General features: G+C 41.1%; 2 protein-coding genes across 5 annotated transcripts; one reads left to right on the plus strand and one right to left on the minus strand.

Moving 5' to 3' along the window:
* Window positions 1-39,964: 39,964 nt before the first annotated feature.
* Window positions 39,965-303,174, plus strand: LOC134350514 (tyrosine-protein phosphatase non-receptor type 14-like). 4 transcript variants are annotated; one of them, XM_063055788.1, is made up of 20 exons: window positions 39,965-40,365; window positions 93,488-93,624; window positions 130,092-130,401; window positions 165,292-165,461; window positions 225,787-225,884; window positions 243,304-243,371; window positions 248,831-248,901; window positions 253,156-253,243; window positions 257,902-257,990; window positions 258,446-258,533; window positions 259,737-259,819; window positions 275,903-275,966; window positions 277,539-277,614; window positions 278,338-279,803; window positions 281,812-281,958; window positions 290,626-290,844; window positions 292,884-293,012; window positions 295,892-296,126; window positions 299,690-299,853; window positions 303,025-303,174. In XM_063055788.1, exons 3-20 carry the CDS (start codon window positions 130,228-130,230, stop codon window positions 303,151-303,153), a joined length of 3,558 nt encoding a protein of 1,185 aa, XP_062911858.1. In that variant the 5' UTR covers window positions 39,965-40,365; window positions 93,488-93,624; window positions 130,092-130,227; the 3' UTR covers window positions 303,154-303,174. The 4 variants fall into 4 exon arrangements, with proteins under 4 accessions (XP_062911858.1, XP_062911859.1, XP_062911857.1 ...); XM_063055789.1 differs by lacking the exon at window positions 93,488-93,624 and adding an exon at window positions 127,392-127,515; XM_063055787.1 differs by lacking the exon at window positions 93,488-93,624.
* Window positions 303,175-313,667: 10,493 nt separating this feature from the next.
* LOC134350107 (N-lysine methyltransferase SMYD2-like) lies at window positions 313,668-364,909 on the minus strand. Its single transcript, XM_063055044.1, has 12 exons — window positions 364,564-364,909; window positions 349,135-349,198; window positions 345,332-345,442; window positions 339,263-339,323; window positions 337,859-337,983; window positions 335,636-335,703; window positions 328,309-328,411; window positions 327,300-327,410; window positions 326,221-326,341; window positions 324,542-324,716; window positions 320,799-320,910; window positions 313,668-313,922 (listed from the first exon to the last, which is right to left on the minus strand). Exons 1-12 carry the CDS (start codon window positions 364,722-364,724, stop codon window positions 313,842-313,844), a joined length of 1,293 nt encoding a protein of 430 aa, XP_062911114.1. The 5' UTR covers window positions 364,725-364,909; the 3' UTR covers window positions 313,668-313,841.
* Between the last annotated feature and the right edge of the window lie 54,289 nt (window positions 364,910-419,198).

The raw sequence follows: 419,198 nt of genomic DNA on the forward strand, positions 1-419,198 counted from the left end.
TTTATTTTTGTCTGCCCAACATGCTTACAAGAGTGAAAAAAACCATTAAGGTTTTTATAGGCCTCCAAATAGTAGCCAAGATGTAGGGTTGAGATTGCAAAGATAGCTGGAAAAGGCATGTAATAAGGGTAATAATGCAATTGTAATCGGGACTTCAATTTGCAAGGGGATTGGGAAAATCAGGTTGGTGTTGGATTGCAAGCAGGGGAATTTGTTGAATGCCTATGAGATGGCTTTTTAGAGTAGCTTGTGCTTGAGCCTACTTGAGGAAAGGCTATCTCAGATTGGGTGTTGTGTAGTCTTATTAGGGAACTTAATGTAAAGGAACCCTGAGGAGGCTGTGATCATAATATGATTGAATTCATACTGCAGTTTGAGAGGGAGGAGCATAAGTCACAGTATAAAAAGAGTGAAAGGCAGGCAGGAGTGGACATTGGACTGCTGGAAAATAACACTGGAGAAGTAGTAATAGGGAATAAAAAATAACACATGAATTAAAAATGTGGAAGACACTGTGACCATAAAATTGGGTGTAGCATTTTCATTTAGCACTATTTTACACTTGCTATGTTTGAGTTTTCCAGTGCCGTCCTAGAACACTGCTGTGCATCATCCAGTATATTTCTTAATTCATTTTCAGTTGACTCTATTGCAGGGGATGTGGCATGCAAATGGTGTATGGATCTCCAATCAAGTTGTAGTTGTCTCAGCTACTCATGATCCCACAATGCTGGCTGTTTTGTTTGTACCACGCACAAGCCCAATGTAGCTTGTTGGTTGTTTTGTACTTTTACAAATATCATTTCCACAAGAGTTATCTTTTCTCCATGATAAGTTCTTAGTTGGATATCTGCAGGCTTCAGTTCAGTATCTTTGAAATGTTGTTCACACTCATTTTATGGAATGACTGAAGCTGCTGAGCCAGTGTCTAATTCCATTTTAATTAATTTGTTGTTCATTTCTGATATAACCCATATTGCTTGACTCACGTTAGTTTTCACATTGTAAATCTCAAGTTCTCAATCCTTTGTCATTCTCATCATTATCAGATTTTCATCAACAGCATGCAAATTAGAACTCTTTTTGAAACTGCAACTTGACTTTTTATCTTTTTCTCTTCCCTGTGCAGACCATTTATTTTTGTCTGCCCAATAGGCAAAAAAATAAATAGTGTTCTACTTTGTTGCATTTTCTACAAGTTTTGCCTTTAAACCTTCGTTGGTCTGGTGTATGTGAGCCCCTGCCATAATGGTAGCACAATTTGTTCACACAGACAAGTTTCTGTTTAGATGTTGCAAATTTGTTCATGCTCATTTTCATTTCTGACTGCAATTCAATTGTGTCTCTGTCTGCTGTTTCCATTGATACAGTGGTTTCAAATGCTCTTTTAAATGTAAGTTGGGGGGCATCACGTGATGACGTGGGATTGAGAAGTATAAATCCAGCTCTCCCACAACAAATCAGTAAAGTACCGTTTAAATAAAACAAAGTTGGTAAATATTTTCTGAAAACTATTTATAAACTTTGTTAGACTACTTTACGATATGTCTCCTAAACCGCAACAAAAGAAGTCTGCTGTTGCGAAGCAGCCGCGAGACGGGAAGAAAAAAGGGCCTACTGCAACGATGGAGCCTCGGACTCAGGTTGGATCTCCTTCGGTAGAACAGGGAGCAATGGCGGTGGCAGAGGTTTCTCCGAAGAAGACAGCGGAAATGTGCATGCGCAAAGAAGAGCGCATGCGCAAATCGACACAATGCAAACTACAAGAACCGACAGCCACTGCAATTGAAAATGACTCAGAGTCAGAACTGGATTCTGCAGAGAACACAGATGAAGAAGAGGAGGAAGAATTGGAAGCGAGTGGAAGTAAAGGAGATGATAGAGACATAAGAGAGGCTCTATTGCAATCAACGGCTGAATTAAGAAAAGTAAGAGAAGAGCTTAGAGATACAAAGAGGTGCTATAATAAAGTTATGGAAAGACAGGATAAAATGGAAAAGAAGCTTCAGAAGATGGAAAGAGAAATGGGGCTTATGAATGATAGAGTGGAAAAAACAGAAAATGATTTGCTTGTCTGGAACTCGGAAAGAAACCGACTCTTGGAGAAAGTGGACATGTTGGAAAATTTCAGTAGACGTAATAATATTAAAATTGTTGGTCTTACAGAAGGTATGGAGGGAGAAAAGCCAATAGAATCTTTTCAAAGATGGATCCCGGATGTTTTGCAAATGGGAGAGGAGGTTCGACCAATTGAAATTGAGCGGGCACATAGAGCTCTAAGACCAAAACCAAAAGATGACCAATATCCACGATCGATTTTAATAAAATTCTTAAGATTTCAAGACAAGGAAAGGATTTTACAGGCAGCTGCTCGAGCTGCCAAAGATAGAAAAGGGCCATTGATAATTAAAGGGAACAAAGTTTTTTTCTACCCTGATATAAGTTACGAACTTTTGAAGAAAAGGAAGAAGTTTAATCCAGTGAAAAAAACCCTATGGGATCATGGTTATCAATTTATACTGCGTTATCCTGCAACTTTGAAGATTTTTTTGCCTGGTGGAGAAAAAAGATTTTTTGATGGCTACCAGACAGCAGAGCAGTTTGTGCGAGATTCTCTGAATATTCACCAGATACAAGAACAAACTCAGGAGAGCGAGATAGATTGAAGATGAAGATTGGGTTAAAGAATGGACTTGTTGGAGTTTTGAAGCTGGATGAATGTATAAATATATTATTAATTATATGAGGGGGGTAAGAAAGGTTAATACTGGAGGAAATTAGTTGGTAAAGTAAGTCCTGACGAAGGGTCTCGGCCTGAAACGTCGACTGCACCTCTTCCTAGAGATGCTGCCTGGCCTGCTGCGTTCACCAGCAACTTTGATGTATGTTGGGAATAGTAATACTAATTTTGTCTATATATATATATATATATAACTTTTTTTGTTGCGGGGGAGCTGGAAGAAGCACTGATCGATTGCTACATTAATCATGTGTGCAAGCGTGGCTTTTGCCGCGACCCGTATAATGGAGGGGGGTAATGTTGTGTATCCTTTCATTCACAACATTAGTGGGGGGGGGTATTTTGTTTTTTCTTTTTTTTTCTATCTTTTTTTCTTTTTGCCTGGAAGGTTGGGGGGGGGAACACATAGCATCATGGTGAAGTTTAAAGAGATTCCCCAAGGAACTATGAGAGTTGAGAAGATAAGTAATGTTTTAGATTGGAGTAACTTTGTTAAGAATAATGACTAATTTATTGAATTTTTTGAGTTTTAATGTTAATGGGCTTAATGGACCAGTGAAAAGAAAAAGAATCTTAACATATATTAAAAAAATGAAGATAGATTTAGCTTTTTTACAGGAAACGCACCTAACAGAAACAGAACATTAGAAACTAAAGAGAGATTGGGTGGGAAGTGTTGTTGCGGCTTCATTTAATTCAAAAGCGAGGGGAGTAGCAATTTTGATCAATAAAACGTTATCAATTAGAATACAAAATGTAATAACTGATTCTGCGGGGAGATATGTGATTATACATTGTCAACTTTTTTCCGAACTATGGACTTTTATGAATATTTATGCACCAAATGAAAATGATGCAAAATTTATACAAGAAGCTTTTTAGAATTTGGCAGATGCACATGAAAAAATATTAATTGGAGGAGACTTTAATTTTTGCTTAGACCCAGTCTTAGATAGATCAACCAAGGCTGTTATAAAATCGAAGGTAGTAAATTTAACTTTATCATTGATGAAAGATTTAAATTTGATTGATATATGGAGAAGAATCAATCCTAAAGAAAGAGACTATTCGTTCTATTCCCACAGACATAAAACTTACTCAAGGATAGATTTTTTTCTATTATCAATGCATATTCAACACAGAGTGAAAAATATGGAATATAAAGCAAGAATATTATCAGATCATTCTCCTTTATTAATGATAATAATAATGGCTGATAAGGAAGAAGTGGCTTATAGATGGAGATTTAATTCAACATTATTAAAACGTCAAGATTTTTGTGATTTTATGAAAAAGCAGATTCAATTTTTTTTGGATACAAATTTTCATTCAGTGGAGGATAAATTTATATTATGGGATGCGATGAAAGCATATCTTAGGGGCCAGATAATAAGTTATACGTCTAAAATTAAGAAAGAATATATGGCAGAACTAGATCAATTGGAAAAAGAGATTACAAGAATAGAAAAAGAATCTCAAAGATAGATGTCAGAAGAAAAACGAAGACAACTTGTCAATAAGAAGTTAAAATATAATACGCTTTAGACATATAGAACAGAAAAAGCAATTATAAGAACTAAACAAAGGTATTATGAGTTAGGTGAGAGAACACATAAAATTCTTGCCTGGCAGTTGAAGACAGAACAAGCTTCCAAAACAATAAATGCAATTAGAACAAGGGCAAATAAAATATCTTATAAACCTCTTGAAATAAATGAAACCCTTAAAAATTTTTATTCTGAATTATATCAATCAGAATCCCAAAATGATGTTAATGAGATAGAAAGGTTTTTATCACAAGTTTCTCTTCCAAAATTGAATTTGGAAGAACAGAGGGGATTAGATATGCCTTTTACATTAAAAGAAGTTGAAGAAGCTTTAGGATCACTCCAAAGTAATAAATCTCCAGGAGAAGATGGTTTTCCACCTGAATTTTATAAAAAATTTAAAGATTTATTATTTCCTCTTTTTATGGAACTAATACGTCAAGCAGAAAAATACATAAGCTTCCAGAATCTTTTTCAACAGCGATTGTAATAGTATTGCCAAAAAAGGACAGAGATCCTATGAAACCAACATCATACAGGCCTATTTCTTTATTGAATACGGATTATAAAATAATAGCAAAAATTTTATCGAATAGATTATCTAAATATTTACCAAAATTAATACATATGGATCAAACAGGATTTATTAAAAATAGACAATTGGCAGATAATGTAACTCGGCTACTCAGTATAATTCATTTGACACAAAAAAGGGATGAGAAGAGTATAGTAGTAGCTTTGGATGCAGAAAAAGCATTTGATAGATTAGAATGGGATTTTTTATTTAAAGTATTAGAAAAATATGGGTTAGGAACATCTTTTATAAATTGGATTAAAACTTTAAATTCTAACCCTAAAGCTAAAGTAGTGACAAATTCTCAAATTTCAACACCATTCCAGTTAAAAAGGTCAACTAGACAAGGTTGTCCACTATCACCTGCTTTATTTGTATTGGCGATAGAGCCATTAGCAGAACTAATTAGAATTGATCCAGATATTATGGGTTTTAGAGTTAACCAAGAGGAATATAAAATTAATCTTTTTGCCGATGATGTTTTGATCTATTTAATAAACCCACAACATTCGTTACATAAATTATCTTCTAGATTGGATGAATATGGGAAGGTATCAGGTTACAAAATAAACTGGGATAAAAGTGAAATTTTACCTCTTACTAAAGGAGACTATAGTCAATGTCGATTAGTAACCCAATTTAGATGGCCGGTAAATGGTATAAAGTATTTAGGTATAAGACTTGATAATGATGTAAAGAATTTATATAAATTTAATTATTTACCACTATTGAAAAAAATTTAAGAAGATCTTGACAAATGGATGATACTACCAATAACATTAGTAGGTAGAGTCAATGTTGTAAAAATGAATATATTTCCTAGATTACAGTATTTGTTTCAAACATTACCAATACAATTGCCACAGAAATTTTTTCAAGAGTTAAATAAATGTGTGAGAAAATTTCTTTGGAAAGGTAAAATGTCAAGAATATCATTGGAAAAACTGACATGTAAATTTGGGTTAGGAGGGTTACAACTTCCAAATTTTAAAAACTATTATAAAGCAAATCAACTTAGATTTATTGCATCTTTTCTCGATGATCAAAAACCAGCATGGATTAAAATAGAACTAGACAAGATAGGAGAAAATAAACCTGAAGATTTTATATATAAATGGGAATCTAAATGGATACGGGAAAAGAAAGAATCTCCTATATTACCACATTTGATTGATCTATGGAATAAGATAAATGTTGATAAGGAAACACAGAAATCTCTATTAGCAAGGAGACCTTTGTTCCAAAACAGACTTATTCCTTTTACAATGGACAATCAATTTTTATATAATTGGTACCAAAAAGGGATTAAATTTATAGGAGATTGTTTTGAGCAAGATATATTGATGTCATTTGAACAATTAAAGAATAATTATAAAATATCTAATAATACTTTCTTTTGTTACTTTCAATTAAGGGCTTACTTAATAGGTAAGCTGGGTCAAACAATGTTTTTGCCAAAGCCTAATGAAATTGAAATTTTAATTCAAAAAGGGAAAATTAAAAAATTTATTTCTTGTATGTATAATTTGATTCAAGAACAGACAATTAAACAAGGAACCCATGTCAAAGCAAAAATGGGAAACAGATCTGAATATTAATATTGATGAAACAAATTGGTCAAGACTTTGTCTTGACAGTATGACAAATGCAATAAATGTTCGACTTAGATTAGTACAATATAATTTTTTACACCAATTATATATTACACCACAAAAAATAAATAGATTAAATTCAAATCTATCTGATAAATGTTTTCGGTGTAATCAAGAAATTGGTACTTTTTTACATTCTACTTGGTCTTCTTTTAAAATTCAACCCTTTTGGATAAATTTAAGAGTCTTACTGGAACAAATTACTGGAAGTCAACTTCCACATAACCCTGTATTATTTCTATTAGGTGATATTGAAGGGATAAAACCGAAATTTAAATTGAATAAATATCAGAAAGTATTTATAAAAATTGCATTGGCAGTAGCTAAGAAGACTATAGCAGTTACTTGGAAATCTGATTCGTATTTAAGTATGGATCGTTGGAATAATGAAATGGCTAGTTCTATTCCACTTGAAAAAATTACTTATAATTTAAGAGATAAATATGTAACATTCTTGAATATTTGGCGCCCTTATTTACAAAAGATAGGATGGCATATTTAAGTGCTCCGATAAAGATTTTGGTTACTTGGGGAAAGTAACGAATAATTATACCAAATTTATTTTGAATCCCATGGAGCATGTGGAAACCTTCCAATACCCAGGCAGCTCTTTTTTTTTCTCTTTCTTTCTTTTTAGGTAGGACTATATATGGGGGGGGGGGTGGGTAGATTTTATCTTTTCATGTATTCTTTTTGAAAATTTAATAAAAATTATATTAAAAAATGTAAGTTGTACTTCAATTAGGAGCCATTTTTGAATGCTTTTTTGCAAGATTCCACAAACTTTGTTCTCTCACTGCATCATTTAGCCTGTTACCAAACTGCCAATGCTCAATCTCTTCAATTCTGCTTATGAAACCTAAAGTGTTTTGCGATCAACAATGGTTTCTGTTCTAAATATTCCTTCATTACTTTCACAATATCAGCAAAGCTCATTTCAGCTGGTATGGTTGGATCAGTTAAACTTCTAAGCAAATTGTATGCCTTTAAATGCAATGCATTCAGCAAAGTCAGTGATTGTTTTCATTGGCTATTTTATTTGTGTGAAAAATTCACTCAATTCACTCTGTGTACCAAATCCAGTTACCTGTTGTGCAATTGAACACATCAATCTTTCTAATGTAGCCAGCCATATCTATTTTTTAAAAATTATTTATAATTATTATCACCCAATATTCACTGTTTATGAACCCAGGAATTTGTCCATTTTCTGCCTTTTTTTGACTCAAATGTCTTTCTCCTCTTGCGAAGAAAAAAAAGTGCACCATTTTTTTAAAACTGGAATGTCTCACTGTGCTTCAGCCAGTAGGTAGTCATCTCAGGTTTATTTTAAAACTTCCTCATCACCACTGTTATGTTTTGTAACTCCAAAACATAAAACTAATTGAAAGGTAAACATGGAGCTGGGATTAACTCATGTACATTTTGTTATTTTTACATTAAGCAAGATAACTAGTGGTGTTTTGCAGGGATGAGGAAGAATTTCTTTAGCCAGAGGATGGTGAATCTGTGGAATTCTTTGCCACAGACGGCTTGAAGGACATGTCACTGGGTATATTTAAAGTGGAGATAGATAGGTTCTGGGTTAGTCAGGGCATCAAAGGTTATGGGGAGAAGACATGAGAATGAGGTTGTGAGGCATAATAAATCAGCGATGATGGAATAGTGGAGCAAACTCGATGAGCCAAATGGCTTCATTCTGCTCCTCTGTCTGATGGTCTTATGGTTTTATCTTTATTTTTGCATGCTTCTGCCTAATTAAATTGCTTTGGGGATGAGACAGTTGCCTGTATCCTGGAATGTGCAAGAGTAATGTCAGGGAAAATATCCAGTTAATTTTCCTTACCTTAAGCGAGTGCTAGAATTTAGGAGGAGTTGTTTGATGAGGATGAAATATGGGATTGATACATGGTCAGAGTAAATAAGGTGTTGATAGTCTGTCAGGTCATAAGACTTAAAAGCTGAATTGGGTCATTCGGCCCATTGTGACTGCACCACCATTCATGTTGGCTGATTTATTATTCTTTCTCAACCCCATTCTCCTGCCTTCTCCCTTAACTTTTGACAGCCTTTCAAACCAAGAACCTATCAACCGCCATTTTAAATATACCCAATCACTTGGCCTTCACAGCTGTCTGTGGCAATGAATTCCACCAATTCTTCAAAAATCCCTTCGCATCTCTGTTTAAAGGAATGTCCTTTTATTATGAGGCTGTGCTCTCTGGTATTCTCCCAGTAATGGACACATCCTCTCCACATCCGTAACACAAAATAATCTGCAGATGCTGTTGTCAAAGGAACACTCACAATGCACTGGAGGAACTCAGCAGGTCAGTCAGCATCAGTTGAAAAGATTAGTTGACGTTTCGGGCCAAAACCCTTCGTCAGGACTGAAGGAAGAACTTTGGGGAGTGTTACATGAATGCTGGTAGTTGAAAAAAACAGTAATTTTAAGACAAAGGGGTGGGGGAGGGGAAGCAGGGAGGTGATTGGCAGGAGAACAATGTGAAGTAGTGGAAGGAGGCGGAACTATGAGGGAGGTGATGTGAAATAGGGATAGAGGAAGGGAGGGGGAGGGAATTACCGGAAGTTGGAGAATTCTATGTTCATACCAAGGGGCTGGAGACTACCTAGACGGTATATGAGGTGTTGCTCCTCCAACCTGAGTTTAACCTCATCATGGCAGTAGAGGAGGCCATGTATGGACATATCTGAATGGGAATGGGAAGCAGAGTTGAAGTGGGTGGCTACCAGGAGATCCTGTCTGTTGTGGCGGACAGAGTGGAGGTGCCCGACGAAGCCATCCCCCAATCTGCGTCGGGTTTCACTGATGTAGAGGAGGCCGCACTGGGAGCACGGATGCAATAGATGACCCCAACAGACTCACAAGTGAAGTGTTGCCTCACCTGGAAGGACTGTTTGGGGCCCTGAATGGTGGCAAGAGAGGAGGTGTAGGGACAGGTGTAGCCCTTATGCTTACAGGGATAAGTGCCGGGTGGGAGATCCGTGGAGATGGACGTGCGGATAAGTGAGTCGCAGAGGGATCGATCCCTGTGGAAAGCAGAGAGGGATGGAGAGGGAAAAATGTGCTTAGTGGTGGGGTCCTGTTGAAGGTGGCGGAAGTTGCGGAGGATAATGTGCTGGATCCAGAGGCTGATGGGGTGGTAGGTGAGGACAAGGGGAACTCTGTCCCTGTTGTTGTGGCGGGAAGATGGGGTGAGGGCCGAAGTGCGGGAAATGGAGGAGATGCGGGTGAGGGCATCATTAATCACCGTAGAAGGGAAACCACGATCCTTAAAGAAAGAGGACACTTGAGATGTCCTGGAACGGAAAGCCTCATCCTGGGAGCAGATGCGGCGGAGGCGGAGGAACTGGGAATAGGGAATGGCATTTTTACATGTGGTGGGGTGGGAAGAGGTATAATCGAGGTAATTATGAGAGTCCGTGGGCTTGTAGAAGATGTCAGTGGACAGTCTGTCTTCAGAGATGGAGACCGAGACATCGAGAAAGGGGAGAGAAGTGTCAGAGATAGACCAAGTGAATTTGAGGTCTGGGTGGAAGTTTGAAGTTAAATCAATGAAATTGACGAGCTCAGCATGGGTGCAGGAAGCAGCACCAAATGTAGTTGTCAATGTATGAAGGAAAAGTTGGGGAGCTGTACCAGAATAGGTTTGGAGCACAGACTGTTCCACATAACTAACGAAGAGGCAGGCGTAGCTGGGTCCGATGCGAGTTCCCATAGCTACACCCTTAGTCTGAAGAAAGTGGGAAGAGCCAGAAGAGAAGTTATTAAGTGTGAGAACCAGTTCTGCCAACCGGAGGAGGGTAGTGGTGGTGGGGAACTGGTGAGGTTATTAAGTGTGAGAACCAGTTCTGCCAACCAGAGGAGGATAGTGGTGGTGGGGAACTGGTGAGGACCTCACCAGTTCCCCACCACCACTATCCTCCTCTGGTTGGCAGAACTGGTTCTCACACTTAATAACTTCTCTTTTGGCTCTTCCCACTTTCTTCAGACTAAGGGTGTAGCTATGGGAACTCGCACCGGACCCAGCTACGCCTGCCTCTTCGTTGGTTATGTGGAACAGTCTGTGCTCCAAACCTATACTGGTACTGCACCCCAACTTTTCCTTCGGTACATTGACGACTACATTGGTGCTGCTTCCTGCACCCATGCTGAGCTCGTCATTTTCATCGACTTTACTTCAAACTTCCACCCAGACCTCAAGTTCACTTGGTCTATCTTGGACACTTCTCTCCCCTTTCTCGATGTCTCGGTCTCCATCTCTGAAGACAGACTGTCCACTGACATCTTCTACAAGCCCACGGACTCTCATAATTACCTCGATTATACCTCTTCCCACCCCACCACATGTAAAAATGCCATTCCCTATTCCCAGTTCCTTCGCCTCCGCCGCATCTGCTCCCAGGATGAGGCTTTCCGTTCCAGGACATCTCAAGTGTCCTCTTTCTTTAAGGATCGTGGTTTCCCTTCTACGGTGATTAATGATGCCCTCACCCGCATCTCCTCCATTTCCCGCACTTCGGCCCTCACCCCATCTTCCCGCCACAACAACAGGGACAGAGTTCCCCTTGTCCTCACCTACCACCCCATCAGCCTCTGGATCCAGCACATTATCCTCCGCAACTTCCGCCACCTTCAACAGGACCCCACCACTAAGCACATTTTTCCCTCTCCATCCCTCTCTGCTTTCCACAGGGATCGATCCCTCTGCGACTCACTTATCCGCACGTCCATCTCCACGGATCTCCCACCCGGCACTTATCCCTGTAAGCATAAGGGCTACACCTGTCCCTACACCTCCTCTCTTGCCACCATTCAGGGCCCCAAACAGTCCTTCCAGGTGAGGCAACACTTCACTTGCGAATCTGTTGGGGTCATCTATTGCATCCGGTGCTCCCGGTCCAGCCTCCTCTACATCAGTAAAACCCGACGCAGATTGGGGGATGGCTTTGTCGAGCACCTCCACTCCGTCCGCCACAACAGACAGGATCTCCCGGTAGCCACCCACTTCAACTCTGCTTCCCATTCCCATTCAGATATGTCCATACATGGCCTCCTCTACTGCCATGATGAGGCTAAACTCAGGTTGGAGGAGCAACACCTCATATACTGTCTAGGTAGTCTCCAGCCCCTTGGTATGAACATAGAATTCTCCAACTTCCGGTAATTCCCTCCCTCTCCCTTCCTCTATCCCTATTTCACATCACCTCCCTCATAGTTCCGCCTCCTTCTACTACTTCGCATTGTTCTCCAGCCAATCACCTCCCTGCTTCCCCTCCCCGACCCTTTTGTTTTAAAATTACTGTTCTTTTCAACTACCAGCATTCTTCAAACCCTCCCCAAAGTTCTTCCTTCAGTCTTGACGAAGGGTTTTGGCCCGAAACGTCGACTAATCTTTTCAACTGATGCTGACTGACCTGCTGAGTTCCTCCAGCGCATTGTGAGTGTTCCTCTCCACATCCATTCTGTCTAGGTCTTTCAATATTCAGTAGTTGCAAGGAGATTCCCTCTCCTCCTTCTAATCTTCAGCGAGTACAGACCAAGTCATCAAACATTCCTCGTACTTTAACTCTTTTCATTCCCAGGATCATTCTTAATCTTACATATTAGCTTTCATATTCTAGTCCTCTCAAAATGAAAGACAGCATTGCATTTGCCTTCCTTACTACAACTTAATCTGCAAGTTAACCTTTAGGGAATCTTGCACTAAGGCTCCCAAGTCCTTAGTGCAGGATTCTTTTGCCTCCTTCCCTTCTTAAAAAGTAGAAAGATGTTTTATAATTTTCAGTACTGTGGAACAATTCCTGACTGAAAGATTACTACCAATGCTACCTCTTTCAGAATCCTGGGGCATGGTCCATCCACTCCAGGTGACTTTACCACCTACAAACCTTTCAGATCCCCAAGCACCTTCTCCTTAGTAACAGCGATGACCCTCACTTCTGCTCCGACTCAAATTTCTAGCGTGTTGCTGGTATCTTCCACAGTGAAGGCTGATGCAGAATAGTTATTCAGTTTGTCTGTTATTATTTATTCTCTGTTACTACTTCTCCCGTTTTACTTTCCAGCGGTCCAATGTCAACTCCTACCTGTCCTTTACTCATTTTATATGTCTGGAAAATAAACTTTTAGTTTCCTGTTTTATAATATTGACTAGCCTACCTTCATATTTCATCTTTTCTGCCCTTATTGCTTCTTTAGTTGCTTTCCGTTGGTTTCTTAAAAGATTGCTTATCCTCTAGCTTCCCACTAATATTTTTTAAATGTATGCTCTTCCTTTTGCTTCTATGCAGACTTTGTCAGCCACAGTTGCCTCATCCTCTCTTTAGGCATTGACTTTGTGAAGCAAAAAGCCCGTCTCTATGCTGTTTGCTTCTGACTCGAGGTAATTGTCAAGGTTTACACTAAACAGCTGCATTATAAGGTAAGACACACAAAATGATGGAGGAACTCAGCAGGTCAGGCAGCATTTATGAAATGGATAAACAGTTGACACTTTGGCCGGGACCCTTCCTCAGGACTGAAGAGGAAAGGGGAAGATGCCAGAATAAAAAGGTGGGGGAGGAGAGGGAGGATAGCTAGGAGATGACCAGTGAAGCCCAGTGGGTTGGAAAGACAGAAGGCTAGAGAAGAAGGAATCTGACAGAAGAGGAGAATTCAAGCATCTTCCCCCTTCCTTTCCACACCTGAAGAAGGGTCTCATCCTGAAACATCAAATTTTTATTCATTTCATAGATGATGTCTGACCTGCTGAGTTCCTCCAGTATTTTGTGTGTGTTGCTTTGGATTTCCAGCATCTGCATAATCTCTTGTGTTAACTGTAAGGTAAGACTATGCTGTGTGAGGTTTTCCCAGACACACACACACTGAGACAGGAAACCACTGCTGGAAAACCAATATGGTGAATAATATACTCTGGTATACATAAAACTTTCCGATCTTCCTAAACAACATGTTATCCACGTGCTGTGAACTGCACGCTCTGAGGTCCATAATTATGTTCTGAAGCTGAATTAGATGGCTTCCTGCCATTGGTCAGAACATCAGGCAAGGATTAGTGGAGAGAAAAAAAATCAAGATTTTACTGTAATAGTTAAATTTAGAAGTGCACAATATTAGGTTAGAATGCATGGGTGCAAATTAGAGAAGAAGAAAGATGTAATGAATTGAGGTAAGTGATTAATTCAAAGTGTGCTTTAAAAGATGAAAATTAAAAACTAGATATTCTGTTAGGTAGAATGAAGGAAAATATTTGGAGCATAAAGGGGACTATTTCCTAAAATATAATAAACAATGTTTACATGTCTGGTTTTCATAGGGGGGTGGATGGGATAGTATGAATATTTTGGCAGGCATCTATGTTCCCATATCCTGTTCATATGTTTCCTGCAGATTGCATTCTCCTGTCACATTGTTCTTTTTTATTTTTTACTATTTCCTGTCTGCAAGTGGAGGCAAAGATCAAGCACAAATATAAAACTTGTGATTTTTTAAAAAAAAATTATGTACCAATAAGAGTTTTTCATTAAAATGTTATTCCAATATGAAATAACCTTTTAACCATTTAACTACCTGTGCTGTTATTTCAGTTTTTTTTAAGCACATCGTACCAGACATTCAGCCATTCTTGTATGACACGTGGTGTCAGGATTAACTGGGTCACATAATGAACGTTCCTGACCCGACCCTTGTATTTTTACAAGTCCGAGTGGCTAGCTCGACACTCAACCCGGCACGGATGGAAAGCGTGCTCAGGGGTGGCCCGAACTGAATTCGAACTTGGGAACCTTCGCTCTGGAGTCCGGCGCTGATCTCACTGCGCCACCAGCCGGCCTATTGTTTCAGTTATCCTTGGACGTGTACACCAAGGTCCCCATCTCAGAGAGTTCTACCATTCATTGTGTATATCATAACCTTATTAATCCTCCCAAAATGCATCAATCAATATTGTTCTGGATTAGTTTTCATCTACCTTTGTTTTGCCCTTCTTACCAATTCACCAGTATCACTCTGCAGCTCAAGTCAATCCTCCTCACTATTAATACCATTACCAAATTTGAATGCAAGCACTGTTACTTTGACTGATTTTATTCTTGCCTAGTATGAATTACATTAATTAAGTTGGGCTGCAAAGCTTCTGCTTGTATTTATGGTGAAATTACCAATAATTCACTGAAATAGGAATTAAGGGTCGTAAAGCAGTATGTATTTCCATACCCGTGCTAAACTCATCGATTTTTTCCACTTTGCTTCCAACTTCCACCCTGCCCTCAAATTCATCTGGTCCATTTCCGACACCTCCCTTCCCTTTCTTGATCTCACTGTCTCTATCTCTTGAGACAGTTTATCCACCAATGTCTATCACAAACCCACAGACCCACACAGCTGCCTGAACTATACATTGTCCCATCCTGCTACTTGTAAAAACATCATCCCCTTTTCTCAATTCCCCTGTCTCTGCCGCATCTCTGCTCTCAGGATGAGGCTTTTCATTCTAGAACGAAGGAGATGTCCTCCTTTTTCAAAGAAAGAGGCTTCTCAATCTCCACCATCAATGCTGCCTCGCAGCATTCATGCACATCTGCTCTTACTCCATCCTCCCACCACCCAATCAGGGATAGTGTTCCTCTTGTCCTCACCTACCACCTCACCGGCCTCCGCGTCCAGCACACAATTCTCCGAAACTTCCGCCACCTCCAACAGGATCCCACCACCAAGCACATCTTTCCCTCCCCCCCCCCACATTCTGCTTTCCGCAGGGATCCCTCCCTACGCAACCTTCCCTCCCTTCCTTATCCATTCATCCCTCCCTACTGATCTCCCTTCTGGCACTGATCCTTGCAAGCAGAACAAATGCTACCCCTGCCCCTACACCTCCTCCCTCACTACCATTCAAGGCCCTAAACAGTCCTTCCAGATGAGGTGGATTTCACCTGTGAGTCTGTTGGGTCATATACTGTGTTTGGTGCTCCCTGCGTGGCCTCCTGTATCTCAGATGCTTCATAAACATTGCTACGAGGGGTGATTGATAAGTTTGTGGCCCAAGGTAGAAGGAATCAATTTTAGAAAACCTAAAGTCCCCTCCTACATTTACACACTTAGTCCAGCGGTCGTGGAGCATACAAAGCCTTCTTTGTAGAAGACCGTGCCTTGGACCTCCAGAAAGTGGTCCACAGCAGGGGTGATTGAGAGGTTTGTGGCCTAAAGTAGAAGGAGATTAGTTATACAGCTCTTGTTACAAGCACGTGCAGTTCAACTCTTTGAGTGATTATGCACAAACTTTGAAGTTAACAACTCATCTCCTTCTACCTTAGGCCACGAACTTATCAATCACCCCTGCTGTGGACCACTTTCTGGAGGTCCAAGGCGCCAACTTCTACAAAGAAGGGATCGTATGCTCCCTCCCGCTGGACTAAGTGTGTAAATGTAGGAGGGGACTATGTTGAAAAATAAATGTGCTAGGTTTTCTAAAATTGATTCCTTCTACCTTAGGCCACAAACTTATCAATCACCCCTCGTATTACAAGCAGGAATGATTCAGTTATGATTCTAAAAATGAACTTGCTATTAAAACCTTAGTAAGTTTATGCCTTATTCTTGCAGATAACATAATAATCAAACCCAGAAGTGCTTCATTAATTTGTGCTTAAAATAGAGACATGTTTAAGTTTAAGATGAAAATATTAAGGGGTTCAAAAGTGGAAAAATAACTGGTTCAAATTGAACGAACATGGTTGATCAACACTAGAATAACAATTAATTGCTGTTTCCTCATCTGACAATTACGTAGGTGGATTTTTTGTATTTCTGGAACGTTATGTGGGTGCCCACAAAATTCCATGGCTCACAATCCTGCGTCTAGACTGTGCCCATCGCTTTTAACTAGTTCTACCAAAGCATGCTGTCAATGTGTTTGTATCTAATCAATGTAGGCCAACAAATGCACATGGCTAAAAGTAAAAAAAAAAATTCTCAGTTGGCCAAGACTGAACACAAGACAAGCCCATGGCATTAGGTTCACTTGGGCATCAACTGCGCAGAAATAAAATTGAAAGAATATTCAACACCAGCTGGGGGAGAGGGGAAGTGTTATGGGTTCTATATTGAAGGTTTTCTTCTAGTTTCATTGCATCATGGAAGTACTCATTGCATGGCTGGGAAGAGTAGCATTTATTTTAGCATTTCAAAGTTCAAGTTCAAAGTATATTTATTATCAAACTATGTATATATTGTACAACCTTGAGATTTGTCTCCTAACAGCCAACCACGAAACAAAGAATCCTTTAAAAAAAGACCATCAAACACCCAATATCCAGGGTGAAAAAAAATCATGCAAACAATAAGCGCAGGCAAATAGTGTTGTGAACTGAAGTCCACAAAGAGAGTCCAGTCACAGACCCTTAGTTCAGCGCAGAGTGGAGCCTCGAGCTGAACCAGCCCATCCCTCGCCTTGGACCCTGACAGCCTGATCTTTTCAATCTGGCCCAGTGCCTAAATCATTGTCCAAACATCAGGTTCAGTCGCGTCTGTTGTGTCTGTACAACTGCATATCAAACAAATCAGAGCAGAAGCTAACATATATATTCACTTTATGGAGAACAACAAATCAATATACATGTCCAAGTTATCAGTCAATAATTAGTGCTAAGGGGAGTCATTGTGCTAAAAAAATATAGATCTATATGTTACACTTCCTCCCCCATTAGATTAATGTAACAAAAATCTGTAGATGTAACAAAACATTCAATTTTCTTTTAACATACCATATTCAAATAAACATGCTTTCACAATAACAGTCCATAACTAACCACTATACTAAAGACTCTGTCTTTTGGGAGGCACTCTGTTTCTTTCAGGATAGCATCTCTGGACCTGTGGAGTGGTATCAGGTTTGGCAAGTGGCTTGTCAAAGGCAATTTTATCTGTTGCAGGTGTCATTTTGCTGGTAGTGACATGATCATCACTGAGAGGTAATTCCATTTGCTGTAATGTGTCCGTCTAGTTGGAAGCAATTGACTCAGGTGTGTACTTCAGCTGAGCATCCAGTATCTGATCCACGTGGTGTCTCCTTGTCTGATCTCCAACATCTATTGTGTATATCAGTGGTCCAGTTCTTGTCGCTATCCTTCCGGGTGTCCGCCTATCTTCTCGGTAATCACATGTTAGGACTTCCTGTCCAACCTCAAAGCTCCTTGCTAACTTACTTGGCAACTGGCTGAACTGTTTATTTTGCACTTCCTTCCAGAGGTCTGGACTTTCAGGAGGTCTATGCAAGATCTCAGATTCCTGCTCATGAACAGGATTGCAGGTGTTTGATCTGTTGTTGTAAGAACAGAGTTACGATACACAAAAAGGAAGTTGTACGCCTTGTGCTGTAGAGAAATGTCTTCCTTATCCATAGCTTTAGTGGACCTTGAAGGTTTAAATAAATCCTTCAGAATGTTTAGATAAACTTTTCAGCTAACCCATTCATTGCTGGATGGTGAGTAGCAAACTTGAAATGTCTGATGCCATTTTTCTTCATGAATAGTCTGAACTCTTTTGATGTGTACTGTGGTCCATTGTCACTCACAATTTGTTCTGGAAAGCTATTTCTGGAGAAGATAGTCCTCAGGGCAGAAACAGTCTTTTCTGATGAGGTTGCCTTCATTGGTATGGCTTCAGGCCACTTCAAATGAGCATCCACAGCGATCAGAAACATGAAGTTCATGAATAGCCCAGCAAAGCCAATAAGCACTCTTTGCCATGGTGAAGACGGCCTTTCCCATGGCTGTAACAGAGCCTGTGGGGTGTGTTTTGAACTTAGTGGCCTCCTGAACAGCTTTTGGTCAAGTCTTAAATCTATCTATGTATTCCTGGCCACCACATGTAGCTCCGGGCAAGACTCTTCATCATGACTGTACCCAGGTGTCCTTCATGCAGATTTTCTAACACTCTGGTGCACAGTTTAGAGGGAACCACAACACGAGGTCCACACATCAGCGTTCTTTGACGTACCAACAGTTGGTTTCATCTCACTGAGAACTCTGGAAACATAGGATTACCATGAGCTGGTCATCCTTGCATGGTGATGTCATAGACTTTGTCATTCCTTTGTTCTCATTGTATTTCAGAATTTGGTACTGGTAGCTGGTCCACCAATGCTGTGTGGAACAACTCTGTTGGGTCACAGAATGAAGACTTTTATTCTTCAGTTGTCAACAATGGAAGACATGACAACCCGTCGGTGTTTCTGTGTTGTTTTGTACCCTTGAACTCTATGTCATAAGAGTGGGCTCCTAGGAAAAGTGCCCAGCGTTGCAAACAGGTAGCAGACATCACTGGGACTCCCTTCCTGGGATTGCAAATGGACACAAGGGGCTGGTGGTCTGTCACTAAAGTAAACTTTTGTCTGTAGACATAGTGGTGGAACTTCTTTCTTCACCATACTAGACTATGGGCCTTTTGGTCGATCTGTGCGTTGTTGTGTTCTGTGCTTGAAGCAAATGCAATTGGATGTTCAGATTCATCTTTCATTTTTTGACAGGTAGTAGCTTCCAAGGCACAAGTATGGCAGAATTGTGACATATTTTTTGGTTTGGGTGCCTGCAGCACTGCTTCAGTCTCTATTGTGACTTATGTAATCCATGCTTGTCAATGACATGTCCGCAGTATGAGATTTCATTCTTGAAAAATTCACATTTGTCTCTCTTTGCGTGCAAACCATATTCACTCAGCCTGGTAAGCACCATACCAACATTCTGGAGGTGCTCTTCATCGTTCATGCCAGTAACAATGATGCCATCAAGGTAACGTTGTGTTCCTGGGATATCTTGGAGCTCTTGGTCCATTGTTCTTTGCCAAATTACTGGAGCTGATGTGACACCAAAGTTGAGATGATTATACTACAACAGTCTCTTGTGAGTGTTGATTGTGAGGAACTTCCTGCTTGACTCCTCAATCTCCATTTGCGGTTAGGCTTGTGACAAGTCAATCTTTGAAAACCCCTCCCCACCTGCCAATGCCTTCTATTCATGGCAGGGGATACTACACAGTATGCAGCACAAGGTTGTTGCTCACTTTGAAACCCCGACATATGTGAACAGCTCCTGTCTTCATTTTCTTGATCACCAGTTCAATGGGCATGGTCCAATCACTCCACTCAACCTTGGAGAGAACTGCAGACACCTCCAAGCTCTGCAGATCAGCAACTACTTTAGGATGTAGTGTGTAAGGCACTGCACGTATTTTATGGAATCTTGGTGTTGCTTTATCGAGTTCAATTCTGGCCTTCATGACTTTGAGTTTATCAATACACTTCTCAAACACCTTCTCATTGTCATTAAGCAGCTGTGACTAATACTACTTTTTTCAAAATTTTCTGATTTTCAAAATATCTCCGTCCACATTAGACGGATATTTGGGCGAATCTTCTCCTACTGGGCATGCGCAGGACGCACAGAAAACAAGCTAAGAGGAAACGATGTACTTGGTGCGCATTTGTCCAGTTACGGAGTAAAAAAACTTAAAAGGAATTGCTCTTGGCTCTCGCGCAGGATGACTTAAAACTAAAAAAAAAAAACAAATACTGGACCATATGGAGACAACCAACAGGGAGTTCACGGACAGTATGACCCGGCTGACGATGAACATTGAAAAACTGACCAACTCTGTTGCATTAATAAAGCACCTTGTTAAATGTATAAACCATGTCTGCATCAGTGTTATCTTGTATTTCCATACAATATTACTTTAGGCTGTTACACATCTATTGTCCGAGAAGTACTTGCATAAATAGGTAAACCACCTTCATACAAGCAAAGACAGAAAACAGGGCAAAGTGAGTATACTTATTTATTCAGTAAGCTATGGGTCAAAGTATTTGGTGAGTACATTTCTAACTCTTCTGGCTTCAGTCTCATTGCCGTCTGTCCTGAAATTATTAGGTTCTGCAAAGCACAGAATCAAATATCGCTGTGATGATGTACGTTCTAGTATTAATTCTTTGGCGACAATAAAGTAGTAATAATAATAAGAAGAATAATAAGAAGAAATCAATGAAATGCCGCGCTGTCTCCATCTGTTCCGACATGTCATGACAGCAGTTTTAAAAAGGTCCGGTTACCCCGTACACACTGCAATGGATATTAGGCGTTTTCAGATTTATTCACTCTGGAGACCGTTTCTGAAAATCTCCATTTTCGGGGGCTGAAAACGCCATTTCAGTGTGGACAGAAGGTCAAAACGAAGAGAAAAACTTCGTTTTCAAAATTATCCGGCGTAGTGTGGACATAGCCTTAGTCTCTGGCTAATGCTACTATTTGGGCTGCTGTTGTCTGTTGATGACACATTGAGAGCTTTGATTGTGTGCTAATCTAATTGGATTTTTCTCAACCATTCACGTCTGAAAAGTGTGACCCTCCACTTTTCAACACATAAAATTCTAACTGCTATGTTTTGCCTCTGTACATCACATTCACTTTCAGTTTGCCTTTGGGAGACATTTTTTCACCTGTGTAGGTCTTTCGCATCACCTACAGTCTTTTCTTTTTTTTAAAAAAAAAGGTCTTTTCTAATGGTAGCTTAGAAAACAGCCTGTTGTAGTCAGCCTCTGAAATTACAGACAAAGCTGACCCCGTTCCAGCTCCATTTTCAGTTTTACACCAGACACATCCATTGTGATCTTCATGATTTTGCGATATGCTTCAGTAATGCTATACAGTTCTAGGCATGACAGCTCACCTTTGTCAGACTCTGTGTTGTCTGATTCAGTTTCACATTCAGTCACTTTATGTATTTGTTTATGTATTTGTTTGTATTTGAAACTTTTCACTCTATGTGGTCTTTCTCTTTGGTTGTGCTTTTTGTCTGATGCACACACTCTCTATAGGACCTCGTTTGTGACATTTGCTGCAATCTTTTTCTTTGAACCAACAGCCATTTGCATCATGGGAGGATCTGTCCCATCAATAGCATTTTTGGCTTTTTCCCCATTCAGGGATATTTTGTGTGTTTCACATCCTAAACTCTTTTGCTGTAGTTCTGCCACATTCTTTGCTGCAGTGATATTGCAATGGTCAATGCCTGTGATGAGGTTTGGTCTCTTTCTTACGGTACCCTTTCATCAAACATCTTGCTTGCTGGCTTTTCAGGAGTTAGTAAGTTGCGTAAGAGACTGCACGTTCCAGCATCTATTAAGTTAAAAAGTGTGAAAACTTTCTTTCCCTCATCCTTCTCATTTCAGCCCTGTCGATATCTGATTCCCAGTCCTCATTAGCACTATCAAATTCATCAACTTTCCTGACTAAGGCCATTGTCACATTATTTTTACTTTAGCTTTGCTAGTTGTGCATCTGTCACTGTGTACTGTCTACTGTTACTCATGCATCCTTTTTCTAGCATCTGTGCCCATCTTCTCCATACTGCTCACTCTTCCCTTTCACTGTCTCTCTCCTTTCCTCTGAATTCTGTCTCATAACTGTCGGTGCAGCTGATGATATTTGCTGACATTCAGGTTCATACTCATCACCAATTTGTTTTGTCTGTACAACTACATATCAAATAAATAAAGGCACACACTCAGAGTAGAAGTTGATGTGTATATTAACTTTGCAGAGAGAACAACTGATCAATGCATATGTGATAGTTCTCAGTCAATATTTAGTGCTAATGGGAGTTATTGCACTAAAAGGGATACATCCATACATTAGAGCTTCGATATGCTCTGGCGCCTGAACCCCGCTGTCTTGATTTGGCCTGAACCTAATCTTTCCAATTCAGCCCGATACTTAACTCAATCAAACCTAATGTCTTCCTTATTCCTAATGACGGGCCTACTGCCTCACCTTGCCTCAGTTCTGCCACATCGAGTTGTCTCCTGCAATGATTGTTTACCAGAAAAAGAGTGACTAACAAAGTATTTAGTTGTTTTCCTTGTTTCATTGGCCACCAGCCGGAAGTCATTGAAATTTACCAGCACCATCTTAAACTTATCTACTCCTATTCAATCTCTTTTATTTTCCCTTAAGAAAAGAAATAGTTTAAATGATTATCTGTGCTCCTACAAGACAAATAATAATAGGCAAACTGAAACTGAATTTTATATATTGTATGTTGACAAGGAGACCATCGGTATAACAGCTTAATGAAATGACTCAGTATCAGAGCCCTTCTTCAGTCATTTGCCTCTTCTACCTACCACCTCCCAGATTCTTACATCACTCCTTTTCTCCCTCTCTCCTCATTCGGACTCACCTATTAGTCACCAAGCAGCTCATGCTGCTTCCAATTCCACTACACTTTTATTTTGGCTTCTGCCCTCTATTTTTCCAGTCCTGATGAAGGCTCTCACTCGGCCAGAAATGTTGACTGTTATTTCCCTCCATAGGTTATGCCTGTCCGACTGAGTTCCTCCAGCATTTTGTGTGGGTTTACTGAAGTTACATTTTTTACTGTTGTTTTTTCCAGTTATCTGTTACAACTTATGGAATGGTTATTCCATGGAATGTCTATAGAAACAATACTCAAATTTTGGATTTACAGATTTACTCTGGAACTTATACAAATATTTTGCTAATGTTACTACAGTTGGTCAGGCAACTGCAAAAATTCAACTCCCTTTTATATCTGTAACTACAGTTCCATATATCTGTGGAAAACAAAGTAAAGTATTATTAGTTGATTTCCTTATTTTTCTGCTATTTTATGCTGCTGTAATTTGAATGTCAGATTTTCTTCTCACACAAAGGGCGTCTACCTCTCTGGTAAATGCATTGTTTCCTGTGAACAAAAGGATGTTGAAAATCTGTTTTGAATAATATTATCCCAGCTGATGTACTTCCGGTAATTAACACCACCAAAATTCACATTAATTGACCTTTCATCTCTGCATCATTTCACTGTATAAAATCGTGACTTTTGTGTTTTTCTAGGTAACGAACAAGGACTCAGAAGTAATTCATTAACACAGTGCTCTTCACCACCTGAAGATTTGACAAGAATTGACTTATGTGAAAATTCTTCATTCACTCTGTTGATTCCCATATTATGCGCCATTCTCCACAATTAGCCAAAAGTGAGTTGCGAGCAGAGATTACAGAGATTACTGGTTGGGCTGGTGATGCAGTTAGTAGAGCTGCTACCTCAACAACTCCAGGCCGTCCCATTCAGTCCCGACCCTCCATCTTTGACAGTGTGGAGTTTACACATTCTTCCTGTGACTGCAAGAGTTTCCTTTGATATGCAGCTGAAGTTAATTGATCACTGTGAATTGCTTCTAAAAGTGAGGCAATTGGTAGTATATGTGGGATTTAATGGGAATGTGGGGAAAATAAAATATAAGTAATGTCATTGAGTGTAAATAAGTCAAGGTTAGCATGGATTTGATGGAATGAATGGGTTGTTTTTGTACACCTTTAAATGGTAAATTGATTCAAGGACAAGGATGAGAAACATCAACAAATAAAAATCCCAAATGTGTGGATGTTTTCTTTGTAAATCGTATATCACGATCAGTCCATTGTCATCAATGAAATTCAATCTACCACATCTACTGCTTTGCAATATTTTATAAGGAGACAAGTGAACACTGTTGATGAATGAAATCTAAATTTACAGTAGATGATTTAAATAAAAGGAAAGTTTTTTGAAAGAATGTTGAAGAAAATGTGAAAAGTAGTATGTGAATGATTTTGGAAAGGGAATTTCTAAGGTTTACAATTGCTAAAAGTTAAGAGACAGCAACATTCTGTGAATCAGAAGATGCAAAGTGCAAAGTGATGGATATATAGCCAGATATAGGGCCGAACAATATTGAACAAGTTGGTAAAATCATATAGGAATTTTAAGTCAAGGATTTAAAATCTGTATATTGGATAGACATTTCTGAAGTAATTACACAAGGTCATGTAGGTGGGCAGGAGGTATAGACTAGAGATCTTCCAAAGTTGCAATGAAAGTTGAAGGTGTGTTTAAGAAGATGCATGGTGTGTTGGCCTTCATTATTCAGCAGATTGAGCTCAAGAGCCCAAGTTAATGTTGTAGCTCTACAATTCTGATGAGACCACACTTGGAGTATTGTGTTCATTTCTGGTTGCCTCATTATGGGAAGGATGTGGAAACTTTAGAGAGGGTGTTCAGAGAGCATTTCTTATGAGGAAAGGTTGAGCGAGCCAAGGCCTTTCTCTTTGGAGAGAAGGAGGTTGGGAGGTAACTTGACAGAGCTGTGTAAGATGATAAGAGGTATGGATAAAATGGGCAGCCAGCATCTTTTTTTCCAGGTGGAAATAGCTAATATGAGAGGGTATAACTGTAAGGTGTTTGGAGCAAAGTGTAGGGGGGTATAAGAGGTTTTGTTTTTAAACGCAGTGTGGTAGAGGCAGATACATTAGAGAGGTTTAAGAGACTCTTAGAAAGGCACATAGATGAAAGAAAAATGTATGGCTAAGAGCAAAGGGTTAAATTGATCTTGGTGTAGGTTAAAAGGTTGGCATAACATCATGGACCAAAGGGTCTGTGCTGTGCTATACTGTTCTATATTCTTTATTTTGATGATTGATGGGTGTTTGATCTGAAAGTGAACTCTTACTCTTCCCAAGATGCAGCCCAGCCTGCTGAGTATTTCCAACATTTCCTGTATTTAGTTTAGATTTCTGGCATCTGCAGATTAAAACAAAAGCAATTGAGTATGTAATGCCCTGGTTCATATTTTTATTGTTATGCTATATGTATTTCATTTTGGCAGTTCTGTAAGAGTAGCTTGCTCCCTGTTCAACTTATTTGGGTTATTGTTGAAGACAAGAGATGAGGAGAAATGTGTGCTGTCCAATTAGGATGGTCGAATTAAGGGAGGTTTCTCTGGTGAGGGACACTAAGGTTGGGCTTGGGGCATTTGTTTGTCGGGAGATGAAGAGAGAAGATGCTGGGGAGAACCGGTCATAGCATACGATCTGGTGGGAGACCCAGTGCGAGATGGATTGCGAGTGATGTTCGGAAGGTGGTGTGGGCATTCATGTTGACCGAGGGCCCAGCGTGTGAGTGACAGAGACGTTCAAGATGAGCTCCAACTTGTGCACGTTTGACTGTTTAATTAGAATGGGCCCTTTTCTTGTTATTCTTTACTAACCCCTTAGTTAAGTTCAGATTCATAAATATAATTCCTTTAATCGTATGCAGTGTACTGTCTGTTGTTTTGTGGTACTAATTTGTAACAGGGTAGCAAATTACAAGGCATCCATACAAACTGGGCTTGGGGCGGGATCAAGGCGTCTCAATCTCATGAGTTTGGCAGGACTTGAGAGTGTCTTCCCTAGACTCACGCAGCCAAGGAAACCAGGGTGTTTCAAATAGATATGCAAATTTTGGTAGTCTTCAACTAAATTATAAATATACAGTAGATAGGGATTTTTCAAGGGATGGAAATTAACAATATCCGAATAAATTAAAGCTAAATGTCTTGGATACCCAAAATATGAAATCAAAGTGGAAACATTTGCACTCAATAGGTTAGTTAAATTTGAAGGAGTAAGAAACAACCCCAAAGTCACCTCTATCCCATTGACTCATACAGAAGTGAGATAGATTGAGTAGTGTCGCAACAACAACCTCACATTCAATGTCAGAAAGACCAAGAATTGATTGTGGACTTGTTGTGTTCGCTTGCCTATAACTACTAATGAGATTCGAAGCCAGGAGACAGAACAAAGCCGGAACACGGAATAACCTTTATTCAATAAAACCATACAGCTTTCCCTCTGACAATCCCCCGCTCTTCGGCGGAATGTTCTGCCTTCAGCAAGGGTCTGACCTTTGTCCCCCTTTGCCTGCACCTCAGTGCGTTCCAACCCGCCACAACATCGAGTTCTTCTGTTGCATCCGTTTCTGAGGCCAGTTTGGCAAGAATTCCCCATACCACACTAATGCCCCCTTCTCGGATCTCCAGTCCTCCTCCTCTTCTTGGACATCCCACTCTGGTTCTTTTCACCTCTAATTGCCAACAAGACACCAGCTCAACTTAAGAACTCCTCTCTCCTCTTCGAACTCTACCCCCTCGGAACACACTGCCTTCTTCCACTCTCTGCACCACCAATCCCAACCCCACCATCAAAGATGCAGACAAAGTAGGTACTGACCTCTACATTGCCGAGGCCAGTTGGCAACTCTCAGACACTTCTGCTTACTTACCACTTAAAGCAGACTCCACTCAGGATCATCAAAAATTGTTTCTGACACCATCACCAACCTCATTGACTCTGGAGATCTCCCATTAACAGCCATTAAACTCATAGTTCCTCTACCCTGTGCTGTTCATTTCTACTTCCTACCCAAAATCCATAAGCCTAACTGTCTGGGTAGACCCTTTGTTTTTACCTGCTTTTGCCCAACTGACCTTGACCACATACCTTGACTCCATTTTATCCCCTTGGTTCAGTCTCTTCCCACCTACATCTGTGATACTTCATATACTCTTGATCTCCTCAGCAACTTTCAATTCCCTGGCCTTGATTGCCTTATTTTCACCATGGATGTCCAGTCCTTATACACATCTACCCCATATCAAGCAGGACTTAAAGCTCTCTGCTTCCTTCTTTAAACTAGACCTGACCAGTTCCCCTCCACCACTACCCTCCTCCGTCTGATGGAATTGGTCCTCAACCTCAAGAATTTCTCATTCAGCTCCTCCCACTTTATTTGAATTTGAGGTGTAGCCATGGACACCGACATGGGACCCAGCTATGCCTGAATTTTCAATGGATATGAGCAACAGTCCATGTTCCAAGTCTTCCCTGGTAATGCTCCCTAACTGCATTACATTGATGACTGCATTGGTGCTGCTTTATGCGCCCATGCCGAGCCTGTCAATTTTATCAACTTTGCCTCCAACTTCTACCCTGCCCTTAACTTGGTCCATTTCTGACACCTCGTCCTCCTCTTTCAATCCCCCTGTCTCCATCTCTGAAGACAAAATGTCAACTGACATCTTTAATAAACCTACCAATTCCAATGGCTATCTTACTTACATCTTTTCCCACTCTGTCTCCTGTAAAAATGCCACTCTCTTTTCTCAGTTCCCTCATCTCCACCACATCTGTTCCAAGATGAGGCTTTCCTTTCCAGGAGATCAGAGATGTCCTCCCCTGAAGAATGAGGTTTCCCTTCCTCCACCATTGATTCTGCCCTCACCCTCATGCCCTCGTTTCCTGGACATCTGTGGTCACCCCATCTTCCCACCATCTTAATAGGGATAGAATTCCTCTTGTCCTCACCAACGATCCCATGAGCCTCCGCATCCAACATGTCATTCTCCACAACTTCCACCTCTTGAACAGGACCCCTCCCCTCATCTCCACCGTCTGCAGGGATCGCTCCCACTGTAATTCCCTTGTCCATTTGCCCCCCCCCCATTAATGTCCCTCCTGGCATTTATCTCTTCAACTAGGAGAAGTACTACACCTGCCATTCACCCCCTCCTTCACCTCTGTTCAGGGCCCCAAACAATCCTTCCAGGTAAGGCAGCACTTCATTTGCAAATCTATTGGAGTCATCTATTGCATCTGGTGCTCCTAGTGGGGCCTCCTCTACATTAGTGAGACCTGACGTAGATTGGGGGAGAACTTCGTCGAGCACCTTAGCTCCATCTGCAAAAAGCAGAATTTTCTGATGGCCAACTATTTCATGACCTATCCCCATTCTTGTTCTGATGTGTCGGTCCATGGCCTCCTCTTTTGCCATGATAAGGCCACTCTCAGGTTGGAGGAAAAACACCTCATATTCCGTTTAGATAGCCTCCAACCTGATGGCATGAATATTGATTTCTCCAACTTCTGGCATTTTTCCCTTCCTTTCCCTCTTCTTCATTTCCCTACTCTGGCCTTTTACCTCTTCGCAGCTGCCTATCAACTCCCCATGGTTTCACTTCTCCTTCCCTCTCTCCCATGCTCCACTCTTCTCTCCTATCAAGATTCTCCAGACCTTTACTTTTCCACTGATCACTTAACAGCTTCTTACTTCATCCCCCTCTACGCACCAACCTGGCTTCACCTATCACCTTCTAGGTCGTCCTCCTGCCCCTCTCCGGCACCTCCTTATTCAGGCTTCTTCCCCCTTTCTTTCCAGTCCTGATGAAGCATTTCGGCCAGAAACATCAACTGTTTATTCATATCCATGGATGCTGCCTGACCTGCTAAGTTCTGCCAGCATTTTGTGTGTGCTATAGAAACCTTAATAGTGAATTCCAAAGGGCAACTATTTGAACAGTTGAACCAAGAACAGCTGAGCCATTGTTAGGAACAATGACCAATCTATGAAAGTCAGTGTGGGATTGGTTGTCAGCTGACCAATAGGCATTGGTTATTTTGGCTCGCCATAGTACTGCCTTCTTGAAGATGATTACCTGTAGGATTTGAACCAGGGGTTAATTTAGATTGGAACAACTGGCTTACACTGGCCATCAGTCCTTCTTAGTGGTTGTAGGTCACTTTCTATTGCCATGTTTCTTACTGCTGTGCTAGCACTGGAGGTTGGGTTCGGTTGGGATAAATCAAACCCTTCCAGGTTGTGATGAAGGGCCCGCTCTGTATTTAATTATCTGCCTCATGAACCTATTGTGCCTTCCAATGTTCCCTCTAATTTGTAATGACCAGTGTGTGCAAAAGATTTTGATGTCTTTTGAAATTTCTTGTCCTTGTGTTTCACTGGCTTAGGGTGGCAAAGCTTCCTTTGTGACAATGACATCGATATTTGCGGCAAATGTGTTTCTCGTATTGCAGTTACCTGTGTAATGCCTTACGCCACAGTTCCAACAAGTTGTGGTTTGCCACTTGGAGACCCACTGAGTGATAATGTCTGGTCCACTGGAAACTGCATTGACACAGTCCCATTTGACCCGGTTGGAATTGTGTTTCAGGTTGATTCGTGTTTTGCTGACATTCTCAGTGGAGTCATGTCAGGATCTTGCTCCAGACTGGTCAGGAGCTATTTATGAATGTCTGCAACACTATATGGCTGAAGTCTGCAAATAAGAATCAGATATTTGAATGATAATTCAGTCATGTTACTCAGCTTGAACTTTTGATGACCCCGGTATTTGTGATGAACTTATCAGCATCATGTTTAATGAGTTTTAGGCAATGGTAGTGAACACTGAAGAGGGATGACTGCTCTCCAGAAGTACTTGTTAACTGTTGGAAAGTTTCATCAAATGATACGTCACACCAGTTCTTAGGCAGGATGAAATTGAAATAAGGCTCATGTTCAGTAGTATCCTAATTTTCAGACCCAAGTCTGTACTATCCACAAGTCGTCTTTGCTTGACCCATAACATTTCAACTAGAATTCAAACATAACTCCTGAAGCAGCACTGAACTGGAAGTTGGTAATTGATGCAACAACTGACCTACACTGAGTTCTGTTCAGTGTTTGACACTGATGGCGTAGAGCTCACTTATAACGGTTTAGATTAACTTCAGCCCAGCTGCCTCAAATTGACCTTCAAAGTCCAAAATAAATTTGTTATCAAAGTACATATATGTCACCATATACAATCCTAATATCCTGTGGGCATACTCAATAATCCATAACAGAATAACAACAATAGTACAATCAAGGAAAGACCACACCAGCTTGGGTATTCAACCAGTGTGCAAAAGACACAAACTGTGCAAATACAAAAGGAAAGAAATAATAATAATAATAAATAAATAAATGTAAGGTTTTACTTGTAATGGTTTCTCTGTAGCAGCAATGTTTTGGTTATGACTAGAAATAACGGGATTTGGAATGCTGTTGTTCTTTCTTTTGAGTCTAGAAGAGAGATTTACGTGGTCTTTTGCTGGGGAGAGATGAGGAGAGAAGACGTGAATGGAGAGAGTTGGTAGACTGCTGGACCGGGTGGACTTGGAGCAAGGGCCGGAAGGGCAGTGACGATCACAGGGGGTCGATGGTGGACGATCGGCTTATCAGTGAGCTCCAACATTGCGCAACAGACTGTTTCATAAGATAGGGACCTTTTTCTTTTTTTTTCATTTTCTTTATTAGCCATACTAGTGAAAGTAAGAATTATAAAGCTTAATTGTTTAATCGCATATTGTGTACTGTTTGTTATTTCGGGGTACTGATTTGTAACAGGGGACACATCGCACAGCATCCACCCAAACAAGATTTCTTAAGTTTGGCTCGGCCGGGGGCTATAACCCCTTATATTAAGCTGCTAGCCGAAGTGAGAGTTACATAAGTAAACAAAAATATTGAGAATCATGAGATCAAGAGTCCTTGAAAGTGAGTCCATAGGTTGTGGGAACATTTCACTGAAGTGAAGTTGCGTGAAGTTATCCCCTTTGATTCTAGAGCCTGACGGTTGAGGTGTCATAACTATTGCTGAATCAGGTGGTGTAAGTTGTGAGGCAACTATACCTTCTTCTTCATAGCAGCAGCGAGAAGAGAGCATGTCCTGTTTGGAATCCCTGATAATGGATGCTGCTTTCATGTGACAATGTTTCATGTACATGTGCTCAGTGGTTGGGAGGGCTTTATTCATGATGGACTGGGCCATATCCACTACTTTTTGAGGGAATTTCTATTCAAGGGTTTTGGTTTTTCCTTACCAGGCTGTGATGCAGCCAGTCAATATACTCTCCACCAGACATCTGTAGAAGTTTGTCATTTTTAGATGCTAACTCCTAAAGAAGTAAAGGTACTGCCATGCTTTCTTTGTAATTGCAGTTATGCGCTTTGTAATTGCTGGGGCAGGTTCTCCGAAATCATAACACTGAGAAACTTAAAGTTGCTGACCCTCTCTACCTCTGATCCTTCAAAGAGGACTGGCTCATGGACCTTTGGTTTCTTCCTGCTGAAGTCAAGAATCAGCTTCTTGGTCTTGCTAACATTGAGTAAGAGGTTGTTGTTATGACACCACTCTGCCGGATTTTCAATCTTCCTCCTATATGCTGATTCATTACGATCTTTGATTCAGCCTGTGACACTGGTGTTATCAGAAAACTTGAATATGGCATTGGAGCTGTGATTAGCCACACAGTCATAAGTGTAAAGTGATTAGAGCAGGGGGCTAACAACACAGTCTGTCATGATCCTGACCGTTTATTTCCTAGTTTCCTCTAATTTCCTTTGATTGTGCCACGGTTCCAACCGTTAATTTCCCAATTGCTCCTAATTTTCTTTGATGATGACACACCTGGTTTCCATCAGGACCTGCAGTATAAGAACCCTGGCATTACAACCACTAGTCACCAGATCGTTGGTTTTTACCTGTGTGATGATTAATGTTTCCCGGCCGCTTAGAACCGTGTGTTCTAAGTTTTACTCCAGTTACAGCGTTTACCTATGAAACCCCGTCTCTCTGTGTCAAGGCTCCATATCAAGGCTCCGTGTCAAGGACCCTCAGGTTTGCTGTCCAACGCTCACATCCGTGTATGCATCCTAACTCAGTCTCCATGTCTGTGTCCTGCACTTGGGTTTGCTTTATTCGCTCTTTGCAACAGAACGATCTGGCCACAATGGACCCAGCGGACACGAATACCCTGCAACAAGCCCTCGCCAGCCAGGGATCCCTATTGGGTCTGCACAGTGGACTCCTCTGGGATGTCATGGAGAACCTCAGTTCCCTGTCCGCTAACATAACGAAGATCGGTGACCAGGTGGACCACGCATCCACTCATTTTACCTCATCCACTCCTGGAACTCTATCCACCCAGCCCAGACAGCCTGTAGTGGCAACCACCTCCATGACAGCAACACTCCCACCAAGAGAGCTGCACGTACCTGAACCAGAACAGTACGCTGGGGATTTGGGGAAGTGCCAAGCCTTCCTTCTGCAATACTCCTTGGTGTTCGAACAGCAGTCATCCACAGATAAGTCAAAGATAGCTTATATCATGGGGTTGTTGCGGGGAAGTGCCTTAGCGTGGGTTATAGCTATCTGGCATAATCAACCAGAGACCTGCTCTTCTTTCCCCACCTTTATCACGGAAATGAGAAAGATCTTTGTCCACCCTATCCATGGTAAAGATGCCGCTAAACGTTTACTCCCTCTCCTTCAGGGCTCACGCAGCGTTACCGAATATTCCGTGGAGTTCCAGATGTTAGCGGCTGACTCGGGGTGGAACGACGAGGCACTCCAAGGGGTATTTTGGAATGGTCTCAGCGACAGGGTGAAAGACCAGTTGGCAGCAAGAGATGACACCAACAGCCTGGATTCCTTGATCTCCCTAGCCACCAGGTTGGACAATCGTCTCCGAGAATGCCATAGCGAAAGATCTGGTCGTCCTCCACCTTTGGCCATTCACGGCACTCATTACCATCTCCCATCAGCACAAGCCTCTCTTCTCCTCCTGTCCTTAGAGCAGCTCCCAGCCCGGCCATTTCCACCGGCCCGGGAGAGGAACCCATGCAGCTGGGGTGGAACCGTCTTTCTCCCACAGAGCGAGTCAGGAGATTCAGAGCGGGGGAGTGTCTCTATTGCGGCCAGTCCAGCCACTTCCATGCTACCTGTCCCCTTCGGCCAAAAGGGAAGGCTCATCAGTAGAAAGGGGGACCCTGGTGAGCCAGACAACATTCCCTTCCGTCCCCCAAACCCTGATGTAGATCCAAGCTACTTTATGTTACAACCAACAGTCCCTGCCTCTGTCAGCTCCAGTGGACTCCGGTGCTGAGGGAAACCTTCTGGATGAAGACATAGCCTCCTGGGCCAGAAATCCTCGGAAGCTGCTGAGTACCCCTCTGGAAGCCCGGGCACTAGACGGTAGACTTCTGGCTCGAGTCACACACTGCACACCACCCGTCTCTTATTCTCTCCGGGAACCATCGGGAGCAGGTACAATTTAACTTAATTTCCTCCTCAAGCTCTTGGGTACCCCTGGTTAAGCCGCCATAATCCCCACATGGACTGGTCCACTGGGAAGATAGCCAGCTGGAGTCTGTTCTGTCACTCCACTTGTCTTCAATTGGCCTTGTCCCCTGTGAAAGGCACCGCGTCCTCGCCTGACTCTGAAACCCCGGACTTACCCAAGGTTCCAGCAGAGTATCAGGACCTGGAACAAGTGTTTAGTAAACAACGGGCCCTTTCCCTGCCCCCACATTTGTGCAATTGACTCTCTCCCCGGAGCCTCTCTACCCACCAGTCGGCTTTACAACCTGTCCTGACCAGAGAGGAAAGCAATAGAGGCTTACCTAAATGACTCTCTCATGGCAGGCATTATCCGACCTTCATCCTCCCCTGTTGGTGCAGGTTTCTTCTTTGTGGGGAAGAAAGACGGTTCACTGCACCCCTGCATTGACTACTGAGGTCTAAATAGCATAACCATAAAGAACAAGTATCCACTGCCTCTTATCAACTCTGCTTTCGAACCACTTCACGGAGCCACCGTCTTCTCCAAGTTGGACCTACGAAGTGCCTACCATCTGGTCAGGATAAGGGAGGGCGATGAGTGGAAGACAGTGTTTCACACCCCTCTTGGTCACTTTGAATACTTGGTCATGCCATTCGGTCTCACCAATGCCCCCGCCATCTTCCAAACCCTGATAAACAATGTCCTTAGGGACTTCATTAACCGTTCCGTGTTTGTTTATTTGGGTGACATCTTAATCTTCTCCAGCAGTCCTCAGGAACACACCCACTATGTCCGTCAGGTTCTGCAAAGGCTTTGGGAGAGCAAACTATTCATTAAGGCTGAGAAGTGTGAGTGTCATGTCCTCTCAGTCAGTTTCTTAGGATACATCATCGAGAGTGGGCAAGTAAGGGCGGGATCCTGAAAAGATCTGGGCGGTGGCGGGGTGGCCAAAACCCACGACACCCAAGCAACTCCAGCAATTTCTGGGGTTTTAAAACGTCTATCATCGTTTCATCAGGGTTTACAGCCAGGTGGCAGCACCCCTTACTCGACTCACCTCGCCTGGTGACCCCTTTTCACTGGGACCCCGAAGCGGACTCAGCACTCTCGGAGCTGAAGAGGCGTTTCACCTCCGCTCCCATCCTGATCCAACCAGACTCCCCTTGTCGATTCGCTGTGGAGGTCGATGCCTCCGACTCTGGGGTGGGAGTGGTGCTCTCCCAACGCTCCAGCCCAAACCAAAAACTTCATCCCTGTGCCTTCTTTTCTCACTGGCTATCCCCCACCGAACGGAACTACGACACTGGGAACCAGGAGTTACTGGCCGTCAAACTTGCTTTGGAGGAGTGGAGGTGCTGGCTGGAGGGAGCGGAACATCCGCTTATCTTCTAGACTGATCACAAGAACCTCGCATACCTCCAAACCGCCAAATGCCTGAGTTCCTGCCAAGCCCGTCAGGCATTATTTTTTGGCCAGTTCAGATTTACACTTACCTATCGTCTGGGGTCCAAGAACGGGAAGCCCGATGCTCTCTCCCATCAATACGTTTCCCAGGAGGGCCTTCCCAACCCCGAGACCATCCTTCCACCATCCTGTGTAGTGGCTGCCCTCACCTGGGAGATCGAATCCATAGTCAAAGAGGCCAACGGACTCAACCTGACCCAGGCAATGGACCCCCCAATCGCCTCTTTGTGCCTGATTCTGTTCAGTTTTAGGTTCTCCAGTGGGGGCATACATCACATTTCGCCTGCCATCCCAGAATCAATTGGACTCTGTCCCTTATGAAGAGACATTTCTGGTGGCCCTCCATGGATGCTGTCACCCGTTCCTTCATCTCTGTCTGTTTTGTTTGTGCCCGTAGAAAAGCCTCCCACCGACCACCTACTGGATTGCTTCATCCCCTACCAGTCCCTAGCCGCCCTTGGTCTCACATTGCACTGGATTTCGTTATGGACTACCCCCTTCAAATGGAAACACTGCTGTACTCACCGTGGTGGACCGTTTTTCCAAAGCTGTGCACTTCATAGCCCTTCCCAAACTCCCTACAGCCTGTGAAACAGCCGACCTTCTCGTCCATCACGTCTTCTGCCTGCATGGAATTCCCTCTGACATTATTTCTGACCGGGGTCCCCAATTCGTCTCTCAAGTCTGGAGATCTTTTTGTCAAGCCCTTGAGGCCTCGGTAAGTCTGTTGTCCGGCTTTGATTCGCAGATGAACGGTCAAACAGGATGAACAAACCAGGATTTGGAAGCAGCACTGCGCTGCATATCCGCCAACAACCCGTCTTCCTGGAGCACCCATCTCACTTGGGAAGAGTATGCCCACAACTCCCTGGTCAGCACCGCTACTGGAATGTCTCCCGTCAAATGCTCCCTCGGTTACCAACCCCCACTGTTTCCTGCACATGAAGATGACATCACTGTGCCTTCAGTTCAGGCCCATCTCCACCGGTGCCGCAAGATTTGGAAAGACACACGCGTGGCTCTGCTCTGCTCAACCGACTGCAACTGGAGGATTGCCAATCGCTATCGGATTCCTGCACCTGATTATCGGCCTGGGCAGAAGGTTTGGCTCTCTTCTAAAGACATCCCCCTCAAGAATGAACCCAAGAAACCCGCCCTTCATGACCTGGGACCATTCAAGATTGAGAGTATAATCAACCCCTCGGCGGTCAGACTCAAACTGCACAAATCTATGCACATTCATCCCACATTCCACATCTCCCAATTGAAACCTGTATCTGTCAGCCCTTTGTGCCCTTTGTGCCCTCCTGCCGAACCCCCTCCACCTGCCCGGATCGTTGACGACTACCCAGCATACACCATCCGACGAATACTAGATGTGCACTGCTGAGGCAGAGGCCTCCAGTACCTGGTCCATTGGGAGGGATATGGCCGGGAGGAATGCTCCTGGATTCCTCGCTCCTTCATCCTGGACCCCTCCCTCATCCATGATTTCCATCCAGACAATCCGGACACTCCTGGTAGTTCACCTGGAGGCTCCCGTTGGGGGAGGTACTGTCATCATTTATTCCCTAGTTACCTCTAATTTCCTTTGATTGCGCCACGGTTCCTACTGTTAATCTCCCAATTGCTCCTAATTTTCTTTGACGACGACACACCTGGTATCCATCAGGACCTGCAGTATAAGAACCCCGGCGTTATAACCACTAGTCGCCACATCGTTGGTTTTACCTGTGTGGTGATTAACATTTCCCAGCTGCTTAGAACCGTGTGTTCTAAGTTTTACCCCAGTTACAGGGTTTACCTATGAAACCCCGTCTCTCCGTGTCAAGGCTCCATGTCAAGGTCCCTCAGGTTTGCTGACCAACGTTCACGTCCACGTAAGTATCCTAACTCAATCTCCGTGCCTGTGTCCTGCACTTGGGTTTGCTTCATTCGCTCTTTGCAACACAGTCTTGTGGTGCCCCTGTGCTGATGGAGACTGCGGAAGATATATTGTTACCAATCCGAACTAACTGGGGTCTGCAAGAGAGGAAATCAAGGATTCAATTGCACAAGAAGGTATTGAGGCTAAGATCTTGGGCATATTGATTAGTTTTGAGTGGATGATGGTATTAAATGCTGAGCTGCAATCAATAAAGATCATCCTGACGTATACATCTTTGCTGTCTAGATTTTCCAAGGTTGAGCAAAGAGGCATTTGCTGTGGACCTGGTGCTCTAGTAGACAAGTTTCATCATCAACCTTTCAAAACACTTCATTATTGTGGATGTAAGTGGTACTGGTCAATAGTTATTGAGACAGGGTACCATGTTCTTCCCAGGCACCAGTATAATTGAAGCCAGCTTGAAGCAGATGGGTACCTCAGACTGTCAATGCGAGAGGTTAAAGTTCTCATTGAACATGCCAGTCAATTGATCAGCACGGGTACTGATCAGTACTTGCCCAGGTACACCATCGGGGCCAGATGATTTTCATGGGGCCACCTTCCTGAAGGCTGCTTGCATGTTGGCCTCAGAGACTGATATCACAGGATCATCAGGGGCTGTGGGAGTTCGTGATGGTTCATCCATGTTTTGACAGTCAGACCGAACGTAGAAGGCATTGAGGTCATCTGGAAGTGAAGCCCTGTTTTCCCCTATGTCAATGAATTTACTTTATACGAGGCGATAGCGTTCAAGGCCTGCCACAACTGTCAAGCATCCTTGGATGATTCAAGTTGGGTCTGGAATTGCCACTTCACCAATGTGATGGCATTCTGGAGATTATACCTGGAGCTCTTGTAACTTTCTTATCCACTGGACCTGAATGCCTCCAACCTGGCCTTCAGCAGATTCAGGATCTCATGGTTCATCCAAGACTTCTGGTTGGGTTAGACTCTGAATGATTTCGTGGGGACACACTTGTGTTTTAATAAAGTCCATGATAACTGTGGCTTATTCATTCAGATCCACAGATGAGTTCTTGAATAGGGCCCAGTCCACTGACTCGAAGAAATCCTGTAGCCGCTCCTCTGTCTCCTGTGATCATCTCTTTGTTGTCCTAATCTCTGGAGTTTTGCTCTTTGGTCTCTCCCAGTATGTATGTAGCAGAAGGACAGCCAAGTGATCCAATTTACTGAAGAGCTTGCTGCAAGTCTGCTGAAATTGCAAAGCATCTTGTCACCAACTTGAGTTTGTTCACCTATAACTACTATTGAGATCTGAAGGCAGGCGACAGAACAGAGACAGAGCATAATAACCTTTATTCAGTAAAACCACGCAGCTACAACATCTTCAGCAGTGCATCCCAAAGCAATACTATTTAAAAGGTTTACCCAAGAACATTTGAGATGTTGTTAGAAACAATGACTAGTCAGTGGAAGTCATCCTGGGATTGGTTTTCAGCTGATCAAGAGCAGTTGGTTGTTTTGGCTTGCTGTAACAGGACTCAATGAAGGGGAAGCCAGGAGAACACACCACAGCCCTCACAGAAGGATCAGCAGTGGAAAGAGTGAGAAGCTTTTAGTTCCTGGGTATCAGCAGCTCAGAGTATCTGTCCTAGGCCCAACTCATTGATGCAACCACAAGGAGTGCATGACAGTGGCTCTACTTCATTTGGAGTTTGAGCAGATTTGGTATGTTGCCAAAGGCTCTTGCAAATTTCTACAGGTATATGATGCAAGGCATTATGTCTGGTTGTTTTACAGCCTGGTATGGAGGCTCCAATGTAGAGGATCAAAAGAGGCTGCAGAGGGTTGTTGACCCCCCCCCCCATCATCAATGACATCTTCATGCGGTGGTGCTTCAAAAAGACAGCATCCATCATTAAGGGCCCTCACCATCAGGGACACACCCTCTGCACGTTATTACCATCAGGGAGGAGGTACAGGAGCCTTAAGGCCACACTCAAACTTTTAAGAACAACTTCTTCCTCTCTGCCATCAGATTTCTGAACATGTCATGAACCTATGAATACCACCTCACTATTTTGGTCTTTTTGCACTATTTATTTTGTAACTTATGGTCATTTGCTGCTGCGTAAAAACAACAAATTTCATGTCATATAAACCTCATTTCACGTCAGTGATAGTAATTCAATATCTTTTCTCCTGTCTCAGTAATCTACTGCTGAAACCCTTAACTCTGTCTTGGCTAATGAGACTTCACAATTCTAATATTTTCCTGGCCAGCAATCCACCCTGCACTTATCCTAAACTCACTTGTCAAAATGCTGACTTTCACCAAGTCTTGACTCCCATCACCTGTGCACTCACTAGCCAGCACTGGCTTGCAGCTTGGAAATTATTGCACGAGAGTGCTCCTTCTTATTTTCAAATCTGCCAGAGATGATTCTCTCTATTTCTGTTAACACCCCAGTCCTAGAATATTTGAAGGTATTTCTCTAGGGCACTCATACTTTTTAAAGACAACCAAACACCCTCCAAAATTCTTTCCCCTTTTTCCATCTTCAAAATTTAAATCTTCATCCGTATTTAGATAATGACAACTCGGCAAGTCATATTAACATTTCAGGCTGAACATTTCTCATTAATTCTTGAGATAAACTCAGAGGAATGTAAAGTAAAACTCTGGTAATGTTATATGGGCTCTCAGAAAAAAGCGTGCAGCCAAGAGAGTACAGGTGGAAGCAAACAATCTAAACAACTTTTGCTGGGTTTGTATTTTGGGATCATTGCAGTTGAATTTGAACCAAATTGAACGCATGAGCCAGCGGACATATTTAAAACCCAAAATCCGCCACACGGTGTCACTCATGAGCTAGTCACTTCGCTCGTCACTACAATCACGAAGCATAAGAAGACGATTTAGAGACGACACGCATTCCTTAATAAAGTACATTCATTTCCGAATATTTCAGAGGCGTTCAATCTAAATATATCAATAAAGTTGAAAGAACGTTTCTTTTTTTGACGCTAATGCACCCAATCGCGTCGGCTCTTTTTGCCGGTTGAACAAACTTCTTGTCGATTACTCTGAAATGCATAAAAGTAATCGTATTAAAGGTTAAATTGTTGCAGGCCTGCTTTAAATCAGCGCTGGCTGGGCGTGTTTTCGCTGTGTGCCTATTAAGAAGGAACGACATCTCAGCCCTACAGCAGCTCACATTCCTGACATTCCACATTTCTGATGTCACGAGGAGCTGATTTTTTTTACCCAAACCCACAAACTCAAGTCTGGTTTGGAAGAGCAGTGAGTGGGGGGAAAGAGAAGGTGGGACGGGGACGGGATCACCAACCGGACGAGCAGAAGGCACCGGAGACGGCTGGCCAGGCACGGGGAGTGAAGCGGGGAGCAGCCACGGCGACCTAACGCCACCGTACGAAAGTAGTTCCCGAGTGGGCTGAGCCCCGGAGCAGGGAACGACGTGGATTCCTCACCCGGAACAACACCGGACCACTGACCACTTCTGGAAACTCTATTTTTAAAGTATTTTTTTTCAAAGAAAGGAAACACATTTGGAAAGTATTTGGAAGAAGCGCGCGCTGTTTATGGATTTAATGGACTAACCAGGCACCATCTCTAGATACAAAAGACATGTAAACAGGTAAGAGAACATGAGATTCTTTATTCTCAGAGCCTGTCTGATTAATCGGAGATGTGAACAGATAAAATGGAAAGGTGAGAAGTGGCCTTTTGATCGATCCCGGCTCTCAATTCTCCCTTTGATAGATCCACAGTCGGACGTGCCTTCCTCTGCGGCTGCACTACCAACGGTCCCGGCAGCCTGATCTTTCTGCACCTCCCTTATTTTAAGGCTTACGAGATGAAGGCTTGCGGATCAAGACGCGGTAGCCTTCCATTCCAATGTGTGTCTGTTCAACTTTCTATAGGGCTTTTGCACTGAGAACAATTATTGCATCCCTACACAAAATTAATTTCGGCCCTTGCTTTGTTGTAGCACGTTTAAAGAGACCGTCTCGCGTTTCGCTGCGCGACCTAGGTAGTAGATCAAACGAGTGGATGCCGTACTTTCTGAAACAAATTACTTTTAATCGTTGGGTTAGTGGCAGAGATGTTTACTGAAAATGTTAAGCTGTTGAACATTTTTATCTTAAAAATAAAACGGCAATAAAGACTGCCCAAGACTCTTGAGTGAATGAACGCTTGGAGGATTGAGCTTGACGAAGGAGATGGCTCTCTCAAACCTTGAACGCAAAACTTTATACAACCATGTAGTTCAAATCAGTTCTACGAACTCTACAAATTGAGTTTGTTTGACTAAAGAAATATCAGTTTGAAATGTTTAAAACTTGGCTGCGTGTTTTCTCCCGATAGAAATATTGAAACAAAGGATATTTTGTTGACTTTGAGCTGTGAATTCCTCTTGCGACGGATCGTGAATTATTACAATATTATTTCAACTTCAAAACTATCACAGCAAATTATACATATTCGGAATAAAACTTCCATCTATGGTTGTACAGAATAGTCGCTCTATACCTGCCCTTTAACACTTGAGAATTTCATAAACTCGGGCAAGCGAAAATATTTAAAATATTATGTGGCATTCATTATATTCAGTCACAGTGTAGGCAATCTGATCTGAATTTCTACTTGAGCTCTGATCCGCTCTATGTAGTAATTAACTGTAATGGAAATGCAATTTGAAACATATGACCTGTGGGCATGTCTGAGTTCAGATACTGAGGAAATGTGCCTTACAAGCACCAGATTAAATTAACCTTGGGTTAATGCTGTCACTTTTTCAAAGGTGGTCCACTGGTTGCAGAAGTCATTGGCTTGGAAAATTGTACATGCTTTGTTTTTGAAAAACGTTGGAATTTGATAGAGATAATAGTAAACACAATGCACAATCTCTGAAATGTCGACTGTACCTCTTTCTAGAGATGCTGCCTAGCCTGCTGCGTTCACCAGCAACTTTGATGTGTGTGTTGCACAATCTCCTTGTTGGTTACATACCAGAATGTATTTTGTGCATTGTCAGAGTTGTCCTTGATAATTAACAAAATTTGTGTAATAGGACATTTCCAATATCCTTGAGTTTGTAGGTTTTGCTATTTGAACTTGAATCATCTTCATTTTTCCATTAATTAAGTCAACTTCATGGGATCACTGTCGATCCTCCAACCACAAAAGTATGTGAAAGGCTGTGACTCTTGAAGCAAGAGACATATCTCCCAATTTCCTCAAGACTTGGTAAAATCATTGTGCCTTGTAGCGATTGCAATCTTCAAACCCATTTACAGTGCATTAGAAAATGAAATGGTGAGATCTAGTCAGCATTCAGCTGTGGTGGCAGTGACATTTGTGCGATAAGTGTCAGCAGAAGACCACCTCCGATGGGATAGAGATCATCGGTGTGTAACATTGACCAAGTACTCAACAGAATGGTGACATAAATGCTGTTTCTACAAGAGCAGGTCAGAGGTTTGGTATCTTTTGACAAGTGATGCAGCTCTTGATACTTCAGACAGTTCTCCACCATATTGTAAGCACATTTCAGGCCATCAATAAGTGCAGCTTCAGCAACACTTATGAAGTTCCACCATCACCATGCTCTGGCTGCAGTACAAAATATTTGCCTCAGCTGCTCTTTCAAGCACTTGACTTCAAATGAGAAGTGCAAGCACTGTATCTGAATTAGGAACACCACCAAACAGAAATAACACACCTCTGACTTGGAAATAAAACAAAATGCTCATCTAGCACTCTTTAGGCTTTAGTTGTACTGCAGTAGGTGGTTTTTTTTTACTGTTGGGGGTTATCCCTGTTAATGCTGACACATTCTTATTTCACTTTTCTTACATATTACACAATATTGAACAGGGTGAGTTTAAAAGGAGCAAGAAATCAACAAGCAGTCCTTATATTTTGGCTTCAGCTACAATCATACACACAATTTTGATCCTAGCCCTCATTCCACCTGAACTATCAGCCCCTGTCCAGACCCTGCCTTTGGCCACACACCCTGTTTGCACTCTGTTTCCTGCTCACGTTGTGGACTTGTGTGTGAGCCAGTTGCTGAACCATCAAAATGTATGAACGATTGGATTCTGCATTATTGGAATTCAACTTTGTATTGCTATTCATTCACTGCGTCTGAATCCTGGAATTCCTTACCAGAAAGCATTACTGACACCAGCACTCAGCACTTGAAGAACAGCAATACCAAGTTGTTTAGCTGTGGCTCCCTTGTGCAACTGGGATGGTCAATAAATGCTAACCTTGTTAGTGATGCCCGCAGTTTGCTTTAAACAAAATAAAGTCAGGGTGAGGGCTGTGCATCAGCAAAAATCCTCTGAAGCTCAACACCATTTGGCTGATTCAGATATATTTATCACATATACATCGAAACCTACGGTGAAATGTATCATTTCTGTTAACAGCTAGTACACCAAAGGAGATGCTGAAGATGCCCTGTGAGTGTCGCCACACATTCTGGCATCTAACATAGCAGGTCCGCAGTGTTCCACAGAGCAACGTAAGCAGCAAAAGTAAAACAAGACACCAACAACAAAACAAAATCCTTTCCTATCCCTCCCACTCACCCAGACAGGCCGCCTCTGGGCCTTCAGTTCCTGCCCCTGGATTCTCAGGTTCGCAAGCATCAGGACTCCAACTTTGGTTGCTGAATCATTTATCACTATAACAATTAATTCCCTCCATTACTGGCATAGCACCCTGCAAAATACTCTATGTGTACTATAAGGATAACCCAACAGCGCCTCCCATATCAAGGACCTGTACTATTCAGGAAGCAGCAGCAGAAGTTTCAGCATGGAGATGTATCATAATTTCATTGTTACCATGCATAAATCTTACTTAACAATACTGTGGGTATACCACAGGGACTGCAGCAGTTCAAGGCAGCAGCTGACAGACACCACTACAAGGTCTTATAAGGCTGGGCACCAAGCGTTATCTGTGCTAGTCCCACCCGTACATATGAAAATTAATGTTTGCTAGTTTGAAAAGTGCATTGGAATCTCTTCAGCTCTTGGCTAGCTTGTAAAATTTAATTGCTTATTCAAAACAACAAATGAATATTACAATTGTGTGGCTTTGCCTTTAATACAAATGTAATTGTAAGTGAATTTTCTTCAATCTGACATGTATTTTAATGAAAGATAGTTTTTCATGGTCTTGGGTTGTCTTGAAGTGCTTTAACTGAATTCTATGTTTCCACTGTACATAGCAAGCACAGTAAATGCATATGCATCAGTCCCATCCAAACAGCAGTGTAATTAGTGTAATTACATCCAGATAGTCTATTTTGTTATTTCCTATTTTATTCAGATTTTTAATTGGCTTTTATTTTATTCAACCCAGCCTTATAAATTCACAATTTGTGCCAAGGCCATTACTAATGTCCTTGTAATCAGTTGTCAATAGCTTTGGAGACCTCTATTTGGGTGTCTCCTGTCAGGTTGTTCCCCTCTCATATTGATATGATATAACTTCATCACCTCCCTAGTCTATGCGGATCAGAATTCGAGCCTCATATGTAGCTTCAGAGTCTGAATTCCCTTTTTATTGGATGTCAAACTGATATTCTGTCTGCCCTTGCAGGTGTAAAAGATTTAATGAAAACACAATTTGGCAGTGTTGCATTAGGATGTATCAATTGCGCAAAGCACAGTATAATTGTAGGTTCTTGCTCAAGGGATTTGTGTAAAGCTAGCTCTCTTTTAGGATACCATAAGGTGAACTATGTGGAAAAGGTACTCTGACAACTCTATGTATCTGAGCTTTGTTTAAATTTAAAGTTTGGTTTAAAGCACAGAAAGAAACTGTTTTGAGAACTACTTTAAATCAAACAGTTTATATTCAACATTTTACTTTGAAACTGTAATAACATCAGGCTTGTTTTGTCCACATCAGCCGGAACAGACCCACAGCAGCTTTCAAAGAAAGAGCCTTTATGCAACCTCCTTTGTGACCTCGAGACGTCCCAGAGAACTACATAGCCTACAAAGTACTTCTGAAGTGTAGTCATTGTTGTATTACAGGAAGTGTGGGAGGCAGTTTGTGTGTGACATTGTTCCACAAACAGTAGTGTGATAGCAAGCAGATAAAAATGGCATGAGAAATGAACCAATAGTAAATTCAAAAGTGTCTTGGGCAGAGGTTGGGCTTTGTATTAACATGACTGGTAGTGTTGGTGAAAGTAGGGTGCAACATTCTGCCCAGCGCCAGCTGATCAACGGATAACTGGCCACTTGCTAATCAGATGTCTCCAATTATTGCTCAGTTCGTAAAAGAGTGAATAAAGTGTGGGCATCGGCCAATACTTCTCTAAATTGTCATTTATGTAGTGCATGGCTTCAATATTATTTGTTGATTTGTGCTATTTTCTATGGTTATTATAGAACTTAGAATATAGAACCACACAGCACAGTACAGGCCCTTCGGCCCACAATGTTATTGCAAACTTTTAAACTACTCCCAAGATCACTTTAGCCTTTCCCTTCCACATAGCCCTTCATTTTCCCTTCATCCATGGGCCTACTTAGGAGTTTCTTAAATGTCCCAAATATATCTTCCTCTATCACCAGCCCTAAAAGCAGGTTCTAAGCACCACCCACTCTCAGGTTTTAAAAAAAAACAACTACCATCTCTGACAATCCCTGACACTTTCCTCTGATCATCTTACAAATATGCTATTTGATATTAGCCATTGCCACCATAGGAAATGAGCACTGCCTGTCCACTCTATCTCTGCCTCTTTATCTTGTATGCCGTTATCAAGTCTAGTCTCGTACTCCTTCACTCAAAAGACATGTTCTGTAATCCAGAAAAAATCCTGATAAATCTTCTCTGCACGCTCTATGAAGTATTATTATAAATAATCAGATGTTTTTAAAAAAATGTAGGTTAGGCCTGTAGGTTTCCTTTTTATTTTGGCAACAAAATTGCTTGGCCTATTGTTCAGTTTTCCAGGCGACTGTGTTCTTAGTTGATTGTAGTTAAAACTTGGCTGTTTTATAAGATTGTGCAGGGCTTGACGTGGATTTAGATATCTCAAAATATAAATGTGTCCCATGGGCTCAGACTGGTTCCAGAGAAGGGACCAGATTAGAAACAGAAAATGGAAATCACATTGTTGCACAAAGAAAGCAATATTGTCTTTGTTGTCCTCGTGGTGGTTTAGTTTCATTTGGTAGTTTGGAAGAGTGGTGCTGCTTTTTACAGCTCCAGTGACCTTAGTTCATTCCTGACCTCTAGTGCTGTCTGTCTTTAGGTATCCCACATCTGAAAGTCAGGAGAATTGGTTGTATTGGCCACTGTAGTGTGGGAAGTCAACCACCCTCACTTCATAAGCTAACAGTTTTACTCAAGATTCCCCAACCCTCCCTGTTTCCTGATTGCTCCAGCCTTTGGTCATGACCTGGGTCTGACAGTTCAGCCAAACAGCTTATCATTTTGTTTTTGCTGGCTTCAGATAGAAATGATTGCTTCTCAGGTCCTGCCATTTAAATTTGTTAATCACAGAGAAACCTATTCTTCTGACCTTCCTCCAGTCCAAAATGATTAGGAAGAAAAATGACCCTATATAGTACATGTATGCAATAAATTATTTCAGGGAAATGATGAAGATATGAATGGAAGTTCATCCCCATTTGCATTCTCAACTTGCACTGTGTTGTCACCCTTTTAGAAAATTGGTTCTGCTGAGGTGCATCAGTGCTGATAGTCAGTAAGGATGAGATATTATAACCAATCTGCACAGATTGTGGTCTTCCGGTTAGGAAGTCAAGGATCCAATTACAGAGGGATGTACAGAGGCCCAGGTGCTGTAACTTCTCAATCAGTGTTGCAGGAATGATTATGTTAAATACTGAGCTGTAGTCGATGAACAGCATCCTGACATAGGTGTTAGTGTTGTCTAGGTGGACTAAGGCTGTGTGAAGAGCCTTTGAGATTGCATCTGCCGTTGACCTATTGTAGCGATAGGCAAATTGCAGTGGCTCCAGGTCCTTGCTGAGGTAAGAGTTCAGTCTAGTCATGACCAACCTCTCAAAGCATTTCATCACTGTAGATGTGAGTGCTACCAGGCGATAGTTATTAAGGCAGCTCACATTATTCTTCTTGAGCACGGTATAATTGTTGCCTTTTTGAAGCAAGTGGAAACTTCTCACTACCTGTAGCAGTGAGAGGTTGAAAATGTCCTTAAATACTCCTGCCAGTTGGTTGGCACAGGTTTTCAGAGCCTTACCAGGTACTCAATCGGGACTTTCCGTCTTGCGAGGGTTCACTCTCTTTAAAGACAGTCTAACATTGGCCTCTGAGACAGAGATCACAGGGTCACCAAGTGCAGCAGGGATCTTCACAGCTGTAGTTATATTCTCCCTTTCAGAGCGGGCATAGAAGGTGTTGAGTTCATCTGGTAGTGAAGCATCACTGCAATTCATGCTATTGGGTTTTGCTTTGTAGGAAATAATATCTTGCAAACCCTGCCTGAGTTGTTCATCCAATGTCGCCCCCAACCTCATTCAAAATTCTCTTCAGCTCACTTTTTTTTATATACTACCTCACTTTTTTAATATACAATTATTTCTGTTTTTGCATGATTTAAATATGTATACTGTAAATTGATTTACTTATTATTATTTTGTTATTATTGTGTCGCATTGAACTACTGCTCCTAAGTTAACAAATTTCACAACACATGCCGGTGATAATAAACCTGATTCTAATTCAACTTCTGTCAGCATGTTTAATGCCATTGACTATGAAGTTAATGGAACTGAATGTATCTCTTGCTCAGTGGATTTAAAAACACTGATTTAAAGCAGATGAATTTGCTTCACTAATCAACTATATATAACAATCTTTATTACAGTAACTTGTTGAGCAGAATAAGAATTTGGTGAAGATGTTAGTTAAGATTTATTTTTCTTTATTTGCCCCAGCCCTGCTTTTGGTAGCTGCATTGGTAATTTCATGAGTGTCTGTTAAATCAGCATTTCTCTCATGTTCCACACACCCATGTACACCTTCCGAGACCAGACCAAATATGAACAGGACAAAGATGGTCAAAGAACGCTCTACTGCAACTCAGACTTGTTTCACTCTAAGACATATCATGCTTTATCCTATTAATGGCATCTGCAATGTTAGTCTCAGCAGATTGTTGAATTTGAAATTAATATGGAGCCTGTTTGATTTAACAGATACAAACACCAGCTGGTGCTACATTCAATGCATGCTTTGTTCACCAGCACAAGAGGGCCGATAACAAGGCTGGTTCTGAATCGATATTTTGAGCTGCACCCTCCTCTAGAGATGGGCATATGTCCTCACCACCATGCCTGAAGAGGAGAGACCGTGGTTCGTGCTGCGGTTGTGGCTCATCTGAGGAGTCTACCAACTGGGATTGCCTGTTTTTATGAAGGAGCTTTGAACCACCAGATCAATTTGTATTTCAGTTATTTTAGTGCTTGCTGAATTTGAAATAGGACCAAAACAATGAAAGAAAGAATGAAGAGACTTGAGGTGGAAGGGCCATCATTCTTAAAATTCTCAGTACTTTCAGCAGTGTGATCTGGATGATTTTAAGTGTTTCAATTTTCCAACTTTCAATACATTGAATAATAGAGGTTACAGTTATAGTTACAGTACAAATGATTGTTTTAATGATGAAACACTTTGTGAAAACCCATATAGAGGTAACTGAAATACTGGGTGACTGAAAAGGTGATTTAAAACCTACAAAACTTTTTGAAGTTTGAGAATGAGTTGCAAACTACATTGTCTTATCAGTGATTAATGTCATGGCTTTTCAGCAGGAAATATTTTGTAACAGAACCTTAAAAAAAAGTAATTGCCAAAAGACTACAATTTTAAACAAGTGGTAATCCTTTTCAGAGAAGAAAATTATGGGAAATTTAAAATTGGCTCTTTGATTATCAGAAATGGAAGTAGCTTTTTCCATTTTAAGTTTAAGTAAAACCTGACATTATTACATATTCTAAACAGTCTGTAGTTCCTGATTACATTTTTCATCATACTTTACATTTTCTTTAATGTTAACATTTTCCCAGGTTTAGCGTTGACTGCATGATCATATGTCGATAAACCTTCAAGAGGACAGAATGTACTTGATCTGGTATTGGGAAATGAACCTGGTCAGGTGTCAGATCTCTCAGTGGAAGAACAGTTTGGAGATAGTGATCACAATTCTATCTCCTTTACCATAGCATTGAAGAGGGATAGGAACAGACAAATTAGGAAAGCATTTAATTGGAGTAAGGGGAAATATGAAGCTATCAGGCCGGAATTTGGAAGCATAAGTTGGGAACAGATGTTCTCAGGGAAATGTACGGAAGAAATGTGGCAAATGTTCAGGGGATATCTGCATAGAGTTCTGCATAGATACGTTCCAATGAGACGGGGAAAGAATGGTAGGGTACAGGAACCGTGGTGTACAAAGGCTGTTGTAAATCTAGTCAAGAAGAAAAGAATATCTGATGAAAGGTTTAAAAAGAACACTAGGTAAAGGTAGAGATCTAGAAGATTATAAGGCTAGTAGGAAGGAGCTTAAGAATGAAATTAGGAGAGCCAGAAGGGGTCATGAGAAGGCCTTGGTGGACAGGATTAAGGAAAACCCCTTGGCATTCTACAAGTATGTGAAGAGCAAGAGGATAAGACGTGAGAGAATAGGACCAATCAAGTGTAACAGTGGAAACGTGTGTATGGAACTGGAGGAGGTAGCAGAGGTATTTAATGAATACTCTGCTTCAGTATTCACTACAGAAAAGGATCTTGGCGATTGTAGGGATGGCTTACAGTGGACTGAAAAGCTTGAGCATATAGATATTAAGAAAGAGGATGCACTGTAGCTTTTGGAAAGCATCAAGTTGGATGTGTCACTGGAACCAGATGAAATGTACCCCAGGCTACTGTGGGAGGTGAGGGAGGAGATTGCTGAGCCTCTGGCGATGATCTTTGCATCATCAGTGAGGACGGGAGAGGTTCCGGATGATTGGAGCATTGCGGATGTTGTTCCCTTATTCAAGAAAGAGAGTAGAGATAGCCCAGGAAATTGTAGACCAGTGAGTCCTACTTCAGTGGTTGGTAAGTTGATGGAGAAGATCCTGAGAGGCAGGATTTATGAACATTTGGTGAGGGATAATATGATTAGGAGTAGTCACCATGGCTTTGCCAAAGGCAGGTCTTGCCTTACGAGCCTGATTGAATTTTTTGAGGATGTAACTAAACACATTGATGAAGGTAGAACAGTAAATGTAGTGTATATGGATTTCAGCAAGGCATTTGATAAGGTACCGCATGCAAGGCTTATTGAGAAAGTAAGGAGGCATGGGATCCAAGGGGACCTTGCTTTGTGGATCCCAGAATTGGCTTGCCCACAGAAGGCAAAGAGTGGTTGTAGGCAGGTCATAGTCTGCATGGAGGCTGGTGACCAGTGGTGTGCCTCAGGGATCTGTTCTGGGACCCTTCTCTTTGTAATTTTTATAAATGACCTGGATGAGTAAGTGGAGCGATGATGGGTTAGTAAATTTGCTGATGATACAAAGGTTGGGGGTGTTGTGGATAGTGTGGAGGGCTGTCAGAGGTTACAGTGGGACATCGATAGGATGTAAGACTGGGCTGAGAAGTGGCAGATGGAGTTCAACCCAGATAAATGTGAGGCGGTTCATTTTGGTAGGTCAAATATGATGGCAGAATATAGCATTAATGGCAAGACTCTTGGCAATGTGGAGGATCAGAGGGATCTTGGGGTCCGAGTCCACAGGACACTCAAAGCTGCTATGCTGTGGTTAAGAAGGCATTGTCCTTCGTCAACCGTGGGACTGAGTTTAGGAACCGAGAGATAATGTTGCAGCTATATAAGACACTGGTCAGACCCCACTTGGAGAACTGTGCTCAATTCTGGTTGCCTCACTACAGGAAGAATGTAGAAACCATAGGAAGGGTGCAGAGGAGATTTACAAGGATTGGGGAGCATGCCTTATGAGAATAGGTTGAGTGAACTGGGCCTTTTCTCCTTGGAACGATTGAGGATGAGAGGTGACCTGATAGAGTTGTATAAGATGACAAGCATTGACTGTGTGGATAGCAGGGCTGAAATGGCTAACACAAAAGAGCACAGTTTTAAGGTGCTTGGAAGTAGATACAGAGGAGATGTCAGCGGTAAGTTTTTCTTACGCAGAGAGTGGTGAGCGCGTGGAATGGGCTGCCAGCGACGGTGGTGGAGGCAGATACAATAGGGTCTTTTAAGAGATTCCTGGATAGGTACATGGAGCTTAGAAAAATAGAGGGTTATAGGTAACCCTAGGTAATTTCTAAAGGACATTTTCGGCACAGCATTGTGGGCCGAAGGGCCTGTATTGTGGTGCAGGTTTTCTATGTTTCTATTTCATGTTGTGTTTTGCATTGCTTCGATGTTGGTTGTGGCTTCTAAAATACTTTTGGATGGTATGAAAATAATTTAATGGTTAATGCTTTTGTTATGCATTACAAGAATGAATGCAAACTTTATTGGTAAACACAGAATTTGAGATTGAGTTGTTTACTTTTAAGTGTACAATACATCTATGCACAGAAAGTGCTATTATGCATCAGAGTTGTCATTTCAGAAGGTGTGTCCTGGGTGTACATAAATGTAATGAAGAATGCATGATCATGCCTCTACTTTCTTAGAAGTTTGCAAATGTTCTGCATGTTATCTAAAACTTCGACAAACTTCAATAGATGCACAGTGGAGAGTATACTGGCTAGTGTGGAAATACCAGTGCCCTTGAAGAGAAAAGCCTAGAAAAATTCCAGTCAATCATGCATAAAGCACTCCCCACCATTGAGCACATCTATAAGGAGTGCTCTCAGGGACAGTTATTACCCCTCAACCATCAGGCTCTTGAACCAGTGGGACAACTCACATGCTCACAATCTATGGACTCACTTTCAAGGATTCTTCACCTCCTGTTCTCAATATTTATTGATTATTTATTATTATTTTTGTGTTTTTGCATATTGGTTGTTTTTCTGTCTTTGTGTGCAGTTTTTCTATGATTTTATTGTGTTTCTTTGTATTTAGTGTGAATGCCCACAAAAATGAATCTCAGGGTAGTATATAGTGATTTTGATAATTAACTTTGAACTTTAAGACTTAAGTGGGTGACTTTTGCAGGCTTGCTAATATAACATTAACATCTGCATGAAGTTTACAGAAATAGCATGGATGTCACACAGAAAAAGAAACCGGTTTTAAGGGAAGAATTGAAGGATGTTTGAGCAGGAGCTAGTTTTGATTGTAATTGTACTTGGATGGACTAAATGACTCCATGTTCCAAAGAAGGCCGGTGCATTTCCCTGATCGGATCGCTCACAGTTCAGATTCTGCCCTTGGTGTTCTTCTCTGACTCTGCAATGTCTGATGTCTCCTTGAAGATCTGAAATACCTCATGTATGTCCACCTTGGCTGGCTGTCCCAGGCAGAAGGTCATCTGAGTTAGTCCTGCTTCTTGCAGAAACAATTCCTTTTGCCAGTTGTAGTAAGAATTTCCACAGTGGCACAACTTGAGGCTTTCAGTTGTCCATGGAATTAAGTGTGATTACTGTTCGTAATTGCGGTGAGAGTCTGGGAATTGCATCATACATGCTCCAGTTTTCTTTCATAGCAGGCAGGTTTAAAAAAAAATCTGGCTTGTGGGATTCTGAAGAATAAAATCAAAGTACAGAGCACAGCAATATTTTGACATGGTCCTTTATGAGATTTATTATTTATCGAGTGGCACGGTAACGTAGTGGTTAGCGTAACACTATCACAGCTCCAGCGATCTGTGTTCAATTCTGTCTCTCTCTGTAGGGAGTTTGTACGCTCTCCCCATGTCTGCATGGGGTTCCTCCAGGGACTTCTGTTACCTCCCACGATCCAACGACATACGGGTTCATAGGTTAGGTGGTTACATGGGTTTAATTGGGTGGTGCAGGCTCGTCGGGTCAGAAGGGCTTGTTACTATGCTGTATCTTTAAATAAATAGCCTGAAGTGTTCACAAGCAAAAATTGATTGAGTTATCCTGGATTTTTGTTGTATTGAGCAGCCTGCAAATTTGAACAGTGTAATATAATATAATTGCATACAAAATGAATGTACATTTTTGTCAATGCTACATCTCAGCAGTGCACTCTGTATTAGTATTTCATTTTGTATCCATTTCCCTTCATTACCAGAAGAGTTCTGTAAAAGTCAATTGGATGAATTCCTTTTCTTGATTAGTTACTCTTACTTTATAGAGCATTTTGATGGGAAGGTTCATTTGCTGGATTATAATAATGACCTTTTATCTGGTGTTGGTATAGTTACGTGAAGAGTTGCAATTCATATGAAAAGTGTTCAGTTTACTGTGTGTTCACAGTAGTGATAACCGAAATAACATTAGGAGAATAGCGCTGGTCAGCCCTATCACTAATTTGAAGGTTAATCTGATTTGACATTGCTGTTAAAAAGGATTGAGCAGGATTAGACATCTTCAGGCACTTAAGAAATATGGGATTTATAATGAAATGGAGATTGAAATGTAGTGCATAGATGGACTCACATTGTCAGTTTGTATTAGCTACTTAGCAAAATTGATGCATTTATCCTAATTTACTACATATAGCAATATAGGCCATTTTAATTTATAACAGTTTATTCACCTGCAGGTTGTGCATGTTGGAGATGAAGCAATATTTATTGACTATCTCTAATTGAAGAAATTGCCTACAGGCAGCTTTCATAAACCTCTTGTCATCATGATGGTGATGGTACTTCCATTGTGTTATTGGGTATGGCGTTCCAGATTTTAGATGAATGAATTGTTCCCGAATCTGACTAATATACTGTCTAGTTCATTTTGTGGTTAGAAGTTTGAAATATCAGTAGTGTTGTGGGAATAACTGCAATGGATTTCGTAAATATTACCCACAACAATCATTGCATGCCGTGGTGGAAGAAATGTGTATTTAGAATGGTAAGTCGGGTGCTAATCAAGTGACCGCTTTGTTCTGGACGGTGCTGAGCTACCTCTGTATTGGAGATGTACTCATCCAAGCAAAAGGGAAGTATTCAATCACAGTGTTGATATACCTTGTACATGATGGAAAGGTTTTGGGGTGTTAGACATTGAGTCACTAATCTCCAAGCTCTTCATTAGTATTGATGTGGCTGCTTCAAGCAGCTGCACATGACTGGGCTTGGGATACCTCCTTGAGAAATTGTTGCAGCTAAATTCTGGGATTAGGAAGACTTTTCTGTATCCAGCACGATGTTCCTTTGTGGAAAGTTTGACTCAAACCAGCAGAGGGGCTTTCCTTCATTTTCATTAAGTTAAAGGTTCTCAGAATCTTTCATGGCACAAATGCTTGGATGATGTCTTTGTCAAAGGAAATTATTTTCATTTCAACACTAGTGCTCATTTCTTTTATCCATCTTTGGACAAGGTTGTAAAGAGGTCTGGAGCCAAGTTGCCCTGGCCAGTAGCCAGACTGAGCCTTGATGCAGAGCTTGTTGCTGAGTGAGTACTGTTTTTCAGTGATATCAACACCATCTGAATCACTGACTGAGACTAGGGAGATGAAATGATAAATAGCATGATTGACATCATATGCACTGAATAGAATTTGCTAAAGACTGGTTTCTTTGATGGTGGGGCCTTGGGAGGAAGCCAAAATGGTTCATTTAGTTGGCTGCTCTACTCAAATACAGTTGAAAGGGCACTAACCTTGTCCTTGGCATTTGTTTACTAGTCTCCATTATGTTGGGTGGAGATGTTCTTTCATTTTCACCTTGTGTTGACTGTCCACTTCTAGTCATGACTAGGTGTGTCAGGAGCTTTGAATCCTTGGACGTGCTAGAGACTAGCTCTTTCTATGGGCTATATTATCAATCATGTATTCCTGTACTGCAGCTTTGTTAGGTTTCAACAGCACGTTTTTAGTTCCTGAGATGCTTTGACGGAACTAGAATTGAACTCTTGTTTGATGGTTATGGTAACAAATGGAGTTTTTTGGGAAGCTGCGGATACAAATTTAGGTGAACTGTTATGTTGCTGTTCCTAGTGGCTCACAGCAGTCATAGTTGTTTAATTTTGAGTAGCTATAGCATTTCTGAGTCACATAACATAACACAATGGAGTACTGTGGCCTTGGAGTGAAACTGAGATTCTTAACACCACGGGTTTCTTGTGGAAACAATGAGTTGGCTCACTCGCTGACTGCTCGTGAGCAAATTTTTCTTCTGCCAACAGCTTGAGTCTCAAATGTTGATGTAGTTTTGGGCAGGGCATAGCATGGGCATGTGAGGAGCTGCAGAGAGGACATCACAGGAACATCAGTTTCTCTTCTCTCTTCTCCACCCCCCCCTCCCCCCTTACATCTACTTGGAGTGCTGCCTCAAGAAAGCAACATCTATCCTGTTGAAGGGTCTCGGCCCGAAACGTCAACTGTACCTCTTCCTAGAGATGCTGCCTGGCCTGCTGCGTTCACCAGCAACTTTGATGTGTGTTGCTTGAATTTCCAGCATCTGCGGAATTCCTCGTGTTTGTGTACCTATTATCAAAGATCCTTGCCATCTGGCCATCGCATCATCTCACCGAACTCTACAGGTGGGGTTCTTTGGTTTGTAGTGAATGGGGTTCAGGTAGAGGCTTGCATGGCTATAAAGATAAAGCCTGAGCAGAACCTAACTTGACTGCAGCTAACCTGGACCTGACCTGAACCCAGGGAATTGTTGTGCTTTTAATGCTTTTTCTGATGTGCAGTTGGATTTAGTTGGATATGGATCAGGTAGCCGTGCTCTAGTCTGAAGCTATGTGAGAGAAATGGAAACCACTTCCGATGTGCCTGCACATTCCTGAGTATATTCAGACAGTCAAACTAATCACATCCCACAGCAATGACCCATTATACATCTTCTCTAAAAAATCAGCCCGGCATGATCTGACCTCAATTCAAGGGCTTAAATTTTTTTGATACTTGACCCAAGCTTGCCACTTTGGTTGAATCCTCTTGGGGTTGAGTCAAATAACAAGACTTCAGCTCCAAAATGGCTTGCTATTTCAATTTCAATTCAAGGTTAATTTAAACATCTGCGACGGCATTGTAATTTGATACCTAAATAGACACATTCGAAACACTAGGTTAATGTCTTGAGCAGTTATTCTGGACTACAGTAAAGACTGAAATTCCTCCATTTGCTATCCAGTAACCCTGCAAGCAAATGGCCAAATATTAGAAAGGCTATCCTTGAATGAGCTGTGTGGAGGTTATGAATGTTTCAATACTTCTAAAATGTATGGTACTAAATTTCAGCAATGCCCTTCTCACAATAAGAATGACCCCTAAATCTTGGCTCTTTCAGCTGAGATTAATCTTGCAGGGCTTGTCCTAAGCAGGTGTGCTCTTTTCCATTGGAACTACATTTTTATCATGTATTGCTTAAGAACTTGGCTGCATATCTTAAGTGTGATGGTTTTTGTGCATGCCTATTTGATTTTTAAAAATTATGGAAAATACCAGAAATATAATTCTGTGTTTTACAAACCTTTGAATGATTAATATATGAACAAACCTTAAGCACGAGCTTCTGCAGGTGCTGGAAATCCAGAGTAACACTCCAGAATGCTGGAGAAACTCAGCAGGTCAGGCAGCATTATGGAAAGAGTTGACATTTGGGCCGATTCTTCATCAGAACACATGTTGCAATGGGGCTTGGTTTTCAGCCCCTCAAATTTTTTTTGTTGTAAAAATTGCATCGTTGATTCTAATTCACTAACTTTGTCAAGAAGCACGAAGAGCAGAATCAAATATCGCTGTGATGATTGTATGCTCTAGTATCAATTGTTTGGCAACAGTACTTAAAGGCATCCGTTAGTCTTGCGAGACCATGGATCTGCGCCTGGAAAGTCTTCACTCTCCAGGGCGCAGGCCTGGGCAAGGTTGTATGGAAGACCAACAGTTGCCCATGCTGCAAGTCTCCCCTCTCCACGACACCGATGTTGCCCAAGGGAAGGGCATTTGCACCTATACAGCTTGGCACCAGTGTTGTCGCAGAGAACTGTGTGATTAAGTGCCTTGCTCAAGGACACAACATGCTGCCTCGGCTGGGGCTCGAACTCACGACTTTCAGATTACTAGTCGAACGCCTTAACCACTTGGCCACGTGCCCACACTTGGCGACAATAAAGTATAAAGTAAGTAAAGTTCATCTAAAGTTCATCTGACTATCTACAGTTTTCTGCGTGACAGTTTGTCTTGCAACAAACACTATCTGGAGAAATAAGAAACAAGTAAATATGCTAAAATTTAAAAAGAAACAGAAATCACTGGAAACTCCCAACAGGTCAGACTGCATCTGTGGCAAGAGACCAGAACTACCATTTCAGGTTTGAAGAGCCTTTGTCAGATGCTGGAGGCTGGTGTGGGGAGAGGTGGTAAGATTTGAATATTTCTGATTGTGTTCCACTTTCTATGTCAATCAGGTTCCAAAGACTTGAAATATGCATGGCCAAAAAACTTCCATTGATTTACTGGAGAAACTTTCCCTTTTGTCAGTAGTTTTCAATCTGGAGATCCCCAGAAATTCTGCAGAGGCATTGGTTTTTCCAGATTTGTCCTCTTGAAAGAAGACCTTGTTGGGAGATCCCCCATAACAAGAATAACAGTCAGGCTTGAAACTTGCTACTGTGAACAAACAGTAAAAGCATCAAAAAAATGACAGCTGTACCATACACCATTTAACATTGCATGGGAAATGCGATAAGATCTTTGCAGCATACTTTATGTACTGTACTGATCATTGGAAATTCAGATGTATTCTTGGAGACTAAACATTAAAAAGCCAAGAATTTAAGTATCTGTTTTGTAATTGGTTGTAGTTACATTAATGATTTTTCTCATGCCAAAAAACAATGTAAAATCTGTTAATAGGTTGAGACAGACATAGATTAACCTTTTTGTAAAGATTTTACTTTTATCAGGTGGTGCATCTCCTACACCAGTAGGCTACAAACTAAAATGCAATTTTATTTAAGGAGGTAAAACACAACTCATTGCTAGTTGTTCTAAAATAAAATACAAGTTTCCCCCCCCATCCGAAGGTAGAGCATTCCTATGAAACGGCTCGTAAGCCGGAATGTCATAAAGCGAAGAAGCAATTACCATTTATATGGGAAAATTTTGTGAGCATTCACAGACCCAAAAATAACCTACCAAATCATGCCAAATAACACTTAAAACCTAAAATGACAGTAACATATAGTAAAAGCAGGAATGATATGATAAATACACAGCCTATATAAAGTAGAAATACTTTTCCATAATCATTGCCTGAACTGTTCTCCGTAGCGAAAATCTCACGCAAGCGCTCTCGGCAGAAACACAGCACAAGCGCTCTCGGCAGAAAATCTCGCGCAAGCGCTGTCGGCAGAAACACTCTCTCCAGTAACCTTTAAGCTATGAAGCTGCCAAATCATACCAAATAACATGTAAAAATACACAGCCGATATAAAGTAGAAATAATGTATGTACAGTGTAGTATCACTTACCGGAATTGGGAAAGCGCAGAGCACACTGATGGTGGTGTGTTAGACTGAGTTGTTGGAGTTTGGGTGGTGCAGTGGCCCCCACCCTCCAGGCTGCCGACCGATACCAATCCACAAAGCATGCAGGGGTAACCGGGAGGCACACAGCACATCTTTAAGAAAAAAGCTAAAATAAACATGCTGATTAATTAGGTGCCACCTGGCACATAATTGTCGGCCCAGATCAGTGCCAATTGCATCACCTCTGATCTGGGCTGAGAAATGTGTGTCGGGTGGCACCTAATTAATTAGCATGTTTATTTTGGCTTTTTTCTTAAAGATGTGCTGTATGTCTCCCTGCTGCATTCTCCGTGTATCGGTATCTGTCTGCAGCCCAAGTGTTGGGGTGGTGGGACACTGGGGTGTCATCTCATTGTCTGTTTCCATTAGAGCAGGTAGCTCATCTTCTCCTATGACTGCCTGCCTCGATGTTGAAGGTCGAGGTTTGTCGTCTGCTGTGGCTGATGTGGAAGGCTTGCTTGACTGCTGAGCCTTGCGCATTTTTCTATCATACAGTTCTTTGTAAGCACTGAAACCATTCCTGCAAATATCCCCTAAACCTACGTACCCGTTCAAAATTAAAGTTGTACTTTATCATTACTCATTCTGTTTCAATTGTTATCCTTTCCTCTTCCAATTGCATCAGCTCTTCATCTATCAGTTCTTGGTCATGGGATGCCAAAACCTCTTCAACATCATCTTCGTCAGCTTCCATAAGCCAAACTCACTTAGTCCTTACTCTATTCACCACGATCAAAATGCTTACTTATGTCTAGTTTTATGCTAAGTGTAACACCCTTACGAGCTCTTTCAGGCTTTTCCGATACCATAGAACTCATCTTGCAAACGGCTGCTCACAGGCACGTGTCTAAGCAATGCCGGCGAGAATGCCGTTCCAAATCGGGGGGAGAGTGGCTGCTCGGGGCGCGTGCTGCCTTTTATCGCGTGCTGCTTTTTTTATCGCGCACCGTTTTTTTTGCGCGCTGCTTTTTCGTAACAGTGAAAACACCTTCTGTTAGCGTAAACAGGGTACTAATGTAGGTCTTTCGTAACAGTGAGGTTCGTAAAGTGAATGTTCGAAGAGCAGAGGCACCTGTACAATCTATCAGGAGTTGTCCTTGGGATTCCCATTTTATTGCTCAACTGGGTTTTGTGCGGTGTAAAACTGAGCTGTTCAACTCAAAAGTGACTCATTGTTTCTGTTATTAACTAATTCAGCCCTGGTAACAATCTTCCCAAGTGAGATTCTGAATAAGTCCACCATACCTCCCGATCCTAAATTAGTTATCTAATGGCTCCTTTTGGGGAAAACATGCGTATTTAGATGTTGGGTGAGAGAACTGCTATAATGCCTGCTATAATACTAGACCCAGAAAGCAAAGCCCATGAGGATGATCATTAAACGGGTTCATATTTGAAGAATAGAAAGTTGACCAAGGTAATAGTTTGAATAATGGATCCATGGAATTACATTTCAGTGAGTGTCTTTGCTCCCAAGAAAAAGTGGGGATGTATTAAATCCTCAATCTGTTTTGTTCGAAATTGGTTCGGTACAATGTTTTTAATTATATATTAATATAATAGTAAAACTGTACCCGTAGAGGAATTGTAGAGTAGCTCAACAAGTGGTATTTGGTGTCAAGTCTCACAGGGATGTCTTCAGAATCCGATTTATTATCGTTGACTTAGATGATGTGAAATTTGCTGTTTAATCAGGATCTTGGAGAAATTGATTGGCCTGATAATTGCCAACTTCATTGGATTTTCTAGGCATTACACTTGCAAGCTTTGGGTAGACTGCATTTTAGTTCATTGCGCAGTTCTGGTATCTGCCATAAAAAGTGAGGGAGGAGGATTGATTTCCAAGGATATTTCAAGAAAGAAGAAGATAAAACTATTGGGGGCAGGTTAGGTACCTAATGTTCTTTACACTATCACAGAGAAAGGGGTCCGGAAACTTCCATCCAAGAAGGAAAGGGTGACAAGAATACTGGATCACCAGCCCCTGCAGGTTTTTCTCCAACTTGCATCTATCCTGAATGGTAATGCAGTGGATTCCAGTAAATTGTGACAATTGGGATTAATACATTTTGGCCCAAATGAGCGGCTGCCCCAATTAGCCAAAGTTTCATAGAAATAGTGTAAAAAGGTATTTTTTAAAAAGACAGAATAACAAATTGTGTATTTAAGTGAAATGCAGAACATATTAGAACACTACCAATAGTATTACAATACTATACAACTGCATTAGTTCCAAATAATTATCGATGGAGGAATTCATCTCATGTATGCAATGAACAAAATCAGCACAGACACCTAGTACAATGCTATCCATAACTGCATCCTCCAAATATTCATTTTCTTTGTAATATTCAAGATGATACTCTAAAATTCTTCATAGTTCCTAACTTGAAGTAGTGAAATCATTTCATTTTCACCCCCGGCCATTTCTGTGATCTCTAAGCTTGAATGCTCGAAGCTGCAGTAAGCAAAACGATTCTAAATTGTCATTGGTACTTCATTCTCGCCAGTTATCAGTGACAAAACTTACTTTTTTGAACGCAAGCACATGCAACTGCTGCTATTTAATAACTGCTGGTTCTAAGCATGGTGTAGCTTTTAAAGGTCACACAACTTTGACCAACTGACACTAGTTAGAACCTGTTCTGCAATTCTCCTGCCCCAAGTAAGCGGCATAGCGTCCCAAATAAACAAAGGGAATCACGGCATTTTCCTCAATATGACCTGCAGAATGGCTGTTTCCAATTGTGAGAGAGTCTAGAATAGGGGATGTTAACAGTCAATGAATCATTAACTTTCAAATACTTTTGAGAAGTATTTCTTTATACATCGAAGAAAATAATACATAGATAGATGTAAGCTCTGTCCTGAGCATCAATGAAGGAGGATAGAGGAATGGAGGCCATGGTGAGAAGATAACACAAATGACAGGAGTTGGCAAGTTATTTGGGGTTTCAGTGTCGGTTTGGACTGGCTGGGCAGAACGGTTCTCTTGGGTGTAGTTGGATCTTTGAAATTTTATATAATTATGAACAGAAATGAAGTTGTATAAAGTTTTAAAAAAATAGAACAATTAAATGTGTAGTTCCAGTTTGTGGATTTCATTCTCACCTATTAGTAAGGCAAGTAATGTCATTGTTCAAGATGCAATTCTGTTATGAGTATTGTCATGTGTTGTTAAATGAAGCGTTCATTTAAGGGAATTGCATTTTACAGTAGTCATGTCAGGTCAGTTTCTCTTTAAATCCTTGTGAGTTAATATTTTTTCTTTCACTTTGCAATTGCTTAGATTATATAAACATATAAACTTCTGATTTTTAAATAGCACCTCTTCTGAAACTTGATCTTTTTAATTTGAACAAAGGAATTGAAGTACTGGTAACTGAAATAAATTTCCTAGTTACTGTATTTGGCCCAGCACTTTAAGGGTATCCTGATTTTTTTTTTATTTTTTTGTGTTTGGATTATTTTTGGAAACCTTTTTTATTTTTTTTAATTGCTTCAATATAAATGATTCAAGTGGATGCTTTCTTGACCAGTTCAGTTAAATTGTGTTTAAGTTAAAGGTCCATTAGCAGCATCTAATTTCATTAGCCCTGTTCACAATTTCTTGGCATATTGCCAATATTGGCATAAAAGACCTTGTCTTCTTTTGCTCATTTTGGATTATGTGCATTAGTTTGTCGCATTTCATCTCCAACTGTAATCATAGGTTGTAGTATTTAACATTTCTAAGATTAAAATAGACACTTTTCAAAGCACAGGAAAATGTTAAGTGTGCTGGAAGCAATAGAATTGGCTTTCAGTATGTGGGCTGCAGATGACATCTTTTAGACTTAATCAAATATGCAAATTTTTTTTTAGTGAAGTATAGGGAAGATTTGCTTAAAACAAGGTTTATTGGAACCTACTAATGGAACTGAGCTTTTATATTTTTTCTGCAAGAAGAAAAAAGATATTAAAATAATCCCAAATGTGAGGGCTCTGGAACTATTGAAATAATGTAATTTTGTTTTGAGTTCTGGTCCTGTTACTTTGCTATTGTCTGTTTAATCTGCTGCAAATTTGATTTTGATGTGCCTCTGAAGTGGTTTGCCTTGCTGAAGAAATAGAAATTTCATTCGTTCGTTCAACTCCCTACACCCACTCAATAAGATCATAGTGGGTTTGTTAGCTCAGTCACAAGTTCAAAGTGTAAAGTAAACTTATTATCAAAGTACAACCCTGAGATTCATTTTCTTATGGGCATACTCAATAAATCCATAGAGTAATAACTAACAGAATTAACGAAAGACCACACCAACTCGAGCACTCAACTAGTGTGCAGAAGACAAAAGACAACACTTTGCTGCACTAATCACATATTCCTTGATTCCCTAACATATTAAAATCAACCTATCTCATGTTTACCTTCAGTGACTGAATCTGCACAACACTTTTAGATAGTGCAAGGTATATTGCATTCTAGATGGAGAATTTTTTTTCTATTCTTAGCCCTTGAATGACTATCCTCTTACTATGTTATGTATGGCTATGGTGCCATCATCGCAATCTATTTTCTCAAAACTGCAAGAATTTTGTACTTTTCAATAAAATCTCCTCTTTGTAAAAGAGCCCTGACCCTTTTCTGTTCAATATGATGTTTGTTATTACCAGGATTCAATAGAACATGCCTGTGCTGTGTTCTATCTATCTCAAGTGTAAATTCCATTAAGTAGGAAGACTAGAATCACACATATTTCTTATCATCCTTTATAATTAGACCTAGGTGCGTTTACCTGTACTGAAATCCTTGTGTGATCAAGTGGGAATTTTTTAGTTGAATAGTGCTTTTACTGTACAATGTCAGGACATCTGTATAACTTATATTATAAATAATTTTGAACATAGAGGTGTTGCTTCATGTCATTTGTTATAGTTGCTTTCCATATTGCTTTTGCTCTTTAATCCCTGTATTACAATTCACTCTCAGAATCTGCCATTTTGTATTTCCTTCCATCTCTTTTAACTCAAAACTTTCACATTCCCTTTCTCTCATTTGCTTTTAAGAACATAAGATCTAAACAAATCACAAGCCATCTTAATTGTAGAGAGAAAAATATATTGGTATTATTGTTTTCCCTGGCACTACTTCACATTTCAGAATTTTAGATTATGAATTTTTCAGTTCTGTGTCTCCCACACACAGAGCAAATGTAAGACTACCGTGGGGGGCAGGGAGGGGAAAGAAAATACGCTATTATTGGCTCCTTCCATTGTTTCTGCTTAGTTTCCATGTTTTGACTGTAGCAGTGCAGCTAGCTTCTCAGAGGGTGGTGATATTTGACTAATAGCCTTATAACTTCAGGCATCTCCCTAGCTGGGAGACTTATGGACTTAATCTACGATACGATTTGGATTCCTTTGGTCATCATTCATACTGTGCACCCAGCATTTTACTGGTTTCTGCTGCCTTATCTTGGAAGGGTAAATCATTTACCAACCAAGTGTACACTCAGTGACCACTCTATTAGGTACACTTGTACGCCTGCTTGTTAATGCAAATATCTAATCAGACAGTCGTGGCAGCGACTCAATGCATAAGAGCATGTAGACCCCATCAAGTGGTTCAGTTGTTGTTCAGACCAAAATCAGAAGGGGAAAGAAGTGTAATCTAAGTGACTTTGGAGTGATTGTTGGTCCCAGAAAGGGTGTTTTCAGTATCTCAAACTGCTGATCTCCAGGGATTTTTACACATAACTGTCTTTAGAGTTTACAGAGAATGGTGCCAAAAACACACAATGTCCAGTGGGCAGCAGTTCTCTAGGCAAAAAGGCTGTGTTGCAGAACTGAGAGGGGTCAGTAGAATGGCCAGAATAGTTCAAGCTGCCAGGAAGATGACATGAACTTAGATAACCACGCATCACGACGGTGGTGTGCAGAAGAATGTCCCTGAGTGCATAACACAGCAAACTCTGAAGGGGATTGGCTCTAGCAGTAGAAAGCTATGAACATACAATCAGTGGCTACTTTGTGAGGTATAGGAAGTACCTGATAAAGTGGCAACTGAGTGTTTATGTGGATTTGGGTCTCTTGCATACTGGGTGCAAATGAACATCTAAATAAGAATAGCCAAATGATACTTTACCTGAAAGTTAAAACTATTAGCATAAGAATTAGTTTACGACTTGTGCATGAGTGCTACAAAGCAATTTTCCTCATCTTTGATCTCTGTGACCACCATTCATAAATCCCTTTGTTGAATATACACACCACTCTTCTCTTTGTTGAACTTTAAAAAAAGATGCTAATTGTGTTGATTGTGAACAACCTGCTTTGAATTTTCATGCATGTTCCTTGGCTTTTGAGTGTATAGCTGCAATAGCACTTACCACTGATGTAACATGAGATTTATTTCAAGTAATCTTCAAGCTCTTAAACACCTCTTTAGGCACTCAAGCAAGGTACAGGCGTGATGCTAAGTTTCTCTCACTTCGAACTTGAAACTCCCATTTGTTTTTGCTACTGTTGCCAGCATTCCTTTAAAAATTTTAGTCATATTTTCTAAAGTTTATTCCACTCTGTGCTTATTTCCTCTGTGTAAAAGTTATGATTCATTGCACAATATTCCACCATAAAATTTTATTACAGCATATCAGAACTGTAGAATTTCTAAAATCTCTTGTACTTGGCATCAAGTAATCATTACTAGTGCTTTTCATTTGGGAATCCCTGTAATGTGGGGCTTATTCGCTTTGTTTTTGCAAAGTAAAAATAAACGTAGATGTTTAAAAGTTAAACTCAGATTTTACTTGCCATTTTTTTTCTTCCTTCCACTTCTGTGGATTGCCCAAGGATTTGACTCTGTTAATGTAGAAATAATTGTACATTATTGTAATGACCAAAATTAGAAAAGGATTTGCCCTATTGTCGAAGTTGTAAGCAAACACCTCAAAAATATTGCCAGTTACTTCTTATTTGGCTCAGTTCTGTGCTTTTTTAACTTGCTGTCTGAAAACTAATAGCTATCTATGCTGGTCTATTTTGCTGTTTCTAATCTTTGTATGTTTCCACATTGAATCTTCTGTTCTGCCCATTACTCCTGTAAATATTGGTCCTATCACCATTAATGTACAAAAAGCAGCTTTTGCAATCATAATTCTGGAACTAGACTGAATATGTATATATCCAAGTTGTTTAGAATTTCAAGTTGTTTTGACTTGCTGTTGAAACCACATCCTAATTTCCTTGGGCAGTGGAAAAGGAAAATTTGAACCAGGGTTTTATTACTGATTGATGAGAACACCCTGCTGAAAATCACTTGTGTGCAACTGTTTAGTGAAGGCACAAATGGTTCAAGCTGTGATGACCCTGACATTCAACTTGTCAAATCTGGGCTCCCATATGAAGGATTAGTTGTTGAGTAAAATGTTTGGAAGATAGCAGTGCATGTGTAAGTGTGCACCCTAAAATCTCCAGCACACGAGGAAGGGTACAGTAGGAACAGAGCGTTTTAGAGTTGTTGGTAATTCCATGTTGCTTGGTAATCATTATTTTAAAACTTTTCAGTAGTATTTGTAGCATTTAAAGAAGGGGATGTTCTTGTCATTAAAGCATCTTAATTTCCCTAGTGCATTACATGATCCATTTTCTAAGAATTCAGATGTAAATGAAAATCGGGGATCTTCCACGTGAAGAACAAAGTCTTATAGATTTCTCCCTTTTTTAATATTCATTTATGGGAGGTGGCTGTTGCAGACTAAGCCCAAAATTTAATTGTCTATCCCTACTTGTCCTTGAAGATGGTGAGATGCCTTTTTGCACTACTGCAGTTTTGCAGGTGTGGGCATAACCACAATGCCATTAGGGAGAGGGTTCGAGGAATTCTGAGTCAGGGTGATGTGTGGCTTTGAAAGCAACTTCTAGTAGTTGTGTTCCTATTCTTTTGCTATCTTCTCTTTTCAACTGGCAGAGGTTATGGGTAGTTGGAGTGCATCCCGTAGATGGTATAAACTGATGCTACCATGTGTAGATGGTGGAATGGATGAATTTTTGTGGATGGGTGCACACCAGGTGCACTATGTCTTTTCGAGTTTCTGGAGTGTTAATGAAGCTGCACTCATCTAGACAGGCAGTGAGTATTCCATCGCATTCCTGACTAGAGCCTTGTAAATAAGTTTTGGGAAGTGAAGAGGTGAGTTACTCACCACAGGATCCCCTAGCCTATGATCTACGCTTGCAGCCACATTATGTATATAGCTATTCCAGTTCAGTTGCTGGCCAATGGCAAACTGCAGGATATTGACAGCATGCGATTCTGTGACAGTAATGTCACTGAATGTCAGGGTGATCGTTAGATTTTTCTCTTCTGGGATACTGTCACTTCCTGGCATGTGTGGCATGAATGTTACCTGCCACCTATCAGCTGAGGTCTGGGTATTGTCATGGTTTTGCTGCATTTGTTTGTGGTCTGCTTTATTGCCTGAGGAACTGTGAATGGTGCTGCCCATTCTGCAGTCAACAGGGAGTGACCCTGTGAATGAAGGAAGGTCATTCATGAAGCAGCTGAAGATGGTTGGACCTAGCATACTACTTTGAGGACCTCCTGCATAGATGTCCTGTGGCTGAGATGAATGATCTCAACCAACACAACCATCTTCCTTTGCGATAAGTATAATTCTAACCAACCAAGGGATTTTTGTCCTGATTCCCATTGTCTCCAGTTTAGCTGGATCTCCTTGATGCCATACTTGATCAACAGCTACCATGATGTTAAAGGCAGTTAATTTCCATATATACAGCATAGAATAGGCCTATCTGACCCTTGAAGACATGTTGCCCAGCAACCCCTGATTTAACCCTAGCCTAATCATGGGACATAGAAACATAGAAACATAGAGAATAGGTGCAGGAGTAGGCCATCCGGCCCTTTGAGCCTGCACCGCCATATATTATGATCATGGCTGATCATCCAACTCAGAACCCCGCCCCAGCCTTCCCTCCATACCCCCTGACCCCCGTAGCCACAAGGGCCATATCTAACTCCCTCTTAAATATAGCCAATGAACTGGCCTCAACAGTTTCCTGTGGCAGAGAATTCCACAGATTCACCACTCTCTGTGTGAAGAAGTTTTTCCTAATCTCGGTCCTAAAAGGCTTCCCCTCTATCCTCAAACTGTGACCCCTCGTTCTGGACAATTCACCTACCGACTGACACATCTCTGGACTCTGGGAGGAAACTAGAGCACCTGGGGGAAATCCACATGGTCACAGCAATAAATGTGCAAACTCCTTACAGATAGCGGGAATTGAATCCGTGTCGTTGGTACTGTAAAGCGTTGTATTAACCATTGCACTACTGTACCACCTCTGAAGTGCTGCTGTTTTGTCCACATTTGGACCATGATTGCAATGGTGTCACAAGCTGAGTTTTTGAACCCAAACTGTGCTTCTGAGAGCAGCAAGTGCCACTTAATAGCACCATCTGTTGTTTCTTCCATTGCTTTGCTAATTTTCGGGAATAGACTCGTGGATCAGATATTGGCCAGGTTAGATTTGTCTTGCTTCTTGTGAACTGGGCATACAGTTCGTGGGCAGTTTTCCCCACTTTCAGGATATAGCAAAGGTGCAAATCTTTACTACCTTTGCCCAATTTGTTGTTGGGCCCATAGACTTTGCTACTTCCAATTCCTTTATCCATTTCTTGAAACCACAAGAAATGAATTGAACTAGTTGAAAACAGACAGTTTTCGCACTTGGGGCACTGATGGAGGCGGAGATGAATTATCCATTCAGCACTCCGGGCTGAAGACTCTTGCAAGCGCCTCTATTTTCTCATATGCATTGAAGTGCTTGAATCTCCCGTAACTGGTATTTGTGGAGCATTTTCTTGTGGGTTGCCCTACTCCAGACCAACATTGCCAGTATTGTGGTTGTAAAGTACACTCAGCCATCTTTAATTCTTCTTGTATGCTTGTCCCCAGACTCCTGAAACAGGCTCTGTGCTCTGTCATGGCCACAGATTACCAGCTGCCAAAGGAAACAAATCAAAAATGTTTCCAAAGCCTTTTTGGAAAATCTGTGATGTTCTCACTGCTGTGGTTTTTATGCCAATTTTATTTTCCTTCTCCAGCAATGTCTTAAGTAAAATTATTAATTGATACAAGGTACCTTAGCATAGAAATAATATAGCATTGCATGACACTAGTAAACCATAGACAGCACACACAAAGTGCTAGAGGAACTCAGCAGGTCAGGCAGCATCTATGGAAAAGAGTGAACAGTCGACATTTCAGACTGAGGCCATTATTCCATCTTTACATTAATAACTTTTTTCAGTTGTCTTCTGTTGGTTTTTAAAAGCTTCCCGATCTTCTACCTTCCCACTAATTTTTCCTCTATTATATGCCCTCTTGTTGGTGTTGATTTCTCTTGTTGGCCATAGTTGTATCATATTTCCTTCAGAATATTACTTCCTCTTTGGGATGTATATATCCGGTGCCTTCTGAATTGCTTCTTGAAATTCCAGCCATTGCTGCTCTGCCACTATCCCTGCCAGCGTTCTTTTCCAATCAATTTTGGCAAACTTCTTTTTGCCTCTGTTGTAATTCCCTTTACTGCAGTGTGATACTGATACATCTGACTTTCTCCTTCTCAAATTTCAGGGTGAATTTGATATTATGATTACTTTCCCCTAAGGGTTCTTAAACTCTGAAATCAATTTGGGTTCATTGCACAGCACCCAATCTGGAATAGCAGATCCTCCAGTGGGCTCAACCATAAGGTGCTCCAACAAGCCATCTCATAGGCACTCTAGAAGTTCACCCTCCTGTAATCCAGCATCAACCTGATTTTCCCCCTCTACCTGCATATTGAAGTCCCCCATTGTGCATGCCCTTTTGGCTTGCATTTTCAATCTCCCATTGTAATTTGTAGGCACATGTTGTTACTCATGGTGTCAGATGTGTCAAGTGTATAGAGATACAACTTGTCATGGTCCGTTCACATTTATTGAAAAAGGATTAGAGTACAAAATATGTATTTCTCTATTATATAGGGAGCCCTGGGAAGAATATACCCAGATAATTTGTTTCACCTAACCTGTGGGTGAATATACATTCACTCTATCTCACATGTAGTGACTAGTTACTCGACTGATTGTTGGTTTGTTATAATAGAGACTCAGACTGGATCTGTGCTGTTTTGAGTTGACAAGAATAAGAGTGATCTTACTGAAATGTACAAGATACTCTTAGAGTTTGACAGGGTGAATGGGGGTGGGGAATGCCTCCCTAGATCAGGTAATTTGAAGCCTGGATCACAAAGTAAGGGATTAGCCATTCAGAAGAAAGATGAGAAGAAATTTCCCTTCTGAGAGGTTATGAATGTTTTGAGTTCCCTAAGGCTGTGGAGGGTTGAGTGTGTTCAAGACAGATCAATAAGTTGTTGAAAATTAAGGAAATTGAAGTTTGTGGGGCTTTTGCAGGAAAATGCACTGAGATTGGTCCCATCTTCATGAATGCCAGAACAGAGACTAGGGGCTAAAAGACCAATTCCTGCTTCAATCTCTTGTCTTTGCATTCAGCTAAATTCACTCATACCTGCACTACTACAATGAAGCTTTTGCTGGGTTGGCCTGTGTACAATTCAAGTGCTGGCCTGCAGCATATCAGAGGTTTCACATGCCTTTCTCAGTATTGGAAGAATTTCGAGGCTCGCCCTCAAACCCACGTGAGATGCATACATTAAAACATCTAGGACTGTTGTTTGGATTCTTTTATTCAATGTTTACTTTTGTTTCTGACTTGCATTATTAATTTAAACCATGCAGTGAATATTTGGCAAACTAGTTTCTTCATGTTAGAATGTGTGGCACACTGTCTGTGAGCACACTTCAATGGTTAAATACCTCCATTAGCCTGGTTGTACCAATGTCATAATTCCTGCACCACACTTCACCAGTACTATATCTTTTCAATGGGGACATTAGAAGCCAGCAAGAAAATAGTAAGTATTGTGCTCCACACTACTAACGCTTTAAAGGAATAATATTTTCGCTTTTTTTCCAGCAGCAAGAAAATTGAAAGTTTGTGTTCAACAATTAACAAATTTGAGGCTTTTGCTGGAGATAAAGCTTCAGGGTTTGTTTAGTACTTTAGTGGAGTATCTGGTTGGGTTACAGTTTATCTCTAAGCTTCTGCAGCCAACTTCTTTTGATTTCTGATTTGTGATCCTGAATGTCAGAAACGCATATTTTGATTAGTGCCCCGGGAATAAACTGATGAACAAGCTAAGGTTTTAAAATGATTTTGAGAGATCCATGGTATGCTTAATTGAAAAGATTTGTAGAAAATATGCTTGTATTGAATAAGGAGTGGAGAACTGCGAGCAGAGGCACAAAGAACTGTTCTCGTATTCTGAGAATTGTCAGATCAGATGCATTTCAGCCTGAGGTAATTTGTGTTCAGCTGCTCTAGAGCACTAGTGAAGTTTGTGATTCCCCAGTGAAGTAATGATATTTCACTATGAAAAGAATCAACAGTGCACACCTATGTTTTTACTTGTGTCAATTAGAGATGTTAAAATGCAATTGAACACTGAACATTTAAATGGATGGCTAAATGTATTTGCATTTTGGCTTCCTGACATGTGGGTGTTTGGTTTTTTTATATATATTTTGTATATGTATGTATGTGTGTGTGTATGTGTGTGTGTGTATATAATATATATATATATATATATATATATATATATATATACACACACATATATGTGATATGTCAATCATGAATTATGAATTATCTTGCCAAATGCAGTTCAGTTAAGGCATTGCATAAGACAGTTTAACATCCCTACTGAGTGATTTCATGTGTTGTAGGGTTTTCGTTGCCTACTGGTGATGAACAAACAAAAACAATAGTTGAGTTTATTTGTTGTCTTTAGATGTGGTCAAATTGCCCAAAGTGGTCCACAAGGGACTACTAAAACGATCAAGAAAGAACTGCTGAGACAAGTGAGGGAAGTAGGATTTTTAACTACATTATTGGTAACAATTAAAATGTTTGACTTTAAGAAAACTGGATGTCTGAAATAATTTTTTTAAAAGTTTGGTTAAAATGTTCTATAGAGAATTTTATGTAGTTAATGCATGATAGTACATGATAGAATGAGTTTTTTTGTTGTGTTCACTTTCAGTATATTTTTCATTCTTTTGTTCCCTTGTTCAATTTGTTTTGTCTCTTTCCCTTCCCCTAGCTTCCACCACACCCCACGCCAATCTCCCTGTCTGTGTGGGACCATGATTTTTAATGATCACCATCCCATTCACTGTATCTTCAAATTGCAGTGTTTCATGCTCTTAACAGTATAGCCTAGGGGCCTTTTAACTTGCTTCTGTGGGTCCTGACCTGATGTATCTCTGATATGGAGTAGAGCTGATGAGATGCCCCTCTGGTCCATCCCCCAAAAGTAGAACATCCCAGTGGTCAAACATTTTAATTCCAATTCCCGTTCCAACCTGTCAGTCCAAATCCAACTCCTGTGCGAAGATGAGGCCACCCTTGGTGGAGGAACAACACTTTGAATTCTATCTGGGTAGCCTCGGACCTGATGGCATGAATATAGTTCTCTCCCGGTTTAAGAAAAATCCTTCTCCCTCTCCTCTTCCCCACTCTGGCCTCTTGCCTCTTGTTACCTGCTTTTCACCTCCCCCGAGACGACAACTCGTCATCCTCCTCCCCTTTCTCCTATATTCCACTCTCCTCTTCTATCAGATTCCTCTTCTCCGGCCCTTTACCCCCATCCACCTGGCTTCACCTATCACCTTCCAGCTAGCCTCCTTCCCCTTCCACTCCCCCCGCCACTCCAACTTATTATTCTGGCATTTTCCCCCTTCCATTTCAGTCCTGATGAAGGCTCTCAGCCCAAAATGTCAACTGTGTATTCTTTTTTTCATAGAAGCTGCCTGACCTGCTGAGTTCCTCCAGCGTTTTGTGTGTGTTGCTATGGATTTTCAATGGTGACATTCTGCAGATTTGTCACAAAACTTCTACCTCTCCTTCTACATGTGTTTCTACTACAAAACCGCATGCCATTGGAGCTTGAAATTTAGATTTTGATGATGAGCTTTTGGGCAACTGAGCAATCTGGTGCTTTTGTTATCTCGGAGGGAATTTGGCATTGTTGAGAGTGAGTTTGGGAACGGAGTGTGTGGCCTAATAGTGGAGAACAAACCCATGATCAGTTCCATTACTCATCAATCCAGCGTGGAGCAAGCTTGAAATTGATGTGGATGAGACCAGAAGTTGAGCAGGTGTTCAATGCTGATTGCCTACGTTTGACCGGTATCCTCTTCCTCTCGCTTGCTGCTTCCAGAGGAAAGTGCAAGAGTCTTGGATCTTGAGCAAGGTTTGATCATTTGTGGCTCATGGATTGGACTTGTTTTTAGAGGACTCTGTGGTTCATGTTGCATGTGCTTCTGGTTACATTTCTTAAAAAATTGCTATTTAAAAAAGACCTCAGTGCTGCTATTATCAAGCTGCAGACATTACATCCAGATGGAGCCTTTATTGTCGCTGGGGACATTAATCATTGTAACCTACGTACCGTGCTTCCAAGATTTTACCAAAATGTACCATGCAGCACCAGGGGAAATAAAACCTTAGATCATGTCTACACAAATGTGGCCGACGCTTACAAAGCCACTACCCTCCCCCAACTGGGACAATCCGACCATCTTTCATTGTTTCTGCTTCCCAAGTACCGCCCGGTCATTAAAAGTGTGAAGCCCACAATGAAGACTATGAAGTTCTGGCTGGAGGGTGCTGACTCTGCTCTTCAGCACCAATTCCAGCACACAGACTGGAGTGTGTTTGCTGCCCATGCCACCACAGACTCTCAGATTAACATTGACCAACTCTGTCCTTGAGCATATCAACAAGTTTGTAGACAGAGTGACATCACAAAAACAAATAAAACTTTTCCCCAATCAGAAACCATGGATGAACAGAGAAGTTCGCCTCCTGCTCAAAGCCAGAGATTCAGCCTTCAGGTCTGGAGACCAGGAGGCTTACAGCTCAGCCAGGGCCAACCTGAGGAGGGGATTTTCTCAGCCTAAACACATATACAAACAGAGAATCGAGGAGCATTTCAACTCCTCGGACCCTCAGTGCATGTGGCATGGTATACAGGTCATTACAGACTTCAAACCACCCAGTACTGTGCCCCCTTGCAGCTCTGCTTCCCTCCCTGATGAGCTCAATTACTTCTATGCTCGCTTTGACCGAGAGAACAAGGAGGTCACCCTCAAAATGGATCTCCCACCTGGTGAACTGCCTCTCTCACTTCCCACCTCCGACGTTTGCGCCACCCTGAGCAGGGTGAATGTACGGAAGGCAGCTGGTCTGGATGGAATACCTGGCCGTGTGCTCGGAGTCTATGCAGGGCAGTTGGCTGGGGTCTTCATGGACATTTTTAATCTGTCCCTGGCCCAGGCAGTTGTCCCCACAAGCTTCAAGATCGCCACCATCGTGCCAGTGCTGAAGCATTCCACTGCCACGGGCCTGAATGACCTCCGTCCAGTTGCATTCACCCCCAACATTGCAAAATGCTTTGAGAGACTGGTTCTATCTCATCTGAATTCCTGTCTGCCCACTACCCTGGACCCCCATCAATTTGCCTATCGCACCAACAGGTCAACATAGGACACCATCTCCATGGCACTTCACTCTGCCCTGACCCACCTGGGCAACCACAACTCTTACGTCAGAATGCTGTTCATTGACTTTAGTTCGGCATTCAGTACTGTGATCCCCTCCAAACTGATCACCAAACTTTGCCAGCTTGGTATCAGCTCATCCCTCTGCAATTGGACCTTGGACTTTCTGACTAACAGACCCCAATCAGTTAAGTTAGACAACCTCTCCTCCTCCACTCTCACCCTGAACACCAGCGTGCCTCAAGGCTGTGTGGTGAGCCCTCTTCTGTGCTCCCTTTTCGCCTATGACTGCATTCCTGTACATGGTTCTAACTCCATAATTAAATTCACAGACGGCACCACGGTGGTTGGCCTGATCATAGGGGATGATGAGATGGCCTACAGGGACGAGGTCCATCACCTGGCCATGTGGTGTGCCAACAACAACCTGGTCCTTAACACCCAGAAGACCAAGGAGGTTATTGTGGACTTCAGGCATGCCAGGAGTCACACTCACGTCCCTATCTACATCAATGGAGCTGTAGTGGAGCATGTACCAAGCTTCAAATTCCTTGGTGTCCACATTTCCGAGGATCTCACCTGGTCCCTGAACTCCTCCATCCTGATCAAAAAGGCGCAACAGCACCTTTATTTCCTGCGGAGCATGAAGAAAGCTCACCTCTGTCCCAGGATACTGATGGACTTTTACCGCTGTACCATTGAGAGCACGCTCACCAACTGCATCTCAGTGTGGTATGGCAATTGTCCCGTATCAGATTGCAAAGCACTCCAGCGTGTGGTGAAAACTGCCCAGCGGATTATCAGCACCCAATTGCCCACCATTGAGAACAGCTACCATAAATGCTGCCTGGGCAGGGCGAAAAGCATTATCAAAGATGCATCTCACCCTAACCATGGACTTTTTGCTCTCCTCCCATCTAGTAGGCGCTACAGGAGTCTCCGCTCCCACATCAGCAGGCACAGGAAGAGCTTTTTCCCTGAGGCTGTGACCCTGCTGAACCTCTCATCACAGCGTTAAGCAGTATTGCACCCATATTGTACTGTCTCAGTACTTTTATATTTGTGTACTGTAGCACTTACTTTTTATTCGCAGTTATTTTGTAAATAACACTGTTCTTTGCATTTCTGGTTAGATGCTAACTGCATTTTCATTGGCTTTGTATCTGTACTCGGCACAATGACAATAAAGTTTAATCTAATCTATTTTGCACGGTTTTGATTGGGGTGCTTCGCGGATTGACTCTGCGACCTGCAGTCAATGAAGACACAGAGCTAAACTGAACTAAACTAAATTGAACATTCCCAGACCATTTCAAGGACTCTGCAGTTTGATGTCTAATATTCTGTGTGATTCGCTTGTTTTCTGCCATTTGTGTGATTTGTTCTCCCCGCCCCCACACGTTGGGTGTTTGATGTTTTCTTTGAATGGGTTCCATGGTGTTTTTTGTTTCATGGCTGCCTACAGGAGGATGAATCTCAGAGTTGTAAACTTTGATAATAAATGTACTTTTAACCTTTGAATCTTTTAAAATCCTGGTACACCTTTTCTGCACCCTTGCCAAAGTCTTGACAACCTTTGTATAACGGGGTGACTTGAACTGAAGGCAATTTCCAGGTGCAGTCGAATTGCAGTTTATAAAACTGCGATGTTATTTCCTGACAATTTACCTTAATGCCTCGACTAATAAGGCAAACATACTTTGCCTTTTTTTGTTAATCCTCCTGTCCATTTTTGAAGCCATTTTCAAAGAGCTATGGACTTGGATTCCAAGATCTCTCTGCATGTCAACACTGTTGAAGGTTTTTCCATTAAAAGTGTACTGTTCCTTTACATTTGGCCTGTTTAAACTCCATCTGACATTTTCCCACCCATATCTGCAACTGGTCTATATCCTATGTATCCTTTGTGGTTTTCTCTGCTTTCCACAACCCCACCAATATTCTTTATCATCTGCAAATTTACGAGCCCGCCCATCTACAGTTTAATCCTGGTTTTATCTGATATGTATGTGCATAAGCAACAGATTTCCCAGTATGGATCCCTGTGGTATAAATCTAGTCACAGACCTCCAGCCAGAAGAAGTCCCATCAATCACTACCCTCTGTCTTTCATGGGCAAGCCGATTCTGAATCCAAACAGCTGTGGATTCCATACATGTTAATCTTCTGGATGAGACGCCACTTGTCAAACACTTCACTAAAATCTATCCAGGTGACATCCGCAGCTCTACCTTCATCAACCGCTTTGCGTCACCTTCTTGAAAAGCTAAATTAGAGCATAGAACAGTATAGGCTCTTCAGCCCATGATGTGCCAATCCTTAACTTATTCCTAGATCATTCTAACCCTTCCTGCCCACCTAACCCTCCATGAAGACCCTGACTTAGAATTACACTCTGACTTTGGTTCTTTGCAGGAAAGGGACCCACTCTTAGGGCCTCACAGCCAGCCGCTTTTCGATATCCCAAGGGCGCGGTCTGGAAGACTAGAATGCATTCAGGGTGCCATATTTTCATGGCTCTGGAGACAGGCTGATTGAAGGCTGGTGTCTCCAGCTAAGGTGTCATGGGAGAATGCGGAAGACCGGAAGCAGCGGGCTAGCTGCTGTGGGCTATGTGTCCAGAGACCCAAGTTCTTTGGGCACAGAGCTCGGAAAAAGCAATGCAACAGACTTTTATCACCATAAATCAGCGAGTTGTTTTTTATGTTTCCCCTCTTGCTATCTATCCCTTTTATAAGTGTTTGTTTCTGTAAGATCACCTCTCATTCTGCTGAATTTCAGCAAGTATAGAACCAGGTGATTCAACCTGTCCTCATAGTAGACATCCCACCCTGCAAAAACTCATTTAGGGAGGTAGCATCATCAATTTGTGGGAGACTTCCGGGAGAGGTGGGATGTCTGCAATAGAGCAGCTAGCCAGCTAGTTTAAATAACATTAGCTTATGCTATTGAACAAATGACACCTGTTAAACTCACCTCAACATGTCTTTTACAGTCTTAACCTACCATGGGCAATGGAAAAATCACTGATGCCAACAGTGCAGTGAGCAACACTGTCGTTATTTTTGATGGCTATTAGGCAGGGGTACACTTTAGTGTAGTCTGGGGTGAAGTACTTTTTATATTTTCTTTTTTTTGAAACACTCTGCCATGGCAGTGCGGGACACTAAATTGAACTGATGGAGAGACAGAGGTCGACTGTAAAGCCCGCCCACAGAGAAAACTGATAGGTCTACTAAGCATAAAGAGAGACCAATCAGGATGCCCACTCCCACTCCCGCTCTCCCTCTCATTTCCGGGATATTGTATATAATTTGCGGGCTTCAGGGAGCTGCTATTAATATGCAGGAGACTCCCGGAACTTCCGGGAACGGTGGGATGTCTGTCATAGGCTAGCCCCCTTATGTCTAGATTCAACCTGGTGAGCCTCGTCTGAACTGCCTCCAAAGCCATACATCTTTTCTCAAGTAAGGAGACTAGAACTACACGTAGTACTCCAGGTGTGGCCTCATCACTATCTTGTACTTTGCAACATAGCCTCCCAGCTCTTAAATTCAATCCCTGTAGCGATGAAGGCCAACATTGCATTTTCTGTCTTGATAACCTATTGCATCTGCAACCCAACCTTTTGTGATTCGTGCATAAGCACTCCCAAGTCCCTTGGCACAATGGGATGCTGCAATCTTTCACCATTTAAATAATTTCATTTTCTATTCTTACTTCCAAAGTGGATGACTTTGCATTTACCAATAAAGTATTCCATCTGCCAGTATCTTGCCCAGTAACATTCATTCCCTTAACCTGTCTCTATCTCTCTGCGAACTCTCCACACGCTGTTTACAATTTGCTTTTCCACTCAATTTAGTGTCCTCAGCAAACCTGGATACACTAACACTCAGCCCCTCTTCCAAGTCATTATTGTATATTGTGAACAGTTGCACCGATCCCTGCATCGCTCTGTCACCACTGACTGCTAAACAAAGAAACACACACTTAACTTTCACCCTTCTACTCATTAGTCAATTGTCACTCCATACAGATACATTTTCCCCCACTCCACGCATCCTTATAGATAAATCTTGATGCGGTACTCATTGAATGCCTTCTGGAAACCCCAAGTATACAATGTCCACTCTATCCATTGTAATCAAAAGGCAGCCTTTAGCTGACCCAAAAACGTTGAGAGATATTTTTATTAATAATTCCTAAAGGTAGAGACTGTTGCTGATCTAGAGCTCCATTGCTTCTGTAACCTCCAATGTTCATGGCATGTTTGCTGATATTACAAAATTAGGGAGCCTTGTTGATAGTGAAACAGGTTACAAAGAATTGCAAAGAGATCTTAATAAGTTTGTGTGAGCGAGAGAGAGAGAGACTGAGAAATGGCAAATGGATAACACAGATATATGTAAGGTGATGCATTTTGAACATCATACCAGGGTAGGACTAATACAATGAATGACAAGGCACTGACAAATGTTATGGAACAGAAGGACCTGGGAGCTTTACAGTGTTCCCTTTAAGGTGTGTGCACGCACACATCTTTTGCTGCTAGTGCCCAAAAGGTTGTCAACTGTACCTCTTTGGCATATTAAGTATATTTCATGATCGTGCCCAATCAAATTTCCTTTTCCGTTTTCTGATGTGGATGGTGCTGACAACATGGAGTTAGTGATGATTTGTCTGCAGATTTTAGAACTGGCTTATGGTGTTTTTATTGAGGAAATTATTGATTCACTATGTTGAATTCCAAAGAAGCAAAGTGCATGAAGTGCAAAAGAATTGCGAGTTAATTTAAAGCAGAATGGCTTAATGAAACAGTAGAAACTACTACACCGAAAGGTCATGACGTCAGAAATGTGGAGCTATGAGAAATATTTCTGTACAATACAGAAACTGATGTTATCTGTATAGAAACATAGAAAATAGGTGCAGGAATAGGCCATTTGGCCCTTCAGGCCTGCACCGCCATTCAGTATGATCATGGCTGATATCCAACTCAGAACCCTGTACCTGCATACCCCCTGATCCCTTTAGCTACAAGGGTAATACCTAATTCTCTCTTAAATATAGCCAATGAACTGGCCTCAACTGTTTCCTGTGGCAGAGAATTCCGCAGATTCACCACTCTCTGTGTGAAGAAGTTTTTCCTCATCTAGGTCCTAAAAGGCTACCCCTTTATCCTTAAACTGTGACCCCTCGTTCTGGACTTCTCCAACATTGGGAACAATCTTCCTGCATCTGGTCTGTCCAATCCCTTTAGGATTTTATACGTTCCAATAAGATCCCCCCTCAATCTTCTAAATTCCAGCAAATATAAGCCTAGTCGATCCAGTCTTTCATCATATGAAAGTCCTGCCCTCCCAGGAATCAATCTGGTGAACCTTCTTTGTACTCCCTCTATGGCAAGAATGTCTTTCCTCGGACTAGGGGACCAAAACTTCACACAGTACTCTAGGTGTGGTTTCACCAAGGCCTTGTACAACTGCAGTAGTACCTCCCTGATCCTGCACTCGAATCTTCTTGCTATGAATGCCAGCATACCATTCGCCTTTTTCACCGCCTGCTGTACCTGCATGCCCACTTTCAATTACTGGTGTATAATGACACCCAGGTCGCGTTGCACCTCCCCTTTTCCTAATCGGCCACCATTCAGATAATAATCTGTTTTCCTGTTTTTGCCACCAAAGTGGATAACCTCATATTTATCCACATTAAATTGCATCTGCCATGAATTTGCCCACTCACCTAACCTATCCAAGTCACTCTGCATCCTCTTAGCATCCTCCTCACAGCTAACACTGCCACCCAGCTTCGTGTCATCCGCAAACTCGGAGACGCTGCATTTAATTCCCTCGTCTAAGTCATTAATATATTTTGTAAACAACTGGGGTCCCAGCACTGAGCCCTGCAGTACCCCACTAGTCACTGCCTGCCATTCTGAAAAGGTCCCGTTTATTCCCACTCTTTGCTTTCGGTCTGCCAACCAATTCTCTATTCACATCAATACTATACCCCCAATACCGTGTGCTTTAAGTTTGCACGCTAATCTCCTATGTGGGACCTTGTCAAAAGCCTTTTGAAAATCCAAATATACCACATCCATTGGTTCTCCCCTATCCACTCTACTAGTTACATCCTCAAAAAATTCTATGAGATTCGTCAGACATGATTTTCCTTTCACAAATCCATGCTGACTTTGTTCAATGATTTCACCACTTTCCGAATGTGCTGTTATCACATCTTTGACAACTGACCCTAGCATTTTCCCCACCACCGACGTTAGGCTAACCGGTCTATAATTCCCCGGTTTCTCTCTTCCTCCTTTTTTAAAAAGCGGTGTTACATTAGCCACCCTCCAATCCTCAGGAACTAGTCCAGAATCTAAAGAGTTTTGAAAAATTTTCACTAATGCATCCACTATTTCTTGGGCTACATCCTTAAACACTCTGGGATGCAGACCATCTGGCCCTGGGGATTTATCTGCCTTCAATCCCTTCAATTTACCTAACACCACTTCCCTACTAACATGTATTTCCCTCAGTTCCTCCATCTCACTAGACCCTCGGTCCCCTACTATTTCCGGAAGATTATTTATGTCCTCCTTAGTGAAGACAGAACCAAAGTAGTTATTCAATTGGTCTGCCATGTCCTTGTTCCCCATGATCAATTCACCTGTTTCTGTCTGTAAGGGACCTACATTTGTCTTAACCAATCTTTTTCTTTTCACATATCTATAAAAGCTTTTACAGTCACTTTTTATATTCCCTGCCAGTTTTCTCATAATCTTTTTTTCCTTTCCTAATTAAGCCCTTTGTCCTCCTCTGCTGAACTCTGAATTTCTCCCAGTCCTCAGGTGAGCCGCTTTTTCTGGCTAATTTGTATGTTTCTTCTTTGGAATTGATACTATCCCTAATTTCCCTTGTCAGCCACAGGTTGACTACCCTCCCTGGTTTATTCTTTTGCCAAACTGGGATGAACAATTGTTGTAGTTCATCCATACAATCTTTAAATGCTTGCTATTGCATATCCACTGTCAACCCTTTAAGTATCATTTGCCAGTCTATCTTAGCTAATTCACGTCTCATACCTTCAAAGTTACCCTTCTTTAAGTTCAGAACATACATCAAAGTTGCTGGTGAACGCAGCAGGCCAAGCAGCATCTGTAGGAAGAGGTGCAGTCGACGTTTCAGGCCGAGACCCTTCGTCAGGACTAACTGAAGGAAGAGTGAGTAAAGGATTTGAAAGTTCAACTTTCAAATCCCTTACTCACTCTTCCTTCAGTTAGTCCTGACGAAGGGTCTCGGCCTGAAACGTCGACTGCACCTCTTCCTACAGATGCTGCTTGGCCTGCTGCATTCACCAGCAACTTTGATGTATGTTGCTTGAATTTCCAGCATCTGCAGAATTCCTGTTTGCGTTTAAGTTCAGAACCTTTGTTTCTGAATTGACTATGTCACTCTCCATCTTAATGAAGAATTCCACCATATTATGGTCACTCTTACCCAAGGGGCCTCTCACGACAAGATTGCTAATTAACCCTTCTTCATTGCTCAATGCCCAGTCTAGAATGGCCTGCTCTCTAGTTGGTTCCTTGACATGTTGGTTCAGAAAACTACCCCGCATACATTCCAAGAAATCCTCTTCCTCAGCAGCCTTACCAATTTGGTTCACTTGATCTATATGTAGATTGAAGTCACCCATTATAACTGCTGTTCCTTTATTGCACGCATCTCTAATTTCCTGTTTAATGCCATCCCCAACCTCACTACTACTGTTAGGTGGCCTGTACACAACTCCCACCAGCGTTTTCTGCCCCTTAGTGTTGTGCAGCTCTACCCGTGTCGATTCCACATCTTCCCAGCTAATGTCCTTCCTTTCTATTACGTTAATCTCCTCTCTAACCAGCAATGCTACCCCACCTCCTTTCCTTTCATATCAATCCTTCCTGAATATTGAATATCAGCATGTATTGATGCGATGCAGAAGCTGCTGGAGAACTTGCAAGTGGGGAAAAAGTGGAGTGGTATTTGGAAACTTTACTTTTTAAAGCATCATTTAGCATTGTCAAACTGAAGAGGGTGTAGGAGAGATTTGTGAGGTTACTGCCTGAGTTATAGGGAGTAGTTGGTCATGCTGAATCTTTATTTCCTGGCTGCAAGAGAATGAGAAATCATCATGGGTATGGATAAGTGAATAGTCATGGCCTTTTCCCCTGCAATGGGGCGACTAAAACTAAAGGGCATGAGGTAAAAGCGGAGAGATTTAAAAGCAAGCTGAGAGGTTAGTTCTTTACACCTAGGGTAGTGAGTACCTAGAAACAGCTACTAGATGTAGTGGTTGAGGTGGGTATAATGGCAACATTAAAAAGTCAGTTGGATAGGTCAAAATATTTTGTGAATGTACAAGAAATTCAATCAGATGATCAACTGAGCCTTTGAGTCTGTCCTAAACCATGTTGACAGACTAATCATGAAGTTTATCCTCACCAGGGTTCAAATTCTCCAGCAGTCATTTTATCCCCCTGGAGCTGCAAAAACAACTTGAAACAAATTCTGGGGCCAATAAGAGTAAAAATACTTTAAGTTCCCTTGTGAGCTACTCCTGGGGATCATATTTAATCCAGAAGATTACTAAAACATAACTTCATGTATTTCAATCTCTGCCTCTAATCATGAACCAGACCAATTTTCTCAAAGGTACATGGAGAATAAGTGTACATTGCATTAGCTGGCAATGAATTTCTGGAGTCAATATTCCATCAGGAAAGAACCACCACCTAATATTCAGTCTTTATTTGTCGTTCATATAATTTCCTGGGCCTGCTCAATGCTTGGAACTAGGTTATCAATTTGTAGGGTTGCTTTTCAGCTTTTTATGTGTCCTGTACATACTTCCTCAAAAGTAGCATTGTCTATGAAACCGGGATGTGGATCTATTAAGCAACTACTCTAGGACCTTTCTCAAGGCTGCTCTACTGTCCAACATGTAATGGGATCAAATCCGAAAACAACATTTTAGACACATTCCAGCATGTCAGTCCACGACTGCTTTTACTGCTGCAATGAAGCCACACTCAGGTAGGCGGAGCAACACCTTGTATTTTGTCTGGGTTTCCTCCGACCTGATGGCATGAACATGGATTTCTCAAGCTTCTGGTAATTACCCTCTCTTCTCCCCCCCCCCCCACCATTCCCCATTCCTCTTTCACACTCCCACCTTGCCTCCTTACCTGTGCATCACCTCCCTCTGGTGCTCCTCCTTCCCTTTCTTCCATGATCTTCTACCCTCTCCAATCAGATTTCCCCCTCCTTCAGCCCTTTATCTGTTTCACCAATGAACTTCCCAGCTCTTTAGTTCACCCAGCTCCCCCTCCCAGTTTCACCAATCACCTACCACCTTGTACTACTTCCTCCCCCTCTCCCACCTTTATGACTTCTCATCTTTTTTTCCAGTCCTAATGAAGGGTCTCTGGCCGAAATGTCGACTGTTTACTTTTTTCCATAGATGCTGCCTGGCATGCTGAGTTCCTCCAGTAGCTTATGTGTGTTGCTTTGGATCTCCAGCATCTGCAGATTTTCTTTTCTTGGAAAGTAAGGTAACACATAACCTAGTGTCTAGATTTTAAAGTGTAATAAAGGAAATTTAGTGTATATTTTTATGGAGCTTTAAAATTTACAAACAGTAAATGAAAGGGGAAGGTGGGCGCACAGGACTGAATGTTGGTGGTTAGTTGTAATAAGTAAAGGTGAAAGGAAGCTGATTGAACTGAAAGCATTGCTAAGTGCTGCTCTCTGGAGATCTAAGCTGGAGCTGTTTTTACTTAATTGTGCAGACATTATGAAAGTATAGTGTGATTGAAGTGTAAGCTGAGAATCATAGAACAATCTAGCTTGTATTCATTTCTTTCTCATGTTTAATTACTTGCCTGCTAAATATTTCTATATCATTTGCTGTGTATATTCCATTGGGTAATGAGTTTCACATTCTTGCCTTTCTCTAGGGGTATAAAAACTTAAATATCTATTGTATTTATGGTGAATTTCGTGTGTTCATAGTATTTCATTTGACTCCCCATAAATGGAAGCATTTTCATTGGGCTTAACAATTAACTTTATCATAATCTAAAAGATATTATTGGGTCATTCTTCAGCCTCTCTTCCAAAGTGGTTGTCTTGCTTTCCCAATGAGTATAATTTTCAGTTCCTTTATACTCATTGAAATATTTCCTGCCTTCTTTTTCCCAGTGCCTCTCTAGCTTTGCATAATGCTTGTTAATGACACCAACTCACCAATATGGTTAACTGTCAAATTCAGAGGCAATTGGGTATGGACAACCAATGGCAGAATTATGTCAATGTCCAAATCCCAGGAATGGGGACAAAACCAAGACCATCTACTCTAGTCCAAGTGTTGCATAACCAGTGTTCAATGCATTTACCATTCAAAAATGTGTTGTTTTTTAATTCCACCCCTCTCAAATAACTTCTTTGCTTTTTCTGATTATATTACTGTGCATTACTATATCTGGTGATTGGCTGTATGTTCCCATACACATACGGCTTTATTTCATTTAATTCCTTCCTTTCCCAATCAGAACATTGCTCCTTTTTCTATCAAAATGCTGTGTTTTACACAACAACATTGTTACTCATTTTTAATCGTTTATTAATGCCCCCTTTTATCAAGTTCCCCAGAATGAAAGACCAAATTTGTCCACTTTTGATTCCTGAATCAAACCAGTAGATGGAAGTGCTGCTTTCTCTCCTTTTTAGCCTGTACAGCTACAGTTCACTGTGGCCTTCAGTGTCCATTATACTAGCTGACCCCCTGTGTGCTTTCCCAGTTATAAATCTACAATTGTTTTACCTTCATTTAAGACTGAGGCATACACATTATTGATTACCTTGCTTTTGCCTAGTGGTTGTTTTACTTTAAAGAATTGGACAAGGTTGGAAAAGAACAGCTGACCCCTGTGTTACAGCTGTTTGGGTTATGGAGATTTGACCTCGTAGAACTCACAAATCACTACCCAAAAATTTGAGGTACAGAATAAAGTTCACTCTCACAAAACTGACGTATGTGGAGAAAAGGTAATTATTTTGCAACTCACTTGTTTTGATGCATGTGCAAATGCAGGAAAATTTGTAAGGTGGGCTAGCCAACTGACTGCTCTCTTATTAGCAGAAGTGTCTTCCATGTAGAGTTTTATGTTATTAGAAGTAGCAGTTTAAGAGATGACATAGAATTGTACTGCACAGTACAGGCCCTTCGGCCCACAATGTTGTGCCGACCCTCAAACCCTGCCTCCCATATAAGCTCCCGCAAATTCCTCCATATACCTGTCTAGTAGTCTCTTAAACTTCACTAGTGTATCTGCCTCCACTACTGACTCAGGCAGTGCATTCCACGCACCAGCCTCTGAGTAAAAAACCTTCCTCTAATATCCCCCTTGAACTTCCCACTCCTTGTCTTAAATCCATGTCCTCTTGTATTGAGCAGTGGTGCCCTGGGGAAGAGGCACTGGCTGTCCACTCTGTCTATTCCTCTTACTACCTTGTACACCTCTATCATGTCTCCTCTCATCCTCCTTCTCTCCAAAGAGTGAAGCCCTAGCTCCCAAAGACACAACGAGACGATAATGTTGAACTTGCACCGCTGCTGGAATATTGTTTGGTTTGAAACATCCTGTTCTTTGGAAGGATATAAAAGCTGTGGGAAAGATGAAGCATGTGTTTATATTTCCATTAATGGGAATTAGCAGTTACAGCAACAGAGGTTTATTTAGAGTTTTTTTTATCTCTCTGGGTTGGGGATGGAAATCTGTTTGCTTTCAGGACTAAGGAAGGTTACAGTGAACTAAATTGTGATAAATTGCTCCGATTAGTTGACAAAACACAAAGGAATTCAAGGGAAGCTCAGCAACATTCTTTGCACGGTGGGTTGTTTTTGGTCTAGAACTGATTTTCCACTAATATGTTAAATGGGTGTACGATGAAAACCGAGTAAGATTACTGCTTGATGAAAACAATATTCCGTGAGTACAGGGAGTAAGCAAAAAAAATGTATGAAACTAAGGTATGGGCTTAGATTTGTTGGATGGAATTGTCCATTTCTTCCCATATCATTCTGAGTTTTGAAAGAATAAATTTAATGGTTTTTTGTTAATGTCTCTAGATATTAATGTTGGGAACCAATTCATTTTGATCTATAGTATGGTACAATTATTATTGGAACAAAATGCCTGCAATTCTCCTTATCTTTTTTAGTCTGAACTCTTGAAAATTGAGAAGTTATGAATCATAGTTACTGTCAGTAAATGTGTTACTGATCAGTCTAAGAAGACTAGGTAATTCATTTATATTGTATTTTTCCCAGCTGCAGGGGTGTCCTTTTCTCTGCCTAAATGTTGCTTGAGGAGCTTTTCAGAGTATCTCTTCAGCAATTAGCTCCCCCCCCCCCCCACTCCACCCCCTCTTGGGAATTTTTGCATTATTTGTTGAGGCATGATGCTTTTCTGCCTACTTTTGCAGACTATTTTCAACAGCAGCTGCAGAAATCTTGATCCCACTCAGTTCAAACCAGACAGCCCTCCCGGATTTCTCTTTCTGTTCGCCTCTCTGAGTGCGGCTCGAAGTTTGCCAAATTGTTTTGATGTTCTTAGCAGATTCCATGTTTCTTTTGTATTTCATCAGCAAGTGGTTTTGTCTGGCTTTTAGTAGTTGGCTCTACTTAAGATGACCTTGTCAGCATGTTTTCAGCCTAAGGGAAGCTCTCTCCCATCCAACCCTACAGCCAGCTTTGTAAATTATAACTAATATCACATGTTTCTGCAGAACTAAATAATTATAGAGGAATTATAGATTGTTATATGCCTAGACAAAATGTGATCTTTTTTTTAGGAGGTATTAAATTAGTGAAGCCTTCATTTTCATCAAATGCAAGATCTCTGAATGTGGAATACTCTATATTCCTGCCACTTCATTGCATATCTCTTGGGGTAGGGTGAGGGGGAAGCAATGCATCAAGACATCATTTTTTTTCTATCTAAAATTAGCTTGCTTCAAGGAAAAATAATATCGCTGGATTACTGCCATACTGTCTGCCCAATCCCTCCTCTGAAAGCTAGGGTACAGCTCTCTGTGTACAAATTTATGTAGATTTTAGAGATCCTTGTTAGTTTATCAGTGTCTCTGTTTCTGTTTTTTGTCGCGTTTGCATTACATTTAGTCCACTTTTTCCTTGGTCATTTTTGGTTGTGTAGTGTAGCCTTTCATCACAGTACTCAACAATTGTAAAACTGAAATCATAATGCTCTGCAGTGTATGCTTGCATTTAATTCAATCTAATTTGCATTTATATAACTTTAAAAAGGATTTTGCTGGCCTAGAATTCTATTCCATTGTGCAACATTTGTGTGCTACTGAATAGTTTGACGGGAGGCAGTTGCTTTTCGGCGTTAAGACATGTTGTCATTTTTGACATGTAGATGGGAAAATTGGTTGCAGTTGTCTCTGCACATGGGTAGTTGTGCATGGACATAGCATGCAGTGAGCTTTTTTTTTGCTGCTACCTCTGTTTTTGGTTTTTTGTCTGTGGAGGCCACTCTACAATTTGACCTAACAACAAATGTGAAGACCTGTCTAGGCAATTCTGAGAAGGAATCTAGTATATTGACCTCTTGCTGGGTAGGGCCTCTGTAAACTGCCTTATCTCTCTCTCAGGATCTTCACTGGATCTCTGGGACTTCATCACTGTACTCTGGCCTGGTCGCATCTTTGTTCCTCCCCGCCTGATACTTGGTTACCATAAATTGTATGAAGTTTTGAGTAAGTTTTAACACAGTTGTGAAAGGGGCTGTTTGCCATTTCAGTTCTTAAGATCGTTTGAGCATTGTGTGCAAGTAGACAGATGTAGAATACAACCTGCCCTCTTCTGCCACCCTTTCTCCAATCCTAATCCCTTCCAACTGAACTTGTGCAGAGACTTCTCTAGCTATCTTATGCAATGAATTTTAGTGCTACGATGACTGACTTTGAGAACTTGTGATCATCTTCTCCTTGGATGGCATTGGAGAAATGAAGTATAGAAGGCCATGAGGTTAAAGATTTTCATGTCATGCTGTTCATTTCCTCCCAATGACCTATGTTGTCTTATGATTGGTCATTTTCGAGTTGTGAGATTTGTGTGCTGGTCTTGTGAATATAGTGCTATACTACTTACCTTTGTAAGATCTCTCTTGTAGACTCTGTCTCCAAAAGATTAGCTAGCAAGGATATTCTCTCACTCTCCACTCCATTCCTGGTTCCTTTTACTTACCAACTACTTCAAGCCTTGAGCTATGCGGTCCAGGTCTTGGGTAACTATCTTTCAGGATAAAATTTGGACAGTTTTTGATGACACAGCGAAGTTCCTGGCTCTTTCTATATGAAGACACTTGCTTTTCTCAGTGTTGGGAGGTTTTACATGATTTTGCACTTTTTTTTGACATCAAGGCAGCATTGGATGGCAGTGAGAAGCCATAATGTGATGGGCATGGAGGGAAAGCACTCCATTGATCGGAGTCCTGCCTCACACAGAGGAAGGTGAATGTTATTAAATGTCAATTAATTCAGCCCAGGACCCCACAACAAATGTTCCTCGAGGCCCATCCATCTTCAGCTGCTTCATCAATGATCTTCCATCATCAGGCCAGAAGTGAGGAGAATATACAATGAAGATTGTACAATGTTCAACTGCATTCACAATGTGGAAAATGAGGCAAACTATGATTACAGCAATAAGTTCTAGTCAACATTCAGGCAGAGATTCACAAGTAATTTGTAACACAAAGATACTCGGTATGACCAACTCCAATATGTGAGAGAGATGACCACCTTTTCTCAGTGCCATTATCATCTCCATGTCAATGAGATTTTGAATGTTGAGGGTTAGGATTAGGGTCCTACTACTTCCAGTAGTTTACTCTGGGTCCTTGTCCCTTGGAACTTATTGGTTCCATATTTAGGAGGAAGAAGGTGGTTATAGTATGTGCTTGCAGCCAATTCTTCTACCTCAAAATGTTAATCTCTTTCTGATAAAAGATACTTTGTTCAGTCTTCAAACCATATATGTTTGAAAACAGAAAAGAAATAAAAGAGGAGTTGACAGATGAGAGCTCTTTGAACCAGTGTCTCACTGGTATAATGAAAGGCAGCTCTGTCACATCAAAGGGGACTTTTTCCATTTTAGAAGTTGTAAGTTTGGTGTGTGTGTGTGTGTGTGTGTGTGTGTGTATACACACTTGCGTACACAAATTTTGCTTCTCCTACATTTGCCCTGTGCAGTGGTCCATTGGGGCTGTGTTGTATTCAAAGTGGCCTTTCATATTTAAATTGTAGAGATACCTCCCATCCATGGCCCACAGGTGTTGACTTTTTTGTTTATTAGTTCAAGTGCTGCCAAGCACCTTGTCTGATCACTTTAGTCAGTAGTACGCTACTCTCTCTACACTTCTCACTGCCTCAGAAAAGCAGCTAACTTAATCAATGACCCCTCCAACCCTAGACATCTTTGCCACAGGCAGCTGTGGAGGCCAAGTCTTTATGTATATTTAAGGCAGAGGTTGATAAATACTTGGTTGGTCAGGGCGTGAAGGGATACAGTGAGAAGGCAGGAGATTGAGGCTGTGAAGAAAATTGGATCAGCCATGATGAAATGGCGGAGCAGGCTCGATGGGCTAGATGGCCTAATTGTGCTCCAATATCTTGTGGTCTTACTCTATCTTCTCCCCCTCCCATGGGTCAGAAGATACAGAAGACTGTAATCTCGTACCACAAGACTCAAGGACAGCAGCTTTCTTACACTTTTAAGATTATTGAACGGATCTCATGTATGATATGATTGACTTTGGGCCTCACAATCTACCTTGCGCCTGATTGTCTATCTCTACTGCACTTCGTCTTTTGCTAACACCTGTATTCTGCATTCTGTTACTGGTTTTCCTTTGTACTATATTGGTGTACTGATGTGAAACGATCCATATGGAATGCATGCAAAACAAAAGTTTTTCACTGTACCTGTAAAAATAATAAACCAATTACAACCATGGATCTTTCTGAACTAAATATGGTAAAACTTTTGCTGATTCAACTGTTAACATAATAATGTGAATTATACAATTGTTTTTTATGTTTTTTTTCTAGATCAGGCAAAATATGATAAGAAGTCAACTTTTCACTGCATACTTCCCAGCTGCTAGAGTTAAGGACTTAATTTCTGGGGTTTCCAAGAGTGCAGTTTTCTAATAATAAAAATATTTTTTAAAATATTCTGAGATACAGGGAAGACTGCTGTAATTGTTTAACCCAAGGAAATTAACTGCTTGTATAGTCCTGTAAATTACTCCTCGACCTCCCTCTTTCCTTTAAAATCTCCCATCCACTACCACCAACCTCATAATTCCCATACCCTGCACTTCTCATTTCTACCTGCTCCCCAAGATCCGTACAGATGACTGTCCTGGTGAGCCTATTGTATCTGCCTTCTTCTGCCCCTTTGAACCCATGTTGACTCCACTTTGTCCCCCTGGTTCAGTCCTTTCCTACCTACATACATGACACCTCACATGTTCTCGATCAATTCAATCACCTTCAGTTCCCTGGCCCTTTCACTATGAACATCCAGTACCTACACACTTCTAACTCCCATCAATCTGCTTTCCGGACAACAAGCCTAATCAGTTCCCCTCCACTATAACTCTCCTGCAACTGGCGAAACTGGTCTTCACCCTCAACAATTTGTCTTTGGCCCCCTACCTTCTCCAAACTGAGGAGTAGCCATAGACACCCACAAGGGTCCCAGCTATGTCTGCCTCTTTGTCAGCCATGTAGAATAGTTCATGTTCCAGGCTTACACTGGTGATGTTCCCCAACTCTGTCTATGCTATATTGACAACTGTACTGGTGCTGCTGCTTACACCTATGAAGAGCTCATCAGTTTCGTTAATGTTTCTTCCAACTTCCAGTTTACCCTCAAAATTACTTAGTCTGTCACCAGAGATTGAGAAAGGGGAGAGAGGTATCAGAGATAGACAATCTATTGTTATCTTTTACAAACCTACTGACTCTCGCGGCTATCAGTCAGACTTCATGTCGATTTCTTTAACTTATGTTAATTTCTCCCCTCCCCCCCCCTTCTCCATTCACTGTTCTGGTTCTCCTCTCACCCCTTCTCTTCTCACTTCCCCTCTGCTTTTCTTCCATGGACCACTCCTATCAGATTCCTCCTTTTTCAGTCCTTCCCCTCTTCTACTTATCACCTCACAGTTTACTTCATGCTTCTTACCCCACTCACTTTCCCCCGTACCTGGTTTCATTATCACTTGCCTACTTGTACTCCTTAACTTTTTCCCCTCTTTCCCCCCCCCCACCTTTTTAATTCTGGCATCTTCCCTCTTCTTTTCCAGTCCTGATGAAGGGTCTTGGCCTGACACATTGACAGTTAATTCTTCTTGGATGCTGCCTGACTTACTGAGTTCCTCCAGCATGCCTGTAAGGAATTTGTACACTTTCCCGGTGATCGTGTGGATTTCTTCCATCTGCTGCGGTTTCCTCCCACGTCCAAAGACGTACTGGTTGGTGGATTAATTGGTCATTGTAAATTGCCCTCTAGTTAGGCTAGGGTTAAATCAGGGGCTTGCTGGGCGGCACAGATTGAAGGGCCAGAAGGGACTATTCTGCACTGTATCTCAATAAAAAAAATGAAATTTGCGTATGCTGCTCATAGTCAAAGAATTATTTTTGTAGAGAAGTTGTAGGAACTAGGGAGATTTTAATTTTGGATATATTATTTGAATTTAAAGCCAGAATTGATCATGGCAACAGTGTAACTACTGGATTGTCAACAAAAGTGTTCCCAGTTCTCTAATGTATAATACCGGTTTTTCAGTAGGTTACATTAACTGTTCTGTTAAATGGACTAAGAGGTTTGGAGACGGAATCTGTAGCTGCTGGCAAATTTCACTGTAAAATGGTGTCTTTGATAGAGTAGTGGGAATCTTTGATTGCTTTTCATTAACATTTTAGCCAGCATAATAAGCAGATTTCTAACAGGCAACACAAATTGGCAATTCTTTTGCCTTCAAATCTTCCCTCAGGCTTAAGGTACACTTCTCCTTCAAGGACGCTGTTCTTTTGATGCTTTCATGTTTGATGTTTAAAGAGTTCTGTTTTGAAAACTGAAAATGGTGGTGTCTCAGTAAAGTTACTGTTCACTTTTTTTTCTGTAAAGGGGGTAAATTCATCAAAGGAACAGCTTCAAAGGAATTGCAATCCAGACCCAAGCTGTTCACCCATCCCTACAATTGTGGCTGCTCTTGTGGAATTTCTGTGTTATTTTAACTTTATGAAAAAACTGAAGCCAACAAAAATGCCAATGCTTGTGGGTTTTGTAGAATTTTTGATTCAGCTTCTGCAGTTCAACAAAAGCATTGATTTAACCCTTTTATAGATTGTGGTAGCGTTTCTAAATTTTTGGGATTATGGTAATCATTTTTCACACAAATACGCCAGAATATTGGAAGAAATTTTAAAGTTTGATCACATTTTGTTTTGGGAGATGTTGTATGATACAAATGCAGCTAAAGTACTGAAGAAAATTTCATTTCTTTTGAGAAAATTGGCTAAAAGTCAGGAAACACATCACTGTTTCAGATTTGGAAATAGTGTGGGGTGGGGCGTAGTTGACAAATCAAGAAATAATGTCAGTTTGCTTTTGTATACCTATATTATGGCAGGAGAAGTTGATATTTGAGAGAGCTAAATACTTAATTTTGATCTCTTGGAGTTCAATTTGAAATTGTGGTAACTAATTTTCAGAAACGAGCAGGGTGGAGGAAGTGTTTTTAGAGAGATTGTTTAGAGTTCAGGATGTACAGTATTCCAAAAGGTGTAATGCTCACCCAAAGTACCAACTACTGCAGATAATGGAAATCTGAACATTAACAGGAACGATGAAAATACTGAACATGTTGGCACCATTTGAAGAGAGAGAAACAAGGTAGACATTGAGCTTGACTGGAGAAAGGACGCTTTTCAGTGGGTCAATTTTATGCATCCCATCAATGGACCAAGGAAGCACCTTTTCTTCTTTCAGATCTGCACAATATAAGTAATTCCCATCACGTCCATTGCAAGGTTATTAAGTTTCTGTCTTTCTTGAAACTTATACTAACCATTGCCAATTGCATATTGGAATTTGCTGAGGGTTGTAAAAACAATTAACTTGTTGAACCACACACATTGCAGAACACCTGTTAGGATAATAGTTCAGTTGGAAGTTGTTAACTGCAATAGTCCCAGCCAGAAGTCAAATTTTCGTGATTATTCTAATGTAGGTTAAATATAAGACATGCATTCTTTTTCAGGAACTAGACGGGTGTTGCTTGGTGCATGACAGGAGACGAGGATCGGAAGAAAGTACAGGGGCATGCTAGAACTTGCTGGTGTCTTGAACAAGAAAAGAGCTTTCTTAGTTGGTAACCAGTTCCATGCTAATAATGTGGTATGTACTGGCCAGTGCCTTTTTAACCATTCTGTGGGAAATGCAGAAAAAAAAGCTCTCAAGATGGTGTGTTGGGCTGCAGTGTTAACAATGAGATTTGATTATTTATTATTAATTTAACTAAGAATGGATTATGAATCAGCTTCCATCAGAGATGGGACCATGTGATGGAGATTGGTTTTATCTAGACTTGTTTCATTTGGATTATGATTACAAAGAATTAAATTTTTTTGTTGTTGGGTTAGACATGCAGGGAGCTGAATTGCAAGTTATTTTTCTGTGATTTGATCCAAACCTGATATTAAATACATCTTTTTGGTGCATGACAGAACTATTTTGAATTCATCTACTGGGTTCGTAATGAGTGGAAAAATAAGGATAATGGCAAAACAATGTTATTAATTATATGTATTTCACAAAAGGCTTTCAATTAAATTGTGAGTTATTTATCCATTATAACAACCCTGCTAAAGCTCTTTGGGCATTAGCCTTTTCTTTCAGTTATATTCCCTATTTTTGCTCCTATTACTAACTTGAACATAACTCAGACCTCAGCAAGTGCTGTTCTTGCAAATGAATTTCACTTAGTACATTTTTGAAAACGTTCTACTGTACTTGTGTTCCCTTTAAGATATAAAGGTTTAATTTGTTTTCTCAGCTTCACTCCTCCATTTCCATTTACTCCTGTTTTCTCCTCTTGGTTTCCAGTTTTCATGTAGCATTTTCTTTGTCTCTCTTTTTTAATTCCCTAGTATGATCACAGCTAGCTACCTGTTGGAGATTTTCTAGCACAGCACACACCAAACCAAACAGTGTGCTTTCCAATTATTACTTAAGCTTTCTAAAATGCATTGGCATGTCACATTGCCCAAAGCTCGTGAATGAAATCTGTTCCTTTGACTTTTCTAGATATATGTTCTGGGAGGGGCATCCATTTAAAATGGAGATACAGAGAAATTTCTTTAGCCAGAGGGTGGTGAATTCGTGGAATTTGTTACCACAGGCAGCTGCAGAGGCCGGGTCATTGGGTGTATTTAAAGCAGTGCTTAATATGTTCTTGATTGCACATGGCATCAAAAGTTATGGGAGAAGGCCGGGGACTGGGGCTTAGGAAGGAAAAAGGATCGGGTATGATTGAATGGCAGAGCAGACTCGATGGCCTAATTCTGCTTCTATGTCTTATGGTCTTATAATGGGCTAATATATTTTAAAAGTGTTGTGCATTAAGCCTAACGGTGTCCTCAGTGTATGCAGCGAATAGTCTAAAGTTTGGTGTATTTGCCCTCTACATTACTTCAGGAGAAGTGAAAACCTAGCAGAATGATTTCACTTGACTTGTCCAGTGATTTATTCTAAGAAGTTTAGAACTTGGTTGTTGAGCCAGAAAGCAGTTTAGTTTGTTTGTGGCTGAGAATTTCACGATTGAATCATTCAAGCTGTTTAGGGTTCCATGGTCAATCGAAGTACTACAGGATGAGACATTCTCTTCAGGGGAGAAACATTGCACAGAATTGTTTGGAATGCACAAAGGGAGCATGCATGCATGTGCTTTTGGATACAGTTTGATCGTGCACAATATATAACATCCTGTGACACAGTGACGAATGCTCTCTCGTATAACGCCCCACAATCGTTCCTGATTTCCTTTTACTTTAATTCCCTTTTCCCTCCCTTTCCTACTCAACCCCCTGCACCCCCGCACCCCCAACAGTGAAAGCAATCTTTCACAGATGTATGAAAGCTGCTAAATGATCTCACAACAATTTAGTGTATGCAGGATGCCACATCCCAGTGATGAGTTGGGTGTTGAATTCCATGCTGATTGTGCAATGCAGATACTAATACAGATGCACTGAATTATTTTTTCCACATCTTGGATGATGCAGTTCGCACTCCTGAAGTTGGATTTGGAATCAATATAGTGAAGCATGTTAATGGTATTAAAAGAAAAGAATTTTAACTAAAAAAAAAAGATACTAAAACATATGAGACTAGAAATTATGCAGAGTAGCTTGACCTTTTATGTGCATTGTCAGTGAATATTATCCATTGGGAAATTCGATCCTGGCCTACTTGCATACTACGTTTGCCTGGAGGCATGCCTGGTATATCGTCAGTCAGCATGTCGTGTACATTTGTCTCACTATATATTTTAACTGTGTTTAAAAAGTTAGAGAGGTGTAGATCTCTAATACTGGGACCAGTGTGACCCTTTGTATCAGGATTACCAATGGATTATTCCTTACAACTGCTTTAATATTTAATTAAATTGTTTTTTTGTAACTCAATTGCAATTCTTCTTGAAACTAATTAGTTTCAGCAATCGTAACTAATGTATGGGTAGTCAGCCACACATGCTATATTTAAAATTGTTACACAGTTTTTCTGACCTTTACATGGTTTAATTAACAGTCCACTGCATAATCCCTAGAATAATATGAATACATAATGCGTGTTTCAAATTATTTATTGTTCTAAATTGTTGCCTTAATTTGATTTCGTTATTGTGACATTTGACAAGTAGTTCCTATTTAGACTCTTCATTGAATACTTGTGAACTTGGAACCCACTGAATTGTACTACTATTGTGACTGGCATAATCATGCCAGGTTATAGGACATTGCTTCATGCTTTGACTTTGCCTAGAGTGTATTTTTTTGTGTGTCATAGTTGGCAGTGTGGATAACAGGAACAGGATCTTTCCCATGGGCTGGATGTGTCCTGATGAATGGTCTCGGCCTGAAACTTTGACTGTTTATTCCTTTCTTGTAGATGCTGCCTGACTTGCTGAGTTCCTCCAGCACTTTGTGTGTGCTGATCATAGCCAAGTATTATTTTTGTAGAGTGGTGATGGTTATGTCAACAAACACACCTTTATTACCAGTGGCATACTGTTATTCCTTATATGTAGGACTCCACTTGTAATAAAGGTAATGTCCTTTAACAATAGTGATACATTTTAGCAAGATCTCACACGGTATGCACAGGGGACCCAATGAAGATTGATAAAATGTGTGTAACTTCTTAGATTTCCATTGTCTGCTTTTAAAAAAAAACATTTCTCTTGCACTTCATTTTAATCCAATGGCAGGGAACCTGGTGATTGGAAACCTGTTATTGGAACTCCGTAGGGTTTGGTACGTACTTGTTTATATTAATGATCAAGGCTTCAAAGTAGGGGTACGATAAAGAAATTTGCCCATGATACGTAACTTAATTCTGCAGATAACTGGGAAGAGGATATCGATGATGTGGTAGGTTGACAGAAAATTGGCAGGTAGTGCCCCTAGGGAGGTGTGCAAAGCATGGGATTGCACGTCAGAGCACACACACACATGAAACAGAGGGGTATCGAAGTATGTTGCAACAGCACATTTGAGATAGTGAGACTGTTCAATAAATTGGTTCAAATGATATTGTTTATTAGTTAAACTACAGGATTTGAAAACAAGAACACAATGCTCAGTTATGCTGGAGGCCATGGCTTTAAGGTGAAAGGGGGAATGTTTCATGCCAATGTGTGACGCAAATATATCTGCACAGAGAATGGCAGGTATCAAGGGAGGTGGTGAAAGCAGATCTGATGGCAACATTTATGAGGCATTTAGATTGGCAGGTGGAACAGCAGGAAATATGGGAATGGAAAAACTGTGCAGGAAAATAGGGTTAGTTTTGATTAGCAGCACATTCGGCTGAAAGGCGAGGACACAAAATGTTAGGCCAGGCAGCATCTATGGAAAAAAAGTAAACAGGCAACGTTTCAGGCCAAGAAGCTCCATCAGGACGGCGGGGGGGGGGGCGCGGGTGGAAGATGAGAAATTAGATCAAGAAGGTAGTGAGGGGAGGAAGAAGTACAAGGTGGTAGGTGATGGGGGGGGAAACCAGGAGAAAGGGAGGGGTGAAGTAAAGAGCTGGGAAGTTGACTAGTGAAAGAGATAAAGGGCTGGAAAAGGGGAAATCTAAAAGGAGAGGGTTAAAGACCAGGGAAGAAAGGGAAGGGTAATGAGCATTGGAAGGTGGTGATGAGCAGTTAGGGAGATGAGGTGAGAGAGAAAGGGGAATGGTGAAGGGGGAGCAATTACCAGAAATTTGATCAATCGATGCCTGGCCTGCTGAGTTCCTCCAAGATTTTGAGCGTGTTGCTTGGATTTCTTCTCCTCAGTTCCTATGCTGCATTGTTCTCTGTTCTGTATCCATTTCAAATAAAATGAAAATGCTCAAAACACCTAACAGACCAAGCAGTGTTTATTGAGAGAGAAACAGAATTAAAATTTCATCACTTTATAAAAGCCTGGTGTTGATAATTGTAACCATAAAACTATCAGGTCATCACAAAGGTTCTGATTTCCTTCAGGAAAGGAAAGGTGGCAGTTTGCTTAATCTAGCCTGTATACGAGTCCAGGAATGGTCAACTCTTACTTCCTCATTTTTGGGTACACTAGAGAGGGGCAATAAATAATGGCAGTGGGAACAATGTAAACAAATATAATCTGAGCTTTCTGATTATTCATATATCTATCTATACATCCAATTCTTGAACTATCCATGAACTCAGGGGAACTCATTTGTACTTTTTTTTTGGTGTGAGGGTCACTGGGGGGGCTACATTGGTAATATTAACATTTTTATGTCTTGTACTGTACTACTGCTACAAAACAAATTCCATGACGTGTTAATGATAATAAATCTGATTCTGGTTGTTGGACAAATAGACGTCAGCCACGAGAAAGAAAAAAAAAACACTGTGGGCTCTTTCTTAGATATTGTAATTATTGTCTCTACAAATAGACAGGGCTTCTTTTTAACATTGCTGCTCAGTTTTAATTTTTAGTCTGAAAAATGCACTGAAGACTTGCGATGAGGTTTTAAGCAGTGTTTTCCACACTCGCATAATGTACTTCAACTGCCCAAATTGACGCTCTGTACTGGACCTGGCCTGTGCCCCATGAGCAATGGGTGTGTGCTTTTCAATGTACTGCAGGCGCCTGTGTTATGGTTGCTTTTCAAAACATGGCGCATCACTCACTACTTAAATGATCAAAATATTCTTCAGTTTTAATGTGCTTGAAAGCATTTAACTGAAAAAAGATTTTAAAACATTTATAATTAAGTGTTTTATTTTTTTTTTAAAGTGTGCACATGTGGATGGATGGGTGTAGACTAGATGCCATTGTCCTGTCAAGCCCCTTGGGCTGAATCAGGTCCAGAACCATATGTCGTCCTGAAGGTGAGTCTGGGGCACAGCAGTTGCTCAGATGTGCCTGCAGCTAACAAGAAGTTTACTACACAGCAGCTGCCTAGCCATTAGTTTGATCCAGCTCTCCTCCTGTAAATACTTCTGATGGTGGTGAGGGTTGTGTCCATGACATATCAGGCAGAGTCCAGTACTTACTGCAGCTTCTTGCATTCTTGCACATTCAGATCACCATACCATACCATAAGGCAACCAGTCAGGGTACTTTCAACAGTACATCTGTAGAAACTTGTTAGCATACTTGGTGACAACTTGAACCTTCTTAACCTCCTTAAAAACAAAGTAAGGATATTGGTATGCTTTCCTTATTGCATCTCTATGCTGGGCCCAGAGGAGGTCCAGCATTTAAAGCTGCTCACCATCTCATCACCGATATAGACTGGTGCATGTTGGACCTCCTTTGCCCTTCCTCAAATCAGCAATCATTTCTTTAGTTTTGTTGAGTTTGATCAAAATGTTTCTTCAGCCTTTCTTGACATATAATTATTGACATTGCTTGGATATTATCCTTGTTTGATTGAGTTTATTTTTAAAGCAGTGACCACGGGGATTGGTAACTGCAGACAGTAAACATTGTTGACATGGACTTCAACAAACAAGATCTGGAAAGGTCCCACATGGGGATCTGATCTGGAAGTTTAGATTGCATGAACTAACTAATTGAATGCAAAATGGGCTTGGTGGACAGGGTCAGGATGATAGTGGATTTTCAGATTGGAGACTTGTGACTAGTGATGTGCTGCAGGCGTTCGTACTGGGTTCCCTGTTGCTTCTTATGTACAGTAAAGATTTGGGTGAGAATGTATATGATGTAACTAGTAAGTTTGTGGATGATACTGAAATTAGCGGTGTGGTGTACAGTGAAGAAGGTTGTCTAAGGTTACAACAGGATCTATACTAACTGGGAAAGGGGACAAAGGAATATCAGGTGGAATTTAACAGACAAGTGCAAAGTGATGTTGTTTTAAAAATTAAACCAAGGCAGGTCATGTGCAATGGATGATAGGGCCCTGCAGACTGTTGTAGAAGAGAGCAATCGAAGGATATTTCAAAGTAAGTTTATTGTCAAGGTGTAGGATTTTGGGAAGCTGAAGGGTAACAATAGAGATTAAATTAGCCGCCTTTGTCACATGTACATTGAAATATGCTGCGAAGTGCATTATTTGCATCGAGAATGTGCAGCGGACAGTCCGCAAATGTTGCCATTCTTCTGGCGCTGAAATAGCATGCCCACACCTTATTAACCCTAGCCCGTACTTTCTTTGGAATGTGGGAGGGAAACCCACGCAGTCACAGGGAAAATGTGCAAACTCCTTGCAGACAACAGTGGGAAACGAACCCGATCATCCATCTGGTGCCATAAAGAAACTATGCTACCATGCCATCCTCATGATTTCATGAGATTCATAAAGTTTGAAGGGGCATCAGTGGTGGATCATTGCTGCCTTTCTCCCAGTTAGGGGGAGTCTAAACCTAGAGGGTGCACCTTAAAGATGAGAGGGAAAAAAAAATTAAAAGCGGTTTGAAGAGGCATTAATTGCACAAATGCTGACATGTATATGCAACAAGCTGCCAGAGGAAGTGGTAGAGGGAGTACAATTATAACATATTGTAGAAGGAAATACAATGTTGGAAAGTGTATGGTTCTGCACTTTGGCAGAAGAAATAAACGGGCAGACTATTATTTAAATGGGGAAAGAATTCAAAGTTCTGAGATGTAATGGGACTTGGGAGTCCTCGTACAGGATACCCTTACGGTTAACCTCCAGGTTGAGTCGGTGGTGAAGAAGGTGAATACAATGTTGACATTCATTTCTAGAGGAATAGAGTATAGGAGCAGGGATGCGATGTTGAGTCTCTATAAGGCGCTGGTGAGACCTCACTTGGAGTACTGCGGGCAGTTTTCATCTCCTTATTTAAGAAAGGATGTGCTGACGTTGGAGAGGGTACAGAGAAGATTCACTAGAATGATTCCGGGAATGAGAGGGTTAACATATGAGGGACGTTTGTCCGCTCTTGGACCGTATTCCTTGGAGTTTCGAAGAATGAGGGGAGACCTCATAGAAACATTTCGAGTATTGAAAGGCATGGATAGAGTGGATGTGGCAAAGTTGTTTCCCGTGATGGGGGAGTCTAGTATGAAAGGGCATGACTTAAGGATTGAAGGGCGCCCATTTAGAACAGAGATGCGAAGACATTTTTTTAGCCAGAGGGTGGTGAATCTATGGAATTTGTTGCCACGGGCAGCAGTGGAGGCCAAGTCATTGGGTGTATTTAAGGCAGAGATTGATAGGTATCTGAGTAGCCAGGGCATCAAAGGTTATGGTGAGAAGGCGGGGGAGTGGGACTAAAATGGAGAATGGATCAGCTCATGATAAAATGGCGGAGCAGACTCGATGGGCTGAATGGCCGACTTCTGCTCCTTTGTCTTATGGTCTTATATAATACATATGTTGACATGTAAAGTATATGGACTGGAAAGGTATAGAGGCATAAGGGCCAAACAAGGCAATTGGGACTAACACAGGAAGGCATCTCAGTCAGCATGGATGAATTGGGCCAAAGGCCCTTATGAATTTGTAGCAGCACCAGAATGCATTGCAGCATCTGATTTGGCAGGATACCATTAAGGTTTTCTTATTTTCTTGTCATACTTGAACATTGTTTTGAGCTTGGCGATCTGTGTATTTTGAGAGGTTGTGGGATGTTTATAAGATTTTATTGGGAACTTTTGGGTTGTAGCTCAAAATGGAAAAGATGTCTCCTGGAAATTGAATACTGTAGCTTCCTGGGATGTTCCAGTCTTATTCCATGTTTCATAACTTGTTGGTTTGTCTAGATGGGACGATAACAGCTCAGAAAACATCTGCTGAGGGACAGTTCCTGTGTGGGGGAGGGAATACAATGCTTTCATTTATACATCAGTGAGGTTAACCCTGTTGGAAATTGCCTGAAGCCAAGACATTTAGCTCACTTCAAGGTGCAGGAGAAAGTAATTCCACATGTACTGAGTGCCTTCAGATCACAGTACCTTTCTTTAATTGCTGCTAGTGAGAATAAAGGCGTGTACGAATGCTCAGTTCACACATTACTTTCAGACATCAGCTCATTAAACTGGGTAAAATGTTTGTTTTAAAAAATTGAGTGCAGAATAATGTAACCAAATGGTAAAATTAATTGTTCTCCAGATGGGTAACGCTTTTCACTAAAAGTATTTGACACAAATGAGCATGAATGAAAACATTGTTAAATCATGGTATTTTTTGGCCTCTTGCACTGCCTGGCTAGGGAAAAATTAAGCTAAATTCTGTTAAAAAACCCAAGGGCAAATGTACAGTCATATCATGATAATTATACTGTAGGAAATGCAGGTTGAGTAAACAAGGAAGCAAGTAATACACTAACATTCAAAAATTAGAATACAATCACGGTTTATCTTATTTTTAGAGTAGACTGAACTTTGAAATCAAAATTTAAAATGAGATCTTTACGAATCTGAATGAGGCCATGACAGGTTTGAGTGTGTGTACTTTGGTAGCAGTCTTTTGTTTTTGCATTTTTTGGTGTACACCAAGCAGATTCCTTGTAGACATTGGAGTGTTGTTGAAATAGATATTTATTTTTCAAACATTTTTGAATCTCCGATTTTAAAGTTGTACTAGCTTTAGAAATAGCATTTTTTGGGAACATTTGAACCCACTCAGCATTACTTAAGAGATGGAATATTATTAAAATGGAAAAAAATGCAGATTATATCAGCAACAAGCCTCAACAGAAAATCTGTTAATCTGATGTGAAAGTATATGCAGGCAGGCATTGCCAAATCAGTGGGTTTTTAGTTTTCATGAATATTCCCCTGAAATATCTGGTGAATATTAATATGCAGTTGATCTTGTTGTTTGTGTTTAGTTGTACCTGGCAATAATGTAACCACAGGTGCTGATATTTAATAAGGCTCCATGTCTTAGTTTAAGTGGTTTAAGGTGATGAGTTACTTTTGATCAGGACTTGCTGGCTGTGAATTAGTGTTTGAGATTCACATGATTATCCAGTTCCCATATCTATGTTAGTAGTAATGTGGGATATCACATCTGAGTTGGTTTGCAGACTGTTATTTGCTAAATATGCTATCTAGTCTCTTCATGAAAATGAACAGTATGACCAACAAAGCAGAGTTGCTTCATAGGATTTCGGCTGGAGATGATCTAAGCTTGCCAGCATGAAGCTCATCAGTTGTTAAATGGTATTTTGGCAATTGTGACATTTCATTTGTTTTAAATATGTTCAGATATTAGTTTAGGCAGCTTAACTTAAGCTGAACATAAAGCGGAACTTCCTGGTGCCAAACATTTTGATTCCAATTCTGATTCCCGTTCTGGCATGTCAGTCCAAGGCCTCCTCTTGTGTCACGATGAGGCCGCTGTCTGGGTAGCCTCCATCCTGAAGGCATGAATATTGATTTCTCCTTCTGGGTAAACAAATTCCCTCCCCCTCCCCTCTGCTATTCCCCACTCTGGCCTCTTACCTACCTTTCACCTCCCCTGGGTCCCCTCTTCGCTCCCTTTCTCCTTTGTTCCACTCTTGTCTCCTGTCAGATTCCTTTGCCAACCCTTTATCCTTTCAACCCACCTGCCATCACCTATCACCTACCAGCTAACCTCCTTCTCCACCCCCACCTTTAATTCTGGCATATTCCCCCTTCCTTTTCAGTCCTGGAGAGGGGTCTTGACCCAAAATGTCAACTGTTTGTTTATTTCCATAGATGTTACCTGAGATGTTGACAGTTTCTCTTCCCACAGATGTTGCCCGACCTGCTGAGTTTTTCTGGGATTTTTCCAGCATTTTTCCTCCATATTTCCAGTTTCTGTATTTTTTTTAAAAAATGTTTTTCAACCCAACATTATTCACTAAAAAGATGCACAAAGGTGCCAGCAGTGTTTTGATTTTGTTTTTAATTGGAACGTTTAGAGTAATGGGATGAAGAGATGATTATGAAGAATATATTAAGATATGTTCCATAATTTCTGTACCATGTGCAGTTTTAAACATCTGCCAAAAGGGCAAATGAAAGTCAGTGAGCAACATACATGTGGCAGGATTCTGCCAGAACTATCATAGGGAACAATTTAAAATGCTTGGATATTTTCCAGTGAACCAGACATTTTGAAAGAGATGTTTAAAGTAATGGTGAATTTTGACAGTGGTGCAGGAATATGATTTGCTTTTGGTTGGATCACTTTCCACGTTCCCCGGAACATACTGGTACAATTCTATTCTGTCACCTTAAAGGAGAAGTCTCACATCAGCCTTTACTTTTGGTTTGCTGCAATGAAATTTCACAATGTACGAAAACTACAGCAAACTGTCAGGTCAGCAGAAAAGGTCATTGGCCGCAGTCTACCTTCACTGTAGGACTAGTATGTCTCCAGGACAAAGGAGGAAGCATGAAAAGTCATTGTGAGCACCATCCAACCAGCAAACTGCTTTTTCCAAAATCTTTGTTCTCAAAAGTGCTATAAGGGCTATTAAAACATAAAACCACGCCATCTTAAACATTTCTTCCCTGATGCAGTTAATTTCATCAGTCATTCTAGTTAGTCTCACACCCCTTCCATCTATTACCTCCACCACTGCACTGCATAAACCACTTTTTGCAATGCTATTTGCAATGTGAATATTTGCTGATATTTATCTATGAACATTTTATTTCATAGCCATACTTGAACATCTGACTTTATTTAACATATATTTCTTCCTTATAATTGTTATTGCATTTATTACATGTCAAGCCCTGACCAACACATGACAGCAAATTCCTGATGCATGTAAATGTATATAGCAAATAAAGTTGATGATCGGTAATGAAGAATTAAAAATGTCAAATATTGCAAATTGTGAGGTTTTTATGTAATTGATGCAATGTTATGCTGAACATTACTGCATAATGTAAAGATATTTACTTATGTATGTGAAGTATGTAATAAATAAAGTCACTTCAATTCAAATATTTGAAGGGACTATGAGAAGATTCAAGATGTACACCATTACACTTGTATTGTTCCAGTAAGATACTACAGGAGACACAACATAAGGCTTAGAAACTCTTAAGTAGGCTTAACATTTTTTGTGTGCTACACGAAGGAATTTATTCCAAAATAAAAAAAAATTAAAGATACAGTCCTTCTGGCCTGTTGAACTGCAGAGCCCAGCAATCCACCTACTTAACCCTAGCCTATACACAGGACAGTTTGCAATGACCAATTGATCTGCAAACTGGTATCCCTTTTGGAATGTCGGGAGAAGCTGGAGCAATTGGAGGAAACCCATGTGCTCACGGGAAGGACGTACACAGCAGCTGAATTGAACTGGGCCAACCGAGCACTCACCACTGTGCTACCTCGGTGCTCCTACAGAGCATGCTCACAGTTCACTCACCCTAACCTCTAAGTCTTTGGATTGGAGGAGGAAATCGAAGCACCTTGTGGAAACCCACGTGGCTCTGGGGAGAACGTACAAGATCATGGTGGGAATTGAACCCTGGTCACTGGCTCTGTAAAAGGTTGTGCTAACTGCCATGCCACCATGCCTCCCATTTTCTGGAACGCTGTTTTTGTTCCGGGTCACCTTTGTGGAAGATTTCCTTGTTTGTGGCAGTAACGTGCAATAATATCATGCACACGAAATTAGCAGGTTTGTGGTTCTTAATAGCACAGGCCAGTCAGAGAGTAGCCGACCTTTTGCAAGGCCAGTGATATTGGCTTCAGCATGATTTACAGAGGGACTCACCTGACCTGGCACCCTCCAGTAGGTAGTTTCCCTTTTCTGATTGTACATCTTTGGTCAGATTGAACCAGGAGGAGCCTAGACAGGATATCACATGGATATTCTCTCCAAGCAAGACACATAAAAGTTGCTGGTGAACGCAGCAGGCCAGGCAGCATCTCTAGGAAGAGGTGCAGTCGATGTTTCAGGCTGAGACCCTTCGTCAGGACTAACTGAAGGAAGAGTGAGTAAGGGATTTGAAAGTTGGAGGGGAGCCTGTGGCAATGAATTCCACAGATTCACCACTCTAGTTAAAGCAATTCCTGATCTCTGTTCTAAAAGGATGTCCCTCTATTCAGAGGCTGTGGCTCTGGTTTTAGACTTTTTCGGAGAACTACCTTTAACCGCAATCCCAGCAAGCTGCAGTCAGCACTGTCCATCCTGCAAGTACTGCAGGAGAAGGATCTTGTGGCGTATTTTCTTGAACAGACTATCAGTACCATTTGGCAGAGTGTCTTGTCATCAGAGCTCACTAGCAAGCACCAAGAGCTTGCCTTTCTGCAGTGACAGAGGCCTCCCTGTCCCATCTCTCCAGAAAGGTGATAATTTCTCTCCCAGTGTATGCTACACTGAGATGGCTGTGATGAGGATGAGGTGCTCTGCCACTACTTTGTGAACAGGGCATTTACAAAGCAGCCTGGAAGGGGATGAGGACTCCTTGTCAAGGGTCATTCCGAGCAGCTAGGTAACAGAGGTCTCTCTGATCTTCAGGTGAATCCTGGGAATACATCCCCCAACATCAAGTGCTGCTGAAGATGATCAAGTCGATGAAAGGCAGAGTTTGCTGAAACTTGATGGTCCTCCAATACAAAGAGGGAGTGCTGCTGATTGGCACATTCCTAACTGCAGGGACGTGCCCCAACAGATGCACAGAAGTGTGGTGCAGTCAATGCAAAGGTTTTGTGGGGAGGAACTGTAGTCTAAGGTCTTCCTGCTGCTGAACAGTGAGGGGCTTGGTGCTGTGAAGGAGCCTTTGAAAGTTTTCTATCACCCAAAGAGTGCTGGTGGTGCTCTGCGCCCAGACTGCAGTCATACTACAAATGTATAGAACCAATTACGCTGTAAATGTTTAAACTGAATGACAGAGTGTAAAGAAAGCCATGCACTTTTTTTTGTCTTTTTATATGGTATATTTTTATAATAAACTTTATTTTGAAATAAATGCCTTTCCTGTTGTCTACTACTCCCAATGTCTACTACCAATTTCCTTTGAACACTCCCCAGCCACTGAATCTCATCTGCCACCACCCCCAACACATTTAGGTACTGCACCTCTTCCTGCCCATCCTGAACAGGAATAATTTGCCACCTTTGTTTTGCATATTTTCTGTGAAACCGTAGACTTTGAGATAACATGGAGGAGGGACAATTGTTCATTATACAAATTCATCAGGATTTACAGTGCCTACTCCAGAAAGCAAGCTGTTATACAGTTGCAAGAAAAAGTTTGTGAACCCTTTGCAATTACTAAGCTTTCTGCATTAATTACTCATAAAATGTGGTCTGATCTTCATCAAAGTTACAATAATAGACAAACACAATCTGCCTAAACTAAAAACATAATCAGAGAATCTGTAGATGCTTCAAATCCAAGCAACACACACAAAATACTGGAGGAATTCAGCAGGCCAGGCATATGTAAAAGAGTACAATCGACACTTCGGGCCGAAACCCTTCAGCAGGACTGGTGAAACGAAGATGAGTAACTTTAAAAGGTGGGGGGAGGGGAAAGAGAAACACCAGGTGATAGGCAAAACGGGGAGGGGAAGGGATGAAGTAAAGTGCTGGGAAGTTGATTGGTGAAAGAGATGCAGGCCTGCAGAAGGGGAGTCTGATAGGTAGAGACAGAAGGCCATGGAAGAAAGAAAAGGAGGAAGGAGCACCAGAGGGAGGTGATGGACAGGCAAGGAGATAAGGTGAGAGAGGGAAAAGGGGACGGGGAATGATGAAGTGAGGGGGGAATTACAGGAAGTTTGAGAAATCGACGTTCATGCCATCAGGTTGGAGGCTCCCACGATGGAATATAAGGTGTTGTTCCTCCAACCTGAGTGTGATCTCTTCGCGTCAGTAGAGGAGCCCATGGATTGACATATGGGAATGAGCAGTGGTGTTAAAATGGGTAGCCACTGGAAGATCCCACCTCTGGTGGATGGAGAGTAGGTGCTCGGTGAAACAGTCTCCCAATCTATGTTGGGTCTCATCAATATACAGGAGGCCACACTGGACACAGGATATGACCCCAACAGACTCACAGGTGAAGTGTCACCTCACCTGGATGGACAGTTTGGGGTCCTGAATGGTGGTGAGGGAGGAGGTGTAGGGGCAGATGTAGCACTTATTCTGCTTGCAAGGATATGTACCAGGAGGGAGATCAATGGGGAGGGTTGAATAGACAAGGGAGTCCCTGTGGATAGTAGAAAGTGGGGTGGGGTGGGGTGGGGAAAATGGTAGAAGTTGTATGCTGGACGCGGAGGCTGATGGTGTGATAGGTGAGGACAAGAGGAACCCTATCCCTGATAGTGTGGTAAGAGGATGAGGTAAGAGTAGACATGCATGAAATGAAAGGGATGTGGTTGAGGGCAGTGTCATCTCTGCCGCATCTGCTCTTAGGATGAGGCTTTTCATTCTAGAATAAAGGAGATATCCTCCTTTTTCAAAGAAGGGGGCTTCCCTTCCTCCACCATCAATGCTGCCCTCAACCACATCTCTTCCATTTCACGCATGTCTGCTGTTACCCCATCCCCCCTCCCTCTACCAGGATAGGGTTCCTCCTGTCCTCAGCTACCACCCCACCAGCTTTCGCGTCCAGCACATAATTCGCTGGAACTTCCACCATCACCAACGGGGTTCCACCACCAAGCACATCTTCCCTCCCTGCACGCCCCTCCCCCCCAATTTTTGCCTCCTTCTGGCAGTTATCCTTGCAAGCAGAACAACTGCTACACCTGTCCCTACACCTACTCCCTCACATGAGGCAACACTTCACCTGTGAGTCTGTTGGGGTCATGTACTGTGTCCGGTGCTCCCAATGTGGCCTCCTGTATACTGGTGAGCCCCGGTGTAGTTTGGAAGACCGTTTTGCTGAGCACCTATGTTCCATCTGCCGGAAGAAGCGGGATTCCCCAATGGTTATTTTAATTCCACTTCCCATTCCAATTCCAATATGTCAATTCACGGCCTCCTTTACTGTTGTGATGAGGTCACACTCGGACTGGAGGAGAAACACCTAGTATTCTGTCTGGATGGCCTCCAACCTGATGGCAGAAGATCGATAGCTCGAACTTCCGGTAATGGCCCCTGCCCTCTACTTGACCAGTCCTCATCCTCTTTTCCTTCTGTCACCTTACCTCCTTGCCTGCCCCAGAGCTTGATAGGTTCTTCATTTAGTCAGGGCTGGAAAGGTTATGGGCAGGAGGCAGGAAAATGGATCAGCCTTGATGAAGTGGTGGAGGGGAATGGACTAATTCTGCTCCTTTGTCTTCGTTGTATGGTAAAACTTGAGCAACACACACAGCATGCTGGAGGAACTCAGCAAGTCAAACAGCATCTATGGAGAGGAAAAAAAGCAGTCAATGTCTTTGGCAGAGACCCTTCAGGATTGGTAAGGAAGAGAGCAGAAGTCAGAATAATATGGTGGGGGCAGGGAAGGGTGGCAGGTGATGGGTGTGTGGAGGTGGGTGGGGGAAGGAAAATGAAGTGAGAAGCTGGGAGGGCAGATGTGGATGAGATAAAGAGCTGTACGAAGACATCTGATAGGAGAGACAGTGGACCATGGAGTATAAAACTTAGATTGATTTTTCAAATAGTTGTTATCCAGCTGAGAAATGGGCATAATGTTTGCCATATCTTTGTTATAAAATCTCCAGTTTAATGGCTTGCTCCTTTATAGGTTCAATTTTTCTGGTGAAATCTTGTAATGAATTTTAAAAAGCTAAATCTTTAGCTCTTCTATTGAAACATGAAAGTTATTCCATAATTTTGCACACAGCTCAAGGCTGTTTGTCCTCCTACCACAAAATCATGCACCCATGAATTATTATGGAATACTTCATGTATTAACTTCAAGGCCTTCAATTTTTTTTATATGTCACAGTCCTGCAGTTCTATGTATCTCTTTTACTCCATTGAACTCCCGCCTCCCCATCCCTCAACAAAAACAGTTTTGGAATTTGACTGCCTCTAAATCATTCCATTGTTGGCATTCATGCCATGGGCTGCCAAGGCCATAAGCACTGGAATTCCTGTCTTAAACCTCTCTGCCTATCTGTCCGATTTCCTCCCTTTCAAATGATCCTTTAATCTCCCACTTTGTACAAGACTTTGGTCATGTGCACTGATCAGTTATAGCACAAGCTTTTAATTTATTACATATTCCTTTTAGTACTTTAAAAGCTACTGTTTAAAGAAAATAAGTTGCTTTTGTTGTAAAACTGTCGCCCTAAAGATCCCTTTCATTAACTGGTTGCAGTCATTGGAGGTTGTGCACTACAAAAGAATTTCATTGTCCTAACTATGTGACTATTTTCAACTACTCGGGTATTAAAACTAAGCTGCCATTATAATGTGGTTATGTATCTGGTGTTTAATAATGACATGTTTCTACTGAGAAATGAGCAATATTTTAATCTTGTTACCTTTGTTTAAGAAAGTTTTATTTACTTTATACTTTCTCCTCACAGTATGAGTCACTTGCATCGTGGATTGACTTGAATTGACTAGGGTATTCCACTGCCAAGAGTGCAGGATGTTTTGTATGGGAGGCCTTTAAAAGTAGAACCCTTTCATTAAGTTTTTTTTAAAAATAAGCTGTACCTGTTGTGAGGCTCTTATTTAAAGTGGTAATACAGTGGGTTCTGGTTAATTGTGCCATTGGTGTATTTGCACGAACCCTTAAAGAACAAAAACTAACTGAAAAATAGCTGGGATTCCCTTTGTTTATTTGGGGCACTGTGCTGCATAATTGGGAGAGGAGACTGTTGCTTAAAGTTTCTAACTAGTATCGGTCATATGCACTTGTGGGGCAGTTAAACATTCCACTGTACTTAAGAGCAAACAGTGTTTAAGTAACTTCAGTTACGTGTGTTTATCACTGAACACTGAACTACGGTGAGCAAAACCACTTATCACTGTTCGTAAAAAGTAAGCAGTAAGACAATTCAGAATGGTTTTGCTCACCGTGGTTTCAAGCATTCAGGATTGGAGATGCCAAAAATGGCCTGAAGTGAAAATAAAACAACTTCACTATTTCAACAAGTTTGGAACTACGAAGAATTTGAAGGGATCCACAATCATCTTGAATGTTAAACTGAAAATGAAGATTTGGAGGATGCAATCATATGAAGGCAGTCCATTATCTGCACTAGGTGTCAGTGCTGATTTTGTTAATTTACAGTCAATCAAAAGAAAATGGCAAGTACACTGGATGAATTCCTTTGTTAACTATTAAGAACTAATACACAGTTTTAAAGTGCTATAGTAATATTGATAGTGTTCTAATTTGTTCTGTATTTCATTTAAATACATAATTTTTACCCAGTTAAATGGTAGTTTTTTCTGCTTTATACATTTTAACTACATCCTTGAAGCTTTGGCTAACTGGAGCAGCTGCTTAATTGGGCCAAAATGTACTGATCCCAATGTGTCCCAATTAACCTGAACCCACTATATACCCATATTCTTTTCTTTTGCCTTTTTCTGTTTTCACCATCTATTTAAGAAAAACATGGCTGGATGCTCTTTTCTGAAGTCTGCACCTTTTCTGTTACTGAGCTTGCGATGGGAAAAAGTAAAAGTGCATTGGAGAATCTACAATCCTCCTTACATTTTGGTCATAATAGAACACGAATGCATCCTGTGCAGATTTGCACTGGTGAACTGACACCTGGCTGCCAATTGGTATTGTTTCCAGAACCTCTAGTCTTTCTAAAGTCCCAGATTCCCCTCCTGCTGGCTTAATTGGTAAAACAATAGAATGTGTTTCAGCTATTTAGTAGAGTAGTGCCCTAATTTGAATTACTTTCGAAACAGTCGATTTCAACTGAACACCAAAGACACTGGCAAATTTCTGCAGATGTACTGTGGAGTGTAATCTAACTGGCTGCATCACTGTCTGGTAAGGGGAAGGGCACTGCACAGGATCAAAATCTGCTGCAGAAAGTTGTGAACTCAGTCAGCTCCATCATGGCCTCTAGCCTCCCCAATGTCCAGGATATCTTCAAATAGCGATGCCTCAAAAAGGTAGCATACATCATTAAGAATTCCCATTAGCTAAGACATACCCGCTTTATTACCATCAGGGAGGAGATACAGGAGCCAGAAGGCACACACTCAATGATTCAGAAACAGATTCTTCCCCTCTGCCATCTGGTTACTGAATGGATATTGAACCCATGAACACTACCTCATGTTTATTTTTATTCACTTTTTGTATTATCTATTTAATTAAACTTAAAAAATATATACTGTAATTTACAGTTTTTAATGTATTGCAATGTACTGCAGCACATAACAAATTTCACAACATATGCTGGTGTTATTAAACATGGTTCTGATTCGTTTTTACAAGGTAAGTCCATCTTTCCAGTTTCAGACACACAGATGAGCTAACTTTAAATGCCTGCCCATTTATGTTATAAATTTATCGATTAGTTATATACAGACGTTTGTACTTATCTATGATTTATGGTGATAGCAATTAGAAATAGGTACCTGGTATCATATCACTGAGTTTATTATGAGAGGAATCTAAATCTTCCTGGTATAGAGTTTGTCATGTTAATTCCTCAAGAGGTGTTTTAGAGGAAATTCATATTGTCAGGGAGAAAGTACCTGAGGTATTTGTGGCCTTACAGGGCATTAAGGTGGCCAACTTTCCAGGCTTGACCAAATGCATCCTTGGACTTTGTGGGAGGCTTCAGAGGCCCTTGCAGTGTTATTTGCTTTATTGGCAGCCACTGGTAAAGTACCCAAAGCCAAATAAGGTGACTGATGTTGTTTTGTTGTTTTAAGAGTAGCAAGGACAATGTAGGGAACTACAGGCCAGTCAACCTGATATGAGTATGGAGAGGTTACTGGAAGGAACCCTGAAGGGCAGGACCTATCAGCATTTGTATAGGCAAAGTCTGATCAGAAGGCATCAACATGGCTTTTTGTGTGAGAAGTTATGCTTGAGAAAAAAAATTTAGTTTTTTGAAGAAATAACCAAAAGGGTAAGTGAGAGGAGGGAAATGGATGTTGTGTGGTTGGACTTAAATGAGTTTTTTGACAAGGCCTTGTGTGGTAGGCTGGTCTTGGAGGTTAGGTCCCGTGGAGTGCTAACAGAAGCTTGTCAGGTGGATTCAAAATTAGCTCAGGGGCAGGAAGCAGGGGTTGGTGGTTTAAGGTTGTTTCTTGGAATGGAGGAGGACAGTAACTACTGATGTGCCACTGCGGTTGGAGGACATACCCTTCTTGATTATGTATTGAAATGATTTGGATGTGAGTGCATGAGGCTTGATCAGTAAGATTGCAGAAGACAGAAATTAGGTATTGTTTATAGTGAAGAAGGATAACGCAGATTATGGGGATCTGGATGTGTTAGGCAATTGGGCTGAGGAGTGGCAAATGGATTTGAATACAGGTAAGAGTGAAACAAAGCATTTTGGAAAGCCAAGCCAATGTACGACTTGTACTGTGAAGTGTAAGATACGAAAGGGAGCATAATGCAATGGAAGGACTTAGGAGTACAAGTGCATAATTTGTTGAAAGCAGTATCACAGGTAGACAGGGCAGTGAAATAGGCATTTAGCATTTTGGGCTTTATTAATCAGGTCATTAAGTATAAGAGTTGGAACATACCTTGCAATTGTTTAAGTCATTAGTGATTCTGCTCTTGGGGTATAGTGTATAGTTTTGGTCACTCTGTTATTGGAAAGACATGGTTAAACTGGCAAGTGTTCAGAAAAGATTTAAGAGGATCTTGCCAATAGAGGGACTGAGTTATAGGTAGAGGTTGGCCTTATTCCTTGAGATTTATGCAAATGAGGGGTACCCTTATAGAAGTCTTAAGCAGGAGAAATTCTGCAGATGCTGGAAATCCAGAACAATGCACACAAAGAGCTGCTTGACGAAGCAGACAATCTCAGCAGTTTCACAGGTGCAATGTTGCCTCACATGGAAGGACTGGAACTTTATAGAAATGTTTAAGATTATGAGAAACATAGATAAGGTGGATGATGAGTCTTTTTCCCAAGGGAGAGGAGACCAAAACTAAGGGGCATCGATTTCGAATGTGAGGGGAAAGATTTACATTTTTGACCATATTGCCACAGAACAACAAATTTCACAGCATATGTTAGTGTTAATAAACCTGGTTCTGATTCTCAAAGATAGTCAACCACTAGAGGTTGTTGGGATGGGAGGGTGAGGGTGGTGAAGTTGGTAAGGAAGTTTTATGTGATATGTTGTGCCAGAACTTCACATTTGTAGATGTTACTTAACTGGAAGCATGGAGTCAGAAACTGATTAAAATCAAGTCTCCAGGTAGGTCCCCTGCTTTGGCAGATTTACAAACAGTCTTAAGCCATCTTTGCCTGAAATATGGGTTGCTTTTCCTACCATCTGCTGAAATTGGCAAATTTGATAGAAATCCTGTTTCAGAGCAATTCTATAAGGTTGTACTTCCCCTTCCCCCAAAACCAAAACAGTCAACCACTTAGAATCACTTGCTTTGTGATGTAGGTGCTGTGCAGTAATAGATCTCAATTGCATTGGGGGAAGATTCCAGGCTTTGTCTCCATCAAATAATGCTGACTAATAATCTGTAACATACTTGATGGCTTCATAAAGAAAGTGATGTTGGAGAGGAGAGGAGAACTGTAATTTTACAGGCTACCATTAATATGTAGCAGTCAACTAATCATTGCAACATGCTGGCAATATTTTTGTGATAAGGGAGAAAAAGATAAAAGCTGTATTTAGAAGGTAATTTGTGGAAATTGTTTATTGGGTTATGAAATAACTTTAAGAGCAGATACTTTGGGAATATATTGGAAGAGGCAGAAATTGTAATGCCTTCCATCTTGCCGAATCTTTTAAACTTGTTGGATAGTCAGGATAATGAATATACTCTCAGGTTCCATTGGGTACATGCTTACTGTGGTGTCTTTTGAGAGAAAATGGCTGGAGGCTGCAGTGCACACAACACAAATATCTCTGACTGTTTAGACTTAGTCCACAGTTGCCTTTCTAAATTGTCTGGTTTAGGATTACATATTACCTTCAGTTGCTGTTTTGTTTGTTTTGCCTAAAATGGAATGCTGGATTGCATCCAGAGCAACATTCCATTAGCAGAAGGTATAACAAGAACAGACATGATATCTGAAATGGAGTTGTTTTTCCCCCTAGGAAAGAGAAATAGTAAAATTGCAGCTTGTGGTGACAAGCAGAGGCTAAACTGCCATCAATCAAGGCCAAGAAAGTTAAGGACTGGTATTATTTGGTGACACGCTCATTTTTCTCTGACATACCTAAACTGCTGCTACGCTGATATTTAGGTTTAACCATTTGACCATGCTACAGCTTGCTAAGGATCCACCAGATCTGGAATAATATGATTTTGTCGTTCAGGCAGACAGGAGGGAGCTGGTCCACACCCCTAAGGAGGTATTGACATTGTTACAGAGTTTCTCAGTCTTGGCATCAGGTTCACCAGCGCTTCTGATCTGCTGCAACCTTCGGAGATCCTTGTACACGAGCTTAAAACATTGATTTAATTGGCCCGAAGATCATTTTATTTCCTAGTTTTATTGTGTATATGAGTAGAGTTTCTTTTTAAAATAACTGCGCAAATGATTTGGTCAGTGGGTAGAGACAGTGAGAAAATGAACAGGGGAAATTATAAATTACGTTAACCTAAGCATGCATATAGAGTTTCTGTTTGACAATGTTTCGGTTAAGTGTAAGGCCTTTGTAAAACCTGCAAGTGACATCAGGCAACTTCCTATGGTTAATCTAGACTACTCTTTCTAGAGAGACTGATGTTTTAAGTGTAACGTGCTGTAATGTTTCACTGCTAATGTAATGGCCTCTCTGTAATCTTTCACTGCTAATATAATGGTTTCTCTGTAGCAGCAGTGTTTGGGTTATGACTGGAGATAACGGAGGCTTTGGAATGTGTGCCATCCAATGAGAGGCATGTTGTTTCTTTCTTGTGGGTCTGAGAGAAGGGATTCGCGGTCTCTTGTCAGCGAGAGATGAAGAGAGAAGACGCGAGGGGAGAGAGTCGGTAGACCACCAGATGGAGTGTACTTGGAGCGAGGGTCCGAAGGTTAGCGACGCTTGAAGGAGGTCAATGGGAGTTGGATGATTCCATGAGCTCCGACATGCACTTTAGACTGTTTCATTAAAATGGGCCCTTTTTATTTTCTTCACTAACCCTATAGTCAGATTAAGACTTTATAAAGTTCATTTGTTTAATTACATATGGTGAACTGTCTGATATTTTGTGGTTCAGATTTATAACTGGGCAACACATCAAGCAGCAGCCACACAAATGTGATTTCTCAGTTTGGCTGGGCCAGAGGCTGTCTTCCCCTAGACAAACGTGTACTGGCTGAACCTGAGGGTTACATAAGTTTTAATATTACATTTACTATTAAATCCTGTTAAGGGATGCCAATCATATCTCTGTGCTATGTAGAGTAGTATTGCAGTGGTATAACAGATGCCGAAGTGAATATTCCTATTAGATATTGTGGGGATTCTGTTTGCTTTTGACCTGGAATTTTTTGGAACTTCCACAACAATAGTATCCTTATTGAACATATTCAGAAATCTGAAATTCAAGATGATACTTATTCATCACAGTATATCTTGGAATCTTCTCTTCAGCTCTGCAAAAATCTTCCTTTAGCAATGGGTATTGAATTGACTTAGTTCTGGTACTTGACTGATAGCTTGACTGGTACCATATCCGATGCAGACTTTGGTGACCATGGTTTTCCATATAGATCTATCCTTCGTTTTTTGGATGACTTCCATTTCCTCTATGTAGCCACCTGGCTAGGCTTTTGATGTACATAAGCCGAGGTCTTCCTGTAGGTTTACTCCCCTCAATCTTTCCAGAGAGTATGAGTTTTTCTAGTTCATCTTTCCGCATGATGTGTCCCAGGAATCTGAGTTGTCTTCCTCTTATTGTTGGTATGAGTAATCGAACTGTTTGGGCTCTTCTAAGAACTTCTTCATTTGATGTGTGTGTGGTCCATGATATTTTTAACATTCTCCTGTAGAACCATAATTCAGCTGCTTCTAGTCTCTTTTCCATTGCTAGAAAAATGGTCCAGCATTCACTTCCATAAGTCAGCATAGAATAAATGTAGCACTGCTGTATTCTGTTTTTAGTGTACGTGCTCATCTTTCTGTTTGTTAATATGGTCTTCATTTTTTGGAAAGCTTATTTCGCCATTGCTATTCTGTATTTGATATCTGTGTCACACCTGCCATTACTTGTTATTAGGCTGCCAAGATATTTGAAATTGTTGACCTGTTTGATGTTTGTATTTCTGATCTTGATCACACATTGTGGGATGTTTGTCTTTCTGGAGATGACCATGCTTTCTGTCTTTTTGGTGTTGGTTGAGAGGCCTCTGCAATTACTTTCTGCTGCCGCTATAGTGAGTAGTCCTTGAAGTTTTGTTTCTGAGTCAGCTATTAGTATGATGTCATCAGCATATCTGATGTTATTTATATTATGGCCTCCAATTGTGAATCCTTTGATGTCTTTGATACTTCTCAAGATATTTTCACTATACAGGTTGAATAAGTCTGGTGAAAAGACACAACCTTGCCTGACTCCTCTCATGATATTCACATACTCACTCACTTCTCCTTCTATTCTGATCGATGCTGTCTGGTCCCAGTATAAGTTTCTTAAGAAACTTATATCTTTCCCATCTATGTCAAGATCTTGAAGCATTTCTAGAATATCTTGCTGTCTGACAGTGTCAAAAGCTTATGTATAGTCAATGAAACATAGGTAGATGTCTTTTTGTACCTGGATGGCTCGTTCACAGATCATCCGTAGCATGAAATTTGCACTTCTGGTTCCAGTGTTTTCCACAAAGCCGCATTGTTCTTTACTGATTGCTGGTTTTATACAGTGTCTTGCTCTCATCATGATTACTCTGAGAATAATTTTTGCCACGTGGCTCATCAGGCTTATTGTACGATGTAACTCACATTCTGTTGCTCCCTCTTTCATTGGAAATGTGAATAACATTGATTTACTTAAATCATCAGGTATCTCCCCATGATCATAGATTTCATTTGCTATTTCTGCTATTTTCTCTATTCCAAAATCTTCTAAGGCCAGTATCATTTCAACAGCGATGTTGTCTGGACCAGTTGCTCTGTTATGTTTTGTTTTATTTACGGCTGCTCGAATTTCTGATTTTAGAATGCTAGGTCCTTCAAGATTCTTCTTTATGTTCGGTTTTTCTCCCCTTTGGTCTTCAAAAAGTTCTTTTATATATTCTGTCCATCTGTTTAGGATTTCCTCTTTGTTCATAATTAAGCTGCCATCTTTTGCCTTGATGCATCCACTTGCTGAGCAAGATAATTTCCCCGTTAGTTCTTTAATCTTACTTTGTTCCAGGGTTATGGGCTTGTAGCATTTCTATCTCTGAGCATTTCTCATTTAGCCATCCGTCGTTAGCTTCTCTGTATTTTCTTTTTTTTTTGTCTTATCAAGTTGTTTGTATTCTTCACTGTCTCTTAGTTTGATGGTCTCTTTTTGTTGCATCAATTGTATTATATCTTCAGTTATCCATTTCTTCTTACTTTTCCGTTCTTTTCGTGGGATGGTTTCTTTTGCAGCTACAACCATGGATTCCTTCAGTATGTCCCAGGAAGATTTGCCTCCTTCATCCTGCGGCAATCGAAAACGGGTTTTCACCTTGATTGTGTATTCTGTTTTCAGATGAGGGTTGTTTTGTAGTTGTTGATAATCCAGTGGTTCTGATCTTTTTGGTTTCTTTAATTTTCTCTTTATTTTCATTTTGCAAATGACCGGTATGTGGTCGCTTCCACAGTCTGCTCCAGAGTAGCTTTCAGATTGAGTTATTGAGTTTTTGAATCTGTTATTGATTGTTATGTAGTCGATTTGATTTTTGTTGTTCCCACCCGGGCTTCTCCGTGTCCATTTCCTTCTTGGATGTTGGTTAAACCAAGTGTTGGTGATTATCTGATAGTTTGTTTTACACCATGATATAAGCTTTTCTCCTCTTTCATTTCTTTCTCCCAATCCCTGGTCTCCAACAATATGGTCTTCTCTTCCCTCACCAACTTTTGCATTGAAGTCACCCATGACTATGGTGGCTTCTTGTGATTTGCATTCTTCTAGTGCTTTGTCTGGGGAGTGGTAGAAGGCATCAATTTCTTCCTCTGAGCTTTCCATTGTGGGTGCATATACTTGGATGATAGAGATATTGTTTTGTTGCCCTTTAAGTTTGATTAGCATCATTCTGTCTGAGATATGCCAGTATCCTAGCAGGCTCTTGGATGTTTCTTTGTCTAAGATGATTGCGACACCCTTTTCATGTTTATCTTCACCAGAGTATATCATCTTGTAGTTGTCTGATTGGAATACTCCAGTGCCTTTCCATCTTATTTCACTTCGGCCAAGGATGCTGACTTCTAGCCTCTTCATTTCTAATTTTACGTTTTCTAGCTTACCAGCTTGGTGCAGGGTTCGAACATTCCAAGTGGCAAATCTCAGTGAGTGAATTTGAATGGTGACCTGGTTTGATTAATTGTTCCAGTTTGTATTCCATAAAGCTTTAAAGCCTTTCATAGAATTTTTCTTCTGGAGCCCATGTAGCTGATCTGGATTAAAGTGGCAAAATCTGAGTTTAAAGCAACAAAATCAACTCTGGTAGGTTAATTGAGTCCCCTGTTTTAAAAATCTCATTTCAGAAACGTGTGTTGTGGACACCTCAGTTTAAACAAGCTGCATTTTTGTATATGTACGTTGCGTTCACTACTTCTAAGAGGAGGTTTAGAAGGCCAGTTAGTGGCACCCAGCATTGACCCTGACCTTGAATGCTGTTTTTGTGGAGTTTGTAGGTTCTCTTGGTGAATGCAGGGTGTTCCAGTTTCTTCCCATATCCAATAGACACACTTAGTTGGTTAGTGGCTCTTGTAAATTGCCCCTTAGGGTAGGGAGGTAGCAAAAGGTCAAAGGAGATTATGTAAGACCATATGGAGCAGAACTAGTCTATTTGGCCCATCGACTCTACGATGCCATTCCTTCATAGCTGATTTATTTTCCCTGTCAACCCCAGTTACGCAAAATGTGAGAGCCATTAAGCTACACAGTTGTGGGTATTTAGACTGATAAGATTGGTGTGTTGGGAATCAACATGGATCTTGAATGATCTCCTCCTATGTCAAATTATTTCCCAATAGCCCAGTGATTAACTTCCGCCAAGCAAATTTTGTTGCACGTTCAAGAAGAGAATGGTGTCAGGGAACGTAGCTGCGTCTCAAATGGAGCATTGGAGTATTCCTACCTTAAATATGCCATAGGCAAATTGGATAGAATTTTGCTGTGAAGTGGCTTGATAACCTGTTCCCCAATGAAGTTTTGTGGGAAACATTTAATTCTTTCCTTTAGCGATTATTCGGACATTATACGGTGATGTCAACATTTTCACACCTGTGTTATCCATCTGCTTACCAACAGGTGAGCAGAGCTGCCATGTATCTTTTCCTGAGGATGTACAAGAGGGTATTTTTGCCCAGTGGTGGTTGATATAGAAAAGGGCCAAGGTTAACTTGTATTTTAAAATCAGAAAATGTTAGAAATACTCTACATCTCTGGGGATAAAAACAGTCAACATTTCAGTTGCAGACTGTTTAAACATGCTGCAGTTTCAGAACAGGGAATAAGAGAAAAGAAGCTTTCTAAACTGCCTAGAGGGAGGGTAGTGGTATGTCTCTGATAGGGTAAAACAAAGATGACCATGGGGATCACCAGATAATCTTGTTTACAGATTACTGAGTAAACAGGAGGCAGTTTGAGAGTGAGAACGTAGGCAGCAGAAGGTAGAAAATATATAATTGAGAGCAGGGCGACATGCCCAGGATGTCAGGCTCCCAGAGAGAAAATAAAGGGTGAGGGAAGAGAAAAAATAAACTAGTATCAAAGGGGGTCAGTTAATACAGAGAGAAATCAAGGAGTGTCACATTGTAAAATATGTTAAGTTCAAAAAGTTGTAATCTGCTTAAATGGAAGATATGGTGCTTGCTTTGGGCCTCAGTGTAACAGCACATGAAGTTGCAGACCAAGAGATCTGATTGGGGGTGAGAGCAGGATGGAACATTAACATGGCAGCTAATATAAAGCTCAGGCTGCCGGCAGATGCTCTGCAAATCAATCTGCATCTCTTTCCCCAATGTAGAGGGGACCAATTGAGTTTGTAATTTTCCTTCAGCATTTTCTTGAAGAACCTGACTGGTGTCATTTCTCAAATCTGGTCTCGGTGTACATGTCATATCTTCCCTAGTTAATTATTAATGACCAGTGCAGGTGCTTATGTTGATGGTACTTAAATACTTAAATATCAACAGCAATAGAATGTGTAATGCATCAAAGTGTTTGATTCCAGGTTTGAAATTCCTTTGGGTTGAACCTAACAATGGCAATGAAATAGAAAATATGTTTTGGATATGTAAAAACCAAACCTTGCCTTGTATTTCAACAGGAGTCACAGAAGCACAGTGCTGTCTTAGTTACCCTAGATTTTTTTAAATATAAATTTAGATTTAGATTTTCTTGTCTTCTGCATTATTGTGTCGAAAGAAAAGAGGAAAATTTAGATTTCCAAATATTATTTTTCTAAAAAAAAGTTACAGAGAAACTTGTATTTTGTTAAAGAAAGTAAGTAATAGACCACTTCCAAATAGAAACTGGATTACTTTAAATGTAGCCTCGTACATGATTAAACAGAGGTACCAAACAGGTGCTAATGATCAATGACATATTGAGTTGAATGAACTAAACTGATTAACTGAAACAGAAATGGGTGTAAAATGAATCAAACTGGGTGAAGGACAACCAAACTAAAAGGTGAGGGTGTGGTAGGTGTGACAGTGTGACAGTGTGACCTTCAAGTCATCAATTCTTGTACCATGGCAAAGACGAGCGTAGCAACAAGACACAAGGTTGTCATCCTGCATCAGTAACAAATTTTGCGGCAGACATGAGTTCCAGGAGGTGCTGTCCAAGCTCTTCTGGAGAAGCACAAAGAAACAGGCAAGTTTAAGGACAGGAAGCACAGTGGTCAGCCGCAGAATCTAAGTGTAGCAGACGAGAGATACATCAAGCTGACACCCCTTCTAAATCGGAAGAAGTCCAGTACTGCTATCAGCTGTGAACACGCAGGAATCACTATAACTCAAGTACACCCCTCTACAGTCTGGAGAAGTTTTGTCAGAAGTGGTGTTCATGGAAGAGTTGCTGCCAAAAAGGCATTCCTCCGAAGTGGAAACAAAGCCAAGAGACTCACCTTTGCACTAAAACACGAGGACTAGGGTGCTGAACATTGGCAGCAAGTGTTCTGGACTGGTTGGGTCAAAATTTTAAACAGGAGGCAGTTTGTCCAAGAAAGAGCCGGAGAGTGCTACATAAATGAGTGTCTGCACCCAAAAGTGAAGCATGTCAGAGGTTCCCTGTAAGTTTGAGATTGCATTTCTGCAAATTGAATTGGTGATCTGGTCAGAATTATTGGAATCCTCAATGCTGAGAAGTACAAGCAGATTCTCCTCCATCACACAATACCATCAGGAAAGTGTCTGATCGGTCCCAACTTCATTCTGCAGCAGGACAGTGACCCCGAACACATGGCCAAGGTTGTTGAGGACTATATTCGGCAAAAAGAAAAACAAAGAGTTCTGCAACAGATGGCATGGCCTCCAGAGAGCCCTGATCTCAGCAACATCGAGTCCGTCAGGGGTAATCTGTAGAGCCAGATCAAAGGTTCAAGGGTCAAATTTAGTGTCAGAGAAATGTAGGCAATATACATCCTGAAATGCTTTTTCTTTGCAAGCATCCATGAAAACAAAGAAGTGCCCCAAAGAATGAGCGACAGATAAATGTTAGAACCCCAATGTCACCCCAGCTCCCCTCCCTCCCATGCGTAAGTGGCAGCAAGCAACAACCCCACCTCCCCCCACCGGCAATAAAAAAGCAAGCATGGGCACTGCCACTGAGCATTCAGCATGAGCAAGGCAATAACAAAGACACAGACTTGCAGTTACCTGAAAGACTTTGCCTGTCATCCGGCATACGACATAGTGCAGATTCTCTCTCTCTCTCTCCCTAATAAGGGAGAAAGATGTGTATCCATTTTTCACCGGTGAGTGGGAAGACAACAAACAACTCGCTGGTTTACGATGTTAAAAGTCCAAAGATCTCAAAGATCTCGGGTCTTCGGGCCCATAGCAGATATCCTGACTACCCCAACGATACACGGGTCTCCTGCTGTGACACCGACCTTTGATCTGCCCGTCTCCAGAACCCCAAGATCTTAGACTTCCGAATTCAAGCCAGACTCTCAGGCTGAACCATTGATGTGCTGAACAACGCCTAGTTATGGAACCCTGGGAGCGGGTCCCTTTCCCACAAAAAACCGAAGTCAGCGTGTAACTCCAGGTCAGGGTCTTCAAAAGAACCCTGAAAGGGAAAAATAAAGTTACTAAAGATAGAAATAGAGCTGTTTCTGAAGATGCAAGCAAAGAAGTCGCTGTTTAGCACCATCTTAACTTCGCCCTGCTTCCAAGCAAGACAGCTAAACTCAGCAGAACTGTGACAAGTTCTCCAAAATGCTTGGAACAATCTAGCAGCCAATTTTCCTATAAAACTTCATGATAGTCTATCTAAGAGAATTGATGCAGTTTTAAAGGCAATGGGTGGTCACCCAAATATTGACAGTTTTTTTAAAACTATAAAGAGCAGTAAACAGTAAATACATCGATATGTAGAACCTTTTAATTTTATTATTTTGAAAATACCTTCACTTTACGGAGAAAAGACTTTTGCACAGTATTATACATATGAATTTTTAAAGATTAAAATATGCGTTGAGGAGAGTGAGTGAAACATCTTGGTGTCTGGATAGAGATCTGAGAGCCTCAGCAAAATGGATTGCAGTTTAAGCTGAGGCTCTTGTCTCTTCACATACTTATTAAATGTGATTGCTATATGAGACTTCCATAAGAGCTCAATTTGCAATGTACAGTTACATTCCACCTGATGGCCATTCTGCTCATGATGTCTTTTAAAAGAGTGTGTTTTTGTGTGTGGTGTCCTATGTCAATTGCAGCTGTTTTGAAGACGTTTGCATTTCTAAGAGGAAGAGCAGTGACAGCACATTGTGGTCTAAAGGATTTATTACAAAACTCGGTGAATTTTATTGCCCATACTTTTTATGAAATGGTTGAAAGAGAGGTAGTAAAGTGTATAGGACGTTAACAAATGCATACAATGCGAAACTGAGAACGAGATACTTTTAACTTATTGCTCAGATTATTATCTTTCCAAAGCATTCTCTGCAATTCATTTGTTCCGACTGGTGTGGTGGGATGGCTCATTTCATCCTGCCAAAAGGAGGTTATCTGTTTAGGATTTGTTACTATTCTATGAAAATAGCCTTTAAGGTTTCTGGGGGGGTGGGGGGGAAGCATGAAAAGTAACACAGATGTATGAAAAAATATGTGAAAAAAAGTTTACGTACTAACGTAGGATCTATCATGTAGCTGATGCTAATTTGAATAATATACTGTTTACTTATTGTAGTAGCAGTACAATAATGTCACCAATCTAAGGCAGTGTCTACGAACCCCCTTTTCCTTCTCAGGTACTAATTTGCATTACTGGAAGAAAGCTAGGCCTGATCTTAGTTAATTACTTGTTTGGTCAAACAGTAAAGGAGCAATCTTGCATCTCTGCCAAAGTATAAAGGATGAAGATTTTTTTGATTTTTTTTGTAATGTATACATTTTTATCACTCATTTTCTTGGGATCTGGGTGCTGCAAGCAATGCCCGTCGTTACTTGCCCTTGAGCAGGCAGTGGTGAATTTCCTCCCAGAGCCATTACAACAGGTTTGGAGAAAGTCACCTCAATGCTTTTGGAAATGGACTTTGGGGATTTAGATCCTAGGTCAAAAGTTGTTGGAGGATCTCAATACTTTAATTACATTAAAAGCATTAAATATTTTCTTTACAAGAAGCCTAAGAGGTTTTTACTGATCTTTTAGTTAAGATTAAAGAAAGGTAATGTGCATTTAATCAATAGATATTATCTTAAACTTTGACTCCCACATTGTACTGGTGATGCATTTATGCTTTGAAGATCAAATATTGTGAGATCAATCCCTGGAAGGCATCTTTTGTTGTCTGGCTTCAATGTGTTCTTGAATCTGTCATGAAGTTAATTGTGCTTCAAATATTATGACCACAAAGCCATTTTACAAAGATACTGTAATTGCAAATCAGAAAATTCCAATATTGGGTGCATTTTTTAACAGAGTATTTTCTGATGATAGTATTAAACAGCAATTTATTGATTCTGGCCTCCTTAAATTTGAGGAAGTATCAAGATAGGTAACACTGAACTGTTCAACACCAAAGTGAAGTATTAGTACTTACAAATGTATCTTTTTGTGAATGTGGCAAGGATTTGAGATAGTTTAATAGCGTCACTTATTGTTTAACTTAAGTGTTTTGAAATAGCATCTACATGTCAAGATTGTTTAATGTTACTTTCAGCACACAGGTGTGTATGTAAACTGTTTCTAGGTGCAGGAGTGTCTGTACGTAAGGTGACTCTGTCAGGAAATTAATAAAGTAGTGGTGATTGTGGGGTGGAGGTGCAGTGGAGGTGTTGATCAGCCCTACTGCTTGGGGGGAAAATAACTGTTTTTGGGTCTGGTGGTCCTGGCGTGGATGCTATGTAGCCTCCTCCCTGATGGAAGTGGGACAAGGAATCCATGAACCGAGTGGGTGGGAATCCTTTATGATATTGATTACTTGTTTCTGGCACCTTTCTGCATATGTGTCCTTGATGGCAGATAGGTTGGGGCAGGTGATACATCGAGCGGTTTTGTCTAGCTGTGGTAGAACCTACAACAGAGTGCAGTTTCCATAGTACACAATGATGCAGGATATGAGGATTCTCTCTACTGCACATCTGCAGAAGATTGAGAGTATTAATGTGCATAGTCCAACTGCGTCCAGTCTCCTCTGAAAGCAGAGGCATTGGTGAGCTTTTTTTGAATGTGTAGAATGTGCTTTAGTACCATGAGAGATTGTATGAGATGTGCACTCCCAGGAGTTTGATTTCCACAGCTGTGCGCCAATGTAAAGAGTAGGGTGAGTTCTTCTGAAGTCGTTAATCATCTCCTTTTTTCTTATTGACATTAGGGAAGAGGTTACTTACTTGGAACTAGGCCTTGAGCTGTTCCACCTCCTCTCTATAGGCCATCTCAACATTGATGGTGATGAGCCTCACCACTGCTGTGTCTTTGGCAAACTGGACAATGCGATTACTCAGCTATTTGATCGTGCAGTTGTGTGTGAGTGTACAGCAGTGGGCTGAGGATAATGGGGGGGGGCACAAGGATATCTGCAAAAGGCAATGCCTCAAAAAGGCGGCATCTGCAATTTAGGACCCCATCAGCCAGAATTTGTCCTCTTTTTTGCTACATGAAGGAAGGAGATACAGGAACCTAAAGACACACTAAATGGTTCAGGAACAGCTTCTTAACCTACTGCCATCAGGTTTCTGAATGGACAGTGGACCATTTTGTGTGTGTGTGTGTGTGTGTGTGTTTTATTGTAATTTAGGTTTTTTAAATTATGTATTGCAATGCACAGCTGCCACAAAAGCACAAATTTCATGACGTACGCCAGTGATATTAAATCTGACTCTGATACCTCCTGTACCTAATAAAGATGCCTTTAAGTGTACGCTCGTGGTCTTCTGCAGTTGCCGATCCACTTCAAGGTTCGATGTGTTGTGCATTCAGAGATGCTCTTCTGCACACCACTGTTGTAATGTGTGGTTATTTGAATTACTGTTGCCTTGTTAGCTCTGACCTCTCATTAACCATTCACTGGGTGTTTTTAATTTGGTTTTCACGCAATTCTATGTAAGCTGTCAACACTTGTGTATGAAAATCCCAGGAGATCAGTTTCTGAGATGCTCAAACCACCACGTTAAAGCTCTTGACCATATCTGCATGCTTTAATACATTGAATTGCTGCGACATGATTGGCTGATTAAATATTTGCATTAACAAATAGGTGTACAGGTATATCTAATAAAGTGACCACTGAGTGCCCACAGAAGTTATTTCTGTGGTTACTGAATGCTTTTTTTAAAGAAAGGTCCATCAGCAACCTTCACTTATTAGGTGCAAGAAAATGAGCAATCTGATTTAACCCTGTGTCTGGCAGATTCAGTTTTCAATATTCAATATTCATGAAGGAGCATCACTGTGTCTCCTCAAAGTTTCCCAAACTGATCAGTTGATACGTTGCAATGATTAAGTTCCTCTGGTGACATGAAGTCAATTAGTGTATTAAGTTTTATGACAATGATCATGTACACTTGGAGATTGCTTCTTATCTGGCATTTTCCCTCATCTCTGCAGCAGCCGCCTTCAGCTTGCTTGTTGCTGCAGTGGAGAGAGGTTCGTTGTGGTCTGACCACCTCCAAACTGTCAACAATATGACAACTGTTTGCTGTGTGCACAGGTTCTGATAGGAACTGCGCAGGTACTGTTTTAGCGCATGAATTGTGTGTGTGTGTGTGTGTGTGTGTGTGTAAATTAACATTGTGATATATTTAAAAATTTTTGCCCGATTTTTCATTTTTCCACGTAATTGCATTTTATATCTCACCACAAAACTTTTAATTTCTATTGTTTTAAAAAGTTTATTTTCTTTATTATGAATTGCTGACAATGAAATAAATAAACATGGTTTCACCAGTGCAACATTTCTCATAGAAGATGGCAAATTGGTTGGATTGGAGAACAGGGCTGGTATATCTGTTTGTCATTGCAGGATGTGAGGCATAAATTTCAGTAATTTGATTGTCTTTCTATCTTGATTGGGGCAAGTGATACTTTAGTGCCATACTGTCTTTGTTTCTCTTCATATGGCCTTTCACATTTTTCAACTAGCAGTAAATTAAGGGTGGGGGGGAATTCATGTCAAAGCCTACAACAAAGGCTTTTTGATCAAATAGGATTATGTTTCAAAACAATTTCTTTTCATATATTAAGCCTGTTCTAGTTGATACAACATGCTTGTAGTGTTTTGTTAAGTACATAACAATGACTGGAGATCAAAATGAAAGGCTTCAGACTGGGAGCTGCTAAGTGACTTGTCCTTCAGCATTTTACAGTTTTCAAGAATCAATTGCACATTTTCTTTGAGTAATTTATGCAAACAATGCCAGCTTACTGCATGTGGAAGTTTAAGCAGATTTTGACTGGAGTAGAAACATATTTAATGGTCTATTCGTTAATTTGCAGTCACACATTTTCTCACTTTGATAAATGTGATGTTCACCTGAATTTGGAAGACTGCAGCTTTCATCATTAATCCAAAATGGTTGAAAAATGATTTTTCTTTTTGTTGTTTTACTTTCTGTGCTTATATTGAACTCTTTGGATTTGTTGTTCATTGTTAATCAGCAGCTAACTAGCATGCACTACATCAGACGTTTAGATAGAGGAATGACTTTCTGGTAAATCATTTACTCAGGCTAACCTGTCCTAAATATATTAAAGTACTCAACAGTAAATTTGAAAGCTATCAGTGGATTGTTTGACACAAAAAAACCTGAAAGAGTGGTTTCCAAACTGTATTTTTAACGTAATGATAAGCAGGTGATGTATCTTTGTGATCAGAAAAACTGACTTGTTCATATTGTGATTTGATTTGATTTGATGCATCATCCAAAGTTCTTTGCAGCTGTGAAACATCTTAAAAATTTAGTTTCTGTCATGGTGGAAAATACAGTGGCCGAAATGTGCATAGAAAGTTGATAATTATTATGAATAATAGTCTGATGTTTGTGATGTTGACTAAGGGATAATACCGAAAAAAGAAATGGACGCCTTACAATTTAGCTCAGAGAGCAAATCCAACCTTCGTTTACCATCTCAACCTAATGATGGGACTTGCTGTAATGTGGCAGTTTAGATCAAGATAACAAGATATTGGCTGGGGAAAGGGGTATCTGTAGTTGAACACCTAGTTTTAACTTCATAAGTACAAGAGAGTCTGCAGATGCTGGAAATCTAGAGCAACACGTTCAAAATGCTGGAGGAACTCAGCAGGTTAGTCAACATCTATAGAGGGGAATTTGGGCCGAGACCATTCATCAGGACTGGAAAGGAAGGGGGAAGATGTCAGAATAAGAAAGTGGAGGGAGGGGAAGGAGGACAGGTTAGAAGATGATATGTGAAGCCAAGTCCGTAGGAAATGTAAAGGGCTGGAGAAGATGGAATCTGGTAGAAGAGACTAGGCAGTGGGAGAAAGGGAAGAAGGAGGGGCACCAGGGGGAGGTGGTAGGCAGGTGAGGAGGAGAGGCAAGAGGCCAGAGTGGGAAATAGAAGAAGAGGGAAGGGAGTAGGGGGAGAAGAAAATATAATTACCGGGAAGGAGGAATCAATATTCATGCCATCAGATTAGAGGCCACCGAGATGGAATAAGAGGTGTTGCTTCTCCACTCTGAGAGTGGCCTCAGCTTGACAAAAGAGGAGGCAATGGACCCACATGTTAGAACAGGAATGAGAACAGGAATTAAATGGTTGGCCTCTGGGAAATTCTGTTTTTGGCGGATGGAGACTGATAAAAGATTCTGATAGTTTTAGTGTCAGTGCTGAATAGTTTGATGCACATCCCTCTTTGCTTGTGCTGTGGTTGCATTCTTGTCACATTAAATAAGAATGTGGAATGAATTGGCCTCTTGATCTGTTGTTCTTTCATTATGTCTCCTTTTAAGAATATTATAAGTTCATTTGAGATAAATGTCAAATATCATAAAATTGCCTTTTATTTATGTCTTTCAAAATGTTTGCCTACATTTTCGAACTGGGGATAGTTTTGAAAACATTAGCAAAATTTGGTAATGGAAATATTTTTTCACAAGGTGGAAAATAAGTTATCTGTTAACAAGGACGAATTTTTGAAGCAGATTTTTAATTATGATTTCTTCTTTTAAAAATAGGTTTTAAATGTGTGAGTGAACTGTGCCTCTAGTTTAAACTTGTTTAACACATTGATGCAGTTTTTTTTCCCTCATTGGTTCTGACTGATTCCAACCTTATTTTCCACAGGAAGCTTCAGATTCTTAAATGTCACCAGGAAAGGCACGGCTGTTTACACCCTTGGCAGAAAAGGAGCTGTGAGATAACTGGCAACCTGTTTAAGGGATTCATTTCTGAGAAACACTGCTTCCAAGGCAAGTGAGCGATGCCTTTCAGGCTGAAGCTGAGGAGGACCAGGCGTTACAATGTCCTGAGCAAGAATTGCTTTGTAACACGCATTCGACTGCTGGACAGCAGTGTCATAGAGTGCACGTTGTCTGTGGAGAGCACAGGTCAGGAATGCCTGGAGGCCGTGGCTCAGCGACTGGAATTGCGTGAGGTAGGTGAACCCCACTTACGGATATGCTAAACAATGATAATGGAAAAACATGGGTTTATCGCTTAACTGTTTCTCGGAAGGAAAAGAAAATCCTGGAATAACGCAGCTGCTATATGACCCAAATATCAGCTGGACATAATGAACCACAGTACATTTAATTGATAATTAATAAAGTGATAATGTGGCAAATGTTCACTTGAAGTATTTTTTTCTTCTAAGGAGTATTTGAGACAGGAGTAGTATTTGGCTCACGAATACATTCAGGAGACATGCCATGGTTATATACTCCCTTTCCATCTTTTATCCATTAGTTCATACAGGATAAATGTTAATTATAGGAATTTTATCAAATCTTAAGATTTATTTTGTCTAAATTATGCAGTTTGTATTGAACACTGGTTTATTAACGTAATTCAGCATTTCTGCCAATTTTTCCTCGTGGACAAGGTTGTTAAACAGTTAACAAATACATGCGATAATTTTCATTTCTATATTCTTCTCACTTCTAAAGGACCATCTCAATGTGAAATATAAGGCAGTCGACAGAGAAAATAGGAAATGATTGGTGAGGATAAGCTGGGGAAAAGTTGAAAAAGTAGTAATTTGTAAAAAAAAAAATGAGGAAATGATGATGCTGTGATGCTAAGAGAGAATATTACAAAGTACAGGGCTCAGGTGATGGAAGGTTATGTCTAGAGCAGGGGTCCACAGACTGCTCAGTTAATGGTAGGGGTCCATGGCATAAAAAAGGTTGGGAACCCCTGCTCTTAAGGATGGACATCAGCTGTACAATGAGCATGGCATATCAATAAAATTGCCATGAACCAGCATACCAAATTAAGAAAAGTTATCCTTCATTCTTTCTTAAGAATGTTGGGGTTAGGTGGTAAATTGGTATACAAGCTAGAAATTTGTTCTATGATTTTTGATGATGTAATCAAAGGGTAATATATCAATCATGAAGAGGATCACTGAATGAAATTCTAGGTTGTTCTTATAGAAACAAAGGCACAATAGTGAAAACCCAGGACATGCCCTCTTCTCATTACTACCATCAGGAAAGAGTTATAGAAGCCTGAAGGCACTCACTCAATGATTCAGGGACAGCTTCTTCCCCTGTACCATTGGATTTCTGATGGACATTGAACCCATGAACACTACCTCACTTTTTTTTCCCTTTCTATTTCTGAACTACTTATTTAATTTAACTGTTATGAGTGTGTATATATATTTATTTTTACTGTAATTCAGTTTTTAAAAAAATTTCTATTATATATTGCATTGTACTGCTGATAGAAAGTTAACAAATTCACGGTTAGTTAACCTGATTCAGATTTTTTGGAGATACTATGACAGGGCAGTGGCAAAAAGGTGGTCAGTGGAAGAAAAATGTTTGATGTGGATGGTTTCCATGGAAGATGGTATCAAGATTGAGAATGGATAGTGGCATATGTCCATTTTTAATCAGGATGTCATTTGCAAATTAAGGCAGCGTGAAGGTTAATTTGGGGAAAATTAGGAGCATAAATATATTTTCCAATAATAAATGATTTATCTACTTGTAATTTGTTGTGCTCCTAAAGTTAGCACATCACTTTTCTTGGATTTGTTTTTTGTGATATGTCCTCTAGTTTTAGTTATATCACGTCTCTTTTCAACAAACACAATACACTGCTTAATGACGTGCCTTAAAGGTGCTGTATGTCTTTGAATAATTTCTCTAAATTGAAATAAACATTGAATTTTTAAAAAAGAGAGCACATGCAAAATAACTAAGCGCATGTTTCTCTCTTGGGTATTTGCACTGCTGTTTATTGAGTCTAACTGTACTGACTACAATCTGATGACCACATTGCCCGCCCACCCAGAGTAACCTGATCTGTTGCCATGGTTCTCCATTTATGAGTCCCACATGAAGTAGAGCAGGTTGTGAACAATGACTTGGCCTCAGGTGATGAATTCCAAGACTCTGTGCTGAGAGCTACTTAACAGTTTTGTTGTTTAGAGGGCTTTTGACTGCTTTTGGATCTGATAATCAGAGGCATTTGGAATCAGTTCAAATGGGCCAAATAATTTTACAATGTTTTCAATTACAGTGGATTCAGATTAATTGGGACACATTGGGACCAGTTCATTTTGGCTCAGCTAAGTGGCTGTCTCAATTAGTTGAACTTTCATGGAAATAGCTAAAAAGGTATTAAAAAAAGACTGAGTAACAAATTATGTGTTTAAATGAAAAACCTAACAAATTATAACACTACCGATACTACTACTGTACTTTAAAACTGTTTTAGTTCCAAATACTTAAAAATGGAGGAATTCATTTGTGTCACATTCTTTTTGACTGTAAAAGAACAAAATCAGCACAAACACTTTAGTGCAGAGATGGGCTGCCTTCAAACAATGCTGTTGACGATTACATCCTTCAAATCTTTACTTTCATGATAACATTCAAGATGATTGTTGGTACCTTCAAATTCTTCATAGTCCCTAACTTGTTAAAGCAGTGAAATCGTTTAATTTCGACTCTCTGCGTTTCTGGTAGCCCCAAGCCTGAGTGCTTGAAACCGCAGTGAGCAAGACAATTCTGAATTGTCTTACTGCTTAATTCTTGCCACATGTCCGTGACTAAAACTTGTTGCCTTCTGAATTGAAGCACACACAACTGACGCTATTTTAAAAACTGTTCACTCAAAGCATGGTGTACATATTGGCTAATGGCCCACGCAAGTGTACATGACCTACACTATTTAGAAGCTGTTCGCCAAAAGTCTCCTGGCTGCCTAGTGTCCCAAATAAACCAAGGGAATCCTGGCTATTTTCTTGGTTTGTTTTTATGCTTTCAGAGTTGTCCCAAATGAGTGGCTACACTGATTAACTGATAGCCCAATTAACCAGAAATCTGCTGGATTTTTGAATGTATTCATTTTTTAAAGTGTTAGAATAATTAAAATATTAAGATAAAAGTGATGTTCCTTTGTTTAAGAAAGGCAACAGGATAATCCAGGAATTTATAGGCTGATGAATCTTCTACTAGTGCCTAGGAAATTATGGAGAAAATTCTAAGGAAAGGGATTCACTTAACATAAGAATATAAGAAATAGGAGCAGGAGGAGGCCGTCTGGCCCATTGAGCCTGTTCCACCATTCAATAAGATCATGGCTGATTGGCTATGGGCTCATCTCCGCCTACCTGCCTTTTCCCCATAACCCTTAATTCCCCGACTATGCAAAAATCTATCTAACCTTGTCTTAAATATATTTGAATTGAATTGAACTGACTTTATTTCTTGCATCTTTCACATACATGAGGAGTAAAAATCTTTACATTACGTCGTCTAAATGTGCAATCATAGTAATTTATTATAATTTATATTAAATAGAACAGTCAATGTAGCATAGAATACACTCAAATCAGCATGAGTTAAGCAGTCTGATGGCCTGGTGGAAGAAGCTGTCCTCGTCCTGGCTTTCATGCTGCGGTACCGTTTCCCGGATGGTGCCAGCTGGAATAGATTGTGGTTGGGGTGACTCGCGTCCCCAATGATCCTACGGGCCCTTTTTACACACCTGTCTTTGTAAGTTTCCTGAATCATGGGAAGTTCACAACTACAGATGCGCTGGGCTGTCCACACCACTCTTTGCAGAGTCCTGCGATTAAGGGAGGTACAGTTCCCATACCAGGCAGTGATGCAGCCAGTCAGGATGCTCTCAATTGTTCCCTTGTAGAAAGTTCTTGGGATCTGGGGACCCTTACCAAACTTCCTTAACTATTTGAACCCCAGATCCATTGATGTCAATGAGGGTTAGCCCGTCTCCATTCCTCCTCTATTCCACAACCAGCTCCTTTGTTTTTGTGATACTGAGGGAGAGGTTGTTTTCTGAGGTAGCCTTCGCTGCTTCATTGGGCAGAGATTCCACAGATTCACCACTCTCTGGGGAAAAGCAGTTCCTCCTCATCTCCATCCTAAATCTACTCCCCTGAATCTTGAGTCTATGTTCCCTAGTTCTAGTCTCACCTATCAGTGGAAACACTTTCCTGCCTCTTCCTTATCTATCCCTTCCATAATTTTATGTTTCTATAAGATTTCCTCTCATTCTTCAGAATTCCAGCAAGTACAGCCCCAGGTGACTCAATCTCTCTTCATAGTCTAACTCCCTCATCTCTGGAATCAACCTGGTGAACCTCCTCTGCACCACCTCCAAAGCCAGTATATCCTTCCTCAAGTAAGGAGACCGGAACTGCAGGCAGTACTTCAGGTGTGGCCTCCCCAGTACCCTGTACAGTTGCAACATAGCAATGAAAGCCAGCATTCCATTTGCTTTTTTGATAGCCTGCTGCACCTGCAAATCAACCTTTTGTGATTCATGCACAAGCCCTCCCAAGTCCCCCTGCACAGCAGCTTGCTGCAATCTTTTACTATTTAAATAATTATCTGATCTTCCCTTTTACCTTCCAAAGTGGATGACCTTGCATTTACCAACATTGTCTGCCAGACCCTTGCCCACTCACTTAGCCTATGTATAGCTCTCTGCAGACTCTCCGTTTCTTCTGCACAATTTGCTTTTCCACTCAATTTAGTATCATCAACAAACTTAGATATACTACACTTGGTCCCCTCTTCCAGATTGTTAATGTATATTGTGAACAGTTGCGGGCCCAGCACCAACCCCTACGGCACACTGCTTACCACTGATTACCAACCAGAGTAACTCCCATGTATCCCAGCTCTCTGTTTTCTATTAGTTAACCAATCCTCTATCCATGCTAATACATCACCTCCAACTCTATGCATCCTTATCTTATGGATAAGTCTTTTATAAGGCACCTTATCGAATGCCTCCCGGAAATGCAAGTAAATAACGTCCATCTGTTCCCCTCTATCCACTGCACTTATTATATCCTCAAAGAACTCCAGTAAGTTTGTCAAAACAGGATCTGGCTTTGCTGAATCTATGCTGCGTCTGCCTGATGGATCCATTTTTTTCCAGATGTCTCACTATTTCTTCTTTAAAGATAGCTTCATTAAAGCTTGCCTTTGGAAAAGCACGGATATGAGTGATGATCAGCATGGCTTTGCGTGGGAGAGGTCCTATCTTGCACATGTGATTGACTGTTTTGAGGAGGTGACAGAGATGATTGAGGGTAGAGCAGAGGAGGTTGTCTTTGTGGTATGCTGATGCGGAAGATTCAGTCACATGGGATCCACAGCAAGTTGGTATGATAAATATAAAATTTGCTTGGTTATAGAACAGTGTAGTGGTGGGCACATTTATTTCTCCTGGAGGTCTGTGAACAGTGGTGTTAACAAGGATTGTTCATTTTTTATATATAAAAAAATATATATATATGGATTTTTTTCTCTGCAGTGTTGGAGGTTGAGGGGTGACCTGCCAGAAGTTTATAAAATGAACCCTAACCCTACTGTTTGTGAAGAAAAAGAATTTCAGGATGTATATTGTATACATTTCTCTGACATTAAGTGTACTTGTTGAATTATGAGAAAGCATAGAGGAGATGTCAAAGGCATACTAGAAGGCATAGGTTTGATGTGAGAGGGGGGATTGTTTAAAGGAGGTGTGCAAGGCAAGTTTCTTTTTACACAGATAGTGGTAAGTGATTAGAATGCGCCTTTAGTGTTGGAGGCAGATATGATCACAATATTTAAGAGCCTTTTGGACAGACATATGCAGGCAGGAAATAAATGGATACCAAGCATATGCAGGCAGAAGGGATTAGTTTAGATGGTTGCTGTTCTCCTGGTGGGCTGAAGGGCTTGTTCCTGTGTGAAGTTCATGTCTGTGTTAAAGGAAAGTGGGAAAACTTCTGCTGGGGTTCACTGACATGATGCATATGAATGGTCTCACACATCTGGCTCTGGGCCCTGCTTTGCCGCTGTTCTGCATACGAAATCACCAGTGGTTCAGGAGTTCATTTATGCTCTCACCTACCCCCCACCCCCCAGCTTGTCTCTGATTTCCATGCCTGAGTATTTGAAGGGGATAGAAATCTGAAACAGGTTGGAGAGTGAGGGGGCGATAACTGACAGTTCTGTAGTTAACTGCTTGCAGAAGTGAGTGTAATCTAGCCAGTTGACATTATATAAGTGCCAATGTTACAAATAAATCTGTGAACATCTGCCCTACGAAAACTGTTGACTGTCACCATGTTGTAATACTTAGCAGCTATTGCTGTCGGGATTCTTCAAATTCTTTCTGATTTACAAGTGACTCATGTGTTACAGGAGGGTTGTGTTCCTCGATTTTCCGTAACACAGGTCTATGCCATCTATGCTTGCATCAAGGAAAATGAGTTCATAAAAATACATTTAGTTTTTATTTATTTTCTTTTTTTTCATAAAATTCCTTGAGTGCATTTTATTCTGTTTCTCAGATTGTTGGGTGGTGATTTGTGAATTCTGTAAGGGAGAATTTCTGCAACATGGGGGTCGCCTGCAATGCATTTTTACATCTCAAACGCTGTCACTTCAACGATCAATTGTTGAGATATTGTGGCCGATAAGTCACTCTTAAAGAGAGGCCACGTGGTGTTTGACCAACTGAAGTTCAATCCATCGAAAGTAGCATTTCTGATAGTTCAAGCCTTTGATATTATCACAAAATGCAGATATTAAAGATGCTTCTCAGCTCGAAGATTATGCTTTCTCCTTGTTTGCACTGAACTCTGGTATTTGGTGGAATCACTATCTGCTGTAGTTTTGTAAGTGTTATATATTTAATATACGCAGTTTTGTTGAAGATTAATTTTCTATATTTATGTACAGTAATGCACCTGCAAACAAAATCTGAACCCTAAATAAAAATGTCAGAGATGACAAGAGCCAGGTGAAATACAAGGTAGTTGGTGATGGGTGAAACTGGGAGTGGGGGTGATGAAGTAAAGAGCTGGGAAGTTGATTGGTGAAGGAGATAAAGGGCTGGAGAAGGGGGAATCTGATAGGAGAGGACAGAAGGCCATGGAAGAAAGAGAAAGGGAGAGGAGCACCAGAGGGAGATGATGGGCAGGTAAGAAGATACGGAGAGGGGGGGAAAGGGATGGGGAATGGTGAAGTGGTGGGTTGGGGGTGGGTTTCCCACTCATTGGTTTTGCTGACGTTGAGGGAGAGGTTGTTGTGGCACCATTCGAGATTTTTGAGAACCAGCGTGTTGTGCGTCTTGCTTTGACCCCAGCATCTGCAGAGTATTTTGTGTTTGAGAATTTCAATCTACCTCCTGCATAGTGATTCATCACCACCTTTAATTCACCAACAACATGGTGTCATCAGCAAACTTAATATAGCTTTGGAGCTGTGAACAGGACAAATAACTGTTAGCTGCAAATTTGTCTTGTTTGGTAACACCACGTGCACCGTAAAGCAGCAATTTCAGTATGTTTAGTGTTACTGACTCAATGGTATTTCTCACTGTGTGCCTGATCAACTAGACTGACTAGATAGAATCCTTGGAGAGAAAGGCAGTAAACCAGTAGATGTTTATCTTCAATAGTTAATTCAATGGCAGTCATAGAACAAAACTAAATAAAGGTTGTGTGAAGAAGAAGTGATAAAAAAGACTATTCACCAATGATATTTTGAAATCTTGCAATAATCAAAGTTTGAAGGACAGACATTCCACACTAGTTGAAAAGATGCCTTTCAGTATCATAATGGTTGTTCAAAGACATTTTCAATCTCATTGCTACAGTTGTAAGTTCCCACCTGCTTCAAAAGGGGAACAATTATACCAGGGCCCAAGAAGACCAGGGTGAGCTGCCTTAATGACTGTTGTCCAGTAGCATTCACATCTGATGAAGTACTTTGAGAGGTTGGTTATGGCTAGAATCAACTCCTGCCTCAGCAAGGGCCTGGACCTAGAGCAATTTGTCTGTTGCCACAATAGGCCTATGGTGGACGCAATTTCATCGGCTCTGCATGCAGCCTTGGATCACCTGGACAGTGTAAATACCCATGTGAGGATGCTGTTTATTGACTACAGCTCAGTGTTTAACACCATCGCTCACACAGTTCTAATCAAAAAGCTCCAGAACCTGGGCCTCTGTACCTCCCTCTGCAGCTGGATCTTCGCCTTCCTAAGCAGAAGACCACAATCTGTATGGATTGGAAATAACATCTCCTCCCCACTGACGATCAACACTGATGCACCTCAGGGGTTTGTGCTTAGCCCACTGCTCTACTCTATCTACACACATGACTGTGTGGCTAGGCACAGCTCAAATGCCATCTATAAATTTGCTGATGATACAACCATTGTTAGCAAAATCTGTGGTAGTGACAAGAGGGTGTACAGGAGCGAGATATACCAGCTGTTTGAGTGGTGTTGCAGTAACAACCTGGCACTCAGTCAGTAAAGACCAAGGAACTGATTGTGGACTTCAGAAAGCGTAAATTGAGGGAACACACACCAGTCGTCATAGAGGGCTCAGAAGTGATGTGAGTGATTAATTTCATGTTCCTGAGTGTCAGTATCTCCGAGGACCTAACCTGGATACAACACTTGATGCAGCTATAAAGAAAGCAGGACAGTGGCTATATTTCATTAGGACTTTGAGGATATTTGGTATGTCACCAAATCTCCTCAATTTCTACAGATGTACCATGGAGAGCATTCTAACTGGCTATCACTGTCTGGTATGGGGGGGCGGGGGGGAGGTGGTGAGCCCCACAGGATTGAAGTAAGCTGCAGAGAGTTGTAAAATTAGTAAGCTCCCTCATCAGCACTAGCCTCCATAGTATCCAGGGCATCTTCAAGGTGCGGTGCCTCAGAAAGGTGCATCCATCATTAGGACCCCCATCACCCCAGGACATGCCTTCATCTCACTGCTACCATCAGGAAGGAGGTACACAAGCCTGAAGGCACACACTCAGTGATTCAGGAACAGCTTCTTCCCCCCTGCCTTCCGATTTCTGAAAGGACATTGAACCCATGAACACTCACTCACTTTTTAAAATATTTCTGTTTTTTGCACTACTTATTTAACTTCACTGAAATATGTATATATATATATAAATAAACCAAAATTCAGTTTTTCTCTATTATTATGTACTGCTTCTGCAAAATTAACGAAGTTCATGACGGATGGAGATGGAGTTCAACCCTGATAAGTGTGAGGTGGTTCATTTTGGTAGGTCAAATATGATGGCAGAATATAGTATTAATGGTAAGACTCTTGGCAGTGTGGAGGATCAGAGGGATCTTGGAGTCCGAGTCCATAGGACACTCAAAGCTGCTGTGCAGGTTGACTCTGTGGTTAAGAAGGCCTACGGTGCATTGGCCTTCATCAATCGTGGGATTGAATTTAGGAGCAGAGAGGTAATGTTGCAGCTATATAGGACCCTGGTCAGACCCCACTTGGAGCACTGTGCTCAGTTCTGGTCGCCTCACTACAGGAAGGATGTGGAAACCACAGAAATGGCGCAGAGGAGATTTACAAGGATGTTGCCTGGATTGGGGAGCATGCCTTATGAGAATGTAGTTGAGTGAACTTGGCCTTTTCTCCTCGGAGTGACGGAGGATGAGAGGTGACCTGATAGAGGTGTATAAGATGAGAAGCATTGATCATGTGGATAGTCAGAGGCTTTTTCCTGGGGCTGAAATGGCTAGCATGAGAGGGCACAGGTTTAAGGTGCTTGGAAGTAGGTACAGAGGCAATGTCGGGGTAAGTTTTTTACGCAGAGAGTGGTGAGTGCGTGGAATGGGCTGCCGGTGACGGTGGTGGAGGTGGATATAATAGGGTCTTTTAAGAGACTCCTGGATAGGTACATGGAGCTTAGAAAAACAGAGGGCTATGGGTAACCCCAGGTAATTTCTAAAGTAAATACATGTTTAGCACAGCATTGTGGGCCGAAGGGCCTGTATTGTGCTGTAGGTTTTCTATGTTTCTATATGCCGGTGATATAAAACCTGATCCTGATTCTTTGGACAATTCCGTACTTTTTCCAGGAACTTTACTCAGTTTGTATCTACCACAGTATCATATTAGTGCAATGACAAAATAGATTAGCTTCTGAAGCAGCAATATCTTTCAGTTCCACATTTAACTGTGTACATGTAATTAATGGAAATTGTTCAGTTTATCCTTGAGCAGCAAAATGCTCAGTATTAAACAAAGAAAATGATTACTCATATTTGAATAAGTACATGTATTTGAACCCTATTTAAGTGAAAGAAAGAAAGAAAGAAAGAAATAAAGAAAGAAAAAAAGAAAGAAAGAATAAGTAAGTAAGTGATTGACATATAGAACTTGCTGCCAGAGAAGATGTTGGAATCAGATACAGTTACCACGTTGAAGAGATGTTTAGACAAACACTTAACAGGCAAAGCACAGGAGGCTGTTGTCCTAATAGAAGCAAGTGGGATTAGTATTGATGGGCAAATAGGTTGGTGTGAACGTGGTGGGCCTGAGGCCTGTTTTTATTCTGTGACTCCATGTGTCTATGATTTTATTTTTGTTTTACAAGAAGTATAGCATGCATCTTGGGAAACTGCCCATCCAATTTCAGCCAAGAGATACTTCAGTGGCTTATTGATCAAAGAAATGTGGTTTTGGATATCTGTGCCTGACTGGAAAATTCCCATGTTTGATTCTGGGTTGTGCTGAGCTGGGCTGGGTGCCATACAGTTTGGTTTCCTGCCTTGAGCTAAGTATTTGGAAAATCAGATAAGATTATTCTCTCTACTGAATAGAATGCGCTGAAAATAGTTTAGATAATAATGAAAATCTGATTGGGGTATTGTGTGTATATTAGTCAAAAATACCTCAGCAGCTCGTATATGTAAAATAGAAGAGATGTGAGAGGGAGACTGGCGTACAGAGAAACATGCACAACATGGTTCTGTAGCTTCTGGAGGAGGATAGAAAGAAGAAAGTATAACTATAAAATTACCATTACGTTTCTGTAATTTTCTGATTAAAACTAATGCTACTACATTAATTTAAATATGTTTTGAATAATAGTTCTTGGATCTCAAAGTCCGGATAGCCACAACAGCCAGGTCTAGGGTTCAAGGCTCAGAGGGGACAGAGTTTTTGAGGTGTGTTCAGGAGAGCCTTTGAGGTAGTATATAGATAGACCAACAGGGGAAGGAGCATTACTGAATCTTATCTTAGGGGATGAAGCTGGTCAAACTGAGTTGAGGGAGTCCCATTGAGGGATCATTTTAAAGAGTGACCTTAAATCCATACCTTATAAAGTGATTATGGAAAAGGATTGGGGTGGACCAGTAATAAAGAAATAAATTAGAGGAAGGCCACTTCCATTAAAATAAGTTAGGATATGGCAAAGGCAGGTTGGAAGCATCATGTAGAGTGGGCAGCATTCAAGGAAAAGTAGCAAGATTTTAAGGTCTGCATGTTCCTGTACAAGCCAGGTAATAATTATAGGGATCCCTGGATGTCGAGGGATATTGAGGTTTGTACAAAGAGAAACAAGGAAGAGTATGACAGATATTGGGAACTAATGTGGGGGGGAGGGTGACCTTTCAAGTTTATAAAAAGTAGGTCAGAAGTTGGAATGTTTGCTGATTGCACAATGTTCAGCACCATTCATATGTTCTGTCCACAAAAAGCAAGGCAAATCCAACCCAACAAAATCCTACCCCCTACTCTTCTCTCGATCATCAGCAGAGTGATTGAAAGGAAAATTGATAGTGCAACCAAGTGGTATTTGCTTGGCAACAAACTGCTCACAGAAACTTGACTTTTGGTTCTTCCAGAGTTACTCAGTTCTTGACCTCATTAGTCTTGATCCAAACATGGACAAAAAGGCTAAACTCCGGAGGTGAAGTGAAATCAACAGCCCTTGACATCAAGGCAGCATTTGATCAAGAATGGTATCGAGGAGCCCTGGCTAAACTGGAGTCAATGGGAATCAGGTGAAAAATCCTTCAGCTGGTTAGAATCATACTTGCTACAAAAGAAGATGGTTATGGTGATTGAGATCAATTATCTCAGCCACAGGACAGGAGTTCCTCAGGGTAGTGCCTTAGGCCCTTCAGTTATTCCATCAGTCATAAGATCAGAAGCAGGTGTGTTTGGTGATGATTACATGTTTGCCACTGCTTTGATACTGATGCAGTTCACAAGCAGATGCAGCAAGACCTGGGTAATATCCAGGTTTGGGCTGATAGGTGGCAGGTGGCATTCATGCCACACATATGCCAGAAAACACAATATCCAACAAAAAAAATCTAGCTATCATCCCTCACCCCCCCCCCACCTTCCCTGACATTCAGTGTTCATAATGATCTTGCCATTCCTGATTAAGGCGTAATGTGATGCAGTTGGTAACTTGTAGTGTAGAGTCAGTACAGCACTACAGCACTTCAGGCCATCTGGTCCACACCAAACTGTTACTCTGTCTGGTTCCATCAACCTGCACCAGGACCTTACCCTCCATACCTCTCCCATCCATGTACTTATCCAAATTTCTCTTAATAAATAAAAGTAAAATGTCGAATCAACCTGGCAGCTTATTCCACACGTGCACGACCCTCTGAATGAAGATGTTCCCCCTCAGGTACCCTGTAAATGTTTTACCTTTCACCCTTAATTTATGACCTCTAATTGTAGTCTCAACCAACCTCAGTGGAAAAAGCCTGCTTGCATTTACCCTATCTACACTATATCCCTTATAATTTTGTACACCTCTGTTAAATCTTCCCTCAGTCTCCTATGCTACAGGGAAAAGAGTCCTATAGGAGGTGAAAGTTGAAATAAGAAAGAAGTCAGGAATGTATTGAAAATGATTTGCATGTGATTTGGCGAGTTTCCTTTGTGAAATATTGATCTGTATTTGTTCAAGCATTTAATGATTTTTCTATGGTGTTTAGCAAACTACTGCACAGAGTCTTGTCATCTTCAGAAGTTCTCGAATGACTCTGCCACAGTTGGATGCATCAGCAAGAGAGATGAGGTTGAGTACAGGGCTACGGTAGGAAGCTTTGTCACATGGTGTGAGCAGAATTATCTGCAGCTTAATGTGAAAAAGACTAAGGAGCTGGTGGTAGACCTGAGGAGAACTAAGGTACCGATGACCCCTGTTTCCATCCAAGGAGTCAGTGTGGACATGGTGGAGGATTACAGATACCTGGGGATACGAATTGACAATAAACTGGACTGGTCAAAGAACACTGAGGCTGTCTACAAGAAGGGTCAGAGCCGTCTCTATTTCCTGAGGAGACTGAGGTCCTTTAACATCTGCCGGACGATGCTGAGGATGTTCTATGAGTCTGCGGTGGCCAGTGCTATCATGTTTGCTGTTGTGTGCTGGGGCAGCAGGCTGAGGGTAGCAGACACAACAGAATCAACAAACTCATTCGTAAGGCCAGTGATGTTGTAGGGATGGAACTGTACTCTGTCACGGTGGTGTCTGAAAAGAGGATGCTGTCTAAGTTGCATGCCATCTTGGCCAATGTTTCCCATCCACTACATAATGTACTGGTTGGGCACAGGAGTACATTCAGCCAGAGACTCATTCCACCGAGATGCAACACTGAGCGTCATAGGAAGTCATTCCTGCCTGTGGCCATCAAACTTTACCACTCCTCCCTTGGAGGGTCAGACACCCTGAGCTGATGGGCTGGTCCTGGACTTATTTCATAATTTACTGGCATAATTTACATATTACTATTTAACTATTCATGGTTCTATTACTATTTATTATTTATGGTGCAACTGTAACAAGAACCAATTTCCCCCAGGATAAATAAAGTATGACTATGACTATGAAATGCAGCATACAACCTATGGACAGGAAGTTAACTAAGGGATTCTGTTGGAGTAATGTCGACGGGGGTTATTTGACAAAAAAAACTGCCTTCAGTGATATGTTATCAAAAGATCAAAATATCTCTTTACTTAACTGCACTTGTTACTTGTTACAAACACCTGTTAGGGTGCATTCTCCAGATACCTTATAAGGTAACCGTAGCCTTCAGCCAGGAGCAGATGTCATCAGGTGGTTCCCAACCTTCACAGAGTGTTTCGAGCCTTAACCACGATACTCTCCAGTTGGTGGGCCGGCAGTGGTGGCCAAATCACTGCCCATCTGCTCCTGGCTTCCAGCGTCCCTCCCCTTGCCCACTCCAAATCCAACAAGAGGCTCATTCTGTCTCTTCCCCCATCCTACGAGCTGCTTGTTTTTTTGCTCCTTTCGTCCAGGTGCAGAGCTGACAACAACCGCCATGCTGATTTGGCTGGGAAACCTCTGCAGCCGATCTCCACAGGGAACAACCATGCCTGCCATCCCTTGTCTTTACACTCCTGCACTAAGGGCTGATACTTCAAGGCCTTTTTCTCGTGGGCCTCTTCCAATCCCTCCTCCCACGGCACAGTCAGCTCAACCAGAATTATTTTCCTGTCTTCAGTTGACCAGAGTGCAATGTCGGGCGTAGGGTTGTGTGCACCATATCTGGGAACTGCAACCTCCTTCCCACATCGACCCTCATCTCCCAGGACCTAGCCGTTAGCAGTAGATTGGGCTTTGGTTGTTTAGTTATGAAACGCCTGGCTCCCTCTTTGATGATGGTGATGGCCTTCCTGAAATCTGTGTCAGTTGCCCTTTCTTGCATCTGTCCCGCTCTAGTGTGTCAGCAAGAGCTAGTAGCATCATATCATGGCGCCTCTATATACCGTCCTTGAGTTAGAGCTGTTTTACACCCGGACAGTATATGAGCCAGTGTCCCCTTTAGACCACAGAGCTTACAGTATGGGTCCTCTCTCATCCCCCATGTGTGCAGATGTAATGGCGAAGGAGGGGTGTCATTCACGGATCGCAAGAGGAAGGAAATACGGAAGGGTCCAGTCATCGTAACTCTGCCCATGAGACTGCACTTGGGCAGATTCCATTTTGTCCAGGCACCCTGGGACCCTTGTTGCACCGCCTTTGACTTCCGCTTCTCTTCCTCATGGATCTGTACTTCTGCCTGTACCATGTCTCGCCTGTTCCTTGTGCTTGCGTTTCTCCACTGCTGGAAGTGAACTGAGCCGAGGCCTTGCTGCCTGACGCAGGAGTTGCCGATGATACCTCGCAGCTTTAAAGAACATAGTGCCTGCTCCACAGCTGCGTTGGCTACCCACTTTGCTCCAAAATCTGATTGTAATACCTGCTTGTTTTATAAAGACGTCTTTGGACTCTCTCAAGCTTAATAAGGCTCTGCATTTTGCCGCCTTGAATTCCTCCACAACAGATAACAGGGGAAGCTACAGTTGCCTAGATCAAATATAGAGGCCCACTGAAGAGAAGCTTGGGGGAACTTCCAACCATCTCCACAGGTGCTTGTTGGTTTTCCTCTCGATGCCCTCTACGGCAGTCATGGGGAACTCATTAAGTGTGAAGAGCCAGAGAAGCCATATTGGTACAGCCAGGTCTTGAAGTTACCGGAAAGTCTGGATTTGTCGATCTTCCTCAGCCATTTGTCTCTGCTTCACAGCATTGGTGGCATTGGCCCCATCTATCAGTGACACATTAAACCACTTCCCCAAGCATTTTATCTGGTTATCTTCGATGGAAGGGATGACCTCACCCTGAACTTGGAGGCTAAACTTGCTAGTAACTTTGCCCTTTCTGATCACCATACACCTGGACTTCTTGGCCTTAAAGGACATCCTTGCCCAAGTGGCTACATTATCCAGGGTTTCCTATACCCATCTTGCTTGGGCATGTGACACATATGTTATAGTGATGTCGTCCATGAACCCTCGTAGAGCCGGCTGAACAATGCCCGACTCCAGCGTTGGGCTGCGGGTTACATCTTCTGCTACTGATAATAGGAGGTTCATTCCCATAATAAATAGGATGGGGGAGATAGTGCACCCTATTGGAATCCCCTTCTGGAGGTCCTGCCACCTAGTTGTGAAATGGGCTGATGTAAATCTGAGTTTGACTCCTCCTAGGTAGCTGGTGATCATGTCTCGAATAGCCACTGGGATGTAGTAGTGGTCGAGTCCCTCTAGGATGAGGTCATGTGGAATAGACCCGGAGACGTTCACGAGGTCTAACCAGACAACTGTTAGGTCGCCCGTTTTCTGCTTGGCCTCACGGATCAAATGGCTAATCACTGAGGTGTGTTCCACACACCCTGAAAAGCCTGAAGTACCGCCTTTCTAGATGGATGTATTGATATAGCGGTTTTGCGTCACGTAAGAAGTCAGCCTTCTTGCGAGCACAGAAAAGAAAATCTTACATTCCACATCCAAGAGAGAAATTGTCCTAAACTGGGCAATTGTGGAAGAATCCTCTTCCTTTGGAATTAAGCATCCCTCTGCCAATTTTCAACTTGATGGAATAGTACCTTTGGCCCAGATCTTTCTCATGACCTTCCACAGCCTCCGAAGAAGTTTTGGGCATTTCTTATACACCTTATAAGGTATGCCGCTTGGGCCTGGGGCAGCTGATGCTTTAGCTTTCCGGATGATGTCCTGGATTTCCTGCCATGTAGGCTCCTTCACATTCAGCTCGATTGATGGATTTTCCGGTCTACGCATAGCCCTATTGGTTCCTAGTCCCTGACCCCTCCATGGGTCGCTGTGTGCCTCCCGCAGGAATTCTACCTCTGGCTTCAAGCTGCATATTATACCAGATTTTTGTTGGCTGAGAAGAGTCCTGGTGAAGGTGAATGGATCTCTCATAAACTGCGCTCGCCTTTTCTCGTTCTTCCTTCTTTGCTGTCGTAGATGTTCCTCCCTCTGGAGTTTGCACAGCTTTTCCCGCAGCATACTGGTTAAGTCCTTGATACCTTCTTTTTTGGCCGGTGAGCTGGTTTTAAACCTCTTGTTGAGCGTCTTTAATTCGCCTCTCAAGTGACGAACCTCCCTTTCCCTCCTATTTGGTTGCCGCAGTAACTCGGGCTGGCTTCTCTGCTCCATTGGGCCAAATCGTTCCTTAGCTAGCTTATACGCTATGGCCGTGAGTGAGTCGATCTTTCTGTGTACTGGACCTGCTAAGGCAACTTCCAGGATGCCGTCTAGATCATCATCGAACTGCATCCAGGCGACGTTGTCTGATGATCTAGGCCATTTGATCCTGTCATTCCTAGACAAATGGACTGGGGTAGCCGAAGAGGAACTTACTAGGTCTGTTGTTTGGTGCTGAGGCGAGTCAAGTGCGGAGAGATCTTCAGCTCTGTGGGGTGATTCCTGGCTGGAATTCTCCTTCGTCTCACCGGACACTAAGTCTGTGCATTGCACTTGGGTCACCATTGATCCACATCTAGACCTGCTCTGGTGTATCTTATCTGTAGTTTTATTCTGTGTCTGAATGCGATCCTTGCTGCATTTTGGAATATAACTGTCTTCAAAGAGCTACAGTGAAGCTGAAAGTTAATTTGATTCCCTTCCTTTTCCTTTGCGAAGCCCGATGACAGATCAGCTGTGAGATGCTTATCAGTTCAATGCATTACAGAAAGATAATTGTTGATTCCATACCGTGTTACTGCTCATGTGGTAATGCATAAAGAAACAGGTTCTAGTTTGTGGTGGAAGGAATTTGCTTATGAATATTGCATAACACGCCCAACTGTTCTGCTTTTTGTAAAGGCATGAAATTTAACAACCCTCACATGAACACACAAAAAATGTTGGGGAGAAATAGACTAGTTTGTCTATCGGGCTTGTCACACAGTCTGGATGTCTAGAGTATAAAGGCTGGATTCTTCCCAGTTCTCTGCAGGGCTGTACACTCCTTTTGAGTGTCTGAAAGAAATACTTAGATAAGCCCAAGGCCAGACATACTCATTTTGTACATTTCAGCTTTCTTTTCTTGGGGTAACTTGCTGCTGCTTGCCAGTGAATGGATTGTCGAGACGATGGGATGGTTTCCATCAAAACTGATTTCAGAAGAGATGCTTTCAAATCCTGAAAATAAAAATAGGCTGATGCTGGAAATTTGAAATTCAAAAAATACTGGAAGTATCAGTTCAGGGCAGCATCTGCGAAAAGAGAATTAGAATTTCTGTTTTAAGTTGCTGAACTTTAAACAGCAGTTGCCTGACGCCTGAGTATTTCCATTATTTTCTCTTACTTAGAATTTTCTGCATTTTCCATTATTTTTTCCTTGTCATTTGAAGGAGATTGAGTTGTGATACGTTTGAGCAACACATACAGAATGCTGGAGGAACTCAGCAGGCCAGATAGCATCTTTGGGAAAAAAGTACAGTCGACGTTTCAAGCCGAAACCCTTTGGTAGGACTGGAGAAAAAAAGCTGAGGATTAGATTTGAAAGGTTTCGGGGGGAGGGGGCGGTGGGGAAGAGAAATTTCAGGTGATAGGTGAAACTTGGAGGAGGAGGATGAAGTAAAGAGCTAGGAAGTTGACTGGTGAAAGAGACAGACGACCATGGAAGAAAGAAGAGGGGGAGAGAGGAGCACCAGAGGGAGGTGATGGGTGAGCAAGGAGATGACATGACAGAGGGCCAAGGGGATGGGAAATGGTGAAGGGGGCAGGGGGAGACATTACTGGAAGTTTGAGAAATCAATGTTCATGCCATCAGGTTGGAGGCTACCCAAATGGAATATAAGCTGTTGTTCCTCCAACTTAAATGTGGTCTTATCCTGACAGTGGAGGAGGCAATGGATGGGAATATCAGAATGGGAATGGGAAGAGGAATTAAAATAGGTAGCCACTGGGAGGTCCCACTTGTTCTGGTGGACGGAGCGTAGATGCTCAGTGAAGCAGTCTCCGAATCTATGTCGGGTCTCACTGATATACAGGAGGTCACACTGGGAGCACCGGACACAGTATATGACCCCAACAGACTCAGAGGTGAAGTGTCGCCTCACTTGGAAGGACTGTTTGGGGCCCAGAATAGTAGTGAGGGAGGAAGTGTAGGGGCAGGTGTAGTACTAGTTCCATTTGCAAGGATAAGTGCCAGGAAGGAGATCAGTGGGGAGGGACGAATGGACAAGGGAATTGCATAGGGAGTGATCTCTGTGGAAAACAGGAAGTGGGCGGGGGAAGGAAAGATGTGGTTGGTGGTGGGATCCAGTTGGAGGTGGCAGAAGTTTTGGAGAACCATGTGCTGGACACGGAGGCTGGTGGGCTGGTAGGTGAGGACATGAGGAACCCTATCCCTGGTAGAGTGGGGGGAGGATGGGGTAAGAGCAGATGTGCATGAAATGGAAGAGATGTGGTTGAGGACGGCATTGATGGTGTAAGCCCCTTTCTTTGAAAAAGGAGAACATGTACTCAAACTTGCAGTAATGTCTCCATTTCCTCCCCCCTCCACTTTCACCATTTCCCATCCCCTTGTCCCTCTCTCATGTTATCTCATTTCTCCAAAAGGTAAGTTGCATGTTGAATCTTTATCATTTGAAGTTGTTTCTGTTTGCCTTTAACCTTCTGCTTCACTGCAAGAGATAATCATTTTGTATATCTTGCCCGTAATTGGGTGCTAAAATAAGTTACTTTATTTTTACTAAATGATAGCATGACATGCTGATTATCTTTGAACAACATTTAATAATGCTGTTAAACAGTAAAGTATTGAATGTACACCATTACATTTTTCTTGTGTTAAAAATAGGAATAAGTTTCCTTGGCACAATATCACTTAGCTTTTAATAACCTGACCATATAGGTGTGGCCAAGAAAGCATAAATGGAACAGTTCCCTAATTTTCAACTTGAGTCTAGCATATGATACACTGCAGGTTACAATTTGCCTCTGCTACTGAAGGGAAAAAAAGTTTTATTTATAGCTCAAGTGTTTAATTCCATTGGATTACTGTGGGTCCTGTAATTGGTCTGTTGTTGCTCGTGTGTTTAATGGCTATTTGTACTGTTGCTGCTGTTTGATAGGACAGAGAGCAGTGCTGACCAGGAAGGTCGGAGTTTCACCCTCACAGCTTCTGTTGAGTTGTCTTAGTTGGGTTCCAGTCACGGTCATTGTTGTTCCACCCATTCATTCCTATCTTAACTTCATTTAGTTTCACAGACTGACTTGAAGTGTGCATTGCAGTCAGGCAACCCACCCACAACGCATTGAGCGATTGAACATCGTTAGTATTGGGCTGGTAGCTGCAGTCCTACAGAAGTCCATGGAGCACGTCCAAGCTGCAGGCCTGAAAGTGTGGCATTAGAATGGGGAGAGCGGGAGGATGATGAGTGGTCTGAGAGGGGGGCCTTTTCCGTCACTGTTATACCATGTCCTCACTATTTCAGTGATGTGATACTTGGAGTGCAGTTAAAGATAGATACTTTATTGATCCCAAAGGAAATTACAGTGTCACAGTAACATTACAAGGTCACAGACATACAATATTAGAGGATAAGTAAGAATGATAAGTCAAAAAATGTTACTGTAAATAGTCGGGGTCGTTGCTTCCCCGGCTATAGATTGACTCATTATGGAGCCTTATGGGCGAGGGTAGGAATGACCTCATGTAGTGCTCTTTGGAGCAGTGTAGTTGTCTCAGTCTGTTATGGAAGGTGCTCCTCTGCTCAGTCAGGGCATCACGCAGACAGTGAGAAACATTGTCTAGAACTGCCAGGATTTTCCGGAGGGTCCTTTGTTTCACTACATCCTCCAGTGTGTCCAGTTTGACTCCTATCACTGAGCCTGCCTTTCTAATCAGTTTATTGAGCCTGTTGGCATCACCCGTACTGATGCCATTGCCCCAGCACACCACTGCAAAGAAGATTGTACTGGCAACAACAGACTGGCAGAACATGTGAAGGAAAGGCCTGCATATTCCAAAGGACCTCTGTCTCCTCAGGAAGTAGAGCTGACTCTGGCCCTTCTTGTACACAGCCCCTGTGTTGGTGCTGCACTCAGGTCTTTTGTCCAGGTGCACCCCAGGTACTTTTAGGTCTTCACCACATCCACGTCCTCACCATCAGTAGTAACAGGGATCAGTGCAAGCTTAGTTTTCCTAAAGTCCACTATTTTGTATGTGTTACTTTGTTTCATGTCCACAACCCTTTATCACAGCTGGAGAAGTTATCTTCTTTTCTCTCTTTCCTCTGGACCCACATATGCCAACTGATTTGCTGAGTGTTTTCAACATTCTTCTGTTTGATTTAAATTTCAGTATTTCAGTATCTGCAGGATTCTTTTGGTTATCATCATATCATCAAGGTTTTGATCAGTAATGGTAAAAGATGAGAAATAATCTAAAGTTAAATTTCTAAGCTGGCAGAGGACAAACATAATTGGATGAGAGGAGACTTAGCCAGAGTAAAGTGTTTGACAGAAGAAAGCTGCACTGGAGTAAAAGGTGATCTTTGTGAGGAGATTTCTTAGGTGCAGTCCATCTTCCCATAAGAAGGAAAATATAGGAAACAAGATTTCTTAGTTGACAAGAGAAATAGAAAGTATAATAAAACAAAAAGGGAGGAGGTATATGGTTCATGTCAGGTAAATTCTGCAAGAGAGAAAAAGTCTAAATACAATAAATTGAGAAGAGTGCAGGGGATATAAGAGTGAAATAGAATAATAGGCAGCTGTTAATGTAAATGGAAGGCAAAGAAATGTAAAACATAAATCAATAATAAAAGGTCATGTGAGACCTTTTAGGGATAATGAAACTTGTGTTGAGTTATACAGAGTTATGTAGAATATCCAATGAATTCTTTGTACTGATGTTCATCAAATGAAAGGCTCATGACACCATGTCAGTAGAAGTGAAAATAGTGAATGATAGTAATAAATGAATGGTGAAAGTGGAGATCAGCAGTGAGCTGAAAAAGAAATTAAACAGGCATTTGGAAGACTATGGGACTGGATTAGGGAAATGGGACTGACCGAGCTGCACAACAGAAGAACCAATATGGCCTTGATGGACTACACACAAGAATAATCTTTTTTTTTAAAAAGTCACCTGGTCCCTGAAGACTCCACTCATTTCAATATAGCTAATCGTCCCAGGCCCCAGCTCCTCTTCTATGTCAGTTACACAAAACCCTCAAATCCTTGAGACTTCAAAAAGGATCAGAATCAGGTAAATAGTCTCTGGCGTATGTTGTGAAGTTTGTTGTTTTGTGGCAGCAGTAAATTGGCAATACATAATTAATAAAATATAAATTGCAATAAGAAGTATATATAAAAATAAGTTAAATAAGAGATGCAAAAAGAGAGGGGAAATAATACTGAGGAAGTGTTGATGGGTTCATTGTCCATTCAGAAATCTGATAGCGGCGGCGAAGAACCTGTTCCTGAAATGTTGAGTGTGAATTTTTGGCTCCTGTAGCTGCTGCTTAGTAGTAATAATAAGAAGAGGGCATGTCCTTCGCAGTGGGGCCCTTAATGATGGATGCTGCCTTTTTGAGGCATCATCTTTTGAAAGTGTCCTGGATGCTGGGAGGCTAGTGCCCATGATGGAGCTGGCTGAGTTTACAGCTTCCTGTAGCTTTTTCTTACCCTGTACAGTGGCCCCAACATACCAGACGGTGATGCAATCGATTAGAATGCTCTTCATGATGCATTTGAAGAAATTTGTGACTGTCTTTGGTGACATACCAATTCTCATCAAACTCCTAATAAAATATAGCCATTTACGTGCCTTCTTTGTAATTACATCAAAATGTCTAGCCCATGACAGATCCTTAGAGATGTTGACACCCAAGAACGTGAAACTGCTCACCCTTGCCACTTCTGACCCTTCAATGAGGACTGGTGTGTGTTCCCGTGACATCCCCTTCTTGAAGTCCACAATCAATTCCATGGTCTTACTGATGTGGAATGCAAGTTTTTTGTTGCAACACCACTCAACCAGCCGATCTATCTCGCTCCTGTACACCTCTTTGTTACCGTCTGAAATTCTGCCAATGATAGTTGTGTCATTGGCAGATTTATAAATGGGGTTTTAACTGTGCTTAATCCCACAGTTGTGGGTGTTGAGAGTATAGAGCAGTGGGCTAAGCACGCATCCTTGAGGTGCAACAGTGTTGATTGTCAGCAAGGAGGAGATCTTACTTCCAACATAACATAGGAGATGTTATCTGCCTACTCTTTATTATCCCTAGTGAATTAGTCTGCACAGACATCTGGAATAGTGAATTCCAAAGATCCTCCACCCTTGGTAGTATCTCCAATGTTTCAATCCATTGGTACTCTTGAAGAACTTGGTGAATTTTGAAAAATTTCAGCCAGAGGCTCCACCATCTTAGTAGCAGCCTCCTTAAAAATCTTTGGATGCAGTCTATTGGGTCCTGGCAGCTAGACTGCCTTCAGTCTCATGTAGTTTTTAAAATTTTATTCCTTATCTTTGGGATTGTTGCCAGTTGTTCTTTCCCATTTGCAATAAGAGTGCTTGGATGTTCACAGTATCTTCTACTATGAAGGTGGATGTAAAATAACTGCCATTTCCCTGTTTCCTGTTATTAATTCCCTGACATCACTTCCCGTGGTCCTCCTCTCACCCTCGCTACTCTTTTTTTTACACATAGAAGTCACATTGTTAGTTCTGATATTTCTTCTCAGTTTGCTCTCATAATCACTTTTCTCTCTCCCTGTCTTTTTTTTGCTGCTGAATGACCCTGGGCACTGCAATGACTCCCTAATGCATCAAAAGGTTGGTAAATTAGTTTACTATTATATCATGTACAGAGGTACTGTGAAAAATTTTGCATGCCATACATACGGAACATTACCTCACAATAAAATCACTGAGGTAAATCAATGAGCGAAAACAATAACCGTGCAGAACCAAGTTCTGACATTACAGAGAACATGCAGTGCAGGCAAACAATGAAGTACAAGGCCATAATAAGGTAGAAATTAAGGTCAAGGGTCCATGTTATTGTACTACAGGACCGTACAATAGTCTTATAATGGTTGGATGGAAACTGTCCTTGAGCTTTGGTGTTTATAGCTTACAGGCTTGTATTTTCTCCCTGATGGGAGGAAGGGAAGAAGAGAGAATGTCTGAGGTGGGTGGGGACTTTGATTTTGCTGGTTGCTTTATCAAAGCAGTGAAAAGTATCCATCGGGGGGGGTGGGAGGTTAGTTTCCATAATGTGCTGAGCCGTGTCCGCAACTCTCTGCAGTTCCTTGTTGTCTTGGAGAGAGCAGTTTCCATGCCAAGTTGTGATACATCTGGATAAGATGCTTTCAATCATGCATCTAGAAAAATTGGCGAGGGTTAAAGCAGACATGCCAGATTTTCTTTTGACATTCTTTGAAGAATAATCAAAAATGTTTTGATTGCTGATCAACATCAAAATCTATAGGTGTTGCTCCATTTAAATCCTGAATTACTACATTAGTTTGCATAAAGGCCAATATTGAATGTGGATCCATAGTTCAAATGCCATCTCTTCATCAAGGTTATGGAAACATTTGGACATCAGTGAAATAAAAGTGCCTTTACATACCATGGATGTTAACTGCTGATGTCCCTGATGCCTATTTCAACACATTTTCAAGTTGTGCTTTTGCCATATCTTTGCATTCCACACAGTACAGTGTAACAGATACAAGTCACAACGTGCAAATCATTCTGCTTCTCCTGAAAAGATGTAAACAACATGTCTGAAATGTTATTAATTAATCACTTGTAAGTTGTGCTTCTTCATGGCAGAGATTGCACAGGTTCTTTCAAGGCAGACAACCTATCATCAACACACTCCTGTCTGAAGCTGACCTTCCCGTTAATCTAACGAACAACCTGTCAGTATAATATTTCAATTCTTCTTTGAACTTATGCCAAAATCATTTATTATTTTTGGTTGAACTTCTGCCGCTGAAGAAAGCTGGATAGATCAAATGTGATCTATTCCTCTTGTATATTTATCCTTGGAGAACTTAGGGCAAGGGAGGGTAACACAATGTTTGTGGGCGTTGATAGTCATCTAAATTGTAACTATAGTGATTCTGTCTATATGATATCCTCGACAATGATGCAGTGTGTCAGCAGTTACAAAATACAGATGTTACACAACTGTTTCATATGTAGTTCTTAGCAACTGGCACCTTTTGTATCAAAATATTGTCACAAGGACTTTGTTTTTTGTTTACTTGGAAAGATTTTCATCCTTCTCCATGCGCTGACTCAACCTGGTCTCTCATCTAGCTGATCATTCTCAAGTATACACTAAGCCAAGTGAATAAAAGCGATATAATTAAGAATCTCTTACAGTGCCAGTGAATATTAAAAGGGAAGATATTCCAGCACAAACCTTTGAATAATCACTGAGGGGGATAGAAATCTGGGCTAGATACTTGTTTGGCCATTCCACAGATGCTTGCCTGGAAATTCAATTACGTGGCACAATTTGGACCAATTCTATATTCTTTCATGTTGGTACAAAAATTTCACTGGGCACACCTCGGCATAGGTCATTTTCGTGAAGCTGTAAGGCAAACATCAAACAATATAATTTCTCAAGCAATACTGAGCCCTGCAGAGGAAGTTATTCTCCAATATCTGAGGAATGACTACCTAAGAACTTTCCTGGATTAGATTTGTTTGTAAAGTGCTGGGACCTTACGAACTGGATTTCTGTCTTTTGGGGGACATCCAACATATTTAGCTTGTCTTCCTGTGCCTTCCCTCATCATCCCCAACTATGCTCATAAGGGAGGCAACTGTCAAAGGCATTGAAATAAACTCTTCTCTCACACACTTCCATTTCCAAACCCAATATCTCTTTCTTTGTTAATCTTTTTATTAATTTAAAAGGAACATAAATACAAACAAGAGGAGAATTATCTCAAATATATATATCAATAACCATACAGAGATTAAAATAGACATTATCAAAATCATACATAGTGTTAAGCTAGTGTATAATATATAATAAAAAAACAGCAATTCTCCTTTTATCAGTTCATCAAGAGGAAAGAAAAAATCTTTGAATTTTAAATGAGAAAAAGAACCCACTACACTATACCAAAAAAAAAGGTGACTGGGCAGTCCATTCTGAGGATACGACCAGAAAAGTAAAAGAAAGACTTTCTGATCAAATCTAAAACTTTGAGAAAAAACTGGAGGAGTAATAAATCAAATCAAATGAAAATATTGAATAAAAGGTCACAAGATTTGCTCAAATTTAAAGGATGTATCAAATGTCTGACTTCTTATTTTCTCTGAACTTAATCAGGACATAATGGAGGAGAGCCAATAAAAGACAATAGGTGGATTAGAATCCTTCCACTTCAGTAAAATGGCTCTCCTAGCCAATAAGGTTGAAAACGCTATCGTATGTTGAGCAGAAGCAGGAATATTTCCTGGTTTCGATGAGGGTAATCCCAAATATTGCCGTAAGTAAATTAGGTTGTAGGTCCAGATCCAAGACTTTTGATAATGTTTTAAAAACATTTCTCCAAAAATTGTCTAGCTTTATACAAGACCAAAATGTATGAGTTAAAGTGGCCACCTCACTATTACATCTGTCACAAATAGGATTGATGTTGGAAAAAATACGTGCTAGTTTATCCTTTGACATATGGGCCCGATGTACTGCCTTGAACTGTATCAAGGAATGACGGGCACAAATAGATGAGTTATTAACCAAATGAAGAATTTTACTCTATTGATTATCTGAAAATGACTCTTGAACTTCCAATTCCCAGGCACGTTTAATTTTATCCTTAGATATCATTCGTATATTCAATATCCGTTTATAAATTATAGCTATCAACCCTTTTTGAAGTGGTTTAAGATGAAAAAGAGCATCTGTCATATTAGGTGGATAAGCATAAGGGTAATTTGGCAGCAAACCACGTAAAAAAAAATTCCTAATTTGTAAATATCTAAAGAAATGTATATTAGGTAAACCATATTTATCCACTAACTGAGAAAAAGGCATGAAACAGTTCCGTAAAAATAAATCTGAAGAAGTTGTTATTCCCTTGGTTTTCCAAATTAAAAAGGTCTTGTCCAAAGTTGATGGTTTAACAAAATAATTAAAATGGATATTACTAGAAAGAACAAAATGACTTAACTCAAAAAATCTATGAAACTGAAACCAAATTCTTAAAGTATGTTTATAATAGGATTAAAGTCTTGTCTATTAATCTTAGAAAACAAAAAGGGAAGAGGAGCTCCCAGTAAAGAGGCCAAAGAGAACCCCTTCACTGAGTTTTCCTCTCAATCCAACCATTAAGGACATTCATGTATGTCTGAGTAATTAATCCAAAAAGTAATGTATCGAATATTAATGCCCAATAATACATTCTAAAATTTGGCAAAGTCATAACCACCATCCTTTCTTAATTTCGGTAATCTTTACTCAATCTAGGATTTTTTATTATTCCAAATATAAAATAAGATTATAGAATCTATTCTATCAAAAAACGTTTTCGGAACAAAGGTAGGAACTGCCTGAAATGTATATAAGAATTTCGGTAGAACTATCATTTTAATAGCATTAATTCGACCTATTAATGATAATGTCATAGGTGACCATTTAGAAAGCATTTGTTGGGTGTAGTCAATTAATGGAAGAAAATTATATTCATATAGGTCCTTAAAATTTTTAGTAATTTTAATACCAAGATAAGTAAAGTAATTTTTAGCAATACTAAAAGGTACTTGATGATACTGATCTGAATAATTATTAATGGGAAATAACTCACTTTTATATAAATTTAATTTATATCCAGAAAAACTACTAAATTCAGAAATATAGATAGCATAGAAGGAATAGATTTCCTACGATCTGAAATATAAACTAACAGGTCATCTGCATACAATGAAACCTTGTGTACTTTGTCCCCTCTCTTAATACCCTGAACAGTATTGGAATCTCTAAGAGCAATAGCAAGGGGTTCTAAAGCCAAGTTAGATAATAAACGGCTCAAAGGACATCCCTGCCGAGTACCTCTGTATAATCTAAAGTAAGGAGATTTTTGATTATTAGTTATAACTGCAGCCATAGATCAATTTGATCCAGGAAATAAATCCCAGACCAAAATTATATCTCTCCAAAACTTCAAATAAGTAAAACCACTCCACCCTATCAAAAGCCTTCTCCGCATCAAGAGAAACAACACATTCAGATTCTTTAGATGGAGAAGAGTGAATAATGTTTAATAATCTTCAAATATTAAAATGTGAATACCTATTTTTAATAAACCCAGTTTGATCATTGGAAATAATGCTAGGTAAGATACTCTCAAGTCTATTAGCCAAAATCTTAGAAAGAATTTTGAAATCCACATTCAGTAAAGAGACTGGTATATAGGAAGCGCATTCAGATAAATCATCTTCTTTTTTAGGAATTAGTGAGATTGATGCTTCATAAAAAGTTTTCAGGAGATTCCCAGAGGATATAGAATCAGTGAAAATTTGACATAATAAGGTGTAAGTATTTCAGTGAAAGTCTTATAAAATTCCACTGTATATCCATCCAGTCCCGGAGCCTTGCCTGATTGGGAAGAGGATATAGCCCTTGCTATTTCCTCTTGTTTAATATGTGCATCTACATACCTTGGGTAGAAATTTCAGGTATATTCAATTTTTGCAAAAATCTATTCATAAAAGTAATATTGTCTGAAAATTCAGATTTATAAAGGTTAGAGTAGAAATTTATAATTACCTTATTAATTTCATAAGGATCTACTGTTTCCATTCTATCAGGTCTTTGAATTTTCAGGATCTGTCTTCTAGCCATAGTTGCCTTTAATTGACCAGCCAATAATTTGGCTGACCTGTCCCCATGTATATAAAATTGGCTTTTAGATTTGAAGATTAGATTTCTTTGTATAGTGCTGGGACCTTACCAACTGGATTTCTGTAATTTCTGTCTTTTGGGGAACATCCAACATATTTAGCTTGTCTTCCTGTTCCTTCCCTCATCATCCCCAATTATGCTTATAAGGGAGGCAACTGTCAAAGGCATTGAAATAAACGCTCTTTCTCATGCACTTCCATTTCCAAACCCAATATCTCCTCTGACTGACACTATTTCCCTTTCTTGTCTTGTTGCCTTTGGTTGCCAATGGTACATCTTAAAAGTAATCAATTAAAGTAACTCAGCTGTGAATGCCATCTGATCTGGCACACCACATAAAGGTCCCATTCACACCTGTGCCAGCACATACATTTCTAGGCATATGTGATTTCAGGTTCATTGTAGTATTTTTACCTTGCACCAACTCAATGCAGCAATCAACTGAATTTAGGACTTTGTATGTTGATGAGCTTCAACAGTTTGTGATTAAAACCAGTCCCAAACTCCATTCTTTGTATGCACCACTTTGTGAGTAAGGTTTCTTTGGTCACATATTACTAAGATATTAACAAACCAGTGTTCTGGATAATGGGATTTTTGATCATTCTGAACTTCTATTTGTTAAGTACTACTTATGAGAATTCCATATAGCATGAAGTATTTTTTGAAAAGCTTGATCACTCAAAGTTAAGTTACAAATAAGTGTTTGTTTTTCCAATTGGCCCTCCTGATTTAAGAGGATCTTAATTTTTTTAAAGTCATCAAGGGATTGACACTTAAGATACTCTTAAATCAGGAGGGCAAAGAGAAGATCAGATGGGTCACACAGGCAAGGTTAAGAAAAATCTGAAGATTTGTTAATATGTTAAGAGTAAAAGGGTGATGGGGAGGGAGTAGGGCCCCCTAGAGATCAGATTTGTGGGACTTTTAATGTATATTTCTCCCCAGGGTTTACAGAGGAGAAAATCATAATTGCTCAAGAGATTGAGGGAAACAAGTGAAGATATTTGAAGAACATTCATGTAGGCAAGAGGCATTTTACGCCTCACAGCACATTAAGATGGATAAATACCCAGGGCATGACAAAGTACATCTTTGGACTTTGTAGAAGGCTAGAAAAGAAATTACAGAGGTTCTTGCAGAGATATTTGCTTCATCGTTAGCTACTGGTGAAATTCCCAAAGAATGGAAGGTGGCCAATTTTGCTCAGTCGTTTAAGAAGGATAGCAAGGACAAGCTAGGGAATTGCAGGCCAGTCAGCTTGACATCAGGGGTAGGAAAGTTACGGGGTGGAATTCTGAAGGACAGGATTTAACAGTAGTTGGATAGGCAGCGAGTCTATTTAGGAGGAGTCAGCATGGCTTTGTGTGGAAAGTCATCTTAAAAGTTTAGAATATTTTGAGAGACATGAATAAGGTTGCAGTCTTTTCCTCACAGCAGGGGAGCCCAAACACAGGGGCATGGATTTAGGGTGAGATGGGAATGTTTTAAGAGGGATCTGACGGGCAATATTTTCACACAGAGGATGGAAGTAGCTGCAAGAAGGAGTGGTTGAGGCAAGTATAATAAATTGAGAAGCACTTAAATAGATACATGAAGGTGTGGGGTTTAGAAGGATTTAGGCTGAACAAAGGATATTGGGATGAGTTGGGCGGGCACCATGGTTGGCATAGACTGCTTGGGCCTAGTAGCCTGTATCTGTGCTGACTTGTTCTGACTCTCTCTACGTTAGGACAAACTTTGTCCTTTGTAACTTTATCATACTTGTACTGTATGTTACACTTCAGATCGTGCACTTCAAAGTGATCATGAAACACGGCCCTTCCCTGAAGGCAGGATCCAGGCATTTACAAGCAGTTACTTTTCAACTGAATGCAGCATAAAGCTTATTTGGGTCCCTCTTTGGAAAGCATACCTGAGAGCTGGCTTGAAATAAATGAAGTTAAGCATCACTGCGTTTTAGCAATTGCAGTCATTTTTACATCACCGTGAACTCCACCAAAAGAATTCAGGTCATTGGAAGGGTGTCCAAATTGCTAATTATGGCAAATTGTGAGGCTGTTTGTGTACAGTTGATAAAAAAAATATAATAGAGTGGAAGGCTGTTCAAAAGATTCTTTCAGACGCAGGAAAGTGGGGAATAAGTAACAATAGAGAAAGAAGCAACTATAATCAGTGGCATCGTTTCATTAAACAGAAGACAAAAAGCACTACGAGGGACTTTTGGAAAAGAACATTAAATGTGATATTTATTGTAAGTTATTATGTATATGTGCAAATTAATTTATAGATAAGTATAGAATATAAAAAGGGCTGTTGCAATTTATAAATATACGTTGGGGCTAAACATAAAAGTTTTAGGTTCTTTATTGAGTGGAGCTGAATATTGCAGTGATTTGCAGGGATAAGTTAAGTAACACTTGAGTAATGGAGGGAATGAGTCATTAAGAGAGGAAACAATTAAGCCCTTGGAGGAATTGGTGGTGATGAGCAGGTGAAGCAGCTTGTGGTGAATGGTAATGCAGAGTAGTTACAGAGAAGACTTCAGTATTGTCAGAATGAGTAATGATTACGGGATATTTTTCTGCTGTATGGAAAAGTGGAGCTGTGGCAAATGTAATAGAGAACTGCAGGGAGTACAGAGTAAAACATTGCATTATTGTGAAAATATGGAGCAAATTTGAGGAAGCTTGGAATTTTTTTTTGGCAAAAAAAGGATAAATGGAGCACAAGATTAGAAATTTCAATTAAGGGAAGCAGTGAAATTCAAATAATGGAAGGTGGAGTTAAAATAATAGATGGTGGATGAGAGATGAAAAACAATAAAGTTGGGCTAAAATAGGAACAGAAATTTATCTACCTTTATAGTAAGTGAAATGCTTCGAGATGGGCAAGGTAACAGCCAGCAGACTTACTCATGATAAACTTTTAAGAAGGGACTTAATGAAGATAATATAGCAAAGTTTAGCACTATTTGCAAGAAATGAGACTGTGTGATTGCAGTAAGGGATCTCTCTACCATTATGTGGTCAAAGGACCCTCCTCAGCCAAGGCCTCCCAAGTGAAATCTTATTATGGATTCCATCTTCATAAGGCACAGTAAAGCCTCAGTCGGTCAGGGTCAACCATGGATATTGTGTCCTCGCTGTTTAGTTATGCAAGTCTGGGCAGTACAATATGGAGAGCAAGCACAACGTTAAGGCACAATGTTAGCACCAAGAGGGATGTAGAGAGCAGTATCAATCTCCAGACGCATCTTCCTTTGACTTCACCAAATCCTTTGACTTTATCAGTGTGAGCGATTATGAAACATGCTTCTTAAGATCTGGAATTGAAAGGAATTTCTACTTGTACACATTTAGTTATTCCAAAGACACCGACTCATATCAATCCATAGATGGATAAACAACCGGTGCTTGAAATTGGGAATACCAAGTGATGCTGAAAGATTACATATTGGGATTTATAGTTTTGGGAAGAGATGGGCCATGGATTACTTGACAAGTTCTAGGCACCTGAGTTCAAGCTGCTGTGGTGAGATATGGAATTTTAATTTGGTTAATTATCTGGAATTTGGTGAAATAAATGCCAACATGTTAGTAATGAAAATCACGAGAAACCTGATCTAGTTTACTAGTAATTCCATGTCCAATCTATGTGATTGCATCTTACAATAACCTATGAAGAGCCCTTTCAAGCTTATCTGTTTTACCAACACTACCATGTTTAAAGAACAAAGGAATAAAATCAAAATGCAAAATATTAGAAAGACTCAGCAGGTCAGACAGCATCCCTGGAAAAAGAAACTGAGCTGAGGTATCAGGTTGAAGTCCCTTTGTTAGAACAGGGAAAAGGAGACAAAAAGAATTTGTGAAGAATGTGGTGGGAGGGAATGAATAAGATGAGGAATATCTTTGATAGTGTGAGACTGCATCAAATGGGTAAATAGAGCTTTTTGTGTTCTATGTTGCTAATAACAGAGCTGTGCAACATGACCAGCAGATCGGTCAAGTAAAAAAGAAAAACTGAGCCAAAGTCACAGCTCGATGATGTACAGCAGAAAGCCTCTTCCTCTCTTGCTCTGACCTCTCTGTATGTGACCCCCTGCACGCTTAAAACCAAGGGTCAATTTTAGGATTAGGGTCTGGATTGATGTTTTGTGTTTTCCCTTGCAGTTCTAGCTTTCTTTAATCTTATGTTTGTATTATCACCCGTTTTTCTGTGTACCGTGCTTGGTTCTATACTTCTGTAGTTTATTTGTCTGCAAACCTGTGATTCATTTAATATCTGTTCAGGTATTTTTTTAAAAATCTAAACCAGTTCAGACCAGTCTGCTATGCAAAAGGAAAGCATGTGCCCAAGTTCCTTTGTTAATTCTTACTTGCCATGTTTGCTGGTGCAGTCTGACCTTGTCTATAAAACATCTACAGCCATAATATTTTCATTTCATTTTTGACCTCAGAATCTTCTGGACAATATCACCTTCAGATCTAGCACTAAGTAGTAAGTTTGAGGAACAAAACCTCATTTTCCATCTGAGTGCAATAACTCTTTTTTGGATTGAACACCTCCAACTTAGGTCATTTGTTCTTTCTGTCTGTATCAGAGCTAGCCATTTCTACCAGAGTATCAACAGGATATCTTAACTTTAAGAAACAAATGTTGTCAATTAACTGTTCTTAAATATCATCAAATACGAGTTGCGCGGCCTCAAACCAAACAATATGTTATAAAATGAATAGCAAATTTTTGATGACTCACTTATCCTGACCTGGCTGAGTTCAGAACAAGTTTTTGTGTCAGGCTGCCAGATGCATATCTTTCCAATTATCTAGCTTTTCTCTGCTGGGAAAAATTAAGAAATAAATAGATTCTATATCCTGGAGGCAACACTTTTCAAAATATGGCCTGAAACCGTGAGAGTAATGTGGAAAGTTTTGTATAGAAATCCTGTGGAGGTGGCACAGGACATAAACAGGAAGACCTGGTAGCCAGGAAACGAACAAGAGACAGCAAAATGGTGATGCAAGAGTATGTGTAAAAATCTGCACTCTCTTTTGGACCAGTGAGGGCAACCGGAGTAAGATGTGGGTGGGGGTGTGGAATTTGGTGAGTGAATACCAAGTTGCCAGGCGGGTCTGCCTTTCCCTCAGGGAGAGAGAACAGGAGCAGGGTTTGGAAACATAGGAAAGTCCAAAGAAATGAGTCTGGCTATCTTCAGACTTGAACCGTTGATACTTGCCAATCTGTTTGCTATATGGCCTGGCCAGCAACTTCTATTTTTTTTTAAAATAAAAAACAAATTAATGAGACTTACTGTTTCTGCAAATGTTTGCAAACAATCAAGTTGTCCTGTTGCCAGTTCTTCTGTTGTAGAAAGTAAACTAGTATTAAAAAATAGTCAACTATTTGAAATACGTCATCAGTTGCAGGAGATTAATTATATTACTTTTTGCCCCTCCCCAGCACTCTGTACTAAAGATGGCACAGCTGCATTTTGCTATATTGCCCAATTGAACGAAAATTACCAATAGAATACTGCAAATGCTGGAAGTCTGAATTTGAAATACCAATTGTGGAAGATGTACTATAGATTGAACAGGTGTGTTAAGGAGGTTCTCAAGGACAAGAATAACACATTTCCATTCTGTTGGGTCTGAGGGAACTATTGAGACCTGTGTGGAGATGTGTGGGCTCTCCCACATGAGATGCTTGATAGGGTAGTTGGGTGGGTTGTTTGGAAATTAAATCCATTCTTGGCCAAATATATCAAGATTTGGTTCGTCAGTAATAGCTAATATAGAGGGTGGGAAAAATTCAGACAGAAAACCACAAAACTGTGCTTGCTTCTTTGAATTTTGTTTGAGGTTCAAAAAATAGTAAATGATGCATATCTATCTATGAAATGAAGTGTGAGGTTTTGTGAATTGTACATTTCTGAAGGAAATCAGTTTCTATTTTTAGAGTTACTGACATTTGAATAATTTTCTCCATAAGAAACAATTTCTGGGTCATGTCTTGGAAATCATTCCATTATGGCAGGGAACAAAGGGAACCTTGAATGGAGTTTACTCTTAATTCAGAGATGATCATGTTTATTTTTTTCAGCAGCAAATTACCATCTATTTTTATATTAACATTATTCATTTTCTAAAAGTAACAGACTGTAATGCCTCTTCTAATTCCTAATTTGTGTATACTTGGAATCAGAGGATTGAAATATAGTTCATTATCATATAATTCTCTCTGTTTCTTTTACCAGACTCATTATTTCGGACTTTGGTTCCTCAGTAAGACTCAGCAGGGACGATGGGTGGAGTTAGAAAAAGCTCTGAAAAAGCAACTGGACAAATTTGCCAATGAACCTCTCCTCTTCTTCGGAGTGATGTTCTACGTACCCAGTGTGTCAAGACTACAGCAAGAGGTCACAAGGTACAGAAAGCCCAAAAATTCACTTTCATTTACTGCCTTGTAGATTGTGTTCAGGGAGAGAATTCTGCCCTCCAGCCAAGGTTCTCGTTAAGTAACAATAGACAATTCAAAGGCTATTCATGCTTCTTGGAGAACGGTAATCAAAACTTGGAATTGCTCCAAGTGTACTGAAAAGGAATGGTTAATATGTTGGGTCAAAATTTTCCATTAGTTCTGATGCAGGTTTTTTTCCTGAAATTTCTCTGCATTTTTGAATCCTTTCAATATTGTAATAATAGAGTCGTAGAGCTACACAACCCAAATAGACAGTTTGATCTGGTTAGTCCATGTTGATCAAAATCCAATTTGAAATGGAATAAAAGTAACTTGTATCTAGAAATAGGTGCTGAAACATTACCAGTTTAATTCTAGCAGACCCTTGCCCGGTTTTGTGCATAACCTTACACTTTGCACTGTAAGATTCAGTAAAGCACAGCAGGCCACAGACCAGTTTGATGGTTGATGCACACTTCATCTGCTATGAAGGATGTATCATCTCATGGAGAGATAGAACATAGATTAGTACAGCACAGTACAGGCCCTTTGGCCCACAATGTTGTGCCGACCCTCAAACCCTGCCTCCCATATAACCCCCCACCTTAAATTCCTCCATATACCTGTCTAGTCGTCTCTTAAACTTCACTAGTGTATCTGCCTCCACCACTGACTCAGGCAGTGCATTCCACGCACCAACCACTCTCTGAGGTAAAAACCTTCCTCTAATATTCCCCTTGAACTTCCCACCCCTTACCTTAAAGCCATGTCCTCTTGTACTGAGCAGTGGCGCCCTGGGGAAGAGGCGCTGGCTGTCCACTCTATCTATTCCTCTTAATATCTTGTATACCTCTATCATGTCTCCTCTCATCCTCCTTCTCTCCAAAGAGTAAAGCCTAGCTCCCTTAATCTCTGATCATAATGCATACTCTCCAAACCAGATATAGCACTGAAGCAAGCCCTTCAGCCAACGGAATCAGCATTGGCCATCAGTCACCCGTTATACCAAACCTCCATTCAACCTATTCGGCAATTATAAGGGAGAGAAATTACTTTCACATTCACTCAAAGGGACTGTCAGATCCTCACATACAGGAAAGATGGGAGCATTTACTTTTCTTGATTTGGGATTGTGTGTGTGTGTGTGTGTATGTATGCGTGTGTACGTCCATCCACGGGGCAAAGAGTGCAGAAACCCATTGAAGTGACATGAAGTAGCTCCAGTGGTCTCTTAGAGCAGTGTGAATCCCCACAGCACAGAGCAATGCCGAAAGAAACTTTATGTTCTCAGCAGCTATGTCAGGATAGTCTGCACACCACAATTCAGAGGTCTCTGATCTTTCAGTGAAGAACCATTGATCAACAAGTAGTTACAATGTTTGGAGCAGGAATTCAGCGATTTGTGTGTTATGTTCAGTGAGCATAAGCGTGCACAACAGAATGCGAGCAGGATAATGCATTATCTGTCTTTTCCATTGACTATTGGTGTTCTGTGAGAGATTCAGATTCATTTATTTATCGCTTGCACGTTGAAGCACACAGTGAAATTTGCTTCATTTGCATTAACAGCCGACACATCCAAGGATGTGCTTCTAAACGGAATGAGCCACTTGGTTTGCGTTAGGATATTTTATGTTGCAGGCTCCACTTCCAGAAGCCTAATATTTGCTGGGACGCCCCTCTGCAACTATTTTCTTCCTCCTCCTGTTGGTCTCCTCCACACTCTGACTTGGAGCTCTCAAGATGTAGAGTGCCTTGCCAATCTTCCTCCAGCACTGGCTGATGTCTTCAACTGACAAGGTTGCATTGCATGCAACAAGGCAGTGATGAAACCTCCACATCCAGCTGGCATGTTCTGCATGTCCCCTTGTACTAATGTAGGCTGCAGAATTTTTGACTTGCACAAATTTCCGTAATAATTCCTGTACTTGCATAGTACCCATCTTCAGGACTGGGAAGGAAGGAGAAGACACCAAAGAAAAGAGGTGGAGAGAGGGGAAGGAGGACAAACCAGAAGGTGATAGGTGAAGCCAGGTGGCTGGGAAAGGTAAGGAATCTGATAGAGGAGAGTGGACCAAGGGAGGGGCACCAGGGGAGCTGATAAGCAGGTGAGGAGAAGAGGTCAGTGGCCAGAGTAGGGAATGGAAGAAGAGGGAAGGGGAAAAGATAAAAAGAGAAAAAATAATTACTGGAAGGAGAAAACAATGTTCTTGAGTAGGATCGCCCTTGTCCTCCAGAGTCCCTCCTTCCAAGTTGTGCCGGCCACTGAAAACATCTGTTTATTCCGATGCCCAAGGGAACATGGAATCATGTGTGCATGCCAGAAATATGGTATTCACTGTGATGAAGTTCTTCTTATAATTCGCCACAACCTGCATATCAAAGGAGAAGAAACGTTATCTCTCCATATAACAATACAGGTTATTCAGCTATACGTAGCTGTGGTACATCAGCAACACTGGCAAATCCTGAGCTGCTTCCTGTTTCTCACTGGAGTATAGCAGATAAAATAATTTTTTCCAAAGATAATGCTTGGGGAAACTTTCTGATCCTACTTTGAGCAGAAAACTGGGCAATGATCTGCTGCCATTGTTTGGAAAAAAAAATGAGGAAATTGAGAATTAAAGTGGCTTTGACCACCACGCAGGAGCAATGCAGGAATAAAACTGTGGCCAAAGTCTTCTCACGTCGCAACATGCGTCACAGTGAAGACATTGTTCATCAGAGAGGATGTGATGGCACTGTTGTATTTTTATTACCCAGAGTCCATCATCTACTGGGAATAGGCAGCTATAGCCATAAAAGCATCTCCAGTAATAGATTGCAGCCAACAACTCAGTGCTGGAAACATACATTCATGGAAAGCTGCAACACATCCGGTGGATTGTGGAAGGCGTCTGATTAGGTTAATTCTGAAGCTGTCCAGATTGGTCTCCCAATATCAGCAAGGTGTACTTTTGAAAGAATAATGATGCAGTGCAGAAGCATGTTGTACTGCCACTTCAATTGAGATTTTCCATAATTGTCTTAGAATGGATTTCCTTGTCTCTCTACTGCAAGATCCATCAGATAACATTGAAATTGGGTCAGATAGTTCCAGGACACAGAATGGAAAAACGTAAAAAGATTGTTGAGAACAACAGCTTTTTGCTGATTCTGTCTATCATCTAATGTCATTTCAAAAATTCACTCGTCTACATTGTACCAGTTTAATATACACAAGTTTAATGTACGGTCTTCTGCAGCAACCCATCCACTTCAAGGGAGGTTTACTGATGTTTAAAAATTTCACCAGTGCATTGTAAATTTAATCACAGGCAAATTCGAAATATTCTTCTCATGGGACTAATGCAGTGTAAAAAATCTGAACTGGAATTTAATATTCTGTACGAGGGAGGATTGATTTCCATTTTTGGAGTGACATCAAAACAGAATATCTGCAAGAAACCCTCAGCAGACCAGAAAGAGTTGTTGTGGAAAGGAAGGATTAACATTTCAGGCTGAGGTCCCTTCATCAGAGAAAGTGATTTGTTTTTTTCTGTTCCATTTTTAACACAGGGTCTCAGACCTGAAATATTGAGTGTTTCTCTTTCCACAGTGCTGCCTGACCCACTAAATATTCTAGCATTTTCTGTTCCTCTTCAATTTTCAATAAGTAGTGATATAGGCACATTATAAGGAAAGCAATTTCAGTGCTACAGAGAGGAAAACTGAAAGAACGCAGACAGGGATCATTTCCATCAGGAAACTTTCCATGGTCTATTGTTAATAGTTTTAAGATTGAAATGCTTTCACTCAGTGGCTACTTTATTAGGTACAGAGGGCATCTGATAAACTGGCCATTGAGTTTATTTCTGCATGTTTATACTCTTCTGCTGTAGCCCATCCACTTCAAGGCTCAATGGGTTGTGCATACATGGATGGTCTTCTGCACACCACTGTTGTAGCACATAGTTGTTTGAGTTACTGTCACCTTGAACTAGCCTGGCTATTCTCCTCTAAACTCTGTCATTAACAAGGCATTTCACCCGCAGAGCTGTCACTCACTGGGTGTTTTTGTTTTTCGTATCATTCTCTGTAAGCTCTAAAGAATGTTACGTGTGAAAATTCCAGGTGTTATACTCAACACCCCATCTGGCACAACAATCATTCCACGGTCAACGTCCCTTAGGCTATGTCCACGCTAGTCCAGATAAATCCGTAACTGAAGCCTTTTCTCTTCGTTTTAACCCACTGTCCACACTGAAACAGCGTTTTCCTGCCTCGAAAACGGAGCTTTTCAGAAACGCTCTCCAGAGTGAATAAATCTGAAAACGCCTAATATCTGGTGTAGTGTGTACGGGGTAACCGCCTATTTTTAAAACCGCTGTCATGACGTGCCTGAACAAATGGTGGCGGCAGCGTGGCATTTCATCGTTTTCTTGAACGCAACCTCCAACGCGACAACAATATCTGACAATAGATGTGTAACAGCCTGATGTAACATTGTATGGAAATACAAGATAACACTGATGCACACATGCTTTATACATTTAACAAGGTGCTTTATTAATGTACTGATTGTGCAAACATTCAATAGATGCAATTGTCACTTTTGCCCAGTAACTCGTTTTATTGCACATGTTAAATACAGCAAAATAATACACAAAGACATGGCAAAAGTAAAGGCAAACAAATGAGGTAACAGCAAATTTCACTTTTGCCCAGTAGTAAGCCTTATTGCATTTAGTTGTAGTTGTTGCCCTTTAATCGGTGAAGAGACTATGGCTATAGGAAATGTTTCTGGACAAATGCGCACCAAGTTTTTCGTTTGGCAATTTCCTTTTAAGTTTTTCTAGTCTGTAACTGGACAAATACGCACCAAGTATACCGTTTCCTCTTCGCTTGTTTTCTGTGTGTCCTGCGCATGCTCAGTGGGAGGAGATTCACCCAAATATCCGTTCTAATGTGGATGGAGGTATTTTCAAAAACGCCTAGTGTGGACGCCTGTCGTTTTTACGCGAAACCCACCAGCGCCCCAGCTCATGGACTCATTTCTCAATTCTCTGTAGTTTTAATGCTTTCTTAAATACAAAATGTTTAAAATAATTCATAGAATAAAAATGGCTGGAAACACTCAGCAAGACAGGCAGCCTCCGTGGAATGAGAAGCAAAATTAAAGTTTTATTTATCACAAAATTACTTATACCGTTCAAAGTTTTTAATGTGTGATCATTCCATTTGTATCTCCATTTATACATTAAGTTTTTTTTTAAAGCTGCATACAATTCTAATGGTTTAGGTAAAACCAATCAGTTGATTAGAATTACATAATACAGGTGACATTAGTGTTATGGCTGTTCAGAAACTCGCCCTTTCAGAATTTACAATTTGCTATCCAAAACATTGAATATGGAATTAAATTTGCTCTCATGGAAATTGCATTAAAAGTGTAAATACCTAAAATTTCACTTTGTTTCTTGATGCATGTGCAGATGACATGACTTTCCATTGCAAAATTTATAATATGGACTGTTTCTGGAACACAACCCCCCCCCCGCCCCCCCCCACTCCCAACCTGCCATGTAACATAGAGATATCTGTTTTTGTAGAATAGAGGCATAGTATTTCGCCGAGATGATTTCAGGGATTTTTAATTAACCCGAGCTTGTTCTATCTTCTATCCGTTTTTTCCATGAATGATTATTGTACTTCATCTTAAATGCTTCTATATCTTTTAGTCAGTTGTTCTCTGTGGTAGGATAAAGAAAATCTCCTTACGTCCTTCCTGTTTTATTTATGCTCTCCCACTGAAATTGGTTTATTGTCACATGTACTGACATACTGTGAAAAGCTTGTCTTGTACACTATTCATGCAGATTAATTCATTACACAGTACATTGAGCTGGAGCTAAGTAAAACAAGCCTGTATTCTTGAGGACTGACTCTCTGTACATTCTCCCTATGGAATGCATGGGTTTTCTCCGGGTCCTCCAGTTTCTTCCCAGAGTCAAAGGTGTGCATGGTAGGTTCATTCTCATGAGCAGGCTTGTTAGTTGTTGGGGAAGGTTTAAGCTAATTTGGCCGTGGAGGGGATGTGGGAACTGGAGTGAAGGGACTCATGATAGAAGAATAGTTTTTTTTAAAAAAAAGCAACAATAGCATGCAGTCAGACTGTCAGGAAAGGCAAGCAGATGCCTTTGATAGGTCAAAATCATTGCCAGCAGGGTGAGTGTCAGTGCATTAGACATGCAGAATCAAAAAGGATAGAAAATACAATTATATCTCAATGCACGGAGTATAAGAAATGAGGTGGATGATCTTGTTGCACTGCTGCAGATTGTCAGGTATGATGTTGTGGCCATCACTGAATCGTGGCTGAAGGATGCTTGCAGTTGGGAGCAAAATGTCCAAGGTTACACGTTGTATCAGAGGGAGAGAGCGGGTGGCTGGTAAAGAATGGTGTCAAATCAGTAGAAAGATCAGACATAGATTCAGAAAATGTTGAACCCTTGTAGGTTGAGTTAAGAAACTGCAAGGGTAAGGACCCTGATGGCAGTTATACACAGGCCTCCCAAAAGTAGCTGGGGTGTGGACCACAGGTTACAGCAGAAAATAAAAAACGCATGTCTAAAGGACAATGTTATGATAATCATGGGAGATTTCAACCTACAGGTTGATTGGGAAAATCAGGTTGGTAATGGATCTCAAGAGAGCGAGATGCTTATGAGAAGGCTTTTAAGAGCAGTTTGTCATTGAGCCTATTAGGGGGTCAGCCATACTGGATTGGGTGTTGTGTAATGAACCATGGGTGATTAAGGAGCTTGAGGTAAAAGAACCCTTAGTAGGCAGTGATCATGATATGATTGAGTACAATTTGCAATTTGATAGGGAGAAGGTAAAGTCTGACATAGCAGTATTTCAGTGGAGTAATGGAAATTACAGTGGTATGAAAGAGGAGTTGGCCAAAGTAAATTGGGAGGAGATGCTGTCAGGGATGACTGCAGAGAAGCAATGTAAAAGCAAAAGAGAGGGCATAACAATGCAAAATTTACTGTGAAGGCAGAGGATTGGGAAGCTTTTAAAACCCTACAGAGAGCAACTAAAAGAATCATTAGGAGTGAAAAGAGGAAATCGAAAGCAAGCTAGCAGACAATATCAAAGTAGCCAATAAAAGCATTCTCAAATATGTAAAAAAAAACAGAGATAAGAGTGGATCTAGGACTACTGGAAAATGAGGCCGGAGAAACAATAATGGGGACAAGGAGATGGGAGTTGAACTAAATGAGTATTTTGCATCAGTCTTCACTGTGGAAGACACAAGCAGTGTTTCAGATGTTGAAGGCTGTTAGGGAAGAGAAGTGAGTGCAATTACTATTACAAGGGAGAAGGTGCTCAAAAAGCTGAACGACATGTTATCTAGGCCTGATGAACTGCACCCTTGGGTTCTGAAAGAGGTTGCGGTAGGCATTAGTAATGATCTTTCAAAATTCATTGGACTCTGGCATGAGCAGGACTGGAAAATTGCAAATGTCACTCCACTCTTTAAGTAAGGAGGAAGGCAGCAGAAGGAAATTTTAGACCAGTTAGCCTGACCTCAGTGGTTGGGAAGATGTTTGAGTTAATTGTTAAAGATGTGGTAATGGAGTACTTGGTGACACAAGACAAGATAGGACAAAGTCAGCATGGTTTCCTTCAGGGAAAATCTTGCCTGCTGAACCTGTTGGTATTCTTTGAGGAGATTACAAGTAGGATAGATAAAGGCGATGCAGAAGATGTTGTATATTTGAACTTCAGAAGGCCTTTGACAAAGTGCTACACATGAGGCTGCTTACCAAGTTAAGAGCCCATGGTATGACAGGAAAGTTACTGGCATGGTTGGCTGGTTGGTAGGAGGCAGCGAGTGGGAATAAAAGGATCCTTTTCTGGTTGGCTCTCAGTGACTAGTGGTGTTCTGCAGGGGTCGGTGTTGGGATCGCTTCTTTTTAAGCTATATGTCAGTGATTTAGATGATGGAATAGATGGCTTTGTTGCCAAGTTTGCAGATGATATGAAGACTGGTGGAGGGGCAGGTAGTGTTGAGGGAACAGGTAGGCTTCAAAGGGACTTAAATTAGGAGAGTGGGCAAGAAAGTGGCAAATGAAATACAATGTTGGAAAATACGTGGTCATGCACTTTGGTAGTACAAATAAATGCAGACTATTTTCTAAAGGGGGAGAAAATCGAAAACTCTGAGATGCAACGGGACTTGATAGTCCATGTGCAGAACACCCTAAAGGTTAACTTGCAGGTAGAGTCAGTAATGAGGAAGGCAAATGCATTGCTGGCATTGATTTCAAGAGGTCTGGAAGGCAAGAGCAGGGATGTGATGTTGAGGCTTTATAGGTCACTGGTGAGGTCTCACCTTGAGTATTATAAACAGTTTTGGGCCCCTCACCTTGGAAAAGATGTGCTGGCATTGGAGAAAGTCCAGAGGAGGTTCACAGGAAAGATTCCAGGAATGAAAGGGTTACCATACAAGGAACGTTTGATGGCTCTGGGTCTGTACTTGCTGGAGTTTAGAAGGATGAAGGGGGTCTAGACAGAGTAGATGTGAAAAGGATGTTTTCCATGGGGGAGGGGTGGGGGAGGGGGTAAGTCAGGAGGGCACAGCCTCAGGATAGAGGGGCATCCATTTAAAACAGGTGCAGAGACATTTCTTTAGCCAGATGGTGTTGAACTTCTGGAATTTGTAACAATGGGCAGCTGTGGAGGATAGGTTGTTAGGTGTATTTAAGGTAGAGCTTAATAGGTTCCTGATTGGGCAAGATACCAGTGTTTATGGGGAGAACACCAGGGAGTGAGGCTGAGGAGGGAAAGAGGGATCAGCCATGATTGAATGGCGTAGCAGACTCAATTGGCCAAATGGCCTAATTCTGCCCCTATGTCTTATGATTTTAATTGGTCATTGTGAATTATTCTGTGATTAGATTAGGGTTAAATTGGAGTTATCAGGAATTGCTGAGCAGCGTGGCTCGTAGGGCCAGAAGGGCTTATTAAGACCATAAGATAAAGGAGCAGAATTAGGCCATTTGGCCCATTGAGTCTGCTCTGCCATTTAATCATGGCTGATTCATTTTTCCTCTCAGCCACAATCTGCTGCCTTCTTCCCATATCTCTTCATGGACTGACCAATCAGAAGTCTATCAACCTCTGCCTTAAATATACATAAAGACTTGGTCTCCACATCTGCCTGTGACAACACATTCCATAGATTCACCACTCTCTGGCTAAAGAAATTCCTCCTTATCTCTGTTTGAAAAGGACACTTCTTTATTCTTGTCTTAGATTCTCCCACCATAGGATACATCCTCTCCAGATCCATTCTGTCGAGGCCTTTCACCATTCGATAGGTTTCAATTAGGCCACCTCTCATTCTTCTGAATTTTAGTGAATACAGGCCCAGATCCTTCAAGCACTCGTCACTCTGAGTGGTAAGCTATTCAGTTCTGAAATTGTTTTTGTGATCCTCCTTTTAACCCTGACTGTGTTGTATCTCGGAATACAAATTCTGTGCTCTATCCCTAAATAAATAGTCAACGAGTTTAAGATTGACATATCTAACAACTACATCGGGTGTGAATTGTGGAATAAAAAACACAGAACTTTGTCAAGGAACATATTTTCATTGCTGTGGAGGGAGAAGTCAGAGAATGGGCCTAACTGGATTACACTTAGATAAGCTTGCATGGGTCAGAGAAGCACATTTTCTTCAGTGTTGTCAGAATTTTATTATCCTTTTGGTTATCTGTTAATTACTAGCCTTCACTAATATTATGATTGGTACTTCAGGTAGTTTCTACAGATCTCATTGAATTCCTTGACCACATGCAGCAAAGAGAGAAAAATCAGTTAAACACCTGAGATTGTGAAGTGGAGATTTGATTTTCATCTGACCTCTCTAGATGCCAGGTGCTGCTCTGTGCCAGTAACGTCAAATGCTGTTTTGGGTAGAAGGTTTGCCAATGTGACGGACAAGCTGGTCTGTGGGATTGTTAATTGCACATCAAAGAAATTCGGATCGAATTTGCATCTATCTCACGTGATGATCATTTGTAGCTGCAGACACATTTTCCTTCTCCATTGTGCAGGGTTGTGCAATATCTTAGTTACCTCCAGACAAAAAAGAAATTTCTTTTCAAGTTATAGTTGTACCTATTGAACCATCCGTTGCAAAGATTTTTGACGTCCATAGCAGTTGTGTACAAGAGAGATGGATAGAGGTTGAGTGGTGTTACATCAGCAACTTTGCACCCATTGTCACCAAGACCAAGCAATTGTTTATGGATTTGAGGAAGGGGAAGCCAGAAGAACACATGACAGTCCTCACTGAGAGTCAGCAGTGGAAAGCTGAGCAGCTTCACGACCTGGGTGTTAACATCTCAGCGGGTTTATCCTGGGCCCTCCATATCGATATGATAACAAGGAAGGCATTTTAGTGGCTAGGTTTTATTAGGATTTTAAGGAGATTCAGTATTTCAGCAAATTTCTACAGATTAACTGTGGAGAGCATTCTAATTGGTTGCATTACAGTCTGTTATGTAGCCTCCAATGCCTAGGATCCCAAGAGACTAATGAGGATTGTAGTCTCAACCAGCTCCATAGTGGACACAGCCCTCCCCACCATTGAGGACATCTTCCAAAGCCAGTCCCTCAAGAAGCTGGCGTTCATCATTAAGGACACTCACCAGCTGGAATATGCCATCTTCTCATTGCTACCATCAGAGCGGATGTACAGGACGCTGATGACCCACACTCAATGTTTCAGGGCCAACTTCTCGGCTATCAGATTTCTGTACGTTCCTGAACCCATGAGCACTAACTCGCTATTCCTCTTTTTACTATTTATTTTTACTTTTTATTGTAACTTATAGTAACTTTTTAACATCTTGCAATATACTGCTGCCTCAAAACCAACAAGTCCTGGGACATGTGTTAGTGATAATAAACCCGATTCTGATTGTTTTCATTAACTGTTCTCCATACTGTGAGCAAGGGCTTTGTTCACGGAAATACCATCTGTTGAATGATAACGAGCTTTTAGGGGTAGCTTTTCTCCAATTCTCTCATTCAAAAGAATGTGGCAGATTGAAGGGAGTGGAGTGAAAATTATCTGAGTAAATTTGTACTGCTCATGCAACCAGTGATTCTAGTATGGGTGAATTTTTCTGTCATCTGTCAGATTGGATCATCTATACATATCAACAAGCTTGTAATTGTTGGGGAAAATGCTTCGTCGACCACATCTTAGAAGATCTGTAAAAGGACGCTGTTTGTCTTTGTAAACCACATATGAGTAGGTCATGCGCAAATAGCTTCAAGGAAGTAGGTTATTTCATCCTGTACTGAGTTTTTATATCCATTTGAACTTCTGTTGTGCTTGTCTTGGAGCAATTTCAGTCTTTGCTAATTAATTAAGATGTAACAAGATTATTGAAGACATTTTGTTCTGTTGAGTCAATCCAAGAATTATATTAATCAGCCTTGGCCTCCCAAAGGGACGGTGGTTTTGCAGAGGCATATGTTAATGCAGAGCCATTGAGGGAGGTATTAGTTTGATCTAATGTACCAAATATGTGTCTCTTTGGATGCAGCCAGATTTCCAGCTAGACTGATTGCTTTTCTGCTTCAATTTGCAACTGGAAATTGTGATATTTTCCTCTTTGCCATTCAAGTCCAAGCAGGAAAGTTGTTTCTACAGTGTGGATAATTGAGATATATTAGCACATTGCATGAAATACAATCCTGACCATTCAACCTGGCTCTTTTTTTTCATTGATGTTTCTGACCTCTGACAATGAAAGCAATGAACTTAGAGCAAGGCAGTGGAATTTGTTCTTATTGCTAACATCTCTGTGGAAGGCTGATCAGTGACTCTAATGCCTATCTCATAAATAGATTGAGTGCTTTATACCAAAATCTTACTGAGAAAATTGATGAAATTGTAATGTAAAATAATCTAGATGTTTTCAGTAAGTACTCGTGTTTGGAATTGCATTATAGCCAAATTTGTAAAATAACCATTAATGACAGGTATGCAACAGTTCACTGTTTGAAAGCCCAGCTTTCTGGCAAAGGAGAGCTCCAATTGTGAGCAATTGAAATGGTTTGAAAAGGACATTACTTTCCATCTGATATTTTACTATGTAGGACTCCTCGACAGTGATAATAAACCTGATTCTGATTTGGTTTCCTCTGCTTGCACCAGAAGAATTTTATTAAAATATTTACATCATGTGAGACAGTTATAAACAAGTAAGTCATGTAATATATTATCATGTTTTTGTGCAATAGAATGTTCTAGTTAAATATGTTTTTTTAATGAAGGAGATTTGAATTTAGTGTCAAATTAATTTAGGGTCAAATTTTTCAGTGGAACACATATTTTTAAAAAAGTAATCATTTTAGAGAGCAATGTGCAAAATATATGTCAGATTTCCTGAAAAATTGATTTAAAACATCACAGTTTCTCTCATCTCAGTAATAAACTTGGTCTAAGAAAACATCTGATGTACATTTTACAGGTTATGTGAATTCTTGGTAATGTAGTATGAATGTTTTTCTTAGAAGAGAGGACAATTTTATTTAAATTCCAACCCTATCAGGACATGCTTTATTTTGTCTTTCAATAAAAGAGCCAAGATGTTCTGTTCATGTCAAAAGTTTGGCATTTTAGCTTAAGAAGATAGATTTTTTCCAATATTAGTATGAACAGCTATAACTATGTTATATAGATTTCATCAGTCAGGTCTCTTGCCTAATAATGAATATAATGCTACATCCCTTTTTGTTCTGCATTTGCTTTCCTAAATGATTACCTCACTGATGCAGTGGCCCCAGATTTTACAGGAAATGGAACAGGCAGCAAAACTTACGAGTTGCCATTATCAGTCTATAAAAGCACAGCTGCTTTGAAGTTCCCCTGCTTCCGTAGTTCAATGAGGAATTCCTTGATTTCACTGGATTTGCTAACTGGAGTCCTGCAGCACTTGATGTAAACATGCGCCTAATATGCAGACAGTAGTGTTATTAGTGTCTAATCTGCAACACTGTAGTTTTCTCTCAAAAGTAATACAATGCACAATAAATCGTGTTACAAGTTGCAAATGAGTGATAAGGGCTGGTAGCAAAATTTAGGCAAAGTTTTGTTAAATATTGTGTTTGAGGAAAGGTAGAGTGAGCTAGAGCTTTTCTCTTTGCATAACTGGATGGAAGTTTATAAGACCATGAGCAGACATGACAATAGTGGCCATATCTTTAAGGTCAGTGGAGGAAAATTCAGGGGGAGATGTCGGAGGTGGTATTTATGCACAGAGAGTGGTAGGTGTCTCGAACGCACTGCCAAGGGTCGAGTTGACACTGATAAAATAGGGACATTTAAGAGACATTATTAGGCACACGAATGAAAGAAAAATGAAGGGTCATGGGCTATGTAAGAGGATTAGATTGATTGTGGAGTAGGTTTATATAGGCAGGCAAAATGTCATAGGCTGAACTATTCTATGTTCTGGGTTGTAGTCAGATTTGTAGCGTAATCAAATACATATTGGACATTCTTTCAAGTGTTTGCTTAATTTTGAGTTACATGTGTTTGTGTTCCAACAAAGCTGTCCATTTCTTGTGATATTTCCCTTTGCTACCATGAAGGAGGAATATGGAAAGGCAAAGATGATCCCACTGGTCTGATTCTATAACCAGTCATTGACATTTACCCAGAGAGTCCCACTCATCTGAAGACAGATGAGGAATCAGGATTCAGAGCTTTCCAGGGTAAACTTGTGTGAGCTGTGATGTAAAGAAGAGTCGTAATTTATTGGCTCACCTACGAGGCTTATGATTGACAATGCATTGTTCTGTCAGCACTGCAGTGAAACTTGAATCTATATTTATGTTTTTGAATTTCCAGGTGAATATTTGGCATTATTATACTAGCAGATTATTACTCTGTACAGTCACTTGGAGACAGGGCTCTTGTCTTGGCTCTGAAGTTACCTACTGCAGTTTTAAATAGCAAGGTCATTTTTCTTCTATTGACCTTCTCCCTATGTACATGCAAAATTTAGTTCAAGGTATACAAATGGTCAAGTTGTGTGTAATTGTATTTCTGAAACAAATAGTAGTGTGGCCGTGATTTTTGACAAGAATATAATCCCTTCCTGTTGGCCATAATATTGTAGAAAACACTAAAAGGTTTCATGTTACTCTGTTCAAGGGTTAATCCACACCATAAAATTGAATGGCATTCAATCCTTTTAGACGTGGAATCCCAGAGATGGTGTTGCATTGGCTATATCTGAGAATTTGTCTCCTTGGCAAATAGACCTGCTTGGGCAGATTTAAGTTACCAGTGGGAATATTTTGCATTGTATGTATATTTAAAGTGTTCCTACTAACACACTAAAATCATCCCCCACCTTTTGTGTGCCTCTGTTTATTTTAAAATTCAACTTACATTTTATTATGGTGTTTCAAATGACTCACAACAATTCAAGGTATACATACGTGCAATGATTAAATGTAAAGCTGTTAGAGGCCAGAACTGGAGGATGGCAAATATTTACATGTTGTAGACCCGAACGAATGTATAGAGTTATGGAGGAGTAAGACACAAGGAGATTGGAAAGCAAAAATGAAGTTGTTGTTTCCATGAAGAGCCAGATTCAGTCTGCAATTAAAGGGCAATGAATTTATTAGATTTGGCATATTAGAACATTGATGACAGACTTCGGATAACCTAAATTTTGCAGAGTAAGAGAGCTTTGGGGTGGTCAATACTAGAGGTAAGAAAGGTAAAGATGTAGATTAATGTTTTAATGACAGATTATTTGAGGCTGGTGCAGAGTGGATCAATATTTGGGTGTGGTAAATGGCAGTCACTTTGATAGGATGGGTATGAGGCCCAATCATAACTTAAAATGAGTTATTACATTGAAGTTGTCTCGCCCCATTTCTGACCATTGCAGAAGGGAATAATGGAATCTTTCCTGGCAGCAGTCATGTCTGGCATTAGGAATTTGTTATTAACAACATTGCTTTGAACAAAATGGGGAGGAAAAGGCTGAAAAGTCTGTCAAAGGCAACAATTTGGTGATATCTATATTAACCTTTCAAACCAAGATGTATAGTTATAATTATTATTGTTGATTATCTCCATTTATTCAATTTAATGTTGTAGATGATTGGCATCCAGTTACTGTAGTACCAATGCCATAAAGAATATGAGGGAACAAGCAGGTCAAATATGCTTGGAAGTATCAGAATTTAGCAGGATTTGGCTCTAGATCAGTGGTTCCCAACCTGGGATCCACAGACCCCTTGCTTAATGATATTGGCCCGTGGCGTAAACAGCCTTGGGAAAAAGTTGGCATGATAACAAGTTTGATGAACTGAAGAGAATTATTCACAAGGAATTGGAAGGAATCCTTTAGCTTCCTTGTTCTATTTTGAAGGTAGGACAGATTTTTTTATTCAACCCATTGAAGAATGTTGCATGTAAGGTAAACAATTAAAGTTTAGTTTTGTTTGTCACATGTACATTGAAGCATCACATCATTCAGCAGTGAAATGAGTTGTATGCATCAAATCAAGCCAGTGCGGTTGTGCTGGACAGTCGCTAGTGTCGCCAGGCTTCCGGTGCCACCATAGAATGCCTGCAGCTCACTGACCTGACGGCGTGATGTGAGAGGAAACTGGAGCAGTTGGAGGAAGCCCATGCGGTCATGGGGAGGATGTACAAACTCCTTGCAGGCAGCTGCAGGAATTGAACCCGAATCGGTGATCACTAGCGCTGTAAAGCGATGCACTAACCTCTATGCTACTCTGCCGCCCTAACATAACATAACTGTTGTAACAGAACTGGAATTGTAAACTGGATCACTGAAAGCACAACTGTTATATTTTCTTAAAAAGCACGAAAACTCAGGGAACTTTGTCATAAATAATTTCAGCTCTACATTATTTTGATGCCTTGTAATTATCATTAGTCTACCTCTGTAGGTAACTAAGATGTTGAGGAAGATGTACTCAATTAATCTGCCCACTATATCTGGATTAGAACACTGTCATAGTTGAACACAGCAATTCCTTTTCAACATTAAGCCATTGAAATCCCCTTTGGGTGAGCCAGTACACTGGTAAGCTAAGAAGGTTGTTGAAAATAAAATGCAGAAGATCGGTTGAACTTTCACCATTGTTTCTTAACTCATAGATGCTGCCTGACCCACTGAGTTCCTGCAGTATTTTGTGTGTGTTTCTCTGGATTTCCAGCATTTGCATAACCTCTTGTGTTTTACAATGGTCAGCCGGATTTCAAAGATCAATAAATTATTCATCAGGAATACTAACAAGCTTTTGTGCATTTCAGGTTTGGATAAGAGATCAATTCTGATTTTTTAAGAAAGTACACAAGCTCTTATGAATATTATGTTTAAAATCTGTTCCCATTATTACTAGCAGTAGTTTAACCTTGTGCTTGATATTGATCTGCTTAATAAGAGGCTTAATTGCTTAGGAACATTGAGCTGTGTTTTCTCAATCTCTTTGTTAGAACAGGGTGCTATTTTGATCATGATGACAGAAAAATGCGGTGGGTTTTGGTTCAGTATCATGAGAATTTCATCTTCTTCCATCTATGAACTTCAAAGCTATAGCTGATGTCAGCACAATCATGAGTCTTGTGCAAAAACGTCAAAAAAGCAGTTTTTATGTGGTTGAAAATCTTAAAGGAATTTGGCAGAGAGTTCAACAATGTGAGTTATGAAATTCTTGGGTTTTAAGATGTTACTGCTCCACCTATATCTGATCTAAAACTTTGTACAGAGTTAATTTTGTTTCTTTTGTAATTATCAAATTGTTTGTTGACATAATGGCAAGTTGTATCTTAAAGCATAAAAATCTAACTAAAATGAGTTGTTTTTTGCTGCAGTTTGCAAAAGTGTTTGTAAGAATATGGTGACAAATTATTGGTTTGGTCTCAGCTCTATGTAGATGAAAAGCAGTAGCACTAGTTATTATCAATTGCACTGTTATACTGTATTACATGATTTATGGTGCTTTGTTATCATTTGATAGTGGATCTTATGAAAGAATATATCGTATCAAACACTATAATAATTTTTTATACATTCCTATGAGCAAAGTATCTCAAGTATCAGCAGTATCCCAACTGCTGGCAACCCTTCAGTTGACTTGAGATTATAAGACATAGAATCAGAATTAAGCTATTTGGCCCATCGAGTCTGCTCTGCCATTCGATCATGGCTGATCCTTTATGCTGAAGAGATCTGGGCAAGTAGTTGTCCCCTTTATGTTCATTCCATTTTGGGCAGACACTACACTCTGTAGATACTATGCAACTTTCTTCAATAGCTTGAAATAGAATATTTAAAATTCAATGGTATTTTATGCAAGTTGGATTGCCAACAAACCATAAAAAGAACTAATAATCTGATGTAACATTATAACCTAGCTTTGGCACAAATGATGTATCATTTTTAATACACTTTTTCAATAATAAAAATTCCATATGGTAATTTTAGATATTAAGAAGTTCAAGCGAACTTGCTGTGTTTTGTAACTCCCAAACATAACAATTAATTGAAAGAAAAACATGGAGCCAGGGGTAATATATCCAGTTCTGTTTATACATTAGCGAGGCATGCACTTATATTGTGTAGAATAAGGACATATGCCATTCACATACTTTTACATGTAACCCGTAATGAATTATGTAAACAACAATGAATGCTTGTTGAAACAATATATTTCCAATATTACTTAAATATTACCAAAATGTTAAATACACAACACTCCTCCCTCCTGTTTTTACCATGTACAAGCCCATTGTGCTAGTTGGTTATTGTATTTCATTTACAAATGTCATTCCCACAGGAATTGCCTTTTCTCCAGTATAAGTTCTGCAGCATTTGGTTCAGTATATTTGAAATGCAATTCAAACTTATTTGTGGAATGACTGAAACTACCGAGCCAGTGTCCAAAGCCATTTTCATTAATATGACGTTCACTACTGGAGTAAGCCATATTGCTTCTCTGTTGTTACTTTCCACATTGTAAATCTCAAGGGTACCTAATCCTATGTCACTCTCATCATTATTAGATTTTTCAGCAACAGCATGCAGGTTAAAAAGAATCAGGTTTATTATCACCGGCATGTGACAGGAAATTTGTTAACTTAGTAGCAGTGCTTCAATGCAATACATAATGTAGAAGAAAAAAAAATAAATCAGTAAATCTTATTCAGCATTCTTTATACAGTATACATATATTGAATAGATTAAAAATTGTGCAAAAAACAGAAATACTATATATTAAAAAAAAAAGTGAGGTAGTGTCCAAGGGTTTAATGTCCATTTAGGAATCAGATGCAAGAGGGGAAGAAGCTGTTCCTGAATCGCTGAGTGTGTGCCTTCAGGCTTCTGTACCTCCTACCTGATGGTAACAGTGAGAAAAGGGCATGCCCTGGGTGCTGGAGGTCCTTAATAATGGACGCTGCCTTACTGAGACGCCGCTCTCTGAAGATATCCTGGGTACTTTGTAGGCTAGTACCCAAAATGGAGCTAACTAAAATTACAACCTTCTGCAGCTTATTTTGGTCCTGTGCAGTTGCACCCCCATACCAGAGAGTGATGCAACCTGTCGGAATGCTCTCCGATGTTCATCTGTAGAAGTTTTTGAGTGTATTTGTTGACATAGCAAATCTCTTCAAACTCCTAATGAAGTATAGTCACTGTCTTGCCTTCTTTATAACTACATCGATATGTTGGGACCAGGTTAGATCCCTTGACACCCAGGAACTTGAAACTTTTCACTCTCTCCACTTCTGATCGCTCTATGAGGATTGGTATGTGTTCCTTCGTCTTACCTTTCCTGAATCCACAATCATTTCTTTTGTTTTACTGATGTTGAGTGCCAGCTTGTTGATGCGGCACCACTCCGCTAGTTGACGTATCTCACTCCTGTACGCCCTCTCGTCACCACCCTAGATTCTACCAACAAATTTATAGATGGTATTTGAGCTATGCCTAGCTACACAATCATGGGTATATAGCGAGTAGAGCAGTGGGCTAAGTACACACCCCTGAGGTGCACCAGTGTTGATTGTCACTGAGGAAGAGATGTTATCACCAATCTGCACCGATTGTGGTCTTCTGGTTAGGAAGTCGAGAATCCAGTTATAGAAGGAGGTACAGAGGCCCAGGTTCTGCAACTTCACAATTAGGATTGTGGGAATGATGGTATTAAATGCTGAGCTATAGTCGATGAACAGCATCCTGACATAGGTGTTTGTGTTATCTAGGTGGTCTACAGTTGTGTGGAGAGCCATTGAGATTGCGTCTGCCATTGACCTATTGTGGCAGTAGGCAAATTGCAATGACTCCAGGTCCTTGCTGAGGCAAGAGTTCAGTCTAGTCATGACCAACCTCTCAAAGTATTTCATCACTGTAGATGTGAGTGCTACTGGGCGATGGTCAGTAAGGCAGCTCACATTATTTTTCTTAGGCACTGGTATAATTGTTGCCTTTTTGAAGCAAGTGGGAACTTCTGCCCATAGCAGTGAGAGGTTGAAAATGTCCTTGAATATTCCCACCAGTTGGTTGGCACAGGTTTTCAGAGCCTTACCAGATACTCTATCAGGACCTTCCACCTTGCAAGAGTTCACTCTCTTTAAAGACAGCCTAACGTCGGCCTCTGAGACAGAGATCATAGGGTCATCAGGTGCAGCAGGGATCTTCACAGCTGTAGTTGTATTCTCCCTTTCAAAACGGACGTAGAAGGTGCTGAGTTTATCTGGTAGTGAAGCATCACTGCCATTCATGCTATTGGGTTTCGCTTTGTAGGAAGTAATGTCTTGCAAACCTGCCAGAGTTGTCGTGCATCCAGTGTTGCCTCCAACCTCATTCAAAATTGTCTCTTCGCTCTTGAAATAGCCCTCTGCAGTTCATACCTGGTTTTCTGGTACAGGCCTGGATTGCCAGACTTCAATGCCACAGATCTAGCCTTCAGCAGATGACATACTTCCTGGTTCATCCACGGCTTTTGGTTTGGGAATGTGCAGTAAGTCTTTGTAGGCACACACTCATCCACACAGGTTTTAATGAACAACTGCAGCATACTCATCCAGGTTTGAAGATGAATCCCTGAATACATAGTGCTCTTTTTGACACTTTAACTTGACTTTTTACCTTTTTCTCTTCACTGTGCAGACTTACTTTTGTCTGCCTGACATGTTCTTTGTATGTGTCCTACTTTGTTGCATTCTCTGCAAGTTTCACCTTTAAACCTGCATTGGTTTGGTGTGTGTGAGCTGTGAGCTCCTGCCACAATGGTAGTACAATTTGTTTGGCCAGGCAGATTTCTGTTTAGACATTGTGGTTTTGTCACCCTCACTTTCATTCCCGCCTGCAACTCACTTGCGTCTCTGCAGTTTCCATTGATACAGTGATTTCAACTGCTCTTTTAAATGTGAGTTAGGCTTCAATTAGGAGCCATTGCTGAAAGCTTTCTTGTAAGATTCTATAAACTAAACAATCTCTCAGTGCGTCATTAAGCCCATCACTGAACTGACAATGCTCATACAACCTCTTCAGTTCAGCTACATAATCTGAAATGGATTCCTCTTCCTGCTGATTCCACTCATGAAACCTAAAGCGTTCTGCGATCAACAATGGTTTCTGTTCTAAATGCTCCTACATTATTTCCACAGTATCAGCAGAGCCAATGTCGGCTGATTTGGTTGGTGTTGTTAAACTTCTAAGCAAAATGTATGCTCTTCCACCAAATACACTCAGCAGAACTGGCACTCGATTCTCATTGGCTATTTATTTCAGTTGCTTCAAGATGCTGCTCAATTCTTTCAGTATACATCAGTCAGTTATCTGTTGTGCAGTCGAATAAGTCTTTCTTTCCAATGTAGCTAGCCATTTCTGCTCTTATGATTATTAACACCCAGTATTGACTGTCCATCTTACTCCTCTCATGAAGAACATATGCTGCTCCAAAGGGGAAAAAAAAGGCATGCTGTGTTTTTATTTTAAAGTTAGAAGTCTCACTGTGCTTCAACAGGTAGGTAGTAGGTAGTCATCTCAGGTTCATTTTAAAAGTTACTCATCACCACTGTTATGTTTTGCAGAAAAACTAATCTAAAGAAAAACATGAAGCTGGGGATAGCATGCGTCATTTTATTTTTACTTGAGCAAGGCACGCACTTAATGACGTGGTGGTGTAATGATGTTTGCTATTCACGTACTTTTACATATAACCCATAATGAATTATGTAAACAACAAAGAATGTTTAATCAAACTATATATTTACAATATTACTCAAATATTACTGAAATATTCAGCAGTTTCAGTCACAAGAATGTTGTTAATCCTTGCCTTAGCTCAGCACATCATCTGCAGAAATGTTCAACTCTGGCTTAGCTATAAAATGCTTTCCTGGTTGGCCTCTCTTGTTACCTCCTTGTTAAGGGTCAATCATGCAGTGGTTAGATTTTCTGGATTAGCAGCTAGAGCTTTGGGCAATTGATAGAGATATGCAAATTCAAGTACCACCATGACAGTTGGTGAAATTTAAGTAGTTAAGTAAATCTGGAATTTAATAATAACTAGTAACACTTAACTGTAAATCTCTTGGATTGCTTTGTAAAAAGGGGGAGAAAATTTGCACAGTTTTGACTATGTAATCTAGACAGAACAATTTAATTTACACTAACTGCTTTTTGCAGTTCAGGGGTCTAGACAATTGGCAAGAAGGTCAGTGATCTTGTATGAACGTCAGTAAACAAATAAAAGCTTGAGATCATCCAAAGCTGCCATATCCATTGCTCCACTCATCAAGTCACAATCAACCATCTGTTGAAAAATAGATAAGAGCAGAACAATATCTCCTCACAACCTAAACAATTTCGTATCCTGTTGTGCTGGCTGGTCTACATTAATTTTCAATCTGACAGCACTTTAAATTTATCTTTCTTGTATTCTTATTCCTCCTTCAACCTGTGAACCTCTATTTTTATAATGATCTCCATCCCTAAAAGCAACTTATCTTTTGATTTGTTGTATTCTGTACAATGTTTCTCACCCTCTGCATGCCACTTTGGCTGAACAAAAGAGCACTTTTAGTAATAGACTAAGACAACTGCGCTGCCCCAAAGAGCGTGAGATGAGGTCAGTCTTGCCCTTGGCCATTTGCTCTATAATGAGTCAATCTATAACTGGGGAAGTGATTACCCCCTCCGTTTAGACTGTCTGAGATAATTTTTATTTATTCTTTCTTGCATCTTTTATAATATTCATATATTTGTGCACTTATAATGTAAGTGTGACACTGCAATTTCCTTTGGGGTCTATAAAGCATCACACTCTCACACTCTCTCACTCTCTCACTCTCTCACTCTCTCACTCTCTCACTCACTCTCTCTCTCTCTCTCTCACTCTCACTCACTCTCTCTCTCTCTCACTCTCTCTCACTCTCTCTCACTCTCACTCTCTCACTCTCTCACTCTCACTCACTCTCTCTCACTCTCTCTCTCTCACTTTCTCTCACACTCTCTCTCTCTCTCTCTCTCTCTCTCACTCTCTCTCACTCTCTCACACTCTCTCACACTCTCTCACTCTCTCTCTGATTTACTTCATACCACACTTGGCGGTGGTACCTGAATTTTGGAATTGTTTCCTAAAAACATTTGTCCCTACTCTTCTCTCCTCCTGTGATGCTGCGTAACACTTAACAATTTACTAGATTTTGGTCACCGTCTCTTAATGTGGTCAATATCAAATGTCATATTTTGTTTGATAATTGCTCTACAAAATGTTGTGTTGGTTTTGCTAGATTGATGTAAATAGCTATTTCCAAATGATTCATTTTATATTGTAAGAAACGCATGCAAAATTCTGGAGGAACTCAGCAGGTGAGGCAGCATCTATGGAAAAGAGTACAGTCGACGTTTCAGGCTGAGACCCTTCAGCAGGACCGGAGAAAAAAAGATGAGTAGGTTTAAAAGATAGGGGGACGGGAATGAGAAACACAAAGTAATAGGTGAAACTGGGGGGAGGGGGTACGGATGAAGTAAAGAACTGGGAAGTTGATTGGTGAAAGAAACATAAGGCTGGAGAAGGGGGAGTCCAATAGGAAAGAACGGAAGGTCGTGAACGATTAAAAAAAGGGAGAATGACCACCGGGGGAGGCGATGGGCAGGCAAGGAGATAAGGTGAGAGAGGGAAAAGGGGGCATATTTTGTTTGATACGTGTTCTACAAATGGTTGTGTTGGTCCAATGACCCTTTCTTCTGTCTTCAACTATCCTCCTCTCCCTGGACGCCCTGCCCTGGTCTTCTGCCTGCTCTGGACCTTTTCATTGCCATCTGCCACCGGGACATCAGTCATCTCGACTTCAACACTCCTCTCTCCAATTCCGACCTCACTCCTTCCAAACGCTCTTCTCTCCACCTCTCCACACTAATCCTAACCTCGCCATCAAACCTGCAGATAAAGGGGGTGCAGTAGTAGTCTGTTGGACTGACCTCTACCTTGCTGAGTCAAGGCAACACCTCTCAGGTACCTTCCCTTACTTACCTCTTGGACAGAACTCCACTAAGAAGCACCAGGCCAACGTCTACCACACCATCCTGACCTTATTAACTCTGGGGATCTCTCATCCATTGCCAGCTACCTCATACTTCCTACACCCTGCACACCCAGTTTCTACCTCTACCCAAGAGCAACAAAGCTGCCTCTCTAAATAGACCCATTGTTTCAGCTTGTTCCTACCACACTTTCATATCTGCATACCTCGACTCTGTTTTATTCCCCCCTACTTCAGTCCCTTCCTACATACATCTGTGACACTTCACAGGCTCTGGATCTTTTCAATGATTTCAAGTTCCCTGGCTCTCATCGTCTTATTTTCACTATGGATGCCCAGTCCCTGTACACCTCCACGCTCCCCCCCTCCCCCCCCGCCAGGAAGACCTCAAAGCACTCTGTTTCTTTCTGGACTCTCATCCACCACCACTATTTTCCATCTTGCTGAGCGTCCTCTCTCTCAATAATTTCTCCTTTGGCTCTTCCCGCTTCTTTCAAACAAAAGGTGTAGCCGTGGGCACTCGCATGGATCCCAGCTACGCCTGCCTTTTTGTCAACTATGTGGAACTGTCTATATTCCAAGTATACACTGGTTTCTCTCGCCATCTTTTCCTACACTACATCAATGCCTGCATTGGTGCTGTTTCCTGGAACCATGCTGAGCTTGTCGACTTCAATAACTTTGCCTCGAACTTCCAACCTGCCCTCAAATTTACCTGGTCCTTTTCCGACACCTCCCTCCCATTTCTCGATCTCACTGTCTCTGTCTCTGGATATCTACTGATCTTACTGATATCTATTATAAACCAACATACTCTCACAGTTACCTGTACTATACCTCTTCCCACCCTGTTACTGGTAAAAATTCCATCCCCTTTTCTCAATTCCTCCATCTCTGCTACATCTGCTCGCAGGATGAGGCTTTTTCATTCCAGAACAAAGGGATGTCCTTTTTCAAAGAAAGGGGCTTCCCTTCCTCCACCATCAACGCTGCCCTCAACCACATCTCTTCCATTTCATGTACGTCTGCTCTTACGCTATCTACCTGCCACTCTACCAGGGATAGGGTTCCTCCTGTCCTCATCTACCACCCCACCAGCCTCCATGTCCAGCACATAGTTCTCCTAACCTTCTGCCACGTCTAACTGGATCCCACCACCAAACACATCTTTCCCTCCCCCTCACTTTCTGTTTTCCACAGGAATCACTCCCTATGCAACTCCCTTGTCCATTCGTTCCTCCCCACTGATCTCCTTCCTGGCACTTATCCTTGCAAGTGGAACAAGTACTTCACCTGCCCCTACACCTCCTCCCTCACTACTATTCTGGGCCCCAAACAGTTCTTCCAGGTGAGGCGACACTTCACCTCTGAGTCTGCTGGGGTCATATACTGTGTCTGGTGTTTCCCATGTGGCCTCCTATATATCAGTGAGAACCAACGTAGATTTGGAGACCATTTTGCCGAACACCTACGCTCCGTCTGCCAGAAGAAGTGGGATCTCCCAGTGGCCACCCATTTTAATTCCATTTTCCATTCCCATTGCAATATGCCAATCCATGGCTGTTTTACTGTCAAGATAGAAACATAGAAACATAGAAAATAGGTGCAGGAGTAGGCCATTCGGCCCTTCGAGCCTGCACCGCCATTTATTATGATCATGGCTGATCATCCAACTCAGAACCCAGCCTTCCCTCCATACCCCCTGACCCCTGTAGCCACAAGGGCCATATCTAACTTCCTTTTAAACATAGCTAATGAACTGGCCTCAACAGTTTGCTGTGGCAGAGAATTCCACAGATTCACCACTCTCTGTGTGAAGAAGTTTTTCCTAACCTCGGTCCTAAAAGGCTTCCCCTCTATCCTCAAACTGTGACCCCTCGTTCTAGACCTCCCCAACATCGGGAACAATCTTCCTGCATCTAGCCTGTCCAATCCCTTTAGGATCTTATACGTTTCAATCAGATCCCCCCTCAATCTTCTAAATTCCAACGAGTACAAGCCCAGTTCATCCAGTCTTTCTTCATATGAAAGACCTGCCATCCCAGGAATCAATCTGGTGAACCTTCTTTGTACTCCCTCTATGGCAAAGATGTCTTTCCTCAGATTAGGGGACCAAAACTGCACACAATACTCCAGGTGTGGTCTCACCAAGGCCTTGTACAACTGCAGTAGTACCTCCCTGCTCCTGTACTCGAATCCTCTCGCTATAAATGCCAGCATACCGTTCGCCTTTTTCACCGCCTGCTGTACCTGCATGCCCACTTTCAATGACTGGTGTATAATGACACCCAGGTCTCGTTGCACCTCCCCTTTTCCTAATCGGCCACCATTCAGATAATAATCTGTTTTCCTATTTTTGCCACCAAAGTGGATAACTTCACATTTATCCACATTAAATTGCATCTGCCATGAGTTTGCCCACTCACCCAACCTATCCAAGTCACCCTGCATCCTCTTAGCATCCTCCTCACTGCTAACACTGCCACCCAGCTTGGAATGCTACATCATAGGACCACACTCAAGTTGGAGGAAGAACACCTTATATTCTGTCTGGGTAGCATCCAATCTGATGCCATGAACCTCAATTTCTTGAACTTTTGGTAATGCCCCCACCCCTCCCACCTCATCTTCACCATTCCCATCCCCTTTTCCCTCTCCCACCTTATCTCCTTGCCTGCCCATCACCCCCCTCTGCTGTTCCTCCCCCCTTCTTTTTTCCATGGCCTTCTGTTCTCTCTGTATCAGACTCCCCCCTTCTCTAGCCCTATATCTCTTTCACCAATCAATTTCCCAGCTCTTTACTTCATCCTTCCCCCCCCAGTTTCACCCATCACCTTGTGTTTCCCTCTCTGCTCCCCCACCTTTCAAATCCACTCCTCAGCTTTTTTTCCTCCAGTCCTGCTGAAGGTTCTCAGCCCAAAATGTCGACTGTACTTTTTTCCATAGATGCTGCCTGGCCTGCTGAGTTCCTCCAGCATTCTGTGTGTGTTGTTTGGATTTCTACCATCTGCAGACTTTCTCTTGTTTGTGTTTTAATATTGTAATTTTGATTTGAATTTCATTTGCCCTCGTGCCAGAATTGCCTTTATATATAGCATTTTATGTTTGATTGTGTTGATGTACACTTCTCTTGAATAATAAAACTCCATTCAAAATTTGTTGAAATCAAAACTGACTTTAGTGCAATGTTGGACTAAGTGTAGTATCAAAGATCCTTAATAAAAATCTGTAATTAGTGGGAATTTGTGGAATATTCCTTTGGCAGGTGTTGAACTTGAGTGAGAAAGACAGTTCATGTTATTGGAGGCATTTATTTTTCTTTATTTATTTATGGGATATGGATCCTGCTGGTAAGGCCAGTATTCACTGTCCAACACTTATCTGCCAGGATTGCTTGTGAAACTGTCTTGGGTGCAATGTTGTCAGCTGTTCTCATGTTGATATTCCATCCGTCAGAAGAGAGGACATTCACTGATAGTCAAAAGTTGAGTTTTTCATCATATGCACAAGGGCAATGAAAAAATCGCAGACATATGCCATCGTATAAGCAGCATTCACAAGAAAAGCAAACATAAATTTTACACAAAATTTGAAAGAAAGAACACAATTAGAACAAAAATAAAACGAAGTCCATTTTAGGGAGCGTGATCAAAGTGGTGATAGATTAAGGTTGATTTATACTTGTGCGTACTAGCTTACGCCACAGCCTACACAAGTGGGCTACGCTGTTGTGACCATTTATACTTGTGCGTTGGTGTGTCTGCATTGCTTTGCAATTCACCGCCAAAACGCTAGTTGGCGGTGGGGTTTCTATGCCACTGTGTTGAGCTTCTTCGTGTTGAAACTCAACACAAAGAAACTCAATCTTCAAACAATGGTGACTGAAACTGAAGGAGGGTGAATTTTCTGTGCTTGTCCGGCCACCGAGAGACATGGACGAGGAAATGCATTTCAAATATTTTTGGATGTCGGAAGGTAGATTTGGAGATTTGGTTCATCGTCTCCAACCATTTATTTTGCGTCAGTGTACACACAGTATACTCTGAGACTGGCAATCACCATTGGAGTTTTAGCTTCAGGTGGAAGTCAACAGGCTGTAGCAGCTAGCTACAAACTGGTGTCAAGCACAGGGTCCTCCATAATTTCGGAGGTCTGTAAAGCTTTATGGAAAGCATTGCAGCCAGAGTTCCTTCCCTGCCCTTCAGTCACCCAGTGGCAAGCTATTGCAGAGTTGGAGGAAATGCGATGCTACCAAGCGGACCAATCATAGTTGTTGCGGTCTGCGACGCCGCGACATGTAGTTACATTTTGGAAGAGGTGTGCATTAGGCTACAGCGTAGGGTTGGCGTAGAGTACAGCATAGGGTACGCTGCTACGCCGTACCTACGGTGTACATTTGACGCACAAGTATAAATCAGCCTTTAGAGTTGTGCCGGCTGCTTCATAACCAAATGGTTGAAGGGAAGTAGTTGTTCTTGAACTTGGTGGTCAGCCTTTAGGCTTCTATACCTCCTTCAGGATGATCACTGATCACAAAATATTCAATTCTGTTCATAGCTCCTTAGATAATGCAGTGGGACAATATTCTTGGTCGGGCTGACTATTAAAAAAAAACGTAGAATTGTAAACAATAACCATTTCTAACAACAAAGTATCTGAGTAATTGAGGCAGACTGCGATTTTTGTCTGCCTCAATAAACCTGCATGTTACAAACTTCTTGATCAACCAAGCACAATAAATACTGAGGCTACAAAAGAAAGTTTTGTGTACCTTACAGAGTGATTTGTTTCCTAACACCCCAGGGTCTTTTCACCATTTGTAAGGCTGTGTTGAGGGATATAATGAATACGTTCTACTTGTTTGGCAAAGTACCACTTCATCAGCAGTCAAAGTCCTCACCACAACTTAGGGCAAATAAGCCCATTTGATTTACTCATAATCCACAACCCCAAAGATTCACTCTGCCCATCACGAGCCCGCCATTTTTCGTTCAGGTGGCTATCTCGACACTTTCCAATTCGGTCAGTTCTGCTGCCTAGAAACTAAGCCAGCAGGCGCTTGAGAACAGCAGCTCCTGCAAGCAAAAGGGAGACATGAGGAATTCTGCAGATGCTGGAAATTCAAGCAACACACATCAAAGTTGCTGGTGAACGCAGCAGGCCAGGCAGCATCTCTAGGAAGAGGTACAGTCGACGTTTCAGGCCGAGACCCTTCGTCAGGACTAACTGAAGGAAGAGCTAGTAAGAGATTTGAAAGTGGGAGGGGGAGGGGGAGATCCAAAATGACAGGAGAAGACAGGAGGGGGTGGGATGGAGCCAAGAGCAAAAGGGAGAGAGGGCCACTGAGCCTTATCAGACATTAAAGATTAACTTTATTTGTCACACGTACATCAAAACATGCAGAGAAATGTGTCGGTTGTGTCAAAGCAAATTAGTGAAGATTGTGCTCGGTAGCCCTCAAGTGCTACCCCGTTTCCGGCACCAAAATAGCAGCCCTGTAACTAGCAAATCCTCGCTGTATGTCTTGCACTGCAGCTTACTACAATCCTGTGCAGTAGTCCCCTCCCACCCCAACCCCATACCAGAGGGTGATGCAGCCAGTCAGAATGGCGTATTTGTAGTGGTTTTTCAGTGTTTTTGGTGACAAATCAAATCCGCCCAAACTTCTAATGAAATATAGCCACTACCTTGCCTTCTTTATCGCTGCGTGGATACGTTGGGTAAACGTAGATCATCAGCGATATTGACACCCAGCAACTTGAACTTGCTCACTCTCTCCACTTCTGATTCCCTCTGTGAGGATTGGTTTGTGTCACTTCATCTTACCCTTCCTGAAGTCCATAGTCAGCTCTTTGGTTTTGCTGACTCAGTGCAAGCTTGTTATTGCGACACCACTCGACTAGTTGGTATATCCTCTCATAACCATCTGAGATTCTGCCAACTATCATCAAATCTACAGATGGCATTTGATCTCTGCCTAGCCACGCAGTCCTGGGTATAGAGAGAGTATCACAGTGGGCTAAGCACACATCCCTGAGGTGTGCCAGTGTTGATTGTCAGCGAGGTGGAGATATTATTACCACTATTCACAGATTGTGGTCTTCTGGTAAGGAAGTCAAGGATCCAGTTGCAGAGAGAGGTACAGAAGCCTAGGTTCTGTAGCTTTTCAATTAGGACTGTACGAATGATGGTGTTAAACACTTTGGCCCAAAGTCTTGAGTTAGTGACAGGGTCAGGGTACAGATCAGAAGCCAATAATGGGATGAGAAAAGGAAACAAGGGAGCTGCTTAAGGTGCTGGAGTCAGAGGCAAGAATGGTGGTTGGGAAAAGAGGAATGTTGTTTAAATGTGGTGCTAGGGGTATCCATACCAGAGTTATGGCATGAATGAGGAGTTAGAATCAAATTGGAGATTTGGGAGAGAGGAAGCTGGAGTTGAGGTGGAGATAGGGAGAGATTCTAGGTCAGAAATAGAGTCTGGGCCAGCAAATTGAGCTGATGGAGTCAGGCTGCCAGCGATGGTGGTCATTTTGGGTAACAATGTGTAAGGGAGATCGTGATGGGCCTGCTGATAATGGTCGACATAAAGTGAAGGTGATAAGTAAAGAAGCCTGTTTGAGTGGAACCTGTTTAGAGAGTAGTCCTATTCAAACCTGTTTCCTTCACTCACTGTTTTATCTACATGCTGTGCAGATAAGTACTCTAGGTGCAGTATTTGGATACCTTAAAGATGCAAGGAGCTATCTGGCTACATTTGGGGTATTTCTGTCCCAGTGGATGGAATGGGAAGGTGAGCAGGTAGGAAAGAACATATCTTTGAATCTAAATCTAAATGATGAAGTATACATTCTCAGTCAATGGAAGTGCCCCGGCATGTTATCTGGCTAACAGAATATTCAAATGAGTTGGGTTACCTTCTGTAGAGCTGATTTTAAAGGGGATGTTCACAGTTCTTTGCTACCATTAGAACCAGATCAGCATCAATCCTGCTGCTGAACCAGCTGTTGAGGAGAGTCATAATCAATCAAAATGGAAGCAAGGTCCCTCCGCGACTCCCTGATCCACACGTCCCTCCCCACGGATCTCCCACCCGGCACTTAACCGTGTAAGCGTAAGTGCTACACCTGTCCCTACACCTCCTCTCTTGCCACCATTCAGGGCCCCAAACAGTCCTTCCAGGTGAGGCAACACTTCACTTGTGAGTCTGTTGGGGTCATCTATTGCATCCGGTGCTCACGGTGCGACCTCCTCTACATTGGTGAAACCCGACGCAGATTGGGGGACCGCTTCGTTGAGCACCTCCGCTTCGTCCGCCACAACGAACAGGATCTCCCGGTAGCCACCCACTTCAACTTTGCTTCCCATTCCCATTCGGATATGTCCATACATGGCCTCCTCTACTGCCATGATGAGGCTAAACTCAGGTTGGAGTAACAACACCTCATATACTGTCTAGGTAGTTTCCAGCCCTTGATATGAACATAGAATTCTCCAACTTCTGGTAATTCTCTCCCCCTCCCTTCCTCTATCCCTATATCACTCTGCCCCCTCCCCCAGCTGCTTATCACCCCACTTATGGTTCCGCCTCCTTCTACTACCCATTGTGTTTTCCCCTATTCCTTCTTCACCTTTCTTGCCTATCACCTCCCTGCTTCCCCTCCCCCACCCCTTTATCTTTCCCCTTACTGGTTTTTCACCTGGAACCTTCCAGCCTTCTCCTTCCCACCCTCCCCCCACCTTCTTTATAGGGCCCCTGCCCCTTCCCTCTACAGTCCTGACGAAGGGTTCCAGCCCGAAACGTTGACTGATCACTTCCACGGATGCTGCCCGACCTGCTGAGTTCCTCCAGCGTGTTGTGAGTGTTGCTTTGACCCCAGCATCTGCAGAGTATTTTGTGGTTAGGAAGCAAGTTCTTCAGTCTTATGCTGACCATCAAGCAAGGTTTACACTAATCCTGCCTTATTCAGAATCAGAATCAGTTTTACTGTGGAATTTGTTGTTTTGTGGCAACAGTACAGTGCAATACATAAAAAAATCACTATAAGATTACAATAAGATGTATGAAAAATAAAGAAATACTGCAAACACAGAGCAAAATAGTGAGGTCATGTCCACGGAGCATTCGGAAATCTGATGATGGAGGGGAAGAAACTGTTCCTAGAGTGTTGAGTGTGGGTCGTCAAGCTCCTGAACATGCTGCTTAATTGTAATAGTGAGAAGACGACATGTCCTGAATGATGAGCATCCTTAATGATGGATGCCGCCTTCTTGAGGCAGCTCCTTTTGAAGATGTCCTCGATGGTAGGGAGGCCAGTGCCCATGATGGAGCTGGCTGAATGTACAGCCCTTTGTGGCCTTTTGATCCTGTGCAATTCACTCTCCGCCCCCCCCCCAACCCATACCAAACGGTGATGCAGCCAGTAAGAATGCTGTCTATGGTACATCTGTAGAAATGTGTCTTTGGTGATGCACCAAATCTCCTCAAACTCCTAATGAAGTATAGCTGTTGGTGTGACTTCTTCGTGATTGCATCAATATGCAGGCCCAGGATAGATCCTCGAAGGAACTTGAGCCTCTTCACTCTTTCTACTGCTGACTGCTTGATGAAGACTGGTGTCTGTTCTCTCGACTTCCCCTTCCTGAAGTACATCAATTCCTTGGTCTTACTGACATTGAGTGCAAGGTCGTTTTTGTCACACTACTCAACCAGCCAATCTATTTCACACCTGTACAGATCCTTCTCGTTATCTGAGATGCTGCCAATAGCAGTTGTGTCATTGGTGAATTGAGAGATGGCATTTGAGTTGTGCCATGTCACACAATCGTAAATGCAGCGAGCAAAACTCCACTCTCAGATTCCATACGACATAGGAACAGAATTAGGCCATTCAGCCCATCAAGTCTGCTCCACTGTTACATCATGGCTGATTTCTTCTCCATCTGAACTCCATTCTCCCGCTTTTTCCTCGTAACTTTTGATACCTTATCAAACTCCACTTTAAATATACCAAATTATTTGCCTCTCCAGCCATCTTTGGCAATGAATTCCACAGATTCACCACCCTCTGATTCATAAAAAAAAATCCTCCTCTGTTCAAAAGGAACATCCTTGTATTTTGAGGCTGTGCCTTCTGGTCCTAGACTCTCCTACTACAGGAAATATTCTCTCCATGTCTATTCTATCTAAACCTTTCAATATTGAGTAGATTTCAATGAAATGCTGCCTCAGTCTGAACTCCAGTGAGTACAGGCCCAGAACCATCAAACACTCTTCATTCCCAGGATCATTCTCACGAACCTCCTCTGTACCCTGTCTAATGCCAGCACATCCTTTCCACTATTTGCAGAGGCAGTTTACAGTGGCCATCTAACCTAACAGATACATCTTTGGGATATTGGACCAAACCAAGTACTAACAGGAAATCACATGGCAGACATCCCACCTCTCCCGGAAGTTCCAGGAGTCTCCCGCATATTAATAGTGGCTCCCTGATGCCCACAAATTATATACAATATCACGGAAATCAACTTTTTGAGAGTGAGCGAAAGCAAGAGAGAGCGCGCGAGTGAGAGAGTGAGAGAGAAAGAAAGAAAGCAATCGAGAGCACACGAGCGAGAGGGCAAGAAAGAGAGAAAGCGAGCGAGAGAGAAAGAGAGAAAGCAAGCAAGAGCGCGAGAGTTCGCGTGAGCGACCACGAGAGAGCGAGAGAGAGAGTGTGGGCGCCCCATGGCAGAGTGTTCCAAAAAAAAAGAAAATATAAAACGTACATCACCCCAGACTACGGTAAAGTGTGCCCTTGCCTAATAGGGCTCAAAATAATGACAGTAGTATTTGCAACAGTGACTTTTCTATTGCCCATGGTGGGTTAAGACTGTAAAAGACATGTTGAGGTAAGTTTAACAGGTGTCATTCATTCATTAGCAAGGCTAACGATATTTAAACTAGTTGGCTAGCTGCTAAGGAGCTACTCTATTGCAGACATCGCACATCTCCCGGAAATTCCGGGAGTCTCCCTCGAATTGATGGTGCTACCTCCCTGAAATGAGTTTTTGCAGGATGGGATGTCTTACATGGGCACAAATGACACCACACCGATAGTGTTGGAAATCAGGATTGAGTGCAGGCTACTGAAACAGACTAGCTGTGACACTGTGCGGCAGTCTGTGAATTAGACTAGCTCCTGCACTTTAGGTAGGCAGGATTGTTACATTTGAAGTGGAGTGGCTTTCTTTAAATCTTTTTCACCTGCCTCTCTATCAGCATAGTAAAACCAAGAGACCTCAACAGGAGTAGAGAACGTTGTATTTTTGCACATTATGCAAATTCACTGTGAACGTATAACAAATGCAGTTCTGCATGAATATAAAGTTAAGAAAATAAGTCTTTCAAGGAGTGAAAGAGGCAGTTACGAATTGCTGTGCAATCGGATGCTTTGTTTGTCTCATTCCACCTGTAACTAAATATTTGGATTAGTCCAGCAATAAGTGTGTAGTAATCATCAGTTCTTTCTTTCTTTCTCCCTAGGCCTCCCGTCCCATGATCCTCTCATATCCCTTTTGCCAATCAATTTTCCAGCTCTTAGCTCCATCCCTCCCCCTCCTGTCTTCTCCTATCATTTTGGATCTCCCCCTCCCCCTCCCACTTTCAAATCTCTTACTAACTCTTCCTTCAGTTAGTCCTGACGAAGGGTCTCGGCCCGAAACGTCGATGGTACCTCTTTCTATAGGTGCTGCCTGGCCTGCTGCGTTCACCAGCAATTTTTATGTGTGTTGCTATCAGTTCTTTGTTCATACTTTTGTTGGAAGTTAGCAATGGAATTATGAAAATAGGTTCATGTTTTGACCGGTACCCAAAATATATTTTATTTATTCCTGTTGCACCAAAGAAGAGTTCACATTCTCATTCAAGTTTAATTGTCATTTCAACCATACACGAATCCCCATGATTGTAGCCAAATGAAACAGCATTACTCCAGGGCCATGGTGCAACATACAGTACCTACCGTTACACGCATCACAGGGCACACATGAGATAGCAAACATATATCAGGAAAATATAGTCACACAAAAATATATAGTCCAGGTAGAGCGCATCGTCTCCAACGCCTCTCTCCTGGGCAGCTGTAATTGGGCGACACTGCAGCTTGAGACCTACTCCTCGCTGTGACCGTGCAACTTCACCACTGACTGCCCCTTCTGTCCATCAGTAAATCAGTGAATCAGACTTGCAACATCCCGCATTAACAATGTCCAACAGGGTCTTACGATAGCAAGAAAAGTGACTAAGACGATCACTTGCTGTTAGACTGCACACCACCTTCACGCACCAACTCCTGCAGCGCTCTCTGGTGCAGGCAGCAGCATGATACACACCAAGTCCAGCACCTTCAGTTTCTCTGCCAATGAGCTACTCGCTAATAGGGTAGACCTGCACTACTTTAAGTTCTTAATGTCCAGCTGGGTCTTTCAATGGTAAAAATATGTTCAAAAAAGGCACTAACACCTTTGGTTTACGCAGTAGAGGCCGCTGCAATCAGGCACGTCGCCATCTTACTGGAAGAAGGTAAGAGAGTACACTTGTCCACAAGGGTAACAGTGAAAAGTCCAGTCAATCACCAACACTAAGGTGAACATTATTCTGAATACTTTAGTAAGTGTAAGTTGACCTTATCGAAAGCTAAGACAGATCCTCAAGGTAGAGCACGCCATCAACCTGACCCACTGGTACTCAAAGCCCTTTATTGAAGAGGTACACAACAATTGTAATAGTTTAAGGAAAAGTGTTTCCTTTCATTTAGTAAGTTGGTCTCTTGCATGTTGTGTGCTCTGTTTGTTAGAGAACAAGCGAGAAGGCAGCAGATGTTCTCTGTTGAATACAAGGGGTGCATTTATGTGCAGTGACTGATGGGGAAGTGAAGATAGAATCTCTTGTGTTGCATTTGTGGAAGGAATGTGGTGTTTTGGACAAGCCTCAGCAAGGGTCTGACACTTGTATTAGCTCGCAGGGGAGGGAGGGAGAAACAGGTGTGCAGAGACACATGGTCAGGGGTTTCTCACAGAGAAAGGACCACTTTGTTTGCATTTTTTTCATCTCTTTAGATTTGAGGTTAAAATACTTTCTCAATTTACTTCTGAATCATGTTAACAAAGCAACATGGCCCAATCCATCAAACAAGAAAAGTATTTAACCTGCTGCCCTCTGTTAATTAAAACCTATGATTATTGAAAACTTGCTCAAGCATTCCCAGAGCCAATAATGTTTAAGGCAACTTTGAGAAATACACTGCCAAGGCTTTCAAAAGTATGTAAAGTTTATTTTGAACCTACTGTAGTGCAACGCAAATGCAGAACCTGGGAAATCAGAGTCATTGTACTTAAGTGGAGAAACCTCCTGCTCAACAAATTGGGGTAAGGAGAAGAAAAGAAAACCTATTTCTAGAAGGCAGATAATGGTCTCGTTTCTCTGACTGATTGTTTAATGGAGCTTTTGCAAGTCTGGCAGTTTAAAGTTTCACAGCTGAACTTTTAGTGGGAGATAGGGGACTGACGGCTAACAAGGGCTTTAGAACATAGAACATTACAGCACAGTGCAAGCCCGACTGTTGTTCCTATCTTTTAACTTACTCTGAGAGAAATCTAATCCTTCCTTTCTACATAGCCCTCCATTTTTCTATCATTCGTGTGCTTAAGAGTTTCACCCATGTACTTGCCTCTATCACCATCTCTGTCTCAGTGCTCAATGTGCACACCACGCTCTGTATAAAAAAAAGCCTGACCTCTAACATCCCCTCTATATTTTCCTCCAATCACTTGAAAATCGTGCCCCCTCATATTAGATTTGTCTGCCCTGGGAAAAGGTATCTGGCTATCTACTCGATGTATGCCTCTTCTAGTACCAAGGTAGAATGTACATAACATTTGCAAAATAGATTCAAATAAAACAGTACTGTTCCTTCGAAGGGAACTAGCAATATCACAAACAAAAAGCCAGCATATAGATTGTAGTACATAGTTTATTGTAATATTGTTTCTACTCTATCAACTTGCCACTGAGAAATGTGAAAGCTGGGCAGAGCTGTGCAGCTTCCATCATATCCAGTCGGAAGTGTTCAGAGCTGAATCAATGTGTGAGGTAACTCCAGTGTCAATGGCTGCAGTCTCAGCATCAGTGTGCAGCCCCAAGTTTCACGTTTCAGTTGCGACCCTTGACCAAGCCCACCCGACATTGGTCTCACAGGCAGCCCCTCCACAGCAAACTCTGGGGAGATTTTATGCCTTTCATCCTGCAGTGCTGGGAACATGGCATGAATCCCAGCTGGCATGTTCCTGGCACAGTGGCATGGAAGGCTTGGATTCTTGCCAGGTTCCTGGCTTGGCAACGTGCTGCCTTAGCAGATGTTTTTTCTAAAGTGTGGGGGTGGTGTTCATGCCTATTAGTGTTTGCCCTGGAGGATCAAGAGCTTCGTAATGAATCAGCATTGCATGGTGGTTATGCTAAGTGTGCTTCCAGTGCATAGCAGAGTGATTATCAGTGGTATTACTGGAAAGACAAGGTGCTTCTTGAAATTTCAGATGGAATTGGTCATGGTGATTGATATCAGAAAGTACTTCAGAAGGTCTGGGGGAATTTAGTTTCTCAAAAAAATAATAATTCTATTATTCTCACAAACATGAGGAAGTGCGGTGTAATCCTATCCCCTGAGCCAAAAATATGTGTTCTAAAAGCTAAAAATATCATTGACACTTGGTAATTTTACAAAGCCCTACATATAATGGGTTGCAACACACATAAAAATTGCTGGTGAACGCAGCTGGCCAGGCAGCATCTATAAGAAGAGGTACAGTCGATGTATTGGGCCGAGACCCTTCGTCAGGTCTATAATATAATGGATTGGGTTCTTTGTTGAAATTCCACGCAGTTTACAAGCGGAGAGGGTGATAAAACCAGAACTAAATGAAATTACTTTGCACCAGCTGCAGGTTTCATAGTCATAGTCATAGTCATACTTTATTGATCCTGGGGGAAATTGGTTTTTGTTACAGTTGCACCATAAATAATAAATAGTAAAAGAACCATAAATAGTTAAATAGTAATATGTAAATTATGCCAGTAAATTATGAAGTAAGTCCAGGACCAGCCTATCGGCTCAGGGTGTCTGACCCTCCAAGGGAGGAATTGTAAAGTTTGATGGCCACAGGCAGGAATGACTTCCTATGACGCTCTGTGCTGCATCTCGGTGGAATGAGTCTCTGGCTGAATGTACTCCTGTGCCTACCCAGTACATTATGTAGTGGATGGGAGACATTGACTAAGATGGCATGCAACTTAGACGGCGTCCTCTTTTCAGACACCACCGTGAGAGAGTCCAGTTCCATCCCCACAACATCACTGGCCTTACGAATGAGTCTGTTGATTCTGTTGGTGTCTGCTACCCTCAGCCTGCTGCCCCAGCACACAACAGCAAACATGATAGCACTGGCCACCACAGACTCGTAGAACATCCTCAGCATCGTCCGGCAGATGTTAAAGGTCCTCAGTCTCCTCAGGAAATAGAGACGGCTCTGACCCTTCTTGTAGACAGCCTTAGTGTTCTTAGACCAGTCCAGTTTATTGTCAATTCGTATCCCCAGGTATTTGTAATCCTCCATCATGTCCACACTGACCCCCTGGATGGAAACAGGGGTCACCGGTACCTTAGCTCTCCTCAGGTCTACCACCAGCTCCTTAGTCTTTTTCACATTAAGCTGCAGATAATTCTGCTCACACCATGTGACAAAGTTTCCTACCATAGACCTGTACTCAACCTCATCTCCCTTGCTGATGCATCCAACTATGGCAGAGTCATCCGAAAACTCCTGAAGATGACAAGACTCTGTGCAGTAGTTGAAGTCCGAGGTGTAAATGGTGAAGAGAAAGGGAGACAAGACAGTCCCCTGTGGAGCCCCAGTGCTGCTGATCACTCTGTCAGACACACAGTGTTGCAAGCACACGTACTGTGGTCTGCCAGTCAGGTAATCAAGAATCCATGATACCAGGGAAGCATCCACCTGCATCGCTGTCAGCTTCTCCCCCAGCAGAGCAGGGCGGATGGTGTTGAACACACTGGAGAAAGCAAAAAACATGACCTCACAGTGCTTGCTGGCTTGTCCAGGTGGGCAGTGTGGACAGGGCCAACGAACTTAACCTGTTCTTTAACAGATTTGACATTGTGACCCCTGCCCATCCCCCACATGAGCCATCTGTTGTCAGCCCCCAACCAACACATATTCCGCTCTCCCCTCCTACCCCTCCTCACAGTCCCCCACCCTGCTCTCATGACTATACCCCTCCCCCACATGAAACCACCACGGTGGGCTTCACGGCTGAACAGGTGAGAAGACAGCTGAATCGTCTCAACCCAAGCATGGCTGCAGGACCGGATGGTGTCAGTACCAGGGTCCCCCGCTATCCGAAGGTAGAGCGTTCCTGTGAAACGATTCGTAAGCCGGAATGTCGTAAAGTGAATAAGCAATTACCATTTATTAATGTGGGAAAAAATTTTGAGCATTCCCAGACCCAAAAAATAACTTACAAAATCATGCCAAATAACACACAAAACCTAAAATAACAGTAACATATAGTAAAAGCAGGAATGATATGATAAATACACAGCCTATATAAAGTAGAAATACTTTTCTGCAGCACTGTCTAGCGCAGCTAAAATCTCGCAGAAGCGCTCTCGGCAGAAACATGGCGCAAGCGCTCTCGGCAGTGTGACGCCAAACCAAGCTATCGGACGATTGATGCTAATGAGAGAGATAAGAGAGACAATGGAGAAACATTCAAAATGCTAATAAGAGAGGAGAGAGGGATTAACAGAAAAGAAACACAATTCAGAATATTGACAGACCGGTTGCTTTGAACCTGAACTGTTTGAAGTTTGATGGACAGGTGATACCCCAGCAGGGGGATAAAAAGAGTAGGTTCGCTAAGGCATGGGACACCACGAGACAACGAGACCCTGGAAAGAGCAGTGTGCCCCCATAAGTGGTGGGAGTTTGGAGGTCCGATTCGCGGGAACCGACCATAGGCTGACAGGGTGTAAAGGTACGAGCGGTGGGAACCTGGTGTGTGTGTCCGCTCTTGCCTGGGTGGCGGGTTCGCCGCGGAAGAACGATCGTATCCGGAACGGACGGGTCACAGTCGGTGACCGCAGCGGAATAGAAGACATCAAAAAGTGTATGCCCGAAACCAACTATGAAGACATCAAAGGTCTGACTGAACCAAATTGCATCCCCCGCCCCCCACGGCACAGCAGCTGTGAACTGTACTAAGCTGAACTGAACTCTGCGTCACTTAAGACTGATCATTTTACCCCTAGACTACGATAGAGCTTGGTTGATCCCTATTACCCTAGTTCTGTGTACATGTGTGTATTATCATTGCTAACCTGTTGCATTTATATCCTTATGATTAGAGTGCTGTGTTACTTATTTCTTTAATAAAACTTTATTAGTTCCTAGTAATCCAGCCTCCAACGAGTAGTCCATTTCTGCTGGTTTGGCAACCCAGTTACGGGGTACGTAACAGCAGAAACACTCTCTCCAGTAACCTTTAAGCTATGAAGCTGCCAAATAATACCAAATAACGCATAAAAATACACAGCCTATATAAAGTAGAAATAATGTATGTACGGTGTAGTATCACTGGAATTGGGAGGACTCCATTGAATTGCGGTTTCATCACAGTTAAACACTTGCTTATATGAATAACCACCTGATGCAGTCGGCAATTGCCTCTGATCTGGGCTGACATTTACGTGCCAGGCGGCACCTAATTAACTAGCAGGTTTATTTTGGCTTTTTTCTTAAAGGTGTGCTGGGTGCATTCCAACCACCGCTGCACCACTGCATTCTTCGCGGCAATGTATCGGTCCGCGGCCCGGAAGTTGGGGACCACTGCTTAAACTATGAAGCAGCCCTCGCCTCAGAAACCGATCAAACCACCCATGACTATCTTTAAATTCCACTTTCGCAACACTTTCAATCATCATCGTCCAGTGCTTTCTGTTTCAGCTTATTAAAAAGACTGACTGATTTCTCCTTAAGTATAAGAAAACTTAACGGAACCCCACGCTTTGTACACCCATCAATCCACTCAAGCAATAGACTTTCTATTTTATCCATTATTGGATGCCGACTAAGAGAGACCACTTTGCTATGAGCAGAACCAACAGTAACATTGGCAGCTTTCAAAATTCTTTCTCTGCGTATAAGTAGTGCGAATGGTGGACGCAGGCAAGTTCACCGCGCGGACAATGTCCTTATTTCGTTCACCACGATCAAGATGCTTAATTATGTCTAGTTTTACACTAGGTATAACACCCTTACGAGCTCTTTTAGGCTTTTCCGATACCTTAGAACTCATCTTGCTAACGGATGCACAAAATAAATCGAGGTAAAGTCATAGTCATAGTCATACTTTATTGATCCCGGGGGAAATTGGTTTTTGTTACAGTTGCACCATAAATAATTAAGTAGTAATAAAACCATAATAATTAAATAATAATATGTAAATTATGCCAGGAAATAAGTCCAGGACCAGCCTATTGGCTCAGGGTGTCTGACCCTCTAAGGGAGGAGTTGTAAAGTTTGATGGCCACAGGCAGGAATGACTTCCTATGACGCTCTGTGCTGCATCTCGGTGGAATGAGTCTCTGGCTGAATGTACTCCTGTGCCCAACCAGTACATTATGTAGTGGATGGGAGATGTTGTCCAAGATGGCATGCAACTTAGACAGCATCCTCTTTTCAGACACCACCATCAGAGAGTCCGGTTCCATCCCCACAACATCACTGGCCTTACGAATGAGTTTGTTGATTCAGTTGGTGTCTGCTACCCTCAGCCTGCTGCCCCAGCACACAACAGCAAACATGATAGCACTGGCCACCACAGACTCGTAGAACATCCTCAGCATCGTCCGGCAGATGTTAAAGGACCTCAGTCTCCTCAGGAAATAGAGCTGGCTCTGACCCTTCTTGTAGACAGCCCAGTGTTCTTTGACCAGTCCAGTTTTTTGTCAATTCGTATCCCCAGGTATTTGTAATCCTCCGCCACGTTCACACTGACCCCCTGGATGGGAACAGGGGTCACCGGTACCTTAACTCTCCTCAGGTCTACCACCAGCTCCTTAGTCTTTTTCATATTAAGCTGCAGATAATTCTGCTCACACCATGTGACAAAGTTTCCTACCATAGCCCTGTACTCAGCCTCATCTCCCCTGCTGATGCATCCAACTATGGTAGAGTCATCAGAAAACTTCTGAAGATGACAAAACTCTGTGCAGTAGTTGAAGTCCGAGCATAAAGCACGTGTTTAAGCAATGCCGGCTAGAAAGCAGTTCCAGGGAAGGAGCTTGGCTGTTTGGGCGCACGCTGCCTTTTTTCATAACAGTGAAAGTACCTTCTGTTAGCGAAAACAGGTAACTGATGTAGGTCTTTCGTAACAGCGAGGTGTTGTACAGCGAACGTTCGGAAAACAGGGGCCACCTGTACGTTCTTCCCTTATGAACTTTGTAACTATCAAACATTTCAATACTTTTTTCTTTATTAGATTGAATTTTACCAAGCCTTGGTTCAATCCAGGTCCAAAAGGCCAACAAGTACACATGAAAATAAACTCTGAAAATGCTTAAATAAGCCCAACAAGATTTTACAAAAGATCTTATCAAAGATATCCAGCATTTATTGCAATTATCAAACAAGATCTCCACTTTTGCAATGACAGGCTAGTTTCTGACGTATTATTTCTATGAAACAATCCATACCTGCGCTGAGGTAGTATGTAGTATGGTAGGTGGCTGAGAGCGTGCAGATTGGAGTAGCTTCCCTCTCCTTCCCTCTCCCTGTATGTTATGGTAGGTTCTAATACTCTGACTGAATTAATGTGATCTTATAATATTTTTCCTAACATACTTTTGAATTGTAACTCTTTGGTTTATGATGGCATTGGATTTGCTGATCGTGAAGTTGTAAGCTCAAGTGAAAACCTTAAGCCCTATCCAATAATAGACAGTTTGTGTAGATATATAGATATCACTAAAGGAAGGTTATACTGTAAATACCCAGTCTTCAAAGACTAGTTCACTTCCTTGTCAATCCTCCAGGGCAAATTTAGCTGCCAGTACCCACTGTTTGAGTGGTGGGACCCCTCTCCCTACCAAAGAGGCGATGCTTCCAGCTAACAAAGTACCTTAAACATAGTACATTTATTTTCAGCGATACACATTTAAGTCCAAGCAACATTCTTAAAACACAATTATAACTCTCAGAGGATTTCTGTCTTACAAAATATTCCAAAGTACAAAGCATTTCTAAAATATAAAGGATTTCCAAAACACAGGTACAATTCCTATTAGCTAAAAAAAAAAGCATACCCACGAGTTGCAAATGAGCAAATCGTCCATTGCAGAATTTGAAGGCAGAGGAATGGAGTCTAGTTCACTGTTTCTGTCATTCTTCTTGATATTATTGAACCATTCCTAAAAAGGTCTGGATTCCTTTCTATATTTGTACTGAATTTCTTTGCAACTTGGGTTATTTCTCACACATGTGAATTTTTTTCAGATACCTTTTAACACAGACAGTCTAAATGTTTCTCGAAGCAAAGATTCCAGATGCCCACAATGCTGTGAAGTGGAATATCTTAGTACATAAACTTTCCAACTATTAACAGATCAACTATTTAATATGCTCAATGATGATATCCATCTGGTCTACGGGCTTTCTTGAACTAAACAACTTAGCCAGTGTTGTCATGTTCAAGCAAGGCAAATTAAATAACCTGTTGTATGCTGCACTTCTTGAACAATAAGCCCAAGTGCTGTGGACCAGCATTCTATGTTCTGTAGACATTGCGTGTTTGTTTGCAAAGTTACCCTTTTAACTGCAAACTGATTATTGTTTGCCATTTACATTAAGCACTGAAGGCTGGCACCCGTTTACAACAAGCAGCTAAACAAAGAATACTTACTAGAAGTGTCAGCTGGTATGTTTACAAAGCTGAGCTTGGCAAACAGTAAAAGACTTCCAAGCCCTGAACAGTGTATATCCACCACAGGTTTGTCATTCATATGCAGTGTTACCTAGCCTCAGTATTGGAGACCTTGTCTCGCCAGGTGATCTTCATCAGAGAATGTAGGTGACGCTGCTGCAGTTGGTCAAGCTGGCGTAAGTGTCTCTGATATGGGCACCATGTCTCACATCCGTATAACAAGGTTGATGTGACAACGGCCCTGTATACCTTGCACTTGGTGGCCAACCTGATGTTCTGTGATCAAACTCGATCTTTCAGCTGACCAAAGGTAAAGCAGGCTTTTCTGGTTCTTGACTCAATCTCTACATCCAGAGAAGCTGAGGATGTTATTATGCTGCCCAGGTAGCAAAACTTGTTGACAGCATTGAGACGAGTGTCATCAATGAGGACAGTTGGTTCTTCGTAGCTTGAGCCAGGAGCCAGGAGCTGGTTGGTACAAAACTTCCGTCTTTTTCTGGCTGATTGTCAGTCCCAAGCTTTTGGCTGCACTGGCAAAGCTACTGGTGATCTCCTGTAAGTCTTCGAGAGAGTGGGCAACCAGTGCACAGTCATCAGCAAACTGTAACTCATGCACCACAATGTCCCTGACTTTTGTTTTTGCTCTCAGTCTTGTGAGGTTGAGGAGCCCGCCACCAGCCCTCGTTTGTAGGAAGACCCCTAACTTCAGGTCTGATGTGGCATCCTGAAGAACAGCAGTGAAGAATAGTCCAGTCAGAGTAGGAGCCAGAACACAACCCTGTTTTACGCCGTTGCTGATGGAAAATGGGTCTGACAACTCACCGCACATTTTGATGCGGCCTTCCTTGCCTTTGTGGAACTGATGGATGATGTTGATTAGGCGTGGAGGGGGGGCACCTGAATTTTGGTACAAGTTTCCACAGGCCATCTCTACCAACAGTGTCAAACGCTTTGGTTAGATCATCAAATGTGACATAGAGACTTCTCTGCTGATTAACACATTTCTCTTGGAGCTGCCTCAGTGAAAAGATCATGTCCACTGTACTACGGCCTGTTCGAAAACCACTGAAATGCCAGTAGATTCAACCTTGTTGATGTCAGCCCAACTGCACTGGGCAGGGTATGTTGTCAGAATGCCTGACGGAAGACTGCCCAAGGGCATCTTGTACGGCCAACTGTCCAGTGGTACCAGAAAACGAGGAGGCCAGCGACCATGGTACAAGGATGTTCTGCACTGGAGCCTCAAGAAAGCTGACATTGCCCCATCAACATGGGAGGATCTGGTTGAAGATCGCTCACAGTGGAGGGACGCCATCAGAAGTGGTGTGGACGCTGCTGAGAACAAGCTCAACGAGGCAACAGAGGAAAGGCACAGGAAGCGCCACAACAGAGCTTCTGACCCTGCTGCCCTCCAGGCCTCACCTGCCAAGTATGTGGCAAGCAGTGTCTGTCAAGGATCGGCCTGTACAGCCACTCCAGGACGCACATATCAAACCCCACTGACTGAAAGGAACCATCATCGTCCTATGGGATGGATAGCCAGAGAGTACCTAGCCTAATCAATGTTCTGCTGTTGTCTAGGTGCTCCAAAGCACCGTGAAGAGCTAGTGAGATTGTTTCTACTGTAGATTTGTTGTAGCAGTCCCTGGTCCTTGCTCAGACAGGAGTTAATTTTAGCCATAACCTGTTGAAGCACTTCCTTACAGTTGGTGTGAGTGCTTCCAGGCAATAGTCATTTGGGCAGCTCACCCTACTCTTCGTGGGTATGAAGTGGGTAGGAATTTCCACCTCAGTTTTGCACTTGGTTATGAATTCAAAGATTCTACACTTCTGTAAAGGCATGTCCTTTCTACAGAATTTGCATCCAATGGAATAGCACATTTTTCAGGTTAGGGATATGCTTTTGAGCACTTTGCTCTCCACTGAAGCAAAGTGAGGGACTTCATACAAAAGGAAAGACATTACTGAGCCCAAAAGCTAACCTCCACCCACAGTCAACCAGGTATCAATGAATTTCTCTTCTTCCCTTAGACAAATGGAATAAGTCTGCAATATTAGCCATGCTGTACATTGCACCATGATCCACTGAAGCTTTGTCTGCTTAAAGTCACACCCTAGTTACACAGGAATTCAGGGATGCAGGAGACCTGTACTCGCCACTAGACCTAGGGACTTGTTTTTGTGGCTTACTGTCTCTTTGGAAAATACCAATGTTCCTTGCTCTTCACTGCCTTAATAGCTAGGATCTGTGACCCTGTACACTTTTTAACTGATCTAAATAAACTTAGTATTATCACAAAAGATTCATGTTTTCTTCAGTGTTTCCTACACTTTCATGATATGTCTGATAAACGTGGTTTCACCCGGTACACAGGCTGGACAATTCCACAAGTTCCTTGCGTACACATTAGTACTGCGTAAGTGTGCAAACACAGTCATACATTTGGTGCAGCTCCATTTAGTTGTTATAAATTGTGTTCTCAGGGAGTCTCGGGATCAAGGACTTGCTTAACTTGTAGTTTTGTATGTGCTGAGGTGGTCAATGAGGCCAGTGTGGGAACCTTGTACTTGCCCACAAATGGGGAAGAAAGGAACTGACAGCAGTTTGTCAAGTGGTGCACACCTATTGATAATACTGTGTGTTCTCAATTCATGTTCTCAGCATTCTCAATGCCATCCCCAAATACTGCTTCGTTTTGAGCAGCCAGTGATTCTCGTGACTGGGTGGGGCATTATTTATTGATTGATTGATTGCAATATAGCATGGAATATTTTGAAGCAAACTGCCTAGAAACCCCTGATTAACCCTAGCCTGTACAGCACAATTTACAATGAGTAATTAACTACTAAATGGTGCATCTTTGGGCTGTGGGAGGAAACAGGGATCACCTGGAGAAAACCCATGCATTCCATGGGGATGGTGTGTCATTTGGTGTCGGAATTCATCTCCGACCTCTGACACCCCAAGCTGTAATAGTGTCGCTGAGTTTCACCAGTGCCGTCTTACCTTGGTTATCCATCTCTTCAGGGCAGTAGACAGTAGACCTAATTTTCCAATGTGCATTACCATCTTAAAGTGGGGTACAGGTGTCCCCCGCTTTTCGAACGTCTGCCTTATGAAACCTCACTGTTACAAAATTATTATCCTGTTTTCGCTAACAGGTAATTTCACTGTTGCAAAAAAATCAACGTGCGATAAAAGGCAGCGCGCGCCCCAAGCAGCCGCTCTTCCCCGGATTCGGAACGGCATTCTCGCCGGCATTGCTTAAACACATGCCTGTGAGCAGCCGTTTGCAAGATGAGTTCTAAGGTATCGGAAAAGTTTGAAAGAGCTCGTAAGGGTGTTACACTTAGCATAAAACTAGACATAAATAAGCATTTTGATCGTGGTGAACGAAGTAAGGACTAAGTGAGTTTGGCTTGTGGAAGCTGACGAAGATAATATTGAAGAGGTTTTGGCATCCCATGACCAAGAACTGATAGATGAAGAGCTGATGTAGTTGGAAGAGGAAAGGATAACAATTGAAACCGAATGAGTAATGATAAAGTACGACTTTAATTTTGAAAGGGTACGTAGGTTTAGGGGATATTTGCAGGATGGATTGAGTGCTTACAAAGGACTGTCTGATAGAAAAATGCGCAAGATTCAGCAGTCAAGCAAGCCTTCCACATCAGCCACAGCAGACGACGAACCTTGAACATCGACATCGAGGCCGGCAGAGATAGAAGAAGATGAGCTGCCTGCTCTAATGGAAACAGACGACGATGAGATGACACCCCAGTGTCCCACCACCCCAATACCCGGGCTGCGGACAGATACCGATTCGTGGAGAATGCAGCAGTAGCCGGGAGGCGCACTGCACATCTTTAAGAAACAAGCCGAAATAAACATGCTAATTAATTATGTGCCGGGCGGCATCTAATTAATTAGCTTGTTTATTTCGGCTTTTTTCTTAAAGATGTGTTGGGTGCGTCCCGGCTACCGCTGTACCCCTGCATGCTTCGCGGCAATGTATTGGGTCGCTGCCCGGAGGGTGGGGGCCACACTACACCACCCCAACCTCCGACTCAGCCTAACACACCATTATCAATGTGCTTGATGCTGTCCCAATTCCGGTAAGTGATACTACACTGTACATACATTATTTTTACTTTATATCGGCTGTGTATTTTTACATGTTATTTGGTATGATTTGGCAGCTTCATAGCTTAAAGGTTACTGGAGAGCGCTTGCGCCGTGTTTTTGCCAACAGCGCTTGCGTGAGATTTTCGCAACGGAGAACAGTTCGGGCAATGATTGTGGAAAAGTATTTCTACTTTATATAAGCTGTGTATTTATCATATCATTCCTGCTTTTACTATATGTTACTGTTATTTTAGGTTTTATGTGTTATTTGGCATAGTCATAGTCATATTCATACTTTATTGATCCCGGGGGAAATTGGTTTTCGTTACAGTTGCACCATAAATAATAAATAGTAATATTCCCATAAATAGTTAAATAGTAATATGTACATTATGCCAGTAAATTATGAATTAAATCTAGGACCAGCCTATTGGCTCACGGTGTCTGACCCTCCAAGGGAGAAGTTGTAAAGTTTGATGGCCACAGGCAGGAATGACTTTATATGACGCTCTGTGCTGCATCTCGGAGGAATGAGTCTCTGGCTGAATGTACTCCTGTGCCCACCCAGTACATTATGTAGTGGATGGGAGACATTGTCCAAGACGGCATGCAACTTAGACAGCATCCTCTTTTCAGACACCACCGTGAGAGAGTCCAGTTCCATCCCCACAACATCACTGGCCTTATGGATGAGTTTGTTGATTCTGTTGGTATCTGCTACACTCAGCCTGCTGCCCCAGCACACAACAGCAACCATGATAGCACTGGCCACCACAGACTCGTAGAACATCCTCAGCATCGTCCGGCAGATGTTAAAGGACCTCAGTCTCCTCAGGCAATAGAGACAGCTCTGACCCTTCTTGTAGACAGCCTCAGTGTTCTTTGACCAGTCCAGTTTATTGTCAATTTGTATCCCCAGGTATTTGTAATCCTCCACCATGTCCACACTGACCCCCTGGATGGAAACAGGGGTCACCAGTACCTTAGCTCTCCTCAGGTCTACCGCCAGCTCCTTAGTCTTTTTCACATTAAGCTGCAGATAATTCTGCTCACACCATGAGACAAAGTTTCCTACCATAGGCCTGTACTCAGCCTCATCTCCCTTGCTGATGCATCCAACTATGGCAGAGTCATCCGAAAACTTCTGAAGATGACAAGACTCTGTGCAGTAGTTAAAGTCCGAGGTGTAAATGGCATGATTTGGTAGGTTATTTTTGGGTCTGTGAATGCTCACAAAATTTTCCCATATAAATAAATGGTAATTGCTTCTTCGCTTTACGACATTCCGGCTTACGAACCACTTCATAGGAACGCTCTACCTTCGGATGGCGGGGGAAACCTGTATAGAGGGATGTATAAATCAGCCTTGATGAAATGGTAGAGCTAACTCGATGGGCCGAATGGCTTAATTCTGCTCCTATGTCTTGTGGTCTTATCCGAGGAAGCTTTGCTCAGGATGCAATTATTGTGCACAGTTGCCGTGTAAAATATGTGTAGTACAGCATTCAATCTCTCACATTCATGTTGAAAGATTATAATGTCAACATTTATTGCATGGGCAGAAAGTTGCATTTTCTAAGGAAATGGAAAACTGGATGCAAAAACAAAATGATAAATTAGCTTTTGAAGTTTGAGTCCATAAAATGCAGAAATCTTTGTTCTAATTTAATAAACTGAGATATAACAAGCATATTTATAGTAAATAATTTTGAAATAAATTGTGATATCTTTTCAAGTTCCAAATAATACAACGTATAATATAAAATGCATTCAGTGCTGGTTAAAACATTTGTGTCATATTAATTTTAGTAAATATAGATTACTATTATTCAGCCATTATTCCAGAAAACACTATAACATAGGTTATAAAGTGTAGCGTTGAATTAACATCCTAAATTAGCTGCCAGTATTTGTTGATACATTATAATCACACTGAGTCTTAGAATATTTTAAACGTTAAAATTTGAAGCAGTGACTGTTGACAGTTTTGTATTGGAGAGAAAATTTGTAGAGAGATTTAAAATCTTCCTCCTTCCATCTAGAGATGATTGGAAAAATAGTTAACTGGTCCTTTTGACAGAAGGCACCGGAATATTATATTAAAAAATACAGCAAATTAGATCTGTCAATTGGATTAAAAAAAATAGGATTGTGCTTCTTTTGTTGACAGCAGGAGGTTCAGCTGCTATCAGTTTTTCTGGATTCTGATTTGAATATTTAAATACATGTCGGGCACAAGTGGTGGATTCGAGCTCAATTTCAACATTAGGAGAAGTTTGATATACATAGATTATAGGATTATGGAGGGCCAAGGTCCCTGTTCAAATCAATGGGAGTAGGCAGTTTAAAAGGTTTTAGCATGGACTAGATGGATCGAAGGGCCTATTTCTGTGTTATACTCCTCTGTCTTTTTGACACTCGTCATTTGAAGCTAAACTGTTCCAAACCAGCTGGGGTGCTACTTGTTATTTCTGCATAGTCAGTTGCTTAGAAATTCTTAAGAGCAAACTATGATAGGATCTTTCTTTCCTCTAACAGAGTTGAATGGTTTAAAGAAGTACTTAGTGACACTGTCGAAAGTCAGTTTTAAAAATAAGTTTATTCAGTTAAAGGAAACATTGGTATAACCTTATAAGGTTGTATTCTGTTGAATATTAGTTTATGTTCAATGAACAATTTAAATGATATTAGAAGTACAAAATTAAAGAGCTGATATCAGCAGATTAATAAAGTCGAAGAGCACTTTACCCTGTAGCAAAAGAATGAGGATCCTCCCAACTATTGACTCTTCATCTGTTTACCATATGAGGAGTTTAAAGCGAGCCTTGTAATAACAGCTGGGTTCAGGCATGTTATCACAATCTCTGTCAGTCCTGTATGTAAACATTAGCCAAGGACATCTTCCTTAAACCAAGATTCTGATTAACAACTCAAACACCAAGGCATTGTTTGGGAGAATGCATGGTGTACGTTTTAAATACTTCACTTACTGTCTCTTATGAATACTTTTATGAGTACTTTTGACTTGGTTTTAAAGGGAATAATACCTGTGAACAAATTTCAAATCTGCTTCCAAAGACTGCAAAGGGATATTAGTTTTATATTTAGGGAGTCCTTGTTCCTAGGCATCAGTTGCAATAATCAGCATTTCATATACTAAACTTAATTTGAAAAAGATGGCCAATGAGTTTTGTCAAAGAATTTTGATTTATACAATTGAATAGCCATCAAGTGTTATGTCATGTTGTGCTAAAATTTACCTCCACTGTGACAATGGAAAGACAGACCTGCCATTAGCTGCTGTCAAAATTCTGTACCCATAACCCCAACGCTCATTCATTCACTTCCAAGATACATCTAACTCATTGATTAAGTACGCTGTACGTCATCTCTGGTTTCATCATACCTTATCTCTTGTAAATTTCTTCACTATTCATACCCTATCTCAGCTGCTTAATTCCTTAACCCTAGTGTATTCACCCATGCTTTTGGTATGTCCCACTTTTTCATATTGACTCTTTTGTAATTGGTAGCTTTAATTGATTTATCATAGTTACATGCACCAAAATATAATGAAAAGCTTTTGTTGCGTGCAATGCAGACAACTCAACCTTTACATAATTACAAGTAAAATCTGCAGAATGCTGGAGGAACTCAGCAGGCCAGACAGCATCCATTGAAAAGAGTACAATTGATGTTACGGGCCGAGACACTTCATCAGGACTAGGGAAAAAAAGATGGAGATTCAGAGTAAGAAAGTGGGAGTAGGTGAGAGGTGACACTGGGAGGGGGGTGAGGGTGAATTAAAGAGTTGGGAATTTGATTGGTGAAAGGGGTACAGGGCTAGAGAAGGGTGAGTCCAATAAGAGAAAACAGAAGGCCATGGAAGAAAGAAAAGTGGGGGAGGAGCACCAGAGGGAGGTGATGGGCTGGCAAGGAGATAAGATGAGAGAGGGAAAAGGGGATGGGAAATGGTGAGGCAGGGGGCATTACCGGAAGCTTGGGAAATCGATACTCAGGTTGGAGGTTACCCAGATTGAATATAAGGTGTTCCTCCAACCTGAGTGTGGCCTCGTCGCAACAGTAGAGGAGGCCATGGATTGATATATCAGAAAGGGGGTGGGAAATGGAATTAAAATGGGTGGCCACTGGGAGATCCTGCTTCTTCTGGCCAACGGAGTGTAAGTGCTGGACACAAAGGATTGTGGGATGGTCGGTGAGGCCAAGAGAAACTCTGGCCCTGCTGGGGTGGCGGGAGGATGGGGTGAGGGCAGATGTGCGCAAAATGGAAGAGATGCGATTGAGGGCAGCGTTGATGGTGGAGGAAGGGAAGCCCCTTTCTTTGAAGGAGGAGGACAACCCCATAGTTGTGGAATGAAAAGCCTCATCCTGAGAACAGATGCGGTGGAAACAGAGGAATTGACAGAAGGGGATGGTGTTTTTACAAGTAACAGGGTAGGAAGATGTATAGTCTAGGTAGCTATGAGAGTCAGTGGGTTTATAATAGACATCCCTAAGGACAGAGACAGGGAGATCAAGAAAGGAGAGGGAGGTGTCAGAAATGGACCAGGTAAGTTGAGGGCAGGGTGGAAGTTGGAAACAAGAATGAAGTTGATGAGTTTGGCATAGGTGCAGGAAGCAGCACCAATGTAGTCATCGATGTAGCATAGGAAAAGTTGGGGAGCGATACCAGTGTTGGCTTGGAATATAGACTGTTCCACATGGCCAACAAACAGGCAGGCATAGCTGGGACCCATGCGAGTGCCCAATGGCTACACCTTTTGTTTGAGGGAAGTGGGAGGAGCCGAAGGAGAAATTATTGAGAGTGAGGACAAGTTCCACCAGATGGAGGAGAGTGATGGTGGAGTGGAAGTGGTTATGTCTAGTGTCCAGAGAGAAATGGAGAGCTTTGAGTCCTCCTGGTGAGGATGGAGGTGTATAGGGACTGGACATAGTGAAAATAAGGTGCTCAGGGTTAGGGAACTTGAAATCATTGAAAAGATCCAGACCACGTGAAGTGTCACGGATGTAGCTAGGAAGGAACTGAACCAGGGGGACAAAACAGATTCAATGTATGCAGATATAAGTTCAGTGGGGCAGGAACAAAAAGAAACAATGGATTTACCTGGACAGGCAGGTTTGTGGATCATGGGTTGGAGGTAGAAACAGGAGGTGCGGGGTAAGTGAACTGTGAGATTGGTGGCATTGGATGGGAGATCCCAGAGTTAATGAGGTTGGTGTTGGTGTAGGTGATAATGGCCTGGTGCTTATTAGTGGGCTCTCGTTTGCAGGATAAGTAAGAGGAGATGTGTGACAGTTGTTGCCGCGCCTCGGCAAAGTCGAGGTCAGTCTGCCAGACTACTACAACACATCCCTTATCTGCAGGTTTCATGGTGAGGTTAGGATTAGTGCTGTGAGAGTGAGGAGCAGTGTGTTTGAGAGGAGTGAGGTTGGAATTGGAGAGAGGGATGGTGAAGTCAGGATGGCTGATGTCCCATTTGCAGTTAGCAATGAAAAGATCCAGAGTAGGATCTTACATAATTACTTTGAGGTTGTAAACAAAGGGGGCGGGGAGAATGCAGAATATGGTTTTAGAGTTCAGAGAAAGTGCAGTGCAGGTGGACAAATAATGTGGAAGTGCCATGATGGGCAGGCTGAGGGTTCAAGAGTTCTTCTTTAGCGTGAAAGAAGTCCACTCAAGAATCTGATAACAGTGGGATAGAGGTTGTCCTTGAGCCTGGTAGTGTATTCTCATGATTTTGTATCTTTTGCCTGTTTGGATTGGGGAGAAGAGAAAATGACCGGGTGAGAGAGGGTCTTTGAACACATTAGCTTCTTTCCACACAGCAGCAGAAAGTGTAGACACTGTTAATGAAGTTTATGTGATGAACTGGGCTGCATTCACAACTCTGCAGTTTCTTGTCATCATCATCATCGAGGTTTATTCTTTGCCCAAAAGAGGTTACAGTATATAAATCCAGTTCTTTTGAAATTTGTGGTATAGATCATCTTCAAAAGTTGAGATTGCTTTTGTCTATTCAAAAAGGTTTTCCTGCAAACTAGATACCTTTTCTGTACACGTATGATGTGTGAATGCATGGATGTCTGTGTACTATTATCAATTTATTATATTTCCTTAAGACATGGAAGGAGTTAGAATAATTTGACAATTCTACCCATTGATTCTCTGGTACCAGTCCCATCCCTCACATCTGTAATCTATTTTCTCTATCATGTACTTCAACTTCCCCTTGATTTTTCTGCCGCTCAGCTACACTGAAGGGTAATTTACAGTGGCCAGTTGATTTTCCAATGTAAACACGAGGAATTCTGCAGATGCTGGAAATTCAAGTAACACACATCAAAGTTGCTGGTGAATGCAGCAGGCCAGGCAGCATCTCTAGGAAGAGGTACAGTCGAAGTGTCGGGCCGAGACCCTTCGTCAGGACTAACTGAAGGAAGAGCTAGTAAGAGATTTAAAAGTGGGAGGGGGAGGGGGGAGATCCAAAATGATAGGAGAAGACAGGAGGGGGAGGGATGGAGCCAAGAGCTGGACAGGTGATTGGCAAAAGGGATATGAGAGGATCATGGGACAGCAGGCCCAGGGAAAAGGAAAGCGGGGGAGGGGGGACCCAGAGGATGGGCAAGGGGTATAGTCAGAGGGACAGAGGGAGAAAAAGGAGAGAGAGAGAAAGGATGTGTATATAAATAACGGATGGGGTACGACGGGGAGGTGGGGCATGAGCAGAAGTTAGAGAAGTCAGTGTTCATGCCATCAGGTTGGAGGCTACCCAGACGGAATATAAGGTGTTGTTCCTCCAACCTGAGTGTGGCTTCATCTTTACAGCAGAGGAGGCCATGGATAGACATATCAGAATGGGAATGGGATGTGGAATTAAAATGTATGGCCATTGGGAGATCCTGCTTTCTCTGGCGGACAGAGCGTAGGTGTTCAGCAAAACGATCTCCTAGTCTGCGTCGGGTCTCGCCAATATATGGAAGGCCATATCGGGAGCATCGAACGCAGTATATCACACCAGCCGACTCACAGGTAAAGTGTCGCCTCACCTGGAAGGACTGTCTGGGGCCCTGAATGGTGGTAAGGGAGGAAGTGTAAGGGCATGTGTAGCACTTGTTCCGCTTACAGAGATAAGTGCCAGGAGGGAGATCAGTGGGGAGGGATGGGGGGGACAAATGGACAAGGGAGTCGCGTAGGGAGCGATCCCTGCGGAAAGCAGAGAGGGGCGGGAGGGAAAGATGTGCTTAGTGGTGGGATCCTGTTGGAGGTGACAGAAGTTACGGAGAACAATATGTTGGACCCGGAGGCTAGTGGGGTGGCAGGTGAGGACCAGGGGAACCCTATTCCTAGTGGGATGGCGGGAGGATGGAGTGAGAGCAGATGTGCATGAAATGGGGGAAATGCATTTGAGAACAGAGCTGATGGTGGAGGAAGGGAAGCCCCTTTCTTTAAAAAAGGAGGACATCTCCCATGTCTTGGAATGAAAAGCCTCATCCTGAGAGAAAATGCGGCGGAGACGGAGGAATTGTGAGAAGGGGATGGCATTTTTGCAAGAGACAGGCTGAGAAGAGGAATAGTCCAGATAGCTGTGAGAGTCAGTAGGCTTATAGTAGACATCAGTAGATAAGCTGTCTCCAGAGATAGAGACAGAAAGATCTAGAAAGGGAGGGAGGTGTCGGAAATGGACCAGGTTATCTTGAGGGCAGGGTGAAAGTTGGAGGCAAAGTTAATGAAGTCAACGAGCTCAGCATGCGTGCAGGAAGCAGCCCCAATGCAGTCGTCGATGTAGCGAAGGAAAAGTGGGGGACAGATACCAGAATAGGCACGGAACATAGATTGTTCCACAAAGCCAACAAAAAGGCAGGCATAGCTAGGACCCATACGGGTGCCCATAGCTACACCTTTAGTTTGGAGGAAGTGGGAGAAGCCAAAGAAGAAATTATTGAGAGTAAGGACTAATTCCGCTAGACGGAGCAGAGTGGTGGTAGAGGGGAACTGATTAGGTCTGGAATCCAAAAAGAAGCGTAGAGCTTTGAGACCTTCCTGATGGGGGATGGAAGTATATAGGGACTGGACATCCATGGTGAAAATAAAGCGGTGGGGGCCAGGGAACTTAAAATCATCGAAAAGTTTAAGAGCGTGAGAAGTGTCACGAACATAGGTAGGAAGGGATTGAACAAGGGGGGATAAAACCGTGTCGAGGTATGCAGAAATGAGTTCGGAGGGGCAGGAGCAAGCTGAGACAATAGGTCTGCCAGGACAAGCAGGTTTGTGGATCTTGGGTAGGAGGTAGAAACAGAAAGTGCGAGGTGTGGGAACTGGTATGTTCCAAACCCATTCTGGTATCCGTCCCCCACTTTTCCTTCGCTACATCGACTACTGCATTGGCGCTGCTTCCTGCACGCATGCTGAGCTCGTTGACTTCATTAACTTTGCCTCCAACTTTCACTCTGCCCTCAAGTTTATCTGATCCATTTCCGACACCTCCCTCCCCTTTCGAGATCTTTCTGTCTCTGTCTCTGGAGACAGCTTATCTACTGATGTCTACTATAAGCCTACTGACTCTCACAGCTATCTGGACTATTCCTCTTCTCAGCCTATCTCTTGCAAAAATGCCATCCCCTTCTCGCAATTCCTCCGTCTCCGCCGCATCTGCTCTCAGGATGAGGCTTTTCATTCCAGGACGAGGGAGATGTCCTCCTTTTTTAAAGAAAGGGGCTTCCCTTCCTCCACCATCAACTCTGCTCTCAAACGCATCTCCCCCATTTCACACACATCTGCTCTCACTCCATCCTCCCGTCACCCCACTAGGAATAGGGTTCCCCTGGTCCTCACCTACCACCCCACCAGCCTCCGGGTCCAACATATTATTCTCCGTAACTTCCGTCACCTCCAACGGGATTCCACCACTAAGCACATCTTTCCCTCCCCGCCCCCCGCTTTCCGCAGGGATCGCTCCCTACGCGACTCCCTTGTCCATTTGTTTCCCCCCCATCCCTCCCCACTGATCTCCCTCCTGGCACTTATCTCTGTAAGCGGAACAAGTGCTACACATGCCCTTACACTTCCTCCCTTACCACCATTCAGGGCCCCAGACAGTCCTTCCAGGTGAGGCAACACTTCACCTGTGAGTCGGCTGGGGTGATATACTGCATTCGGTGCTCCCAATGTGGCCTTCTATATATTGGTGAGACCTGACGCAGACTGGGAGACCGCTTTGCTGAACACCTACGCTCTGTCCACCAGAGAAAGCAGGATCTCCCAGTGGCCACACATTTTAATTCCACATCCCATTCCCATTCTGACATGTCTATCCATGGCCTCTACTGTCAAGATGAAGCCACACTCAGGTTGGAGGAACAACACCTTATATTCCGTCTGGGTAGCCTCCAACCTGATGGCATGAACATTGACTTCTCTAACTTCCGCTAATGCCCCACCTCCCCCTCGTACCCCATCCATTAATTATATACACACATTCTTTCTCTCACTGTCCTTTTTCTCCCTCTGTCCCTCTGACTATACTCCTTGCCCATCCTCTGGGTTTCCCGCCCACTTGTCTTTCTCCCCGGACCTCCTGTCCCATGATCCTCTCATATCTCTTTTGCCAGTCACCTGTCCAGCTCTTGGCTCCATCCCTCCCCCTCCTGTCTTCTCCTATCATTTTGGATCTCCCTCTCCCCCTCCCACTTTCAAATCCCTTACTAGCTTTTCTTTCAGTTAGTCCTGACAAACGGTCTCGGCCCGAAACGTCGACTGTACCTCTTCCTAGAGATGCTGCCTGGCCTGCTGCGTTCACCAGCAACTTTGATGTGTGTTAGTTGGTTTTCCAGCACCTTTTCAGAATGTGCGAGGAAAATGGAGAGGAGTTCACACAGTCGCAGTGAGAACACGCAAGCTTTACTCAGACAGCCGGCGAAGTTCGGATTGAACTCTGCTCACTGGAGCCATTCTCCCTTCTCTTCAGCATTCTCACCACTTGCTGTTGGGTATCTCCAATCCTAACCCTCTGTCTGCTAGCCACCACATACAAGACAATTTACAAACTTCACCCAGCTGGAAACTCATGGAGAGAAGATCTTTGGGTGCTGTTGCACATGCAGAATCATTCTATTGCATTGGTGTGGTGTGAGGTAGAACTTGGCAACCCGCTTCTCTGCATCAGACTGCCACAGCCTCCAAGTCTGTAAGTCTGGAGGACAGGGCCTTTGCTGCATTTATTTTTAAAACTATTGTTATTCATTCTGAGATATTTTCTTCTTTTAAATTTAAAAAATGCCAACAATGCTTGTAGAAATGTATTATTAATACAAGTTTCAAGAAGGCAATTTAACCAGATGTGCAATATTTACATAGTATTGAATGAACAACTCCAAGTGCAAATATATCCATTTAAGGAGAGAAACTGCAAATCATGTCCTATCTCAACAACAGAATCATTCACGATTATGTCTTGGTGAGCATTTCCTTTATGTACACTGACTTAAATTCTGGCCACTTGCAAACTTACTCTTTATAGTCATTGAATTTCCTAACTTTCTTTGAGGAAAAAAAGTGGTATTTCTTTTGGTATGTCACAATTTTCTCTGTATTTTGAACTAAATTTATTTTATAGCTGAATGAAACATAAACAGTTTTCTGAAATTTGCTATAGAGATGCAATTTGAAAAGACAATTTCAATATCCATCAGATTATTCATTTAAGAATTCTTTTTCTCATCCTGAAATTGTCATCCTCTCATTCCCTCCTTGATTCATTCTCAGAAATCAGCTTTATCATGTATTTCTAGGCTCTAATTTTGACTACCAGAGTAAATTCAACTATCAGCTACTCACTTTCTAAAACATGCTCCCTCATCACTTTTATCTTGCTGCATCACACAAGTTAATGCCGCCCTAGATCCTACTATTTCCACAGGTTCAGAATTTGCTTCACTACGTTTTAGTGGTGCTAATGTAGCATTCTTTCTCATTCTAATCCATGAAGATTGAGACCATTAGTTGCAAGATTTGCAAAGCCCAATCTCTGTCTAATGCTTCACTCTTATTCCAATAATCCATCACTTGGCCTCATTGCCATAGCCCGTACACGTGGCTCTTGCAGGGATAAACATGGGATACAATCAGCATTCAGCCAGCCCTTGAGGAATTGTGCTGCTGTAAGGATTAGGGGTCAAAGGGACTTTAACAGGCTGCTGAGAACAGGAGGCATGCTTTTTGATCAAGAGAGCTATGAAGATGCTATCAGGATTGCAGTTGGGTCTACCTTGCAGTAAGTTGCAGTGAGGTCACTGTAAGGCTGCCTGAACTTTGGGGTGAACTACAAGGTGAGCCAATTTCCATGCAGTCCTCTCTCCCTGAGGATGATGCTTGACCAGCCCATTCTCACTAAATCTGTTTTAATAGGCACAGCACCATTATTTTTGAGTTATACTCACTGCTTTGCCTAATTTTGAAAATGAATTTGCAAGTTTACAAATATATCAAGTACCCTATCTTTTTATAAGAGTTAGCCGTTAGGTGAAAATGAGGGTGGTGGTGATTATTTTCACTGGATTTCCAGGTGGCTTAACATGCAGTAGAAGATTTACAGTAAGTATGTAGAAATATAATTTATTTTCATTAGCTAGGAAGAATCTCTGCCTGTGTGGGTTTCAATTAGTGGAAAGTAGTCTTGTCGTGAAAATTTTAGAGCTATGCAGTATTTATAATGTTAGTGTTATGTGGTTGGAAAACAGTCAATGTACAAGTGTCAGTATGTAGTACATGTGATAACTCTTGGTAGCAACGATCAGTGAAAGCTGCTTTCCATATTGACAGCATTGTTCAGCAACAACCTGGTAAATGTGTTCCAGCAACACAGTAGCTCATTATATGGTCTTGGCATGTTACCATCAACATAACCATAAATGTACTAACGGTTCACTGTAAAACAACAGCTGATGCAAATTTCTGCACAGCTCTTTGGGGAAAAGAGATTCCCTCAATATTGTATAAAAAATCTCCTTACTAGTAAATATAATTTAAAATTAGAACTCTTGTTCAGTCAGTATCTTTGGGCAGTGTGCACATTAACCATAAGCACCACGGGCTGTTTCTCTGTGTTATGATAGTGATCTATATTGAGGCCAGCAACCAGTTCTTCAGGAATTCATCCAAAATAAGACTTACAGTTTAGCTTTGTGGGTATACAGATAGATTAAGATGGGGTTAGGGATTGAAAATTAACCCACAAAATATTTGCCACTTCTTTGGGTAATACATCTTGAAGACTTCTTGCCATAGTCTTCGAATAATTCTACAGGGAGAACGCGCCTCAGCTGTTTCCTCTTCCTATTCTTTCTTGCCTCATTCTATTAATTGCTCTAATGTGACGGTTTGCATTAAAGAACCAGCCAAGAAAAACAAAAAAACCAAACAGTTATTGGGTTATTTTTAGTTTCTCAAAGGACAATCAGCACTTGACAGTGTTATTCTGTTTTCGTAATTGCAGGTATCAGTATTACCTTCAAGTAAAGAAAGATGTACTTGATGGAAGACTTCCCTGTACGTTGGAGCAAGGCATCAGGCTAGCTGGTTTAGCTGTGCAAGGTCAGTGTCTAATTGCAGAATTGCTGCCTTCCATTATTCATAGTGGCAGAACTGCTTTGTTCTCTGAAATGAATGCGATAAACTGAATTTTAATTCAACTACTTTACAATGTAGTCACCAAATCCCCTTTCCATTCATTTGCATTATCTCTGATGGCAACGGAGCTGGAGATCTGGCCGTGGATAAGTATTGTTTTAATGAAGACTGGAACTGACACTTTTGGCTGAGTTTTAAATCCCGAAGTGTTTGAGTTGATATTGTGGCAGAAGGTAAAATCTTCACAGTTTGAAAAGGGAGTGGAAGCTGTGCCAAGCCTACTTACATCTGGTTGCAGTGAGGTTGGGCTACTCCACTCATGAGAAGCACGTTGCTCTTAAGGTGTTATAATAAGGCTGCCTAATTTTAATTTAGCTGTTCTATGTTTAACCACTGCTAGGTACATTTCCCTGGCTTTGAAATGGGTTGGCTTCAAGGGGGAAGGTTGAGGTGAATTCATGATGTAAATATATGTGCATCATTTCTGCAGGCCAGAAGAATTGGTACCTCATGCTGACCTGCAAATGACCCTCTTGGTTTGACAGCTGTCTACTTAGTCATCAGTTTTTCTCGCTCTGTTCCAACTTTACCCCACCCAGCATACCTTCTGCCATTTAACTAGGATCTCCTAGATGGTAGGCCCATCCTTATGCAAACCACCATTGTACACCACAGTCCAAGGCTGCTGCTTCTCCAGCAATCCAAAACCCTTAGTCCTCCATGACATATACCTATTCTTGTCCGCTTCGACTGTTGTGGCGTGAATGAAATCACCAGAGAGACAGAGTTACTGGTAGATACAAAGCAGCTTCTTTATTCGACACAATACAAGGTACAGCAGGCATCATACCAACGGGAGACGATTTCGGTGGAAAGGTCTGCTAGCCCAATGTGGGCTTGATATTTATATGCTAGACACAAAAGGCAATCGTTATTTACAAAGTTATAGACAATGCATAGACATTGCTCCCTTTTGAAGTTACATACAAAACATCACATCTTCTGACTTCATCCTTTCCTCCTGACGCCAACATGTCTGGGTTGGTACTCACAGCCTTTAGGAGTGCAAGTCAAATCCACAATACATTTATTTGGTATTTTATGTGCTAACATAAGAGGACAATTAATATTTATAAAGTATGGATAAGGCTGTCTTCAAAACTACCTGTAAATTTCACACTTCCATCCGCAGCGTCTGGCTAGTATTTCGATATACACAGCTTTTAGGAAATGCATTGTTGTGAAGCCAATCCATAGTACTTAGTCAAACAGAAGGCTGGTGGCCAGAGTCATTTAAGTGTAACTGAATCATCTACCCAAAAACTCACTCTTTAGCATCAACCATTTGAAATAAGTCACCCATTTGAAAGGCGCTTTAGTCCAGAACACCCACTGAAAAATGCTCTACAGTTGAATTATCTAAATGAGATTTAGGAAACCATTATGTAGCCTTTCTCCAGGCTAAATTCTAGACCAACGTACACAAAATTCTGGAGGAACACAACAGGTCAGACAGCACTGATGGAGATGAATGAACTGTCGACGTTTTGGGCTGAAACACTTCATCGGGACTGGAAAGGAGTTATCCTTGCTGAAATTGGAGAGTGGTGGGGAGAGGTAAAAATTTGTGTGGTAGTGAGGTCCCATTGAAGATGGCAGAAGTTGAAGAGAATGATGTGCTGAATGCGTTGCTCATGGGATGGTAGACGAGGACACAAGGAACTCTCACCCTCTAACACCATCTTGCCCATTCGTCCCTCCCCACTAATCTTCCTAGCATTTACCCTGCAGGTGGAAGATGTACTACACCTGCCCATTCACTTCCTCCCTCACCTCCATTCAGGGCACCAAACAGTCCTTCCAGCTGAGGCAACACTTCACCTGCAAATCTGTTAGGGTCATCTACTGTATCCAGTGTTCCCAATGTGGCCTCTGTGTTGATGAGACCCAACATAGATTGGGGGAACTGCTTTGTCGAGCACCTTCACTCCATCTACAACATGCAGGATTTCTTGTTGGCCTATCATTTTAATTCCAATCCCCATTCATCATTGTGACATGGTGGCCTACTCCACTGCCACAATGAGGTGACTCTCAGGTTAGAGGAGCAACACCTCTTATTCCATCTGGGTAGCCTCCAGCCTGATTACATGAATATTGATTTCTCCAAATTCTTGGTGATTTTCTCCCCTTCCGTATTTCCTGTTCTTCAATTCCCTACACTGCCCCTCCCTGACCTCTTCCCTTCTTCTCACCTGCCTATCACTCCCCCACTGCCCCTCCTTCCCTCTCTTCCATAGTCCACTCTCCTCTCCTATCAGATTCCTTCTCTTCAACCCTCACCTTTTCTGCCTATCACTTTCGGGCTTGTGGTCCTTCTCCTTCCCCCATTATTCTGGCTTTTTCCTCCCTCCTTTCCAGCCCTGATGAAGGGCCTCAGCCTGAAATGTTGACTGTTTAATATTCATTTCTATAGCTGCTGCCTGACCCAAGTTCCTCCAGCAATTTGTGTGTTGTGCTTTAGATTTCCAGCATCTACGGAATCTCTTGTGTTTACGAATTCTAGGCCAATGCTACAGGTTCCAAACAGCATATTTAATCTTGTCAGTGGTATGAAATCAACCTGTTGCTCTCAATCGACAACAATCAGTCATGTATATAAGCAGAATGCGAACAACCGCATATGTGATACACTCTAATACATCTCTCCTGTCAGATTCCTTCCTCTCCTGACCTTTCCAACCCACCTGGCTTCACCTATCACCTAGCTATACTCCTTCCCCTTCCCCCACCTTTTTCTTCTGGCATTTTCCCCCTTCCTTTCTGGTCCTGAAGAAGGGTCTCATCCCAAAATGTCGACTGTTTGTTCATTTCCATGGATACTGCCTGACCTGCTGAGTTCCTCCAGCATTTTGTGTGTGTTGCCTCTAATACATTTTGCCATCTTTATGAACAGTACAATTTCTTTACGAACCTACACTGCGTGTGTGACTTTTTGATCATAAAGATGCTTGCTGTACCTGCGTGTGTACTTGAAGTTACATTCACGCTCCTGCTCTCATTTTCCTTTTTCCCTCTACCTTTCTTTCAAGTAACTTTGTAAAACAGGAAACCAGTGTTGACTTCTTTTTGTCTTACTACTTATTTCAATTGCTGAGGACCCCTTTTTAAATCTAGTCACCAGGTAACAAAATCGAAATGGAAATCTGAAAAAAGAAATAGAAAATGCTGGAAGACTCAGCATTCCCAGTTTTGATGAAGGGTTGCTGACTAGAAATGTTAATTCTATTCCTCTCTCCACAGATGCTTCTTGAGTTTTTGAATACTTTCAGCATTGTTTAATTCCATGGGTGCTGAATTTTCTGCTTTCTGGTCTCTAGTCTCAATAGTAAGACCAAACAATTTGTGACTGTAATGCACAGTTGGACATGAGGATAGTTTCTATAAGCATTTATAAACTGTCCATCTAACAAACCTGAGCAACCGGGTGATCCATTGCTGCCTTATTTAGATGGGGTCTGGAGACTAACTATCATGGGATTGCAATTAGCATGTGGTGTCCTCAGTCCGTAATCAGTGAAATGCACAGGAAATTCTGGAATATCAGGAAGCAAGTTTAATAACATTACAAGCACTTGAACCTTAAATTTCTCAAAAAGCAAACTAAATCAGTAACGGCATTGATGTTAATGATATTTGGAATTTACTTTGCCTTCCCTTTATTGGCAGATAAGCAAAATAATAGTTATAATCACAGCATAATCAGTTTCAAATATGAATTAACAAGCTGATTTGGTTTTCAAATATTGTTCTTCCATTTATTTGAATATTATTACAAAACCATTGATCTGAGTCTGGATAGGAGTAGAATTTTTGAATGAAATGCTGCTGACTATCTAGCAAGTCCTGCAATAATCTGCATGAGTTTGATTGGGCAATTTTAGTTATATAGTGGATTCTGGGTAATTGGTCCATTTGTCAAGCAGGGCAGTCACTTATTTGGGACAGCTCTTAAGGAACAAAAACTAATTAAGAAAAAAGCCAGGATTCCCTTCATTTCTTCAGGACATTATGCCACTTAATTCGGAGAGGAGACTGGCTGAACAGTTTTTAACTAGCGTCAGTCATGTGCAGCTGTGTGGCTGTCAGACACTACACCCAGCTTAGAGTGAGCTTTTTTTAAATAGCTTCAGTTATGTGATTTGTGTTCAAAAAGCAATTATTTTTGTCATTGATTGCTCTCGATAATTATTCCTGCTGAATAAATAATTTTAATTCAAAATCATTTTGCTTACTGCAATTTCAAGCATTCAGGCCTGGAGATGTCAGAAGTGGTTTGGAGTGAAAATGAAATGATTTCACTGCTTCAACATGTTGGGAATACAAATAATTTGGAAGGATCTATTGACAATCATCTTGAATGTTACAATGAAAATGAAGATTTGAAGGATACAATCATTGATTGCATTGTATGAAGGCAGTTCATTTTCTGCAAGAGGTGTATGGCTGATTTTGTTCATTGTGTACACACTGGGTGAATTCCTCCATTGATAACTGTTTGGAGCTAATGCACAGTTTTGTAGCATTGTAGTACTATTGGTAGTGTTCTAATATGTTCTGTATTTCATTTAAATACATAATTTGCTACTCAGTTTTTTTTATATGCCTTTTAAACTATTTCTATGAAACTTTGGGCTAATTGGTGCAGCCACTTAATTGGGTGAAAATGTACTGATCCCAATTAACCGGAATCCAGTGTATATTATTATCCTTAATGCCACCATCCACTGACAATCACAGATATAGAAAAGCCATTTCAATGAAGTAAAACTGATCGTAATTGGTACTTGGGCATCTTTTTCAGAGATAATTTACAGTTTAAATCTTATTTTCAGCATTTTCCAAGAATTAGATTTTATAGGCAAAGGATTAACTAGATAAGACTTTGAGAACACAATTTCTACATTTTCCATGCTAATGGAAATCCATTAATCATTAGAAAAGCTGAAGCTATAAACAAAACTCTGTTGCTGGTAGAGTATCTCTAACAGTGAAAGTGGTTTGGAGATTTGAGCATACAAGTTTAGCCTTACTTTCCATTGATAGCAGTACCTTGCAAGGCGAGCAATGAAGCCAAGCAAACGTGTGTCTAATGAAGTGCCTGTTGCATCACACTGCTGAGATAGGACATGCGGTTGATAGCTTGAGCAGTGTTTACATGTGTGTATGTATTTAACTCCATGGTTCCATTCTTATATATCCGGTTACACAGAAAGGATCACCTTGATTACCACTCCATTATGCACATTATTACTTTTAATGTCCCATGGGAACCTAATTTGGGCTCCCTCGTTTTCTCAGCTGCATGGTGTCTCCCAAGGATATCATCTGAACATCGTGTCCACTTTCACACATGGTGATGAAATTTAACTCCAGTCCATCACTGCCAACACTACTCTTGAACCATCTGCTCGCATCATATATAAGCAAAAGTCACTTCTGACTAAGTAATAGATGCAGGTATGAAAGTGATGAGTGCACTCACTGAACTGGATTCGACCAAATGGACCAAATCATTCTCAGGGCTGCAGGCTATGTATAACTGTGCGAAGCTCTGTAATTTCCTCTTTAAACTTCTTTGCACCTCTTGCTATCTTCAAGATGTCTCAAAATCTAGGTCTTTGAATAAACTTTCTATGATTCACTTTATGCGGATTTGGGGACAAATGTATACACCTGACTATGAATCACTCAGTTCCTCAAGCCTGTTCTGGTACTAAACGATGTATTACTGCTCAGTTTGTAACCTAAATTACACATTTCTCTGTTGTACACCACAGTCCACACCCATGATTACAAAGACTCTATCTACCTACGACTTTTAAAGATTTTTTTCAACACCACCTTTTGAGGAAGAGTTCCAAAGAGTCCTGATTTTCTGAGAAAAACATTCACCTAATCCTATTAAATGGGTAACTCCTTATTTTTAAACAGTGATGACTAGTTCTAGATTCACCCACATGAGGAAATAACTTCTCAATGTTCACCAAAACAAGATCCCTCAGGTTCCTTGTTTGATAATTTTCCTGTGAAGTGTCTTGGAATGTTTTCCTATGTTAAAAACACTGAAGTACAAGTTATCTTCACAATCCAGACTGACATTTTGATGGAGTTCTGAGGGAGTAACTATATGACATAGGAGCAGAATTAGGCGATTCTGGCCCACCTGATTCTGTTCCATCATTCCATCATGGCTGATCCATTTCCATCTCAACCCCACTCTCCTGCCTTCTTCCCGTAACCTTGATACCCTTACTAATCAAGAATCTATCAACCGCTGCTTCAAGTATACAAAATGACAGCCTCCACAGCAGTCTGTGGCAATGTAATCCACAGACTCACCACCCTCTGGCTAAAGAAATTCTTCCTCATCTCTGTTCTAAATGGACATCCCTCTATTCTGAGGCTGTGCCCTCTGGTCCTAGAAGTACCCACTACAGTCATCCTCTGCACATCCACTCTGTGTGGGCCGTTCAATATTCAATAGGTTTGGATGAGATCCCCTCTCGTTCTTCTCAACTCCCGCGAGTGCAGTACTAGAGCCATCAAATGCTCCTAATACATTAACCCCTTCAGTCCCCGATTCATTCTTGTGAACCTACTCTAGATCAACTCCGATACGAGCAAATCTTTTCTTAAGTAAAGGGACCAAAACTGCTCAAAATACTCCCAAGTGTGGTCTGCTCAGGTTTGGTTGTCTGCTAACTTCACTGCGATTTGCCACTATGTAATGGACTGAAACTATGGGCCTACTCCAGCTGCTTACATCTTTGGGTTTATGGACTCAATTCTGTTCTGAATGCTGATGCTTGCTTTATTGTTTGCATGATTTGATTTTTTTTTTTTTTCTCGCTGTGATTTGGGTGTTGGTCTTTTTTAAAACTGGGATCTTTTGGGTTTCTTGTTTTCTGGCTGCTGCCTGTAAGCAGATGAATCTCAAGGTTGATTAATTTATACATACTTTGATAATAAAATGTACCTTGACTTTGACCGATGTCCTATAAAGCCTCAGCATTACATCCTTGCTTTTATATTCAGAGTCCTCTCGAATGCTAACATTGCATTTTTCTTCCTTACCACTGACTCAACCAGCAAGTTAACCTTTAGGGAATCCTGCACAAAGACTCTCAAGTCCCTTTTCACATCTGATTTTTGAACTTTCTCTCTGTTTAAAAAAGATAGTCTAGTTTCATGACCAGGCACTTCCCAACACTATATTCCATCTGCCACTTCTTTCCCCATTCTCCTAATCTGTCTAAGTCCTTTGGCAGACTCCCTGCTTACTCAACACTACCTGCCCCTTCTCCTGTCTTTGTATCATCCTCAAACAGCCACAAAGTCATCAACTCCATCATCCAAGTCATTGACATATAACCTGAAAAGAAGTGTTCCCAACACTGACCCCTGCAAAACATCACGAGTCACTGGCAGGCAACCAGGAAAGATCCCCTTTATTCCCACTCTTTGCATCCTGCCTGTCAACCAATTATCTATCCATGCTAATATTTCTCCTGTAATACCACTGGCTCGTATCTTCTTAAGCAGCTTCATGTGCCTCAGCTTGGCAGTCCAAGTAAGCAACATCCATTGACTCTCCTTTGCCTATCCTGCCTGGTATTTCTTCAAAGAATTCCAGCGGATTTCCTCTGAAGGAAACCATGCTGACTTTGGCCTATTTTATCATGTACCTGCAAGTACCCCTGAAAGCTCATCCTTAATGATGGACTCCAACATCTTCCCCACCACTGAAGGCAGCCTAACTGGCCAATAATTTCCTTTCTTCTGCCTCCCTTCCTTCTTAAAGGGTGGAGTGACATTTGCAATTTTCCTGTCCCTCAGAAATATTCTATAAACTTGTGATTCTTGAAAAATCATTATCAGTGCCTCCACAATCTCTTCAGCTAACTCTTTCAGAACCCTGGTGTATAGTTAATCTGGTCCAGGTGAGTTAACCTCCTTCAGACCTTCCAGCTTCCCAAGCACCTTCTTAGTAATAGCGATGACACTCACTTCTGCCCCTTGACACACTCGAATTTCTGTCAAACTGCTCGAGTCTTCCAGAGTGAAGACTGATGCAAAATACTGATTAAATTTGTACGCCATTTCTTTGTCCCCCATTACTACCTCTCCAGTTGTCCAGTATCCACCCTCGCCTCTATATATCTGGAAAAAAATGTTGGTATCGTCTTTTATACTATTGGCTAGTGTACCTTCATATTTTATCTTTTCCCAGTTTTATGGCTTTTTTGCAGTTGTCCTCCGTTATTTTTAAAAAATCCTCCTAATTCTCTAACTTCCCACTAATATTTGCTATATTATATATGTATCCTCACATTTGCTTTTATGCTGTTATTGACTGCCCTTGTCAGTCGCTCATCCTCCCTTTAAAATACTTCTTTATCTTTAGGATTTACCTACCTAGCATTTTCTGAATTGCCCACAGAAGCTCCAGCCACTGCTGTTCTGTCATCATCCTACATAGTGTCCTTTTCCAACCGACTTTGGTTAGCTCGTCTCTCGTGCCTCTGTAATTCTCTGTACTTAATTGTGATAATGACTTCAGCTTTTCCCTCTCAACCTGCAAGGTGAATTCTATCATATTATGATCACTGTCTGAAAGGTTCTTGTACCTTAAGTTCTCAAATCAAATCTGGTTCATTACACAACACCCTATCCAGAATTGCCTTTTGACTAAAGCAGTGGTCCCCAACCACCAGGCCGCAAAGCATGTGCTACCGGGCCACGAGGAAACGATATGATTTGGCGATATGAAGCGATATGAGTGAGCTGCACCTTTTCCCATTTCCTGTCACGCCCACTGTTGAACTTTAATGCATGCAAGGTCATCAGTGACCCAAAACGTGCAAAGGAATGGGTCCATGACCTATTTGTGAATGTTTCCGGTGAATCTTCCATGTCAGCGCGGGAAAAAGATCAACTCCTCGAGCTTGCAAATAACGGTGGGCTGAAAAGTATGTTTGACATAACATCTCTGCTGGCATTCTGGATCAAAGTCAAGACTGAATATCCTGAGATAGCCACGAAAGCACTGAAAACGTTGCTTCCATTTCCAACATCATATCGCTGCGAAGCGGAGTTTTCTGCAATGAATGCAACGAAAATTAAATTGCAGAATAGACTGGACATAAGGAACCCCCTTCGAGTATCGCTGTCTCCCATCACCCCTCGATGGGACCGTCTTGTTGCAGGGAAACAAGCCCAGGGCTCCCACTGATTCAGCGATGTTGGTGTGTTGCAATGATTTTATATGTTCATACGAGGAAAATATGTGCTGTGTGTTTAATATCAAAACGTTACTTAAAATGTTAAGATGCTATTGACTTATAAGTGACTTATAATTCAGTGGTCCCCAACCTCCGGGCCACAAAGAATGCAGCGGTACAGCAGTGGCCGGGACGCACCCAGCACATCTTTAAGAAAAAAGCTGAAATAAACAAGCTAATTGATAAGGTGCAAAAAAGGTTGGGGACCCCTGCACTAAAGGGCTCAAACACAAGCTTCTCTTAAAAAACTATTTCGTAGGCATTCTACAAATTCCCTCTCTCGGGGTGCAGCATCAACCTGATTTTTCCAACCTATCTGCATATTGAAATCCCCCATGACTATTGCAACATTACCCTACTCTATTTACATCCCTGTCCTATCTCCCACTGTAACTTGAAGCCCACATCCTGGCTGTTGTTTGGCGGCCTGTATATTACTCCCATTAGTGTATTTTTACCCTTGCAATTTCTTAACTTTACCCAGACAGGTTCTATGTCTTCAGATCCTACGTCACCTCTTCCTAAGGATATGATTACATTTTTTTTAACCAACCGAGCTATTCCACCCACTCTGCCTACCTGTATCGTTGGACGTTAAGCTTCCAACTATGATTCTCTTTCATCCACAGCTCAGTGATGTCCACAGCATCATACCAGCCAATCTCTAAATATGCTTCAAGATCATCAGCCATATTCTGTATAGTGTGCATTCAAATATCACACCTTCAGTCTTGTATCCCTTTTCAATTTTGCCCTACCATCTGCCTGTCCTTCCTCACAGTCTCACTACACACTGCGTCAATTTGTATACCAACTGCCCTGTTCTCAGCCCTGTCACTCCAGTTCCCATCCCCCTGTCAAGTCAGTTTAAACCCTCCCCAACAGCTCCTGCAAACCTGCCTGCAAGGATATTGGTCCCCCTCAGTTTCAGGTGTAACCTGTCCTTTTTGTACAGGTCATACCTTCCCCAGAAGAGATCCCAATGATCCAGATACTTGAAACCCTGTCCCCAGCACCCATTCCTCAGCCACTCATTCATCCGCCAAATCATACTGTTCTTCACTGGCACAGGTAGCAATCCAGAGATTACTACCCTGAAGATCCTGATTTCAGCTTTCTACCTAACTTCCTGTATGCTCTCGTGAGGGCCTCATTACATTTCTACCGATGTCATCAGTACCAATATGTACCAGGACTTCTGACTGTTCCCTTTGGAATGCTGTGGCCCCGATCCGAGTCATCCCTGACACTGACACCTGGCCGGCAACATGCGTCTCTTTCACCTCCACAGAATCTCCTTTCTGCATGAACAAAGGTCTAGCTATTCAAATGAATTGTTATAAACAAGTTCATCTGCTCTCTCAAATGATATTAGAAGACCAGAGGCCACTGTTTAGGGCAGAGGTATTCTTGGTGTCTTTGCCAATATTGCTAAACAGTATCTGGTTCTGAAAGTGCAGAATGTGGGGGCTTGGTGATTCCAAGCTAGCTGCTGTCTTCTTACATTAGAGCAACGACTAAACTTTAAGGATTCCATTGCCTGTAAAGAATTTTGAATTGTCTCGAAAGGGACATAGAAAGTAAAAGAAAATGTTGATCTGCTTTTTTTACACATGTTGACTGCAATGAATAATTTGGATTTCCTTATTTACAACTGTTCTCCATTTTGTCCGGTGAAATGGCATTAGGGTGAATTGAATTCCTGGCACCTACTGAGTGTGAAATTGTCATGTAGGTGTAAAGGAACACAGGAATGCACTGCAGCTGTTCTGAGTCTTAGAGGAATCTCAGGATCTAGTTCATTGGTATGTAACAAGAGCTGGTATTTGTAGAGATTGTTTATGCGAGTCTCCGTAAAAGGACGGATTTGAATTTGTGTTAAATGCAATGTTGACAGCAGTAGTAAACCCGTTTTATGGACAATGTGCTTAAACATATAAAGTTTACAAGAGTGTCCAGTAGATATCACTAGAGTGACAATGGTGACATTATTTTAGCAAATTATACTGATCTGAGAACACAAAGAACAGTACAGCACAGTACAGGGACTTCAAACCACCATGTTGTACCGACCCTTTAACCTACTTTAAGATCAATTTAACCATTCCCTCCCACGTTGCCCTCCATTTTTGCCCTTAATGTATTAGCTTCTGCCATCACTTTCGGCATACTTCTGTCTGTGTAAAAATACCTACATTTGAATCTGCCCCCTCTAATACTTTCCTCAAGCACCTTAAAGTTATGTCCCCTCATATTAGCCAATTCTGCTCTGGGAACAAAGTTTCTGACTGTCTACTCTATGCCTCTTATCATCTTGTACACTTCTATCAAGTCACCTCTCATCTTCCTCCTCTCCGACGAGAAAAGCCCTAACTTGCTCAGCCTGTTCATAAGGCATGCTCTCTAATCCAGGGAGCATCCAGGTTAATATTCTCTGCATACTCTTTAAAGGTTTCATATCCTTCCTATAGTGATGCGGACCAGAATTGAACACAATATTCCAAGTGTGGTCTAACCAGAGTTTTCAACTGAATCTCCCAACTAATGGAGGCCAACAAACACACCAGCACCTACATCATACACCGATTGACCAAATTGCACTGCAACTTTGGATGTATGAAAGTGACCCCCAAGATTCCTCTGTTCTCCCATGTTGTTAAGAATCTTGCCATTAGCACTGTATTTTATTTTCAAGTTTGAACTTCCAAAGTGCATCACTTCACACTTTCCCAGATTGAAGTCCATCTGCTACTTCTCAAGTCAGCTCTGCAACCTGACAATGTCCCATTTTAACCTATAGCAACCCTTTACACTATCCACATCACCAACCACCTTCACGTCATTTGCAAATATACTAATCCTACATTCCTCTTCTTCCTTCAAATCATTATAAAAATCCCAGAGCGGGGTTCCCAGAACAAATCTCTGCAGAACATCACTGGTCACCTACTTCAGGCAGAATACATTCCATACACTACCACCCTCTGCCTTCTGTAGGTAAAGTAATTCTGAATCCATGCAGCCAAGTTTCCCTGGATCCCATGCCTCTTAACTTTCTGAATGAACCTACCGTAGGGATCCTTATCAAATGCCTTCTTATAATCCACATATACCATATCCACTGATGTGCCTTTATCAATTTGTTGTGTCACTTCTTCAAAGAATTCAGTCATGCTCCAGCATGACCTAGCACTTACAAAGCCATGTTGACTATCCCAAATCAGATGGTGCTTCTTCAAATGCTTGTAAATCCTTTTCTCTTAAGAATCTTTTCCAGTTGTTTGCCCACCACTGGTGAAGGCTTGTTAGTCTATAATTTCCCTGTTACCTTTCTTGAATAAAAGAATAACACTTGTCACTCTCTAATCTTCTGGTGGGCTGGCTGCTGGTGTAGTGGCATTAACACTGGACTTCGAGGCGGATGGTGCTGAGTTCAAATCCGGCCAGGTCCCAACCTGGGCAGCAGTATTACTCACGTGGAAGAAAGGCTTGGCAATCCACTTCCATGTCTTGCCACGAAAACCCTATGGACAACTACGCTACCCTATTGGTCTCCATGAGTCAATGGCACTCAGCAGCAATCTTCTGGTACTCCTGTTGCCAGTGAGGACACTAAGATCATCGCCAAAGGCATAACAATCTCTTACCTTGCTTCCCATAGTAACCTGGGGTATATCCTATCCAGCTCTGGAAACTTACCTATCTTAATGTTCTTCAAAGTTCCGGCACATTCTCTTCCTTAATGTTGATGTGTTCCAGCATTTCAGCCCATTCTACACTGACGTCACGTTCGCCAGGGACCAAGATTTTATTTGAGATTCACTTTAGGAACAGCTTTTTCCCCTCTGCCATCAGATTTCTGAACAGTCCATGAACCCATGACCATTGCCTCATTATTACTCTGTTGCACTATTTATTTATTTTGTAACTTGTAGTAATTTCTATATCTTGCTCTGTACCGCTGTTGGAAAATCACAAATTTCTTGGACATATTTTCAGCGGTATTAAATCTGTTTCTATAACCCTCATATTCTTGCATATCTCTGATGCTTCTATGTATTTCCTGGAACTCCTGCTGATGGTTAAGAAGTCTTCAGTATACCCACAATAAAGTGATCACCCCATTTTTTTTGTTCCTTAAGTGCTTTCCTTGTGGCCATATTTGTAGAGCTTTTGAGGATATTCTCCCTCATTACCACCATAAAGGATTCCTTAAGCAACAGTAGAAAGCTAGTTCCACCTTTATATCCAACCCTGTCATGCCTGAAATTTCTCTATTCTGGAATGTTGAGTTGTCTGTCCTGCCCTTTATTCAAGCATGTCTCTATGATAATGATGATATCACATTTCCACTTGGAGATCTAACATCATTTGCCTTACTAGGCTGACTTCTTGCAGTAAAGTAGGCACAATTAAGCTTTACTTTTCTCCCAGTGTTTAATCACACCCATGTCTGCTCTGTATACTGGCTTAGTTTACCTTCTAAATTTGAGTGTACCTCTTTCCCTCCCCCAAATAATTGTGTATGTACTCTGTGCTCTATTCTGCTATAAAATTAGTTTAATTCCTTTCCAGCAGCACTAGCAAATCTTGGAGGTTGGACCTATTGCAATGCACATGCAAACTGTCCAGCTTACACAAATCTTACCTTTCCCAGAAATAGTCCTAATGATGCAGAAATATAAAGTCTTCCTTCCTACATCCTCCCTTTAGCTGCATATTCATCTAACCTATCATCCTATTCCAATGCAAATAGAACATGAAGTAAGCCAGAGATAAACAACTGTAGAGGTCCTGTACTATATGTTGCAGAGCCCCATGTTTCTTTTAACCTTTATCATTAGTTCCAGTGTGTACCTCAATGTCAGGCTGTTTACCCTCCCTACTTCAAACTGTTCTGTAATATTCTTGATCCAGGCAACAGAGAGGAAACATACCATATGATTCACATCTCCTGGCACTATGCCCTTGAACTCTTTCTATGCCTTCCTTGTACAGCAGAGCCTACCTATGATGTTCAATTTTAGCACTGGCTATAATCCTCAGAGATTACCACACTGCTGCCATTTTCCAACACAGAGACTCTTTTATGGAGAGAAATGCACTCTGAAGTTTCTCCAGCTCTCTGCCTGTCTTTCCCTTGTGTGGTGGTTTCCCATTCTTTCTCAGGTTGCTTTTCTTTAAGTTGCTGGTGCCAAACTCTTTTTTTAAAAAAAAGAAAAATGTATGCTATCCTTGCAACTTTCAGTCTCGTGGATATATGGTAGTGTCAGCAGTTGAGAGCCAGAAGCACTTCCTGGAGGTGTAGTCAACGCAATCTGCAAAGAACACAGAGTAACTTCCATATGCATCAACCTCTAAAACAGTTGTGACTTATTTCTCCTGCCATCTATATACTAAAGTTCTCATGCTCTGTTTGTCTGTTTGTGACCTCCAATTAGCCCAAACGGTGCATTACAGCGGCACTTTTTTTGACTAAATCGACTTAAAATGTGCTAACTTACAGAAAGCATGCAAAGTTCAGGGTTATATATTCGTATAAAATTGCTCACTCGTCAATCAACAGGCCCCGCTTTCCATAACCCGAGCTGATTCCATCTTCCATGGAAACTGCGACGTCACACCACCAGCCTCAGTAGCGCTCACTATGCTCACAGCAGCGACACCAACCGCAGCAAAAGGGCAGGGCTATCACGTCCGTTTAGGAGAGTGCCAACCACATCATCAAGAAAAATCAGCATCCTGGAGGCTTTGGTGTTACTGCTTCATATCTTCTATTAAGCATTAGGGTTAAAAAAAATATGGATAGCCTAATTATGTCACGTGGAAAGAGAAGGGGGACATTATGGTCAAGAGATGACGCCAAATATCGTCAGGAAGTGGCAAGGAGAGGGAGAGAACAACAATCGGATCAAGCCAGGGCCGCACAACTCCAGGATCAAAGAGTCAGGACGAAAAAGATGAGAGAAGAAGAGACAGAGGAGGACAGGCATCACATCTCCAAGATGACAACAATAGGCACAGAAGGAGGAGAGAACAAGAATCCGATCAGGCCAGGGCCGCACGACTCCAGGATCAGAGAGAAAGAACAAATGGTAGAGGAAGTGAAGAGACAAAGGATGAAAGGGCTGCACGTCTCCAGAATGACAAAAACAGGCAGAGGAGGAGAGGGGAAGAGACAGAGGAGAAAAGGAAAGATCAACTTGAGAATATGCGGCAAAGAGTACCCTATTGAATAATGAGCAAAAAGAAGTATATGAATATTTGTGCAACTGCTTGAAGGGTGGCAGATCAACCAGAAATGTTGTCATCAAAAGTGTCCCTCATTAAATGAGGAGGAGCTATATTTGTCTTGCTGTGCATCTTTTTTCTTGAATAAACTGAGTTTTTCTTCTTTAATTTCCAAAGCACATCACATCAGACTGCACTGCCTTTCTTTCAAAGGGTGCCCCAACGGGTCACCCGGTTGTCTAGTACCTGTTAATATTAGGAAGTATAATCTAATCTATTCCCACACTTCGCATGGACCATTTAAAAGAAATTAAAAATATTCACCAACTGCTTACCTGACATGCCAAATGGTTAACAAAGGCCAGGGCTGAGAGAATATGACAGACCTTCATCACCAAAGTCCACACCTTGTGAGCACCATACCCCAAGATCTGCTCCTCTTTGCTGTTTAGCTGTAGCCACCATTAATGTCAGGAAGGACCATGACTGCTGAATTTTCGGCAGAGTATTAAGTGTGGTATAGCATCTCTTTATTCCATGCTGATTTCATTGTCTTGTGCATGGTGTATTGTATATTTTAGCTTTGTTGAATTGGACCCTAATGCATTCCCTTGGCCTTGAGGGTATAAAATAAAATAAGGTATAATTCTCCTGCTGATGATGTCTCTCAGTACTTCAAAGATGCCTGGTTTTGAGCTACAAGACATTCTGAAGCTATTTCCTTTAACCCAACTGTAGTGGATTGTCTTCCTATCTGTGAAGCCTGAACTGCCTCCACTTGCACAAGTCGACCGGCAGCAAAGTCACTGTCACGATCTGTTGCAGACTGAGTTCAATGGATGTTGTTCTCCGTGACTCTGCCAGTTCAGCCAATGATGGTGCTTTGCTAATGTATTTTGAAGTCACCTACTGAGAGTATATTCCATTTCTTCAGTTTTCTCAGTATTTCAAAATATTTTTTTCAGGTGAAATCATCTTTTGAAGGAGGGTGGATTGTGATAAAAAGCAGAAGATTTTTCTGCCTATATTTGACTTGATGCTATGAGACTCAGTTTAGGGTCTGAGGTCCAATGATCCTCTATGCAATGGATGGAAAGTATCAATGACTGTACAACTGTAGATTTTTCCATGTATTATTGAGCTAGACAGCAGGGCAACTGGAAATGAAGGCAACATGGAAAGAACCAGATGCTGGATTCTGGTGCAGCAAACAATCTGCTGGAGGAGCTCAGCAGGTCAAGTAGCATCTGTAGCAAAAAGGGAATTGTCAAAAGTACAAAAGACCACCCAGTCTGTCCAGTTTTCATATATTCTTCATGTGTTTATGTATGTGGTTATATACAGCTGGGTGACTTATAAGACTGTTTTGGAAAGCAGTTAAGAGTTACCCACATGGCTGTGTGTCTGGACTCACAGATGAACCAAATTTGTTTGGGGGCCAAATTTCCTTCTATGGACATTTGTGAAGCAGCTGCTTCTTTACAAAATTCAGTATCTTAAATCATCAAATTATGTAATTAACTGAGTTTAAATATTCCACTGCCTTGTGCAAAACATTTGTCCAAGCTGCTATTTGCTGGCCTTTCACTATCACAACGAATTGAGAGAGTTCATGGTTTCAGAAAGTCCTCACTTTCTGACTTTAGCTCTTACCTTGCTAGCTATAATATTGTTTGCACATTCAGCCCCAGTGATACATTTAGTTTTCCTGCAATATTTGTGGTGTGGTTATCATACATTGTACCTCTAGATCAACAGTGTTATTCAACAGAACCAACAGCTAATCAATCTGTTCTCTCTCATTGCAGCTGATTTTGGAGATTATGGGCAGTATGAGTCTCAGGATTTCCTCAGGGAATATGTCTTGTTCCCAATGGTAAGTATAGTGGAAAAATCACCCTATGAACAAGATTGGAGATAAATTATATTGATCATAAATTCTGGAAGTGTGAGATTTGTGAGATATGTGTTGAAGATCCCTCCCTGCATAGCCTTTTTTAAATTTAGAGGATATGTTCATCTTTGTAAATGGTTCAGCCCACTTTACACAGAAACACCAACTCCAACTGGATGCACTCTTGAACTTTCAGCTTCAATGAGATTCCTCATGCTAGGCTCATTCAGAAACCCAGGAGGCATGGGGTCCAGAGAAACTTGGTAGCATGGATTCAGAATTGGCCTGCCCAAAGAAGGCAGAGGGTAGTAGTAGATGGAGTGTGTTCTGCCTAGAGGTCTGTGACCGGTAGTGTTCCACAGTGATCTGTTCTGGAATTCCTGCTCTTTTGTGATTTTTATATATAAATTCAATAAAAAGGTAAGTCAGTAGTTTTGCAGACGATATGAAAGTTGGCAGTTTTATGGATAGTGTAGAAGGTTGTTGCAGGTTACAACAGGACATTGACAAGATAAAGTGCTGGGCTGGTAAGTGGCAGATGTGGTTCAATCCAGAAAAGTGTGAAAGATCAAGCTTGAAGTGGCAGAATATAAAGTTGATGGCAGAATTCTTAGAAGTGTGGAGAAACAGAGGAATCTTGGGACTGAAGTCCATAGCTCCCTCAAAATTGCTATGCAGTTTGATAGGGTGGCTAAGAAGGCGTATGGTGTGTTGGCCTTGGTAGTTTCTGGGGGTTGAGTTCATGTATCATGAGGTACAGATGTAGCTCTATAAAGGTCTGGTTGAACCTCCCTTGGAAAATGGTGTTCTGGCCACCTCATTATAGGGAGGATGAGGAAGCTTTAGAGAGAGTGCTGAAGAGATTTACCAGGATGCTGCCTGGATGACAGAGTGCGTCTTACGAACATACGTTGAGTAAACTAGAGCTTATCCCTTTAGAGTGAAGGAGGATGAGAAGTGACTTTATGGAGGTGTACAAAATGCTAAGAGGCATAGACAGAGTGGACAATTAGCACCTTTTTTTCCAAGATGGCAGTGGCTAACCTGAGAAGACCTTTAAGGTGATTGGAGGGAAGTATGGGGGCGGGGTGTTAGCGGTAGGTCTTTGCATACAAGTTCATGGAATGCACTGCTGGGGTTGGTGGTAGATGCAGATATATCAGGGACATTTAAGAAAGTCTTAAATAGTCACAGATCTCCCCTCATTCTTTTACACTCCAGGGAATTGTCCTAACCTATTCAGCCTTTTCCTATAACTCAGGTGCTCAAGTCCCACGTACTTCTGTAAATTTTCTCTGCATTCTTTCAACCTTATTGATATACTTACTTAGGTAGATGACCAAAGCTGCACACAATACTCCAAATTAGGCCTCACCAATGTTGAATACAACTTCAGTCTAACATCCCAACTCCTGTACTCGGTACTTTGTTTTATGAAGGGCAAGGTTGCAAAAGCTCTCTTTTACAACACTATCTACCTGTGATACCACTTTCAATGAATAATAGAACTGTATTCTCATATCCCTCTGTCCTACCACATTCTTTAGTACCTTACAGTTCACTGTACTAGTCCTACCCTGGTTTGACCTCCCAAAGAGCAACACCTCAGACTTGATAGTCAAATAATATTGTGAAAACAATAGAAAAGGGAAAGAGAACTAAAAAAGTTAAGCCAATTTTTTGAGAATTGTTCAGAAATATCGTGTAATAGGATGAATATTATGTACATAGATTCTGTAAGGATATCAGGAGCAAATGGGTAGCCAGGATAAGAGTGTCTGCACTTAGGTGGAGGAGTTGTTGGAGCTGGGCACAATCACTTAGTTTAAGAACTACTTAGGTGTATGAATATGCAAAGCAAAGATGGATATGGACTTAATGCAGGCAAATGGAATTTGTGTAGGTGGGCGACAAGGTTAGCCTGGCTATGTGAGGTTAAGGTACCTGTTTCTGTGTTGTAAAGCTGAACAATAAAGCTTTGCTTGACTTTGAAGTATCTTCACTGGTTTAATATCACTATTTGTGTTAGTATCACCACTGTGTGCATTCAAAATTTTAGCACACGAGCCTGCTCACAGCCTAGTGGTTGATCAGTAACTTCCAAGACTATAAAAGCATATTGCATTCAAAGCCGTGCCATCTTGACTCTAGATGACTTGAATAGGTAACTAAATTATACAATGTACTACATAAAGCAAACATTGCCTCAAAGACGAGTCATGTTGCAGGGCTAGTAAGTTGTCTTAATGATAAAGCTCAAGTAATTGATTGCTACTTGGAAGGATCTGTCCTTGTATTGATATCAGACATCAGGAATCAACTGGTGATGTCCAGAGGCCAACCCACGCTCAGTAGGTATACATAATGTACACATACCTACCATATGGGCACTAACCATTAAGCACTGGCATTGCTTTGGCGTCACTGCCTGTGTACGTAGTGCAGGAGCGCACACTCACTTACACTAGCTCACACTAACTCCTTAAGATATTCAAAGGCATTGCTGTTATTGAATCGTCCAGCATCAATGTCTTTCCTTTAGACCACTATTGACCAGGAATACGACTGGACCAGCCACATAAATACAGTGGCTGCGAGAAGAGATTAAGATGGTTGATGCCCTGTGAGACCAACCTCCTGACACCCCAAGCCTTCTCCCTATCTACAATGCACAAGTCATGGATGTGATGTAATACTATCCACTTGCTAGAATGAATGATGTCATTCCGGAAATCAGGCCATTTCATTGCTACCCCATCCACCACGTCAAATATATGTTTATCAAAGGGTGGTTGAGATCCGGAGTTCATTGTCTACCAGGGTGCAGGGGAAAGAATAATCTATAGAGCTTCAAAGGAAGAATAGGATAACAAAATTTATAGGATTGCACCATTTAGAAATGGCATCGAATCACTGTGCTAAATGGGCTCCTGTCTTGTCAACTATTCTTTGAATTTATTTTCAAAGGATTTGAACTCAGGTGGCAAATGAATAAATTATTGGATATTCCCTAACTGGCTGTTGTCCATTCAGTCATACAACTCTCTTGCATGTTCTGTTTTATTATCAGTAGAGAATACTTTTTTGTGACTTGCAATGCATTTTTAAATGTCATGCAAGCAATTCCCCATTTTGATATTTGGGCATTGATTCTTGATTGAATTGGAAATCTTTTTACTGAAGTGTCCAAAATCAGAAAAAAAGCATTGTGTTTAAGATGAGTTCTGTTTTATAGCACTGAATCTCAAATCTCAAATCTCAAAGCTGAAAATGGAGGCAACCAAATTAAAGGGGTGCTTGACATTGCAAACATGTGGTAAAGGTGTTGGGATCAGGCTGATGAAGGATGCAAATTAAAAGTAGTTTATCTATTAAAAGCAGTGACTGAGCCCAACTTTAGGTGTTGATTGAAACCAAATTGGGAGTTATTATTTAACTCATATGCAAGTAGATTTGTTGTCTTTATTTAATATCTGCATTACATATAGTAACAGCATAAATTTGTTGTAGGAACCAAGTCAAAGAAGAACTTAAAGCAATGGGGAAAGAGCAGGTGGCTGGAACTAGTTAGTCTCAAAGAGCCAGTCTAGTCATGACATGCCAACTGGCTTTTCCTGTTCTTTGCTGTTGTAAGATTTGGTTATATGCAATACATACTAAGCACATTTTCCCAATTCTGGCGAGAAACCCATTAGTTAATGGGTCAGAACCTTGTGAACAAAAATGCATGCTAAATGTTGGACAGGAAAAACAAATCACAACATTGTTTACTGCAATAGTGTTTTTTAAAGTTTAAAAAAAGTTTCATTTGGAAACTATGTAGCTTGCAAATAAATGTACTTGCAAATAAATAAATTCTCTTGAACTTCCCACAATATGAACTTTTAATATTGCCATTCTTTCTCACCACATCTGAACAACTCACGTGAAACCTTGCATATGTACAAGTATTGCAAATGGAAGATTTATCAATATGAGAAACAGCACAGCATGTAAAATCAGTGCAATGTTAAAAGCTCCATGTTGTTTTTCACTGGTGAAAATTAAATATAACCGTTGTTTCTGTGTTGCCATTAACATTTTAGGCCAGTGGAGCAGACAAACACACCAGCTGATTTCCCATGCCTTGTGCTCCAGAGCTGCCTTTGATGTTTGCTTCTGTCAGTGAAATATGCTAAAACCTGATCCAAAATAATACAAAGGCAGCACTTCATGCCTGCAGGCAGCTCTACACCTGAAGGGTGCTATCTTTTGTTTCTGATTTCCATGCCAAGGCATGACTACACATTTGAAGTTATTTTTTTGTATGAACATCAAACACACTTGATTTCTTTCAGGGTGTTTTTTTCTTCTCTTTAAATCGGAAGAAAGTCTTTTTGACTTTGCAGGTGCAGTTGATCTAAACATTCTGAGGCCATGTCTCAAATTAAGCCCATTGGATAATTTCCCAACTGCAACCACTAGACCACAACTTTCTGCTGTAAGAGCTGTTATTATTTTTTTAATGTTTGAGGATGAGTTTCAAAGGTAGTTGCAAGCATCACTTGGGTACATACCAGTGATGTCAAAGCCACTTGAGAATAGTTAACTTTTCTAAATTCATCAGATTTATCAAATAAATCAGTTGACTCTATAACCCGAGAAATAGAGTGTTGCAAAGAGTGAGCTGTGAATACATTACATTACATAATTAGCCGGACACAGTTGCAACCTTTTTGTCATTGTTTAAGGCAATACAATGCCTAATCATGGGAAGGGCTGGGCATGGTTTGAAGGTAGCTCTTTTGAAAATAACCTTTGCCAGGTACCTGTTCAATTTGTTGCCTTGGAGAAACTGATGGTATGGCTTTAGTGATTTGTCCTGCTCCTAATTTGTGCTTTGTTGTTGGGAAACAGTTGGCAATGATGCACGTCCATTTGGTATTTGGATTGAGCGTGGCTTTAATAAGTCAAATTTTATTTTCTCTTCTAGTAGCTTCTTGGAATCCTAGAATATGCTGCTTTTCATTGGTTTTGTAGCACAAGTTCGCAAACCTCAAAATGTTGGCAGAATAGTAATTCTAATGTGCCCTGTTGATCTTTCTCTGAGATCTTGGAAAGGCAGCAGAATCTCTGGGGGAAAATCGTTGGGATATCTTGGCAGAACAAAAGATGAAGCAATGTGTGCTGGTGAAATCCAGTTGTAACCTTATTTCCTCCAGCGCCCATAAGTAGAAATGGGAAGCAGGGTTTAATATAACTCCTCTCCCTGCCCAAAGGAACTCAAAGTTTTGTTGTAAATAGAACTCATCAATGTCAGAGCCTCACTTGATGTAAGCAAAAAGTTAAATGCACTCTTGCCCAAGGAGACCCAAGCAACAATGATGACACTGAATTTCAACTTTATGTAATATGTATGCCGAATAGGGTGGAAGATTTATTCTTCTGTGATATGTTTACAGGACTGGACTCAGGATGAACGGATGTTGGAGGAAATGACGAGGAAGGTAGCAATGCAACACCAGGCCTACAGGTAAGAAGGTCTTCTGTGCAGCAGAATTTAGGCCAGATAACCAGGTACAGTGATTTATAAGACCTCAGTTTCTGATGGTTGTCACATCAGAATACTAAGAATAGATGCTGTGTTATAGTCTGATACCACTTTATAAATATTTGTAAGCATGCCCCTGTGCTTATTCATGAGACTGCTTTGGACAGATCCTTGCTTTCATTTTGTTTATTTTTAAATATCTTACTATCAGTGTATCAAAATTACTGCATTATAGAATATCCTAACCTTGAGCGTTGACCAGATTGGCAAGGTATAATTCTATTCTGTTTTCTAGGAGTGAATACCTTTGAAAAACTAATATTGGATCAAAACGCAGATGCACAGTTGAAATAAAAACAGAAAATGCTAGAATCAGTCAACAGGTCTGCCAGCATGTGTGCAATATGTGTTAAGAGTTACCTTTCAAGTTTAAGTTAAAAGATTCTGAACCTGAAACATCAATTCTGTTTCTTGTTCCACAAGTGCCATCTGACCTGCTTACTGTTTCCTGTATTTTATGGTATCATTTCATATTCCAGCATCTGCAGCTTTTTTGCCCCAGCAGTGAATCATTGTTTTAACACTATCAATTGACAGTGTTGATCGTGTAAAAACCGATGTAGACAAGAACCTAAACGCAAACAACAGGAATTCTGCAGATGCTGGAAATTCAAGCAACATACATCAAAGTTGCTGGTGAACGCAGCAGGCCAGGCAGCATCTATAGGAAGAGGCGCAGTCGATGTTTCAGGCCGAGACCCTTCGTCAGGACTAACTGAAGGAAGAGTGAGTAAGGGATTTGAAAGCTGGAGGGGGAGGGGGAGATGCAAAATGATAGGAGAAGACAGGAGGGGGAGGGATAGAGCCGAGAGCTGGACAGGTGATAGGCAAAAGGGGATACGAGAGGATCATGGGACAGGAGGTCCGGGAAGAAAGACGGGGGGGGTGACCCAGAGGATGGGCAAGAGGTATATTCAGAGGGACAGAGGGAGAAAAAGGAGAGTGAGAGAAAGAATGTGTGCATAAAAATGAGTAACAGCTGGGGTACGAGGGGGAGGTGGGGCCTAGCGGAAGTTAGAGAAGTCAATGTTCATGCCATCAGGTTGGAGGCTACCCAGACGGAATATAAGGTGTTGTTCCTCCAACCTGAGTGTGGCTTCATCTTTACAGTAGAGGAGGCCGTTTATAGACATGTCAGAATGGGAATGGGATGTGGAATTAAAATGTGTGGCCACTGGGAGATCCTGCTTTCTCTGGCGGACAGAGCGTAGATGTTCAGCAAAGTGGTCTCCCAGTCTGCGTCGGGTCTCACCAATATATAAAAGGCCACATCGGGAGCACCGGACGCAGTATATCACCCCAGTCGACTCACAGGTGAAGTGATGCCTCACCTGGAAGGACTGTTTGGGGCCCTGAATGGTGGTAAGGGAGGAAGTGTAAGGGCATGTGTAGCACTTGTTCCGCTTACACGGATAAGTGCCGGGAGGGAGATCAGTGGGGAGGGATGGGGGGGACGAATGGACAAGGGAGTTGTGTAGGGAGCGATCCCTGCGGAATGCAGAGAGAGGGGGGAGGGAAAGATGTGCTTAGTGGTGGGATCCCGTTGGAGGTGGCGGAAGTTACGGAGAATAATATGTTGGACCCGGAGGCTGGTGGGGTGGTAGGTGAGGACCAGGGGAACCCTATTCCTAGTGGGGTGGTGGGAGGATGGAGTGAGAGCAGATGTACGTGAAATGGAGGAGATGCGTTTAAGAGCAGAGTTGATAGTGGAGGAAGGGAAGCCCCTTTCTTTAAAAAATGAAGACATCTCCCTCGTCCTAGAATGAAAAGCCTCATCCTGAGAGCAGATGCGGCGGAGACAGAGGAATTGCGAGAAGGGGATGGCGTTTTTGCAAGAGACAGGGTGAGAAGAGGAATAGTCCAGATAGCTGTGAGAGTCAGTAGGCTTATAGTAGACATCAGTGGATAAGCTGTCTCCAGAGACAGAGACAGAAAGATCTAGAAAGGGGAGGAAGGTGTCGGAAATAGACCAGGTAAACTTGAGGGCAGGGTGAAAGTTGGAGGCAAAGTTAATAAAGTCAACGAGTTCTGCATGCGTGCAGGAAGCAGCGCCAATGCAGTCGTCGATATAGCGAAGGAAAAGTGGGGGACAGATACCAGAATAGGCACGGAACATAGATTGTTCCACAAACCCAACAAAAAGGCAGGCATAGCTAGGACCCATATGGGTGCCCATAGCTACACCTTTAGTTTGGAGGAAGTGGGAGAAGCCAAAGAAGAAATTATTGAGAGTAAGGACTAATTCCGCTAGACGGAGCAGAGTGGTGGTAGAGGGGAACTGATTAGGTCTGGAATCCAAAAAGAAGCGTAGAGCTTTGAGACCTTCCTGATGGGGGATGGAAGTATATAGGGACTGGACATCCATGGTGAAAATAAAGCGGTGGGGGCCAGGGAACTTAAAATCATCGAAAAGTTTAAGAGCGTGAGAAGTGTCACAAACATAGGTCGGAAGGGATTGAACAAGGGGTGATAAAACAGTGTCGAGGTATGCAGAAATGAGTTCGGTGGGGCAGGAGCAAGCTGAGACAATAGGTCGGCCAGGACAGGCAGGTTTGTGGATCTTGGGTAGGAGGTAGAAACGGGAAGTGCGGGGTGTGGGACCTATAAGGTTGGTAGCAGTGGATGGGAGATCCCCTGAGCGGATAAAGTCGTTGATAGTGTGGGAGACAATGGCCTGGTGCTCCTTGGTGGGGTCACGATCGAGGGGTAAATAAGAGGTAAATCCGCGAGTTGTCGCTGTGCCTCGGCAAGGTAGAGGTCAGTACGCCAGACTACAACAGCACCCCCTTTATCAGCGGGTTTAATAATAAGGTTAGGATTAGTGCAGAGGGAGTGGAGAGCAGAGCGTTCGGAAGGAGTGAGGTTGGAATGGGGACAAGGTGCGGTGAAGTCGAGACGGTTGATGTCCCGTCGGCAGTTGGCAATAAAGAGATCCAGAGCAGGCAGAAGACCAGAGCGGGGTGTCCATGAAGAAGAGGAGGGTTGAAGATGGGAGAAGGGGTCATCGGTGGGGGTGGAAGAGTCCTTGCCGAAGAAGTAGGCTCGGAGACGGAGACGGCGGAAGAAAAGTTCCGCATCGTGGCGAACACGGAACTCGCTGAGGTGTGGGCGAAGGGGGACAAACGTGAGGCCCTTACTGAGAACAGAGCGTTCTGCCTCCGACAGTTGAAGGTCGGAGGGGATGGTAAAGACCCGGCACGGATGAGAGCTGGGATCAGAGGGGGGAGGGGGGAGGCTGGGGGTGTCAGTGGAGAGGGGAGGGTTGGGGTGAGAGAAAGATGGAGCCTCTGAGGGCCCAGGAGCTGACGGTGGTATCTGAGGAAGACGGGGTTGCAGAGTGGTGGTGGGGGAAGGGGAGACGGGAGTCACAGCAGCAGCACATAAAGACCCGGCCTGGAGTTCAAGGCTGGAGTCGCAGTTGGTGGTTGCACAATCGCTGTGAAGGTGTCCATGGTCGTTGCTGGAGTCCATTTTAACACATTTTAATTCCACATCCCATTCCCATTCTGACATGTCTATCCACGGCCTCCTCTACTGTAAAGATGAAGCCACACTCAGGTTGGAGGAACAACACCTTATATTCCGTCTGGGTAGCCTCCAACCTGATGGCATGAACATTGACTTCTCTAACTTCCGCTAGGCCCCACCTCCCCCTCGTACCCCAGCTGTTACTCATTTTTATGCACACATTCTTTCTCTCACTCTCCTTTTTCTCCCTCTGTCCCTCTGAATATACCTCTTGCCTATCCTCTGGGTCATTCCCCCCCCCCCCCGTCTTTCTTCCCGGACCTCCTGTCCCATGATCCTCTCGTATCCCCTTTTGCCTATCACCTGTCCAGCTCTCGGCTCTATCCCTCCCCCTCCTGTCTTCTCCTATCATTTTGCATCTCCCCCTCCCCCTCCAGCTTTCAAATCCCTTACTCACTCTTTCTTCAGTTAGTCCTGACGAAGGGTCTCGGCCTGAAACGTCGACTGCGCCTCTTCCTATAGATGCTGCCTGGCCTGCTGCGTTCACCAGCAACTTTGATGTATGTTGCGTAGATAAGAACCTCTCTCTTTGAACCTCTCTTTTCTCTTTGAGAATTCTTTCTTCTTCAATTTTTTTTGATCTTCTCTGATATCTTATACTTTGAATTCCAAACACCATTGTTATTAAGGGTTTGTTGTCTTCTCTAGTGGGATGCCACCTGCAGAGGCAGAGTTGCTATATATCAAGGAGGTGGAACAACTTGAAGGCTTTGGGCAAGAAAGTTTTCCGGCCAAGGTAATCAGAAGCTAACTTAACTTCAGATGGAGTTTTTCTTATGTTTAAGCATTTTACTAGTGCATTGTAAATTTAGTTGCTGCTGTATTCAAACTACACTTCTCATGCGACTGATGCAATGCAAAAAAAAATCTGAAATAGAATTTAATATTCTGTATCAGTGAGGATTGATGTCCATTTTCAGAGTGATATAAAAACAGAATAAATGTTAGAAACCCTCAGCAGGCCAGACAGCATCTGTGGAAGAAGCTACAAAAAGGCGTAAAATTAGTCAGCTCCATCTTGGGTACTAGCCTCCATAGTACCTAAGACATCTTCAAGGAGCAGTGCCTCAAGAAGGTGATGTCTATTATTAAGGACCACCACCACCCAGGGCATGTCCCCTTCTCATTGTTACCATCAGGAAGGAGGTATAGAAGCCTGAGGGCACACACTCAGTGATTCAGGAACAATTTCTTCCCCTCTGCCATCCGATTCCTAAATGGACATTGAACCCATGAACACTACCTCTGTTTATTTTAAAAATATGTAAGTTCGGTTTTTGCACTACTTTTAGTCTATTCAATATACATATATATGCTTACTGTTAATGATTGATTCATTTTTCTTTCTATATTATCATGTATTGCATTGAACTGCTACTGCTAAGTTAACAAATTTGACAACACATACCAATGATAATAAACCTGATTCTGATTCTGCAAAGAAAAGCAGAGTTAATGTTTCAGACTGAGGTCCCTTCATCAGAGAAAGTGATTTGCTGTTTTCTATTCCAATTTTAGCAAAGGATCTTAGATCTGAAATGTTAAGTGTTTCTCTTTCCACAGATGCTGCCTGACCCACTGAGAGATTCTAGCATTTTCTGTTCCTCTTTCCAATTTTCAACAAACAATAATGCAGACACGTTGTAAGGAAAGCACTTACAGTGCTGCAGAGGGGAAAACCAGAAGATTTCAGAGGGGGTTCATTTCCATAAGGAACTATGCTATGGTCTACTGTTAATAGCTTTAAGATTTAAATGATTAAAGCATGCCATTCAATTATTTGGCTTTGGTTCCAAATGTAGTTATGAACTGCTCAATCTTTCTGTTGGGTAGTGGGTGATGGGGGAAGGAGAGAGGAATACCTACTTCTGCAAAAAAAAAGTTTATACTGAGGAAACAGAAGTAACTTGAAGCTGGTATCACCCAAGTGTATTGTAAAGGTTGTTACCGTTAGCATTATTATCATTTTAACAGTTACTTGAACAATTGTAAGAGCTTTAGTAATTCAAGAATGCTAAGTATGTCTTTTGAAATGTTAAGTACCATCCAGCAGCATTCCTTCTAGGATTCCAAAAAAATTAATTAGCTGGACCGGCATAATATCCAGAAGTTTAGTGAAGTGTTTTCAAGCTGCTTTATCCTGTACTTGCTCAGTTGCTAATTCTATATTTCAGTAGTAGTGAATCATATACGGCATAATTCTTTAGATTCAAGATCATTTTCATAATGCTTCCAAATTAATTATTGGGGAAATTTTTCAACCTGATTAGCAGGTATATAAGGTTAAAATGTAGACCATCCCTTTCCTGATCCATTTTTGTTGATTTTCCCATTCAAGCACTCCTGCTTTTAAGATTGGTCTTGGGTGAAGGGTTCATTAGAACTTGGATCCAGAAATGTATTTGGGATCTTGATGGTGTTTTAGAAAAGAACTGGATACTTGCCGTAGGGCACCTGCCAGGTAAATGTTGGGAATTCTGTGAGGCCCTTGAAGTTCAAAGTTCAAAGTAAATTTATTACAAAAATACATACAGTGGCATGCAAAAGTTTGGGCACCCTGGTCAAAATTTCTGTTACTGTGAATAGCTAAGCGAGTAAAAGATGAACTGATTTCCAAAAAGCATAAAGTCAAAGATGACACATTTCTTTAATATTTTAAGCAAGAAAACTTCTTATTTTCATCTTTTACAGTTTCAAAATAACAAAAAAGGAAAAGGGCCCGAAGCAGAAATTTGGGCACCCTGCATGGCAGTACTTAGTAACACCCCCTTTGGCAAGTATCACAGCTTGTAAACGCTTTTTGTAGCCAGCTAAGAGTCTTTCAATTCTTGTTTGGGGGATTTTCACCCATTTTTCCTTGCAAAAGGCTTCTAGTTCTATGAGATTCTTGGCTGTCTTGCATGCACTGCTCTTTTGAGGTCTATCCACAGATTCTCGATGATGTTTAGGTCGGGGGACTGTGAGGGCCATGGCAAAACCTTCAGCTTGCGCCTCCTGAGGTAGTCCATTGTGGATTTTGAGGTGTGTTTAGGATCATTATCCTGTTGTAGAAGCCATCCTCTTTTCATCTTTGGCTTTTTTACAGACGGTGTGATGTTTGCTTCCAGAATTTGCTGGTATTTAATTAAACTCATTCTTCCCTCTACCAGTAAATGTTCCCCATGCCACTGGCTGCAACACAAGCCCAAAGCATAATCGATCCACCCCCATGCTTAACAGTTGGAGAGAGGTTCTTTTCATGAAATTCTGCACCCTTTTTTCTCCAAACATACCTTTGCTCATTGTGGCCATAAAGTTCTAGTCAAAAGGTTCAAAGGAACATCTAAACAAGCCTGATGCATTTTGGAAACAAGTCCTGTGGACTGATGAACTTAAAATAGAACTTCTTGCCCGCAATGAGTAAAGATATGTTTGGAGATTAAATAACAGCAGATTCAATTAAATACCAGTAAATTCTGGAAGCAAACATCACACCGTCAGTAAAAAAGCCAAAGATGAGAAGAGGATGGCTTCTACAACAGGATAATGAACCTAAACATACCTCAAAATCCACAATGGACCACTTCAAGAGGTGCAAGCTGAAGGTTTTGCCATGGTCCTCACAGTCCCCTGACCTAAACATCATCGAGAATCTGTGGATCGACCTCAGAAGAGCAGTGCATGCAAGACGGCCCAAGAATCTCACAGAACCAGAAGCCTTTTGCAAGGAAGAATGGGTGGAAATCCCCCAAACAAGAACTGAAAGACGTTTAGCTGGCTACAGAACGCGTTTACAAGCTGTGATACTTGCCAAAGGGGGTGTTACTAAGTACTGCCATGCAGGGTGCCCAAACTTTTGCTTCAGGCCCTTTTCCTTTTCTGTTATTTTAGAACTGTAAAAGATGGAAATAAAAAGTTTTCTTGCTTAAAATATTAAAGAAATGTGTCATCTTTGACTATATGCCTTTTGGAAATCAGTTCATCTTTTACTCGCTTAGCTATTCACAGTAACAGAAATTTTGACCAGGGGTGCCGAAACCTTTGCCTGCCACTGTATATCACCACATACAACCTTCAGATTAATTTTCTTGGAGGCATTCATAGTAACTACAAAGATACAAAAGAAAACCCAAACAAAATGAGTGAGTGAGAGAGAGAGAAAAAAAAGAAAAATATGAATAAATTTCAAGGACATGAATTGAAGAGTCCTTGAATATGAGTCGCAAGATTGTGGGAACAGTGCAGTGTTGGGAAAGTGGTTATCGCCTTTGGTTCAGGAGCCTAATGATTAAGAGGTAATAACTGTTCCTGAACCTGGTGGTGTGAGCCCTGACACTCCTGTACCTCCTTCCTGAAGGTAGCAGCAAGAAGAGAGCATGACCTGGTTGGTGGGGGTCCTTGTTGATGGATGCTGTTATCCTGCTTTACTGTGACTGGGCTGTACCCATTTCTTTTTGTCAGATTGTCTGGCATTAGTGTCTCCACACCAGGCTGTGATGCAACCGGTCAATATATCCTCCACCGCATATCTATAGAAATTTGTTAGGAGTTTTAGATGTCATGCTGAATCTTTGCAAACCCGTTAGGAAGTAGTGGTACCACTGTACTTACTTTGTAATGACACTTACATGCTGAACCCAGACCTACCCTCTGAAATGGTAACAATGAAGAATTTAAAGTTGTTGACCCTCTTCCACCTCTAATTCCACAATGAGCACTGTGTCATGGACCTCCGGTTTCCTTCTCCTGTAGTCAATGCTGACTTGTCTTGTTGACGTTGAGTGAGAAGTTGTTGTGGTACCACTCAGCCAGGTTGTCAATCTCCCTCCTATATGCAGCAAACCTAAATATGGCATTAGAGCTGTGCTTCACCTCACAGTTGTAAGTATAAAGCGAGTAGAGCAGGGGGGTAAGCACACAGCCTGGTGGTGCACCTGCGCTGATGGATATTGTGCAGGCCATGTTGTTGCCGATCTGAACTGACTGGGATCTACAAGTGAGGAAATCGAGCATCCGATTGCACAAGGAGGTATTGAGGTCTTGGCCTTGGAGCTTATTGATTAGTTTTGAGGGGATGATGGTGTTGAATGCAGAGCTGTAGTAGTCAATGAAGAGCATCTTGATGTATGCACCTCCACTGTCCAGATGTTCCAGGGCTGAGTGAAGAGCTGATGAAATGGCATCTCCTGTTGACCTGTTGTGACGGTAGGCAAACTGGAGCCAATCCAAGTTGCTCCTCAAGCACGATTTGTGCCAGTTTCGTGCCTAAACCTTACTGCCTTTTCTCCTTCAGTAAGGAGATATTAAATGAGGGGCTGGAAAACTGAAATATGCTGGTCTCAGAATTACTGCGGAATGAATGTCAGATGTCATGTTGCTTCATCATTTTCATGAATGCTTGCTTTCTTTTAACAGGACAGCATTGGAAATGATGCTTTTATTGGCATTTCCTTTATGGGAATATTTGTAAAGCACAGGAATGGACGTCCAACTACAACATATAGGTAAGCACAGATATAAAAGCGTAGACATTCAAGTGTAATTCTGATTTGAACTTTGAAGTGTGTTGGGAATGTTTGTTCTTCTTTTCAGTTGCCCCTCAGTAGATGTTTTTGCTTTATATAGTGCCCTATACAGTGTCATTGATAAGTCGGGAGGAGGGGCAAGTGACCCAACAACAGTCTGTTCTGAGAGCACAGAAGTATGTGCCAGGACTATATATGCTGAGTCCTTGCATAACTTTTCCTTCTGTTACGTTTGGCACTGTTCCTGTTCCTATTAGTCAGTTTTCAGATTGAGTGATTTTCTTTGGACACTCAGGCTAAAACCCATCATTTTCAGTGCATGGTCCAATAAGACTGGGGTGCTTATTGGTCAAATAGATAATATTGTCTGAACTGACAAGCTCTTAAAATAAAATTCAAACGTGCAATAATGCAAGATCTTTTTAAACCCACAGGTGGAATGAGGTTGGAAATATTACACACAATAAGTCTTCAATTAATGTAGAATTAACAAGCAAAGAAGAAACTGTTTTGTTTCACACAGTAAGTATCTGGAGCTATTTTACTATGCTCTTCACACCTCTTTGCAGTACTGTGATCGTCAGTAATACTTCAGCACTGCCTTCTGGGTCTGGTCGTCAACTAAAAAGAATTATCTATAATACTTTTGATCTTTTCTGACCTCTTGTCCTAGCTTCCAGCACTGTAGCCCAGTAATTCAATTACATAATACCTTTTTCCCAGCATTTTGCAATTGAAAATTGATAACCTGAAGAGAAATATGATGATTATCTTTAAGTTATTTCACATTACTTCAGAAATTCGACAAGACCCTATCTTCTATGAGTAATCCTTGGGCATCAGGCACAATTTCTACGCCCAGCCCTTCTCTTATGACCCTTTTTCACTTCTGCAGTGGCAACTCTAGTTTTAAAAAAAACACACTGATATCATTGGTGCAGCTGTAGGATTTGGAGTGAGGAAAACACTGTCCATTTAACAGGAGCAGCACTGAGATTCCACATTATAATACAGTCCTTTTGCTCCTTGGGTGTACCAGGCAGCTAAGGAAATGTATATGTTCTACAGGTATAGTTTATTGGTCGGTTAGCTGCTGCGAGGTGTTAGAAAAGAGGAAAATTTCAGATGTTCCTCTAAAGGCGAGCAGTCTGCTACATCTTCTCACTTTTCCATGGTGTTAATTTAAAACAAGGTACCCTGAGGAATGCTATGCACCTAGTTAGAGGAGAGATGATGAACCTGGGCGCTGCACCGTGTGCCTGGACCTGCCCAAGGCCTCCGCCTAATGAAGGGCCGAGCTCAAAGAAGCGGCCGCGGCTGGAGGCCAATATAGCCTCGGACTCGGGTTCGGTGGGGGCGGCGGTGGGCGGTGTCAAGGCGGCCAGCGAGAACAAACTGGAGGAGAGGCTGTACTCGGTGCTGTCTCAAGATCGAAGAAGATGGAGGTGCATAGCTGCCAATCCCGGATTTGGGACGGCACCCACGGACTGACTGACTGACCCTGAAGAAGCTCACTACAACAACTCGACTTGATATTTTTTAACATGAAAATTTATTAATATATTCATTGTTTCTGTTGTGAAATTCACTGGATTATTAATATTTCAAACTTAATGATGTTAAATATATTCCTAACAGAGCATATACAAAGTATTTTTAAACCTACAGGTGGAGTGAAGTGATAATTGTAATTGCAATATTAATTTGTTTTTCTTTAACCCTCAGGATGACATTGAAATGGCAAAATACATCTCACGGTTGTTCACAGCAAGGCACAAATTTTACAAACAGAACAAAATTTGCACAGAGTGAGTATTCTGAGCATCACATTTCAATTCCATGTACAGCATATCTGAAGTAGATTACTTGCCTGATCACATTGTTACTTTCAACCAGACTGATTAAAATGAAACAGAAGTCATTGGAAATACTCTGTGGGTCAAGCTGCCTTTCATAGGAGATGGCAGTTTTCGCCTCTAGTCATTCTTTGTAACTTACCCTAGAGGGCCTATTATAAAGAATTCTAGCCCATTCATAGACGTCCTTGAATTGACAGAAATTAATCGAAGAGCTACTGGGGAGATAGTTTGTTCTTTTTGCAAACAAAATGTTACAGAAACTTCAATAGTTGTTAGTTGTCATACAGTATTGAATGTACTAGCAACACGCACAAAATGCTGGTGGAACACAGCAGGCCAGGCAGCATCTATAGGAAGAAGTACAGTTGACATTTCGGGCCGAGACCCTTCGTCAGGAATGCACTAATTATGTTTTTCTTATGAGCCGTGGGTAAACCTGTGGACTTAAAATCAGATAATATGACTATTGGGATTGTCCACGGACCAACAGTAATGAATCAGTCACATTCATTTTTTATTAGGGAAGAGTTTATGCCCTGGCATCATTCTTTCATTGGTCTTGTTGCCTTCCCTTGAGGATCACATTATGTGATTCTGGATGAATTCCATAGCATGTGGTCTTAGATAATAGAAATCGCCAATTAATAATCTCCACAATTTTATACCTCTCAGAGCTCAGAATCAGACTTGCCTGTCTGTTTCCTTTGCCTCTGCCAACACTGTTTTGTATAGCCTGTAAGTATTAGCAAGGAAAAACAGTATTTCTGAATAAAAATAGTTTCATGACATATATCACACAGCAGATGATTTCACATTTCTGGATTTCCTAATATTTAATTTGCATTAAAATACTGCCAAATGAAGTCTAAGTAATTATTACAATTAATTTTGAATTACAGAAATATTTTGTGATTGCATTTTAGTGACCTAGCTTTCATGTTAAGGAAATATTATAGCCATTACCACTGTGAATTAGATTTTGTGTTTTTCAGACTCTCCCATAGTCAAACAATTAAAATAGATCACAATTAACATTTTTGTACATTCTGTGGTATTTGCTTATTGTTGCTGAAATAATATTTTCAGAAAATAGTAATTGCAATATGGCCTTCTGGATTTTGACATAACAAAGGAATTGATAGTCCCCACTATTTCCAAAAACAGCTGAACTTGTAAATCAGTGGTTTTCAATATTGGCCATGCTGGATTTTACAGGGGCCACAACTAAAAAACAAAAAAATTGGGGTCACAAGAGTTCTGAATGGACAATAATAAGTTTACTGTTTTAATGAAATGTTACTAAGATATATAAATAAAAAAGTAATTATACATAATTTAATTGGAATCCTGAATGAAATTAATAGGGAAAATATGCTGGATGATGCAAATAAGGCAGAAAACAGCTTTGCGTGTGTGTGTGTGTGTGTGTGTGTGTGTGTGTGTGTGTGTGAGGGTGGGGGAGGTTGGCGATGCAGCACGTCAGTCGTTATCTCTGCTCCTGCTTAACCACACACATAACACCATTCACATTTTGCATGGGTTGGCTCCACAACTGCCCCCAAATCACAGTTTGCAGATTAGGTGGGACTTTCAGCAGCAGGAGACCAATTCAGTACCTTTCAGTGATTCGTGTGTGTTATAATACAAACGTTTGTACTTACAAAACATGACATGAAGACTGCAGGCACTGCAGTAGGGTCACTTGCCAGAAACAGCTAAACTGCAGGGAGGCAGGAATGTGTGAAATCTACCACTGTATCACTATCTACCACTACAACTGCCATTAAATCCCTGTCACTTAGTGTATTTTGAAAGGAAGTTCAATTTGTTTTCCTTTTTTTTGTTAATTTTTTTATTGAAGTTCATCATCAAACATTTCCATAAGAAGTATTTCAGATATTGTACATATATATCATATAATCATATTTGCCACAGATCTCCACATAGTATTTATCTGAGGTATACACCTATAGAAAAGAGAGGAAAGAAAGAACAAGCAAAAGGAGAAAACTATGTACAAATAGGGAGTGATTTTTTTTACAACATATTCATTCATTTGTGAGAATAAAATCAGGCCTATGTGTTATCTAGCTGAACCATTTTTCCCAGTATGAATCAAATTGTTCCAACTTATGATTGACAGATGCTGTTATCTTCTCCATTTTGTAAATGTCCATTATAATTTCCATCCATACATTTAAAGTTGGGCTCTCCTGTGATAACCATTTCCTGGTAAGAGTCTTTTTACCAGCCACCAGCAGTACATTCATTAAATATTTATCTCTTTTTAACCATTCTTGAGGTACATACCCAAAATATATGGTCTTACTTTCTTTTTTTTAAATACTTTATTTTCAAAATTTTCAAAAAAAAACCAAATCAACAAGAACATACCAACTCAGACATGTATAAGAAAGAAATAAGCAAAAAAGACATAACATTAGAGGGATGCCTATTGTACAAAGTGCTCAAAAATACTCAACATTAAATCTCAAATGAGGGCCGTGAGAAATCAGCTGGGAGAAAATTGCTCATCTGCCCCCGGCCTTGTCCAGGTAGGCAAGAAATGGATCCCAGATAGCCAAAAATTTTTTAATTGAATTGGTTCTCAAGAACCTAAGTTTCTCCATCTGTATGACTGAGATCATATCAGCCATCCATCTCCGAAAGGAAGGGGGAGAAGGTGGTTTCCATTCCACCAAGATAAGTCTTTTGGCAACAATCATCCCCAGCATAAGAGACTGTTGTACGGCTGCAGGGGAACAAATAGTAGATTACGAGCAGGCAAATATAGCGAGACCAGCTTCCAAGGGGAAGGATCTTTTATAGGCCTTTGAGTACCAGTCGAATATTTTGGACCAAAATCCAGTCAGTAATGGGAAAAACCAAAAGGTGTGTGACAACGTGGCTTCCGTCCCTTGGCATCTATCACACAGTGGCGAGACTGAAGGGTAAATCCTGTGCAATCTAAGTTTAGAGTAATGGAGATGGTGGACAACTTTAAACTGGAAAACACTTATCCCAGGCAGCTTCAGATAATTCAATGCCCAACTCCCCTCTCCAGGCGTCTCTAATCTTCACAGTAGACGCTACAGTGCAATTATCAAACAAACGTACAAACTTAGAAACTAGATGCCTGGAGTCAGGAGGGTTCTTTAAAATATCAAAGAACATATGTTTCCCTGGAAGGATTTCAAAATTACAAATCTTAGATTGAATGTAGTGTCTAATTTGCAAATAATGAAAAAAGTGCGAATGAGGCAGCTCAAATTTCTCTTTCAGCAGACTAAACGTTGCAAACCGTCCCTCTATGCACAGGTCTTCAATAGAGACTAGACCCTTCTCCCTCCAAGCATGGTAGGTTTTATCTGACCATGAGGGTAGAAAGGAGTGATTGAAACAAATTTGGTCTTACTTGCTAAGGGTATTTCACATTTAAAGATGTCTTGTAGGGCATTGTGTATCCCACTCCAATAGTCTTTAATAATGGGGCAATCCCAGAAAATATGGTAATGGTTTGCATTTTGATTTCCACAATTTCTCCAGCAAATAGGGAGGTTACTATCATAATGGGATTTCTGAGAGGGTGTAATAAAATATCTTATCAAGTTTTTCCATCCAAACTCCCTCCATTTCTGTGAACTGGTACACTTCCATTGATACCTCCATATTATTGTCCGTTCTTCGTCAGATATAATTATCCCTCCTTCCTTCTCCCATTTTATTTTAATGTATGAAGTCGAATGTGTTTTAAGATTTGACAAACCCTTATACACGCTTGAAATGATTCTACTACCATTATCTGAATTATATGCTTTTCTAAATAGCTCTATCAAACGTATTTGCCTTGGTTACATTTTTAACCCTCCAACTAACGTACTGTCGCATCTGCAGATACCGATAAAAGTCTTGCTTTTCTAATAAGTGTTTCTCTGAAAACATTTCAAAACTGAACAGTGTTCCCTCTTTCATTATATTGCAAAGAGCTGTTATTCCTTTAGCTGTCCAATCCTTAAACCTAGCATCCAGTTTATTTGGCGTAAAATCCGAGTCATATGCACGATATTTAAGAATCGCAATATCTCCCTCTAGTTTATATTTTATAATAGTTTTCCATATTTTAGGAGTCCATGGATTATCAATAGTATTTATGTACCTTTGTAGGTTGTTGTCAGCCAAAGTTGCCTGTATGGGGATGGGAATTATCCCCTCCTCAATATTTTTCCATTGAGCATCATATGATGGGTTGCACCAACATATCACAGCTCTCAACTGTGCTGCAAAATAATAATCTCTAAGAGTCTGGCCCTGTAGCTCAGAAGGGTAGGGCAAGGAAGAGGAGGGCAGTTGTGATAGGGGACTCGATAGTAAGGGGGCCAGATAGGCGATTCTGTGGACGCAGTCCAGAGACTCGGATGGTAGTTTGCCTCCCTGGTGCCAGGGTCCGGGATATTTCTGATCGTGTCCAAGATATCCTGAAGTGGGAGGGTGAAGAGCCAGAGGTCCTGGTACATATAGGTACCAATGACATAGGTAGGAAAAGGGATGAGGTCCTGAAAGAAGAATATAGGGAGCTAGGAAGGGAGTTGAGAAAAAGGACCGCAAAGGTAGTAATCTCGGGATTACTGCCTGTGCCACGCGACAGTGAGAGTAGGAATGCGATGAGGTGGAGGATAAATGCGTGGCTGAGGGATTGGAGCAGGGGGCAGGGATTCAAGTTTTTGGATCATTGGGACCTCTTTTGGCGCAGGTGTGACCTGTACAAAAAGGACGGGTTACATTTAAATCCTAGGAGGACCAATATCCTGGCAGGGAGATTAGCGGGGGCTACTGAGGTGACTTTAAACTAGAATGGTTGGGGGGTGGGAATCAAATTAAAGAGGCTAGGTGTGAGGAGGTTAGTTCACAACAGAGGGATGGGAACCACTGCAGAGAGACAGAGGGGTGTAAAGTGAGCATAGAAGCAAAAAGTACAAAGGGGAAAAGTAAAAGTGGCAGGCCGACAAATCCAGGGCAAGCATTAAAAAGGGCTAAGAGAGTTGTAAAAGAGCGCCTGAAGGCTTTATGTGTCAATGCAAGGAGCATTCGTAATAAGGTGGATGAATTGAAAGTGCAGATTGTTATTAATGATTATGATATAGTTGGGATCACAGAGACATGGCTCCAGGGTGACCAGGGATGGGAGCTCAACGTTCAGGGATATTCAATATTCAGGAGGGATAGACATGAAGGAAGGGGAGGTGGGGTGGCGTTGCTGGTTAAAGAAGAGATTAACGCAATAGAAAGGAAGGACATAAGCCGGGAAGATGTGGAATCGATATGGGTAGAGCTGCGTAACACTAAGGGGCAGAAGACGCTGGTGGGAGTTGTGTACAGGCCACCTAACAGTAGTAGTGAGGTCGGAGATGGTATTAAACAGGAAATTAGAAATGTGTGCAATAAAGGAACAGCAGTTATAATGGGTGACTTCAATCTACATGTAGACTGGGTGAACCAAATTGGTAAAGGTGCTGAGGAAGAGGATTTCTTGGAATGTATGCGGGATGGTTTTTTGAACCAACATGTCGAGGAACCGACTAGAGAGCAGGCTATTCTGGACTGGGTTTTGAGCAATGAGGAAGGGTTAATTAGCGATCTTGTCGTGAGAGGCCCCTTGGGTAAGAGTGACCATAATATGATGGAATTCTTCATTAACATGGAGAGTGACGTAGTTAATTCAAAAACAAAGGTTCTGAACTTAAAGAGGGGTAACTTTGAAGGTATGAGTCGTGAATTAGCTAAGATAGACTGGCAAATGACACTTAAAGGATTGACGGTGGATATGCAATGGCTGGCATTTAAAGGTTGCATGGATGAACTACAACAATTGTTCATCCCAGTTTGGCAAAAGAATAAATCAAGGAAGGTAGTGCACCCGTGGCTGACAAGAGAAATTAGGGATAGTATCAATTCCAAAGAAGTAGCATACAAATTAGCCAGAGAAAGTGGCTCACCTGAGGACTGGGAGAAATTCAGAGTTCAGCAGAGGAGGACAAAGGGCTTAATTAGGAAGGGGAAAAAAGATTATGAGAGAAAACTGGCAGAGAACATAAAAACGGACTGTAAAAGCTTTTATAGATATGTAAAAAGGAAAAGACTGATAAAGACAAATGTAGGTCCCCTGCAAACAGAAACAGGTGAATTGATTATGGGGAGCAAGGACATGGCAGACCAATTGAATAATTACTTTGGTTCTGTCTTCACTAAGGAGGACATAAATAATCTTCCAGAAATAGTAAGGGACAGAGGGTCCAGTGAGATGGAGGAACTGAGCGAAATACATGTTAGTAGGGAAGTGGTGTTAGGTAAATTGAAGGGATTGAAGGCAGATAAATCCCCAGGGCCAGATGGTCTGCATCCCAGAGTGCTTAAGGAAGTAGCCCAAGAAATAGTGGATGCATTAGTGATAATTTTTCAAAACTCGTTAGATTCTGGACTAGTTCCTGAGGATTGGAGGGTGGCTAATGTAACCCCACTTTTTAAAAAAGGAGGGAGAGAGAAACCGGGGAATTATAGGCCGGTTAGCCTAACGTCGGTGGTGGGGAAACTGCTGGAGTCAGTTATCAAGGATGTGATAACAGCACATTTGGAAAGCGGTGAAATGATCGGACAAAGTCAGCATGGATTTGTGAAAGGAAAATCATGTCTGACGAATCTCATAGAATTTTTTGAGGATGTAACTAGTAGAGTGGATAGGGGAGAACCAGTGGATGTGGTATATTTGGATTTTCAAAAGGCTTTTGACAAGGTCCCACACAGGAGATTAGTGTGCAAACTTAAAGCACACGGTATTGGGGGTAAGGTATTGGTGTGGGTGGAGAATTGGTTAGCAGACAGGAAGCAAAGAGTGGGAATAAACGGGACCTTTTCAGAATGGCAGGCGGTGACTAGTGGGGTACCGCAAGGCTCAGTGCTGGGACCCCAGTTGTTTACAATATATATTAATGACTTGGATGAGGGAATTAAATGCAGCATCTCCAAGTTTGCGGATGACACGAAGCTGGGTGGCAGTGTTAGCAGTGAGGAGGATGCTAAGAGGATGCAGGGTGACTTGGATAGGTTGGGTGAGTGGGCAAACTCATGGCAGATGCAATTTAATGTGGATAAATGTGAAGTTATCCACTTTGGTGGCAAAAATAGGAAAACAGATTATTATCTGAATGGTGGCCGATTAGGAAAAGGGGAGGTGCAACGAGACCTGGGTGTCATTATACACCAGTCATTGAAAGTGGGCATGCAGGTACAGCAGGCGGTGAAAAAGGCGAACAGTATGCTGGCATTTATAGCAAGAGGATTCGAGTACAGGAGCAGGGAGGTAATACTGCAGTTGTACAAGGCCTTGGTGAGACCACACCTGGAGTATTGTGTGCAGTTTTGGTCCCCTAATCTGAGGAAAGACATCTTTGCCATAGAGGGAGTACAAAGAAGGTTCACCAGATTGATTCCTGGGATGGCAGGTCTTTCATATGAAGAAAGACTGGATGAACTGGGCTTGTACTCGTTGGAATTTAGAAGATTGAGGGGGGATCTGATTGAAACGTATAAGATCCTAAAGGGATTGGACAGGCTAGATGCGGGAAGATTGTTCCCGATGTTGGGGAGGTCCAGAACGAGGGGTCACAGTTTGAGGATAAGGGGGAAGCCTTTTAGGACTGAGATTAGGAAAAACTTCTTCACACAGAGAGTGGTGAATCTGTGGAATTCTCAGCCACAGCAAACTGTTGAGGCCAGTTCATTAGCTATGTTTAAAAGGAAGTTAGATATGGCCCTTGTGGCTACAGGGGTCAGGGGGTATGGAGGGAAGGCTGGGTTCTGAGTTGGATGATCAGCCGTGATCATAATAAATGGCGGTGCAGGCTCGAAGGGCCGAATGGCCTACTCCTGCACCTATTTTCTATGTTTCTATGTTTCTAATACAATTTGTTTTTCATGATAGTATTGTGGCATTTCTAAATGATAAGCAACTTGGAGAACAAATTATCACTGCTAAGCCTGACATATTTTATCTGTCAGATATATTTGAATATAGAATTTGTTAAAGAAACAAGGAATAAATTGCAATCTTATATTGCGCAAAGAGGCTATTACCACTTTCCTTGGAAAATTCAAGCTTTTCAGCAGCAATATTGGGCGGCACGAATTCATGCAATCTCCTTCATTGGCCACTCTTAAAGTAGCATTGCAAGATGATGATCTGATTGCATATCTTGATCATTTGAAACAACTGCTCACGGATGTGGAATTTCCATTCAGAGACCTGCTGGACGTGCACATTCCAGATTGGCTGGTGGATCCATTGGGGGTGAATGTAAATGATGTTGACACCACACTGCAAGAATGTCTGTTGAGCTGCAGAGTGATATAACAGCTCAAGCAAAATTCAAAAGCAGCAAGCAAAATTTCTGCAAACTAGTGACATTCCAAATAAGTTTCCACAGCTCTGGGAGAAAGCAAAGTTGTTTTTAATTGGATTTCCACTTCTTGTTGAGCTGAATGTGGTTTTATTCAAGCTCTTCCCTGCTATCAAAAGCTCGTAGCTGTCTTGATGTTGCGAAAAGAGGTGATCTTCGATTATCTTTAACCAGTTTGCAACCAGATATTCAAAAACTTGCTATTTTGCATTAGTCACAAGGATCTCACTAAATACCCAAAGTAACAATATTAAGCACTTTGTTGTTACTGGTTGGAAGTGTATTTTTATATCAGATTATGAAGACACATAGTCCCCTTTTATTGTCATTTAGTAATGCATGCATTAAGAAATGATACATTATTTCCTCCGGTGTGATATCACAAAATACCGGACAAACCAAGACTGAAAAAACTGACAAAACCACATAACTATACATATAGTTACAAACAGTGCACAATACCATAACTTGATGAAGAAAGTCCGTGAGCACAGTAAAGTTCAAAGTTTCTCAAATGTCCCACATCTCACGCAGGCGGGAGAAGGAAGGAAGGAAAACTCTCCCCGCCATGCCGACCACAATCCGACTCTGAGTCATCCGAAAACTTTGAGCTCCAATCAGCTCTCCGAACACCAAGCACTGAGCAGCATCTCTGCCGAACGATTCGACCTCCTTCTCGGTCACCAAAAGCAGGCAAGGCCGGGGATTTTGAGGCCTACCCTCCAAAAGATTCCCGACCACACAGTAACGACAGCAGCGGATGAGCGTTTCAGAAATTTCTCCAGATGTTCCTCTGTGCTTTCACGTCCATTCTCCATCAGATCAGAATTGTCCATGGCCCCTATTTAACAGATACGACATCATTTTTCACTGGAGAGCTGCACACGCGCGGCGCACTGCCATCTTCTCCTCCCGCCTATTATAAAATAAATAAAGTATCCTATTTAGAGCTTTGAGATAGTTTTATTTTTCATATACACCTGTAACATCATATTTAACATATAGAAATACCTATATCCTGTTAAAACATACATATTGACTGTAGTTTGAATAATTAGTAACATTGACCAAAAAAAGACTTTAGCAACTAACAGAGACTATGGAGGATGGGGGCCACAGAGGTAAGTGAAAGTCACAAGTGGACCATGAGCAAGAAAAGGTTGAGAACTACTGCTGCATATGATATCTTCACAGTGAAAGCACCCCAGCATTTGCACTAGGATTAGAGTCCTGATCTTCATTTGTGAAATGATGAAAAAAAACCAGCTGATTATGTAGGCTTGCAAGTCCAGTGAAGTACTTGTGTTTATCTCAAGAGCAGTTTCTAATGTTTGGACCCTTTGATTAACAAGTGTCAGCAGATGATTATGCCCCAGATCGCACACCGTCAAGAGATGTATCAACACAAGTTGGCAGATTCCTCCATATATTTTCTCATCTTCTGTGTCAGTTCAGGAATGTGGGTGTTTAGACTTGATTTCTGTTATGTTGGTACTCCACCTGACAGCAGCAATATTGAGCTGACCTATCTGAAGTAATTTAATGATGCTTATTATGTTTTGCTCCTCTCATTTTGACTCAGTAGCTGCTTTACATTGGAACCCAAGCATGCAACCATTTAAAATTTGTGTGTGAGTTTGTGTCAGACCTTTAACATTGAAAATATTTGATGGAGGTATAACCAAAAATAGTTGCCAAGCTAAAGAGAGAATACATGGTAGATGGTAGAAACCTTGGTCATAGAAATGTGTTTTAAGAAGCAGGGGTGGATCTTACGAGGAAGGACGTCCTGATGGTGAGGGAAAAGGTTGGAAAAGTACAAGGAATTTGGCGAGAAGATTTGTAAGGTTGAAGGAAATTAAGATAGGGAGGGACAAGGCCTGAGAGAGAGTATAACACAAAAATTAACACCCTAATTCCGAGACATTGTAGTTCCCAATAAGGAGTGGTTGATGGGAAAACTGTACTTGATAGGATGAGTTTTTCAATACTTTTTTGCTGCAAACTTCAGAACTTTTACACCTGAAAAGCAATTTAACAGGGCAGTGGGAGTCTAGAAGTTTCGGGAGATGATGGAGTTGAAAAGCAGGGTGTTTCTATTAAGGTCAACACTGAATAAGGTTTGCTGCATGGTTTGTTTGTGTGTGTGTGTGTGTGTGTGTATGTGTGTGTGTATGTGTGTGTGTGTGTGTGTGTGTGTGTGTTGGGTTGAAGGCAGGAGCAGGAACCGTTACTTCAACTTAGGCTTTAAAGAGAATATGTCCTAAGGTAGCACAAGTGGGTGTTGTGGGGCCTGTCAAAAGCACATTTGCACTTGTTTTCAATGGCTGACATAATCATGGAGGCTGGGACAGTGCAGCGAAAGTGACCCATTCACTTACGATGGGCAACCTGAACTCATCCACTTCAGCTGAAGTTGCTCAACCAAAAGTTTGCTCTGATGCTTGAGGCCCATCTATTCCTCAATCATATTGATATCAGTCATGTTGGAATCCAAAAGTGAGATCAGTAAATGTGCCTAGGCTGCCTCCTCCTCTCACCCTACTTCCTGCTCCTTGTTCTGACCCAGCATTACTCTTAGCATATTTTTCTGTTTGTTTTTTCTTTTGTATATTGTTTAAAACTGTGTTTATTTTATGTAATCCTTATTTCGGCTAGCAGCTTAATATAGGGGGTGATAGCTCCCAGCCCAGCCAAACTTAAGAAATCTCGTTTAGGTGGATGCTGTGCGATGTGTCCCCATTTACAAATCAGTACCACAAATTACCAAACAGTACACAGTATGCGATTAAATGAGCTTTATAATTCTTAATTTGACTATATGGTTAGTAAAGAAACAAAAAGAAAAGGACCCACTCTCATGAAACAGTCTAATGTACAAACGTTGGAGCTCATGGTGCCGTCCATTTGTTCCCGTCGACCTCCAAGCGTAGCCGACCCTCGGACCCTCACTCCGCAGCCTACTTCATCCCATGGTCTACCAACTCTCTCCTTTCGTGTCCTCTCTCTTCATTGCTCCCCAACAAAAGACCGCAAAATCCCTCTCCCAGACCCACAAGAAAGAACAACATCCTGCTCAATGGCTAACATGCCCCATTATCTATAGTCATAACCCAAACATTGCTGCTACTGAGAAAGCATTACCTTAGCCTTAGCAGTGAAACATTACAGAGAGGCCATTACATTTATATTTTCTGTATTATATTTGTAATTAAAAGGGCTTATAGAGGTGGATTTAACCAAAGAGTTTGAAATCAGCAAAAAAAAGTGTTCCACCTGAACATATTCTTACCGGATGATTTTCAGTTCAGTTGATCTTTTAGCTCTTTTGACTTTTTAGAATCCATCTGTAAAAGCAATTTTTGGCATTATGCAGGAATTTGTTAGTTTATCAATGCAGTTCTTTACTGCTACACTCCTGACTCTAATGCAATACTTTAAGGATTTGAATTCATTTATTGATAAGTAATAGTGATTCAATATTTTGGTGTTGTGCAAGTTCACTACAGCCTCCCTAATGGCTTTTCCAGCCATCTTTGGAATCAGGTTTTTATAAAGTTCATGGAATCAAAGTGGTATTTTCTTCATGTTGACTAAAAACTGTTCAGACAACTTTCTAGTGTTTAGAGTGCTGTATAACTCACTCAACCCTGGAACATCTGGACAGCAAAGATGCATACATCAGGGTGCTCTTTATGAACTACAATTCGGCATTAAGCATCATCATCCTCTCAAAACGAATCACTAAGCTTCAAGACTTTGGCCTCAATACCTCCTTGTCCAATGGGATTCTCAATTTTCTCACTTGCAGACCCTGCTGGTTTGGTTTGGCAATAACATCACCACAATTTCCATCAGTACAGGTGTACACAAGGCTGTATGCTCTCCTCACATTATATTTATAACTGTGATGCTTAGGTCTGATCCGATGCCACATTTAGGTTTACTGTTATTGACCAAATCAAAGGTGATGATAAATCAGCATATAGGAGGGAGATTGAAAACCTGATTGAGTGGTACCACAACAACAACCTCTCAGTCAATGTTAACAAGCCCAAGGAGCTGATTATTGACTACAGGAGGAAGAAACCAGAGGTCCACAAGCCAATCCTCGTTGGGGGAAATCAGAGGCAGAGAGGGTCAGCAACTTTAAATTCTTCAGTGTTATAATTTCAGAGGATCTGTCCTGGGCCCAGCGCGTAAGTGCAATTACAAAGGACACACAGCAGTACCTCTACTTCCTTAGAAGTTTGTGAAGATTTAACATGATGTCTAAAACTTTGACAAACTTCTATCGATGTGTGGTGGAAAGTATATTGACTGGTTGCATCCCAACCTGGTATGGAAACATCAATGCCCTTGAATGGAAAATCCTCCAAGAAGTAGTGGATATTGCCCAGTCCATCATGGATAAAGCCCTCCCCACCATTCAGCTCATCTACGTAGAGTGCTTATTGCAGGAAAGCAGCAGCTATCATTAAGGACCCCCACCATCCAGGCCATGTTCTCTCCTCATTGCTGCAGTGGCGTATCTAAGGTATGGCAGGTATGGCACGTGCCCTGGGAGCCACTTGAAGGGGGGGCGCCACTGAGCAGTTTCTGTTGAAGTCAGATAAGTCATCCTCAGATAGTGAAAAAAGAACTTTCTTCAGATGTATGATCTGTCTTTGATTATCATGGGTGAGAAGCACTCGGATGGTCGTATTTCAGAGCATTGTGTAAGAAGACCATGAAATGTTTCTTCACGAAGAAGAAGGAAACTGGAGTTGAAGGACTGGTGTGATATCTTGGCGAGAATACTTCAGTGCATAAAATTCCTTGCGACTCAGAACCTGACTTTGCGAGGATGCGCAGTCACTTCAGTTAGACGATGACTCCGATGTGGGAGATTTCCTTGGCTTACTGAAACCTCTGGCCATCTTTGACCCTGTCATAAAAGAACACCTCACTCATTTGTAAAGTCATCCTGGATCCACGTCTTATCTTTCACCGGGTGTCCAGAACCAATTCATCCACATGATGGCATCCACTGTTCACCAGAGTTTACTGAGAAGCATTCGTAAAGCCAAGTACTATGGTCTCATGTTTGACTCGACTCCTGATCAGGAGTGAACAGATGTCAGAAGTAGTGAGGTATGTGGAAGTTGATTCTGAGAGGAAAACAGTCCGTGTTAGAGAGTCCTTCCTTGGTTTTATCCAGATAAGCCAGAGGGATGCTGAGAGCTTGGTGAAGACATCTTGAAACAGCTAGAGAAGGATGAAATGGAGCTGCAAGATTGTCGGTCACAATGCTATGACAACGCTGCTGTGATGGCTGGACAAAGAAGTGGTGTTCAGCAAAGAGTAAGTGAGAAAAACAACCTGGCAGTGTTTGTGAATTGTGACAATCACTCACTCAACTTGGTGGGTGTCCATGCATCCAAGCAGGATACAATGATGGTCACGTTTTTTGGAACCATCGAAGCTCTCTACATGTTTTTCTCTCGTTCAACACAGCACTGGGAACAACTCAAAAACGCCGTGCCTGTGGTTGTTAAGTCAGAGTCTGAAACCAGGCGGAGTGCAAGGACAGAAGCAATGAAGCCCGTCAACAAGTACCTTGAGGAGATACTTCAAGTTCTCCAGGACTTGATAGACAGTGAAAATGAGACCAGTGAAACAAGAAGTGATGCAAGGCAGCTGTACAACCGCAAGTTGAGTTACGATTTTCTAATTTTGCTCGGATCTTGGAACAAAGATCTCATTTGCATCGATCGTATTCAAAAGAGGCTGCAGGATCCTAGCATGAACTTCCACGATGCTGCCTTGGATATGAAAGCCCTCCGAGATCATTTTTATGATGAAAGAGAAGTGTTGGTCAGTGAGTCACTCGAAGAGGGAGTCGGTCTCTGTCAAGAATGGAATATTGAAGTTGAAAGACGTCAGAGATGAAAGAAATGAATGGCTGATGAGAACTCGAGATACACTGGGTTAACAGCTAAGGAGGAAGAGGAAAGAGTCATGAAGGGAACACTCGACCGTCTTCAGAAAAATGGACGAAAGGTTCTCTTGTTTGCACAACACTGACACCAAGTTTGGGTTCCTTCTCGATGTCGAGGGACTGTGTTACGGCGCCGACAGTAATGACCTAAAGAAGTGCGAAAATTTGGGCGAATTGTACAGCTCTGATGTTGATGGACCGCAGCTGTATGAAGAAATTTTGGATTGCAGAATGTTGCTATCAAGGCAGGTCAACATGAAAATATCAAGACCTGAGCAGCTTCTTGAATTTGTTGTTCAGTATGGAGATGAGAGTTTCTTCCCCAATCTTCGCATTGCTATTCAGATAATGCTAACCATCACAGTTTCCATCGCCAGCTGTGAGAGATCATTCATCAAGTTAAAACTAATATTTTAGAGCCTCCATGGGTCAAGGTAGACTCTGTGATTTTGCTCTGCTGAGTGTAGAAAAAGAAACTGAAAAAACGGACTTTGATCACATCATAAACCAATTTGTATCAGTGAAAGCAAGGAAGATGCAGTTATAATTTTCATGTAGTGCCATAATTTGTTAATTAAAAGATTAACCAGCTTGACTTGTATTTTTGAGCTGGTATTATGGTAAAGTTATCTAAAAGATGGGTGTCAGATGTTTGGACAGGGGTGCAATTTCAGTGCTTGCCATAGGCACTATTTTCCATAGATATGCCCCTGCACTGCTGCTATTAAGAAGAAGTTTTAGAAGCCTCAGGACCCACACACCAGGTTCAGGAACAATTATTACTCCTCAAGCATAAGGCTCTTGAACCAGAGGGGATAACTTCGCTCAACTTCACTCACCCCATCACTGAAATGTTCCCACAACCTATGGACTCACTTTCAAGGACTCTTCATCTCACGTTTTCTATATTTATTGCTTGATTATTTGTTTGTTTCTTTGTTTTCTCTTCTGTACTTACACAGTTTGTAGTCCATTGCGTAGTGGTTGTTTGTCCATCCTGTTGGGTTCGGTCTTTCTATTGTGTTTTTTCAATTTACTGTGTATGCCCACAAGAAAACAAATCTCAGGGTTGTATATGGTGACATGTATCTACTTTGATAAATTTACTTTGTACTTTGAATTTATATCTATAGCATTTTCAAATGCCTTTTATAGGAATTTCCCACAGATTTACAACAATAAAAAGGTTTGGGAAAAGGAACGATGCAAATTTGTCTGTGTTTGATGTCTTGTTGATAAAAATGTTTTATGTGCTAATCTAAGATTTGCTCTTGAACAATGTTTCATGAAGTTATTCCTATAATTGTGTTCTACATGGTAAATACAAAAAGATAACTTTTGCAAGAATTTACGACTGTTTTTAAGGGAAAATAATCAATTGTCTTTCATTTAATATATGGATAACTGGACTTACTTGACTTCCACCTCTTTTTCTGTAAGTTAGCAACTTACTAGGAAAATGTTTATAAGCTGTTTGTCTACCATGTGGGACTTTTTTAAACACAACCATATTAAAAGGGAATTTCATGTAGTCACTCTCCATTCTCATGACTGTGTTGAGTCCATTTTGACCTGCTGCTATTTTACTGTGTTTTCTCATAGACAAACACAGTCATGTTCCCCAACGCCTGTACGGAGACCACCTACATGGAGCAGATCATCTTTGGTATGTTTGCTGTTGCATGTGCAACTTTACACATTGGATCTAGTCTTTGTCTTAAGTTGTTTAATCAGATTTGCAGTAATCTTCGTTGCATCTTCTTTTATAAAGGTGTGATTTTTTTTTAGAATTAAAATAATTCTGTTCTCATTTTTCATTCATGTGTAACAAGAACCTGGGCATTCATTGATTTCCTTTCTTTGTTTTTTGCCGGGACAAGTAATTATAAAGCTGTGTCATACGATTTTATAAAATTCTATAAAAAACATAAATAGTAGAAAGATAAAATTATATTATTTTGTAGTTTGTTTCCTGGACTGTTCTGCCCTGCCCAGAATTCATACATCATTTAGAGGTAAAATAGGGATGTTTTGGTAATTTTATAAATGGAAATCATAACTTTGCCTTGTTATAACATGATGCATTATGTGCTAATAAGATATTGACACCTCAAAATAGTAGAATTAACGAAGTACTAAGTTGTTCATGACCCTATAATTAGTAATCTCTTTAATATTACATCAGTATGTTGTATTAGTACTTCTCTAGTTGTAAATGCCATTTGACTGGCCAGTTAAATTCGTTAATATTTGCACTTGCTGATGCAAATTTTATTTAGAAAAGTGATTCTTATTTTAAACCTTTAAGTTGTAATTGTAGTTAAGTAGTACAGCACAGAAAGGAACCCATTGGCTCACCGGGTCCATGTCAGCCCTTTTTCCCATCTCCTGAACACTTGGGTAAAGGGGTGGGGATAAACCTCCACCAAATGAGGTGTAAGACACTCCTTCTCTTCGCTAACCTGCAGGTCACCCTTGGGAAAGGTGTAGATCCAGCTTAGCCCTCCCCCCTGATCAAGGTCACATGAAGTCATGGGAGCGGGTGAAGGATGGTCACATGAGCAGTTGGTGCCTATCACAAGTCCTGGCTATGTGGCCACTGACATCAGGCAGACAGTCTCTGAAGAGTACTGATAATGGCTGGGGTCACTCATCTTGTAAAGACGCTGCCTAGAAAAAGGCAAAGGAAACCACTTCCGTAGAAAAATCTCATTTGCTCACATTCGATCTGTATTGCTTAGACCTTTCTCACTCCACCCCTGTAGTTTTGGCACATGCTGGGTGTAAACTGTCTTTAATTGGTTATCAGATTCCCATTAAATTTATAGCTAAAGAAATGCATATTAAATTGAATTCTCTGCCTCTTTGCCCTTTTCAATTGCTAACTTTTTTTAAAATAAGCATTCTCAGAATAGGTAACTATGGGGGGAAAATTGCCTACAAGTTTTTCTAAACTTCTGGAACAGTTTTTTTATATATCCAACGAACGAGAATAACCCTTACTAGGCTAATAGCTTAGAACCATTGCCAACCTGTCATCTGAATATTAACGATCCTTCAGGGCGAAGTAGTGAGCTCTGATATTGTAAAATAATGGATTTAATCCTCAGAGACTTTACCAGTAATATAAACACTCATGTTATGATTCTATTGATACTGATGTTACAAGATGTCACTACCAATGCAAAGGTTCTTAAATATAACGAGTGGTTTTCTCCTTTTCATGTATTTCTATTAGTCAAGGCAACAGCCTTTTATACTGCCACCTATGCACGTCCAATATGGAGATTATCCTGAAACAAACACCTCACAAGGTATTCCTCATATTTTGTGTTTTATTATATGAAATGGCAGTGTTTGCTGGAAAGGTGGTTCTATAAATGTGGCTTGTGATACTTACTGTAAATATAACCTATCATTCTAATGTCCAAGCTTCTGCCACGAATCATGACCATTTGTGTGGGGGATCTATGCAGTGTCACTAATGCAGTGCTTAGTGTACACTGTCGTAAGATGAGTGAGAAAAAATGGAAGGAAACTGAATCAACGGGGAAACTGTATCCCCTCAGGTATTACCAACAAGAGAAAGTCTACAGATGCTGGAAATCTAAGCAACACACACAAAATGCTGGAGGAACTCAGCAGATCAGGCAGCATCTATGGAGAAGAGTAGACAGAACTTCATGATGCAGGGTCTCAATCCGAAATGTCGACTGTCTGTTCTTTTCCATAGATGCTGCCTGGCCTGCTGAGTTCCTCCAGCATTTTGTGTGTGTTCCTGTCATCTGGTATTGCTGAGTCTCAGTGAACCTGATAGACAACATATTTGAGTCAGTTTTAATTGCTTAATGAAATTATGAAATGTTGTGTAACTGTATTTCTTAAACTGTATATTCAATCTTTCAGTAAGTCAATTGCGGCAGCAGAAATTAGTGCTCTAATGTGACATGGTTGAGTGTATCAATCTTGTAATTTTGTCACCTTAAGAAACCTCCATTACTTAATAGTTTTAATTTTGCATTCTTTGTTTTATACAGATAGTATTTACCATGGCAATGAGGAAGGGTTCTACTGCAGGTCTCAGAGTAGCTTGGACAGGTGTCCAATGGAATACAATTACATGAATGGAACTGTGCCAAATGGCAGTGTGTATAGCGCGCCTAGTATGAACTCATTAAATCATTCACAAAACTTCATCCAGGCATCTCCCGTATCCTCCAATCTCAGCATTCCTGGAAGTGACATCATGCGTGCAGATTACATACCCAGCCACAGGCACAGTGCTATCATTGTGCCTTCATATAGGCCCACACCTGACTACGAGACTGTAATGAGGCAAATGAAACGTGGCGTCATTCATATGGATTGTCAAAGCCAATCACTGAGGAACCTTAATATTGGAAACACTCATGCGTACAACCAGCCAGAAGCTATGGTTTACAGTCAACCAGAGATCAGAGACCAGTACCCCACTCGCTATGGGTCAAAGCACAGTTACAAAAAACCTGTGCCCACAACTGCCCAACCAAATGCCAACCAACCTGCGCCCAGCAGGACTGCAAACAGTGCAATCTCCCACACAGTAAGCACCCCCGAACTTGCCAATATGCAGTTACAGAATACTCAGAATTCCAGTACCACCCACATGTTGAGAAACCATTTCTGCAGACCACCCCCTCCGTACCCCCGTCCTCGGCCTGCCACCAGTACACCAGACCTTGCCAGTCACCGCCATAAGTATGTGAGTGGCAGCAGTCCGGATTTGGTCAGTCGGCGAGTCCAACTCTTTGTCAAGACGTTCCAAGAGGATAGTTCGCCAGTGGTTCACCAGTCCCTGCAGGAAGTCAGCGAGCCCCTCACAACGGCCAAGCATCATGCAGCCGTTAACAAGCGCCACAGTCTGGAGGTGATCAGCAGCATGGTACGTGGTATGGAGGCCATGGCACTGAAGACTTTAAGTGCTTCTGCCCCTCAGCGGAGGAACACCATGCGTGATCAACGTCGCCATGAGGGTCAGGTGCAGGAGGTTCCACAGCAGCCTCCATACCATCACAAAAAGACGCTGTCAGATGCCACCATGCTCATTCACAGCAGTGAGAGTGAAGATGAAGAAGACACTCCTGATTACGATGTTCAGATTCCGGCATTTAATGACACAATGGGCTACAGAGCACAGCTGCAGGCAGCGTTGGCGAAAATACCAAACAAGCCCCCTCCTGAATATCCAGGAAACAAAAAGAGTGTAAGCAATGGTGCCTTGAGGCACCAAGAAGATAAAAGTGCAGAACGCATTGTCAGGACCAAATTGCCCGGTCCTGAACTTGATACTTTCACAAGAAATGAACAGTTGATGCTCAATGGGTCGTCACTTGGGCCGTCTATTTCAGAGCCTGACCTGACTAGCGTGAAAGAGCGTGTCAAAAAGGAACCTGTCAAAGAAAGACCCGTGTCTGAACTTTTTTCTACTGAAGACAGTATTGTGGAAAGGGAAATCATGTTGAGGGTAATCTTGTTTTTCTTTTTAGGTTTCATTGAAACCAATTTACTCAGTGAAAATGCTAACATATAAACTGCATGCTTGAACTTATGCACAGTCAGTTGTGCTGTGAATCATAATTGCATTGCTAAAGAAATTATTCTTTAAAAATTTGGCAAACAAAATTATTATTAAAATCAAATTTTAGGTATCAACAGCAATATAAGCACAGGGCAGTCAAGTTATAATTCTTTAAAAAATTTGCAATCCATAGTTTAACTTATGAGAATGGAATCTACATTCATTCCAGTCCAGTGACAGTTGCAGTTTTGGGCTTGAAAGTAGTTTTTCTCTTTGTCCTCGTTGATTTCAGTTAATATTCATTGCAAATGTTCATTTATTTAGCTCAAATACTTATTCCATTAAGATGCAGCAGGCGATATCAGATTCAGAACCTGTGCAGTTGCAGTTCCTGATTATTTCATTTAAATTGTTGAGAGAGCATATCAATGTCTAATTTTCTGATTTTTATCAAACATTGTGAGAAGCCATGAAGACATATGAACAGGATTAGGCCATTTGGCCCATTCAGTCTGCTCCACCATTCCATCATGGCTGATTTATTATCCCTCTCAACCCCATTCTCCGCCCTTCTCCCCGTAAACTTTGACACCCTGATTAATCAATAACTTATCAACCCCCACCTTAAATATACCCAATGACTTGGCTTGTATAGCCACCTATGGCATTGAATTCCACTGATTCACCATCCTCCAGCTAAAGAAATTTTTCCTGCTCTCTGTTTTGAATAGGCGTCCTGAGGATGTGCCCTCTGGTCCTAGATTCCTCCACTATAGGAAACATCCTGTCTGCATCCACTCTATCTAGACCCTTCAATATTCAAAAGGTTTCAATGAAATCCTTCACCATTCTTCTAAACTCCAGAGAGTACAGGCCTAGAGCCATCAACTGCTCCTCGTATGTTAATCCGTTCAGTTCTGGGATCATTCTCGTGAATGTCCTCGGGCCATCCTGCAATGCCAACATGTCATTCTTAGATAAGGAGCCCAAAACTGCTCACAGTACACCAAGTATGGTCTGACCAACACCTTATAAAGCCTCAGCATTACATCTTTGCTTCTGTCTTCGAGTCCTCGTGAAATGAATGCTAACGTTGCATTTGGCATCCTTACCACTGACTCAGGTTAACCTCTAGAGAATCCTGCATGAGGACTCCAAAGTCCCTTTGCACCTCTGATTTTTGAATTTTCCCCCTATTTAGAAAATAGTTCACACCTGTATGCCTTACACCAATGTTCATGACCATACACTTCACTACTCTGAATTCCATCGGCCACTTCTTTGCTCATTCTCCCAATGTGTCTTAAGTTCTTCTGCTTCCTCAACACTATCTATCCTTCTTTATATCTTACACAAACTTGGCCAGAAAGCCATCAATTCCTTCATCCAATTTACTGACATATAACGTGAAAGGAAGTGGTCCCAACATTGACTCTTATGGAGCACCACTAGTCACTGGCAACCAACCAGAAAAGGCTCCCTTTATTCCCACTCTGTGCCTCCTGCCAATCAGCCAGTGCTCTACCTATGTTAATATCCTTTCTGTAATATCAGGGGCTCTTATCTTGTTAAGCACCCTCATGTGCAGTACTTTGTCAAAGCCCTTCTGAAAATCCAACTAAACAACATCCTGCCTGTTATTTCCTCAAAGAATTCCAACAGATTTGTCAGACGAAATTTCCCCTCAAAGGGACCATGTGCTGACTTTGGCCTATTTTGTCATGTGCCTTCAAGTATCCCCAAACCGCATCCTTAATAGACTCCAACATCTTTTCAACCACTGAAGTCAGGCTCACTGGCCTGTATTTCCTTTCTTCTGCCTTCCTCCCTTCTGAAAGTGTGGAGTGATATTTACAATTTTCCAGGTAAAATTGTAAGAAGGTAAGATATCAGCCAAATGTTTCTATTTAAAATTAAGCTCCAATGATGTAAGTGGGTCTTTCTCTGTCCCAAGAATTTAGAAAAGCAGAAATTGGCAGCAGCAGAAGCTCAGAAGATAGGACCACTCAAGTGGGCTGCCCTGAATGGCCTGTCGATGGCCAGAGTTCCAGTGCTCGAGGACAGCCAAGATGACACTTCAAGGGTTCTGATGGATGAAAGGGTGAGCAATGTTGGAAGCATTCTGTAATATATAGTGTGTGTACACCTCCCTGTGATGCTATTTGTTTTGTTCAAATCATCTGATAATTCATTGACTCAAAGGTGGACTTCATGTTACCTAACAGGATTTTTAAAAAATTATACAGCATAATCATAAACATTAACATGGAAATCAACTTGCTGAACTTGAGGGAGTTCACAATAACAACATTTCAGCAGTGTGGAATATCGCATATTAACAGCATTAAAAATAAATAGAAGAAAACTTTGGACTTGTCAGTAACTTTTATTTTAAGGTGACAATTGCAAAGAGATGGTTGGAACAACATTGCTGATATAAACGGCATGTAAATTGGTTGTTTCAAATAGCCTGTTTCCATTTTGTAACTTTTGCTTGTCCATGTAAAATAACAGATAATTGATAGAAAGGCAATCCAATTGCTATAATCGCTCTTCCGTATTTTACACACAATGTGAAGCTTTAAATAAGATCACTGCTTTGTAATCATCCCTGTTGCTTACTGTACAAATAGTACACTTTCTGCATTAACTAATGATCCACAGAATTAAATTTTAAAATTATGTTTTTAGGAAATACATACAAATTAATGACTACTACTGTGTTCCATGATAAATATTCAGTCTACTAAATGATATGAATGCAGGTGTTCCCTACAAGAGTAACTGTGGGCAATTTTTCATGAAGGAGTTAGTCACGCATGTTCAATTTTAGTAATGTTGTTGCTGCCGATGATGATGATTATCAATTTTCTTTCATTGAGGATTGTAGAGCAATTTTCTCTCATGTAGTCCTGATGAGCTTTTACTTGGTGATGTTTAAAAACAAATCGGTATGGGTGATGATTTCTAATTTCCTGCAGTAATATGTTGACATTTCTGCAGCTTGAGTGTAGCTTCTATTCATGGTATCAGCACTTGCTTTGGTTTTTTTAGATAGATAGGAGCACACATTGTATAAGTACTATATATTACTGTCTTTCATTCTCATTCTGAGAGTCATTGCCTTGAAATTCTCCAGATTGATCCTTCCTTGCTTAGCAATATTTCGGGGATCTTTCCTTTTGAGCAGGCCGTTGATAACCTAGCTCTCTCCCCGCTGATAATTCATTACACTGCACTTGGTCCTCCAGGCCGAACACACTGCTTACTCACCACCTGGGCTTCAAGAATGCATCTGTTTAGCCTTTGCCACCAATGTGGCATGAACCCCTTCCACTGTCGGGTCAACCCAAGTACCATTCTGCCCAGTGGCCTGTTTGAAGGGGCTGGGATGAATAGTAAGTACACTCAGCACTGAGCTGAAGGGCTTGGGTTTGTACAATGGGTAGAACAGTGGGGCCCAGCAGCACCTGCTCCACCTATTGACAGACTGCATGGATCGATGTGATGGTCACTGCTGGCTCCCTTCCTAGTTTGGCTGCCCAGCTTTCCTCAGTCATAGATTTGCTTATTAATGGAGAAGCAAACAGGGAGAGGAGGAGGCAGCAAGCTTCAGCAACAAGAAGTGAGTGATAAGAGAGACCAGAGAGTTCAGGCAAGCTGTCATCACAAAGGTCAGCTACTGCCAGCTCTAACGATAGTCACAGCCACGGTACTGGCAAGGGTGAGATCCTAAGTCCTACCGAACACCAGGCCACACAGACAGCACCTCCGCACTAATCTAAAAGGCAAGGTTTTACTGGACTTGTGTCAGTTTTCTAGCACAACAGCACAAAACAACAGAGAGAAGTGGGATTCCTGCCAGCTTCCAAACATAGCAGCTCTTTCAGTAATATACCTGTCGACGTATAATGCTATAGAGATCTCTTCATATACCTACTAATGCATCGTGTGTGCTAAGCAGGGCACAATTTTATTTCTATTTTCAGTCCTGATTTTTTTTTAATTCTGGAAGTTTCATTCAAGGTTAAAACATAAGAAATCACAGAATGAAAAAAATAATATTTTACTCTGGTCAGACAACAGTTCACAACATATATTTAATGCTACAATCAGCATTATCAATTCAAACCAAATTACATATCTTTGTTATTGACCATTAACAGAAAGAACTTGAATTTAGGTTTGCCTATTCATAATTACATTTTTAATCTGTAATTCTGTTTTTGTTTATATTTATATTATCGGGAGCGTAGAATAATGAGGGGAGATCTTAGAGCTATAAAAATTATGAGAGGTATAGATAAGGTAAATATAAACAGGGTATTTCCTCTGAGGTTAGGTGTAGGTCAGATTAGAATTAGAAGTCATAGGTTTAGGGTGAAAGGTGAAATATTTAAAGGGAATCTGAAGGGGAAATTCTCCACTCAAGAGGGTGATGCCAGTGCAATTGGTGGATGCAAGTTCGACTGCAATGTTTAAGAGAAGTTTGGATAGGTACATAGATGAGAGAGGTATAGAGAGCTGTCTCCCAGGTGCAGGTAGATGGGACGAGGCAAAAGACCAGGTCTGCACGGACTAGGTAGGTCAAAGAACTTGTTTTTTATGCTATATTGCTCTGACTGTAGAATTTTTAAAAATGATTGCCTAACATAATACTTCAACTCTGAGGCCTTTAACCTCTCTGTGCTCTGCCTCTGAGACACTTTGCCACTCTTCCAGCAAACCATACATCTAGGATGATCCATATCTATCTTTTGCATTCCCCCCTCTTTTTGTTACCTATATGTTAGGTCAGTCGTGCATATGTATATCTGCTTTGATAGGTAAATTGATGACAATTTAAAATCTCCCTTAACTCCTTTATCATCTTTCCATTATTCAGGACTTTGGCCGATATTAAGTTTGTGATTAGACTTTATGTGGACATTACACAGTAACACCAGTATGCTAGTCCCTAAGCCTTACTCTGGCTGCCTATTAACTCACCTGGACGATGTCCTGTTAACTACAGATTCACTGTTTTGTTTGTTCCTGAGCTCAGCATCAGTCAGCAATTAAGCCATTATCATTATTTCAAATCAGAGTACTGTCTGCCTCTGTCTTTGAACTCTGTGGAAATCCTAAACCTCTTTATTTCCTCCAGATTATTCCTTTCACCTGTTCCTAATCTCAATCTTTTACCAACATCAACTACAAAAATTCCAAAATTGACGTTTGCACATTAATTCCTGACCCTTGATCAACTTTACTCTCACCAGTTTTCATTAGCTGCACACTGCGCAAGATACTTACCTTAAAATAGTTGTCATCTCCATATTTCTCCCACATATCTTTAGTCAATCTGGTTCTACTTTGCTCTGCATCTCCCTTCCATTTTCTCTAGCTAATACCTTTGGACAGTTAGTGCATCTAAACACTGAGAAACTTCATTCAACATTCTCTTGTAACTTTTTTCTTATGTTCCACAATCTATCTCACTATGTAGTTACCACCTTTTCTGCTACCATAAAAATGCTTGTTACCTATGTAGAGTGTTTCTCTCTGCACTGGAAGTGAACTTGACTTAAACAAAAAATGGAGGATGTGATGAGGAGATGTGGTAATATTGCTCAACAATATGGTCACTTTATGTCAGTGCAGCAAACTGGATTCAGTTCAGAGCCCCAACACCATTGTGCATTACACTTGTGTCATTTGTAGAATCAAATTATTGATAAGATTTCAGTTTCAGGCACCAATATCAATGTTATTGAAAGTGGACACTTTAATGTGCCAAATGTAGCAGAGCTTAGAGTGTGAGCCGTGACAAAATATATTGAAAGCTTCCTTATTCAGATGGCCTTACATTGGATAACTTGTAATTAGGTGGTAAAAAAAATTCTTGCTTTATTCTGAGAAATGCATTCCTATTTCTGTACTGAACACTGTGTTTAACAAACAAGAGTTATAGCTATGGTAATGTTACAAAACGCCAGGCATTTTCATTCTTTGCCCAGTGAACTCTATCACATCTAGCCGCGTGTGGCTGTGCTTTCACTCTGGATATTTGATGACTTCTCACATTACCATCTCTTAAACAGTATTGTGCAGAACAAGACTGTCCTTCTGTATATGTTTTAAACTATTAATTATGCAGAAAGTAAGGATAAAGTGAACAGCAAATTCCTAGCTTGTTAACTAAACAAAAAAGGAGGAGCTTAGTTTACAAGTACATTCAGATTTATTTGATTTCTCGAACTTCGGTAATGCCTCCCCTCCACTCCTTCACCATTCCCCATCCCCTTTTCCTGCTCTCACCTTATCTCCTTGCCTGCCCATCACCTCCCTCTGGTTCTCCTCCACCCCCTTTCCTTTTTCCTATGGCCTTCTTTCCTCTCCTATCAGATGCCTCCTTCTCCAGCCCTGTATATCTTTCACCAATCAACTTCCCAGCTCTTTACTTCACACTACCCCCCACCCCCAAATCCCGGTTACACCTATCACTTTGTGGTTCTCTCTCCCCTCCCCCACCTTCCAACTCTACTCATCTTTCTTTTTCTCCAGTCCTACCGAAGGGTCTCGGCCCGAAACGTCAGCTGTACTTCTTTCTATAGATGCTGTCTGGCCTGCTGAGTTCCTCCAGCATCTGCAGATTTTCTGTTGGTTGTGTTCAGATTTATTAAGCTGGACGAGAAAAATATAAGTTGGGTTTCTTTTTCACGGGGCTGTAGAATGGATGAAAATGGTGAATTTGAGATTGAGCCATCACAAGACTTAAGTAATTACTCATCATCTTCTTGAGTGAAACGGGCATTCTGAGAGTGTTAGGTCGTGACACCAAACCTCGATCCGCCCATCTTCAGAGCCCCGAGATCTTAGGCTTCCGAACACGATCGAGATTCTCAGGCTAAACCCTTGGCATGTCGAATAGCGGCCAGTTGTGGAACCCCGAGAACGGGTCCCATTCCCGCAAGGAACTTAAGTCAGCGTGTAACTTCAGGTCAGGGTCTTCAAAAGAACCCTGAAAGGGAAAAATAAAGGTATTAAAGGTGGAAGTAGAGCGGTTTCTGAAGATGCAAGTAAAGGAGTTGCCATTAGGTGCCATCATCCTCCTAAGCTCCGCCTCTGTTGTCTTATGAAGAAAGGTTGATGAGCTAGGGCTTTTCTCTATAGAGCAAAGGAGGGTGAGAGGTGATTTTATTGAGGTGCATAAGATGATAAGAAGCAAAGATAGAGTATATGGTTAGCATCTTTTTTTCAGGGGGGCAGTGGCTAATATGAGAGCTGATAACAGTCTACCATACAACAAAGTCCATATATACAAAAATGGTCTGAAAGAAACAAGACATATAATGAAAGCCAATTACAGGAGGATAATTCTTCAAGAAATATGCAGGGGTGCCTTTATACAAAGTCTATGCATTAAAGCTATGTTATTATAAAATGATTTGCAATGGTAAGGTTGGTATTCGGAGAATTGTCCAATTGGATTTACTCCGACTGCAGAGTCTAAAGTATTAGTATGGCCTAACAATCTCAGTAAACATATGATATTGACCTTTGTCACTGGAATTTTTTTAAAGGAGCTTTTGTGCTGAAATTACAGTAATGATTGAAAGTAATAAAGGCCTTGGCTAAACAGAGTTCTGGTCTATGATCTAAAGAGATAGTTAGATTCCCATCGTGGCAACTGAGGAATTTATTTAAATGACTCCTTTTATTTAAAAAAAGGATTGGTACCATGAATATACAGGATTGTCATGAAACCCAGCCCAAAAAGAAATTATGGAAATCATTCTGGCTCAGCAGTCCCGGCAACATCTGTGGAAAGAGAAATTTTAAATATTTCAGGTTAATTACCCTTCTTCAGAGCCTTTTCTTAAAACCTGTCTGGTTCTCTACTGTCTGCCCTCCATGCCTGTTCTGAACTACAAGTAGTTCTCATTAACCAAAGTGCTTGATTCATTCTTCCTCCTTAGTTCAAGGGGCAATCAGAGACAGTTATTGCTGGCTTTGCCAGCGGTGTCCATATCCCTTGAACAAATAAAAAAAGTAATCGAATAAACCTGTTAAATGCACCACCTGGTGGTTCTTAGTGTAAATTTTACCATGACACGAGACCAACAGTCATTTTATTCTTGATCGTACCTGAATATGTTGATGAATTCCCTTTTTTAAAAAAAGAATGCAATGCTTATTCAACTTAATCTGGAGTAAGTATAACAATATATACAAAGACTTGGAGATGTATTTTAATTGAACTAAACTGGAAAAGGCAATTGATCCCACCAGACATATCTTGGCCTTCCCTCTCCTCCCAATAATCTGAAGTTTCCTTGTGAGCTACTCGTATGCACGCCCATCTCCAACAAACTCTTCCCTTCTCACCCTGTTACTTGCCACTATAATTATCCATCCCACTTGCACTCTGATCTGTCTGTCTGTGGTCTCTGGCACAGATATGAAACAGCCTAATATAAAGGCAAGGAATAGCACCTCAGTTTTTGTCTGGCCCAGGTTGAAATTCTACAACTTCAGCTTACTAGTTTTCCTGAAGGACTGCCTGGTTTAACTGTGATTCTGCTTTTCTTTCTTTACTAGCAGTGTCTAACTTGTTGGGTACTTCCCACAATTCTACACAAGCAAGAGAAAATCTGCAGATGCTAGAAATTCGAGCGACACATGCAAAATGCTGGAGCAACTCAGCAGGCTAGGCAGCATCTATGGAAAAGAGTATAATTGACATTTTGGGCCAAGATCCTTCACCAGGACTGGGAAAAAAAGGATGGGGGATCAGAGTAAGAAGGCAGGGGAGGGCAGGAAGAATCACAAAGTGATAGGTGAAACTGGGAGAGGAAGGAGAGTGAAGCAAAGAGCTGGGAAGTTGATTGGTGAAAGAGATCATCATCAGTGATTACTCGTAGTTGACTATGATTCATCTCCTGGTGGTTGATCTGGTCACTTGTGGGTCTTGAGATGACTGAAGAGGCTGATGGGTGATCCACAAGTCCTATTGCAGTGTTGGCAGGTGTAGGTCATTGAAGTGGTTGTGGATGTAGCTGGTTGGGTCTTTCCCAGTCTCTCCTTATGTTGAAGCCGCTTAGTCTCAGCAGCACGGTGGAGGTATTCTTCGAGCTGTGCAGTCCCCTCATAAACAGCCCTTCTCCAGCTTTCCCTATACTGTGCTAATTTCTCCCACCCATTCGGGTTGGTGTGGCACTTCCTCAAGTGGGTCTTGATACTGTTTTTGAACTGCTTTTTCTGCCCTCCAGGAGTGCACTTTACATCCTTAAGTTGGCTGAACAGGAGTTGTTTAGGGAGGCAGGAGTCAGGCAACAGATGATGTGGCTGGCCCATCACAATTGGTGTTGAGATACAGGGCTGGAGAAGGGGAGATGTGATGCGAGAAGACAAGGCCATGAAAAAAAGAGGGAGGGGCACCAGAGGGAGGGAGGTGAATGGCTGGTAAGGAGACAAGGTGAGAGGGAAATAGGAATGGGGAATGGTGAACTGGGGGTACCAACTCCTCAGCTCTTTACTTCACCCCTCCCTCCCCCTCCTGGTTTTACCTATCACCACGTGGTTCTTCCCCTCCTCTCCTTCCACCCACTTTCTTACTCTGGCTCCTCATCTTTTTTCCCCCCAGTCCTGATGAAATCCCAGCTCGAATTGTTGATTATACTCTTTTCCATAGATGCTGCCTGGCCCGTTGAATTCCTCCAGCGTTTTGTGTGTGTGTTTCCACAACTCTACATTTTGCAGATTTGGGTTTCCTTTGTGTTTTTAGTCCCCCTCTTCATAACTTTTATGCTCCTTTGTTTATTCTTTCACTGCTCTCTCCGGCTTACCAAGTATCCCCACAGCAACACTAGCCTCACCGTATCAGTGTCCCCATTCTGAAGATGGGTTTTTCACCTAGTCCCTGTTTCTTTTCCCACAATTGGACATATTGGGGTTCGTCAACATTTTCTATTCTATCCCATTTTTGTCAATGATCAGTTAAGCTTCTACAATGTAGACATGTCTCCATATTGATATCATAATTGTCAACAAAAAGTGCAACAACTTACATAGAGTATCATTGGTAGACCCTGTCAATTATAACATATTATACCAAAGTGCCATAACATGATGTATGCAGAGCCATTTGCAGCTTGCCTCCTCTACAGTCAAGCAGAAGCTAGATACAGATTAGAGAAACAGCACCTCATATCTCACCATGGTAGTCTCCAACTTGATGGCCTTCCACTATCCATTCCCCTCTGTCTCCTTTTTCCATGATTTCACCAGCCCTATGACCCCATCTATTTTCCTCCCCTGCCCTCTCAATCAACCTATCACTTGCACATCCTCCTTCCAGTTCCCTTTGCACCACCCTGCCTTTATTCCATGGTCCACTGCCCTCTCTTAACAGGTTCTGTCTTCAGCCCTTTGTCACCTCTTAGCTTCTTGTGTCATTCCCATACCCCCTCCCACATACCCATCAACCCCCTATCACATGGAACCACCTATCAAGTGCCAGCTCTTGCTCCCCCGCCCAATTATTACTGGAATCTCCTGTTTTTCTTTCCAGTCCCGATGAAGGATCTTGACCTGAAATGTTGACTACCCATTTCCCTCCACAGATGCTGCTGGAAGTGCCTTTGTTCTGCTGTTTTCCTATCATGTCAACTGCAGCAGAAATGATCATCTCTTCTCTTTGAAGTTATGAGTGTACAATTGCTATTTTGTTCTGAGATACTGGGGGAAGCTTGACTTATTTCTCTCTCCCTTTCTGGAAATGCAGTGTAAGATGCTTGAAAGAAAGCTGGAGGAAGATATGGTGTTTACAGAGTATGAGCAAATCCCAAAGAAAATGGTAGATGGTGTTTTCACCACAGCAACTCTTCCAGAAAACATAGAACGGAATCGTTTCAGGGATGTTGTTCCATATGAGGAGAACAGGGTGGAACTTGTGCCAACCAAAGAAAACAACACTGGCTATGTAAATGCCTCTCATATAAAGGTGAGTGTAACCATCTGATACATAATCATGGATATTCTAGCTGCTCCATGCATTGTTATAAATTTTATTATGCAAAACATACTGAATATTTGTGAAAGTTTAACTCCATTTCTTAATGCAATTGTTTAAATATTAGTAACGAATGTTTCGGATGTAATTTGATAATTAAAAAGACGGGAGATGCAATGTGTCTACAGAATTTTTGCCTTCCTTCCAATATAAGTGTTTAAAAGAAACAGTACAGCACAGGAATAAGCCCTTCAACCCACAATGTCTCCACTGAACACGATCGCCAACTAAAACTAATTCTCTTCTGCCTATTCCTCTGTTCCCTGTGTATTCATGTACTTAACAGCCTCTTAAACACTGCTCTTCCATCTGCTTCCACCACTCCCACCAACAGCCCATTCCAGGAATTACCACTCTGTCTAAACAAAAAAATTGCTTTACATTCTTCATTTAATCATTCCCTCTCACCTAAGTGCACGTCTTCCAGCATTTGACATTTCTACCCTGGCGAGAAGGATTCTAACTGTCTATCCTTTCTCTATCTTTTCTATCAGGTCTCCCTTTAGCCTCCAGTGCTCCAGAGAAAACATCCTAAGTTTGTCCAACCTCTACTCATAACTCATGCCCTCTACTCTAAGCAGAATGTGGGTAACACACATCAAAGTTGCTGGTAAATGCAGCAGGCCAGGCAGCATATCTAGGAAGAGGTACAGTCGACGTTTCGGGCCGAGACCCTTCGTCAGGACTAACTGAAGAGCTAGTAGGAGATTTGAAAGTGGGAGGGGGAGGGGGAGATCCAAAATGATAGGAGAAGACAGGAGGGGGAGGGATGGAGCCAAGAGCTGGACAGGTGATTGGCAAAAGGGATATGAGAGGATCATGGGACAGAAGGCCTGGGGAGAAAGAAAAGGTGGAGGGGGGAAAACCCAGAGGATGGGCAAGGGGTATAGTGAGAGGGACAGAGGGAGAAAAAGGAGAGAGAGAAAAAGAAAAAGAATGTGTGTATATAAATAAATAACAGATGGGGTACGAGGGGGAGGTGGGGCATTAGAGGAAGTTTGAGAAGTCAATGTTCATGCCATCAGGTTGGAGGCTATCCAGACGGAATGTAAGGTGTTGTTCCTCCAACCTGAGTGTGGCTTCATCTTTACAGTAGAGGAGGCCGTGGATAGACATGTTAGAATGGGAATGGGACGTGGAATTAAAATGTGTGGCCACTGGGAGATCCTGCTTTCTCTGGCGTAGGTGTTCAGCGAAATGATCTCCCACACACATCACATGCCCTTACACTTCCTCCCTTATCACCATTCAGGGCCCCAGACAGTCCTTCCAGGTGAGGCAATACTTCACCTGTGAGTCGGCTGGGGTGATGTACTGCGTCCGGTGGCCTTCTATATGTTGGCGAGACCCGACGCAGACTGGGAGCATCTCTCTCAGTGACAAACTTGATCCTTCCCTGCATGTGAAGTGGCCTGTGATCAGAGGCGGCAGCAGCACCACCTTAGGCCCACAGAAGACGGCAATACCGGACGTCATTATATCCTCTCAGAGTTGCGAATTCTAAGCCAAACTCCAAACCCTGAAGTAACCATTGCACCCCAATGCCCACCTTTCATTGATATGCAGACCTGACACTACAAACCACAATATTTCACTCTCTGTACCATCATGATCTGTTGCCCCTGCCAGGCTTTCTAGGCAGACTTCTAAGAAAGATCCTGTGCTTTTTCTACACATGTAAGGGAGAGCAGTTTAGTAAATGCTAGACGGAGCTAGTGCTACCTAATCCAGTTCAACGGATTCAATGGAGAGGAATAAACAGTCAACGTTTCGGGCAAGGACCCTTGCCTCGTCTCGAAATGTCAACATTTATTCCCCTCCATAGATGCTGCCAAACTTGCTGAGTACCTCTAGCATTTTGTGTGTGTTGCTCAAGATTTCTAGCATCTGCAGAATCTCATGTCAACGTATTCAATTATATTAACATTTTAGAGGATGTGACAATATTTCATACTGCTTCTAATTAACAGGTTACTGTGGCTGGAGAAGACTGGCATTACATTGCTACACAGGGACCCCTGCCTCATACATGCCATGACTTCTGGCAAATGGTGTGGGAGCAAGGAGTGAATGTTATTGTCATGGTTACAGCAGAAGAGGTGAGTTGTATGTTTTTACAGTTACTTACACTTAAGGATGTTCCGTAGATGGGGGGAGTAGTGAGAGCGAGATTACTGAATCAAATGTTTATTATGCTCTTAAAATCAGTACACTTCCTGTTGTTTTGCAAGGTTAATTAGTAACAAAAGCCTCTGGTTACATATCACAGTCTTTCCGTAGCTAATTTGGTTAAAGTGGTGTCACCTTACAGTAAAAATGCGGTATTGCATTTCTCTGTTTAAAGCCTTAAGTATACTAGCTTTGTTAAACATTAAGTTCTATTTATAGCAGATACTTAACACAATCTCTGATTTCAAAGCACACAGTAGATTAAACTTTTTCACCTTTTGATGCTTCACAAGAAAGTATTTCTGCTCTCAAGAACAGGAAATAAATTTATAATCCAACAATCACCATTACTAATGGATTTCCTATGCTCACATTAACACAGTTAAGTGGGACCATATTGTCACAAAATGATTTCCTTTAAGGGAGAAAAATAGAACCAAACGAAGCTACTATTGGCCTTGAATTGTCTTTTATTTGTTTAGTTTAATGGTTAATACGATAATTTGTGTTTATGGACTGTAAATAAATGATAATTTCTCACAGTTTCCTATCATAGACCCGAGAGTGTCACATGAACAAAAATACCAGGTTGGGGAATATAATCTGAGCAGAGAGAGCAAGGGCCTGACTGCTAGCAGTTATGTCATTGGATGCGGTCCTTGGGTCAGTAAGTTGCTGTTGCCTAGAGTGAGGATAGTGGTCAGTATCTTGGGATCAACAAGGGTGATTGGATTGATCTCTGGGTGGACAGTGGTCATCTAATTCGGGTCTGATGATAGCGAGCTAATTGGTCTGGAGATTGTGAGTCACAGCTAGTGGTGAGCGGTGGAAAGATTGGTTGAAGGCCATGAGCTTGGAGTGTTAAGCGTAAGGAAAGCGAGGATCTTCCAAACCTGGACCTTATCAGGGAGGTCATTTTTAAAGTGCACTGTCACAGAGCAATCGTGCTAGATCTGTGTGATGACATGGACATGGAGTCATATAACATAGAAATAGGCTCTTCAGGCCATTATGTCCACACTGGTAGTTTGCCTCAGAACCACCCTGCAAGCTTGACTTAGAACCACGTAAGCAATTACCAAGAAGTGGATAGGATGAGCAATTTCAAGTTCCTGGTGTCAACATCTCTGCATATCTATCCTGGGTCCAACATCGATGCAGTTACACAAAAAGGCATGGCAGTAGCTATATTTCATTAGGAGTTTGAGGAGATTTGGTATGTCACCAAAGACGCTCTCAAATTTCTAAAGATGTACTGTGGGGAGGGTTCTAACTGGCTGCATCACATCTAGGTTGGGGGATGGGGTGTCCACTGCACAGAATCAAAATAGCTGCAGAAAGATGTTAACTCAGGCAGCTCCATCATTGGCACAAGCCATCCAGGACATCTTTGGAGGAATGAAGATAATGCTTCAAAAGGATGGCATCCATCATTAAGGACCCCCATCACCCAGGACATGCCCTCTTCTCATTGCTTCCATCAGGGAGGAGGTACAGAAGCCTGAATACCCACACTCAGTGATTTACGAGCAGCTTCTTCCCCTCTGCCATCATATTTCTGAACGGCCCATCAACCCATGAACACTATCTCATTATTCCTTTTTCTCATTCTTTTTGTCATTTATAGATTTTCTCTCTGTCTTTGCACTGTACTGCTGCTGCTGCAAAATAACAAATTACACATCGTATATTCAGTGCTAATAAATCTGATTCTGAAACTGGTCCAAAAAGTGTAGAACCCATGGGATCCAAAGAAAATTGGCTTGGTTATAGGAAACAGACGGTGACGGTCGAATATTAATTTTGTGCTTGGAACTCTACAGACAGAATGTATCCCAGGGATTAGTGTTGTGACTCACTCTGTTTGCTACATAAAATAACCGTTTGGATATGAATTTAGGAAGCTTACTGGAGATCCCAGGAAGAATATTTGCAGCCAGAAGGTAGTTAGAATATGCAGTACTCTGTGTTCGGGGGGGGGGGGGGGGGCGGTGGTTTAGACTCTCATAATATTATTCAGACAAGCACTTGAATCACCAAGGTATAGACAGCTACAAGCCAGTGACAATTAATGGAATTTGTGTTGATATTTAATGGCCAGCATGGACATGCTGGGCAGAAAGGCCTTTTCTGTGCTGTATCACTCTAAAGCTTTCAACGTTGCATGGAGAATAATGTTACTAGTAGATCAGTGCACACTTGTCAATCATAAGTGTCCAGAGATCATCATTGCCACGTTCTGTTGTGAAAAGTGGTTTCATATCACGTGATGAAAATATATTATGTCACTGAATTTCTAGCCATGTGATTATGAAGGATAGGGTACAGGACCTGGGTGTAGAAGATGTAGATAAATACTCCCTTTAAATGTTGATAATGTTTCTTAGTTCCTTATCCTTTGATTGGAATAATCATTAAGCCACTGCCGCTTCTGTTTTCTTACTTATCACCAGGCCTGAACAGGCCTTTGTAATATAATCATGTTGTCATTTAATGTGTTAAGTTGTCATAACAAATGGTGCTTTTGAGTTGTAATCCGTTTCCTTTCATCATTTAGTAACTTAAGTGTCATGTAGTCCCTATAGTTTAAGTCAAACGTATAGGACTGTGATTAAAGAAATAAAAAATGTGGCTGAACATGTAGTGGTTGTTTGTGGTGCTGTGGTGAATATGCAGTGGAATTGGGAAATACCTATTATTATTTCGATTCACCTATTCTTGCTATGTAGTGCATAATTTATGACCAAGGAACTGAAGAAGCATCTTTTTAATTTCTTAAACCAAAGAGACTTTATTATTTATTGTGCAGGAGGGAGGAAAACCAAAGACCCATCGATACTGGCCCAAACTGGGCTCAAAACACAGCTCAGCAACTTATGGAAAATTTAAGGTGACAACAAAATTCCGCACAGATTCTGGTTGCTATGCAACTACGGGTTTAAAAGTCAAGCACCTGTTGTCTGGGCAGGAGAGGACCGTGTGGCATTTGCAGTACACAGACTGGCCAGATCATGGCTGTCCAGAAGATGTTCAGGGTTTCTTGTGTAAGTACTAAGATACCTATTGTAGTATTTTATACATGCAGACCAATAGAATGAAATGTTCACTTTATCATTTACTATTGATTGATAATTCAGTATGAAGAAACACACCATTAAGCAAACATAGCGTTTGCCTGAGAGCAATGGAATCCAGAAAAAAGAATTTTCACAAATGTTTTTTTCCCTCCAAAATTTCTTATGGGCTGAATTAATCTATATTAATTGTGTGAATGAATCTGAAATCACTGTACCAATTATCATACAGTTGAAGTAACTCATGCATGTAAATGAAAAGGAACACGTGTAAGTTTGGTACGTGACACTCAAGACTCCAGGGTAAATATGCACCTGACTTAAAAAAACAATTTAAGGTCAAGCTCAGCAAAGTCACACTGGATTGTAACTGTACTGCATGTTCTCCACCATTTTTCAGGTGGGGACCTATATTATCATTTGTCCATGTATATCCAGAGATGCCAGCAATGGCTTCCCTTGTTCTTGTACCATTACTTACGTTATTCTTTTGGCATTCCTGTGCTAGTTCTCATCCATGTGCTGCTTTCAGAAATTTTATCCAAAAACGTATCCAGTTTATCCATGTTTACTTTAAAATACTTGGCAATGTCTCAACACTTCACCCCCAAACATCTTGAGTCTGCCACCTGAACAGAAAGTTCTTCCACATAGGTAATAGTTTATAATGGAAACTGGCAATTCACATCCTCTGTGACGTCTGAAGCTCAGATATCTCTGCCACCATTTACATCTCCTCCTCTGTACTGTTGCCTGACTCTGATCTGCAGCCAACACCTTCACCCATGTCCATTTTACCCCTGATGTAAACTGTTCCAGCAGATACCTGATCACCCTTTGCAAATATAAGATTATTCAAAACCATCCTACACAGAACTTGCACTTCTGCCTTTGCATTTCTTGAAATTTACACTTAATCATTGGTGTTTATGATGTTCTGCAAGACCTCTCTAAAACCCTCTGCTTCTCCATTTCCCCTGAGATGCTCTTTCATTCACTGCTTTCCCCATCGGGTTCAACATCAATTATTATTTGATAGCAAACCCTGTTAAGCATCTTGAGGAATTTTGAATAATTTTCAGTTCTTTACAGATAGAAGTCTTGGTGCCTGTATCAGGTGATAATGCTTCTTGGACTTTTAATCACATGCACTGCTTTTATCTTACTAGCCGATTTGCGTCTTTCTAGGCTTCGGATCTGATGAAGCTGGAAGGCAAATATTTTCATAATTTGATGTCTGGACTTATCACTGCTGAGTGTAATATACACTCAGTAGCCACTTTATTAGGTATCTCTTAACCTAATAAAGTGACCATTGAGAGTATGTTCATGGTCTTCTGCTGCTGCAGCCCTTCTACTTCAAAGTTTGATGTGTCGTGCACCTAGAGATGCTGTTCTAAACACCACTATTGTATCACGTGGTCGTCTGAGTAACTATCACCTTCCTGTCAGCTTGAACCAGTCTGGCCATTCTCTCTGCCCTCTCGCATTAACAAGGCGTTTTTGCCCATAGAACTGCTGCTCACTGGCTGGTTTTGTTTCTCACACATTCTCTAAACTCCAAGAGCCTGTTGTGTATGAAAATCCCAAGAGATCAGCAGTTTCTGAAATACCCTAACCACCCTGTCTGGCACTAACAATCTTTCCACCATCAACATCACTTAAATCACATTTCTTACCCATTCTGTTGTCTGGTTTTAACAGTGTCAAACCTGTTGACCATATCTGCAGGCTTTTATGCATTGTGTTGCTGTCACATGATGGGCTGATTAGATATTTGCATTAACAAGTAGGTGTACAGGTGTATCTAATAAAGTGGCCATTGAGTGAATATGTAGCCACAATGACTCTTCACTGAAAAAATAAAAATGCCATTATCACCTTTTCTTAAAAATAGCAATTCCTTACATAAAGGAATTATGTTATGGAACTACACAAACAGTGGCTACAAGTTATGTTCTAGCACATATTTTATAGTAAAACTGCAAAGCAGTTATTGTAGATCAATACTATTGCTTGGGCATTTGTGTAGTTTATTTAGACCACATGGAAATACAAACAGTAATAAAGTACACTTATTGTTTTAATTATGGTTAGCAAAATTTATTTTCTGAACATAGTACAAATAATTTTTTAATATACTTATGCCAAATAGAGACTGGCAGAATAATTTTTTCTCAGTACCTTTATCCCAAGAACAAACAATCAGTAAGTGTTTTCTCCAATATATTTGCTTTGCTAATACATGAAATGTCTTCATTCATTCAGACATTCTAGTATATTGTTCCACATGCCTTGTTATATTAACATCAGTGAAATCAAGTGTCATTGAGCTGTTATTTATTCTATTTTATTCTTTCTTAGCATCTCCAAATTGTCAAACCTCCTGTCCTCAATTTTTTTCATCTTTGAAACCAACTTCAGTGTTAACAGGCTTTTCAGTATGCAAACAACTGTTTCCTCAGAGTTGAATTTATATTTGCTACAAACAGTGGAACAGATAGCAATGATAAAACATGCTAGAATATTTTTTTTTAAACAAACTCAGCTTTATAGTGAGATTATGTTTGCCAACATTGAAAGCATCCTTTGGGACACGTCTTCTCTATTGCTATGGTTGCCAAGTGTAGGCAATTGAGTTAATAATAAAGATAGATTGTAGAACTAAACATTTGCATTTATAAGGGTAATACTTAATCCTTTCCTTCAGGTTTACTCCTAAATCTAAAAGCTGAGCTAAAATGCAAGTTTGTGATCTGAGGTCAAGTTAGTTATGTTGGACATAAATGTAACTGGCTGCAGACACTATTTGTGAAAAAATTAAAACCCAACTTCAGTTCAAAGATCAGTCATCTTTTAGGGCAATTCAGAATAATTTTATGATATAAACATGGCTTTGACTGAGACTGGATATACAACAAGGCTCGTTTCTAGAATTGCCTTGTGCACCATTTAAGTGGCTTCTTTTATATGACTATAGATCAGAATACTATAGTGAAAAGTAGTGTTGGATTACAATCATCTGAACTCAAATTGTTTTTACTTGCTGGTAATTGACATTAATCTTACTTTTCATTTGCCAAAACAATATGGAACTCTTGGTGATGGCCGGGGGGGGGGGCGCGGGGGAGCAAAAAGGAAAGAGAAGGATGTGGATGAAAGCAAAGAAAAAATAATCAGGTTTGAATTTTTCAGCACTGTTGAGTTTTATAACTAGTCATAAAATATATCCAAGTGAATTTGTTCATCATGCAAGGCATGATGTGTTATTTGGTGGAAAGCACTAAGAAAATTATTAACACAAACAACAAGAATTATGCAGTTGCTGGAAATTCAAGCAACACACATAAAACGCTAGTCCTGATGAAGGGTCTCGGCCTGAAACGTCGACTGTACCTCTTCCTAGTGATGCTGCCTGGCCTGCTGCGTTCACCAGCAACTTTGATGTGTGTTGCAAGAAAATTATTAAAATATACTTGGTGTGAAAAGGCTTTGTAGTTAGCAATAAAAAACTTTTTCCTTTTATCTTTCAGCTTACCTGGAAGAAATTCAGTCAGTTCGGCGACACACCAACAGCATGTTGGACTCAAACAGGAGCTGTAATCCACCAATAGTTGTGCACTGCAGTGCAGGAGCTGGAAGAACAGGGGTGGTGATTCTAACAGAAATTATGGTTGGTTGCTTGGAGCATAATGAGGTGAGTTGTTATTTTATGATCCATTTATAAGTAATGAGAACATGAAAGTATGAAAGATAAATCCAAAATGGTCTATCGCAAGGCAATTTAATAGTTATTTATTCATAGGATGTGGAAATTGCTGGCACTTTTTAGCCATCCTTTATTGCAGAAATTATAGGAAAGATCTGGAGGCGTTGGAGAGAGCTCAGAGAAGATTCATCAACATTGCCTGGATTAAAGGCCATAAGCCATCAGAAGAGTTCAGACAAGCATGGATTTTTTTTTTAATTCTGAAGCAGTAGAAGCTGAAGGGTGCCCTAATAGTACTATAATTGAATAATGTGAGCTATAGACAGGCTAGGCAGTCTTTTGCTTGGGCGGAAATGTTAAGTACTAGAAGACAGTTTTAAGGTAAGAGGGGGGAAAGTTTAAAGGAGATCTATGTGGCATGCTTTTTTCCCACCTGAAATACTGACAGCAAGTAGATGCCTGGCATGTACTGCCAGGGGAGTGGTGGAGGCAGATAAAAAAAATGTTAGACATTCATATGAACAAGCAAAGATTTAAGGGATTTAGACCACGCACAGCCCAACGTGCAATTTAAACTAGCATCATGGCAGACACAGATACTGTAGTCCCATGTTGTTGTCATGTTCTATGCATTTGTGTTTCTGGAGTCACAGGTGCCAGGTAGCAGACTGTTACACAAAGATCAATATTTTTTTTCACTTAAAACACAAAGTAAATGAATTTCTACCGTTCCAGTTTACCATTAACAAAGTGGTATTCTGAGGGTAATTTGTAAATTGATTTATTATGGCCAAAGGTACCAAGATACAGTCATAAAGTTTTGTGTGAAATCCATGCATAGCTGCATTGAATAGGATAAAAGGGAAAAAATGCGGAGCATGGTGTTACAGTAACAAAGTGCAATACAGGTACAGTGTGATATTAAAATCATCACTTTTATATTCCTTCAACACAATTTGTTAGGTCTTCCTTTTGAATTATTGTGTGCTCCAGGATTAGAAACTTGCAAAGATCTTTTAGGCAAAAAGGATACTTGACAAATTTAGCAAAGGCTAGTCTGCTTAGTTAGTAAGCAAATAATTGGTGTGGCAGACTGTAGTAACATTACATATTTTACTGATATCTGGAGTAACATTCAGTACATGTAGCACTAACTTGTCATAGCCTATATATTCGATTGGATTATCACATTACAGTTATTATTCAGTCTGCAGAATGTCATTTCACTCAAACCTCATGAGTGCTGAAAGATCTAAAGGGAAAACACAGAATAGAATGAAAATATAGATTTGGGCAAAGCAAATGGAGATGGTTATTGTAATCAATTACTAGACAGAAGCAAGTGCTAGGACTTCATCAAAACAAGAAAAAACCTTTCAAGTGCTAGAGGAATCACAGTGCATGAATGGGGACAAACTTCTGCTTTCTATACAGTTGGCCCTCCTTATCCGCGAGGGATTGGTTCCAGATCCCAGCGGAACCCCGGACCTTATTTAACCTGTCTCAGTGCGGTGGACATTAGGACCTGGCGGCGGAGCTCTGGATCCACAGTGTTTCTGTTCACGAAAATAATCATGATCGCGATTTAAAATAAAGTGAAAATAATAAAGCGAGCAGAAAGAGGTGAAATGCCATTGGTCATCGGAAAAGCGTTAGGCTACAGTCGGTCAACGATGGGAACCATTTTAAAGGATAAAGTGAGAAAATCCCTGCCCCGATGCAAGCTACAATTATTACTAAGCAAGGCAGTGGTTTAATTATTGGGTTTTGGGGTTTCGATCCTCTACATCAACCCGGCAGGGATGAACAGCGCACTCGGGAGCACTCTGTCACTGGATCGAACTCGAGAATTTTCGTTCCCGATCCCGGCGCTGAAACATACGTTTCTTAAGTGTTTTATATGCATAGAAAGGTAAAATATATACTGTATACTAAGACAAACGTTTGACTAACTGACGCTAAATAATACCGGATGTACCTGTTCTGACTTACTTAGTAAGAGAACTTCCGGTTCTTTTCGATCCCGATCCACAATAACCTACGCACATCCTCCCGTATACTTTAAATCATCTCTAGATTACTTATAATATCTAATACAATGTAAATAGTTGTTATACTGCATTGCTTAGGGAATAATGACAAGAAAAAAACATCTGTACATGTTCGAACAACAAGTGCTGGAAGAGCACTTCCGGGTTTTCTCGATCGCAGTTTGGATGAATTCGCGCATGTGGAACTCGCGGATTAGGAGGGCCAACTGTAATCCACAGTGCAATTGTCAGTGTTGTATCTGGCATTCCATCCAAACACCTCAGAACAATTCCCACAATCCTTGCAAGAGGGAAAAAAAAGGCAACTGCTAATTGTCAGGATTCAGGATTAGAAGCTGATTAACATCACACCATCTAGTCCAGCCTCCTGGAGGGATAATGTTTCCAATACTTAGTGCTATTGCTTGGGCTAACCTTTTTACTCCTGCACATGAAGATTGATTATTGACTGGTGGAATAACAAGCTGGACTGCTTGTGTAAATTTGTCTGCATACTGCTCAGAACTGCTTGTTCTTATCGATAACGCACAAGCACCATCAGTTTACAAGATATGTTACTCAGGGACTTCAGCGAAATATAAATTTATTTATTTAGTGCGACTGTATGTTTACTTGCTATGTTATGTGACTGTTGGTACTGTGTTTTGCACCTTGCACTAGAGCAATGCTGTTTCATTTAGCTGTATTTGTGGGTATTCATGTATGGTTGAATTATAATTAAACTTGAGCTTGAGGTAGTTAATGCCTCTTTGCATTCTCTTCACTCAGGTTACATAATCATCTTAAGCTAGATGAACATGGTAGTAAATATGGCCAATTTCAAATATTTGGTCTGTTAGAAGCCATTATCTATAATAAAAGATGATAATCATCTAATGTCAATGCTTTGCTAAAAATACTGTGAACAAAGTTTCCGTCAAGAGACCATATACTCTGAAAAAGCTGAATTGCTTTTGTTTACTCTAACAAAATGCTATGTGTCAGTAGTTTAGCCCAATTTTTCACTAGTGCAGTGCTTAAACCCAGTTCTGTATTAGTCTATTGGCTACAGTTATCTGGATCTTTTCAGTTTGTGCAACAAAACATTTTCTCTGCATTTCCATTTCAGAAGCTGGAAGTGCCAGTTATGCTGGGATTTCTCCGTCAACAGCGGATGTTAATGGTACAGACTATAGCCCAATACAGGTTTGTCTACCAGGTCCTCATACAGTTCCTGAAGAACTCTCGACTGATTTAGCTACAAATTTATATTTTGTATTTGAACCATCTTACCATTTAGCAGTGGAAATGGAGCTAGCTCTTTTAAAAAAAAATCAGGTCATTATGGCAAGTACTGTGTCTTTTGGTACTTTGACTTCCAGAAGTCATCCCTTGATTCTGTAGCAAATCTTGCTAGTTTCAAATAGGACTCAGTTGGAGCTTGCCATGAATTCTGAATTACTGAAGTAGCAAGAAAGAACATTCAATATACAGACTTACCAGGGGAAGATGGTGGAATTTCTTTATCACAAAGATAATTTCCAACCAAAAGAAATGGAACACTGTCCTGAGTGAATGTTGGAAATGCTGCACTCTTAATCATTTAATATTTTAATTATCTATTAATTTTATGACAATTCAATCTTTTACATTTTGAATTCCATTTCTCTCAAGGCTTTCAAACTTGTTTGCAGGATTTTATCTAGACATGTAGCACAGCAATCATGGGCAATTTGTGGAAAGTGTTTCTTTCAGAGCAAGTCTGAATCGTATTAGTATTATTTGTCTTTATAATCAACCAAGCTCTCTGCTATCTAACTCAAAACTGCGGCAAATAACAGTGAGTTCTATATGCCCAATGACATTTTCTTCATGGAGGGTGAATGGGTTCAACATTGCTTAAGTGACTGAGGGTTGGACTAATTGTATGAAACACAATAACAGGCATTTATTTTAAAGTAGGTCTATAGTAAGAATTTGGAAATTCATTAGTACTTCCAATTGAGGGGCGAGGCAAATTTCAAAACCAAAAGAGATTATATGGAATTTATTCCTGTGGAACTTCAAATGTTAACGTTCTCTCATGTAGGAGAAACTACATGTGATTTTAAAAAATACAAGCATCTTTTGATGCATTTATATGCCCAAAAGCACAGCAGCCCAAAATTTTGCTCTATTCGCTACTTAAGCTAATGATCAAATAAAGTTTCATTGACTGTTGAAACAAAAATAACTTAAACAAAAAAATACTTAAGGTTAATTATATATAAGTAGACACCTGGTCACTAATTAAAATGGCAGTATTTTCATCTATTTGTTCAAGATTTATTACTAAACTGAACTGTAGATTTTGTCAGTTCTACACTAAATGCTGTGTTATATGCGATTATCCTGAGAACTGCTGCTGCCTACATTCTTTCAAATGCTTCCTTTATGGACGCTGTTGATTTGTAGTAGTTCCAGCATTTTTGTTTCAAAATTTTTGTATCAGAATTTTTGTAATAATTATTTATTTTTTAAATATTTGCACCAGTTTATAGTGCAAGAGAGAACTGGGTGTATATGAGATTTATGTTCCAAATAAAAACAAAATCCCTGTTAAGTGTGTAATCATAAATGTGTCAAAGGCTTTGTCCAGTTAAATAATCTGGGATCATTAAAGCAAAGTTCAATTTTTAATTATTTGGTACTCACCTTTGTAGAAAAATGAGACACCAGTTCATTCTGTTTAAGCTTAATTGGTTCTATTTACAAGCAAAGTGAAAATTGGCAACTGCAAAGAAAAATAACATTTAAATAGCCAGTGGTTGCTCTTCATTTTACATTTAAATGGAACTTGGCCCCCAACAAATATTGGGGTAGATTACCTTAATCCCTGAACAGGCTTTTAATAATACTTGAGGCAAAAAAGGAAATAGGTTGTTTTATGTTTATAATACACCACACAAGAACTAGTACTGTATACTTACTTTCCTCACAATAAGTTATGCAAATTAGTGTTGAATGTAATGAGGTACACTTAAAGGAATGAACTTAAGTATTGACAGTTTAATACTCAGTTACTTTTGATCTTTTGTGGTGATAAGATATTGTACTAGACCTCCAGGAGTTAAAGATAATAGTAGCAAAAAAATAGGAACTGAATAATCAGAGAAAATAATTCTGTGCACTATTAGTGTGCTCTTTTTATGGTACAAGTGACCAAATCATTATTTTCCCCCGAAAAAAAGGTTTTCATTGGTTACTGGGCAGGGGAAGAGCATTCCTTCAGCATGATATACCATCCACAATTTATTTACTTAAATGTTTAGCTCAAAGATAATTTTAGAGATTTGCTTTTACTTTCTAAACACCAAAAGAAAAGCAACTTTCCAACAGCATTAGACAGTTTGCAAATCCTAATTCATTATTTTACATGGCCGTTAACCTTAAAGTATAGTTGTGCCAATACTATGGCCCTTATGTTTTTATCAAAACAGTGATTGTAATTCAAGCATAATGATTTAAACTGCAATGAATACACAAAATGTGGTAATATTTACTTGTAAACAACCGACGTAAAGAGCAGCTATTATAATGGCATAAATTATTAGCAAAGTGCAAGAAAAGGTCTTAGTAAATAGCTGGCAAGACATGCAAGTATGGGAAACTATACAGCAATTATACTGGAGAATGGAAAATTAAAATTATTTTGGTCAAGTAGCAAGAAAAAGCACTTGGGTTCTTAAGATTTAATAACTTCACAAAAGGTGAAATGAAAAGAAAGTTCAGGCTCCACATTCTCTTCCCTGACTAAACAAGGTTTAGCTAAAACTATAGTAGAATAGTTACCAAGCTGGAATTCTAGACTGTCCTTTGGTAATGCATGTTACTGTGTAGGACCAACATTCCTTGGTGCTGTGTACCATTAGTTCTCTTTCCCGGAACTGGGTGGGGGGGGGGGGTTGGAAATTGCCAGGCATCCACTCAATGTTTCAAGGGCATCATCACCACTACTGGTGTTATTCTTTTTAGGTTATGTAGCACTGTAAGTATTTGGGGAATTGTCAAAACTTAATGGTCAAAGTGTCTTAAGGAGTGTACAGCTGTCAGAAAAACAAATGTCACGATTCCCCAATTCCAAACTTACATCAAGTACTTTTTTGACATCCCGTTTCAATGACTGACCTGCTGTGTCTTTGCAAGCTGTTTCCACTGACTAATAGTATTGACAGATCTTAATCTGTTTATTTATAATTTAACAGATTGGGATAAAGCCCCAAAAAAGTTTTAAATATGCTAATGTCTATACTGTCACAGTATTTTTTTCCAGCTTAATTCAATATTGCTGAAGTCTCAATTTTGCAGCCCACGCACTGTCAAATAATGATCCACATTATAAAATCTTTTCCAGAACAGAAATTGCTGCAGCACCTCTTACATTTTGTTGTTCAGAAATGCTGAAGATTGTTAAAAACTTGGTTAATTCAAAAAATAATTGGCTAGAATTTCAGCAAGCTGACCATCTTCTAGGTTATTTCAACTCAAAAGGAAAACATGTCCTGCCAAAAATGACAGAATCTTCATCTTAAAAATAAGCTTAATCTCATTAGTTTCCTTTTACAACAAGATTGTAATATACATAGCACTAAATCTTTCAATGACTGAGTAAATAAAATTGCAAGGCACAATAACAATTTTCCATATTCATGGGAAAGTAATGGTGAACTTACCTTTTGTTTGCTTTTTTTTTGCATATCCTTACAATGAACATCCCAGAAAGGGAACAAATTTGTTCTGGAGATAGTGCAGAAAGTTGATTTTAAACTCTATTTAAATATCACTTCAGTCTGGGCTGGTTTTATTAGAAAAATAATCTGCCAAACCAGAATACAAAATACATATTGCTTATAAAAGAACACCACCGTTATGGGCAAGATCTTCCCAAAGGAACTTTGCACTTCACTCCCCTCTCCCCTACATGTACCCAGTCAGTATTCACCGGGCCAATCTTAAATTACATTGACCTAAAATAACCCAAACTGCAAATGCTGACAGTTTGCAGAAATATTTTAACAAAATTAAAAAACTAGCATATATAAATTAAAAACATTAGCAGAAGTAACTTTCCTTCTCTCTGCCTTGCAGAACATAGCTATGCAATTCAAAGTCAGTGGATCCTGTTAATAACCCAGTGCAAGATTCTAGAACAATAAAGACTTGCTCCATCTTTTAGCAAGTCAGGCCGATGCACTAATATCTCAGGGTTACTGCTGTTTAAATTCTGATTGCCAGTCAATCCAATTAGAGCCAGCAAGATCCTGTAAAGTATTCAGACCCCAACCCTTTGTTCACATAAATGAGTATTACAACCAGGGATTTTGATCAATTTAACTGAGAATTTTTAATCACATGCTCTTTTTTCAGTGGAGCCCCAGCATGAAAAACTGAAATGTCAGCAGTTCAAAGTTATTCATTCCCCTTTGCTGAGTGCTTAGCTGAACCACCTCTATAACATTCAGTAGTCTTTTTGGACAAGTTTCTGTTAGGCTCCATCATATTCGTACAAAGCTATTTCTCCTTGTAAAATTGCTCAGGCTGTGCCAGGTTAGTTGAGGAGCAACAGTGAACAGCAGACTTGGTGTTGCCAGAGATGTTCGATCAGGTTAAGGTCAGGACTCTGACTGGGCCATTCAAGGACATCAATCTTCTTCACTTGGTTGCTCTGGCAAGGGCCAAAGAGGTGTTTATCCAGAATCTCTGTATTGGGCAGCAGCCATCTTCTCAACAATCCTGATCAGATTTCCAGTCCCTGCTGCTGAAAAGCATTTCCATAGCACAATCCTACCTCCACCATACTTTACCTTAGAGATGGTGTTACCCAGCTGATGCGCAGTATTAGATTTGAGCTTCACTTAGTGCTGAGACTGAAAAGTTTCATTTTAGCCTCATCTGACCACAGGACCTTCTTCCACATCTTTACAGTATCTTAGAAGTGACCCTTTGCAAAGTCTTTTCAGGCAAGGAAAAGCTTTTTTTTTTAAAGCCAGGGCTGCTTGTTTGCCCCTCTTCCATAAATAATATTTTTGTGCCAGCCTTAGAGCTATAAACATCATCTCCAGTTGCAGCCACTGACTTCTGCAGCTCACTCAGAGTGACTGTTGGCGTCACAGTAGCCTCTCTGACAACTGCCATTCTTCTCTGGCAGAGGCTTGACCTTTTGAGTGTGGCTGTGGTTTCATGTTTCTCCCATGATGGACTGTACTGAACTCAGATGCACGTTCAGTGCCTTTGAGATGGTCTTGTAGCCTTCCCATGATTTCTGCTTCTACATTATCAGTTCCCTGACTTGTCTTGAATGCCCTTTTGTCTTCATTTTGGTTTGGGCTGTTGAAAATCTACTGAACAACTGGATATGAGAGAGAAAGCAAGAGAGGGAGAGTGAGAGAATTCATTCTTATGAATTCATTAAAAACAGGTGATCCTCCAATTTTCTACTTCAACAAATTGGGTGAGTTGATGAGGTAATAAGAATATTGCACCCAAGGAAAGTTAGCACAGTATTTACAAAAGGGGTGAATATTTTTTCAGTCTCTCAATCTTAGTTGACAGGTTTTGGAATTTTTGACATGATGCACAATGTTTTGTAGCTTAGTACAAAAAATTCAGAAAGTGAGGCATTAAAACATGAAAATAATGTGGGAGCTGAACACTTTAAGGCACTGTACGTAATGTTAATATAGTTTAAGTTGTATCAAAAATTTATACTATTTTGTCCTTGGCTTTTAATACTGGACAAAAGTGCAGTAGAAATTAGTTTACTCTGGTCTTGAATCTCATCAAAAGCTTTTGATTTTGAATTTTAATATATTCAGTCAGTGGTGATTTTATTTAGTGATCCATGCCATTCCAATATGCATGTTTTATGAAAAGATCTGTGCTCCTCAGGCTGTAACTGGATTGTTTCAGTTCAATCCATGACATGCAACTATTTTAAAGCTCATGGGTGTTGATGTGGATACTTGCAGTTGTTCAAAACCACTTGACTTTTTTAACTAACAAAGATGAAGTCATTATTTTCAAGCATTCGCTCTAACCTCAGTTGATACAAAATCTCTGATTTGCCAATTTATTGAATGCATTATGACTTGTCCTTTTATGCCCTGGACAATCTAGAAGTGCCTGAGGGCAAAAGGCTCATTCAATTTATATAGCTGATAATTCTGCCTTCTGTAATTTATTGTCACTCCGCTATTCAAATAAACTTCAATATTCAGAAACGTGCAGAGGGAAATGAAAGGTGAAGTGACAGTTAAACTTACCCATTTCATTAGTTGTTCGAAGTTTTTCCAGCTGTAGCACAAATTCTACCTAACACAACTTGTCATCTGTTAAAAGATGCAGAGTGTATTAGAGGTGAAGCGTACTAAGCAAAACTCTGCACAGCTAGAGTGTAGTACAATAGACTGGCTTTTTTTTTTGAAAACAAGTGTACAAAGTGTATGTTATACTAATTCAGTGAAAGTGTTTTGATCCTTTAAATGTTAATGTGTGGACTTAAGACCACAATGACTTTCAACATAACCTAATGGTCTTAATACATTAAGTGAAAAAGAGTCTTATGTTCTGGTCATCCTTTCATCCCCTCAAACTAACAAACAGTGCATGCTTTTTTAACATCAGGTTTATATATACTCTATAAGCTTTACTTATCATTTCTCTGGTACAAAACTGTGATACTACATGACAGTATTTTACATTAAATATTGCTGCCTCTTTCTGTGGATATTGAACCATTCAGCATTTATCTCACTTCCATGAGATAACAAAAGAATTTTCTGAAGTGTAAATAATTTTGTATATGCTCTGTGACTTTCCTTATTCACGAATGTACCAAACATTTTGTAAAAGATAATTGTCTATCAGTCATATATACACAATAAAGCATTTTTGCAAGAATCTGTCACTTTTTTTTGTAATAAAGTGATGTCGAAACAAGTATCATAATGGTCTCCTTTTCAAATTTGATTTGGCAACTTTCATTCAATAATCCATATTGGTGATACCTCATTCTTCAGTTTATCTACAACAGCACTAGAGTATTAAAATCTGTTTTGTGTGGTTTTGATCTTCACTCTGGAATAACATTCACCATAACTTAACACAGGCATCTTAATATTTGCTGCAATTGAAAATGTACTGTTCCATAAAACCTGATATTCATGCCCAAAGAACAGAAAATCTGCAGATGCTGGAAATCTAAGCAACACACAAAATGCTGGAGGAACTCAGCAGGCCAGGTAGCATCTGTGGAAAAGAGTACAGTCGACGTTTTGGGCCAAGACTCTTCGGCAGCTCTGGATATTCATGCCTCACAGTTAATATTCTCTGGTTCAACAAGTCAGAGTTATCTAATACAGTTTTTAAATAAACTGAGCCAAATAGAGAAAATCTCATATTGTAGTTTCTTGTAATTCAGTAATTACAGTGACCATTAGATGTGCCATTGCCAGACAATTTAATTAACATTTTGTCTAAATGTTTAACTTGTTAAATGTGCACATCTATTCATTGAGATTACCCATTGGTGTCAGATATACTTTAGATAAACAAAACTCAGCCATTTCAATTGAACAAGAGATAGTTTGCCCAAAATAAACTCTATCATCATAGTTAATTATTTCTGTGTATTGGCGACCTGATTTACATTGTTGAGAAGCTCAGTTCTACAGTGAGCCTTATTCCCCCCCACCCAGACTTCTCTAAGAATTGCTACAAGCCCTATGAGCAACTGAAAATGAAATCTTCACTCCATGTTGTTTATGAAAGAAAACTATCACTACCAAAATAGGGTATCTAATGAGGAAATAGAAAAACAAGGCTAATTAATTAATTTCCATAGGATATCTGTGGCAGCTCAGATAAAAAGAAAATGTCATTCTGTCAAAATGCTCTGTAGGTTAAAGGCTTAGCCTGCGCAACAGGCCATGCAAGGCAATCCAACCCAAAACTGATCTATCCAAATGCTAAATTAACAATATCTCAATACACTGTGGTATCAAGTTGTACAAAGTTACAATGTATCAAATTACCTTTAACATACCACTAATCCATGGATGTTGTTTCCATGAAAACAAAAGAGCCTTTTCTACATGACAGGTTAATCTGGCACAGGTTTAGCAGGTAAATCTCCAAAATTGACACTCCACTGTCAAGACTAAAAAAACCGCAGTCCAAGTCATCTTCAATGTTACAGCTACCTGAACACCTTAAGTGAACGGGGGAAAAAAGGCCAAATGAATTTCAAGCAGAGTCCACCATCTCAGAGCTATAAAGCTAGAACAAGAATATTGGAGGGCATGAGAGATTAAATAGTGGAAGGAAAATGTAATCAGAAAGACTAATAAAATGCTGTGATTTTCAACCCCCATCTTCACCTTCTACAATCCTTTACTCCTAGAGAACTAGAAGAATGAAAACCGGTTCTGTTATTCACTGGAAATTACAGTTGGGTGATTGGTTAAAATTTAAGATAATTTTGCAACATTGGTAGGAGAGATAAAAACCTACATTTTTACTGACACCGAAGATTCTACAGATGCTGGAGATCTTGATCAAAAAAAAATTGCTCGAGGAACTCAACAGGTCAGGCAGCATCTATGGAGGGAAATGACGAAGGTCTGGGCCCAAAATGTCGACAGTTTATTTTCCTCTGTAGATGCTGTTCAACAGTGCCGAGATCGTCCAGTATTTTGTGTGTGGGGCTCCTCATTTACATTGATTTCAATCGTGAAGTTAGGAAATACTTTTAAGAGTCTGGTTTATAAACTACAGAAATCACACAGCAATTGTTACCAATGGGTTGCAGAACAAATATTGGTAGATGGGAGTTATAGTGCTGAATTGCAGAACGGGCTTGAGGGACTACATGATCTACACCTTTCAGGTCAAAACCCAAGAATTAATAAACTTTCAGAAGGATGAGGCAAGAGAAATTTGGTAAAAGTATTCTACTTGGTCATAATCAAAACAGAATTGATTACATCTATCTTTTATGCAACACATCTTTAAAGTTTATGAAAATAAACAGGGGATATGTACACAAGTTTCAACCAATGGCAAAAGATCACCACCTACTACACAGGCAGCAAAGTAAGATTTAAAACAACTTTGTGACTCCAAACATTACATTTTGCACACATTTAATAGCATTTTCCTTAGTTGGAAGAAGAGAACAAAATTTAAATTTTCTCTTTACTTGCCTTGCTATCTCACCCTCTTCAACTCCGATATTCTTTCCCACCTTGGCGGTCAGGCATTTTTATTGACCCAGACATCTGGTGTTTCCTCATACGTTGCTGATTTCCTCAGGCACTGGGACTGCTAAGTATTTTGCTGGTTTCAAGTTTCACGATGGGCCCTTGCTTAGTCTCCAGCACTTCTTCAAAGACGGCAGTATCTTCCAACTTTACTTGATACACAACTTTCCAGCTTCTGTCACACTGTCTCACTGACCTTGCCGTCTTTGGTAATTTGCTGCTTTTTGCCAAGCTCACTGATACTCCTTCAGTTTCTTCATCAAAATTGGACTCCAGCACTCCTCCTTGGTGCAGAATGTTGATCTCCTGTTTATTCTTCTACAATGTGCCCAACAAATGTTTTATTGCAGCTGTAGGTTGTAGTGATGCAAGCAAAATTGTGCTTTCACATACATCCATCAAGGAATTACTAGATTCTAGAGAAATTAGGGCAGCCCAGAGGAAAGTGTCAAGTGAGCTATATAGCTGTGTGTTATGCAATACTCCTCCAATCATAATGGAGCATGACAGATGCTTGATGCTGAAATTCTTAAAACTACAAATGAATTGCACAGCATCGTGTTAAAACATTAATATTTGAACCATTTTGGCAATATCTGACATTACACTGATCTGAATAACCAGGAGAACTCAATTTAAAAGTGTAGAATAGGATCTCTAGAACAGATACGAAGATCTAAGAAACAGCAACAGATTTCAATAAAAATTTCCCTCCTCTCCCCACCCCTACTACCCATCTTTCATACCCCCATCGTGTTCATAAGAGGACAACTGATTTTCTATGTAGCAAGTAGCTACTTTTTGAAGTAGAATAAAGTTAACATCCAAAGAAATGGTTATAACATGGCAAAGGTTGGGAATTAAATATTCTAGAATACTTCAAAGAGAAAGGCAAAATTAAAATGATAGTGCTCTGCCATTAAGGAATGCAATTCCGTAAGATTGGTTGGAAGAATTAATGAAATCTGAAATACTTCATGAAATATTGATAGTCTTACCCAGGGATATGCATTAAAGAGAATGCAGTCAAACTTTCCCAGGTTATTTCCTTGGATTGGAGGTTTGATTGTATGAGAAAGATTAAACAGAATTTCAGAAGTGATCTCAAAATAAGGGACTGGCCACACAGGACTAAGATGACAAGAAATGTCTTCAGTTTGAGGGTTGTGAACATTTGAAATCTTTTATTTAAAAGATGGCTATATATGCATAATCACTAAGTACATTCAAGACAAATCCATATATTTCTAGGTATCTATGGATATGGGGCCAGGCAGGAAAGTGGAAGCGGGCAGAAGATTAGACATCTTAATGAATGGCAGGGCAGCCATCTGGGGTCAAATCACAGTCAACTGCTTTTAATTCTAACATTGTTATATACCCAGTCCCATCATATGTTGAAAAGTTTGCCATGAGCTTAAAGATTTAAAGAATTCTTACGACAGTTCAAACAAATTGATTAAATCCAAGATAATCCATTTTAACCATTTATTATCATACTTACTTAAATATTAAAAACAAAAATAAAAACAGTATTTCTTTGATATTATATTCATGTGATTATTTTCATACCCTTTGTTACAAATGTTCTGTTACTGGAGACCAGGATGATCTCACATTTTAAGAAACAGATAGTTAAGAAAATCATTCATTTCCCCTCCAGTTCCTTTTCAATTTCAAAAATGTATGGATGATCCTTCCCATGCACCACTTCCATAATGGCCAAAGCCTGTGAAAGAAAAATGTCCAATTTCAGTCAGCATTCCTCTAAATTGTACTCTTCTCAAATTAAGAAGCAGATTTTTCAAAGTGGCACATCACATTGATGCAATTAATAACTCTAGGAGAACAACTCAAATTACGAAAAATATCAGAGTATTGAAGTTATTTCTCCTCAGCCATGTCCTAAACACCAGGGCAGTTGTCCATAGAGTGTCAGATATTCCAACAATTTCAGACATTTGTACACGCTTTACCAATTTGATAGGAGAATCACAAGTTATTTCAGCAAGATTCAGGGGAGGGGGAGGTGGAGATGAGGAGAAACTTTTTCCCCAGAGAGTGGTGATTCTGTGGAACTCTCTGCCCAGGGAAGCAGTTGAGGCTTCTTCACTAAATATATCTAAGAAACAGATAGTTTTTACATAGTAAGGGAGTTAAGGGTTATGGAGAAAAGGCAGGTAGATGGAGCTGAGTTTACAGACAGATCAGCCATGATCTTATTGAATAGTGGGGCAGGCTTGATGGGCTGGATGGCCGACTCCTGCTCCTATTTCTTATGTTCTGCTATCTTCCTTGATACTGAACTGCCAATAATTTTTTCTTTAATGAAATTCTTATGTCACAGATTATCTGAGGTAATTAAAATGAACACAGAATGATGTAGCATCCCCAGTAAGAAATGAAAATACATTTTAAAGCAGGTGATACATCACGTATAAATAACATTTCACATTGCTGCATCCACACAGAAACCTCAAATTTTACTCATGTCCACGCTAGTGATTCATTGTATTTCCTTGTATCAAATACCAAAGGCTACAACCAGTAAGGTGGCAATTAAAAATGCAGATGTGGAATTATCAGTTCTGATTTGTGAGTGAATAATAGAAACATTTGTAGATTGTATGATTTTGTTATTTATTTTGCACTTCACATACAGGTGTACTTTCACCATCATTTAAGTGTTAAATCCAGCATGAAGTGTGCAAGTATCCACTGATCTTTCCAGCTCACTGCTCGTTGGTTTGTGACCAAAGTTGCAAGCAACTCACAAAAGTACTTGAGTATAGTGATAGTAGCAACTTTACACAAAATGGGGAAAAACAGGTCACAGTCAGATTGAAAGTAACTAGAGCAGCAAATCCAGAAGTTCATAATGGAAGTCTGGTGGAATCCAAGTACTAATACAGGAAGAGCAGTTCTGGTGAATTAACAATCTCATCAATTACTCCAATAAGTCACAATTGCAAGACCGTCTCAAACTTCTTCTCCAGACCTGCCTATCACCTCCCCCGGTCACCTTCTTCCATGGTCCACTCTTCTCCTACCAGATTCCTTCTTCTCTAGTCCTTTACCTTTCCCACCCACCTGGCTTCACCTACCATATTGTAGCTACCCCTCATTCCCTCAGCTCCACCTTTTTTATTCTGGCATCTTCCCCCTTCCCATCCATTCCTGATAAAGAGTCACAGCCCGAAACGTAAATTTTTTACTCATTCCCATAGATGCTGCCTGACCTGCTGAATTCCTCCAAGCATTTTGTGTGTTGCAGAGAGATGTAGTGATGACACTACACTGTTAGTAAAGGAGAATATTGTGGGAGAATATTCTTGAATAGAGATTAGTTGAAGTTCAAGTTCAATTATCATTCAAATATACATGAAAACTCATACATGGGGCCAAGCAAAACAGCATTCCTTCGAGGGCAAGCTGCAAAACAGTACCAACAATCATGCATAGCACAAGGCACATATAGCACATACAAGATAGGAGTAAACATATATTTACACAAAAAAATATAATATGGCCCAAGTCCCTCAGTGACAAAAAAAAGTTCAAGAAATCCTTGAAGGTTGCAGCACATGTTGATAAGGAGGACCTTCATAATTCAAGGCGTTGAGGCCGTGCTCCAACTTTAGGTCTCAGATACAGTACTGCAACCAATGCTGGTCACCTGACTATAGGAAAGATGCAAGAGTACTGGAGAGGGAGAGTAGAAGAGATTTGACAGGATGTTGTGAGACAGACCAGGTTCTGCTTTCCCTTGAGGGAAGGAGTTAAGAAAGGACATGCCTGAGGTAGGTAAAAATTACAGTAGAGAAAACTGTTCCCAATATCAGGTAGATAGAACTGGAGGAAGTAGATTTAAGGTAAGGACCAGAGATTTAGAGGGGATCTGGGGAATTTTTATCATCCAAAGAGCAACGACCATGTGGAAATAAATTGCTTAAGAGATTGGTAGAAGCAGATTTATCGACAACATTTAAGTGTATAGATAAGAGATGATGGCTGGGAGGTTCACTGGTGCTACTCGGGAGGGTTTAAACTAGTTTGGCAGGGGGATGGGAAGCAGAGCACCAGGTCAGAGAGAGATGCTGAGGAAGGTGGTGTCAAGGCCAGTAAAAACAGGCAGGAGCGAAGTAGTAGATACAGTAGGATAGATAGTTTGAAGTGTGTATATTTTAATGCTAGGATTACTATGAGTAAAGTAGATGAACTTGGAGCATGGATAAGTACCTGGGACTATGATGATGTGGCCCTTATGGAGATTTGTTTGAGAGAGGGACAGGAATGGGTGCTTAATGTCCCAGGGTTTTGATGTTTTACAAAAGACAGAGAGGGAGATAAAAGTGTGGGGGGGGGGAAGAGGTATCAGGGTCAATTTCAGCTTCACTCAGGGGGCATAATTGAAGGCTCGTCCACTGAGTTTTTATGGGTAGAACTCAGAAATAGGAAGGGTGCAATCATCACTGTGACCCCAAAAGTCACTGGGACACTGAGGAACAGGGAACAGATATGCAGGCAGATCAAGGGTACGTTGTGAAAACAGTAGAATTCAACTTTCCAGATACAAACTGGGGACCCACTTCAGGTAAGAGGTTTGGATGGGGCAGAAGTTGTAAGGTGAATGCATTAGGATTTCTTAAAACAGCATGTAGTCAGCCCAAAAGGAGGCGAGACTGCATTAGATCTGGTGTTGGGTAAAGAGCCCGGCCAGGTGACTGGCCGTTCAGTGGGCGAGCAGTTAGGGAACACTGACCACAGCTCCTTCAGTTTTAATACACACAAAATGCTGAAGGATGAGCTTACCCATGCCAAGCTCATCGACATCATCAACATTGCCTCCAACTTCCACCCTACCCTCAAATTCACCTGGTCTATTTCCAACATCTCCCTCCCCTTTCTTAATCTCTGGACACAGTTTATCTACTGATATATTTTATAAACCCACTGATTCTCACAGGTACATACACACAAAATGCTGGAGGAACTCAGCAGGCCAGGCAGCATCTATGGAAAAAAGTACAGTCGACATTTCGACACTCCCCCCCCCCCCACAGACGATGCCTAGCCTGCTGAATTCCTCCAGCATTTTGTGTTTATTGCTGGGATTTCCAGTATCTACAGATTTTCTCCTGTTTGTGATTCTCACAGCTACCTGGACTATCCCTCCTCCCACTCTATCACTTGTAATGATGGCATTCCCTTCTCTCAATTCCTCCCTCTCCACCACATCTGCTCTCAGGATAAAGTTTTTCATTCCAGAACTAATGAGATATCATCCTCCTTCAAAGAAAGGGGCTTTCCTTCCTCCATCGATGCTGCCCATACCCGCATATCTCGAATTTTGCACACATCTGCACTCACCCCATCCTCCCACCACCTCAGAAGGGATAGAGTTTTTCTTGTCCTCACCTTTGAACTCCACCAGCTTCTGTGTCCAGCACATAAATCTCTGTAACTTCCACATCTTTCTCTCCCCCTCCCCCCATCACTCTCTGCAGGGATTGCTCTCTACAGGACTCGCTTGTCCATTCATCCCTCTCTCCTGATCTCCCTCTTGCAAGCAGAACAAGTGCCAGATCTGCCCTACACCTCCTCTGTCACTACCATTCTGGGCCTCAAATAGTCCTTCCAGCTGAAGCGACCTGAGAGACTGTTGGGGTCATCTACAGTGTCAGGTGCTCCTGGTGTGGCCATTGCGGATTGGGAGACCGCTTCACCAAACAGCTACTCTGTTCACCAGAAAAAGCGGGATCTCCAGGTGGCCACCTATTTCAATTCAACTTCCCATTCTCACACTCTACTGCAGCGATGAGGCCACATTCAAGTTGGAGGAGCCACACCTTGCATTCCATCTGGGTAGCCTGCAACCTGATGGCATGAACATCGATTTCTCAAACTTTCGGTAATTGCTTCCCCCACCTCCATTCACCATTCCACATTCCCATTCCCCTCTCTCACCTTATTTCCTTACCTGCCTATTACCTCCCCCAGTGCTCCTCCCCCTCCCTGTCTTCCATGGCCTTCTGTCCTCTCCCATCAAATTCCCCCTTTTCCAGCTGTTTGTCTCTTTCACCAATCGACTTCCCAGCTCTTTACTTCATCCCTCCCCCTCCCAGTTTCACCTGTCACCTACTACCTTGTGCTCCTTCCTCACTTCCCCCCACCTTCTTACTCTGACCTGTGTCTTATTCCAGTCCTGATGAAGAGTTTCAGCCCAAAACCTCGACTGTTTTCCATAGATGCTGCCTGGCCTGCCAAGTTTCTCCAGCATTTTGTATGTATTACTTTGATTTCCAGCATCTGCAGATTTTCTCTTCCTTAAGTTTTAAGATAGCTAAAGATAAGGATAAGTATGGACCTCATAAGAGAGTGTTAAACTGCAGCAGGGCAAGTTATGGGAGTATTAGGCAGGAACTTGGGAGAGTTAATTGGGATCAGCTGTTTCAGGAAAGTCGACATCCAGCATGCGGAGGCAGTTTAAAAAACAACTGCACAGAATACAGGACAGGTATATTCCAGTCGAAAGGATGGCAAGGTAAGAGAACATTGAATGTCAAGGGAAGTAATGAGTTTAGTCAAGAAGGAAAAGGAAAAGTATGTAAAGCTTGAGAAGCTAGAAGCAGAGTCCCAGGGATGCCAAAATAGATCCCAAGGAGGGAATCAGGAAAGCCAGAAAGGGCTATGAAAAGTCACTGGCAAGTAGGATTAAAGAGAATCCCAAGGCATTCCACACATACATCAGAAACAAGAGGATAACCAGGGAGAGTCTGGGATCACTCAAAAATAAAGGGAGAAGCACTTGCTTGAATACGAATGACATCGGTGAGGTCCCGAATGAGGATTTTACATCAGTATTTACCAAGAAAGACGTGGATATCTTTGTGCCCTCTCCAACCAAAGGCAAATGTTGTTCCATTATTCAAGAAGAGAACCAGGTTTTTCTGGTTTTGCCCTACATTATACAACTTTTGGACTGAAGTTTTTGAGTGGCTCTCAAAAGTCTATTCTAGAGACATTCAGCCCAATCATGACCTCGCCATCTTTGGATGCTCTGCAGAGACTCTTGAGTTGCCGCATGACATGCAGATTGCTCTGCATCTAGGAATGGTGGTGGCTAAGAAACTTATTCTTTTAAACTGGAAGTCTACTACTCCACCCACCTTCGCACACTGGCTCAAGGAGATGTTGTCTATTATACAAATGGAAAGATTGCATCTGCACAAACCCAATACACAGAATACATTTGAGAGAATATGGGGACCCTTATTGGCTCAGTGTCATATTACCTCACGTACATAGTGAGGTGCCTAACTGGATTTCTTTATTCATTTTACTTTACATTGATTCCCTGACGTCACTATTATGTCAACGCTTTATCTGCAAGTTTATTTATGTAATCTTGTAAATTGTCTGGCAGCCTTTTTGTTTTTTTTGTTCTTGATTTGTTTTGTCTGTACTCCACCTGGAGCTGTACTCCCTTTGTATTGTTTTGTACGTCTTCAATTTATTTTGTCTTTGTAAAACTGAAAATTGTAAATAACGTATTTTATAAAAAAAAAGAACCAGGGATAATCCTGGAAACAATAGAATGGTGAATCTCATGTCAGTGGTAGGGAGCTTACTGAAGAGAATTCTTAGGGATAGGATATCTGAGCATTTGGAACATCTTGGTCTGATTGGGAAGAGTCAGCATGGCTTTGTACAGGGCAAGTCATGTCTTAATGACTTGATTGAATTTTTTTTTTGAAGAGGTGACTAACGAAGGTAGAGCTGTGGATGTTGTCTACGTGGATTTTAGTAAGGCATTTGACAATTTTTTTTCCCTCGTGGGAAGCTCATCCAGAAGATTAAGATGCATGAGATGAATGAGGAATTGGCCATTTGGATTCAGAACCGGCTTTCCCAGAGAAGACAGAGGGTAGTGACCAAAGGGACTTATTCTAGCTGGAAGTCCGATTACTGGTGTTCTGCATAGATCTGTACTGGGACTTCTGCTGTTTGCAATGTATATAAATGACCTAGATGAAAATGTATGTAGATGGGTGGGTTAGTAAGTTTGCAGTTGATACAAAGATTGGTGGAGTTGTGGACAGTGTAGATACCTGGCAAAGAATACAGCAGGATATAGATCAGTTGCAGATATGGGCAGAGAAATAGCAGATGTGAAGTGCTGCACCTTAGTAGGTCACGACCAAAGGGCAAGTGTTGATAAGCAGCGGGATCTCACGCTCCAAGTTCAGAGTTAAGTGAAACAGTAATAACGGAAATTCAGAAAAGGAGCTATATTTTGGAGAGGTTGAAGTATATGTAAAAAAAAGTGGTGAGAGAAAGCTTATAGCTTTAAATGACAGTACATGCACAATGGATCATTATCCCTTCCACCGATCACAGGATCACAGACTATTGCCTGTAACAAGCTCAAGACAAGTGACCTAATTTGGCATGAAGTAGTAGGTTTAAGGTACGCTTCTTGGTAGAACATTGATTAAGGACCTCGTGCGCCTTTGGAATATTTATTTAAGTTAATTGAAATAATTACACATTTAGTATAAACTATATATCAACTAAAGAGAAACTAAAAAAGAGTATTTATTACCTTCCTTAGTGCCTTTGCTCCAGCAGAATGGTGTTCCAGACACATATACAACCGACCCAGTTTCAGCCACATTGAAGCAACATTCAGAGAATATGCCGGGTAGTGTTTGGTGCTTTTAAAATTAAAAAAAAAATTGCCTTTAACATTCTTTTGCTATGTTTGAAATTCATTTTTAATCTCTATAGACTAATCTCACAGCTGGAAAGTAGCAAAGCTCTAGAACACCAAAGCACGGCTGTCTCCTACACAAGTTACTGGAGTTCAATTTCCCAAAGATGTACAAATCATCAAGTGAAAAAATATCAAGCATCACATTTTGCCTGTTTTGATATCCCACCTGCTTTGAACAAGATTTCCAACTCTTACAATAACATCCCCTTCCATCCCCAATGTTTCCAAAGCCTTCATCCATGGCTGAGGTACTAGTTTTAAAACTTCTTTTGTTCCCCTACCAGCTCCCATCCTTTATAAGTAATAGGAAATCCAAAACTGTGCAGTCAAATTCTAAATCTGTGTCCAATCCAGTATTTTTTCATTGTGTGAATCTGTAACCTTTCCTCACTCATCCCACCGCCCACCCTTAATCACAAACTTAAAATTCGTATCCATGTTCAAATCCCTTAAGACTGCACATTTCACTTTGACTTCTTCCAGCCCTGGAATGTAGTCTGGATTAGTCTGGAAGACCCCAATGGCCTTAACACTAGTTCCAAATTGGTTGAGATTGGCAAAATGCCAACACAGAAGATAGACCAGTTCAAGAAACTGGCAATGATACAATACCCCACTCAATTCTTTAATATTTTCTGGTTTTGCAGTCCCAGCAGTTGATGTGGTGATGAAAATTATGCAGTTGGTGGTTTCAAAATCTTAAAAAGTTTGGGTTGGTATAGATTTTGTCTGGCATCTTGACATTGAAGAGTTGCTAGAAAGAGAATTCCTGTGAAGCTCTGCAGTGTAGATGAGTTTTCCAGCCTTTCTGTTCTAGCCCCAATCTTATTTGATCTACACACCAATGACTTTCCACTAGCTCAGAGAATATTACATCGGCAAATACAAGATACAGTGCTTGACTTTCCAAGAACTGAAGACTAAACGATGCCAACTCCCAATGATAAACATATGATTAACAGTCCCTAGAACTTCACTTCAAGAGCTGAAACCACCATTACTTGCAAACTTGAATATATTCAACTACTAAGTATTAGCAGCAGGAGGTTGAAAAAAAGTCAAAGATATACTACCCTCCAAATGAAGAATTTTCTAACAATCTAAAATGGCAATGAATCTATTATCCTTATTTCTAGATTCTACAACAGAAGAATAGTATATACCTTAATCAAAATCTTTCAAAATTATTTAGAGCTTATTACCATCATTCAGACTTAAAAATAAATGCTCATGCAAGATTAGGTTGATCCAATCCGGAATCTCCACTCAAGACAACACAACCATATCAGAAATTAATGTTGCGCTGCCTCCAAGGCAAGTACAACTCTGCACAACATTCCAGTAATGGCTTTTTATAAAGTCTATTATAACTGCATCAAAGACTTTGTATTTTTGTAACCTTCACCTTTACACTTATTCCTTTTCTTTTATAAAATAGCAAGGACATCTGGATCCCTCACTGTAGTGACATTTACTAGTTTCCAACCATTCATTCCCAAATTATACTGTCACCATCTTGTCCATTCCATATCCCTTCTTCCGCAAATCAATTTCCCACATAGTTCTATATCGACAGCAAAATTAGACGCTGAGAGGTTATTCTTAGATATTCACTGTTTTAAAAGTTAAAGATGCAAATTACTGCTGCCAACATTTATCATATCGGGTTTTTTTAAAAAAACAGATTAGGTATGCATTTTATCCCACAAAATCTATTCTCATCTTATCTTCCAAATCCAAGTTTGATTATTGTGAGATCATAGAAGACAGGTTTTAACCTCTTGTCTTAAACCAGACTCAGAGGAGCCAGTATTATGAAATCAACTGGTCAGGATGTTCATCTACCAACAGAAAATCATGGTCATGCACATTACCCAAACCTTTTAATGGGAACCCAATCAAGATAATTGTTCTTGAGGAGAACTGATAACAAATCCAATTTCCAGCTAGTGATACCCTGACAGTTGATAAGGTTCTTTTGTTTATGTGATTCGAATGTTCATTTCAGGATGGCAGAGTTGTCAAGAAATCAGGGAAGTCTGGGGTTTGGAGCATTAGGTGGTAAGTGGGAATTTGGCAGTGAGGATTAAGCACCTGACTACCTCAAATAGTAGCAACAAATACAAACACAGAGCTGTGAAATGAAGCCAGGGCAACCACAGACTTTTGGTAATCTACCGACCCAAGTACCTTATTTTGGCATGAGACCTGCTCGAGGGGGTGCCTTTAAACTGCGCAGAAGCAGTCTTCTTACACCACTTCAATATATGTGCCTGTGATGTTCTGCAAATGTGCTGCAAGACAGTTCTATCTCTTCAACATTTTCTGTTGTTAAGCACATAAGGAAGCCAGAACAAAAAAGTCCCAATTTTCTACAGGGTCTAATACCCCACAGGAACTGGATCCTACAGAACACAAAAATATGGCAATACAGAATCCCAAATAGCTACACAATCCTCAGTGTTAAAATATTCTTTCTTGGTGGAATCTTCCCATTCTTAGTTTGCTCAAGCTACTTTCTACTTCAATCCCTGTTGAATGATATTGCCTTCAGTATGCATGAATCTTAACGTTTCTCTAAGAAATTTCAACTATTGTGGTGTTTCTTACTCCACAGGGTAACAACAGACAAGAAGCATGTTATAACATGGTTAAAAATCAGTAATATTCAGCAGTGATATGACTCCTGTGCCTTATTTTTTGGAGGAGGGCACACAATTCTCTGCAGAAGACAAAAAAGAAACAATATTCCAATTACGAGTATCAAGTTAATTCCATATTCAACCTTAATTTGTATTTGATTTTCAAGATTCTTGCACTATGAAATAATTGTGGTTGATACAACACACAACCAACATTAATGCTGCCCAGAGGGGGAATAATATAAAGAATGGAAATAAGCAAAGAATCTCGTCAGTCAAATGAAGTTCGGAAAATACAGAATCTTGGCTGTGGAGTAAATATTGGAAAATTGCTGTGAGGATGATTGCAAACACAACCGCCTTGGCACTCTGCAACACAGATGGGCTACGGTTCTGTCACACATTCTTTTTTTTAAGCCCTAGCTCTTTTCCCACATCTATTTCATGAATCTTTTTGTCCATTCCAAACATTTCTCTACACAGTATTCACCCATGTTTGATCTGAAATCTTTTATCTGCATTTGCTGACAAGCTTCAAATTTCAAACTTCAAAACATAAACGAACATCAGTTTTAGTGTGTGGAGGTTATTGCTCAGAGGCCTCCTTTGTTGGCAGAGACATTAGGCCCCGCTCAGTAAAAGTGAAGGTCACTGAAATAAGAAGTTAATAATTACCAAAGTATCCTAGCATGCACAATGTGACAGAAATATGGATCAAATTTTTAAATGGCATGAAGAAACATAGCTGTAACTGGGTACCACTGTGAGCTACAGATGACTAAAAGTGCACGGTTCACAGTTCTTAAGTATACACACTGGTGTTACTTCCATTTTTTAAAAAAAGTGCATTAATATAGCCAAAATCACAAATCACCTTTAAAAAGAATTACTGAATTAAAAAGGAGTTGAAAATAGAATACAATTTATTACCTGTAAGGTTTGATAATTTTTTGACCGTAGCGAAGAGCTCCATCCCAGTCCTGCATGTACAAGCAGACTCCCATGGCTTGGTACATCATGTGCAGCATGTAAACATTGTTGTCCTCAAAAACTGATCGCATCTTGTCCAGACTTAACTCACAGATCTCCAGCAACTCACTAGGGGGTGCTAGGTTGTTAAGAATTGTAATATAAAAACAGCTTACAATGGAAAAATGAACATAAAATGATACTGACATTAAAATGATAAAATGAACCCATGCCCTCTATTTTTCTGAGCTCCATGTACCTATCCAAAAGTCTCTTAAAAGACCCTATCGTATCCGCCTCCATCACTGTTGCCAGCAGCCCATTCCACGCACTCACCACTCTCTGCTTAAAAAACTTACTCCTGACATCTCTTCTGTACCTACCTCCAAGCACGTTAAACCTGTGTCCTCTTGTGGCAACCATTTCAGCCCTGGGAAAAAGCCTCTGACTACCCACACGATCGATGCCTCTCATCATCTGAGCACAGTACTCCAAGTGGGGTCTGACCAGGGTCCTATATAGCTGTAGCATTATCTCTCGGCTCCTAAATTCAATTCCATGATTGATGAAGGCCAATACACTGTATGCCTTCTTAATCACAGAGTCAACCTGTACAGCTGCTTTGAGCGTCCTATGGACTCGGATCTCAAGATCCCTCTGATCCTCCACACTGCCAAGTGTCTTACCATTAATACAACATTCTGCCATCATATTTAACCTACCAAAATGAACCACTTTACACTTATCTGGGTTGAACTCCATCTGCCACTTCTCAGCCCAGTTTTGCATCCTATCAATGTCCCGCTGTAACCTCTGATAGCCCTCCACACTATCCACACCTCCAACCTTTGTGTCATCAGCAAACTTACTAACCCATCCCTCCACTTCCTCATCCAGGTCATTTATAAAAATCACGAAGAGTAAGGGTCCCAGAACAGATCCCTGAGGCACACCACTATCCCTTCATGACCTGACCAATCAAGAATTTATCAAGCTCTGCCTTAGGCAGCCACGGAGGCCATCTTTATGTATGTCTGTGGCAAAGAATTCCACTACTCTCTGGCTAAAGAAATTCCTCCTCAACTCCATTCTAAAAGAACATCCTCTATTCTGAGGGGTTGTCTTCTGGTCTTAAGGCTCTCCCACCATGGGAAACATCCACTCTATCGATGCCTTTCACAGTTCAATAGATTTTAATTGGATCATCCCTCATTCTTCTGAATTCTACTGAATAGAGGCCTAAAGTTATTAAATGTTCTTCATACGACAAGCCATTCAATCCCGGAATAATTTTTTGTGAGCCTCATTTGAACCGTCTCCAGTTTCAGCACATCCTTTCTTAGATAAGGGGCCCAAAACTGCTCACAATAGTCCAAGTGAGGCCTCACCAGGCTTTATTAGGTCTCAACACTGCACTATGTTGTTGGGAATTTGGAAAGAATAAAACAAGATGTAGATTTAGTGTAATGGGTGGTTGATAGTTGGTGCAAGCTTGGTGGCTCCTATGCTCTCTCTCCCCATTGCTCCATTGAACACAGAGCAAACAAATCTTCTAGAATCAAGATTATTAGCAAGCATGTAGCAGTTTGGTATCAACCAGATGCCAGCCCCATAACCATCCACTGAAAAAAAAAGGATATTTTTGTAGTGCTTGGCTCTCCTGAACTCTTCAATTATATTCCTTGCATATTTGATCATGTCCTTGACAATCTCTGGCTTTGGTGGCTCACCATAGTTTGCAACGTCCAACTTTTCTTTATCCTGCAGAAATAAAGAGGAACACAAGCAGCATCAAAATAAGGCAAAGTTGTAACATGGCAGTGCAAGGCTACGGTTTCACCTGACATTTTGAACCCCTTTGTCATAAAGAGCCCCTTATGGGTCCCATCAATTCACAGAAATTGATAGATGGGGTATAATAAAACTACATTCAGATACTCTAAGCTCCAAGTTCAACCTGGGGTGTAAATGGACTATCTGGGCATGATTTGGTTTTAACTAAAGATGAAGCAAAATCTATGAAAATACAACTCAAAGACATAAAAAAAAAAGTGGTTCATGCTCTTTTTCCTCCAATACTCAGCTTTAGCAAGATGACAGAAATAGAGACAAACCACTTTAGGTCACTGAGCTTCTTTCACCTATCAATGAGACATCTGTTCTCATCTTTCATCATGCTGAGCACTGGTACCCACCAGGGCCGTTCACACTGCTGACTCACAACTGCACCACCAGATCTAGATCAAACTACATCATTAAGTTTGCTAATGACACAACAGTGGCTGGCCTCATCAGCAACAATGTGTTGCTATGCAGAGAGGAGGTAGAAAGGCTTGTCAAAGAGGATGCTATCCAAGTTGCATGCCATCTTGGACAATGTCTCCCATCCACTACATAATGTACTGGGTGGGCACAGGAGTACATTCAGCCAGAGACTGATTCCTCCGAAATGCAGCACAGAGGGTCATAGGAAGTTATTCCTGCCTGCAGCCATCAAACTTTACACCTCCTCCCTTGGAGGGTCAGACACCCTGAGCCGATAGGCTGGTCCTGGACTTATTTCATAATTTACTGGCATAATTTACATATTACTATTTAACTATTTATGGTTCTATTACTATTATTTATGGTGCAACTGTAACAAAAACCAATTTCCCCCGGGATCAATAAAATATGACTATGACAACATCAAATTCAGCATGAAGTTTAAAAAATTTACCCTTGCTTTTGTTGCACATTCTCTGCAGTCGCATGTAAAGAAATAAGAATCCCTCAATCTGTCTTGCCTGTCTTCGGTTGGATACAGCAGATCGATGTAACTTGTGAAAATCTACAACATAATAGACAAAGACAAGTAAGATTTTCAATTCAAATTTAGCATCAAATCAGAATTGAATTTGGCCTGCAGGTGATATGCAACTGCAATTATTTAATGTAGCACTTAATCAAAAAGAGTGCAGGGTACCCTATGTTATGGAGGGTTTTCAATGTTCATAAATTCTCCTCTTCCCCCCCACCCCAGTAAATCCCATGCGGGGAGGTGCAATCCTACAGAAAGCTCTTCTCTCAAAAGTAATGTCTCCACATCTGTACAGATAAAGATTTTAATTGAACTTTCATTATCCAAATTGCCATACGGCAGGGGTATATCGTACTCTCAAGCTCAACTGGCACACCCCCGGAGCACTTCGGTTAACCAAGGGTGTAGGCACCCAGCAGGACTAAAAACAAAACCTGTCAAAGGGTGGATGAACTCTTCATGAGTCAACAGCCACCTACTGTCTGTGTGAGGAGTGGCGCGCCACACAGTCTTTCGTTTTGTGCCTTGTAATGCAGAAAATAACAAAAAATTTTGCCTGACGTCAGCCCCTTAGGCCTGAGTCGATGTAGTAGTAGAAGACCAACACTCAATCTCTTCACATATGATTGGCAAGTTTCTCATATTCTCAATACATCATCTGTATAAAAGCAATGCCCATAAAGGATGGTATATTGAATAACTTCTTAGCACCATATTTATTTGCCTTAACAATTGTATCACAAGGTTTGTTTATCTTCATTATTTTTTATACGAACTTCTTAATATTAAACTAAATAAAGATGATGCAGTAATAAGGTTTCTTACTTTGCATATATTATTAATAATATACACACCAGCAAAAATGTCCATTTTAACATTTTTATTAAAGTTAAAAGCCAAAATAAGTTTGATCATACAGCTTTCTAACCTCTTCACCAGGGCATATCTGCTTCACGGCTCTGACCTCTGCGGTCGTCCCCCTGTAGGTTACAATCACATTTGGGCAACAACTGTGATTCATCAAAGCGACACTGGATTAGAAACAAAACAAAGAACATTAATGTTTGAGGCATTTCAAAAATCAGTGATTCCATTTTTAAAAATTGTGCAATTTAAGTGGAAATAACTTTCTGATCAGGTTGAAAATTGATAATGCAAGGGAGAAAAAGACAGCTAATACTTGTTAAAACAAAAACTGTTTTCTACCAGGCAAATGAAGGTGGTGAATGTAGTTTGCTGGGTAACAGAATATATGCAGCCTTTACAAAGGATGCCAAGGATACAAGATGTTCATGTATAAAATCAGGAGTTACAGGTAGCCCATTAAAGCATCCAAATGATAAAATACATACTAATTGCATTCAGTGTCCAATGAGTGAAAATCATGTCTTTAAACAGTCTATAACTCAATCATATTAATATAGCAAACACATCTTAAATCACTGAACAGGCTCATGATTTATGTGGCAGTAGAGTTTCCGGAAACTGCTGATATTTGGAATTCACTTCTTTTTTTAAAAACATAGCTGCTCCATTAATTTTTTTTTAAAAAGAAGAGATTTGACAGGCCATTTACCCAAAACATTCTGCTCCTTTGTCTAGAGACTCCTGAACATTTTTAACATTGCTTTCACTCCACTAATTTAAGTCCCCAACACTAATTAGAGGTGAGCTTTAAATGCCAAATATCAATACTCTACTACAGCATTTCTTCACGATGTCTCACGGCCAGCAATTTAATGTCATGCAAGTTACAATGAGTTAAAAGTAGCACACAAAAATAAACTAAGAGATATTTTTGTAAATACCAAGTGCATCTAACATCGATGCAAAAACACCTTGGAGGAGTTACTAAATCAGACAGGATAATAACTAAAAGAATACTCATCAGACATTAACACAGTAAGCTTAAGCATTTAGATCACTCCAACTGTGTGTGTAATTACAGTCCCTGCATCGTCAGACTTACTAACACCCAAGGCAGGTGACATGCTCAGCAAACTGCTTTCTTGAAAGAGGCAATATTTGAATCAAGGAAAAATAATCTTCTCATCACAATTTTGCTACCCCCTGGTGGCATCAGCAATCATCTCCACTCAGCACAGATCAGATCAATAGAAATAATGTTTTATTCCTGTATGTCACAGGAACAGTCACCACTGCTGAACAGATTTAAAACTTTGTCACAAGATCATGCAAGATATTATTTATACAACTGATTGGGTTTGGGAGGCATGGAAGCAGATTATCTGGGCTATGCCAATCAATTGTATATTCCCCCATCTACACACTACAGTGGCGTTTATTTTGTTCCTGAAAGGGGAAGCTATATATTGATGAACTGAGGAGAAAACACAAAGAAAAAAATCAGGAAGTCATATGACATCTTTGGAATGAGAATGGTGTCAAATCAAATTGATGTCTTTTCAAAAGAACATTGTTTCTTTCTGCACAGATGCTGCCTAACCTGCTGAGTATCTCTACAGCAGGTACAGCAGTAGCCTTCAGCGAGGAAGTCATTACCCCGACAGAGTGGTATCAAGAAAACAACCTCTCCCTCAATGTCACAAAAACAAAGGAGCTAGTTGTGGACTACAGGAGGAACGGAGACTGGCTAACCCCAATAGATATCAATGGATCTGGGGTTGAGAGGGTGAACAGCTTAAGTTCCTCAGCATAATCATCACCGAGGATCTCACGTGGTCTGCACATACCGGATGTGTGGTGAAAAAGGCACAATAGCACCTCTTTCACCTCAGACAGTTGAAGAAGTTTGGTGTGGGCCCCCAAATCCTAAGAACTTTCTATACGGGCACAACTGACAGCATCCTGACTGGCTGCATCACTGCCTGGTATGGGAACTGTACTTCCCTTAATTGCAGGACTCTGTAGAGAGTGGTGTGGACAGCCCAGTGTATCTATAGATGTGAACTTAACACTATTCAGGACATTTACAAAGACAGGTGTGTAAAAAGGGCCCGAAGGATCATTGGGGACCCGAGTCACCCCAACCACAAACTGTTCCAGCTGTTATCATCCAGGAAATGGTACCGCAGCATAAAAGCCATAACCAGCAGGCCCCGGGACAGCTTCTCACATCAGGCCATCAGAGTGATTAATTCATGCTGACGCAACTGTATTTCTATGTTATATTGACTATGCTGTTGTACGTAATATTTATTATAAATTACTATAATTGCACATTGCACATTTGAACAGAGATGTAATGTAAAGCTTTTTACTCCTCATGTATATGAAGGATATAAGTAACAAAGTCAATTTAATTGTTTTTTTCCTCCCTTTTTTTAAACCAAGATTTTCAGCATCTGCCTGTTTTTTGATCAAGGCATGACTATGCAGGTGCGTGGACATCAGCGAGTTAAGACTGAATGGAAGAATTTAAAAAGAAGACAGCTTTATAGAACGGCCACAGAGTAGAGGGAGTCAGAGTAGGAGGGCCTTCACACAACAGGGCTTCGGCAATAACAGGTCGAGGCGAAGTATGTTAATTGTGAAGAATACGAATAGGAAGGATGTCTGTGAGACCGCTGTCCTGTACTGGGTGTCAGATGTGGGATGTCTGGGAGACTCCCAGCCTCCTGGACAGCCACATCTGCACCAGGTGTGTTGAGCTGCAGCTTCTTAGGGACCAGGTTAGGGAACTAGAGAGGCAGCTCGACAACCCTTGTCTGGTCGGTGTAAATGAGGAGGTGATAGATAGGAGCTATAGGCAGGTAGTCACACCGGGGCCTCGGGAGAGAGACAAGTGGGTAATAGTCAGGAGACAGAAGGGCGAGAATCAGATACTAGAGAGTAACCCTGCGGCTGTCCCCCTTACCAATAAGTACTCCTGTTTGAGTACTATTGGAGGGAGGCCTACCTGGGGGAAGCAACAGTGGATGCACCTCTGGCACAGAGTCTGGCCCTGTGGCTCAGATGGGTAAGGAAAGGAAGAGGATGGCAGCAGTGATAGCAGAACAAGGAAGCATAATTGGGAGCAGATGTTCTCAGGGAAATGTACGGCAGAAATGTGACAAATGTTCAGGATATTTGCATGGCGTTCTGCATAGATATGTTCCAATGAGACAGGGAAAGGATGGTAGGGTACAGGAACCATGATATACAAAGGCTGTGGAAAATCTAGTCAAGATGAAAGGAAAAGCTTATGAAAGGTTCAGAAAACTAGGTAATGATAGAGATGTAGAAAATTATAAGGCTAGCAGGAAGGAGCTTTAGAATGAAATTAGGAGAGCCAGAAGGGGCCATGAAAAGGCTTTGGCAAGCAGGATTAAGGAAAATCCCAAGGCATTCTACAAGTATGTGAAGAGCAAGAGGATAAGTAGTAAGAGAATAGGACCAATCAAGCGTAAAAGTGGAAAAGTGTGTATGGAACCGGACGAGGTAGTGAAGGTACTTAATGAATACTTTGCTTCAATATTCACTACAGAAAAGGACCTTGGTGATTGTAGGGATGAATTAGAGTGGACTGAAAAGCTTGAGCACATAGACATTAAGAAAGAGGATGTGCTGGAGCTTTTGGAAAGCATCAAGTTGGATAAGTCACTGGGACCGGATGAGATGTACCCCAGGCTACTGTGGGAGGTGAGGGAGGAGCTTGCTGAGCCTCTGGCAATGATCGTAGCATCAATGGGGACAGGAGAGGTTCCGGAGGATTGGAGAGTTGCAGATGCTAATGATTCCTATGATTAGGAATAGTCAATATGGCTTTGTCAAAGGCGGGTCGTGCCATATGAGCCTGATTGAAATTTTTTGAGGATGTGACTAAACACACTGATAAAGGTAGAGCAGCAGATGTAGTTTATATGGATTTTAGCAAGGCATTTGATAAAGTACCCCATGCAATGCTTATTGAAAAAGTAAGGCAGCATGGGATCCAAGGGGACTTTGCTTTGTGGATCCAGAATTGGCTTGTCCACAGAAGGCAAAGAGTGGTTGTAGACGGAGCATGGAGGTCGGTGACCAGTGGTGTGCCTCAGGGATCTGTTCTGGGGCCCCTTCTCTTCGCAATTTTTATAAATGACCTGGATGAGGAAGTGCAGGGATGGGTTAGTAAATTTGCTGATGACACAAAGGTTGGGGGTCTTGTGGATAGTTGTGGAGGGCTGTCAGAGGTTACAGCGGGACATTGATAAACAGGGCTGAGAAGCGGCAGATGGAGTTCAACCCAGATAAGTGTGAGGTGGTTCATTTTGGTAGGTCAAATATGATGGCAGAATATAGTATTTATGGCAAGACTCTTAGCAGTGTGGAGGATCAGATGGATCTTGGGGTCTGAGTCCATAGGACACTCAAAGCTGCTGCACAGGCCGACTCTGTTGTTAAGAAGGCATACAGTGTATTGGCCTTCATCAACCGTGGGATTGAGTTCAAAAGCCGACAGGTAATGTTACAGCTATATAGGACCCTGGTCAGACCCCACATGGAGTACTGTGCTCAGTTCTGGTCACCTCACTACAGGAAGGATGTGGAAACTATAGGAAGGATGTGGAAACTATAGAAAGGGTGCAGAGGATATTTACAAGGATGTTGCCTGGATTGGGGAGCATGCCTTATGAGAATAGGTTGAGTGAACTCAGCCTTTTCTCCTTGGAGTGACGGAGCATGAGAGGTTACCTGATAGAGGTGTATAAGATGATGAGAGGCATTAATCGTGTGAATAGTCAGAGGCTTTTTCCCAGGGCTGAAATGACTAACACAAGGGAACAGTTTTAAGGTGCTTGGAAGTAGGTACAGAGGAGATGTCAGGGGTAAGTTTTTATATGCAGAGAGTGGTAAGTGCGTGGAATGGGCTGCCGGCAACGGTGGTGGGGGTGGGTCTTTTAACAGACTTTTGGATAGGTACATGGAGCTTAGAAAAATAGAGGGCTATGGGTAACCCTAGGTACACATTTGGCACAGCACTATGGGCCAAAAGGCCTTTATTGTGCTGTAGGTTTTCTATGATTCTATGTTTTCTATGTTTTTTCAATTAATTATACTAAATTGTTTAATGGAATTTATCATAGAAGTTTAAAATATTTTAATGCACTTGTTAAAAAAAGTAATTGTTTTTTTTAATTGTAAATAGTTGAATATTTCCAGTGAGTTAGAAGCATTAAAAGTTATGAAAGCCTTATTTCTGTACCATTATGAATGAGCGTCTGGAAGATCTGCAGGATGGACTTGTTGCCTACTGTGGGGGCGCAGTCATCTTCTGTCATGTATGAACTTGGTTTGTGGCATCATCGTTACATCCTGCAGAGAAGTCTGAATGATTTAACTACACATTGCCCTTGATCGGCCTATATTTATATATATTGCTGAGAGGTTGTATTTCCATCCTGTGAATTGTTTGAGTTACAAACTGCTTGAATCTGACAGCTGGCATTCTGACACTTCACAAGGACAAGCCAACCCTTCTGTAGGCCTGTTCTGGTCACCATATGGTTGCATTACATTGAATATAGTCAAGCTATTTTGGACTGAGGTGACTTAAGGCAGCAGATCTGCAAAAATCAAGTCCATAATTGTTAATGTCAGTGGGGAGAGCAGGCTGGCAGCGTTTTCTGCCCAATACCCTACATAGAAAATTCCCAATCAATCCTTGTAGTTCTAATTTACAGAAATCGTATCAGGCTAATCGGATTTGAGCACTCTCCTCAAATTTCACCTTGTATTCTCGTTACTATCCCAAGGTAACATTAAAATCTCCAATAATCAACTATTAACCATTTGGAAATCATGATGGTCCAGTGAAAAGGGCATTATCTGCTAGTCCAGCAGCCACTTCCTATTTATGCCAATTAAAGGAGGAGTTTTACTATACTCTTATTTGGGTATTGTTCCATTCCAGCCATTCTCTTGCGACATTTGCAAAACTCAAGACAACCTTCTAGCTTACCCATTTGCAGTAGGATAGGTTTGTCTCTAGGTTTTCTTGGATTTGGGCACACAACTTGAAAAAGGAAAAGCAACAATTGCCTGAAAAGACAAATGGCACAATATAGGGACAGGATCAAACCATCCAGCCCCATTATCACATTACTGTCTATATAGAGATAAGAGGGAGAAGATGGCGGTGCGATGCAGCGCGCGCGGCCATTCCGAATGAATATCGATTATGTGTAACTAGGGGGCTGTGCACAATCCGGATTTGATGGAGACAGTCATGAGAAGCGCAGGGGGACATCTGGAGTAACTTCTGAAATGCCTGCTTCGCTGCCACTGCTACTGTGTGAACGAGAATCTCCGGAGACGAAGACCCCAAATCCTCGGCTTTGCCTATTGCCTGCTGCCGGGGCTGGGGTCAAAGCGCTGGGCAGAGATGGTGCTCTGAGTCGAAGAGGTGGTCAGAGGCTCGAAGTTTTCAGACAGACTCGGAGTCGGACTGTGGTCGGATGCTTCCAGGATGCTGCATCGGCAAGTTGGCGGCGCTGGAAGTTTACCATCTGCATGAGATGATGGGACTTTCAACAGACTTCGAGACTTTTACTGTGCCCATGGTCTGTTCTTATCAAATTACGGTATTGCTTTGCACTGTTGTAACTATATGTTATAATTATGTGGTTTTTGTTAGCTTTTAAGTCGGTTTGTCATGTGTTTTCGTGATATCATTCTGGAAAAACATTGTATCATTTCTTAATGCATGCATTACTAAATGACAACAAAAGGGGATTGCGTGTCCTCATAATCATAAGTTTGATGTCGCTTTAGCATTTATGCCACTAAACCACTCTCCCATCACGCATCTCAAAGAGGCCGAATTAAATCTGCTTCTTCGATGGCCAGCCACTATGGCTATGACTCAGCCATATTTGGTTCTGACTCACTCAGATTTGTTTATGAAATGCTCTTCACAGCAAAAATTTCTGGCATTGTGAATTGCATAATGATTGGGAGAAAAACGATGAAATTTAACCAAAATTGTTTTTATCAAAAATCACTAATGACCTCTAAGAGTGAATGTTGGCCCTTCCAACACAACAAGCTGGACAATTTACAATGACTAATTAACCTACTAACCAGATAGTCTTTGGACTGAGTGAGGAAACCAGGGCCACCGGAGGAATCCCACACGGTCACAGGGAGAATGCATAAACTCCTCATAGATGGCGCCAGAAATTAACTCCGACGCCTCAAGCATCACGCTAACCACTACGTCATCATGGCGTTATAAAAATTTCAGGTTAATTCACAAGAATAAATAACTGCATTGGTAGCCATAATCAGACTGTACTTCACATTACAATCCTAACCTTGGAAAGATGGCAGAGCCCAAATGAGAAAGTTCTTCATCTTCAATTGTGAATCCATTGCAATTTACCTTGAGGAAGGAAGAAAAATTAACAACTTTACATGAATGCCTGCTTCCTGCGTTGATCTCTACACTAAGTTGTCGATGAGTATACTTCAATTTCTCAGATAAGATCTTCATTTCCCATCAGTAATACTCTATTAGACGAACAGAGTTTACAGTGTTCAACAGCATTGCAATTACAGTTCACCGTCAATAGTCCAGCAGCCTGGACCAATTATTCAGAGAGAAGTCCAAATCAGACTTCACAGCTGGGCAGTTTAAGGCCAATTATTAAAATAAAAGTTGTTAATTTAAGACAATGGCGCACTCAGTCCCATCAGCTCTGCAAAATCCCCCTCATTATCACCATATGCTGCACCAAAATTAGGAAGACCTGGCTTTTCATGCCAGATATAGCCACACCTACAAAACAATGCTTTTCATCCGCTGACCCATCAGTCACGAGTGTGCATTCCTGCACTGCAAGGACAAACCACTGAAGCAGTGGCAGCCTGGTATATAGGTGAGAAGCTCTTGATTTCTGTTTTGAACTCAAAATCCAGTGGTGCTAGGACCAACATGAATGCTAAAACTGTATGTTGCATAGTGAAAACTAAATAATAGCCTAGATATTCCATTCCCATGGCAGAGGCAATGCCCAGATTTGACCATGTTTCCACATGGAAGGCCTGCTTTCTTGTTCTATCCAGTCTCTCGCCATTCCAGCTATCTTTGCACTATATAGTTGGACTCCTTATAAAAATTAAGCAAGGCAAGCTGGAAAATCTGTGTTAGGTTCAATTATGTTTCCAATGTAACTCCCTAAAAATATGTGCAGACAGTGGTAAGCATACAAGTTACTTTACTGTTTGTTATACCCAATAATATGCAATTTCCTTTCAATTTCAAAATGAGTGAGTTTCTCTATGGAAGTTGCTTCTTTAAAATATAAGATAGAGGTAAATGGTGCAATGAGTACAGCACTGATTAGTTTGGAGGTCAACAAAAAGTGGGCTAAACTTGAAAAACATTACTTCAACTGAAAAGAGCAGGAAATAGCATTCTTCCACTGAAATAGTAATTCTAAACAAAGCAAGCCACAAATCAGATGCAGAGATATTCTCAAGTCTCATTATTAAACTTCCTGTACATCACTGTAATTAATAAGCTGAAATGATCATTCTAAAATGGAAAAACGTAACAGTTGGAGTATCAAACCATACTTTCACCTTTCATGATCAAGGTCATAGAGCAGCCACCATTTATCATTCAGAACAAGTACATTTTAGGCCTGTATGCAGACCTAATATAGAGGGTCTCTGATCCTACAACAGTTAAGAATGTGGCCAGTACAGAAATGGTGTCAGAAACAGTGACTCCAACCCACGTCCTGTAACCATTCCACTCTCCCAGTTCTTCCATCCATTGTGTTTGCTCTTACAAGACTTTCTACATTCGCGCTTCCAAGATGTTGTCGTTCTTTCTGAACAATGTCTACACCTCTACCATTGCTGATTGAGTCCATTTCTCACAGCTCTGCTCTAACACCTTCTCCTCTTGGACAGAGCAAGTATAACACTCCATTTATTCTCACCCTACAAATTCTGCATTCAACCATCCTTCACAATTAACACTGCCCGACCTGCTGAGTTCCTCCAGCGTGTTGTGAGTGTTGCTTTGACCCCAGCATCTGCACAGTATTTTGTATTTACTTCACAATTTACACCACCTTCTATAAGATTCCACTTCCAACCAATCTTCAATCCCTTCCCAGTATTTCAAATCATTAGTTTCATGAAATGAATCACTCTTGTGTCCATCAGCTTCCCTTCTTACAACCTTTTGCCACTGCTGAAATTTTAACTATTTCTCCTGCCTGACCTGCTGAATGTTTCCACATTTTCTTGCTTTGTTGTACCTTGTAAAGGGCATTTCTTTCTTCCCAACCCTTCACAGCCATCCCAGATGTGATATAGAGAAATGGTTCTTCTGTTACTATCAGCAATTTTCAGATTTCTTTCAGATATCCTGGGTTAAAGCCTTCAAATATGGCATCAAAGTCATGCTGATGTTAATGTGAAAAATCATGGATTTGTTTCATGTAATCACCCACAGAATAAATAACTATTTTCTCTCTCGCTCCCCTCCTACCAGAACACAAGATTTCAAAGCTGCTACAAACCTTAGCAAAGAGCTCAAGCAAAGCCGCCTGGTCAGGGAAGTCCAAGTGTTTAGAATAAAAGTGATGAAGGGCGGCAATGTCACTCTCAATTAACTCTCTCTTTTCATTATCCAATTTATCAAGGTCTGAAACAAAACAAAAACAAAACCATTTGAAGTGAATGGATTTAAACAATGGTTACTCAGAAATCTTAATATTGGTTTCAAAATATTCTCTCAGGCAATACAAAAACAAAGGAGCAGAAAGAGCATGCCCAAAGACGTGGAAGCAGCAGGCTTTCACTGCACTTCTGACCCGCTAAAGGAAATGCAACCTTCATTCCAGCTATTGCCGGTATTCTCCTAACAGGGAAGGCAGCATTATTCTACAGATTTCAACCTGGATTAAAATGCCCTATCAGTCCAATTATTCTTTTATTCCTGACAGCAGGTTACATCAAATTGTGTTTGTTTCAAGTCAGCACAATTAAGGAGAAAATTACCTACTTGCTTGACACACCATGGTTCTCCCAGTGGTCGATCATTTCCCCAGTAGCTTCCTAGTGTAAGCACAGCTTCTACAATACTAATTTTAATTATTTTGGCACAACATGGTTGTGCAAACGGTGTTCCTGTGCTGTGCTGTTCTATGTTCAAAAAGTTCATATATGAGACCATGATTTGTGCAGACCCAGATAAGAGGATCAGCATACAAGGTCTTTTGTAAACCCCTATACTAGTTCAATGCTAATCACTTCAATATCCTCAGCTTCACTAAAAGCATTTGACAAATTAATATTTTCTTTGCAAAGTACTTAGAACATCATGAAGTAAAAAAATCAATATCCACAAGCCAAGTAACTATTGAATAGAAGCAAGAAGGGGCTACAAGTAATAGCAACATTCAGTGTGCCTCAAAATGACCTCTTCAATATCTTCTTGCAGCTGCCTCTGCTACTGACATAGTTCCACTAATTATTGAAACTGGAGGCTAGGAAACAACTTACAGTGCCAGTGCATCCCTGCGGGCCACACAAAAGTACACAGGAGTCCTTTCTAACAGGCTAAAACAGAGAAGTCAAAGTAGTCACTTTGGAAAAAGCGTTAGAACAAATTTGAGATAACAGCCACCATGAACCTTATACTACCTCAGATGGTATAGAGATTCAGAAAAATCACGGATGAGGTATTCTAGTGCAGCAAATATTTATCTAATCGTTAAGGGCAGACTGAAGCTTTAGTCAAAGTAACATAGCGAACCTGTCAAACACTTTGAGGTACTGTATGCAGAGTTGAAATGCAAAATATTAATTACATCATGATGAATGGAATGTCACAGGAGGCATATCCTTTATTTGGAAACTTCAAATGTTGCAGAATATAGAAACTTGATTGATTTCAGACTTTATAATGAATGCATACTTACGTGACTCAAACTCATTAACAGCTAATAATTCCTCTGAAGGTGTTTTCTCTGGATGCATTTTCTATAATTAAAAGAACATATAAAAGAATTTAAAACTGTAGCTGCTGCCAAATAGATTCAATAGAGTGATTAATCAGAAAGTAAAAGCCACGTTTCCGTTGTCCATATTAATTTTCAAAAGAACTTAATCATCCCATAGAAGAGAATGTTTGAGCATAGAGCCAAATAGTATCCTTGCTACCTTGTGATATTCCGCATTCCTTGCGTTTACAAAGCTATCACACTTACGGAGATCAGAGCTTCTGGGAGCATGGGAAACAGGCAGCAGCAAGTTGAAATAAGAATGCCAGAAATGTAGTCTTTTTGCTGTTTTGTTTGCCCTGGAAGAAATCTAATAGCACTTTAAGAATATTCACTCTGTTGATTGTTATTTTAAAAGAGACAGTTTCGGGCACCTCAGAACTGGGGAATTTTTCACCATGTGGAAAATGCAAGATAGTTGGCCAATCAATAGATAAAAGAATTCTCAGATGGAGATGCTCCAGCAACGTTTATATCAATGCCAGTGACAGGTAGAAAACACGGATGAGGAGTTGCAGTTTTTTTTTTAAAAAGGAGATAGGAAAGAATAGCATGTAGGAAGCCCTCAGAAAGATCGTCCTTGTATCACACATCAGTAATTGTAGAAGTAGAAAGAGAGCACTCAAGGGCGTCAAGAAATGACGCACGGGGGAAGGTTTGAAGATCGTGGGGCATTGTGCCCAATATGGGCAGATATGGAACTTGCACAAAACTGATGGACTGCACCTCAGTATTGGGAACAAGGGTACAATGTCTTGGTGGAAAGGAAAGCTTTTTATGGGGCCAGGGTGTAAAACTGACTTGGCAGTGTGGCGGGCACAAGAAAGCAGTATAAAACGAGAAGGAAAGGCACGGAACACGTTCTTGAATAACCAGGCTCAAATTTGGGTCCAGATACATTGAATAAGATAGGAAATCTGTGGGTGTAATTAACCAAACGAAGTTTTGTGAACTACATAAAAAACAGCAGAGCAAGAATAGGTTCCAAGCATTTCTTAGTACAGAGGTTGCAGGGAAAAAAAGGGAAGGGAAGAAAGTTGTGTGTGTATGGGGGTGGATGGTTTGTGTGGCAACATTGACAAAGCAGACTGTTGCAGTGCAGTAGAAAAAATATATAAAAGGATATCTCACAATGATCAAGGACAGAATCTATGTGTAGAATTAACAGGAGGTGTGATTACACTGATCAGACTATTATACAGGCTGTCATGTATTAAGAAGCAAGTCTTCAGGGAAATCAGATGTGCACAAAGCAGAAGCTTGTGACTGTCCAAATATAGACTAGGACAGCAGCAAGAGAAATAAACAAGCAGGCAGGATGGGGGGGGCGGTGTTAAGTGTCTTCAAGGAAAACTATTCATCATTACATTTCTAGGTCAATGAGAAAAGGTAACACTACTGAATCATGTGTTGCAGTGAACAAGAACATGCCTTTTAGCCCACCAGATCAATGCTGTCTGTCTTGCCCATCTATACTATTTGTATTTGCCCAGATTAGCTTCTACAATGCTTGCCTAATTAAGTGTCTATCTAAATATCTTCTAAAGGTTGTGGCAATCAGATCCTAGCTCCACTCTGTACAAAAAAATCTTTCCCATCAAATCACGTTTAAAACCCCTTCCTCTCATCTTAAACAATGATCTCATATTTGGACATCCCTTCAGTGGTGAAAAATGATTCAGTCTACTGTCAATGCCTCGTTTAAATTTTTTTTATATACCTCTCTTAAGTTATGCATTAGACTCCTGGGGAAAACAAATGCATCCTATCCAATCTCTCTTAAGAAGCAAAGTCCTCCAATGCAGACAACATCCCGATGAATCAGCTCAGCAGTCTCCAAAATAACCACATCCTTCATAATGTGGAGACCAGGATAGCACACGTTACTCCAAGTGCAGTCTAACCAGTATTTTGTGAAGTTGTAATATAACGTCCCAACTTTTGTGCTCTATTCTACAACCTAGGAAGGCAAACATATTATATGTCGCCACTATTAGGAACAATGTACTTGACCCTCTGTTCATAAATATTCTTTAGCACCCTACCATTCACTATTACACCAGAAATCTAACTCTGAATTTCTGAACTTTATTTGCTTCGTTTTCTACACCTGACATGCTGAGTATATCCAGCATCCCAGAGTGAGACACAAGTTGACTCAGATGAGAATTGCTCCCAAATCATGCAAGTGGCCCATCATCCTCAACAAGCCTTGCCTTCCTAACCCATTTTAATCCAGCCCCTTCTGTAAAATAAACCTCTGAACAAAGTTAGTGACAGATAATTGCACATTCCAGCTGTTCCCTATTTAGTGAAGGGCACTTAAAAGGCTCTTCGGCATATGGATACATGAAAAATGGAGGGTTGTCTGCTGTGTGGGAGGGAAAGGTTAAATTGACTGTGGCATATGTTTATATAGGTAAGAACTGACTCTAAATATATGAATGATTTTTTAGATAACCTAGACTTCCCTGAGATTTCACAGGATATGTCTTCTATGCTAGATACTCCCATTACCACTGATGAGATTAAGAATGTTATTTCCTCTATGAACCTGGGGAAGCTCCTGGCCCTGATGGGTTTACCGTAGAATTTTATAAATGTTTTGGACCTTCATTAATCCCTTGGTTCTGTAGGGTTTTCGAGGCTTCATTAAAACTTAGTAAACTTGCCGAATCTTTCAATAGAGTGTCAATCTCCCTAATACTAAAGAAGGATAAAGATCCTGCTCAATGTGCATCTTATAGACCAATATCTTTATTAAATGTTGACTCTTAAATTTTTTCTAAGTTATTAGCAAACAGATTAGAAAAAGCACTTCCTTTTATTATTTCAGAAGACCAAACGGGTTTTATTAAAGGTCGTTACTCTTTTTATAATATTCGCACACTGTTAAATATTGTTTATACCCCCTCACAAAATGTTCCTGAGTGTGTTATCTCTTTAGATGCTGAGAAAGCTTTTGATAGAGTAGAATGGCCTTACTTATTTAAGGTGCTTGAAATGTTTAATTTTAGCTCGAAATTTATATCCTGGATCAAACTGTTTTATCATTCTCCTGTGGCCTCGGTCCATACTATCTCTCTAAGCTCACCTTTTTTCCCTCTTTTTCGAGGTACTCGACAAGGTTGTCCTCTTTAGTCCTTTATTATTTGATATTGCATTAGAACCTCTTGCAATTGCCATTCGAGAAGCTCCAAATATTACTGGGATAACTCGGGGCTTAAAGTCCCATAAAATATCACTCTATGCTGATGACTTACTTTTATATATTTCTAATCCTCAAAAATCCATCCCTGCTGTTTTAGAGTTATTAGCACAATTTAGTCTCTTTTCAGGTTATAAATTAAACCTTAGTAAGAGTGAACTTTTCCCGATTAATAAACAACTTCCCTTATATCATAACTTTCCATTTAAATTGATTAATAATTATTTTTCATATCTTGGAATTAAAATTACTTGTAAACACAAAGATTTATTTAAGATTAACTTTTTACCCTTAATTGACCATATTATTCAACTTTCATCTAAATGGTTTCCTTTATATTTAACTTTGATTGGTCGTATTAATGCAGTTAAGATGTTTTTTCTGCCAAAATTTCTATATATATTTTTCAGGCATTACCGATTTTTGTTCTAAAATCTTTTTTTGATAAAGTTGACTCAAAAATTTCTTCATTTATTTGGCAAAATAAAAACCCGAGACTGGGTAAAATACATTTACAGAAAGCTAAGAGAGATGGAGGTTTAGCATTACCTAACTTTAGATTCTATTATTGGGCAATCAATATTCGACATATGAAATTTTGGTTACTTGACCAGGATATACTATCCATTCCTAAATGGGTAGCATTGGAATTACAACCTGTTCAGGGCTATACACTTGGCTCTATTTTAGGTTCCTCTCTTCCTTTTGATTTGAAACGCCTTAAACAGGTATCTAACCCGATAGTTAAATATACCTTACGTATTTGGTTCCAATTCAGAAAATTTTTTGATCTTACCCAATTTAGGCTAGCAATTCCTATTTTAGAAAACATATTTTTTCCTCCCTCTTTTACGGATCGTGCTTTTCAAATTTGGAAGACTAAGGGTATTTCAACGGTTTTTGGATTTATTTTTAGATGGTTCCCTTATGTCTTTTGAACAATTATCTAATAAATATAATTTATCAAGAATACATTTTTTTTAGATATCTACAAGTTAGAAATTTCCTAAGTACTATACTTTCTTCTTTTCCAATGCTTCCTCCTACATACATTTTAGATACTATAATTAACCTTAATCCATGTCAGAAAGATGCATCGGCTATGATTTATAATATTATTATGAAACTTAGGAAAGCTCCATTTGATAAGATTAGGGTAGATTGGGAACAGGAATTGGGGTCTATCATTTCCGTGGATGACTGGGGGCAGATTTTACAATTAGTCAATACTTCCTCTATCTGTGCTAAACATTCCCTAATTCAATTTAAAGTTGTTCATAGAGCACATACGTCCAAAGATAAATTAGCTCTCTTTTATTCTCATATTAATCCTTTTTGTGATAGATGTCCGGGGCAGATAGCCTCTTTAACTCATATGTTTTGGTCTTGTCCTACTCTGGAAACTTTTTGGAGAGACATTTTTAATATTATCTCAAAAGTATTGAATATAGATATCTCTCCTCACCCTATTACTGCTATCTTTGGACTACCTAAAATTTCCAGTAATCTTTCTCCTTCAGCCCGTAGAATGATTGCATTTCTTACTTTAATGGCGAAAAGATGTATCTTACAACATTGGAAAGAGCTTAACGCTCCAACCACCTTTTTTTGGTTTTCTCAGACGATATTATGCTTGAATTTGGAGAAAATTAGAAGCAATCTTTATGATTCCTCACTTAAATTTGAACAGACCTGGAGATCTTTTATTCAATATTTTCATTTAATGTAATTTTTTTTTCTTCTCTTTTTTGCTCGATATTTATATACCCTTCTTGTTTTTTTTTACTGTTTTTAATGGAGGTCGGGTTTGAGGACGTGATTTTAAGTTCTTTAACTCTACTTGGTTCCAAGTTAGCCCATTGCTTTGCTTTGCTTTTAGTTTAGTTGCACGGTGGGGTTTTTTTTGGGATTTTTTTTTTCCTTTTCTCTATTGATATATATATAAATTAGTATACTATTATGTTACCTTAGTATGTTATGTTTAAATTACATTGTTTGTATCACTTTTTTTTCTGTATTAATATCTCCTGTAATTTTATTATATTCTGACAGTGTATTAGTGCCTATATGGCTTACCTTTTTGTATACTTATTCAATAAAAAGATTTAAAAAGAAAGAAAGAAAGAACAACATCATGGGCCAAAGGGCCAGTACTGTGTTGTACTTTTGTCTGCTCTATGGTGTGTCCTCTTTAGTTTCCAACTGAATTTCTGAGTGACCATTTCACGCTTATCCCTTCAATCACAAATGGAATTATTTTACTACTTAAATCTTAAATGGCCTCAATGAGGTTACCACTCAGGCATTTTCTGTCAGAGAAAGAAAAGTGCACCTACACACATGCATGGGGGTTGGGGGGGGGGGGTGGACAGAGACAGAGACAGTCCAGCCAATTAGTTTCTCATTTAGTTCTGGAGCTGACTTTGCGTCTATTCCTTTGTGGCACTGCCACTGCTTCAGAATCCCATTCATAATAGCAGAACTTTTCTCAAGGTGAAGAACTGAACTTATTAATGTTTATTATAATGGAAGGGAAGAGAAGGCCTGGTTTTGAACAAGAATTTTACTCTCAGTAGATAGATATCGACACATATACACTTCTACTACAATTAATAACCAGCAAATTTCAAACCGACAACAGCTGTCAAGCAATGCCATGTTGTTAACTCAACACTAATAGTAAATAATCCAGTGCAATCTTCAAATATTGTTATTCCAGTGGGTACTATCCCCCTAACCTATATCAATTTGTTAGTTTATCCATTAGTCAGTCATCTTACCTGCTTAACCAGGATTCTTGCCAGCAGCCTGACTGTCTCTGAGGGGTTCCAATTCTGCCCAAATTTACTCAGTGAAGAGCATTCCAGTTTGTGCATTGGCCAGTCAGCTTTCTGCAAGACAAGTTGTAAGATGTAATATTTTAATTACACAAATGTGGCTAGGTTATAATTGAAACAGAAACTTCTGTTAGTCTTTTACATTTAGTGTTAATGGGTTCAGCAGTAAAGCAGTAATTCAACAAAAAAAAACATTTAGCAAAGTCTACCCAATCGAATATGTACACACATCTGCACTGCTGAACCCTCTTACACATATCCCAAGGACAAATACAGTGGAAACACTCAATCCTATTCCCAATTGTAATCTCCACATTCTACACAGAAGCTGGAAGAGATTTTATTATGCTGCTCAGATTCAGAGATATCCAAATGCATCAGACAAAGGAAAAGCAAATTTGAAATACAGAGTTACAAACAGCTAAAACTCAAGTATAGGAGAGCCACAGACGATTCCACTTATTGGTTGTACACATAGTTCTTCCCTCACTGGCCCCCACCCCTCCTCAATTTTCTTTAACCAATCCTCATGAAACAATTTTCACTAGTATGTGATTCCAAAGCAAAAATTATCTACCAAAACAAAATTTATTATGTTCCCTTTTACAAACTTGATCAGACAATGCTTTTATTATGGATGTTTCCAGAACTGAACCATCTCACATCCCCACATCATACATGATCAGTTCTAATGTAAAGCACTTGATGGACAATACACTTAAACCTAACTTTACAATGTTGGGAATAAGCAGAATAGAAATATTGAAGAAGTGTGAAAGGAGAAAAATAGCAAGGATGGAGACCATCTTCTTATGCATTAATGGGTCAGATATGATTCACCTGCAAAAGTCTCCCTCTATCACAGAGTATTCAATGCACCTCTCTAGATCAACAGCATTTTTGTTACCTTTGCATATTGAAAGAATGAAGCAGTATTTTTAACTAGTCCGAAATTGCCAGCATTTAGAAGGTCACTGCTCATATACCCAGACACTTGTAAAGTCTGAGAAGTCCAAAAATATTGACTTTGACCCACATACACTGCTACACTTCAGACAAGTTCATACATTTGGGCTCCTCGTGCCCACTGAATATCCTATTTCAGGAAGGTGAAGGCATCTCTGAAAAAAACAGTGCATATAAAGAAATTACAAGAACAACTTGAAACTAACCTGACTGGCTGTTTCATTGCCTTGTATAGAATTTGAATGTGCAGGAACACAAGCTGCTGTGGAGAGTAATAGACATGGGCACATCCCTCCCCATTACTGGTAGCATCCACAGGAGGCACTACCTGCTGAGTTCCTCCAGCATTTTGTGCGAGTTGCTTTGGATCTCCAGCATCTGCAGATTTTCTCGTGTTTGTTTTTTTTTGTTCTAATAGAGTTTTCTTGTAAATATCATGTGTAATTTGTGTTTTTTTCTTATGAATGCTACTTATAAAATGCTATGAACTTGTGATTTTGCTGCAGGCAAGTTTTTCATTGCACCTGTGTATACATGTACTTATGCTTTAACACAAACTCAAATTTGACATTTGGCTGTTACCCTGGAATAGGGTATAGGTGCTGACTGGTTGTATCCAGAGGTTGTTCACTCAAGCATGAAGGAGTGAGCCATTTGAGACTGAAATAAGGAGGGCTGTTTCTTTGAAACTCTATTCAAGGCAGCTGTGGCCGATCAGTCCTTAAGCATGCTCAAATCTAAGGTTCAATATACAGATATTATGAGAATACAGAGATGCAGAGATGACAAAGTAGAATTCCCAGTTTTACTTTTTCCATTCTTATTGATTCAATGAAAGACCAAATAGAAAATGTTGGTACCTAAAAACCGCTAAAGTAAATTTCTTTTACCTTGTTCCTTTAAGAAAGACAGCAGGAATAATGCAGGAAATTATAGGCTGGTGAGCCTTACATCAATGGTAGGGAAATTACTGAAGATTCATAGGGACCACAGTAATTCACATTTGCAAAAGCAAAGACTTACTGGAGAAAATAACATTGCTTTGTGTGGGGGCAGCGCTATCTCACAAATAAGATTTAATTTTTTTTTAAGGAGGTAGCAAGGATAATTGATGGTCGAGTGGATGTAACTGCATGTTTTTTAGTAAAGCATTCCATAAGGTCAGTTATGATAGGCCGTTCCAGAAGCTTAAGCCGCATGGGATCCACAGTGAGTTGGCAAGTTGGACGGAAAAAAAATGGCTTGGTTACAGAAGACAAAGGATAGTGTTGTACAAGTACTTGTTACCCTGACTGCAGGTTTGGGACCAGTGGGTGCCACAAGGATTATCCTAATTTTCAAGGAACAAATTTAAGCAAACTGCCGCTAAATTAGTTAAAGCATACTGCAAGGTATGGTCAGGGCAATTAGTATAAAACTCTACAAATTGCTTTGCATCTGTATGAAACTTTGGTTACGCCACATTTATAATACCAGGTGAAGTTCTGACTGCCACACAGAAAGGATATGGAGGCTATAGAGGAGATGCAGATGCAGAAGAGGATAACCACGCTGTTGCACAGGCTGGTGTGCATTATCTACAAAGGCAAACTTGATTGTTTTCTCGGGTGCACTGGCAACCTCAAGTATATAAAACCATAAGATGCAGAGATGGAATAGATCAAGGGTGGCCAACCTTTTACATTCCATGCGTCAATTTTTTCACGCACGAGATCAGATGCCATTTTTTCATGCACAAGTTCTATATTAACATATTTTTACAAGAATTGAATGGGGGTACAAGAGTTGTATCGCACACCTGAACTCGTGCATGAAAAGATTGATGCATGGAATGTAAAAGGTTGGCCACCCCTGGAATAGCTGGTCTTTTTTCCAGGGATGGATATGTCCAATCGTGGAGGGCACAGACTTAAGATGAAAGGGAGAAGTTTTAAAGACAATTTTAAAAAATTTTAAAAACAGAGTGGAAGGTGCCTGGGACATGCTTCTGAGGAGGTGGGAGAAACATAAGTAGCAGCAACATTTAAGAGACATTCAGATAGAGACAAGAACAGGCAGGGAACAGAGGGCCAGGAGCAGGCAGCTGGGATGAGTTGGGCTGGCAGCATGGTCAGCGCAGACACGGTTCAATGTTCTATAGGCAAACATTATACACTATTGAAAGAAACAGTGAAATCCAACACAAAGAGATCAAACTAACAAAGGAATCTCAACAATAAGCCTTCATCATGGAGTTAATTCTTTTGCCTAGAATGCAAAGGTGAAATGTGTTTTAATATTTTAATTGATATGAAACAACACAGAAACTGGATTTCATTGTAACAAGCTTACTTTCCGCTACTGTGAAAAGTAAATTGGTTTCTTTTCATCACATATAGTGAGGTACAGTGAAAATCTTGTCTTGCACATCATCCATACAGATCAATTCATTACAGCAGTGCATTAAGTTAATACTGTACAAGAATGCAGAACAAGGTTACAGTTTTAGAGCAGGTAAACAATAGGGTGCAAGCCATAACAAGGTAGATCGTGAGGTCAAGAGTACATCTAACATTGATGATTTTGCAAATTTTGCTGATCACAGACTTGGATCTTACCTGCAACACACATCAAAGTTGCTGGTGAACGCAGCAGGCCAGTCCTGATGAAGGGTCTCGGCCTGAAACGTCGACTGTACCTCTTCCTACAGATGCTGCCTGGCCTGCTGCGTTCACCAGCAACTTTGATGTGTGTTGCTTGAATTTCCAGCATCTGCAGAATTCCTGTTGCTTGGATCTTACCTGGCAGGTTACGTTGCAGTAGAATGCTAGCTTACATCGTCCACACTTTGCTAAGTCGTCTTTACTGCAAGAACAAAAAATAAGAAGACATTATTGGGTAATCAAACACATTCACTAGGCCACAGCTATTGTAGGAGCAACACAATAATCAGTTTCATGGCTACATGCACCGATTTCCTAACTTAACAGGCATATTTCCTTAATAAAGGTCAGTTATTTCCTAATGTACCATATGATTTGGACAAATAATTAACCTACATTCTCTTGGAAGCAATCCTTTTGCCAGGTCATTAAAAAAAAACTACAGATACAAATGCAGTACAGCTCCTTTCTACATAGGGAAAGAGCAAAACTGACCAATTTAATCTGAACAATCCTTTCCTCAACATGTATTTAGAAAAGACATTAGTACAACATTAACTTAAAAGGCTTGTGACTTGAGTTCCAGTAATCTTTCTCGCCTTGCTCAACAAAAATATAGTTCTGCCTGAACAACATTCAAAGACTGTTTGCTTTTACCAAAAAATTTCAATGAATCACAATCCTCAGAGAAAATTATTGCACTTCAACTCAGTTTTATATGGATGACATTTTTAACAAAAGAAAAGCTTAATTAGAGCATTGTTACATTGGGCCTTACCAAGAAGTCATATTTACTGTTTCATCAGTAACACCAATTTGTTTTTTTTTTAACAGATTGGCAAAGTTGTAACATCAAATTTGGTTGCTGTATTTCCCAACCACAGTAGTGCTTCACTTCAAATTTATCCTAGCCATGTGCCATACAGATCCCTCAGTTGGGTTCAGTCTTGATCTTCTGTGTTCAACTGGCATTTATTTATTGAGAATAGGCCCCACTGGCCCTTTAAGACACACCCCCCCCCCCAACAACCCAAGATCTAACCATACCCTAATTACAGGACAATTTACAATGACTAATTAACCTACCAAAGAGCAAGTCTTTGGACCGTGGAAGGAAATGGAGCACCCAGAGGAAACTCACGTGATCACTGGGAGAAGGTACAGCGACAGTGGCAGGAATTGAATCTGAGTCGCTGGTACTAACCATTTGTGCTAACCGCTGCACTACCATTTCACCCAGTGTTCTCTAATTATGCAAATTTCCACATGGTACTTTGGGTTCCTCCCTCGTCTCAAAGATATGCTGCTAGGTTAATTAACCGTCGATTTTTAAAACATATGCCTAGTGTAGATAGGTGGCAAGAAAAAAAAAGTATTGAAAATTTGCTGCTGAATTGTTTTTTTTTTGCCTTCTTACCTCCATTGAGAAGCTGTGCTGGGAGTCAGTAGGTACCTAAGGCGCTGAATGCTCTCTTGGCAAATAAACTAGTTATTGACTGGGATACACTTTTAAAACTTAAGGGAATTTTACAGAATAGCGATTGATTTGACATTTCAGGAAATCCAAGAACAGCAATTCTCAATGCAGTTGATAAATTGAAAGCTCTGTACCATTAAAAATGAACATATTACCAAGCAAAGGTAAAGCTTGCGAGTTAAACTTCTCTAAGTTGGCATAGACATAAGGTGTGGGTTGAAGAGAAATGAGAGTGGAGGGAAGAGGAAAGATCTATTCAAATGCATGAAGATAAACTGGGTGAGGAGTAGGCTTATGACGCAAGACAAGCAGCATACATTCTTTAAAAAAACCAGAAATTCTGGAGCACTTAGAACATAGATTGAAAGCTGAGAGCCTTAATCTACTGGTGGGACAGCAATATAGTAACAGAGGCAACACAAAAACAAATCAAATAACACCAAGCACTTGATAGAAAACCAGTTGGAAGTAAGAACATTAATTTATTTTACTTTCCTTAGAGATACAGCATGGCAATGGGTCTTTCCAACCCCACGAACCCACGCCACACAATTACACCCGTGACTAATTAACCTACTAACCCGCACGAAGGAAACCCACGTGGTCACAGGGAGGATGTACAGACAGTAGTGGGAGCTTACACGCATGTAGTCCCAAAAAGACAAGAAAACAAAGTTCAAAGCTTTTTTTAAATCTAAGTACATGTATGTTACCAGATATAACCCTGAGATTTACTTCCTTGCAGGTATACAGTACTCAATAATCCATAGAATATTAACGATAACATAATCAATGAAAGACCAGGCCAGCTTGGTCTTTCAGTGTAAGAAGGACAACAAACTATGCAAATACAAAAAGAACAAAATAATAATAATAATTAATAAATAAATAAGCAATAAATATTGAGAAAATGAGTTGAAGAATCCTTGAAAGTGAGTCCATTGGTTGTGGGAACATTTCAGTAATGGGGCAAGTGAAGTTGAGTGAAGCTATCCCCTTTGGTTCAACAGTGTGATAGTTGAGGGGTAGTAACTGTTCCTGAACCTGGTGGTGAGTATTCTGAGGTTCCTGTACCTTCTTCCTGATGGTAGCAGGGAGAAGAGAGCACACCTTCGAAGGTGGGGGTCCCTGATGAAGGATGCTGCTTTCTTGCAACAGCATTTCAAGTAGATGTGCTCAATGGTGGGGAAGGCTGTACCTGTGACGGACTGGGCTGTATCCACTACTTTTTATAAGGTTTTTCTGTTCAAGAGCATTGGTGTTTCCATAACGGGCTGTGATGCAGCCAGTCAATATACTCTCCATTGCACATCTATGGAAGTTTGTCAAAGTTTGAGATGTCACATCGAATCTTCACAAATCCAAATGAAGTATAGATGCTGCCGTGCTTTCTTCGTAATTGTACTTGTATGCTGGGCCCAGGACAGGTCCTCCAAAATAATAACACCACCAAAGAACTTAAATTTGCTGACCCTCTCCACCTCTGATCTTCCAGTGAGGACTGGCTCATGGACTTTTTTGTTTCCTCCTCTGGAAGTCAATAATCAGCTCCTTGGTCTTGCTGACATTGAGAAAGAGATTGTTGTTATGACACCACTCAGCAAGATTTTCAATCCCCCTCTGAAATGCTGATTCATCACCATCTTTGATTCAGCCTATGACAATGGTGTTGTCAGCAAACTTAGGTATGGCATTGGAGCTGTGCATAGCCACACAGTCATAAGTGTAAATCAAGTAGAGCAGGGGGCTAAGCACACGGCCTTGTGGTGCACCTGTGCTGGTGGAGTTCATGGAGGAGATGCTGTTACCAGTTTGAACTGACTGGGGTCTGCAAGTAAGGAAATCGAGAATTCAATTGCACAAGCAGGCATTGAAACCAGGGTCTAGAGTTTACTAATTAATTTTAAAGGGATGATGATATTAAAAGCTGAGCTGTAGTCAATACAGAGCATCCTGATGTATGCACCTTTGCTGTCCAGGTGTTTCAGAGTTGAGTGAGGAGCAAATAAGATGGCATCTGCTGCTCCGGTAGGCAAATTGGAGTGGATCTAAGTCACCTCTCAGGCAGAAGTTGATACACACCTCATCATCAAATTCTGAAAACACTTCATCACTGTGGACGCAAGTGCTACTGGATGACAGTCATTGAGGCAGGGTCACCCACATTCTTCTTGGGCACCTGCTTGAAGCAGGCGGGTATTGGGTATTGGGTATCGGGTATCCAGATGCATTTTGGTCTCCCTCGGGTCACTTATTCTTTTTGTACAGGTGATACCTTCCCCAGATCCAGGAATCTGAAACCTTGCTCCCTGAAACAGTCCCTAAGCCACACATTCATCTGCCTCATCATCCTGTTCTTACCGTCACTGGCACGTGGCACAGGCAGCAATCCAGAGATTACTACCATGGAGGTTCTGCTTTTCAGCTTTACAGGACCATTTCCCTTGACAACCTATGTCGTTAGTACCAATGTATACCACAACTTCCGGCTGTTCATTCCCAACCCTCCACCCCCATTTTAGAATGCTGTAGACCAAGTCTGAGACATTCCTGACCCTGGCACCTGGGAGTCAACACACTATTCAGGTATCTCTTAAGTTCACAGAATCTGCTTTCTGCTCCTCTAATTATGGAATCCCCTAAAACTACAACACATTCCTTTTCTCTCCACTTCCCTTCTGAGACACAGAGTGCCAGAGACCTGGTTACTGCAGCTTCCCCCAGTAGGTCATCTCCCCCAACAGTGTCTAAAGCGGTATACTTACTATTGAGGGGAACAGCCATGGGAGTACTCTATATTGGCTGCCTGTTTACTTCCCCTCTCCTGACAATTACCCAGGTACCTGCATCTTGCAATTTAGGCACGATTACCTCCTGTAGCTCCTATCTATCACCTCTTCAATCTTCCATATGAGCTGAAGATCATCGAGCTACAGCTTGATGCACTTCAATACAGATGTAAAATATCCCGCATCTCACACAATGAACATACCACTACCTCCGCATCCATTTTCAGCACAATAGTGATGTACTAACAGAAAAGAAACTTACTAAAAATTATCCTAAAAAGCATCCTGACAATCCATCAAATGGCTACATCAAATCAAATTGACAATTTCAAAAGGTGTTCAAACCAGAATTCCCTGGATATCACAAAACTGGACATTAATTAGGGTTGGACAAGTAGCTTTAATGAGGCCTCAGGCATAAGCGCTATTGACAACCCTTTACATCAGAGAAGTCTGAAATGTAATGATAAAGAAAGTGGATGAAAATTTGAAAGCACAGTGATAAAGGATTTGAGTTGAAGCTTCAGCCCAGAGATATACCCTTGAAAGAACCATAGAACCACAGAAACTACAGCACAGAAACAGGCCTTTTGGCCCTTCTTGGCTGTGCTGAACCATTTTCTGCCTAGTCCCACTGACCTGCACATGGACCATATCCCTCCATACACCTCCCATCCATGTATCTGTCCAATTTATTCTTAAATGTTAAAAAAGAACCCGCATTTACCACCTCGTCTGGCAGCTCATTCCATACTCCCACCACTCTCTGTGTGAAGAAGCCCCCCCTAATGTTCCCTTTAAACCTTTCCCCCCTCACCTTTAACCCATGTCCTCTGGTTTTTTTCTCCCCTTGCCTCAGTGGAAAAAGCCTGCTTGCATTCACTCTATCTATACCCATCATAATTTTATATAGCTCTATCAAATCTCCCCTCATTCTTCTACGCTCCAGGGAATAAAGTCCTAACCTATTCAACCTTTCTCTGTAACTGAGTTTCTCAAGTCCCGGCAACATCCTTGTAAACCTTCTCTGCACTCTTTCAACCTTATTTATATCCTTCCTGTAATTTGGTGACCAAAACTGAACACAATACTCCAGATTCGGCCTCACCAATGCCTTATACAACATCATAGCATTCCAGCTCTTATACTCAATACTTCGATTAATAAAGGCCAATGTACCAAAAGCTCTCTTTACGACCCTATCTACCTGTGACGACACTTTTAGGGAATTTTGTATCTGTATTCCCAGATCCCTCTGTTCCACTGCACTCCTCAGTGCCTTACCATTAACCCTGTATGTTCTACCTTGGTTTGTCCTTCCAAAGTGCAATACCTCACACTTGTCTGTATTAAACTCCATCTGCCATTTTTCAGCCCATTTTTCCAGATGGTCCAAGTCCCTCTGCAGGCTCTGAAAACCTTCCTCACTGTCTACTATACCGCCAATCTTTGTATCATCAGCAAACTTGCTGATCCAATTTACCACATTATCATCCAGATCATTGATATAGATGACAAATAACAATGGACCCAGCACTGATCCCTGTAGCACACCACTAGTCACAGGCCTCCACTCAGAGAAGCAATTCTCTACCACCACTCTCTGGCTTCTTCCATCGAGCCAATGTCTAATCCAATTTACCACCTCTCCATGTATACCTAGCGACTGAATTTTCCTAACTAACCTCCCATGCGGGACCTTGTCAAAGGCCTTACTGAAGTCCATGTAGACAATATCCACTGCCTTCCCTTCATCCACTTTCCTGGTAACCTCCTCAAAAAACTCCAACAGATTGGTCAAACATGACCTACCATGCACAAAGCCATGTTGACTCTCCCTAATAAGCCCCTGTCTACCCAAATGCTTGTAGATTCTGTCTCTTAGTACTCTATCCAATAACTTACCTACTACTGACGTTAAACTCACCGGCCTATAATTTCCTGGATTACTTTTCGATCCTTTTTTAAACAACGGAACAACATGAGCCACTCTCCAATCCTCTGGCACTTCACCCGTAGACAGCGACATTTTAAATATTTCTGCCAGGGCCCCTGCAATTTCAACACTAGTCTCCTTCAAGGTCCGAGGGAACACTCTGTCAGGTCCCGGTGATTTATCCACTTTAATTTTCCTCAAGACAGCAAGCACCTCCTCCTTTTCAATCTGTGCAGTTTCCATGGTTTCACTACTTGATTCCCTCAATTCCATAGATTTCATGCCAGCTTCCTTAGTAAATACAGACGCAAAAAACCTATTTAAGATCTCCCCCATTTCCTTTGGTTCCGCACAAAGCCGACCACTCTGATCTTCAAGAGGACCAATTTTATCCTTTACAATCCTTTTGCTCTTAATATATTTGTAAAAGCTCTTTGGATTATCCTTCACTTTGACTGCCAAGGCAACCTCATGTCTTCTTTTAGCCCTCCTGATTTCTTTCTTAAGTATTTTCTTGCACTTCTTATACTCCTCAAGCACCTGATTTATCCCCTGTTTCCTATACATTTCATACAACTTAGAAGCTAAACTTAGATTGAAAAGAGAAATAAGAAATTGATCAGAGATAGCCTTCTTGGCGATTGTTACAAACGTGTCAGAAAGGTCATGTTACTCTTCCTCTCTGCGCCTTGTGGTGCATCAGGCAGCAACCTTCCCTTCACTTTACCATTTTTGGTCTTTGTTGTTTAAGTGAGGTTGAGTTACTAGCTCAATGCTCAGCACAGCATGAATGGAGAGCAATAAGGAGCTGGCTGGATTTGAACCTGGCACCACTCGCCTTAAATCCAGTGCGGATATCACTACACCACCGACCAGCTTGGAAGGATCATGTGAAATGGCAAATCTGAAGCACTAACTACAACTATTGGTCAGAGGACTTGTATGCAGGTAATGTCAAGCAGAGGACTGTGAATTCTAAAGACAATGAGAGTTGCAAGAATCATTTAAATAAGTTCAGAATTGGGGACTAGGGTTGAAGTAAGCAAATAACTGCCTTTTAGGCACATGATACTAAAATGGATTACTTCAAAACACAAATGACTTCAATAGGATACATAAAAGACAAAAGAAGCAATACACACAAGACACACAAAATGCCAGAGGAACTCAGCAGGACAGGCAACATCTATGGAAAAGAGTAAACAGATGATGCTTCCAGCAGAGACCGTTCATCAGGACTTGGATGCTTTTGATTTCCAGCATCTGCAGATTTTCTTGTGTTTGAGAAGAATCAAAATCCTGCTAGTGTCTCCAGAAGTAGAAAGACAGATGAAGGCACTAGTTAGCTGTATTAACTATACCACCTCAGACTGAGCTGTACATGCACACTGATTTTACTAAAAGAAACTTTCATCACTCTTCCCCTGATCCCCTAAATCAAGGCTACAATGTCAATGCATTCATCTGCAACAAGCTCATGAATGAAAAGGGTCTTGGTCATAAGTGACAGTTTCATCCTGAGCGAAACGTAAAGAGACAAGCCCAATTGCAGAGTCCCAATAGTTACAGGAGACACCAGCAACTACAGATGCTGGAATCTGGAACACAAAATAAACTGCTGGAAAAAATGAAGCAGAATCAAGCAGCATCTGTGGAGTCAAATGGATGATTGATGTTTCTGATTGGGACTCTGCATCAAGTGCAAAGGTGGCTGGCAGGTTCCATCTCCCCGACAGAATAAAAAACAAAATGGCTGGAGGAAGTTTTTTTGCACCAAATTCCAGCATCTGCATTTAGTTACGTCTTCTTGCCACCTCCCCAAGGGGGAAAAGGTAGGGAGAAGAGAAAATAGTATGGGGAAATTGGATTTGCTGGTTACCAGAAGGCTTACCCCGCCTTTCACTAGGCAAGACAGGCATGGACAGAAGTTGCATCAATACACAAAAGGAGCTTGGTAGGAAAGCAGAACGGTGAAGGATTCTGGTTTGTCAACACAAATCATGGGAGAGCAAGGAAAATACTAAAAAAAGAGTAGAATTGAAAGGCTCGAGTCCAAGTCACCTGGCAAGGTTCAGGCATGCAATGTAATTTAACCATGGATACATGGTTAAATAATAGAAACAAAATTATGCCTCAACAAGTATGGGGAGAGGTGAAGATACGTGGAAAATAAAATACAAAACAAAGGGCTCATGTAGGTTGCCCAGCCATGGTGGTTAAAGTGCTAAGGCAGCAGGTAACTAAAGTCCATATATCACAGTATCGACACACTATTAATCCCACTGTTAAATTAATTTTGACAGGATTAATAATTTTTAAAAAGGAAATCATAAACTGTATAATACAAATTCAGCATATTAATAATGGTATTTCAAAAACATTTTATAATCACCATTCCAATGAAGGTTTTCCAATTACTTACAATATAGAGCTCCAGGGTTAACAGTCCGGGAAGCAGCCAGACTGAAGCAAGTCATTTAGTCTCATGAAATCTGACAGAGCAGAGCAGTGAGCATTCAGTGCCAGTCAATTCAGATTGCAGCCATTTTACCAGGCATAGCATAGGCACACAGCTGACAACACCAAAATAAAAGAAAGTAAAAAACAAGTTTTGACTTTTGAGTTAGCTGACTCATCAGCAAGGTCTCAGGTGCTCTCAAATACAACAGAAATATATAAAAAAAAGTTTGGTAAACAACTCTTTAATAACTAAATTTCAGAACATTTGCAAATACTAAACCAAAAATCTTTACAAGAACAGCCTGGATAGTTCAATGTATTGCAAAAGTGAGCAAGCATAAATCTTAATACACAGAAGCAAAAAGAAATTAAATGAACACATTCCAAGTTGAATTTCACTGAAACAAATGAATTCTAGTTGCAAAAAGCCCAAATAACTTAATGCCCGCTGCCACGTTAAAGGCAATGATACACCTGAGAAAGATGGCAACTGGTAGGAGTAACACAAACAAAATGCAGTTCAGGCAGCATCTATGGCAGGGGTTTCCCAACCTTTTTTTATGCCTTGGATGAATTCCATTAAGCAAAGGGTCTGTGTACCCCAGATCTACGGAAATGAATAAACAGGCAAGACAGATATTTGTTTCTGGATACTTTTTAGCCATATTGGTGAGAGAATTGCCCTACTCTTCAGAACAGCAGAAAAATAAGATCCATGAAAAAATTCATTGGAAGGGATCTTATTTCAAATATATATTTCCAACACCGCACCCATCTTTAGATGAACTGAAGAGGCAGACTGAATTTCTGCTAATCTACAGAAAAATACCTGAATCTACAATTTTCTGACTCGAGGCAAGGATGTTGTAATTTCCGTCACAATAGTTCATCTTTTTGCGCTTTAGAAGCAAAGTGTTTACACTTCCCATCACTATGGTTGCAAAGCATTTTAATGGATGTCTAATCTGTACCACCTTCTGCTCAACAGCAGAAATGAACTGCAACTTCATACCCATTATCTGTTTGTCCCAGCATAACAAGAATTGTCACCAAAACCAAAAAAACCCAAAATCCAAAATTTCATGCAATAAACATTAGCAAATTAATGTTCCATGGTCAAAACCTACCAGCTCAAGACAAACAACAACTTCATTCAAAATTTACTATAATATATAAAGTTACCTCTGGCCTCAAATGTCAGTCATAAAATTTATCTAGCATGTGAAGTGAAATTGAGAAACAAGTGAAAGCACATTATTAAGATAATTCTTCTCACAAACTAGTCATTTCTGCCTTGGGTTACTTGTCACCAAGAGAGTCTTTCAGTTCCATGCAATAGCCACACAATTACTGTTGGACTACCCAAAGATCTATTTGTGACAGCAATGCTGTTATGTTCCACAAAGGTACTGATGACCCTCAGAAGTACCTTAATACCATTTTGACTGCCAACTGCCATAGTTGGATGCATCAGCAAGGGAAATGAGGCTGAGTACAGCGCTACGGTAGGAAACTTTGTCACATGGTGTGAGCAGAATTATCTGCAGCTTAATGTGAAAGAGACTAAGGAGCTGATGGTAGACCTGAGGAGAGCTAAGGCACCGGTGACCCCTGTTTCCATCCAGGGGGTCAGTGTGGACATGGTGGAGGATTACAAATACCTAGGGATACAAATTGACAAAAAACTGGACTGGTCAAAGAACACTGAGGCTGTCTACAAGAAGGGTCAGAGCCGTTTCTATTTCCTGAGGAGACTGAGGTCCTTTAACATCTGCCGGACGATGCTGAGGATGTTCTACGAGTCTGTGGTGGCCAGTGCTATCATGTTTGCTGTTGTGTGCTGGGGCAGCAGGCTGAGGTTAGCAGACACCAACAGAATCAACAAGCTCACTCGTAAGGCCAGTGATGTTGTGGGGATGGAACTGGACTCTCTCACGGTGGTGTCTGAAAAGAGGATGCTGTCTAAGTTGCATGCCATCTTGGTCAATGTTTCCCATCCACTACATAATGTACTGGGTGGGCACAGGAGTACATTCAGCCAGAGACTCATTCCTCCGAGATGCAGCACAGAGCGTCATAGGAAGTCATTCCTGCCTGTGGCCATCAAACTTTACAACTCCTCCCTTGGAGGATCAGACACCCTGTGCCGATAGGCTGGTCCTGGACTTATTTCATAATTTACTGGCATAACTTACATATTACTATTTAACTATTATGGTTCTATTACTATTTATTATTTATGGTGCAACTGTAATGAAAACCAATTTCCCCCAGGATCAATAAAGTATGACTATGACACATTGCCAAGAATCAAATCTGCATCATAAAAATATGCAGATTTTTCTTCAAATTTGCATCTGAGAAAGTTTCTACAATGAAACACAGGCCAGCCCTCACTGCAAACTCCATTCCCTCATTCATCGTTTCCACGGATGCTGCCCGACCTGCTGAGTTCCTCCAGCGTGTTGCGAGTATTCCATTCCCTTATTGCCTTTGACTTTATAGCCTTAGCCATGTGCAACAGCTTTTGCAACCCATGTGCCCTTTTTGATACCAAGATGAGTTTCTGCCCCCATATCTGCTACATTATAAGAAAAAAATGCTTATTTTGGCTTTTCAATTCTGCTCACCACCCTGCCCAGGCCTTCAGTTGCATTCTTTCAGCTCAGATACAGTGCCAGACATTCAAACTGCTTTACTGGCATAGAGCACAACCTCAGAGTAAAAAGATGTCCTCTTATAAGAGTGAAGGAGGAACGTCTTAAGCCAGCGCTGACAAATCTGTGGAATTTATTGCCACAGATGGCTGTGGAGGCCAAGTCATTGGATACATTTAAAGCAGACCTTGGTAGATTCTTAATTAGTAAGTATGTCAAAGGTTACGGGGTTAAGGCACAAGAATGGGGTTGAGATAGGTAAATCAGCTTTCATCAAATGGTGGAGTAGACTCAATGGTGTTATGAAATACAAAAATAGAAAGATTACATTTCAGTCATATAGTACATCCATGAGGACAAGTTTCAAGACCTTAGCGGAGGCATGCATACATACACACCACTTTATTAATTACACCTGCTCATTTATGCAAATATCTAATCAGCTAATTATGGGATAGCAACTCAATGTATATATATAAAAAATAAATATACACATATTAAGTGGATTGAGGACCATTTTATAACAGTGTCAAACTCTTGCCCCAACTTGTAATTCTCTTCTGTACTTTCCGTATTCATTTTGATTCCCTACAGCATTAGGAGTCTGACATTTGTCATCCTATACTCATGGCAATTTGCCTGGCATGCTTTCAGAATATTTTCTCTCCATTGATTATTTGTATTGTTTAATGTGTCGATCTTCAATTGTGAAAAACCTGGGTAAAACCTAACTTGTTTTGCCTAAAATCTGGCTTTCTATCCGTGAAGTCTGTGTGTTTCATTGCCACTTTTCTACTCTAACCTAATATAGCTTGGCAAGTTGTGCTTTGTTTTATTTAGAGATGACTGCATCGGTGCACCTGCAGTGATTTTAAAATTGGGTCATGCTGCAGTGGGTGGTAATATATTACTGCAATGCTGTTTTTCCAAACTGCTCTTTTTAAAGAAAACAAACTTTTGTTTTCCTTTGGAAACAGTGCAAGTACAAGGAAGTCGTATTCATTCCCCATACAATAATTAACATAAATATTTTCTCAGAAGATATACCTGATGAACAAACACCCTGTGGTATTGTAGACATAAACTATATCAGAAAGTATACATTTAGCACAAATGGCAAATTAAGATATTACTTTTGAAATGTTTGTAGTGACACAATCAAGCTTCAGATTTATTTTGAATTGCAACAAAAACATACCTTTTTAAAAAAAAAAGGGTTGTATCTGCCATGCCAACAAGGAAACAATTACAGCATATTTGATAACATTCATAATATTTCTGAAATATTGATTATTTTGTAGTTTTTCCTCCACATTACATCTGATTATATAAATTGGCATCACACACAAAGCGCTGGAGGAACTCAGCAGGTCAGGCAGCTTCTATAAATTGGCATGTTGTGCTATTAAGCTTTACAACCCTAATTTTTTTGTCATCAGGCTGTTTTCTCTGGAGTTTTGGAAGCTGAGGGGCAAATTGATAGAAAATATAAAATTATGAGATAGATAGGGCAAGTAATCAATGTATTTTCCAGTATTTTCAAATGTTAATTAATAGAAGGCAAAGGTTTAAAGTGAGAGGAACAAGGTACAAAAGAGATTTATAAGTATATAAAGTAGAAGATACCTGGATCATGGCATTTAAGAAGGTACAGAGACAAGGAATGGAAAGATATAGATCACACACAAGCAGAAAACACTAATTTAGAATGCCTTCATGGTCAGCCGACACCACAGGCTGAAAGGCCCGTTCCTGTATTATACTGCTCTATGTTCTTATACAATATCCACAATATAGCAAAACCTCCAAGTGTTTCTGATACACAGTTAAGCAAAAAAAAAAAAGACCCATAGGAGCTACAAAATGATCAAAAGTTCCTCCAGAGAGCCAAGGTAGAAGACAAGGTTGGAGCCCGAAATGTCTGTATAGATAGTTCCTGTGGTAAGATAAAGAAACTTCGGTCATAGTGAAGTGCTGTTATAGGATAGAGAGGGAGGAGACAAGGAGAAAGGTCATAATTGAATTTTGGACACTGCTAGCACAGAGTAAAATTTGAGGAATGCGAGCAGGATTCATGTCAGCAGGGTGACTATAGATAGGGTGACTAGGGTAGGCAACCTTTAGCACAAATGATTTTCTAGCATGCATTATTTATTAATTTGAGGCAAAACATAACTAGACGTATTTAAAGGGATAAGGACGGTCACATAGAGGGTGGGGGTTGGTGCGGGCAGGGGGAAGAGAGAAGGTAAGAGCTAATTTTAAATAGACTATGAGCAGACCTGGCAAATGTAAACTAGGAACAGATGCACATGGGTAAAATAACAGCTGACAAGTAGGAGTCTTTTAAAAGAGCAATGAGAATTTGGGATTAGCATGTTCAGTAAGAATGAAAAGGCAAAGCTGTCAAGATTAGAGGGCCTAGGATAACAAAGGATAGTGAATGTTTGATCGGGGGAAAGAAAGAAAAACAAGTTTAAGTAACTGGGATGCAAGGGAATCTCAAGGAAGAAACAGAATGTGTGGGAGAGAACTCGAGACATTAGGAGGGTATGGGGAGCCTTGAAATATACTTAGCAATCAAGAGTAAGGAGAATCCCAAGAAATTCTACAAGAATATCAGCAGAAAGAGGTAGTTAGGGAAGCTGTGAGCCCCTTTAATGACTAGAGGGTAATCAACAGAGACAAGGAATGGGGGCAAAGTACTAATACTTTTCATCTGTATTCAGCAAGTAGAAGAGCATGGAAAGTGGTCAGTTCAAGGGGGTACTTGAATAATCTGGTGGTCAACATTGAAGAGGAAGTGGTATTTGATATTGTGGGATCTGCAAGGGTTGATAAATACCCGGGCCAGATGAAATCTATTCCAGAATGCACTGGGGGAGAAAGGTGGCGGAAGATAGCTGGGGCTCTGACAATTTTTTTGCATCCTCATTACAGGTAAAGGTACCAGTAGACTAGACGAAGCTAATGTCGCCGTTTTATTTACAAAGGGAAGCAGCGATGCCAGATAACTGAAGGCTGGTGAGCCTCACATCAATAGCAAAGAAGTTAACAGAGAAAATCTTGAGGAGCAAGATTTATTCACACTTTGAAAGGCAGTGATAATCAGGAATAGTCAGCACAGCTTTGTGTGGGTGATAGCCCATCTCACTAGCTTGACTGACTCCCCCCCCCCCCGTAGGTACAAGAATATTGACAAAGCCAGGTCTCTATGTAAAATAACCCAACCTAACATCCCTCCCCATACTTTCCTCCAATCACCTTAAAACTATGTCCCCTCATATTAGTCATTTCTACCCTGGGATAATGGTCACTGGCTATCTACTCTATGCCTCTTGACTTATACAGTACTCTTCTACCAAGTCCCCTCTCATCCTCCTTCACTCCAAAGGGAAAAGCCCTAACTCACGCAATCCATGTTCATAAAACATGCTCTCTAATCCATGCAGCATCCTGATAAATATCCTCTGCACCTTCTAAAGCTTCCACATCCTTCCCATGAGGCAACCAGAACTGAACACAAGACTCCACGTGTGGTCTAACCAGGGTTTTATACAGCTGCAACATTACCGTCATTAATGTTGTACAGAATTGCAACATTAATTCAATACCCCGACTAATGAAGACAACACACCATATGCCTTCTTTAACCACACTAGAGTTGTAGAAGTAGATACCATAAGATTCTTTTATACATAGAGAATGCCTGTAACATACTGCCACAGGAAATGATTCAAGCAACGTTTAAGAGGCATTTAGACACATAAACAGACAGGGAATGGAATGGAAGCGATTGGTTTAAAATCATAAACAGTACAAACATGGTGGCCCAAAGAGGCCGTCCTGTGTTGTACAGTTCGATGCTCTTTAAAATAGAACCTTCTATAAACTACACTGAATTCCCCACAGTGGCTATCCAATTTCAAGCAAGAACATAACACTATAAATACCTGTAATTCTAAGGTACAAGGATCGTGAGTAGAAAACCTGGCCTTTAACAGATATTGCCACACCAACAGAAATGATATTGTGATTCAAATACGGTGTTTTAGACCTTCAACTGCACCTTTACTTGCCCTCAGAAAACATTAAAAATGCTACTGAAATACTTATGTCCACTTTTTCTGGCACCCCTGGATTCAAACATACACCAGGACCAGCAGGCGAACGCTGCTGTCACGGGATCTTAAATTATTCTACAAAACAATTTCGGTGAGCAACTTGCAGCGAAGATGCTGCACATACCGAGCGAAGCAGAATTCACAATGATTGCCCCGCTCATTGACGGTCAGGACGTGGGTGTAGGCTGGACAGCAGAAGATTAGGTCTCCAATGTGAAAGTGCTGGCGAGCCTGCAGTCCCCTGCCCTTGCCCTCGCTGAGGAACCTCTCGGTGGCCACCGGCATCCTGCAGCCGCGCTCGCCGGCCAGATCCGCCGCTTCTGTCCCTCCACCCGGCACCCCTGGAGAGAACTCGGGCTCACGCTCTCTTTCTTCCTCCTTTCACTTTGTTCTCCAGCGACCGAAGTAGACCGACCCAATCCCTAAGTGCGTCACTCTGCGCCCGCGCACCATCATCCGCTCAAAGCAACGCTGACAGCTCGGCTCCCGCACCGGGGCCTGTGCGTACCCGGGTCCAAACGCCGGCCGTGTTCGCCGATCCCACAGACCATTTCTCGAAGTCTCACTGAGATCTTTAAAAACTAATTCTCAATCATTCTGACGTTAAGTGTAACATTGAACGTATCAAGAAACTTTTATCTTCACACAGATATATAGGATTCAGGAGCTTACACGCCGATCGGAATGGGAGTGGGATGGAGAATTAAAGTGAGAGGTAACAGGAATTCAGGGCTGCCCCTACGGACTAAATGCATTGTAACACCCCTAAATCAAATTCCAACTAAAGGCCTTAAAGTGGAATTGTTAACTATTTTTCTCTCCCTCCCTTCCTCCACTGAAAATGAATTTGACATTTTTTTCGCGGCCGGACTGCGCCCAGAGACAGCAGAGAGCGGCACCTGCTGCTCTTCCGTTCAGACACTGTTAGAGAGGCCCTCCAATAGGCAGGGTAGACACCCGAACTGCATTCGGTTTCTCCAAGGGAAAGCAGACCACACTGAATGCCGAATGCAGTACACTAGACTGGAAGGAGGCGCTTCACCTGGAGAAGCAGTTTGGGTCTCAGAATACTGTAGTGGAAGAGGAAGAGGGAAAAGGACATACGTTTCATCTCTTGCAAGGGGAATGGCTGGTGCGATCAGAAGAGTAGTCCAGAAATTAGAAAAAGGAACCAGTCTTCAATGCTGAAAGGGAAGGCGATGTCTGGTGGTTCTAAATAAGTTTCTAGTAAGATTTGTTTTCTTGTTAGTACATATTGCGCTGAGAATATGTCCAGAGATAGTAGTACGTTTTTTGTATGAGATGTGGGAACGCTCGGAGACTCCCTGATAGCTACATTTGCACAAAGTGCGTCAAACTGATGCTCCTTAGAGGCCGTGTTAAGGAACTGGAGCTGCACCTCAATGACCTTTAGCTCATACAGAAAAATGAGGAGGTGACAGATAGGAGCTACAGGGAGGTAGTCACCCCTAAGTTGCAAGAGCAGCAGGTACCTGGGTGACTGTCAGGAAAGGGAAAGGGAATAGGCAGACAGTGCAGAATACTTCTGTGGCCGTTCCCCTCAATATTTAAGTTAGTCTTGCAAAACCATGGATCTGCACCTGGAAAGTCTTCACTCTCCAGGGCACAGGCCTGGGCCAGGTTGTATGGAAGACCAGCAGTTGCCCATGCTGCAAGTCTCCCCTCTCCACGACACCAATGTTGTCCAAGGGAAGGGCATTAGGACCCATACAGCTTGGCACCAGTGTCGTCGCAGAGCAATGTGTGATTAAGTGCCTTGCTCAAGGACACAACACATTGCCTCCGCTGGGGCTCGAACTCACGACCTTCAGGTCGCTAGTCCAATGCCTTAACCACCTGGCCATGTGCCCACACTCCCCACAATAATAAATATATTATTTTGGATACTGTGGAGCCAAGCTAACGGGGGAAGCACCAGCGACCAGGTCTCTGGCACTAAGTCTAGCTCTATGGCTCAGACGAAGCGGGGGGGGGAGAAGAAAAATGCAGTAATGATAGGGGGTTCCATAGTTAGAGAACCAGAGGATTTGCTGGATTTGACAGATGCACCCAGGTGGTATGATGCCTCCCAGATGCCAGGGTCAGGGACATCTCAGATCAGGTCCACAGCATTCTAAAGGGGAAGGATGAACAACCGGAAGTTGTGGTACATAATGACACCAATGACGTAGGTAGGACAAGGGAGGAGGTCCTGAAGACAGAATATAGACAGTAAGCTAAAAAGCAAGACGTGCAAGGTGGTAATCTCTGGTTTGCTACCTGTACCATGCACCAGTAAGGGTAAGAATAGGATCACTTAGCAGATGAATGTGTGGCTGAAGAACTGGTGCAGCGATCAGAGATTCAGATATCTGGATCATTGGGATCTCTTCTGGGGAAGGTATGGCCTGTACAGAAATGACAGATTGCAGCTGAACCCAAAGGGGGGGGGTGGTTTGCTGGAGCTATTGGGGAGGGCTTAAAATAATTTGGCAGGTGAATGGGAACCAAACTGATAGGGCTATGGATGGGGTGTTTGGTAAACAGCAAGATGCAGTGTATAGTAAGGCTGTGAGGAAGGACGGGCAAATGACAGGACAAAATTGCAGTCAATGGGGTGAGTTAAAGTGTAACAGGGAGCCAAGATCAAAAAGCGTGACAAATACACAACTGCCAGTGTAATATTTGAATGCATGCAGTTCATGGGAAAAGGTTGATGATCTTCTAGTCCAGTTAGACATTAGCAGGCATGATGTTGTGGGCATCTCTGGGTCATTGCTGAAAGAAGATCATAGTTGGGAGCTTAACATCCAGGGATACACATTGTATCAAAAAGACAGGCGGGTAGACAGGGGGTGGGTAGCTCTGTTGGTAAAAAGTGAAATCAATTCTTTTAAATGAGGTAACATATGATCGGAAGATATTGAATCCTTGTGGATAGAGTTAAAAAACTGCAGGGGTAAAGAGACCCTGATGGGAGTTATATTCAGGTCTCCAAACAGTAGTCAGGATGTGGGCTACAAATTACAACAGGAGATAGAAAAGGCATGTCAAAAGGGCAATGTTGCGATCCCCATGGGGGAATTCAAGATGCAAGTAGTTTGGGAAAACAGGTTGTTGCTGGATCCCAAGAGAGGAATTTGTCGAATGCATACGAGATGGCTTTTTAGAGCAGCTTGTTGTTGAGCCCACTGGGGAATGTCAATTCTGGATTGGGTGTTTTGTAATGACACAGATTTGATTAGAGAGCTCAAGGTAAAGGAAACCTTTGGAGACAGTGATCAAAAAATGTTAGAATTCACCCTGCAGTTTGAGAAGAAGCTAAAATCAGATGTAACAGTATAACAGTGGAGTAAAGGGAATTACAGAGGCGTGAGAGAGTAACTGACCAAAGTTGGTTGGAAGGGGACACTAGCAGGGAGGACGACAGGATAGCAATGGCTGGTGTTTCTGGGGGAAATTTGGAAGGCACAGAATAGATACATCCCAAAGATGAGTAAGTACTCTAAAGGAAGGGCGATGAAACCATGGCTGACAAGGGAACTCAAAAAAGCTAAAGAGGAGGCATATAATATAGCAAAAAGTAGTGGGAAGGTAGAGGATTTGGAAGCTTTTCAAATCCAATAGAAGCCAACTAAAAAAAGCCATAAATAGAGAAAAGATGATATAGCTTCAAAAGTTGTCCAAAATCAAAAGAAAACAGTTGCTGCCATCCTGCAACCCAGAGTTGTTATACTTGTGTGACATGTACACAGCTGCACTGATGGCTCAAGAGAGTTAAATTCCTTATTCTGATGCTTTATTAGTAATTAGCAAACTTACAATTAAGCATTATTGAGTGTTATCTCAGCGGTCTGCAAAGATATGAACTCTGGTCCCAAGCTACAAGCTGCCACAAAATAAACATGACTTATCTCCTTCACTTTTACCACATTCCCACTAATGTGACTAGTTATATAATAATAGACATAATAAATGCACAGCACAGAATGCATGGCTCCTACATTCCAGCCCCCTAATTATTACAACCACACACTACTAAGATAGAGGAGACAAGAAATCTCAACATTTACACAACTGGCCTCTTTTGGGTAAACAATCTAGCCTAGATTGTGCTCTTCTCCTGCCAAGCCAAGTTTTCCTTCTTGACTGCATTCAGGAAAATCTGTCTTGAAACACTGCCGCCAAAGCTCATCCAAGCTCAAAACTGAAGCCCCATTAACTGTGAGGTCTGGCTGAGCATCGTCTCTTCCACCATCACGGTCTCCTTCCAAAGGTGCACTAACAATCCAACCTAGCATTGTTCTCGTTGTACAGGGTCCATCATTAGCACTGCAAATCACTTGCAACAGCTCAAATATCTTAGGCACATTCATTCCTAACAACAGCTCAATTTCTGACCCAATTTCCAGCAAATGAATATGCTTTGGGTGAGGTCATTCCTGAAGATCTCTCTGATGAGGAATGATCCCTTTGCAGACAGGTATATATTCCTGTATATAGATGCTAGGCAGTTCACAATAGCTTTCACTATCCAAGTCAGCCACTTCCAGTCCTGAAGAGAAATAGCTACTCACGGTGTTTTCTTGACCCATGGTGCGTTAGAGAATGTGTGTTCCTTTTTCTGTTCATGATGCTCTGTGCAGAACTTTGCTGTGCTCCCTTGATCTAGGATAGCATAAGTAGCCACTGTCTTGGTACTCTTCTTAGAATTCACTTGAACTGGAAATATAGGAAACTTACAATCACGATTACCAGCCACGGTAAGACCATTAGATACCAGGGCAGTACTCATTACTATGTTTGTTTCATTTATGGCTTGTTCTGAATCTGATCTCTTTTCATCAGTCTCAGGATCATTTTCTCGTTACATAGTAACCACAGTGGTGGCAAAGCTACTTCCTTTAACTTGAGAATGAATTTGAGATCCAGTTTTGTTCACACCTTTACTTAATGTCAGCAATGTGGCTTTGCATACTTTCCTGAACACTGGGTATGTAACAATCCTCATTTGCCTTTCAATAAAATCAACAATATCAGTGATGGTTGTGCCTTTCTTACCATTCATACTCCACCAATCTCCATTCTTTCCAAAGCTCATCGGGAAATTTATTTATGACAATCCTCATATTAGCAGGCATGTTCAACTCATGCATGGCCCGCATGTCTTCCATGGCGTTGCAACAGCCTTTAAAAAAAAGTCCATAGTTTTGAAGAGCTTATGCATCTTCCGATTTAATATGGCCAAAAACGAGCCTTTTTCATGTAGGCCATAGCGATTATCTGCTCTTCAGCAAAATGCTCTTGAAGTGAAGCATGGGGCTTTAGATATCTTGCTCTGGGCCAGCCTGCTGGCAACTTTTGACAAGATTGCTAAGATAACCTTAAGTGTACTGTTCGAGAAAATAGACATTGTCATCATAATTATCAGTCTTACTTTCAATGCTATTTTTGAAAGCTCTCATACATAAATGATACTGCAATGGATTGCCATCAAAGACCTTAATCTCTCTTTTAGGCAGAGATGCAATGCATTGTTGTTGTATCACGATGCTTGTTATTTCCTTTTGCTTCCTTAGCATCTCCAACGCAGCATTTAGACCCCTACCATCTGAACACTAGTGTCATCATACTGTAAGTCAAAGCACCATTTGCTGTTGGATATGACATAGGCTCAGAGTACCTCTTTGGTACAGGCTGAGAATGAACTACTCCTTGAAGTTCAAACTCATGGCTCATAGACTTTTGATTCTCAAACGTATTCACCTTGACAGCGAATATGCTGAATTTTCTCTATTCCATGTCAACATAAGAACTTTCACCAAATAACTGTTCTGCTGGAGTATGCTTTGCACCCACAGCACTTACTTTAACTCTTTAACATTTAGCACTTTAACTCTGGCCATTTGGTTGCAATTTTTTCCTACAACTTCAGCTGCTCTGTCTTCTAAGTTGCTCTGCCTGTTCTTCCTGATTTCTCTGAAGCTGTTCCTGGTCTCTTTGAGGCTTTTCCATCTTTTCCTCCATGGCATGCTTATCTCTCAATGTGGGTTGTCTTGCATATAACTCAGCTAAATCAGCCTCCATTCTAATGCATGAGGCATCAGTCTGCTAGCAACAGAATGTGATCCATGCATGTTAAACACACTGTCCTCAGTGCGTACGCCATCCTGTAACTCATCACCTTTGTGTGTAGTCACAGCTTCATAAATATTTCCATTTCTCTCAGGGGACATGTTTGTTTAATTGCTCCTTCAGTTTCAAGGTCGCTGCTTCTAGCTGAAATCATTTTGTCTTCCAAGGGCGCAGATGAGACAAAACAATGGCAGTTTCAATTCAGCGTTGCAACAAGAGAAGCAATTCAATTATTTCAATTCTTTAGCATTCAACAGAACAAGGGTCGAGCACTTCAGGCAACCACCACTACAGCTTTTCAATCCAACGTTTCACCACTTCAAAACTGTGTTTCAAACCAAACACACAGTGTGAACAGCAAAACAGGTCGTTACTCGCTACAGGCTGCTCCAGACTGGTGCTTCCAATTTTTCGGACACAGCCAAGTGCTGATGTTCATTTGGTATAACTGTTGAAATCTTTGCTGACAAAATATATTGGAAAAAAATTGATCCAAAATCGAAACAAAACATTACCACCAGATTGCTCCCCACCTCCAGCTCCAATGATTGCTCCAAAGAGTCAAATTCCTTATTCTGATCCTTTATTGGCAATTAGCAAATATACAGATAAACACTATTGAGTGTTATCTCAGTGGTCAGCAAAGATATGACCTCTCCGGTCTGAAGCTAAAAACTGTCACAAAATAAGCACGAATATGTAACTTATCCCCTTCACTTTTACCATGCTCCCACCAATGTGACTAGTTACCAGAATACACAACAAACACACAACACAGAATACATAGGTCCTACAGGTGAAATATCAGGGTAAGCTAACCAATAATATAAAAGGGGAAATAAAAAGTTTTTTTTCTATTAAAAGAGTGAAAGAGAGATAAGAGTGACTATCAGACCACCGGAAAATAACACTTGAGAGGTGGTAATAGGGAACAAAGAAATGGTGGAGGAACTTAGTAAGTATTTTGCATCAGTCTTCGCTGTGGAAGACACCAGCAGTATGCCAGAAGTGAGCACCGTTGCTATTACTAAGGAGAAAGTGTTTGAGAAGCTAAAAAGTCTGAACTTTGGTGAGTGACCTGGACCAGATAGACTACACCCCAAGATTCTGGAAGGGGTAGCTGAAGGGATTGTGGAGGCATCAGTAATGATCTTTCAAGAATCACTAAGTTCTGGAATGGCTGTGGAGGATGGGAAAATTGCAAATGTCACTTCACTCTTTAAGAAGGCAGGGAGGCAGAAAGGAAATCGTAGGCCAGAAAGCCTGACTTCAGTGGTTGGACGGAGACTGTTAGTAAGGACAAGTGACACAGTACTTGGAGGCACATGATGATATAGGCCAAAGTTGGCATGGTTTCCTAAAGGGGTTTATTTGGATTTTCAGAAGGCCTTTGACAACATGCTACACATCAGGCTGCTTAGCAAATTAAAAACCCAAGGTATTATAGGAAAGGTACTAGAATTTCACATTATATATCTGTAACTCTCGCTTCAGCTAGCAGCTAAATATAGGGGGTGATAGCCCCCGCCCAGCCAAACTTAAGAAATCTCATTTGGGCGGATGCTGCGCAAGGTGTCCCCTGTTACAAATCAGTACCGCGAAATAACAAACAGTACACAATATGCAATTAAACAATTGAGTTTTATACTTCTTACTTTGACTATATGGGTAGTAAAGGAAACAAAAAAAAGAAAAAGGGCCCATTCTCATGAAAAGTCTATTGTGCAATGTTGGAGCTCACTGATAAGCCGGTCGTCCACCATCGGCCTCCTTTGATCGTCACTGTCCTTCAGACCCTCGCTCCAAGTCCACCCCGTCCGGTGGTCTACCAACTCTCTCCATTCGCCTCTTCTCTCCTCATCTCTCCCTGGCAAAAGACCACGAAAATCTCTCTTCCAGACTCACAAGAAAGAACAACATTTCTCTCATCGGATAGCATTCCAAACCCTGTTATCTCTAGTCATAACCCAAGTATTGCTGCCACAGAGAAACCATTGCATTAGCAGTGAAACCTTACAGCATGTTACATATCAGATTTTAATGAAGGAATTGATGGTCTTGTGGTCAAGGTTGTGGATGATACAAAGGTATGTGCGGGAGCAGGTAGAGTTGAGGAAGCAGGGGAAGTGTATGGTCATGCACTTTGGTGTAAGGAATAAAGGCATAGACTATTTTCTAAACAGGAAGAAAGTTCAAAGATCAGAGGTGCAAAGGGACTTGGATGTCCTCAGGCAGGATTCCTTAAAGGTTAACTTGCTGGTTGAGTTGGTGGTAAGGAAGGCAAATGCAATGTTAACATTCATTTCGTGTTGACTAGAATACAAAAGCAAATTTGTATTGCTGAGGCTTTGTAAGGTATTGGTCAGACCACACAGAGTATTGTGAATAGTTTTGGGCACTTTATCTATGAAAAGATGTGCTGGCATTGATGAGGGTCCAAAGGAGGTTCACGAGAATCATGCCAGGAATTAAAGGGATAACACATGAGGAGCATTTGATGCCTCTGGGCCTGTACCCACTGGAGTTTAGAAGATTGTGGAGGCTCTCATTGAAACCTATCGAATATTGGAAGGCCTAGAATGGATGTGGAGAGGATGTTTTGTCCAGTTGGGGGAGCCTAGGACCAGAGGGCATAGCCTCAGAATTGAGGGAAGTCAATTTAGAACAGAGATAAGGAAAACTTTCTTTAGCTAGAGGGTGGTCAATCTATGGAATTCATTGCCACAGATGGCTGTGCAGGCTAAGTCATTGGGTATAGTTAAAGCAGAAGTTTATAGGTTCTTGATTAATCAAGGCATCAAACGTTACAGGGAGAAGGCAGGAGAATGGAGTTGAGTGGGATAGTAAATCAGCTATGGAATGGGAGAGCAGATTCAATGGGCTGAATGGCTTAATTCTGCTCCTATGTCTTATGGTCTTATGGTGGTGGAATCATTTTGAACATGGTAAACATTGTACAAGATGCGGAGGTTAATGAGGTGGAAGGTGAGGAGGAGGGCATCTCCGTTCTGGTTCTGACCCGGAGAGGAGAGGATGAGAGCAGAGGCTAGTAAACATGGATGAGGTACAGTCTGAGTGCTTCTACTATTGTTAAGAGCTCTGTTAAAAATGGTGGAGGGAAAACTGTCCTTTAGGAAGATGTGAGACACTTCAGAGGCACCTGTATGGAAAGTCTAATCATCAGAGCAAATCCGATACAATGGAGGAGCTGGGAGAACGGAACCAAATTATGTCAGGAGGCAACGGAACCGAATTACGTAGGAGGCAGTGGGTGGGAATAAAAGGATCCTTTTCTGGTTGGCTGCCAGTAACTAGTGGTGTTCCGCAGGGGTCGATGTTGGGACCACTTCTTTTTATGCTGTGTATAAATGATATAGATGATGGAATAGATGGCTTTGTTGCCAAGTCTGCAGATGATATGAAGGTTGATGAAGGGGCAGGCAGGGTTGAGGAAATAAGTAGGATGCAGAAGGACTTAGACAGATTAGGAGAATGGGCAAGAAAGTGGCAAATGAAATACAATGTTGGAAAATGCATGGTCGTGCACTTTGATAGTAGAAATAAACGTGTGGACTATTTTCTAAATGGTAAGAAAATCCAAATATCTGAGATGCAAAGGAACTTGGGGGTCCTTGCGCAGAACACCCTGAAGGTTAGCTTGCAGGCTGAGTCGGTGGTGAGGAAGGCAAATGCCATATTAGCATTCATTTCAAGAGGTCTAGAATACAAGAGCAAGGATGTGATGCTGAGGTTTTATAAGGCACTGGTGAGGCCTCACCTTGAGTACTGTGATCAGTTTTGGCTGCTCATCTTAGAAAAGATGTGCTGGCATTGGAGAGGGTCCAGAGGAGGTTCACAAGGATGATTCTAGGAATGAAAGGGTTATCATACGAGGAACTTTTGATGGCTTTCGGTCAGTACTTGCTGGAATTCAGAAGGATGAGGCGGGGGATCTCATTGAAACCTTTCAAATATTTGAAAGGCCTAGACAGAGTAGATGTGGAAAGGATGCTTCCCATGATGGGAGAGCCTAGGAGAAGAGGGCACAGCCTCGGGGCACCCTTTCAAAACACAGGTACAGAGAAATTTTTTTAGCTATAGGGTGGTGAATTTGTGGAATTTGTTTCCACATGCAGCTGTGCAGGCCAGGTCGTTGGATGTATTTAAGGCAGAGATTGATAGGTCCTTGATTGGACATGGCATCAAACGTTATGGGGAGAAGGCTGGGAACTAGGGTTGAGGAGGAGGGAGAAAAAAAGGATCAGCCATGATTGAATGGCAGAGTGGACTCAATGGGTCAGGTGGCCTAATTCTGCTCCTACGTCTTATGATTTTATGATCAATTATCAATAAACAGCTGCCTAATGTAGCTATTGCTGTTGTCCAGGTGGTCCAAAGCCCAGTGGAGAGCCAGTGAGATTGCATCTGCTGTAGACCTACTGTGGCAGCAGGCAAAGTGCACCAGGTTTAGGTCCTTCCTCAAACACAAGTTAATTCTAACCATCACCAACCCCTCAAAGCATAGGGAATTCTCCTCCGTAATCCTGACCATAGTTTACATACCAACAGCAGCCAACTATATTCAAGTGTTTGAGATACTGCATGATGTTGTCTCCAAACAAGAAACAGTCCATCCCGATGCATTTCAAATCATAGTTGGGAATTTCAGCTAGACTGGCTTGAAGAAAACCCAGCCCAATTGCCATCAGCATATAATCTTAGCATCAGCAGTCTCAACATAGGAGGAAGGGAACCAGAGTGTAGGAACAGATGTCGGGGAGAAGGAAGAAAAAGAAAATAGTAAAGTTGTTTGCACCGTTAGTGATAAACAGAGAGTAAGAGGTGGAAAATCTCTTAAATGCATTTATTTTAATGCAAGGAGCATTATAAGAAAGGTGGATGAGCTTAGAGCATGGATTGATACCTGGAAGTATGATGTTGTAGCTATTAGTGAAACATGGTTGCAAGAGGGGTGTGATTGGCAACCAAATATTCCTGGATTTCGTTGCTTCAGATATGATAGAATTGGAGGGACAAGAGGGGGAGGTGTTGCATTGCCTGTCAGAGAAAATATTACAGCAGTGCTCTGGCAGGATAGATTAGAAGGCTCATCTAGGGAGGCTATTTGGGTGGAAATGAGGAATAGGAAAGGTGTAGTAACACTTATAGGGGTGTATTATAGACCACCTAATGGGGAGCGAAAAGTGGAGGAGCAAATTTGTAAGGAGATAGCAGATATTTGTAGTAAGCACCAAGTTTGATTGTGGGAGATTTTAATTTTCCACACATAGACTGGGAAGCCTATACTGTAAAAGGGCTGGATGGTTTGGAGTTTGTAAAATGTGTGCAGGATAGATTTTTGCAGCAATACATAGAGGTACCAACTGGAGAAGGGACAGTGTTGGATCTCCTGTTAGGGAATGAGATAGGTCAGGTGACAGAGGTATGTGTTGGGATGTACTTCGGGTCCAGTGATCACAATACCATTAGTTTCAATATAATTATGGAGAAGGATAGGACTTGAGATTTTTGGTTGGAGAAAGGCTAACTTTGAGGAGATGTGAAAGGATATAAAAGGAGTGGATTGGGACAAATTGTTTTATGGGAAGGATGTAATAGAGAAATGGAGGTCATTTAAAGTTGAAATTTTGAGGGTACAGAATCTTTATGTTCCTGTTATGTTGAAAGGATAGGTTAAAAGTTTGAGAGAGCCATGGTTTTCAAGGGATATTGGAAACTTGGTTCGGAAAAAGAGAGATATCTACAATAAATATAGGCAGCATGGAGTAAATGACGTGCTTGAGGAATATAAAGAATGTAAAAAGAATCTTAAGAAAGAAATTAGAAAAGCTAAAAGAAGATACGAGATTGCTTTGGCAAGTAAGGTAAAAATAAATCCAAAGGGTTTCTACAGTTATATTAATAGCAAAAGGATAGTGAGGGATTTAATTGGTCCTGTAGAGAATCAGAGTGGACAGCTATGTGTGGAACCAAAAGAGATGGGGGAGATTTTGAACAATGTCTTTTCTTCGGTATTCACTAAGGAGAAGTATATTGAATTGTGTAAGGTAAGGGAAACAGGTAGGGAAGTTATGGAAACTATGATAATTAAAGAAGAGGAAGCACTGGCGCTTTTAAGGAATATAAAAGTGGATAAGTCTTCGGGTCCTGACAGGATATTCCCTAGGACATTGAGGGAAATTAGTGTAGAAATAGCAGGGGCTCTGACAGAAATTGTGATGTAGTGGCCATTACAGAGACTTGGCTGGCACCAGGGCAGGAATGGATTCTCAATATTCCTGGATTTCAGTGCTTTAAAAGGGATAGAGAAGGGGGAAAAGGGAAGGAGGGGTGGCATTACTGGTCAGGGATACTATTACAGCTACAGAAAGGGTGCTTAATGTAGCAGGATCCTCTTTTGAGTCAGTATGGGTGGAAGTCAGGAACAGGAAGGGAGCAGTTACTCTATTGGGGGTATTCTATAGGCCCCATGGTAGCAGCAGAGATACAGAAGAACAGATTGGGAGGCAGATTTTGGAAAGGTGCAAAAATAACAGGGTTGTTATCATGGGTGACTTTAAATTCCCTAATATTGATTGACATCTGATTAGTTCCAAGGGTTTTGATGGGGCAAAGTTTGTTAAGTGTCTCCAGGACAGATTCCTGTCACAGTATGTGGACAGGCTGACTAGGGGGAATGCCATACTAGATCTAGTACTAGGTAATGAACTGGGTCAGGTCACAGATCTCTCAGTGGGTGAGCATCTGGGGGACAGTGACCACTGCTCCCTGTCCTTTAGCATTATCATGGAAAAGGATAGAATCAGAGAGGACAGGAAAATTTTTAATTGGGGAAAGGCAAATTATGAGGCTATAAGGCTAGGACTTGCGGGTGTGAATTGGGATGATGTTTTTGCAGGGAAATGTACTATGGACATGTGGTCGATGTTTAGAGATCTCTTGCAGGATGTTAGGGATAAATTTGTCCTGGTGAGGAAGATAAAGAATGGTAGGGTAAAGGAACCATGGGTGACAAGTGAGGTGGAAAATCTAGTCAGGTGGAAGAAGGCAGCATACATGAGGTTTAGGAAGCAAGGATCAGATGGGTCTATTGAGGAATATAGGGAAGCAAGAAAGGAGCTTAAGAACGGGCTGAGAAGAGCAAGAAGGGAGCATGAGAAGGCCTTGGAGAGTAGGGTAAAGGAAAACCCCAAGGCATTCTTCAATTATGTGAAGAACAAAAGGATGACAGGAGTGAAGGTAGGACTGATTAGAGGTAAAGGTGGGAAGATGTGCCTGGAGGCTGTGGAAGTGAGCGAGGCCCTCAATGAATACTCCTCTTCGGTATTCACCAATGAGAGGGAACTTGATGATGGTGAGGACAATATGAGTGAGGTTGATGTTCTGGAGCATGTTGATATTAAGGTAGAGGAGGTGTTGGAGTTGTTAAAATACATTAGGATGGATAAGTCCCCGGAGCCTGACGGAATATTCCCCAGGCTACTCCATGAGGCAAGGGAAGAGATTGCTGAGCCTCTGGCTAGGATCTTTTTGTCCTCGTTGTCTACGGGAATGGCACCGGAGGATTGGAGGGAGGCGAATGTTGCTCCCTTGTTCAAAAAAGGTAGTAGGGATAGTCCGGGTAATTATAGACCAGTGAGCCTTACGTCTGTGGTGGGAAAGCTGTTGGAAAAGATTCTTGGAGATAGGATCTATGGGCATTTACAGAATCATGGTCTGATCAGGGACAGTCAGCATGGCTTTGTGAAGGGCAGGTCGTATCTAACAAGCCTGATAGAGTTCTTTGAGGAGGTGACCGAGCATATAGATGAGGGTAGTGCAGTGGATGTGATCTATATGGATTTTAGTAAGGCATTTGACAAGGTTCCACACAGTAGGCTTATTCAGAAAGTCAGAAGGCATGGGATCCAGGGAAGTTTGGCTGGGTGGATTCAGAATTGGCTTGCCTGCAGAATGCAGAGGGTCGTGGTGGAGGGAGTACATTCAGATTGGAGGATTGTGACTAGTGGTGTCCCACAAGGATCTGTTCTGGGACCTCTACTTTTCGTGATTTTTATTAACGACCTGGATGTGGGGGTAGAGGGGTGGGTTGGCAAGTTTGCGGACGACACAAAAGTTGGTGGTGTTGTAGATAGTGTAGAGGATTGTCGAAGATTGCAGAGAGACATTGGTAGGATGCAGAAGTGGGCTCAGAAGTGGCAGATGGAGTTCAACCCGCAGAAGTGTGAGGTGATACACTTTGGAAGGACAAACTCCAAGGCAGAGTATAAAGTAAATGGCAGGATACTCGGAAGTGTGGAGGAGCAGAGGGATCTGGGGGTACATGTCCACAGATCCCTGAAAGTTGCCTCACAGGTAGATAGGGTAGTTAAGAAAGCTTATGGGGTGTTAACTTTCATAAGTTGAGGGATAGTGTTTAAGAGTCGCGATGTAATGATGCAGCTATATAAAACTCTGGTTTGGCCACAATTGGAGTACTGTGTCCAGTTCTGGTCGCCTCACTATAGGAAGGATGTGGAAGTATTGGAAAGAGTACAGGGGAGATTTACCAGGATGCTGCCTGGTTTAGAGAGTATGCATTATGATCAGAGATTAAGGGAGCTAGGGCTTTACTCTTTGGAGAGAAGGAGGATGAGAGGAGACATGATAGAGGTGTACAAGATAATAAGAGGAATAGATAGAGTGGATAGCCAATGCCTCTTCCCCAGGGCACCACTGCTCAATACAAGAGGACATGGCTTGAAGGTAAGGGGTGGGAAGTTCAGGGGGGATATTAGAGGAAGGTCTTTTACTCAGAGAGTGGTTGGTGCGTGGAATGCACTGCCTGAGTCAGTGGTGGGGGCAGATACACTTGTGAAGTTTAAGAGACTACTAGACAGGTATATGGAGGAATTTAAGGTGGAGGCTTATATGGGAGGCAGGATTTGAGGCTCAGCACAACATTGTGGGCTGAAGGGCCTGTAATGTGCTGTACTATTTCTATGTTCTATGTTTTTATGTTCTAAATATTTCAAATGTCATTCGAAACGGAGATGGTGCCGGAGGATTGGCATATTGCTCATGTTGTTCCATTGTTTAAAAAGGGTTCTAAGAGCAAACCTAGCAATTATCGGCCTGTGAGTTTGATGTCAGTGGTGGGTAAATTGATGGAAAGTATTCTTAGAGATGGTATATATAATCATCTGGATAGACAGGGTCTGATTAGGAACAGTCAACATGGATTTGTGCGTGGGAGGTCATGTTTGACAAATCTTATTGAATTTTTTGATGAGGTTACTAGGAAAGTTGACGAGGGTGATGCAGTGGATGTTGTCTATATGGACTTCAGTAAGGCCTTTGACAAGGTTCCACACGGAAGGTTAGTTAGGAAGGTTCAATTGTTAGGTATTAATATTGAAGTAGTAAAATGGATTCAGCAGTGGCTGGCTGGGAGACGCCAGAGAATAGTGGTGGATAACTGTTTGTCAGATTGGAGGCCGGTGACTAGTGGTGTGCCTCAGGGATCTGTACTGGGTCCAATGTTATTTGTCAGGTACCTTAATGATCTGGATGATGGGGTGGTAAATTGGATAAGTAAGTATGCAGATGATACTAAGATAGGTGGCGTTGTGGATAATGAAGTAGGTTTTCAAAGCTTGCAGAGAGATTTAGGCCAGTTAGAAGAGTGGACTGAAAGATGGCAGGTGGAGTTTAATGCTGATAAATGTGAGGTGATACATTTTGGTAGGACTAATCAAAATAGGACATACATGGTAAATGGTAGGGCATTGAAGAATGCAGTAGAACAGAGGGATCTAGGAATAATGGTGCATAGTTCCCTGAAGGTGGAATCTCATGTGGATAGGGTGGTGAAGAAAGCTTTTGGTATGCTGGCCTTTATAAATCAGAGCATTGAGTGTAGGAGTTGGGATGTAATGTTAAAATTGTACAAGGTATTGGTAAGGCCAAATTTGGAGTATTGTGTACAGTTCTGGTCACTGAATTATAGGAAAGATGTCAACAAAATAGAGAGAGTACAGAGAAGATTGACTAGAATGTTACCTGGATTTCAGCACCTAAGTTACAGAGAAAGGTTGAACAAGTTGGGTCTTTATTTTTTGGAGCATAGAAGGTTGAGGGGGGACTTAATAGAGGTATTTAAAATTATGAGGGGGATAGATAGAGTTGATGTGGATAGGCTTTTTCCATTGAGAGCAGGGGAGATTTAAACAAGAGGACATGAGTTGAGAGTTAAAGGGGAAAAGTTTAAGGGTAACATGAGGGGGAACTTCTTCACTCAGAGAGTGGTAGCTGTGTGGAACGAGCTTCCAGCAGAAGTGGTAGAGGCAGGTTCAATATTGTCATTTAAAGTTAAATTGGATAGCTCTTTAGACAGGAAAGGACTGGAGAATTATGGGTTGAGTGCAGGTCGGTGGGACTAGGTGAGAGTAAGCGTTCAGCATGGACTAGAAGGGCCGAGATGGCCTGTTTCCGTGCTGTAATTGTTATATGGTTATACTAGATCATAGTTATACCAAGATAAGGAATGCCTGCCCTTCCATGCCTTGACCGCACTTTGGTAAACCTGATCACTTGTCTGTCCTTCTCCTTCCTGCCAGAGGCTAAAGAGCAAAGCTCTGGAGATTAGGACAACAAAGAAGTGGTCGCAGGAGGCAGAGGAATAGATGCAGGATTGCTTAAGTTGGTGGACTGGGCTGTGTTCGAGGACTCATCTGTGGATCTGAATCAATACACCATGATAGTCACAGACCTTATTAAAACAGTTGTAGATGAGTATGTCCCAATTAATCAATCAGAGTCTACCCCAACCAAAAGCCCTGGATGAACCATGACATCCACAATCTGCTGGGGGCCAGGTTAGAGGCATTCAAGTCTCATGACCAAGAAAAGTGCAAGAGGTTCAGGAACGATCTCCAGAAAGCCATCTCATGGGCAAAGTTGCAATTCTGGACTAAACTTGAACCAACGAAGGGTGCTTGATAGTTGTGGGAGGGTTTGAAAGATATCTCCTCTTATAAAGTAAAATCAAGTAATATAGGCGACAACAGGGCTTCATTTCCAGATGAGTTCAAAGCCTCCTATGCTTAATTTGACTGTCAAAACATGGAGGAATCATCACGAAATCCCACAGTCCCCACTGATCCTGTGATTTCAGTCTCTGAGGCTAATGTGCAAGCAGCCTTTAGGAAGGTGAACCCACAAAAACCATCCAGCCCAGACAGGGTATGTGACCAGTGCTGATCAACTGGCTGCACTGTTCACTGAGATCTTTAACCTCTCGCTTTGACAGTCGGAGCTGCCCACCTGCTTCAAGCAGATTTCACTTGTACCACACCTAAAAAGAATGTGGTAAACTGCCTCAGTGACTATCGTGCAGTCGCACTTACATCCATAGTGATGAAGATCATCGAGAGGCTGGTGGTGAAACTACCAGTGCATCAGGTCCCCAGCAGGTGCCATCTCATTGGAGCTTTACTCCACCCTGAAACTTCTGGACAGCAAAGATGCATTAATCAGAATGCTCTTTAGAGACCACGGGTCGGCATTCAATACCATCATCCCCTCAAACTAATCAATAGGCTTCAAGACCTTGGCCTCTATAACTGCTTGTGTATTTAGATCTTTACTTGTGGACCCCAGTTAGTTCAAATTGGCAACCACATCTCTTTCACAATATTCATCAGCACAGGCTGTGTGCTTATCCCCGCTCTACTTGCTTTGCGCTTATGACTCTGAGGCTAAGCCACCTCCAATGCCATATTCAAGTTTGCTGACGACACTACTCTCGTAGGATGAATCAGCATACATGAAGGAGATTGAAAGTCTGGCTGAGTGGTGCCATAACAATGCCGAGAAGCTCATTATTGACTTCAGGAGGAGAGAACCAGAGGTCTGTAAGCCAGTCTTTATTGGAGGATCAGCAACTTTTAATTCCTAGCCGTTATCATTTTGGAGGACCTGTCCTAGGCACAGCATGTAGAGCAATTACAAAAAAAGCACCACAGTGTATCTACTTCCTTAGGAGTTTGCAAAGATTTGACATGGTTTCTAAAATTTTGACAAACTTCTATGGATGTGTGATGGAGAGTATATTGACTGGTTGCATTGCAGCCTGGTATGCAAACACCAATGCCCTTGAATGGAAAATCCTCCAAAGTGTAGTGGATACATCCCAGTCCATCATGGATAAAGCCCTCCCCACCATTGAGCACACTTACATGAAGCATTGTCGCAGAAAGGTAGCATCCATCATCAGGGACCCCCACCAACCAGGTTATGCTCTCTCCTTGCTGCTACCATCAGGAACTCACACCACCAGGTTCAGGTTCAGGAACAGTTATTTACTCTCTGCTCTCTATATACACATGACTGTGTGGCTATGCATAGCTCAAATACCATCTGTAAATTTGCTGACGATACAACCATTGTTAGTAGAATCTCAGGTGATAATGAGGGGGTGTACAGGAATGAGATATGCCGACTAGTGGAGTGTTGCCGCAGCAACAATCTGGCACTCAACGTCAGTAAGACGAAAGAGCTGATTGTGGACTTCAGGAAGGGTAAGATGAAGGAACACATACCAATCTTCATAGAGGGATCAGAAGTGGAGACAGTGAGCAGTTTCAAGTTCCTGGGTGTCAAGATATCTTAGGATCTAACCTGGTCCCAACATATCAATGTAGTTATAAAGAAGGCAAGACAGCGGCTACACTTCATTTGGAGTTTGAAGAGATTAGGCATGTCAATAAGTACACTCAAAACCTTCTACAGATATACCGTGGAGAGCATTCTGACAGGCTGCATTACTGTCTGGTATGGAGAGGCTACTGCACAGGACCGAAATAAGCTGCAGAGGTTTGTAAATCTAGTCAGCTCCATCTTGGGTACTAGCCTACAAAGTATCCAGGACATCATCAGGGAGTGGTGTCTCAGAAAGGCAGCGTGCATTATTAAAGACCTTCAGCACCCAGGGCATGCCCTTTTCTCACTGTTACCATCAGGTAGGAGGTACAGAAGCCTGAAGGCACACACAGTGATTCAGGAACAGCTTCGTCCCCCCTGCCATCCAATTCCTAAATGGACATTGAATCTTTGGACACTACCTCACTTTTTTTTAATATACAGTATTTCTGTTTTTGCATGTTTTTAAAAAATCCATTCAATATACATAATTGATTTACTTGTTTATTTATTATCATTATTTTATTATTATTTCTTTTCTCTCTGCTGGATTATGTATTGCATTGAACTGCTGCTGCTAAGTTAACAAATTTTGCGTCACATGCCGGTGATAATAAACCTGATTCTGATTCTGATTACCCTTCAACCATCAGGCCCTTGAACTGGAGGGGATAATGTCACTCAACTTCATTTGCCCCAGTCATTGAAATATTCCCACAACCTCTTGGCTCACTTCATCTTGTGTTCTCAATACTTATCACAAATTTATTTATTATTATTTCTTGTTTTTTGTATTTGTACAGTTTGTTGTCTTTTGCATATCGATTGAACACTTGAGTGGTCTTTCTTTGATTCTGTTTTGGTTATTATTCTATTATGGATTTATTGAGTTTATCTTAGAGTAGTATATGGTGACATATATGTACCTTGATAATAAACTTGCTTTCAATGTTGGACTTTGAAGCTGATGGGAACCTCCAACTGTAGCAGTGAGAGGTAGAAGATGTTTTTGAACAGTCCAGCTAGTTATTCAGCACCCTGCTTAGTACACCACTGAGGCGTGATATGTTATGAAGCTTCACCCTCTTTAAGGATGTCCTGACATTGGCCTTTGAGACAGAGACTCTCATCTGTGTTAGAATTTTAATTCTTGTCCCATGACTTCCTACCTTTCCCTTGAATTATTATCCTTTAATATCCTTTAATTTTCCTTTAATTTCTATCTTTTAATACACCTTTTTCTGACTTGCCTCAGACCTTCCCTTATTTCATTCCTCACCTGCATTTTGCCTCACCTCTCTCTCTACTCAATTTTTATTACATCCCCCAAAATGTTAACTTTGCTGCTCTTTCTTCACTAATGATATTTATCCAGTAAGCATGTCCATGATTCATGATTCTTTCCCCAATTTTTACCTTCAGAGCTATTTTCCTCTAATTTTACTATTTACAAACATGGGTGAAATCTGTCCTATGATTTCTGAATTAATTCAAAATGTATTTACAGCTGAAAGTGAGCCTGATGTTCTTTTTGTGACCAGTCTGAGGCCAAAGGCAGCAGCGAGCAGAATCTTTGCTGTTCTGTTCAGACACTGCTGGAGAAGTCTCTCTCAAATTGTACTGTGCATACCTGCGATATTTATATCTGCATTACTCAATACAATAAGTTTCATGTGTTGTCTAATTTTATCACGAGTGTTAATTAGGCAATTGGTATGTTCATTAGTTATATTTAAAGAAGTAATGTAATACATGTCTCAGATTCCTGAGAGTCAAAGTGGGTGTTTGTTTTCATTGACTGAAGGTCTTATTCAGTAGCAGGTTTATAGGCTAGCGAGCCTTGCTCCTTGGACACAGAACATTGCAGCACAGTACAGGCCCTTGAGTCCACGTTGTTGGGTGACCATTTAACCTACTATAAGATCAATCTAACCCTTCTGTCCTATATATCTTTCCATTTTTCTATCATCCATTTGCTTATTTAAAAGGTTTCTCAATGTCATTTGGAAATGGACAAATGTTGATGTCATTCCCAGAACATAAAATCTTTACCTCCCTCCCCCTTCCCCCTTTTGTTTTCCACTCTGGCCTCTAATCTCTCCTCCTCACCTGCCTATCACCTCTCTGATGTCTTCCATCTTCCCTTTCTCTCATGGTGCACTCTCCTCTCCTATCAGTTTCCTTCTTCTCCAGCCTTTCACTCTTCCTACACATCTATCACCTTCTAGGTAATCCTCCCGCCCCTCCCTCCACCTTTTTATTCTGGCATCTTCCTGCTTTCTTTCCAGTCCTGAAGAAGGGTACCAGCCTGAAACGTTGAAAGTTTCTTCATTTCCACAGATCCTGTCTGACCTGCTGAGTTCCTCCAGCATTTTGTGTGTATTAATGTTTTTAACTAGTTGCATTTACAGGAGTTTTTATGATGTCACTGCAGGATTATTTATAGTTATAAAAACAAAATGTGTAGGAAGTACTCAGCAGTTCAGGGAGCATCTCTGAACAATGTCTAATCTCTCTATATTGCAGTTTTATTTCAGGCATTTTCTGTGTTTTTTAATGTAAGATTTTCAGTGTTGGTATTATTTTGCTTTTGCATTTATGATAATTTCTTTCATTAAATTTACAGGGAAACAAGTTCACTTATTTCATAACAGGCTTGCCTGTCCAACTTTAAGTTACACAGTTTAAGTAAGTTAAATCATGTATTCTTTCAAGCATTTTAAAATTTGGAATGCTTTTCAACACAATTATTTCAAGTGGTAATGGGGGGCAGTCATCAATTTTTAGGATACTGTTATATGAACTACTTTCTAATTGTCAAACTTTCTACCAATATGATGCAAAGTACTTGATGTCTCCTTTCAATATGTTTGCCCCATGATTGAGGCAACATTAATTAAGGTGGTCCTGAATAAGTTTAGAGTTATTCTAATACAAATAATTTCATTCTATTGTGATTATTCCATTAGAGTCCAAAAGAAATGAATTGGGACGCAGAATATTGGAAATATGTGGTCAATTCTGAAGGTGGAAATTGATTGTTGCATTTGCTGCTGCAGACACGGAATGTTTAAACTGGCATTCCCTCCTTGTAACATCTGAACTACTAAATTGGCCAGATACTTCCCCAGGTGAAAATATAATTATAGATTTCATTTCCATTGATGACAAAACGGACCACAGAAGCTGGATTCTAGAACTAAAATAGAATGCTGGAATCTACGGATGCTTGACCTGCTGAATACTTCCAGCATTTGGTCTTTGTTCTTTTTCTAGTGATGGCAATGAAGGAAAAATATATCAATCTGCCTTCCTAGAATGTGTATTCCAGTTCATTAATCCATACCATCAAAAGGTATTAGGGGTCTTGAGCTGAGTGGGAATTCCACATTGACTCCTTTTGCCTTTTGGGAATCAAGACTTTCTGGGACAGAGGAGATTAGGTACAGAACAAAAGAGAAATAGTGAATCATTAGCATTTAAGCCTGGAATTTTTAAAGAAAGAGTAAATCATTATTGTTGTCACCATAGAAATTCACAGAATTCCTGACCAGATTCCTGAGAGTAACACAATGGTATATGCAGTTTTTTTTAGGCACAAGAGATTCTGCAGGTGTTGGACGTCCTAAGCAACATATGTTAAAAGGTAGACAGTATCTATGGGAGGGCATATGAAGCTGATATTTTGGGCTGAGACCTTTATCAGGATGGGTTTTGATGAAGGGTCTCAGCCCAAAATGTTGACTGTTTATTCCCCTCCATAGATGCTGCCTCCTCCTAGAGAATCACAGCCTTGTCATGGTTTGGAAGCTTGCATTCCACAATAATCCAGAGAGCTATGTTGGCTGGAGAAAGGGCTTTATGCTTTGATTCTTGCTAGGGTCACCCAGGCCAAACAGGTCACAGTGTAGAGGCCAGACTAAGAGTGGTCCACTGGTCCTCGAGGTTCCAGGGTTCAGCTCAGGGCTAACAACCCTTACTGGTAAAAAAAAAATTGCTGGAAACAGGAATGAGGAATCTTTCTACATCTGAGTGTGACAATATTCCTGTGTGTTTACCTGGGACTTGTATGACTGACAGTAGTGAAAATCAAGAGGAAGCTACTGACACAGTGAAAGAAGCCCTGAACTCCTCCAGAGATGGAGGACCATTATTGCTGCCCTAGATGCCAGCAGTGTAACAGAGGTAAATAAGTATAGATGCTGCCTGAACCTGCTGAGATCCTCCAGCGTTTCGTATGTGATCTGCAAATTTTCTTCCTTGGTTTCCATTTGTGACCTAAAACAGCATACTGTATTTAATATTTCAAAACACATCAATCTTAATTTGATATGGCAAAATGGAAGATATAAAAATGGAAACATATTTTTATACTAAGATCTTTGTATTTTATAATGGAGCATTTATTTATCCAAATAACATGATTAACAGTCACTCACCAGCAGCTGCAACATGGTGGAATTATTAGGCTATGACTCAGGTTTTTCCAAAGAAACCACATTCATCAAATCTGTTCTTGTGGAAACAAAACCATTCTCCCATTATTCCAGCTGGCAACGTGATTTTATGCTGATAGTGTTATATTCAACCCTTGCTTAAATATATTGCAGAATTCAATATTACAACCACTCACTGCTTATTTTAACAGTTTGGATTGTTACCTTGAGCTCAAAATATCCTTTGATGAGGACATTTTTAATTTCAATCATAATAAAAATATACAATTTTTTCCCATTATATCTATGTCTTTATAAGTGCTGCTAGTTAATCTAGACAGCCTTGGAACAGATTCCAATTTCGATTCGGGTGTTACCACATACTTGTCTACCATCCTAGCATGTCCACAATGTTCAGCACAACACAAGCAACAACAACAGCTAAACAAGCCACTTTCCCACAATCCCTCCCACCCACCCACTCACTAAAACAGACAGGTCTCCAAACCCAGGTCAGGATGCCTTCGGGCCTCCAACCTTCAATTCTTGGTCCTGGATGCTCAGATTCGCAGACATCAGGCCTCCAACCTCCAAACAAGACAAATCAGGGCTTTGAACTTCAGGCCTCAACTTCCAGACTCACTGACTTTGGTTTCTGACCTTTTGGTTGTGACTTCTGAACTCACTGACCTCCAAACTTCACTGACAATAGACACCAGGACTTGCTGATCATGGAAACGTATACTCGCCAACCTGATGGGTCCCCAGCCTCATACTTGATGCGAACATAGACCTTTGACCCCGGGACTTAACAACCTGAGGGCATCGTCCTGTGGCCTGCTGACCACAGTGGCATGGAGGCACAGTCACAGTGTACATCACCCACAAATGCTCCTAGAGGCATTCCCTAATGGAACACTGTATGCTGCTGCTATTTTAACCTCTCTTTAGAAACACTCCACATTATCCAATGGCACAGAAAAAATTAAGAGTAGGATTAACATGCACATATTCCCTTCCCAACATCAATGGGATTTCAGCATTTGACAGAGTATTTCCCCTTTTTTCAAAGAAAGAAACATTTATTTTAGAGTAAACATGACTATTGTTTATATTCTAATTGTCTGTATGTTTGTATGGCAACGGTAATGAGAATGTAAGTATACAAAGGAGGAGATCATTAAGCCTTTCACTTTTGACGTACCATTTAGTAAAATAAATTCCTAATAATTTACAGTGCCACTTCCTTCCATTAGACCTATATGCCTTGATTCCTTCAGTATCCAAAAATCTATTGATTCACATCTTGAAGATAGACTTAACAACTAAATTATCACAACCCTCATGAGGGAGAATTCCAAGATTCATTACCCTCCAGGAGAAGCAATTCCTTCTCATCTCAGTTCAACACTTTAGCATGAGGCAATGGCTTCCTCATATCATGCCATTTCTCATTCTTCTAAACTCTGGATAATGTCAGCCAGCCTGTTAAGCTCTCTTTACAGGACACACTGGTCATCCCCATAATTATTCTGGTGTACTGTTGTGGCATTCCTGCTATCCGAGGTATGTAATTCCAAGTGAACTGTAAATAATATCCCAGGTGCAATCCCACGAGGGCCATACAATTCATCTTTTTTTTTCCTTTCATTCAAATCTTTTTCAAACATACATAAACACAACAAACTCTGCAGATGCTGAAAGTCCAAAGCAACACACATAAAATGCTGGAGGAACTCAACAGCTCAGGCAGCAACTGTGGAAATGAACGAATGGTCCACCCTTCTTCTGGACTAGAAAGGAAGGTGGAAGACATTAAAATAAAAAGATGAGAGTGGGGTGTGGGGGGCGTGGTGGGGAGGAAGATAGCTAGAAGATGATAGGTAAAGCGAGGTAGGTAGGAAAAATGAAGGGTTAGAGAGAAAGTAGTTGAATAGGAGAGGAGAGTGGAGCATAGGAGAAAGGGAAGGAAGAAGTGACCCAGGAGAGATGATAGGCAGGTGAGGAGATGTAAGAGGCCAGAGTACAAGGAAAACAAGTGAAAATATTGTCATTGAAGTACATATATGTCACTATATACAATACTGAGATTCATTTTCTTGGGGGCATAGGCAATAGATCTATAGAATAATAACCATAACAGAATTAGTTAAAGTCTGCACCAACTTCGATATTCAACAGTTTGCAGAAGACAACACACTGTGCAAATACAAAAAGAAAGAAATAATAATAATAATAAATAAATAATCAATAAATATCAAGAATGTGAGAAGATGATTCCTTGAAAGAGGGGAATAGAAGAAGAGTAGAAGGAGGGAAGATTTATTTTTACCAGAAGGAGAAATCAGTATTTTTTGCCATCAGGCTGGAGGCTACTAGATGGAATACAAAGTGTTGCACCTCCACCATGAGGGTGGCACAAGAGGAGGCCAAAGACCGACATGTTGGCATAGGAATGGGAATCAGAATTAAAATGTTCGGCCACTGCGTATTTCTGGTTCTGGTGGATGGAACAGCGGTGTTTGACAATTTGTCCCCTAATTCACGATGGGTCTTGCCAATGTAAAGAAGGCCACTTTGGAAGCACCGTACACAATAGGCGAGTCCAGCAGATGCACAGGTGAAGGATCCTCACCTGGAAGGATTGCTTAGGGGCCTGAATAAAGATGATGGAGGAGGTGAATTGGCAGGAGTAGCAATTTGGCCACTTGCAGGAATAAAGTGCTGGGAGGGGGATAAGTGGGGAGGGACAAATAGCCAAGGGAAACATGGAGGGAGTGATCCCTATGGAAAGCAAAGAGAAGGGTGGAGGGTGGTAAAGATATGCTTGGTGGTAGGATCCCTTTGGAGGTGTCAGAAGTTGTGGAGAATTTTATGTTGGAAGTGGAGGCCTGTGGGGTGGTAGGTGAGGACAAGAGGAACTCTATCAATGTGAAGACAGCAGGAAGATGGGGTGAGTGTGGATGTCTGGGAAATGGAGGAAAAGCAAGTCAGGGCAGCATCAATGATGAAGAAAGGGAAAGTCCGTTCTTTGAAAAGGAGGATATCTCTGATGTCCTGGAAAGGAAATCAGCATCCTGATGAAGGAACTGAGAAAAGGAAATAGCATTTTTACAGGAGACAGGGTGGGAAGAGGTTTAGTGAAGGTAACTATGGAAATCGGTAGGTTTATAAAAGATGTTGGTCAGCAGTTTGTCTGCAGACATGGAGACGGAGGTCGAGAAAGGGGAGGAAGCAATGTTCCCCCAAGGTGCATGCACGTGCATGCGCACACATCTTCTGCTACTAGTGCACAAAGGAATTTAAACTGCGAACAAAAGGTTGTCACCATCTACCTTGTTGGCATGTTAAGGATATCTCATGATTGCACACAATCACATTTCCTTTTCAGTTTTCTGATGTGGATGGCATTGATAATCTAGAGCTTGCAATGATTTGTGTGCAGATTTTAGACCTGGCTTACTTATAGTGTCTCTATTGAAGAAATTATTCTGTGCGCACATGTTGTTGTTACCGGGTAAAAAATTGCCTAGCACAAGATTTTTGCGCTCACTGGTCATTATAAATTAGAGGGAGCGTTGGAAGGAAGGTGAGAGAAACAGACCAAGTGAATTTAACGCCAAGGTGGAAGTTGGAGGCAAAATTGATGAAATTGAGAACTCAGTGTGGGTACATGAAACAGCGCTAAGGCCGTCATCAATGTAGTGAAGGAAGAATAGGAGCATTACCAGGGAAGGCTGGAGAAAGGACTGTTCTATGCAGCCAACAAAAAGACAAGCGGGTGCTTATGGCTAGCCTTCGAGTCTGGAGAAATTAGGAGGAGCCGAAGGAAAAATTGTTGAGGGTAACGACCAGTTCTGCCAGACGGAGGAAGGTGGTGGTGGAGTGTAACTGGTTATTGAGAAAGAAATGGAGAGCTTTAAGGCTAACATACAGATTGCCTTCCCAATTGTTTGTTTTACTTGCAATTTAGATTTACCAGAGCACCAACATCATTCAATTGCTCACCATGTGAAAAATATTCTTTTTCCGGTTTTTCTGCTAAAAGTAATTTATATATATTCTATACTTCTTAATTTTAAACTTCCCATTATGTTTGACTGTCTAGCCTCACTAAGTTAACGTTTCTGATGAATTTCATTGTTCTTAAATAGATTGAGAAATTATTCTCTTCCTGAAAGTTGTTTTCTTGAAGTAGGTCTACAAGATTATGAGAGGCATAGATAGGGTGAATAGCCAGTACCTGTTTCTCAGGGTATGAATAGCAAACACCAGAGGGCATACGTCCAAAGTTAAGGGAGGGAAGTTTAGGGGAGGCATCAGGGGTAAGTTTCTTTACACAGAGGGTTGTGGGTGCCTGGAATGACTTGCCAGGAATGGTGGTGGAGTCTAAAATATTAGGCGTATTTAAGAGCCTCTTGGACAGGCACATGGATGAACGAAAAATAGAGGGTTACGGGGTAGTGTGGGTTTAGTACTTTTTTTAAAGGATATATGGGTCAGCACAACATCGAGGGCCGAAGGGCCTGTACTGTGCTGTAGTATTCTAATGTCTAGTGTCTAGTATCTACTAGGAATGCTGTATATATCCTGACAATTCTACTTGTTATCCTGAGGAAAAGTGGATAATTACAGTTTCTAAGAACAACAGATGTATCAACACTTCAATCATCCTTTTCCTGTTATTATTGCTGGGAGTTTTTTTTTGTGCCTACTTTCATGAAGATGAACACAAGGTTTACATCTATTTTGCACCATTTATTTATTTTTTAATGTGGAGAATTTTTTTGTCTTTTCGCTGTACTGTTGCTGTAAAGCACCAATTTCACAACATATGTCAGTGATCATAAAGTTATTCTAATTTTAAAGTTTATTCCAGTTTCCTTTTCCTTATTATTAAATGTCATCCGTTATTTGAGTCAAACATTTATTTATTTATTTATTGATTGATTGATTGAGATACAGCATGGAATAGGCCCATCTGACCCTTTGAGGCATTCCACCCAGAAGTCCCTTGACTTAATCCTCGCCTAAACAGGACAATTTATAATGACCAATTACATAACCTACCTACTAGTAAGTTTTTGGACTGTGGGAGAAAGCTAGAGCACCTGGAAGAAACCTACTCTGTTATGGGGAGAACGTACAAATTTCAGCGGTAGGAATTGAACCCGGGTTGCCTGTACTGTAAAGTGCTGTGCTAACCGCTCTGCTACCATGCTCATCATTTAAAATATACTCTGTTTTACTATCAAAGCCAGTTTCTTTATAAAAATACAGAATAGATATAGTTTGTTTTTGAAGATATTTTCCAGAAACTGCCTAACCTGTGACTTATGATGTTCTAATATGATTTCTCTGTTAATCCTTAATACTGCCACTGTTAGCAATGTGTCAGTGGACATCAAAGCAGCATTGCTGATCTATATTTAATGAAGTTGAACTATTTATATATAATGTTTATCCATTTTAGGACAAACTTTAACACACTGCTCCACTAAACGTACTTGTCAATTTTCTCATACTGTTGGTTACCCTGAGACTGATTACTAATTTTATAAAGTTTTGAATCACCTATAAACATCATGATGCTTCTCAATGCTCCCTTGATTCTAGATTATACGTCAAAACTGAAAAAGCACCACATCTACCAGGTCCACTGCGGTTACTTACCTACTCTAACACCCCTCCCATCAACTTCTACCACCAAGAACAGCTAAAGCAGCAGGTGCATGGCAACATCAGGATTCCCCTCCAATTTCCACACCACCCCACCTAGAAATATATCTTGAGTCCTTCAGCATTATTGGGTTTAAGTACTGCCTTTCCCTGCCCAACAGCATTGTGGGAGTCTCCATTGCAACAGTTCAAGATGGCATCCCGCCACCTCCTGCAGTGGAGTGGGTGCAGCGAAGAATGACAAAAATAAAACTAAAAAGCAAGGATGTGTACTATATTAACAAATCATGAAAAAATTGCAGAAGAAAACTGGGTTGGGTGGTGGGAGTGAGGAAGAGAGATTTATGGTATAACAGGATAATCTACCAGAGGTATTTAAAATAACAGTGAGTTCAGAGCAAACGTTTCCACTAGCGGGGAAGTATGTGACCAGAGGACATCAATACAAGTCGTTCAATGGGGAATGAACAAAAGAAAAAACACCTTCATAGAAGCAGTGGGGAGAATGCAGTGGCTGAAGAGAATAATGCAGACACGTTTAAGGAGAAGCTGGGCAAACAAATGAGCACCGAAAAAATGGAGGTTTACTCTTGACGAAGGGTTCCGGCACGAAACGTCATCCGATCCTTTCCACGGATGCTGCCCGACCTGCTGAGTTCCTCCAGCGTGTTGTGAGTGTTGCTTTGACCCCAGCATCTGCAGATTATTTTGTGTTTTGGAGGTTTTGCTCTGATGGATTTAGATGAGAGAAAGACAGAAGAGACTCAAGCAGAGGACAAAGCAAGCGTGGACTGGTCGGGCAAAATGGCCAGTTTCTGGGCTATGCAAACAACAGGAGTTCTGCAGATGCTGGAATTTCAAGCAACACACACAAAAGTTGCTGGTGAATGCAGCAGGCCAGGCAGCATCTCTAGGAAGAGGTGCAGTTGACGTTTCAGGCCGAGACCCTTCGTCAGGACTAACTGAAGGACGAGTGAGTAAGGGATTTGAAAGTTGGAGGGGGAGGGGGAGGGGGAGATCGAAGAAATGATAGGAGAAGACAGGAGGGGGAGGGATGGAGCCAAGAGCTGGACAGGTGATAGGCAAAAGGGGATACGAGAGGATCATGGGACAGGAGGTCCGGGAAGAAAGACAAGGGTGGGGACCCAGAGGATGGGCAAGGGGTATATTCAGAGGGACAGAGGGAGAAAAAGGAGAGTAAGAGAAAGAATGTGTGTATAAAAATAAGTAACAGATGGGGTACGAGGGGGATGTGGGGCATTAGCTGTAGTTAGAGAAGTCGATGTTCATGCCATCAGGTTGGAGGCTACCCAGATGGAATATAAGGTGTTGTTCCTCCAACCTGAGTGTGGCTTCATCTTTACAGTAGAGGAGGCCGTGGATAGACATGTCAGAATGGGAATGGGATGTGGAATTAAAATGTGTGGCCACTGGGAGATCCTGCTTTCTCTGGCGGACAGAGCGTAGGTGTTCAGCAAAGTGGTCTCCCAGTCTGCGTCAGGTCTCGCCAATATATAAAAGGCCACATCGGGAGCACCGGATGCAGTATATCACACCAGCCGACTCACAGGTGAAGTGTCGCCTCACCTGGAAGGACTGTTTGGGGCCCTGAATGGTGGTAAGGGAGGAAGTGTAAGGGCATGTGTAGCACTTGTTCCGCTTACACGGATAAATGCCAGGAGGGAGATCAGTGGGGAGGGATGGGGGGGACGAATGGACAAGGGAGTCGCGTAGGGAGCGATCCCTGCGGAATGCAGGGAAAGTGGGGGAGGGAAAGATGTGCTTAGTGGTGGGATCCCGTTGGAGGTGGCGGAAGTTACGGAGGATAATATGTTGGACCTGGAGGCTGGTGGGGTGGTAGGTGAGGACCAGGAGAACCCTATTCCTAGTGGGGTGGCGGGAGGATGGAGTAAGAGCAGATGTACGTGAAATGGGGGAGATGCATTTAAGACCAGAGTTGATAATGGAGGAAGGGAAGCCCCTTTCTTTAAAATAGGAAGACGTCTCCCTCGTCCTAGAATGAAAAGCTTCATCCTGAGAGCAGATGCGATGGAGACGGAGGAATTGCGAGAAGGGGATGGCGTTTTTGCAAGAGACAGGGTGAGAAGAGGAATAGTCCAGATAGCTGTGAGAGTCAGTAGGCTTATAATAGACATCAGTGGATAAGCTGTCTCCAGAGACAGAGACAGAAAGATCAAGAAAGGGGAGGGAGGTGTCGGAAATGGACCAGGTAAACTTGAAGGCAGGGTGAAAGTTGGAGGCAAAGTTAATAAAGTCAACGAGCTCTGCATGCGTGCAGGATGCGGCTGGCCTGGCCGACCTATTGTCTCAGCTTGCTCCTGCCCCACCAAACTTGTTTCTGCATACCTCGACAGGGTTTTATCCCCCTTTGTTCAATCCCTTCCTACCTATGTTCATGACACTTCTCACGCTCTTAAACTTTTCGATGATTTTAAGTTCCCTGGCCCCCACCGCTTTATTTTCACCATGGATGTCCAGTCCCTATATACTTCCATCCCCCATCAGGAAGGTCTCAAAGCTCTATGCTTCTTTTTGGATTCCAGACCTAATCAGTTCCCCTCTACCACCACTCTGCTCTGTCTAGCGGAATTAGTCCTTACTCTTAATAATTTCTCCTTTGGATCCTCCCACTTCCTCCAAACTAAAGGTGTAGCTATGGGCACCCGTATGGGTCCTAGCTATGCCTGCCTTTTTGTTGGCTTTGTGGAACAATCTATGTTCCGTGCCTATTCTGGTATCTGTCCCCCACTTTTCCTTCGCTACATCGACTACTGCATTGGCGCTGCTTCCTGCATGCATGCAGAGCTCGTTGACTTTATTAACTTTGCCTCCAACTTTCACCCTGCCCTGGTCCATTTCCGACACCTCCCTCCCCTTTCTAGATCTTTCTGTCTCTGTCTCTGGAGACAGCTTATCCACTGATGTCTACTACAAGCCTACTGACTCTCACAGCTATCTGGACTATTCCTCTTCTCACCCTGTCTCTTGCAAAAACACCATCCCCTTCTCGCAATTCCTCCGTTTCCGCCGCAACTGCTCTCAGGATGAGGCTTTTCATTCTAGGACGAGGGAGATGTCTTCCTATTTTAAAGAAAGGGGCTTCCCTTCCTCCACCATCAACTCTGCTCTTAAATGCATCTCCCCCATTTCACGTACATCTGCTCTTACTCCATCCTCCCGCCACCCCACTAGGAATAGGGTTCCCCTGGTTCTCATCTACCACCCCACCAGCCTCCGGGTCCAACATATTATTCTCCGTAACTTCCGCCACCTCCAACAGGATCCCACCACTAAGCACATCTTTCCCTCCCCCCCATCTCTCTGCATTCTGCAGGGATCGCTCCCTACGCGACTCCCTTGTCCATTCATCCCCCCCATCCCTCCCCACTGATCTCCCTCCTGGCACTTATCCGTGTAAGCGGAACAAGTGCTACACATGCCCTTACACTTCCTCCCTTACCACCATTCAGGGCCCCAAACAGTCCTTCCAGGTGAGACAACACTTCACCTGTGAGTCGGCTGGTGTGATATACTGCGTCTGGTGCTCCCGATGTGGCCTTTTATATATTGGCGAGACCCGACGCAGACTGGGAGACCGCTTTGCTGAACACCTACGCTCTGTCCGCCAGAGAAAGCAGGATCTCCCAGTGGCCACACATTTTAATTCCACATCCCATTCCCATTCTGACATGTCTATCCACGGCCTCCTCTACTGTAAAGATGAAGCCACACTCAGGTTGGAGGAACAACATCTTATATTCCGTCTGGGTAGCCTCCAACCTGATGGCATGAACATCGACTTCTCTAACTTGCGCTAATGCCCCACCTCCCCCTCGTACCCCATCTGTTACTTATTTCCATACACACATTCTTTCTCTTACTCTCCTTTTTCTCCCTCTGTCCCTCTGAATATACCCCTTGCCCATCCTCTGGGCCCCCCCCCCCACCGTCTTTCTTCCCAGACCTCCTGTCCCATGATCTTCTCATATCCCTTTTGCCTATCACCTGTCCAGCTCTTGGCTCCATCCCTCCCCCTCCTGTCTTCTCCTATCATTTCTTCGATCTCCCCCTCCCCCTCCCCCTCCAACTTTCAAATCCCTTACTCACCCTTCCTTCAGTTAGTCCTGACGAAGGGTCTCGGCCTGAAACGTCGACTGCACCTCTTCCTAGAGATGCTGCCTGGCCTGCTGCGTTCACCAGCAACTTTTGTGTGTGTTGTTTCTGGGCTATGCATCATCCTATGTAATCCAATGCAAGATCCAGAAAGAACAGCAAGAACGTTATTTCTTCAAAAAAGTGTCTTATGCCAATTTATTTATTCATCCTGATTGCAATCTTAATTTTTAAACATCATTCATGACTGCAGCAAAGTCCAAGCAGGATGTCAGTCCAGAGCGAAATGATCCATTACAGGATCATATGGTGATGTGCAATGTTTTAAGTGTGGGCTTCTGCAAGTGAATAAAGCAGAGAGCAAAATTGTAAAAATAAGAACCGGGGCAAAGACTTCACTACTATTTGCTGAACAGGATGTTCCAATTTACCAATTTAATATTTAATTTTTATGCAAAGGATTTATTTTTGCAAATAGTCTCTCCTGGCTGGTTGAATTTGTCAGCAAACTGCATTTTAAATATTTATAAGATTTATATTCTGACACTGCCATCTAATGGCAGTCAGCAGAATGAACAAGGAGAGTTCCTGGATTTACAAACATTTCAAAGGCCTTAATTTTATAAACATGGGATTTTCCCCACTTTGCATTTGGAAGTACAGGATCCCCTTGCAAACAAAGAAGGCCCAGACCTCCTACAAAGGTATTAATGGGGTTTTGCTAATTCCAGTCCACTGCCATACTCTTCAAATGATTTGGTGGCAGAGAAAACTCTTTACACTGGGGAGTCTACATATAACCATTTTAAGGGAGGAAGAAAGGTGAGTGTTACATATTTAACATATTTGAATTAATTGGGTTTACTAAAGGCACACATGTTTTAAATTATTTTGATGTGTTTCAAGTGTTTTTATTTTAAATTTGATTTAAAATAAAGGTTTTTATGTTTTTATGGATTCATTGATTTCTAATAGTTTGAGATGTTCATAAACATGTGAAGCTTCTGATAGTTTTGACAGCTGACTTGGTTAGGGGACCTGATTTTTTTAGACTGATAAAGTTTTCTTTGACATTTCTTGGATGGGACTTCTACCAAGAGATTTTGGGTCAACTTAATTTCAGATCCATCCTTGTAGCTAGTTAGAGCTCAAACATCACCTGCAAATTCTACAATAGCATAACTGTTGTGGGCAGATATTCAGATGAGGAGGAGGTGGACTGGAGTGAGACACTAGTTGAATAGTGTTGCATCAGCAAACTTGCACTCAACATCAGTAAGATCAAGGAATTGACTCTACACTTCAGGAAGGGGAAGTCGATAGAACATATACCAAACTTCACTGAGGAATCAGCAGCGGAAAGGGAGAGCAGCTTCAAGTCCCTGGGCATCAACATCTCTGAGGATCTATCCTGGGCCCAACATATTGATGCAATCACGAAGAAGGCATGCCAGCAGCTATACTTCATTAGAGGTTTGAGGAGATTTGCTATGTTTCTAAAGACTCTTGCAAATTCTACTGTGGAGAGCATTTTGGCTGGTTGCACCACCACCTAGTTTGGAGGATCCAGTGCACAGGATTGAAAAAGTCTGTGGAGAGTTGTAGACCCAGCCAGCTGCATCATGGGCACTGGCCTTCCCACCACTGAGAACATCTTCAAAAGGTGGCGCCTCAAAAAGGCAGCATCCATCATTACAGGCCTTCCTCATCTGGGACAGGCCCTTTCTCCTTACCACCATCAGGACGAGGTACAGGAGCCTGAGAATGCATACTCAACATTGTAGGAATAGCTCCTTCTCTTCCGCCATCAGGTTTCTGAGAGGTCTGTGAACGCATTAACACTACCTCATTATTTTGTTCTCTTTTTGCGCTATTTAATTTTATTTACTTCTTCTTGTTACTTGTACTATTAGTGATGTATTGCATCGTACTGCTGCCGCAGAGCAGCACATTTCACAACACGTGTCCATGGTAATAAACCCGATTGTGATCCTGATCATATTTTAATTATCTGCTCAATACGTCAGAACATATACTGTACATAGGCAATATTAGACCAGTCGCCCACTGTAGAGTAAGGGGAAATTACTGGAAGACTGGTTACCAGAATTAGTCTCCAGGATCGGACAACAAGATGTAAAACCTCAGCAGGTACCTGGCAGAATGCCCAGAGCTTCTGTGTTTCCACAGAATGAATGAATTGAATTGACTTTATTTCTTACATCCTTCACATACATGAGGAGTAAAAATATTTATGTTACGTCTCTGTCTAAATGTGCAATCATAGTAATTTATAATAAATAGAACAGTCAATGTAACATCGAATACACTCAAATCAGCATGAGTTAATCTGTCTGATGGCCTGGTGGAAGAAGCTGTTCTGGATCCTGCAGGACCTGGCTTCTATGCTGCAATACCTTTTCCCGGATGGTAGCAGCTGGAACAGTTTGTGGTTGGGGTGACAGGTCCCCAATAATTCTACGGGCCCTTTTTACATACCTGTCTTTGTAAATGTCCTGAATCATGGGAAGTTCACAACTACAAGATGCGCTGCAGAATCTTGCGATTAAGGGAGGTACAGTTCCCATTCCAGACAGTGATGCAGCCAGTCAGGATGCTCTCAATTGTGCCCCTGTAGAAAGTTCTTAGGATTTGGGGGCCCATACCAAACTTCCTCAACTGTCTGAGGTGAAAGAGGTGCTGTTGTGCCTTTTTTACCATACAACTGGCGTGTACAGACCACTTGAGGCCCTCAGTGATATGGATACCGAGGAACTTAAAGCTGTTTACCCTCGCAACCCCAAATCCATTAATGTTAATAGGGGTTAGTCCATGTCCATTCCTCTTGTAATCCACAACCAGCTCCTTTGCTTTTGCGACATTGAGGGAGAGGTTGTTTTCTTGGCACCACTGTGTCAGAGAGATGACTTCTTCCCTGTAGGCCACCTCGTTATTGTTTGAGATAAGGCCAATCAACATAGTGTCGTCAGCAAATTTAATTAGCAGATTGGAGCTGTGGGTGGCGACACAGTCATGGGTATAGAGAAAGTAAAAGAGGGTACTTAATGCACAGCTCTGAGGGGCTCCTGTGTTGAGAGTCAGAGGGGTGGAGGTGAGGGAGCCCACTCTTACCACCTGCCGGCGATCTGACAGGAAGTCCAGGATCCAGCTCCACAAGGCAGGGTGAAGGCCGATGTGCTTCTTGTCGAGCCTGGATGGAAATATGGTGTTGAATGCTGAACTGTAGTCCAAGAACAGCATTCTCACATAAACATCCTTCTTCTCCAGATGTGCAAGGACGGTATGTAGAGCAGTGGCTGTTGCGTCGTCTGTCGATCAGTTGTGACAGTAGGCGAATTGTAGGGGGTCCAGTTTGGGAGGCAGTAAGCTGCAGATGTAATCCTTGACCAGCCTCTCAAAGCATTTGCTTATTATTGAGGTGAGTGAGACAGGACGCCGGTCGCTCAGGCATGTTACCTTGGTCTGTTTTGGGACAGGGACAATGGTGAGCAGAGGGGCAAATGCCTCAAGTTCTATGTGGAAATTTTCGTTTGGGTTGAAAAAATAAATGATGTGGAATAATGCATGGGAATAACCTTCAAGAAGGACAAGGCTTTGCTTTGTTGGGATTTTTCTTTATAAAGTAGTGTGATATAAATAACAATTCACTATTGTTTGCTCACTGTAAAGAAAGAAGATCAATCTTCTTTCATTAACTCCAGTATCGATCCACGAGTATAACAAGATTACAATTAGTATACTGTACATCTTATTCTTTGGTTAGCAAAGCCAACACACCTGTATTCTCAGAACACAGTACTTGGTATATTGTTATTAATAATAATAACTTATTTATAGAGCATTTTTCACACAAACGAAGTAATTTAACATGCATTTCAATGGAATAAAGTGTATATATGAATAACAAAGACAAAATGATGTTAATAACAAGGCTAAATAAATAGGTTTTGAACTGATGTTTAAAAGTGTCAAATGACTCTGTATCCCTTACAGTTTTAGGTATTGAGCTCCACAATTTAGGGTTTAGTTCAAAAAAGTTGACTTGCCAATTATCTTTTGAGGGCGTTTGTTTAAATTTAGGAGACCGGTGGAAGAAGACCTGAGAGCTCAAGCAGGATTATAGAATGAAAGGGATTCTGTGAAGTACTCTGGTCCCAGACCATTAATAGCTTTATAAACAAGTAAGAGAACTTTGATATAAATTCTAAAAGATACAGGAAGCCAATGTAGTAGTTAGGATGGAAATGATATACTCCCTTACCCTGGACAATTAAAAATCTAGCAGCAGCATTCTGAATAAGAAGACCAGCAAAAAGTGCATTGTAGTAATTTAGTCTATTCCATATGAAGGCATGAATTAACTTTTCAGCATCATTATTTGACAGAAACAGACATACCTTTACAATATTTGTGTAGAAATGCTGCTCTGGCTTACTTTTTTATGTGGGATTTAAAATTCAAATTTGAATCATGAATAACACCCAGTCTTGTTACTTCTTATTTTGAAAGGGGAGCTAAGTTCTCAAGTTTATCAAGAAGTTTATCTCTTTTGGCTTTTCAGTTATATCTTCATTTAGTTTTAGGAAATTATTGCAGCCATTTCATAAGTCAGAGAAGATAGGCTGGTATCATCGGAAAGCTCAACTGAGATATACAATTGTGCATTAACTGCATAACTGTGGAAATCAAGTTTGTGTTCGCTAATGAAGTCTCCTAAAGGGAGCATGTATAAGGAGAAGACCAGGGAACCAAGTCAGATTCCCTGAGCAACACCAAAAGGTACACAGTATCTCTTAGAAAAATAGTCTCAAAGACAAACAAAATAATTTTCTCAAATATATGAGCAAAAAAAATTAAGGCTGTTACCAGAGAGTCCAACCATGTTCTCAAGGCAATCTACGAAAATGTTGCAGTCAATTATGTTGAAGGTAGCACTTAGATCTGGGATAATTAGAACCAAGATCCTGTTCACATCGGTGCTGAGCGTAAAGTCACTGACAATTTTGGTAAGGGCCATCTCTGTGCTGTGGTTTGCTCTAAAACCTGACTGAAACTTTTCTAGAATATTGTTCTCTTCAGAAAATTGTTGAGTTGGTTGAAAATGACTCTCTCAAGAATCTTGCCCAGAAAAGGAAAATTTGATATAAGCCTATAGTTAGCTAGTACCTTGCCAAACCTTAATAGCCTTTTGAGTAGGGGTCTGACAGCCACAATCTTGACGGCATCTAGATAAACTCCAGTTTCAAGGGATGTGTTAATAATTTATCTAACAAAATTAAGAGAGTTCTTAAAAAGTATGGTAGGGACAGGTTTGAGACAGCAAGTACTGTAGACAGTTTACTCTCTGTTACATTCTTACAGAGTTCCAAATAGGAAATACTTGTAAATTTTGACATGGTTACCACTTTTTACGAGTTTGTCTGTAAAGGTTACTGGTATCTGTAGCAATACTCTCCCTAATGTAAGTAATTCTGTGTTAAAAAATTTTGTGAATTCCTCAAATTTTGGTGCAGATACTTGACTGAGGACACTTAAGTTGGGGCAGTGTTTAGCAGTCAGTTTACAGTTGAGAACAATACTTTTAAATCACCACTATTCTCTGTAAAAATCTCAGAAAAATGGATTCTTCTTGCAGAGTGTATAGCAGCATTAAAGGTGGGTAGTTTTTCCTTGAAAATATTATAGCAGACTTCTAGCCCAGTTTTCTCCATTTTCTCACATTTTACTGCATGATTTCTTGAGTTTGTGGACAGAATTGTTTAACCATGACAACTTTTTAACCATAAGAGGAGCAACTGTATTTAGTATATTTGCCAAGTTATTGGTGAAAGAATCATCCGTTTCATTTACTGAACTGTTTCGATGACATGGGTCAGATAAAGTAATCAGCTCAGAGAACTTAGATTGTGTTAAAACATCAAGAAACACTTTTGTAAGAAATTTCTTTCGAGGAGTGCATCAAAAAGTACACAAAAATGATTGGAGATAGTGGTATTGGACAGAAAGACATTAATGATACTTAACCCTCCTGTCATTACTAAGTCAAGTGTATTTCCAAGTGGTTGGATGGGCTCAGTGGCATGCTGAGCTATTATGTTCATTATTCTAATAAGTGCATGAATTAAACTGCCCTAGAGTTCACATATTGTAAGCATTTAGTCTAGAGGTAGGGCAAAATGTAAACCCTGTCAAAAGTCTTCTCTCTGGAATGAAACTGGGATCAAAAGTTGGCTCTCCAGCTGTGAGTATCAGGCTCATGAATCAGTGTCATAAAACATCTGCCCAAAAGTTACTCTGATCACAAGTCAGAGCAACATACATCAAAGTTGCTGGTGAACGCAGCAGGCCAGGCAGCATCTCTAGGAAGAGGTACAGTCGACATTTCAGGCCAAGACCCTTCGTCAGGACTAACTGAAGGAAGAGTTAGTAAGAGATTTGAAAGAGGGAGGGGGAGGGGGAGATCCGAAATGATAGGAGAAGACAGGAGGGGAAGGGATGGAGCCAAGAGCTGGACAGTTGATTGGCAAAAGGGATATGAGAGGATCATGGGACAGGAGGCCCAGGGAGAAGGAAAGGGGGGGGAACCCAGAGGATGGGCAAGGGGTATATTCAGAGGGACAGAGGGAGAAAAAGGAGAGAGAGAGAAAGAATGTGTGTGTAAAAATAGATAGCGGATGGGGTACGAGGGGGAGGTGGGGTATTAGCGAAAGTTAGAGAAGTCAATTTTCATGCCATCAGGTTGGAGGCTACCCAGACGGAATACAAGGTGTTCCTCCAACCTGAGTGTGGCTTCATCTTTACAGTAGAGGAGGCCATGGATAGATCACAAGTCTTATGGTTTCTTATCAATATAAATGGTAATTGGATAGGATCTACTACACTTGATATGACGTCTCACTTGTGAAAAAAAGATTACTTCTGATACTAATTACAAGTGGTGAAACAATTTTAAAAAAGCTTCACCTAGAACAGTTCATGCTGTAAGTTAACTCCTTTCTACAAAGGGCGCTTTCCAGATAACTAGACTGATGGTGAAATCTCCATGGAACATAATGAGGCTGATTTTATCCGCTGTCGTCGAGAGCTGGCACAAATCTTGGCAGAATGATGATGTGCTAAAAGAACTTAATTTACATGGGTCAATACAGATTCAAAATTATGCACAGCTCCATGTACAGATTTGGATGGGTGAAGGAGCACAGTTGTGGCGGGGGCAGAAAATTGCGAGCAGCTGCATTTTAAAGGGATATGGATAATTAAAGGAAATTATAGAATAGAGGGATGTAAATTTGTACAGTCTTTGGAAAAGCTCAAAAAGGTATCTCAACACACTGGCAGCCTTTGTGGAGATTGAAAAGAGAAAGAAATGACAGGCAAAAAAATGAAAGGAAAGAAATCTGTGTGCAGGCGTGATTTGCAGCTAAGTGGCAGAGCAATCTGACATGGAACGCCTTGTCTCATAGTTGGAGCAGTGGCGGTGGTCGTATTTCAGGAGGTCCGTGTGAAGAAATTCGAGCTGTTCCCATACACTACACCACCCCCCACCCCACATCACCTTCCCGTGACTTAGCATTGCAGCAGCCATGGTAGGGAGTGGAAGTAATAGGGGAGCCACAGGTGACTTACCACTTATTTTGCTGCAGGTTTCCCTGCAACAGCTAACAGAGCTTTGCACCTGCTTCTCTATTGTCTTCAAAATTGTTAAGTAATTTCTCTACAGATGATACCAAGTAATGTAAGAGAACGACTGTGGATAAAGCTACCAGCATCTCTCTGGTTACAGCATGTCAAGTCAAATGGGATGTTGATCCCCCCCTGTTCCCCCCCCCCAAGCTCTTCTTCAAGTTGAACTGTTGAAAGCCAACATAGAAAAACCCAGCATCATGGTTGGTTGGAACTTCAATAATTATAGACCAGCAGGCTGCTGATTCTGTGTTTATCAATTCTTTGTTAAACTGTCCACATGAAAGAACATTGGAAGGAGGAGCAGGAGTAGGTTACTCAGCTCTTTGAGTCTGGTCCACCTTCACAAGATCATGGCTGCTCTTCTACCTTCACATCAGGCTATTGCCATATCTTCATATTCTTCAATTATCCAGAAATCCATAGATTACCATCTTGAACAATCAGTGACTGAGCTTCTAGAACTTCCAGGCTAGGATTTCAAAAAAGTTCAACCTTCCTTCAAGTGAAGAGATATTTGTTTCACCTTACACCTTAGTTGAGACTGTGAACTCTGGCTTTAGGCTCCTCAGACAGAAGAAATATTCCTAACATATCCATGAAGCTTTTTAAGATGTTTGTATGCATCAACAAGGTTACTTCTCATTCTTTGAAATGCTAGAGAATAAGGACTAGTCTACTGAGTTTCTTTTAATATGACCTTTCAGCAACAAGACTAATGCACCTTTACAATAGCAAGCAAATCCCCCACATGAAGAGATCAAAATTGCACTAATTATTCCTGCATGGACCCTCAAGGCCTTATATAATTGTTGAAGATATGCTTACTCCTGCAGTCAAATCTGCTTGCAAAAAAGCTAACATGCCATCTATCTGTCTTCTTAGTTGCCTGCTGCACCTTTACATTAGCTGTCAGAAGCTGATGTAAAATGTCCTATTGAATCACAATATTTCCACAATTCTCAATTTAAGGAAATTCAGCATTTCTATTTTTAACACCTAAAAGTATAATCTGACATTTTCCACACTGAACTGAACCATTCATGTTGTTTTCCACTTACTCAGCTGATTGATTTCTCTATATATCCTCAGCAAACCTCACAGTCCAGCTTAGTTCCTTGTCATTATTATAAATGGGTAGGTGCAGAAGACCATTTGTGCATACTGAGCTCTTTGTCACTCCTCTGCTTGTAATGTGTAACACAAGAAATCTTACAGATGCTGGAAATCTTGAAGAACACAAGTAGAATGCTGGAGGAGCTCAGCATGTCTGCCAGCATCTATGGAGAGGGATAAACAGTCAATGGGGACCCTCCACCAGGACTGGAAAGGAAGGGGGAAGAAGAGAAAATAAGAAGGTGGGGGGAGGGGAAGGGGTACAAACTGGCATGTGATAGGTGAAGCCAGGAGAGGGGGAAGGTGGATGGGAGGGGGAATAAAGTATGACGCTGGGATGTGATAGCTAGAAGAGGTAAAGAGCTGATGAAGAAAGCACCTGATAGCAGAGGACAGGGGACTGTGGGAGAAAGGGAAGGAGGAGGAGCACCGAAGGAAGGTGATGGGCAGGTGTGGAGAAAGGAAGGGTTGAGAAGGGAGCCAGAACCAGGAATGGAAAAGTGAGAAGGGGAAAGGGTGAAATCACTGGAAGTCAGAGAAAACGATGTTCATACCATCAGCTTGGAGGCTACCTAGATGGAATAGAGGTGCTGCTCCTCCAACCTGAGAGTGGCCTCATCATGTCAGTAGAGAAGGCCATGGACTGACATTTTGGAATGGGAATGGGGCAGGAATTAAAATAGTTTTCCACTGGGAAATCCTTCTTTTCGCAGCTGGAGTGAAGGTGCTTGATAAAGTAGCCCCCCACCCCCAATCTCACCAATGTAGAGGAGGCTGCATCGGGAGCACCGGATATAGTAGTTGACCCAAATGGATTCAAAGGTGAAGTGTTGTCTCACCTGGAAGAACAGTTTCAGGCCGTTAACGGATGTCAGGAAGGAGGTGAATGGGAAGGTGTAGAACTTCTGCCACTTGCAGGTTTAAATGCCAGGAGGGAGGTCAGTGGGGAATCACAGAGGGAGCAATCCCTGTGGAAAGCAGAGAGTGGGGGAGAGGTAAAGATGTGTGAGGTGATAGGATCCCTTTGGAGCTGGTTGAAGTTGCAGAGAGTGATGTGTTCACTGCGGAGACTCACGGGGTGGTAGGTGAGGACAAGAGAAACTCTGAGACAGTGGGAAGATGGGGTGAGCACGAATGTACGGGAAATGGAGGCAATTCAGACGAGAGCAACATCAAAGGAGGAGGAAGGGAAACCCCATTCTTTGAAGAAGAACGACTTTCCTGATGTCCTGTCCCATCCTAGTAACTGGTGTGATGGAGGTGAAGGAACTGAGAAAAGGGAATGGTATTTTTACGGGAGGCAGGGTGGGAAGAGGTATAGTCAAGATAGCCCTGCGAATCAGTAGGTTTATAAAAGATATAGGTAGACAGAGAGATTGAGAAAGGGGAGAGAGGTGACAGAAATGGACAAAGTGAATTTAAGGACAGGGTGGAAAAGTTGATGAAATTAAGGAGTGGTGAGTGCATGGAATGCCCTGTTGGAGGTGGTGTGCAAACTGATACATTAAGGGCATTTAAGAAACTCTTAGATGGGCATATGGATAATAGGAAAATTAAAGGAAGGGTTAGATTGATCTTCGAGTAGGTTGAAGGTCAGCACAACATCCTGGGCCGAAGGGCCTTTATTGTGTTGTACTGTTCTAAACTGTGACACACTTTCTCATGTAGCTTTACAGTGAAGTTGACAGAGATGTTAGGTCATCACTACTTGACCTTCAATAAGAAATTGCCAAAATATTCAGACGTTCATAAACATTACATTAAATGCTTTATCTAGGGGGACTGCCAGAGGTACCGCTGTGGAAACCAACATGTCTTGCATCTATCATAGGATTGATTGACCCATTTAAAAACTATCATGCACATACATCATGACATGCAAAATTATTTGAAGAAATTAGAATTAGATCATTTCAATATCACAAGGATCAAGCATAGTAATAAGCTCTGGTATAGTGGTTGAATCACAATTTCAGGGAAAATCTAATTTCATAAGATCACATTCAACACAAATGCCATTATGAAATTGTATTTTGCTTGTGATAAAATGATGATTCTAAGTATTTAGTTAATCATCCCCGTAACCACGTGGCCATGTCAAGTAATGACGAGGTACGTGGAATTTTCAGAGTAGACCGAACACAAGTTAATCCAAATAACAGTACAAAGAAGTCACAGAGTTTTTTTTGTCAGTTCCCTTATATATTTGTTTTGCTATTCAGCTTTTTTATCGTGCAGTGAGTTAACTGAATGAAAATTTATAAGCATATTTTATAGAGAAAAAGGGACTTAAAATTAATTGGCCAGCTAAGGGTGTGAAGATTCTAAGAACCTTTGGAAAAATTCATCAAAGGACTTTGATAATTTACCAGCCTGGAGGGAAGGAAGAGATGTAACAGAAGAATATCAAATGGAAAGTTATACAGTGTTTTCTGTGGACACGAGGAGAGGTGCTTTGCACAAAGACGGATGGATGGTGGTGTTGTTGGAAGTCAAACATTCGGCTCCAGGATTCATTGTAGATACTGGATGACCTCAACTGACACTAGCAATGCCCAATATACTTGCCCTCACACAGGAAAAGACAGGCTATCAATAAAGACACACACGTTAAGCCAAAGGAGATTAAAAAGTCCAAATTGGCCAAAGGACTGTGCATCAAGGAACAAACGGTGCAGACATTTGTGGATGAGAACTAGGTTAGGTTTCATTAACTCTAGATATAGCTTGGAACAAAACACCATCTGGAGCCATCTTCAACAATTCCCGTTGTTCCATCACAGGGTCAGCATTGGGGATGTTTGCTGATAATAGCATAATTCCTTACTCCTCAACAAGTCCATTAACAACCCCCAGCTGCATTCAGGGGTTCGAAAGTGGCTGGTAACAATCACGTTGCTTAGTGCCAGGCAGTGGTCCACTCCAATAAGAAACAGCTAAGCCAGCTGCCCTGACACTAAGCAACATTACCATTACCCATTCCATGCCGGATTCTCCATTGATCAGAAATTCAAACACACAAGCCATAAATGCTGTGGCTAGGAATCATGCGGCAAATGACTCGACCCCTGACACCCCAAGGCCTTTCCATGATCTACAAGACTCAAATCAGGATGGTAAGGAACACCCTAGACGTGCTTGGTTGTACGCAGCTCCAAACATCACTCAGGAAGTTCAGCACCATCAAGGTAAAAACAACTCATTTGATTGGTACTCCATCCATAACCCTGCACCTTCATTCCCTCCAACATGGTGCAGATTGACAGATGCAGATAAAAATTGCACTTGGGCTTCTCCAGGAGCATGTCCCAAGCCTGCAGCCCCTGTCACCAAGAAAAACAAGGGCAGTGGCTGCATATGAAGACCGCCACCAGCAGGTTTTAGTTTTGGTATTGGTTTATTATACTGTTCATTCAGTTCAAATCATTACACAATGCATTGAGGTAAAGTAAAGGTAAAACAATAAGAATGCGGTATATTAGTGTAAAACTTGCAGAGAAAGTGCAGTGCAGGTAAACAATAAAGTGCAATATCATAATGAGATAGATTGTGAGGTCAAGCGTCCATCTTACTGTACTAAGGAACCATTTAACTGGAGACGAGGGTCGAGCCAGTTTTACTCACTGGTCCACAACCCTTATTCCGCTCTCCGTGAGGCTGTGGTCTGCTCCGGGCTTCATGTCTGCGAGCTCCGCAACGATTTGCTCCACTGTGTGATGAACTGTAGCTTAGGCTGAGGGCCTCTCTGGGCTTCGTGTCTATGGATATTTCATTCTGAAAGCTGTTGCTTGCTTTTACTGTTTGCATGATTTCAGTTTTTCTCCTGTCTGTCTGTCTGTCTCTCTCTCTCTCTCCCCCCGCCCCCCTTTGGGTGTTAGTCTTTTTTTAATGGGCTCTTTCAGTTCCTTGTTTTGTGGCTGCCTGTAAGGAGACAAATCTCAAGGTTGTATAATTTATACGTACTTTGATAATAAATGTACTTTGAACTTTGAACTTGATAGTCTTATAAAGGTTGGGGAGAAGTAGTCCTTGAACCTGAAGGTATGTGTTTCAGATTTTTGTATCTTACGTTTGATGAGAGAGGGGAGAAGAAAGAATGTATAGAGGGCGGACTCTTTGATTATGCTGGTTGTTTTACTGAGCCAGTGAGAAGTATAGACAGAGTCCATAGAAGGGAGGTTGGTTGCTGTGATGAGGTGAACTATATCCACAACTCTCTGCAGTTTCTTGTGGTCACATGCAGAACAGATAGGGTATCTTATTTGGTACTCAGAAAATTCTCTTCTAATATAACCTCAAACCAGGTGATAATCAGCCAGTTGCAAAACATGGAAGTAGGCACAGAAATACATCAAAATATCTTAAGGAGCCTTGCTAAGATTAACCTCCAGTTCACTTCTGGTAGCCAGTTTCTTGCTCGGGTTTTTAGTATCAGGGGTGAAAATCTCAGTGTTAGAAGGTCCTCAAGCTACTACTCAGGGGAAAAGTGACATTGCAGCAGCCAGTGGGACAAGCTAGACACCTAAATTTAGCCAACAGCCCTTATTCAGCAACAACCATCATGTTAATATTTAAATTAATGCTGCAATCCCCACAGGCAGACAACAAGGCCACCTAGAATAACCATCAGAGGACAAGACGTTTCTCCAGGCTAAAATATTGCTCGCTTTCCTTATTGTCGTGCCTGCTTCTTGGCTGAGAAACAAGCGCAACAATGTGGCATTTAAACCCCAGTACATTAAAAAGAATATGCCATGTCAGGAAAAAAACTTTTTAAAATGCCTGAAATAGAGAGAAAGTGGATGAACTTTGCTTTTCAAAAAAATGTAACTACCTTTTGCTCAGATCTTTCAAAAAAAAATCACTTCAAGGAATCCTAACATGAAAGAGTTTTACAGAAATCCAGTGAACATGCTACAGCGAGAGTGATAGAAGCTTGCTTGATTAGTTCTCATGATCATCACTACAAGTCACTTTCAATGATTAAATCTTGTTTAATATCATAATGAAGGTTCCCTGAGTAGATTTGGTAATTCCAATGAAAGTGAACTAATGCCCTTTAACTGAAGGGTTATATACATTTCATCAAGGAAAAATATGCTCCCAGCAATTCTCTCCCAATGTGTTCTCTTTTGGAGCTCACGTTCCCACTCTAAAACATGATACTAATAAGCCTCTTGCATACTGGTGCAGGGGCTTGATGTAAAATTCATGCTGTGTGGTCAGATGCAAGCTTCATTTGTGTGGCAGGCATATAATTTATGTTTCCTTCAGAAACTTCTTATTATAGCTGTGTCACCTGGATACTGAATTTTTAGAGTTCTTTATTATTTGTCATTTTCCCCCAAATAAGTAGAGAGATTTAGAAAACAGCATATCTGCTTGACAGATTTAGCAGCAGGAGTTTCTACTACCGAGCTCTACAGGCATTAGTTCCATGATTACACTTGTGGAGCCCTCTTATTAGCCATCTCAAATATGTTAATGTGGGAGGTAAGGGCTTTGGGGAAATTAATACCGAACGGGATTTTCTTTTAGAAGTTACTCTTCTAATCTTTGTGGTGGTAGGGTGGAGGTACGTCTCTACCAAAAGAGGTGTAAGATGCTTCTTCCCTCAACGAGACTGCAGGACACCCTTAGGCAAGGTGTAACACCATACTTAGCGACTCCACCCCCCCCAACCTGTCAGGGTCACATGAAGTCATGGGAGCAGATGCTGGATGATCTTATGAGCTGCTGGTGCATATCACAAGTCCTGGTTATGCAACCACAGATGCCAGGCAGTCTCTGAAGAGTAGTGACAATGGCTGGGGTCATACGTCTTGTAAGGACTCTGTCCAAAAGAAGGCAAAGGCAAACCACTTCTGCAGAAAAATTTGCCAAGGGCTGTCATGGTCATGGAAACACCATGATCACCTATGTCTTATGACAGGTCGCATAATGAACGAACAAACTTCTAACCTTGTCTTGCTCAAGAATCTGTAGTAACTCTAGTGGGTACTAAAGATAGGCATTTAAACAATAAAATAAAAATTACCCAGTTATTTCTGAGAATTCAAATGAGGATTTAACCCTCTGGAGAAACATGACTATGGGGTCTTTAATGCAGTTTCAGGGTCAGAGGTATCTGTATTGGCAAATGATGTAGGGGTGGTGGGGGTTTCGGGCTGAAACATCGACTCTACTCTTTTCCTTGATGCTGCCTGGCCTGCTGAGTTCCTCCAGCATTCTGTGTGTGTATAGGGCTGAGTGGGGAAATAATACAAGTCCATCAGCACTGGGAAGATGACAGGTAAGCCGGGGAGAAGGTAGGAATAGGAGAGAGGTGAAAGACGCCTTGAGATAATACAGGAAGCCATTTTCCAGTGTCTGACACCAAAGCAAAAGCCTTCATGCATTCTGGTAACAACACTGGGCACTTGTGTTCTGGTGGTGTGGCAGCCGAGGGAAGTGGGCAGAAGGGTGATCCAGAGGAGAGCTGAGGTTTTGGAAGACTGAAAATGGAACTGGGAAATCCTGAGGTTTCACAGGAGTCGGCAGGATCTCCCATTAGTGTGGGAGAGCACCGTGGCCAGATTGTGTGGAGATTTTGGGGTATATACATGAACGCCTGAGATCTGGAAAGGCTGGAGATGGGAAAAGATATTGAGGGAAGACACACAGAACACCATTAAAAGAATGCCTGGCTGCAGAATTAGCCATTGTACGAATCATTGCCAAGAGAGAAAAGTTGTGGTTGCAAGGGGACATGAGCAATGCATATCACAGGATATTAAGCCTCAGCATTCTGAGCCAGGGATAAAGCTTAATGAGCAAACCTATCTAGACATTTACAATTCTACATAAAAAAAAACTAAGCTTTACACTCAGAAATTACTTTTCCATAAACATGCTATTGGGGGCAAACTTGCTGCCGAATTAGTTTTGAAAATGATCTGTTTTTTTCCAATCGGTGTGCAGTGCCCATGCAAAGAGCTCTGTGTTTCAGGCTCATGCTATAATGGTCTCTTCTACTCTGACACCATGGTACCATGAAGAACCATGAAGAACCTCCAAGCAGCAGTTTAAGTCAGGAATAGCCAGAGTAGACTTCTGTTCTCTGTTTCCTTCAATCTTGCTCTTTATTCTCGAGGGTAGTAAACAGGAGAGAACAATGAAATGATCAGTTCTGCTGCTGGAACTACAAATATCATTTAAAATATTGAAAAAGCACCTGTGAAAAAACCACTTGCTATTCCATTTTGCTATAGTAAATCAGTGCCCCCTATTTTATAAACAGCAGGATCTGAAGTGAAAATTCCTAGCATTTTATAGTGATAAATTATCCTTACTAAGACCAGGACACATGATTCAAAAAGCTTTCAGGCTTTATAGAAAATATTAAAAACTTGTCATGTTAAGGGTAGAGCTTGTACATTTTGTATTTTATAAAGCATACTGTGATCAATATGCGTAAATGAAGACTTAGCATCTGATTTTCATTTTCATAACCACAATAGGAAGGACTTAAACAAGTAAGATTGCTTATGATCTGTTTCTTGACCAATTATGAAGTTTTTAAGGAATATACACACGAGTTGCCATGGTAAGCATTTGATGGCAGTGGAATAATAAAGGTGTATTCAAAAATATCACATAATCAACAGTGAGATAAAACTATTAGTTTATACCTTAATATCGACTCTGTATCATGGTCTTAATATTCACAGTTGACAATGTGTTGGGCCTTGAATCAACTGCTGCATTAGTGCTCATTGGCTCTGTATATCTCTTTGTATCCTCAATCCACATCCTATTGTTCCACACAAAATCTAAAAGAACAGAAGCTACTTATCATATGATTTTTAATTGATGGCAAGCTGATTCCAATACTTAGGGTATCATCCATGACAAGATCAAAGCTGCAATCATTTGTAAACAATGAAAGGTTAAATGGTCCACACAATTAAGAAAAATACACGTGCAAGTTCTTTTTCTGCAAAAAAGTTATACTTCATTGTGGAACAGAAGGAGAAAACATTGCCGCATCACTAAAGAGAATTTGAGATGCCCAGGACTGCAAGAGTTAAAGTCCTGGAAACTGATCTTTGAATTAAAATTTTCATACAGAGGTTTTCTCCCCCTCTTAAATATGTAAATCCTCAATTTATCTGTGATTACTCAGTAAAAGGCTGATGTGTGAGTGTGGCAGATTATAATAATATTCTATCCCCACCTCTGATCCTCTTTATGTCTTCTGCGAGCTTATTTTTTTTCCATACTAGATATGAATAAAAGCTGTTCATGAGTTGCAAGAATGTATTATTTTAAAAGACTTGGACTCTGAAATTGAATTCTTTGATGAGAAAAGGAAAGGTCTCCTCGTGACCTGTGGGTTCACCTTGTAATCCTGCAACTGTATGAAGCTTTCCCTTCAGGGCAAAGATGAAAATATTCTTGGTCTCAAAGCTAAAAAGGATTTAATTTTCATATTCATTACAATGGGCCAGCGCAGCTGATGAGGGGTGGGATTAACAGAGTACATCTCCTGTGATTAGAGTGTGCTCGAGTGATGTTTTGGGGTCAGATTTTTTTTAGATGGAGCGGTATTCTTTGAAATTGATATTATGTTGCTACAAACCATACTTATTTATTAAGTAAATTTTCTCAGCTGATGTTTTTAAGATCTATTATTGGATCCCTCAGAACTTGCAGCCATTTTCTTCAACAGCACGGTGACAGAACTGATTCTTCTAGATTTGTCACAAATTTTACATCTGCTTATTTGTTCTGTTATGCTGTGTTCAGGCTCACTTTTAGAAGTGACATTGTCACAGTTGTGACTGCTCTCTGAAGATACTTTTCTTTCAGGTGTGTTAAGAGTTTCCACCTGTACTCTGCAGCAAGTACTACTCTGTGACCATTGGCAAGCACACTGTTCTAACACATGCAAAATTCTTCCCTGTTACAGAGATGCAGCAGCCCATTCCCCATTTTAGATTTAAATAAACAATAAGTGGCTGATTCATAATCAATTGAACTCTTGGAGAATTAAAGTAGGTAAAACATTTTATAAAAATGAACCTGAAACCTTAAGGTGACATTAACACCGGTTACCCAGTAGAACATAAAATGGAGTCTCTGTGTTGAAAGTGCACACTTTTGATCATAGCAAAGTGGACAATGACAGCCAACTACACAAACAAGCTAGTGTATTCTATTCTCTGAAGCTAATCAGGCACATATATTCAGGTGGTATTTAATGTCAAGAACACACCTTTTTTAAAGGATAAAGAATTATAGAACCCATTTAGCAAGCAACCCACACGCAGCTGATATATCCTCTAAAGGATGCTAATCGGGGGTCCAGCTTCTTGATGTAAATTGGATAATAGCTGGAATATTAAACTCTGATTTAGCCTAAAGGTGTGGTATTTAATCAAAGGTCTTACTTATTAAGTTTCCTATTGATGTGGAATTGGGGTTATTCTAATGAGGGGATGTGTTACTTCAATGAAATATTAAACATTAGTCTGTTTACAACTTTAGATTTAGCACCATATTGGGTCCCAGTTACTGATTATTGCTGAAGAATGGTTCTAGATCAAGTTGTTCTGGATGATTACATTGGTGCTTTTGTTGCTAGTGACTCTGGAAGTCAGTGTGTAATGCTGTCTTTAGTGAAGTCTCAGATGATTTTAAAGGTTGAAAGGTTCAAATGTTCATCTATTATGTATGCAGCACACAACTCTGAGATTCATCTTCTCCAGATAGCCAGGAAACAAAGAAAACTATGGAAGTCATTCAAAGAAAACCATCAACCCCCTCCTCACATAAAAAATTGCCAAAATGTTTAGCTGCAGATAGCTATTCTTGAAAAAACATATACTAACTCGGAATATTCCTTTCAAAATATTTTATAAATATTTATTTTTATCACTCGATCACTTAGAAACATAGAAAAAAATTAATTATTAATTCCTGGGCAATAATTTTGTTTGAGAAGAAATATTATGCTCCATTATGTTCTCCTTGAATGTTTCTTCCATTTTCACTGTGGCCACATGGTACCTTCAGCAGGAAATCAAACCATTTGTCTATAATGACGTGGTATCATAACGAAAGGAAGGATCTATGCCATGTTCCACATTTGTTTTTCACTCTGCAGCTCTTACAGAGCTCCTTTGGCACAGAGGTAATCATTGAGCCAAAGGAGGAAGAAACAATTAGGTGAGATAGTCACCCTCTGCACCTCTGTCATGAACCTCTGCGAGACAGTGTCAATTTCATGATGAAATAAAGTGAGAGAAAGGTTATCAACCTGTAACATTAACTCAGTTTTTCTCCCTCTCTACTAATGCTACCTGATCTAAGTACTCCCAGTATTTTTGTTTGTTTCTGATTTTTAGCAATTGTAGTATTTTTCCTCTCTCCTTTGTCCCCATTTCTTCTGTTCACACCTCCTTCAGACATGTTGGCTATATGGGACGTGTAAGTAGAGGAGATGGAAGAGGACCCTTCAATACCTTCTCTCAAATAGCACCTAGTCCATTAGCATCATTCGCTCTCTTGATTTGTACACAGTCACAGATATTTCATTACACACCAATGCCTCTCTTCTGCAGTGTAAAACATATTTCTCCTTTAACTTCTTTTCAGTTAATGTCTCTGCAGATGCTGTCGGACCTGTTGAGTATTTCCAGTAGTTTTTCTTTTAGTTTCAGATTGCCAGAATCTGCAGATGAGTGAGTTCCTGCTCTCCAGTTTTCTCAGCTGATAAACCTACAGCGCATAAGGCCAATCCAAGAGGAAAATGAGAAGGTAAGAAAATGAATTATAGTAAGAAAATGCTTATGATTCCACCTTTTATACCAAGATCTGATCAAGAGTCTTACTGTTGGCTAATATGGGGAGCCATTGGTTTAAAACATGTTTGAAAACCCTTCTGGTTATGAAATAGTAATCAGGTTTTACAACAAAATGTAAATAAACAGCCTATAATAAAGAATAAACTTAACAGTATTTCTACTTACATAGTAAATTTAACTTTCTCAAATACCTAATATAATTAGTTCTGTAATTGAAATAAAAAAATTATTTAGGAAATGATAAAAAACAGATTGTTTAGATTTTATACCACATTGCTGTTTTTAACATAAAGGCTCATGTCTGGCCAAAATAATTACTGACATGGTTCAAAACAACCTCTCATAAGGCTGGTCTTCCACTCATTTCTGCAGAAAATGTTTCTCACTGACATTATTCACGCTCTCGATTATTTAAGTATAGAGTGATCACTTAAATATTTAGATATATTCAATAACAGCATGTGATAGAATTTTGAAATTACTTTGTTATCTCTGCAGTCAAACAGGTAACACCCAAACATCATTTACAGAAATAAATGAAATACTGAAAAAGGGAAATGAAACCACTGCCCTTATTTCCCTTCTTCAAAGAGATATCAGCATGAAATTTATCATGAGCTTTTATCATTTCTCTCTGTTGTGCACATCAAGCCTATCGTGGCTGCCAGCAGGGATAGTTGCCAGGACTGCCTCATGGGGGTCTTATAGGGATCTTGGAATCAGGAGTAGGGGCAAGCTTGCTTCATGAGGGAATGGGGGAGGGGTGGTTGGGGGAGCAAGCTTGCCAGAGCCTGAAACCAAAAGTGCTTCTGTTCATCTTAGCTCCATTTGGAACGTTTAAAGGGGCAATTTTAACCACCACCATTCAGTTCGTGTGAGGGAGAGGTCAAATTTACCTTCAAAGTTACAAGGTGCATTGACTACTAATCTTTTGTTTAGATTGTTTTAAATATGACTCTCAGGGCAGTAAATTTTCTGATGACCAAACATAGGGGAATGAAATTTTGACATTTTACTATGATCATGCTTTCGAAACTCCTCATGCCGAGAGCACCTACTGCACCAGCTTAGCAGCAGAAGCCAGCCAGATCACTGCTTGCTTCTCGTAAACCCTCACATAGCAGACAACTGTGATCCCTAAGTTATTTGTACTCATTAATTTTTAAACCCTGATGCCGCACTTACGCACAATTTCTGCCAAATCTGTGGCACACATAATAGTGCTTGTTTTGTAGAGATTTTACTGCACCATTCTGACTGATTTTAATGCCATAGAAAAGATATTCTGTTGTATCTTAATCCTGACACTACATGAAAATTTGATCAGAAAATTAATATTTTCTCTATTGACTCACCCAAACCTTCACCAACAGAAAATATAGATCCTAATGTGCCAGCTGAGGAGGACAGCAGCTTGAGGGCAGAAGGAGGAACTGTTAGAAGGGAGCAAAATGCCACCAACAGCTTGCAAACTCTTAAGCAGCAGCAATTTATGCTCAGCACCAACTGTGCTGAAGTGCTTTCCAAAAAGCCTCCAGTGGATATTGCCTAAAAATATTACTGCTCTGGAGGAAGGGGTTACTTGGGTCCTGAGCATGTCAGCGTACAGTACCACAAGCATTTCTTCAGCAAAGGATGTCAACACTTTGAGAGCAGTTGGTACTGTTAACATCTTTGTGGAGGAGCAGCCAGAGATTCACTCGTGAATTTGAGCACAGCAGACTATTATCGAATGGCATTAAAATTCTGGCCATATGGAGGGCAAAAGCTCAAGAACTAATACCAGGCAGAGGAGCAATAGAAGTGATCTAAACAGAAATCACTCAAATCTTTGTGAGTCTTCAGGAATTCATTGAATCCTCTCAAAGGAGGTGGTGAGAGAGATAAGCTGTGGAGGAAGATATTGAGTGGCATAATATACACACACACACACACACGCACAAACACACACACGCACACACTGAAGACACTGTGAAATTGTCTTTTCTGCATCTGGAAAATGCATC

Source organism: Mobula hypostoma, chromosome 8, assembly GCF_963921235.1.
Source record: "Mobula hypostoma chromosome 8, sMobHyp1.1, whole genome shotgun sequence".
In the NCBI taxonomy this organism is placed as follows: domain Eukaryota; kingdom Metazoa; phylum Chordata; class Chondrichthyes; order Myliobatiformes; family Myliobatidae; genus Mobula; species Mobula hypostoma.

Bases quoted from the DNA above. Each gene is read 5' to 3' on its own strand.
- LOC134350514 (XM_063055788.1), top strand. From the start codon at position 130,228: ATGCCTTTCAGGCTGAAGCTGAGGAGGACCAGGCGTTACAATGTCCTG. The intron at 275,967-277,538 runs GTATGTTTGCTG...TATTTCTATTAG, and splicing joins CATGGAGCAGATCATCTTTG to TCAAGGCAACAGCCTTTTAT. The intron at 293,013-295,891 runs GTGAGTTGTATG...TTTATTGTGCAG, and splicing joins TCATGGTTACAGCAGAAGAG to GAGGGAGGAAAACCAAAGAC.
- LOC134350107 (XM_063055044.1), bottom strand. From the start codon at position 364,724: ATGCCGGTGGCCACCGAGAGGTTCCTCAGCGAGGGCAAGGGCAGGGGA. The intron at 328,412-335,635 runs GTTAGGATTGTA...TTTCTAATCCAG, and splicing joins GGCTCTGCCATCTTTCCAAG to TGTCGCTTTGATGAATCACA. The intron at 320,911-324,541 runs GTAATAAATTGT...TAATTTTAAAAG, and splicing joins AAAATTATCAAACCTTACAG to CACCAAACACTACCCGGCAT.